Source organism: Scomber japonicus, chromosome 8 (genome assembly GCF_027409825.1).
Source record: "Scomber japonicus isolate fScoJap1 chromosome 8, fScoJap1.pri, whole genome shotgun sequence".
In the NCBI taxonomy this organism is placed as follows: domain Eukaryota; kingdom Metazoa; phylum Chordata; class Actinopteri; order Scombriformes; family Scombridae; genus Scomber; species Scomber japonicus.
In genome coordinates, this window is record NC_070585.1 from 13,828,329 (window position 1) to 14,237,314 (window position 408,986).

Sequence of the window (408,986 nt, forward strand, 5' to 3'; positions counted from 1 at the left end):
CAGTGCACCAATTATTCCATCATCAAACAAAATCCCACTTGGATGACTCAAGGATCTCATATAAAACCTGGTCTGGGGTGGGAAAGGCAAAACCAAGGCTCAAGTGAGACATTAAGCTCCTGCTCTGTTATCAAATTCACAAAACAGTCCCTTAGTGGGTAAAATGTTTTTCGATCTGGCTAAAGCTCTATTGTTCATGTCTAATTTCAAGTGACAGCATGTTTCCCTATTTATTCGAATGGCACTCCCATCACACCTCTGTGCCATATCTCCAACACTCTACAGGTCTGGAAAGATGAATTCTTTTCAAACACAATCATGGGGGCTACAAGTCCTGGCCGACAATTGAATTTTGAAATCTTTTCATTTCATTCTCCAAAGTTTGCTGAGTATGCCCTGACTTTATTTTATGCTCTCCTTGAAAATGTCCTGTGCTTTGTGCGGTTAGAGCTCTGTCAACATCAAAATGAGCCTTGAGAAAAGTCCTGAAGTCTGTCCAGCTATCTTTTCACACACCTCGCCTCGCATTGCTTTATTACATGAAGGAAATGGCTCCAGGCACACCACAGTATAACCTCATTCATTTAAACCCCATAAGAATTGAAATCATTCAAGTAAGTGACACACTCAGAATGCAAAGTTCCCAACCAAATCCTGTCCAAATTTACTGTAAAAAAAAAAAAAGAAGAAGCTGTGTTTTCTTTTCAATCATAAAAATGCCCTTTCATGTGTGTATCAACTGCTTAAACTAAAAATAATAACGCATTTGCAAAGACCTTTAATCTATTTTAGGGAGTCATGGGAGCTCACAGGCTTTGGATTTGTGTCTATATTGTCTAATCAACTAAATCTGACAGCGCTTCAGTGCAGTCAACTAACAAGGGTTTATTGCACAACAGTATGAAATTGTGTCACTGGGTAGTTTTATTACTTCTTATTTTGATTGCAGAAATGTAATGTGTTGTGACACCTGATGTGGAGCCTCTAAGCAATATATGAGGATTTGCTTTTACAACTTCATTGCTCCAAAGTTCATTCAAAATTGTACACAAGAGAAATAAAAAGACTTAAAGTAACTCAACCATTACTGGAAATAAAGTGAATAATAAATAGACATAAAACTGCACACGAGATCAACTCAGTGACGTAAGCCTGCGTTGCCACATTGAAGGACATTCTGTGATATATATATATATATATATTTAAATTTCTTTTCTTAAGCATAGATGCGAAACTTAAAAAAAAGAAAAAAAGAAAAAAAGGTGATCTCATAAACGCGGACGCTGCGCACATCTCCCAGTGATAGTCCTTGGCACTGATGTGGACGCTCATACTGAGTCCTGTAGACCTGCCTCAGGAACGCACAGTAGAGCCACAAGATGCGCACTAGGCGCCACAGCTTGGGAGGAGCTTGGGCTTTTCCCCCCTTGTTTCACACCACTCTCGAGTGAAGACAGCAAAAGGAGATATAAGGGAAAAGGTGAGTGCACTAATATGTGGATAGCGTCCTTTTACACTATATATGAGTATTACGAGGACAGTTTAGTGACAGAAATGTATCCCTGAAAATCAAGATATCAATTAATCTGTTATTTTGTGAAAGCGTAACCTGTAGTTTCTGAAACTATTACATGTGCGTAATTTGGATACGAGAGGGACCCAAAGACAGCTGATGAACAAGAGTCCAAATTATGTATCACAATATACTATTTGTGTGGGAGGCAGACGATTTGCACCTGTCTAATCGGTTGAGTAAGCTTTGAGAGCTCACATGAAAATATCTGAATGCGCACTATTCAGTAAATTGAACAAATGGCGAGAAATTACGCACGAACGAAACATCAATGCTTGTATGATTGGGAATGAGGCGTCTGATTCAATTCAATTCAATTTATTGGAAGTGCACAGAGTTCACCGGGATTCGGCTGAATTTTGCCTTTTGCTCCAGCAGGTGTATGGTATTAGATTCATCAGTGGCACAAGCTTGTCTCAAGTCAAGTATTACCATCGCTGATCAGAAAAGGGCGCTTTGACAAATGCTTTGTAAGGTGCACAAGTCGCATACACCCTGTTGGATAAATGCCTACTGCGGGATCCTGTGTGGTCTGCTCCGGTGACAGGGGGTACAGGCTGGCAGGGGGTATATGCTTTTTGGTTTCGGCAATGCAACGCTGTAGGTGTCATGACCACAATTTCAGTAGTCCCTCTAGATTCAGAGTTATTCTATAGGTCGTTTCACTCTGTGTTTATGTTCTATAACGCTGATAATCTAATTTAGGTCGCACACCCAACATTTTATGGTGTGTACTTAATCTCAAGGAAATGCGTGTTTTTAATTTCTTGCACATCAGCTCAGACACACACACACACACACACACACACACACACACACACACACACACACACACACACACACACTGTTGCTTGTATCATGTAGTGCATATAGATAACTGCCACAATGAAACACCACAGCAGTGCTGCAAAATTAACTACATATTTTCTGATATAAAATAAATACTTGTGATTAAAAAAAATAACAATGATAACTCTGGTGTCAGTTAACTAAGGATATTGGATATCTGTCCAATGGTCTGTCAAAAAAAAGAAAGACATGGATACATGCCTGTTTCTTACACTCCTTAAAATGTACTGTATGCAATGTCAAATCTAATTTGTGGATTGAGTTTTTTGGATTTGTTTAAAGCCTCTCACTGAGTCTAACATCAGTTAATGGAATAAGCATTCATCTGCTTAATAATGAGGCAAGTGACATTGCAGTTATTAAAGAGCCACACATTAACAATGTGTTTTACATGTCATGACAAAATGTTGTGTACCCGACAGGAGCTTTCAGCCTCTCACAAGTAAATTGAAAATTAACATGATAATGTACTACAAAAGTATACTGGAAAGAGGATATTTTTTCATTGAAATATGGCTGTGCAACATGGGCCATAATATTCCCTTCATGAGATGGAGACTGTGTATGGGAGCAGTCTGCAGATAGCTTTGAACGACTGACTCCTTCTGATCACATCGCTTCCTCCAGATTTTCCTTTAGCCTTTATAATGACACAGGTGTCCCTGTCCCTGAATCCAAACATTCATACCTGGGTCATAGCCAAAGCAATTTTCTATATAAATAGCAGTAGATACCAATCTTTTATTTGGGAATGCTTGGAAATAGTGAATACAAAGAGTGCTGAGTTCTATTGATTATCATCTTTTACTTAAATGTGTATTACTTTTAATACATCCACTTCTCAATACAATCTTGGGCAATTATTTTAATAAACGCAGACTTATCATCTCTAAATTGCACTGTTCCATTAATCCCAATTTAAATACTAGATGGCTTTAACAATAGCATGGCATTTACAACACAGACTACCCTTTCCATAGGATATGAAGAAAACAGTAAATAGTAAATCAAATTTTTTTTTTGGTCATATTTCATTAAAATCTGGATTTATTCCGAGTGTTTAAAGGGTTTATTCAACTACAATGAGAGAAAAATGTGTTCAAGAAAATGTAATGGTTTTAAGTCCACCATTGTTAACTCCACTTTGTCTATCTGTCTATGTTTAGACAGGAATGTCTACAGTTAGAAGATATCTTTTGCTGAGAGAAAGCATTGTAAAGCATGAAGAATATGAAAGAAGAATTTCCACAAGGAAAGCACAGGTGGAGCAGGTGTCAAAAGACTGGCCCACCCCCAAAGACACCCAGGTTTCAATTCCCAGCAGCTGTACCTCAGGCTAAGTCAGGGATTTATAAACAGCAATGGGAGTGATTGGTGTTGGGAAGCCAGTGAGGGATCATGTTCTTAGTACTTTACTAAAAACACATAGCTGTTGTTTGAGATGACTCTTACACCCTCGATTAGTGCCAACTGATACTGTGTACATGGTGAGGGTGGAGTTGGCAGTGACAAATGCACATCTGGGGTGGGGGGTACTGGAGACTAAAGATGAGAAATAAACACCAGGGCCACCTTTGTCATGTTGCTTTTCTTAGTTGGTACAGACATAATAGTCTGCCTGGCATGTATCAGAAAAATCCTTTAATTTTATGGGTCTTCTCACCTCAGGTGTCAGCACAGTCTGGATCTGGCATTTTTAGACAAAATGAGCCCACCGGACACATCCAACGGCACAGGAGAAGGGGAAGCTGCTGATACTGATGCCTGGTTTCAGCTTAATAACAGTCTGGGCGTACATCCACCTGGTTTTCACACGGACATCACCAAGCACCTTGGAGTCCAGATCACCTTGATCACAGCCTATTCCTTAATCATACTCCTGGGGCTGCTGGGGAATGCACTTGTGATTTACATGATCATCCGCTACAGAAACATGCGAACAGTGACCAACTTCTTCATATCTAATTTGGCCCTGGCAGACCTCCTGGTGGACACTCTGTGCCTGCCATTTACTCTGGTCTACACACTGCTAGATGAGTGGAAGTTTGGGGCTGTGCTGTGCCACATGGTGCCCTTTGCCCAAGCCTTGAGTGTGCACGTATCCATCCTGACCCTGACTGTGATAGCTCTGGAGCGTTACCGCTGCATTGTCTTCCACCTTGGTCGGCGCCTCACATGGCACTCCAGCTTCCTGATTATGGCATTCACCTGGACTATGTCTGCTGTCCTGGCAGCACCCCTGGCCATCTTCAGAGAGTACCGCCATGAAGAGATTCCTTCTATCAACCTCCGCATTGCTGTCTGCTCTGAGAAGTGGCCCCACGGGACCAGCAGAGATGGAGTCATATACAGCCTCTCAATGCTGCTCCTACAGTACATTATTCCTTTAGCCATCATCAGTTATGCTTACATTTGTATCTGGGTTAAGCTGAAGAATCATATCAGCCCATCCACCCGCAGTGACAGTATCAACCGACGCAAAAAGACCACCAAGATGTTGGCCCTCGTGGTGGTGGTGTTTGCTATCTGCTGGTTGCCCTTCCACATGTTCCAGCTGGCCAGTGATCTGGACCTGGTGCTCAGGTTTAAGGAATACAAACTGATATATACAGTGTTCCATATTGTGGCTATGTGTTCGACTTTTACCAACCCTCTCCTCTACGGGTGGATGAATAAAAACTATAGGAACGGCTTCCTCATGGTCTTCCGTTGTGAGGATAAGCCAGATGCTTTCCACGCTGAGGGCTCGTTTAGGACACGTTCCATAAGAAGGCAGACTCTGAATGGTCGCAATGGTGGACACCCTCCGACTGCTGTATGAGAAAAACTCAAATGAAAAAAGCCTGTAGAATATGATTGAACACCTTGAACGCACTTTTGGTTTATAGTGCTTATGGTTCAAAAGTAGCCTTTTGACTTGAATGGTCTGTTCTTGAGTATCTTTCATGTCACTAAAGAGGGCTTAAAGCTTTGCATGCAAATTGCTTGATGTAAAGCTCTTCTTTGTGAATGGTACTAAATTATATCTGTCAACTGTATTCAGTTATGTGTTTAAGATGTTTACTAGGGTGTTAATTAACTTGGTACAATGTATAATGTGTTTCCTGTAAATGCAGAGCTCTTATTGGTAAATAATGTCCAATTAATTGCGCACTCCATGGCATACATTTGACAGTTTAAGGCTAGTAATGTGTTTACTGAAGGGAAAAGCTTATTATTGTGACTGTACAAACAAGTTTAGTTTTCCCACTTTTTTTTTTATTTGTTGACATTTGGGTGATTTTCATATAATTAATCCAAATGCTGCATTTTGGATTCATTACAGTGACCTAGCCAAGTAACAGCCAAGCCTTGTACAAGGAATGCAGAGAAGGCCACTGCGTTTTTTTTGTCCAACCAGGATGTGAATTTTGTTCGCTTGGTAACAAGCTGTTCCTGATTAGATGGACCAGCAGGACTCTGCATCCAAAGGGATGGGACTTAAAACCACTGAACTGCATGAAGTGAGCGCAACACGTTCTTGATATCTTTATCACAGAATGTGGGGCAGGAGTAAGCTGCTTTGAGGATGTGTAAAAAAAAATGATTGGGAAGAAATCAGAATGTGAAATTCTATATTCTTATTATACTCAGCTGCTAAAACATCCTGTGTTGGTGGTCTTTTAATTATGAACACATGAACATTAATCAGTCTGTGGGTACACATATTGAGCTTCTGTTGCACACACAACTCCCAGAGTTAATTTGAACATCAGGTGAAATGACAGTTAGTGTCTCCAGGCAAGATATAGAGAGCTTGACTTGGGCTCCATAATTGTAGTAAAGTAGATATATTGTAAATATGTATGGGTTACTGTCTGGGTGAACTTGAAAAGAGTGAAAACTTTTCTACTCATAACTTTTTGGGTCTACAATAGTCTGGTGCCCTGGTACATGTCAACATGCTTTTTTTCTGAACAATGAGGCAGAATACGTAACATCTACTAAAGTATTCAATGAACAAGCAGACAAATGTGGCCTACGCAGTGTGATTCATTTTACAGCAGAAAAAATAGAAAATACATATTGGTTATGTATTCCCCTTTTTTGACACCCACATTACTGATTTCATGGCTTAGCTTAGCCTATATTCCACACTGTAGACTAATATAGAAACTGTAGGCCTAAACTGTTATTAGGACTGCTAACAGACAAACAGCAGAAGCAGAAGGCATTATATGCAGTCTGTGAATTTTTTCTGCAGATTGGAGCTTTTAGCTATGCAGAGTAGATTATCCTTATTCTCCAGTGTAATTTGCTAAAACACCAAAAATAGTAAGGCAAAGTGAGATTGTTCCATTGAAATACTGTATACCCTCGAACTGAGGGTAGGTTTTCTGGGTGACATACTCTTCAATGAGCCTTACATGTGCTATTTTCCGTTGTTTTTATAGCATTACACGACAATTAACCTCAAAACTTCTCATCAAAAGAATCTCATTTAAATTTAAATGCTGTGTGAAAAAAAGTACAGTCACCTGCTTCCCTCTAGTGGTAAAAATGGACGTTGCATCTGCGCCACCTACCGGATGCCTTTTTTTCCCTAGGATGGCGACGTCATTACCCGGCCTACTCTGCCTCTGGTTGGCTAGTATTCGTTGCCGTCTGTGGTTAAATTTAGGTACTAGGAAATTTATTGGTTAGAAATTGGCTCACTCTGACTTTCCTACCCTATCAAAGGCAGAGGAGGGCGGGTCGTGACGTCAGAATCTCAGTGAAGAAAAAGCCTACCGGATATGTCGTCAATGTTTGACCTTTCTTTCCAGCCCGACTCACGGACATGATCTGTAGGTGGCTGAGCGGTGATGATCATCCAGACAGGAGAATAAAATGCTAATACTTATCTTTTGAATGTTGTCGCCATAGAGGTAAGTGTATTAGCCTCTGACATGAATTCATACGTATTGAATGTAGGTTAATGAAGCGAGTCTGTCAAACTGTGTCATTCATTCCTAGAGTTTGCTCCACGCTATGCTAGTTGAAGCTAACAAGGAAGCCACAACTAGTGCGGACGTGACAGATGTGCCTGCAATGTCAGTCCTGATGTTAGCTCACTGTTCGGAATACTTATTAATTGCCTTATAATGTTACCCTGTTCATACCAGGAGGAGAATAGTTTTTGTTAGGTAATATTATACCTTTGTGCTGTTTCTTGACTGGACAGCTGTCATGTAGCGTTAGCAGGAAGGATCAAGAAAGTGTTGCAACACAATTGAATAAACCTCAAATCTAAGTCGTCATTGACTTCTCACTTTTTAAATAACTAAAAATGTAAAAACATCACAATTCAATTCGATTCAAAACACTTCATTTCAATTTAAAAGGCATGGTGAGCAGCATATCGTCCATATTACTGTTGCCTGTTTCAGTGTATTTACCACAGGTCATTGCTGTCACCATTATTCTCGAGGCTATCCTGTTTTGTTGTTTGACAGCCAATAGTTGCACAAACCTGCCGAGCTTACACGTTTTGTTTGTTCTGTATCACACAGGGTCTTGCCAGAGTAAACGGAGGGAACAATGGTGAAGTATTTCTGCTGTGCAGGTTTGCTGAAAAGCAGCTGGGACCAAGTTTGTATTGCCTTCTGGCAACGATATCCCAACCCTTACAGGTAAGGGAGTGTAGTGGATCCTCTGTAATAGTATGGACAAAGGGATGTGATGCAAAGATAATGCTGACACTACAGCTCAAACAATGAGTAGATGAACTGGTCAACAAACAAGTATTTGCCAATAATTGTAATAACTTTAGGGATTTTAATCACTGGTCGGACTAAAGCTATGTCAATATGTCAACGTTGACTTTGATAAATTGTGATGGCCATTTTTTCCTCAACTTTCTGCTGTTTTATAAACTAATTGAATAATGAATTGTTGGTTTAGCAAAAAGTCAAAAAGAAAAGCCAAAACATTGTCCTAAACTTTGGGAACATATAGTGTACATTTCTTCACATTTTCTGACAGTGTTTACACTTAACTGTTATTGTTTAACTGGAAAAGACATAATCAACAGCAGTATTTATGATGGAAACATATAAAAGTTGCATTCCTACACAAAGGTTTAGTATTCCATAACATTTGCCCCTCTCTCCTAGTAACCATGTATTGACTGAGGACATAATCTTCCGTGAGGTTACCCCATCCAACTGCCTCATCTCCAGACGTCTGTTGACCAAAACTAGCCGAGCGCCTCGCTGGATGGAGCGGTATCTTCCAAAACAGATGGCCAGCTCAGCGTACATCATTGAGGACTCCATTGTGGACCCTCAGAAAAGGACCATGACCACACTAACATGGAACATCAGCCACGCTCGTCTCATGGTAACATACCAACTTTTGTCTCCGTAGGCGCTCAGCATTGCGCAAAGTAATCACATGGCCTCGTGTTAGAGCTGTTGTGGTAACTGTATTACCGTCATAATGCAATCACATCACACCCACCGCAAAGTCAAGCTGATCATTGCTTCACCACTGAGTTAGCAGCTCAAATGATGAGACATTAGTTATTCTCTTAGGCTTGAGATAAAGAAAGATGTGCTGAATGACGAGCCTTCCAAATGCCGACCAGTATTCCTGCTGCAAAGCCGGCCTATTAATTACAACACTGGAATAAAGATAGACATTTAGACTCTCATTTAGAAGTTAACTGTTTTTTCCCCCTGGAAGGACAATTACATGTCCACAACATCAGATATTCTTTTTTTAATGTATAAAGTACTGCTGTAAAACTGACCCCTACACTAAATGTTGCATTATGGGTTCTTTGCCTTAATCTTGCAAGGCTGGCGAGTGTCTCAGAGTTTCTTTGTGTGGCAAAAATGCCAGTGCTCCTATTTATTTGAATGGGGGTAGTGTGTTTAAGATATTCCTTTTATTAGTCCCACAATGGGGATATTTGCAGTTTAGGCTGCAGGGGTGGGATCCACAAGGGCGACATAGCCGCTTGCAGCCAGAAAGTTAAACCAGAGTCAGCTTGTGGGGAAACACAACCTGATGTCACCTTGCTGTGGCCATTCACAGCTGACCATCAGCTGATGAGAAGTGCCAAACCTGCCAAGAGGGAGGACGAAAGGGAGAGGACATCTCTCTTTGTTTGATAGCATTATAAGTAAAGTTAGGTTTTGTTGTTGGCTTATAGAAGAAAAGAAAAAAGGAGAGAGAGAGTGAGAGCAGTAGTGGTAGCGAGAAAGCCAGTGAGTGAGAGAAATAAAACATTATTTTACAATTAGCATGCCCACACCTTCACAAACCCTGCGGAGGTTCGCCTCAATGCTTGATTTCGTCTGAACACACCTATAGAGTTTCTGACGGCTTTTGTAACATGTTTTTCTGCCACTGAGGAAGTGAGTTCATGACAAGTGAAAACTAGTCCAAAACATCTTGCCTTTACTGCAGAAACAGAGTAATATTAAGCTGCTAAGTACCACCATCAAGGAGCACAAAGAGACAAACGGGCAGTTTTATAAATGCTAACTGCTGGAGAAAAGAATTGAACTCGATAACTCGACTGCTTCCAAGAGCCATGTAGGACTGTGTTGAGTATGTAAATTAAGTTATGGTCAGAAGTCCAAAACATTTGGAAACCGGACATTTTATATTATATTTTATAATGATTTTTTGTGGCAGTTAATGCAACAGTTTGAATGGCTTTGCTCATTTGTTCTGTTAGGGTTAGGGTTAGGGTTAGGGTTAGTACTGAGATTTTCAGTACTGCAGCAGATCCACTTCATGTTGCTGTTGTTTATTTTGCTTTTTCTCTCTGCTTCAGTCTGTGGAAGAGCGGTGCGAGTACCAAATCAACCCTGAGAATGGCAGCTGGACTGAGATAAAGAGAGAAGCTTGGATCTCTTCCAATGTCTATGGGCTCACAAGAGCTATTCAGGTCAGTAGAGCAAAGTGGAGCACCGCACTATGTAACAGACCCAGAGAAAGTTGTGTGGGGAGTCTGAGGAGGGGGGGGGGGCTCAACTACATATGCTTCAGTCTGTAATTGGTAATATAATATGCAGTGTTAAAGATGCAATAACTGAACAGCTGAAGCTCTCTGCCAGAGACTAGAGTTGCTGAATGATTTATGACATGGAATCCAAGTTGTCCTTTATTGTGGAATGACAGTATGTAGTGGTTTGAGTTATATGTTGTTGACAGGGTTTTGTCTGTGTAAGAGATTGATGTGACTCTCAACTGACTTTGTTCTCTCTCTCTCTCTCTCTCTTTCTAGGAATTTGGTCTTGCAAGGTTCAAGACTAGTGTTACGAAGACCATGAAAGGCTTTGAATACGTGTTGGCCAAAATGCAAGGTACATTTTATTTTGGATATTGTTTCTTTATTCATCTCATGTATTTGTGAACAGACATTATAACACATATTTGAATATATATAAAAAACAAACAACTTGAATTCCTTAACGAGATGTGTAACGGCCACAACAAAGTGTGTACACAAAAAAAGTTGTTGCACTGTTGCTAAAACCCACTTTAACAGAATTGAGTTTGTTGTATCACAAACTGTGGAACTAACAGTCATTGCGGAGACTTGAGCACATGACCAGGAGAAAAATGTCGAGTGAAACTAATTTTGACTGAATCTTTTTTTCACAGTAGACACTCTTATCAGACACAAGTGTAACTAATAACATCAATAATTACCAGAATGAACACACATCGCTTGATCTCATTAGCAACACCTGTGCCTCTCCTGCTATGACAAGTCTAAATGTCTGCAGTGGAATAGTCTCATGAATCCAGTTCATTTAGAAACGATGTGCGTTCGCCTACTGGCAGGATTTATCCAGAAAGCTGAGTGACATCTAAATTACAAAATGAGCATCAGCTGTTTAAAAAAAATCAATCTTTTCTTCACAGTCAAAAATCTGTCCATTAAGCAAATACGTCAGTCAAATCCAAATTATAACGACTATCTTGCCCTCCAGTTCACTGGAGTATCTTTTTCCTTTCATGTAGGAAAACTTTTGAGCAAAGCTTAAGTTGATTAGCTGATAAGTTCATATGTTTTCAATTCTGTAAAATCTAGTAATCATAAATAAATAACCACTCACTTTTGTAATAGTCAGAGCCAAACAAATACAATGGCATTGTAAACATATGGTATATTGTTGTATTGTTTTAAGCTGTATCCACCTCCAGCTGTTCATATTCAAATCTGATGAAGTGTTGTTGATAAAAGACCTGTCATTGTTGTTTGTTTTTTTTTAATTTAAATTAGCTGGAAAACAGACAAACTGAGAGTCAGTAGGAATTATACTGATGATTTCAAATGCGATGCAAGCATTACACAATTACAAATGATGAAGTAATTACAATTTTTGTGAACTTTGTAAATGTACAGAGAAGAATGTTGTTGGTGCACTTGAGTTTTTGACGTATTTTTCATACTGAGAAGAAATATTTCAACTAATATTAAGATCCCCATCTCCTCATTTTTAAAGGTGAAACTCCATCAAGAACTCTCGCAGAAACAGCTACAGAGAGGGCAAGAGAAACAGCACTGGCAGCTAAGGAGAAAGCCAAAGACCTCGCCTCACAAGCCCAGAAGAAACAATATGTGTGATGTTTCCACTGATACTAGGACAGATTTATCTTTACTCCTCTCATGACTCAGTTATGCACTGGGGTGAGACAAATTGATCCTGGTCATGGGTAGACACCTCTATGAGGGAGCATCCAGCTAATATGGTGGGTGGACCATATACGGCTTGAGCTGCGTTCGAGAGCCTGTTCCAGCCTCCCCATTCCTGTACCACACTGAAAATGATGTACCTTTGATACCAGATCATCTCAGTATTTATCACAGATAGTGATTGGTTGAATATGGCTCTGGGTGCTATACAATAATGATAGCACTTTGCCAACCTTGATACTGCTCTTCAGACCTTTGCTCAACCTCTGTGCTCTTCAACAGTGTTTGCTTTTACTGTTCTTTAAGTTACTTTGTAATCGTTACCTCTTTACAGAAGCTGAGATCGGTATAACTACAAAATATCTGATTAAAGCTAGGGCAGGCGACTTATTTTCGAAGCATTTTTGATCAAATGTGTTGAAATTTTCTTTACATCTTGATGGTAATCAAATCTGGTATCTGTGGTGGTTGCAAGCCTGTAATAAGCCTGTTCAGTCATTTCATTCAGCCTGCATGAAATGAGTGGATGGCCTACCTGCCTGTCTCATTCAGTGTCCACCTCCAGAACCTCCTCAGTCTGTCAGAGAGTCAGACCTGCAGCTGCGAACCAAGTCCCAGAGCAATGAGCAGAATCAGGGCACAGAGCTGGGTTATTATCCAACCTGAAGCCTCAGTGGTGCATGCAGTTCATGCAGTGTCATCACCTCCTATACATCAGCATCCCTCTATTTTACTGGCCTCCAAACTTTCTGTTCTGTGAGTGCAGTTCAACTGTTGTGTTGCATGCTGTGCATGGAGCACCTGTATGTCTGCATTGATGATGCATATGCCTGTGCTTGTCTGGCAGGAGTTGCTTAGGACATAGAGGGGAGGGAGGAGAGCTGCAGGAGGAGAGTTGTGTTTGCAAATTTTGGCTTCCTTGTTTTTCTGTCATCTCTGGCAAACTGCCTAACCCAGCTTTAATGCAAATGTATGTTTAATTTGTTTCAGTTGTCTTTTCTTTGTTGTTATGTCATCAGCTATCATGTTTTTGTTAGTTCATTTCAACCAAATGTACCTTAATCATCCTACAAAGTCTGGTCATCTCATTTCTTCAAGTTGAAGTTCAGAATGAAGAAGGGTCCAAATTGTCAAAACTGACAGGCACTTGTCATTTAGCACTCTCCGTATGGTTACCTGGTTGCAGTGGGTCTGTTTGCATCTACACTTGAAATGTGTGTATGAAGGCAGAACTGATGCCTTGTTTTTCAGCTTAGGTCAGATACAACTCATGCAACAATGTGCGCTTACTGTATCAGTTTGTCAATAAATACATTTTCATTGTAACCATGATGCTGTGGGGTCTTTAAACATGCTGTGACATTACTGTTTACCAGTTCTGATGTATTCCAGGTAAAGTTTATACAAAATGATCATAAACCATATTTAATATAGAAAATATTTATTCATTAAAAAAAACCTTACACCAGTACAAAATTGCTACATAATATTACTGGGCGGACAGACAGATGAATGCAGACATACTATTAAAAAGGTAATAAAAGGCATCTTGCATATACAAAAGTCAGGGCAAAATGCACCTTGTTATTAAATATATAGCAATGAATAAGATACATACAGTACTTGTAATTCAGCTCAAATTGCATAATTACAAGTAGACATTTACCTTCCTGACTGGTGAATTAGCTGCATGCAAAATTATCACTGACGAATGCACAAGCAACGGAGTGTACAGTTGCAATGCTGAACACTTCTTAACAAAGCAGTGAATAAAATATTACACCTGTGCAAGGACATCTGTTATGCTCTCACTTGATCGTCTTCATCACAGGCATTAAAGTCCTTGCACTAAATTTGAGACAATCGTACAAATACACCAAATTAATATTTGGCACAGTTGTGTAATTGCCAAGATATAAATGTGCAAAAATGACTAGTTAATTTTTGTTCACTGTTTTCCTCTTGATATACTCACAACCCTTTTGAGACAAAACAAGTGCAATGAGTGGACGTTTTGTGCAACAGAAGAAAAAAGAACAAAATTCATGACTCAACTTACATATAATGAGACACTTACACAAAACATAGCACAGATTAATGTTTAAGTGCATGCTACACATGACATTACTGAATATAAACTTAGTCCTAAAGAGAAGCCGTATAGAGTAGACCAAATATGATTTAAGGCAGAATTCAATATAGGCATATTGTAGTAAAGAATAAGTTAAAGAGTTTTCTATAAAAAAGCCCTTATTTGGATAAAAGCCCTTAAAAAGGCAAATGAATAGAATTGCTTGAATTACGTAAAGTTACAGACAACTCATGGCTTTGGAAAATGTTTCCATCAATTGTTAATGCCAAAAAAATACACTCTCAATGATACATCCATCCCAGCCCAGTGATTTTAACTGCTATTCAGTGCAAAGTGGAAACAGCTCATTCATAACCAACATTATCCTTTAGCTTGTAGTCAAACAATGTGAAAAGAGAATGTCAAAAAAGTACTCCTTCTGTCAAAACTTGTGTTCAGTTGTACAGTAACATCTTCCTCCATTCGTCTTCATCCTCTGTTTGCTTGTTTTTGGAATGTTTTCTCCTCTTCCTCCTTACCTGGTAATATTAGACCAGTTACCATGGGGTTTACTGCTGTCATAGCCAGGATTTGTCCATACTTGAGTAACAGTGGTCTGCCTCAGTGTGCGTAATGCTCAGTCCATCAGAGTCCACACAATCAAACACGATGCTTTCCACATCAACCTCCACATCCTCTGTAAAGATAAAACCCCCAAAATCACAAAAATTAACCAACAAGCGTAGTTGATACCAAGATAGCTTCAAACTTATTATTATTTTATTATTACTACAACTGGAGGCATGACTTACCTCTGTCGGAGTCCGACCTCTCAGAGGACATGGTCGACCCCTGACTGTCGTTCCTCATCCTCTCTGTGCTTCTCTGCAGCTGCTCCAGCCGAACCTGCAGCTCCCTCTGCTCCCAGCGCAGGCGGCCTTTCTGCTGCTCTGCACGCTCATCCTGCTCCTGCAGCTTCTGAGATGAGAAAGCAGAAGGAGAGAACCAAGTGAGAGGTAGACAAAACCTTAGACACAACAAAGACAGGATAAGGACCCGATCAGTGAGCAACATGAGTAAATGCACAGTTATCAAGCCCTTAACTCTTTATATCTGGTGGCTTGTGCCTACCTTTATGTGAAGCTGGGCTCGTCTCAGGAGGTTGAGGGTGGTGTTTCTCATTGAGTCAGACGACAGAGGAACTTGCTTCTTGAGCTGCTCCAGGCAGTACCTCAGCTGAGCTCGTCTACAAAGCACAACAAGCAACAACTGATGGTGTTAAAGCATACAAGTGCAAACAAGGTGTTTAATATACTATTATTGTTCTCAATGTTACTAAAAATGCTGCTCTATTATTCCATAACTCCATTCAATAACAACTTAAAGAGAACATGAATTACCTGTTTTTTTCCAACTCGTTGTGAACTGACCTGTAATTAGAGTAAAGGAGAGTTTGGTGAGCTTGAAAATACATATTCATGATGATGGCTAATGCACTGTAATCACAACTGTGACATAGTTTGGTTTATAAGGGCAATTTATCAAAAATGTAATTAGGACTGCCACTAACAATCTTTTTTTTATCAATTAGTCTGTCAATCATTCTCTTGATTAATCAGTTAGCTGTTTGGGCCATAAAATGTCAGAAAAATATTGATCATTGTTTCCCACAGCCCAAGACAAAGCACTCAAATGTCTTGTTTACAACCCCAAAGATATTCAGTTAACTGTCATAGAGGACTAAAAACACCAGAAATAAATCAATTGTGAGAGGCTGAAATCAGATAATTTCCAAAATGATGAATTCATTATAAACATCGTTGACACTAAAGTTTTATTGGTTGACAAGTAACCAATTAATGGCCAACTGTTGCAGCTCTAAGTGAAAGTCAAAGTTCCAAACCACACCCTTTTGTCAGTTGTGTCTTATGCAATGTATTCACCTATTGCCACCAGGAGATAGCTTCTTGCTCTTCTGTTTGCTTCTTTTATCGGAGAAACCTGGACTGAGAGGCAGCACTGAAGCATAGCCGTGTTCTGCTTCTGTGCACGAAAAAAAGCAACATCACAGCATGTTACAGGGAATAACGGGCTAAATCACAACAAAAACCAAAGTCAGCAATGTTAAACAAAACACTTCCCTATTATTAGCATTAGTGAACCCTTGTGTTACAAATGAACATTTATCATCTGCCTGATGAGTAAACATATCATCAGCGTCGATGTGCAACGACGAGGACAAAAGCAGTGGAGTGCTGTCATCAGCATCATCAGCTGGACGTTTTGGTTTTGGCGCCATCACAGAACCTATTCACTGTTATAAAACTAGTATCTGAAGCCTCACAAAGAGAAAACCCCTAATGCGATGTCGACAGTGCGTTAACATTGAATAAAACTTTAAAGTATTGCCTTTAACTGCGTCCCTCTCGTTCACTTTGATGAGCGCTCAGTGCCGCTCGGATTCATTTTGAAATTGGAGCAGATTGGCGCCTTTGAGTACAATGATGCGACCGATATGTAGGTCACTGAGTCAAATGGGAAAGGTCGCTAAAAACAACCTCCTAGCAGATATTTCGATGATTTGTTCAACCAATTGCGCTGCATAATGTGTTTGTACTATATTCTGCATGCATATTTACAGTCGCTTCATTATGCATTGTGTTGTTTTAGCAATAACCAACTTCCTCCCCCTTGTGTAGACTGACAGTTGTCATAAAACACTCACCTCGCTCTCTTCTTTCCAGAAACTCAGCAGCCCGAAGAAGCACTTGGATGTTGCAGATACTCCCCTCCATTTTCAATGTTTTGTTGATATAGAAAAAAAACCTGCGGGCAACAGCCGACTATGGTACGAGCGCCAGTAAGGTTAGCTCCAAGTAGAGATGAAGCTGTGTCAGTCCGTCTGTGCTGCTACGTCCCCACGCTGCCTTCACTACCTCTGCTGAAAATCGGACATCTGAATTGTCTCACATAAATACAGTCCCGGCGCGTATTTGATTGGACATAAATAATAACAAAATGTGCTGGTTTATTTAAGTAATATGGAGTAATTGTATGGATCGCACATTTTACCCATATATGTGTGTGTGATAATTACGCCTACTATTGCATATTTAACAGCCGACTATTTGTGCAAAATACCCGAGTATAATATTTAAGACAGTAGACTTTTTAATTTTAATTTTGTTTACAAAATATAACCTAAAAATAGTAACGTAAACATAAGATGACGGAAAAGACCGTATTTTATGTTGTATCTTTAGGGTGCATTTAGGCCATAACATGGATCCATAACTTATAGTTACAAAATTTCATTCAGCATTTGAAGACATCGAGTAACAACGTAAAAACGTCATCGTCGTGCCTCCTCTTCTCCCCTTTCACTTCGCCCTATTTTCAAGTATTTATAATCCATTTATTATCTGTTAATATAAGTATATACTATACGAACAAACATGTTAATTTCAGCTCCATATATTTATCTATTTTTATTTATTTATTTTATTGACGTTATAGACTCCGTATAAAAGTATACTATCGCATATATGGGGTGCATACGATCTAATTAGGATAAAATGTTATGCTCAATATATATGCTGAAACCGTCATGTGAAGAACTAGTGTTAAGGAGGGCATGTTTAATTGTCTTTTATTGCTTATAATTTAAAAAGTGGGAGGAGAAGTTTGCCCTCACTAAACATGGCGGCGCTAGCTTCGTCGTATGAGTGGACTGCAATTGTATTCTCCGCATGGAAGTGAAGCCTCTTTGCCAGCAGTATCTTTAACCTATGAACTCCTGAGTGTGCCAGTCCTCCGCCATATTGACTGTTGTCTTGACTGGAGAGGAGATAGAGAACATTTTGAGGTCCGAGAAGAAACGAAAGTGTGCTCTTTAAATAACCGAAACTGGTGCAAACTTGGCCAAAGCGTTTTACAAACACCGTCGTGATGGCAAGGAAGAAAAGCAAGCAGCAAGGCGTCGCCCAGAAGGAGCTGGTGCCCGGACAGCAGACTGTACCGAAGAGCCCAGTCTCTCCCGGCGATGCAGCCGGCGGTGGCGGCGGAGATGCTGGGCTGGATAGGCTGGCCACCACCAGGGCGAACCAGGTAAGCTAGCAGTAACCCAGTCGCTGTGTTTAAAATTGGCCACCTAGCCTCTCTCCTCTAAACCAAACACCCTCCATCGTGCTTGTATTTATTTACTGCAGCCTGCAGAAGACATGCACCAGATGGCTGGTTGAAAGCTATTTTAGTCTTAATAGTCGTGGATGCAGAGCTTTCCCGTCGTTTGACATGTAATTAAATAAATAATGCGTTTGAACTTAGCTAGAAGAGCCGCCCCCAACAGTGAGGCTTTGAGGCGATGTGAGCTAGCATTGCAGCCCATCTCCTCCGCCGGGACAGGTGACATTGTGCCGCGGACAGGTCGTCCCATTTCCAGCGTTTACAACTCTTCATCCGCCCAGCTAATGTTAGCTCGGAGGCTAGCCGTGCTGCAAACGTGCTTACTACCGACACTCACAGCAACGGGGGCCAACCAGCTACTAGCTCATCCGCTACTTAGCTCAAAGACACAGCAGCTTCATTAAACACTGTAGCTGACACTACACTTGCATGTTGTTATTTATTCGACCCCTATCACACTTTGGATGTTGTATTTGTTTTGGCTCTACCGCACTCTTGCTATCGAAAGGTGTCTTGAAGCAAATGTCAAAAGTTTCAATGCATGCAGTGATCAGCTAATGATGCTAAATCGGTCATACAAAGTTGAGGGTCACCACTAACCTTTAAAAAAGTGAAGCTGGCATGTTGCAAGCAGGCTGGACAATCAAGCCAACCTTTCGAGTGACCTCTGAGCCTTGCAACCTCACTGATTGCTGCTTGCATTGATCAATTACACTTGATCCCACGTGTGTACGATGCGTGCCTTGACATGTGTCATAATATTTACTTTTTTGGGAGAATGCTACCGAGTCCTTTTGAATACCCTGGTCATCACACATTTAAATGTATCAGTATGTCTCTATATTTATATAACATTACATCAAAAAAATACAGGGAGATCTATGTCGGTGTATTTTTTTCACCAAGGTAAGACTGATCTAATACACCAGGCCTATAAGAGAACCTACCATAGTATATGTTGCTCTATATAATATAACATGTGTATAATGTTTTCCAACATTTAAAACATGCATTCTTCACTACATTGTTAGTCTTTGGAATAATTGTTATATAAAGCAACATGAGGCCATTCCTGGTGGAAACAGAGTTTTGTTTTATTCTGTTTTTTCATTTTGTTTTTATTGTAGGAGTTATTATCATTATCATTTATTGTCAGTATCTTTTTCTTTTGAATATGGCTGGGAAGTGCATCATTTGTTTTATGGGCAGTATATTGATATTAATTTAATATGAAACTAGACAGCATCTTAGATCTATTGTGATTTGGCATGGAAGCTTTCTTTTCCTGAATTTAAAGGCTGCTTTACAGTTGACTGATCTAATTTTCTGAATTTACCAGGCTACCGTAGTTGTTCTATTATTTGCCTTCTATTGTTTATTTTTACTACTACTACTACTACTACAGGTGATTGTTTATTTAATCATTGTGTAAATATTTTGTGAAAGCACCAATAATCACCCCTACAATATTGTCAAAATATGGTGATATATGATTTTGTCCATATCATTCAGCCCTCCTTTTGATGTTGAGAAAGTTCAGTGTGAGTAAGGGGTGATCTGGGGGTGCGTGGTGGGTGTGATGGAAGCTGGATTTTGGGTATTGTTGTTAAGCATCAATGCATTCTGTATGTGGATGTTGTGTTTTTATGTGTGGACCCCAGGAATAGTAGTTGCTACCCTGGTAGCAACTAATGGGGATCCAACCAAACAAATAAAGTGAGGTAATGCTGTGGCACTAAAAACTGAATCGGTGTCCCGCTGTGACCAAATTGATTTAACTAATGGTGGAAATTTTTTAAATAGTGTTGACAAAGAAACTGTATCTAATGTGATTTTGATTTGTTTTTGTTAAAGTTGTCATATAGAGGTGTAGTTTCAACTTCATAGCTGCATATTCTGAATTCTACAATGATTTTATTGCAGGACTTTTGTATTAGACTGCAGTAAACTATCAACTGAGGGTATATTTACACACAAACTCAAATTATATTAATGGTGGATTAGATTATAATTGTGGTATCTGTTGGGTTTGTCAGTTATTTTAAAAATCCTTATTAGACACATTTGACTTGCTAGATCCGATTTTCTTTGCCGTCATAACCAACTAAATGATGTATCACAGTTCACGGTTAGGCTGGTAATCATCGGATAGTACTTGACCTCTTTATCCTCTCGCTCTCCACCTAGCCTATGCACACCTGCTGCCTCTTATGCCATCGTGAATTTAAAGACTGGGGGGCAAACTCCATGAACGGACTCCCAGGGGGCCATGGGACCAAGCTGGCTGATGCCGTGCCTGCCCTCTCCCAGGCCTTATTGCGGGAGGCGCCAGGGCGTAAGCTTGCGGATGCTGTGCCCTCGCTGTCTCAGTCCCTGCTGGGTGAGGTGCCTCTGTGGATCTGTCAGAGCTGCTGCAAGACTGTGGAAGAAGAGGAGAGACGGAGCACCCAGGAGCAGGCAACGCCGGTAAATAAAATTTCTAGATCCTTATTACAACTTGTTTTTACTATTTCTTAATTAAATTGTGTTCATTTCTATCGACTGAAGCAATCTAGTAGTTTTTATTCAGTATGCAGGGCATTGCATTAGCATGTGCTTACTCACTAAATAAATGTCTGTTTTAAATGTCAGCTTGGATTTAATAAGTTTAAAGATGTAGTGTTAGTTTTTTCTCTTCAGGAGTAACTTGCTTTGTATTTCTGTGTGGGATATATAAGGCAACTGTAGTTATTATTAATCTAATTTGTTTTTTACAGAAATACTTTATATGTAGGGGAGAACGGGGTAGTAGTCACACTTTTTACTTTCCTTTTAATTCCTCATAAACCATAAACTGAATAAATTCCTTTTTCATTTGTAATGAAAGCCTAAAGTGTCAGGTAGGAATAGAGTGGTCTTACTCTCCTTCAGCTGATTCTGTTTAAAAGATATGGCCCGTCTAATATGTCTTGTGCACTTATGACAACCATCCCTACGATGGGGACAGTTGTCACACACTATGGGGTTGGTTGTCCCTGTGCTATCTTAATGGGGAAAAATAAAAAATGTATACCGTATTAAACCACATGCTTTGGCGTAGCTAAGAAAAAAACCTACCTAACTATCACTCTCTCTTCATACTTTTTAATGATAATGATTGTTTTATTATAAACTCATTGTGTAAAAGCCCAGAAGAGAAACACTGAAGACTTGGATATTTACATTTTCACATGAAAAACACTAAACGTCTTACGTCTCTTACCTCCAATGTCAAGCAGTTTACTCCAGAAATGACCTCTTAAGTAACATCTCACATAAATTCAGAAACTTTCAGTACCAAAACTTTTTAACAGCGCCTTCTAGGGCCCGAGATCAGATGAATGTGACAACCAACCCGTGTGACAACCAACCCCGTTCTCCCCTAATGCAAATTTTGAAGTCTTACCTTACCATCATACACTGTGTTCATGATGTTTTGTTGATTCTTGGCTTCAGTCAAATGTTCAAAATAGAAACAACAAAAAAAAGAAACGGAGGGAAAGATGTTGCACAGTCCTCTGCAGTGTTTTAACATTATTTATCTTTTCATATCAGATTGATTAAAACATTTGTAAGACATTTTCCCTCATCTTCTCACACTGTATTAATGTGTTACCAAGATTACTAGACTAACTAAGGTAATGCTGTTAATTACTCCCCATTGCTAGTGTCAGTATGTAAGCTGGGCTTTAGTCAACAGCCCCATGATTAACCTGGGTGTTTTGTTTTTTTTTCCTTTTTTATTCAGGTACCATTGTCACACTCATCCTCCTGTAAGTCTCAGAGCTGTGGGAACGGTTACCCGGAGCAAAGTACGGTGGATTGGGACCCGAGTTCCTTCCTGTCAGCCCACAAACTGTCAGGCCTCTGGAACTCACCTCACACCAACGGAGGCGAACACTGCAGCCACAACACTTCTTCACTCTCACAACAAGGTCTGTCATCGCAGGGTAAAAGCTCCACAGAGCATTAATGACAGTGACAATAATCGCTGAAAACATCACAAACCTAAATTTCAGGCTGTGTTGTGAGTTTCAGTTATATGTGGAAATCTCTTTTATAAGTTATGAGTTTCAATTTTATGAAATGGCCACAACTTTGGTTGGAATCAGTGCTCCATAGCTGGCTGTCAGCGTAATTACTTAGCAATATGTGTATGATACATTTTTGGTCACTTTGCTCTGGTGTTAAGTCTGCTTTGTCTTTGAAGAACAAAGAGGTATCTTGTAAAAGCCTCAAGTGCTCTACTTTCTACAGTCCTTAGAGCTTAGTATTGAGAAAGATGGGATAAGGTTTTAATATGAGCTTTGTATTGTTGAGATTTGTTTAAAAATAAAAAATCTGCCAAGAATGAATAGATATGATAGATGATGATGATAGATATTTTATCTCCAAGGTAGATGATACAGTTTGGGGAACCTCAATATTTCACATATTTGAGCGACTTTAAATACAATTTAATTAGGGGTGTGTGTGGGTGTGTGGGTGTGTGTGGGTGTGTGTGTGTGTGTGTGTGTGTGTGTGTGTGTGTGTGTGTGTGTGTGTGTGTGTGTGTGTGTGTGTGTGTGTGTGTGTGTGTGTGTGTGTGTGTGTGGGAAAGGTTACAGCAAAACAGAGGCAGTTTAGTGCTTAAGTGTTATAAATGTTTCAGACAACATTTACACGGACCCTTTATATTATAATCCGTTATACAATATATATAATTTCTACCCAAATCTCCTTTACAACAGAGCTACTCATTTCTTGCATGTCTGAACATGCAGCTCTCCAATACAATGGGGTGGCTTTATTGGGGCGGTGAAAAGGAATGGACTCATGGCTCAGTGTGATGTGTCTTTGAAAGTTCCTCTTTTAAAGGTTTTATGATCAGAGTGTATACAGTATAGAAAGAAAAGCTACACTGTAAAAGAACAAATTCTAATTGTTAAACCCACTCGACTGTGAAATGTGAATAATACACAACAATAATAGTGCCATGTGTAATTTTACAGTAACGTATGGAAAAAACTAACCTGATGCACCACTTAGTTTTTTACACAGAACCACCGAAGTTGTTCATGGAAACTGTTCGGAAAAGAGCAGGCACTTTCAAAAAGTAATTGGTTGACGATTGGATGATCCATCTGTCTATCACTGTCAATAACCTTCTTACCTTGTGAGGTATCTGGACTCACAAGATCATGTAAGAATCCTCATAGGATGCCAATTGGTCCGAACCACTGGTGAACACGAGCACATAACTTGAAGCCTGACAATGAATTCTCATGTGATGTCGTGATCTCGCAAATCCAGTAGCCTCGCAGGATACTGTGTCTTGAGGGGAAACGGGGTAAATAAGCAGTTGTGTACAAGTTATGTCATGAAAAGATAAAAATATTTCTGCAAAATCACATTACACATCAGTGTAACAAGTGTCCAAGCTTCAACGTACAAAGGATTTGGACCAATAGTCCAGTGTTCGAAAACTGTGGATTTCCTGCGTTTTACAGATATAACATACTGTCACAGTTACAGCAATACCTGAACTCTACAATTTAACAAATACAACTGGAAACAAAGACTGTTGCTATAAAGGTCGTAATTGTGATCCTATTGGGATTTCTTAACACAGTAAGAGTAATTGTGGAAATCAAAAACTGAGGTGGATTTAGTTGCATCAAGAATTGTTTTGTAATCAGATCATAGCACATTTAATTATAAACAAAGGTTAGACAGCTATGAGCCATGTTTTTTTAGTCGTCTACCTGTTCCTTGGTTTTCATTACTTTACCTCATAGACGTTACGTGATGCATAACTGTGGTTGCATTTCAAGTTCAGCAAATACTCAATTGTGTCATCTTGTTAAAATGCATTTGAGCTAGGGTAAATGCACTTAATCAAATGTTGATGTGTTTGTGTCAATGGGCAACATTCAAGAAATTGCCTATTTTATTTCATTTTAAATTTTGTACAGTGCTGACTAAAAATTGTTGTTCAACTGTGAATTTAACTGATGGACAATGAAGTTTTGTTTAGAAAGTTTTGTCCCTCAAGACTTAAAAAAGGTTTCTTTCTCAATACAGTGAGAAGTAATCCTCATTGGTCATATAAACATGCCTTAAAGAGCAGGGTATTATTTTTTACAAAGTAAAAACTACAGTCCAAATTCAGAAAATTCTAGTTGCCACACTAAATTTGTATGTTTTATTTGAGAAATCTGGAAGACAACACAACTAATGAAATGGCGGTCACTGTGGTTACATAGGTATATTTCTGAACCAAAAGGTTTATTTGCAGTAAAAATGTGAACACTATTTATTTGTTTTTCATCTCCAGGTATAACAGCAGGATCAGCCTGTCATGATAAAAGAGGACTTCACGAAGCACCGGGAAAATCTGCTAAAACGTCGGGGACCAAGGTGTGTCCTTACAGTCACCCGTCATCCCAGAATTCCAGTGGGTCCTCTGCTGGGAACCCCCTTTCTACCTCAGCAGACCTTTGTAAGACCACTCCCAAGCACTTCAAGACCATGTGCCGTCGACCAACACCACCAGGTGAGTCTTCATAGGGTTCAATACCTTTTTATTCAATCTGAATCTGATCTTTCAGACCCCTTATTGAATTTAAGCTTAGATCTAAACATGGTTAGATAGAAAGAACTGAACATTTGTGATCCTAAACAAATTTTCTATATATTTTCCTTTGTCCAGGTGAAGCCTTCCACCCCAGTGACCACCATCAACATACAGACTTGTCGGTACCACCCAATAGTCCCACTGGCCTGTCTTCCCAGCATTCCTCCCTCCTGCCCCCAAAGCCTAGCTCCGGGCAGCACAGTCATGTAACCTCCTCCTCTGCCACTGGTGTTGCAGCCCATGCTCCCTTTTCCCCGCTGGTACCAAACCTCCACGGCCCAACAGCGAAACTCACCTCTCCCAGTCCAGACAGCCCAACATCTGTTCATAAGCCCAGCCCGTGCAAAAACGCCCACATTCCTGCCGTGAACACGCAACACAGCAAACTGGGCACGTCTATCATAGGCTGTAACCACCCTTGTAATGGACACAGTGGTGGAACAGTGGCCACTTCAAATGTAGGCCATATGACAGCTGGGGCCTGCAGGTTAGTTTTGATTTCTGAAATTTGCTTGTTTGGAGTGTGTGGAGTTGAAAACTTGCTTCTGTAGCTGTGTTGATGCAGAATACAAATGCCCTCTGAGAGTCTAATATCAGTCCTTTTTTCTTTTGTAGGGACCAGGCATGTAAGGGGCACAAAATGACTAACGGGACGTTGTGCCATCCTCCATCTGAACTTGAGGAGGGGGAAGATGAAGACAGCAGCTCTGAGAGGAGCTCCTGCGCCTCGTCTTCCACCAACCAGAAGGACGGGAAGTACTGCGACTGCTGCTACTGCGAGTTCTTTGGACATAATGCGGTACATTGGAACTTCTTTGTTGCTATCATCTTTTAGAGTAGTTATTAAGATTTTCCTTTGCATATTTACTATTTGTAAAAACATGTATAAAAACTTGCTTTATGAAAAGGTATCAGTATTGTAATATTTGCTATTAATATTGGTCACAGCCTCCAGCCGCACCAACTAGTCGTAACTACGCCGAGATCCGAGAGAAGCTCCGCTCACGCCTCACCCGACGTAAAGAGGAGCTGCCTCAGCGTCAGGACTCAGAACTGACAGTAGCTGGTGCCATTGACAACCGGGATGTAGATGAATTGCTGGACTTCATAAACAGTTCTGAGCCCAAACCTGTTAACAGTGCCAAGGCTGCCAAAAGAGCACGACACAAACAAAAGAAGAAGGTAACATAACTTCAAAAACGTCTGATGTATAGAGATGGATATCATTTTTGATACCTAGTTTTTAGTATGGATACCAAAACTATTTACCCTCAGAAATTTCAGTATGTATTCTTTTATAACTCTTCTTTTCTCTTTAACAAGACATTGTTCCCAAATGTTAAATGTCATCCAACCACAAGCAGCTCTACAAGAACTTTGCCTAAGTAAGATAGTAAGCAAAAAGTAAACAAAATGATGAATCTGACCAAACATTGGATGTTTTCAAAACTTGGTGCCATGGACACATTTCAGTCAGTACCGGAAAAGTATATTAAAGTATTATCACATTTTATGACCATGCCTGTATTTTGTCTATTGCAGGAAAAGGCTCAGCAAGGCAACATGGGTGCTGCAGGCAGTGACCCCCACTCCAATCCATCTGAGCCTGTTGACGAGCCCATCCCTGACGGTTCTGAAGCCAGTCGGTTGCTGGATTGGCCTCAGCTGGAGCTTGAGCGCGTCAACAGTTTTCTCACCAGTCGGCTTGAAGAGATTAAGAACACCATCAAAGACTCGATCCGGGCCTCGTTTAGCATGTATGACCTCAATCTGGATGTCAACGACTTCCCAAAGAAGGCAGCCACATTGGAGGGCAACCATTTACTGTCCCATCTCAATGGTTCCTCTGACCTTCAGCAGATAGACCTTGACCTCGCTCCTCTTTCACTGGGAACCTTTAAGAGCCACCTGGACCTGGTTAATGGATGGGAGGACACAACCACTGTCTCATCCCCTAATACCACCACCACAGCATCAGGAGTCACTGCTGGGGCCAAGGACATCCAGCGATTGCACACTACCCCTAGTCTCTCAAAGCTCATAAGGGTCCGGTCCCCAGAAAGATGCATTTCCACTGGATCTGACAGTTTGTCACATGTGCCAGCCCAAGCAACATCTAAATCAAAGGAGGATATCCCTGATCCCAAGAACACCGTACTTGGAAATGGCGGTACAAAGTCAAAGAAGAATAAAAAGCAGCAGCAGCAGCAAAGACAGGAGCAGCCTGTGTCGGAGCACAATTCCAACAAACCTACTAAAGCTGCCTCCGGGAATGAAACACAGAAAACCAATGAGTCTAAGGCAGCTGAAATAGGATCTAACGGCTCAAAAGCTGTGAGCAAACAGCCTCATCACACTGCAGACAACCAGAGAAATGGTCCTAAGAAAGCTGAGGAGGGCAGATCATCCAGAAACGCAGCCAATGGAGCAAATGGTGGCCTCTCGAATGCACAAAGGGGGAAAGGTGACACAGACATGCGGGGAGGTCGGTCCGAGCAGGATTCAGAAAGCAAAGCTCACGCCACCATTTCAGCAAATGGACAGCAACAGCCGCAATCCAAGGGAAAAAATAAGAAGAACAAGAACAAAGGCGAGAAATCCAGCACTGCTATCGGTATGGAAAACTACAGATAATTACAACACTGTTCATGTTTGTAATTGTTGAATCTTTCCATCTAATTTTTCATCTCTTTTTTTTAATTCCTTAGATGACGTATTTCTCCCTAAAGATGTGGATCCCACAGAAATGGATGAGATTGATCGGGAAGTGGAATACTTCAAAAGGTGGGGTCAATACAGCGGTGTAACAAAACACTCTATTCACTCCATTACGTTGATTAATATTAACTGTCACTCCTCTTGTCTGTCTTTCTGTGTTTTTCTAGGTTTTGCCTTGATTCTGCAAAACAGACTCGCCAGAAGGTAGCAGTGAATTGGTCCAACTTCAGCCTCAAAAAGGTTCCTTCCAATGCAGCTCAATAACTCGGATGAGTGCCAGGAAAAAAAAAACTTCACACCACAAACTCTCTCAATAGAGCCCTATTTGGCCTGAGGCCTTCTCTCATTCCCTGTTTTCTTCTCTTCCTTACTAAGCCAAGGGACCCTGGTTCATAATCATACTCTCCATTCAGAAGACTGAAACATAACTTGTGGCTAACAAGCCAGGGATCACTCTCAAGGCCAACTCTACCCTTTGCTTTTATTGCTGTTCACTAAATGAAAGATGCAAAATGGAAAAAAGTGTTAAATCCACGGCATCCATGTGCTTATGTATGTAGTATGTAAACAATTACCTTACATGAAATAAATGTTTTTATCACAAATCTGACATTTTAACGTTGTTAAACTTCTGAATTCCAGTCAGTTCAATTTGGTGCTCCAAAGATACTGTTCATCAGTCATTATATTCTGCATTGCTAGTTTCCTGCCCACTACACCTGTCTCACTAGACACTAGAGATTGTTCATCATATACTGTCCATAGTCTGTCAACAATGTTTCTTTTTTTTTATTTTTTATAAGCAACTGAATTGGTATACTTCTCTCAATTTAATCATAATCCATAATCAATTGAGAATCAGTGTTAGACATGAAATGACAAACACTTGATGACCTCCTTACAACACCTTATATTTTGTGTGAAATTATGTTAAAAAACCAATACATGAATGTACACCAACAACAAATATGAATTTTCTGTGTAAAACACTTTGCTCACAAGATTCACCTAAAAATGTAAGTTCAATGAAGTACCCATACAAACACATCATTCAAATAGAACTGAAAACTCAATACTGCCTTCCAATTCTGTATTGGGAAAACTTTAATGTGTCTGTTGCTTCAGTGTCAATCATCCCTTGGTGTTAATCTTGAACAATTCTCTTTTTTATAGTGTTATCCAATATAGGTCTATAATCCGAAGCCTTGTCAACACTCTGCCATCTGTTGTCCAGTTGAAGAAAGTCCTTTACTACAGTCTCCCCACTAACAAACTGTTATTTTAACCCCTATATCTCAGCAGTGACAGGTACACCAGAGTGCAATGTTCATTTTAATGTTGGAACCATCACACATTGTTTGACAGAGTTAATTTAAATGCTTGTACATATTGAGTGATTATTTTGGGCCCTTTTGAGCCTTTGTCATGCGTTTCTGGGGGTTGTGTGTGAGATATATTTTCAAACCATACTACTCTTCTTTTTTTTCCTTTCATGTACTGTGACTTTGGTGGCACCCTCCACTTCAGCTAGCCTATCTGAAGTCCACATCTTGATAATCTTTTAATGATAACTATCACTCAAGAGTTGATTGCTTTGGGACACAGGCCTTGGGATTTACATCAATAACCATGTTTTAGCTGATGGCTTTCATTGAAATGGATGATTTCTTTCCTGAATCTGTGCTGACATTTTGTTTTCATATAACATCTCTGATGCTCTCCAGGTTATATTCAGTTAGAGAAGATTATCTTAATGTTTCGAATGTAGATTTATACTATACCAATAATAGCCAAGTGTATGTTGGCTTGTTTCTTTTTTTAAAAATTCACTTTTGATACTGTGAAAAATCTTTCGTTCAGAAAGATTAAAACAATACAGTTTTGACAAAAAATAAAGTGTGGTGTTTGCTTTCTATGTTGATGTTTTTGGTTTGGGCTATGATATGCTATTAGTGGCACACTGAAACAGAGGGCAGGCGCTGTGGATACCTGGACGCTGCCGCTTCGCGTCGATGAAGTTTGGCCCTTGCAGCGTGCCGTACAGTACCAAAGCTTCCTGTAGTGTGTAAACATGCGCATTGTATTTATTTATTGAATTATAGCTCGACTATATTATCAGTACCTGCATAGCTTAAACACAGAGGCGGCATTACCGCGTTCGTTATTAAGATGGAGACCGAAAATCGACCCAAAAAGGTAAGTTTAAGTTTATTTTGTCGTTCTCACTGAAAAGGTTACACCAGGCTAGCTAATGCTAGCTAGCAATAGTAGCACTATTGTGCGCTTCACTTGGGTTACAAATAGTACATAATCCCTTGCGCGTTTAAAGCCTTGTGGTGTGTCGATTAATAGTCTAAAGATCCTGGACAACATGATATTTAACTGGATTTAATACAAATGTACGCTAAGTAACTTGCGTATCCCGTAACTACATAATGTGGTCATCACGTAAGTGTGACGTTCACAAAGTTACAAATCAGCTCAGAGTTTTGGATATATATCAATACAACAAGCATACCTTCATTTTTCAGCACATAAATATTTTTTAATTTACTAACTGAATGATTACCATTTCTTGAAATGACTAAATTGTGTGGTCAATCAGGTCGAACACTTAAGGCCATTGTATGAATTTAACAGACTAACATGAATCATCACATCAATATCTTTTGGTTAGGACATTTACTAAAGTATTGTACTAACACAATTTTGAGGTACTTATGCTACTGTATACTTCCACACATAAATATTGTACATTCTATTCCATTATACTTTTTAGTATGAAGGTTTGACACAACACATTGTTAAAGTTGATACCAGTGTTTCCCAACCTTTGGCTTTAAGCAGTGTGTATTTTGGGTCACATTTCAGGTGTTCAAGTTGTTAACAGCTCCACTAAATACTGATTTTCCCTCTAAACTTCTCACATTGTTTAATTTCAATAAATGTTCAAATGATCCAATATTTCACCAAAACTGAAAACACCTCTAGGTCCACCTGACTAAACCAGCTAATTGTATATAAAGTACTTCAGACTAGCTCCTCTTACACACTGATGCTTCGGTATTAATAATCTAATTATGTCAGTAAGAGGGACCAAAACACTACTTTTACCGCAATACATTACCTGGTTGCTAATACTTATCTAACCCTGTAACCAACAGAGGACAAAGCTAAAACATCCGCGTTTAAACCAAAAAGCGTCTCCGTGTGGATGGCCCCTAAGACTTGAGTACTGTAGGGGAGATTAAAAGTTGAGGAGTTGTATTGTAAACTTTGCCAAAGCTCTAACAAAAGCAAGTCTGAAACTTCCAGCCTACAGAAAGATGCCAAATCAGCGGTGCCTTCTGCTAACTATAATAGTTTTGAATACCGCTTAGAAAAGCATAACAAATCATTTAATAATTATGTTGTCAATCCATGTGGCAAAAGTCAGGATGTAGCTACAGTATGAGCAGATCAGTCTCATTCAGTGAATACCACTCCTAGCCATTTCTATTTTGATTTGCACACATGATCTGCTCATAGACTCCTGAAGGAAACCACTGTCTCAGAACTTGTTTCATTCATGCTGCTTCATGTTGCATAGTATCAGGATCATTTATCTCTCCAGAGGCATTAACCCTAATGGATGTATTATTTTTGTACAGAGATCCCATGGGGAGGACGACAGGTCTGGCTCTGAGGGATCAGAGGATGATGACTATGTGCCGTACGTTCCTGTCAAAATAAGGAAACAACAAATGGTAAGTTATTGGATATGGGCCTTTGCATGATTGCTCATTGGGGGCACATCTGTCACATAAACAAACTGAATACATTTTTTTAATGTGTTTATAGCTTCAGAAAATGTTACGTCTGCGAGGAAAGGCAGTGGACGAGGAACAGAAGGACAGTGGGGAGGAGCAGAGGGACGAGGATGAGGGTCTCGGTCCACGCTCCAATGTCAGTCTCCTTGACCAGCATCAGCACCTCAAGGAAAAAGCAGAAGGTATCGAGTTCATAGAACGCCCATTGTGGAATGTTATAGCTGGCTGTTTTATTCTTGTCACTCTACTTAACATGAGTATATCTTACTTATTTATGTCTTTTTTTTTTTTTTTTTAATCTACAGCCCGAAAGGAGTCAGCCAAGGAGAAGCAGCTGAAAGAGGAAGAGAAGATTCTGGAGAGTGTTAAAGAGGGCAGAGGTAAAATAATAATGCTGTCAGGTTCCTGTGAATAAATGTTGAGACTATTATCAGAATTACATTCATAATGTTTCAGATTTTAAAAGTGCATTTTATCTGCAAAACCAACTACGAGGAATTCTGTTTTTTCTCTGTCAGCTTTGATGTCCGTGAAGGAAATGGCCAAAGGTATCATATATGATGATCCAATCAAAACTAGGTGAGATTCTAAATCAGTGAATTTGATAGAAAGGATATTTAGTTATGAAGTAATATTGCCTGTGGATTGTGATTACCTATCCTATAACTTGAATGTTCTTTTTAGCTGGAAGGCGCCACGCTACATCCTGAATATGCCCGACACTAGAAATGACCGAGTGAGGAAGAAGTTTCACATCCTGGTTGATGGAGATGGCATCCCTCCTCCAATCAAAAGCTTCAGGGAGATGAAGCTTCCACCAGGTTACACCACACTCACTGTCCTACACATGAAAAACACTAGGGGTGGAATGGTTCATTAAAAAAATCTGTCCCGTTAGATACACTTGGCACAGTTCGGGGCATGTGTGTATTGTTTGGTTTGTTCGGTTCATGACAGATGTAAATGTAAGCCTTGCCAGTAACCCAGTGAAGTTTTTTTTTTTAAATTCATTTGGCACAATGCGGAGGTATTACATTATTATACGTGGGACCTATGGAGGATGGAGGCTTTTGCTCCGTGCCAAGCTTTCCAACAGTACGAGCACCGGCAGCTACTGACCTGTGAGAGCCTGATTATAGCAAAGCAGCCAAACCACACACAAACACAAATGGGACGGTACAAAAACAATCAATGCACATATTACAAAAATAACTGATGCAGAAAACACAGGACATTTCTAGTAAAGAACAACATAAACCAAACCAAACCAAAAACTGTGACCCCAAAACCGTGATATGAACCGAACCCTGGATTTTGTGAACCGTCCCACCCCTAAAACACACACTTTATCTGTCTATGTGAGGTCTTGGTGATGAGTGATGATGAACAAATGGTCTGTTCATGTGTTTGCAGCAATTCTGAAAGGTCTGAAAAAGAAGGGCATTGTACACCCAACACCAATTCAAATTCAAGGAATCCCTACAGTGTAAGTACAGTATATGGAAACATACTCTACAAACAGTATACATAATGTGTGTTATATGTTAAATACATGCAAATGTTTTGACACTGTTTTCTGTAGTCTGTCAGGTCGGGACATGATTGGCATTGCCTTTACTGGCTCTGGAAAGACTTTGGTCTTCACTCTGCCCATCATCATGTTTTCCCTGGAGCAGGAGAAAAGGCTGCCTTTCTTCAAGAGAGAAGGTCCATATGGACTCATCGTCTGTCCTTCAGTAAGACTAACCTTTTTAATTATAATCATAGCTCATTAATTAAGTTTGCACATGCAAACATATAAAACTGAGAGAGACAATTAAAATGATTTTACTCTTTGTTTGCTATTTAGGCATAATGACTCTAGCTGTGAGAATCTCTTTTCTTAACTCATCACTCCTGAACTTTATCTGATATTCTTACCCCTCCTTTCACCCCAGCGTGAGTTGGCGAGACAGACACATGGCATCATAGAATACTACTGCAAACTGCTGGAGGAGGAAGGAGCTCCTCAGTTGCGCTCTGCCCTCTGCATTGGAGGGATGTCTGTCAAGGAGCAGATGGAGGTAGTAAAACAGTAAGTAAGAGTGAATGTTTCCGTGGAAAAGTTCCTGTCATTTATCCAGAATTTGCAATTTGTACTGGATGTATGACTCTTGCATAGTAAGCTGTGTATTTCACAACAAGAATCCCACACTAATACTGTATTTTAAAAACATATTTTGTGTCATATTGTGTTAGTGGACAGTAATAAACAACAAATCACTTGACTACAGTTTGATGCTAATAATACTTGAATTAAAGCAGTAATCAGTGTTTTGGGTTCATTTTCCATCTGAATTGGTGTTTCCTCCTGGTTATAGTGGTGTCCACATGATGGTCGCCACCCCTGGGCGTCTGATGGACTTATTGCAGAAGAAGATGGTGAGTCTGGACATCTGTCGCTACTTGGCTCTGGATGAAGCTGATAGGATGATTGACATGGGCTTTGAGGAGGACATCAGGACCATTTTCTCCTATTTCAAGGTGAGGCCTTACTTTTTAATTTACTCAATTATAGCAGACAATGCATATTGATGAACAGTGACATTTTAGCAGTATAAGCATGAAATTATACATATGCACTTGGACATTTACATTGGTCTTTTTTCTGATTTTCACACTGAATAATTATGGTTGCATTTCTTTCAAGTCTTTCTAAATGTATCTACTAAACTTAGCTTTTGTGTACAAAGAGGCCATTTTATATCTACTACACAGAGTTTTAATAGTAGTCGAGGGTACTTTTTTAACAGGAGGGGTATCACATCAACAAATTAATATCCCTTGCCTTTACGCCTCCTTTTCAAGCGTGTAGGAGAACGTACATTGGCCATTAAACACTAAAAGGCCCTCTCTAGAGCCAGTGTTTGGTTTGCCTGTTCTGGTCTACTGTAGAAACATGGAGGCGCAACATGACAGGCTCCATGGAAGAGGACCCACTTCCTCTGTAGATATACAGGGCTCATTCTTTAGTAATGAAAACATAACAGTTCTTAGTTGCAGGTGATTAATAAACTAATGAAAACATACTTATGAATATCATATTCCATTTCGTCTAATAGATCCTCCTAAATCTTATACACAGGTTCCTTAAATAGTCCCCATTCCAACACTGGATTTTTTGTCTGGTAAAAGTTGTCACCTGACAAACCTGAGAATGGGAGATGAAAGCTATAATGTGTCATTTCTATGTCCTAGGGACAAAGACAAACCCTGCTTTTCAGTGCCACTATGCCAAAGAAGATCCAGAACTTTGCAAAGAGTGCTCTCGTCAAACCCATCACGATTAACGTGGGCAGGGCAGGAGCTGCCAGCTTGGATGTCATCCAGGTATGTTTATCCTTCACTGAAACAGGTTTGAGCTTTCTAAATCAGGGTACATGCATGGTTACAATTGTCTGAACTTGACTCAATTGTTTGTTTTTTGTGTGTGCGTTTGAACAGGAAGTGGAATACGTCAAAGAGGAGGCCAAGATGGTGTACCTGCTGGAGTGTCTCCAGAAAACCCCACCTCCTGTCAGTACTACCACCTGTTGAAGTATATGTAAAATACACAAATCAAACATGTCAAGAGTTATAAAATATTTTATGTTCATTTTCACAGGTATTGATATTTGCTGAGAAGAAGGCTGATGTAGATGCCATCCATGAGTATCTGCTGCTAAAAGGGGTGGAGGCTGTGGCCATCCATGGAGGAAAGGGTATGCAGTCCTTTCTGTCCTTATCATGAAAATGTTTAAAAGTCAGTACACATCAGCAATGTCCAACCCAAGTGCATTTCACAGCACATTTGTGTAGTTGCTCATAATTACCACTAGATGTCAACCTTTCTGCATCACAGTTCTGATGGGGAGTATAAAGAAAGTACTGTAGGTTGATACATTTCCATTGTTTTGCCAAATTTAAAGTATCATATTTGCTGATTGTTTTCAGATCAGGAGGAAAGAACAAAAGCCATAGAGGCATTCAAAGAAGGAAAGAAAGATGTCCTTGTTGCCACAGACGTGGCCTCCAAAGGTCTGGATTTCCCAGCGATCCAGCATGTAGTGAATTATGACATGCCTGAGGAGATAGAAAACTATGGTGAGAACATATGTTTATGGTCTGGCCTCTTAAAAATCGGCACATTATGTAAGCGTCAGTTCTCCTTTTAATTGTGTAAGCTTGTTTGTTGAAATTGTCCTTTTACAGTCCATAGAATTGGAAGAACTGGACGATCTGGTAAAACTGGTATCGCCACAACATTCATCAATAAAGGCTGTGGTAAGGAACAATACATACATACATATCTGAAACATGAAAAGAATAAAATTCTTAAATATGAAGAGGTATTGATTTTCAAAGTGATTTGCAGTGGCTCTAGATAGCCTAATTCAGTGTTAAATGACACTATGGTAACGGTGGTTGTACGTTTCCTCTCTCAGATGAGTCAGTATTGATGGATCTGAAAGCCCTGCTTATTGAAGCCAAGCAGAAGGTTCCGCCAGTCCTTCAGGTGCTCCAGACGGGAGACGAGACCATGTTGGATATTGGAGGTGAGTCTTTCAAAGCAAATCTAACTCGTATCTTTTTTTCTAGGCCTACATGCTTTTCACATATGGTCTGCTGTGTAATAACTTTTTGGTTCCTTTTAATTGTTCCTCTCATATAATCTCATCATCTCAACTCACTTTCAATTTTTCTCTTTCTAACATACTTTATTCTTGTGTTTTCACAGGGGAAAGGGGCTGTACATTTTGCGGTGGTCTCGGTCATCGTATTACACTCTGTCCTAAGTTGGAGGCCATGCAGACCAAGCAGGTCACCAACATTGGGCGGAAAGACTACCTGGCTCATAGCTCAATGGACTTTTAAAGAGTTCCTCATTATATGGAAAACTATTCAATACTCAAGAGACCAGAAAAACATTTTCTGACGAAACTGTACAGTTATGTGTCATGTCATTGAAGTAAGGAAGTGTATTATAATCATCACCTAACACAGTTGGCAGGTCCGTCAGATGAAATGAACAGTTACTTGCATCTTTTTTTCCCCCAGCCCTAATTTTTCTCATACTTGTTCAGGATGTGTTACATATTTTTTTACTCTGATTGTAAATAAAAACTGCTACATCTGTTGATTTTCTTATGTTCATTTGGAAAAAGAGAAAGGTGTGGTACACTTTCTGTATGGTGAGGAAGTTGCTAAAACTGCTAGTATAATGCAAAGGGAAGTTTGAGTCAAGCAAGACACAAACTCTGTGTCCTTTCTTTTGCAAGAGTGAAGTTACAGAGATCAGAGATAGCTTGACTTTTGCCCGTGTTTGATGAACAGAACGACAGAACAGTATGAAACTTGCCGGTGACGCAATGGAAACAATTATTTACATGATGTAGCAAACCATATTTGAACCTCTTTCCTAGTTAAAACTTGACCACAAAGCGACAACAACTATTGGAGAGAGATTCACAGACAAAGCTTACAAGCATGGATGTCATCTACAAGGAGGGGATGCTGTACCTTCAGGGGGTCAAGTTTGGAATAGTAAGTTTAATGGATATGTTAACATATATATATAATTAATCATACTTGATAGAAGTGCGTATTGTGGGTCATCTTATTTTTGTCTGTGTGGCAACTTACCAGCTGGTTGGTAGAGAACATTTGTGGTTAATATGTTTTGCTCGCATGCACTGCATAGTAGAAATATGCCAATACTCAGCTTGCAATACAAATACTCAAAGTTTTAACATGGAGTATTGTGTATCCAAAGTCTTTTGATGCAGAGAAAAATGTCTCAGAATATCCAGTTTTACACTATGTGAGACAGCCGTTAGCTTCAAAAGTGCACCACTGAAACCTTCGATGAACCTTTTGCTAAAATGAATGCAAATGTTTCATCTAGTGGTAGACTTCTGAAAGAATATTACTTCTAATTAAATGCTGACAGTCAAAAAAAGGATTTTAGTATTTTATGAAAGTTTGCATTTCTGAAAATATGTTACAGGAAATGCCTCCTTGCAGGGTAGCATACAGTATATTAAATATGTTCACAAAATGGTATTGTGGTTTCAACATCATCCCTTCCCTCTCTCCCCTTAAACTTGCCTGGGTGGACACTTATTGTAGGGTTACTGACCTACTTGAAAATGAATCTAATTCCACTCGAATTTAAATCAGAGGTTTAATCAAATGTGGTTTGCGACATATTTCATCTTAATCTAATGTTATTGCTAGCATACATTCAAACTGAATCATGTCTTTAAGCATGGTAAAAGTGTATCTTAAATATAAACCCATGTTCTGTCTGTGCTATCCTATACTTAGCACATTCTTTGTTTGACTAGTCATATTTCTAAGTACCTCTCGATCATAATAACTTGTGGCATCAGTTTGATAAAAGTTACCTTCGGCCAAGTTGAGTGACATGTGAAACTTAAAGTGTTAAAAATACCAGCTCAAGATACTATTCTGTTTCATAAAGATGTTGCTTTATCTGACTTTATATCAGTATGATTCAGTTTGTGAAAACCCCTCCTATGGTTTCACTAACTTTAAAAATAGTCACAGGCTGCTTGTATAAATTTTTTCAGTCTTTTTAGACCATAGATGGTCATTTCTGAAATACGTTTTATGTTTTTATACAAAAGCATTATTTTAAAGCATTATGACTAGACCATATTCACTCAATATTTTGATTAAAACAACTATGTGAAACAATAACCACATAAAATTTGTGTGTAGCACATTTCATACAAACGTGTACATACAATGTGTTCAAGATGTAAAATAAAAACAATCAAATAATACAAAACTGTAAAACTAGATCAGAAAACGATTTTGACAGTGTTAACTATTGCAAGACAAGTGCACATCCTTATATCTACAGGAAAGCTGTGGTCAGTTGGTCTGTGGGTGTATGAAGCAAGTGTAGCATCATGTGTGCTGTACTTACTTTATTAGTCTCAACCACAGTTGGTCTACATCCTGACCAACAGCACTGGATATACCTGATCAGACTCTTGCAAGCTAAAGAACATGGTGGAAGTTTGCAGTGTTCTTTATTCTAAAAATGTTGACTTTTTTGTCATTGTAGCTATATGATGTGGGTAAATACATATTTAAGAAAACTAAATATTTTTAGCCAGACGTTTAGTGTTTAAAGGGGTGAAATGAGCCTCTCTTGGTCTTCTCAATAACCACAATCTCTCTCATGTACTTCTTTAACTTAACTGATTTCTGAATTGCAGTAAATCAAGTTGTTAAACAAGGTGCAGATAGTGAGAAGTATGAAATGTTATCATCTGTGTAACTACTGTATCAGATGTATGCTGATTTAACTCATGGCCACATAAACAGACAGAAAATAATACCTGAACATATAATGACACTCTCTCTGAAAAAAATTCTAAAATACACTTATTAAGAGAATTTAACTTTTCCCATTTCCCCCTCTGTCATCTACAACAGAAAACATGGCGCAAAATATGGTTGGTACTTTTTAAACCCAGTTCTACAGGAGTCGGCCGACTGGAGTTCTATACTGTAATTGACAGCAATGCTGACCCGAAGAAGGCCAGCCGGCTGAGAACACCAGAGAGAAAGGTTGTGCGGCTAAGTGACTGCCTCAGTGTCACCCCTGCTCCTAAGGAGTCTTGCCCCTCGAGATGCACTGCCTTCTACTTGAACACCACACAGTGCACTTACACCTTTGCCTCCATGACAAACCAGGATTGGCTGAGTGCCCTCTCTCTTCTAGCCTTCCAGGTACACGTCTCCTCCTGACCAGTACAACTTTCCTCTTTTCCTTTTATATCAGTTGAAGTGAGCTCATCTGGGAAAGTAGGGGATAAGCTGTATCCACAATCAGAGATAGATAGCGCATTGAGGAAGTTAATACAGTATCTGTAACTTCTGTCACTCCACTTCTCTAATTCTTGTGCTTGCACAAGCTATGCTCCTTCTTGCATCTTGCCTCTTTGAAATCATAAAACTAAGATAAGAGGGTAGTGTACACTACATGTAATATTTACCATGCCACTGTGTTTACAGAAGGATCCTGGAGAGTCAGACAAAGGGGGTTTCGAGAGAGGAAATGGCTTGACCATGGAGGACAATGATCTTTACTCATCTTGGAAAACCGGTAACACTCGTTAAGATGCAGATGACAGCAGATCAGTCAACAAGCAGCCAAAAAATAACATTAATATCAGTATTTGGGTGTCTTTTGAGTGTCTGTTGTAGTGTGGTTGTCATCAGGACACAGCATAAACTATCATCTCTCCTAAATTGCCTCTGAAAGATAATAATAATAATAAAATATCTATAAAAAACAAACAAACAGGTGATTAATAAAAGGATTATTCCACTTTTTAGAGCTTGGATCTTATTTCCACACCAAGTTGATCATTGAGATATGGGACACTGTAACATTTTGCTGAAAAGAAGTCAGATAGGGCAACAAACAATAAGCCTTCAGGCTATTCAAAGTTGGCCAGTAATGTTATCACAAAAACTGTTTGTTGTACACATTCATCACTGTACAGACTGACTTCCTGTTTCAACTGTACCCTGCTGTACATTTCTTTCATTACAGGTGCGATAACTGTGGGTTTAACATCTAAAAAGTGGTTTACACAATTACACTGAAGCAATATTGTAGCAACATTGCCATATCTCAGTAATAAAGTAGGTAAGCCTTTAATAAGGCAGTAAGAGCAAATTGGTGAATATGTTACATTAATAGGGGGAAAAAAGGCAAGAGAAATGTTAGGTTTAAATGTCATTGCATCGTAAATTCATGTCATCAGCAGAAACCCTGGATATTTGTTAGCAGTGGGTACAGCCACTAATTTATTCAAACATGAACGCCAGAATGTATAAGCGTCAGCAGGCTCTGGCTTATACAAATGTATTTCTTTTTATTTCCTAATGGATTACACTTCACTCTAAAACTCCAGGCAGCACAGTCACATGGGGAGATTAGCAGAACACAAGCAATTTTAAATCTGCCTCATTTGAATGGGAATAATATTCAGTGAACATTTATTTCCTTTGCTGATGTATTGCTCCTCAGACTTTGGAAAATGAACGTGCACCAAGTTTAAAAGGTAAATACTTTTTATATCTTCTCATGTTTAGAGCGGACACTTCCTCCAAACCAGTACCAAGTGACTGTCCAGAGCACAAAGGCATCATGGAGGTGCAAGTTGGTCGGGGATTATCTGATCAGCCCAGAAAGTGAGGCTGTGTCACTGCTCGCCATCCAGACTGGTCAAACTATCTACAACTGGCCATACAAGCTCTTACGCAAATTTGGACAAGTTGAGGTAAAGTAATGATAAATTCCCTCAAAATTCAGAGAATGCAAAAATCAATTAAAAATGCATCACCACATGTACTTATCCCAAAATGTTAAACTACTTCTTCATAATGTATATGAATGGATGTTATTACAGGGTGGGTTCAGCATTGAAGCAGGCCGCCGCTGTGACTCAGGAGAGGGAGTGTTCATCTTCCTGTCCAAGAACGGTCCCCAGATCTTTCAGACTATATCCAGGCAGTGCTCCATGGAGAGGAAGTCCTCTATCCAGGCATTCAGTGTCCACAGAGGATCATCATGTGACCAGTCTCTTCTCCACCAACTTCCCAAAACCGACCGAGCTGCTGGTCCTCCTGATTTCAATCCTGCAGATACAGATACAGAAGATGAATGTGACAACCACTATTCAACTATTACTGAAGCCTCTTTATTTAAAGTAATGCATCCATCTCTTGTTCATTGTCGTCTCACTAACAGCAAGGAAGCTTTGGGAAGAGAAAGTGAGGATGAGGATGAACGGTGTCATTCCCTGGAGGCTATAAGCCTGGATGATGACATGGATGACAGCATTTATTACAATGTGAGGAGAGCCACACCACCTATACCTAAAAAACAGTTATTTCCTGTAAAACAGAATTCAGAGTGCATTTATTCAGACTTGAAACTTGTTGAGGCTCCCTTAGATCTCCAGCTGCAGCCTTCCTCGTCACCCCTCCCTCCACCTGTGCCACCGCCTCCTCCCTGTAACCTGCCCCTGCCCCAGTCTGTTTCCTACGCTCCACCCAAGCCGGTACGGTACCAACGCCAGCCCCCTGCAAGTAACTACATCCAGCCAGCGAACAATACACAGGCGGAGCCAGTGGATGACATGAAGGAGATGGAGGAGGCCACCAGCTTCTCTGCATGTGCTAACCCCACAGAGGCCCCTGGCAGTTTTAAACACAGGCTGGCAGAAATCATTTCTAAGGACTTGGCAAAGTTCCAGCCACCTCTCCCCTCTGGAGTGGGCAGCCCCCCGTTTCCTCAGTAGGCTATTAGTTAACAGACAGACTGGAACCAGCGATTTTAAACATGATAGAGGATCATAAAGCATAATTAACATAAGTTTCTTCTTCCTTTTTCACTTTCTTTAAAAATCCCTTCCACTGGGAACACACTCTTAGGCATCAGACTTTGGCTCTTATACATTCTTACAGTGATCTGTGTTGTATGAAAAATGGACCAGGAAGTTTTATTCAGTGGATTGCTGTTGCAAAAAGTGGATTCCACGAAAAGAAACTTTGGACTGATACTTCTCTTTCGTGTGAAGTTGACATCAGATAAATTGTTGACTGTTTCATAAAGGAGGTCCAGGTGAAGCACATTTCATAGAAACAGCTTTGAGAAAATGATGCTTCCTTATACTAGTCAACGAGTTATACAACATCTTTTGGATTCACCTCCTCTAGTTTATGTTTTTTCCTTCCATGTCCTGTTAACTGTCTTAGCATAAAGAGCTTTTCTCTTATATAAATCAACAGTTTATACAATTGAAATTCCAAGAAACCAAGTATTGTTTTGGCTTTGTGTTATACAAAACGCTTGAATCCAAAGTATTGAAATATAGCTGCAATGTACCGCTGACTTAAATGTAAAATACACACAATTTAAAACACAGGTTTTTCTCAATTATATCTTTATTGTAGCAAAACAAAAAATCCTCATAAAATACACCATATACATAAATACCAAAATAATTGTTTTTAATTTAGACAAAATGTCACTAATGACCCTGGATATGTCGTTAGTGATGGTTCAGTTCATATAAAGTGCAAAAACAGGCTGTAAGAGTTCAACTTGGCCTTAAGAGAGAATATATTCAACATCTTAGTGGGTGTATTTGAGTTTTCCCTGCACGTTTTTTCATTTGGCAGGAGAATTTGACTATCTCATGATCAACAGTTCTACAAGCTGTAATATTTGGCTCTCTTGGTGTACTTCCTTTGACAGAAACTGACAGTTAATTGTGTCTATTTGTTCTCAGTTACTGTCTTCCACTCTGACTTTCCTCCATGTCACTGAGATGAGAAGATTCTCCATCACTGCTGTGAGAAGAGCTTGTGGTTTTATTTCCTGTCATCAGGTCAGATTTATGTCCAAGTATAATAAGGTGGCCGACAGCGGCTGTAGGGTCCCGCTGCTCTCCTGTTAGTGGGTTCGGATCCTGCAGGGAGTGAATCAGACTCCTCCTGGAAGTCTCGCTTGGACGGGGGCTCCTGCACTCCGGGTGAACCACGCCGGTCAGGAGCTCAGACAACTCCGTGATGTATATCTGTGCCATTTGGAGGGTGTCATATTTAGACAGTTTTTTCTCGTTTTCCAGAGACGGGATGACGCTTCTCAGCTCGTCGAACGCTTTGTTCAGGCCGTGCATCCTTCTCCTCTCCCTGGCGTTGGCTGCAACGCGCCTGTATCTCTGAGGGCCAAAGTGGCCCGTCTTGCCTCCCTCTGATACCATGTCAGAGTCTGTTTCTGTGATGTCTGCAGCGTCAGGCAGTTTATTTGTTGGCACAAGTTGCTCCAGTGAGAGGCCCGGGTCTGCAGAGCCGTGCGCGTCCCTCCTAGAGAGCGCACGGAGTGAGTTAGAAGAAATCCAACTTTTGGAGTTGATGTGGGCCAGATTGCGCTGCTGCAGCAGTGTGAAGTCCTCCGGGTACTCTGCCCAGCTTGAGAGCTCTGCTTTTGCAGTCATCATTGAGGGCTGTGGGATAGTGCACAGGAGGGAAAGGTCACGCAGAAGACTCTAGCTGATGCCCTCGTCTCTGAAGTGGTTTGCATCGAGCCAGCATTTTATACAACCTCCCCCCTGAGTCACCTTGGTGTCACTCCCAACCCTGCAACAGCTCTGACAGCCCCGCAGCCTCAGGAGGCAGCAGCCAATCGCACAACCCCTCTGACCCTGTCAAAGAACAATTAGACAAAGCTCGACTTTTTTCTTCCATTGTGTATTGTAACTCAATCACGACCTTATTATTATCTTCACACAGAGGGTAGCCGAAAGTATTAATCATTTAAGAGCGTGGCTTGTATTTTTGAAAAGCTTCGAGATGAACCTGTTAAGAATAGCAGGGTGACTTTTCTATAAGTTTAAAGTTTCCCATAAAATAAAGAAACAAATGCGCATGACAAAACTGTTCATTTGCAGATTGAGCTACTGCTGAGCTTGGATTTAAAGAGATTTTTTTTTTTGACAATTTCCCCCAAGTTTATTTATTTGTTATTCAGAATCTATTATTTTAGGAGCAGTTTTTAATGGTTAATATAGTTATAAATGTTCAAATTGTCAGATATGTTGTCATTCCCATTCACGGATCTCCACCGCTTCAGCCAGTCCATGGAAAATGGATTTGGACATCTCTCTCATGAGCAAAAGAAACTGACTTCTTAACTGGGTCTGGCAACGTTAAAGTTTGTTCTCAAACAAACAGTAAAAGGTGAACAATATTTCTGCGATTATTTGCAGAGGAATAATAAAACGAACAGGTGGGAGACAGGCTTGAGACACACCTGTCTAGGGCAGAGCCAAGATAACTGATACGTTGTCTGAAAGGCAATTTATGAATCATTAAAAAATGCCCTAATGCAAAATGTTCACTCACTCTATTTTTATCATTGTTACTAATAGTAGGCCTATTATTATTTTATTTCTTAAATGAGACCAAATCAAGGAAGATAAATTAGGCTACAAATTTTGGTAAGTCACGTGGCCCCTGTGCCTATCAGCTGGTGTCCCTTGGCGCCTCACGCACGCCACGCACCTCTGTCAGGACCAGTGTCACCCACGTCTCCCATATGCTGTGCACACACAACTCCCGCACTCACTGCTCTGACACAGGAGCTAATCACTCATTAGGTCATCAATTACAGGAGAGGGGGGAACCACTTGAGCATCACCACAGACCTGTCTGCTAGGAGATCTGAGATGTTGTGATAGTGACTTCCACACATTTAGCATTCAGCGCCTCTCTCTCTGTGTGTGTCTGTGTTTGTGTGACAGTCGTGCTCGAGCACTGGTAAAGAAAATCACCGTGACCTGCCTCGCCGCCAGCAGTGTAATGAGGCCTGGTCTTAGTTGAATAAATCGGCACGCTCTCCGTCCCGGGGTGTCCATTCATTTTTTTGGGCTCCATGAATATTTCATTCCTTCAGCCCCACTGCCAGCGCAACAGCCTGTAACCCTGCGTGCAGACTTAAAAAAATGCGGCTACACTTCCCATCTGGTGCGGGGCGTGAGTGGGGAGTGGCGGCGCAGGCAGAGGAGGTGTGAAGAACATTTCTAAGGTCAACTTCTAGTGACCTCCTGCAAAAGAGAGAGACTGATGTGTCCCACCAGGCAGAGAAATGGGGTGGGTGGGTAGGTGGGTGAGGGGGGCAACACGACTGTCAACTGGCAAGCTATGTAGAAACTTTCAGTGCTGCTCCAAGCCTGGTTAGGGGTCATATGCAAAAACTGAAAAACCCTCATTCTGCAAGTTAGACTTAGCCTAACTGTAACTTAGGCCTATATTGCTATAATTATTGCTGGTGTGGTGGGACAAGTATTTATATGCTTAACTTAAATAAAAGTAGTAATGTGAATAACACAATGTGGAAATACTCCAAAAGTTTGCATTCAAAATCTGACTTAAGTAAAAGTGCATAAGTATTTATTATAATATGTTCTATTATTCCATTGTTAATACTGGTGTATTCATGTGTAAGCAGCATTTAATGGTGCAGTGTTGAAGGTATAGAGCTAATTTTAGTATACGCATTAGTAGTTTGATCTGTAACAATGTTTCATCATTTATTTTGTAAATTTAAAGCTGGCAATAGTTGGAAATACATAAAATACTAAGTAAAGTACAAGTAGCATGAACTTATTCTTGCTATATAACACAGTAGGAAGACTAAGTGTCAGTTAGCAAGTGATGTACTGATAAGTAACAACTCTGAGACAATAGTGTTAAACAGTTAACTATGTCAACATTAACAACACACAGAAGTACACATATGAAAACATGCCAGGAGCTGGATACCAAATGTTTAATTAATTTCAATTTCTCATATTTAGCCTCTAGCCTGACTCACCTCCATTATTGCAGCTAATTTCCTGATAACCTCGTTAGGTCTTGCTCAAGCATATACAGGAAGAAAGACTTCCCATCCTTCAGATGTTTGTGTAACCAGCAGAGTATTTGTCTGGGCCTCGTTCCAAGCAGTTGGCTTACTAAGTTATCTAGAGACATTAAAGCTTTATTATCTGATATTTTTAACTGTTTCTTAATTCCTTGTTTATTGTGTTGTGCTGTTTCTGGCTGCTGATTGAGTTCTTGTCTTATGAATGTTTTCTCAGGTCTCTCTTGGAAAAGAGATCTTAATCTAAATGAGACTGCCTGATTAAATAAAGATTAAATAAAAACAAATTAATCCAAATTTCTGGGTTGATGATGAACAGGCACCTGGACTACATGTCTTAAAGTAACAGAATATAAACACAGTACAAGTTAGGTGCAGAGCAGTATTTTGTGTTTCAGTGACGGATTGAATAGACTGCAGTCATAACATAATAAAAGACAATAAACTAGTTCTAAATGCCTTAACAACCACTTTATTGCCAATAGTTTCAATATGTCACTAACTTGGCAACCTGGGTACCATAGACAACCACAGCTGCCAGATGACATTGGTGATGGAGCTTGGCAGAAGGCCCAACAGTTTGTTCTGACCCTCAGCTATTTAAATCATACACCCACCCAACCACAGCAGCACCCGCTTGTGTAAACACACTTGTGTCAGGGTTGCTGTGGGGCTGCAAATGAACTGACACTAACGATCTCAAGTTGTTACGCCTCCCAGTGTAGGTGGATGTAACTGATGACCTCATATGCCTCTCTCAATTTTAATTCTTGTTATTTGGAAAGGTTTATTTCAGCTTTTATCTCTACACGTGGGCTGATAATGGAGAGAGTAAGAGTGGCTCCAATACCTTGTGTCATTGCTCTAATTTCTATTAAATGTAGCAGGCCTAATAGTGAAATTAAACCGGTCCTCATTTCATTAGGAGAGGACTTAAAACCTCCTCAGTCATCCCTGGGGAATCACAGTTGGACAACCATGGCCTCAAGCAATCTATAATTAATTCAAACCTATTTTTTTTAGGCCTTATAGTGTCTTCGTCCACCTGTGCAAGAAATTACAACACCTCATAGGAACTACAGCACGTCCATGGCTTTAGACATTACCTTGTTTTGTGGGTTAGTGTTTTTGTAATCATTTTGTAAGAAGTTCCCTTGAAAGATAATTTGATACACAATACAGGGATGAAAGAGCTGCTTCATTTGAAGTAAACATTCATATACTATTGACAACTTAATCTTCATGTGTTGAAATGAAGGCACCTATACACTGGCTGAAACACTCCTTTGTTTATTCTAGAAATAAAATAGGATTAAGTAATTGGACATGTTTCAATTGAACATTGTTTTATATTTCCCTATACATAGCAATACATCTTAACTTCCATGAATGATTTGGAAAATTATGACTGACCACAGATGTGATTGTACATTCTCCAGAAACAGACAAAATAATCTGCAACTATTTTGATAATCGATGAATCACTTTTTTAAGAAAACTGAAATGAAAATGAAAATGATCTGGTTCCAGCTTCTTAAATGTGAATATTATCTGGTTTCTTTCATCTTTAGTAAACTGTACATATTTGGCTTGTGGACTGTTGGTCAGGATGGCTTTGTGAAATAGTGAAGTGATTTTTCCCATTTTCTGACATTTTACAGCCCAAACACCCAATCAATAAATCAATCAACAGATTAATAGATAATGGAAATCATCACTACCTGCAGCCCCAATGACTTCGTTTTTTAATTATAATTATAATATATTATTAAATATTATAGATACAATTTATCCTACATCATAGTTTAGAATATTGAACCAGGGGTGTATGTAGCCTGCGCATCCCTCCTTAAATATCTACTGCTTTCATGACGTATGTGAGTGTGATCTCCTGCGTGAGTGGTCTATAGGCTACAGTGAGCCTTTGCCTTGTGTGTCTCTGGTGTTTTAATTAAAGACTCCTTAATTTCGTAACAATAGAGCATTTACATTTTTTTTCACACAATCGTTCAGCAGGAACAGTGAACCTCTTGATGTTGAAGGCAGCCTAGTCTGTAATTATCCTCACACACACCCGAAGCTACGGAGGTGGTTCTGGTGGGCAGAGAGAAATCTTAATGCCAGGCTTTCAGACTCAAATTAAGACAATTAGTGGCCTCATTAATTTGGGAAAAGGGAAATAATTTTCTAGTTACAGTAACGGTTCATTAAGTCAATGTTATCTGTGGTCGAGGGCTAATTGATGAACTCCCAGAGACAGTAGTAGGAGGAGATGACTTCATGGTCACAGTACCACGGATTGTACTAAGTTTACAAACCTGGAAATAATCACCTCAGTTTAAGACCTGTTCATTTCCAACACTACAGTTAACAGACCAGCTCGTTCATCGCGAGAATAGCAGCTCTGCGCTCCGTTAAAGTGGAACCAAATGTCGCGATGTCTGAGATCAAGTCTCTACAGGGGGCAGGAGACAGACGGGGACCGCAGGGTCAGCGGTTACTCAGCATGACGGGGACAACAAAGCAAGTCTTAAAGTCAAGACCTGCACCACTGATCACAGGTGTCACCAGATCTCTTTAGTACAGACACGTGTCTTGCAAAAAATTACAATTTAAGTTAAGTAGCGAGTAAGATGTTCTTCTGATTTCGGGTCAGTAACAGTTTTGTGGCCGACTAATTTACATACTTCAAAAATTCAAACACTTGATACTATTTCTACTGAAATAGTATTAAAGTGTGGAACAATTGTCACATTTTTCAGTGTGTCAAACGTCTCCTTTTAATGTTTATTTTTGTATTCATTTTAGGCTACAGTTTTATTTGTGAGACTCTCTGCATTAGTTGAAAGTAATTACATTTAGCCCATTAAGTGCAATTTTGATGTTTGATTAATTTTGTACAGCTATGTCAAGGTTCTGCCACTGACCAACAGACTCTTGAGAGCATGCCTTTATTTTCTTAGTAGCTATTGTCCACCAGATGTCCTCAGACTGAATTATTACTTTGGTTGCCTTTTGTTAGTTGGTCTGTCGTCTGGTGTTCTTTCCTCTGCCTTCCAGTCTGTCTGTGTGTGTTGTCTCTGTTCTGCTTTTCTGCTTTTCCCTCCACACTTTCCCTTCACACCTGCCCTGGATCTTCCTTGTTAACCCTGCTCTCAGTGTCTTAATTCCCAGGCAACCACTCCCAACCTTCAGCTGTGTCTACTCACCTGTTCCCCATTTCCTCATTAGTTCAGTTAGTATTTAACTCTTAGTTTAGAGTTCAGTCTTTATAAGGTCCTTTGTTCTAGTTCAACTATAGGTACTATATTTCAATAATTCTCCAACTATAATATAGATATTTGTATGTATAATAATATACACTTACCAGCTACATTAGGTACATCTGTGCAATATAATGCAATCCAAAGCTCTGCCATAAATTCCTGCCACCCCCCAACTTCTAACTAGTTTTTGGGCAATATCCCTGCACTTACAGATTTTGCCCATTTGTCATTTGATACCCCCTTACACATTTACCCATATTTTGGATAATACCCCCTTACCGATAGCCCATTTTTTCAGGTGAACACCCACACAAATGCACAGACACACTAAAACAATACATAGAAAGACACACTACATAGCCTACATAAAACACACACACACACACACACACACACACACACACACACACACACACACACACACACACACACACACACACACACAAAACATTAAGACAATTCAAACCATGATGAAGACGAATATGCACATTACGTATTTGCTGCATACTGTGACTCATGTAACAGTTACAGGGGTCACAGTATTAACATGAATTGTTGCATGACCAGCAGCAGCAAGCACATGTGTCTTCTTCAGGAAGTGCACATTCTAGTTAATGTATGATTGCACACTTTGTTCTTTGCACTCTAAATTATTTTGTAACTTCTTCTTATTTAACATTTGTACATTTTTGGACATTCTCAACTGCTTTGTGTTTAAAAAATACCAATCCAGATGTAAAACTGTATGGCAGATGTGCTCTATTCCTTTTCTGTTTTGTAGCTCAGACATCCCTGAGTCCTACAGACCTCATTCAAACTTCAAACCAATCACAAAACTTTGAATTTCCAAAGTTGTATTATGTGTTGTGATGCAATTGTACCCTTTGACCAATTTCAGTTCAAAGTGAGGGCTTTTACAGCAGTTTTCAGATCTTGTCAGTGTTCGATGCACTCAGGCAGGCTAAAGCAACTTTTTTTTTTTTTTTTTTTTTTTAGAACAGAATAAAATTCTAAACACATCTCATCCCCACAGTTTTAACTTTCCAAGCACATATCATACCTGAAAATGTTGCCACAAGCCTTCTCTCTCTCAAAATGTAAATACATTTCCCATAGCAGTGATACTCTTTGATCTGAACCTGAACTAATAGATTGATAGTTGTCACGCTCTCATTGACAGCAATAGAATCAGCAGGCTCTCAGTCTCCTCAGTCTGCCGTTTCTTAAACGTGTAGATTCTCTCTTCCTTTAAGCACTTTTGGCACACATTGTACTTCCTCATGCTCAGCAAGTCCACCTGCCACTAATGTACAAATCTCTGAGATAGAAGCTTCGTGTTAAGAAAATCTAATTTTCCTAAAAAAAACATGCATTTCTGCTGTGTGTCAGGGTGGTTAAGCCTTGGTAATGGTCAACTTTCAATTACAAAATGATGAATTTGATACCAGCCAATGGCAGTGCCCCTCATAACACTGCTCTTATTTAAAAAAGTTACTTTCAAAATGTTTATATGTACCATCATGCAATGTGACTCCAGCACCCTTTGATATTATAAGTGTCAGAGCTGCACCTTTTTATTTTCTATGTAATGTAAAGTCTAAATATGAAAATCTGATCTTGCTTACTGTTTGCTGTGTTGCATGTCAGCTCAGGGCAGAGTTATATTATTATATTTATACTTCTGGTTAACTAAAGGATCTGAATCCTTCTTTTAGCGCTGTATAGACACATGGTTTTTCTATTTTTGTCCCCTCAGGATAAAAATGGTCCACCGCTCACTGGTAGTAGTAAACGTTCAGAGTGCTTAATTAATGTGAAAGGAGAAGAGGTTTGTTTTAATGGGCCACCCGTTGCTTTTGCTTCATGTATGACAGGATAAAAATGTAGTTTCAAGTGAGCTCTTTTCTTACACCGGCGCACCATATGGCAGATAGGCAAACGTGGAGTAGGCTGTAAAGACCCAGTCCATCAAAAGAAGAAGAAAGGCTCCCAGACACTTAAGCATCAGGGACTCTGAGAGCTGTCGCTGGTGGGTGAATGTTTGATGGATGTTCAGGTTATTGTTTTGTAATAACATCTTTACATGATGACTTCATGCACAGATAGACTAGCATGTGTGAATGAACTAAAAATACCTACAATCCCAACAGTTTGCATTTAAAGAATACACTTTGCTGTACGATTTCACATGATAAATTTAAATGAACAGTCAATACAAATTTTACAATCTGAAGTAACCATAAAACAGAAACTCCAAGACATACTAGTTTTGCATTACTTCTGAAATAAATATTATCCATGTTAAAATTTTAGGGTCTACTTATTGCCCACACTTTGTCACACAGGTGTGATGATATTTTAAGGTGTTTGTGATATTTCTTCTCCTATACAAAATTAATAATATAGACAAAATATTAGAAATGCACTTACAATACATCACCACAAAAAATACAGATTCAAAAAGGCAGCATACTGCTGAGTCAACTCACAATCAACTAAAGTAGCACAACAGAAAACTTTTTAGGTAAGGTATTATTTATTTATTGTGGGGCTCTTGTCTTGCATTATATTACATCATAGAGATGCTTATAATTTTTTTATGTTTTCTGGTCACTCGTGAATCTAAATTTTGCATCGTAGTTCTCAGGATACTTAAACATATCTCATGTAATGCTGCAGTTTAAAAATGAATAACCTTTGTGATCACAGATTTCTCCCTGAGCTTGTTTTGTTGTTGTTTTTTTCATAATTTGATTCATTTGAGTTCTGGTTGTAGTGATGAGTTACATATCTAAAAATAGCAAGGTTAAGATGACAATGAGTCAGAATTTGAAATCATAATAGATTATGAATAGTTTATATCTGTGCATCTGCCCAAAATAAATTAAATGCATTTCTGTACTTTCACCAGATACCACCAGATGGAGACAACACAACATACTTGCCACACAGTCATGCATGTCACTGAACTCAAACAATACTAGCTGTTTTATTTTTCAATCAAAAAAGCTAATCAAACATAATCATTACAGAAATACAATAATATACTCCTGTAAGCTAAATGATCCTTTAAGATCTGATAGGTTTATTTATCAGCTGTCTACCAGATAGAAATCCTACATGATATAGACAAGCATCTGAGAGGGGGATATCTCTGGAGGATTCAGCGATGGTCAACAATCAGAAAGCTATTTACTGTGAGGATAAAGATGTATATCTTATCATAATAAGGCCCTGCTCAGATCACTGGGGATTACATCCCACATGATACTGGTCAAGACAAGATGTGATCCTCGGCACAGCAACCTCAAAAAACTTCCTCCAGTGTGACATGTCTCAAATGCAGGAATGAATCATCATCTCATCATATCCTGTCATTTTCATTATCAGTGATGAAGCAAACCCTGATAACAAGGCACCGTTTCAGCTGGAAACTGCTGTGCATCTGTCAGTAGAGAGCAGTAGCGCTCTTTGTTTGGGGGAGAGGCACGCGTAGAGCAGCATGCAGCTGTTAGTCAGTTAAGATGAGCAACACTTTGTCCATTGACCTCATTGACCTTGCATGGCTGAATTAAGCACGCTGCACAAAGTAAGAGCCGCTATGAAGTCATGTGGACCTCGCCGAATCATGTGATGCTGTTTTCAATAAGTGAACCTTGAAGAAATACATGACCTTCACTGTCTTTATACCTGTGAAGTCTGTGAACTGCCTTTGAAATGATGGTGGACAGCTCACATCTTCCTCGTGTCATCCTCTTTGACTAGATATCTCCCCTTTTCTATTAAATACCCCCAAATGTTTTGAAACTGGATGTGTTTCCCACATTTAACTGACGATCTCCATACTGACTAGGGAGGGAGAGGAAAGCACGATATTTAGAAAGAAAAAAAAACAGACTGATAATTATGTCTGTCATGATCACGGTCAGAGGGTTAGTTCAACCAGATTATTTCATTAGACGGATAGTGACAGCCACAACCAACTTCAATTATAATCACACGATCCCTATGATTTGGCAGTAAAGATTGTTCATCAACCTTCAGTATGGATTTTCTATGGTCGATTAATGTAATTGGATTGAGAATCACTGATGTCTCAGTCTGTGCTGACATCTTGAGCTGATGTCAGATTTTGAGGCAACAGGCTTTATCTTTTATTTTTGTGGGTTTGAACTATGGGTGTCAGAGCAGTAATTGAGCATTTGCAGTGTGTGCTTGTGTATGTGCGTGAAGGAGAAAAAGCAGGAGAAGGGAAGAGAAAAGAGCCTTGAGTATAAATGACAATGAGACAGCATGTCCAGCTCTACGAGGGGGCATGTATAAATAACCTTCATTATGAAAAGAGCAATTTTCTGCACCTGCCTGCTAATTGTTCCCATGCTGACACATTGGATTGGTGTGATCTCTGCTTTTGAAGCACTAACTTCAGATGGAGGGGGGTGTGATGTAAGGGTGGTAAGGAGAAAGAAATGAAAGGAAGTAGGGGTGAGACTGCTGGTGGTGAACAGCGTCTTAAACTGAGCAGAGCTGACTCGCTGTTATAATTCTTCAGTGATTTCCATCTGTAATGTGAACTGGTAGGGGTACCAGAGGATTAGTAAAGATAGTCATGGTTCCTGCATGGCTCTTGCTGTCCATCCCCGCTGCCCTCTTTTCCATCGTTCCGCACTTAGAGGAAGATAAAATGTTGATGTCATAAATCTTAGGTTTATCCAGGACGTATATTCCCGAGCCCGGGGCTAAACTGAATGGAAATCATTAGCACCTTGTCCTTCATTGTGATCCTCAGTCTGCAAAGTGCAAGTGATGGTGCCAAGGGAGAGTGCTATAGGTGAGCTTCTTGGCTATGGGAAGCAGTGAACAGAGATGGATGAGACCATAGAGGCAAAGGTGAGAGGTGAGAAAGAGAGAAAGAGGGGGAGACTGGTAGGAGCTAGAGGAAGCTGTTGTGTAGGAATGAGAGGTGTGAAGGATGTGTTATTCCTGTGATAGCTCAATCATTTGCAATAAACAACAGCTTTTCTACATGATTTGAACCACAGCCTGATGCCAGTTGTGATCATTTTCCAGAGCAGTGCGTTGGGCTTTTACTCTGTCAGGAAGACAACACATTTATTTCTTTTATTCATCTTCAAAGAGACATTTCTGTGTAAGAGTCCTGCTGCATTCAGATACCAAACCGAATTATGTTCATGTGATATATTCAATTTGAGATTGAAGGTGAACTGACAGACCGCTAACAGGTGACACCACTTCCTGACAGAAATCCAAATGAATTTTCTGAATCTTTTGCTGTCTGCCATGCAATAAAACAAAGCAAAATAAATGGAGGTTCATACTGTATGTACTGTACTAGTAAGCTTAAATATTTTAAAGCAGTAGTATGCAGTATTTGCGTTCTTGCTGAGAGTTCGATGAGAGGATTGATTTCATCAGCTTTCATGTCTGTATGCTAAATATGTCGCTGGAGCCCGCAGCAGGTTAGCTTAGCTTAGCGTAAAGACTGAAGCAGAGACAGCTAGTCTGGTGTTGACCAAAGAGTATTCCATAACATCATTTATTTAAACATTTAAACAAATTAAATATAATGGGTCAATTAGTGAGCTTTAGAGGTACTGGTCAGCAGCTTTTGTTACCTCTTTGCTAGCTGTTTCCCTGAGTTTATAGTCTTTATGCTAATTGCCAAGCAGCTGCTGGTTGTAGCTTTATATTTAAAGCACAGACATGAAAGTGGTATCAGTCTTTTCATCTACCTTTGTGTATTTCTGAAAATGTATCCTTCAAATAATTACTTCCAGTAGACGTTTTGAAATTAAGAGGAAGTGCTAATGGCAACAAGAACACTTTTAGACCCTCAAATTTCAGTTTGTTGTTGAGGTTGACTGAGATCCCAAAATGCTGGCTGCTTTTATTATTTTACAGCCTAAACACATCAAATTATGGCTCTTTATAGTCCCCACAGAGGAAATTTGTGCTTTTAAATAATGTGCTGTAAAATCTTCCACCAAAAAGAATGACTGGGCTAAGCCTGTCAACCACATGAACGATCGCACACACCCCAAACACAGTGCTAAACATGACAAAACACCTCACACAAGATACAATAGTTTAGATATAGAAAGTGGCTGCTGAGGACATCTGCAGGGCATCAGTAAACCAGGAGGGTGGAAACACTGAGTGGAAGCATGGCTATTTTGTTTTTTAGCTTTGGGCAAGGCTTGTTTTCTCTCACACTCCCTCTCACTCATTCTCACACACATGCTCACTCACAAGTCTGCAATATAGTGGCCACGATCAAGTGAATTCTGTTTGATAGTGAACTTTCTGCTTTACTTTGACAACGTTTGTCAGGCCTATAAGCCTGTTCCAGGGTGACTGGCATCCTGCAAAGAATAAAGGATGGTTATAAAGAAAAAGATGGGGGAGGTGTTGCTGAAAGGAGGCGGGGTGCCCAACATGCTTGGCATCCCAAGGTCAGGTGCAATGCCCTCTGGCAGGAAGCGCAGTGAGGAATGGCAATGTCAGTCAGAAACCTCCCTCACCTCCTTGGATCTGTCAATTTGCTGGTGATAATTAATCTCTCTCTGGTTAAATATAAAGATTGTAAATCACAGCATGATCCTGCACCATTAGGGGGCCTTCATCTGTCAGCTACAGACCTTGGGTGATGGCCCTTTGTAAGCAGTGCACTGGCTGAGACAGCACACCACCCTCCTAATCATATGTGTGTTTTTCATGGAGACATCCCGCCTCCACATACAGTAGGATCATCAAACAGCAGGCATGGAGACCACCAAACTGATTATCCTCAAACCTCATATCTTTACTTCACACTCAAAATGAATTTGTACCACCATCTAATGAGACAGAAATTGTAAATGTTTTATAAAATAACTTAATTAATGGTTAACAATCAATTTATAAAGGTTTATACTGTAAATCCATAATAAGACACTAACAAGGAGAACCTAGAAGTTGCTATAGGTTGTTTTTTGCTAGCTGTAGCAGTCTCATGATTTTAAAAGTATTTAATAAAATGCAGGACAACGACCCAAAACCTTTCCTTGTTAGTTAGTTAGTTAGTTACTTATTTACTTAGGAAGTATAGAATTAGTTCAGAAAGCACAAAGTCATGCTTGCATTAGCTGATTGAAATCAGCTTTCATTCATGCTCTACAATAATTGAGTCATTTTCCAGCCATATGTCTATCAGCTGACAAGTGACATCCAATCATGCAGGTGTACAGTGTGACCTTTATAACCTGACAATTCTCATGATTACTCTGCTGATTTGGTTATACAAACACTGTTTGCTATAGCTCTCTTTGCCCAAACCTTCTCTTTCTGTGATATATTTTATGTATTGTAATATAAAATTCATATATGTTTATTAAGAAGAATTAGATCTCCCAGCAGAATATTTGTTGCTACTTAGATATGAGAGCTCCCTCAAAGTGCAGAGCCTTTTCTGCCAACTCTCATTTGCTTGCATATCTCTGACTGAAATAAAGTAATTCATTTACTAAGATGTAGTATGCCTTAGTTGTTATCAATTTTTAACTTTGCAGCTATTTGCAGCCACTATATTATATTATAGTATTATACCTAAATATAATTACTATAGACCTTAACCTGACAACATGCAAGATGTCATTATAACTAATTGACACACAAGAGCATGTGTATATGCACAGACATTTATCATTTGTCACAAGCAAAATGTATGACTCAGTGTTTATAATTTTGTGCAACAGTTCATTCACAGCAGTGTTTCATATTTGAATTACAAGTACCTCAGATGAGCATCTGCACCCTAACTCTTGACTTTTGAAGATAAATCCGCTTCACAGTTTGGTGACTCTCACACTGAAGTTTGCAGAATTAGCTGAAAGGCTAATGTATAACCTGTGATTGGTTGTGGCATTAAAATAGAACATTCAAGCTGTTACACAGGCTGTTCATGGTCAGCACTGATGGATAATGGGTATTAAATGTATTAAATGAGCAGAGTAATGTGTATGTGTATATGTGTGTGAGTGTGTGTGTGTGTGTGTGTGTGTGTGTGTGTGTGTGTGTGTTTGTGTGTGTGTGTGTGTGTGTAAGTGTATCCTTCACTTCTTCACCTGATAGTTTATTGTCTCAATACAAATTTCTTCCTTAACGTCCTTGCTATTCTGAATAGTCCAACTGCGGTCAGAGTCAATAACAGAAAGCATACAGTTAAGCCTTTAATTACTGACACACAATGACCCACTTCACAGTGATCATGATATCACTGCACCATTGCTTTCTGCAGAGCATCTCTTTTTTAAAAAACTTCCCTCACATCCCGTTGGACTCAGCATTACATCAACTGTAATAAAGTTGTTTGTTTGTGTGCTTGTAGGGGGTAAACTCTGCGATAGTCTTTGAACGAGCTGTTAGCACTGTGCACTGTTGTGCTTGTTAAATGCTTTGTTGGAAGTTTGACACTCAGCTTCTCAGGCTGCACTCAACGCTGTCGACGGTATCCTTAAGTCATGAGGCTCTTTCATGCTGGGCCCCCATGGGTGAGGGAGGGATGACAGGATGGCAGAAGAGGCAAACAACAAATGTGGGCACACAGATACATACACAGAGTCACCTTTAAAGTGTGTGAGAGCTCCCTGATGCCAGTGCTGCCATACTGCATGACTAATGCAGCCCGCGAGTCACTGTTTCTCCTCATCGAGTCCCCAAGAGCTGAGCTAATTGGCTGTCATCATGGTAGCTCTCACTCTCACACAAACACGTGGAATGATCAAGATATAAATAAACTGAGTAAACATGGCATTTAAGAGACATGCAACCATAAACATTTTGTGCAACATTCAAATCAAACATATAGACCACCTTCCTCATGGTCATTATCACAATGATCAAGTATTATCTTACCTCGTTGTTTAAAGAAATTAGTTGGACATCTTGGGGATTATGTTTATTCACTTTCTTGCTGATGAGAACATTAACACCACTTTCATATCTGTGCATTAAGTAGGCTACAGAGCTAGAGCTGGGAGGTAATTAGCTTAGCTTTGCATGACGCAGGGGGAAAATAGCTAGCCTGGCTTTCTCCAAAGTTAAAAATAATTTCTCCTAAAGCTTACAAGTTGTATTTCATTTGTTTAATTCATATAATAGATGCAATGGCCATATGTGGTTTAGAGGGTTTTTATTCACCAAGAAATACTTCAGCACATAATTACAATGTGGCTAGTATATGCAAATGAAAAATGTTTAATTCTGTTGAATATTTGTATGTCTGTATGTCCTTCGTGTAGCTCTTCACCATTCATCCAATTCACTCCATACTTGGTGGGTGCATTGCTGGTGAAAAAGGGGAGTGCTGTGTCAAATTTGCTGCAATTTGGACATGCAATATGTTTAACATTAATAAACTCTGTGTAGGGGCAGGGCAGCCATAAAAAGTAGACACTGAAAACAGAGCTTTTAACCAAGAAAGGACACTCTGAGTCTGTGTCTAGACAGAGAGCGGAACGTTAGCAGCACATTTAGAAAATCAGCAGCAGCAGCAAGTGTCTACACAGCGTTCAGGTACGCAGTTGAGTGAAGGTCAGCCGTGTTTTGGAAGCGCTTAGAGCCCATTGCACAATGACTGTGGTTAAATGCGTAAAATGGAACAGTTCAAAATCAGTTTGTCTCCTATGCTCAGAGAGTGTGGCAATTGTGAAGAGCCACAACAAACAAAACACAAATCTCTCAAGCAAACGTACCCAGTCAACTCTGAACTGAAGACACAGAAAATAGGAACAGTCCAAGAGCTTGATATGATTAATCCCTTTTGTTTTAGAATGCCACTTATTTTATCTTTAAATGCAGCCCTTATTTTACTTGAAATGAGAAAAACATGTACAATTAACTGCAGCCTGACTTCAGCAACTGAGTTTCTCTATGATCCTAACACTAGCACTAACACTAACACTAACACTAACACAAACAACAAGCTTTACAATCTAATCTTAATGCAGGGATACGGTGCAACTATAACAACTTATGTGGCATTATATTGTGCTTTGAAATCAGACAAAATTTGCTTTGAATGTCCTGTGTACAGCTATGCAGCTCTTGGTAAGCAATGTTTGAAATAACATACTCCAGTTTGTTTTTAAGATCCTTGTAAACCAGTATGATATATCCAGACTTGATTTTCATAAATGAAAATGATATATATAATGTTGCTCACAAGTTTTGTATCTGCTGGCTGTGAGCACATCGTGAGTAGTCAGTCATTCTGATTGGACGAGACACATGCAATGCATTGTGGTTGTTGTAGGACTCCCCCTTAAAAGCAGTATGGGGAATCTATTGCTTTTTTCTCAGTTTCTTCTAGTCACAGGGCACTAATTTCAAAAATAATTTCTACTGCATAGGTGACCTAGTTTTAAGAAGTAATAATATTCACAGTGTTACATTTTTCCTGTAGGGCTCTGTAAAACCAAAAATGTGTGTTTGTGTACATATTGGACAAATGAGATATAATAAGGTGCTGGTACCTGGATTTTTTATTTATTTATTTTGAGTTATGCTAGCTGCTTCTTCCTGCTTCCAGTCTTTATGCTAAACTAAGATAAGCTAATTTAGCTTCCTTGCCCAGTTCTCAGCATTCATACTTGTGTTTAAAGAGTTGTCACACCATTAGCTAGTGTAGTGTTGTGGTATTTGTAGCAGTTTGTGAAAAAAATCACCATAAATGACCAAACAGTGTGGCCTATAGCCCCTCTGAAACAAGCTGAATCGATTTCATTAGTGCCAGATCTTATTTTGATGTAACTGCCAGAGATGGTAACCTTGCAGCCATTATGTGATCAGTCAGAGTATTTCTTTTCACAAAGAAGGATATGTTGTGTTGCTGGTTGGAAGACTCTGAATTATGATCTGAACGATTTGACATGAAGACAGCATTCATTTGCAGACATGACAGTATAACATTAATCTTCTCTTCTAAATTGGCAAGAACACAGTTAAGCCTAAAATATGTCAAACTATTCTTTCTTCCCTGCATGTATGAGCTGATGTAATAAGTCATGATTATGATCACACTAAATACACTACTCTTTTTCATATGCAACCTAAATAGAAAGAGGGGATAAAGATTTTCTGCATTGCCTTTGTATACAGCACAATGAACAGGTAACCTTTTTAAGACCCTTTCATCTGAACAGCTTTGGATTCCAGTTGTAATGCACTTAAAAGACAAAAAGCTCTGTCTCCCTTTCCATTTGCATGTGCTTTGAACCATAAACAACATTGTGTTTCTCAACAGTTTGCTCAGACTGAAAATATAATGGAGTGTCATTCCAACACTGTGCCTTTGCATAATAATGTCTGAGAAGTCATGCAGTATAATATTCTGTCTGTATGAAGGTGATTCTTTTCAAAGGATTTCAGTTTTGTTCCCAACATCAGTTTAATACAAGAGCAGCAGAAAACATTATTGTTAGACTGTGGTGTGTACAACATTTGAGAAGGAGAGAACTTCACTTTTTAATGACCTCCATCATGTTTTACTCATGTGACTGCATGTATGTGGAGGAGGGTTTGTTCTGCCTTCCTATTTGTCCTCAGAGCTTTTCCTTTCAGTAAGACTCCAGATGTTGTCATCTGCTCATTTGGGATGAGACTGAGCAGTCAGGTGTGAGAGAGACCCTCAACAACAGGATTTGAATGAAAATAAAGCTCTGCCATATGTTGTTAAATGCGTATGACTTTACAGCTTTTCAGTGAGAGATAACAATTGTCAGCAAAGTTGTGACTAGGCTTTATTCAATCAGTGCACTGCTCCTTTACCACCTGGCCAGGTTCCTGACTAGAGAGGCTCAAGTTAAACTTAGGTTATATTTTGAAGAGAGAGAAAAGAATTTTGAATGATGGTTTTAAAAAACAGTTTCAAAAACCATTCGAAACAGAAAAGTTAGTTCATACAATAATTTTCATAAGACAATGAGCTGTATTTCTATGTTTTATTCACAAGAGAAGAATTTCAGCGTTTCAAGAAGTAGTATACCGTGTATGTAACAGCATTATTCTTGCAGGTATTTGCTCAAAAACTGTTGGATGAATCAGAATTTGAAAAGTTAAGGGAACACCAGCATTTTTACAATTCATCTCGACAGTAATGAGAATTTTTGCACCAAATTTCATGGCAATCCATTCAATAGTATTTGAGACATTTCATTCAAACCACAAATGTCAACCTGTTGGTGGTGCTGACAGAGGAAAAATCAGATCACCAAAGTCATTAGGATTTATCCTCTGAGTACAAAATTTTATAGTAATCCATTCAATAGTTGTTGCGATATTTCAGTTCAGACCAAAGTGATGAACTGGCCAACATTGCCTTCCTGGAGCTAAGATGCTAGCATGGCTAAAAACTTGAGCACTTCTGTTGCGCTTCAGGTGCAACAGTTTGTGAAGCCTAGCTCCACAATTCAAATCTAAATGGTTGAAATGCTTTTTAAACCCTTTTTAGAAATACATTTATGACCTATTTAATGTGTTTAGAAGAAAATGTCTGAATTCACTTTACACAGTCTTTAAAGAGACTGTGATTGTAACAGAATGAAGAATGGATTTCTGTCAGGTGTCAACAAGCAAATATATAGCCTATACATACAGTACATATACATATATATAGTAATATATATATACATACATATTTATAGTAAGGGCCATCACAGATACCAATGATGTATGTAACAAATCATGTTCAATACGTTATTTTAGTTGCTAAGTTACAGCACAGGCAGTTGCCTTGGAATATTGGTAAAAAGTTTAGCCACTTACATATTTACTACATATTTTTCACCAGTCTTGTTTTTCTCTTTCAGACCCACTCGTAGTTACCAAGCAACATTGTATCTACTTCAGAGGGAACCAAATCTGGTGCCTTGCTCAAGGACCTATTAGCTATGATGATGCGCTCAGTGTAAGAGCAGATATGACTTCAGCTAACCTCTAGAAACTGGCAGCTGGAGCACACCCAGCTCTGAGTGGCAGGGATCAAATGGACAACACTGATAATTAGATGGCCTCTTTACCTCTTGGCCAGCATGCCACCTTTCCAATCGTATAAATCCACTTATTCCTCATCGTGAACATGGAAGCAGTTGACACCACTTGAAAAAAATCTAATCAGAAACATAATCTTGTTATTCCGCTAGGTGACAAATGTAAATCCTTCCAACTGGCCTCACAAACAAAGAAAATAATCGCTCTCTTCTCCATTTTTCTGACCTAGCAGAAGATTCAAGGTGCTGTGCAGATGAGGATGATGTATCACTATGTCTTTTAGTTGTGAGAGGCAGAGAAATATTATCACATTAACACTTGATTTCCATTTCCCATGAATAATTTCTTTTCTGTTCCTTTTTTGCGTACATATTTCATCCTTCAGTGCGACTGAGGAAAACTATAGTGATACTGCTTACCACTAAATTATGATTTACTGTTGACATGAAACATGAAACACGTCTGAAATATGCCCTCTAGAAATGTTCTTTGTAACAGTCCACTGTAATCACACAGTCTGACAAGCAGCTATTTCTATTCTATTATCAGCGATAACACAAACAATGACAACAGTCCAAAGTATCTGCTAAATGTCCTTTAATATTTGTTTATTTTTCTGTCATATGTGCAGTGACAGCCCTGCAGTGTAGAGAGCATTCTAGTTGTTATTCACACTATATTATATTTGACAACAGATTCAAAGAAATTAATTCCAGGAAAACAGGTTATGGGCGGGTGATAATAGCACTTTTCTATTGACAGTGCTTTTACACAGATCAAAACATAAAGGGCTTTATAATTAGCGGTGTTGACTTCTCTCCCCTCTGTTTAGCCTTTGTGGAGGCAAGACAAAATGGGAGGCTGACATTTGTCAGATCACTACTGATTGATCTTGCCTATCCTACTGCGAGCAGCAAATGAGAAATGGTAAATGGACTGCATTTATGTAGTGCCTGTCTAGTCCTGTCAACAACTCATATTACTATATGCCAACATTCACCCATTTACACAAACATTCATACAATGATGACATAGGCTGCCATGCAAGGTGCCAACCTGCTCATGAGGAGTGATATGAGGCTTTCTATCCAAAGTGCCCCACAGTGTTCAGCATCTCGCCCAAGGACACTTCGACATGCAGATTGCAGGAGCCGGGGATCGAGCCACCTGCCTTCTGATGGTGAATGACCCACTCTACTTCCTGAGCCACAGTTGCCTCAAAATGGCTAACTAGCTTTGTCTTTGAACCTGTGGACATCCACAGGCTTTGCCATTCAGCAATGAAAAAAACATCTCATTAAATGTGTATGTTTGCCACATAGAGTGCCAGACATAGGTACTGTTAGGCTTGTTATTATAAGTTTTTAAAAAAAAGTTGAAACACTTCCTGCTTATTTTTGATTTAATGTATTGCTCCCTGAGGGTATTAATTACTCTTCTGTTACCCTTACAACATTGGCAGTGAAGGGCTACTCCAGCAATTTATTGTCACACTTGTATTAAATTGGGGAAAGTACAAAAGACAGTAAAATCAAAGTTTAAAGTTATAATCCTTACATCCTTACATTCGCCCATTTACAATTTCTTTTTTCTGCAATATCCATTCGATGTATTTACATTCTGTGATTACCTCTCTATATGCTCTGCCATTCCTGCATTTAAATTACTTACCAATGCATGTGGGATTCACAGGAAACGATGCATGCGTGCAATCTGTAATATTGCACTCACTGTTCTCAGTCCCACAACTGAGTCAAAGTGATATTAAGTTTTGTGCTAACCAAGTAATTCCTACTGCTGCTGTTGTAAAGCAATCATTGCAAATGCCATGTATTTGTGACAGAGGTAAGTGCTGACTGGATATGATCATCTACAGCATTTCATGACCAAAAAATGTACTTTGACATATAAAATGAATGGAAAACTTCCTTCTAAATTCCACCATCTATGTATGGGTAAAAAGTTCAGGTAACCTTGAGGTTACTCTAATACTGATAGTACTTCCATCAAGTCTTTCTGACAATTCTGATACATTTATCTGTCTTTTCAACTTTTGTTAATATGTGTAATATGATGGAAACAGGTGTGAAATGCAGTTATAAAAACATATGTGGAAGGCACTGCAGTGGGTAATTACACAAGTGCTGTTTGGTGAAGGGATGAAACATTCACTGTTAACCAGCAGATGAGAGCCAAGGAAAGTGTCATGCCAAGACACAGCAACAAGATTAAAAAATACCTATTAAATGGCTCATTCATAGAGGAACAACATAACATCTAAACAAGTTACTGCCTGTTGGCCTTCAGACAAAAAAACTAGGGCTCAAGACTAGCCAGTGTTTGGTTTTCAGTGTGAATGTAGAAAATGTTTTAAATTGTTAACTGTACTGTAGCATTATTATTGATGTCCACATAGTTACTTACTAACGAAGAAAGTGCTTTCATTTGCTTTCTCAGTTTTCACCTGAAAACTTCTCTGTGCATCTATCCAACTTTTAACAACAATGAATTTGCCCACTAACTGGGACCATCCTGGTATTTGCCCTAACAGTGTATTCAAATGCCAAGCAAGGAAATCATAATGAGTTTTTGAATCACAATTACAGATCAAAAGAAAGAGGCTGCAACCGCAAATTGCAGTTTTTTTTCCGGGGGTGGGAGGGAGGGGGGGGGGGTCTATTTAAGATATTGTTTTACAGTAATTAGACTTTATGCTCGAGCGATTCCTTGTTTTAATTAAATGAAACTCAAACCGAACAAGTGTGCCAAAAATGTATTTTCAAGGAAAAAGTGGCTACTGCAGAAATAAAATAGGATCTAGGTATTGATTTGTCTGGCAGTGGTGGAGACAACTTTCCTGGCTATCCATCTGAGGTGGCTTTTGACCCAAACAATGACAGGGTGAGAACATGTACAGACAACAAGCAGCAAGCAGCGAGTAATGAGCTGCAGGTCAGCTTTCTTTATAATTCTGAAAGAAGTATTTTGTTTTTTCCTACAGACACTGCTGTTTTCTCTCGTCCCTTTAGATGCTAGTCTTAAAAAATTGCTCTCATATGAAAATAGCACGGCATTCCTTTGTTCATCCAATAAAAGATGTAACAGCTGCTTCTCAGGGAATGAATTCTAAATGAGGCTTGGCATTGCCCTCCGCTGTCAGATCCCACAATGACCTGGACTTCTCCTGCTTCCTGCCTCCTCCTGCCTCTGTCATCCTCCACCTCTCTCCTCTGTTTCCCTCTCCTCCCCTGTCCCTGTGTTGACAGGGCTTTCTCACTCAGATGTAACCAGAGGGAAGCTGATGCGTCCCGGGCCATGCAGGAGCATCACGGCATGTGATGACACCTCAGCCTGTGCTCTTAAAAGAATCTGCGGGAGTGCGTGAGGTGGAAGGAAAATAAAATGAAGAAGAGGGAGGCTCCTCAAAGAATTCCTGAACAATTATTACTGTAGTGGTGATGAGTTGTGAGGTGTTTGTGCCACAGTGCTGTTGCTAAGTCTGAGGGTCCTCTGGGTGCAGGTTGCCCCACTTCTGACTGCTGCTGTCAGTCCTGATTGCTACAGAGCAGCACTAGGTGACATCAGGGGACACGGCAGAGTCCAAATCCCAACCATGCAACTGCCTGAACTTTGCAGCCAGGGCAATTCAGAGGCAATTCTCATGCTGAATAAATGATTCAACTGTTGGAAAAACTTTGTAATTGTCAGAGTAAGATGGGAAATTGTTTTTGTGAAGTTTATCAGTGTGTGGTTAACAGGAGGATATGATTATTGAATGACTGCATCATTCTTTTTCTGAACATACAATGTGAAACAGAGAGATATGGAGCAAGGGAGAGGGAAGCAGCAGAGTACAACAGTGAAGATGTGACAGAATCAGGGGATGTGTGAAAAGGGAGGAAACCAGGCTGTGGGAGGATATTTAGGCCACACTGGGTTTTTTTAATCACTCGCACAATATGCAGCGTGTCTGCTACCTCGGACGTCCAGCTGCTGCTGTTCTCCTGGGTAACACAACTGCAATGGAATTATGCTGTGACTCCTTATGCAGAACATGCTATTATTTTCCCAAAGCAACAATCTGATCATTCAGCATCCCTAACGAGCAGGCTTACAAATCCCCCAGTCTTTGTAGTATTTTCCAGGATTTTGCAGCAAATTGGACTGAGGGATTGAGTCAGCTTAACCTTTCACCAGTAATCATAGGTGATTATAAGCATTTGGACATCCTGTTATTCAGAATTATAGAGAGGGGTGGCCAGTTAGGCTGTAATTATACTGCAGAGGGTTACCTGACTTATATGGTGGATTTTTGTCCCATGCAATTTTTAGCTCAATAGGTAAAAGCTTCAGCTGGACGGCAATAAAATGAATTCACCAGGCTTATTTACAACAACCAAGCCTCCATTTTTATATTAATAACAGTAGCAAAATCAATAAAGCCCCTTTCCCTTTGGAAGATATATTTTATTGGAAGCACTCATCCAACCAGGCTCAGGCATTACTTTTTCCTTGTTCCAACACAGCAGATGGACTTTCTAAAAATTTCAGCAAACAGCTTTTTCTTCCCCTCCATCTTTGTTTCCTTGACAACACATCTAAACAAGGAATGGTCTCCCAGACAACAGACCTGAAAGTACTGCAAATATCTCAGTGTGTGCATGTGAGCAAAGAGGTGAGAGAAAAAGATGGAGAGATTGTTGCTTTGGCATTTCTCTTCTGTTTCATGTCCTTCAACGTGGCCATGACCCCCGTGTATCGACTGATCTATTTATTTACTGCACTGTACATATATTACACATGCTCACAGTATGCAGTGAAGGAGATGCAATAGAATAATAGGATTATATGTTTAGTCAGGACTCGGCTCACCATAAACTGTTAACTGCAATCCTTTCCAAGAAGAGGAACATGCCAGCTGGATTCTTTTCATCACCAAAACAATACTCTCTGTGTGAAACAAATACTATTTTGCTAGATATGGAATGCAATATGTTACCCTTGCTGCGAATGCTCATCCCTATCTCAGATCCACTCACGGCTAACAGGGCCAACAATTCATCTGTCCGTCTGTTATTGACCCATCCACGCTCCTGTAGATTACTGCATCAGCTGACAGGGTCTCTGTGTTTTTCTGAAGATTTCTTCATCTCCTCCAGCTCAGTGACTGTATCAGTGGTTATTACACAGGATTGTTACTATGGCTGACTCAGTGGAGATTAAAAAAAAAAAAAAAAGAAGCTATCAATGGGTTTATTGTGAACAATGTTTCCATAGAGGCATCATCTCTCTTCTAAGCAGACTCGTGTAAGGCTATTGGAGACATCTGCCAGATGTACAGGTTAATATAGAGGGTGAATGCCATGGCACTTTCATTAAGAGGACAGCAGACAGACAGATCGAGCTGCTAGTGACCTCTGAGCATTAACACTACATTTCTCTGAGCATTGAGAAATAATAAAATTGGTTGGAGATAATCAAATTGGGCACAAGGACCTTCACATCATTGGGGAAAGTATTTCCTTTGTCAACAGAATTCATTTTATTGATTTATTCATTCAGAAAGAAATAATTGTATTCTTTATTGAGGCATAATAAATACATCCCATGTACGAGGAACGAACCTTGCTCTCCCAGCAGAGTACAGACTAGTGGAAGCTTAGCCTCTGTTGTACTGCCTTCCTGTAGAGCTTCCTCTGTCAGTATGGATTAGAGAGTAGTGAGCTGGAAAACTTCAGAAACAGAACAACACCCCCCCAACGCCGCACCAGACTAAAATATCTGCAGCCATGCATACAACAGATAAGAGGTTATTTTCGATATTAGTTATACATATTTAATGACAACCAAGGTGCACATTGATATGAGAATTCAGAAGCTCTTTGTGTCCATTGAACTCAATTTGAAGAGTCGGTTCAATACAAATGTTTTAACCCAATTTATCAACCTTTAAGGTGGGTTTGTATGTATAGGGCAGGGAAGTACTCAAAGGTATATTGGTGTGTTAAGTGGTATTTTCATTTGATCTGGTAATAGGTCTTCTGTTGGGTAGTTAAACTATAGCAAACATTTCACAAGCTTGAACATTCATCAAACTTTGCAAAGCTCACATAAAGTAAATGTAGGACATAATATTTTCCAGTCTGCCAAATGGTGAAAATGACTACAGTGCAAAATGTACATGGAAGTAACAGAAAACATTTACACAAATGATGTAATGATGACGTTATTGTTACCGCTGTGTAGCACAGTTGTGATGAAAGACTTCAATTGCTGATCTCCCTCGAGTCCCAACACTGTCTTCTTATAGACACCAATCTATGTGGAACGCATCCTCCAAACAGTTCCAGAAAGTAGTATAAACAGAGCTACTATGTGTCCGCAGCTGTCCGAGTACACGGCCACCGTCGCTATCTATGGCTTCAGGCTGCAACAATTAGAAAGATTAGTGAGCCAACTGCTAAGCACCAACCTCTTCAATTGGAGTAACAAATTTACATGATCCTATTTGAAGTGTTTGCTTTGCTTGTCAACTGGAGTTTCTGGCAGCTGACCACTGAGTCTTATTCTTCCTTGAATGCTTTACCAAGGAGAGTTGTCAAAAATGGTGACAGCTCCCAACTGCAACTATAGTACCATATGAAGATGACATAACTTGCACAAAAATGTACCTGATAGCTCACTTTTAGTCAGTTTCATGTATAGGCCATTTTTTAGAGGAAAATAAATGAACACTAAATGGGTAGCCTAAAATACAACAAATATCTTATATTAGTATCTAATTTGTAGTTAATAATTTAAAATGTGAAACACCATCTTATTTCTTTCTGGGAGTTTCTTACCCTGTGCAACCAAGAAAAACCTCTGAAGCACATGGATAAACTTTAGATCCCATTGGAACCTCTTTGCTGTAGGGATCCATAAACACCGGTGAAAACCTGGTGAAACTAGATGTCTCACAAATTTTTATTCATAAGTTTTAAGCCAGTCCCCCACTGTGTGTGATGAATTATCAATGTTACTTTTTTCAAACATGGCCAGCATTCCCTGTCTGAATATAGTCGATTGTGGAAGCCCTGTTACAGCCGGCGCTTCGGCAAATATTCATATGGCCATACAGGTGGTAATCTGAGCAGAGAAATATCTGTGACCAATACATCTGTCAGTTGAGTTTGCAGTGCATCTGGCCTGTGTTGTACCGAAGCCAGTTTCTCTAAATAAAGACAGACTTTTTGCATCCCCAGCTCCCACCCTCTGTTCTACACACAACACTTCCTCTAACCAGTGCCAAGCAGCCCAAATTAAATCAGGCTTAAATAAGATATATCTCCATCTCTGTATGCGAGGATAGACTGATCCTCGCAGCAGCGCTCTGACATTTCTCTCAGGCCGTAGGACGCCTCTGAAGGATTACCTCAGTGGGAGTGGGCTGCATTAACTAGCCCATGACGACTCACTCTATTGATAGCCGTGGCAGGTACACCTCAGCAAGGAGCCCTTGTGCGGCCTGTGGAGAGAAGTGAAATGAGTATAAATTGTGGGTGTCAATTCCAAAGGGGAAAGCTGGTCATCTGTAAAAGAAAAGATGTATGAGCACATAAGGATGGGTAATTCCACTCGTCTACCAAAACAGGACATGGAGACTATGACATTCCCTCCTCTGGTCTGTGACGGGACTTCAGAGTTTCTCCTGATCTTCTTCTGTCTCCTTTTCTTTCTCTCACTTCCTTTTTATCTTATTTGCTCTTTGGATTTCATTCACACTCACATATATTTCAACTTTACAGCCAGACAACCAGACACATATAGACACACACTCTCCTATTGATTTGCCTTCTGATTTGTGTGCTGCTGAGCCATTGTTTCTCCATGTTAGGGACTGAAAGGAGCGATGACCCAACTATCAATCAAGAGTAAGACAAAAGCAACACCTTTTTCCTCAACTGGCATGCACGCCACTTGTCAGACGACGCATCACATTCTCAAGGTCACATCACACTGACAGCTGTGCCAAAGCAAATGTTGAACACCTTTTGATGCAGCCTTTACAAATTTGTTTAATGAGGAATTGATTTTCACTCCTCCTCTTTCTGTCTTTTTTTTTGTTGAATGTGGCTGGCTGTTCTTCAGACCTGGCAACAGCAGCAATCAGACAGAGAAGAAGAGAGCTAGCTGCTTACCCCAAAAACGGGCAGTGAGAGGCAGCTCACAGGGTGGAATGACTCACCACAGACAGGGCCATTCAAACGCACATGATGATGGCTGCCTGCAGCCTGCCTCTTTCACCACCACACCAGGCTGCTGGGCAGAACAGATAGACTTCTCTATGCTAATGTGTTGTAGCCTAATGTTGTGGAAACAGACGGAGCTCAGTCATCAGGGTTGAATGAAACAGTAGACAGAGAGGTGGAAAACATGCTTCGGAGTGTGAGTGATCTCATCAAAACATCAGAGGGATCAAATACATCAGGTCTGTTGCTTTTAAGTGTGGCTGCCTGGACGGAAGAAATATGAATAAAACATGGAGGAGGTCTGAAGTAACATGGCTGCCAACCAAATGGGAGGTTTGGAATATCTAAGCAAAACATTTATTCATGATCAGTGCAGTGAATACAAAATATTGTTTAAAAGAGGAGAGCGGCTCTGACAGGAATAGTGAAATACAATTGATGGATTGCAGGTTTATTGATTGGTTAAACACAGGGATTTATCTGCCATTGACTGAAATGCATATAAATCATCATCATCATCATTTCTATTCTGTAGGCTTACAGCCAGTATAGAAAAAAATGCCAAACTGAGAGGATGACATCTGGGCTAAAGAATGCATTTGGCCTTCTTACCCTTTAATAATAACTCACAAAAGATGGTCAAGTCTTTCTAAATGGGTTAATGAAATCTCAGACTTGGCCCAGCTGAGGAAGAATCTATTGATCCCACTGTGAGGAGGAAATCCTATACCACCGTGCCAGTTCAGATTAATCATTGGAGGCGCTGTATGACATTGCTTTGCATAATGGAAGCGATCACACCCTCTCTGAGAGGAGTTTGGAATAACGATCAGGGGGATGATTACTCAAAGTCAGAAAACATGCGCAACAAATAGAAATGAAAATGTGTTAACTGGTCACTTCAAAGAACAGAAATCTAATCTAGTGATGTCAAAAGTTTCTCCTCTATTTAATCTCACTATTCATCTGGCAAATAATTTGCAATCCGTCTTCATGGTGGCCAAAATAATGTGTAATGTGCTCCTGCAAAAACAGTGAGTGGCTTGATTATTTTCATTCTGAGAAAATGACCCTTTTGTTCTCTCTGACAAACATCTTTGATTGACCTGCCAGCTTTGCTAGGTCATCCAGTGGATCAATGGTTTGCAACATTTATACTAGGAGAAAAATCTGGATATTGCCTCTCTGCTACAGGGGAGAGAGAAAAAAGTCATTTTTTGTTCACAAGAAAAAGTGTCCATGAACAGTTGTGATTGACATGTCTTCAGACATGAACAACTTGAGGTGTGGATCTGTCAGCAGTGATCCACGCTAAGCCCTGGCAGAATGAGCTGGGGATTGGAGCAACTAGAAGTCCAGCTGGGGTGGATGTCTTGGCTGTGACATTGTAGACTATGACAGGCTCCTGTTCTCCCACCGACAGGAAGAATTTATGGAAATGGAAGCGCAGTGTTGAGACGGATGGGAGCTGATCATTGTCTGTCCCATGCAGCAATCAGGTGAAACCCTGCAGGGCAGAATTTAAAGCAAATGTGCCCTATAAATCTCCAGGTTTCCCTGGGCCGCCTAATGAAAACTAATAGACAGACTGTGAAAGGAGCCATCCATCCTGCTAGTTTCCCCTCCCAGTAACGGGTTACTTTCATGTTGGTGGCGAGGTGAAGCTATAAAGTGTTTACATGCAAGTTTCTCTAGGGGAGAGTTGTGTTAAAAGTAAACAAGCTGAAAACAATGCTTCTTTAACTTTTAATGTCACCTAAAAATAGACATAGACCACTGTCTCGGTTAAGTATGGGGTTCACTATGCTGTCATTTATTGTAGGAAAATAGACTGAGGAGTAGGAAATGATCCTTGACAGGCAGAGTCATGCAGCATTATTTAATACAGATGTTATTGCTTTTCATGTATTTTCAGCACAGAAACCACACAAATACCAGATATTGGGGAATTGGTATATATTTCTAAACATACTGTATCTTTATATAAGCACAGGCATGTTGGATGTTTATATGTGTTCCTTTGCACTCAATAATAACATCTTAACTCAGAGAGCAGGGACTGGGGCCCATACTGCACAGAACCACGGGGAAGAGAGCATGGCACAGGAGAAGGGGGAAAGGTGGAGGGGACAGGGGGGGCTGTTGGTGATCTCAGCCTGCAGATAGGAACCACAGAGATGTTCCCAAATAGAATGTGACTTTGATTTCTCACCTCATTTCACTCTCAGCTGTCAAATAGGTTTCTGCTCAGATGACATCTCCTTCACAACGATGCGCAAAAAATGTGGCACGGCTCAGATACGAGGCAGCTGCTGCCCTACATGCCAGACAGTCTCCATGACATCATCACCTCCACCGCTCTCTTGTGACTCAACAACACTGACAACAACAATTACAACAGCAAAACTTAAGCCAGAGCAATGCAAATGATGCACTGCACCTTTTCAAACCCTGCCCCCTCCTCTTTCCCACCTCTGCATCTTTGTCTGCTTCTGTCTCTCCGTAGGCAGCTGTGACCCATTTATCTCTGATGTATCAGCCTCTTGGTTTTACCTGTGCAGACATGTTGATACACAGCCTTCTATTCCTCAGAGTATCACATAAGAACTCTATTAGCACTGCAGTACCTCTTCTGAAAAAGCGAGATATGGTTGAAATCATAATATTTTGGATAATTGATTTTTTTCCGGCCTTTTTTAAAAGAAAAAAATATTTGGTGCAACTTTCTAATATGCAACCATTCATAAATGACTTATGGGTTCTAATGGAGTCAAAAAAAATAATTTACTAATGGTTTATTGATCGGCTAAATGCCATTAATAACAACTCATTTTGGGTTGCCTGGTTGGGAAAAAATGTGTTTATGTTGGTAATCGATCCATAAATTCTCACCACGGATGTGTTAATAAGTCATTAATGAAAGGTTTTAATGATCATGTCTGCCTTTTTAAATGTTAAAAATATGCTAATAAATTGATTTTTATCCAGATTTTCTGCAGCGAGTTTACACAGCCCAAATGTTGATATGAGTGGCACATAAAGCTTTAGTAAGTGATTTATTAACTCTTGTAAACTGTGGGTTGGCTATGTGGTGGTTGGGTAACTCTATGAGAAGAAACAGCAGGATGAAAACAGATAACAATTTACTGTTCCACACACTTCATCAACCTCACAGCAACACTTTCCATTTCAAACTCACGTGACTCAACTAGTCAATCAGAATCAAGGAGGAGTTACACTATGTAAGTCAAAGAGGCAGACTCAACAAATCCTTGTGACAGTTCTAAAGTGGCAGATAAAATATTTAAGTGTGTAAACACTGTAAATATGTTTTCATAAAATAAATGAATTAAGTTAACTTCACTTTTAACTTCACTTCTAAACCTTACACTATTAATAAATCTTATCTTTATAACTACTTATTAGTAAGTGTATATTTTGCATGTATTCTACATCTGTGTCAAATTTCAGTTGGGGCTGGAATAATAAGTTTTTCTCATGTAATATTGTAACAAGCCGCACAAGATGTTCAGACACCCTTATGTCTTTTATAGGTGTATAATTCACATCGAAATGTGTTTACACTGTCTCAGATTGTGTCAGCTGAAGATGTCTCTGGTGGAAAATGATGAAAAACAACAGCAACAAATGGCAATTTCCAGCTAAGCCTATACCTCCTGTGCAGCCTGACCACATACAATAAATAAGATATGTGTCTTGTTCCGTAACTCTATCCTGTCACTTCTCTCGACTGTATTCCCATCTTGAATCCCAGGGGGGTTTAGCAGGATTGGGAGTACAACCCAAGTCACTGGCAGGCCGACCGGTGCAGAGGATAAACTAGCTCAAACTGCAATTGCCGGCCATAGATTTTTTTAGCCATCAGGGACAGCTCTGCAACAGTATCTGCTGGAGGCGTCTGCTGAGAACACATTTGACTCATATCTGCAATCGGCCGGCTTGGTCTGTGTAAGAGACACCAGCAAACTGCCACTGTCCTTGTGAGGGATTATTAGGGAAATGGTGACACTGAAACAGTCTGCCGGTGGTTGCTGGACCAGGTCATTTTCAAACCTGTTAGCAGGCGCCCCAATGGTGTCATGAGGCTTACAGACCACCTGCTTGGCTTGTATTCTGACCAGATCTGCTCCACTTGGTGATGAATACTATCTGAATGAGACAGCTGGGAAATGGTAACTACTCTCAAATGTTTCATCAACAGGGATTCATGTGTTATTCATTTGCCTATGCTGCTGGCCGGTGGCCATGTAATGACTGTTGATCACTGCAGTTGTATACTGGATTGAGATTTTCGCCCTGGTAAATTCTGCTGTTCATTATTCCTCAGACATCTCTAAGTGAGGCACAGAGCTGCGGTTTAAACCATATGAATAACCTAATCAAGTCGACATCCTCGGGAACTATAGCTGGCTTATAATCAAATTATAATCAAACTCTCATGGAGTTTAAAATGCATCATAAAACTCTGTTCAATAATTCAAATAGCAAATATGATATTACCCGGCCTTGTTTATAAATTCGCTAGCCTGCCACCCATCAGTGCACACTTTCTGCCCCAGAGCAACTCTGGCTGGTCCTTCAGCTGGAGAAGTCGGAGAGGGCTGGCAGCCACAATATTAAAAAGGGAAAGCCACTTGCTGGTTCTGCAATATAAGTGTAAATATGGGCACCTTAGAACAGCTGGGTTATGAATAATGGAAGCAGGTTGCCCTTGGTATTCATGGGAGGGGGAACATTCTGCCACTCAAAAACAGAGAGAGAAAGTTCACAACCTCTCACTGTTCTTCTTTTTTCCTCTATGCCTATTTGCACACGCAGCCATCAGATGCCGGTCAGAAGTGAGACAGCACTAACGGTGCTGCAGGCGTTTAGTTGGATTCACTTGTCTCTTTTATTCCTTTTTTCCTTAAGAGATGCATATAAAATGTTGCTGGAGAGGGATCTGTTACAGTTTGTGACAATAAGTAAATAAATGACTTGCCTTTGTCAGCAAAGCAACAGAAATAGAAAGAGAGTGCAGGCGCTTCAGGCTGTAGGCAATGTAGAGGGGGTAATTTTGCAATGACACTGCTGATCATTTCACAAGTTAAAAAAACATCCCCCACAGCAGACTGCAATCAAGCTTAGAGGAACTCAAGATGGGAAAATATGTTTTCTTCATACTTCTAAATTGTCCACATTGATTTTTTTTTTCCATTAACCTATTACTGTCTCAGTTCTGAATTACTGTTTGCGCACTGCTGAGTGGGCTGCTTCAAGCCAGCAGGGTCAGCTGTCTCATTAGATAGTAGTCAGTGAGACTGGGCTGAAGAGTAAAAACAGGATAAGTACAGATGACTTTTGGTAAGTTGTTGTTGACAGTGGCCATTGTGGGACAGCAGAGTTTACTGCTGAACCCTTTAAACTAGAAGTTTTGGGCTGGTTTCAGCAACACTGACAGTCTAGCTCTTTTATAAAACACAGACACATGAGTGCGACAGAAAATATCAAAAGCTAAGCGCAGGCATCATATTGCAGAAAGGTTTCTGACTAAAGCCAATACACTAGAGAACAAATTCACCTCAGATACTCTCACGGTTATATATCCAAAGTTTTGTAATTGACTTTTGTGGTGTACCCGTTTCCTCATTCACTTCTGCTTCTACAATAGCTCCTCACAAACAAATGGCATCAACTTCTTCATTTTTTAACTGCAAGCTGGTGAAGTAGGCAGTTACAACAATGATGGTATAGAGACAGATAAACAGACAGTGTCACGTCACTTTATAGATATATAACACACATTGTCATTAGCTCAGTTTTTAAAGGCAGTATTTCAGGGTTGATTTGTCCTTTAATATTAATACCACAACTATATTTGAAAATTCAAATTTGGACAACTTTGGATTTGAAAATCATCAATAGGGGTTTTACATTATTTAGGCAATATATTTGATGTTTGATAATATACTTTTGCTTTTCAATTGTATGAAATTAACATTTTATTGAAATTATTAGAGGAGACTTGCCACCCACACTTAAAAAAAATGAAATGGACAATAACCAATTGTATAATAAGTTGCTATGTGCTATATCGATAAAGTACTAAGTAGCATACAGATCTTTTTTTTGTGTTCCCCTTATTTCTGAAACCATTATTTATTGTACATCTATTCATATTTATATTTGTATGTGTGTGTGAGTGAGTGAGTGAGTGAGAGAGAGAGAGATAGAGAGAGAGAGAGAGAGAGAGAGAGAGAGAGAGAGTTTGTGGCAAAAACATGAACCATATGTTGAAATAAGTATCTGATATTCAAATGTAAATTGATCTCTTAACTTTCGACTCATTGCTTATTCATCAACAAACTGAGACATTAATTTAGTCCAATTATTCCTTGATTTTCACGGTGCTTAGCAGGCGCTTTGTTTCCTTCACAGGTAGACAGTTTTTGATTTGGAACTCTGGGGTTACAAGGGCGGAAATAAGCTCCATATGTGTTTTGCAGCGCATGGCTGTGTGCACTTGCTGGCTCTATAAGCTGTGGCTGCTAATATGATTTGTAAGACGAGCATAAGATGTAACATCCCATTGCGGCTGACACATTTGAATACAGAGTCAAGCGATTAACAGAGAAATCATGCATGAGTGAGCTTGCTTACCAATCTGCTCTGTGTATTAGCCAAAACATCCATATATTAAAGCCTGCTGAGCCTAATGAACATCCGGCTCTTATTGATGATCCCATTGTTGTGTGGAGGAATTTACATAATCGCTACTTTACTCGGATTAAATTTTCCTCCATTAAAACATACCTCTCTCACTCTTCACTTTCTCTTCTTCAGCTGAGATGGTAATACTGTCTGTTTGTATTTTGGAGATTTTTTTTATTTTTTCTCTGCTCTCTGTGTCGCATCATCATTATATCTCACAATATTTTCTGCTGAGACAGGAACTTGCAGAGAGTGTTTTTATGTTCGGGGGGGAACGGAGAAGGTGGTGGGGGGTGAGGAAGAAGGAAGCAGAGAGATAATAGTTTGAAGGTTGTGTCAGTGGTAGGCAGGCTTCAGAAAACATCAGGGCAGCATTCAGAGATAAAAACAGGTATACCACCCTATCATGTCCTCAGAGCAACTGCGCTTTGATATGTTCTAAAAAATCCCTTGATGTCTCTGACAGCACTTTTCCCCGTTTTTTCCTTTCGCCTGTAATGACAGTATGTGATGCTCCACGAATGTTAAATCAGGGTTGGTTAAGTTCAGTATTTGTGGATTCCTTAAAATTCTTTGTTTGAATTAATAAACTGATCTACCAGCAAGTAAATATGGTAAGTTTAATTAGTTTAGAACCACAATGGTTATAAACTCATGATTTCTCTTGAATTTTGCTACATCTAAAACTGTGGTGACTGTGGTAAACACCAGTACAGTGGCCCTGAAAGCTCAATATATTGCAACTTTGAATGCAAAGAGAAAACACAAGCAAATGAAGAACAAAAAGAAAAGCAAAAACAAGTTAAAAATCAGACAGTACAAAACAGTAGAAAATATACACAACCATGAGCCTGAGTATGGTTGTGTATATTTTCTTTTGTTACACTGCATATGTGTTGTCAAATTACTGAAAATGTTGTCTTCATTTTATTGTGTTTTGCATATTTGCACGTGTTTAGTTCACTTAAGTTTCAATCAACAATCATATGGTAAATATTATTGAAGTAGAAGATAGAAGATAAGGATTACTGAACATTACTGCTGTGGAGACAAGTAGGAAGAGTCATTTCCCCAAAAAAATGTCAAATACTGTTGTCAACAGTTAAAAGCAAATATGCAGGGATAAAGATTTTGCACAGAATGCATGTGTGAAACAAACCAACAGCATTTTACTATGTGATAATTTTTTGTGATGCTCCTGTCAGTAAACTCATTTCAGCTCTCCCAGTTTTGAGACAGGGTCGTGCACCCAAGTACATCATTATGCAACCATACATATCCACCCACAACACACGCACGCGCACACACACACACACACACACACACACACACACACACACACACTAAATGGCAGAATTCCTTGCACAGCTGAGTGGAGACCCATTTGCCAATTCTTGATTAATTCGTTTGTCCGTTTACTCAAACGCATGAGGAATTCAATTAATTTCATAAAGTGGAACAATACTGGGCCTAATCAAAATAAATGAATCCACAAAACTACATCATTGCTATTTATTACAAAAACACATTTCACCAATTTGGTATGATGCTTTCCAATATCCATGGGTTGACCTTTTATTCCCAGTTAATTAAAAGACATACCCAGTTATGCTCAACTCAGCCCTTCAGTTGGCTCAGACATATCACAGTGAGAGTGTCTCGAACAGCAAGTTAAACAGGTATGACGCAAGTTTGCCTGCACCTCTGCCTTACCTCAGATGCCACAGTTGAAAGCCATGCTTAAGTTATGTTCAAGTTGCTTTATAGACACAGACCATCACCAGGAAACCATGAAGGATACATTATTTTATCATATAAGAAAACCTTACTCGGAAGGAAAAAAAGTGCTGTATTAAATACTGCAGTAATACACAAACTGCTGTTCACTGCTGTTAATATGAGTAATTTAAGTGATGTCACATTATGATTAGAGTCACTCACTGAAGATGTTGGAAATATGATAACATGCTGCATACTGTATACTGTAATTGGTAATATTACTGAAAATATATTGTTTATTCCTTGTGTATTTTATTTTTTTATTTAACCTTTATTTAAATCTCGAGGGGATCATTGAGGACAAGCCCTCATTGTCAATTATGTTGAGAGCACAGCGAACAAAGAGACAAACAAGAACTAAAACAAACATTTGCATTGTTCTGACATGTTCAAATGTACACTGCATTACACCATAACAGGCTGTAATGAGGGTGGGTGAGTGAGGTCCATTTAGTTGCAATACCACAAAAAACTCCTACCCTTCCTCCTAATAATGTTTGTAGTCCCTTACTTGCAGATTAAGATTTTACCTACAAACACGATGGATTGTTATCCCAATTACTCAACTGTATAATTAAGGGGCACGATTTTAACAAGGTACAAGACCAAAACACTGGTAACACATAAATACATCCGTAATTATAATTTGGTAACACAGTATTATAACCATAATAACACAGTGTATTCTGCCTGCATAATGACTTCTTCTATTTTTGATAACCTTTTGATATAAATGTTGCTAATTTACTTTCACTTAAGCTGCCTTTTGGATGCAGATTTTTTATTTATGTAATATAACAGTTTAGTAAAGGGGGAAGGTCGTGCCTTTTTTTTTTTAGCTGAAGGGATGATTTTGGTGGAGAGCTGAGGGTGGTCTATTTCTCGCTCACTTTACTTGATGTTAGTCTTCTCTCAAGGACACCCAGAGGATGTTAGAGGGGCCCAAATTCATAAAAGGGGATTTTTGCAAATGTTGAAATAAATAAAGCCTATGCCTGGAAATAGATGCCTATGCCTGCAACAATTACTAAGCAACATTGTGGGATATTAAAATATATGTATTTAAAACAAACACATTGCTACATGACAGTTAATTAAAAATACATGCATACATGAATTGACGTGTACTGTATGAACTATATATTGTACCAACTGTGCCTTCCTGCTACAGTAGAGGGAGGAGGGCCTGTCTTGATGAAGATCTATGAGCGTATCCTGCAACAATCCAGTAAAATGAAGGGTTATTGAGTAAGAGAACTACCATCAAAATTAGGCAGCTATTATTTAAGTCTATTAGCCTGTATGCCTACCAGAAGACCCCAGTCAACATGTGTGATCCTAATGATTAATTATGATGTTAGAGAGTTATTTTCTTTAATATTACTGAGAGAGAGAGAGAGAGAGAGAGAGAGAGAGAGAGAGAGAGAGAGAGAGGGAGAGAGAGGGAGAGAGGGAGAGAGAGATAGAGAGATAGAGAGAGAGAGAGAGAGAGAGAGAGAGAGATAATACTATATTAGCTAATTAGGTATATTGAGACAATAATACAACATCAAAACTGCTGCGATGTGATTGGACCGTTCTTTTAACTTCAGTGGATGGGACACAAGAACTTGACCATATTCTATTGATTCCCACATTACTGACAAAAGGTATCAACACTAATGATAGCTAATTGGAACATTTCGAGCTGCTAAACAGTTGAAGCATAGACCCTACTCACCAAATATCAATCAATATCAATATGAATTGAAAATGAACAGTATACTTTGCTCGGCCACATACCTGATGTCTGTCTCAAAGTGACTCATCACATTGACTGACTCATGCTGACTATTGAGTGCCTGTGTATGTATATGTGTTCAATTTTACATGTGTGTTTTTTTTTATCATAGAAAGGCTCGGTACCCAAATAGCAGCAGGAAACCAGGAGAGAGGGTGGAGGGTGTCACCCAGGAACACCAATGTCCCAACATGATATTTTGATTCAATCTATTTGGTAGGGCACACTGTGAGCAAACTGGGATTTATTAATAAAAACAACAACAACAAACAAACAAACAAAAAACACACACAGTAGAAAAGGGGCACTTTCCCTCTAGGAGGCCAAATGGCAGGCGCTCCAGCCCCTTTTCAAGTCTATCTATGAACTTATGACATAAGGGAACACAGATTGTCACAGGATCATATGATGTAATTCATTATTATTTCAATTATTTCAATTCAAGCATATTGTTTAAACTTGTGTAAAAAAAAAAGTCAAAATTAAAAAAACATTTTTAAGTCAAAGTGAAAGTCAAAATAAAACATTAAGGGCTTAGATTTTTTAAAATCAAAACATAAATTTAACCCCTCCCTTTCACCCCCCTCCACACATCAATAATTTTATCACAGTCCCTAACTATGTACTACAGCCGTCAATTAAATGGAGTAGAATAAGAATTACGATTTACCTCTGAAATGCAGAATTATAATTATAAGGCAGCATAATATAGAAACACACTCAGGTAAAGCACAATTATCTCAAAATTATATTTATGTGCTTAGGTTTCAACAATGGAAAGAAATATGATCCATCAGGCTTAATTGTGTTTTTTTCTGTTTCTGCAGTAGTTATTATTATAGCCTAGAATATTGTTAATCACAGCACTTGAAATACATTAATGTTGTGGTATTATTATTATTATTATTTGATGGGGTATGTTAAGTACTTGGTGCTGTATGTGATGTGTTAAATTCAGACAGCATCAGCATCAGCAGTCCTGTTCCACAGTTACAGACTAAGATCGACTTGTTTTGCCTCCCCCTTTCCTGTGCTATAGACCCACTGAGACTTGCTCTGCTGTGCCATCAGTAACCTATACAGCGCCGCATGTCAACTCACAAGTGACTGCCACAAATATCAGACAACCCGGATGAGACACTTTATCACGTTTCATTGCTTTTCAAACGTATTCCAAGACAAGGACAATGTGATTTATTATTTATACTCCCAAAGCCACCTTATCCTTCTCTGCCAATGGGCAGACTAAAAATAAACAATTCATTTAGGACTTCTAAGCACAGATAATGGATGCTTTGTGCTTTATTCAGTCTGACACTGTCATCTTAGACATGATGTGCTTTGAAGTACAGTGCATAGGTATAATTAAATAATAAACCAAACCAAATCTTCAATATTAACATTGTCTGAGAACTGTTGATCTGTTCTCTTTTCTTGCTGGGGGAAAATTAATGTTTTTACATAAAAATTTCATTTTACAGTTTGATACAGAAATGCAAGATTGTGAAAGGCTTCTGCTCAAATCATCACTGGGCTGAATGCAGCCTTGAATTGTGTGTATTTTATTTTCTGTACCTTAATTTAAAGCAATTAAAGGTCTCAGAAGCCAGTGGGAGTCTGGGTTACAGGACAAGGTTACCTTGCCAGGCTGCTTATCATGGAGAAAGTGGCCTGCTAGGACAAAGCAATTCAGAATTTTATTATCATTCAAATTAGAACATATAGAGGGGCTTCTATCCGATTGGTGAAATAATGGGAGTCATTTATCTAGGTCTCACCGACCTTTCATTTCCCATTCATGTCTTATTAGCAGAGCATACATCATCATCCTGCCATAATTAAAAAGAGAAAATCAAATTGATTGTGGGAAAAAAAGGTGCATGCAGGTAGATTGAATAGAGCTGCATGTTCTTTGTAGCCTGATTTCTGTAGTGGGCTTTAACTGGCCTTTTCCATGTTGATTTTCTTTCGTTATTTGGCTTCTTGGTCACACAGAATCCCAGGAGGGACACTAAACAAACGTCATCAGCTCTGGGCAAACCACTGCATAATCAGAACAAAAGCATATTAGAGTGCCAGTGATTAATGCACCATGAGACTGAAAGAAAAGTTTCTCACGCATATTAGTCTTCGTAATGGATTTATGAAAAACAAAATGAAAGCACCATGAGTTGATGGCTGAGATAAGACAGGATTTATAATGTAAAAATGTATTTTTGCCAGTTTGGAATTCTTGTTTTCAAGGCCAAATGGTATTGTGAAAAATCTGTTATTAAATAACAGACGACAGACAGTATTGCAAATTGAAAGTGATGGTATGGTGCTGCTTAGGATGTCAAAGACAGAGAGACAGAGAGGAGGCTGAGCTATGAGGCACCAGTGTGATTATTTCTCATCAACACCTGAATGAATTGAATATGGAAGGATGCTGTTATCACTGCAATCATGTTTACGGACGTCCACCGCGCATCAACAAATCCAGATAGGAAATGAAGGGACAGTAGTTAACAACTCATCACACTGCAGTTCAATGAGCATAACTCAATAGCGTCTCTTTTCTCTTTTCGATTTGTAGCTTGGAATTCACCAGGGGTTCACAATGGAGAAGACAAATGGGGTGAGAGTTACCCTCAAAGTGGCCCTAATGAGAAATCTGTTGGAGTTGCTCATATTTTATCTGCAAAATAGAACAAAACAATTCTCCCCAAAGCCCTCTTAAATGCTAATTGAATAGTAATGCAATGCCTCAGGCATCTTGTTGTCAGCTCATTTGGGCAGTGATTTGTCTCAATCCGTCATAGGATTCTCACTTTTGGCAAGCTCTCAATGAACTGCTCAATGTGCCATTGAAATTCAATTTCATAAATCCCTGTGCTGTACAACAGCCTCTTTGCCAGGCCTGCTCTACACTTAATGCCATCCCAATTCCTCTTTTGCAGAGAGATTTGTTACTTGAAAACACAAAGTTTGCGGAAGCAGCATTATCTTTTCTGTTTGATCTGTTTTTCCACTGCTGAATTAGCAGCCTGGACAGAGGTCTGACAAAGCTTTGTGATTCAAGTAACCTCACAGTTAAAACATTTAATCGTCATTCTTTGTCATGTGAAAATGGATTCCCTGAGAAACATAACAAAGTCTCACTGCCGCACTAATAAAAATGATGGATAACATGGGAGCCCGAGATGATTGGAGACAATTGGATTTCACCCACATTATGTAATTCAACCACTGCTTGGAGAACAAGCTGGAGTCTCATGTTCCTCCTTGACTTTTCTCCACCAGGCAGGGTTATGAAGAGGTCACAAACCCTTTGAAAGAAACAGAAGCTGATTCTCCTTCAGCACCACAGCTTTGTGCTATGAGCACAGCTGTTTGTAACACTCAGAACAGATGAAGACAAAGGTTTAACTGCTGTACTACCATCAAAGATAGACAATAGTTACTCTGCAGTTACACTCAGGACTACAAAGAATTCACTTTTATTTTTTCAATGGTAAAAAATATAGCTCTGATAAATCCATTTAATAACGGATAGACACATAGCAGGTAGGAGAGCACTTTCTCTAGCTGAAGAGCTACTTATTTCCCTGAAGGGGTTGGTGGAAACCAAAACAGAGCTAGAGACAGTCAATATTTAAATGACTTACATTCATCAGGTGGACAGAAACACGACTAAATGTTCTGTGTTTGCTGGTGGCATAAAAAGGTTTACTTGATGTTCTCCATAACAATTTAATATGGTGATAATATGTCAATGTTGAGTGGCCAAAAAGTAATTTGCTTTGCTTTTCATATAAAAAGTGATAATAGGAAAACACAAAGAGGACATCCTCATACTTTCAATAAATAAACAATTAATAACTACACACTATACACTATAGTATAGTTATAGTGTAATGTCTCTGTTAACAGCTTTAATTCCTACCACGCAACATTCATAACTGGTGTATTAACAGTTAATTAATGCTTTAACACTTTATAACACATCTGTCATCATATATTGACAGCAGTTTTAAACAAATTAAACAATTTAGGGTTTTTTTTGTTTACAATGTTAAATCCTACTCCATCTTAACCAAGCATGTCAAGCATGTGTTTCCATCCATTGCATTCTTGTTTTTAGAAAGTGCTTCACTGATTTGTCTACCTCCTCAAACCTTGAATTACTTTCCAAAGTGCTGATAACAATAATTATTTAGACAACAACATCAGTGTGTATTTTTGGCTGTGTACTGTTTATTCAGAATAGGTCTTTTTGTCAATTTTGATAAACTTTTTTTGGGTAAAACCTGCACTCTCAGAAATGTTAATCATAGATTTCTTGTCAGGGCTGTGTGATTGGACATTATCGTTTATAAAGAACATGCTGCTGAGCATGGATTCACATCCTATATAGAACTTCATGAATGATGAAACTCTACCAATTACATTTATTGAAAACTACTGAAGATATATGCATACAACTGTATTACACTGTGTTTCCAAACGTTCATTAATTGTTTACACACCAATGCTTTAAAGGGAGGTGATACAGTTGATAACAAATTAATAAACACATGAAAATGTTCTTAAATAGTGTGTATAATAATTGTTACACTGTAGAACCACTACTACTACTGCTGTTATTTTTTTTTAATATGACTAAAAATACCAAAACCAGCTTTTCTTCATTAATTAATTCTAAACAGATTCTATTAAATGCAATCTATTGTAATCACTAAATGCTTTGTTTGACCCTTATAATTATGAATATTAATTTAAATAGTGAGCATAAGAAATAAAAGTGGTATTTCTTATCTAACAGCATCTTAGAAATATATTATAATTACTGATAAAATATGTACTGCCTCTGTTGAGCACAGCGTGTCAGCTTTCATTTGCAAGCTTACCCGCCAACCCCTCGTCCCTTTTAAATTCATTTGCCACCTCTGAAGTTCAGCTTCAGTCCAGCAGTCCCTCTCAGTGTGGGGTGACAGAGCAGGTTAATTGCTGAATTTTGATTGTCGTTCTGTAACAGATGAACTTGGAGGAGAAAGTATGGCGTTAACAGATAGATAACAGATTGCAATCTATTGCTCGCAGCACTCTGGTGTGGCATAATGGTGTCAGAGTAGAGAGAGAAATTTTAATCACAGAGGTATGTAATGACATAAATCTACATATCATGGATGAGTAAAAATAATAGATGGATTCCTTCTAGCTGAACAAATACTCTGCATGTACTGTATATGTCAATGAACTGCATCATCCTCATTTCATGATGTTAAATCTAATCCAGCTCCCATATCCCTGAGCCAGTGGGATTTAAAGCGCCCACTCAAGATATGACTCAGAGATGTAAAAAACACATTCATACTGTATGTTACAATACACCACAGAATTGACCTTTAGGACTTTTTTGGCCTAAAACATATTGAAGAACTGAACTTCATATTTTTTTCCTTCTAAAAATGTTTTAAGTATTTCTGTCACAGTTTAAAGAAAAGTTCCTTTATTTTGTACTTGAAACCTGATTTCCCACTGTCGTTCTGGCCATCCTGACCATTGATCGTGTTCAAGACTGCCTGTTTTCCACATTTAACAGGACACCAAATGGTCCATCATTTCAATCTAAACAGCAATTTTTATTGTTTCCTCATTTTAGCTGGTTTCAGGAATTTCCTAGATAAATGAGGCACCATACAGGGACAGGCTAATGAAGTTCACTTTAGATAATAGTCTTTGTTTTCTATACAAATCAGATTAATTGACCTTGTACGATGGATCCTTCTTTCAGGGTACCTGTCATTCACCACATGACACAACCATTTTCTGTGTTTGCCTGGATTTGTCACTGGTTGACAACACTAAGGAAAGAAATATTATACCACATCATCGCAGGATTAGACATTATTTTTCGTTGTTGCCGATGCCTAAGCCCTGTCTAAGCCCTCGTTATGTTTAATGGTGTGAGTTATTGCCTGCCCTGAGCATTGTAACTCACGGGACGCAGAGCATAGAACATTTATAGACCCTTCAGTCGCTATACAGGCCGAGGCCGACTTCTTCAGTAAGCAGGGGAAAAAAAAGAAAATAAATATTCCTCAATGTGGTACTGCTCTGTGATACCTGAATTTCAAAATTCTCACCTCAGGACAAGATTATTTAAATAAATAATGTTCTTTACTGCATTGTTTTTTGCAAACAGTCAGCTTTTTATGCATGCAGTGTTTATAGAGAGTATTCCAGAAGGATCCACTGAAGTGAAGTGGACGGGTCATACTACGGGTCAACCCATTATCCCTACTAATGTACTGTGAGATTGGTAGCTAATTGATATTGCATGCTAATTGATATTAGCTCTGGGCACATTACCAGCCTTAGGCATTACATACTGTCCACACAGATGCAATTAAGAGAAATGTGGGCTAAATTTCATTTAGTTCAATCTTCCTTTATTTCCATGGTTATGTCTTGGTGTTTTACGATCGTACCTTAGGGGTCCTTTCACACCTGCCTTGTTTGGTCCGGACTTTCAGACTTTTCAGTTTGATTTGAACCAAAATTACAGGTGTGAAACTTTCACTTGACCACAGCTGAACCTAGAAACAAACTGAACGATGGTTCAGTTTGTTTCTGTGGTCTGACGATGTTATAAAAATGCAGACACTTTCTAGGTATTTTCTGAGAGAATGAGAGAAATGCCATGGGAAATGGGAGAGAAATGCCACCTGGAAATAATGAAACTGTAGTATATATAGTATAATACTATAGTTGCAATGAAATAATTCCATTTATTTATTTTCTCTATTAATCCAAATTGCAAATTGGCAATATGCTTACATTACATCAGATGCAACAACAGGACAAAGTATGTCATGTAACGTTCTTCAGTATTCTTGCATCATTGCAATGTGAAGTCAAAACTGACTGAATCAAATGTATACAAAGTCACGAAAACACAAACCTTGGTTTAGACTTTTAGCTGTGAAAAGGCCTTGAACCTCAAGTGCAGGTCATTTAACCACACAATCTGTATCTGCAGATGGAGGAGGATGATGCTGTCAGCCTGGTAGCAGTGAGGAACTGAGCAGGAGAGGGAGCATAACTACAAGCAGTAGGGCAGAGACAAGTAGAGAAAACAGATTCCTGTGAGGTGAAGAGGACAGCAAGCATCATTATTCCAATTTATAACCATAAGAACTAGGGTGTAAATCCACATTCCTGGTTTGATTTGCATCTAAAGAAATCTGTCCACTTAGTAGTGTGAATAGTAAAGCTGTGATATTTACGACAGACATGAATACAAGACATCTTAAGCTGACAGTCAGGACAAGCTCTTCCCTGTTTTGTACCAGCTGACTTCAATGCATACAATCATTCTGTACAGCTTAAGACACAAGGTTATTACTGTGTCTATTTCTGAGAGTAAAGGCTCTATGTACATTCCAGTAGGACACTGTAGCACAGGCTACATCCACACTAAGAGGTAAAAAAGTAGATCGTTAATTATTAGTAGCTAATTCCTAGTTTAGATATTCTGTTTGTTTCTGTATACTGTATTAGCTTTCTGTACCTTTGTTTTGGCTGGTATTTAAATAAGTTGATCTCTTGAGAAATTGTCCTGGTTTTTGTTGTTTGTGTGTTACCCTTTTTGTTTCCAAATGGTCTAATCAGCCATTATAAACGTTCCTCTTTGTGTTCAGCTTATTAGTTCAGGTTGGTCTGTTCAGTTTGTTAAGATGGCATAGCCAGAGTTTAGTTGTGTTTAGCTGACCTCTCATGGGACCAGAATATCTGTTAAACACTTCTTGTCTTTTTTTTTAAAGTACCTGTGACTCCTTGTGCCTACCAACTTGGTCCCTTACAGCACCCACACATCACAGTTATTGTACAGGTCGGAGATATTAACTCTATGTCAACATCTAGCTTATATCAGCCCTGGTCACTGCCTGAAGCATACAGAGGAAGCCACTGGGAATATTTAGCAGTTTAGAGGACACAACATGTAAAGGCAGGTTGCTGGCAGCCACATTTCTCCAGGCTTACCCGAACTCAGAGGCAAGACTGTTTTCAACCCTCTATCAGCCTCCTTGGAAGATAGTAAATTACCCAAATTGCCAGTATTTGACCACTCCTGGCATTAGTAGCTGTAATGTAATTATTGAATTTCAAATTGTAATCCCTACTACCATTCTCATTATTTACAATATATATATATATTTAATGTTATTAAGTAATTTTCCTGAACATTGAGCATATGCTATGAAGACAATGTAATGAAAATGATTCATCCTTAATCAATGACTCCATTCTTATTCATGCTTTTGTCACTTTCACCTTGCTTGTTATCAGCTTCAGAACTCCTCTGAGTTTAACTTGTAAGTTTTAAAGAACATCTTAATTATGCACACTGGCATACTTCCCAGCATGTAGTGCATTTGAATGAACTCTCCAGAATCGTTTTCCTCTCATCATTTAGGCAAAGTCATAGCATGGAGACTTATTCTGCATGTTTGCTGAGTAAATTGTAAAAGAATTTCTGATGAAAATTATGGCTACTATGATGAAAATGATTATCAGCTAACCATCTAAAATGAGGTGAAGCAGAGTTTTTTTTAAACAAATATGGTTATAATGTTCTCTTTCAATGTCTGGTCTACTCATTTGCTGTAGCTATATAGTATAACTTTATAATTTCACCTTTACCTTCTTTCACTTTTCCACCAAGGTTCTTGTTCAAACTTTTGGACATAGCTGTCAACAGACAAAATGGGTAAAACCTTATTTTTAAAGTCAGTCTCTGCCATCATATTTCTTAGCTACACAGAAACTGCAATGTGCTAGTTTGTAATATGGTACACAAAATTGTGCGTAGTTACAAAGAAACAAGTGAGGAACAAATCAGAAACAAACTGACATCAGATGAATCATTTCTTTTATTTTTACATTATTGGTTTGTCTTCTTATGGACTTTGCATTAATATGTAGCAGAACTAAGTAGCGTGGAACTTGTTGCAGGGAAGACTGTTATTGTTGAGAGACCGTGATGAGACTGATGTGATGTTATTTAAGGTGAATGTTTTCCCAAACTGTTGAAAAGCCCTACTCTACAATTACCCAATCGTTCACCTTGTGTAGATTTAGTTTCATGTTGGGTAACATTACATTTTCCAGACATGCATCGAAGAGCTGATGCTCAAGATAGATGGTGAAATTAATTAATGACTATTGATTCATTAATAGTCATCCATGTCTAGTAAGTTGTTCCTGACTCATTCACCAGTAACTGTGCAAAAGTTTTACTGTTAGCTGAACTCAAAGGAACTAGAGTGTTTTTTTGTGTTGAGAGTGAATTAGTTTGTTTAAGAAACCCTGCAGTGGTGTCCACCTTAGTTTGGCTAATTTGTTCACATAAGAACAATCAGAAAGCAATTGTACTCGACTGTGGAGCAAAACAATTGAACCTTGCTGGGAGTAAATTTGTTGTGGCCAGTGTTCACATTCAACCTATTTCACTAAATGTGGTGCCTCTTAAATAATGTGTGTTTTTTGGACAAGGGCCATGGCCTTTTAAGTGTTGCCCAAACACAAATATGCAAAAAAGCCATTCTGACTAAAGCAAGAACATTTACAGCCGTATACAGCCTTATTGTCATGGTTTGACCAATATACTGTACCTAAAGTTTAGTATAACATTGTACTTATGATTGCCATTGTACAGTAGACACTGTGGACACAAAGACTCTGGTAGAAACCGACATTATGAACCTAAAGGCTTTTACAATAAACAGCCAAAATATAATCCAAATATCACAAATTATAATTTTCTAGATTGAAACAAAGGTTAGCACTAGTGAAAAGTTGCGTAATAATACATTGCATCCATCCATCCCATCCATCCATCAATCCATCCAAACTTTCCATTTCCACCAATTGCACAACTTGTAGAATAATGAATTACCTACAATATGTACCATTTTCATACTTATCTACATATCATTTTCATTATTATATAGTTTCACTGCTTTGTTTACACTGGTTTGTGAGCAGGGCCATATTCAAGATTATAGAAATAATGGTAGTTATTATAATAGTAATAATAATCATAGGTCTTAGTTCCTCTTAGTTCTTCCTTGTTAGATAAATTGAATTCCTTACATTAAGGTGTAAATGCACTACCAGAAATACAAATCTGGTACAGAAATAATTAACCTTATTTTTTTGTTACTGGCCTAAGAAGTTGTCCAAATTAAACATATAGTCTTAAAATGCTGGAACTGGCATATTGTTCCATAATAGCGACAGCCACTAGGTGGCATCTGTCATTCAAACGTAACTATAGGTCGTTTTCGGTGACTGACATTACGACCTATTATGCTGTTTTTCTTGGGAGGACAGGCTTGTTGTTCTCAACACAGCTAACATGCAATATGTGGGCCACGAGCCCTGCAGCCACGCTGCTTGCCAAGAGTGTTATGAGACGAGATGCTGTACATGACATTCCGCTACCTCAGTTTCCATGGATACTGCACCTGATTAGACATGAAGTCATGCATGTGCCCTCTGGATTGTGACAGCAAGACGAGCCGGATGACATCTCTCCAAGATCTTGTGCTGCTCAGAAAACAACACGAAGAAAATCAACACAACTGTGCTGTTTATTAGCTTGCAAACATGTAATCGTCTTTTATCCTGTTTAATTCTCTCAACCACCCAGTGATGCACAGAGATGTTGACTTTCATTCTTTCCTGTTGATCTTCCACTTTGGGTTCATGATCAAATGTTTGACAAGCTAGAGATGTAATCGACTTCCCTCCTCTATCTTTATTCTCTATTTAAATCCTTTATTCACTTTTCACATTCACTGGCTCCATTCCCTATTCCCCCTGCTCAGCATGCATGAAGCAGACAGCACAGGGAACCGAGAGATCCATAATCCCCTTACAGGAGAGAAGTGGATGGCTTTAATGATTCAAATCTTGTCAATGAGCGCCTTCTCGGATTTGAAATGAGAAATTTGAAGGCCTGTTGGAATTAGCCCAAACCAGGGCCACACTCACCACATCAGCATTCCCCTCAATCAATGGTCATTGACTGCAGCAAGTAGGTGCTTAATCATTTTTAATTAGAGATAATCAGACATCTTGTCCATTCTAGTTACAAGAGGGCAAAATCGAGGTCTGCTAGGATCAAAGTTCTCAATTTGGCATTCTGACTCCAATTTCTTTAATTTGACAACATTGTTAAGATTTTCCCCTGTACAGAGCAGGTAAGTCAGCATTGACAAATTATACATGATTACCCTTTGAGAGGGGGAAGTGGGATGAGTTTCCTGTTTGGAAACTAATTTATTGTGTGACAAACACACTGACAAAACTGAAAGAAATTCAGAGCAAAACAGAGGAGTGAAGTGTTGGAGTCTGAATGCTTAGTCGGGTCCGTGCTGGGCGTGGCAGTGAAGTCTCTCTCTCTCTGGTAGTATCTCTAGTAATGAGGCCCTGTGAAGCCGTGGCTCTCACCCCTCACTGGGCCCTCATACATCATTAATGTTCCCACATCATAGTCCTGATAATTACCGGGGACGTGAATGTCACCTCAGTCATGCCTCCTCAACAGAGGATGACAGCACAAGGTCTGTGGTCTACCAGACGTGCCATGAGTGCCACGTCTCGCACCCATTCCTCACACGCACACACACTCTCTCCACACACTTGAAAAAATACTTGCCTTAACCAAACATATGTGTTGTCTCATAGTCACAACACATGGGATGCAGCCTGTAATCACAAGAAATACAACAGTATGTCTACAATTCTGCTGGCAAAAATGACCAATAGTTTAGTTCAAGCCATCTTGCCATAATAATTGTGACCCAGAGAAGTGACGCAGTTCAGATGATTCCAATATAAGGGGACAATTTGCGTTATTTGGAGGAGGTGGTGGGTTGAGTGGCTAGATAGTTAGATGGAAAAATGGACTTAGCTGCAGGAGACCACTGTTCATTTGGGATATTAAAAAAAAAACACAACAAAAAACGATTGTTGTGGTGTTTACTGCTGATATGATGCAAAAGGTTGCATACATTTAAGGGAGAATTTTAACCCAAACCATGATCTTTCCCTAATCCTAACCAAGTGGTTTTTGTGCCTAAATCTAACCAGACCTTAACCATAGTATTGTCACACCATTAAACATAATTACTTTTTAACAGTGATTTGTAAAGGTTTTGGAAAGCTGCATATTACACTCCTATAGGTCATTATGAAGTGCAGGTACAATCTACCTATGTGGTTGGATGTGTTGGATACCTGACTCCTTTAGTTTTGTTCCTGCAGACTTTCTTTCATAAACACTTAACAGTATGTATGTGTGAAATATGATGAATGATGATAAGACAATTCAATTAAAAGGTTGGCTCACCTTAATTTAAAACACAAACAAATAATAAACAAAATGAACAACAAAAACACAAGAAAAAACAAACAACAACATCAACAAAAAACAACAACAAAAATACTTTCATAGTAACTTACCTTGTAGTAGATAGTATCTAGCCACACATATAAGTTTTGGTTTTATTTTCCAGGTTGTCCCTGACAATTCTCCTTCCAACCTTAAACTATGGAACTGAATGGAATTTAAACTTTAATTTTTTAATTTTAAAACCACCTAAAGGACCCGAACCATTTGCCATAACCATGATCTTTCAGCCCACTAAAGCAAGCATTTTTAAATCATTGGTCTCAGACAGTACTATTATTTTAACATTATTGCAGATTTTGAAGAATTGTCTAACATAAATGTTCATTTGTGGCGATATGGTAAGCTACTCAAACAACTGTCAACAATTTTTATAGGAAATATTTATTTCTGTATGTTGTGGCCTTTCTGTGACGTCAGTCAATCATAAAAAAAACAAGTATTTATTCAATACTGTGAGCACCGTAGTTTTTTAAAATGATATTTCTATTGATGCCTGTTTTATTTGGGAGACAAAAATGATAAATATGATATCAGATACCTCAAAACCTGGTCAGAGAAAATATATACAACATACAAAAGATATACAGATACAGAAAAAAGGCATACAAGAGTATTGCCTAAAAAAGCACACAAATAAAAAATTCAGGATGAAGCATTAAGGTCTACTCACTGACTGGCCAATTCATGTTGAAACATTTAAAACCCCCGACATGTTTTGGCATCAGGGAGTGAGACTTATCATTTTTGCTGTCAAATTACCCGTGTGACTGAACAGATGTTTGCACCTACTTCAATCCTTCATCGCTTTCCTTTTCTGCTCCTTTTTCTTCCCCTCATTCTCTTGATACAGACATGTGCACACACACATACGCACACATGCAGACACACTCTGGGTTTAGCCCGAACCCTCATTTGGCCAATTACTCTGACCTTCCAAATTGCAGAGACCATCCAAAAGCCTCTTACAGTGAATGTACCATCCCCTCCTTCTCTGCTCTCTAGAGAGAGATTCAGCATGCTCCTCCAACCCCACTGATAGGACAGTTTAGCTTTAAATGAGCCTGTTTTGCCTCAACACATTTCTTCCTGCATATCTTCCAGGGCTGTGGGTTTTATTGATCGCTGTCCTCCCAGGGGTGTTGGTGCCTAGACTGGGGCACTCAGCAGCAGCTGGTTGGTCTGTTGATGGTTGTTAGCCCCGCTGGCTGCTCTGTTCTGAGCTTTGAGTGGTGCCAGGCTCAGCAGTTACCCCGCTCCCCTACAGCACTGTCTGAGGACGATTGTTAGGAAGCTGCCTAAAATAGAGGAGAAATATCTCCAGTCTCACTGCACCACTTCCCTCTCCACACGCCTGGCTGATTTAGCTGGCTGGTTGGCACAGGGTTATCTCGCACCTAGAGCGCAAGGTTTACATTGCTGTGTGTGTGTGTGTGTGTATGTGTGTGTGTGTGTGTGGGGTGTGTGTGCGAGTATGGAATTGGGGCTCATCTCAGTCTTGTCTTAAAACAAGGCGAGGTGGTGTTGTTTACCTACACATGTTTTGATTTGAAGCAGCCCACTGGGATTTCCCCCAGGAAGGGTGACCGCAGGGGAGCTGAAAGGGAAGTCAGGGCACACGTTCTGCCTCTCCACCTCCTTGGTATAACAAATCCTGGCTGGTTAGAAGCTCTGTATTCATTCATTTGTGGTTTACAGTAGCTACATCGTTTTTATTCAGTTAAATTCATCCTGCACTCTTGGTTTGGCATCTGGAATTTCTCTACTTCTATCTATCTTTAAAAAAAGGTATGCAATTCTAATTTTTCTTTTAAAGCGATGTTTCTGTCACACGAAATGTAACTGACTCATAAAAACAACAATTTTGGGACAGATTACAGTTTTAAACTCATTTAAATTAGTAAACTAATTAAATTAGTAACTTCAATTGTTGCATTATGGGTCCTTTGCAGCATTTGGCTCATTGAACTGCAGCTATCATTATGTTGGCCAGTACAATAATGACCTCCCAATACTGTAATCATACTGGAGCTTCATAGTACTACAGATAGTCTTCCACAAATATCTAGAAAATGTTGGGGGCCAGGCTCTTGGCAACACAGAGGCCAGGTGGTGCGCATCAGTACACACAAACAGCCAGCCAATCGATGTTCATAACCACCTGGATACACACACTGACATACCGGCTATCAGACATCAGCCAGTCAATATATTTTCAATCAAGATGCCTCAGTTAAGTGTCAAATACTTCATGGTTCCTCTGATTTTCATCATGGTTTATTGTGCTCCTGTGAGAATCATTTTAAACAAATCATGGTTGATTCACATTGAATGGCTTCTCAATACAAGCTGGTAAAAGGACTGTTATTGTATATGTTTATTTTCTGTATGTTGTCTTGCAAAAAAAAAAACCCTTCTTTTACTGCTCATTTACCTGTTCAAAGTACAGCTGTTCCACCATTAGTCACCTCAGCTGCGTGCTGACAAAGTGTTGGCAGCCACTGATCATATAAATAACACATGGTGAGATTAGTGATGTGAGCTTATCCAAACTACAGATGAATAAAGGGGAGGACATGCAAAATAATGATGCTCTGTCATTTGATAATTTAATGTTTTTACTGGCCTTCATGAGTAATTTATAGATAAAAACTGAACATGAAAATATATCTCTGCTTTAATTTTTAATGCTGGAACAAGCACCCAATTTCACAATTTCTTGTTGATTTAAAGCCTGTGCCAACACTGCATGAATTTGCATATATTCCAAAAATGAACTCATACATTCAGGGCTTGATCTTAGGTGGAGGATGCTATCTGTAGGCCTCCTTATATTGCCTGAATACACACAATACACTTAATATTCCCATGGAAACTGATATTGCTGTAAAAGAAGAAAATGGTGGATTTTATAAAGAACATTGACAGTACACATTTCTTCATATGTGAAATAAACCTTGAGTACCCTTCTTTTTTAAAATTGCAATATTTATGCCTGCAAATAATCATTCACCATGAATTCAATGTAACAAGGATTTCTAGTGCACTCTGCCTTCACTGGATTCTCACAAAATCTGTGGATGCCAAGCAAAGACATTGCCAAGATGTCACACATTTCCTTAAACATGTTGAAGCAGCTTTTGAAGTCTGCCTTTGATGACCTTAATATCTATATATGTGAAAATCTTACACTTGAAATGTGTCATGGCAGATAATAATTCACCATGTATATATGTCCTGAAGGCTGAGCCAGAACACTGTAGTGAAAATAAAAGCATCTGTAGTTTTTATACAGATGTGAGGGTTGCTAAGAAAGTTGCACTAGAGAATTAATTTGATGTAGGATTTTCGTGGCTTCACTGTTTCGGGGGTGTTTTCAACAAATTCAGATGTCTTTAACCTTGTGCTGTGACAGGACTGTGCTGTGATCATCCCAAAGTACACTGAGTACACAGTTATCTATCTATCTTTCACAAGCAGGAACCACACTACAACAATATGTCATTTAATGGTGTAATGGATATTCAGGGGTTACTGCATGTTGATAGAAGGAAGATTTCATGTGTTAGTCTGGGAGGATGTAGTGTAGTCTAGGTGAAGGGAGACTCAGTGATGGGTCTATCTATCTATCTATCTATCTATATATCTATCTATCTATCTATCTATCTATCTATCTATCTATCTATCTATCTATCTATCTATCTAATAGTACTTGTCACAGTATTCAATTTCTGAAGTTAGTATGAAGGAAATTATTGTACTTTTGTGTGCATTGATTTATTGTACAGCAGGAAATTGGGCAATATGTCAGCTAATGGGTGTTTTTTAGTATAGCTTTTTTTTAGATATACAAACTTTTGTGAGTATACCTATTTTTCTCACATTGCCCTTGGACCTCTTCAGATGGTCTCAGTCATAAAATGCATCACTTGCAAAATTTAATTTGAGCGGACTTTATTGTCCCCGTCAGTCAGATGTCATTTCCCAGATTAATGAGGTTTAATAGCAGCACATACTGTACACAGCTCATTTAACAGGCTAAAGATGACCAACTATTTAAAACAGATTTTATATTATAGTAATCAGATTTGTTGCAGAAAGATGATCATGTTATAAGGTCACCATAACAGTGGGTTCAACATTATCTGTAAATCCACTAGCACTTAACAAAGCTAGATACAGACCCTGTGAATCTTTTACTATTCACACAACTCTGATCAAACAGTCCTCAAAATCACACCCCTTCCCAGAGTCTGAACTATAATGTGTTTGAATGTAATATTCACAGACAGCTCGGCGACTAATTCGATATACAGGACCTCATCCACTGTACAGCACATCATCCTCACTCAAACACTTCCAGACGGAAAGCCAATACATCAGCCACAGCATTGTGTAAAGCCTAGGATAGAGTTTTGTGCCATATGTAACAGTGGTTCTTACGTAGCCTGCTGGGCATATTAATCCAGATTTTAAATGTGACTGTACCATCAATTTCAGTTTGTTCCTATACTACGTGAGTGGGATAATGTTATAATCGGAAATTCTGAGGCAGGTTACTGCACTCCTGTGTCATCCAAAAAAGTCTGTATTGTATTTGTGTTGGTGACAATGAAATGAAGTTTTTTTTATCATTAAATTACTTTTCCTGAGCTTCAGGAGAAAAAAAAGATCTCTTGTCAAAGTTTATGGATGATGTAGGTCTGCCCCTAAACACTTCGCTCTTAGAGACTGAGGATAATCTCCTAGGTTTTGTTGTTGAAACTGGGTGGACACAATTAGAGTTTTGAAAATCCTGCATTGCAGAACCAGTCTTTAGGACAGCCCTTCATTTTAGGGCAGTGACATGCAGTTCACCACCATTTAGAGATCCCCAGGCTATGAGATTATGATGGAAACACTTCATAAATGGTGGCCAAATTAATTCTATAATGTCACCACAACAAAAATAATTAATTTCTCCGTCTGATCCAAATATAACATATATATTATTATTATTAAACATGCATAAATGACTTTGGGGGAAGTGTCTTTTTTCCCCCTCCAGTATCTGCTTAAAATTAAATGAGGCTCATTATATTGACACATTGATTAGTGACCTACATTATATAAGTCAGGCGATGTGATGCACCATTTCAGGCTGAGAACCTGTAAATTAGCAGCCAGCAACATCTGGAAGAAGATTTTCCTCCCTATTCCCTCAACTTATTTTAACAACTAAGATTTTTGTTTTTTAAAAAGAACCAGCCAATCTTTCTCACCTTTCTTCCCTCAGAAAAAAATATTGTCTGTCCTTACGGGATGAGCTATTTTCAAAGGAATGCCATCACATCTGTCATATTCACCTTTCATGAGAGCCAGCTTGAGCTGGTTTATAAACTGCACTGAAGCAGCAGCATGAGAGGAGACTGACGCACCTCTCCATCACCTCTCCACCCGCTCCCAAAAAGGAGTGATATTAATTAAATTCTGGATGAGACTAAGGCTTAGGACATAAAGGGCTGCTGTTAGCATTTTTCTAGCCCATTGATTCCTTGTTGCACATTATGGCCCCCTGAACCCTCATAAATCAATTTATACCCTATTGTCCTTTTCAGAGGGCTCTCTTCACTGTTGGCTCTAACATGGCCGAGGTGACAATAATCTATTGTTTCAGTTTAAAGCTCAGTGCTGCACCTCAGACCCATGGCCACAGAGGCCAGCAGAATGTATGTGCTGCCTGTAGGGTGCCGGGCGGATAGTGAGCTGTGGCTGACCCACAAGGGCTGAGCTCTGCAACATAGGGAATCCATCTTTGTCTTTGTGAGGGATATACATATTGTACCATGAACTTAGAATACACCACAGAACTTGAACAGCTTACAGTACCTGTCTAAATGGATTATAAAGAACAGGTGAGAGGGAGAAATTCAATCAATAAATCCTCAGATAAATGTATTAAGTCTTAAATTAAAAGTGATTCTCTACTCTGTGCTTCTGGCATTGTTGGAGTATGGATCAAAATTGAAAAACAGAAACACTTAAATGCATCATTTTTCTGTCTACTGCACTTTTAGTTTTTCATGATTGTAGCTTTAAGAATCCCCTGAGGTATCTGTTTGGTTGGATTACATTTTTTTTCCTATTTGGTTTTTAAAAAGGTTCTTCAGGACTGGAAATTAAACTCACATAGCTGTGAATACAAATGTCACATTTATTCATTTAAAAACTGAACAAACCACGTACAAAATTGCTCAATAACAGATATCAGGTAATATGGAAAAACTCATTAACTGGCCAAAGTAGTTTGGGGGAATTAGTTATTTTGTCGTTGTTTTAATTGTGTTGATATATTTTTTGCTATGCATATGATGTTACAGTGGGGAGAACAAGTATTGGATACACTGCCGATTTTGTAGGTTTCCCCACTTACAAAGCATGTCTGTAATTTTTATCATATAGGTACTCTTCAACTGTGAGAGACGGAATCTAAAACAAAAATCCAGAAAATCACATTGTATGATTTTTAAGTAATTAATTTGCATTGTATTGCATGACATAAGTATTTGATACATCAGAAAAACAGAACTTAATATTTGGTACAGAAACCTTTGTTTGCAATTACAGAGATCAGACATTTCCTGTAGTTCTTGACCAGGTTTGCACACACTGCAGCACGGATTTTGGCCTACTCCTCCATACAGATCTTCTCCAGATCCTTCAGGTTTCGGGGCTGTTGCTGGCCAATACAGACTTTAAGCTCCCTCTAAAGATTTTCTATTGGGTTCAGGTCTGGAGACTGGCTAGGCCACTCCAGGACCTTGAAATGCTTCTTACGGAGCCACTCCTTAGTTGCCCTGGCTGTGTGTCTCGGGTCGTTGTCATGCTGGAAGACCCAGCCACGACCCATCTTCAATGCTCTTACTGAGGGAAGGAGGTTGTTGGCCAAGATCTCGCGATACATGGCCCCATCCATCCTCCCCTCAATACGGTGCAGTCGTTCTGTCCCCTTTGCAGAAAAGCATCCCCAAAGAATGATGTTTCCACCTCGATGCTTCACAGTTGGGATGGTGTTCTTGGGGTTGTACTCATCCTTCTTCTTCCTCCAAACACGGCAAGTGGAGTTTAGACCAAAAAGCTCTATTTTGGTCTCATCAGACCACATGACCTTCTCCCATTCCTCCTCTGGATCATCCAGATGGTCATTAGCAAACTTCAGACGGGCCTGGACATGCGCTGGCTTGAGCAGGGGGACCTTGCGTGCGCTGCAGGATTTTAATCCATGACGGCGTAGTGTGTTACTAATTGTTTTCTTTGAGACTGTGGTCCCAGCTCTCTTCAGGTCATTGACCAGGTCCTGCTGTGTAGTTCTGGACTGATCCCTCACCTTCCTCATGATCATTGATGCCCCACGAGGTGAGATCTTACATTGAGCACCAGAACGAGGGAGATTGACTGTCATCTTGAACTTCTTCCATTTTCTAATAATTGCGCCAACAGTTGTTGCCTTCTCAGCAAGCTGCTTGCCTATTGTCCTGTAGCCCATCCCAGCCTTGTGCAGGTCTACAATTTTATCCCTGATGTCTTTACACAGCTCTCTAGTCTTGGCCACTGTGGAGAGGTTGGAGTCTGTTTGATTGAGTGTGTGGACAGGGGTCTTTTATACAGGTAACGAGTTCAAACAGGTGTAGTTAATACAGGTAATGAGTGGAGAACAGAAGGACTTCTTAAAGAAAAACTGGTCTGTGAGAGCCGGAATTCTTACTGGTTAGTAGGTGATCAAATACTTATGTCATGCAATAAAATGCAAATTAATTATTTAAAAATCATACAATGTGATTTTCTGGATTTTTGTTTTTTACAGACCTCTACAAGTGGGAAAACCTGCAAAATCGGCAGTGTATCAAATACTTGTTCTCCCCACTGTATATGATGCATTATTTTCTCACGTTTATAAAACCAAACTGTTTCACTGAAAGTAGCCAAGAGAGGTTACCTGCATACAGTCATTTCCAATTAATATTCTTCACTGTCACTGTGATTAAATCCCTGTTTAGGACTGTTATAGCAGAGGATTTTGTTTAGTTGAGAACCACAGAAAGGTTGCTGTGTTACAGACTGTGACCAGAGAGGTGAACATAGGAGAAAAACCAACAAAAGAGAAACAAAAGTCTTTTCTCTCAGCTGAATTGCTTACAGCTAGGTTGCACTCAGACTCCATATGGATTCCAAATGGTCAGTAGACTGACATTAAGTAGACCAGTGAAGCAGCTAGTTAGACACCAGAGCTTAGCCTGAGATCATTATACAACACAACTCAGCTGCAACAGCCACATACTGTACTTGTCTTCTTTATGGTCATTGAGACATACAACAGGTGTTCTCTGATGGCTGCCCTGATAGTTATTCATCATTGGTCTTTTAAGCAGAGTAAAATGGATTTATAAAGCACTTCAAACACAACAGGTTTGATTAAAACTTGCCTGTCAGACATGTAACACACTGTGTATGTGCACTGAATGAAGTATGGTTTGTTCATGCAAGCAGGGGGGCTACTTCAAATATCAGCTCACCAAACCATAGCAAGGATGGGAGCTGTCAGAAGCCTCTCTGGACATATTTCCATGCTGATTCTTCATCTGTTCGCCAAATTTGAACATAATAATAGTCTTTGATCAACCAGTGCATAATTTCATTTGGAGAGTCCTTTTACATCCAAAAACATTTTTTGCAGCTTTCGCTTTCCACTTCAATGGTCTGTTAAAACAGGTAGTCTTCCCATCTATTTTTTCATTCACTCATCTTCAGTTTATAAGTAATGATCTAAAATGTAGAGCCTGTGGCACAGAAGGCAGGCCACCTCAATGACATTCAGCAGCTTTGAAAAAATGGGAGCCTTTTACCTGGAAATGAGCACTTAATTGAGGTCTTGTGCGAAAAGCACCATCCACTGTTCAAAGTGTGCCTATGAGAGCACTGGCTGCTCCATTCTACTTTCCTCACATGCCTAATGCATGCTGTGCAGTTCCATCTCTTGACGACAGTTACTGTGGTTGGTTGGCTCTTTAACTTGCAAAGGTGTCACGGCCGCGAGATATTGGTGTGGGAAGGTGCCACTCAGCACTGAGAGGTCAGACTGAGCCAACAGTTGCCTGACAACAGCCTGTGGGCACAGCTGTAGGCTCTCTTCTAAAGGTCACCCTGTCCCGACCATGCACCCCATCAAACTCCATCACTGAAGACTGTGCCATAAAATGACGTGTGAAGTTGCCCTTTTTAAAAAAAATTTAAACCAACCTACATAGTAATTAACCATGTCCTAAAAATTCTCCATTTGTGCCACGTCCTGCTTGAAAACAATGCTATTTGTAACACTATTGTGTGCTGGTGTATTTTAGATACTTCCATCTATAAGAAGACAAAACTAGACAAAAAGTGATGTTGCATATCCTCAGTGTAGCTGCAGTGGGCTTTCAAAGGTTGCTTTTTATTTTTGAGCTCTCTGCCACATCAACAGAAGTTTGGACATCAGTCTCTTGGGTAAAGGCTATTGTCCGAATTCACCATCTTTCAGTTGTGTTCAACGGTCATATCAGAAAAAATCCATAACAGAAGTGCAGTAGATACCAATTTTGCCACCATCAGCAGCTACACCAGGTCAGGATGCAGCAGTCACTTCCATCCATGGCTCTTTTCGTTATTTACCCAACAGGGCATAGCACTGTAGCTTTATTCTCCCTTCAAAAGTTTTTTTGTGTTAGGAGTGGAAGAATTACTGTTATAAACTATTTCTATGTCTATTTCTGTCTCAGCAGTGCATTCAGTATACAGCAAAACAGTCTTGTCCAGTGGGGGTTGTCAGAAAGCACTGAGGAAAATATAGAGAGGTAGAGGTACCCAAAGATGATGCTGACAGCATGTTAAGGGGACAGAGGTCAACAGAAAAGCACATTACAACACTAAATATCTACTGGAGAGGAGTGGACATTAGAGATTCATAATGTCCAACACTGTAAAAGGAGCAGAGGGACCCTTTACAGATTAGCTTGCCACCCGTAAGACACAGCTCTGACTATGACATACTATAGTGTAACACCAGCATGACGTTCTCAATGGACCGCAAGGTATGCAGACCTTCTGGGGAAATGATGCCTCACTCGGTGTCGATATGGATGATTTACTGCTCACGGGGCACAATAAACCAAATATAAGTACTAAATACCAAATAATGAAAACAGACAGGTCAGGCTGTTACATGGCCTAACATCACTGACTCAACCGGACAGTCAATGGGCAGCAAAGCACCTGACAGTTTGTGAATAAATGTATCTGAAACACTAAGACAAACTAGAATTTCTTCAGTATAAATGATTTGTAAAAACAAGACTACAAAACCCTTCTAATGTCCCCTAGAGGCTGCAATGTTCTTTAAATGTGACAATATGAATGTGTTTGATGTTAAAAATGAAGAAGAAAAAGAAGAAGAAGAAGACATATTGACTGTGTTGTCAGGCATACTAGTAACGTTAAAAATGTACTTTTTGACATTTAGGGTGACACTGGAACAGGTATAGATAGATATAGATCATCTTCAGGGGACAATGACTATTCATAATAAATGTAATGGCAAACCATCCAGCCTATCTTGAGAACTGACAATATAACCAGAGCCTTAAAAGCCAATGGAGTGTCCAAAATGGAAAGGGTTTATCCTCTGGTGTTCAGTAAATCCATCAGGGCTATTTACCCACTTTAAAATTGTGTTTCGATTGTGGCAAAATGTTGTTGTTACTTATCTAAGGTAACCACAACCTTGGTTATAAACAACTCTTGGACCATGAATATCTATACTATGATAATCTGGCCAGCTTGTGTCGAAGCGTCTGCTCTGGGACAAAATGATGGTTGAACAGACAGACTGATATCATCTCCATTTGGCCCTGCTGCCCGTTGTCATAGGAACATATTAGTTTGTCCAGGGCAGAGATAATTTACTCCTGCACTCATATACTTTAGATAGTAATGTGTGATAGTGTGTCATAATTTAGAACCAAACCTCTATTTTTGTTTTATCACTCTTTATCACTGCTTAACTTTGACACTGACCAAATCATTCTACTACTGATACATAACAGCAGTGGATGTATTATTTTTAATCATTAAGAAAGCTGCCTTCTGGAAAAGGTTTATTGCTGCCATTACACCTGCATGAGATTCATTTGCGTGCTAAAGGTCACAGAAACATCCTTTTGGCACAAAAATTCAATTTTTCATTTGTTGTAAGTATGCGGGAGAAAAAGGAAATTACTTAAAACCCTGGAAGCTCTTTTGGTCTTATCAATTCAAGCATTTATATATCACATTATATACTTAAAATGTGATGAATGGGAGTGCATTTTTAATTTACCCCAGTGTACAGTATATTCATCATTGCAGGTAAAATGCAGATTGCAGATATTCAGTTTGAAATTATACAGAAGATCCTGTTGGTCCTATTTTAGCAACAACCTCTTAACGTTTCCTTGATATTGATTTCACATTGATTTCTACCATAAGGATGAAAATGTGTTTTTCCATTAGCATTATTTCTTGAAAAAATAGATTTTCCTAAACAACGTGTCCATCTGAGTGCATATGCTCCCTGCTGTTGTCACAATCCTGAGGATGTTTCACATAAAAGCAATTTCTATTTCAGGCATCCTAGGAGTCGAGCTAATATGAACAGCTGGAGAGAAAGACAGCGTGAGGAAAGGACACAAGGTTAAGCAGATAATGTGCTCGCAATACCGAGTTGTCATCCATTGCTATTCCACTGTTGTTCTTTTGTTTGTTTTAAGTTTTCTAATGAGCCTTTTCATTCCCAGGCAATTTCCGCACTCTGCGGTGCTGTCGGCGGCGGTCACTGTTCAGGTCGAGGCTAAGATCACAGTGGCCAAGGGCACGTCCGCCCGCCTGTGACTCCACTGTCAGCACTAATGCATTCAGGGCAGAGCTACATGCTTTTTCAGGTGTGTCACAGGCTGCTTTGTCAGCAGATTGTAATCAAATCCAATCTGGTATTAAAAGACGATCTTGACACCTGACTCTATCAAGAGAAAACTTGGAAAGTTAGTGTGTGTAATGTGATTGTAGACAAGTCCTCGACGATCTTTCTGCCTTTGGTCACCTTATAAAACTTAATATGGATTGCACACTAAAAGATTCAGCCTTTTTTTTGAGTGGAGTCAATATGATTCTTTGATCTGCACCGCATTATAGTGAGCATGCTGTGTGAATTGTTGATGCATGATTTCCACTGTTGGTTGGATGTGAATAAAATATTTGTCATAGCACCGAACATCCCCCACTTCGTGCTGAACAAAGTAAATGCTTCAGTCAACATATGTATATCTTCAAGGGACACTTCGCTCCTGATTTGGCAACCTGTCTTTATACATATTCCCACATCGACTTCTCACTTAAAAAGCACTTCATGCGACTGCATGTGTAACTAGCCTTAAATCTCAGTCACTACTCAGCAAGGAAATGGTAAGCATTCATCTATGCCTTCACTCATGTATTCATCCAGATGCGCAGTGTCACCTTAAAGTGAGAAACTGAATTCAGAAAAAAATCAATATGATAAACTGCTACTTGTTTTGTCCCTAAATTGTTTCAGTTTGGAAATCGATACAAGAGCCAGAGCCATTCATCACCGTTTGAGAGAAGTGGGCGCCCCTCGGGAAAATATTAGGGCCTCCATGCGGAGCAGAAAAAATGAAAATGCAATGGGTGTTAGTGTGAAGTGGGTGAAAGGTAGGTAAGCTGATGGCAGGCAGGGAAAGAAATAAGGAATAAAGACAAAGAAAATAAATACAGGGTGCAGAGACGGACAGAAGGAGGAAAAAACAGTGGGAAAAGGAAAACATTCAGCATGCTTCTTTCTCTCCATCCTCTCCCTCGCTTTCTTTCAGAACGATGGATGATGTGTGCAAGGGTTAATCAGACTCTGACAGACACAATAAAGAATAACCTTCCCAGTGTGGGGCCTGCTCAAATTAATACAGTGCAGAAGGCGACATCTGAGCTAGGGTCATTAGGGGCCTCTGACAGCGTCATTAAGTCAATGGGCAGATTATAGCGGTTACATGTGACAAACTGCTGATGTGGACTCTGCCATGTTCCTCAGTTGACCTTTGGTGAGCATCATCATGAGTCTGTAAAATGGGAGGGAAGGTAAAATAAAAATTGAAGGGTCTCTGCAAGTGGGTATTATGACAACAGTGCACCATTGTCTTTTGTTGTGACTATTGTGTTGTCAGTTTTCTGTTGGTTTAGTTTTTGGCTTATTACTGCTCTACAAATATGCAGAGGATAATTTAGGATGCCAGATTCCACTTAAAATGTTGCTGGGTGTGTTTTGTCTAATAAATGACGTTGTGAATCAAGTATCAGATTGGCATTAAAGACCTATGAAAGTGCTTATGGCGCCATCTAAGACATTCAAATGGCATATTACATTTGCATCCATTACAGGTTGAGATGCTATAAAATTATATTTTACTGCCTTCCTGATTGTCTTCACAAAAGAAATGTTAAATCTCAGATGGTTAAAGAGAGAGAAGTTAATTTAGGGAAACTGTGATTTGAATTTAAATCAACTGTAAACGAGTACAATGTACTTTGAAAGGAAAGTATGACCTTTTGTTTTGGTGTTAATTAGAAGAACTTTTGACAACTAATGCCAAGCAATATTGCACAGGCTGCACAAATGTTTTGCTTGCTTCTTTTTGTTCAGCATCTACTTCTAATTTAGTGGGATATCATTATTTATCCCTTTTGCATATATGTTACAAAAACTGTAAATTATTTCTGCAGTGACAAACTGATAAAGTTCAACCAAGTGATTTAATTCCCGTGAAAAATGCAATCTCATTCTTTGGAGAAGTTATATTCATACTCTGAGAAACTCAAATTAATTAGATGTTGTGGTGTTTACAATCTTAGGTTAGGTTATCTTTATTGTCCGACTAGGAAAAAAGGACAACATCAATGACACATCAACACAATAAATCAAGTAAGGGAAGGAAATGGAAATTCATACAGATGTGTAGGAGTGCAGGGTGTAAGGGTTGTAAAAAGAATGCAGAGTGCTATTTGCCATTAAGCATATGTATAGCACTTGGGATGAAGAAGACAGTTCTGCAAACGTTTACCCTGAAACAATGGCCTGAGGGCAATAGCGTTTCAGATTTTGGTTTCTAAAGCAAACAGTAATCCAAAAGGTTAAAACAGATTCAATTAAACTTCTGTGAAAATCATCTCAGAAGAAACCTTAAAAGAGTTTTCTCAGTAAAAAGGTCTTCGGTGGATCTTTTTGAAGGAGCATCAAAATGGGGTTAGAAACACAGTTTGTTATCAAGAACAATGTCAATGTATATGTATGTCAATGTCAGCATCTTTTACTGTATGACAGATAGCTGTGGGCTAGGTTTGTGAAATCAGTGATCATGTCTTTCATTTGTGACAAATATTAGATGGAGGGAAGACTCCTCACACCGAGCCACAAAGTCATCCACCTCTGGCCCATGACCTTGTTCCTCACCTCATGACTAACAATAACAGAGTCATCAGCAAACTATAAGATATGTCTATTTGTACAGTTGCTGCAATTGTCATTATTGTACCAGATGTCAAGAAAGGGCTGTTGGATGAGGTGAGCTGGTTGGGGAGAGCACTGTTAACACACACTGTAACCTATTGGTTAAAAATTCAATAATCTGACCAATCAGTTTAGGATGGAGTTTGTTTTGTGTTTAGTTTTTTGGGGCTTTTTTGCCTTTAGTGTGTTAGTAGGTGGAAGGGAGGCCAACAGGAAACAGGAAGAGAGAGAAAGGGATGACTTGCAGCATAGGTCAGTCTCGGCTACCAAGGCACTCTAGGATGGGGTTTAAAATGACAGAGGGGTCTCTCTGCAAGCAGAAATGGCTAGATGGTATTGAATGCTGAAGAGATATCAATAACTAAGAGTCTGGCATGAGACTTGAGACCTCCAAATGCTGGTAGAGAATGTTTAACACTGTAACACACTAATTCCACCGGATCCTGATCCGCTCTGGAACAACTGTGCTGCGTTCCGGCTCTATCCTCCGCCGTCCGTCAACACCCACCGCCTCGCACCGGCAGGCGGCAGGAGCCGTGAGGACCCACGAGATCTCCTGAATTCACAGATAATCGCGGGGAATGTACTTTCTATATAGATAACCACAAAACCAACACACGCTGACCTGTTGATCTGCCTTGTCGTTTTCAAGGTATAGTGCTGAGAAATATGATCCGCAGTGAACACGGTGTATTTTATTTTGAAAACTGGACGATTTTATTTTGTATTTGTGCTCGACTTCCTGTCCTGCACAATCTGCTCTGTGCTGAATTGCTGTGCCGTGAATCTGGCAAAAATAGAAGCTCTGCGTATGTCCTCCGGAGGCCTCCGGACTGCCGGAGCTGTTCCACAGCCATGACAGAGCCGTTCCGCAGCCGGTGGAAGTACACACATTGACTAGAATGGAAACGGATCAGATCCGCCACCGTGCCGGAGTGGAGACGGACCACAGACGCATCCGGTAAAATTTAGGGGTAACAGTTACAAATTGTAATGGATCAGTCACCTACATTAAAACCTCATTCTTCATAAGCTCCTCAAAATATTTCACAACTAAAGAAGTCATAGCTACTGCCCTGAAAATCATTTAATACTTAAGGAGTTTTACTTGTGGCTACAGGAACGATAATGGAGTGTTTCCAAAGCTTCGGGACCTTCAGCAGTTTAAGAAATTGTGTTAAAGTATTCTGAAAGAGCAGAATACAGAGCTGGTCTGCACTAGTTTTCACCTGGCCACAGATGTTGTCAAGTCCTGAGCTCTTAGTCTTAGCATGCCCAAATACATTTGTAGCTCTCTTCACATCACTATCAAATGCTGGAGAAGCTGTGGTCTTTTCTCTCATCTCTTTCATCTGTGCAGTGAAATCATGATTATCTAATCTTAGATAAAAACCATCCAAGGCGAACCCCCCAGTTTCTCTTATCCTGTAATTCCATCATAATTGTATTCTCTTTAAATTGTTACTGCTGAGCTCTACCTCAGTTTAGCTTTTTTATTTCAGCCCTCACCTCCTATTATGATTCCATCTCTGCATTGACATCACCTTCACTAAAAGCATTTTTACTTTTACATATCAGATCCTTAAAGGATAATTACCGTTTTTTACAACCTGGACCTTATTCCTAGCATAAAATACGATCATTTACTCACCCAGACAAGTTTGGTGTCATTTGGATGAAATTAGCTCCGGTGTTGCGCCGCGTATATCTGTATAATGCGAGTACACGGGGCACTGATCTGACATCATCTGAAATGACATCATCCAGATCAGAGGTTAGTAGGTCACCTACAGACCCTGGATGTTGATAACATGCCACCACGGGCTTGGAGGGGAATAGCACTAACGTATCATAACAAAATAGTGGTGAAATGAACTAGTTTCGCAGCAGATAATGTATTATATAGAGGCTCCGCTTCGGTGCCCCGTGTACTCGCATTATACGGATATACGCGGCGCTCCACTGGAGTTAATTTCGTCTGAATGACTCCAAATGACACCAAAGTTGTCTGGGTGAGTAAATGATCGTATTTTATGCTAGAAATAAGGTCCAGGTTGTAAAAAACAGTAATTATCCTTTAGTGAGAAAAATCTTATTTGGTAAGAATCACCAAGCCTCACACAACATTTTTATGTTCATCAATATCAGAGGAAACCCCCTGAAACACTGACCAGTCGGTTCAATTGAGACACCCCTGGAGTGCAAGAGAACTGTCCTCAGTCCAGACTTTGACCTGCCTTTTAATCATATTCTCCTGTTCAGCACAAATCTATACACAGGTACACAGAGTTACGATCAGAGGAAACCAGTGCAGGTCCCATCTCAGACATATAGTGTGTTTACTAACACCTTCAGAAGTCAAAATCCAATACTATATTTGGTTTGAATTGCAATAAACTGCAGTAAAAAGCAACAAAAACTGATACATACATTTCCTTTGGGGGTGAATTGACACAGAACACAGAAAATATCAGACTTACTCACTGTGTCTGTGAAATAAACAGATTCGATCCTGTGAAAAGTGAAGGTCTATATTGGTTTTTAGCTATTAAATCAGCCTTGGTCATGAAGGGGAGATATAGATGAAGACAGGGAGGGCTGTCAGGTGAAATCTGAACATTGCACATATAATTCATTAAATGCAATACAGCTTGTGGACACAGAGCACAACAGGTGAACAGAGAGACAGAGGAGAGAAAAAATGCTTTGCAGCCAGTGTTTTATTTTGTATTTGATATATGAAAGAGATGTGCAATGGTTCAACGTGCCAATAAATCATCTTGGAGTTGTAGTAGGCTACACAAAAAAACCAAAAAAAACAGTATGGTAATAGCCAGGAATGTTTGCCTAAGTAACATCATGAATGTGTGGCAGAGAAAAACAGTTGTATACACTGGCATACTGTTTCAGTCAAATGTGGTAGGAAAAGAACATGGTAACTTGTGTTGACTTGAAGCTTGTCACAACCTGGATCATAGGTACAGCTATGATCCAGGACACTGGGGCCATGTTCACAATGTAACTCTAACATTTCTACACTAAAATTGTATTTTCTTACAAGAAACACTGACATGCTAGCTGCTCTGTGAGGTTGTACGTGCTAAAATGTTTATAATAATGCTGATATTAAGCAGGTATAATGTTTACTGTGCTTACCATCTCAGTTTAACTAAGATGAGGTAATTAGCAACACAAAGAATAATGGGATATATTTAAAGTTAAAGGATCATCAGAGTTTTTACAATTGATCCAATTTCACAGCAATCACTCCAAGTTGTTAAGACATTTCCCACAAAAAACCCCACAAATGTTGACTATAGATAAAGCCAGGAGACCATCAAAGTATACCACTCCTGGGAACTGTGAATTAGAATTTGTGGCAACCCATCTACTAGATGATGAAATTCAATTTCATTGAATAAGTGCAATGCCGGTGGTGCTAGAGAGGTGCCAGGGCATCATCAATGGCTTCATCCTCTGGGCCGTCAATGTCTGTTCAATCCATCCAATAGTTAATGTATTTATACCAAAAGTCATCCTAAGAGTTGCTTGACTGACTGGATGCTAAATACATTCTATAAAAATTAAACAATATTAGAATTAAGTAGGTTCATCAAAAATGTCTTGACCTCCATATTTCTACAATTTTCTTTCAGCCCTGTATACAATTGTTAGTTTTACTCTCACACAGTCAACTTTGTTACATTCCAAAATAAGAGGTTTGTGTAAACATGAACACTGTTTAAATTCATACATTTATGCAAAACAATGACTCTGCTGGATATATAATTCATATTATACACACTTCTCTATTATGACAGTACATTTTCCAAATGATCTTTTGAGCAGGACACTTTTAGTTATTTGTCAGGTCTGAAACCTATATTCAAGTATTTCCTCCCACAAATCAAACCTGCAAGTTTTATGTTCAAGGACTTATTTGCTCCTGTCTGACTCTCACTCTGACAAAACAGCTCTGTCAGAACAGCTTGCCTTACAATGCATGACTTCATTTTCCTGCGTGGAATCCCACGACCTATTGGTCCATTGACTGGTGTCACAACTCAGAGCTTATGTCCCAGTGTCAACATGAATGCACCAGTGGTTCCTCTTCAGGAGTGACACACAGCATGAGGCAGGGTAATAAATAAATTAATCCAGTCCAGGCAGCATGCTGAATTTTAAGGAGTCATCATTGTTGGAGATAAGCAGAACAAGGCAAATCTGAGTTCTGGGGGAAACTCTGGCCTGAAACACATGTTGCTGTGTGCTTTGATCTAGTCTGACAAGGGAGGAGAGCTGCAGAAGACAGGCAAGGCCAACAGTGATCAAAGTCAACACCAACATACCTCTGCTTTCAATATTTCATAGAGCAGCGCTGGATTACTAAAACATGTCATCATAAAATATCTGACTTTTTTTGATTGATATTTGTTGAATAGGTTTCATCTAAAGCTGTTATGTGCTTTTGAGTCTTTGAAAGCATATCTATACAAAATAGATTTTTTTTTTTACTCAGTGCTCGTCACAGAGAAAAACTGAAGGGAGGATGATGAGAAATCATGTTTGCGCTCACTCCAAAGTGATGCAAAGAACTCCATGATCAGTACCTTACAGCAGGGTGAACACTCCACCTCAGTGTTTTATTTATCACTTGCTGTTTCACTTGCCAGACAAAGCAGCAGTGACAGATGCACGGAACAAAATGCTGAACGCCTGAATCAGAGAGAATCCGACACAATTGACACTAGGGCAGAAAGACAAGACGCTTCTTCCTTTTGCAGTATTTTGTAATGCATTGTCAGTGCCTTATGCAAATCCAACACCTGCAATATCACAACCTTGATATAGAAATAATACATCCAAATTAAATAAAAACTATGAAAATAAGTAAAATAAATGCTGTGAATCTTAATAAGAACATTTTCATCTCCAGGAACCTGCTTTTGGGTTAAAGGGATGGTTTGACATTTTGGGAAATAGCTTTCTGAGAGGTAGATGAGAAGATCAATACCACTTTGTTATCTACGCTAAATGGAGGGAGAGCCAGAAGGCTATTAGGTTAACTTAGCATAAAGATTTGGATCAGGGGGATACAGCTAGCCTGGCTCTGATCAAAGTTTAAAAAATCTGCCTACCAGCACCTCAAAAGCCCTAATTAACATGTTGTATCTCGTTTAAGCCATACACAAACACAAGAAGAGTTGTGGTTTTACCAAGGGTTATATGTTTCTTGACTAGGAGTTTTCTCACCACTCTGAGTTTGCCAGCAACAAGCAGGATGTGTTAGTGAGCTTTAGAGGTGCTGGTTGATGTATTTTGAACCCCTGCTTCCTGTCTTTATGTTAAGCTTAGCTATATCACCTATAGCTTTAGCTCCATACAGTATGTGATGCCAGGACACAGGAATTGATTTTTTCCAAGTCTTGGCAAGAAATTAAATTGAATAGAATTAGCCTCCTAAAATGAACAATTATTTTAATCATTACTCATCATTACTTTAAACATCTTTTATTTCATTTATTTGTGAGGGAATATGTACATGGTTAAACATAATTGTTACCTTTTACTGTACTGTACCAGAGTTAGCTTACAGCACATTTTCTGCAGTCCCTTGGTCACAATGAAGACATATGCAGAATAACAGAACAGTAGGCCTACATATAATGAAAAACAGAGAAGAAGACGCATAATACGAAGAGGGAAAAAAAGGGTTAGAAAAACGTACAATATTTCAATTGAATGGAAATAACATTTCAGCCAAATCAACACTTAATATGTTTTCTTTAATTTCAATGCAACTTGAGGGATAAATTAATGGAATATCAGATCAGAGTTCAGACTTGATTCTTCTGCACTATTGATGCGGCGAAGACTTGTAATGGCCAGAGTCTCAGCCAAGTGGCTCAGCTTGTCCAGAGTCTGGGAAGTGATTGAGAGGAACAAGGGTCCCAGGAGACTGAGCTCTAAGTAAGAGCGATTCTCTCTGCTCTCTCAAAGTATGGACCACCATCCCGATGACCTTCTACTAGCGTGCAGATGAAATTGGATGATTTCTTGCTGGGGCTGAAGAGGAGTGACAGGTGGCTGTGCTACCAAGCCTGAAGGAGAGCCAGTCTACTCAATCCAGTCCCCGACTGCTGCCTTCCACTCATGTGGCAGCTTCCTCCACTGCGATCATGAAACATCTCACAACATCATCACTTATTTATGGCCAGATATGAAGAGAAATATTTCAATCTCACTGGACATTTGAGAAGCTTCAATATATGCATGTGACTCCTCTAATTTGCAAACATGATTTAATAAAAATGCAATCATATGTGAACTCAAGACAGTTCTTCGTTCTGATTTATGTGACACTGATGCTGCACTTCCGGGCATTATGTTTATTTATGTGTTTATTTCTTTTTGGTAATCACATGACATGCCTGTTCCTTTGCAGCTTATGAATTTTGAGCAGTTTTACTTGTTCATGTTTGAGCTTAAAGTTCCTTTTTTAGAGAGCACATACAGGTTATAATGTGCATATTCTTTCACTGTGCAGTCATGAGCAATGCTCCTCCAAAAGCCAGAAAACCAACTGAGACTCTAATCTGTGATGACATGCTGATATACAGCTTGGAGCTGCTTCATTGACCATGAATGGGAGACTGACTTTGTGTACTCATACAATGTTTGCCTGAAGTTTCACATCCAAGTGAGTTTTATATTGATAGTGCTAAAGCAAAAAATGTGCCCCGTCTCCATGAAAATAATTCAGAAAACTGTTGCAGACACATTTTCCATCATTTCAAATTCATCTCCCTGCAGCTGCATCTCACTGAAACATACACACAGGCAAGTTTATTAAGGTAAATGCACAAACAGAAACCACCGCACAACCACACATAGCTTTTGTGTTGTGACTCCTGAAGTGACACAGCTTTAGGAGCTACTCTCCTTTTTATTCCCAGCCAGACAGAGCAGGAGTCTGACTCTGCATCCCGGTCGCTGTTGCTTCTCCAGACCTCAGGGAGATTCAGCCACCTCGGAGGATAAAACACACTGCATGAGAAACATTTCATCACCATCATCTTCCCTACAAGGTCAACTGAGGCTGTTAACATGCACACAACCATTCTTCTTCTGTGGTGTGCTAATATTGTACAAATGAGTCCTTGAGCATTGTATTTCTTCAAAGGAACATGGGTGAGATGAACAATGGATTCACCTCTTTCCTCTGTCATCTTTGTTCTTAATTTGCTCAGCATTGTGGGTGTAAACCATCTCACACTGGTGTTCTATTCACAGACAAAATAAAGAAAAAAAACACACGGAAATAATTAATGAATAAAAACCCTCAGGGAGGGCTTTTAAATCTACATAATATCAAACCGTAGCTTTTCCTTTTTTAATAAGAAGGCGTATTGGGTTCTGTGATGTATTTCTTGCATGCCTAATTACTGAGATATGAATTATCTTTCGTCCTTTGCAATTTAGTAAATAAATCCCAAGGGAGCTCATTTGAAGCAGGAAATAGGCCATATTTTTTAAGTGGAGAAACCACCATGTGAAGAAGGTTCCATAGGGGAAATATGTAACCAAATCAGTCATGTAATGGAGAAAATCAAAGCACCACACAACCTTGTTTACTCAGAGGATGGTATCTTGCCATTTTTGGTCAGACAGAGAGATAACCAGGAAACAACTCTCTCCCACTTGTCTGCAAAACATGTGAAGCAGTGGTTGTTTGCAAAGTTAAAAGGGGAGATTAAGATCAATAAAATAACACGTTGTATGAGCGAGTTAAGCTTGCATGTTTAGGAGAGATGAAGAAGCAGAGAGAAATCCAGTACATCAAAGGTGAGGGTGAGAGAGACGCAGAAAGAGCCAGAGAGAATGAGATGATGAGGAGAGATGGGAGAGTCCAAACAGAGCACCTATAGGTCGGTTATTCTGGGTTCCTCTGAGCAGGCAATGGGCAACCCTGCAGGTACTGCTCTCCCTGGGCTGAGAGCACTCCAGACAGACTGCAGTAATTTACATTGACAAAGCTGTCAGAGGAGAGGTGGCCTCCCGCATGGTGATGGATGCCGACCTGGGAGGAAGAAGAGAAATAGAAAGAAAGAGGAGGAGAGGATTCAGGAAATGAGCAAAGAGGAAAGGCAGACATCTGATTCTGGGTGTAGTATTTGAATAATACTGAGCACACACTAGAATAAGACAGCGAGTAATGCAATAAGAGGATTTTCACTTTCTACAAGAGATCAAAAGCACTCCTCTATAAGTCCAGAAGTTTTATCAGTGTTCTATCTCTAAAGGCTATCGACGAAAGCTCCCTGGCACTTACACCCTTAGAGCAAAATGCAATATGATACACACCAGGTTGTATCAATATTTTATGCATTGTCTGCCTTTCACATGGGGGTTAATGGAATAACAAAATAAAGTAACAGAACAGTGGGAGAGGAAGGAAGCAGATAACTTCTTACCCTCCATGTTTTCCATTCCAACTTCCTGTAGAAAGATGTGCTGACGCTGCATCTCCCGGGGCAGGTGCTGCATGGTGTCAGGGGCCCCCGGTGAGCAGCTCCTTGCTCCTGTCACCTCTACTAACACTGGCCCTCGTCAGCAGGGGCTGGCGCCAGCGCCGCAGCCTCCCACTCCTCCTGTCACTGTCCTCACACAGGCCAAGGTGACTTTGTTCCCTCCTGATGGAAAAATGACAGCTACTGCAGCTGCAACGTCCAAAAAAGTCAGGGAGCAAACAGCTTCTATCTCTGTCCTTTTCTTTCAGTCTGTATTTCTCCCTTGCCTTCTCTCCATCTTACTATTTTTCTATATCTATTTCTATATCGCTTCCTAAAATATGCCTGTATATATTCTATTTATTTAGTTGGAAATAATTTGAAGTTAAGCTAAAATGAATTAGCTGCAGTGTATGTAAATAACATTTCTCGTGCTCTCTTTAGAAAGAATATCAGTTAAGAGAGAAATTCATATTTTATACATTTATATCTATATTTGGGTTTTAAACTGGCACTTCCCATCTTTGCATTAACCAGATGCTGTTGTTTCTCTGTCGACATAGATAGTAAACTTCTTTGACTATCATTTGATTTTGATTGATATTTGTTTAAATTATAACTTAGTATCCCCGCTAACTCAGCTGTCAAACACTTGCAGGGACACACCAAGGAGCCTTTCTGATGTATTTTTCTTTCACCAAATAATGAAAAAATATTAACAATGAATTAATTATGTTTGACTGAAAAAAAATGTTTCCACTGGACGAGATTCATTTTTGTCATTCCCTCACTCTGACCTCTCTCAGTAATCAAAGCTACATTGCTGTGCTGTCACTGTTAGTTGCGTTGATGCAAACCAATATGGATCCCATTCAATAGATCTCAGCTAAGGGACACTGGGGTTTAAAGCCTGGCATAATGTCTATCCTGCAGTTACTTCACCCAATGAATGGCAATTACAGAACATTAAAAAGGCTAATTTCTCCCAGTAATATAATAAAAGTCCCTCCTCATATTTGCATTGTACTGCTTCTTTAAAATTTTGAGAATAAGTCAGTTCCTTAAGCACTGAGGTCTGAATCATCTCACTTGGCATGTTAGTTCTGAATTAGGCATGATATACCGACTTGGGAATCTAATAGCATAAATAGTGAGATTTTCATGTTTAGGGTGAAGCTGTTGAAAAAGTTTCATTTGAATTACAGATGGCTCTGGGAGCATTGTGGCAAGACTGAAGTGAGAGTAATTGGTAAAATGTAGATGACACACAATGCTGCATGCATTAGTACTGCAACACATCCTGAAATGGGAGCTGCTTATTCCATTTTTCAATGCTCTTACTGTACTCTTGTTGTTTTCATAGCAGACTGATTTGTCTACTTCTCCTGTTGCACTGTAGATTGCATCCTGGGCTTTTGAGCTGCTTGCATGAAAAATGTCTGCTGTCAACACAGTGTGTCTCCTGGACAATGGTAGCTGAAATCCTGTTTTGAGTTTATATTTAATGGGTAGCAGGGACTAAAACCTGATGAAATGGAACAGTTATGTTGAATTCGCACACGCACAAAGGGAGGATAGAGAGAGACAGAGAGAGAGAAAGAAAGAAAGAAAGAAAGAAAGAAAGAGAGAGAGAGAGAGAGAGGAGAGAGAGAGAGAGAGAGAGAGAGAGAGAGAGAGAGAGAGAGAGAGAGAGAGAGAGAGAGAGACAAAGACAGAGAGAGGCTGTGGTGAAGGGCAGGAAAGATTTCTGTGTTTTCCATTCTCCTGAGCACTGGAGGGATGCTGTGCTGGGGACTCATGCTGTGATAAAAGGGGAGAAACCAGATATCAAACTATGCTGTCCACCTGCCGTCTTCTTTCACATTCATCATTAGATGAACCTGTCATATAGGCCTTGCTTTGGTCAATTATCACCATCATCCATTTCCAGCATTAGACAACATATGGAGAGTGGCCATCTGCTGCGATACAGCTGGAATTACTTGTCAGGCAAATGGTTGCTCTCTTACAGTACAGAAAGCCTGTTTAAAAGTTGACTTGGTCATAGCTTGAGACAAACTTTGAAGTTTTCAACTCAGAAATGGGAAATTAATTAATTTATCGAGGACTATTTGAATATCATTCAACACAAGCTGTCACTTGTGAGACATTTATGTTAAATTGAAGTCACATGTCAGTCCATCAGTTCTGCTCACTTCTGTCAGAGGATAGAGATTTGATTTGGAAAACATTAACATCTCACCCTCGCTCACTCTCTCTCTCTTTCTCTCTCTCTCTCTCACACACACACACACACACACACACACACACACACACACACTCATATGATGTACTGTTGTGTAGGAGATATCTCTAACAGCCTCACGATGACTCATTTTGCATCTGGCATTGCTAGTTGCTATCCATGCATCTCGCCATACTGCAAGTTGTCCATATTTTCACCTCATTTTCAAGATATTTCACACCACAGCTGATGATGGCTTGTGATGACATCATCACTCAAGCATTGAAGGGAATAGGTAAGCATCTGGTAAGCGCTCCGTCCTGACTCTTACTGTAACTGCTGAAGACTTTCATTTACGGACAGCAATTCTGACTTGAAGATGTTATTCTGCAGATATCATTTTCTCGATTTCTGTGCTTTTCTTTTGGACAGACCTATATCATTTTTCCTCCAGGGGCAATAATAAAACAGTGCTGAAAGATAACCATTATGCTAGACCATGTCATTTTATATTTGAAAGTGTACACAGCATTTTCAATCTCAGAGGTGTACACATTTGAGCAACCAGCTGTGAGAGAGACAATGTAACCTTACCTCAGTTTTTACATTTCATTGTGTAAGTCAAATGACAGCTTTCATCCAAAGGTTATTTTCTCAAGAAATAAAAAAAACATACAATTGCAATTAGTTGTATTTCTCATGATCTCTGAGGTCTAACTCTCTTTTAAAAAGGGCATTTACTACTCTACTGTAACCAGTTTAATAATTCAGGAAAAAGATACATCAGTTTTTGACAAACACAGTTTTTCTTGTTGTTTTTGAAAATGATTTAAGAGTTGTTCCGACTTGACTATTCTATGATTTTGAGACTGTAAATTAACGCATAAGGCCTCTGAAGATTAAGCACCAATTCATCTGCCTTGAATTGTTCATTTTTCTTGTAACATAATGGTTATTCTTATAGGTTGCTCTTCATTGCGGTTTTATCATTTATAATGTTCATTATTCCAGAAGACTGATAAGTGCATTTCCTTCCTTTTCCCTTTTCTGTCTCATCTATGGGTTTAAAACCCGGAGCTGTAAATCAAGCATTCTTTTGTTCACTGTTCATTTGGAAGGAAGACTTTGCTGACTTGTCCCTTTAAGCAGTGATATTGTGGAAGCAGCTCGTGGCAAGCATCCTCGGAAAAGATATTCTGCTCCGCTTAGCAGGTTCATGAATACTGAACGGCATTGTAAAGATCAAACAGAACGAATTAGGTGCTCCAGTGTGCGTAGTGTAGAGGAGTGTGGTTGACACTTTGACATCTGCAATTGTGTCATTATTACTATGTAGTGATAGCCGGAGTAAATGTTTATTGAAATGAAAATCTGCCATAAGCTATTTACTGTAGTTAGACATTTTGTAATAGTTGTGTTCACATTTACATTTTGAACTTCTTTATTTAATCTGTTACCACTAATTGTGCTAGTATTATAAGGGTCTGTCCAACTCTTCTGCTTGTTTTTTCTGGCATCTTCTAATATGATATTCTAGGCCTGACTCCTAAATCGCTTTGTCTTAGTTTGCCCTGAGTTTTGAACAACTTCCAAATAGCACCAGATAAAACCTTATTCCATATTTTTCAATCCCTTCTGGTGTGCTGGATACAGTAGTTTAAAGCCTCCTTTAGAGGGAGCACTGTGGCTGTCATATTTCTCCTTTATAAAAATAGGCTGTTTGAAGCAACCAGCAACAAGAGGTGCATGGGCGATTGCACCTCCTGGTGCACTGTCTCATCCCGTGCATAGCCGCCGCCTCTCTTTGTCCTTCATCTTTGTTTAGAATCCTTGGGTCTGTTTTGGGTAAATGAGGTTCATGACCTTGGCTTTCTGCATCGCCAGGCTCTCACACTGTTTCCTCATGGTCGAGGGGGAGAGGCTGGCACTCAGATGGAAAGCACTCTCAGCAGACGGTTTAGTAATTACACACTGGAACCCAATCAGCCTGAACACTGGTTCTTAATTAGCAGAACAAAACAATAGTGCATGGATTGGAGGACCCTGGAGGTCACACTCTCCCCTCAGGTATCCCATCAAGGTGCACTTTAAAGAGGCTCGATCCTCTTTGGCCATTCTTCACCTTCCTGATCAGACTGCCGGGCTCCAGATGGATCTCAGCAGGTAAAAGGAGCCACCATATACCCCAAATGAAGCAGCCCAATGCCATTGGATGTGGCAGAGATATACTTAAAAGGTGTGACTGCCTGATAGGTAGAATGAATGAGCATTTGGGCCTCTCTTCGTGGATGCAGAAGCAGAAGAGAAGAGAGGTCACCTAATCCATTCTAATCAAGGCTACAGCAGCAACACACATGGTGTTCATTAGTAAACAAGAGAAAGAGCTGCTCCACGACAAACAACTTGGCCATAATTAGCATGTAGACGGTCTTGCGGTGGACAAAGCCTCTGATAGGGGTCAGGACAAACAAACCTTCACTACGGTGTGGAGTCAAAGCATTACAATCAAACCTCTTCACATCAGATTATGCATTCAGTTTGATTCATGCTTCAACTATAAATTGGCAGCGTGCATTTCTCTTGCACATTTGATATTTACAGAGATATTCATAATGTCTAGTTAATGGACTATGTATGCTTGCAATAATTCATCCTGTAATACTACCCAGCCTAAATTACAACCATGAGAATACTGCTTCCAATTTCCTGCATGGAAAGATCTTAGATGTCCACAGTCTCTTCATAAAACTCCATAAAATGACAGTAAAAGCATTTCAGATAAAGAAAAACTGAAATATGTAGATAATAGGAGATAGATAGATAACAAGCACAGGAGTGAGTGTGTAACAGAAGGAGTAGAGCTGCTGCAGTCTGACATGCTGCCAGGGAGTTTTTCTATTCTCTGCTATTAACAGTTAGGTAGAGCAGGGTAATAGTTTTTTTCATGTCTATTAATGTCTCTCTCCAGAGCCAGCAGTTACATGCTGTGTCATTAAAGGTCAGAGCAAATTGGATCTTCAAATGAAGACAGTCGGAAAAAAAGCAAGACTTCTTAATAGCTCGCGTAAGGATGCCAATAAATGCTCTGATTATTATTAATGATTTTTCTCAGTATTGATTGGCACTGTCTTGTTGTCTAGGTCTTGAGTGATCTCCCACACTCAAACTATAAATGTGAAGTGCTGCACTGTAGCCAAAGACTATTTTACATATGTTTCTTAATTTTGTTTTTACATAAATCTCTAATTCCATCACATATGGGACTAGCCGCCATTATTTCATTCAAGAAAGTATGAAAAAACCAGGATGAGTTATATGTATAGTTATGCAATTCAAAACCAGTACATAACTTGAACAAGGGAAAAAAAAGATGGAGAGGGAGAGAAGAAGAGCACAGAGTGTCTACACTTTGAATGACAGTATAGTAGGATGAATCTCTATTCCTGGTGGACAGTAAATACTTTATTTTCCACTTCTTAATATTAACCACATGCACATACTGAGAAGATACGATCTGATCCACTTGCAGTTTAATATTAATGATAGGAAGTATGAATGCAGTTTTCTCTGGCACAAAGAAAATCCCTTATTAGTGTGGAGCTGATTAGTGTTCTCCACCAATGCTCAAACAAGAGAAAAGCAAATTATTTTCATTTAGAAGCTAGTATAGATGAATGTGATAGCGCTGAGAAAAAAAAAAGCAATAGCCTCACCCATAAAAGCAACAATTAATTAAAAGGGCTTTATTTGCCTTTTTCTTATATCTGGTAGACTGTTATTGCTACATGGGTGCTGGAGAGTCGGATACATGGTACAATCACAGCACCTTTGAGGACAACAAGATAGAAGTATCCCCCCTCCCCGTCATTTCTTCTGCCATATCGACTGCCAAGTTGATATTTCAGTTTCTGTTATGTGACATTTGGCTGACTGAACAGAGGTGTCGGGGACAGCCATCACCAAGAGAGGAGGCAGAGTAGGTGGAGGGAGTAAAGAAGAGATAGAAGGAGCAAAAGACAGAAGAGGGTGGTGGTGGTGGGGGGGGGGGGGTTAAAAGAAACAGAGATAGAAGTAACAGACAGTGAGAGAGGTGGAGGGACTGAAGCAAAGGAGAAAGAGGAAGACAAGAGAGAGAGAGAAAAAACTGTCATATCCACCCTTATCACAGCGGTCTGTATTTTTCCAAATGTCTCAGCAGAGGGTGCATATTAACTGTAATGGTGTGTCTTTGTCAAGGCACCCGCTAGGCCATTCACATCCCGCACACTCTCTGCAGGCAAACTCCACCACGCCACCACACACCCAACTAGCACTACAAATAGTAGATGTCCCCTTGTTTGGAACCAAATGATTTCTGTTTCATTCTTTCCAGGAGGTTTGCTGTGGGATATTTTGCCATGTTTTTTGAACAGGAAGTAAGAGGGACATTGAATAAAGGCAAAGAGAGAGAGAGAGGATGTTGAATACTTTATGCAGCAACATAGATCAGGCAGTTAGATTTATAAATGTATTAAAAAGAAAAGGTTGCTACGTTCTCTTGAGTAGTGTCATGTGTGATCCCTGTAAGTGCAAAGATTTTCATTGAATAAACTGTCTACATGTATAGTCCCCAGCCTATATTAAGTAGCTCATCTGAAAGCTGTTAGGAAATGATAACCCTGAAATCCAGCTTGCTGAGAGCTCAATCTGTAGATGCAATACCGTAGAAATGTGAGGCACATAAAACATGGTATCAGATAAATAAGCAGAGCCTCATACCCAGGTGAAATTTAAATGAAATTCCTGCATAAGATATGTGTTACAATCTATGTGCCAGAGAGAAACACTGACACACGAGTGTTCCTGTAATGTATGCCCGAGGGAGTACATTTAATATGCGTTCAAGGATTTATATGATTAGTAAAAGAAGAATGTGATTACTGACAGTCTGAGAAATTGATCAGAGAATCATCACAAGCAACGCAAGACACAGTGCCAAACACAAACATGACAGAAAGAGTAAATGCAAACAGTACAAACAACGTATGCACAGCCAGACATGCAATTTCATAGTACAAACAGCTATTTGCAATTCGCACATTATGGGAAGAATAAAACCATTTCTGAAACCATTTAATAAGTACAATTCTAAATGGTCCCTGTTGTCCAAGTTATTCTTAAATGTAAAATTTGATATATTGCGCAGAACATGTAATGAGTAAGATTATATTGAACAGACAAGCCATTTTCATCATCTTTATTGATCAGCTGTTACATGCGTTGGTTGATATGAGAGAATACAGTAAGTAACAAAACCAAAAGTACATTTGTACATTCGTCACTAAGATGAAAAGATCAGCTTCTCAAAGAGTCTGGATTGTGTTTCTTTATAAATTTATTATGAGTTCTCTCTCCAACTCAGCATATTGTCATTGTTTTGAGAATTTTCTTCAAGAGACTAAGAGTATGGTTGTTGTGCTTTCATGTTGGGTTTTTTTTTTCAGTTAATTAATGGCAGTCACTTGTCAGCAGCAAGGTTGTGTTTTACAATAAAAACTTGGGAAGCATTGAAATATTTTTACAGTACAGAATCAAATACAGCAGAGATTCACATCTACTGTGTGTTTGAATATCTTACTTCACACAGGATGCAATTGTACTTCTTACTGAAATGACAAGAGTATGGCGTTAACCTTATGTAATCAGCTTATTAAAATGTTCAAACTTTCAAACTTTAACTCAAATTCAAAGGGGTACAAACATAAAAAAGAGACTGACTTATTTGTCTTTTTTCAAATCAAAAAAGGGCAATGTTTGAAAGATGGAAACTTCTAGCACAAAAGTGCTGTATTTTGATAGTTGAAAACATTTAACATCAAATTTGTTGTGTGTGCCAAGATCCTGTGTGTGTGCACGTTGTGTTCCTTCTCCTGCACCAGCCATCCTCATGTCGTACATTTGATGGATATGACAAACTGTACCAACTAATACAGTTTTAACCACATGAATCTAGGGATGACAAGGATGGTCAGTCCAACAATGTGGACAATAACTATTTCTGTGTATTGCCACAACATCGGTAAATGGTAAATGGACTGTACTTATATAGCGCCTTTCTAGTCTTTGCGACCACTCAAAGCGCTTTACATGACATGTCATTCACCCATTCACACACATTCATACACTGATGGCAGGAGCTACCACGCAGGGTGCCAACCTGCTCATCAGGGGGAGTTTAACCATTCGTTGACATTCATACACCATTGGCACAGCAACGGGAGCAATTTGGGTTTAAGTGTCTTGCCCAAGGACACATCGACATGTGGACTGGAGGAGCCGGGAATCGAACCGCCTTGGAGGACGACCGCTCTACCTCCTGAGCCACAGCCGCCCAGGTTCCAGCATTGGAACCAATACTGATGGCCACTGGAGGATGAATCCCAGTGATGTTGTTGATGCCCCAACTTTTCCTCCAGTGTCATAAATAGATTGACTTTTGTGTTTTTGCATGAAATATCTAAACAACTATTGGATTGATTCCCATTAAAGATATTCATGTTCCTAAAGGATTAGTAGTAATATTGCCATCGTCAGATCAAAAGGTCACTGTCGCTGTTGCCCTATACTTAAGACCAAATTCCTGCAGAACCCAGAGCTTCAAATGCCCTTTGTGTTCTTTAACTAAACTAAAAGGGTGAAAAAGGTAAAAACTAATTCCTAGCTGATTAAAATTGTCTTTCTGAGCATGTTACTGTACTACTCTAATGTTAGCATTTAGCTTGAAGCAGGTACATGGCTGTATTTGCCTTGTTAATCTGGAACTTTAACATTCAACAGTCTTACTTTCATAAATGAAAAAAAGAGGCAATTAAGAAATGTAATGGACTTGTCTGATGTGAAACCTGACTGATGCAGAGACCCCAAAACTATATTTACACTCAAGTCACAAAACACTCTGCAGTGGCAATTATGACTTGTCTTCCTGGAGAAAAATGGAAGGTTGGGTTATTATATTATTGTACAGCAACAAAGAGAGAAGAGGGAGAAGGTTGAGTTGGATGGATTTTATCATTGGAGACTGGATTATACATCAGATACAAATACAACTGATATGTCATCATATAGTCCATCAAGGAACAAAGACATGTACTTTTATGAAGTGGGCACTGAACCCGCCTGTGGAAAACACAGTTTTCGTGTCTAATTGTATTCTGCTTGTGTCGTTTTCTTTACTTTGTTGTATTTTAGGAAGTCTTTTTAACACTTTGGCCAGGGGACAATAGATGAAAAATAGCCTTTTGGCTATTAAACTAAACTAAATATAATAATGATGATGTTAAATAGCAAATTAAAGTTTTTTTTCCTCTTCTTATTGAAACTAAACTAAACTTAACAAAAAAAACCTCACATTGCTACATCTGAATTTATTAGGTTGGAATTTCTAAAAAACTGTATCCTTGATATATTTTAGAAGGTAGCCATAAACCTTGACAAATGCACTGGACCTTCCCTGGAGAGTCTTATTTTCTCCAACTTGAGGATGTGTAGCACGTCTCAAATCCACCATGTATAAGACAGTGGTGCGGAAGATTTCCATCACGATCAGTCTTCTAGCCCTGTTTGTTTTCTGTTTCTGGCCGACAGTCAATGTTGATTTCTTCTAAACATGACCCTTGTTTTACCACAAACCTAACCACATGGTTGTTAAGCTATTGTAACCATGATGACTAAGGTCCTCTAAACTTAACAAAGTACAGTAATTTTAACTCAAACCATGATCTTTCCTAACCGTTATCATTTTTTTGCCTAACCAAACCCTAAGTGTTGCAGCTGATAATATAATATCATATATATGTGGTGTTGTCATGTCAAGCGTCACGTAAAAAGTTACATTAATTATTTTTCAACAGTGACTAGTGTCATCCTGCCAATAGAGGCATCAGATCAAACAACAGTTCTGGGTTCCATTCTAAAAACCAAAAGGGCAAAACACATATTTGGTTTATTCATTTGAAGGACTGTATTCTTCTAAAGGATATTTTCAATTTGGAGGTCTTACTGTAATTGAGAATTGACACAGTTTTGACAAGTTTTAAAAATATTTGAGTTTGAAGTTTTGATCTGGTTATATTCTGAACAAATAAAAAATATGAATACACTGTGTTGAAGGGGCTTGAAGAGAGAGACAGAAAAAGAGAAGTTATATACAATCACTTTTAACACAGCACACAGGACTTTACTTTCCTGACTGAGCCTCTCAGGCAGTACTTAACTTCAGACTGAAAATTCTGCCTATTTCACCAGGAAGTGGGAAAACAATTACTGTATAGAATTGACTGTAAAAATCCTCCAGCTTCTATGCTGATGTAACTCATTGGAAAACTTTGGAAATTTTTACTAGAACATTTTGAAGTAGAATATTTTTCATTTTCTGAAATTTAAAAAAAAAAATGCGTATGGAAGCCCCTATCTGCTGCCTGTTGCTCCCAACCCTCACTGCTGCCACCTGTACAGGCTGCTGCTGGCTACCTCCACTGCTGCCACTATGGTCAGCTGCTTCTCTAGCAGCAATTTTTAAATTCTTTCAGCGCCACCTATAGGTGAAATCGTATCAAATGCTGTAGAATTTTTACAACTCTGCCGAATTTGGTTACTGTGGAATATTACATAAAAGAAATATGGCAGTTAATAGTACGTAGTATGGTACATAGTATGGTAGTGTTTTACTTATGACCACAAGCACATTGTCATGGAAACTTTGTGTATGAAGTTTCATTTATAAAAGGCAACAAAACTGCATATCATCTTATAATGTTACTTTAGCACCCCCTCTGGTTAGAATTATATGAAATGTTAAACAATTGTGCAATGTTGCTGTTTCAACATTCGCAAATTTGGTTGCAATCCAATGCAGTGATTCATGAACACCAATCAAAATGCTGGAGAGAAAGCCTCTGATTACCTGCAGTAATTACATACAAGCAACATGGTCAAAAAAGGAGGAATTACTGCCTGTGACTCTGACAGACAACCTCTCAAGCAACTCCGCTGTGGTTGCTGGAATAGCACTCTGATCACCAGTCTTGAGCTTGAACAATACACAAGTGAGCCACCACCATCTGCAGAGCTTCTTTCATTGCAAACTGAAGAAGATAAACAGGCAAACACAGCCAGCAGAATGAAGCAACACTTTGGGTTTACAAAGCCAAAGACTATGTCAAACATGCAAGCTGCACACATGTCCTGCACTGAGGATATTGGCACACCAAAGAAAACTCAAGAATGCTTCTTAGTTATAAGCAATGACATTAAAGGGTAGATTTCCAAACTTCAGGTTCAGGTGTCAAAACTCAATGCATGCAGTTCAGAGAGAGACACCTGTGAAAAAGACAGCAAGAGATTGTGCAAGACAGAAACATTAGACCAAATATATACAGTCAGAAAAAACACTTCAGCAATTTACTGTGACAGTGAGACCGAAGCCGTGGAATTGCTTCAGATGTGACGAGGATGGCCACATTGCATCCACATGCTGCATCATACCCAATCTCACCCTTGTGTAGCCGAGAAAACAGAGCTCAGGGAGAGGCAGCATGCTTGGCTCATCCACCACTCCTTGTTTAAACTAGAACAGGCTTCTGCTGAGGGACAGATAGAATGCAAGAAATTACTATGTCCCCCATCTACAGGCAAACAAAAAACTGTGACTCACGCCCACAGAGTCACACAGGAAAGAGAATTGCCAAAGCGTCTTGATGGCACTAAGGGCCTGATTTACTAAAGGTTTGCGTGTGTAAAAACAATATGCAAGCTGCTCTGCTAACACGGAGCACTGAGGCTTGCGTCTTTCAAATGTACAAGATATTACACGCTGTGGAGACAGAGGCACAATGACAGAGTACGCAGAGAGCGGACTTTTTCCACATTTTTGGAGTGGAATATTTTTGGTTTTAACAGCATTGACTTTGTTACAAATACTCTCCCATAAACCAAGTTTTCTGGTAATATGTTTTTGCTATATCTCAAATTTCTAATTCCATGGGATCAAATTTCATTTTGCACTTGCAAGCTTTCTTTCTTAATTAAGACACGCAAAACCCTCATTTAAATACCTCATTTAAACCGCACACTAACCAAACTGCTATCTGTTGCACTGCACACGCAATTAAGTGCCCTTTATTTGGGATCTTAGTAAATTAGGGCCTTAGTATGATGGGCAATGTAAATGTGGTTGGGTAGACTAGTTCTTTGCTTGAAAAAGGGACAAAGGTCAACACAGTACCCAAGTCCTTTTATCAGATCTATTTAGCATCCTATTAAACCAATCAGAGATATTTCATGTGAAAGGAGAAGTATCCGAAATTAACTTTTTGATTTACTTGCCAAGGGGACTGTAGATGAATATATCCACCAGGCAAGCATATTTTTTACTGGTCAAAATTATAAATAGCTTTTTTCTTGTCACATACATATTTGAATATAAATATAACTAAATATCTCACTGGAAACAAATCTAAAATGCCAGTAAGATAAATAATATTCCTGACATCACAACAGTGAAATTTAGAATGAATAAAGAACACTGACAAGTTGCATCTTCCTCATAAGGTTTAAAATGGATTAATTGATTGTAATAGGTGCAAGACAAGTCCCGCCTTTTTCACTCAGGATAAGGAGACTGTCTATTGTGAAGAAATATTTTATTTAGGGTACACCCAGTTCAAAAGATATTTTAAAGGGGAATAAGGTTGAATGCCAGCAATACTTGTAAAATTATTCAAAATACAATGATTTTGCTTTAAACCTGTGGTGTCCAATTCCTGTTCATAACCCCTCCCTATGAATCTAACTTATACTGGTCCTACTTCCCAGGTGGGTTAGGCTCAGCCCCAGCATTAGGGGGTCAATTAGGGGGGCAATGCCCCCCCCGCCCCTGCCTCCTTGCCCCCCAATTGGCTGTCAGAGGGGTAAGGAGTTTTTTTCCTTCTAAAAATAATTTAACTAGTCATAACTTGTTTTGTGTATCAAATTGTATTAATTCATATTTAGTTAATCAATAAAAATTGTATTTAATTTTATACGTCTCGGTTTGTGTCACGTGAGTGCTGCTGCAACTGATGCGCTGACGTTAGTGTGTTTACATTCACATTTTTCTACCACCTATGAGCGAGAGGAGACGTGTAATTATAAACGGAACTCACTATGGATATAAGGAAATTCTTCGGACCACTGCGACCTAAAGCTGCCTCCAGTAGGGCAGAGCAAGCTTAGGAACAAGCGACAGCGGAGCAGGAACACCTTTTCCCCGCAGAGAAGGAGCAAGCAGCAAGAGAGCCGCCACTAGCTAGTAGCGACACACGGGCACAAGCCCCCCCAGTGGAGCTGGAGCAAGCAGATTGTAGCGCCAAACCCAGTGATAATGACAGGTGTCCTTTGCTGTCACCAGGCCCAAGCTGCAGAAGACTTTCCAAAACACAAGGTCATGGAGGCCCTCTGAGGACAAGCCCGCTTAGGTCATTTTGAATAAGTTTCCCTCTCGCCTTTTCAAGGGTCAGAAAGGCTCATTTGTTGCCCTGTGGTACAACCGGAGAGATTGGTTAGAGCACAGTGGTAAAGCCGACAGGGCATTTTGTTTTGCATGACGAAAGTTTGGGTAGATTCTGTGTTCACAAAAACTGGCTATTGTGACTGGAAACACGCAGCAGAGAGAAGATTGCACAAGCATTTGGAGTGTAAAGAACACATGGAAAGTGCAGCAAAGTGGCGAGAGAGAGAGAAATAATAGACCATTGCCATTTGTGTATTATGTATGTATGTATGTATGTGTGTATGTATGTGCGGATCTGTGGGAAATGTAACGCTGCCCCCCTGTGATCATCACATGCCCCCTATACAATATGGTTCTGGAACCGGGGCTGGTTAGGCTGACATATAAAGTCAGTATGTTTTTTCCAAGAACTTGGTGTCTCTGTATACGGGTATTGAAGAGAGAATCAGCCTTAAGGTCAGTCATAGGCAGCACTTAAAGGATAGCTACAGTTTTTTACAACCTTGACCTTATTTCAAGCATAAAATACGATCATTTACTCACCCAGACAACTTTGGTGTCATTTGGAGTCGTTCGGATGAAATTAGCTCCAGTGGAGCGCCGCGTATATCCGTATAATGTGAGTACACGGGGCACCGTCGCACAGTCTCTATATAACGCATTATCTGCCGCGAAACTAGTTCATTTCACCAATATTTTGTTATGATATGTTAGTGCTATTCCCCTCCGAGCCCGTGGTGGCATGTTATCAACATCCGGGGTCTGTAGGTTGACCTACTAACCTCTGATCTGGATGATGTCATTTCCGAACATCTCTACCACAGCCCGGTTTATCATTGAGTGGAAATCCTCCAGTGTTGTGATACAGACATTTATTGACACATCCAGACGTGTATCTCCTGGCCTCACATGCCACCACGGGCTCGCAGGGGAACGTATCCTAACTAAATAGTGGTGAAATGAACTAGTTTTGTGGCAGATAATGCATTATATAGCGGCTGCGCTTCTGTGCCCCGTGTACTCGCATTATACGGATATACGCAGCGCTCCACTGGAGCTAATTTCATCCAAATGACACCAAAGTTGTCTGGGTGAGTAAATGGTCGTATTTTATGCTAGAAATAAGGTCCAGGTTGTAAAAAAACAGTAATTATCCTTTAAGAGCCTTTCATGTTACAATGAGTCATTTTTAATTATATATAATAATATTACAACCATTTCTGTCTGAGTCAATGTGTATAACTGAAAAAAGTGCAGATTCATAATGTTTCTTACAGTAGCTGTATATGTCTGCAAAGACATGTTTAATTTATGGTGCGAAGAGTCTAGGTGTTGACCCGAAGATAGATTTTTCCTACTTTGAAATTCCCTGTGAAGACATTGCACTGAGACTACACACAGAAATCCAAGAATTAGATCTGTCTGTTCAAGTTATCCACAAGGCAATAAACTGTACAGTACATCATATCTTATCTTGTATAAGCCTGTTTTCCACAGGTGACTATAGACAGGGTCCCTCAGTGGAAGGCTGTCTTCACTAAATATCTAGTTTCATGCATGGTCTTGTTCCAAGACATTAAAGGGGACATATAAGTTTATATTTTTATCTTGGGTCTACTGTATTTTTTATTATAAGGGTATATACTCTCATGATTTACAGCTAAAAAAAACTCCGGAAACAGAAACAGGCCATTTTAAACCTTTTTGATGAGACCAGTATATTCTGATTGTCTAGCAACTGGAAGTTGATCCATCTGCAATCCATCAGCAGGCTTCTGCTGGCTACATTAGGTTGTTCTTTACTCAAACTGGAAACTTCTCAAAAAATTAAAAACATGAGTGGTGATGAGTGAACGATCTGACGTCATAATGAGGAGGAAGTGGAAGTAACTTTGCAAACAGAACATTCAGAGCAGGCTGAACCATGGGAGGACTTTACCATTAGGGAAGGGGGGCCACTGCCTGGCCTGAACAGCTATTATTTGCAAATGCACCCAAAGCACATTTTAAAAAAAGCAACCCCCCTATTCCATCACTGGACAAACCACTACAAAGCTGGGCAACACTCCTCGTGGTAAAACAGTGAAACAGAATTATTGCTGTGTGCATTTTAACCACTCAACACACGCCCCTGTTTTTTATGCTGTTAGCCTAAACGACATGCCCAAGTTGTGAGCAGCACAGATCCCACATAGTTAGAGACTCAGAGATGTGTCTGGTATCATTGGAAAGGAAACACTCTCAGGATTCTTGTAAAAGTGTCTGTGTGATTCTGTGACTTACTGACAAAGAGTGGCAGAGGTTACAGTGATGGGGTTGTTTACTCGCCCATAGGTTTGCCTTTACAATGACATGTGTACAGACATTCAGGGACCTCTCAGCGGAATATAGACACAATGAGGCCACAGCCACATGTCTTGGCTTCATGCAGTCCAAATTTGGAGTCAAAAGACCAAAAGATGAATTTTTCTGAATTATTTTTCAACAGGTATGTCCATGCGTTTTCCTCAGGTCCTTTTTGGAGACTCCAAATGGACACTTGGTTACCAAAGCTGTATAACCGCAATCAAACACCTATAACTTCACATCCCCTTTGCCTACAATCAAAATCTTGGTCTCTAATGAAAGCTGACGCCATATTAATATTATTATTAATATTATTATTATCATTATTATTATTATTACATATAACCACATTTTTTGTTTGGCCATATCTATCTATCTATCTATCTATCTGTTTATTTTACTATAAGTCATATGTTAAGTCGAAGAAGAACCAACCGTGTACCAAAATGCCGTGTGCGTAATGATATATGGTTCAACTCTTTTACGCACAGGGCGCACGCCGGTTACGCTTGGAGTTTGTTTATGGACAGCCAAACTTGATAGTTTAGTGTCATACACCGTTGGAAACCTCAGGCTATTGGCTAAAACAGCAGTCAATCAAAGCCATGTCGTCATTGTTGTCGGTCACATGTCCTCATTGGCTTTGGAGACATGTACTGCATAATCCTAAACACCGATTGGCTTGTGTGTGGTGTCGTCAGAAGCAGAAGAGGCTCTCGGTCGTAAACATCTAGTCACGTGTACTCTGAGATGGACGTGCAGGTCAGGAAATGACGTAAACGGACCGGGTTTGTTATTTGTGTTATTACATTACGTGTTGGACTAAATACATGGACATATTGAGGAAAGTATTTCGGTTTTATGGAAACGGATTTCATATTTCACAAGAATGGATATTTGGCGAGCTGTACAGAAAGTGCTGAGTCATAAGATGATCGTTGTGGATAAAGGGAGGACTTTGAAGGTATGTAGCATTACAGCTTTTCTTACTTAGCTCAGGGGCTAGCCGAGCTAATCGCTAATACTATTACGGCTGTGAGCAACCATATAAGTCGTGAGTGGTCTTGAATAAATCAGGACAATCTAAGCTTTCTAACAATGTACGGCATGAGTATATATGTTTAAGGGTTGGTGTTTAAAACATCCAGAAGAAGTTGTGGCTACCTCCTAACATCCGTCCCGTCCCGTTGACGGAACAGCGTGCGTTAAGTGGTTAAAGGAAAATGTAAAAGTAAAGTAACAGAACTACAGTTACTAACTAGTATTCCTGTCTAATCAACTCACTTGTTAGATGATGGGAGTGATGGGAGCACCAATCTTCTTCCCTCCCAACCCCTCATGAAGACAGACAAAATAATGACGATAATACTAGGGGTAAAAAACTAGAAGACTGTATGCTTACTTAATTATGTGACAGCACAGATTAAGTTGTGAAGAATGGAGCAACAGTTGTGAATGGTAGTTTCATTAAACCATAACCATTAAAGCTATCAATCAACAATCAACACTTGCAAACCAAAAGTACATTTTAATGTATTAGTCAAAAAACAAAACTACAAACTGGTTTGGAGAAAACATGGCTTTTATAGTCTTTTATTGTTGTTGTTTTGCAGAAGTTACATCTAATCTCTCCTTTGTCCCCTTGTGGCAACTGACTGCAGACTGATCCGAGCAAGATTTAGACTATTGCGCTGCTGTGGGTGGCTTGTGGGGAAGGTGGCATTGCCTTTGCATTAAAGAAGTCACAATCCTCCATTTTGCCTACAGTATGTTGTTCTCCTCTTCAAATACTTTCTATTGCATTCACTGTCTCATTTTTCAACTGTATTAACAGATCCACTGAATCACTCCTTCCACTCCACCAAATCAATGAAATAGGCTCTCATGTGCTTTTTATAGTCCTATGAAAGCTGCCCTCCACTACAATTAGGAGTCTGTACAACCACTATGTTGGTTGCCTGGTAATTCATGGGTTTGACTGTTACTTTGTATAGGCTTTTTTTTGCAGGAACAAATGCTTACCTATAGATGAAAACCCTGGCAAGTGTGGCAATATGTTAGAAAGGCAGTTCCTGTAACAGTGTCAAGCTCCCCCTTCAGCTCTGTCCTTATTGTCCCAATGTCTTAGACATGCAAGTTTATAGTTTCACTGTTTCAAGATTACATATAACCAGTCTTTACCTTGATCTGACCCTCTCTGGTGACTTAAAATCCCTTTGAATAAATATAGGTCAAATTTTACCCAGAACACCTATGTACCTATCTATGTGCAAATATTTATACCTGATGCCCAAAAATGTATAATTTGAATTTATACCTGAGTGCATTTGTAAACATGTAACGGTTTATGTTAAGAGCAGCATTAATAATTTAAAGTTTTGAGTAGACTCCTTCTACCAGCCACAATTACAACATTATCAAATAGACTAAGGGTCAAAATCAGGCCTGAAGGAGGCCCCATGACAGTTTTGTCACCGTAGCAAATTTCACTGTAAGATTCCAGTGACCTACTGGCAGCTGCAATCATTGTTTTTTTTTTACAGTATCACTACCATAATTTACTTTAACAATTAAGTATTGTGAAAAAATATTACAGTATTCTTTGGTAGAATATGAGGTTTACGGTTTGATACTGTATCTATGACTGCAGTGTAATACTGCATCTTTACCGTGCAACTTTTGTAATCTTGATTAACATTACTGGTTATTACTGTAAATGTTAGAGTGAACAAACGAGAAGTTTTCTTTTTTATTCATATTAATCAGAACAACTATAGATTGCAGACATATACTGTAAATAACAATGTGTCTTCAATCCTAATGGTCCAGTAATGAGATCAGCTCACTTTTAAATTTAAAAATGCATAACCCCTGACATCAAAAACAAAAGAGGATGAGACAAGTGACAGCTTTATAGAACTGAACATTTATTCAAAGGCTTTCAAAAATGCCAAACATAAGATATGCCAAGGTTCATGCCCTTTGAGGGAGTCAATGTACACCTATTAATTATAATAACCTCAGCTGCCAGCAAAATAGTAACTGCTTTGCAGTCTACTGTTAAGACATATGAAAGCACAAATAAACAGATTGCAGGATAGCACAATTTGTAATGCCTTCAAATGTCCTCCATTTTAATTGGCAGAAGGTTGGCAGCCAGGCTTCCAGACTCACAGCTCACTGGGTGAGAAAGAAACAAGAATAAAAATTGAGCACATAGTGAGAGAAAGAGAAATTAAACAGTTCAATGGCAGAAAGAAACATTTTACACAAGAACACCTGCCTTTATGAAGTGGCATCAAGTTTTTCAGAGGAGTGGTGACAAGGATTTACTGTGAGCTTGTTTGTCTTCTTAGGTGTTCCTTTCCCTAGTTGGCCTATGTTCCCCTCTCAGGCTTAATCACAATTAAATACCTGACAACATGTAACACTTGTATGAGTAAACAGTATTGCCTGGAGATCACCTATTATGTCCCAAGTTTTTAGTACAGCTTGACAACAAACTAAGTAACTTTGCAGCAACTAATAACAGCAGCTTAGGAACACACTTGTGTTGAGCAAAGATAACCAATTGTTATGTGCTTTAGATAGAAAACTGTGATTAATTAAGTGGTATTAACAAAGTGACAGTGTAGACAGTCAAACATCAGCGTTCACTGATATGTAGTTCAAGACCAAATATAATCTTTACACTAGACTAACAAACAGCAGCGAAAATAATGTTTAAATGCTGGTAATTCAAAATGTCCATAGCTGAAGATAAACTACCTGATAATTTGCCTATCAGCTGCTTGCTAGGATTACAAATTTAATGTTAGCAAAACTTAAACATTGTCACTGATTGGATAACTAGATGCACAAATGTTCTGGTATTATATTTTCTGTGTAAGATGTTACAGACCTTTTGGTTTGATTCCATGAATGAGGATGAACCAGGATCAGACCTTCAGGGTGGCTCAGCTCCTAATGAACATTTGACATACAAAGCCCTGCAAGTGTTCAAACCCCCTGCTAAACTACTCATTTCACTGGATAACGTAAATTACAACATTATATTAATACAAAGTTGAGTGGTACACTATAGTGTATATCGATAATGCTTCAGAATAAACCATCACAGATTTCTACAGAGAGGATCCAAAGATAGATGAACCCTGAGGGAAAGACAATATTAATGACAGAACTGTCCAAAGTTCATTAAACCTGTTAAAATAAAACAATTTGAACCTGTAGCACAAAATAATTAAAGCTGTATAAAATCAATTGTTATTTACTTACTATTGGGGGTGCTAAGATCAAATTTAGGGGTGCTTGAGCACCATTAAAAAGGGTTAAAAAGCACCACTGGGATGAACATTGATTATATGATGTTGAAAAAACAAAATCATACTGTAGCCTACTGTTGATGGCTGTTCTTGGTATTGGCTCCAAAAAGCATTAAAATATACAGTATTTCAATGCAGGGACGGACTGGGCGGTCTGGCATTTAGGCAGATGCCAGAACGGCTGCACAGAGGTCTAGACCGGCCTAGCACGCCAAATTGATCACAGCGGCCCCTAGTGGCACTGACGCGGCCCACTCTCTCTTGCATGCTGAACAAGTTCCCAACGCGCTTCTAGGTTTCATATCTCTGATGATTTTGCATGCAGTACTTGACACTGTTGACCTGATTGGTATTTATACCACACATACCTGTATACATCATAGTCATGGTGTATTTCAAGTTTTACATCAGCCTGCTTTACTTTTGAAGGGAAATTTCTTGTTAGGATTTTAAAAAATGTTCATGGTTTGAAATAAAACAAATCTACTGGTGTTTTGTATTTGATTGTTTGAGAAAATTAAAATGAAGCAATGCCTTCTGGGAATTTCATGGCAGTGTAGTAAATCGTGTAAAAAAGTGTAGTAAATCGCGTCTGCGCATTTGTGTGTTGGAAGTTGGACTAATGGTGGTCAAGTCATTCAGTAGATTGGTTGTGGTGGTGATTATACGATTAACTGGTTAGAAAAAATGAATAGAGGCACTAAGCGACAGAAAGGGGGAGCGGAGAAAAAGAGAGACAAGAAAGCACTGCTGTTTGAGGGTGAAAAATGCGCCAAATTGGATTCATTTTTTCAAGCTAATGTTACTCCAACCTCAGCTAGCGCTAACACTAGCAGCATTGATCCTTATGAACTTGGATTCAGATGACGTCATCGACCGGGTTGCGGAAAAGAGCAGGCTCCTTCGCAATTTGTTAACTGCATGACAGTAAGACAAATGTTTTTATTATGGAGCGGCTGGCTCTAACAATCTATTCATAGTGGTTTATTTGTGCATTGATATGACAATTTTCTTATGCAGTTGTTTAAAGTATGGGAGTTTATCTGCACCATCATTGGGGCTATCAAAAATGCTTCTCTTTCGGTGCGTTGGGTCTGCATCTGCGAGTTGGGCCGCTTGTGGGTGCAAATGCCAGGGCCGTTTTTTTTATCCCAGTCTGTCACTGTTTCAATGTAGAAGAACAATACTTTACTTTTAGCTGGAAAGACTGTATCTTTCAAGCTATTTATTATAAGGACCCCAAGTCACTGAATCCAACCCTGGAATGAAGCCCTGGCAAATTACCTTCAAGGGGGAATTTTACATCCTTTGAACTTTGAACATGTTTAACATAGATATCTGACATCACAAGAGTATGTAAATCACAGAAAATCACGAAAAACATATTATGACCACATTAACATAATCCTTTTATTGGTGTGATCTGATCTGTTAGGCGTCTTATACCATATGTAGCATCTTGCCTAAAACATAAAGAAGAAACTGATAGTGTGGTATTATTTTGAAGGATTTTATTGCAGATTTAAATGATGTCTCATTGTCATAATAAAAGGAACATTTTAGTGTTAACCTAATTAACAAAGCCAGTCTAACTGTAATGTCATAGCTGTGATGTACACGCTGGTCACAGAGGTGAGTATATTTTAGGAGTTTGTCTCTACGTAAGCTCTTCTTACACACTCCCATGGCAGTAGGATCCTCTGTGACCCTCATCACTTGACACCAGACTCCAGTTGGTTCGTGTCTGTCTGTCGGCCCAGCAGGTACGGTGCGACAGATTAGCATGATCAAGGTCAGTCTGGGTGTGTTGGCCTGAGTGAGTCATAGCAAAGGAGTGGATGCACCTGCTGGCCCCCTGCAGATTGATTTAATTAAGGATATGGGTGCCCGTTTGTTCCCCCAAAGGGTACAATATCATGAGAGGGAAGAGAAGAGAAGAGAAGAGAACCACACATAATCAAGAGGAGGAGTGCAGGGGAATTGATGAATGAGCTTTTAATCTGCATAGAAATAGCTGGGTTACAAAATTGAACTGTGGTCTTCACGACCCAGCCTGATGTATGGGAGTGCTGTGGGATCCTCATGCAACACACACCCACACTTTATTAGAATATGTTTGTCCTTCCAACACTGACCTTATTCCTGGCCTTAATTAAATACTCCCGTAATGACATCCCTGTCTAAGCATAGCTTTACTGACTTGTTAGCGCATGCACATGTGTGTGCATACATGGGAGTGCATCTGTGATTGTGAGTGTCCGTACTATACAGGTGAGTGCAGGTTTAGTATGTGTGCATGTGGGAGGTTATTGAATGTAATGCATTATGTGTAGTTACAGCGTGATGATAGTTTGGCTCATGATTATTTGTTTACCTATATGTGTGTGTAAGAGTGTTTCAGCCACACACACTAGCTTGTTGTACACCCTTTTTTCATTAACCTGCGTGTCTATAATTGCATTGCGAATGAGTTAAGGATGCTGAAGTCACTGTGGAGACTCTTTATAAGAACCACCAAAACCATCTGATTAAAAGGAGGTGTGCAAACCTGGGAGTGCAGGGTAGAAGGAGGCTACCTAATGAGATTTTTAACCCACTAATTTAATAGTCAAAAGTAAACAGTAAGGAGCTGGGGAGAGAGAAAAACGCTGGGGGGGGAAAGCCGGCCAGCATGGGAACATACACACAATCATTCTTACATTAGCTATGTGCCATTATTCTGCACCACCATACCAATTGAGGATTAGCGCACATGTTTCATTTCTTTCTGTTCCTCACAGGCCCCTCCTTTCCCTCCCACCTTGCTTTAATCCATCAACCCAAAGACTAATCCTTTTGAACATTCAAAGCAAGGGCCAGGGAGGCAGCAACATGATCAATTACAGACTTTCAGCTGCTGTCTCAGTCCACTACGTCATGCAAACATCGGTACAAACACACATTCATTTTCTTGATGCTCCTTTGCTCATTTTTCCTGCTGTCTCTTTTCAATTCATGCCAACTTCTTTCTTGATGTTAACAGCACGTTATAATTCTGCACCACTTTGAATACTTTTTTTTATAAAATAAACTTTCACTTGCTTTTCTTGCCAGTGGCATAGTTTGTCAAGGGAAAAACAACTCCACAGATACAAAGTTTACTCTTGTCTACAGAGCCAAAGTTTATATGGTGTACAAAGTTCAATCATTTCTATATGCTTCATCTGCAGCAATCACAGAGTAATAATGTGTTGATGATGGTGTGCTTGTATCAAAGCTGTGTATATATTTATCTGTCACTTTGTGGATTGCCCCTTAACAAACACTTAGACTCCTTGCACATTTGCTCATTATCCTATCTGGTGAAGGTGGGGGAGCATGGAAGGATGCAGAGGGTTCAGGGCTCCAGAGTTAATTCCTCTGCTGTGTTGCCCCAGCCAGACTTTTTTCTTGCATTGTTTCTCTGTGGCCTACATAATGGCCAGTGTTCTGTTGAAAAGGATCCTGAGGGGCGACTCTAATAACCCAGATAGATAGTGCTGTTACATTTCTATCTCAAGGCACTCTGTCTTTGCCTGCCAGCACCCAGGTGCCTTACTCATAGCATTCACAGCGCTTCCTCTGCCATGTAAATAGTATCTATCACCTGGAGAACAGGTTGAAGCATAAGGTAGGGGAGGTGGCTGAAAGAGGAGAGAGAGCCAGACTTTTGTCAGATTACACATAAAAATTGCACTTAAGTATTTTGTCAAATGTTAGCTGGCTGCATATTTATGTTTCACATTATGCAGTGTGAAGGTAATTTTAGAGTGTGTTTACAGTATGTGTGTCTGACCATGCATGTGCGTACCTCTCTGTACTGTAAGTGTGGGTGGCTTTGTCTGAGATCAAATTTCACACTCACAGGAAAATATCATAGGCCTACTGATAAAAAATTGTTTGGTTTTGTCAATGGATGTGCTCACGCTGGTGAAATGGTCTGTGAAATGCATTAGGCCTCCATCACTCTCCATGATGGTCAGCCATTGAATATTTTTAACAAGAAAAACAGCTTACAAGATACATGCAATGTCTGGTGCCAAAAGCCTGTTCAGTCATTTTGTGTAATCATAACCCAAAAATAAGATAAATAATGAGAAGAAACACTAGGGCTGAGATTATTTCCGTGAATTAAAAATGGTTACTTCGTGGGATCATACTGTGTGATTCATTTCCCAGAATGCCTGATATTGTTTTGCCATAAATTAATGGCAACAGTGCTGACCTTAGATTTTTACTGCATGGAAGGACAGATAAGAAATATTCATCTATGCCTTATTGTGTTTATTTGAAAGTTTCAGGAGCAAAAGTGTTATTAATGGACATATAACACAGTTGTTACGCAAACGTCACTGTGATCTTCTGCTCTCCACGCTCCATCTGTTGTTCTGACTTGGGATAGAGGTCTGCATGACTGATTGAGCCAGGGTTAGGGTTAGTATATTAACATATTTTGCCACCTAGCTAAACTGTACTTCAGTAATGAAATTATATTATATAACTGTAATAAGAGCAATACTTTGACTCTATCTAAAAGTGTTGCATGGAATCTCATTCCCTGGAATTTAACTTTAGTAAAGATTTTGTCACATAAGTGTCTAAAATGTATTCTACACAGATAACCTACCATAGCATAGAGACATTATTAATATACATAATTCACAGTTGTTAAAATCTACAGCAAATTCTTAAGTGATGTAATTTTGAAGGGGGCGAGGGAAGTTGATCATTCGGTTCTTTTCTGGTAATATCCTATGAAAAAAAAGAAATTTTCATTATAAGTACACTACAGTAATAGCCAGTATGTGAGATGATTTTGGTTTAAGCATCAATCTGTCGAGGCATTCTCTGGTGTACAATTACGACAAGACCATAGGGCCTCTGCTTCTTTGGCAGATGATAGAGGGTGACCTGATTAACCTGCAAATTGACATTAAGCATCAGGACTCTGCCGTGGCATGTCACCTAATGAAGCTCGTGGAAGTTCAGTCAGGAAGACTTTAACTTATAGGCATGATTGGTAACTTTTCTGCTTTCTCAAGCATGCTCATCTACTACCCAGTTCTCTATGTCCAAGGGCATTATTTCAATTGTTACCAGTCACCTGTCATCTCGGCATCCAATAGAAAAACGCCACACTTCAGCGTCATCATCTTGTAGCGGTCCGTTTAAATGTGCCTCTCTCTCTTTGCTCCAGTCTTGTCATACAGCTGTTCTCTCCCCCATCTCCGCCATTCTCTTCAGGATCCGCAGTCCATTCCCATCTTCATCTTCTCTTCAGACCATCAGCAATCACCACCACCAGTGTCCGGACTTCATGGGGCATCTACATATACAGTTCGAGCGCCAAAGACTTCATCATTTACTAAATTGTTCATTACATATTCACAATAAATATATTTCTATTCACTTGTCTCTCCTGATTGAAATATAATCTGGGGGTTAATTAAGCACTTACAGTAACATGTGAAACTGAATGTAGAACCCATGAAATAGCATGTTGACCGAGAACAGAGACAAATAGTTCCTTAACAAAGAGAAAACAGAGACACTGGTGGTTGCATCAGAATCATTACGTGAGATTGATAATCAAATCAGATCATACATCTTACTCTGGGTAGAGCCAAAAAGACAATGTGTTCAATTTAGCAAATACATTTAAGCAGGTTTTCAAGCCATCCCGTGGTCATTACTGCACAGAAGAAGGTTTCTTTTCTTTTACTTTGGTGTGAGCAATAGTTGAAAATGATGAAACTCTGGGGGCTTTGTCTGGCCTGGCATGACGGATGACTCTGCTGTGAAAATAGGGCATTGTCCCCCACTATCATTTATTATGAGTGTTGGCCAGGTTTGATGGAGGGAGCCAGGCAGTTGGGCGCGTAGATCATTCATCCAGAATGAGGGGCTGTTCTGGGTGGAGATCTGTTCTTTCGCCAACAGCAGAAGAGCTTCTGCAAACCCAGTTGGAACCCCAGTAGCATGCACACGTTCATCTGGACAGACTGGATGGAAACAACAATCATGCAAAACGTACTGTGGATAAACATAAGGCAGATTCTTTCCTTTTCAATTACCAGTATTGAGTTGCATATGCACTGTAATTGCTGTTGTGCTGTCAAAGAAAGTGCCTGCCTGTGTCGCAAAATGTCACACCTCCTCAGAATAGACAACCCAATGCTGCTACAACAAACTGTTGATTTTTTAATAGATGCTTGTGTGCTGCTCAAATTGTGTGCGAATCTGTGAGCTAGAGCGTGGATTTATAGTTAGGTACACCGATATGCCAAAGGGATGTGTTGGCTGACTGATTGAGTGAAATAGGGCAAGGTACTCTGTCTCGGATGTCACTAGAGGGTACATTCTGCTAATGTATCCAGCTGTCTATCTCTTAACATATCTCGAAGGAGGAATGGTACTCGGTTAGAAGAATTGCACAACCTATCATCAATCAGATATGCCACAGCTGACCCTTGCTACATTTTCACAAATATGAACTAATAATCTCTTTCAGCTCACCGTAAAGTTTCTCAAACACACAAGCAAATGAAAAAGAAAACAAGTTACTTCCATAGCTCATGCCAGTGCTGAGGTACACTATGAGAGAAAAAAAATCTATTTTTTAGGTTCAGACGGTATGCCATCTGCAGTGCGCCTTAATATTTTATTAGGCTGCATGTTTAATGCACAAATCTCGAAATCTGAGCGTTTCTGTCAGTAAAACAATAACCTAGCCATTTCTGATTACATGGAGCCACTCTGCTGCCTGAACAATGCTGAAACTTTCGAAAGCCTTTTCAGATAACCTGCTGAGAGAGCACAATCCCCGGCAAGCCACAGTAACTTCAGAAAGCTCTTTGAATCTGGTTACAAACAAATAACCGGTAATGACAGATCGACTGAGTGAGGCAGCCAATTAACTATAATTAACGCAATCAAAGCGCTCACAGAAAATAGCTATAATGATAAACGTGTGAGTCCTGCAAATTTACATGAAAGTCTATGATTGTGCACATGTGAACATACACAGATACTGTGTGCGTGTGTGTGTGTGTGGGAGAGAGAGAGATAGAGAGAGAGAGAGAGGAGGGCACTTAGTGTACCCACACACCTTTTCTAATAAATCCCCTCTTATGCACAGACTGCCTCTTATTTTCATGCGTCTCCAAGCCAGACAAGCTTGTTTACTTTAATTCAACAATGGTGCAGTAAGCACTTTGTTACTGGGTAGTGATGATGGATAGCCACAGTGACGGACATTTATTAGCATGGCTTTTAGATAGGCCCATGAGTGCTGCTCTTGACAGAAATAATCCTTGTCAATGGGAAGGATGCTGCCCTCTTTGAATGTTGAGCTGCCAACACAGCAGCACTAGACCTGAAAGTCGGCACCAGATTGTGACAGTTTGGCTCGTGCTGCTTAAAGTCAAAAACAAAATGATGCTGTATTGTTTCATTATATGATGAGGCACTGGGCATGGGCAGCATATTGTTAAGACATGACAAGCCTTTTAAATTCAATTTCCAATCTAAATTAGTGAAGATAAGGTTTTTTTTTTCATCAAGTGAGCTATTTAAAAAAAAAAAAAGTCTACTATGTCTGTTAAAAATTGTAATGTTCATTATTTCTTGATGTTGAATGATACAGAAATTACACATATAGTATATTAGATAATTAATAGTATGCTTATATACTATTGAAATCAAGATATTTCACAGTTCATCTCATCTTATCTGTAGAAATATTTTCTCGCATTTAGCAGCAATCAAATTCTTTCATCTATTGAGCTCCATAGATCCCATGGAAGCTTGGTGATAACACTGCACACAATCCATTAAGATTTTGGGAGAATAACAAATGCCGATAAGACAGTTTTCATTGTTGGATTATCTCAGAGTTTTGCGCAAAAAGAAAGCTTGAGTTGATTTTTTCTTCTTCTTTTATTTTTTAACAAATCGAGTGGGTGAGTTAGATATTAAATAGTGGCTATCAGCTCAAAAGGACACATTTATTCATCAGACGATTCCATTCCACATGCACCATGTCCTCGTATTAAAAGTGAAAATAACTTTCTTTTTGCGATATCTCTCTCAATGTTCCTTGAATCTAAAAGAGAAAAAGTGTCATGCAAGTGTTAATGCCTGTGAAAAGCAGCTCTCATTGTCAGATAACAGCTTTATTTTATGTCTGCTTGGAATGGCTTTGTGATTAGATGTACTGTGGGTCGCACAATATGCATTTCATAGCTGTGACCCATCATGGTTAAGGGACATGTATCTGTTCATAAAACGACCATCTAATTAACTGTCTGCTCCCTGTCTTTGATGTTACATTGATCTTCACACATTTCCTTTTCTGAAAACGTCATATCATCCAATAGATTCAAAAAATAGAATCAGTTTATCTGGTAATGAAACGTTAGAGAACATAATTTCATTCTGTTATACTTCTTATGGCTTTTTTATACAAATATTGAAAATACTTAGCTAAATGAATCTAAAATTGGGTAAACATTTCTCCTGAAAACCAAAATCCTCTTGGACCACCAGTGCCACTCATGGACTAATTAGTCTTCTTCCAGACCATCTTCAGGGTTTGGCGCATGCGAGCTCTGAGGAGTACAAGCCAGAAACAGCCAGGCAAGACTGCCGCTGGGCATGAGGGGAGCCACACACTGAAAGCATGTTGTTAAAAAGTAATTATCTTCTCATATAAACCTAAGGTATGGAAGCATTAGGAGATCCCAAATCACAGGGGGTGTATCATACCGGAAACACATGTTAAATATACGATTTTATGCTAAAATCAGCCCATTGATACTGCAACAAACTGATATGTTGTGCTAAGTTCATGAAAAGCAATAAGTACTTGGGGAGGGGGAGGGGGAGGGGGGCTGTGCAGCATTAAAGGTCAAAGTGCAATTAAAATTAATTTACCTTGACAAAAAGTAATTTAGACATTAGGTTGATAAATGAGAGCTGACTGATAAAGGTAATTAACTAGATATGTTAATTTTCAGTTATCTTTGGGTTGGTTTAAGGAATCAATGATTCCCCTGAGCGATGCTGCAGGCTGTGACTGCCAATCTAGATGCTCAGAGACCTTGTGTAACCAAAGGCACTGCACCCGTATTAGAACAGAAATGTATGACATTAAATTACACATACCTTAACCTTTGTAACCTTGAGTATTGGCCAAGGATTTCAACAGACTGCTAACAACACCATTAAGGAAGAAGGGTTATCCTTGGGGCCTCATAGACCAGATTATTACAGTGCTTCTACAACTGGGCAGTAACCATATTTTTTTTCTTTCACATATCATTTTTAGGAGACCAATCAAACAATGCAGGATAATGATCATCTCAAGTTGACAGGGCATCGCCATACACATTGTGTATTCACTCCATGACCGTATGTTTTTAATTTAGTTTATAACTTTAGTCTAAGTCTAAATGACTAAGTCACAGCACTATTATATGTTAACAAAATAATTGTAGCTATTGCCTGCAGATGTGCAAGAAGCCACAATGATGTGTGCCATGTGCATTTTATCCAATAATACCTGCTATTTTAAGGTTTAACATGAGTAAAACTAGTTGGGAGAAAGGCTAATAAGGAGACAGCCTGAAGGGCAGCTTCGGGAGTGAAAGGACTCCATTATAGAGCTTCTGCAGAGCTCTAACAGGCAACACTGCCAGACATATGTCAGTTGCTACTGAATCCACATTTTTGTCTGGATACCCTAATTATAAAAAAAAAATTCTGACATAAGGGCCACATACCATCACCGTGGTGTTGCATCTGTAGCAACACTGTGGCAATGGTATGCATAACTGCCATAGAAGCTTGAAAAGTACAAGTCCAGGAGCTGCACTGTATGGCTGACATTTCAGCATGATGCTCCAAAGCCATATATTAAAGTAACAATGGCCACCAGCCTAATAAAAAATCTATGACACAAGCCTGGACAGAGAGCCACTGAAATCCTAAAATCCTAGTCAATTGGATGTTTTATCTATTGTGTGTTAGCCACAGCCCCATCATTTTGAAACTCCATCCTTCCTGCCTGCTCAGAATGTTTGAGGACTGTGATTGATAGTATTTGATGGAGTGTGTGCTAAGAGCAACCTTGTGCATAACCACTTGGATTCTTTGAGCGATGAGCTCCAAGGACAGTTAACTTCACAATCATAGATGAAAGCAAGAAAAGGAATATAAACAACTTGTCACTCTTTTATCAAACTATAGATTTGTGTCTTCACTGGTGTAATCCAATCTACATGGATGTCCCCTGAACTCTTCTTTCATCTCGTTGACAGACAACTCAAACCAAGAGACTTTTAAAGGGCAGAATAGAGCACTGAAAGAACAGGACATGACTGGCTAGTGTAATTAAACATTATTTTATGAATAGAAATAAGTTTTTGTTTTTAGAATTTGTTTCAATGCTGATTAGCTCCTAAAGCCAATTGTTCTCCATTTAGCTTTTGGCCACAATGTCACTGTCCTCTTCAACCTCTGAAAGACTTTGTCTCATCATGCATGACATTTATTCATCTGCTTAGAGGCAAAATGATGGGAGAGGAAAGCAGTAATTGTGTTAAATATGTTGCATGGTGTGGTAGGGGAGAGAGGCTGAAGTAATTTTAGCCTGGAGTTAGTTTTGTGAGGAAATGGAAGGTGGTGAATGTTTATAAATATTTTCACTCACACAGAGAGAAAACCTAACCATACCAACCAGATTATATGAAAATGTAATTAATTTTGTAATTTTGCAAGGTTATTTTAATGTTTATCATTGTCATACATTACCAGAAAGATGTTTATTTTGTGCTTAGTAATCAACAAGAGAAAGGATTTAATTTAAGCAAAAGAAATGTAACCATTTCTACTGACATTTATGGCCCCCAGAGGATGAATCATAGTGACTGTGTTGATCCCTCAACTTTTTCTCCAGCACCACCTTATACAATGCATGGACAACAATTGAATGGATTGTCATAAACATTTGGTACCAATAACCATGGTGCCAAGAGGATAAAACCCAATGACTTTGAGGATACCCTCACTGTTCCTCTTGCACCACCTGCAGGTCAAAGGTTTTGGTCACTATGTCACTCAATTAAACTACTAATTGTGCAACCCTGTCTCCGAGAAATTACATTTATATTCAACTAGGCACATTTTTTTTGAATGAATGAATAGCTGCATCGGGGTGGATGGTGGGCACACAAGATGCAGGACCCTGGCAACAGAGACTGGGGTTGGCATCCTGGCATTGCTTATAAAATACCAACACCATAAGTAATAAGAGGTTTTGTAAATTTTGTGAATGACCCATACCATGTTACTTTTCTTTTGAACAAAAAATAATTAACCTCTAACACAGCAGGAGAAACAGTATGTGTGCAACTTCAAAAAAAGACTCAACAATTAAAAGACAATATATCACTTCCAATGACTGTTTTCATGTCTTGCACAATAAATTAGATGTAGTTAATTAATAATGTAGATTATAGACCTCCAATTGTTGCAACTACGTTATTACACACCTCCTCTTTTGTACTTCACTTCACTTTGAAGCAGTGGTGCCACACAGCTTGTTTTAATCTTACTAATCTTATTTGGTATTTGAAATGATCAGATCGATTCAGCTGCCCTCATTGACATGTTCAAGAGCATCCTTATCTCACCGTGCCTCTCAGGCAAAAATCCACAATTACAATCTCAGTTCGGATGTTAACATGCACACCTACACAGGTCTAAAACTTCAACGCTTACAAATCCTGAAAGGCAAGTGAAATTATCTCAGTGCCCAGGGTGCACAGACAGACAGCACAGGGGGACAAATGCACTGCTCTCCTGTGCTGTGTGCAGATAACAGAGCAGGCCTACAGTGTCTGCAATACACAGCACTGTGATAAGATTTCACTGTGATTACTTCATATCAGTCACCGCTGATCAGCTGTTTAGGCTGTCCAAGCAGACAAAACACATATCATAATCATTTGTGAACCCTCTGGCTCTTCACAACATCTCACATTTAGCAGAACAACTTGCTGCTTTATGGGCGATGAAATTACAGCTGTTGCATCAGTTATGTTGACTTGCTCAGCTAGCAAAGACACTTACATGTTTATAATACAGTGCTTGTTCAGCTGAATAGATTCATTTACACGTGGATTCCTGTGTAGAAATGCTGAATGGTGAGAAATAACAGATTTGAAAAAGCATTAGGTGTTTCACTCACAGAGGTATGATTGCAACTTTCTTTCAATCAATAGTAATTTAAAACAGGTATTCAAACATTGATCAAAACAAGTACAATGTTAAATATAAATTAACATTATCATACAGCCACAAATTCACACACAGGCATGCTCTGCATTTCTAGGAGTAATCTTATCCTGGAGCACATTATCATTTGACCCAATTGGAGTGTTTTTCTGACCTACTTATTGGGTGGATCCTCCTTTGGCCTTTTTGCACTTGTTAAGTATGTACAATGGCATACTCCTTTGATGTGCTAGTATCGATTGTACTGATACAAGACTCTAGGCTGACCTATAGCATATTGATTCAAGAAAGCTGTCTGCATTCTGCCTAGTGTCCAAGTTGATAAAAACTCACTTTGCAATGATTTCACAGAGAGAAGCTAAAGCTTAGAGATGCATATGGGAAATAATCAGTGGAAGCATTAAATGTCAGAATGTTTATATTCTTAATAGAGTCGTCTAATATTTGCAATATGGCATCACTGCTGCTGATCTATATTTCCCCACTCTGAAGGCCGCCATTGCCATTCCTGACAGGGTTTATAGTGATATGCTGGATTTGTTCATATAAAGGTCATTAGGTCGTTTCACATCAGCAGGTAATGGAGTTGACAGGGTTCATCTAAGCTGTGTTCTTATAGCCTGAGGGGCCCTGAGTGAGTCTGCATCATCTGCAACCAGCAGCCAAAACCATCCTCACAGCTCGGTGGTTTGGCGATAAGCAGGACGACTGCTTGGTGAAATTCATTTGTTTATGCACACGAGGAAGGACCATGTGGGAGTGGGCTTACTGTTTGCCGGTGCCAAAGTTCAGTTTGTGCATCAGATTAACAGTCTTCTGTCTGCAGGAAAGCTAATGCAACAAAATTATCCTGCTCAGAAGGCAAAATCGTGGCAGAGCCACTTTCAACCTGTTAGGACAAGATGTAACAAGAAATAAAAATGTGTGCAAACTGCATTAGGAATGAATAAGCTCAGCCTTCTATGAGATAAGAACTGTCCTCAAAAATTCAGTTTTAATGTTATCTTTAAAAAAATAAATAAATAAAAAGATTTAAGCAGACTGCCTGCACTTTCAAGTGTATGGAGCACAGTGGGGAGGGGGCATTCAGGGTTCAAATTAGAACCTGATGAGAGATTATAATGATGCTGCTCCATGGTTCAGTCCACATCCAGAGGGGCCAAATATCCAATTAAAACATGCTCTCTCTCTCTCTCTCTCTCTCTCTCTCTCTCTCTCTCTCTCTCTCTCTCTCTCTCTCTCTCTCTCTCTCTCTCTCTCTCTCTCTCTCTCTCTCTCTCTCTCTCTCTCCCTCTCTCGTGAGCTAATTACTGGAAACCCTGCATGTAAATTCAATTCAACATAATTCCTCTGGAGAAATGGCTGACAACAACCTACCAAATGTCATCGATGCTCTGTAATTGTCATTTTACTAGTGATCCATCATACTGTGTGTTTGATATCACAAATACCACCTTTAACTTTTCACATATGACCGTGTGACCATTAGGAGACAGGATGCTGTTTCATTACAGGTAATTCCAATTTGTGTTGTGCTCCATTATGCCAACTCAAACAGAGATAATTTGATGTTAATTCCTGCTGCATCCACCACCATATCTTTTACCAAAAGTTTATATGTGATTCATGACATGAAAGGTTACTATATCAAAACAAGGCTGGATCTACAGCTGACAGGCGGGAAAGGGCAGCTGAGCTAAGCTGATTGGTGGTACAATAAGAGTGAGAGCTATACTTTATTTCCTGACCTTTCGTGGCTTGCTTTCCCGCCCTCTCTCCTCTGTCAGTATCACTGATCAGCTGCACAACTGTGTACAGACCAGATCCTGCAGCTAGTCCAAATGATCTCAACTCACAATATGTCTCCATAATATTCCCAACTCCACGCCCTGCCTTTCCATCTTAACATTAAGATAATGCATTGGATGTGGCAGAGCAGCCAAGCAGTGGACACTTCCTTTCATGACCATACTGGAGCCTTTACTGTATGTGCTGTAGTAGCAGAACAAAGGAGGGCAGCTTTTGCACTTGCAGTATACTGTTGGCTACTCATCACGGGAAGGTATGTTATACGCAAGGAATCCACATTTCAATATTCATCTAAATCAATCAGGTTATAGGGCAACTCTCATATTGTCTTATTTGTATGAATCTGGAAGGAGTAATTGGTTTCAACTAGTTTTCATAAGCCATATTCACATGTTATTTGTCCTCGCATTAATCATTTTACTGGTCTGGCTCATTCTGTCCAAACAGCATCTCTTTTTAATTGAATGACCTGAAATAACCACACTCATTGGTGGGGTTAAGATCAGTTTAACCCATGTTTTGCACACTATAATTATGCTTGACATGGTTTTGTTTGATGATTAGTCTACAGGACTGCACCGAAATTTTGAATTAAACTGCAACGCGTTATGCATTAATGATGTGCTTCAAGCTGTTGCTGGATGAAACTATATCTCCAAGCAGATTTACTTCTTAGGTGGAAGAAAAACTCTAAAAAGAGACCCGGTTTACTGGGAAAAAAGCTGAGAGTCTGTTTTTTTATTTTATTTTCTGCGATCTGAAAATGGCACAAAACCACCTGCTGAAAGTCAATTAACATAACCCTGACATAGACCAACACAACAGAGAGATACAAACAGCAAATTTAAATTCAGGGAACCTGCAGGCATTCAGATAAAGCAGGCGTAAGAAGCTGCACAATTTGCCTGCAAATAGAAAAAGTATGGATAAATACATCCATGTGAGACTGTGTTTTTTTTTTTTTTTTTAGTTCAGGTAAGGGAGAAATGGATCTTTATTCAAAATAATTTTAAATCTGACTTTTAGCATATAACTTCAGCAATACATTCCTGCAAAACTTTTTGTGTATATTTGATATTTTTTGTGGTGGGAAAAATAGATATAAAAGTGTCTAGTATAGATAAATCATTCGCCAAATAATATCAAGACAAAAATTGAAATTGTTGCGGTAAATATGGCACATATTTTAATGACACATGATGATAAGCAATACGTCATTTTCTATCATCATCTTTTAACCTTGCAGTTTGAGCGGTACACTATAGGATAACACTTGTAATGGCTGCCATCAATGGGTTCATGCAGTGAAAGAGACAAGGCTCTTTGACTGCACCACACTTAAATGGCTAGCTGGACAGCAAAATAGGCTACCTTTCAAGTCTTGATTGCAGCTGTACAGCCCTTGCTGTGTTTTCATTGTGTCTTGCCACTGTTATAACACCAGAGTGCTACAGTAATAGGGAGCCATTGTGTCCTTGGGAGGTCATTTAGGCTCTGGTGGAAATGGATTTTAGAGTTAGCTGCAGCCCTCATTCGAGTGGGCACCAAACCGCTCTTGTTGGGTCCCAGAGATAATTGCTGTTTTCTTAATTTAAAACAGAGGTCTCCAACAGGGGGTACGCGACCCCTAAGGGGTCCGCGGAGATACTACAGGGGGGTCGCAAAAGTTTTGGATGATTAGACTTTTTTTTAATATTCCCCCTTACAATTGTTTCCACAAATTGAAATGTCTTTAAATACACATTAACATGAATCCAACACACTGTAGTGAACAGATAAATGGAGGCAGAAGACGTCTTTCAGTCAGCAATGCACACATTCAGCGACACACAGGAGCTCTTTCAAGCTGGGTACCGGTTCATTCACAACACCTGTCCCGCCAACGAGGAGGACCCGCCCCTATCGCTGCTGTGCCAATCACGAGGCCGTACCTTGCACATGTTAAATTAAGTTTGTAAAATAAAAACATGAATATATGAACCTGTGTATTACAGACATCCCAACTCTCCCGGACGTTCATGCAGTCTCCCGCATATTGATAGCAGCTCCCTGAGATCCAATCTCCCTTAATCTGGAGCGAGCAAGAGTACGAACTAGAGAGTGACTGTGCGCGTGTGTGTGTTTGTGTGACAATAAATTACAGGTCAGTAATAAGTTGTACTCTTCACAATCAAACTAACCAACCTCTTTGAGCCTAACTTGCCTTTAAAGATATTCAGAACCACATTGGCTAACTGATTCATTCTATTCATACTATATAGGAGAGAAGGAAAAATAGAACTACAGTCAAATGTCAAATGACATTAATCTTACTGTAGCTGACCACACATACTAAGGGCATGTGTATCTATTTATTCTCTTTAATATGGATGAATTGAAGATTTGGATTTAGAAATGCCAAAGTCCTCTCGTCACAAAAGCAAAGAATGTAACACTCAAAGTTAATTAAGATGACTTCCTCTACATTTGCAGTTTATAGGAGATGTCCACAGTCCAGTACATCTGCACAGTGATGGTAATATTCTCTGGCTTGTCTTCTGTTTCTATAAAAAGGATCCAAAGTTAGTGGTCACCGTGGAAAAAAGCCCTTTTTACTAAAATGAGGCAAATTCTAGAAAGGTCACAGAATCTTAGGAGCACGGCCGTGCAGTGCTGAGTTTTCTTACAATATCCACTTTGACAAGTGTTGGTGCCCCATGAGTAACACTCTATGGCATGATAAAGTAACTAAGCAGATTTGCCGTGTGCCCGCCTGTTCTGTCCAGCAGACTGTGTGAAAAGCCTGTGTGTGACATGTGCTCCCTGCTGGGGCCAAGAGGCAAGGCTGTGGATTCACTATGAATTTATGTTCGCACACATGATCAGTGTCAGGAGCAAAGCTGGGACCCTATCGTTCCTGCTGCTGCTTCCTTTGTTTTTCAGCGTGGAAAGCAACTGATTGTTGGTCTTGGTTTCTTTCTCTTTCATATGATTCTTTTAACGATGATCGGTTGTTAGTTTTAAGAACTACAGAGATACAAACACAAACACGCAGACACACATCACACTTCACCCTGAACCTGTTAAATCTTTAATGCTGCTCTAGTGTGAAATCCTTGAAACTCTTCTTTTGGTGATTTTCTGTATCATCAGAAGAGGGCTGAGGAGGGGTTTCTCTGATCTCTTGCATTAATGAAACCACTTCAAAATCTAAAACTGAAAAACACATTGATGCAAACATCTGGACATTTGTGATACAAGATACTGTACAAGGTTTTTACCTAACTGAACCTCACTGTAGTTCATTTAACGTGTGACTAATTCCTTTTGTTTATATTCACATGGTTATGCTTTGCAGTTCTATTATTATTGTCGTGTTGCTACCAAGGGTCGTGTTGCTACCCTATTTCCTGCATTTAAATATATCAACCTTTTAACACAATGTGTTGCAAGAGAATCAGTGAAGAGAAATCTCTTCTTAAAACTTTAATTGGAGAGCCTTTTATTGATTGAGTTATGATTTAGTTATGATTTTATATTTCTGCCCTTATTAAGCACTTTTCAAAAGTGCCCTATAAATACAGATTATATTTATTATTATAATAATAATAATTATCATTATCATTATTATGTGTTGAAATTAGTAATTAATTATGATGGTCAAATAAAAGAACTGGGAATGTGATGTGCATTACTGAGTAAGTTAGTGAGTTAATATTAACCCAATATATCATAGGTAATGTTTTATTTGTGCCTGAAAGAGTGTTGTCCTTTACAGATTTTTATTCATTCGCTTTTTTGAGACTAAGGGCCCTTTCTTGCGCCATCATGCTTTGCGCCGGTTGACACGTGTCTTTGCTAGTTTCAGACCGACGCAGTTATCTTTTTCCTTCCCTGTGCACACATTGTCTAAATAGCAAATGCACTTGCATTCATCTGTGCGCCCATAGGAGTGTTTGTCTCAGAATGAGGTGTGGCCAGGCGCATTGCTATTTTGAAGCAGAGGAAAGCGATTGCCCTGTTGACCAACAAAACCCCCATATTTCACGTTATTTTAAGGGTGCATTATCAAGATTTTAATAGGTGGATGCACAATGAGTGTTCAGTCTGGGCCCCATCTTCTCGCTCGGCGCGACGCATGTGTCTTTGTTAGTTTCCCCCGACGCAGTTGTCATTTTCTCGCCCTGCGTGGTCTAAATAGCAAATGCACTTGTCTGTGACCGTGTTGGTCTCAAAATGAGGTGTGGTCTGGCATGTTGTAGGCACGTTGATATTTTAAGGGAACAGACGTGAAAATATGCAGCACAGAGTGAGTTTTTTTTTTTTTTTTGTGGAGAATGGGTCTCAGAACCACTTCTGCTTCAAAAGTGCAAAAGTGGATTTGGACACGCCCCAAAGGCATTTGCGCCACATGCTTCACGCCATGCGCTATAGATCGTTAAAATGGGGTCCTCTTCCTGTTACACACACAGACATGCAGTGGCACACAAACATGCAAAAATAAATTATTAACTACATAAATAAATAAAAGGATTACATCAACATATAAAAAAATACATGTGATAATGGTTAATCATAATATTTATCTGAATAAAATAAATGCAAAAATAACGGGTTAAATGAGAACGAGTCTTCCACTACTATGTATGTTTGTTTGTGGGAGGTGGGTCAGCACCTTGGAGAGTGCCTCGGAAAGGTTAACATGATTAAAACAATTTTTGAACAATATTTAATGCATATTTTTAAGATGACATTGATCGGATTTCCATACTTTCAACAACTAAAACCTTGCTGAGTTTACCTGTTCATGACAATCCATGAGCTGTGTGGTCCACAGCTGCATGCATGGTGAACTGACAGCACAAAAATGCAGCACAAAGTGACTTTTTGGTGTTTTTGTGGAGAATAGATATCAGAACCACGTCTGCTTCTGGACGATAGCCACCCCCACTGTGACTTAGTGATTTGTCAGCAAGAAAAGCATCTGTACATCTGTGGTTAAAACATCTGTACTGATCTGTTAATGAATGTGGGTGATTCTAACAGTGTCTGTTATCCACAGCTGGTTATACTATAGGACTGATGTGTTGATAAATCTGCAGCCTCTGAGATGCTGCATAGAGCGCAGTGCCATTACGCACAGCCGTTCACTGTTTATTAAATCAGCTGATGACACCAGGCTGCTACAGTATAACCACACACATCTCTACGCTCATCAGACTGACATTTATGATTTCATATTCTTACTTTTAATGAATGACAGTTTGGGTTAACAGCTCATCAGCCAACTTTCTTTTCAGCAAAAGTAACTCATGTTTTATTCTTGAAACAACCTGCTTGACAAATCGCTGTTATAATAGCATTCTGCCAAAGTGTAAGCACTCATGGCTTTTAAAGAGAATGGGAGATGACACTCTGATTGGTTTACTGCGTGTTACGCCCAAAGCACACCCAAGATTAATGAGGGGACTTAAGTCCAACCCTTTTGAACCATGGCCTGGCGCATCGACCATTTTTCCGCCATTAGAATAGCAGAATTGGATTTGGACACGCCCTAAAGGCACTTGTGCCACAACGCTTCACGCCATGCACTACAGATTGTTAAAATATGGCTTTTTGTAACACATTGACGAAAATATAGATTCAATTATTTTCTCCAAAATACACAGAGGATAATCTTTTTCGCCCTGAATGTAAGAGGACACTGTTTGCAAACAAAAGTGAGGAGGACAAGATTAGGATTTAGAAAAGACAGGGGGGCCTCGCCAGTGGAAATTGTGCTCTTGGTTGCTACAGTTACAGGAAAATTTCCTCAACCTGTTCTGACTTCCATCCTCCTCCATCTCCATCTTCTTCAATCAACCTCACAAAAGTCCTTGTGCACCTGTTGTAATTGATGGAATAAATTAAGCCATTTGGATTCTGAGAAATAGTGAAATTACATGATAATAGTTAGACAAGATTTGACTGCTTCATCATCAGTATCACCTGCAACTCACTATAAAGAGATGGATTTAAAGTAATTGTATTATAACTTTGACTCACACTGTGCATACGCCACTCAGTAAAAGGTTAAAATAAAGTGTATGAGTTGCTTTTTGGACTCTTTTGTTGTTGTGAACACAACCTCAGTGCCTGAAAACACAAGTGCAGCTGATATAGACACTTGAAATGTAGGGACTTTGATCACCCCCCCCCCCCCCACTCACCTGACCAAGCCTGAAGGGTAATGCTGATGTTATCATGGTTTGGATGCACTGTGTGGAAAAGGAAGGTGACTGAAGTGGTGGAAGAGCAGCTGCAGCAGCAAGTGAGCAGGGGGAGAAGTGACCTGAACTTTAACAGGATGGAGCCAATTCCCTGAGGAGTAAACATTCAGTAAAAGCTGAGCAGCCCATATCTGTGGAGTAAATGGGCAGTAGAGTGAAGCATGTTCCTCCCTAACAGGGCCAAGGTACACTGCCAGGGGATCTGAACTTGTAATTCCCTTTCGCTGTTGCTTGACTCATCAGTGAGTGCACCAACAACTTTCACCAGAAAATAAGGCCACGACTCTAGAAGGGATGGACATCATCAAGATTAGAAATGTGACTGTAACACTACATTAATATGAGGATATATATTTTCCCCCTTACTTTAGGTCTTTGAAACCTGGTACTGTGATAGCACTAAGCAGTTCAAGTAAAATTGGACTAATATAATGTCAGATCCACTTAATTTCACCTGTGTGTTGCTGCTGGAGGCTATTTACTGGTAAATCATACTCCCATATGCATTACCAACTTGACATTATAGCTTTTAAAGTTTACCCTTTCTAATTTGATACAAATGTGGTCCGCTGAAGCTAAAATAAACTTTTGTTACTCAGCAACTTGATTCAATATTTGTGACTATACACTGGGGAGCTGCTGTATTGTTGTTATCTGACACATGTTTGAGCTATTGCCTGGTGTTAACACTTCTTAAGAGTGTGAATATAAAACTATACACCTTCTGATAATTGCAATCCTCTCAGGGAAGCTGAGGGCAGCCATCTGTGAATGGATGAAGAAATATGTCATAGTTAAGAGCTGCTCGGGGGAACAAAACACATTTATTGAAGCAAAGTGCCATGCTTTGGATGCCAAAAATGAATCAGGATCATTTCTTACATTGTGCCTCTGTTTGACATTGAGGTAACAAGGTGAGTCAGGTAAACTGTTTTGTTAAAAAAAATTGCAGTTTAGGGTTAAATGCAGTCAGTGAAACCTGCAGGGTTTCATGCCGTCAGTGAGGAAACAGTTCACAGTCACAGCGTGCAGGATGTAGAGGTGTCTCTCTGTTTTGGAGCAGGAGAATTTTCATCTGCCTTATACGTGGCACTCTGACAGTAGCAATCCCACCTTATCTGTCCTCTTTTCCTTTGCCTTACCCTTTTTCCACACACACCTTCCCCTTTCCATCATCCCTGTCTGCACCAGTTTCAAAACCCTGCTGTGATAAGCACGCTGAATTAAAATCATTTCTTTTTAATTACTTTTCATATTAAGTGCGATCCGAAGCGCATGCATTATATATGTATGTTTCACTCCACTCTGTATAAGGATTAAACCATTGCTGGTGAACCTTGCCTGAGGGCAAAATACACAAATGCATTGAAATTAATTTAAATGGAAAAAAATACACTTTTTCTCACAGTAGACAGTTTTGAAGAAATAACACAAAAAAAAGAAGTGAAAAAAAGAAAGAAAACACTCTTGTCCACTGGGTGAGAATGTGAGGTTCATTATTCTACAAATAATGAGTAGAAAAAGTCTCTTCACTTTAATTAGAGTGCAGCTTGTTTTGTACCTGTGCTTTTAAGTGTCCTAAAATATAAGTCAGCTGAGGATAGCTCTATACTGTGATTGCTTTGCAGTTACTGCTGCAGCATGTGGAAACATTTGGCCATCTTGTTTTATATTTCATTTCATGACAAATTAGCATGCTGGTTGTTTCCTCTGCTCCCTCTGAGGAATGACTTGACTGTGGTGCTTAACAAGAATTACCTGTATGGCTTACAGTAGTCACCGTGTATTGCACTCATACTGTGTGCTGAATTTCTGTAGCTAAATTACATGTCATTTATATCCTTCGAGTACAGATCAATAATTTGTTTTGGGCTGTCAAGGAACTGGCAGACAAATAGATAAGAAAGTAAATGGAACAGAGACCAATTACAGCTGGCAGATCTTGTGTCTGTTGAGAGGTCAGTAAGCTCACCTACACACACCTGCCACTCCAAGCCCACGCTTCCACAACAGAACTGGAGCTGCACATCAAAGGTGCACTACATGAATTTGAAACTTGAATTGCCCATCCTCGACCTGAGAGACATTGTGTCTTTCAAAACCTGCAAGGGAAGAGAGTCAATCCACACATGGGAACCTTGATGACCCACAAGGCATAACATGAATTTACCCCTCACACACACACGCACACACACACACAACCTCTCTGTCATGCTCTGTTTAGAGAGTAAGGACACAAAGAGAACCTGCCTGATGTGTATGGATTTTCTTTTAACGGTAATAAGACTGTCAGGGGGGCTGTGCAGCTTGTATGAGGATTTGGAGCCACAGACAGCGGTAATTGAAACTGACAGCGGGTTGAGCACAATGACTCTGTGGATAACAACAATCATAACCCCCATAATCATCACAGCAGCACTGCATGCACACAAAGTTCTTAAGTAAACAAAATTACCCGGCTGACACCAACCACCTCATTTCCCCAACCTCATTGATTGTTTGAGCTCTCTGCAGGGGGCTCTGTGCCACAGTGTCACCCGGAGGCACCCGAAAGCTCTGTGCCAAGGGTGCTGCATGTTTAGAAGCCCTTTTATCTCCAAAGCCCTCCAACCATCAGTGCCACTCAGGTATTCCTCTGCCTTGCATGTGTGTGGAAAGATGCATCACCTACGGTACTTTATTCAAAATTAGCAGCCCTTTGATGAACAGAAGCTGTAGTGTGGATTATTTAAACACATCAACTCTTAACTTTAACTAAAAAAAAGTTGTTTTCACTCAGATGAAAACATGACATGAAAGATAAACAAAACTGGTAGTACAATACATATGTCAGAAAAGGTGAAATACATTGCAATTTATTACACTGTTAAAAATAAATGCAGTAATTATATTTGCTATTTATTTTAATGGCAAACAGGTTTGAAGGAATTCTGGGTAATATCTGAATTTTATATTTCCAGATATGTTACATCATTATGACACATTTGTGACTGTTAATCATAAAATGCCATCTGGACTATTTTGGTCTTTTCAGTGCTCATATGGTGTTGTGTTTGCTCTCAAATTTCACATTTTTGTCCTGGACAAATGAGATTATGTCTGCCTTTAAAATGTTCATTAACAATCAGAAATGCAGTTTATCCTACTGTACAACTTAAAGGTTTAGACTAAACTACTGTCATCTGTAATTTAGTCATCATGATTTGAGCAACTGATAATAACATTAATTCTTGCTAATAAATCGTAGCATGGGTTGTGTTACAGTTATTAATCTAGCTGTCTAGCATCGTAGGTAACGGTGAAAATGAACTTTTCACATAGTTCCAACAAGATCTTTTTTCTGGGCCCCTCTTAAAAGGCTTTTTAAGCTTCCTAGGGCCATTTCACACAAAAATGAATAGGTGTACAGGGTTTTAATTGAGGTGTGAATAAAGAAATGATGATGAATGATGATGAATGGTTACTGTACCTTTTATATCATTCATACTGTTTTTGATCAAATCAGAGGTGGCAAAGGGGGAAAAAAGCAGAACTTGTACATTCTGAGCTCCATTTTGTGCTTTTCAGGCAGAACCTTGAGTTAGAAATTGACTTCAAGGCCATTAATTCATAAAAGTCTAAATAAACTTCCACGATGTTGGAAACCTGTCAAAAGTCATTTGAAAAATACTGATATAAACTTGCAATTCTGAGGTCAAAAATTGTTTCATTTGCAACATTATAGTAATGTGAGTAATTATGGGGATGACATCTTGGCTCATTCAAAGCAAAGATAGTATCTACCATTTACTAGGAGACATTTTACACCCAAGTAATTCATCTAGGAGTCACTCATGTCTGCCTACCATTATATCAGATAGAGACAAACATCGCTTATATGAAGAAAACAATCTTTTTTTCCCCCATATTTCATTTTCAATTAATTTCTCGTTTTCATGAAGTCGAAACCTAATTGCATGTGAGTCAGAGCAAACATCTGTCCTCATCATTTTCAATAAGTGCAAGCTGTCAGGCATGTAATCAGAAAATCATGTGCTGTCAGTCATATTCCATAAGATGTGGGTTTGTTGAACGTTTGATGCTCATTTCCTTGTGAGAGCAGCCGGAAAAACTTCCTGACTTCTGTGTCTGCTATCAACAGCTGTTAACATCCTTGTAGCAATACCAAGTAAACAGCAAAAATGTTTTCCCCTTGCCTAAGATTTCCCTTTCTCAGAAGACTGTTTACTTGATCATATCACAGGTCATTGCTGTAAACACAAAAAATATATCACAGCCTTTTTCAGAAGATGTAAAAATCAAATAGAAACAAGCATTTTCAGTATTGTTTGCAAAGTATTTGTGAATGTAACACTGACACAACCTTGTTCAGCAGGAAACAAAGTCAGCAGCTTTACATACAGCTCAGTGCTGATAGATGAACAAGGTGGTGAAGTGTTATTATTGCTGGAGAGTACTCAAAGGAATGCAATGGATGACCAGTCGAGGGTCAACTCTGCTCACTCTGCCCCAGGGGAGAAAACTCCAGCTGAAGTATCACCAGCTATAGTATTAGGATGGTTGCAGAGTTTTTCCCTCTTGCTTCACAGACACCAAACATGGAGGACTGTGTGCACAAATCATAGGAACACTAACAGATACTCACAGCTTTACACCAGCATTTGAACAAGCATTTGCACAATTATCATACGTGAATTAGATCATGTACATGAATCACACACTCATACCAATATGCACAGCAAATATGAATGCATGCAAAAACCTATATGGCAAACATTCACATTCAATAAATGAAAGTGTAATTGATTTAATCATAATTACTGCAGTGCATCATGCAGATGAAATAACATTTTTTTAATATGGCAGTTTCCAGAGTCAGTTAAAGTTGACTGCAGAGCAAAAATCAAGCTGAAGTCAGTAATTCCAGGTTATTTTAGTTTCTTAACTCTGTGGTGGGTGACTGTCCTTTCAGCCCCCAAACAGCACCCACCTCCCCCTCCCCTCGGTTCATTCTGGCTCTCATTAGCCAGAGCAGGGGTGTAGACAAATGGTGAGAAATGAAATGGATATGCTTTAAAGTCTCCGTAATGGGTTCATGCAATGCCATGAACACAGCTAATTAAGGTCAGGGGAGTTCTTATCACAGGCAGTCCAACGGTTGTGTATGTTTTTATCAAGGGCATTTATTATGCAGCTCTGACAGGGGCTTAGATGCTTTGCTTCAGCAGACTGAGAAGAAGGGTGTCGCCCCCTATATGCCCAAAATAATTATCTCCTACCTTTTTTTCAAATGTTATCTTCACTTCCTTAGGCTGTCTAAACATTGGTGATGCATGATTAAGTGTCTTCATTGACAGCAATATGTGATACAGTACGTTTCTTTAACAAAATCAAAATCAAGTCAAGGCTGCAGAATTTACTGAGAAGTGCAGATTGTCCTCGCATAACCTGTTAGCTCATCTGTAGTGTGTGTGGTTTGTACAAGCAAAGACATTGGCTGTAATTAGTCTAATAAACGGCTCACTGGTCATTTAGGAAAATGCTCCCTTAAAATGCTTAATAGTTGAAGTGACTAATTGCGCCCACTAACAAACAGTAGACAGTACATCTATAACTTCTGATTGCATTAATGACAGATAGATGGGACTGTGAGGTTACTGCAGAGGCATTTAAAGTTTGGACTCATCTTGGATCATTTTCAAATAGGTGGGGTTAATGTTATTGCTGTAGATTCAGCAGTTATTTACCAGCATAAAACTGTTTTTTTTAAATGATGCTGACAGCACAATAAAAACATTGAACTGTACATCTTAGAAGTTCCAGTTAATGGAAGTGACACATCCAAATAAAAAGCAGGAAGTAAATCATTCGAATATAATTTGCACATAATCATAATCATTTTTATAATCTAGGCAAAAGACTAGTGTGTACTTGGCTGAGTTTTGAAATCCAATCACAAATCACATTTCAGGAATGAACCTTTGCAAATACAGCACATAACAGTCTGTTACTATCCTTGTATTAAAGATGACTGGAGAAACTGAGGTTAGGGTAGGGTTTTTATTTTTTTTGGCCACATGGTTGTTAACCAATAAGGCCAGTTTTGTTTACCATTAGCATAATTTAATCAACACATAATTCTGGGCTATAAATGATAATGTGCACAGTTGGAGCTGTTATACAGTATCTGTTCAGGCACTGAGGTGTGTGTTAATAATTTCAAGAATTCTGTGGCTCTTTTATGTTTCTATAGAGACAAATAAACTGGCAAAAGCAAAACATATTGACATGAGTGTTAAAGGAACTGTTAAACATTTTGGGTAATATGTTCATTCACTTTCATGGTGAGATTAACTGAGAAAATCGATAGTATGTTTGCAGTGCCAATATATGGCTTAGCTTAGTATAAAGTCTGGTACATGAGTTAACTGCTTGACTCCTTCTTGTTTTGTTTTTTTTACATTTTGATTTTGGTAGAAATTGAACTGGGTATAATGTTTAATTAGTGAGTTTTATAGATGCTGTTTCTTGTTTGTTTGTTGTTTTTAAACCTTTGGACAGAGCCAGGATGTCTCCAGTCTTTGTGATAAGCTAAGATAAACATAGTAGTATTGATTTGCTCATTTAACACCTGGCAAGAGAGTGAATAAGTATATTTCCCAAACGTCAAGTTATTCTTTGTACATTATTACATTACATAAATACAATGGGGCACGGCTACTGATGTAGCCTTTGGTTCATTAAATAAGTAAGAGCTCTTAATTATGTGATGGACGGTCAGTTATCCTAAGACACAAAAGATTTAATGCATCATAATGAAACAATGCATCATATGTCACACCCTTCCTCCAGATTTGATACAAAACTTCACTTCTATTATTACACGTATCAGTTTAACACTGATTATCACAGATAGACATTTTTGCTATCTTACAGCTTTCAGTCTCCTGGCATTATGTTCACAATCAAGGATTGCATTACTGTCTAATCTCACGCTCTAAGAAGCAAAGTTAGATGAAGATCTGGGAGATTTTCACTTCCAGACTGTTTTCAAATCAGCCATTAAGATCTCTGTCTTCGGTAATCCTTTGAATGTCATTCACTTCTTATTTTTAATGCTTTTCTGTACTCAGATGGAGTACAGCAGGAGGAGCTGGGCCTTGTGTATGCATTAATTTCTTGTCAGTCATGTGCAGTGCTTAGAGGAGTTTAGAGGAATAAGGGAAATAAAGTATGCACTCATACATCAGGCGGTATGGTAGCTGGTGCTTAGCACACTCACAGGAAGTAGCTTTGTGATTTTCTAACTGCACTGAACTACACATGAATTAAATATTTTGCTGAGCAATTCTCCTGGTTGCAACAACACTCTGCTACCACAGCACTTTAAACACCCTTCTTTTGTTAAAAAGGTGAAGTTTTTCAAGTCAGCATTCACTCTCTGTAAGCACCTAGAAAGCACATTTGTTCTCAGTGATTTTAATTAATCTGACAATAAAAGTATTTGAGTATGGTAAGTAGAAATGTAACATTTTCCTAAACCTAGAAAAGAGTCTATCCAATATTTATTACTGTCAGCATATACCTGTCTGATAAAACCCACATGTGCATTATTATTTATCAAAGGAAAACCTATTGCAGGTATGATTGAAAACAATTTTTTAAATTTGTGTTTTAGTTATTTTCCATTTTCCAATTTCTTAATCTTTACTATTGCTATTAATATGTATTTATTCGTGGACATACATAACTGTGTAGAATGGCGCAAAGGGCCAATGGGTGTTCAACAGTTAAAAAAAAAAAAAATATTAATCAAGATAAATAATGCTCAATTCATACAGTACAACATTTTTTGTAAAATAGTACAATGATTAATACTTAATGGGTATAATCATAATCATAGGAAAAACTTGAATGAAAACAACCCTAGAAAATAACTGCCCAAAATCATTAGTATATTAAAATGTCCATGAAAATTGTACCCTTGTTAAAGCTAGTTTACAAATATCTGTTAAATTCACATCATCCAAAGGAGGAGGGGATCCAAACCAAAATAATATTTTTTAACACAAATTCAATTATTAAAATATTAATTTGTCATATCATAAATCAGTTGTCAGTTGATTGTCAGTGAAACAATAACACAACTTGAAGGCTTGATCATCAGTAATATTGTGGATAAGAACCTCGGGTCTATTGGATCAGCTTTGACAGTTATTCATGTCTGCAATATTGAATAATATAATAGGATTAATACAAGCTCAGTTTGTGTCTTGTGCTTTAAACAGAACCCACTGTGCTTTGAAGCCTTCGTGGTGATAAAAAGATAAACAGACAGGGTGTAATCAGTTTATGAAAATGCAACGGCACCCAACAGTTCAAGATTACATAGATGGAGGGCCGCCCACAGATAATGCCAAAATAAACTTTAGTCTAACAACATATAGCAGAAAATAGCCAGGAGGAACACACCAAGACAGTAAACAAAAGATAAGAAATAAACAGAAAATTCAGCCTCAAATCATTTCCAACTACCACAGGGGTGTAAAAAAACATTAAAGTTGTTGTCAACACTGATTCAAAAAGAGGATGCACCAATTAAAATCAATCAGTCTTAAAGGTGCAGTGTGCAGGGTTTTGTGACATCTAGTGGTGAAGTTGCAGATTGCAACAAACCGAATACCCATCCCCCAAGCATGTAGGAAAACCTATGGTGGCCATGATACAGTGGAAAAATGTGAAAGACACTCTATAGAACCAGTGTACGGTTTGGTTTGGTTTGTCCATTCTTGGCTACTGTAGAAACATGGTAGTGCAACATGGGGAGCTCTGTGGACGAAGACCTGCTCTCTATGTAGTAATAAAATGTTCATTGTAAGGGAAACAAAAACACAACAATTCTTATTTTCCAAGTGATTATACACTAATTCAAACATACTTATGAGTTTTATATTCATTTTTTTACAATCCCATTCTGCTAGATGCTGCTAGATTCTACACACTGGGTCCTTAAATGAACGAATTATGGTTTTCCTTTCACTGAAACAGTTATACGCCATCTTCTTCGAAAAGACATTGCTTCCCCAGTTAAAAACAAAGATTCAAAAGCAGAGGCGGTGACTGGATCATTCTTACAGGGTAATATATGAGCATCAGGGTTCATGTTTTAACCTTCAGCTTCCAATAAAGCTAGGACAATTGTTTCACACTAAATTACATTAACATATCACTCATTAAACAGAATAACATCACCATGCTGTATTCTATATCTCGGATTTACTTGATTTACTTGAAAAAGGCCCAGGCCCAAGCCAATGTCCATAACATTATAGTATTTTCTATTGTTTTCAAAGGCATGTCGAGCCATGACTCAAGTCGAGCTGGCACACTGTGAGTGTTATTCCATTACACAGCAGGGCAAAGCAAAGTCAGTAGTGTACCTGTTGGATGTGTGCTAGTCATCTGCAGCTCTTCATCAAACATCATCATCACTGTGGCTGTTTCTGCTTGTACTATTCCTCCCTGCATTATTTCTAACTAATCCACTGAACAAAGAGCTCCAAATGTGTCCATATCTGCTAATTTGGTGAGGAACACATTTAATTTCCTGTAAATTCTTCACCCTTTTTAGTAGTTTACAAGCTTTTAATATGAAGCAGTAAAGCAAGGAATATTGGGTTTGCATCGCTGGTAACTTGAGACAGCTCTGGGACGGCTGCCCCTTGGCGGGCTTCTGGAAAGCAGGCCAATCAGAACAGAGTGAGCTCATCAGGAGGGGGCTGCATTAAGGGCTTGTATAATAATGACTAAATAAGGAGATTTTTCAGTTGTGAATCATGCAAAGCTACTCTAGTGGAGCCTCTGAATAAAAATATAGAGCAGGAAATGAGCATAATTGGCCCCCCTTAACATGCAATATGTGCAAATATGTGGAATCTGATAGGAATCATGTTAACAAGATCAAATTCAATTATTAAATAGGTAGTGAGCAATCTGAATATTTTAATAAACTCACTGATTGTCTTTACCATTGCATGTGTTGTGTGAGAGATCACAACATTCATAATAATTCAAAGTAAATGACTACAGGATGGATTTGTGTTAATCATCCCTGTATGTAAATGACCCCTTTCACATCTTTGCATCTCATCTTTTTGTTTTTCTGTACACCCCATGCTCATCAGTAGCAACGACCATGAGACTTCCCACACAGAGGAAAAATCTGGGCATGTTTGGGAACTCCACTGTCACTGTTGAAAGATATCTTACCAGGGGGTCTTTCTAATTAAACTGGTGCCCAAACCAAGGCTGTGGGAGGCGATGCATCTGCTATGCAAAGTGGCTAGAAATCCTCCAGCTGCCCATCTGCAAAACTTTTCATCGGGCTTGCATCGAAGGAGGAGGTTTGGGAAAATGCCTTTATTTTTCATAATCCCCCCCCTCTCTCTCTCTCTCTCTCCTACCTTATCCATATTTCATGAAGAGCTCTGGAGGTATGAAATTGTCTGAAACTAATCCACTACTGGATATTTAGTCCCAGATTAAAATCACTCGCTTCACTGCCTCATAATTCTGTTCCTATTGATTGCCTGGGTCCAAATATAAGTCAAGGATGTACAGAACATTTTTTCTCAGGACTTTCTGAAATTGTATCAGTGTGGCTCCTCTGCACTGAATCCACACAAATGCCATCCACAGTGAGCATTTGTCAGGATTTTGCACCACAAATCATCCATGCACATGCTTTGTTTAGGATCATGGTTTTGTTGCCAAGATATTCTAAACGTCTCATAATCCTCAAAGCAACAAAAGCCACGTCTATAAAACCTAAGCATAAATTATACAGAATTCAAACAAACCTGAGAACAGTCCCTAATGATCAAGATGGAGAGTTGGACGATCTTGATGTATTTACTATTGTTTAAAGATGATAATGGGATCATGTGAATATCATGACATGTTAGTGACAGATTGTTGCCTCAGGTAGAAGTGCATGACTTTTCCTGAAAAGGTGCCCACTTATCAACAATGCAAAATAATACTAAGAGCCTCAAATCTTACATGACATTAAAATGAGACGAGGCATGTTTACTGCCTTGACATTTAACCGAAACCACAACTTTCCCTAACCTTGCCTAACCTGAACTACACCGGGGGGATGTAGTGCTTCCATACAAGGAAAAAACATTGTCAAGTAATATTATCCATTGCAGGGTACAAAGGAGTGAGGTCTGCATACTGTTAAGCAAATAAATAATTGCATATTTCGACCTGTAAGATCATCCCCAGGCAAACGTTAAAGAGAAATAGGCCTTGTAGAGGCAGCAATCAAGTCAAATCATTATCACCTGTTGGTCAGTGAGAAATGGGGAAAACAAGAATGGTTATGATGGGAGTACTCCAGAAAATACCCCAGAAAGTCCCAAAATGTTAAAATACAATGTAGATATGACAGCATTTGGGGAAAAAAGGTGTTCATTTGGTTAAAAAGATATTTTGTATATAGATCTCCCATTGTTCTTGTGACCGCCATCTTGTGGTGTTTGTCTTCCCTGCTGCTTGCTGACCAGCAGGTGATAATGATTTGATTTAATTGCTGTCTCTACAAGAAAGGCCTGTTTCTCTTTTACATTTGCCTGAGGACAATCTTACAGATCAAATGTTGACTCAAAAAAGAGAATAAAATAGTTTTGTATATAAACAGTGTGCAGACCTCACTCCTCTGTAGCTGACAATGAACCTTTTTTATGTCTTTCACCTAAATAATTTGGACGTGTACACAATTGGTCCTTCTTCTAAAGGAATATTACAGAAGCAGAGTTAAGTTTTCTTTTAAAATACATTCTGAAAAAACATTAGTAACATAAAATGTAAAATCTGCAACGTAGGGTTCTTAAAATACTCATAATATATATAAATATAATACGCTACAGAGTTTATAATATTTCCCGAAGCATATTTTCCATTTGCTCAACATGCATTGTGTCACTGTCTTTGTCAGATCAGGTGTCATTCATTACAAGCTGACTACAGCTGAGATCAGCGTGTAAAGAACCAAGATGAAAAGAAAATACCAGAGAGGTGCTCACAAGTTGCACAAAAGAAAGCAGCATGTACTGTCAACCCTAAATTATTCTTATTGTCAGCAAATCCCATGAAAAGAAAATCCCTTTTCTCAACACTGTTTTCTGATGTCCCCGCCCTGTCTGTCAGATCACAGATATATAGCTTTGTTTTATTAAAAAGCTGATAAATTTCCTAAAACAGGAGTGCATTGTATTTTCATTCAAACAGGAGTAAAGCGTGCATTTGTTAAGGATTAGTGTTAACAAGGAATAACACATATTTGGTGTCCAAGGGCATGACAGTGTGTGTTGTGTTGAAACAAAAGGAAAACAAAAGAATATCACCAGCCTTGTCCTTTAAAAACTAGCATGATAAAAAACTTCTGCATAGGCTAGTTTCATCCAGGGTTAATAATATATCACCTGAACATAATAGCATTTTATATCCTTAAAGTTTTCCATTGACCTATGTGTTTCTGTGACCCAGAATCCTTCAAACTCATATTTATTGAGGAGTGAAAAACAAAACAAAATCACAATGCAAAAATATGGGTCCATGTCATATCAAAAATATTCAAATAGTAACAGAACAAAGTGGCTGGTAGGTCTGCATGATATGATAACTGGAGGTATTATTCTAGTCCTAGTCTAACCTATATTCCCCATGACTGCTTGTGTTACTGACACACCACTGAGAAGCATCTCTCCTCAGATTTTTATGTATTCATGATTCTTTCTCTGAGAGGGCTAGAGTAAAAAAGGGGACCTAGACAAAGCAAGCAGTGAGGATGGGGGTCCCTTCAGGTTTGCGTTGGTACAGTTTCCCTGCAGGGCGCTCTCAAACACACCATCCGTGAGACTCTATCGTCACAAAGCTAAAGATGGAGATGTGTTGATGCATGCCTGCCAGAAAATCACAGTCCAACTGTTCGGTGCCAAAAGCCACACAGGCATGGCAGGTGAGAAACTGAATGAAACTCTGAAACTTGGCAGGAAAAAGAGAAGGTGAAGGAGTTATAAGCGCCGGTCTGTCACTGAGTCACTGCTGTTTTCTCAAAATGATTAGAGGGATATTAATAGAAATAATTTCACAAGAAGTTTTAATTGAAATATGCGGCAGAACAAGAGGTGAATGAAGTGTTAATTATAAACACAACCTGTATTTTTTTTTATTTGTTCAGTAACCTTGAAATAATTATTCAAAAACTATTCATAATACTTAAAATATAAAAGATAAATGTGGGTAAACATTCACAGAATATTGTATTCAATTTAAGATACAAGCCAAAATTGAAATTCTGCAACAACAACCAGCAGCTTATCTTTGTCTACATGGAAAAAGTGAAGCACTTCCATGTGCACTTGATTAATTATGGAAATAAGTATTTGTTTGTTTTCCCTGACTCTTTGGTGCAATAATCTGGCTGCAGATTTATTTTCAGCAGGCGCTAGCTAGAGTATCATGTCTGGTATGGTACGAGCCCTCTCGTCTCTAAAGATTATTCCATCTATGAAGAGTCTGGCAAGTAAACAAAGGAACAGGTGGTTGGCTGCAAAAGAGGCAAAGGAATAATACCACATCCACAGTACATGGATCCCTGTCTGTTTGTTGTTCTGAGCTCCCAAGCTCTCCAGTCTCTGACTATGAACATGGGCCTAATGACAGTGTTTAGCCATCTTCTCAACTTCAAATACATCCAGAAGCTTTGACAATTGTGCTGCTACTGTGGTTAAAAAGTGGGTTTTATTTTAACCAGAGGAGCTACATCAATGGAAGCTGCTTGCTTTAGGTTCTTTAAAGTGTTTCACCTCACATCCCAAAAGACTTTATCGGTTCTTTGCTTTATTATTTGGATTTTTTTTGTTTGTTTGCTCATTTGTTTTTTTTCTGTAATATCACCAGAATCAAGTGCATTGCTCATCAAAAATGCCTAGAGGAACAGTTCAATATATTTGGAAAATACCCTGACTTGTGTTCTTACAGAGAGTTAGATGTTAAGATTGATACCTTTTCCCATCATTTTACATTTTATTTTTGGATGGATTGAACTGAATTGAACTTTAGATTTGCTGGTAGATGGAACTTACCCATGCTATAATGGCTCTAGAAATGGCAATGTAGGTCTGTCAGTCTGTCATGCTGCCACTTTGGTCCAGATTGAAATATCTCAACAACCATTTGTATGAATTTCATGGTTCCCAGTGCATGAATCCTACTGGTGTTCACATTATGAAGTTGTCATTTTTAGGGTTTTGTAACATGTCTTGACAGCTATTAAATAGATTGCCAGTTGGTACAGCTATCCATTGTCACCAGAAGACTTTGCTTATACCCTGACTTTTCATATCGCACCACCAAGCAGGTCAAATGTGTCACTTATCCTGTAATATATCTCAAAATTGAATAAATGGATTGTCACAACACTTCGTACATACATTCATGGTTCTCGGAGGAACTGAACATTCACATCAGCCTCAGTATTATGTTGCAGCCTCACAGAGCTGCTAGCATGGCTGTGGAGTCCTTGACATGTTTTTACAATTGGGCATATCCAGGGTAGCCAGGATGCCAAACTATTCCTTTAATATATAACGTAAGAATACCATATATTATGTTGAGCACCTCAGCAGTATACTCAAACTGTATCTTTGTCAAGCCAAAAAATATCCATAACTGTAGATACTTACTGCGAGTGTGCTGCAGCCATAATGATCATACTTAAGCAACACAACAACCATAAATCAAGATACAAACATAGTTTACTACTCATATTGGGTCGAGTTTGTGGGTCAACTTATGTAACTCATAGCAAAACACATCAGAGCCAAAACTCATCTTGTTTGCTGGCAAGCCACTTCACTTTATGCTCATTCATTACAAATATAAAGCTTAGCAGACCTGATTAGCCTAAGAAGCATTACAGAGTGTATTTCTTGGCTGTGCTGGTGAAGTCATCTAGTAATGACCAGGCCCAGCTGTAAAAATCATAATATTCCACAGGCTCCAAGGTGCTAAAGCAGATAACATAGACTTTAGATCGGAGAGAAAATCCCAGGATTTTGAATCCAGTAACTTGCTATGAAAATACCTTTGCCATGTTCTAGTGTGCTATAGCTTGCTGCATGTTCTTGATTCCCCAAAGAAGAATGCTTTTAATGAGCCCCCCAGTGATGACTTGCAGTCTCAAGGCCACACTGTACACAGTGATTGTGTGGGTTTTGTTGTTAGGCCAATCATTTTACCTTTATATTGTAAATTCCCTAGACGGCCATGACTATTCCTGAACCCATACTTCACTGAAAACATTACACCACACGTCCCCTGTCACCACATTTCAGTGGGGGAAATTCGTCTGAATTTGAAAAACTGCTTATTGTGAGAACATAATTCCCAAGTGTGGTTAGCTTGCCCTGGAATTCAGTTTTATCGAGTTTGACTCTGAATGCAGCTCATATCAAAGAGGTTCATTTGGCAAATACTGAGAAGATGAGACATTTCCTTGGAGTTGTAAAATGCCTCTATAGTCTCTCAAAATAAAAAAGAAAGACTGAAACAAGGTCAAAATTCTCTTCCTCTTTCTGTAGCATTCAAAAGAGCCTTGACAGCGCTCACCCTCTACATTTGCTGGCAAAATTCAGTTTTATTCATCAACTACCTCAATAATAAAACAGGCCAAACAATTCACTGTGGAAAAATATGCCTCCTTGTAATTTCTGGGAAGAGAGATGGATAGGACATGCAGTATAGACAGCACAGATCTTTATAGCTGATTTTAAATACATTCTAATGAGTTTGGTTGTGGCAATGAACATGTGAAAAATTTCAAGCTGAAGCCACAAAATCCCTTTTCTGCTCTGTTCAGAAATGTGTGAGGAACAGTAAAATTCAAAGGATTTTTAGAGTGTTGCAATGTGAAAGTCATTGAGTTGAAAGGACTTTGTTTGAATGCTTTTTGTGTTGAGCTGTTGTTGTTCTGGCCCCACTGGGTGTGTATTGGAGAGCAACTCTGCCACCAAACTGGAGGTATGTTAGGCTCAGCAATCTGGCAATTATGACATGTTGATCACAATTCATTTTAATGATTGCAAAAACAAGGAGGAGAAAAAACCAGGATGACAACAATAATCTCTCCATTATGAAATATAATCTTTTTCTTCATGTTCATTTTGTTTTTGATGAGGTAGTTCATCCCCTGGCGTCGAGGACATCAGGGACTTCAAATAAAAATTGGGCATGTACTTTAGAACCACCCACCAAAACCCCTTAAATCAAACTTCAATCTCAATCTATATTATACTACAATAACAAAAGGATAGATTCGAGATAGAATAGAAAACAAAATGACATAAAAAGCTAACACATTTCCCAGAATAAGCAGTTCCATTATGCTTTCAGCACAGTTAATAATCAAGAACCATGTGTTATTCCACTATCATTACATTGGGCATGCAGCTCACTCACCTGGGTCATGTTGTCAGACAAACAGCCCACTGTCACTGTTTGTCCGGTTCGTTTGTCTGTCCAGATCACACTGTGCGCGGGCCATGTGGTTGGCGATATCGCAGAAAGTTCAGGAATCCTCCAGAACATCCAGATGGCCAGTCCATCCCTGAATCACATGATGTCAAGCTGAATTTCATTGCCAGAAACATTCAACATTCAACAATCAGACATCAGCAGCCAGTATTTGCACCTGATGAAGAAAAGGAGATATGAATTTCTAGAGTGGCAACACCAGAGTTATCCAGAAGATGACGATGACTATAAAATCAAATGCTGTTCTTGTCAGAAGAAAGCAATGAATGTTGGTTTAGGAGAGCAAATTTCGACAAGTCATGTGCTGTTAAAGTCCTGATCACGTCAACTCTGAGCTGTGATCAAGTGAATCCTTATCCTCCAGTTAAATGTAAGCTTTTAGGCATGGGTTTAAGTTAGCTCAGGGAAAAGCAATGCAAGACTCAAAAGACCCACAGAAAACACTAAGGGCCTGATTTACTGACGGTCTGCGTGTGTAAAAACGTGTGACATCACTCGCAAAAAATGTGCAAGCTGATCTACTAACGCAGCGCACGGAAGTTTGCGTCTTTCAACTGTGTAAGATTCATTTAGCACGTTTGCCATAATTAACATGCAATGTGGGGTGTTTCAACCCCAGTGTGCAAAATACAGGAAGGAGAAAATTCAAATATGTTATTTAGCACACGCATTGTGATTTACCAAAACTAAAGGTAATTTTTTCTGACGTTAACTGCGTCTATAAATAATAGCTTTGAAGGGCAGGTATCAACAAGCTGCGCACTGCACACAGATGACTTCTGATAGTGTGGAGAGGAGGAGAAGGAGGCACAATGACAGAATACACACAGGATGGAGTTTTTCCACCTGTATTAATAATTTTGGAGTGGAATATTTTTAGTTTTACTAACAGAATTGACTTTGTCACAAATACGCTCCCATATGTCAGTGTTTCTTACATTTAAATACTGCTGTCTGCACCCAGTTGCACCTGTTTTCATTTACGCAGTTATTCTTAGTAGATCACCCTGGAAAATGCACGCAAACAAAACGTGCAATCTATTGCACTGTGCACGCAATTTAGTACCCACTATTTGGGATCTTAGTAAATCAGGCCCTAAGAAACATTTCAGCTTTTTGAGATTTTGCAATGTCTTTTGTACATAAAACTAACCATCAGAAGAGAAGACTGTTGACAAAACCAGGCTCTCTACCAAAATTACTTCTAAAAGTCTAAGATATTCCCTTTTCAGGTTACATAAAAAACATAATTATATGGTAGATTGATAAATTCCAATGAAGAAGATCTTAATTGACAATCTATTGAAGAAATCCATGTGACTCAACCTTGTGCTGCATTCTTCACCAAGCTCTTTCACAGATCAGACTGGAGAAAGCTCCTGATGTGGTAACGAGGTCTTATAAACCTAATAGATGAATTCTATGTGGATAATATAACCATTTTGTTTTAATAATATCATTCATTCATTCAAACACAGTCTTACTTCTGAGATTTGAAACAAGCTTATATTGCTGGTGTGGCTGGGAATGATTAGGCGCTTGTCTGAATTTGGCGATGAAGAGAGGCTCTAAGAGGCATGAATAATGAAATAGTTATGGTGACGAAATAGGACAACATGTATGTTACGTTGAACGTGAGAAAGGGGCGTTGATAATGACATGGTCAAAGTAATGATAGGACGACGTGTAGGTTACGTTGAACGTATGAAAGGGACGTTGATAATGAAATGTTCAAAGTGACGAGAACAACAGGTAGGTTGCGTTGAACGTGTGAAAGGGGCATTGATAATGAAATGGTCGAAGTTATGAGAGAGAACGACAGGCAGGTTGCGTTGAACGTATGAAAGGGGCTTTGAAAATGAAATGAACGGAGTGACGATAGGAAGAAATGTAGGTTACGTTGTGAAAGGGGGCGTTGATAATGAAATGGTTGTAGTGACGGGATAGCACGACAGTAGGTTACGTTAAACATGTGAAAGGGGGTGGTCTCAGCTGGCCATTTGGTGGAGAACGATCATCCACCATGGAACCCCCACAATTGGCTTACATGATTCTGTCTGATGAAGTTGCGGGAGTGGCACTTGGGTGCAATGACATCCCGGTGTCACTGCCTGGGAGAAATTAGCTGCAGGGATCAGTGTAGTCGATAATGGGTGATCCTGGTACCTCGATGAGGAGTGCTGGTATCCCGGTGGCGGATGTCCCGGTTGAAGCAGAGTGCTGGCAGCCCTCGGTCCCAGGAGCCTTGACTAGAGCAGGCTGCTGTGGCAACTAGAGCCGGATGTCCCCGATAAAAGCTGCCTGCTGTTGAACAAGGCGAGGAGCCAGGGTTGGATTGAGTAAACGGCGGGGTCACTGACATCAAACATCCTGGCCGAATTGAAGTGGTGCAGATGCAGTGAAAAAAACGGCAGGGGTCATTGGCATCCTGGTGCCGATGTTCTGGTCTAAGCCAAGTGCTGTGATTTGAGTGAAGAGACGGCAGGGGTCGTTGGCATCCTGGTGCTGATTTTCTGGTCTAAGCCAAGTGCTATGATTGGAGTGAAGAGACGGCAGGGGTTGTGGGCATCCCAGTGCCCGATGTTCCCGTTGGAATGAAGTCCTGTGGTTGGACAGATAAACAACATGGGTTGCAGGCATCCCGGTGCCTGATGTCCCTGTCTAAGCAAGGTGCTGCGCTACTGTTGGATTTAAGGAAATAGCATGGGTTGCAGACATCCGGGTGCCTGATGTCCATGACTAAGTGAAGCACTGCTGTTGGATTTAAGGAAACAGCATGGGTCGTATGCATTGCACTGCTTAAAACCCACTTGTTCACCTTGGCCTATGGTGGAGTGTAGCCATTGGGTCTTTTATATTATTGGGTCGCAGGCATCGTGGTGCCCGATGTTTCTGTCTGAGCAAAACGCTGTGGTCAGAGTGAGGAAACGGCATGGGTTGCTGGCATCCTGAATCCAATGTCTATGACTAAGCAAAATGCTGCGGCTGGAATAAGGAAACCGCATGGGTAACAGGCTTCACAGTGCCTGATGTCAATGTCTAAGCGAAGCGCTGCAGTCGTAGTGAGGAAACGGCATGGTTGCTGGTATCACTGTGTCCCATGTCCCTGTCTAATTGAAATGCTACGGTTGTAGTGAGGAAACAGCATGGTCGCTGGTATCACAGTGTCCGATGTCCCTGTCTAAGCAAAATCGAGAGATTTCAGTTAGTATTTGTGATGAGCTGTGTTAGTAACGTGCGACACGATGCGTTTAATGGCTGATGATGCCTAAAATGACGATTGACTAGATGTACTAGCAACGTGCAACCCGGTGTTTGTAATGTGCAAGTTCGTGTAACAGTGTGCAATGGCAAGTGAAGTTAGAGTAGCTGCACGAGAAACTTGCAGCTTGTATATGGAAAAAGACAATGTGAAAGTGACTTTAAATTAATAATGAGTTCTTTACTACAAAGTATTGGAGATGGATAACGTATCTGGGAGTGTCACATCAGGGGAGCGTCAGTTGAGGCCAACATGTGCCCCGCTGAGCGCAGCGGCTCCGCCGGGACGCTTTGCTGCGGAGAACCAGTTTCACACAAATCTTCAGTCAAGTCGGACGGGTTGATCTGCAGTTCGTGATCTGTGGTGAGTTGGCTCTTGGAGTAGTAATCGTAGCGGATGTTCAAGTTTTGTTAATGCAATTATGCGGGAAGTACGATCTGTTTCTGGCATGACTATGAAAGCTTGACTGAGACTGCCTGCACTTGAAACTCGAAAAAGGGGGAAGAGGGTTAGGTTTGTTTATATAGGAGCCAGAAGGGGTGTAATTGGGGTGTGTTCCTGCTCTTAAAACTACACTTCACAAGCTTCGATTGTTGTGAAGAACACAACAACCTGGCACTGTTAAACAGACAAGATTAACTTTGGGGTTCATTCTTTAAAACTCATCCACTTCCTCAGTTTCCAGTACATCATATCATATTTTATGATTTTGGCTTTCACTGTAGCTTAACATTATACATGATGAATCGATCACAGAGATCCTATCTGATCCCTCCACATCTGTCAGAACATTATTGTGACGGCTATATGTCAAAGCAAGGTAGCTGCCAGTTCAGAACTGCTGATTATTTGTAGATTAATTAAATGAATATTCTGTCAAATTTAAGGATGATGAGATGGCCAAATCCTGACTCATCCAGTGGTAATGTAATATAAAGAGACACCAATTTCAGACTGTTCTGTTAATAGTATAATAAATGTATAAGAGGGCTGCTGTTAGTCTTAGTGCACGTACAATCGGCACTGACCTTTTGAACGTTTTTTAAAGACTTTATTCTGTTTATTGTTGAAATCCCTTCATCCTAAATCACCTGCAGTTTATCTTATTCATGTTGTAATGAACCAGTTAGACTTAAATGTGTTGCTACAGGTTATTTTAAAAAAGAAAGTAAGGAAACACTGTCAGCTTACTGACAAAGAGCCAACTTCACTATGTTACAAAATCAATGGAAATCTTCTGCTTTTCATTTGAATACCACAGAGACTCTGGGCTTTTCATTCAGCCTGCAGTACCATGCTCGCCTGGTAACTGAGGAACGGTTTTCTAATGTTTTGGTTCAAACTAATTATTGCAGCTTTGTACTTCATCATCAAGCTTATTCTTCTCTATTATCAGCTGAGTAGGTGTGGAGATACAGTATGTCACAATGTTTGTATTTTACACAATGATGAACCTAATGTCTAATTTAGCACAATGTCTAATTTAGTTATACAATGAACATGATCAAATGTTTACCAGCAGTGTGCTGCAAGCCTTGAACAGCAGCTAAGCAAGGTGGTTGCTAAGTGACATGCTGTATTTCATGCTCAAAGTCTTTGAGTCAGGGTAATAATATTTAAATCAGCTGCAGTGTGATGTATGCTAGGTACTAAAGCAGAACTGTCTTATTATACACAGTGTGTGGCACTGCCATTCCTATAGTTCCTTTGGGGTTAGCAGGGCTGATGTGGTGCCTTGTGTCCTGCAAGGAGTATTCCCTCTGAAACATCACACAAAAAACTAAAAAGATTAAGAGATCATCATCTGGTCAGTTTTGCAACCTGATTTCCAGTACCAAGTTTGGCATCTTAGCTTAATCAGATTATTTACTGTATGAGTTGTCATAGCGATGATGAGTAAAATGAACCCTTTAATGTGAGACATCACGTTGTGAATGCTAAAAAGCATGTTGCCCTTGGGAACTTTCAGTGAGGTGTGCATAACAACCAACTGATGGATGCCCGCCTTTACTGATGGCCTGAAAAAGCTAACCTGAGTTTGTTCTAATGGCACCATGGTCTGATGAGTACATATCCAGTAATAGAATGTGTGTGTGTGTGTGTGTGTGTGTGTCTGTGTTTGTCTGTGTGCTTCTGTGAGATCACATGGCTCATGAGAAATCCTCCACAGGGATAGGTTCCAGCAGATTGGGCTGCCGTTAGGGAAAGCGCTACCACCACATCCAAGAATTTAGTTCTGAGCCTCGATTTCCTCTCTGGGCTTGCGATGGTGTTTGTTTTTCCTAAACATTGTTTACTTTCTGGGGTGTGTGTGTGTGCACATTTGTGTTTATATTAGCTTTTCATAGATCTGACACTAAAACTGGCTGCCTTGCAGTAATAAAAATTAAATCCCCAACGGCTTCCATTCCATGAAAAATAGATTATCCTCACAGTGGCTAACAGACGAGGTTTGTGTCAGGTCTTTTTCTATTTCAGGTAATGGTTGCAATGACAACAAAGTAAGAATACCAAGGCCAATACATATACAAGCACATACTGTAATTCATGCAATTAAACCTCATAATATAATGGAAGATCTTGGCCAATCAGTCAAAGCCAATAAGGCAAAGGTCAGAAGGCCATTTGAGGCAATTTATGCTACCAAGCTACTTGTGCATGGCTCTGTTTATTCACTTTCGCTCATTTGTTTTTCAAAGACTAGCTTCATTCCCTGCACTTAATGCGACTTTCTTCTTTGGCCTCATCAGCAAATATAAAAAAAATCAGCCCCACTGGGTATGAAGTAGGTCAAACTGTTAGTTGTTAATTTGGGCTTGGCTGAGACGGGCTTGAAACAGCACTTATTTTTCTGTTCTCTTAACTCCCTCTCTCTGGATAATAGATGATGCTGTCCAAAGCTGTTAATCTTATAACTTTGCAATATTCCAAACTTATATATATTTTTGTCATAACTATAATTTCATGCTCTAGGTTAATGTGAAGCACAATTATTTCTACTGTTTTGTATGATTAAAAAAAACCCACTTTATTCTGTGTGTCATTACCTCTGGACAGTATAATCTGGTAACAGTGTGTCAGAGAATGAGGACCCAACCTGGTATGTGTGTGCAGTGCATGTCATTCAGTTGTCATGGCATTTCAGACTCAATATCCAATCACCTTTACTTACCACAAGGATACTTCAGTCATATCCTGCCACTCTATCTCCATTCGGCTTGTGAAATTTGAAATGCATGACAAGAGAAAGCAGGAGACAAGACAAGACAAAAGTTAAATGACAGAGTGAACAAGTTAAATAGTTTTTTGTTTTGCTTTGTTTTTCACAGTGTTCAACCACCCACCCTCACACTCATGCAACTGACCTCTCTGACTCCCTGACTGATAACACAATGGTTTGTTACAGGGTTTAGTTTGCACTGCATCTATTTAGCAGCTTAACAGCCAAGAGACAGCTAATTCTTATGTAATTGTATATTCACTAAACAATAAATTACAAATTGTTGAGGATGATGCTGTATGCAATTTCATCTGCTTGTGTGTTTTTACACCCATTAAATACAAACAATAATACCCTAGTCGTTTACACTTTGAATTATATCCTGCCAAATATCTTTTAAAAACTTTTTTTAATTAATTAAGACCTTAAGGTGCTAATTTGTGCCAGTACCTAATTGTCTGAAAAGGTTTACAGTAGCTCTAAGTCTTAATATATTTGATAAATTATGTTATGTTGAATATCCCAACTGACAATAAATTACTGTTGGGGTGCACTGGGTCATGCATTTAAACATTTTGGACTGTGGTTGAATGGTGGTGTAGGCACAGATAGACTCAAGAGACATTTAACCAGTTGTTTACAGATGGCTGATAACATGGATGACTGGGCAGTTCAGATGGTGCGCATGATTCTTTCTATATTTACACACATGATATGAAACAGTAAAAAATGCCTGCTGCCTTACTCACACATGAACAACTTAGGTGATAAATAAAACCACGTAGTTAATATACAGTATATATTTTTCAGTCAAGCATATAAAGCATGTTATTTACTAGGGTGAAATAAATAACTTTAATTAGAATGTGTTATGTGAAATATAGTTGTAAAGATAATTACAGTCATTTGATATAGTTCAGTAAAACTCATTTGACTTCAGAGCAAAGATTACTTGCTTTCTAAATACAACTTTAATTGGACATTCATACACATCACATGTACTTTTATGTTTCAGACATTCTCATAACTAAAAAAATGTAAAAAAAAAAAAAAAAAAACTAGTACATTTTGTTTAGCACAGTATAAGGCTGATCTCTGCATTTAACTTTTGATGAACAAAAGTAGATAGCTATTAGAGTGATCATAATAATACAATGTTTCTGATATAAGACAACAAAAACAACAGTGCTCTGGGACAGCAAAACAAAAAATGAAGAGACACAGGTGACATTTGTTAGGTGATGCATTTCACTTAAAGATGATTAATAATAAAAAATCTGAAGCTGAGGAAAACCCTGAAGTCATAACAAAAAATGAAATTACTAAATATATATTTTTTGATGTTAAAGCAAGACCAAAGAAATCTCTGCAAAAACAGTTTTTAGAATGAAACAGCGAAGAACAGACATAAGAGCTGTGACACAACAGGCATAACAGGTTGTCTTTAATAATAATAATAATAATGATAATAGTTTATTTTTGGATAGAGACAGTGCATATTGATGAACATCGATATTAGACATCTCTGTAAATATGTCGGATTATAGCAAAGCTGCTAAATTTGCATCCGTAGTCCCTAGTGAGTAAAATACATATAAAAAAGAATACAAGTCGAAAAGAGAGCAAATAAATAGATAAGATACAAATAAAACACACACAGTACAATACAAAACACAATCAAGAGGATGTCAGATCCAGACAGGATACAGCAATGTAAAAAAAGAGTTCAGTCAGTGTTAAGTCCAGTTAGTGGTTGCATTTTTGATTCGATTTGAGCCAATGTTTTAGTTGTCCTTTAAAAGAACAGTATGTAGGGCATTCCCTTATTGTGGAGGGAAGACTATTTCAGATGCCCCCCCCACACACACACACACAGACAAAACAGACAACACATTCCTCCCATATGTGGTGCGTCTGTGGGGAATCTCACAGTCCCCTCTATTACAAGCCCTGGTGCTCAAACCTCCCACAGTCCTTTTTTCTTATGAACCCATTCAGTGGTGGTGGAGCAATAGTTTTTGTATGCCAACATTTGCCTGGATGTGGAACATCAATGCTAACCCTCATTGTTTCCAGATTTGGGTTTTTTTTAAAAGAAGGTCTTTGTATTTACTGTCTTGACTGAGAATTTTATGTTGTAAATATTTCTATTCACCAGTATGTGATTTTGATGAGTTTTGAGAACACAAAAGCTTTTGGAGCATTCTTTTACTGTTCTGCAAATGACATAATTTGTGTGTTTGTCTTATTCTCAGCACTGAGCTTTTGTTTCTTACAATGCATCAAAAAATTGAAAACAAATTGTAAAATCTACATTTATATACAAGAAAAATAACACAATAGACCACGTTAATCAATGAATACACATGAAATGCACACAGGGTCTTTTCACATATGCAAATAAACTATTGTGGCAGATAGTGTTTCCAGGACCACCCTTATGAATCATGGTGATATGCAGCCTGCACAATAAAGATTGAATCAGCTCTAAAGTTTGTCAGTTACATTAAAGTCTGAACAGTATTGGAGTGATTTATGAGATGCAGGCAACAGGAATGCCACACAGATGGGTTGTAACTTATACACTAAGTGGCATATATTGGTTTTAATAGACTGAGAACTGTCTCTGATGGTCGGATCCTTTGATTTAGAGCCCTTTACTGCTCCTGGTCTCAGGTGTGGCTTTGCTCACAGTCAACATTACTGGGGATGAATTGGATCTTTATTTCATTTCAACATCAATGATGATGCGTAAACAGCCTTTCTGGTGTGGGTGAAGAGGTGAAATATTTTTATTAATATTATTTTTAATAACAGAACACCATGTGTGCATTATCATGCTTATACCCATGCTACATACCTGGAAGCTGCCCATGGTAAGTTAACTGGTAACACAGTTTGACACATAAATGATAAATATGTATTGTGCTGTAGTTTAAAATTGGTTGCATTCTGATTTAGAGCAGTAATTTAATTGTTGACTAGAAACACATTTCATGTTCTAATACATGATTGTGACAGAAACATTGGTATTCAGAAAAATATAAACTCCTGTATATTGTGAATCAAAGTGTATTCAAAAAGGTGCTTCCAATATTTTCCCCTCCCATCCTTTCCCAAATGTACATATATGGAGGGCGAGAAAAAAGGAACATCAGCACCACTTTCTAATGACCATATAAAGAATTTATAGGTACTAACTAACTTTCAGGATGGCAGGTTTTGGAAAAATCTTGGCTGTTGGGTCTTTAATTTAGTCAAATCATTAATAGTCATAAATTAAGTGTAATAAACAAGCAGTTCTGCAGTTCTATACTGTATGCTAATAAATTATTAATAAAGGATAATAAACATCAAGTCTGCAGTTACAGTAGTAAAGTGTTAGATTTTCTCACTTTCTGATAAACTTAAAATTCTAAGTAATCTCTTATTAAGAATATTAACATGCAAATTATAAGGCATTCATACAATAGTTCAAGTCTGCAGTTGTAAATGTCAATAAGCCGTTAATAATATATCAGTGGTCCAAAGGCTTTAGGGCACTTCTCCAGAAGATCAGAGGTCAAATGATCCATTCAAGGTGCCTGATGGACAAAAAAAAAAAAGACAAATCAAGTGTCCTGCTGGATGCAAATGAACACCATCCATGACCTTGCAACCCAATTATTGTTCTTATTAATGGATTTCTGATTTATTAACCACTAATTAAGCCATTAGTTATAATTTACAAAGCATTTAAAAAGGGTGGCTAATCAGATCAATGCATTTCAGTACAATAACATCAAAACTACAAGAAAAGTACACTTTTTCTTTTAAGGAATCTGTCCAAAGGTTAGTGTGGCACTCTTAATTTAGAATACTATCCAGTAGATCCTAATTAAAGTCCGTAATATACAATATATAAAATATTTTTGTTTTGTTTTTGTTTGTTTTAATACCATTGACATATTGAAGGGAAACAAACGTACAGCCTTGAGTCAAGATGGGGCTGGTTCATAGAAACACACAGAGGGCAATGCTCATTAAAATTAGCATTCTTTACTATAAGACACTTGTTATTACAGTGTGCAGGGATTTCTATTTTCTGTCTCACTCAGTCTGTGTTTATGTTTACGCTAACAGTAGCCATCCTCTTTTTTCCCCTTTTTTGTTAATTAGCTTCACATTGTGGCTGGATTTTCTCAGAAGGCTGCACTGTTGTGTGGACCTTTAACACACCCACACACAGACACACACACACACACACAAAAAGTCTTTGTCTACCCTGCTTTTGCTCATACACAGTACAAAGTACCGCTGCAACTTTTGTCCTGATATGTCTTCCATTCTCATAAATCCTCCATTCTTATACGGGGTGCAGAGCGGAGGCACAAGGGAGAAAAATGAACTCCATCAGGAAGCTGGATAAAATTTCTCTGACACACACAACCTTGATCCAGTAAGAATATCTCTGTATCCTGCTGACATGTGATCTTCTGAATCTATTTGGGACAGCTTGTCTCACTGAACTCTAAACAAGTCCTTTCAAGCTGCATCATTCATCAATTTCAAGCCTGTTTGTGGGCTACAGATGATACCCCCACAAGCTCAATAGCTGGCAGACATTTAGCAATAAGTCACACAGGCATTCTCAGACAACCCACACTTAAGGCTTTCACTAATCCAACGCTTCAGGTGTTGACAACATGAAACGCTTAAGGCATTGAGCAAAGCTGATCACATACTATTGTTGCCATGACAGCACTTAATCAACATCTTATCGCTGGTTGAGGTTTTCAGAATTGTCATTACCGTTCCTGGCTAGTGAGCATGTAACTCCACTGGCGAAGGTACACGGTTTTTTGAGGCTAAATCTGTCTTTGTTTGTGATGATGGTACAGTACGGGCGAAGCACTTTCTGCTGATGGAGAGGTTCAGCAGATAAATGATGAAAGGGATTTTCAGAGAACCGCTGTTATGGCTCTTTGAACTATTTTTACTGCCTTATTTTCCATGATTGCTGGGAGGTCCAACTCTTCTAAGACAACCTCTCTGCACAGGCTCACGAAGGCTTGTTTACTTCTGGATGTAGATGTTGTATGGTGTAGTAATTGAAGGGCTGAAGTATTTGTTGTCTGATTCTCTGCTGTAGACCATATTTATTCTGAAAACCTATTTTCAAATGCATACTAAATTAATCTGATGAATGAGTCCAATTTTACGGACAAAACCACCTTGCTATGCCTCCTTTGGAATAAGCATAAAGTTAATTTGTTATGTGTTGAATTAGAACTTAATTTTTATTTTAATTCAACAACAGATTTATTTAATTTATCTGGTGACTCCATGGACTGTAATTTCTAGGTTTATGATTATACATTTTCATTATTTTACTTTTAAACTACTTCAAACTTAGATTTAAACATACCAGTGCAACATGAATGGAATGAATTCCTCATAGCCTCAAGCAAATGTGTTTTGCATGTTTTGAGATACTCTATGAATTTTGCCAGTATATCAGAGTAGCAATTTCAAATTATAGAATAGACTCATCGTTTTTCAAGTCTCTTTTAATACAGTAGTCAGGTGTGGAAATCATTCCTTCTGTTGACACTGGTGGCAAAATCCACAATCCTCATTCTGTGTCAAAGTTAGTCTGAAGTTAATATGAGGCTTTAGCAGTTTGAGTTAATTAAATAAACTGCTTAGTTAAAAGTTAAAATGTTTGCAGATAAAACAAAATCATTTGGAGTAATTACGGCAAAGACTTGAAAAGAATGAGAACCTTTCCTTAAACTTGTTGTTAAAACCCAATAGGTAGTTGCTAATGAATTGGCAACCCTTCCCAACTTTTGCCATAAACTGGACTACATATGTGATTATGGTAACAAAATGCAGAGATTATACCATAAAACATACTTATTAGACTAAATAAAAATATTGGCATTTTCTATGATGTCCATATCTATAGTGTATAAACATACTTATGCATTATAATCCGCTTGACTAAATGGTCATTGGATCTTTTAAGTGAAGTTTCTAAAATTCCAGAGGTACAAGCAGATATACCTTTCAAACTGGTTATAAGCCACTATGATTCAGAAGTGGTAATTGTTTCCTCTAAGTACAGTGAAAAAACAATAACAAAATGTAAATTGATTTATTTGTTTGAGTGAATGAATTGAGCACTCTTCTTTACACAAATTTGGACAATGAAGAACTGAATGACGGACAATTACATTTAACTAATGTAATTTTTCCTTAAAAAGCTGACTGCTCACTAAAATGACTCAAATTATGAATACTATGTAGCTGTATATGTATGCTGTTTAATTTTGAACAAATGTTTAATCGACAATAGTGATTTTAAAAAAAAGAAACCTGGTACTGTAAGTGATAAGTGATTATAATGCATAATGTATTATAACTATGAGAATTATAATACACTGTAATCTTTGCATAAGTGAGCAGCAATTATGAGGTTTTATGATACTTGAACTTATAAATTATGCTTTAAAATGCTAATGTTATGATTATTGTTATAAAAAATTATGAGTATTTAGTGCTTATAATTATATGGTGCTATGAGCAGATTATAATCCATCATAAGTATGTCTATAATACATTATATACATAGGTGACCCAGAAATAGTGTCGTTACTTACGTTGGAGCTCAAATTCCCTGTTAGATCTCTTGTGAGATCTGTTATAAAACTTAAATAAGAGAAATTCAAATAGGGTGTTTAGGCTTTGGGAGGGGGTAGTGCTGCGTAAAAAGTACCACCACAGACATAAAACATAAAAACATCCATTGCATTTAATCCTGTTTGACAACTGGGACCCAAACAGAAGTAATGTGTCATTTTCTGTTCAAAACTCAAGATTATGAGCAATAATTAGGAAACTTCCTGAAGTGATTAAATCATGTTAAGTATGTTTTTCAACTGTTAAATGGAGAGTTAAATTTGCTGGTATGCCAGTTTTCCATCATGCATTTTGAACACTTCATTGGTGTCTCATTGCACTCAGCAACATGGAGGGTTGAGATATTTTCTATAAAAACAACAAAAAAAGCACCATGATTAATTTCATTTAGTAGCGAGCCAGATTTAATTTGTCATTTAGACCCAGTTTCCTCTGTGGTGTGAGGTATAAGGACATGCATTGCAAAAGAGCTGAAATATTATCCCTTTTCTAACTCTAAAATGTGCTTCTGAAATAGTTTAATTGGTGGAACTGCCATCTATTACTATGACATGCACAGGACTCATGGGTTCAATGTCGGAAAAAAGACTCGCCCTAAGAGGAGGCTCAAGTATTTCCTTTTTAATGAATGAGGCCTGTAATATCAGTGCCTGTTGACCTGGGCCGTGTGGTTAAGCTTTACAGCTGGGGTCAGCGTTTCCAATTTCCATTACTATTCTAATATGATGTATTCTGTTGTAAGAGTCATAAGTGTTGCAATTACTTCATAATAGCTCGGCAAAACTCATTATCATAGCTAGAAATCCACCAAGTCAATATTAGATGACTTGTGCAAGTTCACCTTCTGCAATGATATTGGGACTAATTTAATTCATGAATGCAGTAACAGTCAAAAGTTTGGAGATGGAATGTGAAAGTGTGTCCAAACTTTTGATTGGTGCTGCATATACTTACTACACATCTGGCAGTTGAGGATACAAACTGTAAATGTCTTTTTCAAAATATAACTAAGCATCTCTATCTACCCAGAATCCTCTGATTTTGTGTGTGTGTGTGTGTGTGTGTGTATGTATGTGTATGTAGACAGAAGAAGAAGAAGTAATGTGAAGTCTCTTCTACCCTTCACCATTATCCTGCGTCAAATTCAAGGCTGCCTTTTTGAATTGGCTTGATCAGTAATGCAGCCATCTGTCATTCTGGCAGGTGCAGTAGGACTCATGAGTGCAGCACTCAAAAGGAATTGGTGGTTGTTTTATGAAAGACGTCATCCATACATAATAGCACCTGTAAAGCTTGAAACATAGGTTAAAAATAATCACATAGCCTTGAGAACATCCTACATCTGACTTTTCCTTTCTTTTTTTCTTTCACACCACTGCAATGCTATGAAAACATGTGGCTAGTGTGAGAAGAGGATGAGAAGAAATAGGGATAGGGAGGAGTTGTTTTGTTAAAGATATCAAATGGCTTGAATCTTCATCCCACATGAAACTGGGCTAAGTAAAAGATAAAACATTTAATTTTCAACTGATACAAATTTAAGTGACTCAGTTCAAATTTAAGCAAACAACTCAAGTCATTTTTGAAAGTATTGTTTCAATTATACATATACCTCATTTTACAGACAATGATTTGGTTCTTTCTGTGCAGACTTTTTTTTTCTTCATTTAAAACATGACTTCATATTTTCTCTGTGGTGTTTCTTTTAGCCGGTGAGGTTATTTGCTGTAAATGTCACCTGGGACGCTGAGTGACAAAATAATGACAACCTTCTTTGAGGCAGAGCAATTTCCCAGAATTGAATGAGCAGGATGTGTGCAGAGTGAACAATATGTGCACTCGCCTCCCGATTGGTCTCTGTCAATACTGTTCTGACATCTCTCCAAGAATGTGTTCAGACAAATAGATTGGACGTCTCACAAACAGACGCCGAGAGGCAAAATAAAGATTTAAACACATACAGTATACATGTGTTGTCCACGAGCTTCTGTTTATTTGGAGCTCCCTTTTGGATGAATGCAGTCAGAGGCAGAAATGGATCACATTAAGCTGTGTCAAAATGTTGAAGCGGGTTTCCAAGAAATGTATTTCTGCGAGAATATATTGTAATTGCATCATAAATCTAGCTGAGAACCCGCTCATACCTGCATGTTCAGAAAACATTAGTTAATTAAAGTGTCATTGAACCGGGTGGGTTGTGTGACAGAAAAATCCATTAATTCCATTAACATAGTAACTGTATCTATTTGCATGTCAAATGTCAAAGAGGATATTGAGTTGTGATGTGACAAATACATGTCTCATTTATTCTTGTTATATGACACTTTTACCAATGTAAAACAGACAGTTTGAGTCACTGGAGCTCAATCACTGAAGGTCATTACTTTACAGAAACAAAATCAAAATCATCGTACATTAGTTTGGATCCATTTGCATCATTATTTAAATATGTGTTACATTAAGAAGTGTGCTCTAATCTAGTATGAGCATTCTCCCCAGATATTTTTGCAGAGTTGAACGTGTGCTAGCTAAAATCAGGTGTATTTTTTTACATCTCTGGTGTTAATTAAATTTTAAAAAATGTGCCAAAGTGATTACTGGTGTGACAGGAGAACACATTACCAGAAATTAAAGTAATTAGCTTTAGATGTTATAGTTGTTACTGGAATACCATTGCAATATACAGTAAAATCTAATTAAGATGTATATGTTTACCATTATAATTAACACATTTTAGTAGCGGCACACAGTATACCTGTCTTTGTAAACTGTATAAACTGTGTATAGTGTATGCTGAATGGGTTTATTGGAAAGTGGAAATGTAATGTAGTGTAATTTAATGTAAGGAATATTAAACCAACATAATCAAACTTTTAAGAGAGACTCCTCAGAATCCATATGAAGCATTTTACCAGATTTAAAAACCAAATAAAAAATGGTCTTTAGTAATAAATTTCAGGTCACATTTTCCCAGGGTTGATACATGACATTTTGAAATGAAGCTCCTCAAATGTTAAGTGTGGCTAGACTCTGTGTTACTCCTACGCTGTCAGATCCGGCATTGGTAGATGAGGTTCTCCTATCAGAGTCTCAGAGCAACACCGGAGAGACTGACACAAAAGCAGGGAGCCATAAAACATTCAACATCATTCAAAGTCCTCTCTACCCATGCACTCTTAAACAATGTGACATTCAAAACAACAAGAGAATGGCGGTCCAGGAAGCATATTTCAGGAAGTTCCTTTTCTCTCTGTCTGTCTGTCTTTTTTTTTGAGAATAATGAAATGTAGATGGGAGAGAAAAAACTTGTGGGAAAAAATGGTTTCGGCTTGACACGTTTCGCTGTCACCTATTGTCTGGCGGGGAGGTATATCTAACACACTCACGACAGCATATTCATTTTTTCAAGCTGGTTCCAATAGAGTCATAACATTATTCTTTGTCAGACATACAGGATTTTGAATTAATAAGAGACAATTTTCAGAGAGAAAAAAAGAAGGCAAATCACACTTCATTTGGGCGTGACTAGAAACCTAAATAATTTGTCTGTTTTTTAACTTCCTTAACAGTTGCATTCAGAATAGTAAACATATATTTTCATCAAACAAAGTGCATTTCTTAAGAATTGAAGTCTGCAAGAAAACGTGTCACTTATCGAGTTCATTTCTCTTCTTTATTTTATTGTTTTATGGGGTCTTTAAAATGTAAGTGCTCCTTTTTCTTCCCTCTCACCTATTAAAACACACAGCTGTGAGGCAATTCTGTAAAAAAAAAAAAAAAAAAAAAGAAAGAAAAGAGCACCACGTGTTGAACTGTTTGAGCACTAAGCAGTGCGTTTGATGAATTACAAGTCAGTTAGTCAATTTTGCTGACAGAATGCAAATTTATTTATGACCCTGAGACTGGGAGAAAATGAAATCATCATATACTTCCAAACGCTCACACAGTGTTTTAGATTAGTAGAATCTATTTGGGATGGAAACACATTCTATGAATAAATTGTTTGAATTCACTTTTAAAACAACTCTTGGAGCACTACTCCTCAAACAGTGCCTACATGCTTCTCTCATCCATTAAGCTATTAAACTTACAAAGTATGTGAAGAATCTACATGAGAGAAAATCTTCATTTAGGGGGGCTGACAGGACACCCGTTTTAAGTCAGGACGAGTTGTACTTTGAATCAAAAACACAAAATCAACTTTAATTTCTGGAGTGTCTGCTTTTGATTTATAGTCATGGAATAAAATGTAGCCCATTTCATATGATTTGGTGGTTATCCCATTTTACATTTTCATCAAATCACATTCTCGGGCCATATCTGTAAAATTGAGAAATCATCAGAGCTGAAGTAGTAGGATATTGGAAGTTCAGCTTCATCAGCAGTCTGTGCTGCTGAAATGAGAGACCTTCAGGAGGCTCCTTCACAGCCATCCCCCCTCATCAACCATCTCCCTACCCCCCATACATTCCCCCTCACCTTCCTCCTGTTTTTTAAACTCTCCATCTCTCACTCTCATTTGGTTTTGCTCCTTAGTAAATGTAGTAGAATGTGGTGAGATCACACAGAAGCTATTTTATCTCCACTTGTGTGGAATAATTTAATTAAACAGAAAGTCCCAGCTATGCATAGCATATCCAGATAATACCGTTTCTATTGAGAACTACAGCCACTGACAGAAACAATAATCTGGAGTAACAGCCTATGTGTGTTACTAATGTATGATGATGGCTTTTACAGTACTTATAGATAACGAGTGCTTTGACATCTTAATCATGGACTCTGAGTGAGGCATTCAGTGCCAGTCAGAAGTTTGGACTCACCTTCCTATTCCCGCTGGAGATGCTGTGATGTAATAAATGAATAAAGCAATACCTACTCTTGCAACATGAGTGGAATTTGTTTAGTTCCTAATTAATTTCCCTTACCCCATATCAATAATATTTAATTAAATTGATATACTATTGATCATCATGCAGTCATTTTGTAAGGTAATTAATGGCTAAAATGCTGTGGCATGCAAATCTGAACCTTAATTTCATTCTTACTGGACTGCATCCTCATAAGTGGTTTGCAACATAATATTCAATCCGCTGATGGCTTATTAAGATCTTTACAGTCATTTAATCTGAGACTGTGGTCAATTATATTTCTCCAGAGTAGCATTTCAGTTTAATTTGATATAAACAAAACAGGCTGTGAGGCTGTGGTCATGATGGAAGCTGATACACCCTCCCTCAGTCTCCACAAGTCTGTGCTGGAATGCAGACAGTCAGAGTCTGCACTGCAGCCTCCTCAAGGGACTTCTGTGTTGTTTGTAAACAATAAATAATATTAATTTCATGCTGGACACCTTCAGTGGATCGATGCTTATCGACTGGGTGAATCAGCTGTCTTTATAGGTTGCAAATGTTGTGGGTGTAATTGCACAATTTATGAGTGGACCCAGGAACACTAACACTGTTAATAATCTGTAACATACAAATGAGCCTCATGTTTTCTTAATACTTATCGGTCACTGAGTCTGGCCACTTTGGATCATAGCTGCTCTAAATAATTCAAGATGATACAAGAGAAATGTTGGGTCTGTCTTGGTTCTGTGATTGATTGCAGGAGAACAAGCTGTTTCAAGTCTCCGGATATTGTAACTCAAGCCAGTGACGGAGAGAAAATTAATTACAACACCACAAATCGATGAACAACTGAATGTGTCACCTCCCCAAAGAGCTGTGATTGTTCATTGTAGTCTGATTGAGGGAGCAAAGGGGACAGGGATGACGTTGGAACCAGAAGAATTAGTGAAGAAGAAAAGGTTGTGCCCCTGCTTTGACTCAGCAAAAACTGATCATAACAAGATACCACACTGAAAATTCCTTTAAGAACATCTTAAGCTAAAATAACTCCCTTTAAAAGGATGATATAACTAACTATGCATTTACATATCCTCAGATCCTTATTTGAAGTGCATGTGGCTTGGATGCTTTTTTCAGGGGAAAAAAGGCACATACCATGACAGGAAGAGACAGACTCCAGCTTGCACTGCCTAATAGGACACAGAGCAGATTAGCAGAATGAGAGAGATCATTAAGAAGAACCTCACAAGTGACCAAGGCTGAGTCATTCTCTTCCGTTTAGCAGTGTCTGTCTTCCTTATCCTACCCATTCAGTGCCCGTCAGGATTTGATCATGATCTATACAGCTGCAGGGTTGTGCGTTTCTGTATGTGTGCATGTATGTGTCTGCGCTTTATACTGTCATTCTGACAGTGACTTTGACCTTTACCAAGAGATGTTGGATGGAGAGAAGGCTTAATGAGTTTGTATAATAGCTGAGCTCTATCTGAGAAATCATCCATCTACATGAACCCCATAATTAGCTGGTAAGACAGTGGTCCAGTTCTGTGCTTCCACTTATTATTATGCTGACTAGTATGTAGGTGTGGAGAAATGGATAAACAAAGACACAAAACCCCCTCTGAAGTGTATTAATAATCTGCTGTCGATTGTGGCAGCATTGTAAAAGGCATGGCTGAACAGTCTGATAATCACTCCACTGACACCCTCCCCAGAAAATGAGGAAAAGCTATCTGGAACATAAGTCACATCCTGGTAAGAGTTTGCTGACAGGTGCACACTCTCATGGGAGCGCTAATCCTCATGCTTCTTCATCTGTGTTTGTCCGTCACTGATGCACTGCAGCAGACACACAAAAACCTAAAGACAAAGCAGAGGCATATTTAACTGAAACTCAATGCCATGCAGATGTGATCTGCGTGGATTTGTATGCAAAGCAGCAATGTGATTCCTATCATGCAGGACTGAATGTCATATCCATCATTTTCATGTTAGGCATATGATATGAAAAGCACACTTGCAAAGATACGAATGAAATAATTTCCATTGTTGTCATGCATTGCCATATGGTTTAGATCTGCTTATTCAAGATATGTAAATGTTTTTGCTAAGAAACAGGATATAACAGACGCGCACAGGACGCTCCATCCCCACTGTGCACTCTGAATCCGCTCCTGGTTTTGCTGCTCCGCTCATCGCAGCGTTATATACCTTCCTTGACTCCCAACACTCCCAGCATTGCTGTGCAAGCAGATGTTCTCTCTCTGAAGCCATCCTTGCCATTTCTTCGCATTTTGGACAAGGTATTCTTACGCGCAAAGGTTGCAAAGTGACCAGAAACAACGAGAAACTGCCTCCGTTCTCTGCTCAGTGAGAGAGGGAGAGTTGTGTGAACGGGGTTTTGGAGAAATACAGCAGGCTACGGAAACCCGCGGCAGCAGTTTATTTACCACACCTGTGATGCGTTGTTCTGAGCAACGAAGACGCACGACCGGGATACTGATGGCTACGGTACGGCGCGAGGATATGTGTTGACGAAACAGACTTGGGCGTTGTGTGAGAGAGAAAAAAAGGCGTTAAAGTGCTTACCAAGGACACTCTCCGGACCTTAAAAAAGCCCAGTGTACCAGTGTTTCTTCTTTGCTCCCTGCCTTTTGAAACTTAGGTGATAAAAAACCACGAAGATGCCCTTACTTCAGGGCCCCTTTGTCCGCTGTAGATTCAGCGCCACGCTCCTCGTGCTTTGGTTCATTTTGACTGGCTTCACCTGCACTGGTGAGTAACAGTATATCTTACCACTTTTTGGTTAATAATGCTGTTTTCATTTTCTTTCATTCTCTCTCATTCTGCTAATTCTTTTTGTTTGACAAAGTACACCCAGATAGGATGCACGTGTCAAGTTGTTTGCGCACAGGTTTTTTTATTTTATTGTATTGTATTCTTCCTTTAGAGAGCCGCGCGTGACAGAGCACGCTGTCAGTCGTTATTGTTCTCTTTGCTATAACACTCATCAATTAGCCCGCACCGTCAAGGTTACGTGGGATACACTCTGTAGCCTCTAACGTGTCCACCAAGGTTATAAGTTAAGGCAAATGTCACCCAGATAATTATCCATCACTCTCCGGCTTTTTAATGTTGCTGATACATTTATATTCAGCGGCGCTGTCCAGCTTACAACATGCATTTTGATCCTCGCCTGTCGTGACCGTGGGAAGTTAGAGCTACACCTGCATGACTGGAGTAAGACAAACCTGCACTATCAGGTTTTAAACAGATGGGCCCGTGGACAATAAAAGGCAACGCACAGTTGCATTGCCATATAAACGACCCTCACTTCATTTTCCCTTTTGCTCTTTAGACTACTCCAGTAAATGCAGACTCTCACCTCGCTAATGATTCTGTGATTCATTATTTTTTTGTGGGCTATATCGACGAGCAGGACCGGTCAAGCAGTATATTCACAGGCTGTATTTATCCGTCTTTAAGCCGGTGCTGTGCTTGCTGCAAACAGGACCATTCAACTCCACGTTTCTCTCCGGCCAGGACTCATTCCTGCTGCATTAGCAGTATGGTGACAGCTTTACGGAGTTGGTAGACGACCTACTCGCACTGATGAGTTACATTTTATGATGCAGTCTCTTGGCCAGACGCTCCCAATTGCATGCAAATGTGCTTTGATGTACAAAACCATCAACAACAGCAGTGTGGTGAACCGAAGTGCCCTGATTTAAAGAGAAGTTTCCTGCAGCAGCCACAAATAAGCCATTTGTGAGGTAGTCTGTAATGTCATTCAGATCTCCTTTTTACTCATTTTATTTAAAACAATCTTCAAAAAATATCTTCTTTAATATTTAACAATACTCAAATGAAAATTAAATTTTTATATCAATTGACCAGACAGAGTGCTGGTTATTGACCTTTTTAATTTTATAGATTTTAGAGTAAAGTAAAGCCAAGTCATCTAACATTCAAATCAGTGACTTTAACAATGCAGTCAATCACCCTGTGTGCACCATTTAACAGTTCAGCACTATTTTTACAATACTTTATTAACTTATTCTCCCTGACGCTAAATATCATCCTCACACTGCCACACAGCTGGAAGTTGCTGGTGAGTATCCAAAACACAAGCATTTCACACATCATTTGCCTTTCGCTTGTTTCCAAACTGTTAACCTTGCTTTGGACAGAAGGCAAACATGTTAAAGTTGTGTAATTGTGTCTCTTGCTTCAGGACACTGAGATGATGAATTAAGAGGGCTTTTCTTTTGCATTAATTAGTGTATAATTATGAATATATTAGGATTAAACAAACAGTCATGCTCCAGGGACCTCATATATCAAGCTAAGTAAGTAGCAGTGCGGTGATATTTAAGTCATGTTATGATGCATGTTGAAAATGATATATTTTGATTGGGTTTGTGTGGTTTGATGGTTCAGTGGTTAGGCGCTGTTGTCTCACAGCAAGAAGTTAATCAACGCCTCAGTTCTGTGTCCTTCTTATGTTGAGTTTCCTTTCCGTGCTCTGATTTTTCTCCCACAGCTCAAAGACATGTGGCTTTAGGTCAGTTTTGAGACTCTAAATTCCCATAGGTGTGATACTGTGTTTGCCTGTTTCTTTGTTTGCTCTGTTATCAACTGCCAGTCTGGCTAGGGTGTTTCCCTGTCTTCCACTCAAATGCATGCCGGGGTAGGCTCCCAGCCCTACCATGACCCTGAACTCAATTGATGCAGAATATGGATGAATACAAAGCTATATGTGTCATATTTCTGGGCAGAGTCATTCTCTCTGCTTGAGTCTGTCACTCTCTATCATATATTAGGTCAGTTCAAGCATGCTTATAAACTACCATCACAGCTTACAGGTTACTTTTTTTATAGGACAGAGTGATTTCCAGAAATGGATCAGACAGTAATTTCATAGCCAATTCTTTCTACATCAGGACTGGGACAGTCTCCACCAAGATCAGTCAAGCTATCCTCTGTAGAGAGGCAAGGCGCTGACTCGGCATTCGTCGGTATCAAAAGCCGGCTTGTCTTTTTTGCAGGGAAACATAACTCAGTCAGTAATAAAGGTAGGCCTGTCAATCTAGATTTGAGCTAGCCGAGCATTTTCTCTTTCACTGTGTTGTGAGTGATCTGTCGGGCCGGACAGAGGGGGCCGGTATGCTTTCAGCCTCACGAACAAAGAAGCCTTGCTTATGAATGCACACCACTTGATGTTTTCAGTATGCAAAGTGTGTGTGCGTGTGTGCGTGTGTGTGTGGTGGGAGTTGTGGGGGCTCCGTAAGGATTTGCGTACATGCTTTTCTGCTTCATGTATATAGTGTATGTCTGCAGATTATTCCAACTCCCTAACTCCTGTTGCTTCTGTTGCATCCCATTTATTTAAACTTGCCTGTTAGTCTGTTGTTAGTCCCTTGATACTTCCCCAAGAAAAGATCATCAAAAATCCAGCGATCCATGCAGAGAGAAAAAAAATCCTGGATTTTTCTTTGTTTTTCCCCTCTGCCCAGTGAGAGTGTTGCCAAGCAATTGTCTGGTTCAGCGAGGGAGCATGGGATTTGGTATCAGCCACCTTCCTACTTGTGTGAACAGTCACCTCAGAGCAATTTCCACGGGGTGTAAATCATGTGATGATGCAAGGAGACGGCCATTAAATGACAACAAGCAGAAATATATTGCATAATACAATAATTTGCAAGTTCCCATTTGTTAGTACAATAATATAAGGCTTTCTTTTGCCAGACGTCTCTCTCATCGTTCTAATGTGAATCATCCCACAGTTGTCTTTCTCGCAGCCAGTTTTGTCTCTCCTCATTGACTCACTAAAGAATGCGATAAGGAGAGCGAAAGCCGAAATTAACATAATTTATTGGGGGAAATTGCCTTCTGGTCAAAGGAATTTAAAACCACTTTGTTTCTGTCCCATAGCTAATGCATGGCAAATGATCGCCATGTATTTGCAGTGATGGTCTTTTACAGGGAAAGGATAATTTACTACCAGAAAGAGTTTTTGTTCCCTCTAGTCATGGGGGATGAATTCAAATGACACATGCGTCGGAAGACTCGTGCACTGAGGGAGGGAAATTTTATATAAAATTATTTATTTTCTCAACTGCTGATAATCACCAAGTAAATTAGCATGATGTACGAATGCAGACTATATCACGGATGGAGGAAATTACACTTTAGTGAAAAAAGGAGGGTAGAAATTGAAATGATTTTACTCTGGAGTACAAATCATCTTACAGAATTTGCTGCTTACAGAATTTGAATTGGGACAATATCACATAGAAAAAAGAGCTGGGCTTGCTTATTTGCAGAACAGAACTGATCGCTATCATATTTTTTTTTATTCACTTGCTATCATGTTAATTAGTCTATAAGACAGAATGCAGATATGTGAATCCTCTTCCTGTCCACTTCTTGCAAAAATGTAATTTCTTCAGTTCAGAGTCACTGTGATTAATGGAGGGAGAGATAATAGTTCGGCATAAATGAATAAAAGGTAAACAGTGCATGTCAACACAGGTCAGCTTTAAACAATGGAGGAGCACGCTCCATTTGGTGACAAATGCCCAGACGCCTTATCTTTTAGAAGGCTATGTCCCCGCGCTTATCATTTGCAAATGGCAATCTTGAGGAGTAAAGGAAGGACACAGGCATTGCCGAGGACACATGGAGGATGAACCTTGCAGAGGGGAGGAGTTAGGTGTTATTTTCTGCAGTCTGTGCAAAGGCCCTGCGACGGCACTACATCTCTGTCAAACTCTGCCCTTTTGTTTCAATTACCCCATTTCTATGATTCAGGTCTATGTGAAAGCGCTTAGGGGTTGAAGTTGGGTTGTTTCCCTCCTGGAATGCAGTGCACTGTAGTCAGTACTGTATGTGTGCTTTTCTATCTAGGTAGCCTAAAATTGACCTTTCACCTCTGACATGGGATGAGATTACCTTTATAGCTCAATGGGAACCAGGACCATCATTTATAGAAGACTGCAGTATTTGACATTGTATTAGCAGTTAGGAGATTTCCCTCAATCTCTACTGTTGGTTCTGTTGCTACCAACTATCCTACGCCAGCCGTCAACCTCATATAGTTAAAGGCTACCGTTGAGAAGACAGGATGAGCTTGTTGATGCCTGAGTCTTTACCTGGAGGGTGTAATCGAAAGTTCTTGTTCTTGGGTCATCTCTCCCTCTTTCTCTCTAACACTCCCATGGAGAGAAAAGTCATACAACACTGACCTTGAATGTTGTGTGTTATCTCACTGGGAAAACAGAGTCAGCACAGAACGTGGGACATGTGAAGGTTGAGGTTGATGTTCAGATGTCAGTCACAATAGAGGATTCTTAATGCTGTCAGAGGCACTTTGCTGTAGTCTCAGCATCCAGAATCCCATAGCCATGGCTATTTGACTTCAGTTTGAAATGGTTTCTCTGTATCCTGGCCTACTCTTTCAATGTACCATTTGTGTAAAAACGGTGTCTCTACCTCTTTCTCTTTTTGTGATGTTTTTTAGTACACATGATGTGCCGTCTGGTTGCTCATTTTGTACAGTTAAAATAGTGGTGTGTTAGGAGATGTTTCCAGGCTCTTCCTGTGCTCCAAGTGATCAATACTACTCTTCTCCAAATGGTTAATTGGCCATCAGTCACTGTCAGAGGAAGTGCTTAGAAACCCAGAGGTGTCTTGGTACAGCTCATAATAAGAGAGTGTCCAGTCCTCTGGGTCCTCTCTTGGCCTTTACTTCAGGCCAGGTGGTGGCTGGGGAAAAGCCGATCTGAATGCAATATGGAGAGCCATAGATTAATAGTTCCTTAGTAAGGCCACCAGGGAGCGATGTGAAAGCCACTTCCACTTCATCGTGCGGCGGACTGGATGGAAAGACTGCACATGGCACTGAGAAAGGTAGTTTGAAAACCGTGTGAAGGTCATTTGAATTTAACAGGCGTCTGGCTGATTTTTATTACACTCTTGTGTGAAGTACTGTTGTTTTTCTTTTCTTTTGTGTTTAGTGTAGGTAAGGTAATTTTCTTGCACTATTTGGAAGAAATGATCTTTCACAATGCAATTTTCCAGCAGTTTATTGTCTAAAGTTACAAAATAATGACACTTTTTGCTGCTACTTCAACCTTGAAGAGGAAACACACCTCCAACCAAATGTATGGCTCATTGGTATGCTTTCCCTTATTTAGCATGGCATCTTAAAGACATAATTAGAAATCACCTAAGGCTATCCAGACTGTCCTGCTGGTTCTTGATTGGCAAGGGTATCTGAGGGAGGTCTGGTCCAGCCTGAGCCAGAATTTGTCATCTTGAAGTGATTTTGTTGACAAGACAGGAGGCACAATGACCTTTCCTAATTATGTGTATGTGTCCAGGCACTGATGCCTTAGGCAAGCAATTCAACTGAGTCAACAGAGCGCTGACTCTCGGAGCACATTCAAGCCCAGACAGCATGCTGGGGGATCTAAGGTTAGAATATGCTGCGTTTAGCAGCAAGCTTTGTTAATAATTCATTATTGATACAACATTACAAATGTCATTTGTGTCACATTTTGCTCTGCCTCTTTGCTTATAGAGATGTAAAGAAACAAACTAAAAGACCGGGTCATATCGGGCCCCTTTTTTTTGTTGCAGTTGTTTTCCACTTGTACTCAAAGTCATCTCCAAAATCATTCGATGTTACACTTTGCAAGTTGATTCCCACAAAACATGAAGCATTTATCATCCACCCTAAATGTGTAGCAGCAAGCGAACGGTTCTTCTGATCTATGTCGGTCTCTCTGTTATTGTTTTTCCCAAACAAACCATTTCCTGATGTGAAATGAGGTCTGAACATTACAGATTCAAAGCTTAAAACTAAGCAGCAGATTTTCTTGGCAAGGCCATCAGGAACACTCGGCTCACGAAAAACACATTCAAGTCTTCACTCCAATAGAATTAATCATGACAACATAGCTACGATTGAGGCTAGATGCTCCTTTTTTTTTACAGCATTCCTTGCACTCAATTGTGGCTTGTATGGATTTAAATGTCCACTGACAATGCATTCATGTTGAATCAAAGTGTGTTTTCATACCTGCAGTGTCTTGTCACCAGTGCTTGAATTTCAAAGATGAGTATAGAACAGTTCTGCTCTGCATTTTTTAGTTGTTGATCACCCACTGATTTACAATCCTGTGTTCCAGTCAGTATTAATATTGAAGGTGAAAATATAACAAATATAATGTTAGGATGTGAAGCAATCAGTCTTTCACTCTTAAAATGTTATAGGGCCTGCAACATTTTGCTCTGCATTATGGGACATTCAGCATATTTAATAGCAGTGCTGAGAACATCTTGTCATCAGCATCATGCTATGTGGTGACTATTGTCTTCTAGATTTGATTTTATAGTATGAACTCACTATAATTAATTGTGCATGGTGCATGTGCAAATCAGTAATTACAGCTTATTAAGTTAGTGTTGTAATCATTCATAGATGATACACCAAACACACAAATGGTGAACCTGAGCGTGCTGACATTTTCTGCCATGAAAATATTACACACAGAGTCAACTGAAGAAGCTTTCCCTATTTATTTAAAGACATTATACAACCTGCATAATCATGTAAGTTCTCTTCCTCCTTATGGTTTTCTGTTAGCTGTGCTTGCTCAAGTATTGGGCTAAGTATTATTTACTGCATCATGAGAAATCCATATCGTGTTTATTCAGTTCAAAACTGGCAGGCAGCTCGCCCCAGTATGTACCATTCTGTTGGACAGAACATCTTGCCATAATCCATTTTAAAAACTGACAGTGGTGGCTGTTTGAACAAGCCTTAGGGGAAGCATCATTTGTGAACCAACTGTTAAAATTAAAAACTTATTGAAATTGAATGGTGCTCTGTAAATTATTTGTATGCCCTGTTTTCAGTGGCTACCTGGTGATTATGTGACGCTATACCAACATTTTCTGAGAATTATGCAACAGGTAAATATCATCAAGCAATCTGATTGGTCACCTAGACATTTGGAACGTGATCAAAGCATGACTGCATATCTAGCCATGCTCAAATGACAAATACCTCATCATTATAAATATTACTCTGTCATTGATGGGAACTATAAACTGTGACATTGTGCTGATGACAACAACACTTCTGGGTATACAGCTGGTGGCTATGGATGGTGAATTGTAATAGGTGACCTCGACAAACTTGTTTATTTCTGTCATTTTCAGCTGTAACTGGAACGTTTGAAGATGTTTAGTTAAAAACGCTGGTCGACCTATCTGACATTTCTGCAGGGCTTATTTAATGTACAGTGTTGCTTAGAGACCATAATGCCAACAATGACGGTAAAACAAACCCTCGTGTAATATTTCTTTAATCAACACTGAATTTACTTACCAAAAGAAAGAACCTTTTAGGAAAAATAGACTAGAAGTTGAATGACATCTTAACGATGAACAAAGCAGAGGTCAGCTCGAGAAAATAATAACTCATCTCTGGCTTTGTATCGTCTTTACAGTATATTTCATTTATGTACATTACATTTGAATACATTCCAACATACAAGGTTGCATGTGCTTATCAGGATTGATGTTAAAATATTCAGGCAAGAAGTCTGTAAATTTCTCAATTATTTTTGATTGAACAGCTTCAGGCATGTGAATAGTATGTTAATATACCGTTAGTGCACAGTATGTCTGCTGGGTGCAGTCAGGATATAAACTGACATCGGCATGGCATTTTGAGTAGATGGATAGTAGATAGATTGCAGTTCTTCTTCATCATGCTTCCAATCTACAGTAATAAATTCTACTTCATCTTAATTGCACACTTAATAATGGCTGTTTGCTGGTGTGTTGTTTGCTTTTACAGATTATTGATTGTAATTTTGCTGTTTCTTCTTTTGGGAGGTTGGCACTGGTCAACTCATTCAGTAACAGTACCAAAGCTCTGTTCAATTTGTGCATTTAATTAATTTGCCTAACATGCAGGGGCAGGCAGACAGCTGGTGACCAATAAACAAGAATATAAGGAGTTATTTGTTCAATGTGGTTGTCATGTAATGGATGTGAGTTGGTGTACAATTTCAAGCAGTGATTGAATGTACACTGGCCTCTGACCAAGCTCAGTTCATACAATATTGTTAACAGCTCCTCTAATGATGCTGTCCATCCTTTATTTCTGAGTCACTGCAGTAGATTTTTTACTCCCAATTCAGAACTTCCTATCACTCACTGAATACACTAAAGAGGATTATTCATCTCAATTATTTCAGATTTGACAATCTAATTGGAGTTGAAAACCCATTTGGGATGTACCAGGTATGATGCACAGTGATGCATTATGTAAATTTAAATAGATTCAGTTTTAAGTACTTTGATGATGTTGCAGACGGACCTTAGCTACCTTGGAAATATTATTTCTGATGTATGCAGTATGTCAGGGCATCTGTACTGAACAAGTCCAGTGGGGTGTGAAGATCATAGATTCATCCCAAGAGAGGTAACAAATGTCACCAAATGTTGTTTTTAATCATGAATACTGAGCAGCATTGTAAGTCACTCTGGATAGGAGTGTCTGCCAAACATTGTAATTGTGATGACAATAGCCAATGGAGTTTACAGTGGAGTGAGGCTATTTTCCTCTACAGCTGTTTTGATCGGTGTCAGGAAAGAGTTCTGTGAGATCTGTGCTCCTGATGTTAGTGACATGTCAAGAGTCAGCAGGATACAGTAGTTTCCTCTTCTTCATGTGCGACTAAGTGGAACTACATGAGATCCAGTCTCAGCTAATGAAAGTTTGTGTGATATATCTGTCTGACAACTTGGAGTGTGGATTTCAATGGTCTCCTGTTTGGTTGTGTCATGCTGTAATCAAACATCAGTCATATTCTATATGGTCAGAAGGTCAGCGACAACAGGTTAGTGAGTCAATAAGTCTCAAACACCTGACCAGACCTGAAGAAACAAAAGATGTTGACTTTTACAATTAAAATTATGTCCCCTTTAATTTATTTAGTTTTTCTCTATCTGCATTGTTATCATCTATTGATTTATTTTATTGTAGCTCAACATGTCCATCAGACCCCCCAGTGGGGGCCCTCGCAGAGATTTTGGCCCTTCTGGCACCAGGGGGCTCCACTGGGCCAGACTGATGTGGTGTGGCATAGGGAGGGAGGAACAGGTCCTCTTATCTATATCAGACATGACACCTTTATAGACACATTAATCCACAATGAATGAATCCTCTCTGGAGGGTTTGGAGGCGTTTTTTTGAGTGGGCAGCAATGTCAGACTTACCTCAGTAAGGTGCTCGCTCTTCTTTCTTTTTTAGTGTCTAATCAGGAATTGGAATGAAGAAACCTAATAAATAACAATCCAAGGGGAATGAATCAAAGAGGGAGGAGAGAAAGGGAAGGACATAGAAAAGCACAGATTCTATTTTTTTCCGTCTTTGTTTTCTATTTTGGTTGATCCGATATCATCCAATCTTGCTGTTATGCCTCCTCTCTGCCTGCCAACTTCTGTAGCTGTTGCTGGCTTAGTTTACCACTACAGTCTCACCCCAATTTATCCTTTTCCCCCACATACAAAATGCATCCACACATACACATTCACATAAACAAAACACCTACTCTTACCTGTAATTCTCAGACATTATACTAGCCCGATTGTCACATAAATTGTTTCCTACAGGTTAGTGCTTTTATGTATTACCTACAGTATTTCTTTTTTTTTTATATTTCACTGACACACTAAGTGTACACAATATATCTTGTGTGTGTACTTGTGTGTAGAAAGTCACCTCTTGCTTGTCACTAAAGAAAAAAATACTACTATGAGTTAGACTCTCTCTCTCTCTTCAATTGTTGCAGCAGTACCTCAGTGGAAATCTCAAGTGTTGGTATGAATCATCTTATTTTGGATCTTTTACAAGTTCTCAAAGCCAGACTTCAGATTCCATGTCCCTGAATCACCTCCTTAACGTGTGATGTAGGTGCCACTGTGAGAAAGTGAGATTGGACATTCCATACTTAGCTACTTAATATCACATTTCAGATTTTTAAATTACCCGACTGAAAAGTTGGACAGATTGGTTTCAGACTGAATCATCACAAAGCCAAATGCATTCTGGCTTATTTTCTAATTTCTTGGTCAGCAACATACACTGCATATGGCTTTCCGACACCATTTTCATTAAAGTGATGATTAAATCAAAGTCAGATTTTTCTTTAAAATGTCATTGTCAAGTTTTTTCTGTAGATATTTTTAATATATTTTCCTGCTCTTTCCTACACTGCGAAATATGAGGCTTTTACACACAAGAGCAAAGTAATCATTTTAAGAAGATCATTTGCTACACAAAAAAGTCCTTTTTATCTTAAAGTACTCTGCTACAGAAGTCTTCAAGTCCCTGTCCAGATTTGTAAGAAAGGATTTGTCCCACTCGTGCTCAAAGGATCAAGATGAAATTGTGAAACAAACCGGTCTCATGTATTTAAAAAAAGCACTTTCTTACTTGGATAACATTACTAAGATCTCACTAAAGGCGCTTTTCTTTTGTCTAGGCAGCCTTCAGCTTTCCTTTTATCAAGCTTGACTTACCTTTCAGAATCTGTTATATTAATCAACGGCATACCTTAGCTCTCCTCACTCATTAGAGGAGGCTGAGATGCTGACAGTAGATCATTTCGAAAATACAATTTTTATCTACTCATCCGTGTTCGCCACATCTCTGTAAAACTACAACTCGGATTTCCAGTTAAACTGGCTTTTTTTCAGCATTGAGCTAAATAGTTGGTGTAGATTCATGGTGTCGACTTTTTTTCTAACATAAAACTCCAGCATTATCTGTGCCCATCCTCTGTAACAGGCTGCCATTTTGTGTTAAGCCAGCACTGATGCATAGAGCCTCCACAGCCTGTTGGAAATTGTCAGCGCCTAAAGCAAACAGTAGGGCCCAAGGTCCCAAAAGTATGAAGCAGCCAAGTAAACCCATTAACTGCCTATAGAGTGGTCTGTGGTATTGTCTCCACAAATTAACCACAAGCGGATTTACTGTTTGTTTGGCAATGTTAAATGACCACAGAAGAGTCAAAATGACATGTCATTGAATGACATTCACTCATTTCTGTATCGAATGGTTGAGGAAATACAATTAATTCACATCATTTATCATTGTGATGGGTGAAGTTGGAAAAGTTGTTGTCATTAATTTATAGTGTTAAAAATGTGTTGTGTACTTTATGGTAACGCTGATAACAGCATAAGCATTTCACTTGGAAGATGTAATTTGACAGCAAGTCTGCAGCATTTCATTTTGGGGCACTGAGGCATGATACTTTCTTACTCTGAATTCTTCTATCCCTTCTCCACATATGATGCCCAACTGTACAAATTATTTGAATAGCCAGAAGGTGTTTGATTTATGCTGAGTCTGAGTTATCAGCATCAAACAGGCCATGTAGCTTCTCTCTTATCATTCTACACAGCCGCCTGCAGAATTTCTGCATGTTTTCGAGCTCAGTCCTAAATGTGATGACAGTAGTCATGAACAGAACACAAAGACAAAAACTGCCACTTCCAGCAAAATGAGAGCCTCCCCCTCTTGCCTAATTTTCATGTCGGATTTTCCTGCAGTATGTTTGACAAGAAGGGCTGGCAGCTTTACGCCACGCCACAACTCAGGCTGTCGTGGGTGCTGCCCACCCTGACCCCTGTCACACAATTAGCTTTCTGCTTTTCAGATAGCTAGAACAAAGGTGAACTCTAAGAGCTAAGGCTGTGTTCAGTCAGAGTGGAGGGGTGTGTGTGACACTCTGATGACTCTAGGGCACTTTCTTGACCACAGGCGTCGTTGGCTGTCACTAAACATCACTGTCTCCCTCGCCACTAATGGCATCTCCAGATTGTGCTATGAGGAACAAAGGCTGGTTGTATGAGATGCTGAGGAAAAAATAGAGCGACCCCATTAGGGCTTGCAGGCTTTGGTTTGTGACAGTGGCTGCAGACCTATAGAAGTGTCATGACAGATATGAACCAAAGAACAATTATAGGGTGATGTGCTTGAAGCTAAGCTGGCGGTTGCTTCAATAGAAAGGAGGGGAAAAAAGCGTTAAAATGAATAGTACAGCAAACATGTACACACACACACACACACACACACACACACACAGTTCTTTATATTGTGATGCATCTAGCTGTAATTATTTGATGTGTTTTGCTGTTGAAAGTGTTAGGTTGTAGTAGGCTACAATAAGGGGGAAATCAAATATTTTAATGTGTTACACTTCCCCCTTTTCTGTGTTGTTTTATTCATGAGGTTAAATTAAAAAGGTGATAGTGTTAACAAAACAAAACCTTATGCAGAATAACAACAAAATGAAATGTTATGAAGAATCATTAGTATTTTTCCTGTAGAAATGGAAATAAATAGATTCCATTGAATGTGCTGAATATTTGTCCTGATAATCACTTGCTTCTGAATTAATTTATTATTATATGCAAATTTGAATTATCCTGCCAGTAATCAATCTAAAATGGCTTTTTTTCATAACTCTGCCAACAGTGAAATATGAGTGAAATAGCATGAGTATACTGACTGGATTTTTATTGCTTAGTTGCAGTCAGATTTACTGTGAGGTAAACTGAATGTGTATCAGATGTGCGTGTTTTTCTGGTGTTGGACCTGGTGGTGATGAAGAATAGCTGAAGTAAGCACACTTAAACTTACAGCTGCTAGTTATGAATCCATAAACCAAAATCTTATCAAAATATAATCAAACATTGCCTTTGTTATCTTGTTGGTCATGTTTTTGTTTTTTCAGGGGGTTTATTGCTAGCAATCCTCATATTGAGAATTGTCATTCGCTGTTAGAGCCAAAGCTAATTGGATTAAGACAAGCTCATTTGCCAAAATTATTTCATTAGTGCTCATTCTCATTATTTTAAACGGCACATATAGCCTCAAACTAACAGGAGCAAAGTGACTGACAGTAAATGCGCCATTTCAGCTGTCAGTCTCTCCAGGAAGTAGACAAACTCAACGTTCTACAAGTGTCAATGTTTTGGTCCAAGGCTGACTCATCAAACAAAATGAGTCTCTGTGAGGTATGCCATCTCTCTGTTGCTTTTTTGTTTTAACAGGTAATTTTATTTTCCCTCATAGTTAAGTCAGAATGTTGAATGTGCCATGTTTCTGCAAAGCATTGCAGGAGTACGTTTGGCATCAGCCTTGTCACACTAAATCTCTGTCTCCATGACACTTGGAGTCAAAACACGAGCTTGGCAATGCGAGCCCTCCCAGTGTCAAGGAATAGTTCTCTTTTCTGTGCTGGAGCTGCTTAATGACTCTGACAGAATTAAAGGTATTAAAGGGGTTTATATCATAATTTAATGGCAATCTATTTTAAAGAAAAACATCACTGCAGATATTAAGATTTGACCTGTTTTTTTTTCTTCAAAGGCAGAAGTATTATCCTTCACCCTCACTTTTCCGAGGTCACAGCATGTATGCTGGTCCATGTGTCTAAGTTTTCCTACAGAAGCTGCAGAGTCCCACAGGTTTAGCTGTAATACCCTGGTTAATTCCTCTGCATGTCGGTTTATTGCCGTCAAAGCTGCTGTGCCAATTTTTTCCCCCTCAATTCGGGCTTATTTTCTCATTTTTACTGATGGCTTTATTGCTCTGTGTTACCATGAATTTACCACACACACATAGGCAGAGATACAAACATATGTATGCATACTGAATGAGAGTGAAAGACAGTTATCTGGTTCAGAATGCATTCATCATTATTTTCAGCACTTGGAGCAAAAGACAATTTTTGCATGACACAGTTCAGATGAGTTTTTAACCATCATCCTCTGTTTATTCAGTCTTTCAGTGAACACTCCCTCCAAAAGAAAGAAAAAAAAGTTTTAATTCTTCTCTGTATTGGTCTTTGAAAATGTTCACAGTATGTTTATAGAATCAGAATTGTTCACACAGTTCGGCTCCCACCCACACATTTTGTTATTCACCATGAACAGTTGGTCGCACAGCGGTAATAAATTTAGGTTTCAGAGTTAAAAATTTCACCCCCAGTTGGCAGTTTGTTTCAGACAGTATGGGTCTAAATAAAAAAAAAAGTTCATAAAGCATCTTTATACTGGTTTAAATCAAAGTGTTTTGCTTCCAAGATATTGAAAATGGACCACTTGTTTCTTTATTAACATTTTTGAATGAACTGATGAAAAATGTTCATGTGTTCTTTACAAATATTGTGGACATTGTATTTATTTCCATGAATTTCACAACCACACCTATCTATATAAAAGACATTTGATAATAACAGAAAGGAGCTGGCATCAGTAATATGACTTCATTAAATAAACCCTTGACCTCTGAGATGCTGGGTTGATCTATTTCCTTCAAGTCCCTTCACTTCACCACAGAATAGAGATCCCACACAGAGATAGTGGCTGTGCTATCTCCCTATCTTTAATTTAGAAATGCAGGAGGACTGCACAAGGCCAAAGATGGTTATCTACACTCACTGTCTGTCTTGTCACTTCATGCATGTTAGCTCTGCAGACACCTCCTTCGGGACCACATAACTGGCCTTCCTCCAGTACTTTAAAATACTTTTCTTTTTCTGTCCTTAATGACCACTGATAGGAGTGATGTCACAGATAATTTCTAATGATTTCTAACTTGATGCTTCTGAGGCCTCTGAGACTGGGCACTGGAGGGCTAGCTGACTAAAAGAACAATCTTGGGATTGTAAAAAGACTTCAGTGCACTGACATGAGCGGTACTGTTGTTTTGCATTTAGTTTTTTGAATGAGGCCTTATATTTTATACATTTTCCTCAGAGGCTGCTTGTTTGCATTGCAGCAAAGGGTTGAACAAATAGGGGCAGCCGGGAGCAGCTCCCCTGTAGCTGCACCTTGATCAAGGACACTTGTGTAGGGTTGTTGGTAGCTCAAAGCAGAGATGGTCTCTATAACCATGAGGCTTCACTTGCCTCCAGAATCATGTAGATGGTGCTTCTCATTGTGGGTGACGATGAATTTAAACACATTAAACGGCTTTATAATAGGTCACAGAAATAATGCATTTCATGACATACTCTATGTGACATCCACTGGAAATTCCCTTTTTAATGAAATAACACCCTATACCCATTATCTTATCAAGCCTTGAAAAATTACTGCATTTGTTTCATAATCTGAGTCAGTTATATGCTACATTATAAACGTGATTGGCCAATTTACTTAGTGAATACACTAATTCATTAGCTTTTTCTCAATGCTGATTTAAACCTTTTTAAAAATCACATCTTCCATTCTACAGCAGGCTCTGGAGCTTGGTTGACACAAGGTCCCCCTGTCATGATGGAGCATTGACGATGATGTCTCGGGGGGGTTTATCTTTGCTTTTTTTACATTTGCCTTTCAGACAATTGAAAGGCAGAGAAAACAGTGCAATTTGTCTAAAAGGAAGCGACTCCGATCAATAGGATTTTCATTACAGTTATGTTTTCATACTGCAGCAGAGTCAGGGTGCGGAGCTCTGATGAATGATACATTAACGTTCCCATCCCCTCTCCCTCCCATGTCAGTCCTCGGCTCCCGAGGCCTGTCATTGCGATGATGCGGGAGCATTGGGATGAGTTTGTGTGCCGGGACATGATTTTCCTCAGTGCCACGTCCCCAGTCAACAGCTGTCCGTTTTGTCATTGTAGATTTCAGGCAGTGTCGTGGCTTTGCAGGGGGGAAACACCAGAAGGCCTGATCTTGCAGAGAGCTGACTTTATTGAATTATCCCTCACTCTCTAGTCCCACTTTGAGAGGTGGAGTTAAGCAGCTTACCTGTGGCCCCGGAATATATGCGACTGTAGTGTTCATGGTCCAGAAAGAGATCCAGTTGCCCTTCTTACAGTATTATTATTCATATTTATTTTTCACTTTGTAAGATAAAGGTGTATTTATGTATGCCCAAAATATATGGACGACCTTATAACTCTATAACTAACTCCGATTTTTCTTTCAAGGAAAATCGTAATACTTCATCATACAGTGATTCTGTGCACTAGAGGTTCACAATTTTTTTGGCTTGTGTAAAACAATGTCTAATTGCCCCCCCCCCTTTTTGGGTCTCCTGACCCCAGACTGGGAACCATTAGGAGTAATGTGCTTGCAACTTGGTAGTAACAGTTTGGGTAAGGCCCTCTCTTGTTTCATCATGACAATGCCATGTCCATAAAATGTGTGTAAAATGGTTTTCACAGTTTTGGTGTAGAAACACTTGACTGGCTTACACAGGATCTTAGATCTCAACCTTACTTAACACCTTTTGGTTCAGCTGGAACTGTGATCGAGACTATATCGTCCAACATCAATGCTGATCTCAGTTATTATGGGAACAAATCCAGGTTCTACAGTAAAATCTTAGGTTGATATTACAACCTGTATTCTATTAATATTCAAGTGTTCAACAAGCATATATATGTGAAATGTTTGGGTGTCCACATTCTTTTGACCATGTAGTGTATTTTATTATCAAAGTGACAGACTCAAGCATGACATAGCGTCAGTTTATTGTTGCTGGAGGCCCCTGCTCATCACAAACATTCATTTGCTAACAACTTCAATATCACCAAGTTAGCATTAACATACCTTATCTTTCACAACAGACAATTTTTAAAATGAAACACAGGAGAGAGGACATTGTAACTCACTCACCACACAGGAAATGCTGATCAGCACCCGTGACAGCAGAAGGTGTGGGTGTAAACCGCGACAGCTAGGTCTCTAAATCCAATAAACCTTCCTGTGATACAACTGTGACAGGTCAGCCAGATAATGCAACACAAAGGGCAAAACAAATCAGGCTTACTCACACAGGGTACCTATTGCTCATTATGCCCCTAGCAATCACAAAACAAATGACCACAGGCCTGCAGGTGTAAGCGATTCACTCTGTGTGCATATAGTCATTTACATTATCATCATTTATCACACATTGTGTGGCAGTCTAATATATTGGTTAGTGTTCTGTTTGTGTTACGCATGCACATCTCAAAACAAGGGGAAATTGTATTCAGTCTCACATCTCAGTTTATAGACCACCACTCTGTCAGTGTTAGCAAGCAGCAGCTGTGAAGAATTGTTCAGCTTAAGGAGTTTGCAGTTTCCCCCTCCTGCTCTTTGCAGCTGTGCATCTGTGCATCTGTGCATCACTTACTAATTTAGTTTTATTTTATTTATTTTTTTGCAGAGTATGTGTTTAACTATCTAGCCATCAAGTAACAGTCAAGCTTTGAACTTGTACATCTCTGACTTGTTCACATAAAAACTGAAGTGGGTGAATTAGTTTTTGGGTTTTTTTCACTCTCACTACAGTACTGTAGGCAGACACGATTGACCAATGCAGTGCTTACAAAAATGTATTTTATACCAGAGCTAAGCAATATAATAGTGCAATTATGAATAATCCACTGGCCTGCGTTGTGAAAACGGTAGATATTTTTTCAGTTACAATCATGACAAAGTCTCGTAATTTAATATTGTGCAAAAGATCTGTTGGAGGACAGCGGGGAGTACAGTCAGTAGGACCTAAAAACATCCTTTTTTATTATGCTCATTGATTCTTGAAAGTGAAGTTTGAAACGTCTGATTGTGTAACAGTCCTGGTTACACAATCAAGTTGGATGTAGAGTTTGAAGATAGTTTTTGCTTTTAACATACGTCGGTTTCTTTTCATACTCACTGTGCTGAAAACTGGAGCAAGGATTCAGAACTTAAATAGATATATTGAATTATACTATTGATCAAATCCAAAATGAAAAAAACCCAACAACAACAACAAGTCTTGTTGTCGAGTCTTTTTGAGGAAGATAACCTGCTGCTGTATTCAGTCACAGCCAGACAAATAATACAAATCGCATTAAACCACAATTGGGCAATTTCAAATAATCAGATCTGAAGGGAGTTTTTGAAATCATTTGTGAAGGTTGAAGTTGTTTTGAAAATGAATATGACGTAGAGGCAACAACATGACTATATAAATATATTCTAAATATAGATGGATTTCCCAATAACCATACCTTTTTGTGGTCAGTTGTTTTCTTACCTTCAAGTTTTTGTCACTGGATTTTCAGTCATGTTAGCTAGAACCATCAAACGTCTGCCACATAAGAAATTCTATAATCAGTAATCATCTTAATGCTGACAATATCTATAGATAAGCTATCAAGGCAACAACATGTTTTCCACCGCCTGTTTAGCTTCTCTGATTGATCGTAACAAGGCAGTATAGGCCCTCTTATTATTTTAACTCATGCTAACAGGACTGAATAACTAACATAAGGGAAATGTTCTGTTATAATACATTTTTTGAATTGCACTTTACAGCTAAAGGCTACTCAGAGGCAGTTATCCCTTACATCTCATATTTTTCCCATGTCAATAACTCAACCAGCTCTCACCTTCAGTGATTGATCAAAAGGGAAGAACCGTGCTTAGAAAGTGTTGTGATCCACCCCTCGTCTTGTGAAAGGAACCCTGCACTGATGGGTTGTACGTAGTTCATACGTGATAGACAGTTCAGTCGCAGCAATCTTTCATTCCTCCCTTCATCTAAGGACAGGTGAAGCAGTAAGCTGATGGAATCACACTTTTTTCATTACTGTCTCTTGGTGCAGTTTCTTTGCCTCAGCTCATTGCTGGTAAGACATGAAGCCAGCATCTGTGAGATCTGACTCGTTTAGTTCATAAGCCCTCAGCTTTTGTCCTTTTTTCTTGACATCATTTTTCGAAAATGGTGTAATGAATCTTAAACTTCCTTTTTGTTTTTTTTTTGTTGCCTTCTACTAAACTCATACAGCGCTGTATACTGCAATTTAAGGTGTTGTTTAAGTTTCCTTCTCCTTACATACACACACCACTAGAAGACACACACACATACACACTCTGCTACTGATAAGTTCTGAAAGCAACAATTGCCTGCTGTGGAAGAGATTACACCAAAGTACAGTATGCTAACATTTAATCTGTAATGATTTATGATTTGTGTTTATTATTTCCACTGAAGTCCAGTTTTCTTATCTTGGTTTTTCTAGAGTGAAAATTTAGCTGTTGTTTTTTTTCTGATAAGCCTAACTTCTGCATTTTCTTTGTTATTGCCCTCATCAGCTATTTGTTTACCTTTCATTGTGGTGGCTCACATTGTCCTCACAGGAAGTAAATGGCAATAACCACATCTTCAAGCATCTGGTGCATAGCTCATTTTTAGCGAGGTTACAGGGTTTATTTAGCTTTTCCACCACAATCTTATCACCAGCTCTGTGACTGCTTTCTCTTTTGACCTTATTTGAGTTCAAAGATAAGCATCCCTCAAGCAAAATTGGACCAAATTAGTCTTTTATCTGTTGTGTTTTAAAGGAATGCTTTGTCACCATGTGTGTCTGCTGAATGCAGGCTCGTGCCATGTAGATGCACTCAGCTCTTGGTTTGGCTATTCGGCCCAAATTCATTTTGGTGGCTGTCGATGCTTAATCAGGTCATACGAGTGAACTGACCTCAAACTGAATGCCTTTAATACTTTATCAGATCAAAGAGAGAAACACCAACACATTTGTTGTGGTTGAAAGGGATTCCAACACATTACAATGTGGAAACAAACAGTTGGATTAGTACTTAGCTTAGTACACTCCAGTATTACATTATCTCATTTATCCAAATCTGTAAGGAATTTGTTTTTTTCTTGGCTGCATAAAATATTCAGAGGCTTGAAATGTATTGGAATCATGAGCTGATGCTTAGTAAGAGTGACTTACAGTACATATAATTCAAATTCTTTCAGATGCACAAATGAGGAATTTCACAGCAATTATGCACATAATCAGAATTTATTTTGCATTGCTGCATCTTGTTATCAGGATTGTGATCAGTTTGATTCAGATTGAATTAGTTCATAACGGATGATATTCTATTTTAAAAATGCCAAATCTTTTGACTTAAAAAAAATGTTTATCTAGTCTTTTATAAAACGAGTGCACATAATTAATGTGAAGTTAAGTGTCAGTTTGAATTGAGTCAAAAATGAATTGGCCTGGTGTGTTACATCATTTTCATTTAGTTGTTTCAAAAATTAATGTTTCCGTCATAGTTGAGGCTATACAACCAGTGTTGTGAAAATTCACTTTCTACAAGAACTAGTTCAAAGTTCAGTTCACACATTTTAAAATGAACTAGTTCAGTTCATAATTCATAATTTTGAACTAAGTTCACATTTCCAAAACTGAACTACTTCATAGTTCTTTTTATTCAATATGTTGCAGTTTTAACGCTGAAACTATGCGTCAGATTTCATGAACGATCATTCATTGAATGCGTTCAGGCACAACACTGTATACAACAGTTTCCACTAGAGCTGTGATGATTGCTGGATTGAGTTCATCTAAAAAAAAAAAAGGTCAACTGTTTACTAGGTTGACTTGCAAAGTTTAGCTGTTTTTCTGTCTTTAATGTAATATTACATTTAATATGTTGTGTTTTTAGAGCAGAAATGATAAGTTTTATTATCTGACATTTTATAGACCAACAAATCAATGAATTGCAAAAATAATGGCAGTTTAATCAATAATGGAAATAACTGGCAGTTGCAGCCCTAGTTTCCACACATCAGTCTTTAGTCATCACTATTGGTAATTAACAATGATAAGGTGTTACATAACAGTGGTAGTTTCTTTCACAGTCAAAAGTTTTGATTTCTACTGTATATTTTGAAGTTTGAGGTGAATATGACTTCATTCCACTGGCAACAGGCCCGCGTTGCTGATGTGAGACAAACAGGAGGCGAGCAGCCACCTTGTGCCAAACACTCTCCGAGTTATCTAGCGCTGAGGCATGGAATGAGCAGATAAAACAATTCTACAGGGGAAATGATTCTGTCCGTAATCAGATTTATTTACGCAGCCCACTGAGGAAGATTGATGTCTTATCTGTGGCTGTGGATTTCAATTCTCTTTGCTACGATGCAGATAAACAATCAAGTCTGCCGTCTCCAGAGCTTTTTTAATTGTCTGTGTGTGTACGCGCACACGCATGCAGGCGCTTGTGCCTATTAGCATGTTTTGTCTATCAGCGAGTTTTGACAACTGAGACAGTGATGTTTTTAGAATAAAGTCACCGTCTCTCTCCCCAGATTTTTCCATGACTGCTTTTCATGGCTGTTAAATGCCAGACATATGCTCTTACATCTTTGTGACTAGCAATTGAAAAGTGGAGCTCAAGCAGAGATCAAACCACTGCTGTTGCTCCTGTCTAGCTTGGAGACATGTTTTCTTCTTGCTTGTGAGTGCAAAAAGAGGTGAACCACCATTTTGACTGAGGAGACTGTTGCATGTCGAAATCCATGTTGTACTTTCAGGTTGCAAAATATTTTTTAGAGCATTTGTGCTTCTTCGGTTAGACAAAAATGTTAAAATGAGTGTGAAGCCTGTACTGTGACTAAATGATCTAATAAATGAGTTTGTCAGTGGAATACAGTATATCTGTTCACAAAGGGATTAAGAATGTATGTGGGGCTATTATTCATATAGCACATTATGTAAATGACTTCATGTGCCAGGGATATATACTATTTGAGTGTTTTACTAAGGTATCATCAAGTTATGTGGTCTATTGCTAATGAAGTTCATTGTAGTTTCCATGGTAGCTAATATATTTGATGGAATTGGCTGCAATCTGCTGCTTTGGGGTTTACTATGTTGTATTGAGAATAAGGAGAGCAAAAACTTCAAATCTTAAAATAGGCCATTCAAGGAAGGTGTGAAAGTAGAAACCTGGCATTACCTGCACATACTGCTGCACAGAAGGTAACAAATTGCACAAGCAACCCTTTTCCTTTCTCTTACTCAAAGCAAAACAGTTGATAGACAGCTCTCACATTTTTTCTGGGAATAAAGGATTTTGTGACTTGTTATCAACTTGAATTCTTATTCCTGAGGAATAAACTACAACAGAGCGGCAAGAGAGATCTGAGAAAGATTGCTTTCCCCCCTTCCCCACTTAGACAGCTCGTCTTATTATCTCCCGAAATGGCAAGGTTACAGTACCTACAGGTGCAGAGGAAGGTGAGTGTGTTAGCTTTTTATCTTTAAACCAGTAAACCTTAACAGAGAAGCACAGCCGCTGAAGTCTCATCAGACTCTGCAAGGAATAAACATTCTCTTATGTACAAGTTTTTGCAATTCAGTGGAGCTGCTTAGATGAGGAAATGGGAGAATAATGTTGAAATATATTAGGTGTGTTTAATGGACCTGAAGAAATACTGGGGAAAACAACCTTGGTTACCTCTGGCATTAATATAAAATTTATGAGAAGGATTTAGGCCGATCTCCTGCAGAGCCTTGAGAAGACGTTGCTTTGTCAGTCAGCACACGTTTAGCATAAATCTCTCTCTCACTTCCCTTCTTTCTGCACCCACCTTGAATCTCCCAGTATTCACACATTCCTGTTATTTACTCCATTTTCTTTACTAGTATAACCATATCATTGCCTTGGAGAGAGGAGAGAAAGTTGCATTTTCAATTACGTTGTTTGACATTAGATTTCTTAATTCATTGCAGTTAGTTATTATTTGACTTGTTTGGATGTTGATAGCAGAATAACAATTACCTGCATGAGCCTTTTTTTTCATTTAATTCCTGTTTTGAGCCTTTTTCTCTGAAATGCACGGTTGGAATCTTATCCTAGCTGGCTAACTGCTGGCATAATATTAATGTTGGTCTTTCTTTTTTCCCTTTCACCACTCATTAATAATGACACATTAGAAATTGGACTTATTGATTGGACCTCATTTGCATTCATATAAAGGCGGTAATAAATTGAGTCATTTTCCTTTGTACAATAGTTAGGCTATCTGCCTGTTAATTGGAGGGACCTTTTTACAGGTGAGGCAACTGTCGTCTGTCTTACTGTGATTCATGGCTTTTGTGAATGGACTCTAATAAGCAGCATATTTCAATCAGCTTAAGGATCAGGAACGGAGCTCTTTCCTCCTCCTGCTGCTTTTGATGGTAATGGGAATTATCAAGCAAATGGTGTGGTACATTTTCTTTTTTTTTAAAGTTCAAACAGCCACTTTTTCAACCATCAAAGAGCACTGTGATTACTTTTAGTGACCTCCATAAAGTAAAGTTGGAGCCTTCAGGTTTTATAGTCATAATTAACTTTGTCAGGAATCAACTTATGTCTGGTGCATATATGCTATGCCTTGGCGTATCTGCTTTTGAAAATGTTCCTTAGTTAAATTCTACTGACAAAACATTAAACAATAAGCTACAAGTCACATGAGAGCTTTGTGGTCCATAAATGAAACCACAAGATGAACTGAGAGCCATACATTTAACATAAGAGGATATTCCTGTGTACTCAGTACTTACCAGAGATCTTAAACAACATACATCATCAGTGAAGCACAATTCCAACAGAAAACAGCACAGCAATATATTAAGAAATGTATTGATTTACTAATACATCTTTACAGAGCCGTGTCTCTTCTGGTTATGCAAGTACTTGAAAGGACAGAGGCAGGGATGACTATTTAATAGAATTCGATGCACTCACACTTGTGAGCTCTGTGTGCCACTTATAAATTCATTCTGGTCTTACCAGACAACACTCCTCAGTAGTCATAAATTGCTCATCCTACTCGCTTTTTTACCACTAGTTCTTATTATGTAGAGAACAAAATGGCTGCTGTCTGCTGCTTTTTTCTGCATACCATACAATAGGTTGTAAATCCCCCCTCGTAAATCAGAGACACTTCCACAGTTATGAATGTGATCGAGCTTGGCCTCTGTACACAAACATTTACCCAGGTCTTGTGGACCATGATGCTCCTGTCCCAGAGAGACAAAACTGAGATCAGGACCCCCAGTGGGGTTTCTCTGAGCTGCTAGAAATGGTTCAAGAGTCTGGACTTAAAGCTATTATTAGGACCAGGTAGGCTCTATGGATTTACTTTACGTGGGCTCTTAAATGACCACTTAGCCCTAGTAATCCCAGTGGTTAGCTAAAAGGTTTTTAATTTAAAGCAGGCTGATAATAATGGAAGGAAACTAAGTCATTTGAAAAAAAAAGAAAGAAATTTCATCTAGTTGAATAATTTAACTTAGTGAGAAAGGAGTCCTTTCCTGTCTGTTTTAAGGTTGTCGCAAATCAACTGGACACAAGGCAGACTTAATGAAGGCAGTCACATCACAGTTGAAGGAGATTCATGTCAAGAGTAACTCATCTGATTTAATATCTAAAGTTCTCAATGTTAAAAGCATTCAGCCACTTCTATGAAATGTAGAGATTCATTCTGAGAATTGAGCGATCATCTGAGAGATGCAGCCATGATTAATTTACATCTGTTAGAGATAGACAGAACCAAGAAACACCAAGCATGAACCTCTGTCTTGCACTGAGGAATAGTGTTCTAATGTGTCATAATGCATATACAGTAGGTAAATCGCGTAAAGAAAATAACATAAATCAAAATTGCCCCCGGCCTTATATTCAGACCCTCAAGTATGATCTTCTCATAGCCACACTTGATCATGCCTGAGTGATGTTGCCTCAGAAATCATCCTGTTTGTAGAATTTGCCTGTGGATTTACAGCCCCTGGCAGGAAATGACATTTATAGGCTCTCATTAATGCAGTATATGGTGGACACGATGACATGAAAAAAGTGCAAATACAAAATACTTTTTATTTCAGAATCAGTGTTGGGGGATTTTACTTGTAAAAGTAACTAATTACATTACAACATTACTACTATTAAAGTACCTTGTTACATTACAACATTACCTTCTGAGAAAAGTAACTTGTTACCAAAAATGAAAACCCCTTTCTGATTCTTGGCGCATGTTGTTTTAATCAAGGCCTCCTTTTAAATTATAATTACTCTACCAACATCACACAGCCAAGTCTGACCCATAATCTGTAAATCTTTACACTAATAGATGGAATAACAGACACACTGTCCCATATACAGCTCTTGTACATAAAAAAACTGTAAAAATGGCTAGGCTTCTCAAACATTTGCCCAAATACATGTTATAAAACTACATGAAAGGCATTTCAAATCACAAACCTGAATACAAATTATAAATGCATAAAGGCTTTTCAAACACATACCTACATCACTTGCAACAGGGCAACAGGCTTTTGTATGTTACTGTAATGCTCTTGCCCTTATTTCCTCTCACAAATTCAAAATAATGCGAATATTTCCACAAAGTGAATGCTGTCACATCTCGCCATCTTGCTCGCTATATGCGAGTTTGTGGCAGATTTTCTTTTCTTGTGGCAAAAAGGTAGGCTACCCGAATAGTAGGTTAAAAAATCCTAACGGATTACCCTTTTGAAAATGTAACTAAACAGAGCACTTAAATTGTGGACCTAACGCATTAGGTTACTAATTTCTTCAAAAAAGTAATCCAAGTAACCCAACACAAGGGAAGCTCACCTTCCCCTAAAAAATCATCAAATAAATTGTCAAAACTGTTATATTAAATTCACACTAAAATTATAATTTACATTACATCAAATTTGCACTTCAATGCGTTCGATTTTACAAGTACTGTACGTCATCCTGTAACCAGCTGTTTATTGCAGACGCTTTTATTTTCCAACGTGATTTCACTATCGCACACTGGCAGTCCGCCGCAGACTCAGAGCTTCAGCGGTGTTCAATGAGGCTTATCCCAACAGCTGTTTTGGGCCAGGGCACCCCTGGACGCTGACTGTCTCTGGCGGTCAATGGAGCAGTGGGCGGGTCAGACGCTATGCTGCTGTATGATGATTGGAGGAAATGTTTGGAGGGCTCAAAGCCCTTGATAGACAGCTCAACAGCCAACTAAACAGTCAGTGTAGTGGCAGAGCTGTTGAGAGTAGTCGTATGCCAAAGTGCGTTTCTTTTCCAGGCAATTTTCACATACACGGTCACCTTCACGTTTGTACATATCGCATTGTAAATGAAAAAACACAGTCATAGATTTTTCGAGTTTGTAACCTGTTCAAGTTTCGTTAGTTTGTTCATTCATTCATTTTGCAGGCTATAGTAGCTAGTTTTGAAAATCTTTTTCAGGTATGTGTTGCTGTGGTTCTATTGCATAGATGAAGCATACAACAGCCTCAATTAAACACTCCTTTTATTTGTAACTGTCTCGCTTCGATATGACAAATTTTATGAAGAAGACGTAAAGTGAGCTTCCTCTGTTTAAAACACCAGCAGCCGCCACTGAGTAGAATGGTATGTGTAGGGCTACAACTAATGATTATTGTCCTTATCTGTTTATCTTACAATTATGTTCTCAGTTAACCATTTCATCATTTAGTCTATAAAATGTCAAAAAGTTTTGACATATCGACACGTCACTATTTTTGAAAGCCCAACATAATGTTACCAAATTAGCTGTTGTGTCCCACCAACAGTCTAAAAACTAAATATATACATTTTGCTATCAAATAAGATGATGGCAGGTCGTTGCAGTAAATGATAAAGCTGGTCATTTTCTATATTTTTCTTATTGTAAAACATATCCCATCCCGAAGACCAAAACTAACAATGAATTGATCTGCTAACAAGTATTGTATCCAAAGTTTGCTTTCTTTTATTCCTCTGTGCCATAGGCCTCCAAAAACTATGAAGAACATGTCAGTGAACCACATCGTTGCAGTGAGTGACATATTCCATCATCACAAAGAATATGGGCACTCTATTTTGTTTAGAAACAGCTGCACAGTCTAATAACAGTGATCAAGTTTGCAGTCTCTGGAGAGTAGTTTGCTTATAAAGCATAGGCCACTGCACATGGACTCTCTGGTTCTCTTCTTTCCACAAAGGTCAGCACATTCAAGGTAGTTTGCAATTGGTCCACCTCACTAATTCACTAGTGTACATTGCATCTGCGAGTGAATCCACAGATTGTGCAGATGCCATCAAATTTCCATTTTAATACAGTCTGAAATTAGGCCATTATAAATGCTGATGTGACACAGCCTGTAGTCTAAATATCTATCCACAGATGTCCATGCCATACTAACCTGACCATACTGACTGATGGACTGAATGACTGAAAGACTCCATGACATGAACAAGATTGAAGGAATAATGATGTCCTCAGATCTTCTTGAACGTGATGATTTAGCTGACTTGAAATCCCCTTACAGCCCACAGGTGAATATTGATGCTGTCCTGCTTTCCCTGTGGAACCAAAGAGAGCTTCTGCATTCCCAAGAGAAAGAGCAATGCAGTTCTTCAAAAGATTAAATTTGGTTGCACATCTCCAACCATCAAAGTACAGTATTTTATCAAATAATTATTAATAATAATAATTAACAAATTGAGTCTTGTCTAAGATGAAAAAGCAAGTGGGACCGGTCTGCATTATTATAAAAGCAATTTCTTATTATTCAAAAGTAAATTTCTCAAGGTCTGGACGTTTTCGGAGTGATTTTAAATCTTATTTTATTTTATCCCTTATTGAACAAGAAAGGTCCCACTGAGATAGAAGGTCTCATCTGTCAATGAGACCTGTTCTAGACAGCAGCTAAACAGATTGCCTTGGCTTTTTTTCTGCAGAGCTAAACCATTGTCTGTGCACAAAATAATGTGAAAAAAATCTGTTCAGTCCAGTTGGATTGCAGATGATGGAAAACCCTGTTTTCAAAAAGAGCAACTGAAAGCTGGGAGAATCCCTCTAAAGACTACATCAGTTTTGACACCAGCTTCCTGAGGACTGCTTATGATTGTATATGCTTGAGATACCTTTGTCATACTGTACCACCAGTGAATGTTCATTACAAATGTCTACTGTGTAGCTGAATTTTGAGTGGTAAGGGTATATGGAAGATATGGATCTGTGTGCAACTTTACAGTCTTTTATTGATTTGTAATTTAAAAATTGCCAGATGTCAGGGGGGTCACATGGTGGTAGGAGACATTCAGTTCTACAGGAGCTCCATACTAAAAATTTGCAATGGCCTTAGTGAGAGGAGACTTTAATTGTCTACTTAATCCCTTAGTTGACAGACATCCCTCTCGAAATAACACCTCTGTTAAATAAGGCCCTCTCGGCTACTTGTGAAGAAATAATTCTGGTACATGGCGAACACCCCATCCATGTAATAGAGATTTCACATTCTACTCTTTACAAATGCTACACCCAGATGGATTATTTTTTCATACCCAAATTGTTGGCTTAACTCTCACCACCATATTTGATGCTCTTGAATATTATTCATCTCTGCCAAAAACAAGAAACTGATAGTATGGTCATCTTACTGGATGCAGAGAAGACCCATTTCAAATGGCCTTATCTGTTTTGCATTCTGCATTAATTCAACCTTGGGGAAAAATGTATCAAATGGGTCAAAGTCCTAACTTAGCCTCAGTTATCACAAATTGCTTAACACTTCAAGGTTGCCCTGCAGTTTTTGCTCTCCCAGCCAAACCTCTGACTGAGGCCATTAGGCAGTACCCAGCAATAAGAGGTATAAATGTAGGTGGAGCCCAACAAGAAATGTCCTTTTACAAGGATGATGGCTTGCTGTATGTGTCAGAGACTCCCATTCCACATTTTAGTCTGTTTGGGTCCTTTTAATAATAATAATAATAAAATGAATTTTTCCAAATCCCTAGTTACGCCAATGGGAAGCCACAGAGATGATGCCTCATTTCCATTCTGCATGTCTATGTCAGGTGTGTGTGAGATTACTGATTACTGTTTCAACAGATGATTAAGGCCAAATTTAACCCTCTGCTAGATGCTATAGAGAAGGACCTACACAGATGGGCTCTACCAAGCAATGATACTCCCCTATCATTGCTTGGTAGAGTCTCTGTCATCAAAATGAATGTCAGATTACCATGCCCTACATTGAGGATCTATTTGCTTATATCAAGCAAAGTACAGAATTACTTAGTGGTTGGTTGAGTGACTTTATCTATAACAAAAGAAAAAGTCTAGCATAAAAATGTCTGTCTAGCTTAAAAGAAGGTTTTGATGTTCCAAATATCAGATGATATCAACTAGCATGTCAACTGATATTTATAGTGGAATGGACTTAGGGAGGATACTTGTTTGGTTGGACCTGGAGAGTCACAGACCTCTGGCTCCATGCTGGACCTTTTGTCCTATAAGAATTTAAAATTAGCTAAGAGTCTCAAAATGATTACTCGAACTTGAGAGGAGGTTTGCCTGATTCCAATTCAAAGTAACCTTGGTTTCTTACCAGATATGATAGACAGAGGTATAGCAGGGAATAAGGAAAGTGTGTGATTTATCTGAAGGTGCATCCCTCTTTTACAACTTCCTCTCTCCAGACATTTTTTTGATACCTTCAAGAAGGTGGTTGTACGACACTGCAGTCGTAATGTCCTTTTGTCATCTGATCTTAAATATATATTTTAGCTTTTATTATTTTTATTTTAGAAAGTTGCCATTCTGCCACTCTTATTCATGCTGATTGTGTAGAGCAATGTTGTGCCAAGCTCTGTGATTGTTGGGTTTATAAAAACAGCAAAACTCAATGAACATAGTTGGGTGGGGGGGATCACCAGATGTGGATTTTTCTATTGCCTTATCTCAGTAAAATTCCCTAAATCCCCAAAAATCCCTTAATATTGAAATACATATGGTCTTACAACAGGGAAGGATTTTGTGAAAGACACGGAAAAGAAAAAGAAAGCCATACTAGGTATTGTAGTCGGTGGTAGATGGCTACCAGATTTCAATGCTGGGTGACAAGTGGCATTTTATATTACAAATGAGAGAAAATGGCTTGTCAAATATGTGCTATTAACAGATGATGCAGTTTATGTAATCCTTAACAAAATCTGTATCTGACCATTTTATGATTCAGCTTTGGTTCCCTTGATACAAGCATCACTTTCCTCCAAGTCTTTATAATCTCTTTTACAAAATATAGTGTTTGGGCTCCACAAAAAAGCTCTTCATGCCGAGGTCAGCTTCAAATGTTTAAAAGAAGGCAAACTTTTTCAGATGCTATTTATGAACTGTGTTCTTCCCACATGAATATCCCGCCGAGTTCTGTCACTGGTAGATTAAAGAAATTGATTCCCAATGGAGAAGAAGGGTAAAAATAAATATGTCACATAATATTAAGTCAGTGGTGGCGCAAGAATCACTGAACAAGACCAATTTTGCTTTTGTATATAGTTTCACTCAGCAGGCCCAATCTGTCCCCCTTCAGATGGCTAGAGCAGTGGTTTGTCTGGGTGAATGGGTGCACAGGGCAGATGGATTCAATCAAGTCATTTAATGGAATGTAAATCTAAAAAGCAGCGGGACCTAGGGATCACACCCTGCATTTAGTCATGCCTTTTGCATGGTGGCTAAGTGCAGGTGCACATCAGATGACACCACAGTGACACAGGGGGGAGGGAGCAATCATCTGCATGGAGAACTGAACGATCGTGCCAGAGAAACTAGAGGGTAGTGTGATCATAGTCAGGATCTTTCAAAGCTTGTTTGAGGTGGTGCATGGAAAAATATTCTTTAATATTCTACCTCCTCCTGAACTATGAAACATAATTATCCACCCTTACTCATGGAGGGTTCAAGTGATCCAGAGGTGAAAGTAAGCCAGCTCGAAGTAGATCAGGCACACCAGCTCCAAGGAGGCCTTTATGTGCTGCTGAATATTCTTGCCCACTTCAGTACCCCAGGGTTGTATCTGTTTATCCTGCAATGCTGATAGTATGGCATTGGACAAGTGAGTGCAAGACAGAATGGATGCTTCTCTGATGTTGAAATGTCTTCTATGAAATGTCTACATTTTCAGGTGGTGTATCTGTGGCACAGAGCACCTTATGTGAGTATGGATGGAGTGCTTAGCTACATGGCTAAGCACACATCAAGTGGCGTAAAATGCAGAAGCTGAGCCTGCAAGACATTTACAAGATAAATATTACATTCTAGACAAGAACTCTGCATTCTTAAGACGTAGGCGGCACAGAATGTTTTCGTAGTGGCATTTCTGTCAGAAGAATGCCGGGGTCTTTATGCATGTCCACAACCACTCTGACCCGGGTTGTCCTGTGTCTGGAAGAGGACGATTTGCTTGTATGAGAGATCTTTAGGCCTGACTAAATCTCAGTCACAATGAAGTGATGGAAAGACATTGTTACCCAGCAACATTTTCCCCAGTTGCCCTCTGCTGCGAGCTACAATGCTGTTTACATCTTCATTTGTATAGTACTACATTGTAAAGCTCAGCTGTTTATGACATTATTTCTACATTATATTGTACTTAACCTAATCACTTGTTTATTGTTGCACTCATTATTTATAAATTAGCTGTAAATATTAATCATAGTCCTGCGCTCATATTTTGTGACTTTACATTTATTCTGTACTTCTGTTATGTTGCTTGTAACATTATGTCAGTGTCAAAAACATACTGGAAAGACATTTTTAAGAAAATTCACAAACTCAATCTTCAAGCAAGGCAATATATAGCGTATTCATACATAATGGCAACTCAATGTGCTTTACATAAAACAAACATTTACTGATCTATAAACAAAATTATGTTCAAATCACTGTTATTTCTCTGTTTGAATGACTGACTGGATTTAATTGACAGTTTGAACAAATACCTCCAACTCACAAAACCAAACAGTACTTCCTTAAAGTCTTTTATATGAATTATCGACATATATTAGAATATTCTGATAAGAAAAGACATATGTTGTCATGTGAGATGGACCCTCTCTCCCCCTCTCTTGCAAAATTATCTGAGTGAAAACAATATACCCATGAAATTCATTATTTAGTGTAATACAGATTTGAGATACTTGAGCTGATAATGATTGTTGGCCAGATCTTGCAGAGAATAAAATACTCATTAGCCCCACCACTGAGAGGTTAGGGTCTAGTGAGTGTCATTTGATCACATACTTGCTCAGTCAGTTCACAATGCTTAGATTTGGTTGAGTGTAGATCCCTCCACACACTTCTTTCATTGTTTTGCAATCAGTCTTGTTAAAAGGAAAACAAAAGAGTTGTCCAGTCTAATCTCTTTTCAACTGCATTGAGGAGAGATTAGACTACACTACTAGCCAATTTGGTAATATAATTCTTGTTTTGCAGTACATAAAGTAGATTAATAAACAGTCACCCGTAACGAACATGTAATGCCACAGTTTCACCATCTCATAACTGACAAGTGGCAACAACCACGGCTTGAAAATTAAGCCAATGCATGAGTCCCTTTAACTGCAATACCAATGACGGCTACTAGTTGTTGGCTCCAAATAGTCCCTGGCTCCAACAGACTCCCATTCAAAAAGTGTCATGAAACGCGGAGTCAGTGTTTTGTTTTTTTTTGAGTCTCAATCACTAAATTCGGGCCCTCTACTGAGGTCGCTGCTGGTCATTTTGGAAATTGTGGTGTGGATGTTGACAGTTGACTAGCTCTAAACAGAAAAGGTGGCACCTTCCACAAGCTGAAACTCTTGGCTTCAAACCAGCTCCAATGCAAACCAACAGATCGTGTCACACCGCACTTTGTCCATTTTTATATACAGTCTATGCAAGTTGATCAAAATGTCTAGTAGGGCATCTTAATCAACGGTACCCTTTGGACTTCTGTACTACCGGTAAAATGCTTTGGATGTCCCCTGAGAAGTAACTACATACTAGATTTTGGAAGGAGAATAAACATAGTGGCACAGTTCCTATGTGTTGTCCCTGCATTACCCACAGCCAGAAATGTGGATTATTGTATTCATAAGACTAATAAAACAGGGATCTGCTCATTAAAACATTGCTCTACAATGCCTCTGCCAGTCAAAAAATTACACAGTATATCTTTAATTTTGAGACCATTCAGGAATATGAGGAATATCATGACACAATAGACTTAGTTGTTGTTGTTGTTGCTTAACCTTTAATGGCAGCTCTCTTCCAGACTCGATGCTGCCTCTGAGGCTCGTTAGCATGTTCGTGCGTGCTGTCATTTGCTTCTATATGTCTATTAACTGAGTGTCCACAAACAACCTTGGCCAATGTCCAGCTTCTTAGCTGTCCAGTCTGTGTTGGAACCAAGCCAGCCTATGGTGTTTGTTGTCCAACCAGAACCAGCCACAGCGTAATGTAGGCCAGTCCCAGAGCACAGTCTTGGAGCCAGCAGGCTACTGACAGTCTATGCTAATGTCCATATGTTCATGATTGCACTCTGCGCTGATCTCCCCCTGGACACAGAGCTGCTATTCAGTCATATGTCATTCAGCAGCCATCAAAACTGAGCAGGACTGACTGGGGCTTTGACAAAACCCTGTAGGCCCGCCTTACAGGGTATTTAGACTCAGGTTCAGTCTTGAAACTCTGACTTAAAGCCATTAAAAGAAAGTAAATCTTGAATTTAGTTTTGTGGCAGTACATTTACAGTCGCTCATTCCATTTATACATGTTTATTTCATTCACAGACTCATTTTACCCTTTTTTATTTACTCATTGTCCCAGTCTCATCAAACCCTTCTTCACTCAAGAGGCTAATTTTAGAAAGTTGATTGCATGTGTGTAGCTGTCTATGTAAAATGCATTCAGAAGACTCAGAAAGGCTAATGAGTTCCAATGAAAACACGGGCTGTAATTGTGTATTCACTAGTAATTGTTTATTCACTTATGGAATCAAATAACAATTTGTATAATATGAATGTGCAATAAAGTTTTGCAGCTGTTAAAATATTTTGTGCATCAGTGAAAAAGTTTTAGGCACACAGATATAATTTGCATGAGTGAAAATGTTTTGCTGCTAGTTTGCTAACGATAGAGGACATTTGCTGAAATCCTAAAGCTACTTTACTTTTCTATTCTGGGTACATAAAGCAGCCTTCTGACCTTGAAAAATGCCTTTGGACAACTGCATTGCCTTATAGTGACGGCAAACTAACTGAAAACTAAATACACTACACAATAAATGCTTACCATTATCATCTACAGCTTTCTCAATTATAATTAAACCCGCCTAGGTCACAGAGGAGCCTGCACTAGCCTGCACCATCATCCATCTTCATTTTCAAGACCTGCAGAGGAATGAACACAATGGAGCCATCTGTCTCCTGATTGGACATATTGTCTCTGCATTTAACCAATCACATTCCCCTGTAAAACCAGGGTCAAAATTCGTACTAGTAGTTTGTAGCTGTAACTTAAACGTTTCATGGAAAGCCATGGTGTAAAGTAAAGTGGAAATGTCTGGTCCTACTGCTGCTACTGCTTATTGACTTTGATTATTATTTACACTTGACTTTAGGTTAAATCTTCTAAAAGTAAGATGCTGCTATTCATGTCATTATTTAATTGGATTTTTAAAACATGAAGACTGCCAACCCACTTTGATGTCTCTTTTGCTACTGCTCCACAGCTAATACAGCGGCCAGGCTAATATTGTATTGTGTCTGGATTGCTCTTTGGTTGATTGCTGAACCATTATGACTCGGTACATTTGAGTATTTCATGTTCCAAGTTATTTCACTAAATGCCTCCTCTTGGCGTCTATACAACTTTGATGCGGATACAATCTATGATTCACCAGATTCTGGTGCAGTGATTTTGGAGAGCCAACAAACCTGGATGTACTTTTAAATGCAGAAAAGTGTGTTTTGTGATAAGGTATTGTGTGTGATTTACTCATAAAAGCTACTCATTTACTGTAATGCTTTTAAATATGATTTATTTCATCCCTGTTCTATGTGTGTATACAAGCAAGATCATATATGTTGTAGCCTGCCACAGGTTGGGTATTGGCAAACAGCCCTGTAGGGGAAAGATTTCATTTCTTGAGGAAAGAGCCACATTCCTCTGCTCAGATATACAGCTTCACTGTACAAATTACTCCCAATGGCCCAATCAAAACAGGCTTGCTCATTCAGCCCAGCAGCTTCAGTGTTTTTGTAGGCTTGATCACAGGACCACAAACTGATGCTCTGTATTTTTTTTCCTTCAGATCAAGCTCATTCCCTCTATACTCCACTCTGTTAAAAACTAGCGTCCATAAAGATCACAAATACACCTACGCAGTGCCTGTCCTCAGGTGATAAATGTCTATCATTGATCTCCATCGCTGTGTAGCTCAGCGCCCGGTGGAGCTGATCCCTCACTGTTATTCTTAAGGCAGCAACCATATGGTTAGCACTTAGTGCCACCTGCCTCTGGTGCTAAACAGGGGAGATGGGGAATATGATGCCGAAGGGGAAAGGGGGATTGGCAGGTTTTGCTGCCAGGAGAGCAGGAAATCACAAAGTCTCCAAACTGACTTAATGGACTTCCTCCGGTCGGTTGTGTGAGAATGAATGCAATAACACAAAAGGGCTTCAGCTAGAAAGAAGCCTTTCAGCAGTGGAACTTAGGTCTGCAGGAACATTAGCAGGGTTATGTTATTCTCTGGCCTCTGTTATTTTGCTGCACACCACTATTATTTAGTGTACCTTTGGATCTCATTTATTCCATCTTTGCCCCTAGCTCCATGAAAAGCAAACAATTATAATACCCTTAAAGTACTGTATAAACACAGAGCACTTAAAATGAATCATACTTATTTGCACCTCAGCTTCTTAGCATACAATTATTGCTACCAAAGTGCCATCTGCTATTAAAGTCATCCCCTATCTAGGGATGTTAAATCTTCACTTACAGCAGTTGTAGTTTTATGTCTTGTTTTAAAAAAATGACATTAGGATTCTTATTTCAAAACATCAGTCAGCAGTAGATGTGTTGAAAATGTTTTCTCCTCTGCTTTCATTATATATCTAATAACATATGGAAGCATGCGTTCCCATATCTATAAATGATCTTATTGTTTATTTTCCCCTATTTAAATAAATATTTTTTTACTGTCTGTACACACTGTGACTATTGCTCCATTGCTCTATGGAGTAGCCTACAGTCTGCTAGCAGGAAGCTTCATGACGATCACATCGCACCATATCTCCAGTCTGCTGGAGAAAATTACCACCGGTAACAAGGATCTCAGGTAAAAATGAGCTCACAGCATATCAAACTATCTGCACTGTTTACATAAGGTAACAGTTTTAATGGTAAACACTAAGAAAAGTGCTTTTTTTTACATATGTTTTGTTCAATTTCCATAGAAGAAATTAAAGCAATAAAAACAGATATCAGGCTATATAAATAAATGGGTATATAAATAAGTAGACGATTTGGGGGAAAAAATAACATTTGTGTTGCCAGTTATACATTATGCTTTAGAGTGCTATACACTGAGTCTCAAACAAAGGCCATAAGAGAGTTAAGTGGATGAATTATTCATCCTATTCTGGCCTCATCCAGGTAGACAAGGAATGAGTCCCAGATTGACGAAAATTTCTCTATTAAATTAGTTCTGAAAAAACCTGAATCTTTCCAATTGTATGACTGAAATCATGTCCATCATCCGTCTTTGGAAACAAGGGGGAGAGGCTGATTTCCATTCCATCAAGATGAGTCTTTTGGCAGCAATCATTTCCAGCATCAAAGTCTGCTGTATGGCAGTTGGGAGGCATACACTAGATTGTGAGCAGCCAAATCCAGCAAGTCCAGCCTCCAGTTGTAAGGATCTCCTATAGGCACTTGAACACCAGTCAGATATTTTGGACCAAACTCTTGTTAGCAAGCATCAATGCCATGGGCGGATTTAAGAGTCAAAAAGATCTGGGGCCGAGCCCAAAACACACAGAGTGGGGGACAATTTTTTTCATGTGCAGAATTTAATTTTACTGCATTGTATGACTACTGCAAACAGTAGCAGTAGTAGTAGCAGTAGTAGTAGCAGTAGTAGTAGCAGTTGTAGTAGCAGTAGTAGTAGCAGTAGTAGCAGCAGTAGTAGCAGCAGCAGTGGCGGCTGGTAAATGCGGGGCGCTGGGGCGGCGCCTTCAAATATCTAGAGAAAATCTGCTTAAACATATTATACTGCATAAATTAAGTAGATAATACTAAATAATTATGAAAAAACAGTATTTAAAATTCATCTGTTATTCTCTCAGCACCTGTCAGCATTCATTATAAATCGATTCCAAATGGTATTTTATTATTTCTATATGTGCGGGGTGCTGGCCCAATGAGAGTCAATGCAAGCCCCTCAACTTTTGACAAGATTGGCTTCTTTAGTAGTTTAACCATGGGGCGCAGCTTAGTGCACCCTGGACACACCCACTTTTATTGGCGGCAAATTGTTGTTTTATGTTTTTTTAATCTAATGTGATTGGACAATTTTGGCTCTTATTGACATCCTCTCGTCAACTGTCACTCAAACTCCTGACGGTAGTTTCAGGAGATGATGTTAATGTGGCACCGTGGAAATCAAAGAAGATTATTTGGTTATTTCTCTGCAAAAACATCCTTTCACAAGACTTCCACTAGAAGACAAAAAGAGGATAAAGCAGCTTGGACCAGACCGGCTTCAACAGCCGCAGCAGGTGATAAAAGACGAGCTGAGACCCGGAGCTTCTCCCGCTGCTGTTATGATAAACGGAGCTGGTTAGCTGGACGAGGTGTGAGTTATTCCTTTCATTGCTTGTTCTGTTTGCTGTGTCAAAGTTTCGGCACCGAAACTTTGTGGACAACGACAGGGGAAAGTGACAAAACATCTCTCTGAAAAATGCAAACACGAAAGCTGCAGCCATCGAGACAATAGCATGAAGCTTTTTTAGCAGGCTTAGCATTACTGAGCTCTTTCTGCAGCTGTTTCACCACATCTGGCCACATGTGGACCTCTGCTATTCCAAGCTCCAGAAGAGGAACATAGATTCAGTCCATATCAGTGGGTGCATCCAGCAGCTCCAACAGGACATATGAAAGATCAGGTAGTAGCTGCGTTCATTTTATTAATATTGTAAAGGGTTAAAAATGACTTGTAGAAGACATAACTATGAATAAAGTGTAAAACATGAAAATGTAGGATAAAAAATAATAGAATATGTTTAAATGTAATTTTGCCGATTACAGTTGATTTGGGGTACATTTCATTATTAAAATAAGAAGTTAAATAAGTAATGCTTAATCAGAGCTGTGTATAGTGCTTAATGCATCATCTATTGTATTGTCCTTTTCAGCTATTGCAACAACTAACAGATTACAGTAAAAGCAGGACTTAAGATACAATAACTGAAATATATATATATGGTGGTGTCTCTTTTTAAGCATATTGACTTATTGGTAATTTTTTATTCCTCTCTCTGTGGGTCGGAGATACCATACTAGGACAAACCAGGGAACACTCCTTTATAAACTACCTAGTTAGTGCCACCTGGCTGAACAGTACAAGATGGCAACACTTGTTCAATGGAAGCAAGCTGAAGATGGAGAGTAGTCTCATCTACAGCAAAGACGAGTTCAAAGACTGTTGTGGTGCTGTGGATCTGTTCCAGTTGTTTATGGAGAGAACAAGTCTTTTCAGAGACTGTCACTTTCCTAAAGATCCTCATCACCACACATGACAATGGCAGTAGCTGAGAATTGCTTCTCAAACTTGAAAAGAATTCAAACTGACTGAGATGACTGACATTAACCAGAGAGTCATAGACAAGTTATGTTCAAGTTGTATTACTGTCTGTGTCTAGGCACCATTACAGTGTGTTGTTTTTAGATTGGCTTCCTTTTTTAAATTTTTTTGCTGCAGAATGAAGTGGTGCTACGGTGTGTTTGACACTAAACCTACCCCCCGCCCCCCTCCCCCCTCTTAGCCTGCCACCTTGTTGAGCATTGTCACTGTCTGGTTGTCTCCTGGGAGCACTAACTTCTGTCACGCTTCCAGCTAGCATGATGTCAGCTCTGGTGCATTGTATTTGTGCCTTTCTTTAAACGATGCACATCTAATCAAAATGACTACTACACTAAAACATGCCCTTTAAGCCCGTGGGTATTCCAAATAAGCCCACTTCATGATTTGTTGATAAATAATATACATATATATATTAAAAAATCTTAACGATACAAACTTGTTCTATTCAAGTCTGTGATCCCTTAGCCCTCAATGGCTATCAAAACTCCAACTGGTGTTTTTATTAAGACTTCTGAGTACTGACTGACTGACAAGTAGAAAACAGTTTTCCGGTTCAATATTAATATTCTTAGAATAGTAAATGAGTAGTTTCAGGATTTACAATTATACAAAAGTAATATCCGCTCATTCAGACAAAACATCTTGAATCTAAGTGTCTCATCTCAAACTGAAACTCATATGAAAAGTGAAGATCAGATAGGTTAAAATAAATGCATATCCAAAAGTGATCTGTGTAATATGACTAATATATGGGTTTTATATCCATTTAAATATGGGTATAAATTGAATTATTGAGCTGATTCATGAGGTGAGGTCAAAATTGGGGAGGAAAATGGTTCAAAGGTCAAAATCGGGAAAATCTCCTTTGAAACACAGTCAAGTGTAAAATCAGTGAATTTATGGTTAAAAGACAGAATATTTTATTCTATGCACTAAATCTATATGGCGCACTAACATAACATGAAAAGTATAAATTCATCAAGTAGAGATGTTCCACCTCAAACAGTGTAATTTATTTTTTGTTAGTTTTTTTGCTATCATCCCTTTTAAGCCAAGAATGATAAATAAAATTTAATTGAGATAAACTGTATACAAAAATATACACTATAAATGTTTATCATGCTTGATGTCATTTTAATGAGTCATACCATGCAGCTACAGCTTTAATGTAGCATGTGGTTTTGTTTGCTAGAAACAATGCTTCCAATTCAAGTCACATTCTGACATATGTCTTATTCAAAACACTGATCACTTGTATTTACCAAAAACAGGAGTAGAAATATGCAGAAAATGTGATGATCTGTTTACAAAATCACCTACATTTATTTTTGCAACCTTTTCATGGATCAGCAGGCACATTTCACATATGTGCTTTAATATATGGATATCGACAAATCTGATTGGCTTTCAATAGAAAAACTAATTTATGTAACAAACCACTTCATTGGAAGAAACATCACACAGCAAAAATGCTTTTTTTTTTGTTTTATTTGAATTTGCAAGTGGTTTATATGGCCCATGGGTTTAATAGGTATCTTAACCCTAAGTGATAGACAACAATCTTAAGTACTGTTCAGTAATTTGCAAATTAGTCTTAAAAACTGATATGATAAAGAACTCCAATAAACTTGTGATCCTGCCAGGAAAAAAAAATCTGGATATATTTTTGCCATATTGCCCAACCCTGAGCTGGGTTATCTTTAGTCTCTCTGCTGGCTTCCTGATTGTATTAGAGCTGACCTCCTGCAACACCGTCGCATCCCAAATTGTAAGCTAAATCAATACCGGAGGCAGCGGGCTGTCAGTCAAAAGATAATATCACTTCTGATGCATTAGAGTGTGTCAACTCCTTCATTGGTTATCAGCATCATATTGACAAATCACATCTGAAAAGACAATACTGAATGTCAAATCAAAGAAGCTTTCTATTCACAAACGGCTTCAGCAGTGTACACACGGAGAGGCTTCTCATCAAGGCCTGACGTTACTACTCTAACGTTTTATCATTAAAGCAGCAACTGCAGGACAATCTCCCTTTTACTCAGTTTGAATGATATAAACCAGCATCTAATAGGCATTTCTGGAATGTCATGCCCAAAGATGTGTGTTACACCAGGACAATGCTCTATAGTCGGCAGTAGTAATGAGCAAAGACTCCTGGCCTCTTAATTGCTCGCAGGGCCTCCGCATGGCTCATCAGAGAGGGGCTTAATTGGCCATCACTACCCAGGCAAGCATGAGGCTAAGGCTAGCCCTGTTCCTGCCTACTCGCTTTTACCAAGATGCTGGCAGAATATGTAAGCAGCTCCATTCATTCTGCATTGCTGCCACTAATGAACACAGTTTAGCCCGGAGGTCTTGATTATTGTGTCGCACTCCATCTTGGTCTTATTGTGTTTGGTGTGTTTGTAACTGCAGTTTGCTGGTGTTGTTCCAGTGTTTGGTCTTTTTTCTTACTGTTAAGCATCAATGTAATGAAGTGCTTCCCAGTTTTGGTATTGGGGTCTCTAGTGCAAAGCGGACTCACTGGGAGATAAGTGTCTTCAGCTGCTGGCAATCAATTTATTTGCCCTCTAATGTTGAATACGTGTGTAGAATGAATACTGAAAGACATGGAAAGATGGAGGGAAAGGGGGTTGAAATTGCTGTCTTTCTGTATTTCTGTTGTCTCTGAGAAACGATCTTTCAGTAGGACTGTACGACTCTTCATGGATCATTACACTACCCTGAAAAATACAATTACATGAACACAGAGGAGCCTATTTCACTAGACATCAAGTTAATGTTGACAGTAGAGCATCAACAGAGAAATAACATTTTTTTATTTCCACACTTGAGCAATTATGCATTATTAGTTTTATACTTTGTGTTGATAAGCCAGGTATTGTACCCCGTGAAAATATGAGTTTCAGTTTATATTAAGATATGGTCTGTTTCACCCCATACATCATTTTTTTAGTGTGGTTTTAGAGGTGAAAGACATTCCTGAACCTGTCCTTGGTAAACTTGCCACAACACTGAAAGAAAAAAGACACCCACACATAATGCAGTATTGATTGGTGCTTAAATCAGTTTGATAACAGCTTTGTCAAATCAGCTCTTTTAACAATCAGATTAGAGCTTTTAGTACAATCGATCTGGGAAGGATTTCAAATCTACAAGATGACAGTTACAGAGGAGCACATAGCTGGAGCCTGACCACCCATGTAAAGGATCTAAACTGGCCTTTACAGTTCAAAATCACTGTTCTTATACAGGACCACTACCGTACAGAGAGACAATCTGAAAGCAATTGCCGGAACAGGAGAAAACAGCAAGGGATGATAACCAGCCTTGTGACCTGAGCTACTGTACAGCAATAGCTGCTTGGTTAACAAACTCCAAAGATTCTTTGCAGTACATCACACAGATGTGGCAGGCTCATCTGCACATATCTGAAGATAACATCACAACATTATTTTACACTATGTGATCCCAGACAATGGAGAATGTGCAACAGAGATCAACTTGTCAGTTCACGGCTTGTCTCCCAAAACAATACTGCAATATTGATTCTTGCAGCTGAATCTGAATTAATGTCATGCAATGTTGCATCCAGATGAAACAAATACCACATACAGTAAATAAGCATAACCCACAGGGACCAGAATAGCACCGTTTATTTCAACATTTATACGTAAAACACTGTTGCATCCGCTGTTTCAGTATTCTGGGTTAGCATGCATCTGTGATAAATTAAAAGTGGCTTTATGAGTCACCACATCAGTTGGCGAAATCGAGCTAGAGAATGGAGGTATTCACTGGTAATTGCTGGTATTCACTATATTCGATGCTGAAAGGTACTCTCTTGAGCTATAATTCTGGTTGCCAAGTCAGCGAGAGGCGACGCTTGGACTGCGCTAGCTTCTCTCTTGGGCTTCTTAATTGGCTTTGTTATTGCAGACCTGTGCAGGGTGAAGGCAGCGAGAGAGAATCTGGGCTTTAGTATATAAGATACAGAGCTTTCGACTGTGACCCTCCTCCCAGGGGCAGAGTGGCTCACAGCTGCTCTCTCTCTGGAGAAGGTGACCTGGCTTTGGATCCCTCTCTGTGCTTCTCCCAGTGGACCACCCCCTCCACCCATCCTTTCCCACCCCTCTTGTTCATTCCTCTCCTCTCAGAGGTCATTTTCTACACCATCACTTCTCCTCCCTTCCCTTTTTCTCTGCACCCATCCGTTTGGCTCAGCAGGGAGTCGCTAATTCTCTCCACTCTGCAAATTTCCACACTTTTCCGGCGTGGGATGCCAACACCTCTTCAGTGCCTCACTCTGGCATCACACCCCTCCCACCAACACACACAAATGCATATAGAGACCATTCTCCACACCGACTCGACCCCACACACTCTGGGCTTTTAGAAGTGAGAGAAATGGAGTGGCATACGTGACAGTCATAACAGAATAGGCCTGTATTATTTCAGGTCCTGCCACCAAGGGATTTGACATATTTACCAATAGTGATGTTCACTGAGCAATTCTTTTGCTATCCACTCCTTTGAAAAGCTTAAGAATAAATTACTTTGGCACTAGCAGCTAGCTTTCAGTGAATGACGAGGGGTAATGTATCTGTATGTGTGGTCTGTCACAGGCTACTTTTAGGGACAAATTTCAGACTTCAGACTTAGGACCAGTTAATTGGGGATGGCTTGTCCAACTGGGGACAAAAGCTGTGTCCCCACTTGTGAAAAAGATCTTTTTTGGATTGTGTGTCTGTGTCTGTGGCAGGTGGCTTTATGGAAATAAAATAAACATTTAAACTTGAAAATAGAAATCTAATTCCACAATTGCCTTATGTTTCTGAGTTACAATTGAAACTGAAAATTAAAATGGCACTTGACATTTCATTTTCAAAGACTTAACCTGCTGTACAGTTGACAGTATTCAAGCGCAATAAGCAAAACAGTGACCCCAGTGTATTGTATTTACATTATCAAAAAAATGTCATTCATTGTAAAATGATTAGAAAATTGCATTTTAATTTTAATTCTTACTTAAATAATATGTGCATTATTACTTGTTCAGCGGAATACTGATAATTAAATGTCAACAATGAAAATCAAAATTTAAATTGCATTATTGCATTTTAATTTTAATATAATTTAATTTAACACATATAGTTGTGGAATTACATTTTTACTAACAAGTTAACATTATCATTTTAATATAGTCCCCTATAGTCTTCCATATGTTTTACTATGTTAGAGCATTGCAATGACATGTGCAATCAATTCCCTATTGTAAGTTCCTGACCTATTTTCTGTTACAGCTTTTTATCATTATCATCCATGAAGCTTTCGTGTTGCTGTGTGTGTACCACTGTGCTTCTCTGTGTGTGACACATACAGTATATAGCCACGGAAAACAAACCACATAAGATACATTTTTAATACAACAACATGGACTTCTAAAGGGCTTTCAAGTAGACATTAGTGTAGATGTGACTTTACTATGCAGCATTAGTCTATTTATCACTTGGAAACTGCTTTTGAGCTGTCACAGGTAAGGTTGTCTCTCTTCTTGTAAACCCAGCTTTGGAGTCCATTTGTGGAATTAAAGTTGCAAATGAGCATTACATGAACAGACGAAAAGAGGGCTGTCGGAAACAAGATAATCATTTCACCCTATATAAATACTTCTTGTTGGAGGTATTAAGTGATCTTGATGTCTTATTCAATGTTAATGCTGCCTTGCATAATATATTGTGAAATTCCAGAATAAAAGTGCTAAATTATTCTCCACAGTTAAATGGACTTGTTTATGAAGGAAATAAAATTACAAATAAAAATTACCTGTAAAACAGAAAGTTATTGCTTTTACATTTTCTGATTAAATGAGTATATAAAAACATGTAGAACTTATAATTAGCTAGCAACAGAGGTGCTTGTAGATAGACTTGATCTCAACAGCAAGCTAAAGCTCCATAATGTACAGACATAACATTTTTTATTAATCGTATCTCTCGACTCCCGAAAAGAAAGTAAAAAAGTTTATTTCCCCAAAATGTCAAACTGTTATTTCAAACCTGCAGTGCAGACCTCTTACATAAAAATGAACTTCCATTACATTCAAACCCTTGCCAAACTATTTAATACAATATTGGTTAAGCTTATCACTGCCAGGTTAAATCTTTCTGTTTATTACAGTATTCTGGAGACTTTAATCTGGTGTCCAGTTTGACATTCCCGCACTGGCCGGATGAAACTTCCACTGATTGAGTTGACTAACTTACAGTTTCATCATGTGTCAGCTCGTCTAGACTTTGCAAATGTTATCAGACCACATGGATCATATTCTGATACCAAAATGAGTGATTTCAAAGGTGTTTGTGACTTTACAGCTGCAAAAATAGCAACGTATTATTCTACAGCACAGCCAATGCTTAAGCACGTGTTGACCAGTGTTTTTATAATTAGTCTCACTGTGAATACTGCATAGATCTAAGTGCATGGAAATCTCTTTCATCAAGTAATTACTCTCACTGCCAGAAGGGGGAGACAAAAGTCCCAAACATGAGCTTTAAATACTGCTGCAGTTCTCAAATTTGGAAACCATTTTGGATCAAGCCCAATCTGTTTATAATGAATGTTCTTTTTTAAAAAACCAAAGCCCCCAAAGAGAAAACCGCCATGCAAACTGAAGAAAAGACTCAGATCACTAAAGTTATAAGTGGTATAAGCTGTAATTACATGTACATGCTGGCGACAATGAACCACATTGGGGACTCAGAGGCTGCAAATGGATGTCATCACTGATATCCTGCCTCCATTGAATACTAAAGATGTGCATCAACAGTCACATCTGTGTAGTATGAATGCTGCTAAATTTTGGTTGAAAAGCGTAAGTGAATGTTTGGCTTTTCAGCTGTTTAGGGCTCTTGTTGCAGTCCAGTAAAGGACCCATTTTTAGAGGGTTCATTTGGTGGAGATTTGGTACATGTGAACTTTCACAGTAAAAATATTATAATAGGTACACTACAAAATGTGAAACCTTGTTATAATAGGTATCGTACACACTTTTGGTTATTCCTGGATCTTGGTATCAAATACAGCAATTTGTGAAAGGTCAATTTTTTTCAATGTGTGTAAAATATCACTTCCTCTTGTTCATGTTTACCTCTCCTCTGTGCTTTCTGTATAGCATTTCCAAAAAATCCTTTTGTAATTAAGTTCCTGCACTAGAATTCCCTTTTGTTCTCCATTTCTACAGTGGCATCCTCCTGCCACACCAACCACAGAGGTGAAAGCAATCATCTAGAAAGCACTCAGCGAGGCCAGAAACTTGATCATGTTTCAACCAGGACACATTCATTACAAATGCAGCATAAGTCTTCATTAATGAGCTGGAAAATGGCAAGTAATCTAATCTCTGCAACATATGGAAAGAGGAGCTAAGGCAATCGCGAGTATAGGACAAGAGTAGTGGTGGTGGGGAGTGTTCTGGTAGAGTAGAGCTCCAGTTTGATGCCACAAGGCCTTGAGTATTTCTTTCTCAATGTCTTGTGTTAATTGTGATCTCACATTAGCACATCATAAATCACTTTCTTAGTGTGTCCGGTACAAGAGGCTGGTCCATTAGATGTGCGTGCCCCTGGACAAGCAACAATAGGCTTGTTAAATGGTTTTCAGACCTGCACCAAAAATTCCTTCAAATTTTTTGAGCGGTACTCTAAGTGATTTATTGAATGCAGTGCTCTTATCCAGAGAACAGCCTTTGTGTCTAGTCTATTGTATGATGCCAATATTTAGAGCAGGCCAGCCTAAAAATCAATATCCACTGTCACCCGAAGAATGACATGACTTAACTGAATATGGTAAATAGAGAAACGCTGGACAATAATTTGAGACCAGTTGTTCCGTTAAGAGGACTAATCCATGTGTTTTGTGTTTGGCTTCTTAAACAGACATGTTGTGTTATGTGTGGTTGAATGTGTGAGTGAGGTGGTGATTTTATTATAACTATATGTTTTCTATGAATGTGTGTAATTCATCATAATTTAATCAATTAAGACTGAGAAAATGTTGGACTAAAGGTGCAAAAAAAAAACATTATTGAAAAATGTAAACACAACACAACTTTAAATATAATATGTTTTCTAATTGAGGCTGGAGTAGTTTGTTTCTGCCTTTAGTGTCAAACGCTGAACTACATTTTGCACTGTTTACTAGATTTTGTTTAACCACTTAACACACGCCCCTGTTTTTTATGCTGTTAGCCTAAACGACATGCCCAAGTTGTGAGCAGCACACATCCCACATAGTTTGAGACTCAGAGATGTGTCTGGTATCATTGGAAAGGAAACACTCTCAGGATTCTTGTAAAAGTGTCTGTGTGATTCTGTGACTTACTGACAAAGAGTGGCAGAGGTTACAATGATGGGGTTGTTTACTCGCCCATAGGTTTGCCTTTACAATGACATGTGTACAGACATTCAGGGACCTCTCAGCAGGATATAGACACAATGAGGCCACAGCCACATGTCTTGGCTTCATGCAGTCCAAATTTGAAGTCAAAAGACCAAAAGATGAATTTTGTTATTTTTCAACAGGTATGTCCATGCGTTTTCCTCAGGTCCTTTTTGGAGACTCCAAATGGACACTTGGTTACCAAAGCTGTATAACCGCAATCAAACACCTATAACTTCACATCCCCTTTGCCTACAATCAAAATCTTGGTCTCTAATGAAAGCTGACGCCATATTATTATTATTATTATTATTATTATTATTATTATTATTATATATAACCATATTTTTTTGTTTGGCCATATCTATCTATCTATCTATCTATCTATCTATCTATCTATCTATCTGTTTATTTTGCTATAAGTCATATGTCAAGTCGAAGAAGAACCAACTGTGTACCAAAATGCCGAGTGCGTAATGATATATGGTTCAACTCTATTACGCACAGGGCGCACGCTGGTTACGCTTGGAGTTTGTTTATGGACAGCCAAACTTAATAGCTTAGTGTCATACACCGTTGGAAACCTCTGACTATTGGCTAAAACAGCAGTCAATCAAAGCCATGTCGTCATTGTTGTCGGTCACATGTCCTCATTGGCTTTGGAGACATGTACTGCCTAATCCTAAACACCGATTGGCTTGTGTGTGGTGTCGTCAGAAGCAGAAGAGGCTCACGGTCGTAAACATCTAGTCACATGTACTCTGAGATGGACGTGCAGGTCAGGAAATGACATAAACGGACCGGGTTTGTTATTTGTGTTATTACGTTACGTGTTGGACTAAATACATGTTGACATATTGAGGAAAGTATTTCGGTTTTATGGAAACGGATTTCATATTTCACAAGAATGGATATTTGGCGAGCTGTACAGAAAGTGCTGAGTCATAAGATGATCGTTGTGGATAAAGGGAAGACTTTGAAGGTATGTAGGCATTATAGCTTTTCTTACTTAGCTCAGGGGCTAGCCAAGCTAATCGCTAATACTATTACGGCTGTGAGCAACCATATAAGTCGTGAGTGGTCTTGAATGAATCAGGACAATCTAAGCTTTCCAACAATGTACGGCATGAGTATATATGTTTAAGAGTTGGTGTTTAAAACATCCAGAAGAACTTGTGGCTACCTCCTAACATCCGTCCCGTCCCGTAGACGGAACAGCGTGCGTTAAGTGGTTAAAGCTAATTACACTTTTTTCATCCCTTTACACTAAAGTAATTGGTGGGAGATCAAGCAACATTTTAAATGTTGTCTTTGAAACAAACACTTAAGTCAAAAAAAAGACTGAATCTTGTTTTTGTCGTACACAATGCTATCCTCATCACGACTAATTGAGGGAATTTTTACATGACGTTTGGCAATTCAGTCAAATGAGAAATTAAATGTTCCAATTTCTTTGAGAGAATCTCCTGAATATATTTGTTGTTCAGAAAGTAAATTGGTGTGCATATCAGCTCCCAGCTGTGTTGTTGTCCATGTCTGTGCAGAGAAATCACAGCAGGAGACCCCATCAACATCATGGTACTAATTTGATTTATGGCATAGTGTATGCTAATAGACTGTTTGAAGAGGGCATATTTCTCAACAAAAAGACAACAATGCTGAGAGAATACATCCATTCTGTATTTTTGAAAACAATTCAATGATTGAGCATTTTTTGTACTGTTATAAATGTGCAACAAACATTGTACACGCTTAAACATCACACAGCAGCAAAACACTTTTGTTAATTTTTTGTTAATGCTGCAGATGGTAGGTATGACCGTTCCAGCCTGCAGAAATAGTGTCTGCAGAGGATAAGGTTAGTATGCAGAACATGTGAAGACTGATTGCATTCTTATGCAGTGAAGCACATTAGCCAACCTTTGCCTTCCCTTCAGAAGCTATTCATATCCTCTGTTTTGATTGTTAAATTCATGTCAGGGTTTTGTTTTTCCACAAAGCTGAGGCCATTTACTCTCAGTAAGATTTCATTTTTTCTCCAACTCAAACCGCACTGAAAGCTGTGAAGCCTCAAGGCACCACAGCCGCTTCCTACATCAGATACTTGTGGGTGTACCCGTCTTTTGTCAAACTAAATACAGAGAACACTGCTGCTGTTTCCTATCACTTAGGTGTATTATTTCTTTTTGCCGTTTGTCTTGAGAGATATTACTGTTAAGATATTTGTTTTCCACAAATCTCACAGAGTTGGTTGACAAGCTGCACTTCAACAAAGATTCATTCTACTTCCGTATAGGTAAAAATAATCAATAATGTAATTCTTGCAGTTTTTTTTTTTTAATTAAATTGTTATTTGTGTCTCGATTAAAAGTCTGTGAAAGTGAAAGTCCTTAAAAGTCAAGCTCAAAGTTGTGGGTCCTGTGTTTCTTAATGATACGTGGTTTTACTATGTAGTCAAAGTGGAGCAGTGGAGGCAGTTGTTTGAACTTTTAAAGAACTAATCTCTTTCTCTGACACGACAAAGTCATTGTTCTTAATAAGCTGTGGAGTGCAGAGGAGCTCGTTGGCTCATATTGTTGCATAACAAACATGTTTGGGTTCATGAGGGAGTGTTGGGTGTACTATGATATGAGATACAAATAGAAAGGTGTTGCTATTGAAGTGAAACGCATCTCACATAGACACTGACCTTTTTTTTTTTTTTTTTTTTTTATAGGTTACCCAAAAGAGAAAAGTAATTACTTTTTGTCCTATTTTGAGTTTTTCCATAGAAAAATCTCATCTCATTTTAAACAGGTCTATAAGTTATTGAACATCGAAGTAGCTTAGTCATATTTCAACAGAAGGTTTAAATCGAATATACTTGACAACCTGCTGTTAGGATACTCATTATCTTGCTCATGATTATCTTTTTTAAATGTATTTTCATTTATTTATTTATTTATTTATTTATTTTGCAGATTATAATCAGTAATCATGCTGAGTTTATCACAATAAATCAATACAGCATGTTTCCTGCTTGATAAGAGAGGAAATAGGATTTCATCTTTGGTAAGAAGTAACTTGAAACCATTGGTATCAAACATTAACCATCTTGTTTATGACCTTGGCAAGTTAACTGATTCTACTTTTTTCCTACTGTGCCTCCCACACAGCAGCTTTGTCCACCCCATTCACAATACCATCATTTCCTGTGCAGTGTTGAACAAGCCTTCCTAAAGGAAATGAAGTGGCAAGCTGGCAGGGTCACATAACAAAACCACATCTCACGAGACCTCTACCTACTGTACCTTACTTTCACAAATCGGTTTCTTTGCTTGTTTTCCTTTTTATTAAAGCTTTGCACATTTACATGATGCCTTAGATATCACAGAAGCGCTTCATGTGAAGTATACTGAAGGCAAGTAATCCCCCACCTTATTTAGTGCATTGACTTTGTAGCAGGATCGCAACATGAATGTGCAATCCCTCTGAATGATCGTACCAATACAAATGTGCTCTTAGTTCTGGGCTGTCGTGCTCAGCTGAAAGATAAGTTCCTTTGTGATGGAGCTGCATACTCTGTTGCTGCTCAGCTCACTGGGCGGTGGGGCTGTTTCAGGACAGAGTCAGTGAGTAATACCGCATGCTGGCTCTCATTGCAGCAGATTACTTATCTATTGATTGAAACCAGCATTCTGCAGATGGATGCCTTTGGAGTGTGACAAGTGCTTTAACAACCCCGGAACCTAATGCTCCTTAACGTCACTTTAGGTCCATGTTAAATAATGTCCCATCTCTAAGACACCAGGATTCACTCACGGTCAATCCCAGCAACGGAAAAGGAATCCATCTTGATTGGTTGTCTTCAGGCCAAAAGATCTATGGCCGCAATTACATGTAGCCACTCCTCAGTGCAGCTGGTGAGATGTAATAAATAGCATTAAGGGCTGTGAAAATCCTTTAAATACACTTTCCCCCTTTTCTTCCTGCTTGACAGTTAGAGCAATGAATTCCCAGCGATCGTCGGAAGCAGCCTGTGAGAAGCAGAACGGTGTTTCTGCTGCTTATCACTTTCACTTAAGCTGCTCAGGAGATTCAGTCACACATGCAGTCAGATGAGTACACACACCCACACACACACACACCCCATCACACATTGCCAGCCTTTTTATTGTTCATACCAGGCAGGGGATAAACCACAGTGCAGTGGAGCACTTGGTTCTTTGTCCTGTTGATGGCTTCTTTCACATAAAAATACAGTATACATCAAGACATCAGGAGCCAGATGCATGAATCACTAAAACAATGCATATATCATGTCCCACGCATAAACTTGTGTTCATAAACACAAAACATGCGATGAGAAGGGCTGGGTGATATGGACAAAATCAGATGTCAAAATTGGGCTAATATTGTAGGGTTGACTATTGGTGCTTTCACCCCATGAGATTTTTGATAACTAATCATCAGTAATGTGGATATGACAACTAAGTGGGTAACACTTGGACAACTTATGACATATCATCATATTATAATATCCAAAAATATAAGATATCTTGTGTCCTATCACAAAATATATATTTCCCAGCCTTAACAGTGAAAGTGTGCACACATCATTGATTCTTCATACCAGGCCTACATATGTTTTTCTAAAGCGATCTGCGATATCACTGCTGATGATGGCTTACAGGTCCATATGATGAATTAATTATATGGACACTATAAAGAGCCACACAGCTGTAAGTAACAGTCATGCATAATGACAGCTGTTCTGCTTTTGGAGCACCTCGCCAGTGCAGACCAGTCAATGAAGCTGCTCTTCTTTATTTTTTGACAGGTGTACAGACTGTTGGAGCAGCAGGCAGTGAGTTGATATGAAAGCAGCTGGTTAAGGGTGTGTCTTCATCCACTTATGGCAAATTGTGGAAGTAGAAATGAGGTTGATGCACATGTGCTTAGTTCCACATTGACTGAGAGCCATGCATATATACAGCTTTATAAATCTGACAAAAAGAATGCGTCTGCATATTTCTGATTTTGTGCGTACACTCACAATTTTAGTCATGAATCTACAGAGTTTTATGCATCTGGCCCCAGGTGCTTCACTCACTGATGTACTCCTGCATTTGAATATTTGAAACAAATGTTTTCTTGGCTTCCTCCTGTCAGATTCTGGCACAGATCCATCTCGGATCCTTAACAAGTAGCCTTGAGTCAATCAGTTGTGTAATCTCAAAATGTTAAAGGCTGACACATCTGCATGAATTTTTAAGATGAGTCACGATTCATCTGAATGTCAGGCTTAATATGTTTTTATATCAAGCTGTAAAGCAGCTTGAAATACAGTGTCTCATGTAGATGAGTGCAGAAATCCAGTGTTTTTACTTGGTAGCTCAGGCCATTACTGATGATGGTTGCACAGTTTACACCAACAATTCGGCTGACTTTCAAATCATCAAATGCTGGACAACTGCAGCTTTCATTTGATGCCCAACATAACACATCTTATGTTTCCTATACTATATCTGTGAGTTGACCTTTTTCCTCTCTATGGTTTACATGGATAGACATAAACAAACATGGTGGCAAAGCAGAAGCTGACATCCTAACATTTCACAGGAGAAATTGGCCTAACACCTCTTATTATCTCGGTTGCTTTAGCCTCAAAAAATATTTCCATACCAAGGGCATCCACACCCGGAACAAGGAGGTTTTTCTGCCTTAATCTTTATCTCTTCCTGTCAGCAGCACCACAGCCAGACGCCTTATTCTCAATTCTGCACCTCTGTCGCTGCTTAATGTGTTTTTCCCTCCCTAATGTTTATAATTTGACATCTGACAAAGAAATGTTTTGATTAATTGGAGACTCTCAAGCAAAATTACTTTTACTATTTGGAATGCATATGCAACTTCAGGAGCAGGTATTTGTATGTTGTTGTATTTTTAAAAAGATGTTTTCACTTGACCAAACTGCACCGGCAGATTGTGTTTGAATAATTGTTACTGTGGTGTGGAAGATGTTGTTGTTTTTATAACAGCTGTTTGTTTCTCAATAGAGATGTCAAATTTGTTGCTATGAGAAGACAAAAAAAAAAAAAAAAAAGGAAAAAAGAATACTACTGGCTTTAAGCTGTTAGCCCATTATTAAATATTCTAATTCAAGCATTATTAATTTTCAAACAATTCTTACAGGGATTCAAAGAAGGAGGACATTTTTTAATCAAACATCAAAGAAGCTCATTTTCGTAGAGCAACCCTTTGGCGCAGAACCCACGATAGGATTTCTGTGTTGGTTCAGGATGTTATTGCTTTCCTGTTTCATTTTTATTTTTGGCAAGATTACAGTTTCTCTCAAACTCTTCCTCGCACAGTTTTGTTACGTCAAGGGCGCTTTTCCATTTGCACTTTACCAAAGCTCAGGAACAAACTCCCTCTGAGAGTGACTGGTCTTCACTTAACCACAAGCTCGAAAATAGCTGGGCACTGTGGCCTGTCTATAAATGAATACAGTGATAACTGAATATCCTGCTGAACTGGACCATTTGCCATCTCCTCTCTCTCATTTACCATAGATTTGCCTTGATGATTTCCTGCTGAAAATCAATGATTCACTCACTTTTAGAATAGGAGCTCCTCTGAGGGTGTTGGCTAGGTTCTCCCGGTGGCAATGATTTCAATCAAGAGGCGTGTGAATTCTCGGGCATTTCACAATAGAATGGAACACTGCAATAAATTGGACAAATAAGTCATTTCTGTGTAGGAGATGGATTTAAATTGATTCATGTTGTGACCTCTCAGCACACACGCATGCACAGACACAGGCTGCATGTACAAGGATGTACCCAAATGCATACACATTCACTCACTGGCTCTGCAGCTGCAATTGTTGTCAACATTATACCTTTTGTGGCTTCATCACTTCAGAATACCGAGATGCTGAGGCTCTCAAAAACGGAGAAGTAGTGTAATACCAAGGCTATTCTCACATACATACAGGCTCTTAATAATGTTGACCTTTATCAAATGCAGGCTCGCGTTTACAATACTTGCAGCTTATAGTGTCAGAAGGAGAGGAATGAAGTGAGGGAGAGCAACAGCAAGGAAAAGCAACAACCTTCGAATACTGTAGTAGAAGGTACGTCATGTAAAAGCTTGCTGTAAAACTGCCAAAGATGTTGGGATGCTTTTCTGCAACAATCCCAGTGGAATTAACCAAATTATCAGTTTTATTATAATAGTTTTATTTTTTGACATCATATCAACAGCTTGTTATGAATGAATTGGAAAAGTAATTATAAGAAGACACCGCCAAATACTTATTCACATCTTACGACAGTTGTTTGGTATATTGATTTGTTCATTAGTTTTTCATTACCATTGATTACATTACAGTCATTACCGATGAATCCTTGAAACTCTCATAACCATGCCAGCATAACCCCATGTGTCAGAAAAACATTAGTATTCTTTTTAAGTCGATGGTCTGACATGTTTGTCTAAAGGGCAAAAATTGCACAATTAATTTGACAGCTAAGGGATGCAATGTAATGGTGCTTTAATCCTGTAGTGTTGTCAGTTTTAATCCCATATTACTATTCACATAAGAATGTGGTATCCTGCAAGACTAATCTTCAGTCATAACGAGCAACATGCCCTACATATGTGTCTACTAGCTAAAGCCTGGATGTAACTTGATTGGACTGTTGCTTTCCATTCCCTGCTGAGATTAGAAACATTAAATATGGCCGGGATGTTTACATATGGACAAGATTTTAACTGTTGAACAGACTTTGTAATAAGAACCAAATGAACCCTATATCATGCTCTGTTATAAAAATGGGCAAAATGGGAGCGGTCCATGACTCCAATTTTTACCAATTAGGTCATGCTGTCTTAACAGCAGATCTAAGCCTGTATAGTCTTTGGCTGTACAGACATCTTGTTGCAGGCTTGGGGTTTTTTTTTTTTATTCATGGAGGGCTTGCTGCTCCTAGCCAGGTGGAAGCGGAGCAGTAATAAATGTGGTCCAATATATCATCCACAGCACATTACAGGGGAGCTGGGGGTGATTATTCATGCCAGCAGGGGTATGAACAGACCTTTCAGGGGTTCATGGGCTCAAACTTTGAAAAGGGCGTCTCCCTCATCTTTTCTCAACAGGGTAGGAAGAGTCTCTGAGGACGCTGGAAATGTGTCATATTGAATTTTTTTTTTTCCAGCTGATTACTTGATGAGTCTCGATTGGCTTTCACATTATTTACAAATGTCCTTTTGTTTGTTTTCATGTGTTTACCGTAATCATCATTGAATTCCTTAACCTTAATCATCAGTGTCAAACACAGCAGCATGTACCGTAATTTGTCGTGTTTATGTAGGAATTGCTAACTCCTCGGGCTGTGACCATACATACCATTCTATTAAGTCACTGAATCTTAAATCCTAGAATTAGCTTCTCAGACGGGTGTAATCAAGACTGCAATTACTGTACTTGCAACAAATCAACTTTTTCCCCATCAGCCACATTCTTGGACTCAATTAACGCTGGCACTTCTACAGTCATTCAGTGAGGGGCCGGGAAATGAGGGTATTGTGAGCAGCGGGACGCAGGGTGAAGGTAGATGGGGCGTTATGTTTGGAGCAGCCTGTGTTTACTGTCTGCGGCTATCAGGGCACACACAGAGACAGATGAGGCACAACAGCTGGCCCTAATGCGTGTTGGGTAGGATCAGCCCGGCCCAGTCGCAGCACATCAATAGTCCCATACGTTAGCTGACAGGGAAAGCACTAAACTGTGCTCGTCTAGCAGGTGTCATGGGCCCAGCCCCAGCATAGGTGATAGAAAAAGAGGCAATCTGTCTTTCCACTAGAGGGGTTGAAGGGTTTGGTGGGGGGGTGTTAGGTTGCCACCGGACAGAGATCTGAACAAAAGGCTGTTTTACACAATAACAAACATTCATAACATCCACCTGCAGCACTTCCAGGAAATAACTGCAGGGACCAGCCGGGTGGTCGCTGTACTGATGTTCAGTCTCAGCGTCAGGCTGGATGTGTCACTTACATGAGGTTCTTGTGGCACAGATATGATGTTGATTTATTAGTGGCTGTGTAGATATATTAATAATAAAGCCTGTGTGTCTTACTGATGTATACAGTCTCATCTCCATTTAGGTTTAATGCTTCTTGTGCATGACTTTGTATATTATTATGTACAGTGGCAGGCTATAATTTCATCAAAATGGAACAAAGAGGAATGGGTGAGGAGTGTGTGTTGTGGTTAGTGTAGTGTGTGTGTTTTGAGAGCTCTGTAATATAGGAAATTACCCCACAGTCCCACTGTCTTTCCATTTGCTCTAGAAAATAATCTGTAACGGGAAAAATGAATCAATATGATTTGAATTTTATAAAAATCCCTTTAAAGATTCATTATATCCTTTGAGGAGCTTCAGTTTTGACAACAAGTTACTAATTTTCAAAATGACTAGTTCTATAATAATGACACTAATGATAATGCTTATAATAGTCTCTACTTGCACAGTTTGTGTACAGTTGATCCCTCACCATTTACCCTTAACATGTATAGACAAGTATACAGACTAGCATAAGAGTACTTCATTACAATGTGGATTTAATTACAGAGTTAAAGTATTGAATAGATCATATCGCAGTATTTTTTCATCAGTCAGATTTCATCATTAGTTTTTTCCCTCCAAATTTAAGTGCCTCTGATACTAAATCTAAGAACAGTAGATATAATCAGCATTTTATCTTCTGAAACACAGTGACAAGCACTTAAACAATTCAGTCATACAGAGGATTGAAAATAGCATGAAAGAGCTGTCAATGAAACAGAAATCTGTCTGGAATATCTTTATTTTGCAATTTTAATCAATGTATTCAGTGTGCAATATAAATAGACGGATTTATCATGATATTTGTAATCTCTTTAGCTCAACGTAATTTGCATGCAGTGTGTATTGATACTAACACACGGTAACACGTCAGTCGCAACATCTGCACATACATCCTCTATCTGAGTTATATATGGCCCATGGTGTTGCACCATATCTGGGCTGCTGGCTCTACACAACTCAGAACATTTCTAAAAGAATCTCTGTTTACTGAGTAGTTCTTTTTAATAAATGTGTTTTTTACTAACAATATTTAACACGAGCACTTGACTGCACGATTAAAACTGAATTTCTGAAACTGTCCCCAGTCTCAACTGAAATAGAAAAACAAAATTTGATATTTGTTCCTCTAAGAGCAGACGTACACACTCTTCAGGCCCTGTACAGGTGTATAGTAATAGATTCAAAATAACAACCCCTTAACTACACTCATTGTAGTTCAGCTGTTGCTTTTAATATGTTACTTTTATTGATTTATTTTCTCATTCTGTCCTTTGTCTGCTATATCTGTTAAGATGCATTATTTTTATGTGAATTCACACTGTTCTTTGAGATGCTGAAAATGCATTCACACTTTTCTTAAGATTGAACTACACTTGTTAAACATGTTTCTCCAGTTTTACCCTATATTGTTCTGTGTATACTTGAGTCATGTTGATTATTTGACTGGGAGATTAATAAGTTAGATCTTGTTGGGCAACCTTAGTAGCAGGACTAAGCTCAGTTCACTACTTTGGTACATTTGCATGAATGCTGCTACATAATTATTCCACTGACAGTGGTCCGCCCACATCTTGTCTGATGTGTGGTGAAGTGGTTGCTTGATGTTACATCTTGTCCAGCTCTATAGGAGGAAGTGATCCATTATACAGACAGACAAATCAAAGCGAAATGATGCCTGTCATGCTAAATTTACTATGACGAACATTTCCTATGTTCAAATTCTGAATTGCCTTTTAAACCAAATTCATCAGGTGTTTCCTCAGTACATGGCCTTTCAGGGTCGGTATCTGCCTTGCATTTCAAAGCAGTTCCCAAAAAAAACCTTGAATATCACTCCATTATCCAAATGACATTTAAACACTCTCAGAGTGAACCTACAGTTCGAGACTCCCATTTTCCTGGTAGTTTTACAGTCAAACAAGAAAAGCCCTAATTGCTGTTAGTCACTAGGACTCTTTTTTAAAATGCATACAGGAAAGAACAAGGTGATTCAATTCATAAAAAGCATTTTTTATTAATTTAGATAATGATCACTCTTGCCGTTAAAGCACTTCCCTCTGTTCTTCACACTATAGGCTTTGGTAGACAGCCCTAATAAGATGCCTTCACTAGACTGATAGCTTGAATCCTATTGGTATATTTTCCAGGAGCAAAGTGCCACTTTTCAGATATTTATTGCCATTCGCCTAATGCTTTGCTATTGTTCATGCGCATTATTGAGTTGGATGTGGAAGCCATTTCTGTCTCTGTAATGTAGAGCGTGGCCATCAAGGCTTTTTATGGATTTAGGAAGGCAGGGAGGAAAAACCCCGACCGGCTATTGTTGAGGGGAAGCTCAGGAGAAAGGTCTACCGTGTTCTACATGTACACTATAATAACAAAGCAAACATGATGATTTGTCCTCATAGTGTTTTTTTAAGGCACTCACAATACATAGATGACAGATTGAACAGCACAAGCCTCAATAGGAGGATCTCAAGGACAGTTTGAGGAATTTGTGTATTGTGCATAAAGCCGTAACCTCTCTGCAGATGTGAGTGCGAGAAAAAAAAGAAGCTGACCATTGTGTTGATAAATTCAATTTCCCTCAGTGTCAGCTGAGCCTGCTTCTGCTAGCCCTGTGTTACAAACCTTACTGAAGACTGTGTTGTACTGTAAGTGCCCCAAAGGAGAAACGCAGGTGACTATTATATACAGTTTGGTCAAAGTCCATGTAGGAAGGAGGTCAGGGTGGATGGATCACAAGAGGCAAACATAGACATATTTCATATTTATGTATATGCCTGTTAACCACGGATCATTTTATATATATTTTGAAAAGGTGATTGTTTAAATTCTGAAAACAAAAGTAAGTTAGATTGTATAGAAGAAAATGAAAGGACATGAAGACTAAAATTCCCAGCAGCGAGTGCAGCTCCCTCGTTATCAGACGGTTCACGTCTCCAGCCCTTATTTGTGGCAAGGTGTTATTAGCAGCGTAGCGGTGCTGTCCCACCTCATCACATCATCTGTCAGAAGATCATCAGTGGCTGTAACGGCACAGGGGGAGGATCGCTGTGTGCTGCTTGTTTAGCTTAGACACAAGCAGCCTCTTGTCCATATGAGTGGTGGAAAGTAACTAAGTACACCGATTCAAATAACATTATGGTGGCTGAAAATCATTGCTATAGTTCCAGCTACCTAAAAGTATATAAGGTAATCAGCTGTTCTGTAACAGTTTATTTCTTGCTGTGTTGAACTGAAGTTTGCCCTGCTTTTATTATTTTCTGGTTATGTCTTTCTGTGTTTTTGCATTTATTGTACTTGAAATATCTACAACTATTGTTTCTTGACTTTAGGCTGCCAACTTACACCTGGCCAGGGAAAATGGATGGAAACTAGCCTTTGGATTCATTCTGGCATATTTAATGTTTGTTTATTAATATGCACTGTCTCTAAGAAATACTACTAATAACTCATATAATATATAAGCTGTAGCACCACCTGGTTCAGACACAATGCTGCTTGTATGTTATATCAATCATTTAACAGCACAAACAGGAGCATTGTACAGAATGATTATTTTTACATTTGACAAATATTGTAATCATTGTGGTATTGCTAGTTTTACTTATGTATCAAATCTGTCACATTCTATATTTTTTATTGTCACTCCATGAAAAAAGTAAAACCAACAATTGACCTAACCCTGACCCTAACCCTACTTTAGAGCTTTACCTGTGCAGCCACAACCAGATGCAATTTGTTCCTCTGTGGTCCAAAGACTATTAACCTTTTCAGTTTTTAATTTATCATTCATAGGCTCATGGCATAATCATTAAATGTGTCTTCTAGGCATATCATACAGAAATATTCAGCTATTCAGAAATGCAATCATTTTTAATGTAGGTAGTACTACACATGCTCTATGAGAGCTTTTATGGAAAACTGTAAAAATGTAAATGTAATGTTCATTTCTATATACAGAGGTTTTATATGAACGAACAGGTTTCAGATTTATAAGAAACATGTTGATAGGACATCCTGAACCTTAGTAAAGTCAGAAAACTGATGGTGCCAAACACAAAACACAGAAACCCAATTTTTCAATTATTTAATCGCTGTTATTATTTTGCTGATCATTCTGAAAACTAATCTTTATCAGCCAGCATTGCATGAATATGTTTTGCAACATTATTTTACTTATGTTTAAATGTCCAGCTGTTGCTTTGGAAATCAGTGAGTATGTATTTGTTTTTAAAAATGTACATCTTCAGTAGAAAGAAATGAACTTGGGGCTAAATGTGACAAACAGGGAGGGAAGTTAGAAAGTACTGAGAGACAAACCCACTCATTGTTAATTTAAATGTTACCACAGGGTTATATCTGTTCTTAAATATTATCAGTTAAATGTGTTAAATACATTTTTGTATCCCCTCAAAGGAATATTAAAAGTGTGTATATATATATATATATTGAAATGAAACAATGCCTTCATTTAGTCACGACTACAGTTAGAAAGTGTTGGGAGTTGTCTGTCACAGGTGTGGGGAATTACATTGTGTAGGCATCAGTAGTCAGAGTGTAAAGTAGCTTAAAGCCTATAACGTTACATCTGATCTGCAGGGTTAAGGCAGAACAAGCACTGTGCTCCAGTGTGGTGCCATCTCTTCCTCCTCCCCCTTGTATATCACCCTCAGTGTTGTTAAAGCACAAGAAATTAGGCTGTCTGGGAGAAAGAAAAGCAAGAAACATCAGCTCCATTTTAGCAGGAGGTTGTTTTATTTTATTTAGGTCTCTCGGTGAGCAGCATAGTCTTCTTTTTACCTAATGTGTAATTTTCCCCATTTTCACCTCATTGACGTCAGCGGTGACTGCACACTAGCCTGCATCATTATTATTATTCAGTCATCAGTGCACGGAGATGTATGTTCGAGGGGTACTATTTATTTTTTATCACTCTTGATGTTCAAGACAAGGTGAGGAGTCATGTACAGATTACAGAAGTGATTACCAATGCACAGATAAAGGCCACGTTACATGAGTCACCCTCAAAGAGGATAATATTCATTAAAGTGAGAAGGCTAAGCTGTTGAAGTAGCTGCCGTCACTGGGATTTTGACGGGACATTATCCGGATCAGAGTTGTTGTTTTGCATTAGCGGGTGTGAATCTTACTTGTGGCTGCAGGGTTTTATTTTTATTCACCAAAGTTGGTGCTTCATATGTAATTTTACTTCCTTAAATTGGCTTGGAAAACTCAAATTTCTTTTTTTAGGTAAATGAACCTGAAATGGAGGAGGTGGTGTGTTTTGAGTAATCAAAAGATGTGCTTCCTTCAAAACCGATTTGTATTCATGCATAGCTAAAGCACAGGCGCCAATGTGTCTTTGCTTTTGGTTGTGATGTCAGGAGAACTAGAGGGAGCTGAGGGAAAAAAAAGAAGAAATTGGAGAGAATAATCAGAAAACTGTTCAGGTTGAAATGAGTTTTCCCCTCTGCTCACTGCGTCTGCCTTCGACTGATACCCTAAACACACGTAGAGTTCAGATGTGCTTTGGTTTGCTTCGGAGGGAAAGTCATATCAGATAACCAGCTCTGTCTTTCATTTCTAGACAGGTTTACACTTATCTACATAATGCTGAGTTATATTTCTCTTTCAGGTCCGGAGCCTCTGGAATCCATGTCTTTGCCACTTGTGAACATGTGACATTGTGGTAAAAGCATTTGTCTTTTGATAATGCTGCTGCCACATGTCTGCATTTCTTACAGTTGCAGCATTTAATATTCTCCTCATATGCAGGGATTATAGAGGCAAGAGTTGGCGTTTGATGTAAGCCTTTGGAACACTGAGGATGTAGAAAATAAAGAATGTAAGAAGAAGAAATTACTTTACATATTTATGTAGTTTCATGGCTCATTAAGTGAGCAAAAACAATTTTGTAGCCATGATAGAGGGATAGCAATGTCAGTGGATCCACCGTTTTTGGTCCAGATTGAAATATATCAAGAGATATTGGATGGATTGACATGAAATTCTCATGTTCATGGTCTCCAGAGAATGAATTCCACTGACATTTCCTCCTGTGCTACTCTGAGATTGATGTTTTGGATATTGTATTTGGGAGATACGACAGATCAGCATGAAATTTGGTTCAGAAATTCATGGTGCTCGGAGGATGAGTCATACTGACATTAGTGATCCTTTGACTGTTTTTCTAATACCGCCATCAGTTTTCATTTCTCCAATATTTTGGTTTATGACTACAGATCCTCAAAATGAATGCCATTCCCATCGTCTTCAGCTGTTCTTTGTGTTTAGTGCTAATTAGCACATTTTGGTTAATAAGATGGTCAGTATTGTAAACTAACCCAGAACCCCTGTGTCTCTTTTTCAAAAAGTGAAGTTCCAACTAAATTAATTTGTCCCAATTTGATACAATTGATACAACAACGATACAAACTACCATGACTGTCATTAGCATGTAGCAAGCAATGTCCATCTGTCAATGGTTAAAGTGTGTCTTACAGTTCAGTATAGTTTTCTTTTTTTTTTTGATTTCATACAATTGCACTGTGTGTCTTGAGATTGCAGTGCACAGACAAGTTAGCAGACAAGGCTGTAGAGTTGGCAGGTGATTCCTCAGATTTGCTGTCCTTGTAGAGTAACACCGCATCCTGACATACAGCGAGCGAGTGAACCGGCGACGAAATCTCGTGCGAAACTGTCCTGATATGCAGCGTGACGATTTTATCACAAGTATATCGTTCATGCTTGCTGTTCTCTGTTCTCTCGGTTCTCTCTCTGCTAGCTAGCTTGTCAACAGGAAGCAGCGTGTACATTTCAACCAATAAGGGTTGTTTAGGGGCGGGACACAGTGGCGAAATTTTGTCCAGATAGAGACAGAGCGAGCAATTTTTTTTTGAGGGGTGGGAGTGATCGCTGGACCGCTGTATGTCAGGATGTGGTGTAAGGCAGCTGCTTTTTGACACTAAATCCAACACACTAGTCCTTTAACATGTTATCTGGACACAATAATGACATCTGATCTACAGCCCTTTTTGGTCACACCCGGTATTAAGAGCTTTGTTATCTCTGTGTCTCTGAGGGTTAAACATCAGACTTATAGAATTGGTTTATTGCAATGAACCCAAGAAATCCATTGTACATCTCATATTTATACATAGATAAGTCGTCATCCATCAGAACACAAACATTTCCTGTTTTTATGACATTGTGAAAGTCTTGGCACATAGTGGTCTATCTTTCAACCATCTCTCCCTCCTCGTTCTACAGAGACTGATATCCAAGCCAGCCGGCCAAGAGTCAGGCTGGTTTTCTGTTTCCTAACGCCTCACCCAAAATGACTTAGCATGAACAATCCTGTTTTTAACACTACCTTAAATGACCTTACAATACCGTACTGTCTATATAGTTAGGTAGATCTAGGTGTGCAAATTAGTTCGGTAAAGCTGATAGACTTGTTGACCACATGCAGGTGTGATCTGACTTATCACATCACATTAATACTTTGCATTAACGTGTTGATCCTCCAGATAAAGTAACCAGATACGGATCACATTGTAATGCCAGTTGTAAATGGGTCTTAGTCTTGTTAAGAAATTGGCTTAATTAGTCTGCATAATCGAATCCTTTACCGGTGAGATTTCCCCTCCGTACTTAAGCATGTGTTTTCACTGTCTGTACAACATACTGTAAGTGAGCATGGTGTGTCGCTGCTACAGTAAGAGCTGGCGGCTTGTTAAATTGGAAAGTTGGTGCTGGCATTGTGTTTCAGTAATTGGTGTTGAACAGGTGATGCTTTATCTCAGTCTTGTTATGGATCATATCTTTGTGTTGTTCTAATTCTCTGTCTGATTCTGAGGAGCCTCCATGCTCTGTCACACTAATTAGAGAGTGCGAGTCATCCCCCATTTCTTTCTACCCAGATCTTTACTGGGAGGAGGGTAAGTGATGAGACGAGGAGGAGGAGGAGGAGGAGGAGGAGGAGGGAGAAAGAGACAGGAAAAGGCAGGTTTACGTAGTTGACAAGTGTCGCAAGGGGCTTCACGTTGACATCGGTATGTGTCAAAAGGGTTTGCAGCAGATTGAATAACTTTTCCAACATCAGCATTTATATACCCGCTCTTTGCTGTTTTTGTCATTTTGCCAAATTGAACCTGTTTATATTGGACGGTCTCTAAACTGGTAGCATATTTTCTGTGAGGAGGTTTGGCACTATTATGTGCTGTGAGCCCGGCTGAACGGGAACATGTTTTATCTAATTGTAAAGCTCTCAAAGAAACAATGTTTGTAATATGAGAAATGGGATATGGAGCGTGTTTCATTTCAGCTCTGAATTGCAAGTTGTATTGTTCTGTTCAATTCTTCCCAGCATCATAAACAATATAGATTACCGACGATACTGACATTCCATTATTTTAAGGTTTATGGCTCTTGATCATTATGGTAGTCTGCCTCACTCTGCAGTTGAAATTGTTCCACAGTTGTAAAATGCAGTGTGTGAAACGTCTCATTTTAGCTGTAGGCATATCCGGTAATTAAAGGATTAACTTGGTAATCTAAATTGTCTCTTGTCTTTTCCTTCCTCCTTCCTCCCATTATTTCCTAACACCCATTTCAAAGATTTAAGAATGTCTCCTTCCCCTCTCTGTCTGCGTTTCTGTTTCTTCCCATGCTGGCACCGACTTCTGTAATCAACTTGCTTGTGGATAACCTCGTTTCCGGCTAAGCGTAAGGGGACAACAAATCCATGAGCATGTGCGTGCCTTGGATGGCAAAGAGTGCGACTGATTCTGCACCTCCTGACAGCCTCAATTCCTTTGTGGATTGTGTGTAGTTATTAAGTCAAAATGTGTTTAAATCTCCGTGGCTCTTTTGAAAAGCATCATGTGCTGAAATGCCAAACAGGTGAGGCTTTGAAGAATCTCAGGCATTTACATCCAGAGTTTTTGCTACAGCAAGGCGTTTTGAATCTTCCCCTAAACTGAGCTAAATCTATCAAGTGTATGAGCTGCCTTTACAGTACTCAAACGCAATTTTTACAGTATTACTTTTTTCTGTCACTGTGCTTTGTGAATTTCATAAAAAATATTCAGTGGCCTTTTCAGATGGATTCATTTTAAGGACCTCTGCAGGCTTTACACAGCTAAGATCTTAAGTAAGTTTTTGTGTCAATGATTTTCCCTTTGCTCAACATGCTGTGTTGAAGACTAGAAATAATTTCAGACGCAAATACTCAAAGAGGAGCAAATTTTGAACTAATGATGCAACTTGATCTTTGCCATCCTCTGGGTGTGAATTATGTATTTTCAGTAGAAACTAATCTCTTCATCTCTTGAGGAGATGCTATCAAATAGAAGACCTTGATCAAAAGGGGTTATTTTTGTTTCACAAAACAGCTAAATGGTCTCATACTTAATTTTCAAAGCCATAAAAAAAAATTATTTAAAGAGGATGGCACATATGTAACATGTGTAAAAGACCCAAAGTCAGTGTAAGTCACTGAGTTATTCAAAGTTTACTGGCGAGATGCAGCCAATGATTAAACCCCTGATATAGAAAATGTAGTTTGAGAGGATGATTTAGCCATGAAAGTGGTGTGTCCGTTGAAACATCTGGAAATGAATGGGAATGAAAAGCATCAGCTGTGGCACTTGAGTGATGAATATGGATATTTTCTTTCAATCTGGAGTTTCTTAGTCCGCACACTTTTAATGATGCTTCTAAGAATAGGAATGCAGTTTCTGAATCACCAGTTTCACCATGTAACTCTAGAAAGAAAAGATAAATTTATCTTGTGTTAGCACTCTCGATGTTATGTACACTCCCAGCTGTTGATCTTGTTAAGCATCACATTCAGCCATTTATCCACACACATTTGCACAAATACACACATTTGCTCAGACACTCACAGGCGCTCTCGCTTACACACAGCTCAAAATGTCAGTACACTTGCATTGACAGAAATTTTAAATGGTCTTGTAGGTTTCGAAGCAAATTTGCCTTTCAAGACACTGTCACCTTGAAAGGCGAACAAAGCAAAGGTGTCGGGGAGTGTCAGCGCCGGTGGCAAAGGTAGACGACGCACAGTTGCTTCCCTGCTTGGACCCCCCTGCTGAGGTGTTACTTCAAATAGATGACAGGAAAAATTAATAAATAGGAATCAGTACACCGGAATAAGCAGATGTGTTTGCTCATGTTCAAAGGTGTAAGGCTCATTAATAGTGTTGCTGCGCGCTATATGTACACAACTAACAACACAACTTTTTTTTCGTTTGTGGTGTTTAATGACATTTTAAAAAACACCATTTAAATGCTGTCTGTTTGAGTAGAGATGATTCATGTCTCCAGCTTTTGATGGCAATTCTCAAAGTTGACAATGTGACCCAAGCCTCCTGAGCACATTTTTCATGGAAATATTCTCATCGGGGTACACTGTAGGCAGCGTGTTATTAGTTGCTTGAGTTAATGTATGCGCACAGATGTACAGCCCTGCATCGATGTACATGCTTAGCAGCCAATTTTCTATTCATTTAAATGTAAGAAGATTGTAATAACATCACATGTGGCATGTGTGAGAATGATTTACATATTCACTCTCCTCCTCCCCTCCTCCCCTTCTGTCCTTCAATTCCTGTTTTTAGTTTTTTTTGTTTTTTTTTTAAATCTCTCCACCTCCCTACACCATGGATACAAACGTGATGTGATGAAGTTAAGGTTGCTATGGATGCCATCTTTCCTGCATGTTTATTTAATGCATCTCAGCCGTGTCCATTCAAGTGAATTTTCACTGCAGGTGATTGATTGTTTCCAGGCCAACGTTAATGACAAGAGTTATTGCAGTGGTACACTATCTGAATTCATAGGTGTTTTTAGAAATTCTGTATTTTTATTTGCATGCATAATTCTGCATTTCTCACTGATTGAAAGACAAAGCTGTTTATTGTATGCAGTCTATATTTTGCATACATGCTTGGGTTTTTTTGTTTTTTTTGTCTGGTTTTTATTAGCTTCTTGTGTGTGCATTTCAGCTTCCTGAATGTGTAAGTGTGTGTACAGTATGTTTGACGGAGTGTGTGTGGTTGAAGGAGTGCTTGTTGAAGCATGGTTGTCGCATTGAAAAATGTTTCTGAATCCAAGACAGGTAGAGGAGTAAATATTTGTCATCAGGGGACAAACGTGCATCAATCAGCCGTGCTCCAGATTATATATGATGGTGGATCGGCCCGTCTTGGATTTTTCTTCTTTTTTTTTTTTTAACACATCCCATTTATGTTTCTTTGCCTGTGTTTGATCACTCTTAATGTTAATGTTGTCAGAGGCTTATTTATAGCATTTCTGACTATACATGAACAACGTTTGTGTTCCCAGAGCCCTGATGTATGGAACAATATTTACAGTGATTACTCTAGAAAGATACTCAACAACCAGAAGGCACTTGTGCATGCTGAAGCACTCCAAAGAAAAACATCAACCAACAACATGGTTGTGACAAATTTGATATCGGCTTTGTTGTTAACGCTGGCTAAACATGAAATGGTTTAATATTCTGGATAGTAATTTTAATTGAATTAATTTCAGAGGACATTGTAAGGCGCTGATGGTGTCATAAAACACTTGTTATAGCTGCTGTTCATCACTGTGATGTAAATTATGCCCAGTGATTGCTCAATGATGCTTTCCTTCGGGGACATGACGTTGTAAAAAAAAAAAAAAAAAAAAATTGTAATTGGCTCCAAAGGGCACACGATGTGTTGGTGCCATGAGGGAGAAACACAAAAGAGGGTTATTTTCTCTCCAGCTACGGTTTTCTCCCTGCTGACATCCTCATACTGCGTTGCATTCAGCAATTCTGTTCTCCAAGTAGATAATAAGGACTGAAATTAAAAAATAAATGCTTATTTTACAAGCGGTGATAACACAAGTCGACAGTTCATGGAACACTGACACTAGCAGAGGAGAAGTGAGGATAGAAGATGGAAAGCATTTCATTTCAATATTAGACTTGAGATTTGTCCATATCCAAAAAATATATAAAGACACTCAAAAAGTGATACGGTAAGCGACCCAAAAGTAAAAATCATTATAAAATATTGGAGATAGATGGTAATAAAATATGTTTATAAACCTGTAACACATGTGAAAATCTAATCCTGCTTGCTTCTTTAGAATGCAGTGGTGTGTACGTGTATAGTTACAGCAATTACAGGAACGAATGTCTCTGGATTTTCGAATATATTTTGAAGCCTTTTTTGACAGTAGCATTACCACTTTACCATCTCCTCCTCTTGTGTACTTGGTCGCTGCCTGACTTGGGAGTTGACATGGTCAGCTGGACAGATGAGACACTGGGGTCTGTGTGCAGTAGGAAATCTGCCCTGGACATCATGGCTCAGCACACTGGCAGCTGGTGCACCCTTGTTGCGATTGTGTGTGTGTGTGTGTTTCTGTGTATTTGAGGTCAGTTGAATTGTCTCTCAAGAGAAAGGCAGCTGCAGACAGATATCGGGTCACAGCCAAATACATTTTCTTTTGAAGAAAGAATTCAAATTATTCTTGTTTCTGTTTATGAAAATGTGTGAAACTCTGCTGATGGCTATAGACCTATGTAATGGATATTGGGTCACAGTAACACACCCAGTGTAATCTATGAATTAAATCTTCATTGGATCTATGATCAACAAGGGAGACATTTAACGCCCTGTTTGTTTTTTACACACACAAACAGCAATCTGGCAATGACTTGGATGCATTTGACAATTAATTCCTCTTTAACCAATCACATTCAGTGGAATCTAATGCAGTGCCTATAGTGCTGCTGTATGTCTATTTGATTTGTGCATTGACCCGCAAGGAGTCTGTTAAGTGGCTGATACTCCCTCTCTCTGTGTGTGTGTTTGTGTGTGTGTGTGTGGTGTGTGGTGTGTGGTGTGTGTGTGTGTGCATTGACTTTGAAGTACATTGTTTCGTGACAATAATCCAAGCCAATTTACTACGCATCAGCCCTCCATTATGGGTTTGATATAAAGAAGTGCGTGACTAGAATGCCCTCCTATAAAATGACAATTTACTTCTCTAAAGAAATTACGTGTTTAACCTCATTAACCTGAAGTGCATGTACTAAAATGGAAGACTAACCTCCACCCCTTGTGACACACACAAGCACGCACACACAAACACAAATTGGAAACATCATCAGAAGTTGAGAGTTCACGCTGAATGTGATCCTCTGTAAATCAGCAGCGGGCAGTGAGTTAACTACATGAGGCGTTCATCTAGCTATTCTCATGACTCGTCAGCGTCTCAGATGGCTTTGCTTTCGCTCTCTGTTTCAACATCATCTGTCCTCTATGAGATGATTAACCTGGCAGGTGTGAGGTGAGTCTCACCCACTGTTTTAGTGAGCTGTCTTCAGTCTGCAGGGAGTACAGAGGGTCAGCCCAACCGGCTAATGGCCTTGGTCACAAAGCTGGAAGCCAGCCCATTAGAAGAAGCGGCTGTCATTAGGACCAACACACTTTCAAACAATCTGACCTACTGGTCCCACACTGTTTATTAGCGAAGTTTTAGCTCTCCGTTAGAGCAATTATGCCCACTATTCATGATGAACTGTGGCCTTTTCCTCGACACCATGAGACGAGAAACACACACTCGCATACATAGTAAATAATGTCTGGCGGTTGTGTTGTCATGAATTGGGAGCTGCCATGTTAATGACATTTTCTTCTCTGCAAATGTGTTGCAATAAGGGAAAATGAGGAAAAAACGCAAAGTGTCAGCCAGTGATGTATGTCCTTCATTGGATACAGAACATTTAGTTTTCATTAAGAGTTAAACATGTACACGAAACATTAATGGGGTTCAGCTGCAGCAGCAGCAGTGGCTTGCTTCATTGTATCTCATTCTGATAAATTAGAAACTGAGCACACAAGGGTAACGGCAAAAAACGGAGAAGAAAGAGAGACATTAATACAATGTGTAGTGGGAGGGGGACTGACAGATAATGTCTTTATCCAAAGATGGTGTTTATGACGCAACGTAATATTATCCCTGACCCAGGCATCAGCAAGCTGCAAGGATGAACAAAGGATGGGTGAGGGAGGAGAGAAAGAGAGGAGAGAAAGGTCAGCATGAGTGTTGCCGTTTCATTATGAGAGATGTGGACTCCCATCCTCTCCTGCTGCACAGGGAGTGATGGGTAAGGTTGTTAATGTCTGTTCTGTCAGCCATATTGAATTCGGGGCAGTAAATTAATATTACGCTCCTTTTAAAGGGGTTTTATTTTGGGATTTACTGGTCTCCCCTGAGTGTCGGCGGTGTAAAGAGGTTACTTCCCTCTTTCTACTCTGTTCTGTGTCCTCTTGCTATCTCTCACTACAAGACTAATATGTTTAGAGAGAGAGAAACTGTGTTCATGCAGGAAGGATGTATGTGCTGTAGGCTCCGTTGTCATTCAGTGTTTGTGTTGAACACTTTTGAGAAAGCGTAAAACTTTGCTGTAAATCATAGCATCATACCCCTGAAGGACAGCTCCTGTATCTCTGTGCAGTGGATGTCTGCTCTTTTCTTCTTCCACACGATGTGTCTCATATTTTTGGAGGAATAAAAATGGCATTTATATAGGATGTGATTTTGAGTTAACTGGCTGTCTTGCTGTCAGTCATCTCTAACCTAACCACCTCCTGCCTTGTCTTGCTTAATGTGGGTAGAGTTAGAGATCTGGTTGAAAAGCCATATAACACACTGTGAAGTGGCCTAGTCGCTGCGACAGGATTTATGGCTGCCGGTCCATCAGCAGTGATGTTAAAGGGCCATGATTAAGAGCTGGAGTAAAGACGTGGACTTCACTACCCCTCCGACCCAGCACACAAGGCCAAGCTCTGTCACTGCCAACTCTCCTCCATACATCTCTCTCTCACTCTCTCCACTCTTTGTCCATCTGTCGTCTTCTGCCTTTTTATATGTATGAGTTTTAATTCACCAAGGACACTAAATCTCTGCATTAGATATCTGGGTTTCTGCTTCATTCTCACTCACAACAGTCACAACAGTAGAGCAGAAAAGGTTCAGTTCCTGCCATCATGACAACTTGAAAACAATTTTTAATTTGGCATCTCTCTAAAATCTGTGTGTCTTTTTACTCTCTCAAGGTTCTGAGCACGCCGCCACAGCAACACTTCCTGCCGCCTTCTCGGACCTGTTACCTCACTTCCTGGTGGAGCCGGAGGACGAGTTTATCGTGAAAAACAAGCCGGTCACTCTGACTTGTCGCTCCACCCCGGCCACGCAGATCTACTTCAAGTGCAATGGCGAATGGGTTCACCAGGATGACCACTTGATTGAACGGACTGTCGACCCAGCCACAGGTATATATACAAAACAATATGTCTCCCAACTAAATAAATCATCTCTATTTAATTTTGACAGGCACTTCCTGAGCATTTTTCAGTGTTTTTTGAGCAGTGTTTTTGGATGCTGTTTGTTACAGATGTGTGACAGATGAGCGACTCCATAGATACATTATGGAAAGTGTTTACGTGCTCAAACTAAGGTTCGCAATTTGCCAGTGATTACTGTGCTCCATCAGGCTCTTGGCTCATACTCCTTCCTATTTAGTCTGCCAGTCTCATAATAAGCACATTGGTTTCAGTCTCAGAAAAAATCTCGATCACCTTGGAGACCTGTTTGTTTTTCTCTCTCTGATGTGCTGCAATCCCCCGCCTCCGCCATCAGTGTCATAAACATGTATGACACTGATGTGGTGTGATTCAGCAGCGATCTGCAAATTCAAACCACCCCATTCACAGACTGACAACTGATTAGGAATGAGAAACGTGGAAATGACAGGTTTTCTGGGGAGAGGGAACACACAGGCACTCGCAAAATGCACTCTCAGATTTGTAGCCACATAACAAACGTGCATAAAAAACAGGATAATGAACACGAGAGCTAAAACAAGAAAATACACACCCATCAATGTCTGCACAGAGAAACACAGTGAGAAGGTGTTTAAAGCAAGGAAATCTGAAGGGAAATGTAAACAGGATGTATCATGACAACACTTTACTTCTTTGTTTTTAGATAAAGAGCTCACTGTGCTAGCATTTTATCCATCTGGTCTTTGGGGTGTGGAATTAATATGCAGCAGCTCACCAATTGTAGGCAAAAATTGTCAGTCATGGGGGTAACTGTTGATTCAACCTGACAGTTAGGTAGGTGAGCATTTCTGATCTGGTTTACGAATGAACACAAATATCCTCCCACACTGAGGCTTTGATCGATGTGCGTGCTGACTTGTCCTCTCCCGTTCCTGCACTGTTTTCTCCAATAAAATAAAACACGGGATTTTTTTTTTTTTTGTTGTTTTAATTCTCTGCTGTGTAAGTGACTTTGAGGCATGGTGAGTGATTTAAGCTACAGCTCTCTGCAGTATGGCATCTTTTTTTTCCTTTTCCCTTTTCACCACAGCACAAGTTATAAGTGACTAGAATATTGCTGTATTTCCAGAGTCTAGCTTGTTCACTGTTCTGTGAGCACATTGACTACAGGTGGAAGAGAAGCTGAATACTCTGTGCATGTCATGTCACAACCTCGCTGTCACTCACCCACATTGTTCAGCTGTTTGATTTGTATCACCTGGTGTATCAGATGCAATGTTGGATGTTTGGATGTTTGAGTTATTTTTCTCTTTTGATAATGTCTATGAAATGTTTATTGTTGTTCTGCTTGAGAATAGAAAGTGAACATGAACTTGTGGAGTGCCTGTGGGTTTAGATCATTAAGAAGTCACTGAGGTAGAACTGATAAAATTTGATCAATTCCCAAAATCATCCCCTTTTTTGTGTTGTCTTATTAACAGTTCTACTGTGACAGCTTCTCATTGTCCTATTCAATATAAAGTTGGTGAGAGAACTGCTACAAATGAAAAGTTCTCAGTCCTCAGATTGGATAACAGATATAAATCTACTAGCTACAAATGATGGTGAGCAACAAATTTAGAGCCTGACATATTAATAGGTAATTATTGTTTTTTTTTTCTTGCTTTCCTGTATTGCATTGTATGATGTTATTTGTGGGATGTCACAGCCTACAATGGGTGACATTGTAGAGTCGGCTGCCTAGCTTTGTTACGGTGAATATGAATAGTGTTTTGTCAATAGCAAAAGAACACGATGTGCCCCATAAACTGCAGAGTTTATGGGGAACATCACATTACCAATGCAACGTTACTCTGCCAACATTTAATGATGATGGACCATTTGCCGTGTGGTTATGAGTCGTTATAGTCAGCATTTATTTGTCTATGAAACAAATCTGTCGTGCTGGGTGCCACAGACCCCTGCAGTAACGAGGATTCCGTCTTTAGAAACCCTGTGAAGTTTCAAGGCCTCCTCGCAGCGCACCACATCACTCTGGTGGTCCCCCTGCCTTTGATGATGAATGTGTCACATGTGGGGCTGCGCAGTTATGAGGGGCACGTGGTTTTCAAGAGGTATGGCTGCTCTAAGGTACCCACATCGATCTCTCAAACACTTTGCTGTTTAATGTCAGCACTGCCCTGAGGAGTTTACTGATGGTTCCCTCTAATCCCCCCTTCCTGCAAGAAACATGTGAGGAGCATATATCTAGCTACAGAAGAGCTGTGTGTGTGCGTGCGTGCAATACAGGCTTGTCAGGCCGTCCTCTCACCCTGGTCGTCACAGTCACACTGGACTTTAAACTTGTACCTGTTGCCAAGCAACCAGGACTTTTGTCACATCAGAAGCTGCCTGATATCAACATCGTGCCTTGGGGAGAGAGAAATGAGGAGTTTTGAGATATACCCAAGTTGACAAAAATTGATTGACAATTTATACTCCGTGTTACAGTGAAAAATCACCTTCTCAAAATAGCCCATTTCTCTAAGAGGAACTTTGACAAATTTCCTACCTGATCCAGAGTGGTTTTCTCCACTTGAGCTTTGCCCTGAGCAGAATCCATGTTTGTTTTCTTCATAAACAGAGACAGAGATTTAAATACTAGGCATTCGTATGACTAGCCATCAACGGTCAAAAAGCTACTGAGATATCAGCCTTAGTTTTATTGGCTGGCTTGTTCAGGCTGATTGGGATTCTCACCAAGGATCGTTCTTCTTTTGTTATGTAAATGAAGAGTCGAGCTTTGGATAGAGTTAATGATCTTAATTCCAAAGAGAAAATAATGGAAACGGAATGTAGACACATCAGAGTCAAGAGTCACTGCTGGAGATGGTGGGCACATTTGTTCTACTGTCCTCTGTTCAACATGATAATCTCTCTCTTCAGCCTTTGACAGATGAGCGGTTCATCAACAATTATGGGACTTGAGTGCTAGAACTATTTATATTATATATTATGGGACTTGAGTGCTAGAACTATATGAATAAATATATATAGAGAGAGAGTGTCGTCACTGGAAGAGTCATGACTTAAAAAATCAAGAAAAACTGTACAACTGTTAGTGCCACATTTGTGTAATTGATTTCAAAAGAAGAGAATTTTCCTAAACAAGTTAAGACATATTTTAAATGTCAATTAGAACACATCAGGTGAAGTTAGTTTTATGTATTTTAATTTAACTTTAGTTGTACCAGGTAAGCCTCATTGACATAAAAAAATCTCAATAAGCGTATGGGGTAAGCTAGGATGCAATAACAATGAGATATACTGTAGACAAGTAACATAAGACACAAAATAGGCCACAAAATTAAACTTAAACAATGTGATTATAAGATCATGAATATAATTTCAAATATAATGTCGTAAGCTTTTAATCCGTATAACAACCTAAATGACATATTTAAAACAACAAGAGTTGTCTGAAACCATAAAAGTAACTACTGTAACTATAACTTAAAAATAAGAACCTAAAAATAGAAAATGAAAAATGCTAGCCAGAAGAGAGAGCACCCAGTTTCTGCAGCAATGATTTGAATTCACAATTTATCAACTTTTGATCTCAGTGCAGAAGTTTCCAGGCAGAGGGAGCAACATGCATGAGAGCTCTTTTACCCAGTTTAAGATGCTTATGGTATCAAAAGTAAAGAGCCACAGCTTGAAGGAAAATAAGGGTACATTTGAAGCTTATAGTGTTATGGATCAGTGCAGACTGCTCTATTGCAATATGAAATTACTTATGTACTGTGATAGATGATTTTGCCCCCTCCTAGCCACAAAGATTGCATTAAAGGCAAGATTAATGCAATGTGATTCTTCTAGCAGATGACCCTCTCCATAAGAGATTGAAATGATGTTTATTGCCTGAATGATTATTTAACGGAAAAAAAAAAGCAGAGACAGGTTTTGGGGCTTATGTTTAAGACATAAGTTGAAAATCAAACTAGACTGTCTATTTCTGAATGCATGTCTGATCACCAGTGTACTTGAAGCTTTCTTTGTCTTTTGTTATATTCTGTGCTGAGAATGTCAAGAGATTCCCACAGTCCTAATGACTCTGGCACATGTTTTTTATTACTGAACAATATCAAATATGAAAACAAACTGATCAAAGACCGAGGAAGCCGTGATCGATAATCCTTTCACCTCCACATGGCAGAGCCGAGTTGAAGCAATATCAGAAATGTGGTTGTTTTAGAGATTAACTGATCTAGCCCAGCCCAGCAGAGCAGAGGCAATATTCAGCAACTCTGTCCGTGTTCACTCCCGGCAGACTCGTGCAAACGTCAAAGTAACTGGAAGGGTTTAAATTAATAACGGACCCAGCTCTGAAGGGCAGACATGTTTCAGTCCAACTGCTCAGTATTCAAGGCTCAGGAGGTAGAAAATATGACACGTGGATAACCATCTACAGCAGATATGACCTCTGCCCTCATCAGACAGGTCTGTTTATTGAAACTGATTCAGTGAAGGAAAGACAAAAGAGCTGCTCCAGCTGACTGTGTGTACTGCAAATTTACAGTTATTGTTACTGACACATCTTTGTTTTGTCTGCATGCTATGGACTCCCAGCTAAACACACAGCCACCAGCATTACCTCACCACAAATCTACACACGTACATAAACACAGGGTCACTTGTCTCAAGAGCTCCTTTGAACATAGAAAAGGAAAAAGATGTTGCAATTTGTCCTTCCTCTCCTGGTATCAATGTACGATATCGATCCATCCTCGAGTCTATCGGTTCTCATTACCTGTCCTCAGTAACTTATCTCAATTGTTATGGCTGTGACTGCTTCCAAAGGCCCGGCCGGCTCTGTCTCTCCCAGGTCATCCTTTATAGAATAGAAGAAATGGAGACGTCTGGCAAGTCCTAATAAAGACATATCCCCTCCGAACAAATCAATGCTGACAGTGTGTTTGCATAGATTAGGAGATTCTCCCGCAATATGATTTCTCATCAGACACATGATGAGGAGAAGGGAGATTGGCATTTGAGCAGTGGATTGTTGTATGGGCCAGACTGATTTTATTGTGTTTGCATTTCATCTGCCAGCATTGATGGAAACGATTTTGATCTATTCGCCGCATTGTCACCCCTGCAGCAAACCTTCTCAGGTGGAAAATACATGCATTTCACATTCCTATTTCAATAAACCTCAGCAACTGCTTTATATAGATGGGGAGAGATTATATTTTCTTTGTTGATTGAACCAGTTGTCGACAAGACTCCTACAATGAAAACAGAAGATGATGTAGACAATAATAAAGCTCTACATATTTGCTTGTACTTTATGAAAGTGCATTTCAGAGTTTGCAGTGGACTCATACATGCAGTATTAATAAACCCTTTTAAAATTCCTTTTTTATATAACTCCACATCATTTTATATATATGTAACCCTGTCATATAACCCAGAGGTTTATCAGCATCAGCACCTGTCCTCCATCAATCCTTTTGAAGTCTAAATACCGCAGATGACGTCGTCAGTAAATCTTTTAAAACCATCTATCACTTTCTGAATAGAACTAATAATGTGTTATAGCACCACAGGGCTAACCCCTGCCTCTGCAAACCAGCGAGGATTCATTTGTATAAAATATGTATTTTCTGATTGACTAGATCCTGGATTGTAATGTGATGACATATTTAATTTCTGATCTAAGGGGGAGATAAGCTAGGCTTAGCTGAAATGATCTGTAACCTTTATTTTAATACCTCAATACTTATCCGTGGTATTATAGCAGCCAGTCACCTCTCTCACACCAACTTCCACCCCCCACACACACACACACACACACACACACACACACTTTTTCCTCATGTATAGGTCAACAACATCAATGCAAATAAATACCTTTTAGCTTTACAGGAGACTTTCAGGAGGTCCCTTTTTACATGAATGACATTTAGATATGAAAATGTGAAAGCAGCAAGTAGTGCACTGTCATTTTGCACTGGGGCTGCACAACAGTGATTACACATGATCTTTAATGGAATATTGAAGAGTGGTCGGGCAGCAATTTAAGCAAAACTTGATAGACCTGCAAGCCAGGATCTAATGACCAGAAGGAAATAAGAGAATCAGGGGGAAGAGGACAATATCGTCCTAAATGAACGAAATGGCCTTGTACCACCTGCTAAGCATCGATCAGTAGCCAAGGGGACTAATTGATAATGTGTTATTAGCTGCTTCTCCATAATGGGACTTGTATTTCATCCTGTCCTTGATTGCAGGACGGAGGGGGGAGGATTTGGCGATGGAGCATTGAAAAACAGATGGCAAGGTGAATTGTTCCCGTGACACATCTGCCAACGTGTTCTATTAGGTTTCTCAGGCAGGTCAGCACAGTGTCTGCATCCATGTGTGTTTTTATTTCTGTGTGTGTGTGTGTGTGTGTGTGCGCGTGCGTGCGTGCGTGCATGTGTGTGTGTGTGCGTATTTGTGTGTGTGTGGAGACAGACCTTTGTCAAAGCAAATCAACACACCTGAGAGTAAGAAGGGAGTCAAAGTGGACTTAATTGAAGTCTGTGTTTGTCTGGCCTTGAGACATCTGCAACTGTGTTTGGAGCAGTGGGAGTAAAATGAAGCATTAAAAACAAACCAGCTTTGCTGATTGATCTTGCCAATAGATTCATACAAACACTATGCTTCTAAGGGCTTCATTCCACTGGGTGCATCTGCATTGCACCACCAGAGCCAATGGCGGCCACTGTAGTCAATGCTTTTGCTCCCGCTATACCCACTGCAGCAACTTTTAGAAGCATCTTAGAAGCAGCTCCCTGCTGAACACAAACCCACATTTGGGTTTTGTTATGGAGGCCACATTAAGCTGCACAGAGCAGATTGAGCAGGAAGTCGGACACAGGGACAGTATAAAGCATCCGGTCAGTTTAAAAAAATAAAACACCCTGTGCAGACTCCTGATCGTATATCACATCACTTCATCAACATTACATTCTAACCGGTGACACCAGGCCAGAAGTCAACCTGTCAAAAAGATATTTGTCACCATGGCAGATAAGAGGTTCATCTTGGAGGTGGACAATCGCAAGATTTTATAACACCACTACTGCCCTGCTCCCTGGTGGCCTCTTCAGGTAGAGATGTGGCTCTCTCACTGGTGTTGCCACAGCCAACCGTACTGTTTCTGAAAGGCTTCCTGTGGGGTATGAAGCAGTGTGGACTTTGTGTAGGTCGTATTTTTGCACATGGGGTCTGTTCCTTTTGAAGTTGGTCTTGACATGTAAGAATAATGAATTTCAAAATTAACAGCAATTAGAGGAACAAAAGTAGAAAAAAATGATAATTACCATTTGTCAAACAACAATGCTGGCATTCCAATCTCCCACGCGAGAAGCCTTTGTCCTCCCACCAAAACATATCCTGCGTCAGCCTCATGCTCTGCTTTCTCTCAAGTAATTTCGCATTTGTCAATCTCACAAAAGCGGTGCCCTTGCAGGAAGTTGGAATGCATCGAGCAGCCTTAATGGTTCTTTCTTTTACAACAGTTCAAGTAATTTATTTACCGCGTCTAGTAAAGACAGGCATGCTATCAATACAGTCAATCCTGCATTAGTTCTCTGAGAGTGTGTGTGTGTGTGTGTGTGTGTGTGTGTGTGGTCTCATAGGCTACTTTTGGGGACAACTTTCAGACTTCCGATCAGTTAATTGAAGCTGTGTCACCAAGTTAAAATTAAAGTTAAGGTTAGTTGTAGGCAAATAGTGGTTATGGTTATAATGTCTTTAAAAGTGGCCATGATCTGATATGTGCGTGCATGTGTTTGTGCAGTTCATGCGATGGTATATGTAAGAAAGGTGTCAGTTTATATAGTCATATTGAAATCACCATGTTAAAATAACAATGGATTGCTACTTCTTATCTGCTTCATGGTGTATTTTAGCTCTGGAGCAGGAATGATAACAATTTATCAATGCTCACATAAAATGCATTTTAAACTACAATTCTAAAGGCACACACTTGTCTGTGTACCTTTTTATAGAAAGCTTGGAAATCAGAACTACTTGGAAATATTCGCTCCGATCTGTCTAGCCATAGCTCTGAGCTTTCTGTGCCCTAACCGAGACATCTGAATAAAATACAGTCTGTATGCTGCAATGAAATGCAGCACATGCATTACCCAAGTCACTTGTACTGCCCTTGTGCTCAGCAAATAGAGGCCAAAGTTGCAAATGTGCTTGGATTTCACAATGTGCCTCAAAATGTACCATTTTAACATGGTGGGATTCAGGATGGAGCAGAGAGGAGCCGCTAAACTTCTTCCCTGCCTTGCTATTTTGATTATAGGCAATGAACTTTGATATTTTCTCATTTCACATTTTTACTGTAATGTAATTTTATCTTTCAACTTACCTCCACATCCCTCGAAAAATGAAAGACGCGAATGTTATTCTGACAGAGGGAGACAGAGTGGGAGTTTGTGGTGTCAATCAACACCTGCTCTGCTCAAATTCGTTTAAAATTGTGGAGCTGGGAGGTATAGTGAGGGAGCTGACAGCTAAATAGTCCATGGAGATTTTTGATAGGCAGAGGAGCTCTGTGGTTGACAGTTAATGCTTTGTGTATTTGGCCCCAAGGAGACTTTCAGTATAGGTATTTTACACACTCCTCGAACACACATCATCTCACCATTCTCCTCTTTTTAAACCAGAAGCTGTAGGGTGTCCTGGGTACGGGATAGTGAAAGGACTGTTTTATGCTGTGAGGGAAGAAGAATAGCTTCAATCTCCTCATGAAGTGCTGTGAAAATATGAAAAGGACCAAAGAACATTTTCTCTGGAAGTGTCACAAATAAGAGGTGAGTTGGTGGGATGCTGTCTTTATAAACAGAGGCAAAGTCTACTGTATATTCATTTATGTAAATTTACTTGTGAATGTGCCACAGTCTCAAGTAAATATAAAATTGATGGACTGTATATGCAGGCTGCTGGACTTCGGGTCACAGTGAAAAGCAAGCAGGCAAATGTTCTGCCTCGTGTTTCAGAGAATAAAAACTAAAGTCAATTATCAGCATGTTCCTGCCCCCACATACAACACTTTTGGATTCAGTACTGTGTGGTCAATGTGTTGACCACTAACACACAGAAAAGAAAATGCAGAGGCAACACAGCACCTATTTGAGAAAACCTATTCATCAGAGTGGTGTTCAATGAGGCATGCTGACGAGAACAAGAGCAGCAGTCTTGCTCTTGGAACCATCAGGAAGCAACCTTGAGGATTTTCTGCAACCTAAATTAATAATTCATCCATTCACATTGTTTTAGACCATGGATTTGTTTTCTGAAGATGTTTGTTTTTCCTTTTCATGAGCTTTTCCAAATTCCATGTGTTGAAATCAACAGAATTCAAGTTAAACCTTGAAGGAAAAATGCCAAATATGCATTTACGATGTTGGTTACAGCTTTTCTTTGACTTATATGATAACATACTAAATATTTTTGAGTTTGGGACTATTGCTTGGACAAAATAAGCAGTGTGGCTAAGTCAAATACATTTTTCACCATCGTACAGACTAAATTATTAATCAAGTAATCAAGACATAAATAAAAAATAAAATCAAGAAATTGGCATTCATTAGTTCAACCATTATTTCCAGCTTTACCTGTGATCTGTACATATTTCTGAAACACCATATTTCTTGTCTTTATAATCATTATAAAATCATCTCTTGCGTTTGGACTTCTCCTTTTCAAGCAATTTTCAGGATGCAGCATATGTGCATACTAATCCACCACCACCTCTAACATCTGGTGCCTCTGATGTCACACCAAGCTCTGGAGTCCACTCTGTGCTTTCACTCAATTTTCAACATCTGGTTATTTATAAAATCCACAATTCTCTGTCTTGCATCTACTGTATTAATAGTTAATGCAGTTACATCTGAACAAAGAAATTAATATTTAAAGATGGTCTACAGTACTCCAACCCCTCATGTGTCGCATTATAGTTGACTCGGACTCAACTACATAGTCCACATTGGAATGAGAACTATGTAGTCTTAGCCTACACATGAACACTGGGACACTGGGTATATTAAAACCGATCATGGATTAAGGCTCTAAACATGTTCCAGGTATTATTCTTTTAATGTGTAGCCATTCATCAATACAAGATATGTTACATATACTGGGATTTTCCTCATTGGTAGTCCATTGTCTTGTACTGCGTGTGTGTGTGTGTGTGTATATGTGTATATATATATATATATATATATATATATATATAGCATTTATTGTGGAACATTGACACTTTCATAAAATACTGCTTTATCTTCATTGTTATGAAAGGCTACCTAGAATGTCCCATTTCAGCCATTATCTATTTGAGAAGCTGTGTATAATGGTGTGAAGGTGGTATGTAAGACTTAAGGGTAGCTTTTTCCAAAAGAGTCATGTATTAGGGCTGCTTGGTTATGGAAAAAATCATAATCACGATTATTTGGGTCAAAATTGAAATCAAGATTATTAAAACGATTTTTTAAAAACTTTAGAAACATGCTGCATTTATTGGAAATTTCTTGTTCATTCGGCTTAATTAATTTTCTCTCCCAGCAGCAGCCTTTTATCTGCCGCTTAACGCAACACACAGCAGAAAATGTGCGAAGATATTAGTGCTGAGCGAGTTACCATGACGATAGTTCACACATCACTTCCTGGTTCTTAATAATTAGTCAGTAAATTCAACTTTGTCTGACGCAGGCTGGAAATGTGCACTTTTATTTCCAATTAAAATATTTCACCGTGTGTTTCAGCTTCTGTTGAACTAACGGTGCTGCAGCGACTTCCGGTGGCTTCCGGTCCAAGCTTTTCAAAATAAAACGTTTGTTATTGAGCGCTATCTCATTATTATTGAAAATCGTTTCCCCTCGATTTTATTAGTTTTGAGATCGTTTGGCCCCAAAATCGTAATCACAATCAAATTTTGATTAAGCAGCCTTATCATGATCTACAACCCCAAACACATGCTGATTATGTGAAATTTCTCATAATGCTTTGAATTATTGCTTTTCAGTGCAGCCATAGTATGAAAAAATGGTAATATAATTTACTTGGACTAAATGATATTTAGCCTCACTGGATTTGTTATCTAAAGATACAGTGGACTAATGGCAACTAGAGCAGAGAATTTTGCTATCCAAGCTTCTCTGATCTTTGTTCTGATGGTGGGCCGCACATACTGCACATATTATTGCATGTGAGACCCTTCCTTGTCTGGTTTCTGATTTAGCTAGGAGATTTGCCGATTTGGGTCTTTTTCTATACTCTTGTTTGTGGTACAGCCATAGAGTTTCCTCAGGCCAAAATACATTTACAAACACTGTCAATGATCTGGCTACTGTTTAAATCACAGTTTTGAGTAAAATCATAGATACAGTAATAGGAACTTGATAGCATAAACATGCTAAACTGGTGAATATAACTGATTAATTGGGGATGGAGAGCTAATTAAAACATTAACACATATATATGCAGTGTGTGTAGTCAGTATAACACAATTTATTATCCCTACAAATACAGTCATTAAAAAGAAGAATTGTGAATTTTAGTATGCCAAACCACTTGTACAAAAATGTAGAAAAAAATGTGTTGAGTTTTGTAGAAAGACTTTCGTTGCCTCTGTGTTCCCCCAGGCTGTTTACTGAATGCTGTTTGTGGTTGTGCTGAATATTTACATTCGCCCACACACCTTCATTGGATTACCCAAAACCTCTGCCTTCTAACTCCGACAGCACCGACAGCAATGCTGGCCAAAGGCCCGACAGGGACCAACCGATCGCAAGAAGGGAGGGGGAAACCCTAATGCAATTTGTATGGCACAAAGCGCTCGGCAGCCAGATGGGAGCCAGGTTGACTTACCTGAAGCAGCTTTCCTTATTTACTTCAGTGCCCAAGGCCATGTCAGACAAGGGGGGAGAGAAACATGTTAGCCCAGGCAAATTATCACGGCTTTCATGTGGATAACGTTCTATCAGATCCTCCCACTCTGCAGAATGTAATGGAAGCAGAAGCAAAGTGCTCAAGGCCTTCACCTCCAACGTGTTCTCATTCGAGGCAGGACAAGGTGTGTGTGGGAGATAAAGAAGCAGGTCCCAGTCACTCCCAGCCTGACGACTCTGGCATCTAGAACATTCTGCTCTTGCCAATCATCAGGGTCAGGATATTGGATGGAGAGTAATTACAACAGGGGCACTTTTGTAAGGGCACTGTGGTAATTCACAGCACTGCCTCTGTGTATCCAGTGTGTGTGTGCTATTAAGGAAAGGTTAGGCAAACTAATTATGTTAGACAGTGTACATAAATAGAAAAATCCATTGCTTTGAATTAATGTCCATTTCATGTAATCAGTTGTGACTTTACTATGGTAGCTGGCGACCAGATATAAATGTGAAGCATATAAATGGAAACCAAATTTGAATACCCATGTAATATCACTTGCTGACACTGAAAAGCTATTCTGAAGTTGTATGCATCAATTCATTATCACGTTCCAAACCTGTGAACACCTGTGCAACTAAAAACACACTTGAGCTCCATTTATGTATGCTGCACCATGCATTGTTGTGACATCCTGTGTGCACTTTATGTGGTGTTGTGTCAGTGACAAATATGGCAGTGAAATTTTCCTTCCAAAAGATGATCTCACTTCTCTGAGGCAGGCAAAGTGAGTACATAATCCATTATTACTACTGAGCTCAAACTATTTTCTCTCAATCTTATCCCTTCACATTATTTTTGAGCAGATGTAAGGTCTGATTTAACTGATTGTAGAAGCCCATACTTAGTCACTTGACAAAGCAGAGTTTCAGAACAGACACGTGGGCTCACGACTTTCATTAGTGTTTCTTCTATCCCACACCATTTGCTCATCTCACACCCGCCATTGAGGCTCCACCTGAATCTCCTTGGAGTGGCATTGGACTGAACCCAGTCGGATTGATTGGAGCGCTACCTGCTCTCCTGTTTGTCAGCCATGAATAATCTGTAACGACATTCAGAGCATCAGCGGGGGCCTTGCAGCGTGCATTCATTGTGGAAAATGGACAGCTCAATCAAAAGAAGCTCTTGAAAGGCTGGTCATAACCGGAGGCAGAGCCTTGACCCAGAACGCTGTCCCACTGACTCCAGTCACCACCCCACCAGCATCACTGAATGGGAGGCCTGACTACTGTATTCCCCATGAACCCAGCACTTCTTTTTGCCTTCCCCCTCTTCTGTTCATGCCTCTCTTGCTCTTTAATGGACCAATGCTTCACTCAGAAGGCCACATTATCCTTGTTAAGAGACAGACGCTTATGGCACCACCTGCCATTCTCAGCTCTCCATGTCAGGTAGCATGGGCCACCCATCACTACCCTGCTTTACATGGTAATTGAAATTTGAAGAGTTGATGATAAAGCAGTTATGTCCTTGGCTCTGTAACCTGGGGTTAACTTTAGATTACTTACACATCGAGATATTGTACACATTGTGTATAGATTGATTTCAACAGGCTGTTTAGCTCCAAACTTGTTTTTTGACAACTTTGCTTGGTGTCAGGTTTTTCTTTCATGTAGGAAAGGTAAAGTAATTAGTCTGAGGATGAACACATTGTTGGTCTTTTGAAAAGGAGCTCTGGATACTCGGGGTGCCATTGATGACATCGATGCCATCCTGTACAAAGAAGAACCACAAGAGGAAATGAAACACTTAGAGCTTTTGACTGGTTGCCAGGATGTGCAGACAGTGCATTCTTAAAAGCGTTCATCTGTGATGTCTCCCCTCAACCATTGTGAACTCTCTCCCTTGAAATGGTGCATTCCCCTGATGTAGAGTCACCGAACCCTAATCCTCCTATATCCACTGATGAATCCCAGCCACATACACACCGTAGGGATGCCGCCTAATTGAATTTCCTTGGCCACAATGAACACACACTCAAGACCAGCAATTCCAGTCCTTGCCTTTGATAAGCAAATGACCCCTATGGAATTGAGGTCACAGCCTGCGAAAACAAGAGTGAGGAAGAGAAAAATAAAGTCCCGCACTCAGACAAGCCCAATATCGACTCACCCGGGATTGAGTCCAGTGATGTTTACCCTGTGTGTGTTGAGCCCCTGATGGCTCAAGGGGAGATTCATCCTACCCACACACACATACATACACACAAATATATCTGTGCCTTTGTCTCTGACTGCATGACTGTGTTTTGTTAAGTGTTAGTGTTTTTTTTTCGCACATTTGAATGGAGTCCATGTGTAAATAATCTTGTTGTTGCCACAGATTAGAATAAAGCACAGTACTGTAAATGTTGGCTCCTTTGTATGTGTGCCAGTGGATCTTGTAATGGCTTGTATTATACTCCCATGCCTGAAGACTTTGCAACAAACTCCATCGTACAATAGTAAGGTCAGTCAATTCATGAACTCAGCCTCTATGCGTCTCTTTCAGTCCTTTTTTTTAAATGTATCCCTTTTCATTTGTTAAAACTCACTGACTCTTGATAGAAGCCAGCATTTTTACACTGGTTTCTTTAAGCCTGTTCCCAGAGTCTGCAGCTTGCATGCTTTTATGACTGTTCCTTTTAGATCCAAGCTCTGCATGCTCTGTCTTACACACAGATTGTTGATTAACAGAATTGTGTACAGCATAATTTCCATTTCCATTGCTTTTCAAAATCCTATTTGTTCCCCCACACTTTTACAGTTGGATTTACTCACAAAAAACTCTATAAACAGTGTGCAGTGACTGTCCAGTCTTCAATTATTGCTGTACACTCGTAGACAGTAAGCTTCACAGGCACTAGTGAGTGATTTTAAGTTGTTTTTCTTTTTTCTTTTTTTTTGCCCCGTGTTTCGCGTTTCAGAGGTTGCCCTAATTGCTGAGGTTTGTTGGGACTGTATGCAGCCTGAGATGAAGACTTCAGGCGCAACTCAGGGCTTAAAAGCACTGCCACCTTCCATGTCTGTTTTTATTTACAGTTAATATTCACCTTAAAAGAATTGACTACCAATCAAAGATAAGACAGTGAGTACTGCTCAAGGAAACTAAAGATGATTTAAGTACACAAAGTGAAGGATTACTATACTGTTATTGTGGATATATGACAGACTTACTATGTACTTATAGCTGATATCATCATAGAACATCAACCATATATTCTGCTTGATTTAATCTCAGATATAATGAAACATGACGGGAGAACTTGAGTTGACTAATTTTCCATAGTGTTGCGAGAGAAGAGAAGTAGCTCTGCACTGTCTGCCTTGTTCAATCTCCCTTGCAAAATTGCTCAATTGCTACTTTTTGTTCTCAAACATTTATACAATTACAATACTCTATACAGCAATAATTCTGGTGTTTGGCAGTGATGTGTGTGTCTGAAACTGCAGTTGTAGCCCTCCGCAGTCTTGTGTGTACACCACCAGCCAGGAATTAACCTGTAACAGTAATCCGGTATCAATGTGTAAAAAAAAGAAAAACGTGTAATACATATTCATTAACTGTTGTCAAACATGGTGTTTAGGTGTGAAGTGGTATTTACCATGAAAAGGAACTGATTGTATTAGTATGATTGTGTGTGAATGGTAGCTCTTTTTGTGTATGAGTGCATGTTCTTCTCTGTTTGTCAGCTACACTCCATTTCAGCACAGTATTACAAAGCATGGAGATGTGTGCTTTTCACAATCAGTGGGGTAAGCACAGCGTACCAAGTTGCCCCATTGCACTCCAATAAAAACATACTCACCAGGGTGCCAGCTGTAAGCCCAGGATTCATGTGGTGTCAATCACATAATCACCCTTTAAATGTTCACAGTAATTTCACTGAGGTTTGGGATATGAGCTCATTTATAAATGGGCTGCAGATCAAACCGAAGGCTGGGGGAATCATGTCATGTTTTAATTATAGTTTAACAGGAATGTTAAGTGCATGCTCAGTGTCTTGCATTAAAGGAAGTGTAAATTTACTCTTACTCTTTTTTAGCTTTGAGCACCTTACAGAGATAGCTAAGCACACTCTTATGAATCGATATTGATATAACTTTTTTCAGAAAGACAAAGCTTTCTGTGAATCAATGCTGTAGTGGTGGTATCAGTCGACTTTGAATGTGATATTGTTTGGCAAAGTTTTGTTTTACATACTGCTGTCCCTGTTGAATTGACTTTGGAAAATAGTAAATAGCAGTGTGTCCAATAATTATTAACGGCTATAAAATTACATTCCTATTTTGTTCACAAAGTGATGAGATTATTTTGTCCTACTTATTAATTGGAGTGAAATTGGACAGAGTGACTCACAGCAGTGTTACTGGAAGGTGTCAGACACAGAAAGCAGGTAATTATGGAGACAGGAAGAGATAAGGAAATAGAATGCAATTACTCTGGCAAGCAGAGCTTCAAATTGCTCTTCTTAGGATTCCTCACCTCAGGATGCTATTGTTCATGCTTTGCATCTCCATACTGATCTTTATTCCTTTCACCCTCAAGCTCAAAGAAGGCGGGAGGTTAGCATTAATCAAATGAATTTCTACTGTAAGGAGAGCCATACAAAGACACACTGCATTGCTGAAGTTCTAATGTATGTATTCCAATATATCTTTCCAAATGATTTTTACCTAAGTAAACTGCTCTAAGCTCAGTCTGTATGAGGGCCATCAAATATTTCTATTGTTCTTCATATTCCAAGGCTACTAGGATTTCTCTGATTTAGTTTCATTTAACTTTGAGGTTTGAGGGCACTCTTCAGATTGATTTTCCCCATGTTTACCTTTCACACTGCACCTGTACTATTGTTGCAATCATGTGTTCATTCATAGTGTGTGTTTTTTTAAGGATGCGCTATTAATGAGTTGGTGTGTGTGTGTGTGTGTAAATATACAACAAAAACGAAAGAAAATCTGAGTAACTACTACAGTACACGTTTTCCCAGTGTACAAGATATAATTTGCACATTGCTGCATACACTGTACATAAAAGGGGGCATATAGATGCTGTAAGAATAACTACTATCCTTGGTGTTGCACTTGGGAAAAATTTAAGCATTGTTAATTTTGTATAATGTGAATACACATTTTAGTTTTTTTTTACCTTTTATATTTAAGAGACAAGTCAATTGCTGCCATACTGCTGAGAAGGAGCTTTCCTTTCTGCTCCATTTGGTCATTTTCTGTAGTGCCCATTTTGTTACTTTAGCCATTTGTTTTAGCTTTTAGGTGCTTTCTCAGCCGGTGCTGTACACTCTCACTGCAGACACGCACGCATGCACACACACACACACACACACACAAATAAGTGTACACAAATACACATCTGAAAGAATAGCTAGAACAGAGAGAGTCAAAGAAAGACAGTAAATGAGACTGAATTCTTCACCACCACTTTTATTTCAAAACAAATCCAACTTTTTTTGGTGAGATTTGTCAAATCTTAAAGTATAAGCTAAACATACTGTACGTATATCTTTTTTTTCCCCTTGTTAAATTAGCTGTGAGTGAGGCACATACAACAGCGTGTTGGTGAAATCTTTCACACAGCGCGGGGTGTTGTTGATGCTCAGAGTGGCGCTTCAGGCCTGGATTCACTGCACATGTACTCACATTTATTGTAATCGCATATAGAGAATATAGCTGCATTTAGACGCTAATACATGGGGAGGCTGCCAGTGACCCTCACAGCTACTTATCACTGTGTGGCTGACGGCAATGGAGCCACTTCTCTCAGCGACAGCTCATGCCACCGCTAGGCCAGCCTGAACTTACACAAGATCCATGCACAGTTTCTCAAATTGCTTACGAAAAATTCCCATTTTGGTTTGATGAATACACTATCAATGCAAGTGCTTTATGTAATTGCTATATAGGTTTGACGGCCTGATAGGTGCCACTTAGTCAAGCTTCAGTCAGCGTCTGTCTGGAGCTGGAAATGATCATTGCAGACAGATCAAGTATGTGAGGGGAGTGTGAGAGTGTCACAAAGTGCTTTTATGTAAATGGAAGTTGAAGAGTGGCTCTCCATTGAGTCTTAAATATACAGCACTGTATACTGCATGCTACACTGTCAGTCTCAGGGATGTGTCCTCTATGACAATAAAGTGGTCTGTGTTCATAGGAAAGGTTCAACACCTCTTTTCTCTGAAAGACCCCAAAGAGAAAAGATCAGACAGAGAGAGTTGGACCTGAAGGAAAAAAAGCAATCTCTTTATCAGAGTGAAGAGAAAGTAGGACACATGTTAGGGAACCAGGGTCACTGCTCAATATATAAAAGATACTTCTGGATTACAGGTCCCAAATAAAAGGTCAAAGGAAAATGAAATGATTGTGTCTCAAATATCAAAAAGACAACACTATATTGTTTGAGTGGTTTAGGAGCATGGATTCTGTCCCAGTCTTGCTTTGTTTAGAGAAGGGTTATCTTTACTTCCTCCCTGAAAAGCAATAAAGCTATTTTTGCTCTGCATTACAGCAGCATTACTTGCAACTGTTGTGGAAATGCTCCATATATTCTACCCCCACCACCACCACCACACACACACACACTAACACACTCACTCCTGGATTTAATAATAGAGAAGCAAGTCGAGTATTTTTTATTTGTAGAGTGTTTGTTTAGCTCTTCCTGTTTCCTTCCCAACTGTAGCTGTTTTCACGCCCTCCAAATTACACCAAGGATAGCTGTGAGGCTCTCTTCTCATTTTCTTCAGTTAACAAGCACTCTGTTTATATATGATTATGGTTCTGTGTTTGTTTATTCAGCCCAGCTTTTTGAATTACTTTGCCGTTTTAGTGCAAGGTACAAAATGAACTAAAGGATTCATTTCAGCTCATTTGTTTTCTTTCTGTTGAGAAATATTTATGGTCATTTTATTCCTTGCAACTGTCAAACGAGCTGATGGGGATAAAACCTCACCATCATTCAGCTCCCCTGTTCACCGTTTTGACTGTTACTCCCGTGTTTTGCTTTGCAGCGCTGCCAATCATGCAGGTGACAATTGACATCACCAGACAGCAGGTGGAGAAGGTCTTCGGTCTCGATGAGTACTGGTGTCAGTGTGTCGCCTGGAGTACCACCGGAACCCAGAAAAGCCAAAAAGCGTACATCAGGATTGCTTGTGAGTGCACTTTAAAATTATCACTGATGTCATTACAAATGCAAACGCTGCCTAACAAGATGCATATATATTGCATGTCAGTATGTAATAAGAAGACATTAGGAAGATGAGTTTTTACACTTTGGCTGGTACGGGAGGGACTAACTTTCATTTAACAATTAGCCCAGAGGCCATTATGACTTGATGCTCTATAGTGTATTACTGTGATTACAATTTAGTTAAATCATCTTCCTGGGCTCCGACTTATAAAGAAGAAAATATCCAACTCTGGCAGGTAGAGAGAGCGAGTAATGCATCGGCTTTAAGGCAACCTTACAAAAAAAAAAGTGGAACAGTAAATTTGAGTATTCATGAGCATATTTTTCACTGGATACAGTATATCGGCAATGATCCCTATGAAAGTAACTGGAATAAAAACAGATTTGAAATTTATTGCTGTGTAGCAATCATAAATCTCTCTGGGGAACACAGACACATCCCTCGCTGCAGCCTCAAAAGCTTTATTAAAAGAAGCCATTTTACATTTGAGTATTTTAAAGCATTCTGCCTATTAATTCTGGCATAAATATGCATTATTCTAGACAGAGCTGAACACAGCTCTGTCTCCAAACCACCAGACATTTTGAAAACACACATTCATTATCCAACCTTGTTTGAGAGCTCAACAAAGCCACTTAGATGTAAGATAAGGACACACACGCACACACACACACACACACGCTTTAATAATGATCCATGCGTGCACACACGCACAGGTTCACATTTATGATACTGATGTGCATGCGCGCACACTCGCATAAATCTGCGCCTTCCAGGACTGTTCTATCTTAAGTCTCCTCCAGTCCCATTGTATCGGCTCTAATTAAATTGAATGTCGCGAAACACTCTGCTTGTCTTAACGTTTCTCTCAGTATGATTGGTCAGGACAGACTCAACGTCAGTTTAAAGAGATTCAGTATCAGCTCACAGCCGCATCTGCAGCCCCTCGCAATACAGTAACACATTGCTTCGCTCTCAGTCAAAACTTGGGGTGAACACATCAAATTTGCACCAACCTGGCAGCTATCAGGCTTGTCAGATACAAATACTCCCCCCCCCCCCCCCCCCCCCATAAGAAACAGGCATTGCCAGTCTTACCTGTGTAATTCGCAGCCTGGGCTCACAGACAAATATATAGCAATACTTAGTGCGACAGTAAGAGTATTCAATGAGACGTGATGTGAAGCCCCATGCAGTCAGCCAGGCTTGCAGGAGCTCTTGTCCAGGCGCCTCAGGGCTTTGTTTTCGTGTGGCTGCTCCAAGCCCTCATACAGATGGAAGCTGGAGGCTGGCGGATGCTGGAGAGAGGAGAGTGGGTGAGAGGGGGGAGTGAGGGGTAATGCAATTGCTTTTGCTTGATGCCGGGCCCCTCTGGCAGCAGACAAACATCTCTGATCCAGCCAGGCAGCCTGTAATAAGCAACATGGTTGGTGCCACCCATTCCCGTGTGGCTTAGGGGCCAACTGGAGTGCGACATGCTCAGTGAGGCCACGGGTGGACATTTCAAGAGAGAGAAATTTGGGAACATCACTACGCCAAGTTTTTTGGACAGAAGTATTTCATTCAAACCTCACTAGCTTAATTTGTTGTGTTTCATCACATTTTCTTTTTTCCTACCAGACCTGAGAAAGAACTTTGAGGAGGAGCCGCAGGGTAAAGAGGTGGCATTGGACCAGGAGGTGTTACTGCGCTGCCATCCCCCAGAGGGAGTACCACAAGCTGAGGTGAGATACAGACACGGAAGATATTTATAGGTCCACATCTAGCATCTATTTACCCTTTCTTCACCAGGAGGATATAGAGCAAAAAATGGCTCAGGATCAGTTCCCTGGTGTTACTCCCTGCTTCACCGGGGATCAGACAATCCTGTATGGATAAATTACACCTCTAATTATTCCCCATTATTGATTTATTATCTCTGTTACATCTCTGAGAAGCCGTATATCACATCATCTCATCACATCACTCAGGATAGGCTTGGAGGCTTCACTCCCGTTTGGCATCTCTAAAGGCCTATCCATAATTAATGGGTCTATTTGCCTCACTCTCGCTATCTCATTCTCTATCTTTCTCCCACCACTCCATGTACTGTATCTCTCATACACCCTTGTTCTGTTTAAGTCTCTCGCTCCCTCCATGTTTCTCTGTGGTGTGTGTCTGAGTTTAGAGGACCAGACTGGGGCCAGCTGTTTAACCTCGTCTGCTGCATCCTCCCATTCCCAGATAGACACTAACAGCTCTAATGACAACACAAGAGGAAGTTAGGCCAGCCAGTCAGACAACCCAGAGACCAGGAGCAGCAGACTAGCCAATCACAGCTTGACAGTGTAGGGACAGTTTGCAGAGAAATGGGAAGGTGCCAACCACAGTTCAACAGGAAAAAAAACATCAGAGCAGAAGTCACCGCTGGAGGAAGCATAGGTAGCGCACAAGAGTAAGAAAACCCAATTATATGCGGCATCACAACTGGAAGTAATACCAACAACAATGCAGCAGCAGAGCAGCTACTCTCGAGACGGCACAAGGTCAAGTGAGAGTAAGAAAACAAGCAAGCCAATCTGAGAGTAAACCAGAAAAGGAATAGCATCAGTTTTGGCTTCTGAGAGAGGGCACAAAAACTATACAAAAGACCACCAACAGCTACAAAGTTCTATGCCCTGCTCAAAACAGAGTAAACATTTAAATAAGTTGATGTATAAATACATTAATTAAACCTAGATATCAAGTTACATCATTTATTTTTTATTTTTTTTCATATAAAAGATGTACCTTTCAGCTGTTGTCCATGTTAAAAATCTCTCATCCACAGTATATCTGGTCACTGTAGTGCTGCATGGGAGGGGGGGGAGACTATTCTATTCAGTTGCAGTGAATTTTGACAACCGAAACATATTTCCAGGTGGAGTGGCAGAGAAACGAGGATGTGATCGACCCAGCGAGCGACCCCAATTTTTTCATCACGACTGACCATAATCTCATCATCAAAAAAGCACGACTGGCAGACACGGGCAACTACACGTGTGTGGCCAAAAACATTGTGGCTCGCCGCAAAAGCAACTCCGCCACCGTCCTAGTCTATGGTAGGTGATAACTTCTATTCTACAGGATACACTGATGTTAGAGCTCTGTACGCAGAGGTCTGGACTCAAATGATGCCCAGCTTCAAAATATACAAACATAAAAAAATTTAATCTTTTTTTTTGCCTGCTTTTTGTCTGCAATGTTCCCACATTAACATCTGTGTGCTCCCTTGGATGGAGAATACTGAATTATTTTTATCAGGTGGTTGCAGTATTACATTCAGATCCTACAGTATATGTAGTTTCACGCACATGTGCCATATGGTAACAACTTGCATAAGTCAGCTCTATTTTTCAGCTAGTAATGAATTACACTATCATAAATAACTACATAAATAGATAGTAGTGTGTCTGCACATTAATTAGCACAACTTAAAATGTTACTGGCAGCCATTCTGCCTAAGCTGGCAGTCTTCTGTCTCGGGGCTGCCATCTTCCTCCTTCTCTGTAGTGGGTCCAATATGAGAGAAGAAATTGAATTAACGGCAAACTGTAAATAATGACTTGGCTTGATAAGCAGACTGACCTTTATTAAAATGCAGAGAAACAGCATATTTTCTATCACAGAAGGTTCCTCGGGTACTGGCACTACTATAACTTTGCATACATTACAGCTTGGCTTATGCTCAGATACATGCAAACAGGCAATGTAAATCACATGGGAATGCATCATTAACGCAACTTTGTGCGTATAAGAAATGTATAATTTGGCACAATGTCTGTCACAGGGTCTGCTTTTGTTGAGGGTGATAGAAAAGATGATTACAGCATCATGAGAATCAGAGTTCTTGTTTATTATGTCTGATGTGTCAGAAATGGAAAACACACAATATGCCACAAAAACACAGTGCAATGTAGAGGACCACCCTCAGTTAGGGTTAGTTTGCTATGAAATCATTTTAAAATATAATTATTATATTTTTGGTTTATTATACAAAGTAATTGTACATAAATGAAATACATGAAAAAGATTGAGTGCACTATAAGTATTTACACCTCTTGTGAAATGATGGTGTCAGTGGGAATTCTTTTATCAAATTTTAATGTTATGCAGTTCTCCTATTCAGGTTGTAGCTACTTGAATATTAATTACCACTTAGGATTTCTGGTTTTTCAGCCAACAAAAGCTGTAAGTAGAATCTCAGTGGATTGTAGGGGGTAGCAAGAATTCAAATTCAAACAACATAAGAACAGCGTCAAATGTGTCAGTCATGAGATGTGGAGGGCTTTACAGCCTTTATGTATCGAAGAAAAAAACAATTATGTTCCCTTACCATCTCCAGAAATATACATACAGTATGGGGGAACTTATCGAAGGAAAAGAAAGTATCTTCTATGTTGCACATGACAGGATACAGTGAGAAATATATCCTCGAAGTATTCTATCCTATGAAGTATTATTACTTTTTTAGTTTATATGAATGTTTACTTGATAAAATCAACACTTACAAATAAAAAATGTAAAATAATGGCAGAAATAATTTTGTAGTTCAACTTCCAGATGTTTAAATAGCGTAGTATGACTGTAAATGAAGTTGAAAATTGAGGCATGTGCACTTTCACAGTGAACTAGAAAAAAAGCGCAATCATTCTTACTGTTGATTGTAATTGATAAGCTTGTTGACGCTGTGTATTTTTTTGTAGAAATCTAGAATTAAAAGACCATGAAGGCAAGAGCATTCATGCTCTTTTTGTTTGCCTTTCTTGTATTGTCAAACAAGTGTTCTCTCTCTTAGACCTGACAAATTGTGAACAAATTGCTGTGGTGCTTGCATGTGCAATTTTATTTCTTCCCATCACATTGTATGCTTGGAAAGATAGCAAATGCATTACTATTATAATGTTAATTGAGGTTAAATCAAAATAGAAGGCCCTTACTGCTGTTCACTTATGTTGCTCTATAGCAGAATAGAAAGAGTCCACCATGTTAGCTGATCTGGCTAGCTGTAGCAAGTCATAATAACTGCTACTTTTCAAACGGGGTTCAACAGGGGGCCAGAGATGCATTTTAACAAGGCCTGGCTGGTGTGACTGCACTCTGTGCTAAGAGGTAATCAGGGGCCGAGTTGCCTGGCAATTTACCTCGCTGTGGCGGGCAATCAATCGCATAGAGAGGGCAAGGAAATGATTCAGCCACGACAAGCACAGGAGAGAGTTAGGGGGAAATTAGGGAGGGAGTATGTACAGAAAAGGAACGACAGTGCTGTTCAAGTCAATAAATCAGGAATCTCTATCTGGAAGCTGAGGCAAACACAGTAGATACAGGAAGGAGGTGATTAGAATTAAACCAGTGTGGTTTGATTTAATCAACAACCATGATCGAGCTATATAGCGCCAATTTCCTGTCAATAGATGGTTAAGGTGCAGAATATGGCACTGGTTCAGCAACTGGAGCTTCAATAATAGGAATTCAGTTTTTGAACCCCATGAACTTCCTGTTTCAAATATAAAAGCGAAATAAATGATTGAGTTGTTCTCTACCATTCAAAGAATACTTCAGTTTCATGAGTAACACGTAATGGTGTGAAATCAGTGGTGGATGCGAGACGGACACAATCTAAATTACCGGAACAACCGTGATATATTTATCTTTCAGTCGTGTGTTGGCATGTCTAAGGAGTAGGAGGTATTTTTATGCATTTTTGACCATGAGCACTGTGCTATAAATTGGAATTTTTCACAGTGATTATATTTTGACTATATAATGAGTGTTTTTTACAATTATGCATTACTTAAAGCTGGAGTGCGGGACTTTTACATATAAATGAATGTCCATTACATTCAAGCCCTTGCCAAAGAAATTGAAACAATATTGATTAAGCCTGTCACCGCCAGGTAAATCTCTGTATTATATACCAGAGTTTTTGAATCTGGTGTCTGTGGTGACTTTCCTGTACTGGTGCACCAGTAGTGATGAATTTTACATCAACCAGCAATGATTGGTTGCAACTGACAACTGGGACGGACTGTCCTCAATGCTCCCCAACTGTGTCCTAACACCAGGACAGGATCAACTCACATAAAAAGCATCTGGGGTCAGCAGAGACGTCAACATTGTTTGTGTTATTACTCTCACTGCCAGAAGGGGGACCAAAATGTTCCGCACTGCAGGTTTAAGTGAAATTTGGAACCATATTTAAATGTCCACTGGTTACTTTGCAACAACTATGTCTTCCTCAGAGAGAAGGTCAAAAATAGCAAGCTGTCATGTAATTTTCTACTCCCTGTTGAAGCCATTTTGTTTTCACTACAGTTGGCTGTAATTCCAACTCGAACACAGAAAGCAGCTCCCTTTTTTTCTTGCTGTTCCATTCACTTTGCAGAGCTGAACTAATGTAACAGCAATCATGATTATTCTAGCGCAACACACCTCTTTTCCTTAGTGCATGTCGGGTAATCCTGGCTGCTCTGTCCCTTCATCCATCCATCCCTCCCTCCAACCTTCTCCCTCCCTCACCCCTCCATCCCCCCCGGCGCTGATCTAACAGTCAACGGCGGCTGGTCCACGTGGACCACCTGGTCGTCCTGCAGTGCTGTGTGTGGGCGTGGCTGGCAGAAGAGGAGTCGGAGCTGCACCAACCCCACACCACTGAATGGAGGCACATCCTGTGAGGGGCAGAACGTCCAGAAAAGTGCCTGCGTGGCCACCTGTCCAGGTAACTCCCAGGCAACCCTGTTTGTCCTGTGGCGCTTGGCTTCCTGTGGCTTCCTTTTTGCATTTTTTTGCATCTAGAAGTCATCAATTCATCTTTATTTTGGCTGCCCTTTTGTAACAGCACCTCCAGGTCTTTTCTTAGATGTCAGTGCTTCTGTTGTTTCCTGCAATTAGACCGCTTGCACAGCAATTTTAGAGCCTATTAGTCCTCACAGTAAGGCCTCATCCTGCAAGTGATTTATTATCCTGCTTTGTTCACATGTCTCTTTATCTTCTGCGCTGTATGCAGACCCTGCTTTTATGTCAGAGACGTGTCTGCTTTAAGAGACATGGTCCCAGTCATGGTTTTGTGTCAGACTAGCTAAAACATTTGTTATTGTTTGCTGCTCAAGCTATGTAGTAAATATGGGCAATAAAAAGGTGAATTATGGCAGCTTGGGTGCCATGTTTACGTGTGAGGAGTTAAGGGCGTTTCATTTGCCTGCCTGTTCTCCCTTGTGAGAGCATCCAAGAGGCAGAGTGTCCTGCCTGATACTGAGCAACACATATTGATCTCTGATAGCCTGAGATGGAAGCTGCTTCATTTGCAGTCCTACATTAGCCCCCTGACAGAAGGAGAGATAGAGAGCGAGAGACAGCAAATAGGAAAACGGAGGTGGAAGGTAGAAGCAGGGATAGAGACAGATGGAATCAGATACAGTGTAAGGATGGCAGAAACAAAGCCCCAGAGTGAGAGAGAGGAGAGGAAAAGTGAGAAAGTATAGAAAGCCTGAGTGTGTACAATCCATAGCTGTTTTGTTGGCAGCAGATCAGTCTGTGGACATATAGCTGGGGCCCTGCAGCCAAGCTGACCGCAGGAGAAATCTCCCATGCTCGGTAAATAGCAGAGAGGGAAATCCAACACCTCTGGCAGTGGCAGCTTCTCCCTGCCTAAAACAGAGGTTATCTTCCTCGGAGAATCAGGGTGTTGCGTTACACATCTCCCATGTAAAGACATCACTAGATGTCAAGCGCGAGTGTAAGTAACATGGCCCGCTGGAATATAGCAGGGTAAGAAAGACAAAGGAAACACAGAAATGCATGACACTCTGTCAGGATGCTATCTGGATGGATTTGGAATTATTAGCACCAGAGCAACGAGTAATGGAATTAGAGGGGTGTCCAGGGATGCTTGACATTCCCCAATAGCAAAGCAGGATACTGACCTCCATGAGCTTAAAGAGATTAATGTCAGTCCAAGCTGCTATTGTTAGACCAAACCCCACCCTCCTCTATCTTTCTCTTGCCCCGCAAGGAGAAAGTGTGTAATTTCAACCCTTAGGGTGCTGTCACAGAAATTGCATTGTGCCCTGTGAACACAGTTTGTGGAGACTTTCAGAGCGAAAGAACTCGTTTTTTTTCTCTTGATGAGAGACGCTACAACAGCATGACCTCTCTCACACCTCTATCAGTCCTGTTGTTTGGCAACAGAGGGTAGTCTCTGCCTCCTTTTCTCACTCGTTACCTTTCTCAGACAGACATCAGTTGAACAGACAACCCCAGCTGTCGGCACCCGGAGAGGGTTCCCCCTCCAGGCCAAAGCCCACCACACCGGAGCCTGGGGATGATGGGCTGCTGTTTCCAATCACAAGTGGCACCGCGGCTCTGTTGTGTACTCACAGACATGCCTCTGAAGTCCCCCAAGATGAACTGAGTGCTCCAATCATTTGTCAGCAGGCACACACACAGCCCAGCAACGACAATCCCAAATACACCTGAATCCTTGTATTGAGTCATCAAACACATGATTAACATGTGTATAAATCACCTGCCTGAATGTACGAATAGAAGCTTTCACAAGAGTCACAGTCACATTCAACAAGGGTGAGCGGATGAAACCAGGATACAGAGCATTCTTACATCCTGGATAACAACTTTAATTACCATTATTGTTATGGCTTTTTTCGTGACAGGTCTAATCTACTAGATGCACAGTAGAGGGTGATTTCCATCCATTTCAAAAGAGAAAGTCTGGAGAAGAATTATTTACATGGGGAGCTGTAATGCTGCAGATAGACAACATGTTATTTATTTAGACATGGCTGACATTTTGATTCAGAAGCAGTGTTCTTTAGTTTTTAAAGTCAGAATTGAGAGGCATTTTTCGTCCACAGTGCCTTTTGTTTTTGAGTTGCATTTTAAAGAAATTGCATAATTTAATGCTGGTCTTGTTTCAAGAGTTCATTAATTATGTAGACTATGATTCTTTGTTGATTATTAGCTCTCTAGTGCATTCAACTTACAGCATCAGATCTTTGAAATGGGTTGTTACAGAAAAATATAGTTGGGTTTTTTTTCAGCTGCTTATTCTGTGTGCAATTTGCTGTTGCAGTCTGTTCCTGTTTTGTCTAAAACACATCAATGGTTTGCTGCACTTCTCCTTTGGGGATAAAAAAGATGCTGTCAACTAAATGAATATTCACTGGAAACAAATCAATTTAAATTTGGAACCAACAACATGGAAAGACTATAATTTGTCTCTGCGTTGCCCAGCTAAGTCTATATATATATTTCTTGTCAAAATGCCGATGGCCATGTGTTGTTCCACATTTTAAAAGTAGCATGATTCCCTCAGAGCAGTGCTTAGCTACAGACATACAACTTCCACAGACTGGCGCTATCTGTGATGACTTGTACTAGTAGCTGAATTCTCCACGTTTATTGACAGTGACTCCTGTGTCTAAATGTGAGCTTCCACGTCTCATTGGGAAAAGTGTGAAGCTAGAGAGGCTCATCTGTATTTTTGTCTAAGTCTCCAAAGTGTTTAATGAGAGTTGGCGGAGGCTTGTGTGGCAGATCTGATGGGTTCCATGCTGAGAGAGACACAGGGAGCTGTGGAGGAGGCGGCGGCTAAGGCTAAAGCCTGCGGCTCAGAGGAGAGCAGATCAACACTTGAGACAACGCAAGAGCTTATCTCCATTTCTCTTTCCTTTCTCTCTGTCCCTTCCATCTCATCATATTCCACTCAAGGATACAGCATAAATCAGCAGTCCATCCTTCACCCTCTCATTGACTCCATCCTGTGCTGACTTGTGGTCAGAGCCAACAGTCATGGCAAAATGTCAGATCACGCCAACATTTCTGACAGATACACAGTAGCAGAGCCAACAGCAAATAGTCTGCCGTTTTTGAAGCAACATGGTGATACCTGCCCCACACAAATTAACCGAACTGTTGCTTGATATGAGAGAGAACAGCAAACAACCTGAAGAGATTTCTAACTTGTGTGAATTATTTAAATATTGCACTGATCCCTCCGGCTTGCCAGAGGAGTCATGAGAATTCTGCTAGATGGAAAATAAACAGACTCGGGGCTGGTGTATTTTTGCATATGTACTTGTAAGTGTGTGTATGTGCATGTACATACAAGTTAGCACCCATATGTCTACTATCCGCACTGTAGGCAAGAGTCTAATTCAATACAATACTTTGGAAGTAAGCATTTGTATGTCTTTGGATATCATCAGAGATTGTTCTGGAGACTATATTTCATCCAAGGAATAAATTATAGCTATGGCTAATAAATGTGACAGAAAAACACATTAGTTCACTGCAAAAAGATGGTGGCCATCTGGTGACAGCTTTGGATCAGCGCCGTTTTTATTCATTCTGTGTCATTTGTTTTGGTTCACCCTCTTCATATCTCATTCAGTCTTCTGTTTTGGTTTATTCGAGTGGTTTGGTTAGAATAAGGGAGTAGGCTTGTTCAGTTATCGATTATACACTACATCTCAACCAGCAAATGAAAATCTGATTTATAAGATGTGTCAGAAATACAGAATAATGTTTGGTGATTAATCTCTGTTGCATCATTCACTTCTGTGGCTGAGCTATCAACTCCTCCTGTGGCTCTGTGGTTTTCTGTGGGGGTTTTTTCCTTCAGCCTTTGAACACTGGGATTACGGGTGCTTACTGTGCACACATGTGTGTTGACAGGACAGTGGGGGCAGAGGGGCAGCCTGCTGGTCTCTGTGGTACTTGTCTACCTCCTCATGTTCCCCTCAAGGACACAAAAGCCATAGGTGTCCAATGATCTCAGACTGTGTCCGTCAGCAGCCATTGTCATTTTGAACAACAAAGCCTTAAACAGGCCCTCCTACCGACCTGTAAAGAATGGTTGGGTTCCTTTTGCTTCTCCCCTTGACAACATGTCCATTGCGGGCTTGCCACTGGGCTACTGTATTGTATTACTGTCCCTCTTCAGAGACCTGCCTGACCTAAAACCTGCGGTGCTGCATGATTGAAAATCAGCTGTATAGCCTTTTGCAGTAGCGCTAACAATCTCTTTCTGGGGATTTGATAAGGAAAACTGTGGCTGCGGATAACAATTTTCTTATGTGGATTATGAAAAAGTGAAGCGAGGTTTGGTTTTGATTTCAGCCTTAAATTAAAAAAAGGAAAATCATAGAATAGTGTCAATTTTTTGGCTCACTGCATTTATTCTAACCACTTATTATCTTTCAAAGAAGATGGAAAGAGGTACTTCTATGCTGTCTTTGGTCTCTGCTCTTGGAAAAAGCCTCTTCTGTTTCTGAAATATTTGCGACATGTGTTCAGAGTCAGACAGGCCAGGAAGAATTATTTATATATATCTTCATCATTCTTTAGATTTTCCACCCGCCTTGTGTCGCATTGCTTGTGTCTCATCCATATTCTCACCCTGTTTCCACTCCAATCTCTGTGTTTGAAAATGTTATTTGCATGGCCATTAGTTTTGCTTTGTGGTGTAAAAGAGAGGCAGAATTTCATCGCTTCATCAGGGCAGATGTTGATCTCATCTCTTTATTTCACAGTAGTGTGGATAAACTGAGGGGCGACATTATATATTCATTAGTATGTAATTCGCTATTCAATCATTCTCATTCCCAGCCTGGATAATCAGCCCACTGGCCCACGGATGGGTCCACTCAATGCCAAACAAGGACAATTATCTGATTGGTTCTGCTCTCTCTGCCAAATGGATCTGACTGCAAAGAGGCCTGAGCTATGTCAGCATCCCACCACACACACACACACACACACACCAGCAACCATTTGAGAACACACATCGACAAACATGCAGACTTGTGTGGGAGCAGGGACTAATTCACACACCTGTGCTTCCAACCTAATATGCTCACAGCGCCTTTCAGCTAATTTTTCAATCGTTGCATTGGCTTGAAAACTGAATAATATCATCACCCAGAACAGTCATGCAGTAATAGGTATCCCACTCTGGGTAACTTCTCACCATCCCACTAATGTTTTATTAACCAAAATCTCTGACCTGTAGTGGGTCAGACCTGCTCTCTGGAGGTCATGCCCTCTGCACCCTTTATGGCCAGGATTTATGAGCACTAAGGATTCCTTGCCCTTAGGTCAGTCAAGAAGAGGGTTGCTGCTGTCATAGAGGTGTATGATTATTCTCTATGCATGTGTGTGCAGCTCTGGTGATTCTCGCCAGGTCCCCTTCACCCTTACATTTGGGAGTAAGAAAGAGCGAGACGCTAGCCTTTTTCCCCCATGAGAGCTCATTACTGCTCTTTTTCCCATTAGCCCTATGGTAACCTTCCACAGGCCTGGTGCTGTGTCACTCTCAATATCACTCCCAGCCACTGGTTCCCTCACTCCTCCGGGCCACAACGCCAAATTACCCCCACCTTTACAAAATGGCCTCCCTCTCTCTCTACATGTGGTAAAGCTGCTGATATTTCTTACAGCTTACATGCTCAGGACTATTATTGGCCCATTTCCATTTGTTTCATTTCGCTCTTGCTGTTGGTGGTGTGTGTTTGAAGTTGGTAGACAGAAATAGGCTGCAGGTGTAATGTAAATATGTCTATGTTCCCAGTAATACCACCTGTACTTCTTGCATTCAAATACTCTGCAGGTGATGCCGCAAACCAAGGCTGATTTCTTTTCACAATTGTTCATTTTTAGAGAATTTTTAAATATAGATATTTGTGTGTACATGTATTTTTATCCAAATATTGTAGAGAAGACTAGAAGGCTAATTTCCCAGGTGTCAAATTTCTTCTCCCTGTACAGATTTAGTTTGTTGACAGCTAGATCTTCCAGGCCACAGCACTCCTGTACCAGTGGGGTTTAGCTTAGTTGCATCTGATTTCCATGTCGAAAATAAACAACGAAAGCAGAATAGAGACAATATGGCTCTCCTCAGCAGTTTTACATGCTTTGGTTTTCCTGTGCATCTGCTGGATTTGAGTGTGTGCAAGTGGATTTGCATGTCTTTATAATGTTTACCAACTAGGTTTCCATTTTAGAGCGAGTAGATTTGCACAGGATGTATTCCATCAGTTGTTCTCGTCTCACACGCAAATACACCACTGCTTTTACACCAGCGTTGCATCTGAACTTCACTATGTAGAGTTTTAACAGTTCACTCTGTTTATAAGGAGGTATAGGTTGTTTTATTGAGACTGTTCAGCATTTTTTTCCCGATCAATAGTTTTTCCTGTGAACTAAAATAGAAGTGTTTGAAGTGAATCGGTTTGAGTTCTTACTGTTATGTGTGTGTCTTTGTGCTCACCTATGTTTTTTTTTTTTATTAAATGTGTGTTTGCAGTAGATGGAGGCTGGAGTGAATGGAGCAAGTGGTCAGCGTGCGGTGCAGACTGTTCGATGTGGAGGAGCAGAGATTGCACCCAACCATCACCTGGCACCGGGGGCAAAGACTGCCAGGGGCTAGATCTCCAGTCACTCAACTGTACAAGCGAGCAGTGCCCACAGAGTGAGTGCATTACCACCCACATACTGCAAACTATACTCTCACTGTTCAACTTGGTGAAACAATAGAAAAGATGCAGTAGTTTGTTTTTTGGGTTTTTTCTCATTTTCCCACTACATTAAGACACACGGTTCACTATGTATTTGCTTATTATAACTGAGCTGACATAAGCTATAAATGAACATGTTAAAAATCAATAAACTGTGCTCAAAAAAAGATGCAGAGCTGTAGCCAGAAAAAAACTCATGACTGTAGTGGGATTTTTTAAAGAGGCAAAACGGGCTCTTAAAGCCAAAGTAGAAAATCTACGCAAAAATATCAGATTCAATAACAAATAGATCACAATCAATACATGCTGAACAGGTGTCGAGGATTAGCATTAGCATCAATTAGCCCTTGACCCACAGCAGGAATAGATGCATTATAAGAGCTAGATACAGCGCTGTAAAAAATTTTACCATTGGCCACTTACAGTATTGCAGCAGGAAATATCCCTGCTGCATTTTCCCCATAGACCACCATTGTAAAAGAGACATCTATAAAACTGTTGACAGGACACCTCAAACTGTAACCAAGGTCATTTAGGACTTTTTCTGTTTTTATCTGTGGAGGATCTTTATTTTTTCTTCAAGCCAAGAAAAGTGATTTAAAAATCTGTGATACCACTACCATATGAAGTCTATGGGCTGAGCGGGAACTTGCGGGTGGAGCTGCTGAAAGACTGCTGTGCATATTCAATGGGCCGTATGCCCCCAGAAGTAAACCCCAAAACATAGAAACTCTTCTTGGTGTATGTGCCCACCAAGCAATTCTTTTTGGTCTAGAATCCAGCTCTTATAATACATCCATGATTGCAGGTATCTAGAGAAAAGCTTCTCTCTTCATGTTTTTTTTCCCTTTTTAAAACATTTTCCACTTTGACAAGAGGAGAAAGTGTCCTTTTTATTGGAACAAATAAACATTTTATGCCTCCTTATGGCCTCTATTTCTTGTGATAGATGGTCAGCAAAAAAAGTTCAAAAGGGAAGATGTCCATCTCATAAGACACTTGTACTGTACTCTGTACTGACAGAAGAATTGTCTATGGACCACTGCTGGCACATCCCCACCTGCATGACCTTTTTCCAAGATCAGTTCTAATTAACAGTGGGGTGACACACAGTGCCAAGATAATACACAATCTTTTCACCTGCGTCGGGGCTGTGATGCTCTGTGACCTATTAATAGAGCTGAGAATTAAACCATCTCTCTTCTGATTAAAACACATCCTGCCAGATGAAGTGCCACAGGTCAAATCAGCTGTGAAAATGCAGTATGTGTGTGCTGTGATTGTTCTCTACGTGCTTATGTTATGTGTATGTATAGCTGCATAGCTTATGTGTATTTCATTTGCTGTGTAAAACAGCCATTTCTTTGTTGCCACTCCCTGTTTGTCATTAATAGTGCACGTGCATACTGAAAAGACTGTGCGGCTTAGCCGGCAACTGAGTGGAAAGTGGCACCACAGGGTCCACTGCTGACCAGATGGACATGAAGGGAGAGCTCTGTCACTCCCTACAGTTATCAAAGACAGAAAGATACTGCAGCTTCCCATCCAGAAATGATGAGTCTCAGGGTGACATCTCCTAGAGAAAATGTTATAAATAGTGCCCTCCTTGGCTGATCTGCATGGTAAACACTGAGTTTAATGGGATTCGGTCAACATGGGCCAGTGAATTTATAAACTGAATTAAGTTATCTCGCGCTGATTGACATGATCAGATAGACTGATGCATGGAGAGTGGGGGGTGAAGACGGCCAAATAATAGTTGCAGTTATGTACTGTGTGTGTGTGTGTGTGTGTGTGTGTGTGTGTGTGTGTGTGTGTATGTGTGTGTGTGTGTGCACGTGAGAAAGAGAGAGAGAGGGAGAGAACTGATCGCTGAGTTTGGCTGGTGTAGTGAACCAAGAAGCTCAGTCGGCCAATCATCAAAGGTCAGCAGCTCCTCCCCAAAGAGGAAAGATATATACACAAAGATTCCAGTCATTGTTCCTCACGCACACTCGTGCAAACACACACAGTCACTCAGTTTTTACTCTGACAGTGCGGAGCAGAGCGCTGGCCTCTTAAGAATGCCTGTCCCAATCTGCTCCCAGCAGATGTGTTTCCATAGACAATTGCTGTGTGAAGTATTATAATAAGCAAAATAGCAAGATGGTTTTGGCTTGTCAGCAACTCCTATACTTCAACCATGTCTGCAGGCTATTAGCTGAGATGGAAAACTTACCCCTGAAACAAAGGCACTCTTCCCTCTCAGTGTAATCGAACAATACAACTGCAGAGTGAGCCGCAGTTACTCTGCAACAAAAGATGTCCTCTGTCTGATGGCCTCACAAACATCACTAATCTCCCTCATTAAGTCAGAAATGGCATACGTTAAATGAGGTTATTGTTTTGCCATATATGAGAATCCATGTGCGGCAGCAACCTTTGTGTGTTACATCTCTCAAAACAAACAGATCTGACCCAGGCAAGATCATTTTCATAAAGTGAAGCCCAAGATGAAGAAACGCAAAATCTGTGCAGGGAAATAATAAATATGTTGGCAGCTTGCCAGAGCCAAAATGACAACCAGGTGTTAGAGGGCAAAAAGAGGATAGTGGGAAAAATAATAGTGCTCATATTATCAGGCATGGGAAATTAGGACAACATAAAAACAATTATTTGGCTTAATGTGTTTAATGAAGGTAATGAAGTTAATTTGCAGCAGCCCCAAAAGGGGATGTCACAATTGATTGTGCAAAGATCATCAAACTATTAATCGTCTCTAGACCATTTTGAATTTGGGGGCTAATTTGGTGGCACAACAGCTGATGTTTTTGTCATGAGTCTGTCAGAGTGGGGTCACAGGCTGCATGAAAAATGGCTGAACATTTATTTTGGCCCATATTTCACTGGGACTCGCTGAGGGATAGGACGACTGTATTGTGGAGATAGTAATGGTCACGTTCACTTTGAGAGTTTTAGTAGCCATATTTCCCTGACCTTAAGAACTCCAGTGTTATTCATCTTCAGGCAAGTGACTGGGATTGGCCATGGGATGAAATATATTCTCAGGTCTCTTGATAAATACCCAAGGAAGAGGCGCAGGAGGCTGCAATGCTTTTATTTATCAATGCTGGGGAGAGAAAGGAGCAGGTAGAGCGAGTTGAGGACTATCAGGTGCTGACTGCTAATGCTACATGATTCCAAACTTCAACAGAAGCTGAGTACATCACCTCAGACAATGTCAGGCCTATTTCAAGTGAAAAACTGATCCCCAACCAGCCAGCCCTGAGGTGTGTCTGAGAAGTTGAACTTAAAGAACAAGGAGAGGGGACAAACAGAGATAGACCTGGGGTCAACTCTGAAAACAGCTCATCACATCCACAGATTATCTGCAGGCAGGTGTCAATCATGAGGAGAGGTCACAGACAAAGAGAATCAAAAGTTGTGCGCCAGCAATTACGTCAAGTGGACATGAATGATGGAGTGGCGGGCAACAGAAAGGAAGAGAGGTAAATTGGCAGTGTGTGTGGAAAAAGAGAGAGGGAGGGCACGTTACAGGGGGACTCAAGTAAAGCCCATCCAATTATAAAACCTGATTAGCTATGTCAATTAAAGTGTGATGAATGTCCTCTCAATTATCGGCTAGCATCATGAGAATCAATGAGCAGGGCCAGGAGGAGCTGAGAGCAGTTGCTGGTCAGGGTTGTAGTGAGTATCAGGATCATTTCACTGTGACACCTGGGGGGTCAGATAAAACTTCACTCAGTGATGCTCCGATAAGCCACCAGAGATTACAGGTGGGTGTAGAGGGAGAGGGACTGGAAGAGACGGACTTGTCTGATTGACTGACTTTATTGTATGGGAACAAGAATTTGTGTGTGCCAGGGAAAAGGTATAGATACTGGATCTTTCCATCCAAGGTTGCCTTTGCTCTGCCCTCAGAAAGTAAACAGCAACTGGCCAATCTGAGGCTATGTTTATCCAGTCAGCAGAAGCCAGTTAGCCTATCTCCTTGCTGACGGGTGTTGTTTTGTCTTTAGTCAGACTGCACATCTCTGTGGAGTGCAGCATTAGAAGTCCAAATATCACAGCCTCGTCTGGCCTTTGGCACCAAGACAATTGGATTTGGGAACTTTAATGAGAGGTTCAGCCATAGTTTCTCCTCCTTTTTTGGAGCTCATTGTAGAGGGTGGAAGGTTTAGCCCGGCTGCTTACAGTTAAGCACCTCTATGCTTCCCTGAGGAGAGACCGACAAAGAGGGGAGTCAGAGGAGAGCAGTGCAGGCAGGTAAATGGACAAGATGAGAGGTTGAGGAAGGGTGTACAGTATGTATCCCATAAGGCTCTTTATGTCATTTGTATGCTCTTTGCAGATGGCTTTGTAATGTCAAGAACAAAACATCCGATCTTGTGTTTATCTTCAGCCAGTCATTCACAATTGATTACATGTCAAGAGATCTGTAGTATTACGATGGGCCCCCATAGAGTTTGGCTGCATATAATCCTCCTACTTAAGGTATCAGATTGTACTGAGATAATCACCCATGAAATAGATTCTGGCATTTCTCTTAAAGACTTGGTTATGTCAGACTGCTTCGTCCAAAGAAATAGATTTTTCAAGGCAAAAGGAGAAGGCAAGGACAAATGGATGAAAAGAGATGAATAAAGATGAGAGCAAGAAACACGGAGGAAAAAAAGGGACATGGATTAAAAAAAAATACTTTTTTGACCATTTTCCATATTTTTCAATTTGACTGTTAGCACTCTACTAATTTAATTGTGCCAATTTCATGTCACAGATTCACTAACACCAATTAAAACTTGTCAAATCGTTGTTCCAAAGGTTGAGTGCAGCTCCCATCAAGCAGTAGGATTACACAGTGAAAAACACCATGACAGTCTGGAGATATTCATCAAAATATGCCATATCTAATGTTAATCAGGTTGATTTTGACACAAGCCTTTTGGACGTGTTATTGCTGAAATGCAAATCACACATGCTGTCACTTACAGGCACATACTGTCTCCCTTCTCTTTTAAGTTTGTGTCCTTCTCTTCATTTTCTGTCTTGTACATTTGCCTTCTCTCTCCCCGCTTCTGTTTTCCTCCTTTTGTTGTCAACTCACCACACGCCACCCTTCCACACTTTAACCTTTGCCGTTGTTCTCCATCCCTCAAAGTTGGGCGGCTGAATGTGTCCCCTCCTTGACTGTGTTCAGTTGACAGCACTACGCCCCCGTGGCTCCATAGGACAATGGCCCTCCACAAAGGCCCCAGGAGCATCCTCCACCTCCGCCACCAAATTCCCCCAGCCGCAGGGAGACAGCTGTAGCAAATCCCATTCTCCTGCAAAACACACACACATACAACACAATCTGTACACACATATGCACAAACACACTGATGTTTGTCTGAGCTTTAAGCTATCATCTTCATACTGTACTTTGGGAGAAAGATGCTCCTGTGCTTTTGAGGGAGAAAGACATTCAATAAGAGCTGCTAGAATTTCATAAGCAAATCTTTCATTTTTTCATTGTCTCTCTTGGGGGTGTTGTGCGCTTAGAGAAGGCAAGAAAAAGACAGTGGATAGAAAAAAACATGCTGGCATAAGATATATTTATCCAGCACTGAAATGAAGGTAAGGTAACACTGTTTCGGAAACTATTTCTTTTTTCTCTTCGATTATCCATAGGTTGACATTAAAGCCAAGCCTTTTAAAGATAGTTATATCAAGATGGTTATGTTGCCCATGTATTTACTACTGTTTGCTCTCTTGACTGTGAGAAATACTCAGGGACAAAGTCAAGTAGCGTAAAACAGCAAGCATGGAATATGTAACTGATTTTATGCTATTAAACAAATCCTCAAGTGAGACCTTTGCAAGGAAGATAATGAAATATCTGACACAAGCACACAAAGGTATTGCCATTCAGCACCTGAGGGAATTTTTCAGTTGCGATTAATAATTTCATCTCTATTGTTGTGTGTCCTCCACTCTATCTCCCCTGCTTCCTCTTGTAGCCGTGAGCGGGGCCGAGGATGTGGCACTCTACGTGGGTATGGTGGCGGTCGCTTTGTGTCTGACTCTACTGCTTATCGTGGTGGTCCTGGTCTACCGGCGCAAGAAGGAGGGCCTGGATGCCGACGTGGCGGACTCCTCCATCCTCACCACTGGCTTCCAGCCCATGGGCATCAAGCCCAGCAAGCCAGGTGTGTGGGCACCGCGGCCACGCAGGCCTCCCCCCCACAGCAGTAGGACACTGTTCTTTGTTCTACCCTCCTCTGTGCGTCCGTCACTCTGTCCGTATGCCCACTGTGACCGTGCGGCACCCATCTACATATACCACTGATGCTGTGTTTGTTTGTGGCTATGGAGGTGGTGTGAATGTGTTTACAGTGGTTTGTAGTCAAAGAAAGCTTTAGTGTGTGTGTGTGTGTGTGTGTGTGTGTGTGTGTGTCTGTGTGTGTGTGTGTGTGTGTGTGTGTGTGTGTGTGTGTGTGTGTGTGTGTGTGTGTGTGTGTGTGTGCGTGTGCGTGTGCGTGTGCGTGTGCGTGTGCACGTTATACAGACTGTTTATTTGCCTCCCTGACACATTATGTTTCGCCACCACCTCATTGTCAGGAAATGTACCCACTCTGTTTACTGCCTGTGCAGAGCCTCTGAGGTTTTCCAGTGAGTAATAGAAATACAACTGTTTGAGTTGGATGGAGATGGGGAACTGGGTTGCAGTGCCTGTGATTCACCATGAAAAAAGCTTTTATACATTCTGGGTGCTAAGCTGCATCTGAGTTCTGTTTGGAATTGATTGTGTGGTTGCTAAAGAGACAGACAGATAGAGAAAAAGAGTAGGGGGGGGGGGATTGACTGGCTTTGGGTGAAATTCATGTTTGTGTATTGTCAAGAGTGTGTGTCTTCTGTTTTCTGCGCCATGTGTCATTCCTGTATTTGTCAGTTGTCTGTGTGTGTTGCGACAGCTTTAGAAAGTGTGAGGTCTGTCTCTATGATGTATGAACTCCAGTGCCACTCATTGTTTTTGTCTGTTTTTCTTCTTTCTTTTGTTATATAAACAGAGAATTCTCATTTGCTTACCATCCAGCCTGATCTAACCACTAGCACCACCAGTTACCAAGGCACACTTCGCTCTCGCCATGATGCCACCGGGAAGTTTTCTATGACCAACGGTCCCCTGCTGGACCCACTTCCCAATGGCTCACACACTCTACACAACGGCAAGCTCAACTCTGACCCTGCTGAGTTTGTGAGCAGGTTGTCCACTCAGACATACTTTAAAACACTGCCCCGTGACATGGCTAACACCTCATATGGGACCTTCAACTTCCTGGGAGGGAGGCTGACAATCCCTAACACAGGTGAGTTCTTCATTTAGGACCAAATAGGTTTCCAGGTGTGCTGTTACACCTGTAGTTCATGTAGTCACATGGTCCAAGCTTGTTCTGATCCCATTCATGTTCACACTGACTTATTACAAATACACAAAGAGCTTTAAGTCATGTTGATTAACAGACAACTCATTGAGGAGACAATTTGATTTGGTGATGTCAACCTTTTATTATCAGTGCTACATGGAGGTGTCCCGGGTGTCACAAAATACTTGATGATGAGCACTATTAGTCGAGACTGCAACTCAACCTCCTGTTATGAATAATGAGGGTAGGGGGTGGAGGGGTTAGTTACTGCTCTTTTTAATGACACAAGGTTAAGACATGGGTTTAACTCCCTCCTGATATGTCACAGGAAATCTCAACACTCACACGATGATTCACATATTTGCTAATGTGGTTAACAAATGATATTGCATATAGTTATACAGCTCACTTCCTTGAGAGTTGATAGCCAGCAGATGGATGCAATAGGAGCTATAGTAGGAGGACAAAGGGTGACCTCTGGTATCATTCAAATGAACTCTATAGTTCGGTCATTTCAGCTGCTTTGAAAAAGCTCTTGATCAAACTCCGGCACACAAGAAACACTCCCAAGAGACCTCCCAATAAGAGGGGTCAAATCAAACAAGTGTGGTTCATTTGAGGTGTGAAAGAATAAGACTTGAACCATTAGGGATGAGGACAGACTACACATGCGCACATACACATAGGAGGAGAGACAAGAAACCACACATACAGGGGAGAGAAATATAAGGACATCATTCACACAGGTGAGGGAGAGACATGGGGTGAGGTTGAATCTCCTGCAGGATGAGGATTCAGAACCAAAACCTATAAAAGTGGCCCTATGACGGGGTCCAGCAAAGAGGCACCCGAGAGAGGAAAGAAGACGACAAGGTGGAGAAAATAGGAAGGGAGAGAGAGAAAAGAGAGACGGAGAAGAGCAACAAAGAGAGATGGGCACACAGCTCAGATGTGCTTATGGACAACAAACAAACAGAAGATTAGAGAGATGTAATAGTTATTAGAACGGATAAAATATTCAATAACCTCATTTGCAGGACAGACAAGGTTTTTAATTAATAGAGCTTGATCAATTCATTGAGACTGAAACCAACATGCCATACAGTATACAATCATAGACTAATAGATGAATGGCAACTCATTGAAAGGCAAAAATGTAGCTCTTAAATTAAGATTACAAGGACTCAACAGACTCAGATTGTCTGAAGTCATCAAGGAGACTATTCCCTGAAAAACTAAGGCCCAACAGGAAAAGGCCCTGCCGTCTGCAGACTTCTTCACTCTGGGGATGCACAGCAGCCCTTGCATTTTGAGAATGGAGAGCAGAGAGATGGAACATAAGGTTTAAGGAGATCAGACAGGTATGATGGAGCATGCCCATTTGGGATTTTATAAGTCATTAGAAGCACCTCTGATCTAACATGGAAAGGGAACCAATGAAGGGAGCAGTGGTGTGCACAAGGGGGGGGGGGGGGGGGGGGTCATCATGGCCCAATTGCCAAAGCCAAAATGCCTTCTTGGGAGCCAAAACACATGCTAAAATGCCCTCTTGGGAGCCAAAACGTGTGCTAAGGTGCCCACCTGGTTGGCAAACACACTAAACTGCCCTCTTGGGAGGCAAAAACAAGCTAAAGTGTGCCCTCTTGGGAGCCAAAATCCTCGCTAAACTGCCCTCTTGGGTGGCAAAAACACGTGCTAAAGTGCCCTCTTGGGAGCCAAAATGCATGCTAAAGTGCCCTCCTGGTTGGCACAACAGCGGCGAGAACTTGCTGTTTTTTTCTTTTCGCCCCTGCCCTTCGAAAAGTCTGTGCACGCCACTTGAAGGGAGGCTAGAATTTGGTGTAATATTGTCAAATTTTCTTTTGTTAGCTGCAGCAAAGTATTCCTAATTCCAGTAAGCAACTTCCTAATCTGAAAATGTGAGTTATCAAAAAGTCTTGGATGAGAAGGTAATGGAATACCAACTATTATGGTCCAAAAGTTGGACAGTTAAAAGCAGATACAGCATTGTAAGTGTGTGTCATGTAAGGACGAGGAGATTTCAGTAATCCTCTGTAGGATGTTCTCTTTGCCGCTCTGCTGCACACAAACAAGAAAATGACAAAAGTTCTGCCTAAACAATTCAACATCTACTTCTAAATGGCAAAAAATACAGTTGGAACAGTTTTTGTTTGGATTGCATATGTCACACATTGCTGTTGCTTCTACATAAAACCATATAAAAAAGGACATTTACAGATACTTTAATACACCTGCTTTTCAACAAGGAGAATTTATCAGTAACAGCTGAGTCCCATAAACATCTTGTTGTCTTGTTGAAAGCGTGCCAGGCCATTCAGCCTTTAAATCTTGTGCATGTGGGTTTCTTAACAGCTTTGTGTACAGGCTATATTAGTTAAAAGGAACAGTGTGACCCTGTTTATACCAGGCAATAACAGGTGTCTCAGGTGATCCAATCACAAGTGGACAGCCGAGACACGTTGCCATTCGCACCTGTCTTTATTATGCATCTCAAGCTGGCCACTTCTGTTCAGATTTCATTGCTGCCTATGTCACTTCTGCTAGAAATCCAAAGGGCCCTGTGCACAGGTATCACGTCAGGCAAGCGCCAGATTTGTTTTTAGTGTGGGCTAGAGCTGAGAACTAAAAAAAATGTTTCAAGAACTAATATACATGTGTCGGCTATATGAATTATGATTACTCCAACCACATACATCAAGTGGTTTGATTGATTAGATCACAATGAGTCTTGGTGGCTGTTAACACTTGTATTTAGCACTGTCCACTTGTGATTGGATCACCTGAGATGCAGATGCTGTTTTAGTTTGTGATGAAGGTAGATTGTGCATCCCAGGTTCACTTATGTTTGTAATGTAAACATTTTATCCCACGATCATTCAAAAAAAGCATTTTTCCCTCACTATGTCTGAAAATGTGTGATCACTTTTGCCATAAACTTACATCTACAGTCAAAAAAAATGGTCAGTGCAGTGATGAAAAGGCTAACCATGAAATGGACCTAAATTATTCCAATTAGACCTGCCACTTATGACAGAGCTGCTTGAATTGGTAGCTGATATCCACAAGTGTCTGTTGTGCACTAAGAGCACAGAGAGAGCAATAGAGACAGTCCATTAAAAATTAGTCTGATAAAAGATAAAAAGTCCACTATCATTAGTCCCCAATTTTGCTTCCTCACTTCACATTAGCGTAGAGTCCAGAGCTTATATAATTAGACTGGAAGACAGTGTTTTCACTGGGCTCATTGTAGGCTGTCCAGATTAGCCAATGACAGTGCCAGTACACCAGTATCTTGTGGGAGAAAAGATCTTTGTGTCTGTGTTTTTCTTGCTATCAGTGTCTTCACTCACTGGCTGTCTCTCTCTCACTCGCTCCGTTTCTGACTCTCTTTCATTCTCTTACAAATATTTTATGCGCGGATTAACTCAAAGCCATGTGGACTATACCACGCGTTGGCACCCATCTTCTTACTGGGACACAGACACACACAAAAAAATCATCCCTTGCATGCATCAACTCAGAGGAGATGTAGGCTACTGTTATTTAGTGCAGTTTCAGAGCAGGCACATGGAAAATATGGTTTAGAAAAAGACAAGGCTGTGAGTATTCGGGCACCTTTGCCTTATTGAAACAGATGTTTTATGGTGAACAGAATGAGTTTACAATACAGGGACTATTAAGATTGTGTCACATAGTCACTGTTTGTACGACATCTCAAATAGGATTCTAAGTGGATGATTTTGGCATTAGAATCACAACACAAATGCCACAACACTCAAACTACCTCAATAGCTCTCTCTATTCTCCAAGGTGATTTCCAACACTCTCCTGAGGTAGTGCAATTTTCCTGGAGTAGTCTGTTCCACGGTCTCAATTATCTACTTGGTGGCAGACGGAGAACATTTAAACCGCGATGCAGTGTGCGCTTTTGTCTCAGCTAATTGTTGACCGCGGGGACGTGTGCCGCCACGGCTGTCGGTGCAGAGATTTGCATCTGTTGTACCTGACGGAGGCTGCTTCTGACCTTCAGAATAGATTTGTTTTTTGTTTTTGCAGCCATACAGTTTCATTGAGTGGGCCGGCTTTCTTTGTGAGATGACAAAAGCGTTGTTCAGTCAGAACAAATGAGCCTGTCCCCCTCCCGTCTTACCCCCCTCTCTCCCTTTGTTGTTATTTGCATTAGGAATCAGTCTGCTCATTCCTCCCGAGGCCATCCCCAGAGGAAAGATCTATGAGATTTATCTCACTGTTCAGAGGAAGGAAGATTTAAGGTGGGTCTCTTTAACACTGCCTAACTGGCAGTCTTCCCTGGATGCCACTAGGCTGTTTGTTTTGATGCTCTACTGTTCCATTAGGAAAGGCTTAAGAGTCTGTGCCAGTACTGTGGAGGAGGGACGTAAATAAATAACGTAGCCTTTTACCAGGATGTGCGCTGTTTAAGTTAAATGAATCATTTGGAAAACACTGTTTATCTGGCTTGCTGCATTCAAGTCTCTAAAGGCACAGTCATTGTAGCATGCTGTGATAGTAACATTCTTACTCAGTCATCACAACTCGGTCCAGCTAATCAGTATGTCAAGCAAGCCTTCATTATTTTCTTCTACAGCTGCTTGATAATTTACAGAGGTGACAGTATCATATCCTGCTTACAAGAGACCAGTAAATTCTCACTAATAACTCTGAGTAAAACCACTTTTTTATGATCCATTCCTCCCTCTCTCTCTCTCTCTCTCTCTCCCTCTCCCTCTCTCCCTCTCTCTCTCTCTCTCCCTCTCTCTCTCTCTCTCTCTCTCTCTCTCTCTCTCTCTCCCTGATGTAGGTTACCTCTCGCTGGCTGCCAGACCCTGCTGAGCCCCGTTGTGAGTTGTGGCCCTCCGGGGGTGGTTTTGAGCCGGCCAGTTATCCTAAGCATGGACCACTGCTCTGACGCATGCCTCGATAACTGGGCCGTCCGCCTCAAGAAGCAGAGCTACGAGGGCGCTTGGGAGGTAAGACAATAAAACAACACCAGCACAAATCCTCTAGAGAAAAACAAAGTTGCCACCTAGTAAAGTCTTCCTGAACTCACCGAGAGCTTTCCTTGGAGAAGCAGAAACATGTTTAGCAGTGATTTGAAGCTCGCACTAGGAAGCACTCAATGTTGTATAGTGAAGGTAATTCTGGTCCGGCACTCAGCCACTCCATAGGGCTTAATTATATTGACCGTCAGGTGTTTTCTCATTGGGCTAGAACAAAACCCTGGAAGCAATGGCTCTCTCAGTTCAAGAGTTGCTAAGCCACATGATTCTCAAACAGAAATTCTCTAAGTAAATTACTGATCCTCAAAATACTCTTCTGAGTGCTCCTTGACCATTTTTGACCGCTGCTTCCAATTACAGAGTTCCCTCCCCATTTTTCAATCCGTGAAATTTGAAAGTAACCAGACCTGCAGACTTCAGTTGAATGGAGTTGGACAGAACATTTTGGTGTCTACATAGACACATATGCACATACGCACAAACAAACGCAGTTTGAGGCAGTATACCAATCTCAACAATCCAGAGAGATTGGAAAGGGTACTGGTGGGCTTTGGAGTGTTAGTAGGTCTTCTTTCATGTTCGATATTGTGCATAAATTATTCAGCCTCCCCGTGTGTGGCGGCGGTTGGGTGTCTGTGGGATGGATTGGCCTGTCTAAGGCAGAGGTTAGACCAGCACTTTTAATCATCGGCCAGACCAAATATAGCCCAACAGCCTGACTGCATGGCCACCACAGGAAGAAGTGCCAGGTGGACAAGAAAGGGAGAGTGGAAACAACTACAGTGTATGATGGTAGGGAAAGAAGAAAGAGAGGAGACAAAGAGGGAAAGGCATAGCAGACAAGCGGGTAATGTAGACCTAGAGGAATGCTTAGCAGGAGAGGGAGATGTAAGGAGAGAAAGGCATAAAGAGAGATAGTGAAAATGGATAACGGCCATGCATAAGCAGGAGAAAGAGAAATGAAATGCTCATAGAGTGAGCGCTCAGTGGCGTAATTGAGCCACCTCACTCTCTGCTACACTTCGAAGAAATATTAAGATGATGAAAAAGTGAGACTCCATTGTGGTTGCATAGTAAATGAATTGTGTCAATACTAATTCTATTGATGTAGATGGTGTCTGGTTGAATCGATCCTAGAGGAGCTCGCTGTGCATTTGGCAGGCAAAATGCTCTCTTCAGCCTGATTGGCTAATGGGAAGAGTCAGTCAACTGGCATGATGGGATTTTAGAGAAAATGTTGTCACCTTGGGTCCAATTTGTCCCCATCAAATTAGCCTGGAGAGCAGTGGAATTATCTCATAAAACTATCCTGTACTGTGAGGGGATGGGGTATTTTTGCAAGTCTGTCATCTTTATTAGAGGCGCAAGTTGTGATATAGCACAAGAAAAATGCAAGACGCTGCTTCTCTGGCATGTTAAATTATGTCCTTTTTTCATTTGCAAATTAAAGTACCAATTACAACTCATACTGCCTGTTAGCGTTTTTTAACACCATCAGGCAACGGTGTTGTTTTTCAGATAAATTGGCAAGTTGTTTTCACCTTTCTTAACAAATCTCTAAGGCTGAAGGAAATTCTGTAAATTCCAATAATCCAATATTTACAGCACCTACACAGTCTTTTCTTTCCCTAGAATCATCTATTCTTGCCAGGAATCCATGCGAGTCTCCTTTCATGTCAATTGAGTACCTCGTTCATGCATTATTAAGTAAATTGATGGCGTTCTATAGGATGTGTGTCTTTGTATGAGAGAATGTGTGTCTTTATGTCAGTATAGACTAAGCATACTGCAGTGAAAAGGAAATTTGAGACAAGAACAAAGTATTCCCTTTTTTTTCCTGATCTGAACTCTTACCAAGAATTTTATGTAATGCAGGAGGAATAGGTTTTGGGGGGGCTTTGCTGCAGCTACTTTCCTTACAACCATTTTACAAACACACATACACATAGGTTACCCAGGAAAACACATTACCCTTCCCTCCTACATAAATTGGGTTCTTGACCTTCCATCCACACCTTCTCCACCCACCCCACCCCCTCACCTTTTCCAGGATGTCCTGCTGATGGGGGAGGAGCTGGTGTCTGAGCCCTATTACTGCCAGCTTGAGGCCGAGACGTGCCGGCTGTTCTCGGAGCAGCTGGGCACCTTCGCCCTAGTGGGAGAGTCCCTGCATATGGGTGCTGCCAAGCGCCTGAGGCTGGTGCTCTTCTCTGACGCTTACTGCTCCACGCTGGAGTACAACATCAGGGTCTACTGCATGGATGACACGCAGGACGTCTTCAAGGTAAATTGTGACAAATGTAGCTCTACCTGTTATTCAGTTTGGCTGACAGTTTCTCAGCCCAAGATTGCACGGATCAGCCGGTTTTGCCTCAGCTGAGTGATAGGTAGACTATTATGTATAATAGCATTGTCTGTTACATTGTAAAGTAAGTAGAAATCAGCGCAGGCATACAGAGGTTAGGCATAGCTATGGTAAATTGAACAATATTGCAGGCCTGATTACACCCTGTGCAGTTCAAGGATGTATGATTTGTGTAGTTGATGTCGTCCCATGAGTCCACTGAAACTATGTATACATCCAGGTTAATCATGGTATAGAATCACTGCAGGTGTTTTTGTGTGCATGCCTACAGAGATGTTTATTTCCTTTCATGCTGTCAGTTGTTCTGCCTGGCTGCCATGGGCCAAGAAGTTTCTCATCACTTTGTTCAACACCATATTTCGCTTCTCCTTTTTTGCTCTCCACATGGACAGAGTATAATCAGGCACTAATGCCTTCCTCCCCTCCCCGGAGGACTGCCTCTGAGTAGCCTGTTAAGATTTCATTTGCATGGTTAATTAGTAAATTAAAAGGAGAGCCTGTCCCAATCTTTTCCCAGCAACCCCCATGCTCTCTCTTTTCTCTCCGCACCTCTCTTTCTCTCTCCAAGCTGTTCCTCTTCGTCTGACACCACCCACAGCCACAAGTACCACTTCCCACTCGAGTCCACTTTTGCCGGCTGTAATGGCTGACCTCCTTGTACAGATGTTCATCGCCAGTACAATCTATGGATGGCTGTAGGTCATAAACAATGGAAGGCGGTGGGGGCTCGGGCTGAAATTAGAACTCTCACATTCAGGGAGCTGAAGACGAGATGAAAACTGTGCATAAGCTCTAGCTTTGGGGGTGGGAATTACTGAAACCTCTCCTTGCATACATCTGTGTTTCTGTGGTTTAGTTCTGCTATCTTACTCTGTTTCTGACAGCTACTGCATGATAAAAGTCATGCTATGGAAAATTGCTGGTATTCAACTCTGTTCTAATAAAAAAATTAAATTTAAATGTAGCAGCATTGAACGTGGAGCTCTGCAGAGGATGTGCTCTTTTTGCAGATTTGTTTGCTCGATATCACAGCCGTTGGAATGACCTTGTGTGTCCTTTGTTAGGAGGAAGGCTGCTGTTGCACAAAAACTCTCTCTCTCTCTCTCTCTCTCTCTCTCTCTCTCTCTCTCTCTCTCTCTCTCTTTCTCTCTCTCTCTCTCTCTCTCTCTCTCTCTCTGTCTCTCTGTCTCTCTCTCTCTCTGTCTCTCTCTCTCTCTCTCTCTCTCTCTGGCCTGCTCTTGTTCTGCTATTCTCCCACTCTCTTAGCCAGGAAAAGGACATCGGAGCTTTTTGACTCCAGCACTTGTGCTGCCATACTCTGCGGCTCCCTTGACACCCTTGAGTGCATTAGCTCTCCATCTCTCACACAACCTGGTCCTGTGGTAAGCCACAGCATCTCCAGGGTTTTGTAGTTTTTAGTGAGTGATTTAGAATGTGGCCCACAGTGTTTAGTAATCTTGACTTCACACTGCTCTTGGTGCTGTTATGGAGGGAGCAGTTCATTTAGCAAGTACATTAACCACTTTGAGTGGAGATTAAACTTCCCTGGAGAGGTTCAGCCTAATCACTAATCACTATCTTTAAAATGCACCATTTATGATTAGACTTTCACTATGACTACCATTAGTGTTAATTGTAGTGTGTAACATTGCTGGAGCAGTAGTTGCTGTTACAGTGTGAGTGACACAGCAGCTTTTTTATATTTGTGTTGATGTACAGTGGTACACCTTCAATATATGTGAATTCTATGACAGCATTTGCAGCCTACTAAGGCACTGCACCTCGATATTCAGACAAGGAGTCAACTCTCCATGCATTAAACAGGCTGTACTTTTGTTCAGAGACAAGGCATTTCTCTGAATTTTCTGTTGCCTGTTCAGTGGCAGGAAGAACTAGAGCCAAAAGAGATGCTGATATTTTCACTCCTAACACTTCGCTGGCTGTCAGTTTTCTCTGACAAGCCTCCATCAGCGAGAATGACATACACATACGTATATATATGTATAAACACCCACAAAGATGTACATACACACACACACACACTCACACACGCATGCTTTCTACACTCATGCACGCTGTACCATGCAATCTCTTATCTCCCAATTACAGCAGATTAGAACCAATGTATTGTCTTTGATCCTAAGTGAGCAGGGGCTCTGGGGAAAGAGTGACATTTCCGTCTGATGCCTGCCGTATGTTTGCAGGGCTCTGCCGGGACCAATTAAGTTAATATTTAATGTATGTCCCACTCTTGATGGGCCCAGCCAAGGCTGGCACAGGAGCAGAGGAGACATGATCGGGGTTTGGTAGCACCCTCACTGTGCACTTGCTTGTTCTCAGCTAGACCTGTGGGAGATCATCACTGATGTTCTGCCATCCCACAACTGATTGAAACACCTGCAGTTAACCAAGCCTCCAGCTCGGCACAGATATAGACCTGAAACCAAAATTTAATTAAACTGGAAGGGGTTGGAATACAGTGCAGCTACTTTTTTATATTTAGCTATGATATTCATAAGCTGTCAGCTTTTAGTATGAAGGATACAATTCCCAGTGTATTTGCCACTGAGCATAATCCACATTTGAACAGTGTAACAATAACAAAATATCCTGGTGTTTATTGATAACTAAATGTTCTTCCTTTACACCCACATGTCTCTGTTTTGTAAGGGCAGTGTTGTTGTACAGTTTTAAAAAAAAACATAATGATTTATAAACCGCCCACTTTCTGTCAGATTTATTTTTTTACAGAGGTTGAAGCACGAGTCAGTTTTTCTGTATTGAGCAGTAGACTTTTTGAGGAACCACCATAAATAATAAAACCGTTTTTTTTCCCCATATTAACAGAATGCCTCTAGCAATGACAACCAGTTTTTGTCCAGACTGAAATATCTCTAACTATTGAATGTATTGCCATGAAATTTGGTACAAATATGTCTTAAAACCATAATTTTATTCACACATTCATATCCTTCCTGTGATTTATAGTAATAACTTGACCCCCTGATACCTTTAGTGCCATCATTAGATTCAATAAAATCTTATTATTGTAAAAATTATAGCTGTTTAATATCAGCGTGTTCACATGCTGACATTAGCGTTTTACTGAAAAGACAGCGGCACCTAAGTACAGCCTCACAAAGCTTCTCACATGGCTGTAGACTCTTTGTCTAGTGTAGTGAGTTTAAAGTGAATTTGTTAGTGTCAACTCTCCCTATACACACAGTATTGTATTTCAGACTACTGAATTTATACTTTCATCAATATTCATGTAATGAGGTCAATGTGTTTCATCTCTTGATTGTAAAAATGTATGTTTCAGTGTTAAATGAGTGTTTAATTGATGTCCTCAACTGGTAGCTCCTGGATTCATTCATAAAATCTTTGACCTCCCGCAATGATTCTTGTTTAGATTTAAAATGGCTCATAAACTGTTTATGTGCTCTCACTATGACGTTCACTTACTTGCTTCTGAGCAGTGGGCTAAATGTGAGCATTACTGAACAGAAACTTTTCTTTTATGTACAGAGGAGGGAAAACCAGTTTGTACTTAGTGTAATACAAACAGTTTTTTTCTGATCCCTCCATCAGAATACTTACTGGCAAGGAATGCTAGGAGGAAAAAAGGGAAGAGTGTGGCCCAGTAATTGCTGGCATTAAGTTAAACAAGACAGTCAGCTTTATCATTGAGCCCAGCTGAGAAATTGTTTCCATATTAAATTTCTGTGTTCCTGTGTGCTGTTTTCTCCTGTCCTGCTCTGTGATTTATCAGGCAGAATGTGCATCTTTTCCCAAGCAAACACAGTACCCATTTATAACTGAACAGACAAGTCCCTTCTATTTGTAGTTATTAATCAGAGTTGACTGTAGCGGGCACGGCCACTGGAGCTCAGACTGATAGACTCTCAGTCAGAGAGGAAAAGCCTGTCACATCCTGCTGACAAATACACAGATTTATGGAGCCCACATAGCCAGGCTACTCTCTATAAACAAATGCATTTGCCTGAAAAGAGCATCTCTGAAAATGGATCATCGCTATGAATCCTCATTTTTAAACACACAAGGACAACACATTGCAAGAGTAGAGGGGTGAGGACGAGTTTATGAGGATATTAAAACTCAATGATTCTTTGTGTATCGCTCTGTTTCAGATTACTTGTAGCTTGACTAATTAACTGATCAAACGCTGGTTATAATCCCTGTCAGAGCTGGTTAAGTTAATCAGTTTATTTCACACCAAGCCTGAACAATACATAGACAACATGTAAAAGCTTGACCTTGCTGCGAGGAATATTTTAATCTGTGGCTTTGAACCCATTCAGATCTTTTTATATATGTGCTTCTGCTAATACTTTGATTTGTTTAGAGTGTTTCTTTGCTGCTTGCGATGGCAGGCTATGTTTGCTGCAAGAGAGAGTTTGGTGCAGCCACTAACCTCTTTCTGTCAGCACCAGCCCAAAGAGATTAGCTGTATGAGTGTCTCTTGTTTCCCAGTGGAGCCCGACCCCAGTCCATCACAGTCCCAGCTCTGGTCCAAGCCGAGAGGATGAGGGGATGGGTGAGAAGTGGAGAGGGGTGGGAGACGAGTGAGGGTGGGAAGGGGGTTGAAGTCATAGAAAACTGTGGCCATGATTGCAGTAATCCTGTTATCTCTCTTGCTAAAGCTGGCCACTCTAGTGACCTGGAGACACAAATGTTAAGCTGCCTCTGTCTCTCTTCTCTCTTACTCCTTCTCTTTTCACTCCTCCCTGCTCTATCTCACTCTCTTTAGCCAGCCTCATTGAATGTCAGGGGGTGGTCTTGGCTCTGCCCGACTCTAAATTCACAGTCTTCACACACACCACAGGCTATCTTGAATTCCGTCAGAACAAAAGGGGTTTTTCTCCTGCAGCACTTGAACTTGTCGCCCATCTCATGCATCTTAATGTTTCCACAGTTGTACAGGGTCAGGGCCTCTTTAACAGAACTGCACCTTTTATCATCACTGAATGGAAACACAATTTCGCTCCGAGTTGATGATTAATATGTGATTTGATAAACTAATTCAAAACCTTGCATTGTTTTCCTACAGAAAGAGTAAATAATATGGTCAAATTTAGCTTCTCATCTATTAGCTCACTCACACTGTCATTTGTTAACAGGATAATGGGGCGTAAAGAGGGCCATTATTCTCTCAGTCCAGAACATATGCTGAAATCCTGCACAGAAACACACTCTAGTACACACATTCACAGGCAGTCAGGCACACATAAACAATATACAAGCAAGACGGTGTCATTTGAAAGCACGTACGCACACTTTAAAGGTAAAATGTTATCACCCCATGTTGTGTATTTTCCCTCAGTAAGCTCAGTGTCTCCGTCAGGTAGCAGCAGTGCCATGACTAGACCCTGTTTGATCGTAATCCTGCCATGTCAGCCTTGAACCTGACAAACTGCTAGACAGGCGACTTAGTATTCATTCTAGTACCTAGATGTTGATAATAAGATAATTGGCATTCTGCACTCTTTCTCCTGCTAGCAGCCCTATAGATCTGCTTGTATAGGTCAAAGACCCGATAAAAGTCCACAAGCCCCAATTTGCAATGCTAATGACCCCAAGCAAATAATTGTGCTTAAGAACTGTGTTAATTGAACCTCTCTGGAAGCCCTCATAATGTGCCTTTTGTCTAAGTAAGAGACATAATAGCACAGGGCTTTCAACTCTGTGGAGGATGCATTGCCCCCTGTTATTAACTCATTACATCTCAACACTTTGATTCAGAGCTGTTGTGTGACCTTCCCTCTCTGAGTAAGTGGGCCGGGAAACATCACAAGGCTCTGGCATGACAGTACAGTAAGGAGAGTATTGCAGCTAGTCGCATACAATCGGATCATTGTACATCTTTAATATTTTGTGGCATTTGGGTGAAAGGGAATAAACCAATGTAAATGCAGAAATAGGAGATAGATTATCACAGGGGCATAATATTCATGTTAACAAGAAGATAAGCAGTAAGCAAACACTGAAATTAGCAATTCGCTGAGCAAACATGGAAATTCAATTCTCGAGCTGTGTTCAGTGTGTTCAGTCAGTGGATGAGAGTTTGAGAGTACCTCAAATAATAAAAGCAGGTATGTTGTGTTGGCAATGTAATATGTGTGAGATAAACCGCTGACTAAATATGCAACTCTTTTATTAGCTTAGCAGCTCAGGAGGAACTTGTTAACCAGCCTGACACGACCAGCCTTGTTCCTATATGTTTCCTATTGGTCAGATACATGTCAATCCATCATCATCTTGATCTTGATTAGCTCATCATGCTACATTTCATCATTGCTGTGCTCTGTTAATGCGTACAGGGCAGTAACAAATGCACACGTACATAAACAATATTCTTTTTCACTACAAAGAACAAAGCCATCCCTCTAGTGTATAGACACTGATCTGCATCACTGAGCTTCAAGCCTCCCTAAACATCATCAACTACAGCAGATCAAAGTGTTCACCTGATTCTCTTTGGAACTTGCTGTTAATTTGCTTCTGACGAAATCTCTTAAATATCTATATAGTTGTCCACTCGTGTGGTTTGGATAAATCAAAGGGCTCCATTGGTTGAATGCTAAATGTAGGACTGGGTGTGTTATCCATTCTTCTAGCTCCTTCCCCACTCGCTCAATCAATCTTCCTTTTCCTTCCACGTAACCCTTTTAGTTTCTTAGTTTAGGAACTTTTTAGTTTCATAGAATTTAAGACACGTGTTGTGTTTGCAATATAATATAAGTCAATCAATTATGTTACATATGTACCAACATACAATAATATCACTTCTCCCCTTTCTAGAGAACAAAGGGTAGACTGTGTTGTCTCTTTAAAAGATTATTCTGCCTCTTTTGTTGAAAGACTTGTTCCTTTCTAAATCCTGTAAGGTAGAACAGTGTTAACATAGACCCTTTAGTAATTATTCAGTCTAATGTCATTAAGCAATTACTTTTTCTTAAATTCTCGCAGTGTTGCTTGAAGTGCTCAAACCCATAAACATTAATACCTGATACAATCCCATTAGCTTTTTTTTGTTTTTTTGTTGTTGTTTTTTCAGTTCACAGATTAGACTATGTCTAACTATGGCTCTCCCAGACCTCATTCTGAGAGTGGAGGTCTCTGCAGGTGAGACATGAGTTGGATCCACCAGTTGACCTCGAAGTGAAATGGTTTTAGAGCACCTTTCTGGATGCCTTTACATCCGTTACCCACACCCATTCTCTTGGAGACAAGTCATTTAGAGCTTTGGCACAGTGACATCTGTTGTAGTTTTCAGCATCAGACACCCCCTTCCCTTTTCCTTTCTCTTTTCAAGCGAATGCAGTGTTGTCAGACAGTTTGTCTACTGTCTTGGTACGTTCACGATGGAGTATGAGTAGCGCATCAGCCTCTGCCTGAAGCGTTGGATTCTCGGTGGAAAAAGATCCAGTGCTTGGTCTCCACATAGGCTGAGAAGGGGGTTTTGGTCAGTCTCCAGGCAGAAATGTTTTCCTGTTAGGAATGCCCAGAACTGTTTGTAGGCCCATGTGAGGCCCACAGCCCCCTTCTCCACCTGCATGTGTTGGTGTTTGTCTGGACTAAGGGATCATGATGCTTAAGCCACAGGCGATCATTCTCCCCCCCCATCCCTTGAGAAGAAAGACTCCAAAGCCATATGATGATGCATCGGCTCACACTTTGTCTGTGTTTGGGTCATGCATTGTCAGCACAGGAGGAAGAGACAGTGCTGTCTTAAGTGTATTAAATGCCATCACCTGTTCCACGTCCCAAACCCAGCAGTCTTTCTTAGAGAAGAGGTCTACAGAAAGCGGTTTGTGTTTTTTTACTAGCTAGGGTCTCAACTTTCCTGGCTGATCCACCTTCCTGAGAAAACTCCTTAACTCAGGGACATTTGCTGGCATGCTCATCATGATGGCCTCTATCTATCTTGGTTTAGTGCAGATGCCTGTAGCTGTGATGATATGACTCAAGAAGACAACCTCGCTCTTGGAAAGTTCATACTGGTCTATATTCAGGCTAATGCCTGCCTTTTTCAGTCTTTGTAGCACAGCATGGAGTCAAGCGCCATGCATTCCCTGGTTCCACCACCACACCAATAGGTCATTGATGTGGCAAACCATGCCCTAGCCACTCTGTGACTTTTGCCACACATGCCTGCACTTCAAGTGTTCGGGTGCTGTAGCAATACCAAATGGAAGACAGTTAAATTGGAACCACCTGAAAGGTGTAATGAATGTAGTGTAGTTGGCTGAATTCTGTGTGGGTGGAATCTGCCAGAACCACATCTTGGCATCCAGGTTGCAGAACATTTTCGCTCCAGCACACACACTCTGATAAGATGGGAAGGTCCACACACAAACGCACTTTTTTACGGTCCTCCATGCTGGTGCACCAATCAGTTGGCTCCTGCCCACAGCTAATGACCTCCAGGCGTTATGCACCATTGATACCAGTGGTAGTGAAATCCTCCAGGGGATTTTCAGACAAAATTGCATAGCCTCTGGTTTAAGCTTGATGGCATACGTTTGTTGTAACTTGCATAGCATGTTGTGCAGTTTGGGGTAGCTCATCTGGAGGGTCTCCATGTCCATGCTGTCAACATGGATAAGTAAGCCTGGGGCTACAATGGCTGGCACCGTTTTTGACCACTTTGACCATCTCCATGGTCTGCTTGGCTCCTTTCCTCAACTGCAGTCTGGCAAACCCAGACTCAACCAGTGAAATCCGTCCTAGACCAAACACAATTTTCTCTGCTTTCTAGAGAAAATGCTACTGTGTATTGGAGAAAATGTATTAAAAACAGTCAGTATAACAACAGTGACATCCACTCCGGTGTTAACTTTGAAAGTTATGCTTTCGTGTATTCTGTTTATTTCAATAGTCTATGCATACTTGTCAAATGTAACAGAGTCAAGAAAGCTTTCCTCCTCTCCCTTAATACCATGTACAGCTTTACCTTCATGGCACATACACTGGTAGTGGCCATTTTTCCACAGGAAGGAGTACTTAGTATCATTGGCAGGGCACTCGTGCTTAGGGTGAGGCTTGCCACCATATTAGTAGCACTGGGAGCTTTTTGAATTTTTGCTCTGACTGTTGTGTGGCTTTGCTCCATTGCTTTTGGATTTGCTGAATTTAGGCTTTTCCTTTACTGTCTGCCTTCAAAGACTCTGTCCACAGAGCCAACATCTATCTGCTTTAAACCACTGGCACCATTCCTCGTGTGTTTTGCTGCTTTTTGATCTCCTGATTGTCTTGCCATGTCAATGTTTTTTTCCAGGTCTAGTTCTTTTTCAATTTGCATGCGTTCAGAGAGCTGTGTGTCTGCCAGCCCTACTACTATCAGCTCTAATTGGGGGGGGCACCTAACTAGAATCAGACGAGCCCAGGTAGATAAAATGTGAATTGCAATGTTTTCCAATCAAGATGCGCAGCTGTCATTTCATAATGCACACAGACCCGCCGGCCTTCAGCCCCAGATATTTTGCCAGGTACAAATATCACAGCACTGCTAACTGTCTCAGTGTGTGCCTCTCACAGAGCTACTTGTAGAGTAAGCAAGTTTAATAAAAGACAACAGAGAGGCAACATCGTGCTAATAACACAAAGATTTATTCCTTTTCTGTGTGGAATAAATCAACAACCTACTGATAACTAACTGCTATATTCGGAACACTCCTAATACAGACAGGCGTTACAAAATGTTTTTTCCAAAGCAAGGAAAATTAAAACTGCAAGCAGTGATGAACGGGCCCTCGCGCCCCCACGAATGTCGGGCTGCGGCTCGGTCGCAGAATGTAGCATCACCAAGGTCTTATGTCTCAGCTGAGTTAATTTCAGGTGTAAATACTTAAGATTATGGGAGTAATTAGTCAACGAATGAAGCAAGTTACTTACTGTTACCAGTAGGTGGCGCTATGACTGTCACTAAATATGAGACTGTACATGTGTTCAGACCAGGACACTGAACAAGCATATTAAATTTGGAAAAGCTCAGACCATGTGTAGTCAAGTTATGAGGGTTTGAAATTTCATGGCGAAGGATCGAAATTCGCCGTGTCACCACGGCAACCAGGAATGACGAACGAAAAAGCTTTTGATAACTTTTCATCTCCAATGTCTCAAGATGACTCTGTGTGAATTTGAAGTGGATGGGATGAAAACTCTAGGACTAGTTCGTTCAAATATGATGCCACAATCGGCATGAAAATCAATACTTTGATTCAAAATATCCGACTTCCTGTTGGAGTGACGTCATGGGCACCTGACGTTTTTTGTGCGTCTTGACATGATGAACATGTGTACCAAGCTTCGTTTCTCTATGTCAATCTGTGGCGAGGGGATGGATGTTTTTCATTTCTCAAGTGGGCGCTACAGAGCCATTTTGCTACGCCCATTTACAAAAACCATAAAATATCAAATTTTTCACCGAGTCTGGCTTGCTTTGGTGAATTTGGAAAAGCTCAGACCATGTGGAGTCAAGTTATGAGGGTTTGAAATTTCATGGCGAGGCATCGAAATTCGCCGCGTCACCACGGCAACCAGGAATGACGGGCGAAAAAGCTTTTGATAACTTGTCATCTCTAATGTCTCAAGATGACTCTGAGCGAATTTGAAGTGGATGGGATGAAAACTCTAGGACTAGTGCGTTCAAATATGAGGCCTGGAAATGACCAAAAAACTCAGCAAAATATAGCATTTTTCCCAAGATGGCCGACTTCCTGTTGGACTTATGGTATGGGTCCAAATGGCGTTTTTGTGCGTCTGGAGATGATACATAAACCTACCGAGTTTCATTCTTCTATGTCAATCGGGAAGGCGGAGGTTCAATTTTGAAATATTCAAGGGGGCGCTATTGAGCCATTTCGTCACGCCCATCCCATTGAAGTATATAGGATGTTAAATGAACGCACTCCAGACATGTGTGTTGACTTTCGTTACCGTGGAGGCATCCTTTGCCCCTGAAAACTGTAATCGTATTTTCATGGCGTTGAAGGGGTTGTCATGGCAACGGTATTTGATGATGGGTCATGAGTTGCAGAATGTAGCATCACCAAGGTCTTATGTCTCAGCTGAGTCAATTTCAGGTGTAAATATTTAAGATTATGGGAGTAATTAGTAAATGAATGAAGCAAGTCACTTCCTGTCGCCACTATGTGGCGCTATGACTTTCACTAAATATGAGACTGTACATGTGTTTAGACCAGGACACTGAATAAGCATATGAAATTTGGAAAAGCTCAGACCATGTGGAGTCAAGTTATGAGGGTTTGAAATTTCATGGCGAAGTATCGAAATTCGCCGCATCACCACGGCAACCAGGAATGACGGGCCAAAAAGCTTTTGATAACTTTTCATCTCCAATGTCTCAAGATGACTCTGTGTGAATTTGAAGTGGATGGGATGAAATCTCTAGGACTAGTTCGCTCAAATATGATGCCAAATTCGGCATTAAAATCAATAATTTGATTCAAAATGGCCGACTTCCTGTTGGAGTGACGTCATGGGCCCCACTGACTTTTTTGTGCGTCTTGACGTGATGAACATGTGTACCAAGTTTCGTTTCTCTATGTCAATCTGTCGCGACGGAATCGATGTTCTTAATTTTGCAGGTGGCGCTAGAGAGCCATTTTAGCACGCCCGTTTATGCAAACCATAAAATATCAAATTTTTCGCCGGGTCTGGCTTGCATGCCAACTTTGGTGACTTTTAAGGCACGTTCAGGGGGGCAAAAAGGCTGTTACTTTGTCAGAAGAAAAATAAAGAGAAGAATCATGGCAAAAACAATAGGGCTTCGCGCTGGTCAGCGCTCGGGCCCTAATTAATCAAATATGTGCAAATGTACAAATAGGCACTGAAGGCAAATGAGAACAACTCTGGAACAAAAGCAGTCAGTGTTATGATTTCTTGAGTGTATATATTGTGTAATATATTTATTATCATTACTAGTTTTTTAATTTACTTGAATTTTGCTTTGTTATTGTAATATATTTTGAAAATGAAATGGACAATTTATTTATTTATGTTGGCAAATATATATTTATTTTGAGTATTAATCCCTTTGCAATAATTAATTAACCTTTGCTTGACTAGTTTATTACTGAAGTCACCCATCATTTGCTGTGCTATCACAAGCCGCACCACCCCCAGCACAAGTAAATTCTCAACCTGTGGGAAATGCTGACTATCTTGTCCCAGCTCATCATGTAACATTTCATAATTCCTGTGCTCAGCTAATGCATACAAACAAAGGCATCAGGACTCTCAATTGCTTTTTTTTGCACATATTAAATTGTGGAATTTTGTAAACAATTTTCTTTTTCACTAAAAAGAATGACTGAAAGTCATCCCTCTGGTGTATAGACGCTGATCTACACCACTGAGTCCCAAGCCTCTCAAAACATCATCAGCCTAGTCTCACATTAAATCAAACTGTTCACCTGATTCTTTGGAGCTTGTTGTTTAATTGCTTCCCTGACAGAATTTCTTGAATCCATTTCCACTTGTGCAGCTTGGAAAAATCAAAGGGCTCCGGTGGCTGAATGCTAAATGTGGCACTGGGTGTGTTAGCCATTCTACTATTTCCACTCTGCTCATCTTCACTGTTACACATTTGACTTGATTCACATTCTTCCTTTTTCCTTCAAGGTAGACCTTTTAGTTTCTCGTTTAGAAACTTCTTTGTTTCACAGAACTTCTGATGCTGTGTTGTATTTGCAATATGATATATATATATATATGCTTAAGACAAACTGACTAAATATGCAACTCTTTTATTAGCTTAGCAGCTCGATTAAGCAGCCTGACACACCCAATCTGGTCCATACTACACAAGGCTTCCTATTGATCAGATATATATGTCAAACAATCATGTTATGCATGACATACAATAATACAATAACAGAGATTCCAAACTGATAATTAACACCTTCCTTTCCATTATAATTGGAAATCAGTCAACCCCATTCCAGGGAAAAGGGGCAGGGAATTCAATCAATGTTGTGCAGATAGAGATTACTGGCACTCTCCACCTTAATTAGATGTCTTTGCTGAAATAATACCATGGGCAACCATGCTGGCATGCAGTTCTCAACATATGGCCACTATCTATACACACATCTCCCTATTGGAGCTGTTGTCTTTGAGATGTCTCCTAGACACCAAGGCATATTCTCACTGTTTTCCCTCTGCTGCCATCTTGTTTCCCTCCCCAGAACATGTCTTATTTCTGAGGTCTTTTCATACTACCGATTTCAGAGGCCTGTTTTCTCTCTTGTAATATGCTCCTCTGATTGGCGTGCAGGGTAGCACATATGAACACTGTCCAAAATATTGGATTCTTAAGGACTCGTTCGGCACAAAGCACCCAGCTCAAAATGAATTGATAGATCAGAGGGAAACACTGCGGATATTATCATCCCATTCCAGATGGTCATTTGGATGGCAACAAATGGTCCACTGAGCAAGTCCCACAGAGATTAAAATATTAAGCATGCATTTACAAATCTCTCCTGGCACAAAAACAAAAATGAAATTAAGGCGATTCGCCATGCGAGAACAATGAGCAGTTGACTAATGGCTCGTTCATTTACTTCATCACAGCCCAGGTAGCTAGTAGGCCTGGAAGGCTGCAGTATTTGCATGCTAATGCAGTTGTTAAAAGCTGGGCGCACACACACTGAGATGGGGGATCAACCTTGCGGTGACATTAAAGCGCTGTGGAGGCGAGGCGGTCCAGCCTGCTGCGGCCGCATGCAGGGATTCTATCTTCCTGACCGGAGATGTACTGTACCCCTGCCTCATGCTCTTGCTGTGTTTCTGTTTGCATGACTCTGTGTGCAAGCAAGCCTTTGTGTATTTGTTTGACACATTTTTGAATGTCTTGTGTCTTGTGTGTGTGTGTGTGTGTGTGTGTGTGTGTGTGTGTGTGTGTGTGTGTGTGTGTGTGTGTGTGTGTGTGTGTGTGCGCGCGTGTGCGTGTGTGCGTGCATGTGTCTGAGATTATGTGTCAGTGTGTTCATTTTTGTGTGTATCTGTGTGTATATGTCTGTAGTTATGTATCAGTGTGTTTATGTATGTGTGTGTGTGTGTGTGTGTGTCTGTGGTTATGTGTCTGTGTGTTCATGTTTGTTTGTGTGTATGTAAACAAGAAACCTACATAGTTATGGATTGTTTTGCACATTTTCACTTACCTCTGTGACTGTGATGGTAAATGTGTCTCCTCTGAGCCCTGACGGTTCTCCTCTCTCTGCCTCTCTCTCTCTTTCATCAGGAGGTGATGCAGATGGAGCGGCAGCTCGGGGGTCGGCTGATTGACGAGCCTCACGTCCTGCTTTTCAAAGACAGCTACCACAACCTGCGCCTGTCCATCCATGACATGCCCCAGGCGCACTGGAGAAGCAAGCTGCTAGCCGGCTACCAGGTGCATTGGGCGGCCCTGGGGGGCTGGAGGGGCAGGGAGTCACTCCAGATCAGAGCAGGAGCAGGGAGATGTAATAGAAGTGCCTTGCTGAATCTGTCAAATTCTTGTATCACTAGTTGTAGGGCTTTGTAATGTGTTTGTTTGTATACTCAATTTAAAGTCCATGTTGTCTGGAGTTATTTTAAATTAGCCATCCAGAGAAATTAAAGAAGTATGGAGTATGCGTCTGCAAAAAGAAGTCACTGTGTAATCAGAAGTTCATCAGGGCCAACTTTTTATTGTTAATGAGGGTTCATAGTGTAGTTGTCTCTGTAGAAAGTTGTTTTTAGTTTAGTTGGTTCAGAGTTTTAATTACATTTATTTTGGTTTTGCTTCAGTTGATCACTTTAAAGATTCACACAAAGGAGTGTTTTTCAGCCTGTCACTGCAGGACCTTTCTTTCCAATAACCTTTAAGTTCCTGGCATTGTGAACAACTTTAAGTCATTTGTCGGAGTCGAAAGAACTTTTTGGGTGTGTATGCACCCCTGTGCAGAGAGTGTGCAGGTCTTTGTTAACTTGTGCCTGTACATGAGTTGTATACGTGTGCATATTGGAGCAGGGTTGTGTGCACTAACCCAGAGCGGCAAGCTGATTGATTATCCTAGCTGCTGCTCTTTCAAAGGGAGCCCAGATGAAATATAGAGGAATATGTAAATATCTGGGACTTCACAACCTGAATCTTGGAACCTCTCCACCTCTATTGCACTCCACACACCTGCGTGGCCCACCGCACTGCAGCCCTGCAACAGAAACACAAGGCCTGTTCAAAGAGGACTAAAAAATGTTCTGGCTGTAACTATATAAGCACTGAGCACCAGGTCCCCACAGAGAGCACACGGACTGAGCCAAAGAAGCAGTGGCAGCAACAATGCACCCAGAACAGAGGCTTATTCCTCTGGACTGTGCCTGTTCATTTGGAAGTGTTATTCCCCTCTCAGCAGTATGGTCAAAAAAGGCCTTTAGTCTCCCCGGGGCCCGTGAAGACTTTTGTGCGTTTCACCCGGCTCCCTCCGCCCACTACCTGTCTGCCTGGATAACAGTGCCCCCAATTGGTTACCGGCATGCACTGCAACCCCACTTCACTTTAAAAACTGAGTTCATGTCAGCTGTTGAACCCAGGGTGAAGTGAAAAGTTGGTGTGCTCTGTTTTGTTTTCTTTTTCCCAGTTACCCCTCTGTTTCTCTTGGGATATTCAAATGATGCATGAATATGGAGCAACAGCAAAAAAGATGTAGAAATTGTCAGCCTTGAATAAATTCTACCCAACTCTCCCTGGTACCTGTCCTGCCACACCGAAGCTAGTGCTGAACAGTGGTAGTACTCAAAGTGATTATGCGTACATATATACCGCTAAGTCACATGGTATACTAAAGTAAAGCTGTGATGATGTCAGCTCACAGCATCATTTATAGCAGTGGTCAGCAATGCACACACAGTAAATGCCTGTAAAGAGAAGCTGAATCAACTGAAAAATAATATATAAATAGAAACTGTTTCCCATCCCAGACTCCTAGTTTGATTTCTTCAGTAATAAACTCAGACAGTGACAGATATTAGCTCCTTTTTAAAACAAACTATTTGTCATTAACGGCACATTTCTTCCTTGAAGTTGAATGTTGTCAATCTGCTGCCTCAGACATATTCACCCAGCCATGACAGGAGATGTCAGTGTAATTAATGATGATCTGGATGTTTTCTAGGCAGGCGGTCTTGTTGCGGTGTTGAACATGCAGTTCTGACTGTGATTCTGCGTTGCCGTTTGTGTGTGCTGCATGTTTTTCTGCAGGAGATCCCATTCTACCACATCTGGAATGGTTCCCAGCGGTACTTGCACTGCACGTTCACTCTGGAGCGGCTCAGCCTCAGCACCTGCGAACTCACCTGCCAGCTGTGTGTGTGGCAGGTGGAGGGGGAGGGACAGAGCTTTAGCCTTGACTTTAACATTGCCAAGGTAATGTCCAGCTTACATATTCTCCTAGACTCTTTTAATAGATCATGCCACAACACAACATCACATTCACATTGTGCTGAGATGAAGTTTGTGATTTCTGCTTGTTGTTCAAAACAGGACACTCGAGCTGTGGACTCTGAGTTTATGTTAATGGACAGTAATGGCACAGCTCTGGCAGGGCCCAGCGCCTTTCAGATCCCATACCTCATCAGGCAGAAGATCTGCAGCAGCCTGGATGCCCCCTGTCCAAACGGAGCTGACTGGAGAATGCTGGCACAAAGACTTAAACTTGAGAGGTAAATACAAACTTCACAACACCATAATGCCTATGTAATCACTAACCATCGGAGCATCCCTGAACAAACCAGCTTACACAAAGTCTCTTAAGAAATAGAGCAAAAACTCATTCATCCAGACCCCACTGAGAATCGAAGTTGCATAGCAACACATGTGGAACACAGGTTATTTTAAAATACAGAACATGCAATCACACTGATTGTGATGTGCTCTGCTTTTGTAGAGGAAAGTGTCAGCTATTGTACACAATCAAGGTCAAGTGTATCACCACAGTAGAGTGTTTCTCCTTAAGTTCAGGTAAACAAGGTCCTGTCGTAGCAAACTAATCCTCATTTGACACGGTCAACGTTATAGGATTAATGTGGATTTGATGGATACAGTTATCGTCTCTGTAAGAAAAACAAGACCCCCCTTCTTCCGTGAGAAACAGGTAAGCAGCTTAAAGTCTGCAGCTAAACTTGTACCCGCTACTTTCTGTTTAACAGCTGTAATTGGAAAGGTAGCAAGCTAGCTGCCCATCTGTAGCAAGAAAGATGGAATAGGTTTGGATCTGTGCCGAGCTCAGGCCAATTCATTCTCAGAGTTACTGTACTTTATCATTGGAGTACCTGTAACAGAAAAGGAGCCAGGCATCGATCCCTCACCCTCCAATTTAATTTCTATCTTGTAATGAAATCAAATAGGTACACTTAATTTGTCCAATCAACTTTATTTACACCAATTAATCACAAATTGAATTGATACACTACAGGTTTAATTAGCAATGTTTTGCTCAACATAATCAATTCTCATTTAGGCCCAAGGAAGGAACAACTGCTATGCTGTTAGATCTGTCCTTAACATGTTTTTTCCTGAAAAGGCAGCAGCTCGGTTGCAGTCTGTCATGCTGTATTTCTGTGCTTCTTTCTCTTTGTGTAAAGTGTTCAGACCGAGCGGAACGGGACCAATCAATAAAACTTAAAATGCCAAGAACCTTTTATTTGATCTTTCTCTCCCAAGACTGTGCAAACGTCTGTGTCTGAGCCATACAAGATAAGCTTGTGTTTCACGCAGCGAGGTGGAGAAGCAGGGATGACACATTGGACACTAAGCTCTGTCTTTTTTTTATCTGAATAATGACACAGAGGTTCATACTCAGACAATTTTTGACCAACACCTCTCTTTGTTGTGTGCTCCCAGCACAGAGGGAGCCTGTGTGCACTATAAAATCTAATTGACTCATAATAACAGAATGACACTGTGTTCTCAGTGCTTGTGTACAGCCAAAACAGCCACATGTTGCCTCAGAATGCTTCACTGGGCAAACAGAAAATACAAGGAAGTAATGGACTCTGTCTGACCTTTCTCAAGGTGAAAAAAGGACATGGCGAAGCTTTGGGCGCCCTGTCTCACCCCTTCTTATTTCATATAACACTCACGCAGCACAATCTCCCTTTGTGCCAAGGGTTTTTATGCTGTTCTCTTTTTTTTAATGTCATGTGTGCTCTACGTAACAGTTAAGGCCCCAGGCATTTGGAGAACAGAAAAAGGCCATTAAATCAAACAAGCATCTTCAGGTACCGCGGGGATCAGGTCCCACTCAACATCAAATATACAGCTGGCTGGGGCCACTGCTTTGTTGTCATTGATTGGGTTTGATCGCAAAGGTTCTGCTCCTAAAATGGAAAAGGTCACTTCCGACTTAACTGTGAAAAGTCCATATAGGATTTACTGTATGGGATTTAGGGCCAATTCCAACATCAAATAAAGAAGAATGAAGCTTATGCTGTTAATCTTCAATACAGCTTCAAATGAAAATTGGCAGAGATTGTGTATTTGATGGCAATTTCAAGATTTAGACTGTATCCTTCATTTATCCGTTCTTTTAGTTAGTTCTCAAATGGCATAGCAGGACGTAGCAATATAACACATAATAAAACCTGACATTGACAGAGTTACAAGAAGCAGTAGCACAATAATACAGCTACTGAAAAGGGTTTTCGTAAGACTGTTGGTGTAGAGAAAATGAGACACTATTGTGGTATGTGCTCATGGCTTGATTAAATTTGTTCTCTCTCTTTTTTCCTCACTGTATTTATGCGTTTTCTCCTTTCTCCTTGTCCCGTGCAGACACATGAGTTTCTTTGCATCCAAAGCGAGCCCGACCTCTGTGATCCTGGACCTGTGGGAGGCACAACATTTCCACAGCGGCAACATCAACCAGCTGGCCACAGTCATGGCTGACATTGGCAAACAGGAAGCCATGATATTCTTGGTCTCTGATGGCGAGTGCTAACCCAGAAAAGGGGGAGAGACTGGTGCAGAGGAAAGTACAGAATCCAACAACACAAAATACACAACAATAACTGCAGCAGGAATGGAAGAGCAAAGCTTCTTCTTCACTTTAGAAGATGGTAAAGGGTTTATGTAGGATTGATTCCTTTTTTCCCCATCGTACAGAGTAAAAATCTTAACAGACCAAATGAGGGAAAAGGTAGAGTTTGGGTGTGTGGGAATTGTATTCATGAAAGCAACTGGTAGAGAAAACACCATTTAACTGGAAGCTTAAACTTAGGTTAAATTAGTCCACACCCCTGATTCTACCTAAAAAAAATATATAAAAAATTTAATTAACTTCATGCCTTCTACACAAATGGGCCATCGTGGCTAATAAGGAGCAATATGCAAAAAGTAATTCTATTACTAATGGCCAATATTAAAATTTAATTTTTGAACTTTGATTCAAAAATGATATATTAGATATTAAATAAAAGGGATATGACAAAAAAGGTGCCAGTCATTTCAGGTTAAAGAGAAGAGGCGACTTATGCAATTGGCCAGTTCGTTAGATGACATTACTACACATTTTCAACAAGGTCATCAGGGTCTGTGAACGTCCCCTCCCAAACCCAGTGACACCATATAGATGTACGTCTCACATGTATCATTATCTGTTTTTTAAACACACATACACGCACTCAGACTTGTAGCACATCCTGGACATGCAGGTTTTAAAAAAAGATTGTATGTCAGAACCACGAAAACCCTGTCTCATCCTGTTTGTGTGTCTTTTGAGTCCAGCCAGTATCACTACTGTGAATGTAACATCTTGACATCTTGATTCAGTGAGACGCTTCACAGCTTTCCTGCTTCTAAATCAATATATGTGGGGTTTGGGTTCTTTGAACTTTTTTGAGGGAGGAGTGAGTAATATCTTCACTTAAGTCATGTTTCAGAAGCCATTTCTATTTAAAGGCTGTGATGTTGATCCATCCAGTCTCTTTCACGACTTATATTACACAATCGTTCATTGTGGCGTTTTTCTGTTTTAAATTCCACCACTAATGAAGGAGCCATAGGGCCGAAAGGCGTTCTAGCTGCATATATGTGAACACTGAATGTCGTCAAAACTCATTTCTTAAATGACATTTCCCCCTGATTACATTCATTCTGTAACAGATATGTTAAACATAAAACATGGCCAAAAGGGTTATTATCCGTATGAATAATGTAGGCAGAATATCTGACAAAAAAATCTTCACTACTTCATTACTCACTTTGAAAGAGTAGCACTGCAGCTTTGCTTTTATGATTCATAATGCAATGTTGGTGGGAATTCTACATTTGCTGTATGGCAAATGGTATTTCCATAATGTCACGCCTCTGTTCACAAAAAGCTGCTTTGAAAGTTTTTTTTGTTCTTTTGAGCCAGGATCCAGCAGTTTCATGCAACAAACATAAACTGCAACTACTCAATCACTTATTTTGCATTCATTCACACATTCTTAGTGAATGGGTCTGTCAGATCAGGCGACATAGATTCAGATTTTACCATATCTTTTAAGTCCACTGGTTCGGTAATATACTTTTAAAAGATGTGAGCAATCCCAAATTAGCCATAGTTCTCTCTCCTCCTCAGGGTTGCATGTGAAGTTGTATGTTAAAGTTGTAAAGAGAGCCCTCTTCATTAAATCCTTCTTACCCAAACAGCTAGCACAGCCCATCCTACCAGCTCCTGTGGCTCCAACCTTTAAGATTAACTGGAGCCTCTTTTATGATTGTCAGATATTTGGAATGTACATTTTTGTTGTGGTGGGAAAGAAGTGTGTATTTAATTTCTCTTACAAATTGTTTGGTTTCTTTATGGCATCTCAGCACCTATTAACTCCTTTTAGCTTCTCTTTCATCCCATTCAAACAGCCTCCTGTTGACCATTAGTTTTTACAAATAACTATGCTATTTGATGTAGAGATGCCATGAAATAAAACATTTTAAACCTTTTTTTACTTCAATTAACCCTTGGCTCAAGCCCCTTTCAGACAAAATGGTGACATCACCTTAAATAAATCTTTTCATGTTGAAATGGATCACCGTCACATGTAATATGTAAATACTTTTTCTATACCAGCTGTGTGCTGCTCACTTTGCATACTGTACATCAGCCAAATTGGTAACCAAAGTTTTATGAATATCATTTGAGGCCGCTTCATCGTCCTCATGTTGTCATTAAGTAATTGTTTTACTTGCAGCTAGTATAGAATAAATCAGCATTACTGTCTCTTTTATTGTGGACTTAAAGTCCTAATCGTTACTTTATCTCATTTCTTTGCTTTTGTCTGTGAGGCAAGTTCATGCTGTTTGTTCAAGCAGTAATATGTGTCATTTATTTTATCACTTTGTAAAGAAATGTAAATTATATTTTAATATGAAGCCAAAAAAAGACACTTAACTGGCGCAGCATTTGTCAAGTCTAAACCGTGACGTGTTTGCCTATATACTGTTCTTTGGCGATCTAGCAGTGAAGACTTTTTGCAGTGTTAAGGGTTTAGAGACTGTTTTACATGAAGTTTCTATACATATTTTGTTCGTCCTTAATCTGCATATGTCTACCTGGTTATTTCTATAACTGTAAGCATTTAAATACAAGGTGGAAATAGTCACTAATGCTTAGTGAATCACTACACTGGGACTGTGCGGAGGCTAATTGGAGAAAGAGGACATCAGTTCTTGGACAGTGACAAGCCAGTGTTGACACAGCATGTTTAGATGAGCCATGGCAGTTGTACAGTCAGACTGTGTGTGAAATTTTATCACCCCTGTCATTGTCTTGGATGTGTTGTCTAAGCACATTTCGGTAATGTAATTCACCAGCCGCCAGGATGTTCAGCATCTATCTTCACGTCTAACAAATCTAACAGATCTGCAATTACTGTGTGTGATGAATACAGTTCCCTTCATAACAGAGTCTGGGCCTGATAGTTGTGTGTCAGTAACTTACATGCTTTGTTCAAGGGTTTATAATTTCACCTGTGTTATGGGGGAAAAAATTGTTACATCTCACAGCTGTACTTTTTGTATCACTCATTACTATTCAGTGTCAAGGACGTGTGTGTGTGTGTGTGTGTGTGTGTGTGTGTGTTAGTGTGTGTGAAAGACTGGGTGTGTGTGTGTACCTCCCCGTCACTCTGACTGAACTGTTTTATTTTTGAACTAAGAACAGTAGACTTCTGTACTTGTGAATGGTTTTCTATTAAGTTCCTTGATTCAATGTTCCTTGCCTTTCTGCAAGTCAAAAATGCTGTATTTATTACATGCCACAGCGCTTATGCAATTGTATAATCCTTATTTATTGTTTTATTTTTTTGGTTTGTTTTTTAACCTTTTGTGTTCTTTATTGTCAATGTAAATTGTTGTCAAAACTTTTGTGGCAATGGAAAAACTTCTGCTAAGGGAGATTTTCTGTACTTTTTGGACAATGATATGGATTTGTGGGTAGAATTTTGGAAATTCGTTTCTAAGTGCTTTCAAGTATTTACTTGGCCTTATGTATATATATCTATCAATGACATTTCAGAAAGGTATGTATAGTAATTCAACCTGAAATTGTTGTAAATAAATTATATATTGTTAAATCAAGGACTGGATCTTTTGCTTGAAATATTAAGTTGTGTGCTTGTTAAATGAGTCGCTATCGGGTCTTTTGTTACAGATGAAAAGCTATTTGTGTGAAACTTGTTTTTTAAAAAGGGCACTTAAAAATTATTGGCCTCAACAAAACGAGCATAAAAAACGTGTTTCCATTGTTCTGTTGTTGGGGAGCAGGTGTTACCAAGAGGAAAGACTGCAAAATGACGGACAACAAAAGATCGTACAGATGGGTTCACTTCCAAAAGACATTTCAGCCCCTGCACATGGTATTATTCAATCATTTTATTTTGAAACTTCCAGCAGCTAAAAAAAACAACACTTACAGGCCCATTCTGAAGCAATATAAATACATATTCAACAATGGCTTGAAAGTACTCAAAGGAATAATAACAATATCAGATTAACATTGGGGACAAATACTGTTCTTCTTATACAAATGTCCAATAATGGAGAATTTCAAAGCTGATGTCCTTATTTTAGGAGTTTGACACATTTAAAAAACAAGAACAGTTTCTCACTCACCTATATCTGTGACTATTAAAATTGGGTCGATTAAGGATAATTACATAACTCAAAATTTCAGTTAGTAATTGCAGTACGTGCTCTGATTTCCTAGAGCCAACATAAGTAAAGCAGTTCTTGATTCTGTTGAGTGGTACAGGGGTCCAGTCAAGCAAAAATGGGACACCCCTTCTCTGCTTGACTGGACCTATTACTTTAATAGGCACTGCAGTAAGAGTCAGTGAGTGGCCCAGGGTCCTGAGTGGGGCCACCACTTCTCCACTTACTGCTGGAGTAGTGGTCGATCATTACTGCTATATGTTAGGTTATTAGAGGTTCAATGACTCCTCCAACTTGGAAGATACTAACTTGATCTTACTTCAGACTGAACAAGGATTAGATTAGTAGAGTCACGAGAGTTCTTCGTTAAAACTACAGTCAGATCTATAACTGCGGTAGCATCTTTAATGTATCTAAAATGCCTTCAAATTCAACAAGTTAGTGACAAGATATGAAATAATTCCTTGACTACTTCCAGTTACACAACACAGCATTTGGTATTACAGGCAGTAACATTGCATTGTCCTAACAGCACAGTTAACAGGATGTGAAGTTAGCATTAAGCCTCCGACACAGAAACAAAATGTGTGCAGGAAGGAATAAAGGCTGCATTTGACTGAGTTTAACTAGGTGTGTGGTTGGCGAAGAGGAGACTGTGTACGAGTGTGCCGCAGGGCGGAGTGAGGAAAGAGGAGGGAGAGAGACGAAGTGTTCCTTCCTCTGAAGATGAAGCTCGCTCTCTCACACCGGAGCAAAGGCATGGCCTTTGCAGAGGGGCTTATCCTTCTTCGAGTAGAACGTCTTCCCCTCCAGGTTGATTTGGCAGAGCTTTAAAGATGAAAGGAGGCAGGCAGACAGAGAGAGACAGACAGATTGGGAAACAGGGTTAGAGTAGATATCAGACCTTAACGTTGCCAATGTGATTTTACACAATTTTCTACTGGCCTTTGCAGGCACATATTATTTACTTGACTGTATTTTTCTTCACAGTATGAAAGAGAGATGGAGAAAGTGATAGACTGCTGGTGACAGGTTGAAAGAGAGAGACAGAGGGGAAAGCTCAGAGTTCAGAGATGGAGGCAGATTTTTCAGGTGGCATTGTGTTGGGACAGCCAGAGAGAGATGGGGCAAAGAGAGCCCCGCAGGAAGCCATATCAATCAAAATGACTTACAGCACAGACGAAGCACGTATCGTGCCAGCTGTAGCCCAAGGCCTCCAGAAACCGATCCCCGGCATCAATCTTAAAGTCACAGCCATGGCATTTGGTGCCAAACATCTTCTCATAGTCTGGAGAGAGAAATGTGATAGGAGGAGAGGTGGTGAGTCCAGAGATCTGAACTTGTGTGAGATAATCATCAGAATTAAATAATAAATCAAATTAATAACAGGTTTTATCATCCAAGAGATCAGGTCAGGCACCCTCCATGGCCTCCCCAATCACCAATGTAAACACCACTTAACATTTATAGGATGTTCTGGAGCACAGAGTGTGAAATAGGTTTCCACCTCTTTCATCTTTTTAAAGAACTGGAGGCTTTTCCTCTTGAAGATGAGTAATATCACACTACACACACACACACTTAGGAACTTGAATGGCAGCAATAAAGATATATTTGAAGCCAAATGTAGGCTCTTCTCCTCACTGGGTATTTGATACATTGGTGTTCGAGTTATTTTGTCCACCCACTGTACATTAGTGCCTTTGTAGGGTGTAAAGGAGGGATTACGATGAGGAGGAAATTGCTCCAGATACTTAACTGGATTTGCCAGTCTCTTTCATCACACGGACTCTGGGGAAAGTGTCAGGTTATAATGCTGGTTCTCAAAAGTAAGTGGGTGAGAGCTGCACAATCCCTGGAAGATGCTGAGGCAGCAGAATGTTTATCAGCGCTAAAGGCATTATTCAGAGTATGAGTACTCAGGTTCTGGCGTCGCCCTCTGATAAAGCAGCAATCCACGTCAGGGCCTCAGTAGTGAGCGAGAAGCACGCCACCCCACTAAATCATTTACAGCACAATAGAAGAGCACACACCATTCATAAAAACCAATACAGAAATGTATGAAGTAAACTGGAGCTAAATAGATTACAGAAGATGAAAACATCACACTTTATGATTGACTGTGGTACGCGGAAAGAGATTCATGTAGGCCCATGCCTAACCCCCACAGCAATAACACAACAATAGAAATGTTTTACAAATGGCTTGATAAAAAATATGAAAATGATTCCTTCAGGGAGAATTTTTTTTAAAGAAATAACTATCTAAACGTGTGCCCTGAATCATCCAGTGGCTGCATTTGACTATTTTTGCTCCACAGCTTGTTTTATGTAGCCTGTTCTGTACTTAGCTATAACATCCATGTGAAGTCGATAAATATCTGACATCTTTTGTCGCATGAGCTCTATCACAAACTTAATGCCCAGTGCAGATTAACAGTAAATGGGGGTTGTACATGGGTTGACATTTGTTCTCTTATCTGGCACTGCAGCTAATCAATCTATACACTGAGCATATTGAGCATGTTTTTTTCTTTTCCCAGTGTCTCATATTTTCTGCTAATGCAGAAATAACCTTTTACTAATGTCTGCCTTAAATTGAGGTTTAGACTCAAATTTCCAGTTGAAACTGGAGTCTCTCTGGGTGACATCTCTTATCCTTGGTGGCTCTTGGTGTCCATGCCAACTATCCAGTTTCTCCTCAATTCTTCTTTCATAAAACACATAAATAATGTTTTCTTTTCTGTTCAGTGGAGGATTTTTCACCATGGAGATGCCTTTGTGTCTTTTATGAAGACTCAAGAATGTATGACAGGAAGCTGTATTATTAAGTATGAAGGAGAGACAGAGTCCTTGACTGAAAACACATTCAAACCAAACATTCAGGGAGGGATTTATTGTACTGATGTGATGCTATTGTCAACTTCAACATTATTCATTATTGTTATAATATTCTTATGTCTTTACATCAACCCTCACATACTGCTCTGCTTTTACATTTAAGAGAAATTTTACGACTGAGAATATACACACATTTCTACAAAAACGTTTCATTTTTGTGCACTCACAACATACATGTAGAGCAGCTACACATACCTTGTAGTTGGAGTGTGTTCTGAGTTATATTTGGTGAGTATTTACTCAAAGATTGCCATTCAAAAATGTTGTTGCATTCTTTACATTCAACAAAATTAAGTGAAATCATTATGGCTGTTTGAGGCAACATAAGGCCATAGTATAATGTGATTGTGGATCATTCTTCTCCATAATAAATAGCACAAACCTAAAGAATGCACTCTCTTACTTTGAGAGGTAGGTGGACTCACAAGATCACACAAGAATCCATCCTATCAGGCTTCAACTTAGTCATTTTTTAAAGTGCCTGCCTTTTTCCAAACAGTTCCAAGGACCACTCCTCAGATGGTTCGGTGTAACAAACCATCTGGCAGGTCAGGTAACACTCTGTCTGCTCTCTGAAAGCTTAACTGAGGGTTAATTGCCCGTTTATTAATGACTGATCAGGTATTTATGACTACAAATAGATTTGTAGTACAGAAATTAGGTATAGAGACTAATTATTAGGGGATATTGGGAAGAGCCAGAATATGAACAATATGTATTGTTAATATTATATTTTTTGCTTTAGAGCAGACATTGTAAATTACAGGCGGAAAATTAACATATTTATCATCTTGATTTATTTTAGGGAGCACATTTTACCACCACAGTATATCACTTAGGATATCACACACAAAAGCAGCAATTTTGGGTGCAAATAATTTATGTTTTTGTGTCATTTGAATTAAGTCAGTAATACACTACAGTGTTATACTACTCATGCCATAGAGGACACATACCACACAAAAAGATACTTTTACTGCACCAAACTTCCCAGAAGTAGAAGGAGGGATTTATTTCTTTTAACTTTATTTTCCATTATTGTACTTATTTTTGATAGTTAAACAAGGAAAGATGTTTCTTCTAAGAAGAGTTTCAAGTGCGATATGTTGCTGCTGCAAGTTCTCACCTCTCTCACAGTAGGGTTCTCCCTCCTCCATGTAAAAGGCTTGGTTCCTGATGGCAGTCTTGCAGGCTGCACACTTGAAACACTCAACATGGTAGGTCATCTTCAGGGCATGCATGATCTCCTGATGAGGGGAGAAAAGGTTGAAAATGTTTTATTTTCAGCTCAGCTGGTGTTGCTAGAGTACAGAAGACTACTACAGCCATGTATTTTTGTATAGGAAAAAAAAATATCACACTATGAAGCAGCAGCCCCCATTCAAATTTAAAATGTCTCTCCTCATTTTTTTTCATTTAGCTTGATGTAATAATGCAGCTCCTACCCCTGTGATCTTCTTTTTGCACTTGGCACAGTTGGGCGCATATCGATTGTCGTGGCACTTGGTGCAGAAGACAGACCCTCTCTCCTCAAAGAATCCCCCTTCCTCCAGGACCGCCTTACACTGTGAACATGTAAACTCCTCCGGGTGCCATGAACGTCCCAGTGCTACCAGGTACCGACCCCTGGAAAACACACACACACACACACACACACACACACACACACACACACACACACACACACACAATGTTTCACTTTAACATGGAAAACAGCTGCAATGGAAATTATATACTTCCAGGAAGAATCTTAAAAGTTTGACTGACAACTGTATACATCCACTTGTTGAACAGCTCCTCTGTTCAGTAGTGACCAGAATAAGAACTGTCTGTGAAATTTGTTAATAAGATTTAAATTATTTAAAAGTCAGCATAATGCTGGTCTCAAGTGATAACAGGACGTCTCCAAACTGTGTTAATTATACACACTGACTTAATTTGCTGCTGTCATTGTGTATATTAACTGCATCTAATTATGTGTCATTTCTCTAAAAGGAACTTGAAAAGGAACACACAGTTTTATTCAGTAAAAACAAATCAATCAAACTGTCGACATCCATGGGGGCCAGTGCAGTCTCACCTGATGATTTTGTTGCAGGCACCACATACCGGGGTCCTCCCGCTGTCTTCAGGTGCCTGCTGCGCTGCCTGCAGGATGGAGCTGCGGTTCTGCATTGGCGTCGGCTGGACTGGCTGCTGGTGCTGGGTCACAACGGTGCTGGTCTTGTCCGGGCGAAAACGGTCAGCGAAATTACGGTCAGTGACCCACGGTGGTCGAACGGAAGGAGCTGAACTGCCTGCTTCTTCAGTTGCAGTCTTGGAGCCTGGGCCAGAGAAACCGAGATGTATGTATGTTTTGGAAATTACAGCACTTTTATGTAATTTTATGTAATGTATACACTCCTTCCAGATGTCTGTTGTGACAGTTGTATGTGTGGCGTTGTTGCAGCTGATGCTTATGTATTGACACTTATAAGAATCTATTAGCACAACCTCTCCTGGATGCTGCTGGGGGTTTTTTACGCTTCAGCAGGAGCAGAAACTCACCATCTGGTTTATCTGCTGCCTGGGCCTTGGCAGGTGAGGGAGTTGGCTCAAGGCTGTGGGGAGAAAATGACTAATTAGAAAAGGTACACACACACACATCAGTAACCATGGTTACTACTATTCAACGAATGACATGTTTGGATATCAGTAGGCATGGCTGTCTCCATTAAGATGTGCCACAGATTATCTTCTGTGTGTATGGTCATGAGCACCATCATTACAAAATGAATCAGCATCAACAGGGTGACACGGTATTCTCACCTGTTGTAGCAAGATGAACTGGAGTAATGTGGTAATTGTAAAGAAAATACACTGTAATGGAATGCCAATGGATTTTAAGGCCATTTTACATGGTTATCACACCTTTGTGAGACTAAAATCAATCATGTAAGTCAAATAATAATTGCTAAACAACAGACACCATCCTATATATTCAATGAAGACATTTTACCTCTGCATCAAGCCATCTCTAATTAGGGCAATAAGACCCCTGAACATCTTCTTGGATTGATTGACACTCATGGGTAAAGTTAGAGAACAAGAAACTCATCAGATCTGTTGTGTTGCCAGATTTGGATGCAGAAGAGTTTCCCTTCAAGCTTGCATGTGCAGAACTGTTGAAATAAAGAGTTGTTTCTACGTTTCAAAGTTCTGTTACCCGCAGGAAGCGTCACTATATTCAGAAAATCTTCAAACCATGACTGAGACGGGAAAACAACTTCTGAGACAAGACAGTGAGCTCTGGAGACGTCTTATCTTGGGAAAAAATATAACATCGCCTAAGGCATCTATCATGTTTACATCATCAACTGTGCCATCTACAATACACTAATGAAAGATGATGAAATCATTTCTCATTTGCAAAGAAACAGAAAATGGGAAATTAATTACCCTTTAACAGCCTCGCTGTATAGCATTGCCTTATAAAGCATCAGGTTAAGTCTGCCTATAAATTATGTTCCTTTTGTATCCAAACAACTAAACACAAGAAGTTAGAGAAGCAGGACAAGTTGCACTTTTAGAGCTGGGAGCTATCCAGCAAGAAGACGCATTAAAACTAACTCTATTTCCAAACAGCATACTCTGAATAATAAAGGCCATTAAATCCCTTTGCAATAGAAGGAAAATGACTTGCAGGGCTGGTGACAGAGAGGAAGTTAAATCTTTCGAAATTAAGGAAGACCCCACTACCTCTACCAAGAGACAGTAGTAGAGAAACTGCAGCAAATCAGAGTGAAGGAAATGGAGAGCAGATAGAGGGATCCCTGGCGGCTGGGTCAAACAAAGGACAGAACAAACCTGTTACAGCCAGTTTGACACAAAGACCCTGGGTCAGCTGCCCTCAACCTTCTGGGATCCAGCCTATCGACTCACAAAACAACATCCTGGTCAATACCGCGGCCCTGCCGACACTCTCTTGTCATGCTGCCCTACATGACAACAGGCAAATGGCACTGACTTCTCCCACACCTCTGAGCTTTGTTTGGCTGCACCTCAACTCTGGTGAAGGTTGAAGGTGCAAATTAAAGTACATCCTCTACAGGGCTTATTCCCACCTGGGGTGCCCTGGATCATGTTTTCTTGACATTTTCTCCACTTTCAACATCTTTCTCTTCACCGCTGTGCTGCAAGAGGCTCAGTGTGTTGCAGGTGCACAATTCCTGCATCACAGACAGTGTAGACAGGTTTTGGTTTATTTGCCTTCAAGATACAAGTTTTGGACCTACTGCAGAGCAGCGCCCCATTAAACGTCACCTTGACATTTCCAGTTCACTCTTTACACCTGTTTTCAGATCCACCTTGGTTTTTTGGCTTCCTCTCCTGTGGGATGCATCGACCAGGAGGAGACCGAGGAGTTTGTTGGCAGCTCCGCATCAGGCAGAGAATAGAGCTGGTTTTGATTCTTAGCTGGAGCGAGAAGCCACTGACATATCACCCTCCATGGTGAGGAGGCAAGGTGATGCAGATCTATCAGTACCTGAATGTGTAAACTGACAAAATGTCAAACAATAATGCCACATGTCTAAGAGGGCAGAGAGAGAGAGAGAGGCTGCTTTGCTATTGGCTGCTCAGGTCTTTCTTATGTATTCCACAAGCACTTTCCTTCATTCCTTGTTACTTATTGTGATTATTTACAAGCGACATCATGTCAAGACGTCATATTCTTAAGTTTTACTTATACTAACTTTTTCTAATTCTTTCTTCTTAATTCACCTACAGCAACTTAAGGTAGAACACCTAGAGTGTTGGTACAGAGAAAACAACCTCTGCAGGAACAATAATTTGTATCTGATAATTTATTATTTTATAATGTTATTTATCTATTTATATAGTGTCGTTTTATTTGCTCTTGGCTTGATCAGGCCTCAGTTCTTAATTTCGTACCTCCTCATGCCTATGCATATGTTGTTGGTATGACAATAAAGTATCCTTGAATCCTTGAATCCTTACCCACATGGTTTTGACAGTAGAGTTCTGCCAACTTGACAACTTTGCCATGAACTGCATCTTGCAGATTCCAATTTTGGATATATTTCACAAACCATATATTTTTAGTCACTATCTGTGACACTAGCTGCCTGTTTAATAATTGTAACACTATCAATTATCATTTAGTTCACCACAAGAAAATTATAACCTTACCTAAATTTCCACCTTTCCAAATCTAAAATACTTCAATGTTTTTAGCTCTCTCTGGTTTCATGATGAATTCTTCTCTCTATGGAAGTCAGAGTAGCTCTCGTTCACTGCCACTGCTCACAGTTTTACTGCTGGTTTCAGGTTTCACAAGCCAGCTTTCTGTTTACATGTTTGTATCACAAACCATTGGTGCTACTTGCAGCCATCCCATATTTTTCTCCTAGCCACCTTAAGGCAAACAGTAAATGTTTTAAAGGTTTCTGAGGAACTTTTAGTTGTTTTGATGATGGTTTAAAACAAGAAGTTAACAAGAAAATGCCTATCAAAACCATAGTAGTGATTAAACTTGTTTTATTTAGTATTGTGTAATTTGCCATTAGATCTTTCTACAACAAAAAAATGATCACCTAAAATCTAAAATGTGATAATGCTGTTCTACACTAAGTTATTTTTCATTGTGTCTTAGATATTTTTCTTTCAGTCAAGCACAACAAACTACATGAAGCATTCCCTCACCAAACACCTCTGCACTTAATGAATATGTATTTCTTCATACGTATGTGCCCATTTGTTGTTTTTATGCCTAACTGCACAAAAAAATAAATCTTGAAGGCTGATCTCTGAGAAGGCACCCTTTAATTCAAGACTGTAAAAATAGTGAAAAAACATTACTCCTACATAATCAGTTTTGTTCAGTACAGCAGGGAGGTATGCTGATTATTGTCACTCAACCAAAAAAAGACCAGAAATAAGACATGGATGAAAAGAGATGTATCACTTTAAGCTTAAATAGTGAATAAACATGTAAGAAAAGAAAACACAGAAGAAAGGACAGAGAAGCAAGAGTTGCTTTTTTTCAGATGTTTTATATTTTTGATGACAGCAGAGAAAAAAAAACAAAAGTACAGATTTATCTTCCTTTTCTTTCTTAATGGTTGGAGAAGCATACAAGATGAGGGGATCAGAAATGAAAACTCTAAAAGGATGAAGAGCTTGATAAATGGAAACAGAAGAGAGAGTGACTGAGAGAGAGAAAGAGACAGACAGAGAGATCAAAGGAGGGTCTGAACTTCACAACCAAAGAAGAATAACGAACAGAAAGGCGTTTCCCACTGCTGAGACCCCCCTTCCCACCTTCCCACCAGTTTACTCCAAGTAACGCAGTGTGAAATGGAAAATAGGGCTACAGACACAGTGGTCCACAGTGTTGTCAACAATCATCAAGTCAGAAATTCAGAGGGAGATCTTACACTTAGGCTCAGTATGCAAAGGTTCCACTTTAGGCTTTGTCATCTAGGCTATGTTACTTCTATTTTTTCGTTTGCTTTTCTTTCTTTTTTTATTTTTCCTCAAACTTCTTTTTCACCTCATCTGTATGTGAAAGGTGAATTTGTTAACCGCCATTGGATGGTCGGCCATCTTCGTCGTCTTTGTCACGTAGTCGTTGCGGTGTGGCTATCGCTAGCAGGCTCCGGCTGGGCTCTGCATCTCATGGCGGCTAGGACGTCGCTCAGGATTTGATATTGAGGGCGCGAGCAGACCTGTCATGGTGCCAGTCCCTCAGACGGGCATAGCGGGGACTCTGAATCTCAGTGAGGAACTTTTCCCTGACCACAAGCAACGAAGATATCAAACAGAGATAGGCAGGAAGGAAATGGATTGTAGGGGAGAGAACAAATAAAAAGAGAGTGAACAGAGTGAAGTGCACAAAGAGGTATAAAAGAGAGAAATCAGAAAATGACACCTTGAGGCAGATGTATGAGCTAATAATATAAAGTATGAGTAAATAACACCACACATGCCAGTGTTTGGAGCAGCACAATTAAAATGGTTACACAAAAAAAACTTTTTTTTCTTAACTAATTGCCAATGTGAAGCTTCCACACGGGTCCACAAACACTACAACACTTGTGATACTGTTCAAATCAACCACACTCAGTCTTTACCTGGATCTCTTCATGGTTTCATCATCTGGGTCCTGCACTGAGAGATCCAGGAGAGACACACACACATCAGAATGCCTCGCAGATTTACATGAAGGTGACACACACCTACTCTCAGTCTCTAACAGACAAATCATCAAAAAGCTGAGCATACTGAGTTTACCGCCCAGCCTCTACTGTGATCATCAACATACAAATGTGCAGCCAATTTGTCAGACTGGTTAAAGTCATGAATAAAATCCTTTGCTGTCTCTAACAACAGCAGCCACCTAACAGTTGAGGCCCACGGCTGAAAAATGGACACCCTTGTTATCCACCTTTCCAGTGTCACTCACTGTGCCGTCGCTCTCACTATGATCAGATCACAACAGATCAACTGTTCAGTCACAGGCCTGCACCTACACTTCATCATTCCCCACCCCATCACTCTCTGTTGTCTCCCTTTTGAACTTGCAAGGCCTCGTCCATGACTTACTGAAGTCGGTGCCTGTGAGCTGGGCCAGGATGCGGAAGGAGCGGGACTGAGTGGTGCCGGTGCGGGGTTGCCAGTCCTCGGTGTCTTGGATCAGCCTCTTCTTGCTACGGTCGTTAGGGATAAAACAAGGCAGGTTCTCCACCCTGAGGCCGTGCCTGGACACAAACCCAGCAGCAGCACACGGCAGGCGCGGTTAACACAATCCCATCTAGGGACCACCCACTCACACCAACCGAGCTAATCAGGTGACCTTGAAAATAGAGGACTACCTGAACAGATCATGCAATACTTCGGAGGAATGTTCAGTGTCACAGTCACGCAATAATCCAGTTAATGGATACCCATTACTAAGATTTCTCATGGGCACACTACAGACTCTCATGAATGGACATTACCTCATTAGAAATAATATATTTAACTGTCATTATAAAATCTGTTAAACTACAATACCTGTTCTTATGTGTAGAAACATTTTACTATATATCAAACGGATCATTTTGACAAACAACTCAAAGCACAACAAAAAAGAGCTTTCCATTTCAAACACATCACATCGTTTCAACACAGTTGCAGATTAACTGCAGCATGCATTCATCAAGAAAGCAAGTACAGGATGACAGATGAATGGTTACTGATGAACTCACATCTCTGTTCTATAAAACAAATCAAACCACAGGCATTAGCTCTTCTGCCTTATCATTTATCTGGCCAGGCCACATTAAGCTTCTAAGCTGACAAAGCAGCTTGCATGCAGAGGCCCCTTACTTGGATGCGTGGTAAATATCATCATAGTAAGTAGCTTCACCCCTGTGGAACAGGCCAAAGATCAAATGTAGACAGATTGTAAGAAGTTAACAGAGGACAGACAGAAGATAGTCAGGAAATCAATAAATAGTGTGAGATTTTGATGAGTAAAGAGTTTTTAGACATAATGATGTCAGTTTTTTCCTGCATTACTTAAAATGTCCAATATAATGCTGTGGTAAAGGGATCAATAAATGCTAAATTACTAGCACGAGGTGAAATGGATTCTAACAGAGCAGTGGTTCCCAACCTGTGTGTGGGCAGCAATCTGAGCACTGTGAGATGATTCAATCTTATTATTAATTTTATCACCTCAAGCCTCTTAAAGTTGAGCAAAATAATGTTATTACATACGATTTTACACAACAGCACACAGTGCTTTCTTTTAAGAGGTCACAGGACAGAAAGGTTGGCAACCACTGTAACAAGGGATGGGAATGATTGTTTATGGTTGTGAATGATGATTTAAAAGGCAAACAAGCAATCATTATTTTGTACTGGAATGTGTTTGGAAAAAAAGAAATATACTAACTTGTCATGAGCTTCCATCTGTAGGGTTAAAAGAAAAGAGGAAAACAGAAAATGAGAGAATGTGGTCAGAGTTCAGCTTTGGGGGGAAAATGAGGAAAAGAACATGTCAATATGTGACAGAGGCCGTGCACAAAAATTCATCAGGATGCAGAAAACATGCAAGCAAAAGGTGACAAGAGACACGTTGTTATTGTCAACAGGCTCTGTGAGAGAAAGACAGCATTGTTGGTCTGTCAAATCTACCCATTGTCATCCTGACCTGAAACGACTCAGCCGACTTCGCACAAAACCTTTGCCATCCCCCTCCTCTTGCCCATGTACACAAATTCTTCTTAGAGTTATGTAAATGGCTGTGACACTTACAGCCCCCCTTCGAAAAAAATCTTCCTTAATATCTGTGTCACTGTTAGACAATTTTTTCGGTGCTACCCCGTCAAACACAATGAAATGCCACAGTCGTGAAGAATCATGATGTCAGCCTGAGTACAAACAGTATCACACAAAACCTGTTTAAATACGACAGGCCTAGACACATTACACATATGTTGTCTGCATCCAACTGTTCACCATCTGGAGACATACAACAATGGCTTTATCAAAACTAGGCCAACAGTTATAATTAGGCTCCTTTCTTTTCAAAGATGGCCAGAGGAATGTGTTTTGGCCATCTGCAGGGTAACTTCACATCCATGCGAAAGCCTCTCTAGAGTGAACAACTAAGGCTGCTTAAATAATCCAGCACCAGGGCAGTAAATGCTGTGAGGGGACTCACCAGAATTTATGAGTGAGGCTAAATACAGCAACAGACCGCATCTTACCAATGGCTGCAGTCGGACCACCACCATGTCCCAAATTATAGGAACCAGACTGGACTATCTTTGAAGATCACGTCATGCTGTACTGCCACGTTGAGGATCGTTAAAAATATATTTTGCTGAATCCTTATAAAATCTGAAAACTTAGTGGTAAAATAAAAGCCAAAAAATTCTTATTTTTCTGTAATTATATACCCCTTCTGGCAATGAGAGTAAACTGTAGTTTAGCTAGTCCCCATCACTACTGTTGAAGCTATAAAACAGTGGTTAAATAGTTCTGAGCATCACAACCTTCATGAAATGACTTGTTTCACTCAGAATTTGATCTATTCATTTAGAAAGTGCATGATTAAAGAGCCATACAATTAAATCATTTCATCCTTCAAGTTAGCAAAAGGCTAACCGGGAGTTAGCGGTCTCAGCTGGCAGAGGTCTTTGGTTCACAGGCTATATGGGCTCCCTTCAGCTGTAGCAAACCAATCATCGCTACTGGTACACCAGCGTGGGAAAGTCACAGCAGACACCAGATTAAAAACTCCAGTATTGTGAAATACAAAGAGATGTACCTGGTAGTAATGGGCTTAGTCAGCATTGTGTGAACTTGTTTACAAGGGCTTGAATGTAACAGATGTTCATTTATATGTTCTACACTGCAGCTGTACAAGAGCTCTCTTCAAGCTGCAAGGACAAAATTTCCTGCCCAATTCGTAAATTTTGTTCTTACAACTGTAAAAATGAGCAGGATTTTCCATCATTACAACTGTAGCCCTGTAATTTCTGCAGTGTCATAAATGTGGCATTTGTTTCAAAATGTAAAACAATGATGGAAATGTATGATAATATCACCAAGTACATTAAGCACAATGTAAATAGACAAATGTTATGACTTAAGACTAATGTAATTATATTTTACAAAGAGAAAAAAAATCAAGTAAGATGACACACTCAACCGCTTCCAAATCTATCAACTTCTGTCCAGCTGCTGTCCAGATGCAGGATTAAGGCAACGATCACACTCGATCAACAACCCATCTGTTGTGATTTTAAATCAGTTTTAAAATGTCGACTGTTTGTGGAAGAAATTATACCTTTTTCAAAACATTTTGTGTTATGTATTGTTGCAGAACTTTACCAGTAACCTCTCTCAAAAACATACACATAGAGATGATGGATGATGGATGATGAAAATAAGGTGTTAGATTTTTTTAAATTACAGTGGGCAAAAAAAAACCCAAAACATGATGAAAGAAAAATTTAACAGGTGCATAAAACTGTGACTGATTGCTGACACATCCTTCACTGATCTCTGTAAAAACATTTTTCCCCCGTCAGATAAACTTTGAAGATCTTTTAGCCGAGGGAAGCCAGCTGAAGATCTCCTGCTATGCTAACAAAAGTGTTTTGCTTTCATCTGTCTCAGCCAAAATATGACAAAAGGAATATGTCAAGACTGTTTGGATCTGTTTTGACAAAAGGTTTGACAACTTCCTCTTTTTCCTCTAAAATCATTCTATGGCCAGAAGTTATCATGACACAATATTCAGAAGACAGGTCATCATATGTTAGAACTGTTGGTAGACAGTGGAATAATTGGGTATATTTACTTTTCTATAATATTTCTTCAATGTCTGACATCATTTTGGAAATTTGGCATATTTTGCAGTGGTTATAGGAGTAACTTCTTAACATACTGCGGGTTGGAGTTTTTTTTTATCTTTAGTGCAGAATGAGAATAATCGAATACCAAAAAATGATATTAAAATCATGTCGGTCACACTGTGGTTCCAAAGACAATACTGTATATATGTATTAATCCACCTACCCATTCTGTGGCTGCTGCATACTGGCACGGCCCTGTGAGCGTGGAGTGTTAAGTTTAGGTGAGTATGCCACAGGTTTAATGACAGGTCCTGAGTTGGTGCTACCACCACCTGCTGAAAATGGCCTCGCCATCTTGTTAATGGTTGTGCTGGGGGCAAACGAGTACTTTGGCTGAACAGAAGCTGCAGCGAGTGAGTCCTATGAGGGTGTGAGAGAGGGAGACAATGCAGCACAGTGCACAACATGCAGTTACATATTTTTGACACACAGTAAAAAGTTCATTCTGCTGTTGCACAATCCCGAGCTTTATGTTAAAAAATCCTCCTGTGCAGCCTAGTATTTTCTGAGCAAATCATTACCGTAGCTCTGTCAAAGCCTTCAGGCTTTTCTTTGCACGCGGAAGCAGTGCTTAAGAAGTGTGAACACAGCCATTTTATTTATGTTGGCAGTCATCCAAGGACTGGCCAAAGTAATCTGCTACTGCCAGAACAACGAAAATGCTCAAAGTGAGAAACTGTCATATTTGACTGACGTGTCTTTCTAATTAGACTGCTCACTGCATTATGCATGAACTGCAAAACGACACCCACTAAAATGGAACATTAACTTGGTGTAAGTATTATATTCCATCTGCTTGGCGAAAAACAGTGTGCAGCACAAAGCAGTGCACGACACCACTGCTGCTTGCCCCGCGTTAATCAGTGGCACAAGTAGCTCTCAAGAGGTTTGACAGTGAAACCAAATGTACTGTAATCAATATTACTCTGGTATCTGGGATTGTGCAAGGCATCACAAAATAAGCCACAGGAAATTCCAAATGCAACATTCCCACCACTTCGTCCAGCAAACAACTCATTTAGCGACTCAGTGATGCTTTGCTAATGCACAGCGCATGGACTCTTGTGAGAGTTTGACAGGTGACTAAGGTGAATCAGATGAATTTAAACACAAAGTGACATAACACGCTGTTGAAGCCAATTGTGAGCAACAATTAAAGGACTTTTCAAATTCAATCATTATCACTGTAGTCCAGTAGCAGACCATGCCAAAGCATCCAAGTGTTCATACAGCAGTAAGACTATGGACAATGCAGTCTTACCTTATGGTCTCCACCCGCTTTGAAGGCTCTGTGGGAAAAAAAGATTGGGAGAGAATTGGGATTAGAACATATTTAGAATAAATTCACCTTTAAACAATACTGAGTGCTCACATTTCTAAATCACAAATGGATCAATCAAATAAAATGTTGTATTTGAGGCAGATGTTGAGCCTGCAGCTCCTCTCCAAAATACTGGTTTACATCATATCAAACAGTTAATCATTTATGTATATTATTTAGACTGAACAAGAAACAGTATTATAATTCATATTGCAATTCCTGTATTCCTGAAACAAAACTGAACAAAGATGTTCAAATTAGGTCAAACTGAAATGTTGTTGAACCCAGTAACCTACACATTAAGTCAGAACAGAAGAGAATGTCCATAAAATATAAAATTATAATAAACTGTCAAATGCATCATAAAAGTATGATGTAGCACACAAGTATGCTCAGCACTGGCAGCAGACAGTTTGTGTAATAACTTTGCCTTTGTTTTCATGTGTATACATGTGGTTTAGATAATTGAGTTAAACGGTGTTTGTTTGTTTGAATCTATTTTGTTATAATACCCCATGGACAGCACTGTAAAGACAAGCAGAGTCCCTGTTGCATCCATATCAGCAATTAAGCAAATGAGCACGATGGCTGAGTGATAGTAAACATTGTAAACACTTGAAGTTTATTCTGAAACCTCACTACTTTCCACATCGTCTTGAACTGTTCACCCACACTGCCACAAATATAAGTGCCACAGTGCTGTACGCTTCTTAACTCTAATCCCAGGATTCACTTAACTGCTGTGACATTGCTGACTGGGGCACCAGAGCAGACGCTTCATTAAAATATCTTCACACATTAAAACCCAGCTTTACATTGCTGGTGGCTGCTAATATATAACCTAAATATTAACCTGTAGCATCCCCTGACCAATGTTTCACGCTTGCACAAAGCAACAAGAAGCAAGAATGAACCAAGCCCTGCAGTCACGCTCATTGTTTCAGGCCATGAACACACACTCGGAACAATAGACGCCGCTTCCTGTGACAATGAAAAATGAATAACCGCTCGTGTCATTGCCTGTTCGACTGCTGATAGAGCGACCTTAAAGACTGGATGACAACAGGGCTGTATAGATACAGTAAGAGCAGGAAGAGGAGCAAAGGGAAGGGAAAGCATACTGACGTGTCTGTGCGTGTCACACTAGTGTGAAGACAAATCAGTGTGACATTCATAGCGCTTAAGCTCATAGGCTGTCTTACTGTTAACCCATAATTTGATGAGTCACACTGAACTCAGGGATAAAGGTTAAGTATATGATAGCTTCCATGTATTGTATTTAATTTGGCAATCTGGACCAGAATGAAAACAAAACATGGGGATGATTAAGTTGGTGTTCCAAAGAATAAGTTGGTTTGCGTGGAGAGAGTTTGACCTGTGCTGAAACTGAATATGCACACTATGAGATCATATCCTGCCTCATTTCAAGCCTCAATTATTTTAGCTGATGCAAGCTTGGCACACAAGCTGACGTTAGATAAAAATCTGAAGTTTCACTAGAAAAATAAAAACAAAAAAAAACATCTCCCAGGATACTGTGATCACTGACATGCTCCAACCACATCCCTGCAGGCCAATCAGTGGCAGTGAACACTGAAATAAAGACCTACTGTGTCCCTGCAGATGTGACATGATAACACCAAGAACTCTTCCTTTCTTTGAAGCCGAAAATCTATTGTCCATTTGATTTCTCTCCCTATAAAAATGGCTCTGGATAAAGCCTCAAACCGTCGTCATAAAAAAAGACACGCAATGATCATTGGTGTTGAACAAAATGAGGCACTAAACCAAACAATAGACCGTATCTCATCACCGTGCAGCTGTCCTCCTCTCTTGACATAAAAGAAACAGTGGATGGCAGCCAAGATAAGAATAAATAAATTCTCCTCTCTGGGAAGTGATTCAGGAAAACAATATTTGCTTGTCTTACACTACAATAACAATAGGAGAGGGCGAGATGAAGAGGGGAGACTGAGGATTCATGGGGAGAGAGTCATGGGTTTAAAAAAAAAAAAAAAAAAAAAAAAGAGTGGAAGAATGTGAAATGTTTACAATAGCTGGACTTGACAAGGAGATGAGAAACAGAAGATGCAAACCACACAGAGTGCAGAAGAAGTATTGCTGATGTTAAGTAATCATTCTGGCTTATTACAGATCAATCAAAACATTACACCACTCCCTGGGAGATAAAGAGAAACAAAGAAATCATTTTTTAACATTAAATTGACCTATCCTTAACATTTTCTGACATTCATTTCTGTTTTGAATAGAATTCCATCCATAAACCCACAGAGTTTAAGGTCATCTTCGTCTACAAGGGAGAAACTTACAATAGGAAAAAAAACTCTCAAAGTATTTGACCAATAATAACATTGACCCCAGCAAAACTAACAACAACCTCACTGCTCTGAAGTCCACAGAAATGTGCAAAAGAGGATTTTTTTCTAGCGCAGCATGTTCTGCAACACATGTGTGAAGTGGAAAGAAAAAACAGTGAATCTACAGTATACATAGTTCATTTTAATCTTGTGGATTTTAGTACCTAGTGCCAGGTACAACAAAGCAAGCAAGCCTCGTAAAATCATCTCATTCCCTGGATCAAAATCTGTTGATTTAAAGTGCTGGATCAATTTGTTCCTGGCTAGATCTAAACAACCAATATCAATAATCAACCCCGAGTCTGAGTCCTGAACAGACTCCATTAAGCCTCATAATCTCTTCTGCGGAGATCATGACGCCACTTTTCTTTGCTCTTATGTCCTCTCCACAAGGCGGTCAAGACTATCAGTCTCTTCCTTTTTTTCCCGCTCACGCCCATATGAGTGTACTGCTGTCACTGCCTCACACTGTGCATACAACACACTCCTTTTAAAAAGGCATGGAGTAGCTCATAGTACACTGTGTGACCTCTTCTGAAGGGAAAAAAGGGCACATGCAGCATCAACTATGTGTCTTGCTGGCTTTACGGAAAACTGAAATTGCAGTTCTTTGCTTATAAAGAAGCTGATCTTTTATGTCTCAACCAGAGGCACTACCACTCGTCATCTCATGGCATAATAACCTGCTGCAATATTTAGTAACATTAAACTACATATTACACACAAGATTACAGTAGTGGTTGCCGTCTTCAGAGCTTTGGCATCTTACTTCCCACCAAAAAAATCTGCCTTTGATCCTGCCAAGTATAACACTCTCAACTCTGCTCCTCCTCCACCCACCTTTCCCTCGCTTCCTCTTGTTTTTTCCCCCTCTGTCTTTCAGAGTTTTCTCACTTCTTTCAAACTAAATCAATAAACTAAGGCAATTTTTCCTTCTTCTATTTTGTTAATTAATAAAACAGATATAGTCCAAATATTGAGGTCAGTATCGCAATTATCTGCTGTGTTCAGCAGTCCTTCAGTTGAGAAACATAAACTGGTGGACCAAGTGGATCTAAAGATCTGAGGAGAAAAATCTATGCGGTATGAATATGAGAGTAGCTTGACATATTTAAAACAATATGCAGCAAATACCCACCAGGATGTCTAAATGTGAAACTATTCATTTAAGCTCTGGCTCTGCTTTCATGTGGAAAGTAATATAAATGACCTGCGGCTGTTCTGACTCTCACAAAACTAAGCGAACAAAGAAGATTTGTCGGAACGCAACAGCTGAGTCTCTTGGCAGACAACAACAAAGTCAACTAGATGTGAAAAGTAACTGTGATCACAACCTTGATGCTTACCACAAAATCAAAATGAGTCCCATGACAGCAGCGAGGCTCATCGTTATTACTTAACAAGTCAATATCTTCTCATTTTCTCAAATCCTTATGTTCTTGAATGGTTACATTGTGTCTTTCTTGGGGCAGGAAATGAATACATTTGGCTTTACAGAGATACTTTAGGAAATTCGGGCAGGAGTTATGTGAGAAGGTATCAGTGCTCCTTGTAGGAAGGTTACTGAGAATTAATTAAAGGAACTCGAGCAAAATAAAAATATAAAGTGTTTTAACCTGAAGAAAGAGTATTGTACTATTAATTATATTACAAAGCAGAGGCATAATGTGAGGTACCCATGGAGCATATCCACCTGAAACCACATAACTGCTGCTGAATGCTAAGTACTCACTCCTGCTCCTGCTCTTTAGGATGATAATAGCAGAATAGCAAAATACAACTAGTGAAACCTATATCCTGAGGATATTTCAGCTTTGGAAAGCATTTCACTTTGCAAATCTTATGACCACTAAGTTATAGTAACTGTGTTAATTAACTGCGTCCAGTTGCTTTCATGCCACCTATGTAGGCGTATCATATTTTGCATACTTTGATGTCTTCTGACTACAGTTGTTGATTGTACAACACATTCAATATGTGTTTGCCGGAGTCTTGCTAGCCTATGCCAGCGAGACTCCGGCAAACATTTACAGGAAGACAGCAAGTTGAAAATATACAAATACTATATACAAATACACAGAGCCTGTGTGGGTGGAAAAGGGTGTGTGCTATTTGTAATACCTGTTAGACTGAGATATCCTGCTGACTAATGAAATAACAAAGAAACCAATAGAAATAATTCTTTATTTGACAACCTTTACTAGTGAGTTATGAGTAAAATTACATTTAAGCTTTTGTCTAAGTCTAAAACTGTTTTGAACCTTAGGGGAAGTAAAATAATGGGATTTGTGCAAAGATAACTTTAAATGGTACCAAAGTACTGTCACATTAGGACACATTTCAAGGACACATGGGTATCTCATCTCTCCAGAATAAGAATAAAAGGGGTACTGTTTTGTGGTGATTTATGCCACTGTGTTTGACCGAGATAAAATGGAAAGTGAGCGATCGTGGACTCTTTTGTTGCGTCATACATTGTCAAATGACTTACTTGCTGAGAGTGAGGGAGAGGGTGTCTGTTGCTGCTCTAATCTTGTTCTGTGCCTCCACGTGGGTCATGTCCTCTGCGTTGGTGTCGCAGATGGACACCACCCAGTCTCCCACCCCAACACCGGCCTGAGCTGCCTTTCCGCCTGGAGTCAGCTGGAGGAGACAAAACAGGGAAAAGTGAGAGGCTTTCACAGGAGACGATAGAAGAAAAAAGAACATACAGACTGTGGCCAAATAACAGACATTTTGAAGCAGTGTACATTTCTATATTTATTTCACTGGTCACACTGACACATATGAACATCATAATAATTCTGCAATATTTAACTTCATTTCATACAAGATTCTTTCAAGGATTATATAAACTGTTATATAAACACAAATGTACATTTTTAAAACTGACTACATTTCATATTTGTTTTGTAATCCCATTGGACAAATCATATCTCACAGCATATTTGAAACCAGAGTGAAAAGTGCAAATTAGTTATCAACCATTATCTCTCATATCAGCAGTTAATCCACCACAAGAGACACTTCACAGAAAATGCCGGAAATCTAAACACACATAAAGTCATGTTCGGTTGACTTTCAGTTCAGTGATGTCTGTTAACAACACTTAATAATCAGCTCGAGGAGTCTGCGTGTCTGGGTCCGACAAGCCAGCCAAGATATTTCACTCAACACTATCAGGAACAGGCATTATAGGTCATCATGATGTCATCAGTCATCAGCACATGATTTACTGCAGATGTGACCTAAGACGATGAAAGCAAAGCTGTAGACAGGGACCATATGTTACAAATAGTCACATAATTTACTGGAACAACCCTTCTTTTTTCCCCCATCCAGAGCGGTAAGTCATTGACCGTATTCACCAAAAAAAGAATGACCTCATCTTCTTGGGGTGTCACACATACTGCAGACGTACTGAGTAAGAGCCATGGGTCTTGTTACAACAGGAAGAAAATTACATAGTCTATAGGTAGTCAATCACATATAACATCTGCCATGTCCTCTAAAATCACTGATACAGAGTGGAGATGCCAACACATGTTTAGTAAGGGCTTAGTCAGCTTGCCCATGCAGCTTAATGAAACATGAAACTTGTGTCAAATTCTCAGATAACTGGAGTACAAAGTGTTCAGCATCAGATAAGTGAGCGAGTGCCAGGTTGGCTGGCAAAAAACCTATTAGGATTACTCTCTGATGTCATGGATCCCTGCAAATGTTAGCTCATCAAAAGCACGGAGGACTCAGCAGTTCAATCAATAGTTTTCTGCCATGTTCAGCTAAGCTATCACACATGCCGCTTTGATTCTGCACATTAAACATAAACACTTGTGCGAGCGGGGAGGTAATATGCTCTGAACTGTTGACAGCTCAGGCTGAAAAAGTGCGCTGCACCCCGTAAAGATAACGAAGTTCAAGCCTGCCTTGAATCAAAACATGGCAAAGCTAAAAATAGGAAGAAATGCATTCCTCACAGGCAATCCAAGCTATGCTTATTTTGCAGCCAGGTTCAGACATCACTTTAATTGCCTTTGATTTGCACTCACTGGAAGCAATTAGAGGGGTCAAGAAAAAAATAATTTAAGCAAAGAATTTAAGCAAAGAACCTCAAAGAGTTTAAACAGTGTACACTGGTGAAAAAAACAACTATGACACTGACAGTTGTGACATATTCTGAAAAGGGGCACGACCCAGCATACTGCCACTGGAGTTCATGACAGAGACCCCCACCCTTTTTACTACTAAACTGCCTTGTAAAACCTGAGTACGTCCTCATTTTCCCAAAATTAAACCATTATTTTGGTAGCGATCAGCAACAACATATCCCATGAGTCTTTGCCAAAGCAGCACAGTAAAAGCCTCAAGAGAGCTGTAGGAGTAGTTACAAATCTTTATTAAAATGAAGAGTTTTTCTATGTTACTCAACAGTACTGATCTTCTCAGCTACATGAGTATCTCATATAGCTGAGAATATAACCAGAAAACCCCAGGAGTCATCTCTTCAGAAAGAATAAGATGCTCTTTATGAGAATTACATTTACAATAGCTAGCAGAAGATAAAGTGGAGAGGGACTTTGGGCCTATGAACAGAAACAACATTATTCTACTTTTGATAAAAGAACAACTGAGTGGAGAAAGTTACCAAATGCAGATACTTCTATACAGAGTGCAAAAGCTCACTGAATGGTTTGATGCAAAATATATATATTTTTTGCATCTGTGTTTTAGCACTGTCCGTCACCATCATAAAAACAACAAATGAGTGAATATTTTCACATTTCACTAAGTCACTTTAAAGTGTTTTTTTCATTTAATTTATGACCCATCTGTAGTATAAAATCAAATATACCATGATAGAATATTTTAATTTAAAGTAAGATAAAAGCTAAGATAAAAAGAGAAAATAATACATGATGTTATATAGCCTGTAAATTTAAAAGTGGTGGAAGTAAGTATTCAACACATCAACTTTTTTTCAGTGAAAGTATTTTGAGTGTAGCTATTCACATGAAATTGAGACAGGAAATTGGTAGTAATTCAATAAGGGTAGCACAGCTGGAGAAAGCATAACATTCATATCAATAAAAAAGTTATTTGCATTAAATTGGAATGACACAGGAAAATAGTTTTGCACACACTAACTGAAATGCAGTTAATACTTAGTGTAGAAGTCTTTGTTTGTATTGTTAGCTTCAAGACACTTCCTGAAACTAATCTCTCACAGTGTCTGGGGGGAGTTTAGGCCCATTCTTCTGAGCAGACAGTCTTCAAATGTTGAGGGGTCCAGGGGGCTCGCTGGTGAATCTTTATCCTTCCACAATTGTTCTATTGCGTTCAAGTCGGGTGATTGACTGACCCATTCCCACATCTTTATTTTCTTTCTCTGGAACCAGTAGAGTCTCCTTTGCAGGAAGAAGTGGATTGTTACCATGACAGAAGGTCCCATCCATTCCCCTCCAAACATGGCAAGAGTAGTACAAGTAGTAGTTGTATACTATAGTAAGTAGTATTAATAATATAGTATAGTATATAGTATATAGTATAGTATATAGTAGTATTATTGCGTTATTATTATTTGACCACACCTCATTCTTCCCATAATTTACAGACTTCGATAAATGTGTAACAAAGTTCAAACAAGCTTTAACATGTCTTTGCTTCAGCAATGGAGATTATGGGTTGATCGTGCATGAAAGCCATGATGATGGAGTGCACTGCTTGTTGTTTTCTTTGTGACACTTGGGTCTTCTTCTTCCAGGTCTTTCTGGAGTTCTTTTCAAGTAGTCCTTGGATCTTGGGCTACTCTTCTGACTAATTTTCTTAGTTCCCAGCCAGCAATCTTGTGAGGAACGCCTGTACATGCCCAGTTGATGATGGAGTGATGCTTCTTCCAGTTAATGGCCCCCCTTATGCTTATGGGAACATTGAGTTGAGACATCAGTCGGTAAATTGTGCCAACCCTATACTTCTCAATAATCTTGTTGCAAAGGTGTTAGGAGAGCTTTTTCCCTCTACCTATCATGAGATGGTTCTTGCACGACAGCTTAGTAACAAATGTTGCATTCACAGATGGCTAACCCTTTTCATGTATGAGTGTAAGAAGTAATAGCCACACACAATGACCAGCTAATTCCAATTCTTGGTTCAGTGCTTTTTCTTACTGCACGTTCAATACTTCTTTCCTGTGCCATTCCTACTCAATGCACTCTTTTTTTTCATTGATTGGAATCTTATCATTTATTTAGCTGTGTTGCCTTTTTATGCAATACCAAATCCTGGTCTTAATATGAATAGCTGCATTGGAAATGTTTTATTATAAAAATTAATACTTATTTCCCCAACCGTAAGTGCATTTGTGTGTGTGTGTGTGTATGTGTGTGTGTGTGTTTGTGTGTGTGTGTGTGTTGAGATATTGATGGACACAGACACCTGTGCTCCTGGCTCAGGTTCAGAATGCAGCTGCTCCCTCACTTGAGAAGGCAGCAGTTAAAGTTGCTGTGCTCAGACCTTTGGTTGGTAGGGGGCAGACGGAAACCCTAAACCCCCCCAGCAGTTTGTCAATACGGCGAAGGACACTGGAAAACATGTTCCTGAATTCAACACACCGTACCACACAACAACCAGGGATCTAATATGATGGTGTATGATCTGATATGTAGCAGTAAAACCACAAAAAGGGCTTCCTGACATGGCCTATTTTTCCTGGGGCATGTAACAAATGAACAGATCATATCATAAATTATTTGGTACAAATATGAATGGGGCTCATCTCAAACTAATGGCATGGCATTAATGAACGTGAAGCTATTCATAATCGCAGGGTGAGCCTGTTAGTAGCCTGTTTCAAGGCTTTTTGGCAGAGCACAGCAGCAGAGCTGTTTTGGTATGGTATCAAATTTCAAAGCCTTAGCGAAACGTCTTGAATCCACATTTCAAGTGTTTCCCTTGACTGATCTTACAGGTGAGCCAGGGCCCTATACCGGCTTTGTGCTGGCTACTCTTGTTTTTGGGGAAACTAATAATGCACTGGAGATTATCTACAGCTGTAGATATATACTGGCTATGTAACTCTGCACCAGCTCACTTTTATTCTTTCCACGGCTATTTGGGGGCCGAGAGACAGTCTGTCCTTACATCACTCACACAGCACAGCTGATGCAATGCCATAAATATCCCTCTGAGAAATGGAAAACCAAACCTGGAAGTATGTGGTCCCCCTGTAATGACTGCAGTGGAACACCTAGCATTAACTCACCTTAAAACACTGCTGGTCTGATCACAACATAAGACAACTAGCCACAAAAGAAAGAAATGCCCCCTGCAGGCAATCTATCAGTAAGTACTGAATTATTAATTCACACCTCTAACAAGGCCTCTTTTCCCACTCTGTGTGCGTGTGTGTGTGTGTGTGTGTGTGTGTGTGTGTGTGTGTGTGTGTGTGTGTGTGTTTAAGAGTTTACTAGTGATCAAGCAACAGATGGTACATAGAGAAACACACAACAACAAACAATATAAGATTCAATGACACATCCAGCCGTAGTGCTGGAGAGACATTCACAAATCTCCCTGCTTGCTTATTGACATGACATCATCTGTAATTTCCTCCTAACATTTGATTTCAGTGGTGTGGCATGTGTTTGTCAATGCAAACCAGATGGTTCTCAGGAGGCTCTGCGTTATGGTATCATAATGTTTATGGTTTTGCAGTGGCACAAGATCTGGGGCAGATATACAGAGAAACTCATCAGAAGAGTTGTGCCGTTGCCCCAGACGGTGACTCAACTGTAACCACAATTTAACAACATCTTGCTTCCGAAATTTTATGCTTTTCCTGTTGAAACAGGATGTTAGGGCAGTTATGTGGAGGGAGAGATATGGTGTTTGTTATTTTACCTGACATTCGTGTTTCAAGGTCACAGAAAGTCTTGGGAAATTTTAAAAAGAAGGTTGGCAAAAAGGTTGATTAGCAAAGGGTAAAGACAACAGGATCGAACTCACAACAACTCAACTGGCTGCCTCAAGATTTTCAGAGCTCGTGTGACGTGGGCTTACTGGATGTGCATTTAACCCATGTTTGATCTGTTCATATGAGACAGCTGTCAGAGGTTAATCCTTTAGAGTTCACAGAGACCACAGACCACAGACTTACACAAAACCATGAGTAACATCAGTACTATATAAAGTTAAGTTTCAGTTGCTCTGCTCTAGTCATGTAGTCAGGACACATGTACATGATAGAGATGAAACATGAGTCGATTAATTAATTAGCTGATTGACAGAAAATTAATTGACAACTAATTGATTCATCATTTTGAGTCATGTTTTAAAAAGAAAAATGCTCAGAATCTCTTGTTCCAGCTTCTTAAATGTGAAGTCTTTGTGATTTCTTTAGTCTTACATGATATGAAACTGAATATCTTTGGGTTGTGGACTGTTATACTCCACAATACTGTCAGGACAAAATAAGGCATACTAGATTGCACCTAAAGCTGTATGAAATGGTGACCACTATTTTTCACCATTTTCGGTCATTTTATTGACAAAGCAACTTATCAAGTCAAGATAATATTATTTGTTACATCCCTAATTACACGCATTGCAAAATGTGTGAAGTTTAGCAGACATGGGCATTTACAGGCAGGGAGGATGTAACCGGAGATGCTACTGAGTGACATTTATAGGAAATGTAGAATCCATTGTTTTTGGAGCTTGACCCAAACTAGACTAAAAGTCAGAATATCTAGTTGCTGCTTCAATTTTTCAATTTTCTTCTTTCTGATCTGTCTATTTCACTTACAATACAAAAATCACTAAAATCCGTAATCCTTTAAATACCAACATTAAATCACTAAACCTAATATAAATGTAATTTTACAAACAGAATCCAACATATGTTCATCCCAGGTTGGGAGGATCAATACATTAAGTCAATTAACATATGGTTGTGACTAGGGCTGGGCAATTAATCGAAAAATAATCGAAACCGACATTTAGAAACTCTAATCGACTTAATCTTGCTCATGTCAATTAATCTTGGCGTTCACTGTTGCCATGACAGTAAAGATTGCATATCTTTAAGGAATTTGAAAACTTGTCTCCAGTGATCATTTTAACCCAAACCATGATCTTTACATAGTTCTAATCAAGTAAACTAGACATTAACCACGCCTTAAAACATCATTATTTTCACTCCCTAAAGATACTCATGTACGAAAATAACACAAAATATTGTGTGAGGGCAGCAGTGTAAAATACAAAAAGAAAAAGAAACTGTGAAAATACATAATTGTTCATCAAGGGTGGAGATAATCGTTATCAAGGTTAAAAGTTCAATTAATCGTAATTTTGATTTTTGCCATAATTGCCCAGCTCTAGTTGTGACCAATATCACTGTCGATTTGAAAGGGATGTAATGACCTTTCAGTTAAAAGGCCAGTATGTTACATATAGTGGCATCCAGCGGTGAGGCTTCAGATTGCAACCAAATGAACACCCCAACCTTTCTCCTATCTACCTAGCATGTGCGAGAACCTATGGTGACCACAAAACTTGCAAAAAGTGCCAAAAATGCAATAAATGCAAAAGGCCCCCTCTAGAGCCAGTATATGATTTGTCTATTCTGGGCTACTGTGGAAACATAGCAGTGGAACATGGCAGGCTGTGTAAGAAAACCTGCTACCTATGGAGATATACAGGGCTTATTTTTAGGTAATGAAAAAGCAATTATTGTTTTCAGGTGATTATACACTAATTAAGACATATGAATATTATATTTCTTTCCTGCCAAGCCTGTTCTGCTAGATGTAGCTAAATTCTACATACTGGTCCTTTAAGGAAAAAAAAGGTATTTTCTTGTCCTTAATGGAATAGTGAGGGGTCATTAGGTTTGTTTTTATACATACACTAAATAAGGCTAAGAAAACTACAATTACTAAATCTCAGCTGCCTACAAATGAGCAAAAGTAAAGGGATTTTAATATTAACATGAGTAAAATACAGCTTACAAGCTGTTTTGTTCCTGCCATTAAATGGGTGTATATTATAGTTCAGGTCAAAATGTTATTTTTCCTTTCAAAGTGACTTCACAGTTTGTCTTGGCTTAGTCCCTCTTCCTCTGATCTCACTGGAAAAGTATTCCTTTGAGATTGGGGGGAGTCCATCGTACAGATGAGAAAAGTGAGTGTGGAAGACATATTAGACACAGAAAGGAGACAAGAGGATTGTCTGTTGGCAGCGACAGGGTGGATACGAGAAAAATCCCAGGAATGCTGAGAAAGCATAGCTTTCCAGGCTCGCAGACAGAGGAGGAAGGAAACGAGCATTCATAGAGCGTGGAAACCTATATTCCAGTTCTCACACGCACAAATAACAAGGCACAGCCCCACACCTTTGCAAATCAATACAAGACTATCTAAATCCCCATTTACAGTGAAGCCACAATCTATATAACAATATGACCAAACTGAAATTAACAAAATAACCATGAGCTCTGAGCAAACTCAGCCACAAACAACACAAATTGTCATCTAATCTTTACACAAAAAAAACAACCCTTCAAACTCACTGATCTGTCAGGATTATAAATTGCAATCTCTTTGCCTTTCATTGCTTTACAGAGCCTTTTGTCCCATCACTCCACATGTTCTTGAATGTGTAATCTCTTGTCAGACTGCCTGGGTTGAGATACTTATCTCATCATCAAGTCAGTCAAGAAAGACCACCCACTAAATTCATCCAATGTAAGACCAGTGAGTACAGGCCTGACTTTTCTTCCTGTTGCTATGGGACACTGTATATCTTTTGAGCTTTACATCCCCTTATTGGGCTGTTTCCATCCTCAGCGACTGTGATTCACTGTTCACTGTCCAGTCTTTTATGACAATTGAGAGAGCTGACAGTGCTTGAGAGGCAAAGAGAGAAAGCCTGTCATATCTTTATAACTCCTGTACCCTGAGGCCTAGTGAACTGCAGGAACAAGACACAGATATTAGCCACTGACCAGTCGTTAAGGCTCCAGTCTTGGTAGCAGACCCCCCCCCCCCCCCCCCCCCCCCCCCAAATGGGAGCCATTATCAATCTTACATCAAGCTGCTCAGAATATCTTGGGTCTACCAAAATTTAAGAATGTAGGGAAAGAAACTTACATGATCTGGAATACAGAACATGTAAGCCATATTTCTGAAAGTAAGTGGGGTCAAAAATCAGTATGTGTAATGTACCTGGATTGTAGAGAAACTGGCCTCCAGCACCGACTGATTAGTCAAGATAACTCACCTACTATTGACTCACCCACTGACATTCATTCAGTATGCCTTGCCTGTCTAGACTGAGTCAACACCGATATCCCGCCCAAACATTTTTTTGTTTCTTTGGAGGTGGTGGTTGGGGTTCATCAAATGAGTTTTTTTTCACATCTGTTTGGTCTTTTATGGGTGGAAGAAAATGTTTCTTGTCATGAGTCCAAGGGGAACATTGTGTTTCTGACTGCGATGCCTGTCAGGGAGCGGAGCAGATACAAGACATGTACTGACAAGGCTGGTGGTAACCGCTGCCCTCACCACAAGATTACATCAGCTCTACACACACACACCTCAATGTGATGCTGCTTACAACATAGTGCAGACTCTATAGGCCATACTAATCAAAGCAACACATAATAGTGCATCGTTTGGTTTTTCTTTATGTGACTTTTTTTAAACTGCTAAGAAAAGAATTAAGAACTTAAATAAAGCACAATGTTAATCATGTGCTTAAATGACAGACACTTTGTGGAAAAACCTTGCAAAGACAGTCTCATGTATAAATTCCCTATTAACTTGCCTATTAACAATTGAATTGGACTAAAATATTGGACAAATAATTGATGAACCCATAAATGAATTTATAAATCCTTCCCACCTCTAAAGTAGCAATGTAACAATGCCATTGGAAAATTAGTGCATAATAAGAGTGCCAGTTCTGTGTGCGCAATAGCTGGCAGCAACGTGGGAATGATTTCATGTGTGCGCATGCGTCTGTGTGGTTGCAAGTCTGTGTGTGCGTGTATGTCAGGCAAAGCAGCACTGCACTTATAAGGCCTGGAAAGTGGTTGCTGCTCTCTTAAACAGCAACAGCAGTTTATAGAGTATTTGAAAATTCATTCGATGAAGAGGCAGCAGCCTTTTAGTGCAAAGCACTCTGAAATAAATTAGGCCCTCCCCTCGTGACTCGTGAATACTGTTGTTGCAAAGGCATTTGGCGTTAAAGACCAACTGGATGACGGATGTGAACACTATTGAAAACCATTTTCTTTTTCACCACTTCAGATAACATCTTAACAAAAGATGCAATGCAATGCATACGCTCAAGTAGTGTCATTATGGAAGTCACCAAGCTTGTTTTGAACACTAACAGACTCTTGTAAATAAGCCATGGCTTTTATATTGAAGCTTGGGGAACATTAAAATGACTTTTATAGAATGATCTCAAAGGTGTTAATACATTAATGATCACAAACTCAGAGAAGTACAAAAAGTTAACTCCAGTAGCAAACAGTTTTCTTACCCTTGACACGGTGAGGGGCATGCTGAAGTCCTTGCCACCCTGCAGCCTGAAGCCCCAAGGCGCTGGGCCGGAGAGGGTTATAGAGTATAAGTTCATAGCCTTGAGAAAGAAAAAGGAGGAAACAGTGTGTTAATTAAAAGGAAAAGGTTTCCAAGGCTACATATCCTTTTCTGCTTCATCCATTCGGACTGACTCCTGGTTGTCTACAATTTTACGACACACACACACACACACACACACACACACACACACACACACACACACACACTCTGGAGACTTACCCTAACCCTAACTATCACCAGTGCTCTCCTAACCCTAAACGTACCCAATAACCCAAAAAATCTTCTTTCTCCCAATTGGGAACATAACTTTTGTTCACAGCTGGACAGGCCATACACAATGAACTGATCCTAACTCATTGCCTCCATAAGCAGCCCATGACAGACCACACAAACACACATACACACACACACTGTCTGTCTTTCTCTCTTTTAAAGCATGTCAACTTAATCTAACGTCTTTTTTAAGAATGTTTTAGGAATTAACAAATTACAATGACCCATTAAATGCATCTTTTGGTAGAAATCATCAACTTGACCGTTTTAATTAGGCTGTTTACATAACATACTACATGATAAAATAGCAGAACATCTGCTGGCCTATGACATTACTGCATTATTTCACACACAGAGATTACTCTCCCTTGGGTCATAATCTGAGGTGAGCATTCAAAAAGAGGCTCAATTCAGAATGTAACCAAACGTACTGCCATGCAAATGACAGAAACCATTGCCATCATCAGTCTACTAGACATCGAGTAGTACAACAGTAGCGACATTCAACAGTTATGAGTACAAGTAACCCATTGTAATAATGTCATAATTCCATCATTAACCTATATTATAATGAAGCACCGGCCTACTTCCTCAAAACATACAAACTTGCCTTGATATTTTAGATCACATAATCTGTATAATGAAAACAGTGTCAGAAAAGAAACTCCTCCAGACCATTTTATTGACACAGGATGGCATGGCACAACATAAGCTGGCAATTTTAAGAACTAAAAGCAACTTGAGATGTAGGGCTGTGTCACTTGCCAAGAGAGTTACAGCCGTACCACTGACTTATGTACCTGCACCCCAACTCCAGCTCCAGCTCCTCCTCCTCCTCCTCCCCAACATTACGAGGGGTATCATCAGTCCTCATGACACACAACTAGCTGCCCAAGATGCCACCACAAAAAACTTACCTTGTCCTTAAGGGCCGACTGGTAGCCCAAACCTAGGAGAAAGCTATCGAGTCAGAAAGCTAGGACAAGCAGATTCCCTCTCTGTTGGCAAACCCTAACCCCCCCACCCAGCACTGTCTGTCTGTGACACAGGCAAGCCCTAGCCTCTCCTCACTCCTCAGAGGCTATATAAGGAATGTAAAACTACACCAAACTATTTCAGCCCAACACCCACATGAGTCACGGAGAAAGGAGGGGGGGGGTTGGAGGAGGACGGAGAGAGGTAATGTCAACTACCCCTATATTCTGGCAAAAGCCTGCTATATTAACGTCAGTGGATTTTTTTTAAATAAGTGTACTCGTGAGGTGGTAGAAGGCCCACAAAAGCTTTGGGAACTCTACGTTCCTTCTGGAGGGCATAAAACAAAGTACAACTAAAACCAGCAATTATACTGTGACTTCAAGCTCTTAAAGCAACAGAAGGAGCTCACTTATAGGAGACATGTAAACTATAGTGATAGTAGTGTGGTCATGTAAGGTAATGTAAAAGAAAATGAAAATATGGTTTAAAGTATACAGCCAAGCATCCAAAATGATCTCCATAAAACTTAAAAAATCCTTCATGTAAAATGACATTTGTTTTCATTCGAATTTTCTGTGCGGTGCAAGACTGTCACCAAACTGTCAATACCCTTTTGTCAACATCTCCTAAAATTACATAAACAACTGTCTTAATGATCAAAACTGTGTTTGCTGTCACTTTTCTCCCATAGTCCAGGAGCCAAGAAAAATCAATTATGAGAGTCAGCGTGAGACAATAAATGGAAAGAGCCACAATGGAGCTGCAACAGGTAACCTAATAATGGGGGTTAGATTGCATTGGTGATAAAGGCCCATTGCATATTATTCAGTTATTGTACACGGATTATAACAAGACAGTGGTGCAAACTGGGTGTATATGAGTTAAATAATACCAGCCTCTGTATCACCCTTAAGTCTTTGGTGCTCATTCAAGTGACGTTGTCCCTGTTTATGGTATTGCTATTTATACTCTGCTGTGGTGTCACTGTAATATTTCTATAGGAAATGACTTAGACTTTTAATGTGTGTCATCTCCCATTCTCAAATACATGGAATTACACACTTATTTCTCTTTTGGCTAACAGGCAACGCAATTATGAGCTTATATAGCGGACTTTTAATTGATTCAAGTGTGTCCAAGACAATAATTTGCAAACGGTAATTAAAGGCTGCAGTGTGACCGCCGCGGTGCACACTGAGAAATAAACCTTTGCGTTCAGAATGGCAGAGGAAAGCAAAGCTGAGGCAAGGAAAACTTGACAAAGTCTGGGCAAAAGTTTGCACCGCTACAGACCGAGGCAAGCCAAAAAGCATAAACTGAGCAAAGCGGTGGGGGAAGAAAGTTGGCTCCAAAAAAGAAACAATTTGAACCACACACAAAGGAATGCATTGAGAGGTTGTTTTTTTTTTTTTTTGGTGGGGGATAAATGAATTAGCCTACCTCTTGTCCCTCCGTGTGTTCGTCAGACATCACGAGTCAGTCTACGGGATTATAGAAAGAAGGAAGAAAAAAAAAAGTCAGTCGGTAAGCAAGCAGGCAAGGCAGGCTAACTTTTCAGGACTTCCTTAAAGTGGACGTCAGGAAGCCACCGTGGATCCGCTTGGTGAGCAGCAGGATCATTCCCTCACATTCTTTTTAGTAGGACTCTGCTCAAACGTCAGAAGTCACATGGGCCGCTGCCTGGTTTCTTACTGCGGCTGTAAACCAGGAGTGGCCGCGCTTTACTTCATCTCAGCTGTTACACCCATCTGTCAGGGAGAAAGAGAGAGAGAGAGAGAGAGAGAGAGAGAGAAAAGGTTTGGCTGCACCGAAAGAAACCAACACTTAAGTTAAAAAAAACAACAACAAACAAATCTTGGGATTCTGTCGCCAAAGTTTTATAGTATCATAACAGCAGTTTTATTGCTTTGTTGTTGTTGTTTAAGTGGCCACAGGTGTGTACTGAGGACTTAATTAAAAGAGGAAAGTCAGTGCTATAATAGCTGCAAGATATGTTCACAGTCACACACTTAGAGAAACAAGCTGTTTGTTTGTTTTGTGTTTGTTTGTTTATTTTGGCATTTATTTTTTATTAGTATTCAGTATTAAACACACATTTCTATGAGATGGATTTGAAATACTGTAGGCCATGTGCTTCTGAGTACACACACACACACACACACACACACACACACACACACACACACACAAACACAGACAAGAAAAAAAAAAGAAACAATAAGGGAATTGTCTTTTCTTAACAACTTGACACAATATGAAAATCGAATCAGACCTATGGGGTGTTACCATTTTTCCCAATGGGAAACTGGGGATATGGGGCAGATGGTGGCAAAAGAAATGGTGATTTTTCACTTGCCTACTATAATGATGCTCAGCTCTTATATACTCAAAATATATTACCTTACGCTCTAATGGTATTACACATTTAAAACATATCTTATCGTATTGTGTATCCCTCTCCAAAAGTCTTTGATAACACAGAAGTCCCAGAAAACATGGCAGTGGTTTGGTTTCCACAGTTAAAGAAACAAGCTCTATAGTAGGCCTAAATGTTTGTGTGAGTAAATCTGTTAAAAATACCTTTTATTATGTTGTATTTGATATGATTGTTGATATCTGCATATATTTACTGCTAATCAGTTGTTAATAATTTTCTGTACTATTTCACTGATTCACAGGATCACTGCAAAGAATCAGAAAAAACGACTGTTACCCAAAAGCATCTCTCAACATGACTTCATTATCCACCACTGAACAAATTACATCACTCTAATACCACTGACTACGTAAACACAACCATGCTGTTCATTCATTTATGAAGTTTAAAATAAAGACAAATGAACTATTTCTGTTCACAGTTTTCCTTCTAACTTGTTCTTTCTGGTAATGCAGCCTATGTACTGTATAGACAATTTAGTAGTGGGATGCATTTAGAAGTAATCTACTTTCTATGAGTGTTATGTTTCTGTATATTTTGATTCTTTAGTGCCAAAACTAACAATTATTTTCATTATTGATTGATCTGTAAATTACTTTCTCTATTAATCAACTGATTTTTTGGTCTATACAATTTCAAAAAAGTGGTGAAAAATATTGATCACTGTTTCCCAAAGCCCAAGACGATTTCCTCACATATCTTGTTTTGTCTCGAACGGGAACATATTCAGTTTACTGTCATAGAGGATGAAAGAAACCCGAAAATATTCACATTTGAAAAGCTGCAATCAGGGAATTTGTACTACTTTTCTTTTTTTTTTTTAAAACTCAAAAAAACAATGACAACAAACAATTATAATATTATCAATATGGTCGGTGATTAATTTACTAGTTGACAACGAATAGATTCATTCTTGAAGCTCTACCACTGTGTTACATGTCAGAGAGAATTTTCTTTTTTTTAGTCAGCTACGTTTATCTGAAAGCTACAGTTACTGTGCAATTGAATAATTTGTATACAGGCCACATAATGAGCTTAAAAATATGATGCATTTTTAGCACATAATAAATAGTACAATATAGCTCCTTGTTGACAGCCAAAATGCTGCCTCCCAATTTCAAACATGCATATTTTATGAAGGGTTCACAAGTTGTAACAAATGGTTTTATTATTATTCATTAAATAATGGACGTTTGGTTTTATAGATTAATCACAGGCCATTAATAATAAAGTTGTAAAAAAAATATATATTATTTGGTTATGTGTAGTTTGTCTTTCTCTAAAAGGTGCCATTCTGTATGATTAATTTATACTTTTGATAAAAAGAAATTGCCAATATTAGTCATGTTATTTTGCTTATGTACACATTGGTATGCAAGACTTGTTTGTAAATGAGTAGTTTGCCATTGTGCTATTGCTACTTTTACTTGATGAATGATCTGATTACTACTCCTTTCACCACTATTAAAAGGGAGATCTACGGTAGCCTACATATACCAGTTTACAAATTATGCTCTGGTTTAATTAATAAAAAGACATTTTTAACCATGAGAAACTGGCAAGCAACCAACCCCATCAATATGGGTAAACGAATAGGAGATAGTACAGATATAAATATATACACCTCTCTGTCAGAATAACATGAAAATATATATATTTATTCTACGATATAAGTAATACCAGTTGTATTTAAAACATCACTTTAAGATACTAGGACCTAGTATCTTAAAGTGATGTTTTAAATGCAACTGGTATTACTTATAGCTAGGGTTTTTTTAATCAAATGCTCTGAATGCAGGGTGTAATGGCGCATTAAGGGCAGCAGATGGCGACAGACTACAGCAGATATGAAATGGTACCCTCGGGGTGCTGCCCTGCTCCATCATCACAGGCTGATCAAGTGAACAAATCATGAATCATCACCACTGAGGGCCTGGAGTCGAAGCTCAGACTGTCTACAGCTGGTTTACTTCAGTGAATTGTCCGCCCTGTTTGTCTCCGCTGGTTCACTCTGCACAGCCTGGTGACCTGGGTGAAATATTTCAGCTGTTTTAACGTCGCTGAACCGGTGGCCTAATTTAATATTAGCAGTCTGTGCGGCGTTAGCTACGGGCTCAGTGAAACTTGTAAACACTTTTGTGAAAGATGGCTGACAACGGAGCACACCCGACTGAAGAAGACCCAGCTGCAGCTTTCCTGGCCCAACAGGAGAGTGAGATAGCGGGGATAGAGAACGACGGAGACGGCTTTGGGACTCTGGAGGGAGCGGACGAGCAGCAGCCTGCCGAGCAGCAGCAGACCAACTACGGTAAGTTTGTGACGGAGCTAACCTTAGCCACAGCTAGCAACCCAACAAGCTAACATGACCACCGGCACTTGTAGCTACTTAACAAACACCCTCCATGATAACAATAGTATCACTAATGTTATAGATAACAGGTATAGATAATCAGGCTACTTGAGACCAGCTCTGTCATTTTCAAATAAAACTCATACAGCTAACCGACGGTGGTGCGTTTGTTTGCACACCGACGACCTATGTTAGTAGCTACACTGTAGCAACTCAACAGCTCATCATACTGACTTTTTAACCCTAAAATGTCAGCATGTTAATAACATTGGACGCAGCAAGCAAGTTTTGTAATGGTCGAGTTAACTAGAATCATGTTAGGTGATTGTAATCTTGTGTGAAACCAGTCCTGTAACAGACTGCTGCCCAAACAGGTGCTTCTGCATTTCTACCTGACTGTGACACAGTGAGTAACTCAATGAGCATAATGAGCCAGTTGAGGAGAAAGGGGAACTGTGAACACTCCCTAAATACGTGAATTAATTAAAATTACTGCTTTGTTTTCTTCTAACATTATTAGACGCTTTCGAGGAGGAGCCTGCCACAGTGAACGGGGACATGTTTCAGGTGAGTTTGACAGACAAGCTAATATGATGAGAAATCAACTGAGAAGTCTATCTTACTCTTTTCCTCTGTAATGTGTGTGTGTGTGTGTGTGTGTGTGTGTGTCTTTCTCCAAACACACATGTAAAACTTACAACAAAAAGAAAACTCCAAAAAAGACAACCAAAAACATAAAAAGCTGCATGATACTCCAGTTGATTAAAAGCAACCTCCATTTCTAACACATTGGTGCAGTGATTAACAATCCCATCTTATAAAAATTGTATTGAATTGAAATTCCCTTTTTCCTCTCATTTTATGAATGGATCTTCTTTCCTTTTACCTTTCTCTGAAAATAGTATACTGGAATGCAGTCGATCTCTTTTTTTTGTCTAGTCTTGTAATGTATGTTGTTACATGGGTGTGATTCTTGACAGATTATTGATTGATTAAAATAGCTTGTTTGTAATCGAGTAAATGTTTTACATCCTGAAAGGAGTCCAATGGCCCAACAGACAGCTATGCCGCTATCGCCCAGGTGGACATTCAGAGGCAAGAGCCGGAGAGTTTACGCAAGTGGAGGGAGGAGCAGAAGACACGCCTTGAGGCATTAGGTGAGCAAGGGGGCTGTCCTCAGGGAGTTGGTCACACTGTGTAATGCACACATGTAGATGTTATGAGTCATATTTATGTTGTAGTTTCATTATGTAAGTTTGTGCAACCTCCTGTTAAGATCAGTGATGCAGATTGCATCACGCTTAAAGCTAATAATACATCAGTTATTTTTCCTTTATTTTTATATATATCTTTTGAGGACTCTCTTAATGTTTTGCTCTCTGCCTAATAAGACTCAGCATCCAAGGCAGCAGAGGCAGAGTGGAAAGAGAAAGCCAAAAAGGAGCTGGAGGACTGGCATGTACACCAGAACGAGCAGATGGAGAAGAACAAGGCCAACAACAGGTTAATGTTTGACATGTCCCCTGTTAACTCTCAGAGGAGAAACAGTTGGTTTAACATCGTGATGTGATCACCATACTGAACCGGTTTTACTCAGATTAACAACTCAAGTGTTATAATAGCAGATTACAACCTTCATAACATAACTAAATATAATTCACAATCTTATTGTTATAGTGAATGTCAAGTCCCTTACAGACACTTAATGTCGTCAGTATCAAAACTTTTTCACATTAGATGAACTTGAAAACTGGCCTCACTGCATCAAGGGATCAAATGTTGGAGTGCTTCATATGTAACAGTTGCCTGATATTAATTATATGCTGATCAGATTTTCAGAGTTATTGTTTGTATAACGACAACCTGTCATGTTAGTGAATGCCGACTACATAAACAGGGTTATTTTAGTGTTGTACATTTTGCTTTCAAAAACCTTCCTTTTCTTGACCGAGCTAACCCATTCTTCTCTCACACTTTCCAACAGACTCTGTCCAAGTCTGGCACGGTATAACTCTGCATCTGAGGCTCTAGTTTCTTCCTCTGTGTTTGTGCGAGCACTGAGACAATCCTCTGATGGGATATTAGCATCTAGGAAAAAACAAACAAACAGGAAGCTAGCTAGCTTGAAGGAATGTAAACAGCAGAAAGCAAATGTCACAGTTTTCATCCCCAAGGCAGCTTAGGAGGAAAGCAAACACGCTTGTGTACTACAGTAGTACAGATTGATTACAGTTAGCCTTAATTCATTTTCATTTGTTTCATATCTGTCCCATTAGAGCTGTTTCTCAGTTGCTCGCACACTTCCTTTTTGATGCAGACCCTAACTTTTCTTCTGCCTGTGGTTTGACACTAAGACTGTTCTCCTTTCTCCTTCTTTTCCTGCTTTCTTGGCCTTGCCTGCGCACTAGGATTGCTGACAAGGCTTTCTACAAACAGCCCAACTCTGATGTTATAGGCTTGGTGTAGGTTTAGAACTCTTATGCTTTTTTTAATGTTGTATGCCCTGCCCCTAATTACCATTGGTTGATTTTCACCTGACGCATGCCCCAACACTAAAATTACTGGTCTGTCTTTGAAGGCCTATGTTGGGAATTTTTTTTTGTATTTGATTATCACACATCTACAACAGGCTCATAAGACATGATACATTTTTCAATTTAACAAGGTGTGTGGTAGGAAAATGCATGGTCTTACTGTGTGTCGAATGCACAGGTGCTATTCATGTGAATGAACTTTTTTTGGTTGATTATCATGTTTGGCTCAGACGGATTTGCTGTTGTGGAAACTGTTGTGAAATCTACTATCAGGTCTCACTGACATCTTTCTCTGGTCTCACCCCACCACCACCTGTAGAGCATCAGAGGAGGCGTTCTTGGCAGAAAGTGATGGTGACAGTCCAGGATCAGCATGGGAGAGAGTAGCCCGTCTGTGTGACTTCAATCCGAAAACCAACAAACAGGCAAAGGATGTGTCTCGAATGCGCTCTGTCCTCATCTCTCTCAAACAGACACCTCTAGTCCGCTAGAGGTGGTCATAGGGTGAATTTTTGTTCTAGAAACATTGCCTTTTCGGTTTTAACCTCACGTTTGCATCAGAAGAGTTTGTACGCCCCTTTTCCATAAAATTCCTGGTATGTTTTATAACCTTTGAAAACTTCCCGCCTTTCTTGATGCCTCTTGAAATAATATACTTAACCTCACTCTTGTGAGAAGATGGACAGCTCTATTGTTACAACTTTCTGTAGCCAGTCAGTTTTCCCACTGCTATATTGAGAAAATATTGTTACTGTAAGTTCACCATTTTTCTTCCCCGTTTAAATTATGAATTATTAGGTCAACTTTCTTGCATGCCTCTGCAAAATATTTTGGATGCACAATTTTTAGTTGTTTTATAAATATGCATATTTGGTCAATGTCAGCCACTTGCTTATTGAGCACTATTACAGATTAGATTGTAACCACTTATGCCTCTCAACAATGTAGAACCATATACACAAACACTTTGACGCTTGTTGTATTTATATCCCTTATTACCTATTTAAGATAGCTAACATATTTTTTCTCTTTCAAATACATGAAGCTTGTGGCCTTTATGATCTTGCTCTTACTCCAGATTGAGTATTTAGCCAGATGGATTTCCTTCCCAATTAGGCAAAATTTCAGCAAAAAGTATTCACAACCAAAGAGTTCTGCTATCATCTAAATTTTCCAAATTTGCGTGATTAACGGTTTGTGCGATTTCTCATTTCACTGATTGTGTTAGTACATTTTATGCAGCATTCTTGTGTTACACTGACATGTTATTAGATTTTTTTTAAAACAGCAAAACAAGGTGTCAATTTCCACAATAATGTCTCCACATTGTTTCACGTGTTGCCTATTTGGACATTATGAAAACTGAAAAATAAAAAAAATGAATGTTAAAAAGGGAACTGGAAAATAAAGACAATGGAGTATGATCACTAACATTAGTTTGTCCTTTGAATACTTCTCAGCTTCTGTCGCTAGTCATTTTGTCCACTTGTGTGAGGAGTTAAAATAATGTCTGGCTCCAGTGCTAAATACCACCCTTATATATGATCAGAATCAGATGCACATTACTAAAGGTTGTGCTACTGTGAAATCTGAGGTTACCATCCACAATTTAAAGTATTCAAAAATTAGAAACTCTCATAACATGGGTAATCTAAAAAGCAAGAATAGGTTTATAGGTACAGAGTGAATGCTGCATCTACTTTTTTTTATGAAGGTGTAACTCAGATAAAGGTAAAGTGACTTTTCAAAGTCCCATTCTTGATCCAGCATTTGTAACACTTGTTTGTTATAGGGTGGACACTGAGATTGGGCCTGTGTGACAAATCTGCCTCTAATTTAGACCTACTGACCCAGGTCATTAATATAAAAACTGTTCATATTAACCCAGTGACTTTTCTGAATGTGTCAAAGTTGCACAAGAGGTAGATGTCCTTTCAATACACTTGTAGTATGATGTTTAATCTACAACACAAACAGCACATAGACTTTACAATAAAAGTTTATATCTGAAGACACAGACATGTTATATTGATGATTTCAGTGACAATACATTGGATGCATTGAAAATTAAACCCATTAGAAAGTCATGGAGCAAGAGGTATAAATCAGTCAAACCCAGCTTACATGCTTTACACTTTCTTCTTCTTCCATTGTGTGGGCCTGAAGCTAAATATTTTATCATCAAACAATTCTGTTTCCACACAATAAATAGTGTTATTTTTAACATAGGTATCTGAACAATGTTGGAAATGCATAATACATTATTCAGTTTATTCACTGGATGGAGGATGGCAGAGGTATTGAAGTGGATCCTCACTGCTTGGGTTTCAAAGCTGTGGCGAAGACACCAACGATAATGGCCACCACAGTAAAGCCTTGAGCAAAGATTCGACCCCTCATTGACAGCTGGGACTGTCTGGTTTTTCCTTGATGAAAGGCCCGGAGACCATAAATCAGCGCTCCTGCTGTTCCCAAACAACCTGGAAAACAAACACAACATCTAATGTCGGTGCTTAAAAATGGGAAGATGACAGTATAATATGCTGCAACATTGAAAGGTCTGTTAACCTGAGACAGAAAAAGCCCATGTTAATAACCACAGTGGCTTCCACCTAGTCATGCTGAGGTTTTGAGATGTCCATCACCACCACATTCACACAATACAAAAGGATGGAAATGTAATCTGTAAGCATTTTCCTATCTGCTGTAAGAAGGTGTATTGGTGTGATAGTTTGGGAACGAAGGATTAAGAAAAAAAAAACAGTTTGAAGAGTTTGTGATGGATGTTTTTTGAAAGAGGACGTGACAGAAAAAGTATGGGAGCCAGCCACATCTGTCAGGCTGAAATGAAACGAGTACACGATGTCCACATGTCTCACACAACCTCGTCAAATACAACCCAAAGTTAGAAAATGCATTATTGGTCATTTGAATAACATGACCTTTGAAAAGACATGTTGACAAGGGCACAGTTATTTTCCAGTGCTTTCGAATAAAGGGTCAAACACAAACGAGAACAATGACTGCAAACTACACAATAAGCAAGTCATTCATTAACAACACAGATGTTTTCTAACGTTAATATATTTCTCTGTTAACTAATGTAACTAACAGTTCATTTGGATGTTTAGATGCTATGCAACCATGGTATATTTCAGCACAAACTAATAAGCATGGATGTTAAGAAGTGTTGCTGCTTGTATAACTTCACTGTGTTGTGGCTTGTGTAACTCACCTATCGGGACAAATGGGTTCTCCTTCGTCTTTCTAAGGAATTTCTCTTTCAGGGTCTCATCTCTGAACCTGGGTGAAGGGTTGAATCCCTCGATAATCGGAGGCCGAGAAAAGTCAAAAGGGACAGGTCCTGCCGGCGTTGTTGCGGGTGTTTGCTCTGAGACCGCTGGTTTTGTTGCTGTCGCCGCCATGCTTACCTTGGGACTGCAAAATTTACATGGACCCAGGAAGTACTGGACTATACTTCCGATCCATCATCACACTTCATAATATGAGTAGCTTGTATTTAAAGGGCTGGTGTGTAAACTCTAACTGGTCTGGCAGACACTGAGAATAATATCATAATCAGTGTTCAATCACATGAAAATAAGAATCGTTGTGTTTTCGTTACTTCTGAATAAGCGCTTTATATCTACATACGAAGCGGGTTGAGTTTATTTTCCTAGGATGGTGAGGTCATGACCCGCCCTACTCTGCCTCTGATTAGCTAAACCTGGTGTTCTGACCCTTACGTTAACCAATCGTACTCCTCAAGTCTAAAACTAACCAACCCAGCCAACGAACGCAATGAGTCCTGGCCAATCGGAGGCTGGGTAGGGCGGGTCATGCCTTCGTCATCCTAGGGTAAATAGAACATACAAAACTGTATTCAATAGGTTGCAATCTGCGACTTCACCGCTAGATGTCATTAAACCCTACACACCGGTCCTTCTAGAAATGAAAGCCAGCAGTGTCATTGGCTTTAATATCGACTTATAGCGTCTCTCGCTGCCTATATACGCGTGGTGTAAACAATAAATAAGCTTTTCTCAGGGATTGTAAACATGAAATTAAATATGTTGTTTGCAAAATGTCAGTTCTAATTAAAAGCATGCTGCCCTGCACATTTGCAATGTCTCCACAACAGTGAGACAGCCATTTCCAAAGATTGGAAAGGAAACCGTATGGATGTATGGTATAACAAATCACTATTCATGTATATTAATTGATCTTCTAACTACATTTTGAATATAAGGTAGGCATTTTTTTGTATGCATTTCATGGTTTCAGTATTCACTATTTCTGTTCAACACTTTCACCACTTGTGTCACCAGTAAATCTCAAATATAACATGCTGAGTTGTGTTTGGTGGAAACAGGTGAAGATGACACCCAAAAGGAGCCAACTTTGTGGTAGGTCTTGATGTCTATTGAACACTTAAATGTTCGATCCAAACATGGCATAAAACAGTTTCACAAAAAACAAATACTTTTCAATCTTTTTATTGAATATTAAGGTAAATATTTCACATTAATACAGGCTACATAAAGTAGAGCCACTATACGACATGAAATTTACTCTCATTTTAACCCTTTTTAGTATGTAAACAATTATACATGTATTTACCACTCTAAAAGGTTCTGATTTCTCTTTCTCTTTAGGTAATCATCATCTAGTTCTGGGCCAAGTTTAAATAGCTACTTCATGTTGAGCCCCCTGCAGCCCAAGAACGGTGTATGTGGGTTTAAGTCAAAATCGCTAAACTACGCAGAGAATGGATCCTGTTGAACAGGTGATCGCGCATGTTTGTTTGCATCATCGGGACACTGATAAACAGCTCTCGCCCAATTTCCTCTTTCCTTGTTTGAGATAGGCACATCAAAGAATGGTGTCAACGTCCAATTCTTCAACCCCTGCTCTGCACTCTCAGGTCTCTACTAAAGTTAACATGTTCTTTTTCTTTTTTTTCTTCTTTGTCTTAATTGGTCATATTAGTCAGTTGGTTTTTCATGTTTTGCGCTGTGGGTCATGCTGTGTGCGTTTGATTGCTGTGGACGCCGTCTAGTTGACGTGGTTCAGGTGCACATTGCCCACATGAGGTGCCCAGGTACCAGGCCACACCTAGAGGGAGAGAAAAGTAAGATGTGTTAAAACAAATCAAGTTTAATGTTATTATATATATATATTATACAGTTAAACTCTAAGCATATAATTGGACAATATGGGTTTAAGAAAAGAAGACATTACCTGCTGTTGTGGGTCTGAGTTATCTGCATTGTTTGGGACCACTTTGATAATGGGGCTCCATGCGGGGTCACCTGCGTGCAAACCATTGTACATCGGTCCCCCTGGCCCGTCTGCCATCGGAGGATGCGGGGGCAGCATGGTTCCACCATACATCGACATAGGCATTCCCTGGACAGACAGTGACAGATATATGGTTATAAAGATGAAAGAATAAGAACAATAACCATAATAATAACATGGTTGAATCTTGTACACAGCTATAACTTTGTGTTACCTTTGGGAAGTCCATGTAACTGTTGGGCATATGCTGAGCCTGGTGGTAGTTGTTAGCAGGGTTTGCGATACCGGTGTCGTCCTGCTCCATCGGCTGGTGCTGAGAGAAGGCCGACTGCTCTGCCTGCATCTGAGGATGCATCATGTGACTGCTCATCAGGGGCTGGGACCAACCAGACATGGCCTCTGTACCAAGACACACAAGAGGTTACACAACTTTATCAATGGAAAATGTTTGAGATATGTGGTTGATGCTTAAATCACATTTACATAATGACTGTTCATACCATTTTATCTGTTGTATCAATTTTAACAAACAAAAACCAAATGCCAAAACAAAGTTTGCTCTCACCCGAAGCACTGCCAACACCAAATGACCAAATGCCTCCCTGTCCAACTGATGCCGTGTAGCTGGTGGTGAGGAGAGGTGGGTTGACTGAACCCGTCTGCCTGATTCTGGCCAGCCGCTCTGTGCCGATGGGTGGGGGAACCTTCCGGTCCTGCTGCGAGGAGCTGCCTGGCTTAGGCGGGGCAGGCGGTGGCACGGCTGAGGTGGAAAGGGTCGAGGATGACACCGTAGAGGGAGGCGGTACAGGAGACTCACCTGGTAGAGAAGATACAGATTAGGAATAGCATATACAAAATGTTCATGAAAAATCTCAGTCTGAAAAGCCGGAAGAAAATAACAAAACTAAAAACCTTTATGGCTCCCACCTGATGTGGATGCACTCCAGGGATGAGGGGAAAAGTGCTGTCTGCTGAATGAGGGCGTGCCAACTCCTGTATGACCGTGCAGATACACTGGACTGCCAGAGATACTGGTGGCATAGCTGGTCAACGCTGTAGGTGGAGACAATAAAAGACAAAGTTCAATACAGAGCACATAAGAAAGCAAACTGCATCTTAAAACTTGACCTTACAAGTAAATTCAAGACCAGTGCTCAGTGTAGAGCACTATAGTTCAGTTTATCTTTTATTATATTACATATCCATTATAATCTGTTGCATATAATCTTTCACACTACCTGCCTTTTTAGAATAGAAATAACTACTGTTAAGGTCAAATCAACAAGATGATTGTGAAAACACTAAGAAGGTTATCAGTCATACCGATGGGGCTGTTGACCATCCTCTGGGAGGCAGAACGGTATCCAGGGGCTTTGGAGCTGTCTGGAGGAGGTGGTTGCATCATATTCTCCATCTGGCCCATGTTCATGTAGGCTGGTGGGGCCGAGTACGACTGCTCTGGAGGCGAGCGAGCAGGCAGATGGCATGCACCCCACACCTGATTGTTTCCCACCTGCAAGGCAAGCACAAGTGATAGCGCCCACATTGTAAGTGATGTGTGTAAACATGCTTGCGTCCCATTGATTTTTCGAGCACACGACTTATGAATAATATCACTGCAGCTCAAACAGCTCAAAATCTAAATGTGATGTCAGGCTCATCTGTATGTAATAGAGGTCAGTTTATCTTACCTGGCTATTATTATCAAAGATGCTGCTGAAATTGAAGAGGCCTGCAGGACCAAAGTTGGGGGGTATCTGAGGTTTGCCTGCATTGGCCACATGCTGCATCTGGGAACCGTTTATCATCCCGAGGTTCGCAGAGACCTGAAGGGAGCCCTGAGACTGGGCTTGAGCTTGGGCCTGTGGAGGCAAACTTGTGGGCTGGGACGTCTGGTTTTGGGTCTGTTTAGGGGGTTCTTGCTGAGCATTGAAGGGCACAAACATAGATTGTTGTTGTTGCGTCTGCTGCTGCTGCTGCTGCTCAGGAAGGGGATAGTAAGGCCCTGGTGGCTGCATACGATGGGAGACTCTGGGCGCAGGGGCAGAGAAGTGGGGTACAGTGTTGTTGGGATGTGCAACATTGTGTGAGAGAACAGGAGGAGGTACTGAGGGAAGGTGAGAGCTGGGCTGCGGGTTGAGGAGGGGTGGCGGAGCCTCTGTGGACGGTACAGAGGAGGGAGGGGGAGGCAACTGCTGCCGAGGCTCTGGTTTGGGAGGTAAAGCCATGGCAGGGGGAGTGAAACCCACAGAGTTGATGCTCTCACTGACAGAAGCAGACTGATTCTCTACAGGTAGAGAGGGCTTGTCTTTTCCAGGAGGGGCAACAGCAGCGGGCTCCGTTTTAGTTGACTGGAGGAGGGGCTGTGAACTGGGTCCGACTGAGTGCTGAAGGGCGTTAGCGGTAGTTGTAGTGGAACTGTGATGTGCAGGAGACCCTGTGCCTCGTACTGCATTACTGCCACTAGTAACTGTGGCAGCAACAGACACAGGCGTGACACCTGCAGGCTTGGGGTCAGGGGCAAAGAGCTGTTTTCTAACAGAGGAGGGAGTCGGGATGCTTGGTTGGGGATTGTATGGGGTGGGGTTAGGGGTATGAGGTGAGGCTGCAGTTGAAGATGTGTTAGGAGCACTGGTGGTGGCGGTGTTGGTGGTCGTGACTGGGGCTCCTGAGCTGGCTGTGTTGCTGTGCTCACTGTGGGTCGAGTTGGATCTGACCTGGCCTGCGGTGCTGTTGGTTCCTCCATTGTGTTTGGGGGAGCTGCTAGCACTGCCGGGACTCACAGGTCGCACAGGGAAGGGTCCCCAGGTGCTGGCGGCGGGAGAGAAGGTGCCACCAAACTGAGCCATGGGTAGACGAGGGTGTCTGATCTGGTGCATGGTCTGAGCAGCCAGTAGAGCCAGCTGGGGGTGGGCGTACGCCAGGGGCAGAGATACCGGGAAAGGCTGTCTGACATTTGATGACAACCCCTTCCCAATCTTTCCCCCAGCCTGAGAGGAGGACGAAGACGAGGATGAGGAGGGCTGGAACGAGACGCCTGTTGAGGTGACCAACGAGCTGAGGGCCTTTGGCCCAGTGGTTGAACCACTGGTAGCCCCTGTGGTACTGGCGAAGGAAGTTGAGGTCGTTTTAGAGCCTGGGGCTCTAATATGATTCCGGGGGATCAGATCCTCAAGCTCTTTGGCTGGGTCTTGGATTAGAGCATTTATCAGCTGGACTGCATACCTTGTAGACTCTGTGCCTCCTCTGCAACAACAAAAGACACTTTATTTAGAAGACTATGAGCTTTTGTTAAAAAGTGCAACAAATCTAAGTCATGACATAATTAATTGATGAAGTTTTAAGACAAACCAAAAGCCCCCCTGCAGAGCTGGATGGTTGAAATTTGAAATTGCTATTCAGTGTTGCTCAATGCAATTTTGTGAACACAGAACACAACCAGTTTGAGTATGGTCCCATTTCTGGTCAGCTTTTGGTAGGTTGCACTGAAGTTAAATTATTTTACTTGATCAAAAGCCAGTTTCTCCAACGGACTTTAAAAGATGCAGTTATTAAATCTTCTGCTGATGTCTTCAAGTTTTAGCTGTTTTATCTGTCCTAGCTCTGATTTCTTGCAATCAGACTTTTTATTGCAGCTCTAGTTTTGTTTGTGCAAACTATGTATAAACAATAGTAAAAATGTGTTTACTATTTAATGCAGGAGACACCTCCATCAAGCTGAGATCAGAGCTGCATATGAAACTTCATTTTTGGAATCCAGCTGGCCTGATCAACATATGAATTAAGTCTCTGCTGTGTGTGTGTAACTGAGTGCATCTCCCCAACCTACCATCCTCCGTTCTGTGTAGGTAAACTTATACCAAAGCTCACAGGCTTAAGAATGTTGATCATTTTATTTTTGCAGCAGAACTGTTTATATTTTCTCCAGCAGTTTTAGTGTATATGGTACTGATATGGTGAAGACTCTAACATCATATTTACTTTCAAGAGTTATCAAACTATAACGAGAAGCAAAATGGATGAAAATTATTATTATTTCCTAAATTCTACTTACATTGAACCAAGTGTCCCCATATTTTAAACCAAGTTGTTGGACTGCTGCATTGTGGGACTGAATGACATTATCCAAGAGGGGCTGACATGTTTTATGAATCTAACCATCTGTTATTCTGCAGCTGCAGTGGTTTTTACAGTCCACCAGGGGGCATCAATTTTACCTTATGGTTATCATCCTCTCCCCATTCTTGTCCTTCTGTTTGTCCACGTCAATATGCGCTCCTGTCACGTCCTGGATGGCTGTAATGTTGCAGCCTCCTCTGCCCATGATCCTAGACACCACGGAGGCTGGCACAGACAGCTTCTTTGATCTTGAAAAGAAGGAGTCAAATGTCATTTTATGTGCCCACAAAGACAAGCTGTGTATGTAAGCCCTGCACATGTTCAGGATGTATACAATAATCCAAAACTGGCTCCATGTAGATATTTTAAAATAATTAAATGAACCACTGACCTTCTGACAACCTCCTTCCAACCTTCTTCTCTTTTCTGGCCTCTCTTGGGGCTTGTGAGGCTGAGCTTACTGTTGGGTGAGGTGATGGGAAGAGCCATGGTCTTGAATGGAGAGGGCAGGGAGTTGGAGGTCGAGTCGCTCATGTCCGGAGCTCTGTGACAAAACAGGTAAAGCTCATGTTCAATATGGATCACAATAATGAAGATTAAATCTGGTATGTCATGTTGGTTGAGACCTGGAATACATTTCAAAATAAGCTAGAAGTAAACGTGAAAACAGGTCTGCAATTTAAGAACATTTATTCCCAATAGTTCACACATTAAAAGCTAGATTTGATTTACCTAGTGCACACACACACACACACACACACACTTTCACATGATTTAAATGCTCTGCTCCATGAGAAACTCACTTTTGCGTTGGTTTTGAGATGGAGACTGTGACTTTGTTATCCACTTTGCCTTCTGTCAGAGGCTGAGGACAGTGTCTTTTCTCTGGGCCGGGCAGAAGGGCCTGGGCTGCTCCTGAAGAGGGGGCTGAGGAAGAGGAGGAGGAGGAAGAGGAGGAGGAGGAGGAGGCGGATGAGGTGAGGTCAGGGAGGTAGTTGAGCTCCTGACTCTTGCCCCCGCTGCTGCTGCTCTCACTGGCACAGTCGGTGCTATCCAAGGGGTCAGAATCGCTGTTGCCACCAGTCACTCCCCCGCCACCACCCCGTGGCTCTCCATGGATCTTGTTCTTGTCAGCCTTGTGCTGTGCTAGTGCAACCTAAGAAAAAGGATGGACAGACAGATGTAAAAATAATCAGCTTTCTTTCATAGATAAAAAGGTACTTCTAGTCTGGATATGAAATCAGATTGTGAACCAGCAAAGACAAACACAATTGCCCTCAAAATAATTAGTGCTCACCTGCGGATCCTGTAATATGATGGGTTCGTTAGGCGAGGAGTCCTTGGTCTTGTTCTTTTTGTTCTTGCGATTGGTGCTTGGGGTAGTGGCCACACTTGCTCGCTTCTTACCAAAAGCTGTAGTGAAGGTGGTGGAAGTGGCAGATATACCAATGGTGGTGGTGGTAGTCGCACTGGGAGGCTCAATAGGTACCTCTGATTCTGAGGGGAAATAATGAAGTTACATTGAGACAGGAACAATTACCAACCACTTGATTCCAGTACAATATCATTTTAAGTCTTCAAAAGCTGTTTAAAAGTCTCCAAACTTAGAGCAAAAGTCATAAAAAGTTACCATCAGCCGAATCTTCCTTCTGCTCCTGCATGTCAGAGAACTCCTCCTTAGTTTTCTGTCCTTCCTCTTCCTCCTGCTTCCTCTTCTGCTCCTCCTTCTTCTTCTTGCGTTTCTCCTTGCGCTTCTCACGTTTGGCAGCCAGGGCCTGCTTCTTGCTCTCCTCTCGAGACTGTGAACATTAAAAAGGGCTGTGTAAATAGCATGTTCGTCAAGTCAATTGAGGATGCTTTGACTTATCAAAGCACAGCCATATTTTCCAACATTACCTTCTCTAGGTCGAGCTCTTTTAGGAGAATGCTAGCGTTCTTGTTGGCCTCAGCTGCCTGCTGGTCTTTGGCTTTGACAATGGTCTCCATGCACTGGTGGCACTTCTTCAACAGCTCCTGCAATAACAGAGGACAAACAGCTGGAGTTACAGCTCTGCAAACATTGTGATCGTCTGTCAATTCCAATAAATGTTGTAGTCTTATGACAGAGAGGGAAATCAATAACTACCTTGTCAGCAATGGTGGCAATATATCTCATGCACTCAATGTCTGATGGGAATTGGTTGACCTCCTTCACAAGGTACTGCACCACTTTTACATGACCCTAAAATATTAGGTTAAATGGTTAGTGACAAGAGGTTTGTTAAAATGTGGCCCAACACATTAAAAATCAGGATTACTCTGCACACCTTGCGAAAAGCAGCCATGAGCGGGGTGATCTTGCGGTTATCGGCTGCATCCACATCAGCACTGGCATGAACCAAGAGCTGGACCACGTCAAAATGACCGCCGTTTGCTGCCAGCCAGAGAGGTGTGTTCCCTTTCTTGTTACGTACATCGATATGAGCACCCCTGCAAAAACGGGAAGTAGTACTCATGTTAAGGGGCTTTACAGCTCATTGGATTGGGAAACAGGATGAATACTTTGTCGTTTCTGCTGTTGCATGAATTGTTGAACTGTTGCCAGAGGATCATCCCATAAGAAAACAAAACAGAGACAGAACAGAGCGCTTACCTATTGATAAGCAGCTCACAGAACTTGTAGTGGCCCTTGTCGGCAGCAATTGTGAGGGCAGTGTCTCGGGATGAGGGAACAGGGGGAGCGTTGACATCAGCGCCTTTATCTAGCAGCACTCGGCCCACCTCTGCATAACCTCCTGATGCCGCCTCCATCAGAGGAGTAAGACCAGTCTGCATGAAGTGAGGAATCAGTTATTAATATAGCCAGCACAGTGTCAAAAATAAAAGGGCAGTGTATTGTTTGCATTTATTGAGTAGAAGACATGTCTAACAGTCAAACAATGGGCCATCCCAGTTAGAATAATGGGCGCAGCCTATATAGGCCTGAAAGAGTTTAAATTAATATCAAGTCTGATAAGTAAATTCTGCGTGCTTTGGTGAATGTGATCAAGACACCTCACCTTAGCACGGTGCTCTACGTTGGCCTTGCGATCTAGCAGCAGGCTGACGACCTCCGCTCTTCCCTGGAAGCAGGCTAGGGTCAGAGCTGTGTTTCTGTTGGTCTCAATCTGGGCATTGATGTCCGAGCCCATATCTAGCAACAGCTTCACTGCAGGTACGTGACCATTCATAGCTGCCAGCATCAGAGGAGATATTCCCAGCTTACTGCCAGTCCTGAGGAGAAAGTGAAAAAATATGTATATTAGCAAGAGACCAAAAACTCAATGAAACATTCAACTGTTTAATTAATTTATTTTTATTTTATAAGTTTGCATATTAATGCTCATTAAGAGGCACAACATTGAATAAATATGTTGAGAGATTCTAGCATTTTAATCAAGTCAGGCTGCATATTTAAGCCTTTCTAAGGATTTTATGTGTGCTAAAAGAGCAACATGATCATGACAATCAATTATTTTACTTAACTAGTGCAGTGCCTGTGCAAAATCTTTTTTTGTGTGTGCAGACATCCCAACCTACAAGAAGTAATTTCAGGGAGGTCCGTGCTGATGGGGGGGTGTGATTGCTCTAATAAGTAGCAACACAGAGCTACGTGCTGCATTGATAGACACACACACACACACACACACACACACACACACACACTCTCTCTACAGCGCACACACACACACACTCACACACTCTCTACAGCGCACACTTGCTTGCTCGATCCAGATTCTGAGAGATTGTATCTCATTTGCAGGCGTCAAGGAGCTGCTATCAATATGCGGGAGACTCCCGGAACTTCCCGGGAGAGTTGGGATGCCTGCGTATGTTTTTACTACCAAGTAGCCTCGGACATTCGGGGTTTTTTCAGTTTCATCCATTTTTTTGAGGGTCTGAAGTGTGTTTCCCATGTTAGCTGCCAAACCTCCACTGCATTATACCCTTTCTAACTCTGGTCCTGCGCTGCGCTCAGTGTGCTGTGTGAGAGGGGGAGTGGCCAGCAGCTAGAGCGGCAACAGCAAGTGTGTGCTTCTTTTACCGATATATTTATCTATATATTTTACATTTCTTATCCAAACAACGTCAAACTTGGCACTGCACTTACTCGTGCCCGTAGCAAGACACCTGTCATGTTTGAAATAAATTGGATGAACGGTTCGAGAGATATGCGAATAACAGACAGACAGACATTCCTGTCATTTATAGATAGATGACATTATCAGTGGCATTTGTCTTGGTTGCAGCACAACATGCATTTTCCCTTTTTCCAAAGTAACATTGATCAACTTTAAAAGAACTGACAAACTCATTTGCTTTTACGAACATAAAGTTTTGTCACATTCAACCTCTGAAGAATGATTTCCTCCTTATATTAAACCTGCCATGTGTAACCATGTTCCACTCATACCAACAGGCCAAAGTGAATATTGAGGTCCTTGTCTCTCACCTGGAGTTGATCTCAGCTCCAGCATTGAGGAGTATCTTAATGATGTTGACGTAACCCCCAGAGGCAGCAAGGCTAAGAGGTGTGTAGTCTGAAACATTGCGGTGTTCCTTATTGGCTCCCCGTAGCAGCAGCAACTCGACCACCTGAATAACATAGTTGATATTTATGCAGCTGAATATAGTTGAAGTCATGAGAATGCTCCAAAGAAGTGTCAATATAGTGAATAATTTCAATCATCATGAATGGCTATACCTCCTGACGCCCCCCAGAGCAGGCCAAGGAGAGGGGTGTGTCTTTGGTTCTCTCTGATTGAGCCTCAATGTCACCCCCTTTGTCCAGGAGCACTTCCACCACTCCAACGTGGCCAGCAGTGGCAGCCAAGATCAAAGGTGTAAAACCTGTGACAACAGAGGGAATATGAAGGCTTGTTGAGTACAGAAACATGAGACACCTATTTTTGATCAAAATCATTAAAGCAGAGCTTTCTATTGTCAGTTATACTGTTGAGTCCCTTTCATGTGCCCATTTCATTATAATTCTTCATCATTACATACCTTTTTTGTCCCGGTGCTCAATGTTGGCTCCTCGTGCGATGAGAACAGACACCAGCTCCTCGTGTCCTCCTGCACATGCCAGTGTCAGCGCCGTGTCATGGTTACTCTCCGTCTGTGGAGAAATCAAAGTTTCTCAGCAGGGTTCAGCACTGTGTGCATACATGCACTGACAACTTTAAGATCACTGTCGACTGGAAAAGTGGCAAAAATGTCAAAGTGTCTTACATGTGCATCTATGTCAACAGAGGGATAGAGGGGTAGGACAGAGGGTGGTGAGGCGATGTTTGCAGGCGTCTGTGTGGGCGGCTGGGACAGGGGTGTGGGTGAGGTTGTAGTGTTCAGCATGGGCACGCGGCTGCTGACAGCTGAAATGGCAAAAAAAAAAAAAAGTTTTACAAACATATAGGTCAGGGATTTCACATTCCGTAAGACAACAAATAAAGTCAATTTCAATTCATCTGCAAAACATTTTGCACTTGCCTGCCATGATGTCATCCAGCGTGTCTGTGAGCGTCTGTGCAGGTGTGGCTACCATGAGCCCATCGGGGGCCTGCTGAGGTATCATTCCTGGGCCTAACCCAGCCAACTGTTGACCTTGGCCCTGCTGCTGTTGGCCCAGCATCTGCTGCCCTACCAATACCCTCTGCAGCTCTGGGCTGGTACTTCCCGGGTAGTCTGCAGGGTTGTAGTCTGGCAGGGGTTGGATAGGAACGAAGGCCTGAAGAGGTGGAGGGGGAGGTTGGGGCTGGGCCTGCGGTGAAGGTGGCAGAGGAGGCTGCTGTGGCGGCTGTGGCCCATCCCTGTAGAGAATTGTGCCCACCTGAGGAAGCTTGGTGTAATCGTCCTCTTCGCCATCCGCCTCATCCTCTGAACCCTCCTCATCATCTTCATCATCCTCCTCCTGAAACAACAGGACACACCTTAAGCATCTGGAGGCAACGAACACTGTGTTCAAGGAGTCAAACATTTATTTTTAAAATGACAAAATTAAATTGTAGATGGTGTCACCTCTTCCCCATCCTCTCCTGGCTGATCATCCTGATCCCCATCTCTGTTGGCCTCTTCATCTGTGTCGGAGCTGGTGTGTACTTGGGCACCTGGTGTGGTGGGAAGGGACCCAGGAGCAGACGTCGTACATCCAGGCCCTGGGCCCGGACCCTGGCTCTGTCCGGCCTCCTGCTCCTCCTTTAAGCCCTTCGCCTCCATGTACTCTTTGGTGAACTGTTGCTGTGTTTTCAGCTGCAGCTGGCGCTCCACCTTCTGCAACTCCTTTAAAATTTTCTTCTTCTTCTGCACCTAAGTGGACAACAGCCACATCCTTGTTTGACCAGACTTAACTTCTGATACCATGCTATACATGTAAAGCACCATTTAAGTGTGAATTTGCTTTAAAAAGGTGACATCCATTTCACTTAACATACTAAAGAGAAGAATGAGATTGGCTTTTAACTAGATGATGGTTACCTGCTCCTCTCTGCTCTTCTTCAGCTCCTCAATCTTGTCTTTGGTGAGCGGCTCCCCCTGAATTAGCTCTAGCGACTGAAGTTGGGCTTTTTCAATAGCACTGATCCTCTGGCCCAGCTCGTTCAGCTTTCCCTCTGTCTCCTCCACAATGCACTCTAGAGGCTGGCACAGGTGGAAGGGCGGCAGAGGCTCTGTTTCAGGCCCCCGGACAACTGAGCTGGGGACGCTGGGCTGAAGGGCTGCCTGTCTCTGTTTGGACGCGCCTGAATTTGAATATGAGACAGTGTGAGGATTAGGGTGGATAAACAATAAAATGCCATTAAACAGAGGAGACAATTAGCTCAATCAAGTCTGTAGCTCACCCACTTTATGGGTTTACTGAAAAAGTGACAGGAATTGTAGCACTGATTACCTTTGCTGGAGACAGGTGGGGGTGTGGCGATGTTTGATGGGGCTCGGTCAGGCTCCTGAGGGGGCACCACCATGGCGAGAGCTTGGAATGGGACACGAGGAACCTGTAACAGAAGGGGGCGTGTTAGTTTAAATCACCAAAAACAACTTCCGAATGCAGATTCTAAATGCAGGCTTTATTGCTGGTCAATTTACCTGAGAGGCATCTTGCGAGGGGGGAGTGAGCTGGGAGAGATCAGGGGCTGGGACAGACAGGATGTTGTTGGGGTAGTCCAACAGGTAGGACACCACATTCGTGTGGCCACCTTTAGCAGCTTCTATCAACATGGTCGAACCATCCTACGAAAGGGAAGACGTACATGGTGTCAATAATGTGTTATCAGACACAAAAGAGAGATCATAAATATGCTCACTTGTCTTAAGTCTGTGTATTACTTTGAGTCTGTGTGTGGGATCCGCCCCATGTGCCAGCAGCAACTCCACCACAGCCAGATGTCCTCCAGCACAGGCCAGAGACACCACTGTGTGATCATTATTGGCTGTAGCCCTGTTCACATTAGCACCTGGACATGAGATGAAGAAGAGGAAGAAGAAAAAACATCAACTCATTGTGTATGAGGAACAGGAGTCTAATTACTCCATTTACAAACTAAAAGTCCTGAGGTCTCTCACTCAAATTAATTAGGCATAACTCATAAATGTAGTTTCTCCAACACTAATTGCAAATATTAATTCAGCAGAATGAGTACAACAATGAACATCTGAACTGCTCTAAGTAATGACAATTAATTCATGACATCTAAAACAACAGAAACAAACTGTACTCCATAAAATCCTGTTCCCCTTTTTTCTCTAGTATTTTCACACTGATTTGCATATGACTGTAAATGATGAAGCCTCTTCTATGCAATAAAACCAAATTTATAAATAACAACCTACTATGTTGTCAATGTTGTGTCTGATTTGGCTGAGCTGATTCAAATAATTATATTCCATACAATATCTACCAACTATATTAATAATGTAGTCAAACTTGACCAATGAAACAAAAAACAGTAACTAAGGGAAACTTAAAATTGAAGTACAGATAACTGAAAACTTGGAGGGTGCAAAAAAGGAATCTGATTAAGCAGATCCTGTGTAAAAATAATCTTTTTTTTATCAGTCTATGCATCAGATTTGACTGGGTACCAGGACTTACATATTATAGTTTTACAGAAACAGAGTCCCAAATAAGTGAAAGGATCCTGCATATTTAAATTCACTGCAGTGAAATCAGAAATCAGCTTCTAATGATCACTTGTAAAGCATGTAGTAACAATCTACATCTGAAGAAAGATATTCCAGTAGTATTTTAGTGTTTCAAATGTCCTTAAAAGTACATTTAAACTGGTTTATCTGATCATCTGGTACATAACATACCTTTGCTGATAAGGAACTGCACTGTACAGAGATGTCCCGCCCTTGCTGCCTTCATTAAGGGCGTCCGCCCCCCTTCAGACTCATGTTCCTGGAGAGCAAAGATGAGCAAACGCGTTAATTAAAGCTGAGCTCAGCCCAGAAGTTATGAGCTATACAAGTCCAAATAATCTAACGCCTAAGAAAAACTGCTGCTGTAATATTACAGGAAAACTTTCCTCATACAATAGCTTGTTTCCAGTTCAATCGATTTAACGTTTGCATAGAAAAGACTTTACTGCTGTTATCTAGACATTAAACAAACAATTGTAGGAGACAAACAGGATTTAAGTGAAAAGCATACCAAGTTGGCTCCAGCCTGCAGCAGCACATCCGCCACATCAGTGTGGCCATTCTCACATGCGTACGTCAATGCTGTATCCCCCGTCGCCGTGGTGGCATGAACATTTGCACCTGAATGACAAAATCATGAAATTAGGATTGTAATCACAATAGAATTTAATTTTTTAAATTCAACTAGGCCTACTCTTCATGTCTCTGTTCTTCTAGATCTCCAGGTCATTGCCTTGCTTCTTCCAGCTCACCTGCAGCCAGAAGGTATTTGACCAACTCCAGATGGCCTTCCTGTGCAGCCTCCATGAGAGGAGTGGAGCAGCCTAACTCGATGTCAGCCCCTGCCTTGATGAGGAAGTCAGCCACTTCCAAGAAGCCTCCACAGCATGCTAGAGTCAAAGCTGTTTCCTGGGTCTCCTCTGTCTGGGCGTTGATGTTAGCACCTGGACAGCAGAACAAAAGCACAAATTCTTACACTTTGCACTTCCCTTGTCCTGTATACTACGCAGCTGCATGACACAAATGTAATATCAGTATTCTGTGTCTTTGAAGGGTTAACAATAGACTAGGATCAATATGATTTGACAGATTTGCATTTCTTGGACATCTTATTTCATCTGAAATGCAGAATAATACAAAGAGACGACTTCTTATTCCAAAGAAATCCAAATATGTGTACGCTGTTTGCTGGAATGGCATTTCACTTTATGCTTCCATTTCCCAGATCTAGGACCAAAGATTGTTTACCTTGAGCCAGCAGCAGTGCTACCATCTCCTCATGGCCTTCTCTAGCTGCCTCCATCAGGGGGGTGTAGCCCTCATCATTAACCTGGACACAAACAGAAGCATCGGCAGATAAGAAAACATAGAGGCGAGTATGACTCACTGTGGTGTAGAGCTCTACTTGTCTTTTGTGTCTGTGTATTCTCACAGAAACTACTAAAACCTAAAGCTGATTTGGTCTGGCATTTTATGTCCACTACCTCACTGCTACGTGACTATATTCTGTTTTCTTCACTAATCTTTGTCCTGTTTTCTCTATTTTGATGGGGTTTTTTAATCAGCTGTCTAGTTGGTTACATAAATGCCATTTAAATGTCAATAACAAATTAAATTCCCATCACTTGTTCTAACACAGTTCCTGTTTCTAAAATATTTTAACCTCAAAACCCCAAATGACTGGACAGTCTGTCAAAGAGACAGAAACACAAAAATATATCACTATAGTGTGTATGAAACAGCAGGTATTCATAAGTATCTTCTCTGGTATTTTATGGTCTTTCCTAGACTTGTGTTGGTGTTGAAGTGTCTCTGTCTCTTTACACACCTCCTCCAGGTTTGCTCCCCTCTCTATGAGCAAGGCTGCCAACTCCACATGTCCTCCACAGGCTGCGAGGGTGAGGGGCGACTCAAAGGAATCAGCTGGCATGTTGACCTGTGCACCGCTGTCCAACAGCAGCCGCGCCACCTCCACATGGCCGTCCTGGGACAGCGAGACACACAAAGAATGTAGAGATAAGCACCTGAATAAATATACGGGATCATTTTTGCTAGAAGTCTATTTCGGATGCATCTTTACACACACAATGTTTGGATTCGAAATATTTCCTTGCTGCTCAGCTACATTCACAGAAGCATCATCACTAATAAGATCGTTTTTCAGTCAGTTAACACAAGGAGTTTGCTTACACTCCTATTGGAATACCTTTATTACTGGGTTTATTATCCAACTGTGACACAAAGAAAGTCTCATATCACCTAAAAATATGACAAGTTAGTGGTGACAAATTTTTACGTCACGTTGGCGCACCAGAAGAGGATCAAATTTAAAGTAAAACTTAAATTAAGAAGCCATCTGAAATGACCCTGAGAAGAAAGCATCATGGTAATGATTTGGGTCAGATGCTCACCATGCAAGCCTCCATCAGTGCAGTGTGCATCTCATCTGTCTTGTGTTCCTGGTCTGCTCCAGCCTCCAATAGAAAACGCACCATATCCAAGTGACCTGCAGTGGAAAAGAAATCCATGTTAACACAAAAATAATGCATTAGAGCATGTTAATAATATAACACCTAAATATCATAATAAAGGCAGCAGACTATATCAAAGTTCTGACCTTTGTAGCACGCAAGTGTTAGAGCACTCTCTTTGAACTCATTGGAGTGTGTATTGATGCCGGCGCCATACTCCAAGAGTACTCTGGCCACCTCCACGTGGCCAGCACTCGCTGCCTCCATGAGAGGTGTGTGTCCGTTCTCGTTGTGGTCCTCAATGTTAGCACCCTCTTTAAGCAGCACCTTCACCACATCCACAAAGCCACCGGCACATGCGTACGTCAAAGCTGTGTTACCTGGAAGGACAAAAAAAAAAGAACAGATTCTAACTTGCAGAACAGGGACAGAACATTAAATATTCATAATTATAGACAAATTAAGTGAGTGGGGTTTAACCTGTGGAGGACTGTGCGTTAACGTCTGCTCCGTGGACCAGAAGCAGTTTGACAATGTCCACATAACCTCCACTGGCAGCAGCCATGAGTGGCGTTATGTCCCCCTTTATGCCCCGGTCCTCTACATTGGCATGCATGGCCAACAAAACCTGGATGAAGGATGAAATATACATTTTAAAAAACATGTAGAGGGAAGCTCAGTATTAATACAGTATCAATTAGTTAATACCATGATTTATTTTTTATTTAGAGGAGTATATGCTATTAATTCATAATATTAACTATGCCAAATCACACACCCCTTGCTTTCACATACCTGTGCAAGTTCATAGTAGCCAGCCGAGCAGGCGAGGCACAGCAGGCTCTCCCCTTCTTCTGTGTGTTCGTTGACACTCCGTCCCTCATCCAGCAATTTGCGCACAGCGTTGACATCTCCATCCGAGCACGCCTCTGCTAAACTACGGCTGAAAATAACCAGACTGCTACAATTACTGCCACTGTGACAGGTGAACACACATACGCCTCACAATTACGCAACCACCTCCCATACACGCACACATGCAGACATACTGTATGCCACTCAGACTTGAGACAAATGAGAATGATGATATATGAACTTATGAATAATTTTCATCCTCTATGATACAAGATAAACTGACATATGCCACTGTCAGTGCGGGCGAGATACATACTTGTCGGCTTGGCCGGCGTTGAGTGTGTTTTCAGCTCTCATACGAGTCAGGGCTGCTGCTGCCTCGTCCAAGGCACAACTCACAGATGACGTCAGTCGCCGTAGCACCTCGGGGTCTGCAAAAGCTTTACCATCGGCAGTGGACAGTTTACCGATGCCTGCCGAACACCAAAAAGGCAGAGGTGCATAGGGCAAGGCAAACCACATGGGAGCACAACCACACCAGACCAGATGAAGAAGCAAGTCCAGTCCAGCCAATCCAATCCAGGGTTAGTAGCAGCATACACAAAGAGGAAAAGAAGGAAGAAAAAACAAAATCACACACAGACACAGAAAACACACACAAGCATTTGTTAATATGGCTTGATATATTTTCCACTACTTTCAATACACCATCTCTGATTCTATTTTTGGCACTGACTGGGTAAAATGGTACAAGCTACAAAAACAAAATCCACTGGGCAAGTGAGGGTGTGTCCAGGTCCAAACTGAACTCTGACCATGTCAAAAATATAGTAAGTATAAGTATAGTACAATATAGTGAGGAAGGTGATGTTAGTTCTATGGACTTGTAGCAAGTATTTAAGTTCAGGCTGTTAATGGTAGAAGAGAGAAAAAAGTCTTGTCCTGAGTGAATTATAGATGGGTGAGAGGCAGTGAATATGAGAGAAACAGAAACTGGAGATAGTGGTCAACATGAGGGGAAAAAAGGCATAGCTGAGAGGAAAACAAGGTGCAATATGAGAGAAAAAATGTGTTTATGTGTGTGTGCGTGTGTGTGTTCGTCATGAAGGAGGAGAAAAAGCCAATGAGGGGAACGAGAGGGAAGAGCAAGCATGAAGAAAAGAAAAACAACTTTTGCTAATGACCTACATTCTTCTTTCAGAAGACCTAACAAGAACAATTTCCCAACTGGCAAAAATCATTCAAATATTTGTCTACCTGTGTGGGGTACAGCGCATGTAAAACTAAAGCAAGAAAAGCCAAGAGGGAAGAGAAAAAAAAAAAACTGTTGGCTTTGAAGTGTTCGGCCTCATCTTCAACCCATCCATTAGCCAGGCAGAAGTGGGCTCCAGTCCTTGTGGTCCCTCCTGTGTTTTTACCACTGGGCCTGTGACTCGAGCTAAACTTAGTACAGCTCACAGACAAGGACTTCGCAATGGTACCACGGGCAGAGGAAACAAGAGGTCGGGGAAGTTGAATATTAATGATTTACTGTACTGTGTATCATTATCTCAGAGAATGCAAGGAGTTCACTGACCCAGTACATAGACTGAACATACGTAAATACTACAGACGAAAACAAAGAAACTGAGTGTGACCTTCTTTTTTTTCTAACCTTTTTTAAGAAGCTTTATTTGTAAACTTCTATAAACAATACGGTTTCACTCTTCACACAAAAACAACCGGCCGCCTGATTAGGTTTCTCAAATAAACCTACGCACACCTAATCTTTTCACCATGAGAAAAATGGACATTGAGTTAAATGAAGTCAAGACTGTGACTTGAGGCAGATTTTTTTGTTGTGTTTTAACTGGAAGTAGCTACTGTCCAACCACTGAGCCGTCTACACCCACTGTACCAATAACACAGTATGTGGTCTGAGTAAACATTTTTGTCCAAGTTGCAAATTAACATTTTTTAGCCAACTTTTGTTTAAGAAAAGGCCAAATAGCAAGAAAGTCGACATTGCACCTCACTGAATTTCACTGCTCTCATAGTAGCTATTTGTAAATCTATAAACTTGCTGTCTGACTTGGAAAATGTCTTAGATCTTAGCTGAGCTCTTTAAAATGGCCACACAGGGGGTCCTAAGGTCCTTGGTGAGGCCTGCACTGGTCTACAGTATGATCTACAGACGGGCGACACATTAAAAGGAAAAATTTGAATAAATAAGTGGGGAAACATAACAAATGCAGATATTTACACTACACTTTCCTCCAATCTGATCGGCTATATCGGATCGGCCGATATTTTGCATTTTATCCTATTTGTGAGATCGGCTGTAATGTCTTAATTCGCCGATCCGATCAATGTCGGATTGAAACTTTTTGCAGATGGCTTGTGTTTTATGTCTCATTTACTTCGAAGAAGTTCCACACCACCGACATGTTTGTTTGAATCCGACAGCTAGTTTTGAGCCCTGTCACAATGTGATGGACAATAAAGTTTTTTGAATCTTGAATCATTAGCTGTCGGATTCAAACAAACATGTCAGTGGTGTGGGATTTCTTCAGAGTAAATGAGACGGATAAAACACAAGCTATTTACAATCTGTGCAACACTAAAGTATCTCGTGGGGCAGCATCTGCAAAATGTTTCAACACCACAAATTTAAATCAGGCACCTGGATAAGGAACACAAGGAAGAGCATGCCAACTTTAAGAAATGGAGCGTGGACAAAAAACAAACACCGAAGAGGATGCTAAAGCAAACGACTTCAGACAGTACCTGTCCGTATAGCCGTGACAGTGAGAAGGCAAGGGGTGGCACAAGGAAACTCATGGAGTTCAATCCTGATCATGTAAAGCCTAATTTACACACAGATGTGCTGCATGGTACAATTAAAGCTGCCCTCCAGTATTTTTTGGCATTTTTAAACTATTTCATATTTATGAGCCATTTCCTGACAACGCAAGTTTTTGCTAAAACAGAACAATGATGTCTGACTATAACAGAAAGATGCAGTGATTCGTCATCCTCATAAAATCTTTTTGTTTTCATTGATACTGTATCAAGTGCCTGTGTTTCAAACTAAACACTTGCTGCAGATGTGCTGAAGGAATAGATTAATGCTTGAAATATAAATTATGTATTTCAATTAAACACTCTAAAACCAAAATCGGCATAGAAAATAATGTGGTTAAAGCACAAAAGTTGGTAAATCAGTCTGCACTGATCTTTAAATGAAAGTGAGTGATTCTCTGTCACTGCAGCATCGTGCAGGTGTTACCTGTTTGCCTTTGTTGAATTGCCTGATGACACCAGACTGTTACAGTGTAACCACACACACACACACACAAATCAGACTGGTCGGTTATTCTGTGGATATTTGGCTTTTGTTATGAAGGAGACGTCGGGTTGGCGGCACTCATCAGCTTTTTTACCAACTTTCGCTTTAGTAAAAGTGGCACCACTTCTTTTTATCCTCCACACGTGATGCAAACACTGTTGTGCAACATTATTTACTATTACCATTTACAAGGTGAGATACATTATAACTATTGCAGACATTGCATCGGTATAACTCCTTTACCATATCAATCTCTATATTTTTTATTTCTATTGTTATTATAATAATTAACTGATGAAAATAAAACTACTGTATCTGTCTTTGGGTGCAGGTTTGTGGTGATGAGTGGTCATGTTGTGACTCTCTGAACCATCCAGACACGTTTTCTGTTAGTTTAGATGTCGTTATCTCGTTTAACTGTCACTGGCACAACTCAGAGCTACGAGAACAGTGATGTGATTGGCTGAAAGAGAGTATTTAATAATCACCACACCCACTGACCTATAGTCACCGTCACTCAGCCCTCTTGCATATTGCGCTGCTGCACATACATGAACCTAAAGAGCAGTTGTGTATGGCGACGTCCATGTGGTCTGTGCACTTAACGCCAAGTTCATATAAATGAATGACAAGTGAAGCCGTCTGCTGGCGTCGACTGCAACTGCCAATCAGCTCGTAGTGAAGTCAGCTGGTCAAAATTTCTTCTATGCAACCAAAAAAGCCTGACAAGCCATTAGAACGCAAGTGCAGAGGGTCGTTGGTATGGAAATTACACAACATCTTAGTTGTGTAACGTATAGTTGCATTGGTGTAAACGGGCAGGTTTTGCACACGGGCATCTTGCAAGTAGTTGCAAGTTTCAACTCGTGTGGCAGTAAATCTTTGGTGTGAACTGGGCTTTAACCCTACCATGCTGCACCTGGCATTTATTATTCAGATTTTAACTGAGCCACAGTCATCAAAATAAGCTGAGTGAGGTAAGAAAGACCGATCACCGAGTTATTTGCTTCACCTCAAAATTGGTTTGAGCTACAGTGTGAGTTTGGTCTCATTGAGTTTGCTGCTTTAAACTAATGTTATTCTCTGAGTGACGACTTCATCAAAACCTGCTTACAATCGCTGCCTTTTTGGAAGATTAATTGGAGGATAACTGTAGCGTGTGTGCGCTGCAAACTGTCAGGGTGGTGCCCTCGCAGTCAAGTTCCACCTTTTTCTTTCTGTCAACATCACGTTAATAACTAACATTTAGAAAATCTTTTTTTCATCCACATCCACATTGCAATACATGTAAGAAACAATCCCCCCACCACTCCTTATAAGTCAACAGGTTAGGCTATAATATCACTACCATTACGACACATCAACATTGCGCTAGAGCGGATAACGTCAGACTATTCATCACACCCCCATTCTCTGTTTGAGTAAAAGCAACAAACATTATTGCATGTCTAAATGGTACGACCTTTCCCCTTGATTTCAACAAACACTTTTGATCAGCACAGTTTCTCCCGAAAAAACATAAAAGGCTCACTAAACCGATGGCTAATACATTTTGTAGACTCATTTCTTCCACTCTAAGCTTTCTGATTTCCTTCTTTAATGTTTCTTGTTATCGAGAGTATTTATGGCAGTGAAAAATGACATGCTCCACTGATTCTTCTATTTGACAGCGCTTAACATATTGTCATGTGTGTTCCATCACACTACTAACCTACTGAATCCTTGATTGGCTAACGGCATATGCTAATATTCTCCGATGCGTGAAAAAGGAGTGCCACAGTACGAGCCCCCCCCGGCTAGCCCTGGCTCTATGTGTGGATCCAACCAGAGCACCAAGCCCCTGTTTGTTATTCAGGTTAAAGTGGGAAGAAGCCGCAGGTCTGTCGGGCAGCTAAGTGAAGTGGAGCCTGCAGAGGAGGTGCCAGGACTGTCAGGATGAAACTGTCCGCGAAGGAGGCACAGCCAGGCAGCAGAGGAGAAGGCAACAAATTCGGCAGAATGTTCAGGCCGCTGCCGATATTTCACTTTAAAGCCTTTATCGGCCGATACCACTGACGTGCCAATATCATCATGCATCCCTAGTTGTTGGTTAAGGTGGATAAAACACATGGCAGAATAATAATGAACAGATTGTATAAATATCACTAAATATTGTGTGAGGGCAGTAATGTAAAATACAAAAGAAAAGAAGCTGTGAAAATACATAATTGTTCATCAAGGGTGGAGATAATCATTCATTAATCGTAATCGAGGGTGAAAGTTAAATTAATCGTGATTTTGATTTTTGCCATAATCGCCCAGCCCTAGTCAAAATATGATGTAACGCTGATATACTGCTTCTATGTTTTGCACACCTTACTGCCGTTTCCACCCCTAACCCATTTGACATTTTTCTCCTCACATTACAAGACAGTACAGAGAAGAGAAATATTAGCCCAAGGTCAACCAAGTGTGTTTAGGAGTAACAGTAGCTTTCATTAATAATCCACATATGCCGACTTGTCTTGTATGCTGTACGTAGATTGTTTATATTTAACTCTGTTTGGCATTAATTTGTCTTTTTACAACGCAAGAGGCTTGATCTTTCACACAGTAAACTCCCAAACCCAACACAAGGCAGGTTTCCATTATGTCACCCATTTCAAAGAATTACAGATGTCACCACCAAGGCTTTTAACCTGATCACACTTGTATTTATATGTTATCTACATACAGTACAGCTGCACATTACAAGTCAAGCCAATTCAGGTGTCTTGTACTATCCCTAAAATAAACTTACTTAACTAAATGTGGCATAGATCACAACGTGTAATGATCTGTTGCACAATCGTGTAATATATCCATCAAGAGTTGAGTGTCAGTAAACATTTGTAGCAAAAGGTTTGGGTAGCTTCTCTTTATTACCCACATGAACAAAAAGCTTAATTTGATCGACTGTAAGCAGCAAGATAATGTCACACAGAGCATTAGCTGCAGCATGGCTGGAGCGAATCACAGCCAGGTAGCCTATGCTCGCCATCTGGAGCCAACCAGAGCACCGACCCCCAGTTTGTATTTCAGGTTAAAGTGGGATCTGTCGGGCAGCTGAATGAACTGGAGCTCCCAGAGGAAGCACCAGGACCATCAGGGTGAAACAGTCCTAAGAGGGAAGCGTCAGCCAGGCCACAAATCGGCCTGTCATATCGGCAGAAATGTTCATTTCGGCTGATGCGATATTTCATTTTAAAGCCTTTAACAGCTGATACTGATGACATGCCGATATTATCGTGCATCTCTAATTATTTGGTTGCAAATCCGACACAGTCAATGACTGTCTGAAGTCTCGAACCAGGAGATATCGCAAGACATTTGGCATCTTCCCGGGTGGTCTCGACAGATCTAGTATTTGCTTATTTTGTTCATGCTGGGAATGACGAGAGGCTGTCCAAATCTTCTGACCACAACACTGACAATGACTCCTCTCTCTGCTGATATTATATAAAACTCTTCACAATCCAGTGTAAGAAAAAATTACAACAAATTACATTATTAGTATTATCATTATTATTGTTATTGCTGTAACCGACCTGAAGCAGACAGATAATGCAAGTTGCCACTTGTTCTTTTCTGACTAGTCAGGGAGAAAGGGGGAATACGATGAGATTAGCCATTAGCCATTCAACACGGGCTCTCTGCATGCTGCGGAGGCTCAAGCGCGTTGCAGAGTTAATCTGCCTGGTAATGTTCATAAGCCCAAACGAGGCCAGGACACCCAGCCCTAATGGATTAATCTACACAGTCCTTCTTACACCTAGATTACAAGTTCTAATCAAACTAATTTACCCAAATCACTTTCAAACTATGTGATGATAGGACACCTGCAGAAGCAGCACCTCCTCTTTATTGCTGTTTCAGCCCCAGGCTTCATACAAGCTTTGGTTTGGATTGGAAATGGGATAAGCAGAACTGACACAGGAAGATTTAGCATAAATTAAAACTGGTTAGAGCAAAGTAGGTGTGGCCAACAGAGTACTGGTCAACTAAAAATGAACATGAACCAAGTCTTGTAAAGCTGAATTAAATTCAGACAAAGCCGCCATACCTGCAGCTTCCAGTAGAGCTTCAAGTCGCGCCTGTGTCTCTGGATCAACAGTCCTCAAATCTACTCCATCTGTGGCGCTGGACAAAAGCAACTCTGATGCTGTCTTCATGATGGGGTTATCCAGGTCCTCCTGGTCCAAAATGAATGACTCCACCTGAGAGAGACAGAGCAAGAGTGTAAAAGAAGAATTGTTAGCTTCCTTTACAGAGGAGGAGACAAGAGCCTGGACAAGTACATTCATAACAGAATAAAATAACTATGTGGAAACATTTGTATAATGGTGCTTAGAACGTCACATATTATTTAAATAATTCTGCATAAAAGTGCTCCCTGTATACAGAGTAATATAAATATTACACACAAATACACTAGCTATAAAAAGACCAGGCATGCTGCCCTTGTTTATTTACTGTCCAACAGAGGAAGGGAAAAAAAGGAGCACAGGGATAAGCGAGTCACAGCATAGGAAGTGCTACGGCCGGGAATTACAACCCTTACACACATGGAGAGATTCAGCTGAGAGTCAGCTGCCCGAGTACAGCACCACAGTCTCATACCTGAGCTTTGGCCCTGTTGGCTATCATGTATTACAGTCTTTCAGACATTTTTATCTTAAAACCCCTCAAGTGGGTCAAGATAACATTAATTTTACTAAACAAACAATGTTTTATTTACTGGTAGTATAATATTTTTCTTATGTCAAATTAATATTTTGTTCCATATAAATAGGATTAGACTTACTCAAAATTTACATTTTTTGGTTATTTATTTGTTCATAATCAAAAATACTGTACAGTATTAGTCTTTACTGTACTGTACTAAAGTACTAAAACTGACAAACTGTAATGTGTCCACTATTTAAACAATATAAACATTACAACAGAAAACTTATACATTTAGCCCATTATTTTCAGAGTCAGCATAGCTTTAATTCCTGTTAAATTGTTCTAATGTCGCTAGTTTGTATTTGGATCACAGCATGTAGCTTTATTATCATCATGAGTAGCTGTGGAAATGGTTCATGGCATATTTTGGTTCACAGGTGAAATACACCTCAAAACCTCATCTAAATATATGTGCCAGATAAAAAAACAAAACTGTAACAACATGAAGAAAAAAAATAGACTGTAACAAGAGGCCAAATTAAAACTAGTGATTAGAGCTTGTTGTTTTAAAAACACTTCTCAAAGTCCTCTCCTCAGATTAAACTTTTCCACAGATAATATTTTGATTTTCATCTACAGGGGTACAGTGTCAGCAAGAAAAAAACACCTAAATTACACCAATGACTGAATTTACACCATTCCATGCACGTAACTTTAATAAATTGTGGGGGAAAATGTATTTTTTTTAAAGTCAATCATTTATCCTTAAGTATACATTAGCTATAGTGTGCAGGACAAATATGACATAAATTACAACTAATTTAGGCAAACATCCTACCCAGAAGGTGAGATTTTACAAAAAATTTAAATAAATTACGGTCATTCTCCAGTTTCCACAACAACTTCTGTTAAAAAAAGGACATAGTAAAGATCTCGCTATATAAATCCATAGGCTGCAGCAGGCTTTTAGGGCCTGGCCCTGAGAGCAAATGTTGGGAGAGAGTCAGCATTCAGCAATGTGGAGGAATTCAGCTATACGATAGGAACACAAGAGCACAACAACCCATGGGGGATGTAGCTCTACAAAGGCTTTTATAATCAACAATGGACATCAGTCTTCACTATTAATGAACTACAGTTCCCAGAGTGTTGGTATCCAGAGAGCTGGAAAGGCCTAGAATGGCATCTGCTTAATCCTGGGGCTCAGATTTTAGCTACTGCCCAGAGCAGCAAGTTCTCCGCTGGAGTAAAGCACCACAACAAACGCTCCCTTTCAAGCTTATATAGTAGGCTGGGTAAGTGAAGAAACATGACACACAGGCCATACATTTGCAATTTGATTCAATTAAACTGCCCGAGATGGGGCTGTCAAACTTGATATTTTCTTCTTCTGCAACTTAACAGCTGATGCTCAGATGGAAATGATAAGCTATATTGGCACTGGTATCAGCTGACATCTTTACTCGTCTGACTGTCATGGCAGTGGTTCGTTTCAGACAGGTTTTCCCTCAGGGTCAGATATTAGTTAGATACAATAGAGACGGCTCAACAGGTACTGTGAAAAGGGCAACAGTGACGATTCCCTCCACACCCTAAACTCCTTGATGACAGCGAATGCAACATTACTTTTTAGATGACAATTGTTATTAAGTTACCATGAAAATGTTATTAAACTGAGACCTTTGATAGATTTGTGCAAATCAAATATTTACCAAATAGCAGTCTGACAACTCCCATTCTTGTGTCCGCCACGGTCATATGATATAGTCAACTCAATTACATGACAATAGTATGGCTGAGATGTCTTAATGTCTTTAAACTACCAGCTCACATTAGACGAGGCGTGCGGTTTGGTTATGACATGGCATTTGGTGAGTCTGACGGGTAAGCTTTTAATAATTTTGACTAAATCCCCCAAGATGTGATTTTGTCACATTGCCATCTACCGAGGCATTTTTGGGTACATCTCATTCGTGCTGTGGACACAAGTATTTTGGATAATCAATGCATCCCGTCGTAGCTGACCTGAAACATGTCGACAGTATGTTTAGCTGAGATGCCATCACACCTGTCCACCGTGTGTAGCTGCCAGCACATGGAAAGTTGGGACACCTCTCAACATGAACTCTCAATTGTGACAACGCTAATCAAGTTGACACGGTGGTAGTCTAGGCTATCTGACCAACAGAGGCTAAAGATAGGGGAAAACATACTGACTTATTTGTCAACACCAGCTGTCGAAAACTGGGATAATTCCGCAAGGAAAAGCATAATCTAAACGTATCTAAAAGTTAGCCGATCAGAGTTAATTTACATGATTTGGAAAAGTGACGTAATTGCACCACAACTACGAAATGGCAGATAGTTAGCTGGCCGGTGTATGTCCGTGGGTTTTTTTACACGGACATCTTCCATTTGCTGTGGCTGGAAAGCTGTTGGAAGAGCTGCAAACTTGTGATGGGTGTTGCGAGACGACAGCACCGAGCGAGGCCGTCGTCGCTTCCACCCTGAACTAGGCCGTGCTTACAGCCTGCGCGGCATAAATAAAACATATTAGCCGGCTAGCAGTGAACAACTGCTTGTGTCTCAACCAAAACATTATCGACATCAAAACTCCTCATAAGCACCTGGAAGTGAAAAGGAGGTGTTATTCGAGTAGAGTGCTGGTTTATTTTACGTAATTTCAGCGGCCTGGGAGGGGGGTGGTTGCCAACTGCGAGCTAATTCGCTAGCAACCAGCTCGCGCAAGAAGAGGAATGTTGCCTAGCTCTGTGCTAGGCTTAGCTAACTAGCTTAGCTCAGGTTAGCGTAGCTACCTCTGAAACCTCGTCTTCGTCGCTGCCGGATCCTGGACCCGAGGAGAGGACGGCCGCGGCCGCTAGTTTGAAATCCAGTCTTTCTGCAGCAGGCCCGCCAGGCTCGCCGTACAAACGTACTTTCTTCCCACCTACACCAATCCCAATGCCCCCTAGTCCGACTCCTCCTGGCGTCGCTCCTACCCCCATCCCTGCCGCTGGGGAGCGAGGAGTCACCGAGTCAATCTCGTCCTCGAAGCCGTCCGTCAGCATTGCCGTCCCGGCTACTGCATCCTGCATACTTAGGTTCACGATTACGTGTGTTAACGAGTTACTTGTTGACTTAAACGTCCGTCCGGGATCTTTCTTTCAGGATATTTGCGTTATTTTACTTCAGGGAATCCAGAAACTCTCCCGAAGCGAGGGTTGAGGAGGATCTCTTTCCCCCAGCCATTAACTTTCTAGCAACCTAACCCGATACGCACTGTTTCTCAGAAAGACCGCCTCTATGGGGGAATCCTGAAGATCCCATTGGTTTAGCAGAAAAAATATCGGTTTTCAATTGGTTAAAATTAATGCTTGTCAAACAAGAGACCGCAACGTCATGTTAGGTTTACCAATATCACGAGGCTGTAGAACGAACGTCAAGACATGACATGGTAGGCCAACTTCACTGGAGCTGTAGCTGTGATAGTTCATGTGAACTCTTAGTGGGAAATCACATAAATACAGTGACTACAGCGAGAGAGAGAGAGCACCGGAACTGCTGGAAATTTTCATTACTCATTTAATGTGATTTTAAATGGCATAATCAACCTCAATATAAAATAGGACCTCACAAATATGCTGCAACTTTAATGTTTATGTGAACATAATAACTGGGATCAGAAATAGAAGAAATATGCAAAGCAAAACAGAGAAAGAGAAAACAGCAACAAATAAACAATTATAATCATACTTGGCATTTGACAAAGAATTATTTCATGTGAATAGTCAAATCAA

The 408,986-nt window shown here is 39.9% G+C and overlaps 12 protein-coding genes across 14 annotated transcripts; 7 read left to right on the plus strand and 5 right to left on the minus strand.

The window, feature by feature from the left end:
• The first annotated feature begins 4,127 nt into the window (after positions 1 to 4,127).
• On the plus strand, positions 4,128 to 5,243 carry npy7r (neuropeptide Y receptor Y7). Its single transcript, XM_053324269.1, has one exon. It carries the CDS (start codon positions 4,128 to 4,130, stop codon positions 5,241 to 5,243), a length of 1,116 nt encoding a protein of 371 aa, XP_053180244.1.
• Positions 5,244 to 7,225: 1,982 nt separating this feature from the next.
• On the plus strand, positions 7,226 to 13,427 carry prelid1a (PRELI domain containing 1a). Its single transcript, XM_053324273.1, has 6 exons — positions 7,226 to 7,329; positions 7,954 to 8,073; positions 8,557 to 8,782; positions 10,230 to 10,343; positions 10,683 to 10,761; positions 11,911 to 13,427. The coding sequence occupies exons 2-6, from the start codon at positions 7,982 to 7,984 to the stop codon at positions 12,030 to 12,032; spliced, it is 633 nt and encodes a 210-aa protein (XP_053180248.1). The 5' UTR covers positions 7,226 to 7,329; positions 7,954 to 7,981; the 3' UTR covers positions 12,033 to 13,427.
• Positions 13,428 to 13,531: 104 nt separating this feature from the next.
• Positions 13,532 to 17,011, minus strand: mxd3 (MAX dimerization protein 3). Its single transcript, XM_053324274.1, has 6 exons — positions 16,898 to 17,011; positions 16,116 to 16,215; positions 15,573 to 15,602; positions 15,304 to 15,418; positions 14,985 to 15,150; positions 13,532 to 14,869 (listed from the first exon to the last, which is right to left on the minus strand). The coding sequence occupies exons 1-6, from the start codon at positions 16,965 to 16,967 to the stop codon at positions 14,751 to 14,753; spliced, it is 600 nt and encodes a 199-aa protein (XP_053180249.1). The 5' UTR covers positions 16,968 to 17,011; the 3' UTR covers positions 13,532 to 14,750.
• Positions 17,012 to 18,035: 1,024 nt separating this feature from the next.
• fam193b (family with sequence similarity 193 member B) lies at positions 18,036 to 29,574 on the plus strand. Its single transcript, XM_053324264.1, has 10 exons — positions 18,036 to 18,279; positions 20,545 to 20,823; positions 22,124 to 22,310; positions 24,692 to 24,910; positions 25,067 to 25,478; positions 25,607 to 25,790; positions 25,940 to 26,173; positions 26,534 to 27,605; positions 27,700 to 27,775; positions 27,877 to 29,574. Exons 1-10 carry the CDS (start codon positions 18,121 to 18,123, stop codon positions 27,971 to 27,973), a joined length of 2,919 nt encoding a protein of 972 aa, XP_053180239.1. The 5' UTR covers positions 18,036 to 18,120; the 3' UTR covers positions 27,974 to 29,574.
• Positions 29,575 to 29,751: 177 nt separating this feature from the next.
• On the plus strand, positions 29,752 to 36,673 carry ddx41 (DEAD (Asp-Glu-Ala-Asp) box polypeptide 41). The gene is made up of 17 exons (XM_053324265.1): positions 29,752 to 29,905; positions 31,360 to 31,455; positions 31,550 to 31,700; positions 31,824 to 31,898; positions 32,037 to 32,097; positions 32,203 to 32,339; positions 32,932 to 33,004; positions 33,101 to 33,254; positions 33,456 to 33,592; positions 33,879 to 34,041; positions 34,756 to 34,887; positions 35,002 to 35,073; positions 35,162 to 35,258; positions 35,491 to 35,640; positions 35,749 to 35,820; positions 35,982 to 36,092; positions 36,275 to 36,673. Exons 1-17 carry the CDS (start codon positions 29,879 to 29,881, stop codon positions 36,409 to 36,411), a joined length of 1,845 nt encoding a protein of 614 aa, XP_053180240.1. The 5' UTR covers positions 29,752 to 29,878; the 3' UTR covers positions 36,412 to 36,673.
• Positions 36,674 to 37,023: 350 nt separating this feature from the next.
• dok3 (docking protein 3) lies at positions 37,024 to 41,899 on the plus strand. The gene is made up of 6 exons (XM_053323556.1): positions 37,024 to 37,080; positions 38,633 to 38,645; positions 38,966 to 39,303; positions 39,589 to 39,679; positions 40,678 to 40,865; positions 40,995 to 41,899. The coding sequence occupies exons 1-6, from the start codon at positions 37,024 to 37,026 to the stop codon at positions 41,886 to 41,888; spliced, it is 1,581 nt and encodes a 526-aa protein (XP_053179531.1). The 3' UTR covers positions 41,889 to 41,899.
• A 908-nt stretch (positions 41,900 to 42,807) lies between these two features.
• atoh1b (atonal bHLH transcription factor 1b) lies at positions 42,808 to 44,223 on the minus strand. The gene has a single exon (XM_053324272.1). It carries the CDS (start codon positions 43,590 to 43,592, stop codon positions 42,882 to 42,884), a length of 711 nt encoding a protein of 236 aa, XP_053180247.1. The 5' UTR covers positions 43,593 to 44,223; the 3' UTR covers positions 42,808 to 42,881.
• Positions 44,224 to 108,814: 64,591 nt separating this feature from the next.
• On the plus strand, positions 108,815 to 332,892 carry unc5a (unc-5 netrin receptor A). Its single transcript, XM_053323557.1, has 18 exons — positions 108,815 to 108,873; positions 116,451 to 116,589; positions 258,833 to 258,911; positions 266,118 to 266,333; positions 285,343 to 285,486; positions 287,146 to 287,249; positions 288,425 to 288,605; positions 292,094 to 292,261; positions 298,865 to 299,029; positions 305,075 to 305,263; positions 306,125 to 306,424; positions 310,686 to 310,773; positions 311,322 to 311,490; positions 313,571 to 313,804; positions 328,179 to 328,328; positions 330,156 to 330,320; positions 330,438 to 330,616; positions 332,727 to 332,892. Exons 1-18 carry the CDS (start codon positions 108,815 to 108,817, stop codon positions 332,890 to 332,892), a joined length of 2,895 nt encoding a protein of 964 aa, XP_053179532.1.
• A 3,919-nt stretch (positions 332,893 to 336,811) lies between these two features.
• pdlim7 (PDZ and LIM domain 7) lies at positions 336,812 to 370,645 on the minus strand. 2 transcript variants are annotated; one of them, XM_053324220.1, is made up of 11 exons: positions 370,398 to 370,645; positions 367,645 to 367,743; positions 357,590 to 357,741; positions 352,661 to 352,688; positions 351,563 to 351,759; positions 342,533 to 342,585; positions 342,066 to 342,309; positions 341,431 to 341,611; positions 341,112 to 341,232; positions 338,258 to 338,373; positions 336,812 to 337,913 (listed from the first exon to the last, which is right to left on the minus strand). In XM_053324220.1, the coding sequence occupies exons 1-11, from the start codon at positions 370,425 to 370,427 to the stop codon at positions 337,827 to 337,829; spliced, it is 1,308 nt and encodes a 435-aa protein (XP_053180195.1). In that variant the 5' UTR covers positions 370,428 to 370,645; the 3' UTR covers positions 336,812 to 337,826. The 2 variants fall into 2 exon arrangements, with proteins under 2 accessions (XP_053180195.1, XP_053180196.1); XM_053324221.1 differs by lacking the exon at positions 370,398 to 370,645 and adding an exon at positions 368,897 to 368,986.
• Positions 370,646 to 373,264: 2,619 nt separating this feature from the next.
• cltb (clathrin, light chain B) lies at positions 373,265 to 377,705 on the plus strand. The gene is made up of 5 exons (XM_053324066.1): positions 373,265 to 373,702; positions 374,265 to 374,311; positions 374,784 to 374,901; positions 375,136 to 375,247; positions 376,598 to 377,705. Exons 1-5 carry the CDS (start codon positions 373,540 to 373,542, stop codon positions 376,767 to 376,769), a joined length of 612 nt encoding a protein of 203 aa, XP_053180041.1. The 5' UTR covers positions 373,265 to 373,539; the 3' UTR covers positions 376,770 to 377,705.
• Positions 377,706 to 378,261: 556 nt separating this feature from the next.
• higd2a (HIG1 hypoxia inducible domain family, member 2A) lies at positions 378,262 to 379,703 on the minus strand. The gene is made up of 2 exons (XM_053324036.1): positions 379,514 to 379,703; positions 378,262 to 378,758 (listed from the first exon to the last, which is right to left on the minus strand). The coding sequence occupies exons 1-2, from the start codon at positions 379,701 to 379,703 to the stop codon at positions 378,592 to 378,594; spliced, it is 357 nt and encodes a 118-aa protein (XP_053180011.1). The 3' UTR covers positions 378,262 to 378,591.
• Positions 379,704 to 380,758: 1,055 nt separating this feature from the next.
• ankhd1 (ankyrin repeat and KH domain containing 1) lies at positions 380,759 to 408,451 on the minus strand. 2 transcript variants are annotated; one of them, XM_053323367.1, is made up of 39 exons: positions 408,006 to 408,451; positions 404,585 to 404,738; positions 397,492 to 397,648; positions 397,116 to 397,263; positions 396,801 to 396,948; positions 396,467 to 396,700; positions 396,261 to 396,355; positions 395,678 to 395,833; positions 395,098 to 395,179; positions 394,602 to 394,793; positions 394,361 to 394,470; positions 394,021 to 394,108; positions 393,034 to 393,161; positions 392,794 to 392,937; positions 392,600 to 392,702; positions 392,188 to 392,450; positions 391,732 to 392,013; positions 391,204 to 391,624; positions 390,949 to 391,088; positions 390,724 to 390,835; positions 390,422 to 390,567; positions 390,170 to 390,312; positions 388,737 to 388,950; positions 388,331 to 388,506; positions 388,005 to 388,167; positions 387,824 to 387,919; positions 387,595 to 387,711; positions 387,329 to 387,497; positions 386,996 to 387,195; positions 386,502 to 386,854; positions 386,090 to 386,242; positions 385,797 to 385,946; positions 383,271 to 384,825; positions 382,903 to 383,092; positions 382,507 to 382,632; positions 382,145 to 382,396; positions 381,794 to 381,978; positions 381,520 to 381,687; positions 380,759 to 381,393 (listed from the first exon to the last, which is right to left on the minus strand). In XM_053323367.1, exons 1-39 carry the CDS (start codon positions 408,282 to 408,284, stop codon positions 381,334 to 381,336), a joined length of 8,052 nt encoding a protein of 2,683 aa, XP_053179342.1. In that variant the 5' UTR covers positions 408,285 to 408,451; the 3' UTR covers positions 380,759 to 381,333. The 2 variants fall into 2 exon arrangements, with proteins under 2 accessions (XP_053179342.1, XP_053179341.1); XM_053323366.1 differs by having other exon boundaries at positions 391,732 to 392,019.
• Between the last annotated feature and the right edge of the window lie 535 nt (positions 408,452 to 408,986).

Coding starts and splice junctions, on each gene's coding strand:
- npy7r (XM_053324269.1), top strand. CDS start 4,128: ATGAGCCCACCGGACACATCCAACGGCACAGGAGAAGGGGAAGCTGCT.
- prelid1a (XM_053324273.1), top strand. CDS start 7,982: ATGGTGAAGTATTTCTGCTGTGCAGGTTTGCTGAAAAGCAGCTGGGAC. Junction 8,074..8,556: donor CGATATCCCAACCCTTACAG/GTAAGGGAGTGT, acceptor CCTCTCTCCTAG/TAACCATGTATTGACTGAGG. Junction 10,762..11,910: donor CGTGTTGGCCAAAATGCAAG/GTACATTTTATT, acceptor TCATTTTTAAAG/GTGAAACTCCATCAAGAACT.
- mxd3 (XM_053324274.1), bottom strand. CDS start 16,967: ATGGAGGGGAGTATCTGCAACATCCAAGTGCTTCTTCGGGCTGCTGAG. Junction 15,151..15,303: donor GAGCCCAGCTTCACATAAAG/GTAGGCACAAGC, acceptor TTCTCATCTCAG/AAGCTGCAGGAGCAGGATGA. Junction 14,870..14,984: donor GAGGTCGGACTCCGACAGAG/GTAAGTCATGCC, acceptor TTATCTTTACAG/AGGATGTGGAGGTTGATGTG.
- fam193b (XM_053324264.1), top strand. CDS start 18,121: ATGGCAAGGAAGAAAAGCAAGCAGCAAGGCGTCGCCCAGAAGGAGCTG. Junction 18,280..20,544: donor CCACCACCAGGGCGAACCAG/GTAAGCTAGCAG, acceptor CTCTCCACCTAG/CCTATGCACACCTGCTGCCT. Junction 27,606..27,699: donor GAAATCCAGCACTGCTATCG/GTATGGAAAACT, acceptor TTAATTCCTTAG/ATGACGTATTTCTCCCTAAA.
- ddx41 (XM_053324265.1), top strand. CDS start 29,879: ATGGAGACCGAAAATCGACCCAAAAAG. Junction 35,074..35,161: donor TCCAGAAAACCCCACCTCCT/GTCAGTACTACC, acceptor TCATTTTCACAG/GTATTGATATTTGCTGAGAA. Junction 35,641..35,748: donor TGAGGAGATAGAAAACTATG/GTGAGAACATAT, acceptor GTCCTTTTACAG/TCCATAGAATTGGAAGAACT.
- dok3 (XM_053323556.1), top strand. CDS start 37,024: ATGGATGTCATCTACAAGGAGGGGATGCTGTACCTTCAGGGGGTCAAG. Junction 39,680..40,677: donor TTACTCATCTTGGAAAACCG/GTAACACTCGTT, acceptor TCTCATGTTTAG/AGCGGACACTTCCTCCAAAC. Junction 40,866..40,994: donor GCAAATTTGGACAAGTTGAG/GTAAAGTAATGA, acceptor ATGTTATTACAG/GGTGGGTTCAGCATTGAAGC.
- atoh1b (XM_053324272.1), bottom strand. CDS start 43,592: ATGATGACTGCAAAAGCAGAGCTCTCAAGCTGGGCAGAGTACCCGGAG.
- unc5a (XM_053323557.1), top strand. CDS start 108,815: ATGGAAACGGATCAGATCCGCCACCGTGCCGGAGTGGAGACGGACCAC. Junction 285,487..287,145: donor AGCGTACATCAGGATTGCTT/GTGAGTGCACTT, acceptor TTTTCCTACCAG/ACCTGAGAAAGAACTTTGAG. Junction 330,321..330,437: donor TTGACTTTAACATTGCCAAG/GTAATGTCCAGC, acceptor TGTTCAAAACAG/GACACTCGAGCTGTGGACTC.
- pdlim7 (XM_053324220.1), bottom strand. CDS start 370,427: ATGTCTGACGAACACACGGAGGGACAAGAG. Junction 357,742..367,644: donor TGCCCCTCACCGTGTCAAGG/GTAAGAAAACTG, acceptor TGTCTCCTCCAG/CTGACTCCAGGCGGAAAGGC. Junction 341,612..342,065: donor GCCTGCAACAAAATCATCAG/GTGAGACTGCAC, acceptor TGTGTTTTCCAG/GGGTCGGTACCTGGTAGCAC.
- cltb (XM_053324066.1), top strand. CDS start 373,540: ATGGCTGACAACGGAGCACACCCGACTGAAGAAGACCCAGCTGCAGCT. Junction 373,703..374,264: donor GCAGCAGCAGACCAACTACG/GTAAGTTTGTGA, acceptor TAACATTATTAG/ACGCTTTCGAGGAGGAGCCT. Junction 374,902..375,135: donor GACACGCCTTGAGGCATTAG/GTGAGCAAGGGG, acceptor CTGCCTAATAAG/ACTCAGCATCCAAGGCAGCA.
- higd2a (XM_053324036.1), bottom strand. CDS start 379,703: ATGGCGGCGACAGCAACAAAACCAGCGGTCTCAGAGCAAACACCCGCA. Junction 378,759..379,513: donor GAACCCATTTGTCCCGATAG/GTGAGTTACACA, acceptor TTTGTTTTCCAG/GTTGTTTGGGAACAGCAGGA.
- ankhd1 (XM_053323366.1), bottom strand. CDS start 408,284: ATGCAGGATGCAGTAGCCGGGACGGCAATGCTGACGGACGGCTTCGAG. Junction 392,451..392,599: donor CCCACCTGTCTCCAGCAAAG/GTAATCAGTGCT, acceptor ATTCAAATTCAG/GCGCGTCCAAACAGAGACAG. Junction 388,507..388,736: donor ACGTAGAGCACCGTGCTAAG/GTGAGGTGTCTT, acceptor CACTTCATGCAG/ACTGGTCTTACTCCTCTGAT.